At 48.3% G+C, this 492104-nt stretch overlaps 2 protein-coding genes, 1 long non-coding RNA gene, 1 other non-coding gene and 1 pseudogene across 7 annotated transcripts; 3 read left to right on the forward strand and 2 right to left on the reverse strand.

Moving 5' to 3' along the window:
* The first annotated feature begins 166482 nt into the window (after positions 1–166482).
* MEGF11 (multiple EGF like domains 11) lies at positions 166483–396135 on the forward strand. 2 transcript variants are annotated; one of them, XM_047074919.1, is made up of 25 exons: positions 166483–166580; positions 170840–170941; positions 175171–175271; positions 216190–216282; positions 318605–318851; positions 320164–320284; positions 328081–328217; positions 333164–333376; positions 340436–340610; positions 363717–363837; positions 364819–364982; positions 366051–366153; positions 371332–371478; positions 371827–371961; positions 377225–377353; positions 378371–378499; positions 378999–379127; positions 379700–379828; positions 381338–381574; positions 383157–383275; positions 385157–385223; positions 385826–385927; positions 388356–388412; positions 395103–395309; positions 395975–396135. In XM_047074919.1, the coding sequence occupies exons 1-25, from the start codon at positions 166483–166485 to the stop codon at positions 396133–396135; spliced, it is 3423 nt and encodes a 1140-aa protein (XP_046930875.1). The 2 variants fall into 2 exon arrangements, with proteins under 2 accessions (XP_046930875.1, XP_046930876.1); XM_047074920.1 differs by lacking the exons at positions 383157–383275; positions 385157–385223; positions 385826–385927.
* On the reverse strand, positions 381092–396295 carry LOC124508477 (uncharacterized). 3 transcript variants are annotated; one of them, XR_006961264.1, is made up of 3 exons: positions 393666–396295; positions 391315–392773; positions 381092–381765 (listed from the first exon to the last, which is right to left on the reverse strand). It is a non-coding gene; the product is annotated as an uncharacterized LOC124508477 (long non-coding RNA). The 3 variants fall into 3 exon arrangements; XR_006961262.1 differs by lacking the exon at positions 393666–396295 and having other exon boundaries at positions 381092–381762; positions 391315–393127; XR_006961263.1 differs by lacking the exon at positions 393666–396295 and having other exon boundaries at positions 391315–393127.
* Positions 396296–403496: 7201 nt separating this feature from the next.
* On the reverse strand, positions 403497–422277 carry RAB11A (RAB11A, member RAS oncogene family). The gene is made up of 5 exons (XM_047074921.1): positions 422120–422277; positions 415282–415477; positions 414842–415035; positions 413756–413836; positions 403497–405281 (listed from the first exon to the last, which is right to left on the reverse strand). Exons 1-5 carry the CDS (start codon positions 422157–422159, stop codon positions 405142–405144), a joined length of 651 nt encoding a protein of 216 aa, XP_046930877.1. The 5' UTR covers positions 422160–422277; the 3' UTR covers positions 403497–405141.
* Positions 422278–422623: 346 nt separating this feature from the next.
* TRNAQ-CUG (transfer RNA glutamine (anticodon CUG)) lies at positions 422624–422695 on the forward strand. Its single transcript has one exon. It is a non-coding gene; the product is annotated as a tRNA-Gln (tRNA).
* A 9182-nt stretch (positions 422696–431877) lies between these two features.
* Positions 431878–431998, forward strand: LOC124509057 (uncharacterized; annotated as a pseudogene).
* The last annotated feature ends 60106 nt before the right edge of the window (positions 431999–492104 follow it).

Here is a 492104-nt window from a genome sequence, read left to right on the forward strand (position 1 = left end):
AGGCTTTAGCCTAAGACTTGAAAAATTTACAGTAAGTGGTCATACTAGCATGAGATAAGGGATCAGCAGAAAGTTGTATACCAATAAACATTGGTTGACCGGTGACCGTCTTATATGGGTGAGTTTATGTTTCCCAAAGGCGGTCTGCAAGTACTCAGCAAGACCAGAGGCAATACTGAGGCCGACAGAATCCAGGAGTTTCAGCAAGTTTAGAGATTTTTAAGTTTGAAGATCCCATTCATTCTCTCGACCTTGCCTGATGATTGAGCGTGATAGGAACCGTGATAATTCCAAGAGGTTGGCAAGGTTTTTGTTAAAGCTTGTAGTTCTGCCCACTGAAATGGGTGCCTTGATCACTGGAGATTGTGGAAGTTATACCCCAAGTGGGAAACATGTTTTCTAATTTCTTTGCCACTGTGAGGGGATCTGCCGTGCGGCAGGGTGAGGCTTCAACCCATCCGGAAAACGCACAGACAATAGCAATGACGCATTGATAACCTACACTAGGTGGCAGTTGAATGAAGTCCAGCTGTGGATGCTTAAAGGGTCTCAACAAAGGAGTTTTGAAGCCTCTGGGAATGAAAATAGTTTTTCCAGGATCAGGCATTGGTGGTGAACCATTTTTGCAATTCTGTAGAAGTCTCGCCACACATGTTTACTTGGAATATAAATCCCTTTAATTGCTCGTTGGTGGGTGAAGGAGTGCAAAAACCGAAAAACGGGATTTGCCAGGGAGCAAGGAAGAACCAAGTGGCTGTCTTGGGTGCCCCGTAGCCCCAACGGTGCATTTAATCTACAACCATTGTTTACCCATTCTGGTCTCTGATTCAGGAGCAGACGGTAGCCACGTTGTAGTTAAGACATCAAGATGGCAGAAGTCTGGCAATGAGGGGTCGGGAGCAGAATGGATCTTACACACACATGCCACAACCTCTATAGAGTCTGTTGCTACTGCCCTCGCGTGGAAATCAGCCAGGGCATTTCCGGATACCCAGGTTCCGTCTTTTCATGCCTCAGTTTTGATGGCAGCGATTTCGGAGGATAAGAGAATAGCAGTCAGAAGTCATTTACTTGTTGTACACTTTTTGAAAAACAATGTTTATTTATTTATTTTGGGAGAAAGCGTGTGCGGGGGGGAGGAGAAGAGAAAGGGAGAGAGAGAATCCCAAGCAGGCTGTGCGCTCTCAGTGCAGAACCTGACCTGAGACTTGATCCCGTGAACTGTGAGATCACGACCTGAGCCGAAACCAAGAGTCGGACCCTTAACCTACTGAGCCACCCAGGCAGCCCTCCTTCTTGTACATTTTTGACTGGGCCCCCCGAAGATGTAGGAAAACCCCTTTGTTTCCATAACATCTCCAAATCATGGATGACCCCCAAAGGCATACCGGCTATCAGTGTAAATGTTAACAATTTGTCCTTTTGATAACTGGCTTGCTCCGGTAACTGGAGCCCTGCTGGATGGATTTAGCTTGTGGCAAATTCTCTCTTTCAAGGAGCTCACATTGGATAGTAACAGCACATCCAGCTTGGAAAATCCCTTTCTCATTTTGATAGTATGACTCAGCAGCAAACGAAATGAGATCAGGATTAGTCAAAGTGGTGTCTTCCGAAGCAGGAAGCGGTGTCACGGGATGGGGTGTCCCTACCTCACAGTCACAGGGCTCACCTTCATCAGGCAGAGAGGTTGTAGATTAAGGACCTTGCAACATTTAAGATGTAAATTAGGTCGTGAAAGCGGAAGGATCGCATAGGAGGAGTCCGCTTACACAGCAATGTTCAGTCAATCCAGAGTTAAGAAGATTTAGGGCAGCCTGTCAAGTATGTAAATAAATGTCATGTCCTAAGGCTTCTGTGAACCTTGTAGCTGAGGCTATAGCCTTAAGGCAGTCGGGATAGGTGGAGAGCCATGGAGTCCAGCTGTCTGCTATCCCAGGAAACGGGTCTGTTTATTGCCGTGTTCTCGCATAAGCATTTCCAGGGCTTGCTTTTCTCTTTCATGCACAAAATAAGGTGAAGCATTTTGAATAGACACGTAGATCTAAGACACATGGTTCTCGTAGTGCTTGTTTTGGTCCTATCAAGGCCTGCTCGTGTTTATCCTCCCAAGGCAGGGGTTCAGGGACTGACACTCCAGTAAGTTCCCAGTGTGGGGAAGCCAAGAGAGGGAAATTAGGCACCCATACTCTACGATAGCCAGCCAGGCCTGAGATCCAAGAACTGTAAAGAGTAGGAGTAGGAGCCAATAGATATTGGCTCTTAGGGTCTGCAGGGCTGAACAAAAGTCTACAGCAGAGAACCACCCTGAGGCAGCTGGAACTCGCGACAAAAGGGTGTTTGGGATTGGAAACACTGGGAAACAGGGAATAACTGTCTTGTTTGTTTGTTTTAAAGATTCTATTTTTTGAATGATCTCTACGCCCACCGTGGTACTCAAACTCACGACCTTGAGATCAAGAGTTGCATGCTCCACAGATTGAGCCAGCCAGTGCCCTGAATAACTACCTCATTAATACTTCTCAAGTCCCGGATAAATTGCCATCTTCCCTCTCAGGTTTCTGGACTGACAGGATTGGCACATTACAGGGGTTGGTCCAAGAAGTGAGTGTGAGGCCTTGGATGGCCTCAAATTTTAGTGGATATTGAGGCAATTTGGGCAGAGGTTTAGTTATATCTGAATTTTTATAGGCTCTGAACTTTTTATTCTCCTAATGTCAGTATTAGAAGTAGCCCGCAGATTTTGGGGCACCTTGATTATTACATCAGGGGACTTTGTTGAAATTCTTCCTCATCAGTGTCAAGGACCTTGTAGGGAACATAAAAGATCAGGTTCAAGTTGGTCAGGAAATGCTAAGGTGAGGTCTCCAATGGAGGCAAAATGTCTTATCCCTTTTAATTTAGAAAGGAGATCTCTACCTAATAGATTAACTGGGCCTGAATCACATAGAAAAAAGGGATGTTTTCAGTGAAAGGTCACAGAGTCATTTGTACTGCTTGAGATAGAAACTCTCTCTGAATTTCATTAGATACCCTTACTATGGAAACCTTCTTTTCACTCTGAGGGATTTATTGTCCTAGGAGAGTGGGGTTTAAAATAGAAAGTGTAGCACCAGTAGCTACCAGAATTTGGCAAGACTTCCCATCAGTTTTAATTTTAGTTTCCCATAGGCTGCTTAAAGGGATTACTGGGAGCAGTTTATCGGAGGGGCCCTTGGAGTCCCATCAACTCTGGGAAGGGACCATATGGGGGCCTTCTTTGGGGGCAGATATGGGGGCATTTGAGCTGATGTGGAAGAATCTGTATCAGGCCTTGGAGTCCCAGTTGGTTACAATTGAGACATTGATTTCCGGCCCCGTGTTTTGGTAATGGAGGGTGTAATGCTGGAGGCCCGTGTTTTAGGTCTCTGCCCTTGGAGCTGTTGTGGCTGTAAGGCCCATGGTTTGGTGAACTTTTGTTTATGGTCTCACTTCAAAGTCCTTTCAAAGTGCTCAGCTGTGGTCATGACTGTCAGTCAAACTGGTGGCTTCCCATCCTATTTCCTGTGTTTTTATCAATCTACCGATCTCAAGAGATAATCCATTTGTAAATTGGGCAGCTAGAGCGGGTTGTGTGACCTAGTTTATTGTTGGGAAGCTGGAAGCTGTAGGAAGAGAGCTGCCACATGGGCTTTAATGTCTGCCATAGGTGGGGTGCCTGGGTGGCTTGGTCAGTTAAGCATCCGACTTCCGCTCAGGTCACGATCTCGCGGTCTGATCTCTCGGTCTGTGGGCTCGAGCCCCGCATCAGGCTCTGCGCGGACAGCTCAGAGCCTGGAGCCTGCTTCGGATTCCGTGTCTCCCTCTCTCTCTGCCCCTCCCCCATTTGCACTCTGTCTCTCTCTCAAAAATAAATAAATAAAATGAAAAAGTCTGCCATAGGTTCATCTTTCTTTTGTTTGCCTGTTTGAATGAGAAACCAGTCAGTGGCCCGAGATGACGCTAGGAATGGCTTTTTGGGTTTTTTTCAGATTTTTTAATACTTTTAAGTAATCTCTGTATCCAACGTGGGTCTCAAACTTGCAGATCTGGAGTCTGAGATCAGGAGTCGCGCGCTCCACCCACCGAACCAGCCGTGTGCCCCAAGGAATGGCTTTTATTTAAAGGGTCAGTTGCTACATTGCAGAAGCACTGCAAGCTTTTACTGGTCCTTGCTTCCTGCATGTATCTTTAGGCCTTCACCAGGTCCTGCCAACATGTGTAGAAGCTCACAAAGATCTGGCAGCCCGGATCATAGGCCCCAGCGATGACTCCAGATTTTCCAAAAGCCTTTTGGGGATCCTCCCTGCAGTTAGGAAATTTCTTTAACTACGGCCCTTAGTTTGGCGTTTGACCAAGGAGTGAGAGATACTTAAGGAGGACTGCTGCCATCTTGAGTGGCTTTGTCGTAAAAGGGAACTGTGTGATCTTTTTTTTATTATGTTTACTTATTTTGAGAGAGAGACAGAGCGTGAGTGGGGGAGGGGCAGAGAGAGAGGGAGACCCAGACTCCGAAGCAGGCTCCAGGCTCCGACCTGTCAGCACAGAGCCCGATGTGGGGCTCAAACTCATGACCCGGGAGATCATGACCTGAGCAGAAGTGGGACGCCCAACCAACTGAGCCACCCAGGCGCCCTTTAAAGGGAACTGTTTAATTCTGTCTTCAGAGTGGACAGGCAATTCAGATAGAAAATCAGTAGAACATTAGTACTCAGGTAAAGGAGAACGGAAGGGGACAATAGGAAGCATGTCAATCTTACTGTCTTTTGTTTAAGGTACCTCTGTGTCTTTAATTTTTCATTATCCTTTTGCGATGAATTTTTTTTTTTTTTTTTTTTTTTTTTTTTGGGACAGAGAGAGACAGAGCATGAACAGGGGAGGGGCAGAGAGAGAGGGAGACACAGAATCGGAAACAGGCTCCAGGCTCCGAGCCATCAGCCCAGAGCCTGACGCGGGGCTCGAACTCACGGACCGCGAGATCGTGACCTGGCTGAAGTCGGACGCTTAACCGACTGCGCCACCCAGGCGCCCCTGCGATGAATTTTTTAATGAAGCGCTTTTGAAATCTTGAAGCCTTTGGAGGCTTCAAGATTCTAATTAATTAATTAATTTTAATTTACATCCAAGTTAGTTAGCATATAGTGCAATAATGATTTCAGGAGTAGAGTCTAGTGATTCATCCCCTGCATATAACACCCAGTGCTCATCCCAACAAGGGCCCTCCTTAATGCCCCTTGCCCATTTAGCCATCTCCTCACCCACCACCCCTCCAGCAGCCATGTTTGTTCTCTGTATTTAAGAGCCTCTTATGGTTTGAACCCCTCCCCATGTTTATATTATTTTTGCTTCCCTTCTGTTCATCTGTTGTGTATCTTAATTCCACATATGAGTGAAGTCATGTGATATTTGTGTTTCTCTGACTAATTTCGCTGATCATAATACCCTCTAGTTCCATCCACGTAGCTGCAAGTGGCAAGATTTCATTCTTTTTGATTACTGAGTAATATTCCATTATATATATATGCCACATCTTTATCCATTCATCCATCGATGGGCATTTGGGCTCTTTCCACACTTTAGCTATTGCCGATAGTGCTGCTATAAACCCCTTATGCTATAAACGTAAAGGGGTGCGTGTGCCCCTTCAAAACAGCACAACTGTATCCTTTGGATAAATTCCTAGTAGTGCAGTTGCTGGGTCGTAGGGTAGTTCTATTTTTAATTTTTTGAGGAACCTCCATACTGTTTTCCAGAGTGGCTGCACCAGCTTGCATTCCCACCAGCAACGCAAAAGAGATCCTCCTTCTCCGCATCCTCCCCAACATCTCTTGTGGCCTGAGTTGTTAATGTTAGCCATTGTGACAGGTTTGAGGTGGTATCTCATTGTGGTTTTGATTTGTATTTCCCTGATGATGAGTGATATTGAGGATTTTTTCATGTGTCGGTTGGCCATCTGGATATTTTCTTTGGAAAAGTGGCTATTCATGTCTTTGGCCCATTTCTTCACTGGATGATTTGTTTTTTGGGTGTTGAGTTTGAGAAGTTCTTTATAGATTTTGGATATTAACCCTTTATCTGATATGTCATTTGCAAATATCTTCTCCCATTCTGTCGGTTGCCTTTTAATTTTGCTGATTGTTTCCTTCCCCGCGCAGAAGCTTTTTATCTTGATGAGGTCCCAATAGTTGATTTTTGCTTTTGTTTCCCTTGCCTCCGGAGACATGTTGAGTGAGAAGCTGCTGCGGCTGAGGTCAAAGAGAGGTTTTTGCCTACCTTCTGCTCTAGGATTTTGATGGATTCCTGTCTTACGTTTAGGTGTTTCATCCATTTTGAGTTTATTTTCGTGTATGGTGTAATGGAAACTTCGAGATTTAAAATCGGTATCCCATTCGTTATTTAATTCAGGGACCCTTGTTTTCAAGTGCACTTCTTAAATGAGCAGTCTTGTCTAATTGGAACATTCCTCATAATGGGTAGGTAATTCTAGTTTGTTTTTAGTAAGATTTTTTGCCATTTTTGTAGATATCCACAGCTTCTGGAACTGTAGTTCTCAGACGTAAAATCAACAGGTGTGCCGGAAGGTGGTGCGTTCAACTTTTTAGAATTTAAAGTTCTCCCTCTCCTTTTCCTCCTCCTCCTCCCCCTCCCTTCCCCCTCCCTTCTCCACCCTTGCCCCCTCCTCCTTCTTCTTGCTAAGTTTTTGGGTCTCTCAGAACCAAGCCAGTATCTAAGAGGGATATGCCACTGGTTTGGAGATTGTGTGGTGTTTTACAATGTATTTTCACTGCACAGAGATTTTCTTGAGGTTGGCTGGTAACCTAGTGTCAATCTAACTCATTCCATGACCAATTTATCTTTTTATTAATTAATTAATTACTATTATTATTAATGACCAACTTAGTATAGAGTCTTTGGGTTAGCTGGCAAGTGTTTTAATAGCTTTTCAGTGCTCAGCCCGCTGTCTAGTCCCTGCTTGGACCTTCTACTGCTCACCTCTTTTTATATCCTTACTCTCTTCCCCAGTAGCTAATGAGCCAAGCACCCACCCCACGTCTTCTTTAATCATTATCACAACCCCTCAAAGGAAATATGTTATATAAAAACAATTTTTTTTAATGTTTATTTATTTTTTGAGACAGCAAGAGAGACAGAGTGTGAGTGGGGGAGGGGCAGAGAGGGAGACACAGAATTTGAAGTAGGCTCCAGACTTCACTCTGTCAGCACAGAGCCTGACACGGGACTCAAACTCACGAACTGCGAGATCATGACATGAGCCGAGGTCGGACCCTTAACCGACTGCACCTAAATATGTGATTTTTTTTTAACTTTTTTTTTTTTTTTAATGCTTATTTATTTTCGAGGGAGAGGGCAAGAGAGAGGCAGAGAGAACGGGGGGCAGAGGATCCAAAGTGGGCTCTGTGCTGAAAGCAGAGAGCCTGATATAGGGCTCGAACTCATGACCCATGAGATCATAATCTGGGCAGAAGGCAGACCCTTAACCCAGTGAGCCACCCACATGCCCCAAAATAAGTGATTTCTTAGCTAGACACTGGCTCTCTGTTCACCGAATCCATGTACTCTTTTCCTCTAGGCACACACATGAGCCACATTTCCCAACCTCCTTTGCACATAGATAGCTGTGGCCACAGAATGTAATGACACCATTTTCCAGGCCTAGTCCGGGAAAACCTTCCATGAACACACCTCCTTCCTGTTCCATCAGCTGGATGCCGAAGCCCAGGGGATCTTGGAAGCCATCATTGAGGACAGAAGACCCTCTCCCTCCCCCATCAACTTGGGTCCTATAAGGGCTGTACAGAGCAGAGTCCTGCTTCTCCAATCCAGGAGCATCCACAGGGGACTCTTGTAAGGGAGCAACAAACTTTTGTTATAGCGGCTAGCGTTACCCTAATACCCTCCAGCTTTACAAAGGATATTAAGAAATTTGCTGGAGAGTTGCCTATTTGTTTACAGCACCTCTCACTGGACATGGAACGTCCTAGTGAAGCTGCTCAAGAATTCCACAGCAGTTCCGAATTGCACACTCCTCTAGGAGGTGCATGAGCAGCAGTGGTCTTCGGGGCCATGGTTGTGTGTGGGCTATGGTGATGCCAAGCAGTGCCACACTGGGAAGGATGCTTAGCGGCTTGCTTCTCTTTTCCATTTTCCCTTTCCTTGTCAGGCCAAGTGCTGATGGACAGCCTGGTGCCCAGATAGCAGAACGCTGTGACAGCTTTCAGCACTGGGTCGCTGATGGAAATCTCGGCTTATGGCTCGGTTTCCCTGGCGCATGACTGCGGTCTTCGTCGAACTGAGCCCAGGGTGCTTGCACTGCAGAAGCTTTGCAGTATCGGCAAGCCTCTTTGCAGATGCAGTCCGGGAGTGCAGACATCAGCAACCACTGGATTATAATCAAAAGGTCTCATCAAAAGGTTAGCCTGGAGAGGATGGGGCATCTTTACAAAGGGCCAAGGGAATAGGGAGGTTAAATGTAAAAAAAAAAAAGTCTGGAAGGTGAACTCCAAGGGCTCAGTGGGTCCGTGAAGCAGGCTTTGAAATATTCTGTCTTGATTTATTTGAAATGACAATAGTACAACACGTTTGTTGCAACATCGTCAGTCCAACAATACTAAAGCACGCCAAGTCTACTCCTCCCAAGTAATTGCCATTGGTGGTAGCTGGTACGCATCTTAGAAGTCTGTCTGTCTGTCTGTCTGTCTATATTTATTGATTTAAAGATTTTATTTTTGGGGTGCCTGGTGGCTCCGTCAGTTGGGCGTCCAACTCCGGCTTGGGTCATGATCTCGCAGTTCGTGAGTTCGAGCCCTGCGTAGGACTCTGTGCTGACAGCTCAGAGCCTGGAGCCCACTTTGGGTTCTGTGTCTCCCCCTCTGTCTCTGCCCTTCCCCTACTCACGCATGCGCGCTCTCTCACTCTGTCTTAAAAATAAACACTAAAAAAAAAAAAAAAAAAGGATTTTATTTTTAATCTCTACACCCAAGGTGGGGCTCAAACTTAGAATCCTGAGATCAAGAATTGCACGCTCCACCGATGGAGCCAGCCAGGAAGCCCTTGAAGTCTTTAAGTTTTACCCTAAGTTTGCAACTTCTTGAAGAGCTTGTCAATCTATGCAGTATCAGCTAATTACAGCTAATGTTTCTCAAGGTTTTACTAGGTGCCAGGCACCGCTCAAACCACTTTTCCTGTCTTCTCATTTAATCCCCTCAAAAAAATAAAAAAGAAAAGGCCTTGACTGTGATACTGTTACCAACTACATTTTATAAGCAAGGAAACTGAGGTACAGACACTGTGAGTAATTGCCCCAGGCTACACACTGGGTGAATGGTAAACTAGATTTGGAACCCACGCAGTAATGGCTCAGCCACGCCACCTTTCAGCTAGTGTGGGGAGAGTTACAGAATGGGGTACATTCTACATAATGGAGCATGGGTGAACCCAATTATTTTAGGTTTAGGAAATTGGAAACAAGGACATTCAAATATTGACCCTGCTGCTTTCCTGTCTTCCCTGGGCCTTAGTGATTTCAGCTATAAAATGTGGCTAGCAGGACAGATGTTTCTGGGTATTGGTATTAATGAGTCGACGATTCTAAAGGGTCATGTAGGTGTCTAAAATTATACCATTTATCTGAAGAATCAGCTTACTTTCATTTGTGTTCCATCTCAGTGGAAGAGTCGTTGGAGGACAAACGGCTGGTGGGATAACTTTCCTGCTTGTATTCGGGATAATTTAATTCCCTGTATGTTAAAGGCTGTTAATCTTTGATTTTCACTTTTCCCGGCAGATACAATGGCTCCCTTTTGGCTTTCAAAACACCCTATGACTCCCCATAATCCACTTTGCAATGATTGCTCCCTGTTTAACTCTAATTTTTTTAACTCTAATTTTTTAAAGAGAAAATTATTTTGTACTTAGCAATTTATATTGCAGCAAGATTTTTACTGTACTGTTAACCTACTGACAATTTAGTCCTTCTACCACTAAGGGGCGCTGTTTCATTGATTTTTTTTTTTTTTTTTTTTTTTGAGGGGGGCGGGGGTGGAGGGGGCGTCAGCTGAAGTCCCTTCTGTGCTGGTATCTGAGTAATTTAAATTTGGCCTTTTACATACAACCACTAAAATGCATCCTATTATTTGAGACAGAAAAACACATAAACAAGAAACCTGAGTATTAATATCTTTATCCAAGGAGCTCAAAAGTCTGGAAGCTACAAAATTAATTACAAACTAAGCTTCATTGATTAATACAGAAAAGAAAAAGAAAATCCATTATGTCTTGAAGCAGACTAGAAAAAAAATTCAGTTATATGAATAGCCATTTATAATTCAAAAATAGAAACATTACTATTTGTCATTTATTTTTGTTTTGTATTGATGTTACTTGATGAAATTAAATTTTCCTCCATCTTGTAAGATTATTATTACTAGTGGAATACCAGTCATGGTATATAGTTATTTCACTGGATGAATGTATTACAAGGATTTTTACTATTTATTTTACTATTTTGTTACTGCATATATTTGAGTTTGGCAAAGTGAACTCCATTTTCTGTCTTACAAGGATGGACTATGAATTCTAGAGCCCTTTTTTTTCCTTTTAATTTTTAAGTTTATTTATTTATTTTGAGAGAAGGAGGGAGGGAGAGAATCCCAAGTGGGCACCGCACTGTCATTATGGAGCCTGCTGCCGGGCTCGAACTCACCAACTGTGAGGTCATGGCCTGAGCCAAAAATCAAGAGTCGCTTAACTGAACCACCGAGGTGCCCCTCTAAAGCCTTCTCATTTCAATAGAAACATTGTGAAAACATGGAGAAGAGAATAAGACATTGTGAAAACATGGAGAAGAGAATAAGAAGTACTTAGCAATGACCCTAACCTCCAGGAAACCTTTCAGGTTGGAGATAAATATAAATCAAGTGTTAAGTATTTCAATTTAACCGTTATTACTTAATAAAAAAGCTACATGTTCACATCTGGTTCTAAAGGAAGAAGAACGAGGGCTAAAATTTAAAGTTACGTTTATTATGCTTAATTTCCTTTACGTTTTAGGTCAGAGCCAGCTCTCTCTGCTTGTAATCGATTCCTATTGCCACCTAACAAATTACCACAAACTCGGCAACTGAAGAAAACACTCATTTCTTGTCTCACAGTTTCTGCAGGTCAGAAGTCTGGGCACAGCTGAGTTAGGTTCTCCGCTCAGGGTCTCACCAGACTGACAAGAAGGTGCCAGCCGGGCTGATTCCTTTCTGGAGCCGGGGTCTTCTTTCCAGCTCACAGAGTTGTTGGCAGAATTCAGTTGCTTGCCGTTGGAGGGCTGAGGCCCTGCTCTTTTCTGGCTGTTAGGCGGAGACTGCTGTCAGCATCCAGAGGCCCACGCAGCTCCTTGCCATGTGGTCTCTCCACATGCCCTCTCACACTTTGAACCTTCTCACCAAAAGGACCCAGTTCCTTTTAGGGCTCACCTGATTCTGTCAGGTCCAACCTGAGCATAGGCTTTTATTTTCAGGTCAGTTGATTCAGGAACTTAATGGCCTCTGCAAAACCCCTTAATAGCAGCATCTAGATTAGTATTTGAATAACCTGGAGAAGGTGTGAGTACATCAGGGCACGGGAATCATGGGAGCCATCATGGAATCCTGACTGCTCGTCTTAGTCCATTTAGGCTGTTATATAGCAAAATACTACAGACTGAATGGCTTATAAGCAATAGGAATTTATTTCTCCCAGTTCTGGAGGCTGGAAGTCCGAGATCAGGGAGCCAGCATGGTCCCGTGAGGCCCCTCTTCTGGATTGCAGACTTCTCCTTGTATCCTCATAGGGCAGAAGGGGCTAGGGAACTCTCTGGAGTCTCTTTTATAAGGCATTAATCCCATTCATGAAGGGTCCACCCTCATGGTTGAAGCATCTCCCAAAGGCCCCATCTACGAGTATCATCACCCTTGGGGATCAGGATTTCAGCATATGCCTTTTGGAAGGACACGAACATTCAGACCCTAGCTTTATCATAACGATTTATAATTTTTTTTTTCAACGTTTATTTATTTTTGGGACAGAGAGAGACAGAGCATGAACGGGGGAGGGGCAGAGAGAGAGGGAGACACAGAATCGGAAACAGGCTCCAGGCTGCGAGCCATCAGCCCAGAGCCCGACGCGGGGCTCGAACTCACGGACCACGAGATCGTGACCTGGCTGAAGTCGGACGCTTAACCGACTGCGCCACCCAGGTGCCCCATATCATAACGATTTATAATAAACACTTGAGCTCAACAAATTATATTTAAAACTGTGGTATTAAGTATCTGAGAGCAGCATAGATGATGTTCTTATTTATTTTTAAAAAAAAATTTTTTTTAACGTTTATTTATTTTTGAGACAGAGAGAGACAGAGCATGAACAGGGGAGGAGCAGAGAGAGAGGGAGACACAGAATCTGAAACAGGCTCCAGGCTCTGAGCTGGCAGCACAGAGCCCGACGCGGGGCTCGAACTCACGGACGGCGAGATCGTGACCTGAGCCGAAGTCGGCCGCTTAACCGACTGAGCCACCCAGGCGCCCCAGATGATGTTCTTAAAAAAGAAATATGAGAACCAAGATGGTAATCCAGAGGCTATACAGAAGTTAATGAATGATATGGATAATGCAATGCCGCCTTGGTTAATGTAGTCTGAGGAGGAGAAAACTCCACCAGTACAAACCCACATTCTATTAGTCTTAAGTAACACCTATTTACAATGGGCCCAGAATCCCCTCAGGAATCACTGCATGGAGTCCAGCCCCTTCTGCTAACACAGGGCCAGTTTGCAGAGGGTGGTGTGTCTGGGGTGGGGGTTGGGGGGGGGTCATGTGGGTAATAACCATCTTCTTTTATTTCCCCCTTGGTTCCTATCTAAGAGAAGTGATGCTGTCTCCCCCAGATTAGGATCCTCTCTTAAAACCCCACTGTGACAGGTGATAGGAGGCTCTGGCATTTTTTGAAGATTTGGATTTTAAATGTAATATGTCGTCATCATGGGTGCCCTCCGCTGCCATCATCAAACCTGGGAGACGGGCTGCCGGTATTTGCTGCCTTCGTCCTCACAGAATTGTGATGGGGTCAGAACCATGATTAAGGAAGCTTCTCTGATTGCAGTGTTTGGGTGGGGGAAAGCAAGAGGGTTTTCTTTCTTTCTTTTCTGTTAAATCTGATGTTTTAAGAGATATCATTAAAAAATATTCTTCTGCCCAGGAGAGAAGAGGCTTGGATCTTCAATATCTTTCATTGAAACTATAAGGCTCTTGTTATGTTTACCATTTCAGCCTTCAAGGCCTTATCTTTTCTGGCTTGGAGAACTGAAGGCGTTTTGATCCTCTTCCAGTTCTACAAACAATGTTCTTTAATCAGCTTGAGGCATCACTGTTGATCAGAGAAAAGCACTTCCTCCCTCCCTGAAGCCAGGCAGCACCTGCCAATCCCCCTTTCCAGAGGCAAGAGAGAAGGGCTGTTCTTTGAGCCCACAGAGCACTGTTATTTCAAATGTCCGTGAAACCATAGAAAATAACCTGAAGCCCATTGCCTCCTAAGTAGACGCAGGGCATAGTGACATTTATAGACCTAAAAGCAAGGCCACGGACCCACATATCCACCAAACAGATTTGTTAATTTATGGCTGGTGCGATATTCATGATATTGAAAACATGATGTTTCACTTCCACTGGCATTAAATTCATCATCTTCGTGAAAATAGAAAAAGGATAAATAACTAAACGGGAAGTAGAAGCATATTGTTAGTCAATATTGTTGATTGCTACTGAGCAGGCTGTAATAAACCACACTCTCTTTCAAGCTACTGGTTTTCAGTTTTCTTCAATTTTAGCGTAGGATATATATACAAATATGTAGGATAAATACATCCCACATACGATGTGTATATCACATCTATGTATAATCAGTTACGATGATCTGGGTTCTGCTGCAGTGACAAATAGCCCTCACATCTCGGTGGTTTGAATGACAGAGGTTTATTTTTTGTTCACACCAATATGACCTCTGCTCTGTGTTGTCCTCACCAGGAGACCCAGGCTGAAGGAGGCTGCCTGTAGTGCTTCGGCAAGAGCTTGGCGCTTAAAGCTTCCAGTTGAAAACGATTCAAGTGACTTCTGCTAACACATCACTAGCCAAAGCAAGCCACTTGGTTGCTTGGTCAATTCCAATGGCAAGAGATATAGAGCCAGAATGGAGCTCATGACAGACAGACAGACAGACAGGCAGATGCATTTTAAGGGAGGTCGTAAGTTGGGGAGGGGGTGGCGGATAACTTCTATGGTAGCCAAGTGAAGAGAGTCAGCTTTGATTCATCATTGTAATATAGTTACCTCAGTAAGTTTAGAATCAGTGAGAACAATGACATAGGCTATGATCAGAGAATATATTGCAGTCAATGAGAAGGATAAGTCAGATCTTTTTGTACAGACATGCAAATATCCTTAAGAAATACCGAATTTACAAAAGAGCGAGAAGCTGAATACTATGATCTCATTTATTTTAGAAGACACAAAATGCATAAGTGTGTGTGTGTGTGTGTGTGTGTGTGTGTGTGTGTGTTAAATGCATAGAAAAAAGCCTAGAAGGGCTGTTACTAAACAGTTACTATTCACAGGGAATACAGAGGGATTTGTGTGGCTCGTAGGGGGCTATCACCCTTTTCGCTTTACATAATCCTGCATTGTCTGCATTAATTACATCCATTTATTCATGTATTACTTGTTGTATTAGTTTCCTAGGGCTGCCTTAACAAATTACCACACACTTGGCAAAACAGAAATGTACTCTTGGAGGCCAGCAGTCCGAAATCTGTCAAAACCATACTCCCTCTGAAGGCTGTCAGGAGAATCCGTCCAGCTGCTGATGGCTATTGGCCTTCCTTGACCGGTGGTCACCGTCGCTCTGGTCTTTGCCTTCACGGTCTCATTGCTTCCTCCTCCTCTGTGTGTCTCCTCTGTGTGTCTCTCATAAGGATGTTTGTCATTAGATTGAGAAGCCACCTGCCCCGAATGATCTCATCTCAAGATCGTGTTTCCAAACAGGGTCACATTCACTGGTTCCAGAGATTAGGACGTAGACATATTATTTTGGAGGGGAGGGTAGAGAGCATCATTCAATCCACTATGCTTCTATAATGTGAAAAAAATGAAAGGGAAAAGATTGAAAAAAAAAAAAAGAAATCATTATTCGCAGTGATTACTTCCAGAAGGAAAAACTTCCAAGTTTTCTAGAGTGAACTTCTATAACCTGTAGAGTCAGAAAAAAAGAAAAACAGTCAAAATGATAGAGCAATACTAGAAGCCACCTTTGCAACAAAAGCAAAACGTGGTCCTAAGTTGCACAGACCCTGTTGACAAATGACCCTGATAACATCAGAGAGGAGTAGAAAGGTCATATCCTTCAACTCAGTGATGGAGCCCACTGGGGGGCTTAGATTGAGGGCCAGGGGTCCTACATCAGCCACGGGTTCTTAGATCCCCAGAGACATTAGCCTTCTCTCATGCAGGGTAGAGACTTAACCTGGGAATGCTGTCCACGAGGAGCCACCACCCACCTCGCCAGAAGAGGGGAACTACTTTCCCGGTGTTGACTTGTACAAATAAAAAAATCTGTATTTTTTCCCAAAGAAGCAAGGTTATTGAGTGGAGGTCATATGGGCCGGTTTCAGCTCACTGATACGTCTTTTTTTTTTTTTTTTTAATATATAACTTCTATTTGAGAGAGAGAGAGAGAGAGAGCACATGAGTGGGGGAGAGGGGCAGAGGGAGAGAGAGAGGGAATCTTAAGCAGACTCCACACCCCGCGCAGAGTACAATGCAGGGCTCGATCCCACGACCCTGGGATCGTGACCCGAGCAGGAATCAAGAGTCAGATGTATAACCGATTGAGCCACCCAGGCGCCCCCACACTAATGTCTTGTTTCATGTGCCCTGTGTCTACAATTTTTTCAAGTTAGTGGCCAACTATGTTCACGTGAACTTTTGGGTTTTGGCTTCTCCTTATCTGCTGTGTGGAGTAAGTACTCCTCCGTGGCAGGCACCCCCTCTGGAGCCGGCGAGTGGCCGGTCCCTTTAGGTGGGACGTGCACAACCCAGTCTCTATCATTCTATATTTTCCTGACTCTCTTCGTCTCCGTGGTCCACTACAGGCATGTGAGTTTGCAAACCCCTGACGGACGGAATAGAAACTGTTTTGTAGTGCAGTACATCATGGGTTAAGTGGGCTGGTACACCCTCTTGCTTCTAGGGAAAAACGTGTTCTAAGTTCCAAATAGCCAACAAATGAAGTTGAAGCACACAACCTGTTCATAAATTGGCGACTCCTCTACTGTGATGTTTTATAGTCTGCCTAAACAAGTAATGGAAAATGCATATCCATATATGCGCTCAGATATCAGAAATTCAATTCCACGGGCTATTTGGGAACGAAGTTTCAAAATTCTGCAGAGAATGATTATGTCTTCTGAGTCCGCATACAGGGGTGTACGTGTGTGCATCCGTGGGAGCTTGGACGTGCTTTCCCTGCACTTGGCCAGAGCCTGTCCCAACCCCAACTGTGGGGGTTACTAAGTCACGAGCCCAAACTAGCCTCGTTATTTTTGGGTTAGAACCCGGGCCCTCTACAGAATCTCCTTGCTGGGATCTGCGTTGACTTGTGGCAGGTGTTTCCAGTGAAGCTTCTGAATTTTTCTTTTATTTATGTGTTTAAAGTTTATTTATTTATTTTGAGAGTGAGAGTGGGGGAGGGGCAGAGAGAGTAGAAGAGAGAGAATCCCAAGCAGGCTCTGCACTGTCAGTACACAGCCCAACCCAGGGCTTGAACTCACAAACCACATGAGCTGAAACCAAGGGTCGGTCACTCAACTGACTGAGCCACCCAAGTGTCCCAAAGCTTCTGAATTAAAACAAAAAAATTAATCTTTATTTACTTTTGAGAGAGAGAGAGACAGAGTGAGAGTGAGGAAGGAACAGAGAGGGAGACATAGACTCAGAAGCAGGCTTTGGGCTCTGAGTTGTCAGCATAGAGCCCGACACAGGGCTCGAACTCATAAACTGTGAGATCATGACCTGAGCTGAAGTTGCACTTAACCTACTGAGCCACCCAGGCACCCCTTTGAAGATTCTGAATTTTTAATTTGAATTGAGCCATTGAGGTGAGAGGAAGTGGGTCAGAGGGAGTGTTGCCTCATCTAGGGCTGGAGTCTTTTGGGGAAGTGGTCCTTTTTTTTTTTTAATGTTTATTTATTTATTTATTTATTTTGAGAGAGAGAGAGAGAGAGAGAGAGAGAGTGTGTGTGTGTGTGTGTGTGTGTGTGTGTGTGATCAGGGGAGGGGCAGAGAGAGAGAGAGAGAAAGAAAATCCCAAGTAGACTCTGGGCCGTCAGCGCAAAGCGCGACTCGGGGCTCGATCTCATGAACAGTGAGATCGTGACCTGAGCCGAAATCAAGAGACGCGTGCTTAACTGACTGAACCACCCAGGTGCCCGGGAAGCAGTCCTTTTCTGTATTTTCCAGAACAGATTGCTAACTTTCCAGACCTCCACGGGGAGAATGTTCTTAAGGCTTTCCCCGCTTAAATTGGTGAGTAATCGGTGAGCACCTCCTCTGTCCGGAACACTAGGTCAGGACAGCGAGAAAGTTGAGACCTGAACGGAGCATGCAGACCACAGAGCTTTCACCCTGGTCAGGAAGTGGAGACACAAAGAAGGGATGAAACATCAAATTAAAGCTCAGTGTCATGTGAAACAGGTGAGATGCCACAGGTAACGAACCATAAATAGCCATGTGGATGGTGGAGACCCTGAGTGTATTGTATGTACCTTCAGAGAAGGGAAATATTGTTTTGGGCCAGGTGGTGGCCAAGCAGTGGAGCTGGTGACTGAACTGAGTCTAAGCAGGGCAGAAAGTGGAAACACCAAGCAGACGTGTGGCAGTGGGAACATGGAAGGTGGCTTGGGCCGTGGAGAGCTAGGTGAGAAAGGTTAAGACAGCGGGACTGTGGAGGGACTTGAATGACAGGATACTCAATCTTGGGCTTTGTTGCCTGGACAGTGGGGACCCTGGAAAGTTTTTGAGCAGAGGAATGGTGTGATCCAACTAGTACATCAGAGGATGAATCTGGAGGTGATACCAGGATGGTTTGGAGGTAGAAGGAAATGAGAGCAGGAGGGAGGCGAGGGGGGAAGCTCCTACAGAGGAGAAATGGCTTAACCTTGGCTAGGCCAGAGGGGTTTGAAGAGAACGGATAGATGGGGAGAGTCTTAGAGGGCTTGGTGGCAGCCAGATTGCAATGAACAGGGAAGAGGAGAAGCAGCAACATCATGGTGGAGGGATGACCGTAGGTTTGGAGCCAGAAACCAGGATGGGTGGGGTACCGTGGCCTAAAAGAGCCACATGGGGTGGGAAGTCCCCTGGGAAGTGGCAAGAGGAGCAGACTGATGGGAGTCCTGCTCTGAGGCCCTGATGGGGCCCCTGGATGCGATGACCCAGCTCCGGTGCCACATTCTCGGCTGCTCGTTGGTGGTTTCCACTCGCATGCATTTCATCTCTTTACTCACGCTGGACGGGCTCACCAGCAATGGTCACAGAGGACCTGTTGTGGACCCTGAAACCCTTGGCAGACCTCCAAGCCCCTCATGCCTTCTCCAGTGGGTGGCCGTCAGTCTCCGATCCAGCAGACCACCTATCACGTAGCCCTGCCCGGTTGAGTAGGTGTTTCGTATCTGAACGATCTGAAAGACGTGGAGTGGTTATTCCGGCCCACGTCTCCACCTCTGAAATTCGCCAAGCTCTTTTGATTGTTTCCAGGGTTCACCACTCCCCACTGTCAAAAAGTCTTATTTATTCATTCATTCATTTGTTTGTTTATTTATTTATTTATTTATTTATTTATTTATTTATTTATTGGGCAGGGGAGGGGCAGAGAGAGGAGACACAGAATCCCAAAGCTGACAGTGCAGGGTCTGACACAAGGCTCGAACTCATGAACCGTGAGATCCTGACCTGAGCTGAGATCAAGACTCAGACGCTTAACCAACTGAGCCACCCAGGCACCCCCCAGAAAGTCATTTTCTTTTCTTTAAAAATTTTTTTTAACATTTTTTCATTTTTGAGAGAGACAGACAGATAGACAGAGTGTGAGTGGGAAGGGGCAGAGAGAGAGGGAGACACAGAATCCGAAGCAGGCTCCAGGCTCTGAGCTGTCAGCACAGAGCCTGATGTGGGGCTCAAACTCACGAACCATGAGATCATGACCCAAGCTGGAGTCAGGCGCCCAACTGGCTGAGCCACCCAGGTGCCCCCAGAAAGTCCTTTCTTATGCTTACTTTCCGTTGCTCACATGAAGCTTTGACCTTCACGATGGAGTTCCAGTGTGCCCCTCCTTTCGACTAGGCCTCCTTGAAGTCTATGAGTTCATGTGTTTATGGGGGAGGGGCGGATAAGTCAATTAAAGGAAATACCAGCAGTGACATTATTATGTTTCTGCTGAATACTCACTGCAATGCCTTCCCCAGAATGTGGGAAAGCAAAGAAATGGCACCCTGTGTGTTTGGGATTGTTGCTAAATGCAAAGACACCATCATCGAGCCACGCCTCTACTTTGGTACAATTGGGGATGTATTCAGAGTCGGCCAGTCCCCATTCCTTTTTATTCTTCTATTCCTTTGTCGTCTTCGCTATTCCCCTGTCGGGCATCAGGTCCATTTTCTCTGCCCTTTGTGTCCTCTCCACTTCGATCCACGTCTCCCAGCTTTGCCCCACAACCAGTCTGTACTGATATTCATTCCAGAAGAATTACCCAGCCCATTTTGTGGTGGAAGGACGAGACTGGTGACTGGTGCAGCTGTTGGAATATAAACATGGCTCTTTCTCAGGTAGCCTCTGAGATGCCAGTCTTAGCAGCCTCATTTTAAAAACTATTTATATTCACAAAAGTCTATAATAGCATTTTTATTGTGTACGCCTGTGATTTGGGCGCATTTTTTTTCCCCATGCCAGTTTCTTATTATCGTTCAATACTGACTACAGCCTTAAATGATAATGAAAACAGAAACACTCTTTTTAAAAGGCGATGACTGCTTTCCATGTCCTTTAGTATGTATGTGCTCTCCTGCCTGAAGGGGCCGGTTTGGTGCTTAAACTGTCTGCACCTGACTCCCTCAGAGCCCGGGTTCGTATACTTGCAGCACAGACCCGTTCTTTTATGCTTCTGCAGAGAATAAATTGAATACTGGGCTATTTAGTGTGTGGGTGTCTTTCAGAGGAGACCTTAAAACCCAAAGGCGGCCTGTGGCCACTGGGGATATTGGAATACATGTCTTCCCGTCTTTACCTTGGGTTGCAGAACCCGGTGTGGCCCCAGATGTCACACACTCGCCTTTGAAGAGAGATGTTTATTTGAGCCTTTCTTCCCTTGGTTCTCGTTTCTTTGCTTCCATGATGTGACCTGCTGCTTCCACCCTTTAGTTTTCCAGGGTATTACAAAAAAAAAAAAAAAAAAAAGTAACAAAACAGTTGCCCTGAGAGTTGAAGTGCGACAAATATAAGCTTATTATCTGTATTCCATTATTATGAATAACTCACCAACTCTCATGCCATGTGTATGATTGACTTGCAATTATGGGTTATATTTTACAGCATTTCTGAATGGTATTCTCCCCTGGCTGTTCCTTAAGCCAAGTCTGGAACCCCCCTGGGTCACATGAGAAAGGGTGGATTTTACCGACTCCACCCTGTCGTCATTGTTTTTTTTTTTTTTCCCCCAAGCCTAGATATTGGATCTGTAATTATGCCTTCCATTTGCCATTTTATGCCTTTTCAAAAAGGCTTTACATGTTTTTGTGCTGATTCTCATAAAAATGCCTTTGGCACAGGCAATGCAGATACTATGGCCTGATTTTACAAGGAAGCAGGCAAAGCGAGGTTCCATGACCTGCCCAGGTTCCGACAGCCAGGCAAAGATGGACCTGGGGCTGGAACTAGACTTCCTGATTTCAGGCTGTGTGGTCTTCCCGTGGCCACTGCATTTGTAACAAACCCAAGGCAGATTGGTCTCACATACAAGGGTGAGCAGGTTTTATGATCCTCATCTTTCGGATCAGAAAGTAGAAACTCAGAGCAGGGGGAGGGGGGACGGTGATAAATAAAAGAGGCAGGGGGCACCTGGGTGGTTTTATTTTTGAGAGAGAGTGCAAGCAGGGGGAGGGGCAGAGAGAGAGAGGGGGACAGGGGATCCGCAGCAGGCTCTGTGTTGACAGCAGTGAACTCGAGGTGGGGCTCAAACTCATGAAGTCAAGATCATGACTTGAACTGAAGTAGGACGCTTAACCGACGGAGCCACCCAGGCGCCCCAACGTATCTTTGAGCCCATATCTGAGCCATGAGCAAATCTTACTGATTCTACCTTCAAAACATATCCCAAATCAACCATTTCTCACCACCTCTGCTGCTGTCTTCCGGGGCTGAGCCTCTGTTTTCTCACACCTGAATTGCTGCAACCACTTAGTGAGTCTACACGGATGGTCTCCAGGGAACCAGGCCTCCTGGGAGTCATGCCTGTCTGCATCTACAACATTGAATGCTGGCTGGCTCGTGACTCATTTTAATTAATGGAACATGGGACGTGTGATTCGCTGCGTTTTTTTGGCCTGGGCGTCAAGAAGGCGTTTGTACTTCCGAGAGCCCGGAGCCGCCTGGGAGGAGTCCAGCTACTCTGCTGGACAGACTCAGTGACGAGGCCCCATGGAGAGGTCATATGAAAGGGAGAGGCCTGAGACTGTACCGAGTAAGAGAAAGGTCCAGCAGTCAGTGTCCCAGCTGAGCCCAGCGTTTTCACTACCCACCCCCCAACAAAGGTGCCAGAAATATGAGTGAATATCATGGACATTTCAGCCAGTTGTGCCCTCATAGGACAGCAGCCTGATCCATTTCACCGGGAGCAGAAGATCCAGCCAGCTGAGCCTCAGTGACCCATGGAACCAAGAGAGACGATAACTTGGTGATTGTTCTATGGCACCAAGTTTTGGCTTGGTTTGTTACAAGGCCGCAGTTAACTGAACATCTCAGGGGCCTCTCCACTTCCACTTTTTCTTGCCACCAGGTCTATTTGCCACACAGAATATTTAAAAAAAATTTTTTTAACGTTTATTCATTTATTTCTTTGAGAGAGAGAGACAGAGCATGAGCTGGAGAGGGGCAGAGAGAGAGAGGGAGACACAGAATCCGAAGCAGGCTCCAGACTCCGAGCTGTTAGCACAGAGCCCCACGTGGGGCTCGAACTCACAAACCGTGAGATCATGACCTGAGCCAAAGTCGGATGCTTCACCAACTGAGCTGCCCAGGTGCCCCATAGAAAAATTTCTTTTTTAAATTTCAGTAAAATACACATACGTAAAATTCATCCTCGTAACCGCTTTTAAGTACACAAAATTCATTGTTGTAATCATTTTTAAGTATACATTTCAGTAGTTAGGTACATTCACATTGTTGTGCAACCACCTCCAGAACTGTTTTCATCTTGCAAAACTGAAACTCTGTATCCCTTAAACAATAATTCTATTCCCCCTTCCCTTGAGCCCTTGGTGCGTCCACCGTCCTACTTTCTGTTTCTACAAATCTGACTCTTCCAGATACCTCATGTAAGTGGAATCATACAGTATTTTTTTGTCTTTGTGACTGGCTTGTTTCACTTAATGTGATGTTTTCAATGTTGCAACGTGTTGTCTGCATTTCCTTCCTTTGGTTGCCTCCACCGTTTAGCTATTGTGAATAGTGTTGCTATGAACACGGGCATACAGATGTCTCTTCAAGACCCTGCATTCAATTCTTTTCAACACATACCCACAAGTGGAACTGATGGATCATATGGTATTTCTGGTTTGAATTTGTTTTCAAGTGTATTTATTTATTTTGAGAGAAACAGCACACAAGCAGGGGAGGGGCAGAGAGAGAGGGAGGGAGAGAATCCCAAGCAGGCTCCTCACTGTCAACACAGCGCCCCATGTGGGGCTTGAGCTCACGAACTGTGAGATCATGACCTGAGCCAAAGCCAAGAGCCGGCTGCTTAGCTGACTGAGCCACCCAGGGGCCCCAATTCTGTTTTGAATTTTTTGAGGCACCGCCATACACAGAAGATTTTAAAATATAAATTTTGTCACGCCCTTGCTCAACACCCTCTGTTCACTTCTTGTTACTCTTAGAATAATATCAAAGACTCTACTATGGCCCACAGGGCCTGATAAAACCAGCCCGCGGCCGCCTCACCAGCCTCACATCCTACCACTCGTCTCCCTCCCTCTGCTGTGGCCAATTCCAGCGTCTCGCTGCTCCTTGTCACCCCAGCCATGGCCCCATGGCAGGGATTTAGCTCTTGTCATTCTCTGCCTCCGGTGCCCTTACCTGGTGACTGACATGGCTCATGCCCTTGCCTCATTCAGGTCTCAGTTCAAATGTCCCCTCCTTCTGACCCCCCAATTTCAAATAGCAGCCCCATCATCTCTATATCCTTATTTTTTTTTTTAAATTTTTTTTTCAACGTTTTTTATTTATTTTTGGGACAGAGAGAGACAGAGCATGAACGGGGGAGGGGCAGAGAGAGAGGGAGACACAGAATCGGAAACAGGCTCCAGGCTCCGAGCCATCAGCCCAGAGCCTGACGCGGGGCTCGAACTCACGGACCGCGAGATTGTGACCTGGCTGAAGTCGGACGCTTAACCGACTGCGCCACCCAGGCGCCCCATCTATATCCTTATTTTTAATGTGCCATTTCATCTCTATCTGACAAGCAGGGAATTTATATTACTGGCACTCACATGTGATACTAACGACTCGCCTCGTACTGTTCCAAACACTTTACGTATATTGACATGACTGACCTTAACGGCAGCCTTACGAATTAGGTATTTTTCTTCTTCTTCTCATCATCATCATCATCAGTATCTGCATTTTACAGATGAGAAAACCGAGACACCACAGGTTAAATAACTTCCCTAAGGTTCTACACCTAGTAATTGACAGAGATGGGCTCAAACCAAGGCAGCTGGGGTCCAGAGTCCACTCTACTGTACCGGGGAAACTACGTACACGTCATGCATGTGTTTATTTATTGTCTGTCTTCTCCCATCAGTGTAACCTCCACCGGGATAGGCACCTTGTTTAGTTCACTGTTCTCCAAGGGCTTAGAAGAACATCTGGCACGTTTTCAATAAAAATGCATCGAATGAAAGAGTGAGCGGGTTCTTTGTGTTAGGCAGACACCGACCCTTGTCGGTGCTTTCCTGATCCGAAGACTTGTGTGGGTGGAATTTTATGACGGTGTGTGTGGGTCTGATTTTTAAAGTATATACAAGGACGCAAGCCCTCCATTGTTTCTTCCCACTGATTTGGTTATGGCTGAAAAGTCCAGCTAGGCAAACAGAGCAGGTAGACACACTAGACGCCCAATAATCCTTTATTCAGTGAATGAGTTGTGAGCTTTTTGCGGATAGAGACTAGTGTCTGTTTGATCCCTCTATCCCTCGCAGCCCTCAGCCCGCTGCTGGGCTGCCCTACCTCTGTTGCTGTTCTGGAAGAGAAGACTGCCGAGTGGACCTAGACTACTCTGTGTGGCAGTGTTTGGCGCACCTGTTTGCCCAGAAGTAGCTCCAAGGAGACGAGTGCGCAAGTTCCCAGCCAAAGACGATGCGGAGGGGATGTGAGTTGCAGCGTCTTCTCTTTTATTTCTTTTGATCCTCCACATTAAACACATCCCTCTTCATAGGATTTAGTGTCAGCTTGTTTGGGACGCAGAAACGAGTTTCTAAAACAGGGCTTTAGAAAATTCCCATGATTTCCTTCGTCCTTCACCTAAAGAGCTTCCATCGTGTAAAGCCTACCCCCTCTCCTTGGCTTTTGGAAGAGCCAGGACTTCAGAGGTCTGCCTGGTGTTTTGCACAGAGAAACTGCTCTGTAAACAAATGCTGAATGAATGAATGAATGAATGAATGAATTGTTCTCCTTAGAAGTAGCTACGAGGAACCCAGGTCCACAACTGGCTGGCTTTTGACGGGGATCCACACTTGTGCTTCGACATATTGGTTTTTCTCTCTAGTTTCAGAGACACTTAGGAGAGTCCTTCCAGTACCTTTTTCCATCAGATCGTCATCGAAATGTAGGTCAGAAGTAAAGAACACGAGCGTCTATTGAAGAGTGGCATCAATGCATTAAAAGGTACCCTGGTGGCCTTAAAGATTTAATGCAGCTTTTTAAAATGGCTAATTTATACACTGGGCTGGTCCGGCTCACCCTGGCACACTAGATCACATTATACAGAAAAGTAGATGGAACACACATATAATAGGCGGTAGCTGGGCTCAGTTATGACCTTATTTTCACTGATAAAGACAAATCTCATAATTCACTGGTAGCAGTCAGTCTTTTTTCTTTCCCTGGACTCATGAGGATACAAGTCACATCCACTGAGCCTGCTCTGTGTATGACAAGGAAACTCTAGCAGCCAATCATCGCAAAGGTGATTCATTCATTTGCATTCAGATATCCTGTTGGTTAAAAAGCAATAAAAATGTTTGGGGCTTTTTTCCCCCCCCACACTATAAAAAGTGGCTTACTGGTAAAATATACGCCTTCACTCATCTTGCAGAGCTGCTATAAAAAATAACATTTGGCAGTGGGAAGTGGGACTTTGCTTGAGGAACTAATGTGTACAGATAATATTTATACATTTCTTAGATGGCCATGGACACTTGTCAAGGCTTTCGTGTTCCAAAGACGCATACGGATAAAATTTGCTGTGGTGTGGGTCTTGATTGTTAAAGAGTACACGTGGATTTCTAAAGTGCAAGATTGCAGAATGAAGTGGTAAGAGAAACGAGGGGCCTGGAGCAGCGGGGGTGGCGGGTGACGTTAGGCAAAGTACTGAATCTGACTCTCACGCCAGTCGTGAGAAACGCCATGCTTTCTTGGCTTCACGCTTTCCCTGCCTGCGTTCGTTCCCTCTCAGATCAGCTTGCCCACGCCAGCTTCCACTTTCAGCCCTGTTCTGGGAGCCCTGACTTTGGCCAGAGAGGCCAGTTGAGGGCCAAGCAACCCGGTCGGGGCCTCAGAACGCTAGGCTGTTTCCAGGAGACGCGAAATGGCTCAAGGAAAACCAAGAGGCAGCGTCAGGGGAGTGGAGGATGGAGTGATCCAGAATTGCTGAAGCCTGGGTGCCCTGCTGGGGCAGCAATCCAGTAGGGAGCCTGGATGTTTATTTCCAAAGCCGGGGCTGCATCCTGCGTTATGCTCTGCGCTGTGCTGAGTACAATGTTGGATAAATGTTAACAACAGCAGCCATAACGATGATGGCAATGGCAGCCGTGGTCACTCCACCTCTGCATGCCAAGGGAATTTGAGAGATTTCACCATTTCTTGTGATGGGCGTCGGTGTACCCAGGATCCCGGCCCCCTGGTATTTTCCTGTTCTCCCATCTGTTTGGAAAGACCCTGGGGAGGTAGGAAAGAGGGCCCAGAGACTAGTGCTTTCTGCACATCCATCTTCCAAACAGTCACTCCGAGAATGAGCAAATGCCCTTCATGTGTCTTGTCTGCCAATTAGACCCCTCTGTCCGCCGAGACCCTTTCAAAAAACAATAATGAAACCTTCATTTTAATTATTCTCTTTCTTGGTCCCACTTCAGGACTATGCCTTTTAAATAAGTTACACCAGAGTTTCTTCCTTCTCATCTCGCTCCTAATTAAGGACGGTGGGGGGTATCCTTTGGTCTTATTTTCTTATAATTTTAATTACACCGATCTAGGCTTAAAACAGGACCCATTTAAGTGCTGAGAAGATATGTATTTTCTGGTTCAGTGAGTTTTTTCCTCCCACGCCTCTTCGAAGAGGACATAGTCGAGAAACGGAGCTTCTCCGAGCACCAAATCTCGCTAAGCCTGCCTTGCCCTGGACGAAGGACTGGGAGCCCTGGAGGGGACCCCAGCTGCTGCAGGAGGGCCTCGTATCTTCAGGAGGACTGACATCTTACCATAAGGAGCAGCCAACGTGATGAAAAGTCAGAGTGCGGATGACAGCCCCAGGAAATACCCCAAGGGAGCGCAGGGGTGTCTCTCGCTAAACGGCTGAATGGTCTGCGAGTTTCTCTTCCCTGCCCTCCACAGCACTTGGCCTGGTCATGCTTAGAAGGGCGGTCATCATGCCGTTTCTCTTCCTCCTCTTCCTTCCAGATCCTGGTCTCGAGCATGGCCTTGACTTCCATGAGGAGTACTGCCACTCTGCTTCCTAGAGTCCACATGATTCAGTGGTAAGAGACTATGAGATCTAGAAGATCAAGGCCAAGGTTTGAATCCCAGCCTGGCTGATACTTGTCATACAGTCTTTTTTTTTAATTTGTTTAATGTCTATTTATTTTTGAGAGAGAAAGAGAGAGAGAGAGAAAGAGAAAGAGAGAGAGAGCACAGGTAGGGGAGGGGCAGAGAGAGAGGGAGACACAGAGTCTGAAGCAGGCTCCAGGCTCCGAGCTGTCAGCACAGAGCCTGGCACGGGGCTCGAACTCATGAACCATGAGATCATGACCTGAGCCGAAGTTGGATGCTTAACCAACTGAACCACCCAGGCACCCCAGATACTTGTCAGATAGTCTTGGGCAAATGATTTCCCTGTTGAGCTTTGGGGTCCTCTTCCAAAAAAAAAGGGGGGCTCGTGATATCTACTTGGCAGGGTGGTTGGGCGGGACACATATGACAATGAATGTTAAGGGAAATATGCCTCCTGGCACGAGGTAGGTGCCCCCTAAACCTTGTTGCCCCTTTCCTTTGTCAGATAAGTATGGGCAAGTACCTGGGAGGGTGGGCAGATATCTGAAGGACTGAATTATAAAGATAGTAACACACATAAACAATAAAGATTATAAAGATATAATGAAATAAAGATAATAAAGATAACACACAATGAAGATAAACAAAGATAGTAACACACACACACACACAATGTGTATCTTGTCCTCTCTGCTTGGCCCATCCTTTTCTTGCGTTCCTTTTTCCTGCCTCCTCCTTCATAAGGTTTACTCTGATGGCTTCCAGTCCACATCAATCTTGCCCAACCCTTTTGTACCTATTGCCTCAATCACACGGCTTAACATTACATCAGGTTTCACTAGGGTTTGTATGTTAAAACCTTCTCTCTCTAATCAGGTGAGCTCCTTGGGAAGGGACTAAGCGGGATTCTTTTTCCCGAGTTTTTGCAGTGTCCAGCACTGGACCAGGCATGCAGTAAGTGTTTAATAATTGATTATTAAGTGAAGTGCCATTATTAGTCCTGCCTGAGGGTGAAGACTGTGTTTCATTTTATTATTATTATTTTTTAAATGTTTATTTTTTGGAGGAGAGAGAGAGCACACAAGCAGGGGAGGGGCAGAGAGAGGGGGACAGAGGATCTGAAGCAGGCTCTGTGCTGACAGCAGAGAGCCCGGTGTGGGGCTTGAACTCACGAACTACGAGATCATGACCTGAGATGAAGTCGAACGCTCAGCCGGCTGAGCCACTCCATAGCAGTTGAAGCGCGAAGCATCTAGACATTCAGGTACTCAGTTAAACACTTGTCAGGCTAAAATTACCTTTTGTTTGAGAGAAGACTTTGAAGGGTGGTTAGCCGTTGATGGGAGAAGGGCAGCAAGAGATGGAGGAAGAAAAGGCGAATCTATAAATGGCTCTGAAATGCCTGGGATTTGGGACAGTTTGTAAATCATGCTCAGGCAGGGCAGAAAGCGCATCATAAAGGGAGTTTGTGGAGACTTGGCTTCCGGTCTCAGCTGGGACAGACAATTGATCTGATATGGCTCCTCATAGGCCAGATCTGGAACCAGGTGGCCCTCTGGCTTTTGGTCAAAAGGCAAGTTTCTTCTGGACACAGGAGCCCTTTGGAAACTTGTCACCTCTCACTCACCCTATTGACGGCTCCTAGTTTCTTCTGATAGTTTGATCTTGGCCCATAATCCTTAAATAGACAAAACTTCCAAGGAAGCTGATTTGCATTGGATTGAAAGTCAATTGGGCTGCTGCAAGAATATGAGATTAGGCCTCAGGGGAAGGAAAGGCAGTTATTTTTCAACTTTTCTGCAGGTCAGAGGCAGCAGTGGGGCTGCTCCTCTTGGAATGGTCCTGAGAAGGTGACCCTCTGTGTTCCCTAAGTGTGACCAGGAAACTCAGCTGGCCCCTTCTTCAGGCTGCTTTCCGTTTCTCCCCTGGCCTGTCACGAGGCTCACTGTCCTTCGACCTGTGTGCACCGCCCTGACCCCATCCTCTTCTGGGGCCCTGGCCGAAGGACCCCTGCAGCTGGTGGCCAATGTGTTCCCTGACCTTGGGAGCTCAGTTCTGTAAGCCTTTGTGCCTCCAGGTGTCCGCTCAACACAGTGGATGATACAGGAGCTGTGGGATGCGGCCCCGTGGGCTACAAACTCCAGCAACAACAGAGCCCCGCAAAAAACCCAGGCCCCCAGTTTTGACCTTGAGCTGGTTGTCATGCTGTTCTGGCCACAACACGCCGGGGTGGCCTTAAATGCACAGAACCAGGGGGCAGGGTAAGTTTAGCTTTGTCACTGTCTCACACCGCCTTGTTTCTCTTTCACCCAGCCTGATTTCTTTCTCTCTTTTGGCGCTACCCCAGATTATGAAGGGCAGGAATCTTTCCCAGCCGAGCTGGATGAGCGGTCCAGGGCGGCAACGGAGCCGTCCTGGAGGGGGCTCTCCAAGTGCACAGCCTGCTTGCGTCGATTAATTCACAAAGCGCTTTCCGTGAGGGAGCCAGACAAGCAGCATTATTATTATCATCAATCACTCCGTGCTGAAGAAACTGAGGCAGCCGAGGGAGTGGAGGGCCGCTAAGCTGGCTCGTTCAATGGGAGGAGGAGGAGGAGGAGGAGGAGGCGGTGGCGGTGAAGGTGCCAGCCGCCTTCTCCCGCCAGCTGCCAGCCCGGAGGTGAAGAGGCAGAGGGATGACCAGCCTGTGGGAGCCGCGTTTCAGACCAGGCGCCCCGCCCCGGCCAGCCGTTTTCTTTTTCGGGTCCCTAAATCGAATACATTTTGATTCGATTTGGATGTCCTGGATTAGTGGAAGGGAACGGGGTTTAAAAGAGGTCAGCTCCATTACTCAGCATTATTAATGATGTTGTCGACTGTTAAAATCTCAAAAAACTAGGAAACTAATAAATTTTACATATTGAAAAATCACAGATGGATCAGGCAAATGGATAAATTCTGAAAAGTATTTAATATCTGTTAAGAGGACAGAATGATAAATTCAATATTGAAAACCAATATCAGATTCACAATCACAGGCCATTTATCATAACCAACTGCATGGACAGCATCTTTTTGCAGGGAGCATGGTGTGATTCATAAGCAGAGACCCGGAACAAGTCCATATGAAACGAGAAATAAATCTGCTTTACATATTGGAAACTTATTTCCACTTCCTATCTTTATTGCCAACAATAATGTTAGCTTTCAAGAACAAATTGTTACACATTAAACCCATGCATAATGAGCCCAATTGAGTAAAAAACTTCCCTAAAAAGAGCTTTAAATTATTCCAAATTGGGTTATTAGCTTTAGCTCTAATTCCACGGAGAGGGCCCACCAGTCTCATGGTAAAGTTTCAGCGCTTAACCCGACAGTTGGTTTCCCAGATTGGGCCCCAAAGTTCTGGCTTTGTTCTTTCTTCTCCGACCCCAGCCCCCGAAAATTGAACACGGTCACGGTCACGCTAAGGAACAAACAGGGAGTGTTCATGAAACAACAAATTGTAAGAACATTGCAATTTACATTTTTGATTTTAAGATGCATGATTCTGCATCCTTTGAATATTTGAGGACCTGTAAGTAAATGGAATGATTTGAATTCAGACCCTTGCTTGCTCTGGCCAGGACACCAGCTCTGTCAATGTTTTGATCTGACGACATCCGAGGATCAAGTGGCAGGGAGGTGACTTGGCTGTAGACGTCTGTCATTTCTCTGGCTGCCCAGGCTGATCCAGCTGGCATGTCTTTAAAAAAGACAGAGGATGGTGTTAAAAATTTTTTTTTCTTTATCTCAAGAATGAGGTGCTCAAGGGGTGCCTGGCTGGCTCAGTCAGTAGAGCCTTTGACTCTTGATCTCGGGGTTGCAAGTTCAAATTCCACATTGGGTGTAGAGATTACATAAAAGTAAAACCTTAAAAAAAAAAAAGGAGAGAGAGAATGAGGTGCTCACATGTAGAAAATTTGGAATGTGTAGGACGAAAAAAGCTTCGTCCCCTCACGGAGGTCACCAATTACATTTGACATGTGTCTTTTGTGTCTTTGCTCTCTTTTTTTGCTGTGCATTTTCTTTGCATAGTTGAGGTTATGTATTTACAATTTTCTATCCCATGCAATCATAATTTTGATGCTTATGTAATACTCCATCATTTCCTAATGAACCCTTTCCCTACTGCTGAGCACTTAGAGTGCCTCATAGCTTCTCTCTGTTATAAATGACATTGCAATGACCACCTTTGTGCACTCATCTTTGGGTGAATTTCGGATTATTAAGATTTATTCCCAGAAATCTCATTGTTGGGTTAAGAAGTGTGAACATTTAAAAACCTGTGATATATACGAAGGCAGAAAAGAGAATTTTATGTAAACCCCTCATTCATGAGTTTCTTAATTGTTTGGACAAGCTGCTGCCATGGCCCAGAGGTGATTGGAGTCAGATCCACCTAAGTTCAGGTGCTACAGACTAGCTGGGAGACTAGCAGGGAGACTTAACCACTTGGAACCTCCATGGTTACATCTGTAAAATGGGCCTCACGATACCTTCATCTCAGGGTTGATGTGACGATAACATGTGACAGTACCTATCAGGTGCTTCACGCAACGCCTCCTGACACACAGTAAACACTCCATAAAAGGCCAATAGTATTGGTCTTCATGCATTTTTTTGTGGCAGAATATTTTAACTATGTCCTTAAATATGCATAATACGTATAGTATAATACATGCATATATAGTATAATATAAAATATAATAGAGTATACTACAATAAATACTAATATACTAAAAACATATTATTAGTATATATTATGGTATATTAGTACATATAAGTATATTAATATATGTAGTGTATTAGCATATATAGTATAATAATATATAATATAATGCATATATAATACATATAACACATATACATAAAGGCATCATATCATCTTAAAACCTTTAAGCTTTGATGATATTCTCCATTACCTCCAGGATAAAATTCTAACCTATCAGTCAGTACCCTTCACCATCAGAGCCCGTTCGCCTTTCCAACCTTCTCTTCATTGCATTTGCTCCAGCTGCAAATGTACCATTCTTGAATGTGTCGTATATCTCCCATCACTGTGCGCATGTCCCTTCTTTCTCCAGCGCTTCCTTTCCCTTCTTTTCACTGGTTGCCAAACCAGACTTACGGATTCAGGTGTGGCTCAGGCATCACCATTTCCACCAAGCCTTCCCGATACCTCCCCAGGCAGGATGAACATGTTTGTCCTCTGTGCTCCCTCAGTGCCTGTGTATACCTGGGTTGCAGCTTTGCGAGGTCTCATGTGTTATAGCAGGTAAGGTGCATTTCCGTCTCTCCCACTAAACCGGGGGCACTATAAAGGTTAAGATCATGTCCTATCAATCTTGGTTTTCCTTCATGCCTACTACAGTGCCTGACACAATAGAAGGACTCAATCAAAGCTTGTTAAATGTAACATAGGTAGCGGGTATGATCAAAGAAATCCATAAATGACACTTAAAGGCAAATTGAATTGCAACTGAATTGAAAGCTGATTGCACTTTAATTTTTTATTTATCATGGGATTTAAATTGTACTTTGGGCCATTGTGAAGTGTTTTCTAAGCCTTGGAATACTTAGTGCTATTTGTAAAGTGTTTCTAGGCAAATTATTGAGATTTAAAAATGCGCAAGGAATTTCAGAGGACCCTGTGTAAACATATATCAACATATCTCATGGGAAATTATAACATGTATCGGTTATATAGATGCAGATACTGGAACCCAGGAAAGAGAGACTGTGGAGTTATTGGGACCCTGAATTTCTTGCCTTACTTATATCATACTACGGTGAAAGCTGAAGTTCAAAACAGTTTCCATATTGACTCCATATACCATTTAACTACCCTGCTAAAATATCTGGGTCATGTCTAATTGACAAGTCTTGCCATTATCGTTATTTTTGTCTGTTTGGCTCAGTGCTGGATCTCCAATACCTAGAACAGTGCTTGGCACCTCAGAGGCACTCAATCAATATTTGCCAAATGACCAAATGAATCAGCCATCACATTTGGTAGGGCCCAATCTGCATCCATTTGGGGTTGTTTAGTTCAACTTGACAAATCATTATAGAGTGCTTTCTGTGTTCCAGATGCCTTGCCAAGGAGGTGAGGGTATGAAGATGAATGGTATATGGTTCCTGTCTTCATGATCTCGACATCTGGTGTGGGAAGCAGACGTTGTAACAGATAAGTGCAGCGCGCGGTGGTTAGTGAAAGAGAGGCCTGGGTACAGGGTTCCAGGAAACCCAGAGGAAGGGGGTTCAGTCCAGCCCGGGGGGCGTCAAGGAAGATTTCTGATAGGACAACACGCCCAAGCTGTCTTGCTGGATGAGTAAGAAGAAAGCTGGAAGGGTGCTCCAAACAGAGGAGATATCACTAGTAAAGACAGGGGTCTGACATCTCGTTCGCTGATGCTTCTAAGAGACATTCTTGGTGGCCTACTGTGTGCCAGGTATGTGGCAGCAAACCGAACGGAAGCCCCTTCCCTCGCTCGTGTTCCAGTAGACACAGGGCCTGCAAACCTGCAGCATCGCTGGAGAACCAAGAGCAGAGCGGGGAGCGGTGGCAGAAGAGACTGAACAGCAGGCTGGCGCTTCGTTTTATGTGAGCATTGAGTTGGTACCCTACCTACTTCCGCCGAGGACTTGAGGCATTTATAAAGAGCTAAGGGTTTGCCAAACGGAGCTGCCACCGGCCAGGAGTCCCGGACCCCCTCCTGAGGTGGGCGATTCTTCTGCTTCCTCCAAAGTCTCTCGGTCACTGCAGGGAACTGACTGCTAACAGGGCTGGAGAAGCGATGCTGCCCCCCGGGACCCTGGGCACTCCTCGAAATCCCCTTGGGTTGACTCAGTAATTTGGGTTGTGACGCACGGCAGGGAGAGCCTGGCACACACGGTGAGAACATTGTAAATGCCCGTTGGATGAAAACATGAGGGATTGGACGTTATCTGTAAAACGAAGGGGTGGCCAATCCCTTGGAGCTTTGACTTGAGTCTAAGAATGAGTAACGGTAGGAGCTTCCCGGAAAGTAGGGATGGCCTCCTCAACCAACACTTCACTCCACTCAAGTCAAAGGATAAATAGCCAAGAAGAAAAGCTGTGTGCCATCCATCCATCCAACATTAGGCCGGGCGCTGTCTGAAACATTGGCGCCATTGAAATGCCTTTATGAAAGTCACTGTCCGATGGCGGCAGGTAGACCGGTGAAGAGATAATCAGATGGCAGTGAGAAAAGTACTAACCAAGGCAGGTAGACAGGTAGGGTGAAGGGGCCAAGAAAGGCCTTGTCAATGAGCAGGGTTTTAAAGGACAAGACTGGAATTTACCAACCTGGAGAGAGGAATGGGAAGGACATTCAGGCTCTGAGAACGGCAGAAATAAAGTCGGGGGTGGGGTGGGGCGGGCAGAATACTATGTCGAATTCAGGACGTGCAGATAGACTGGGGTGGCTCTCGGGTGTCAGGTAGGATGTAAAGGTTGGCACACGGATGCAGGTGAGGAGGAGGGAAGTACTTAGTGGTGTATTTTCCCCAATCATCTGTTGCAAATACAACGAGAATAGTTTCCAAGAAGCATGACCACACAGACTTGGTCAGAAGCTTACTATCCACCTAATGGTTTTTATTATCATTACTATTCCTTTTTTATAAATTTTTTATTTATTTTTGAGAGGGGGGAGGGGCAGAGAGAGAGGGAGACAGAATCTTAAGCAGGCTCCAGGCTCTGAGCCCTCAGCCCAGGGCCGGATGCGGGGCTCGAACCCACGAGCTGCGAGATCATGACCTGAGCCGAAGTCGGAGGCTTACCCAACTGAGCCACCCAGGTGCCCCTATCATTACTATTCTTTGGACAGCATTCATTTACATTTGCTGCGGACCCCAAATCAAAGCAAATCAGAATATGACAAATGTGTGTCAGTGAGATGAGGTATTTGATGGGGAAGGCATTATCTCTCTGTGGTGAGTAAGCAGTTGACCCTGCTGGGCTGCAGCCTGCTATGGCATAAGGACCATTGCCAGTGATTTAACTCTGGCCCCTGACAAACCACATTTTGTAATTACTTTTTACCCATACGCCATCATCATTATTATAACCGTAACTTACGTAAAACCTGCATACGTGGATATGCTAAGTTCGCTCATTGACTTCCAGAATCCCACATCCTCCAAGGACTTTCAGGAATCTCCATGATGCCTCTGAAAGCTGCACTTTGCATCTGATTCTCTCATTTCGGTAAAAAGAAGCTTCAGAAATTCATGTCGCTCGCCCGCAGTCTGCAGAGTTCCCTCGCTTGGACAAGTTGGTCTTGGACAATGTATACCACATAAATCACTCCCAGATCATCTTGTGCCTGTGGGAGGACTAAGGGCTTAAGACGAGAGCATTTCACAGCATCATATTCGGTGCCTTTTCCTGGCAGACATGGAGGAGAGGGAACAAGAGACCCAATCCAAGTTTGCCTGGATGCAGGGAAATTCGGTGTCTAAATGCCACATTCCCTGGGACTGTGTAATAAATCATCTGTTATAATAGTGGAGCATCATAGCAAATAATAGTGTAATAATGTCCTGATGATAACCTATAATTTAAGTAAATCTATGAAAAGCATAGAATGGAGAGATTTCCAGGGCTGGCTTCTGGGAATGAGTCACAAACTCAATTCCTAGTTCAAAGCAATTGGCACTTCTGACGTTTAAATGTAAATGGGACTCTACCAAACTCATTAAATATTCAATCCATATTCAAAGTTATTAAATATTGAACACGATCTAATAAATACAACCAAGTTAATCAAGACTTCGATTGGTGGCTGCAGGTTCATAAAGAGCTTGTGAAAAAAGTTTCGCCACTCGGATTTTATTCGGATATCCCCCACCTCCCTCCCCTGTTTTTTAGGTGAGTGCAGGAATTGTATTATATGCACGTGCAGACGTTTTGCATTGTGCTGGTGTTTACGTAGGTGTGCTGGGTTATCTTCCCTTGGCCATTTGCGTGCTGGGCAGGACGGCTGAGTGTGGGTATGTTGGAGGATGTGTCTGTGTGTGTTATGTGAGCAGGGGTAACACTGGTGACTTAGCTTGGATGCTGGCTGCTGTGTGGTTTCTCCTCGGGACCACATCAAGGGCTAGGACACAGGGAGCCCACAGTCCCCTCTAATGCTTTGGAGGGTATGCGAAGGTTGCTTCTTCTCGGGGTTGTGTAAGTAAGAGTTGGTGCCTGAGAGCGAGTGCCTCCTTGAATTTTGGCCCCAGGGCCCTTGCTTGTGCCAGCCCTACAGTGCAAGAGCGGGTGAGCAGGCTTGAGTTCAACTGTGGGTTCTGTCACTTTCTCTGGGACCCTTGGTTTCCTCTTCTGTGAAAGGGGATGTTAATGCCTGCTGGAGAGCATTGCTGGGACAGTTAAATGAGATCATGTGTATACCTTAGTAATAAATTGTAGATATTTTGCTTATTCTCTTACCAAGGCAGAGCCCTATGCAAGGGTTTGTAATAGACATGGAGGTAAGGAAGCCCCCAGATGCCTTTGGGTGTGGTGGGAAAACAGACATTTTCCTAACCCTGCTAATAAGGCAGGTTTCTCACCAGAGGAGCTGTAAGATCCTATGAGTTCTGAAATTTTTCTGTCATTCAACAAATTCCAGTCATCCCTGATGCATTTTCTGTGGATGTTCCTCCCCGGGGCTTTGAGCCAGGGCTCTGCAGAAAGCGGGAGGGGAAAAGGTGACCCCTCAGCAAAGAGAAGAGGGAGAGGGAAGGAGAACAAAGGGAATCCCCTGTACATCTACGCAGAGGGGAGGTGGGGAGCGTGCCGGTCTGAGTCCTGGACATTGTGTCTTGTGTCCGAGCCTTGTGATAATTTCTTTCTCTTTTAAAAATTGTAATGGCTTAAAAATTTTTTTTTAATGTTTATTTATTTCTGAGACAGAGAGAGACAGAGCATGAGTGGGGGAGGGGCAGAGAGAGAGGAAGACGCAGAATCTGAAGCAGGCTCCAGGCTCCGAGCTGTTAGCACAGAGCCCGATGTGGGGCTCACAGACCGTGAGATCATGACCTGAGCTGAAGTCAGACGCTTAACCGACTGAGCCACCCAGGCGCCCCTGATAATTTATTTCTAAAAATGAGAAGGCCCTCCCACCTTGGTCACCAGAGTTTTCACCTCATCTTCCGCCCCCATCTAGGCTGAAGTGTTTAGAGGTGGAAATGAGCTGGGTGTCAGATGTTTCCTGGGAGAAGAGACCCTGGGAGCCCCGTAAAAAGAAGGAGAGGAGAAGCCGAGGGGGGAGGTAGTGGGTGAGAGCAAGGGCGATGAATTTCATTCTGCTTGGGCTCTACTGACTGTCTGTGTGAACTCGAGCCAGGTAATTCTTCTCTCTGAGCCACGGTTTCCTGCCCTGTAAGATGGGGATAATAGCAGTGTTTATCTTACTATCATCCCCATTTTGCAGATGAGAACACTGAAGCATGGAGAGATTAAGTAGCTCACTCTCCATCACATAGTTAACAAGTGATGGAGCCTGGACTTGAACTCAGGCATCTGCTTCTGAGGCCCCTGCTCTCAATCACCTCACTCCACCCCTGTGCTTTACAGTCTTCTTGCCCCAATTAGAGTGCAAGCTTTTTGTTTTCCTTTTTTTCTTTTTTTGCTGTTGTTCTTCCTTTTATTTTCTTTAATTGTTTAAAAAAAAATTTTTTTTTAACGTTTATTTATTTTTGAGACAGAGAGAGACAGAGCATGAACGGGGGAGGGGCAGAGAGAGAGGGAGACACAGAATCGGAAGCAGGCTCCAGGCTCTGAGCCATCAGCCCAGAGCCTGACGCGGGGCTTGAACTCGCGGACCGCGAGATCGTGACCTGAGCTGAAGTCGGACACTTAACCCACTGAGCCACCCAGGCGCCCCCCAAATTTTTTAATGTTTATTCATTTTTGAGAGATGGAGAGAGACAGAGCATGAGTGGGGGGGGGAGGGGCAGAGAGAAAGGGAGACACAGAATCCCAAGCAGGCTCCAGGCTCCGAGCTGTCAGCACAGAGCCCAACGCGGGGCTCGAAACCACAGACCGTGAGATCATGACCTGAGCCGAAGTCGGATGTTTAACTGACTGAGCCACCAAGGTGCCCCTGTTTTATTTTTTTAATTAACTAATTAATTTATTGTTTAATTTACATCCAAGTTAGTTAGCATATAGTGCAACAATGATTTCAGGAGTAGATTTCCTTAATGCCCCTTACCCATTTAGCCCATCCCCCGTCCCACAACCCCTCCAGTAACCCTCTGTTTGTTCTCTATATAAAGAGCCTCTTCTGTTTTGTCCCCCTCCCTGTTTGTATATTATTTTGAGTGCAAGTTTTTTGACTTACAGGGTTGATAATTCAGAATAGTGGACTTTTGTCTCAGATCATGCATTTAGAGGAGCACCCGCTCTTAAATGTTACAATTTCCAAATAAACTTGTCGCGGGGTTGAACATCTACACAGCAGTGGGATGTGCAGGGCAGGGCTCCCGTGAGCAGGCTCTCAGGGACTGGCAAACGAATGATGGATCATGGGCGCCAACCTGACCCCGAGCCGACCCTCAGAGATGCTTGCTAAAAGTGTTCCTGGCTCTGTTGGGACCTGTGTCCTTGGAGGCCTGCCATCTGGGCGGAGAAGGTGCAGCTTTATAGATCTGTGTGGCTTTTTAGAGTATGGCAGAAAACCAGGCAATCCCCAGCCCAGCGCAGAGGGGGCCAGTAACCCTCAGCTGCGAGATTCACGTCTGGCAGTGTGGCAGCGTGGGGGAGAGAGAGAGAGAGAGAGAGAGAGAGAGAGAGAGAGAGGTGGGGGAGCCGGCTGCTTCCTGTGCATTTGCTTGTTGAGATGGGGTGAAGGGTTATCCAGGGAGACCTGCCCACCTCCCAAACCTGGTAGAACCAGGGTTTGGGAATTATAAATGGGTGCCCACCACGTAGGTGTGAGGGTGAGAGGCATGGCGGGAAGTGGAATATATAATCCAAAAGGGAAGAGGAAGGAAAACTGTGCACATACCTACCTTGTATACTATAACTGCTAACAGTTATCAAGGGCGACAATGTGCATCATTTGGTTTAATCCTCAGGGCTCACGGCATCGTAGTCCTTCCCACCTTTACTGACGGGACAACCGAGGTTAGAGAAGCGACCGGCTGCCCGGTGTCACAGTTAGCAAGTGGTGGCGCAGGAGTGCAAACCCAGAAAGTTCGGCCCCCTTCTCTTAGCCTTTGGCAGCCCACAAAGTACAGCATCTCGGAGCTGGAGAAACCCTTGGAGAACCTTTCTGCTTCTTCATGGTCAGGTGGGGACACTGAAAGGCAGAGCGGCCTAGTGATGGACCAAGGTGACACTGCTGGTTAGGGACAGCCCTAAGATTTGACCAGGATTAGGGGGAAGCAGGAACTAGGCTGCAGAATTTTAGGAGGTGCTGCCTCTGCCCACGCACGGCCCTGAACGTGTCTCTTTAAATGCTGTGCCCTAGGGGCCTAACCTGCTTCACCCTAGTCCCAGCCCTGACCAGATGCTTCTGGTTTTGGGGGTGTGTGAACTGCAGAGGTCCGGCATGGGTTTATTTATTGGATTTGATGTCCGAAGGCAGGAAACTTGATGGGATATTTGTGTGGGGTTTTGGGGTTTTGCCAATAGCCCAAGGCTGGTCTCTACCCAGGGCTGGATGGAGGGTCTGCTTCCTGTTGGTACCATGTACTGAAGGGGTTAAACTCTGGCCCCAGCGACACTAGGAGAATCACTATCCCATCTTGACGAAGCAGGGCTGCACGAATGGGATCCGTGGGAATCAGGACCCTGCGGCTCTCCTCTGGATCCCACTGGGCTGAAATGTGGGAATGCCGGGTAAGGCCTCTGTAGGTGGGCCTTGCCCCATCAGGCCCAGAATGACGACTATCAGCGGTTGAGCTGAGAAGGCAAGGCGACCAGACACAGTTACAGACACACATTCCTCAAAGCTTTAGACAACCTGTGTGCTTTATTTGTAACAAATTCCCCGGGAGAGCTGTGTATAGCACCTTTGCCCCAGTCTGGCCTTCCTGCTCTTGTCCGAGTTTGAGGAGAACAGACAAATCGCACAAGCAAAGCACCTGCTACTACTCTATCCCTGAGAAGCAGAAGTGTGTTGGTAAGTCCGGCATTGCTTAGAGAGGAGTGGGGCTGGGGAGAAGGGTTCCCTTCTCCACACCTGGGCCAAGTGTTCCTAGGGGCTCACTTCTCCCCCAGAAGTGCTGTGTGGGGCAGCCAGGTGGCCCAAGGTGGAGAAGGCTTCCTCCTAGCGGCCCTGGGGGCCTGGGGCTTGGGATAGGCAGAGAGACTGGAAGGAGTGCATTGGCTTGGGGCACCCTCTCATTTCCCCATCATCAAAGGAGCAATGGTGCTCTAGGCCCTGCCTCTGGAGTAGACCTCTGTGAAGAGGCAAGTCCTTGCTCTATTCTTCGTGGGCCTCAGTTTCCTCATCTTACCAGGCTTGGCTCAACCAGGCCTGCTTAGGGGTTTGACATTATAGGAGCGCCCTCCGCCCAGAAATTTCTCAAGCCCGTGTCTGGAGTTCCAGTTTCCAGCTCTGGCCCATTCCTCTCTCTTCTCAGCCTGTTACCACCAAGCCTGGGGGCTCCCAGGCTTCCCTCCACATCCTAGGGGAGATCTCCCATCCCGAGGCAGCACGCAGGGCAGGCGTTACTGACCCACCGGGAGGGAGGGGGTAGTAGGGAGGGGAAAGGACAGTAGAGACGAAGTGGGGGGAGGGGGGAGGTTAAAAGGAAGAGAAAATACGAAGAGACACAGAAAAGGGTTAGAGAGAGATGGGAGAGGAATGAGCAAAAGGGAGAAAAGGCGGGGTGGGGGCAGGGTGATGAGAAGGGATGTTGGAAAACCCAGAGCCAGAGAAAAAGGAACCCAGAGGAAAGCTGGAGAGGGACTGGAAGATCGGAAAAAGCGAGAGAGCGAGCAAGCGAGAGCAGGGTCTGAAAGGACCCAAGCGGGAGAAAGAAGGGGGGAGGGAGGGAGCCACGAGCAGGGAGGAGGGAGCGGAGAGGGGAGGGAGGGACCGAGGGACGCGGGGGGTGGGGGCTGGCTCGGCAGCAGCAGCCGCGGCTCCAGCCGCCCGCCGGCTCGCTCACTCGCTCGCTCGCTCGCCGAGCCCGCAGCTCCGGCTCCTGGCCCGGCGCTCCGGCGCGGCTCCGGCTGCGGAGGACAGGACCGCGCGACTGGCCGGCCGAGCCCGGGGCGGCCGCGGAAGCAGGTAGGTAGCGTAGCCGGGACTGCGAGGACGCGGAGCCTGGAAGCGTGGGGGGCACGGGGAGACGGGGGAGGGTGGGGGGTTGGGGTCTGTGGTCCGGGGAGGGGGCTCTGCAGCCCCGCCACTAACTTTCCACCGGCTCCGCGGATCCCCGCTGCCCCGCTCGGCGCGGGCTGCGGGAGCCGAGTTTGGCGCGGGGAGGAGGAGAACGCCGGGGGGTCCGGGCAGGACGTGGGGCGCCCGGCGTGGGCAGGCGCGGGCCCTCCGGCCGCAGTCCGGGCGCGGCGCCCGCGGCGGGGAAGCCCCGAGCGCAGCGGCGCGGCGCGGTGGTCCGGGGAGGGCGCCAGCTCGTCCGCCGGCGTCTGGGGACTCCACCCCCGAGCCGCCCCGAGCCGCTCCGGGCGCGCCAACTGCGCGCAGGGCCTCGGGCGCCCTTCCCGCCGGGGGACGCGGCGCGGAGCCTGCGGGGCGCGGCCGGGCGCCTCTCTGCCGCCGAGCCCCAGCCCGAGCCTTGCGCGCCTTCGCGTTTTGGAGGTACGGAACGGACTGCATACTCCTTTCGTTTCTTTTTCATACCGCCGCCCCGGTTCTCTTCGGGGAGGTCTGGGACACCGGACAGCCCCGCGGGTCGACTTCCCGGACGTCCCTCCAGCTCTCGGCGGCGACCCCCAACTCCCGAAGTTAAAAGAGAAGCGAGACACTCCCAGTGCGCGCCTGGAGCGCGGTCCCGAAGTTCCCAACTTCTCGCCCAGCCTTGGGGTGGTTGTGTTGGAGGTGGGGAAATGGTGGTGGTTTGTGGCCCCTTGGAGTCACAGAGCGCAGCCCCCTTCCTCCCAGACTTGGTTTATTTTTCCTAATTTGTTAGGGAAAAAACCCCAACGATTTAAAAAGATGCAACATTGTTCCCCGCGGGCGTCAAGGTCCGTGAGTGGGATGGAGCCCTGACCCGTCGGGAACCTGGGAACGCAGAACCTGGGCCGAACAATTTCCGGAGTCCCGGAACCCCGGGCTGCTTTCTCCCAGACCTGGGCTCCCGAGCTGCATCCTCGGGTAGTCGGTCTCGGGATCCTTTCCCCCTAGCCCGCGCTGCGAGGTTGGTCGGCCTCCTTCCTGCGTGGTCGTGTCCTCTAGAACAGTATTTCAAAGTGGCTCCGCTTCGGGATCTCCCACTTCGTCCGCCCGGGCCTCTGGCAGGTCGGAGGAAGCCTTTGGGTGGTTTGGGATCCCGGCCGTCTCGATTCGCTCTGGCCAGGGTGTTCGTGCCCGCGGAATCAGTGTGCCCCACCATCCCCCGCGCCCTGCCAGGGAAGCAGGGGTTAATTCCCGGGCCAGGTGGCACCGGGCGGAGGTTGGCCGGGGCTATCGGAGCACGCGGGGGGCGTGGGTCCGCTGGCTTCCGGAGTCCGGGAGACCGGATTCGCCGCCTGTGCGGCTTCCTCGGAGCTAGCTGCCCCGGCTTCCCCCCTTTCTTTGTTGGAGTGCTGTTGGAGAGGTTGTCTTGAAAGGTTTCGAGCAGGTTAAGTGGGACCGAGAGCTGGGGGCTTTGCGGACAGGGTTCCTTCAGGCTGGCTGTCATTGCGTGTAGGTTGGGCGGAGTCCCTGGGGGTCGGTGAAGCGACCACCCGGGAGTACTCAGTCCTCAGCTCCTTTGGCGGGTTTTCCCCGGTGCACACCGCCCACCACCTCAGTCGGTTGCGCACACGTTGTTTAAGCCTCTAGAAATTCAAGGACCTTGCAGTCTCCACCTCTTCCTCCCATTTCACAGATCTGCAAACGGAGGCCCAGAGAAGTGAAAGGACTTGGTTAGAGCTGGTTAAGGGGTGCAAGGGAATGTAAGCCAGATCTTCTGACTCCTAGTTCAGGGTTTTTTTTTTCCCTAGTACTCTGTGCTGTGGTCATCACTTTCTTAGCACGCGGCAGGTGTGTCCAGTCAGACCACAGCGTGCCCTTGGCTGGTGTTGAGAACTGGATGTGTGTGAGGTTAGAGGCAGAGGACTGGTCTCTGGATTCTCTCGTTGGCTTCTGTGCTGTGATCACCTCCCAGGATAAATCACTGAGGTGACAGTTTGTTGCACACCTATCCTGTGCCTGCACCGAAGTCTGCAGGTAAAGGGAGCCCTGAGACCTGGCCCAGCCCCATAAAGTACCACCCAAAGGGAGGGCATTCGCTGTCTTTTATCCAAGGAATCCACTCTAGACGTTCTCAGGGGAAATCACTTTTGGAGGGGGCAGAATTACGGATAGTCCCTGGAGAAGGGAGGATTTGGAATTGAGCCTTGGGTAGATTTCTGGTTGGGGGCGGCAGGGAGGGGGGGAGGAGTGTGGGGCACGAGGCTTGAGCATAAGGAGAGTGGTAGGAGAGCTCAGGGCTTGTTCAGAGGCTGATGGAAGGACAGCAGAGTCAGGGCGGATGAGAATTTGGCTTTTAAGAGAGAAGCAGTAGGACAGCTGGGTGAGCCAGCTGCTCAGAACACAAACTCAGAATGTGTCCCCAGAGTCTTCTAGCGGTAGATCTAGGGTGAGCAATTGGATGGGAAGTCAGCACCCCATGAGCCAAGGGTTATATTCAGCCTTTTGCTTTTCCCTTTACCCTTTTCTCCTTGTTCCCTGGGCTTTCATATACAGTAGTTTCTTTGCCCCTTTCCATCCATAACTTAGAATTTAGATACTTGAGGGTTTGGGACCTACTGTTGTACCTCCTATGGGGAGGGCATTTACTGTGCTAGGAATATTTAGTCAACAGACAATTCTCAAGACCATACTTTTTGCCAAGCACTGGTCTAAGGCTTGGGGATATACCAACGAATCAGACAGGCAGAGCCCCATACCTCATGATGCTGACATGCGAGGCTCCTGTTCTCCGTGACATAAAGTCTAGATGTAGAATGGAGGCAAATACACAAAAGATGTCTGAAGAAATGGGACAATGTAACAGAGATTCCTGAGCCTCCCCACTCATGGTTCAAGGCTCTGAGGACAAAGGCTTGAAGCTGTTGGCTATGAGACTTGGAGATTCTGTGGTCTTCCATGACCCCAGCTTCTGGTTGCCAAGGGTAACCCAGAGGCAGCTGCATTGAAGACCTTAGATATGGCATTGGAGAACTGCTCCGTCAGAGTACGGTTGGGGGGAGAGAGCTGGTGAGTGTTGGCAACTGTAATCTTGCTACGTATCCATAGAGACTGGTGCCAGGAAACCATATGCCTCTTAAATTCCAGCATCCACAGCTCCTTTGTGAACTCTGTAGCCCCATTGTACAGATGGGTAAATGGAGCCCTGACTCTGCAGGCTGGGACGGCTATGCAGAAGGGAGCCCAGCACTATAGAGTCCAGGTATTCCTGATCTCTGATTCAATTTAAAATGATGCTCTTGCCTTCTTGTTTTGTAGGCCAGTGGTTCTCAGACTTCAATATGGAAGGCTCCTGTAAACACAGATTGCTAGGCTCCACCCCCAAGGTTTCTGATTCACTGGGCCCAGAATGGGCCGGTGATTTCGGTCTGTAATGAGTTCCCAGGTGGTGCTGATGCTCGTGGTCCGGGACCACACTTTGAGAACCACTGTGGTAGAACAAGGGAAAGTGAGAGATTTTTCTTGAGCTTATGCAGTAGAGGAACCTGGGACAAAGGCTGTGATTTAGCTCTAGGAACTCCCAGAATTTGCCTCTGTGTAATCCCCTCCCGCCCCCCCCCCCCCCACCCAGGAGGCCATAGAATTAAAAGAATATTTTATCTTCATCAGCACACACACAGAGGATATATTGCAATATAATTAGGGAATAAATAGGTATCATGTGTTGGATGTAGACTCCATGCCCCGTGGCTCTGTGGGGGTTTATTATAGCAGCGGTTATAATTGAAAAGGTGTCATCTGCTTTGAGAACCCTTCATGAAACTTTCATGGCCTGGGTGGTCAGCGTCCAAAAAGGCATGTATTCTTTATTTAAAAGAAAGAAAGTCCGAGAGATTGCTTCTTCTGCTAAATGGGACTGTCTGTGTTTCCTATGACGGTAACTATGCAATGTGTTCTTAGAGGAGAGAGAAAAAAAAAATTGAATAGCCAGCGTGAGCAGGGAGGGGCTGGAGGAAGTCCACATCACAGGTTTACAGATCTGTTTGTTGAACATTTCAGAATGTTTTGAAACTGTCTGTTTCACCTATATTTCTGATGTGCAGCTATATCTCAGCGGGAGGAAAGGAGGGTTTATGTTTCAACTTAGCTTGGTTGGGTAAATGTAATAGCACATTTTATCCCCAATGTGTTAATTAGACTCCAAAGAAAAGAACCATAAAAGGGTTGTTTTCCTAAATGCTGGCATTTTTCATCTGGATCCTATTTATTGATTATTTTACAGTTGAGAAGGAGCAAAAAAAAAAATCTATGTTTTTATAGCAAATAAAGCTGGCTGCAGTAATTATGCAGGCTCAACATGTCTGTTCTGGAGCAGGAAGTTGGAATTCAGCCTGACTTTCAAACATTTGGGTGAGATCTAATTGAGAAAGACATTTCAAAGAACAAATATTTAGGAATGCGGAGTTTCGCTGATGGTCTCTCTGGGCCAAGCGCAAGTACCTTGCTTTTAGCTTGATCATCAGAGGTGGGGGGACACTACAGGGAAGGACCTGGTCAGTGATGTTGAGACCGGACTCAAATCATGAGGGTGAAACCTGCAGATAATCAGTGGGGTTTGATAAAGGGAAGAAAGATGCTTTCAGGGAATATAGTCCCTGGAACTGGTGAGCAAAGGGAGAATTAATCAAATATAGATCGAACACTTATTGATTGTCCAATCTTGGGACAAGCACAATGAGGAGAGGGACCAGGACTGTTACTTGTTATATATCTCCCATAATGCTTGGCTCGGGTATCTGTAGGGACAAGAGCCCTCGATTAGCCTGGGTGTCACTCTGGGTTGTGAATAGCAGAAAACTTGAGCCCAACTGGCTGGAACAGTAAGGAACTTAGTATCTCCCATTATAAGAGGTATGGGCTCTGTTTGCCTGGAGCTTGTTTCTTTCAGTGCTTCAGCAGCATCATCAAGATCTAGATTCTTTTCATCTTTCCTTATTTACGATGTCACAAGATGGTTGCAACAGCTCCAGATATTACACCCTTACAATAAGGAGCAGAGGCAGAAAAGGCAGGAGGGGAACCTTTCCCAAAAGCCCCTCCGAGACTTTCCCTCTCGTCTCATGTCTCATTGGCCGGAATTGCGAATCACATGACCATGTACACCAACCATAGGCAGGAGAAGAAGACCACCATAACTGGTCTAGAACAATCTTGATTTGTGTGTTGGGCCTCAGAGAGGGATGCTTTTGGAAAAAAGAAAGCAATCAACAGTGCCTGTTAGACAGTTTAAGACCTGGGTTGAATTGTCTGTCTGCTTTTTAGCCTTGTGACCTTAGGCAAGGCCTTTGAGTTCTTTGTGCCTCAGTTTACTCCTCTGTGCAATGGGGATTTATTGGGAATATAAATCTGAATCAACTCCATATTACAGTTAATTGGTATACAAGAAGTAGATTATCTGAAGAGTTGATCTCTGACATCAAAAGAATTGTAATCTAGTGCAGGAGACACGAGAGGACGAGGCTGTCAAATAATCAGAGAACAGACCAGAGAGTAGATAAATAACTATGGCTTGCAGACCAACCGTGGTAGGAGGAGCATGACATCAATGGGAGCCACAGTAGTTAGGGAAGGCTTCCTGGAGGCAGTGGTTCAGAATGCATACTGGAACTCTAACATTTAAGTATGGATGGGTTATAAGCTCTCTCTGCCTAACTTGCTCCCTCTTGCTTTTCTTTTTTTCAGTGGTAAAATGGGACTGTTTGGCCAAGATGAGATCTTATCCCTACAATCATAGTGTCTTTGATCATCCAAATACGGTCGTGGTTATAGAACAGTTGTGGTTCTAGGAGGCAGGGCAGAGTGGCTTCCTCGCTAATCTTGGCTTCCTGGTTTCCGATCCAGGATGACCCATCAGTCTCCACGTCTCCTACTACGTTTCAGGTGCCGATTAGACATTGTTATCATTATTATTATTGGGTATCTGGCTGCCATTGTAAAATTTATATGCCTAAAATGAAATCCGATGTCCTCTCATGGCTCAAGCCATCTGCGCTTCTGGATTCTTCATTTGTGCTGTTGGCACCACCACCTTCCCAGATGATGCTTGGGCTCAAAACCTCAGCAACACTTTGGATGCCCACTCCCTTCCTCTATTTCCAATATTCACGCACCAACTTTCTTTCTTACGGTTCTTGGGTAGAAGTCCTCTTTTCCGACGTGAGACATCCCCTCTGTTCAAGGTCTTTCCACCTCACGCTGGGCAACGGCCCTGGTCTCCTGCTCTGGCCTGCCATCCTCCGGGCACAGCACATGGGAGGGCACAGGGACGTAGGTCTCAAGGAGCAGTCTGTGGACCTCTGCAAATAGTAGCGCTTACAATTCTAAGGCAGAGGTGGCAATGAGTCTGGAATCCAGGGCTGCAGACACACCAGTGTTCCTTGGGGGTGCCATCTCTCAGCCTCCTGCCCTAAAACGTCCTAAAGTCATCCCGAAACACTGTTTACATTCCACACGTTACCTTCTATTTTTTTCTGTACTATTCACTGGATGCAGCCCAAAGTCCTCAAATAGACATTTGAAAGCTTCCACAAGCCGCTGCATCCTGTCTCGCCACCCTTACCTTCTAGGACTCACCAACTCCGGTGGACTCTGCTTCGAGTTCTGCCCATCTCTGTGTGTCAGCCAAGTCACCCTTTCCTTCAAGGCCGGTGTTAGAGCTGCTTCCTCATTAGACCTCCCCTGACCAACCGAAGCCCACAGTGATCTCGAAGCATTGGTCTTTCGTTTTCCTGAAACTGCGTGGCAATTATTGCCTACGGCGCAAATTCCGTCCTTAATATGCTGCTGGTGTCGTTGTTCTCCACTTGCTTGGAACGTTCCTCACCTTCCCAATGGATGTAAGAGCATCGAGGTCTGAGATGGGGGGTGGGGGATGGACCCTGCTTTGCACCCAGCATTCTGGCCAGCGAGCATAGAGCACTTCCGTGACTATTTATTGAATTAGTAAATCACAGGAATGGGGGAAATAAGATGATTTACCCCAAAAGTCAGTTCATCTTTACTCTTTTTTCCTTAACTTCATTTTAGGGAAGAGGCTAAAGTTGATGAATGTCTGCTCTATGTTGGGTCCTACTTTAGGCGATTTTTTTTTTTTAAGGAACTGTTTTGAGTCAGCCTTGTAACCAACTCCCCCCCGACCCCGCCGGGGTGTTGGGATTATTGTTGTCATTTTACTGATGAGAAAATGGAGGCTGGGAGAGGTGAAGTGTCTTGCCAAGCTAACTCAGCCAGCGGGAGGCAGAGAAAAGGTCAGGATCAAGCTCTTTCCTCTGTGCTCTATCTCATATATCTCCGTGAGGTTCTCCCGACCTTGCCGTGTGCTCTGTCCTCCCAGACCCTTTTCCTCTTTGCTCTGTCCACCTGCCTCCTTCTGTCTGCTGTCTCTGATGAGACTCAGACCGTCTTTTGTCCCGAGCGTGTGTTTGGGGGCTTTTAAAACTCTGACGTCTCCTGTGACTCTTTTCCCGAGGACCTGCCCCTCCGGTTAGGTTGTGTTAGATTGATCGCATACCTTTTCCCCTTTACTGTCTTTCCTGCCGCCTTCAAGCTTGGACTAGAGATTCCTTTAGAGCATAAAACATTCTGCTAGTGGGATCGAGCCGGGCCTGAGCCAGGTTTTGCTAACTCCTCTGCCCTTCCTTTCCCCCATCCGACCCTTTGGATCCATCCACCCTCACCTGCCACCACGCCCGCTGTGTGTCTCAGGTGTTACCTGTGGAAGGAAGACACTGCCGATTTATCAGCAGCGGCGCGGTCTGCTGGAGGAGTGTGCCAGCCCCGGGAGTTAAGACAGGCATTCTTCCATCCTCTGTGCTCCCGTTCGTTCGTTCATTCATTCATTCATTCATTCATTCTACAAATACCGAACATTGACCACGTGCTCACCATAGCAGGGAGCGAAACAAAGTCCTTTGCCTTCATGGCGCTTGTATGGAACTGAGGGGAGACAGATGGTTAAAAAAAGACAAACACGTTATATAATATACTTCGTGATGGTTATAATGGAGACAGATAGCAAAGTAAAGGGGTATGTCTGGCGATGAGACGCTGCTATTCTATGCAGTGTGGTCAGAGGAGACCCCTCCGATGGGGACATTGGAGCAGAGCCTGCAGGGAAGGATGCCATGTGGATATCAGGGGCAGAGGGCATGGGGCAGAACAGCGAGGACAAAGGCCCTGGGCGAGAACTCGGCTGGGACGTCTGAGGATCCGCAAGAAGATGGCAATGGAGACATGGAGGGGAGCTTGGGAGGAGGTGAGGCTCCTCATCTTCAGCCTCTCCACTGCCTTAGAAACACTGTCGTCCTTCTCACGGCCGGTGCCACTGGCTGAAATCACTGCTCAGTCAGGTCCCACCCGGCTGGCACAGTTCAGCTGTGGCCCCCCACCCTGTAGGGGGCTGCCGTCTCGGCCATCGCTCGTCCATCTGCCTCTGCTCTGGGTTCTTGCAACTCTCTTGTCTTCACTACATAACTGAGCCCTTGACTGCACGCTGGCCAGTTCCCTTCCCCTGGGCGGCTCTTGGGTCAGACACACCTCCCTAATGAGCCAGCCCCTCGAAACTGGTTTATTTTGAAGCTGGGCTGGGCTCAGCGTCTCTACCCTTTGGTGATGCTGGCGTCTGAGGTGGCAACGAGGTGGGTTCTGGAGAGATCTGTGGGTGGCAGCTTCTTTGCACTAAGCCCAGTGTCCCTGCATAATAGACAGGAAATCTTTTATTCCAGGCATTCTTGGAGCACTTTGAGCTGGGAGCCGCTGGTGCTGCTGGGAGCTGGGAGGAGGGACCTACCTTTCCCGTGACTTGGATGCAACTTTGGCCCTGAGTGGGGAGAGAGCGGAGCTGGGGTGCGGAGGAAGCCTGCTTCTCTATCAGCCTTTATGGCTTGTCCAGTGAAAAATAAGATGTTTCAGGAGCAGACGAGTAAGGAGTTCATTCACGCAGGGTTCCAGAGACCTTCCTGCCATCCAGCGCAGGAATTCTGTGTGCCGTGGTTGACTTGTGAATGACCTTGAGCCAGTCTCTTAACCTTCACCTGTTCTGTTGCAGTTTCTTCTCAGCCAAGCTGCCCCTCTCCCCATCCAGCATAGAAGGAAATGACCAATAAACTTTATTTTTAAAAAAATTATTTATTTTAGGTGGAGAGAGGTGGGGGTGTGGCAGAGACAGAGAGAATCCCAAGCAGGCTCTGCACTGTCAGCACAGAACCCAGCACAGGGCTCAATCCCACGAAACGTGAGATCATGACTTGAGCAGAAATCAAGAGTCAGACATCAACTGACTGAGCCACCCAGGCGCCTCCAATAAGTCTGATTTTTTAAAGACCTTAACTATTCCCCACGTTTGTTTCTGCATTAATTTTTAGGCCAGTGGTTTTAAAACCTGAGAAATGACAGATGGTTCCACTTTAAATGGGGAGAAGGCTTCCTACAGACCTCTAATATTGTCTTAAATTATTAATATAATAATATTTAAATATATATAAATATAAAACTAGGCATACATAACTTATGCTTATGACTTTATACAATATTAAACTCCAAACAAGTTTATAAATTAAAATGCAAACTACAAAGCCAATAACATTCAGATTAACAATATTAATTTGATGTGATAGATGCTGTTTTTCCATTAAGGTTAAATCACCCCTTGCTACAGATTGTGGTTTTGGCCGCATGGGGCATTTTGGCTGCTTCCTCCGCCATGCGCCCTGTGGTGACTCACCTGTCCCATTACATTTCTCAGCTGGAATGACAGTGAGACCTTTGTCCCTACAACCTGCCGAGGGGTCATTTGGCTGGCACTTGGCACAAAAGCATTTGTGTGTTAGGATGCTGCTTTTTTTCTCGTTAAGGCTAATGGCACATTTAAAGGAGCTCTATTTAATTCTAGTGCAACAGCAGACCCTGGTGCAAAGCTGGGCGTGGAGACTGAGTGTCTCTGCTTGGTCTTTGAAGTGAAAACACAACACTGATTCTTACCATGCCTACGGAACCCCTGCTTGAGAACTGTTGAGCACTCTGAATAGCGCCCCCAGTGGTCTGAGAGAGTTAATGCGAGAGTTGCGGCTACTTGGTCAGCAATCAACGTACTGCAAACCATGTTCTGAACCTTTGTTATGTGCTGTTATTTCAAGAGGTTCGTAGAATAGAGGTAGGTATTATCCCCATCGTACAGGTGAGAAGGTTGAGGCTCAGAGAGATTGACCGGTCAGGGTCCCACCAGGCTGCACTGCCTCCCCACCTACAGACGCTGTCCAGGTGGCAGGGTGCTTTGAGCGATTAGAGTACAAGGACTTTGGAGTAAGCGGGAGCCTCTGGATTCTCACAGTGGACTCAGAACTTTCTGGTAGCAGTTAAGACATGTTATTTGTGCAAAAAAGAGGAGCGGAGCCAGTAAAGAGCAGGATAGAACTTAATAATGGCCCTCAGATCCTCAAGAGGCTTTAGATAGCAGTGCCAGGGGATAGAACCTTCCCTGAAGGCGCCTGGGAGGTGCATGCTTGTTACTGCAGGTGAGATACCTTAACCATTACCTTTTTTAGCATTTCACACTTTAGCAAGTAGGTTTTGGGTGCATTTATTTTCAATTTTCTGGGTTTTTAAAAAATTATTTTTATTGTGGTAAGTGCACATAACATAAAATTTACCATCTTGGGGCGCCTGGGTGGCTCAATTGGTTAAGCGGTAAGCGGCCAACTTCGGCTCAGGTCATGATCTCACAGTTTGTGAGTTCGAGCCCCGCGTTGGGCTCTGTGCTGACAGCTCGGAGCCTGGAACCTGCTTCGGATTCTGTGTCTCCTCTCTTTCTGCCCGCACTCTGTCTCTGTCTCTTAAAAATAAATAAGCATTAAAAATTTTTTAAAAATTTACCATCTTAACCATCTTTAAGTGTAGAGTTCCGTGGAATTAAGTACATTCATGATAGTGCATGACCATTGCTACCATCTGTCTCCACAATTGTCTAGTTTGTGTTTTACGACAACTTTGCAAAGCAAATTATTGTTGTCAGAAACCGGGGCTCAGAGACTTTGAGTGACTTGCCCAAAGTCATGCCCTAAACCTGGTGTCTGCCTTGCAACAGTGACTTTGAGTGCTGGTGGCAGGCTTGGTGTCCCCAGTGGCTTGTGTGGGTATGTGTGAGATGGTCAGACTTCCTGAGGTAGGGGCTTAATGGGATGAGCCCAGAGTGCTGTTCTGGAATCGATTCTGTGGGTCGGGGTAAGGGCGACTTACTCCTGTATATCTAGGTCCCACCTTTACTCAGAGCAAAAATTAAAACCCACTTCTGCCCTTGGGACCTGCCCTTCCCCTGCCTGACCTGCCTGGTTTAATCATCCAAGCTGAGAATAAGTACAATAATTAAAAACAACCCAAAACTTTTTATCCTGCTGTAGATGAGCAACAATCTACATATGCAAATAAATGGCATGCCGGTCTCCATGAATATTAATTTGGAAAGAGAGGCTGAGGCCCTAAATACACTCAAAACCAACAATTTGGAATTTTGTAACTACTCTGGCTCGCTCCGATAATCACGGCCTTATTGTATTTTAAGATTCCCCCGCTCCCAGCTGACCTTCCTTCTGAGACTCTCGAGGTTACCAGGGGGATGTAGAATGTCTCCGGTTGGGAGGCCAGAGGCCTGGGGATGGTGGGTAAATCCTGACCCTGGAGCTGTGTGTCTGATCCTTCCCTGGTGGAGGTCCAGGTCCTAGAGGCTCTTGGATCCCGGCATCAGCAGGGAGTCTCAAAGGCCGGTGGGGGACGGTTCTGGGGAACACTGAGGGACAACTGTCAGCTCCATACTCTTGTGCTATCAGGGAGACGGAAGGGGACTTGGGAATCAGCTTGTCCTACGTCTCCTAGGCAAGTTAGGACACTGGGACCGTGAGATGGGGGAGGGGGATGACTCGCCCAAGGGGGCACAGTGACTTAACGGCAGGAAGCGAGAAATCTTAGAAATCTTACTCATCCTGGCCCTGAAAAGCACATTTCTTTTTGAGTGTGTGTTTGTAGGAAGGGGTGGGCAGGGTGGCATTTAAAGTTTGTATACTTTGGAGGAGAGCATCATTCTTCTCGTGTGAACGTTCTCTCAGACAGGCAGCTGCTGAAAATCCAGTCTTCTCTCCCATTTGGGTTGAAAGGAACGATTTCCTTGCACCCTCTGGTAGATTTCCAGAATCTGGTAGTTTTCCAGAATGAATGTGGGTTGTAGCGTGGAGCACACCCTAGCTGAAGTGAGGGAAGGGTGGGAGTGTCTCTGAGGGAGCTGGCTGGGTTAAGGCCGGGTTGGGGAGGACCAAGGGGGGGAGGGGGGTAGACTTCACAGCAACTTCTGTGTCCTATCCAGGGGAGGCTCCGCTGGGGCTGGGCGGGGAGGGGAGAATGTTGCAGCTTTGTGGGACTACAGGAGGTTGGGTCCCGCGGCTTACTGGGGCTGTTGGTTCACCTACGGGCTCTTTCTTCCTTGTCAGTAAGCACTGGGATAATCACCCCCCCGTTTCCTAATATTGCTTTGTGAAGATTAAATAAGGAATCACGTTCCCGCATCACGTCCGGCGCGAGAGCAGGCGCTCCGTACATCGAGGTCTCTTTCCTTTCCAGAAGGATTTGTCTGACTGGCTGCCCTGGGTCAGGCTGGATCTGTGTGCATCTGTGCTTGCGTGTGGGTCTCTGCGTCTGTGTTGGTGCGTTTTCTGTGTGTGTTTGTAGGCGTCCGCGTTTCCACTCGGGTGTTTGAGTGTGTGGCACAGTGGGCAAGTACGTGAGGGAGTCCGTGTGCCTTTGTGTTTGCGAATGTCTGTGAGTCCGTGTGTCGGTGTTTCTGTGATCGTGTGCATCTCTGTGAGCGTGCCTGTTGTGCTCTAATGTGTGTGTCTGTGGTGACAGTGGTTGTGTGCGTGAGCCGGTGCGCCGGTGGGTATGTCGTGCCCGGCTGGTGGGACCGGAAGAGCTCTGTTGGGGTTGGGAAGGTTCACAGAGAACCTGGGGCTCTCTTTAAGATGCTCGCTCCCCAAAAACGCTCCCCAGCCGCTGACTTCAGGCCCCTGGCCCCTTCCTAATTGCCCTCCCTGGGCTCCCTCTACTTCCCTCTAGAGGCTCCCTGGGTGCCCCCCTCCGGCCTGCTCTCGGGTCATTTGCATCCACGTTTGCATATTACATGCATATCATTTGCATTGGCTGCACAGACTGCTTTCGGTTCTGCGGTTTTCAAGGTAAAATGTAGTTGCTCTTCTTGAAGGTCATTATGTTAAGAATTGCGGCTTTTTTCTTTTATTCTTTCTGGTCCAGAACTCTCTCGCAGAATCGGGGACCTGGGGAGGACGGAAGCTGTTTTCCCCTCCGTTTGGAAGGGGGGCCGGTTCTGTGGGGACAAGGCCCTGCGACCCTGGGAAGCGCAGTCTCGGGAAGAAGAAGACTTTCTTACTCCCTGGGTAATTGCTTCCCGCTCCCAGTCAACTGTGGCATCTCATACGAGGGACAGATAACAGTCCAGCTTGTGCCGTGTTGCCTGCCTCTCGGGCTCCCCCTGCTGTGCCCCTGGGGGGATGAAAAGGAAGGGCCACCTTGGATGTTTCAGCACCTCTATACTCATCCTTGACTGGGGTTGGACCGGGAGGCCAGGGTTGGATGGACAACCAAGGAGCAAAGATGTCTCTTCTTTTCAAACACCTAATGCATAATTAATGGTATTTCTGATGTTGCACAGACTACCAACCCAAAAAACTTCTCCACCGGGAAGCTGTGCCCCTCAAGCATCTTCTGTATGGGCCATCACCATACTTCACATTCCCTCTTTTAGATATGAGTTGGAGTCCTGGCTGCATGGTTTTGGGCAAGTTACCTACAAGTTCTAGGTTGTCTGAGAGCCCTTTTTCTTATCTGTGTAAAACTAACAATAGTACAAGGGGTTGCTGGGAAGATTAAATGACCAGCACAGGTAAAGGGCTTAGCTCGGTGCCTAGAACATAATAAAGACCCCGTGAATGTTAGCATCTCCAGTCCCCATGGGCTCCATTAGAAAACAGAGGTTCGGGGCGCCTGGGTGGCGCAGTCGGTTAAGCGTCCGACTTCAGCCAGGTAACGATCTCGCGGTCCGTGAGTTTGAGCCCCGCGTCGGGCTCTGGGCTGATGGCTCAGAGCCTGGAGCCTGTTTCCGATTCTGTGTCTCCCTCTCTCTCTGCCCCTTCCCCGTTCATGCTCTGTCTCTCTCTGTCCCAAAAATAAATAAACATTGAAAAAAAAATTAAAAAAAAAAAGAAAACAGAGGTTCTTGGGTATGTCTTTTTTTTTTTTAATTTTTTTTAACGTTTATTTATTTTTGAGACAGAGAGAGACAGAGCATGAACGGGGGAGGGGCAGAGAGAGAGGGAGACACAGAATCTGAAACAGGCTCCAGGCTCTGAGCAGTCAGCACAGAGCCCGACACGGGGCTCGAACTCACATACTGCGAGATCGTGACCTGAGCCGAAGTCGGACGCTTAACCGACTGAGCCACCCAGGCTCCCCTCTTGGGTATGTCTTTTACACTCTAGTATAAATTGTTGGTCAGACGCTCTTTAGACCAGGAACAGGCAACAGGCAGCAGCCTTGAATCCCTTTAGCGTTTTTTAGGAGGTCAAGTTCCCAGGACACTTGGGTGGAAACATTCGCAGGGGCAGCATGGCAACAGGAGATTCCTTGTCTGTGCCTCCAGGGATCCAGGTCCCTTCTTTCTCCTGATCAAAGGGTCAGCAGTATCTGGTTTCCTTCTCAAAGTCAAGTAATTCATCTTCTCTTGTATGTCTTTAAGCAGGGCCCCACTGGGCATCAAGGGACATCCGTGGCTGAGCAGCTCTGGGGTTCCCCAGAAAACAGAGTTTGAGGCAAAAATTGGTGCTAGTGCTTTCCAGGGCGGGGGGTGGGGTGGGGGGGGGGCAGTCTCAGGGTGAGGTGAGCAAGAGGAAAAGGAAAGTGAGGCAAGGAAGGAGGAAGAGCAAATGTCAGCCGGCCACAGCTTCGTGAGGCAGGAAAGCCGGTTGCTTAGACATGAGGGTTGTCTGTGGCCAGGCTGAGTGGAGCCACTGACTCACCGTGGAGAAGGCTGGCGCTCCAGGAAGCAGGTGGGACCGAGCAGATCTGGGAAGGTGCCCAGACAGGGCCTGGCCCAGCTGCCGTTAGTCAATCGATTAGTCCGCTATTGGGACCAGGTGCTGGAGCGTGGACAGTACCCTGCAGGGAGCGGGCAGCCACCAGCATTCTCGAGCAGGTGCGAGATCCACGCAGCTAGGACAGGCTGTATGAGTCTGCTTGGGCTGCCATAACAAAAGACCGTAGCTTGGCTGGCTTAAATGACAGAAATTCATTTTCTCTCCGCTCTGGAGGCTGGAGGTCCAAGATCAACATTCTGGCTGCTTTGGTTTCTGGAGCTCTCTTCCTGGCTGCCTTCTCACAGTGTGCTCAGTTGGCTTTTCCTGGGTATATGCTCCCTGTCAGGGAGGGAGGGGGAAGGAGACAGGAAGAGACAGAAGGGGCAGGGGAGAGTGGGATGGGGAAGGAGAGTGACCGAAAGAGAGACAGAGAGAAAGGCTCACAAGCTTGTGCTGGCGTTTTTTCTTATAAGGACACTAATCCTACCAGATTAGAGCCTCACCCTATGACCTTAGCTTCTTTCTTACTCCAAATATAGCCACACTGGGGGTTAGGGCTTTAACACGTGAAATTTGGGGGAACACAAATACCCAGTCCCTAACACAGATTATTTGGAGGGTGTCTGTTTTCAGGCCTACTTGTCATTACAAACAAAGAGTCAGACGTGAGCTGTGCCCAGAGGCCCTGGAATTCCCAACTCAGAGCAGGGGAACAGAAAAGGCTCAGAGATCACTACTGCCCATGGCGTTTCATTCAGTGGTAGGGAGGCTGGGTCCCCCCATGACACCCATACATGTCTTAACCAGAAAGGAGAATGTTCTTCCTGGGTGAGGCATGGCGACTCAGAGCACTGGATCGGGACCGGAGTGCCTGGGATTTGAACCCCAGCTCTGCCATTTAAAATCTGGGTGACCTTGGACAAGTGATGAAATGTTTACTGAACACATGACATGTGCCTGGTTTGTTTTAGCTATTGAGGATGTAGCAGTAAGCGATACAAGACGAGCAGACCAAAATCTGCCCCTTGAGGGGCTTGCATTCTAGTGGAGGAAGCCAGACTAAAACCAAAATAAGGTAGCAGGTCATGGAGCATGTTGAAGGTGACAAGGGATGTGGAGAAAAGCGGGAAGGGGGAGGTGATGGGGTGGGTCGGGTGGCAGTTTATACTTTTTTTTCTTACATTTATTCATTTTTGAGAGACAGAGGGAGACAGAGCATGAGCAGGGGAAGGGCAGAGAGAGAGGGAGACACAGAATCTGAAGCAGGCTCTCGGCTCCGAGCTGTCAGCACAGAGCCCGATGCGGGGCTCGAACTCACAAACCGCGAGATCATGACCTGAGCCGAAGTCGGACGCCCCACCGACTGAGCCACCTAGGCGCCCCGGGGTGGCAGTTTATTTTTTTATTTTTTTATTTTTTTTATTTAAAAAAAAAATTTTTTTTTAACGTTTATTTATCTTTGAGACAGAGAGAGACAGAGCATGAACGGGGGAGGGGCAGAGAGAGAGAGGGAGACACAGAATCCGCAGCAGGCTCTAGGCTCTGAGCCATCAGCCCAGAGCCCGACGTGGGGCTCGAATTCACAGACCGCGAGATCGTGACCTGAGTTGAAGTCCGACGCTTAACCGACTGAGCCGGGGTGGCAGTTTAAAATAGAGTGGTCAGGGAGGTGACGTTTATATGATAGCCTGAAGGAGGTGCAGGAGTGAGCAATGCTCTCTGTGCCTCAGTTTACTCATCTGTACAATGGGTTATGATAGCACCTATTGCACAGAGCTGCTTTGGGGCATACGTGAGTTAATCCGTGCCGTGGGCTTAGACCTGGCCTGGCACAGCATAAGCTCTCATTACTGTTGCCTGTTACAGTCGTCGCCGCGGCTCAGGTAGGAGCCTGTCCCTGCTGCCTCTGGGAGGCACACCTGCGCACCAGGCTACAGGGATTTTGGTGGCCTTCATCTCTCCAGGGGTGGGAGCGTCTCTCCTCCCACCCCCTCCCTATCTCCTCGTTAAAAGGGGACACACACAGCCTGCAGATTGAGAAGCAACACTTACTTGCATTTTCTTTCTACTCGAGCATCTAACTCCCAGAGGGAATTGCGGAAGACCCTTTAGCAAAACCCGGGTTTGGGAAGCAGCTTCGAGGCTTTCTCTGGAGTGTGCGCAGACCGAGGTGGGCAGGTGTTTCTAGCCGAGCCTCGCTGGGGGGGAGGGGTCGCCCACCTGGATAACCGGACCCACAGCAGTTGGGACCCGGACCCTGCCCTGCTCCCCCTCTCCTTGCCGCGTGGCTGTGCGGCTCTCATCAGCAGGCACGGAGAATCCCACCAGCAGTTGGGACGCCATTATTTACTATTGCAGAGATTTTTGTGGCTGTAATTTACCACCACCACGAAGCCCCGGGACCTAAATCCCAGTAGCCCTCAGTATAGATATTGCATCTAATCAATCCTCTGTTACCATGCAAATACATCCTATAGGCTACTGATGTCTTTTCCTTTCAAACACTTAATACATAATTAATGATCCATCTAATGCCACGGAAGACACCTACCCCAAAAGCTTGCTGCTGTAATTTATACCCACCCGGACAAGAAGATTGGATCATTGGTTCGCTTAATCATTCAGGAGTGTGCCTCTCCCTGCTCCCTGCTGTCCCCGGGAAGGGGCCACAGAGTGGCTGGAGGCAGGAAGCGCTGGGCAGGCAGCCTGCCCTCCAGACAGCATTGAGCCATGCAGGGTGATGGCTGTGCGTGGCAGGGAGCTCTGTGGTGGCTTCTTTAAGGATCGTCTCGCTCAGTTCTCTCAAACCACCCGGTGAGGGAGGTCCTCCTGTTATCCCACTATCCAGATGAGGAAACTGAGGCCAGAGAGGTGATGTAACCCGGGGTCGCACTTGGGTCTCTCTGCACGCCGGGGCACTTTGCACGTGAGCGTGGGGTTCCAGGCCCGGACTGTGAGTGGTGGAACTGGGCGAGTGGCTTAGCTGCTCTGGGGCCCAGTTTCTTAACCTGTAAAATGTGAGCAACAGTTGCTACTCCGCAGGATTACCTGAGAATTGGAGATAGTGGCACATGTGAGGCCCTGAAAACACACTTGCGAATTTCCTTTTCCGGAGCTGCGGTGGAGAGAACATCACTCTTCAGAGTATCGTTTGGGCAGCCAGGCGGTCTTCTCTGGCAGCGGGCGGGGGGTCGTGATTTGGAAGGAGACAAGGCTTCAGGCCCCCTGTTGTCAGGAGCGCACCTTCTCTGGGCAGACTGGGCACCACACTCGGGGAGTTTCCCCCACCAGGCTTTGAGGGGCACTAGGCAAGAACGAGGGAAACACGGTCCCTGTCCGTGAGGCACCGCGTCTGATGGGAACGAACGGACTCAATAACCAGTGTGATGAGAGGAATGGAGGTCAGCACACAGGTGCCAGGCCCGAACAGCTGGGGGCACCCAGATAGTGTTGTCAGTGGGCAAAGGAAGTGGGAAGGGCCCCCATGGGGCCCCCAGGCTGCCTCCTGTCTACGTTGTCCCATCCAGACCCATCCGTGCTACTAAGGGCGACATAGCTTGTGCCCCAGACCGAAGAGCTGCTCCTCGCTCAGGAGCCCTCTGCCTTGCCTCGGACCATCTCCATCTTCTGCCTGTGACGGCCTGCCTCCCTCCTCCCTGTGGTCCCTCCCTGGTCCATACTCCACATGGCGGGCAGAGGGATCTTTCTAAAGTGCAAACTGGATCACGTACCTGTCCTATCGGAAACCCTTTAATGGTTCCCCATGGCCCTTGGGACAGAGTCAAAACTCGTCAGCCCAGCAGTCAAGGCCCCACTGCCTCTCCGGATCCGCTCTCCATAATTCACCCTGTACTGTATGCTTTGGTAGTACCGATCTGCCTCTAGTCCTCCCCATCCCCAGAACACACAATGCTGCTCAACACCTCCATGCCTTTGCTCTTGCTGTTTTCTGATGCAGCCCCCTTCCCTATTTCCTTAGTCTGGCTGACTCTTACTCACCCTTCCAATTCAGCCCGGACACTGCCTCCTCCAGGAAGCCTTCCCTGAATCCCCCTCCCTCCTTTGGGCTAAGTGACCTGCGTTTCTGCTCCCCTGACACCCTGCTGATTATAGTCTTCTAACTTTATTTTTTTTTTTTAATTTTTTTTCAACGTTTATTTATTTTTGGGACAGAGAGAGAGACAGAGCATGAACGGGGGAGGGGCAGAGAGAGAGGGAGACACAGAATCGGAAGCAGGCTCCAGGCTCTGAGCCATCAGCCCAGAGCCTGACGCGGGGCTCGAACTCACGGACCGCGGGATCGTGACCTGGCTGAAGTTGGACGCTTAACCGACTGCGCCACCCAGGCGCCCCTAGTCTTCTAACTTTAAAACCATGGCGAGAGCCTCAGGAGAAGGGACTTGGTCAGACAGGGACCCAGGACCCACTGGTGTCCCTGGCATATAGTCTGGCTAGAGATATGTTGGTATACTGAACTGGAATCGTCCTTGCCCTTGATATGAGATCCTGACGACTGCTTGTGGTTGTCTCTGACCTCTAGGGAAGAGGTGGGATTTGGCAGACAATGTTGTTGGGGGGGGGGATACTATGAGATGTGGGAGTCTCAGCAGGCTTGAGACCCTTCCCAGGTTTTGTTACGAGACTCAGGCTCTGATGGATTTTAGAGACCACCAGTGTTCTGAGTACCTGGATGGGTAAAGTCATTTAACACAAAGGGTCCACTTTCCCTCCGGGTGCTATCTCTGGATTTGTTACAGATTTTGGCACTTGAATTGTCTTAATCAGCTCCTACTTTTTGCCCCAGCTCAATTCCCCACCCCCCTCACCCCCCCCCCCACCGCCCCGCATATATAGCAAAAGGGATTTAAGGAGAGGAAAACCCTCAAGAAGCAGGAGACTCTGAGATGGGTTTTTCAGGGAGACCGTGGTGCCTCCTGTCCTGCTTTGTGCCGGGTTGGGGCGGAGAGGTGTGTGAGTACAGAGCAGAGCCCCTTATGTCTTGGCTGGGTGGGAGGACAATGCAATGACATCACCACATCCTGAGCTCTGAAGGCGGGAAGGGCAGAGAGGGCCTGGTTCGGGGCCAGGAATTGCTCTGGGGCTCCCCAGCGGAGGCTCTGTGTCCTTCTGGGTAATTTCCACCTTTAATATCTCAGAGTTTTATGAACAGGGAGTAAATCAGGATCCGGCACCAACTGCTTCATGTAAAGGATTAATAAACTGGAGATTTATGGGGCAGCGGCAGAGGAAGGCGGTAGGAGTGGAAAATGAAACGAGACTTGGTTCCCAAGGGGCAGGGGCTGGCTCCAGGATCTTTCCCCCATTATGAGGTGTCTGCTGAGCGCCCTTCCTGGGGTCCTCGTTCTTCACGGCTTGGAGTTTCGGTTGGGTGGCCAGGCTGGCCCTGGGCCCTGGCTTGTGTCTTCTACCTAGGACTGAACCAGGCAGGCCCAAGGTCAAGGGGGTGGAACCATCCTGGGTCTGTCTACGTTGACGGCCTGATATTCAATCTTTAGAGCAGCTTACAGATACAAGCTCTGGGCTTAGACTCTATCTGGTTTTGAGTTTAGAGCCAGAGAGATGGACGTTCACATTCCCTTTGGCTGTATCAGTTAGGGGGCAAGTAACAGAAAAGTGTAACATCAAGGGCTTAAACAAGAAGAAGCCAGGTCCTTTCTACCTCTCTGGCCGCTCTCCTCGGCATGTCGACTCATTGTCGTGCTAGCGCCTCATGGTGGTGAGATGGCTGCCATAGTTCCAGTCATCACATTCAGAAATAATGACATCCAGTGGGAAAAGGGGGTGCCCATCTCTTATGGGGCATCTCCTTTTAAGAGCTTTTGAGAGCTTGGAAACTTTCCCCAGAAGCCCTCCAACAGGCTTTCCTCATGTCTGATTGGCAGAACTGGGTCACATGCTCCTTCCTAAACCAGTCACTGGCATGATGGCAGGGATTACCATGATTGGCGCAACTAATGCAAATTCACGTGGGTTATGCTTCCCTGAGTCATAAGGGGAGAGGGAGGGCACCTGGACAAAAGGGGGGCACCCTGGGAATGAAGAAGGGGGCATGGCTGCTGGGCAGGCATTTACCGCAGTGACTTTGGGGAGCTGGTTTTAGCTCAGTAAGCCTTAGTTTCCCCATCTGTAAAGAGAGTAGTCCTGATGGTACTTCTCTTACAGTACGGTGAGGATTAAATACGATCATGCATGCTAAGTGCCTAGCGAGGTGCCTGGCACATCGAATGTCCTGAGCTGGTGTAAGTAACGGCTGGGTGAGCTTGAGCGCGCGGTCTACCCCGTTGGGGCGTGAGCTCTGTGTGAAGTGGAGGTGGTGTTATCTCCTCCAGGGTCACACCTGCCTCTGCTGACCGCAAAGGTGGCATATTATGGTATCCTCTGGGAGCTTTCGAGCCAGGTTAGGGTCTTCAACTTGCCTGTCGTGCAGCGTTAGTGAAGCTACCGAACCATCCTGAGCCTCAGTTTCCTCATCTGTAAAATGGTGACACTGTTGCTTACCTCATAAGGTGGTTGGGTGGTTAAGTAAATAAGGCAGGAAGTGTGGCACGTGGCTGGCATAGGGGCTCGCAGACAACTGCCTTAAGTAAACTTCCTGTCCTTCCTTTCCCATCGCGGGTGCTCATTTCATTTGGAGCAAGACCCTCACCGGAGACTGGAAGCGGAAAGGTCAGAATCCATTCCCTTGGGGGCAGTAAGGTGAAGTGGGCTTTACAGGTCAGAGTTCAGACCATTGTGGGACTGGGGTACCGGTCAGGTAGCCAGGCTTGAAACCTAGTATTTTATTTTATTATTTTTTATTATTTTTATATTTGTAATTTTTTAAATGTTTATTAATGTTTTGAAAGAGAGAGAGAGAGAGAGATAGAGTATGAGTGGGGCAGGGGCAGGGAAAGGGGCAGACACAGAATCTGAAGCAGGTTCCAGGCTCTGGGCTGTCAGCACAGAGCCCGACACAGGGCTCCAACTCACGGACTATGAGATCATGACCTGAGCTGAAGCTGGACGCTTAACCAACTGAGCCACCCAGGCGCCCCTGAAACCCAGCATTTTAGAGGGGGCCAACAGGCTGGGGTGAAGGGAAGGCCAGAGCTCGGATGGCACGAGGTTACCCAGAGCTCCCTGGGGCCTTTATTTTTATTGTTATATTTTTACTTTTATCTGTGTGTGTGTGTGTGTGTGTGTGTGTGTGTGTGTGTGTGTATATTGAAGTGTATTTATTTATTTTAAGAGCAAGAGAGAGTGTGAGCATGAGCAGGGAGGGAGAGACAATCCCAAGCAGACTCTGCCCTGTCAGCGCAGAGCCTGATGTGGGACTCGAACCCACAAACCGCGAGATCATGACCTGAGCTGAAATCAAGAGTCGGATGCTTAACTGATGAGCCCCCCAGGTGCCCCTCCCTGGGGACTTGAGAGGCTAAGTCTGACAGCACAACTAATTCTAGCTCCCACGGCCTTGACCAGGCTGCTACTGCTGCACACAGGTCAAGACCTCTTAATGGCAGGTGGCCAGGACGGGGCGTGGAGGGGTGGGCACAAAGGCACATGGATAGTCAGTGGCTCTGGGACATTGCTGGGGTTGCTAGAGACGGTCTCTACAGTCTAGGGGTCTTGGTGCTTCTGGGCCGGCTGCCCCCGGGACATTCTTGCCTCTCAAGACCGGGGAGTTCCAGCTCTGTAGGCTCCTGACTGGGGACCGCCTGTCGGGGGGTGGGGGCAGCCTAGTGTAGTGGTTCTGAGCAGGGTCTCTAGACTCGCCCTGCCTGGGTTCAAAGCTCGGTGTCACTCCTCATTTAGGTGGTATGGGCCAAATCCCTTCCCCCTGGGTGCCTCAGTTTGCCCGTCTGCAAAATGGGATGTAAAACAGGCCCTACCTCTTAGCGTTGCTGTGGAGTTTGTATGTGGGTGATTATCCAGCCCAGGGCCTGGCATACAGTAAGTGCTCAATGAGAAGTAGTTGCTATTTGAGGATAATAAACAGATGCATTTCCAGCTTTCACAAAGCAGGTCCTATTTTCTCTTACTTGCTCTTCCCTGGCCCAAAGCCTCACTACCGGGCGGGAGAAGGGTGGAGAGGAAGATGGAAAAAAACCTGTGCTTCATTAGTGATTAAGCATCAGTATAGACGCCCAAAGGGCCTGTGAAACTGCCAAAGAAGCACTAAAGGGTCCAGGGGTAGAGGACTGGCAAGGGAGGGAGAGAGAGAGAGCTTGAATCAGCAGCCCAGTTCATGGCTCGGGAGAGGGTTGGAGCATCTGTTCAGGCCCAGGGGCAGCCGGTGCAGGAAACACAAGCCCTCTCCCTCCTCCAAAGTGAAGTTTCAAGGGGCTCTGACATAATTTGGGAGCCTGGAGGGCCAGGACTGGGCAAGGCCTCGTATGTGTCTCTTGTCATTGGTGACCACTCATGTTCTGACCCAGTCATTGTCTGGCGGCCTTATAACCCCCATAGTTGTCCCCAGCTCCCTTGGCAGATTATGTTTGATCTCCTTCTGTCACCCAGCACCTTGCATATATCCGGCAGGGCTCATCTGCAGCACATCGTTTCACGTGGGTTACACTTGGCCAGGGTTCTGATCTCTGGAAAGCCCTGCTCTGGGGGCCAGAGGGGGATTGGGGTGCATAATAGGGCTCCTCTGTACCTGTGGGTCTAACGCTCCTTGATGTTTCCCAAGCAGTGTTCTAGGGAATACTAGTTCTACAGAATGCCCTATAAAGGCTCTGACAAGTCCTGCAGGAAATGGACTCGCATGCTTTGTTTAACCCTTTGTTAAACTTATTTAACCATCTTTTCTTAGTCTCTGTAGAACTGTTAACATTCTGAGGAAACGGTGTTTGTTGGACCCACTTTGGGCAACAGTGAGGTCGGAAAGAGAGCACTCGACAGGGGGTGGAGATGCTACTTCTCTAACCTTGAACGTGTGGATCCACACAAACTGAGTGACTGAGCTTCAGTTTCCTTAGATTAAAAAACAAACCTGGTGCTGATAATGCCTCTTACTTTGCTGACACACTAGAGTGTTTTTTTAAAAAACTTTTTTCTTAAAAAATTTTTCTTAACGTTTATTTATTTTTGAGAGAGAGAGAGAGAGAGAGAGAGAGAGACAGAGAGGAGAGACACAGAGTGTGAGTGGGGGAGGGGCAGAGATACAAGGAGACACAGAATCCGAAGCAGGCTCCAGGCTCTGAGCTGTCAACACAGAGCCTGACGTGGGGCTCGAACCCACAAACCGTGAGATCATGACCTGAGCCAAAGTTGGATGCTTAATGGGCTGAGCCACCCAGGGGCCCCTAAAAAACTGTAACAGAAAATTTCAAACAGATCCCCAAGTAGAGAGAGCAGCATAGTGTGCCCCCATGTCCATATTATCCTGCTTCACTGGTGATTTGCATTTCACCTGTCTTGTTTCATCTACTCCCCCCCCCCAACTTTTTATAAGGAGGATTTTGAAGATGATATGAAATTAAGTCTGTGAAAGTGCTTTGCACACTTCAAAGTGCTATACAAATGTAAGACATCTATCATTACTATTGTTAGGTTTATTATTTCTTCTTCCTAAAGTTCAAAGCGCGGCATAAATGTAAGGCATCTGTCATCATTAGTATTATAATTTCTTATTACTATCCAGTCTCGTCACCAAAAATGCCCAATCGTGTGGATATTAACGTAACTCCATTGGTAAGAAGCTAGACCAAGCCCTGGGGGGGGGGGGGGGGGCGGCGGGAAGTTTTTATTTTTTTTGCGGTAAGTGCACATAACATAAAATTTACCATCGTGGGGTGCCTGGGTGGCTCAGTCGGTTAAGCGTCCAACTTCGGCTCAGGTCATGATCTCATGGCTCGTGGGTTCGTGCCCCGCCTCGGGCTCTGTGCTGACAGCTCGGAGCCTGGAGCCTGCTTCAGATTCTGTGTCTCCCTTTCTCTCTACCCCTCCTCCGCTCATGCTATGTCTCTCTCTCTGTCTCAAATAAACATTAAACTAATAATAAAAAAAAGAAAGCTGAGGAAGGTCTCGCTGGAGGCTCTTCCTTACTGGAGAGGTTTTCTTCTCCTAAGCAAATTTGGGAGCTTGGCTGGTCCTGGAGGCAGCCGGAGGGATAAGATGCCCTTTCTGAGATACAGCCACCTGAGCACCCAGTGACTGGATGGCCCTGAAGGAGGACAGACGCTGGGCCTTTGTGAGGACACCAATTCCCCCTCTCCCAGGAGCTGCCGTCAGCTCTCTCGCCAGGATGAGGAGTATGGACCACTGCCACTTCCACACGAACTTAGTGCGACCTCAAGACAAACAGAGCTTAGTAACTAACTAGTGGACAAATGAACCCACAAACCCCAAATAACCCGAAACTGTTAGAGGCCAGCTCATTGTCCCCAACCTGGGGCTGTGGACCTCACTGTCACCTGCTGCCTGCCTCTCCCTGTGGCCTGGGCTCTGCCAGGGGCCCTCTTCCCCAGAGGATCTTGTCGGCCCTCTTCCTTCCCCAGGGCAGAGACTCAGAGATTGGGAGTGTGCAGCCTTGCAAGGCCACCAAAGCTGTCGTCCCTCTGAACTGTCTTCCTAGAAGATAGGATTTCAGTCTTACAGCCTAACCAGTAGGGGGAACAAATAACTCTCTGTTGGCCGTAGATGCGTTTGGCTGACATTTTGCTTTTAAAACATATGAACCAGGAGAAGATGTCACATAAAAGCATGTTATTTCCGATTTCCTTAGAATACTTAGAAGATTGGTAACTCCAGACCCTCGTTCCTGCCTGGCAACCATGGTGGGAGCTGAATGGCAGCCTCCTGTTCTACTGGGTCACGTGCTGCCTGGGTTGCCATGGCCCTTGGGAATCTTGGGCTCATTCACGTTCCTGGCTGGGTCCCACAGGGGCATTTGGGTTGGGGACTTCACCACAGAGGGCTCCACAGTACTGAGAAGCCACAAGGCCAGGCACCCCCAAAGCTGTTTCTGCCCGACTTTGTTGTTCCTGGTCATGACAATTCTGTCATCATGATTGGGCCAAGAACATTCTCCTTCCGTGATGTATTGGGGTCCTGGCAGGAAGCGGGGGGCACATTCAAGCTGGGTAATTGATTTGATGCGTGTTTAACAAAGGGACTGTTTACAAAGGTATGGGCAGAGTTTGGGAAAGCTGACAAAGGATAGGGCAGCACCCTGAGGCTAGCAACCGTGGGGAGCAGTTAGCATCCCTGGGCCACGTGCACTAGGGGAGGGTACTGCATAGAGAGGGCTGCCTGATAGGAATGTGGCTTTCCAGAAGAGATTCGGCCAAATCGCAGTGACCCTGCTCACTCTCCTCCTGCCCTGCTTTTACTTCTGGGCTGCCCTGTTGGCCAGACCCAACTGGAGGCCAGAGATCATGGGAACTTCTGCAGCAATCTATTTCAGGAGGGGCCCAGACAGAGCGGAGAAGTGTGGAAGAAAAATCTGCAAGAACATTATATGAGGTTGATAAACCCTGATCCCTCAGCTGGCTGCGGTAGGAGATGGTTCAGTCTGTGGGGGGCGGCTGGCCTGATTAACGGGGAGCGGTCCCCGCTTTGGTGTGGGGAGCTCGTAATTCTGGGGGCAGGCCTGCCTGGCCTGGTTCCCTGTCCTGTTGGGTCTGACTCTTCTCTAGTTTGTATCTGTATGTGGGTGTCAGTGGGTGGGCTCTCCCACCACCGGGCTGCCCCTTTCTCTGGAGCTCCATAGTCTCCCCCAAGGAGCTCTAAAAGGAAACCTAGGATAGCAGGAGGAGCGGGTCTGTCTGTCTGTGAGGGCTCCTGTGGGGACAGCCTTGCAATGAGCCCGAGGGAAGGGCAGCGTCTCTTTATTGACTTCTATTACTTGAACACCCTCTGCGTACAGCATCTTCTCAAGAGCCTTCCTGCTGTGATATGATCTCAAAGGCTCCTTCGTCCCAGATTATCTTCCTCACTAGACTGCCTTGGATTTTGAGATCTTATGCAGCTTCCCAGCCTCAGAGGATGTCATAGCTTGAAGGACCTTTCTGGCCCCTCATTGGCCAGAGAGCAAACCGAGGCCCAGAGATAGGAAGTGCCTGACCCCAAGGTCTCAGGGTGATCTGGGGCTAGAGCAGGAACAGGAACTTGTACGAGCCCCTGGGCTTGGGGTCTTGTGGCCTCCACCGCACCTCCCCTGGCAGGCGTTTTGGGGACAGAGTCTGACAGGGAGGAAGGGGCAATCCCGGAGGCTGGGTGGCTGGTCCACGTGGTCTAAGAGAGGGGGATCTGGAGCATAAAAGGATTTGCTGTCTAACTGGGCGAGGGTTAGCTCTTCCCTGGGGGCTTTAGGGGATGGGGATGGGGATAAAGAAATAGAAAAGCCGTTTCCGAGCACATCCCGGACAGTAGGACACAGACCACGTCCGTGGGATGAACTGGGAAGGAGGACGCCGTGGGGCCAGGCTGGGAGAAGCAGGTCCCAGGCGAGCGGTCGGCATGGAGCAGTGGCAGGTGTTCCGTAGAGGTGGAAGGCCTGAGTCCGGTTTTGCCACGTGGAGAAGCGATCTCGGGCATAAATCATCTTCTGTTTCCATTTGTACAGAGAGAAGACAGTAACACCTCACAGGATTGCTGTAGGATTTATTGATATTAATATCCAATATTAATAATACCGAGGATAAAAGCTATCACTTACTGAGGCTTACTATGTGGCAGGCACTGGGCCCAGCAATTTCCATGCATTATCTCCTTGAATCTTCACGGCAACTCCACGAGGAAACTGAGGCTCGCGATGCCTCGGCGGGTTAGTGGTAACAGCAGGGCTCGATGAGACAGTGCAGGAAGACATTCTCTATAAACCGCGAACCCCTGGCATGTTTTCTGACGACCTAAGAAAATGTTGCCTACCCACCGCTGTCCATGTTTTTTCCCCACGGGCTGCGGACGTCCTTGGAACCTTCTTCCAGCATGGCGGTTTTCAGAGCTCTCTCTGGACCCGGGGGTTTTCCACTATTCGCGCCACCACCCTGGGAATCCTGCCCAGGTACTAATTTTCTGAAGGAGGGCAAGAGCCTGGCAAGTGGGAGAACAATCTTGTGACTGACCCGTTGGCCCCCGGTGCTGTCAGCAGAGCCTGGAGCCCTGGAGGGCCGAGGGGCTGCCTCCGGGTATGTGTGTGAGTGCGCGTGTGTGCGAGTGTGAACGTGTAAGTGTGTGTGTGAGCAGTGGTGTGCATGTGTGAGTGTGAGTATATGCCCGCGTGTTTATGTAAGCGTGAGGATGGGCGTCAGTGTGATGTGCGCATACCAGATGTGACCGGACGGGTCAAGCCCACTGGGCCTCTGCTTCCAAAGAGCAGTCATTAAGGAAGCATTTTAATGATCCAAACCTGGGGGGGGGGGTGGCGCCTGGGTGGCTCAGTCGGCTAAGCGTCCGACGTTGGCTTAGGTCATGATCTTGCGGCTTGTGGGTTCGAGCCCCGCGTCGGCCTCCGTGCTGACAGCTCGGAGCCTGGAGCCTGCTTCGGATGCTGTGTCTCCCTCTCTCTCTGCCCCTCTCCCGCTTCTGCTCTGTCTGTCTGTCTCTCAAAAATAAGCATTACACAAAGTAATGATTACCCAAACCTGGTGGGGAGCCTGGTGGCGTGGAGGGCGATGTCACCCATCGAGCGCTCGTCTCTCAGCTCCTCGCTGGGGCTTATCCAAGCCATGTTGCCTCCTGAACAGGCGCCTCGGCCACCACTTTCCTGGGGAGAGAGCTGGTTTTTATCGCCACTCTTAAGCAGAATGGGAGTATGTACATCGGGCCAGGGCCCTGCAGAGGCCTCTCCTTTGGGCAGGGCCGCTCCCCTCTCCCCTGTGACAGGAAGTGGCTCCTGCGGGCTGGGCCTTCGAGCTGCTCCCTAACGGGCGCTTGGGAGAGGCTGGGCTGTGAGCAAGTGTGAATCCATGCCAGGCCACTCACTGCGACTGGGGGAGCAGATGGCAGGGCCGGGCCCTTCTGGCCGGCTGCTCCGCCGTCCGGGGCCTCTCCCTGCTGCACACCTGCCTCCCTGTCCCAGGGTCCCCAGGACAGTCAGAGCACGCTGCCATGTTCTTCCTGGTGGCCACGCCCTCTGGCACTCGAGGGAGCAAAGACCCTTTTCCGTGGGGAGCAGAGGGGCTGACATGTTCTGGCTAAAGGGAGAGAGGGCTGGGGAAAAATCACATAATTCCAGGAGAAATGGGTGTTTGGAGCTGTTGACTGAACTTTGTTAAGACCTGCCCATCGCTCACCCCATTCGTGAGAGTCACTCCCCGCTCTCGGGAAATAGTCTCGCCGACCCTTGTATAGAACTTGCACGATGTCAGGCACTTCATATGTATTCGTTCGTTGAATCTACGCAACAGCCTGAAGAGGTAGATAATGTTGGCGTCCCTTCATTTTACAGGTGACGAAACCGAGGCTCAGAGAGGTGAGGTAACTTGTCCAAGGTCACCCAGCTGGTAACAGGCAGAGCTGGGATTTGATACCAAGAGGTCTTGTTCTAGAGACTGCTTTTAACTGCTGTGTATACCACGACCCTAGGTAAAAGTGGTCCTGTTGTTGATTAAATTTACTCCGTGCTGACTGATTCAAGGAAAGAGGTCGTGGTCAGTGTTTTGTGGGCCAAGCAGGGAGCTGACATCTTGAGGGAGGTTGCGATAGTGGCAGGAAGGTGCTCCATGGTAAGCGAGCCTCAGTAGAGGGCTGCCCCGGGGCTCAGGCTACTGGGGTCAGCCCTTCTTATGCTGCTCCCTTCCCCACATAGTAAGTGCCCAGCAAGTGATTTTTAAAATGAAAATAATTTTGGTGATGGCTTTATTGAAATATAATACACATGCCATACAATTCACTATTTAAGCGTACAATTCAGTGGTTTTTAGTATATTATTAAATCCAGTGGGATTTAGTATATTCACAGGGCTGTGCCACCATCACCACGATCGTCCCAGAAAGGAACGCCTTACCCCTGCATAGTCACCCTTATTCTGTCTCCCCCAGCCCCTGGTGACCACGAATCTACCTTCTGTCTCGATGGATTTGCCTGTTCTGGACATTTCACATGCATGGGTTCGTATCATATATGGTTTTTTTTTTTGTGTGACTGGTTTCTTTCATTTAGCACAACATTTTCAAGGTCGTGGCATGAACTAGTCCTTCGTTCCTTTTTGTTGCTGGGTAATACTCCAGTGTATGGGTTTTTAAAAATCCGTTCATCAAGACGATGGATGCTGGGGACTACTTCGGCTTTTTGACTCCAGGAATAATACAGCCTTGAAGTTTTTGCGCAAGTTTTTGCATGGAAATGTATTTTTATTTACGTTGAGTGTGTACGTAGGAGTAGAACTGCCGGGTCATACGGTAACTCTGTGGTCAACGTCGGAGGAACTGCCGGACTGTTTTCCAAAGCGGCTGCACCGTTTTCCATCGCTATCAGCCGTGTATGCAGGCTGTAATTTCTCCACATCCTCAGCAACGCTTGTTTTTTTCTGTTTTTTCAGCAGCAGCCATCTTGATGGCTCAAGGTGGTATCTCATTGTGGTTTTGATTTATGTTTCCCTGATGATTAGCGATGCTGGGCCTCTTTTCATGTGCCTTTTAGCTATTTGTTTATCGTCCCTGGAGAAGCCTGTTCAGATCCTTTGCCCATTTTTAATTGGGTTCCAACAAGAAGAGCAAAGGAGTGAGTGGGTGAGCCGGCCTACCAGGTGTCAGACACTGGGGAAGAGGATGAAGAGGGCCGGTCCTTGCCCTCAGAGAGCTCAAGGCCCAGAGCCGGGGACAAACACACGTGAGGAATCGGACAGATGCATGTGCTTGAGCAGCAGCAGGTGCAAGAGGCTGGGTCAAGTAAGGAAGGCTTCCTGGAGGTGGAGGCGTTTGAGTTGGATCTTTATGGAAGATGGGGAAGCGCAGGGCTGAGGAAAGGCCATTCAGGGGGGAGAACTTGCTCTGGGGTGGGAAGGTACCGGCAGAGCTGGGGAGCCACCAGGAACTAAAGGGCAGGGGGAATGCAAGGCAGGGCGGCATCTAGAGACTGTTTTAAAAAATATGTGTAAATACACACTTTTAAATGTATTTGTTTTGAGGTGGGGAGGGGCAGAGAGAGAGGGAGAGAGAGAATCCCAAGAGAGTCCCAGGACAGAGCCTGACACGGGGCGCGAACTCACGAGCCGTGAGATTATGACCTGAGCCGAAATCAAGAGTCAGACCCTTAACGGCTCACTCTTGGATCCAAGGAGAAAGTACCAGGAGAGGTGCCTGTATGGCTGAGAGGTATGGAGTGACGGCAGTCCCACCTGGGTTTAAATTTGCCATCCAGACTCTGCTTGTCCTCGAGCCCTCCTAACAGAACTGCTGAAGCTGCTGCTGTGGTACCGGGTGGGTCCTTTTATGTTGCAGTAATTATCCTGTCACCCACCAAAAATAATTTCATCCCGGGAAGAAGGAAGGTTCGGGGGTATTGAAAACTGCTGCCGCGTAAGTGCGAGTGGCCTAATTGGGATTCATAAATCCACTTTTTAACAAGCACAATTAGGAATACTTACTGCAGGCCAGCTTGAGGAAGTCGGGAAAGCGCTGTTAGCTGGTGCATCTTTTATGTGGCTTTATTTAATGGGATGGAACACTTAGTTTGATCCTGGCGTCTCAATTAGTCACGAGGGGAGGCAGTCTCAACTTCAAGGTGGGATTTTACCCTCAAGTTTAATCCTGCGTAGTTTATCAGGCAATGTTACAGTGGGAAGAGAGGTCTTCTAGATTGTTCTTTGGGGGAAAGTGCCAACTCCCCCCAGGTTTGGGAAAAGATAGGAGAGATCCCCCCCAAATTGGACTGGTAGTCTGATAGTATGGACAAATACTCAAATAAAGAGGGTTCTATCTCCTCCCCGCTTTTTTTGTTTTATAGTCTCTCAGCTATGATAACTGCTGTGAGGAGGGTGGTGGCCTGACCAGGAAGGTTGAACTCAGGCTCGGGATGGCTGTGAAATCATGTGAGATCCAGAGGCGTCAGGGGAATATGGTGGACACAGCCATGGTCCATGGAAGGAGAGGCTAGAATGGGTTAGAATGATCTGGGGAGCTTTCAAGGGAGAAGCAGGGTTGAGGTAGGGCTGAGGATGGGCAGGATTTAGGAATGTGAAAGGGAAGAGAGAGCGCTGGAATCGCCGTGGGCCCCCGACCCAGGCAGCCTTCTCCCCAGGAGGATGGCAGGCACGGCCATCAGCAGTGACGGAGCTCGGCTGTGCTACGACCCATGCAGAGACGGCTGGACACGAGCTGGGAGGCCTGGGGGCTAGTCTTGCCCCTGCCTCCGTCTCACTGTGGGACTCGAGGCAGGTGTCTTCCCCTCTGTGGATCCCAGTGTCCTCTTGACTGCTCTCTAAGGATCCTTCCAGGCTTGACACTGCACAATAGGGATGTTGGTGTTACTGCCTAAAGTAGGCAAAGGGTGCTCTAGGAAATTCCCAGGGTAGAAACACATGACACAGTATGAAAAGATTGAGCCTTTTGGGGATGTAAGGGGGAGCATCTGAAGATCTTCACAATGTGGGGCCAGAGCACTCATGGGTCTGGTCCGGTCTTCAAGAGACCCCCATAGATTTCCAATTGCTTCTTGTTAAAATGAATAAAGGATGGATGGAAGGGTGGATGGATGGCTGGATGGATGGGAGGAAGGATGAGAGCATGATGGGCTTTGTGCCTGGTGTGAAGGAAGGATCCCTGGTTTAGGGTCAGGAAGGCTTGGGTCTGATCCCCATTCTGCCATTATTGGCCGTGTGTCATTGGATATGTTGCTTACCTTTCTGAACTGAGGAAGAGGAGGTTATTTTCATATGAAAAAATGGAGATTTAATGCTACCTATGTCATAATCTTGTTGTAAGCATTAAATGAAAGGAGATGAAGTGCTTGGCACACAGTAGGTTGGTTTTCCCTTTCTCCTTCTTACTCCTCACCCACCTCCCTGATTGGAAAGTTGGGGTTTTACCTGCTCCGCCTCCAGCTAGGGTCTTGTTGGGGTGCTAGAGAGATATATAACATGTGCGAAAGATACTTTGTAAAATGTACTTTGCAATCATAAAGGTTGCAAGGCCATTTGGAATAGTACCTGGGCTAATGATAGGGGGGAAGACAGGGAGGGACAGTAAATGGGTCTCAGAGCAGGGGAGAGTTTGTGCTGTTCCCTATCAACACTGAGGGCTTAATGGCGGGGGAACTTTGCAGACTTGGTTGGGGCTCCCAGAGGGGGTGTTTGTTTTCAAGGAGGGCTGAGTTTCCGGGGCAGCCCAGCCCATATGTGGGCCCAGGTAGGGAGATCTGGAAGAACTGTATTCTAGAGGCACTTGGGTTCCCAGGAGAACACCGTTTGACCTTGAAGGGTCATTTGACCTCGAATCAAATGCAATGGCGGGTCCAGAAAACAGATGGCAGGAGTCGCACTGGTTGGGATAAGATCAGAACTAAGGTTTACTCAGCACCATCCATGTTCTAGTGATGGCTTCAGTTGCTTTTACACACATCATCTCCATGGAATATAAAGGCAGCGTGTCATTATTCTGGTATGAGAATGTGCACACGAGGAGGCTGAGGCCCAGAGAAGTGAAGTAACTTGCCCAAAGCAGCAGAGTGAGTAAATGACAGGCCTGAATTGCAACCTGGGTTTGTCTGCCTCCAGAACTTGCTGGAAGTCAACTTCAAAGAGTAACATCTTTTTTATTTTAATTTTTTTATACTTGTAAAACATAACGGAATCTCCCCAACGCTCCTTTCTTTTTTTCTTTTTTTTAAATTTTTTTTTTCAACGTTTATTTATTTTTGGGACAGAGAGAGACAGAGCATGAACGGGGGAGGGGCAGAGAGAGAGGGAGACACAGAATCGGAAACAGGCTCCAGGCTCCGAGCCATCAGCCCAGAGCCCGATGCGGGGCTCGAACTCCCGGACCGCGAGATTGTGACCTGGCTGAAGTCGGACGCTTAACCGACTGCGCCACCCAGGCGCCCCTGCCCAACGCTCCTTTCTAAAAAACCTTTTATTTTGAAATAATTGTCGGCAAAAATAGTAAAGAGTGCTCGGGTACCCTTCCCCTGGCTTCCCCCCGCCCCCATGCTAAATAGCATCTCAGGTAAACATAACATAAATACAAAAACTGGGAATTGATGTTGACATCATACTGTTAACTAAACTATAGATCGTGTTTGGGATTTCACCAGTGTTTCCATGAACTCGCTTTGTGTGTGTATCTCTGTGAATTTTATCATATGTTCAGATTCGTGGAACCCCTACTGCAATCAGGGTACAGAGCTGTTCAGTCACTACCCCCCCCCCCCAAAAAAAAACTCCCTTGTGCTACCCCTTTATAGTCCAGCCTTCTTTCCCCACTCCCCTGGTGACCACTGATCTGGTTTCCATCACTCTAATTTTGTCATTTTGAGAATGTCATATAAATGGAATCACAGAGTATGTAACCTTTTGAGGTTGGCTTTTTTCATTCTGCCTAATTCTCCGGAGGTTTGTCCAGGTTGTTGCATATCAATTTGTTCCTTTTTATTACTCGAGTAGTTTCCCGTGGTGTATTAGCCTCCGAGGGCTGCTGTAACGAAGTACCCCAAGCCGGCTGGTTTAAAACAACAGAAATTTATTCTCTTGAGGTTCTTGAGGCCAGAAGTCTGAAATCAACGTGTCAGCAGGGTGGTGCTTCCTTGAAAGGCTCTGGGGAGGAATCTTCCCTTGCTTCTTCCTAGCCAGCGACCGTGGCTGTTCCTGGCTTGCAGGGGCATTGCTCTAATCTCTGCCTCTGTTGCCACGTGACCTTCTCATAAGGACACCAGTCACTGGATTGAGGGCTCACCTTAATCCACTATGGCCTCATCTTAGCTCGTTGTATCTGCAAAGACCCTGTTTCCAATTAAGGTCATATTTGGAGGTTCTGGGTGGACGTGAATTTCGGGGGACACTATTCAGCCTAGCATGGGCGTACTGTGTGTGTATAACCATTTGCCCACGGAGGATATTCTGGTTGTCTCCAGGTTTTGGCTGTTACAAATAAAGCTACTATAAACATTGTAGTGTAGGTTTTTGTGTGGACATAAGTTTTTATTTCTCTGGGATAAGTGCCCGAGAGTGCAATTGCTGGGTCATATGGTAATTGCATGTTTAGTTTAAGGAAAAAAAAAATGCTGCCAAACTATTTTCCAGAGTAGCTGTATCATTTTAAATTCCTGCGGTAATACAGGAGTGACCCAGTATCTCCACATCCTTGCCAAAATTGGGTGTTATCGTTAATTTTTATTTTAGCTCTTCTGAATGACATTACACTGTGGTTTTAACTTTCATTCCCCTAATGCCTAATGTACTTCTTTGCCATCTGTATGTCCTCTTTGGTGAAGCATTTCAAGTTCAAGTATGTACCTATTTTTAACTTTTTTTTTTTTTTGCCAGTGGATATCACATTGTTCTGAAACTCTATGTTGAAGAGGCTGTCCTTTCTGTGCCAATACTTGTGGGCTTCCTTGTGGTGGAATAAACAGGCACTTAAGACTGATTTTGCTGCTAAGGAAGCCGCCACCGAGGGAGGATTAAGGACTGGTTTGAAGTTTCGCGGCGTGTTCTCAACAGAGAGGGAGCTGACGTCCAGGTTTCCATGGTCCACGGACGCCCCCATTTTAAAGATGAGAAAACTGAGGCAAGGTAGTGGCAAAACAGGCCCTGGCTTCCCACCAGGGGCCCATCTTTTATAAAGCAAGCAGATGGGCAAGCCAACAGGACAAAAAACAAGGAGTTCCATGCTTTAGAGCTAGAACCCGTGTTCTCTGTCTATACCCCAGCCCCTGTTGAGTCTCAGCCAGCCACAGAAGGGTGATTGGCTGTCAGCAGGGATGTGCGAAGTTGGTCCTAAATGGGAAAGGCAGGTTCAGGTGCAGATTCCGGGGATTCCCTCCCTGTTGGCTCTGAGACCATCCTGACTCTTGCTGAGGAGCCCCGACTCCGATCTGACAGGCTGGCAGTGTTTGGGAACGACTGCTGTGGCCCCGAGAGCAGGCTTTTAGCTTAATTGAACCAAGCGTCTTAAAATGGCAACTCATCAGTCAGCTTTCATTTTGTTCCTGTCGTTTAATTGTATTCTCCTCTAGGGAGTAGCCAAATCAATGTAAATGCTGGGTGATTCTGGGTTTTTTTCCCTCCATTTAAAAATTGGGGGGACACATAGACAGGTGCTTGTCCACTGTAATAACCCAGCTGAGACCGATGAAAGTACCTTTCCTTAGTTGAGCGAGGCTCTTGATAAACCTTGTAAAACGGCAGCACTCGTACCCCGTTCTGAGAAGGATGCTGGTTAGATGAGCCAAGAGATGCTGAGCACTCACAGAGTGTGTTTTGGGAGTGAGGGCCCACAAAATGACACAGTGGAAACCGGGGCCAGTGGGGACCGGGAAATGGTCTTTCTCAATCACTCATCTAAGGCCTTGCCTTTCTGGAGCATTCCTGGGGAAGCGTGGAGTCAGGAGGCCTGAGTTCTAGGGGCACCTCTGCCAGGACCGGCCGCATACACGGGGCAAGCCTCTTCCCCTCTCTGGGTCCCCTTGGCCCTGCCATGACGGACTAGGCTAGACAAGGGATCTCATGTCACCTCAACTTCTGTGGCACGTGCCCTGGCATCAACACCTGTGGAGAGAGAGGGCGGTGAAGTGGGGTGGAGTGTGGAGCTGGACGGCGATGGGGTCATACTGGAGCCTCCCCTCCGCAGGGAGGGGTGGCCCGCAGAGCCGTCTCACCACAAGGCAAGGGCCCAAGCCTTGGGAGCCACCCTCCCTTTGGCCAACTAACCAGTCATCGGATGCAGCTGCCCCTAGAGTTGGGGTGTGACCTTGACCCAAGTGGCTTTCTCTGGCCGAGGGTAATTCCCAGAGAGACTTGGAAATGAATGGCTCAGTCCTAAAGGGGGGATCTGGGTGGGCCACCATAGCCTTCAACACATCCCCCCTCAGGCCTCCCTCTCCAGGTGCCCTGGCCTGAGAGACATCGGTCTTTGGGGTGGAAAACCTCAATTTCCGCACTCCTGACGGTCAGCTGCCTCTGGCCTGGACCAGGGTCTGAGCGGAATAGAGTTCTAGGTACCTGTCCACTGCTTCCCCTCGTGGCTCATGTGGGACCTGGGCTGTGCCAGTGGAGAGGACCAGGTGGGGGTGAGTTGGCTCAGCAGGGCCCGAGAAGATGGCAGCATCTTGTCTGGTCTTCCGTAAACGTTGCTGAACACCGGCAAGGTCCCAGGCACTGGGCACCATGTTAGTGTGGCACACGCGAGGGTCTGAGTGTGACCCGGCTTTGCCATGCCTCGGTGTCTCCTTCTTGGGGTGATGGGGTGTATTTTAGAGCCAAAACCATCCTCCTGGATATGGATCCCCTTACACGGGGCGGTGGGTAATTTTTAAGGGGAATCTAGAGTCCTTCCCCAAACACCCCAGCAGGCCAATGGCCGCCACTGAGCTATCACTCTTGCCTTAGCATCAGTGGAAGTTCCAATTTACAGACCGTGGTTTTGGAGAGACTTGGTGACAGAAGCCATCCATCTCTGCATTTCAAATTTATTTTATTTTATTTTTCCAGCCCGGGTGCCTGTTCTGCTGTGAACTCTATCTGTCTAATCAGCTTGCAGGCAGTTGAAGGAGAGTGGGCGTCCCCTTGATCTGGGGGTTTATGTGCATAATTCCCTTTAATTCATCTCAGACAGGGCTTTGAGAGCCAGGTTTGAGAGTGGTTTTCAAAGTCTTTTGCTGGAGTTCAAAGATGCATCTCTCCAGCCGGGCCAGTAAATTATCGGAGCAATTCGCCATGAGTTTCCAATGTGGAGCAAATTCCTAGGACTTCTCGGGGGCGGTAGCCCTCCGCCATTGTTCCCTTCCCTGGCACAGGTGGGGACCGTGGTTTAGTCTGTCTGGACGGCGCTCTTCCCCACGCTGCCTGGACCCCATGCACCCCAACCCACCAGCCTCTGCTGGCCCCTGATCCCATAGACCCTCCTGCTCCCTGTTACAATCTTATTTTGAATCTGTGCTGTTGCCCCATTTTTTTGCGGGGGGATGGGGCGGATCCCAGGTCAATTGTGCACTCCGGTGCCGACAAAACCTTTATTCTGAGTGTACGTCTTCACACTTTATTTGCCTGTATGATAAATGCAATTTCCACATCAAGACTATCAGTCATTTTCTGATGTGATCTGTACAGCTCTGCCTGGATTGAATCAGCTCCTGTATTATTGTGACAGTTTATTTGGTGAAAAAAATGAAAGAAGATGTGTAAATTAAAGTGAGGTGTGCTCGGTGTAATATGGAGGTTCCAGGGGCGCAGGGGCCCCTGCCGGCTGGTTTCCATCCTCCCTTACTCCCTGCATTGGGCTCCCAGCTCTACTGTCCTCTAAGCTCAGGACAGAGACCAAGGCAAGGGCACAAAGTGATGGTTGGGGGCGGTAACGATGCTGGGATATGTCAAGAGACAAGCAGACAAAGAGTCAAGATGCACAGAGACTGGAACTCAGGCTTAGCATTCTAGTGTTAATGCAAACGGCTGGAGGTGGGGAGGGGGTGTGGAGAGGAGCGCGCGCGCGAGAGAGCGAGCATTATAACTCTGAACTAGAGGTTAGTGGCAAACGGGACATCAGGACCCTCTCCCTGGATTCCCTGTGAGTCAGCCCTTTGCTGACTCAGGGTAGCAATCCCTTTCTCTTTCCTTCTCTTCCCCTCCCCTGCCCTCTCCATCGAGCTTCCAGGCACACTCACAGCGCCCCAGCTCCGCGCTGGGCCTTGGGAGGGAAAGGCAGCCTCTGCATGTGCCGAACGTGCAGGAAGGATGCCCACGGTGCCGTGAGCTCCTTTGAGGAGATGCCAGGCTTGGGGGTGATATGCCAAGGAAGCAGACCCAGCAGTGCGGCGAGGAGGAGGGTGTGTGGACGCCTGGAGGAGAAAGGAGGTCACTCTGCCCGAGGAGTCCTTGGCGGCAATGGGTTCTACCTGGCCAGCCTCACATGTAAGTCATCTCAATTAACCAAGCGGCCACTTCTCCCCTCCCTGAGGCCTGTCCCTTTCCCTTCTGCTGTCTCATTTCCAGCTGCTGTTGGCCAGGCCGAAGCCAACCTAGCAAAGCAAAGGCCTGCTCCCTGCACAAGACCCCCAGAATACATTTTGAGCATGCTTGCCCCCTGCAGTGTGAAGACCAGAACGGGGAGGGATCGGGCCACCCTGATCTGGTGGGAGAACTTGCCTGAAGCAAGGACGGAGACAAAGTTTTGCTCTGGAAGTAGCCAACTCACGCTTAGTCTCTTGCCCCCTGGGTATACCCAACTGCTCCGGAATCTCAGGAAGAGGGGTGGGTCATGGTTCATTTTCTCCATCCCGGACGGTGACAAGGATGGTTCCCCCAGTTGGGGAACTTCCATGGGGCCTCTGACTTCCATGGGACGGTCCCTGGTGGTGTTCCCCTGGGGGGAGGAGCTGGTCTGCTTAGCCACCGGCAGCACGGAGACAGAACGTGCGGAACTGAGCTCTCTACAATGGCATTGTCCAATACTGTAGCTATTTGCCACATGTGGTTATTTAAATGAATTAATTAAAAACAAATAAAATTAAAAATTCAGTTCCTGGTTGGAAAAAGATACACCGTGCAAGCATCGATCAGCAGAAAAAGCATGAGTGGCTTTATTAATATCAGGCAAAGTCCACTTCAGAGCAAAGAAAATTCCCAGGGAAGGGGAGGGACATTGCATAATGACAAAACAGTCCATCCTTCACGAACACGGAGCAATCCTAAAATGCATGCAGCAAAAATTTTGTTCTCTGACCACACTAGCTACGTGGCCACTGTACTGGAGAGCAAGATGTGGAGCATTTCATCACGGCAGAAAGTTCTATGGGGCAGTATCGGTCTACATTTGCTAACCGCACATCTGTTTTGTTCGCTGCTATAGTCCAGCGTCCAGAAGAGTCAGTCCCCAGCGCGTGATAGGCTCTTAACATTTCGGAGACCTCAGGAGCTCCTGCCCTGGTGCCGCCACCATCTTGCTGTGTGACCTTGGACATGTTGCTTCACCTCTCTGGGTCTCTTCATCCATCAATCAAAGGATTGGTGTCATCTCTGAGATCCCTTTCAGCTTTAATAAGCTATGATCTGAAGTATCTAGTTGGCTTATTTCATTTATTTTATTCACAGGGAGGGATCAAAGAGAGCAGGAGAGGACAAAGGGACAAGTTTGATTTTTTAATTTCAGTCCTGAGTTATCTGTAGCTCACAGCACACCCCCCCCCCCCCAGCCCCGGCCAATGTAGGGATTTATAAGCTCCTATGACTTGTCCTTCCTGCTCTCCCTTGTGCTATAATTTCCTGATCCCACCAAAGAGCTTCTTGGCTCTCCCCAGCTCTGCCTTAAGCCCCAGGCAGGTCTGCAAAGCTGGGAAGCCAGCAAGGGCATAGAAAGGCTCACCCCACTCCGAGAACTTGACCCTCCCCCCAGCTGTCCAGAGCCTGTAGCTCTTTCTCCCTCTGGACACGCGCATTCTGTGGTTTGAGGTAGCCTGCCCGGCCTCCGTGGAGTCCCGACTGCTGGTGCTCCCCATGTGGGCTGAGGGAGTCCCCAGCAGCGGGGATTCTGTGCTGGCGGCTGCCTCAGTCCATCTGCCAGCAAGCCTCTGGGGGCCCGGGCTCCGCGGTGGGGATGCCGCTGCTTCTGCAGGTGGAGACCAGGCTAAGAGCTGGCAGTGGGGGTGGGGGGGAGGGCATCCCTGTGTTCCCGGGGGGGGGGGGGCAACGTGCCAAGCGGAGGAAAAGAAATGTAATTACCTTCAGTACTGGGCTCTTGGCAGAGTGAGAGGCCAGCCCAGCCTGGCTCTAGGACCCCGTGGCTGAGGGTTTGGCCATGTTAGGAGGAGAAACCCTCCTTTGTCCTCTCCCTTTTCTGGGGACCTAAGGCAGAGGCGGGGCTGGGGGGGGCAGGGAAGGCACCCAGGCTTCCCCTTTGCAGGCAGTCCCCCCAGGACACGCCAAGCCAGCGCCGACGGGAGAGGCCGAGGACAGCTGCGAGACGGTGGGTGGGTGCCGAGTCCGGCAGCTGTGTGCCAGGCCTTGGTGCGTAAGGGACCATGTGTGATAGGTGTCCCCCATCGCTCTGGGCCTACGATGGTCTCTCTGTGCCCCTCGGGTTGCCGCTTGGGCCCCCACAGCCGTCTCTGCCATCCCTGCCACGGAGGAGCTCACTTCTGCCTGGGCCCGTGCTTTCTGCCTCCTGGTTGGGTTTGGCCAATGGGGGGCACACGTGGGAGACTGGAGGGCGGGAGGAGAGAGGGGTTGGGGGTTTCCTCCCTACTCCCTCCCTGTGCGGGGCTCTGGCAGGGGCTGCCCCCCGCCCCCACTGTGGCGCCCCTCTTTCTCCGCTTCAGCTCTCGTCGAGCCCCTGCCACCACCACTCTTCACTGGGCCTGTTCAGGACTTCCCACCGTTGCAAATTCCAGAACGTCTTAACATTCTCTGCGGATTCCCTTAATCCTGCGCACGCCTCTGCAAATAGTCCCCTTCAGTAAACTCTGCTCCGTCCAGTGCCTTTGTGTGGAATTCTGATGGTCTCTGAGTCTATATATGTCTTAGGACGTCTGATTTTGTTTCATTAGGTCTGTGCGGTTGGGTCCGTGTTAGCGATTTGGATCCTTAGGACAACAAATCAGTGTATTTTTCTCTGACTTCTCTGGCAGGAGGGGTTATGTAGGGAAGGGAACATACCCTGGCATTTTGAATATACCCAGAGGGGAGCAAGGAGCTGCTTCTAAGAGGCTCCCCCATGCACCGTGTCTTAGCCAACGTCATAGCCAAAATATTTGACAATTGGTACTTCATAGAACCCGCCCATCAGAATGGGGCATTGAGCGGTGGAAATGGGCTCCTGGCAGAGTCTAGAACAGATGCTGACCTTGACACAACTGTTGCGGCTGGATCAGGGTGAACTGGTGACGACCAGTCCTGGAACGTGTCTCAGCTTTGCTTTCTTTCCTGTAAAATGGGGCTGAGTTGCACCCTTGGCAAGATGCTGCTTATATGGGTCTGGTTAGAAAGGTCCCAGGGCAGGGCATACCTGAGAGGATACACAGGGACAGAAGAAGGCACAGAAAGTTATCCCATCATCTCCACAGCCGCCCTGGGATCTAGAGCCCCCAGGATTTGGACACACAGAGAGAGGGTCCAAGGTTGCTCAGTGTGCCTCAAAGGATGATGGCTAAAGCAACCTTTCTTTTTTCTCTGTTTAATGTTTATTTTTGAGAGAGAGAGAGAGAGAGAGAGAGAGAGAATGGGATTGGAGGAGGAGGGGCAGAGAGAAAGGGGGACTCAGAATCTGAAGCAGGCTCCAGGCTCTGAGCTGTCAGCACAGAGCCCGACACAGGGCTCGAACCCACGAACTGTGCCATCATGACCTGAGCCGAAGTCGGACGCTTAACCGGCTGCGCCACCCAGGCACCCTTCTTTTCTCTGTTTAGCTAGCATTTCTAATCCCCACCCTTCCCACCACCCCCCTCCCCACCCCCCGCCACCCAAGAGGGTATCTTAAGCTGGTCCCTAGAAAACAGAACCTGAGGCCAAAACGTGTTGATGCGTTATGGAGGAGTGTGGTCCGGGGGAAGCAGGAGTGAGGAAGAAAGACGTGGGACCAGGAACACTATGCTCAGAGTCATCCTGGACTGCTACTTCTTTCTCACCACCTGTGACCTGTCCCTTTCCCCTGTCCTGCGGGTCCAAGTCCCGTTCTTCCTGGAGCTAGGGCCCTGGAGGTGCTTGTTGTCGGGACTTATCTGGAAGGCAGAGATGTTGCCATATTCGTCTTTCGTTCTAATGTGCTTCCTGCTCACGGGAGGAAGATGCGGTGTTGCGGGGACGATCCCAAGCAGGAATCTATCTGTGTGGCTTTGGGAGAGTGATGTTTTCTTCTGGGCTTCGGTTTCTCCTTATATGAAGCTGGATGACCTTGAAAATCCCTCCCTTAAAAGTTTTTTTTTTAATGTTTATTTATTTTTGAGACAGAGAGAGACAGCATGAACGGGGGAGGGTCAGAAAGAGAGGGAGACACAGAATCTGAAACAGGTTCCAGGCTCTGAGTTGTCAGCACAGAGCCCGACGCGGGGCTCAAACTCACGGACCGCGAGATCATGACCTGAGCCGAAGTCAGACGCTTAACTGACTGAGCCACCCAGGCGCCCCAAAAGTCCCTCCCTTTAAAATTCTATCTCTGCAGAATGCACTTGATTCCCCTCGAGTACAGCAGATCCTCCCACTCATGCCTCCTTGCCCGTCGTCCCCCATAGAGCCACGGTTCCACGTTGTGGGATAGTTGGACTGGGGTGTTTGGGACGTGGGTGGTATGGAACATCATGATGATTCCTGGCCCTTTAGGGGCCAAACTTTGGTCCTCTGGTTCTAGAATTCTCCACGTGGATCCGAGAAGGCATTCTTCCCAGGCAGGGCTGGGACCACAGTGAGACAAGTGAGGTTCCTAAGGTAAACACTGACGGATATGCTCGCTCTCAGGTGTTAACCCTGCATTTGCATGACTCTGAGATCGAGTGCCTCCTTAATTTTTTGTGAATTTAATTCCTATCTTGAGATACATGTAGATGCACATACAGTAGTAAGAAACAATATCTTTTATTCACTTACCTCCAGTGGTAATGTCTTGCAAAACCGCAGTACAGTATTACAACCAGGATACTGACATTGGTAAAGTCAAGGTACAGAACATTCCATCGCCACAAGGATGTTGCTCTTTTATTCAGCCCTCCTTAACCCCAGGCAATGACTAATCTGTTCTCCATTTCCATCATTTTCTCATTTCATAGAATCCTACAGTATGCAACATTTTGTGGTTGTTCCCCCCCACCCCTACTTAGCATAATTCTCTGGAGATTATTCATTCAGGTTGTTGCATTCCATAGTTTGTTTCCTTGTGATTGCTTAGTAATACCCCACGGAATGGATGTACCAAAGTTTGTTTAACTATTCACCTACTGAAGGACATCTGGGTTGTTTTCCAGTTTCGGGCTATTACAAATAAAGCTGCTACTCTTGGGTGGATTTTGTGTGAACATTTCTTCATTTCTCTGCATGTTTAGTTTTTAGGGAAAATGCCAAACTATTTTCCAGAGTGACTGTACCCTTTTATTTTACCACAAGCAATACATTAGTGCTAGTTTCTTTACATCCTTGTCAGCATTTGGTGTTGTCACAGTTTTTTATTTTAGCCACTCTAGTTGGGGCATGTTTTTGTTTTTTTTCTTCTATTTTTTTATTTGAGAGAGAGAGGGAGAGAGAGCTCACTCAGGGGAGGGGGGAAAAGGGAGAGAGAGAGAGAGAGAGAGAGAATGAGAGAGACAGAGACAGAGACAGAGACAGAGACAGAGAATCTCAAGCAAGCACCACACTCAGCATGGTGCCCGACATGGGGCTTGATTCCATGACACTGGGACCATGACCTGAGCTGAAATCAAGAGTTGGACACTCAACCAACTGAGCCACCCAGGCATGGGGCATATTTTTAAAACAATTTTGCCAATCTCAATCTCCCTGCCACCCTTTTTTTTTTCAATCTCTTTTTTAATTAGTGTATTTTGGCCATTTACATTCAACATAATTATTGATTTCTTAGGTCTTAAGCACCATTTTATTTTTGTTATTTGTTTGTTTCTCATTTCTCTGTTTTCTTTTTCCTGCCTTCTGGGGGGTTACTTAAGCATTTTTTTACAAACTGATTTTGATTTCCCTGTAGTATTTTTGTGTGTATATCTTTTTTTTTTAATTTTTAATTTTTTAATGTTTATTTATTTTTGACTGAGAGAGACAGAGAGAGAGCATGAACAGGGGAGGGGCAGAGAGAGAGAGAGACACAGAATCGGAAGTAGGCTCCAGGCTCTGAGCTGTCAGCACAGAGCCCGATGTGGGGCTTGAACTCACAAACTGTGAGTTCATGCCCTGAGCCAAAGTCGGACGCTCAATCGACTGAGCCACCCAGGCGCCCCTGTATAGCTTTTTTTTTAGGAGTTGCTCAAGGTATTTCATTATGTATACATAACTTATGACAGTTTTATGGTGTCATTTTATCAGTTTGAGTACAGAAACCTTGCATTCTTTACATCTCTAAACCTTCTTATTTAAAATGCAATATTTAATATCAAATTTATTTCAGTGGTATACAAAACTTTTTGTTTTTTAATTTTTTAATGTTTATTTATCTTTGAGGGAGAGAAAGACAGAGTGCAAGGAGGGGAGGGGCAGAGAGACAGGGAGACACAGAAGCCGAAGCAGGCTCCAGACTCTGAGCTGTCAGCACAGAGCCTGTCCCAGGGCTTGAATCCACAAACCCTGAGATCATGACCTGAGCCCAAGTCAGATGCTTAACTGACTAAGCCACCCAGGCACCCCCAAAACTTGACTTCTTTTAATTTTTTTTTAATGTTTACATATTTTTGAGAGAGTGAAAGAGACAGAAAGACAGAGCATGAGAGAGGGAGGGGCAGAGAGAGAGGGAGACACAGAATCTGAAGCAGGCTCCAGGCTCTAAGCTCTCAGCACAGAGCCCGACGTGGGGCTAGAACTCATGAACTGTGAGATCATGACCTGAGCCGATGTCGGATGCCTAACCGACTGAGGCACCCAGGCCCCCCCCAAAACTTTACTTCTATGTAAGTTCATTCCCTCTCTCTCTTTTGTGCTGTTACTTGTCATACAAATTACATTTTTATACATCGTGTGCCCATCAACAGAGATTTATAATTATTGCCTCATGCAGAAGTTGCAAACAAAAATAGATTTAAATTGCCATTGAAAAACCCAGGGAACTCACCATCTGTGAGGACTTGAGGTTCCTAGTTGGCCTGCTTCTTCCTTCCACCTTCCTTCTTATAATTGTTTTACATAGAGTGTCCAGAGTTTTTCGTTGTACTTCGCAGCAGATACAGGAGACAGTGTATTTTCGTTATCTCCCGGGAAGTGGAAATCCTTAAATTTTGCATCTTGTCGCCTCACGCTAGCCCGACCCTCTTACCAAGTAGGGGAGATGCAGAGAGAAGACAAGAATGAATGTTTATCGAGGACCCGCTGGACGTTTTTTTTGTGAAGAGTCTGCTTCAGATTCTGTGTGTGTGTGTGTGTGTGTGTGTGTGTGTGTGTCTCTGCCCCTCCCCCTCTCATGCTCTGTCTTTCTGTCTCTCTCTGTCTTTCTCTCTCAAAAATAAGTAAACGTAAAAAAAAAAATTTAAAAGTTAGCCACTTCCACATGTAAAAATTCGTCAAGTTCTCACAACGTGGTGAGGATAGTTTTATTATTTCTGTGTTACAGATAAGGAAAACCTGAGGCTCAGAGAAGATTCATTCATGCAGAGAGGAGGGGGTGTGCCAGCCTTGAACCAAGGCTCCCCGACCCCAGAGCCCGTGCCCTTTCTACTAGAACTCGCTCAGCAGCTCAAATCTGGGTTTGCCCTTGGCGCTGCAAGGCTGGGAAACATTGTTTGCCACTCTTTCTTCCTTTTCTAAAAAAAAAAAAGCGTTTGTTTTTTGATTTGTTTTGTTTTAGCTTTTTATTACGAAAATCCGCCAAGGCGTAGAAAAGTGGAAAGAATGGTGCAATTAAAGATCCATAGACCATGATCAACATTCTACAATCATTGACGTTTTTCTATATTTACTTTGTCCGTTATATTTTTTGCGGAATCATTTTAAAGTAAATTACAACATCGTGATAGTCACTCCTAACCAGGTCAGCACGTCAGCGTGCGTCCGTCTCCAAAAAATAAGCACATTTTTGTACGTGATCACAAGAACCTTATCCCAACTGGCAAAATCAATAATTCCCTAACATCTTTTTTTTTTTAAATTTATTTATTTACTTTAAGTGAGAGAGAGGGAGAGAGAGAGAGAGAGAATCCTTTTAAGTGAGAGAGAGGGAGAGAGAGAGAAAGCTGGCAGAGGCAGAGAGAGAGAGAGAGAGAATCCCTTTAAGTGAGGGAGGGAGGGAGAGGGAGAGGGAGAGGGAGAGGGAGAGGGAGAGAGAGAGAGAGAGAGAGAGAGAGAGAATCCCAAGCAGGCTCCACACTGCCAGCGTGGCTCTGGATGCGGGGCTCAAACTCATGAACCGCGAGATCATGACCTGAGCCGAAACTAGAGTTGGATGCTTAACCGACTGAGCCACCCAGTCACCCCAATTTTCCAACATCTCTTAATGCCCAATCCTTATTAAAATTTTCTCTGCTGTCCCCCAAAGGCCTCGTGTAGCTGTTTTTTTCCCCAACCAAGCTCTAGTTAAGAATCACACATCACTGCATTGCTTGTTTGGTCTCCGTGTCCTGTTTGATTAGGGAGGTTGTTTCTCACCTCTGTGGAGTGTCATTTAGGTGAATTTGGGTGGGGCAAGGAGGAGCTTGCAGAGGTGCTTGGGTCACAGCTGGGACTGCCTGACTCCGTTTCCCTCTGGGGTCAGAGTTCTTGGGAACACATCCTTCTTATGAGCAGGCAGGCTGTGACCCAGGAGGGGTTCTGAAAGGTCACCCTGCCTGTACTCACAGTCTACATTGAAGACTACGTTGAAGACGACTTGGGTCCACTGGGACCCCAGAGTCTGGCCTGGATGCCCTGCTTCCTACCCCGTTTATCGGTTCCGAATGACAGAGCAAAAGTTGACGCGTGCGGCCTCTTGAGCGACCTGACAGCGGTAGGTGCAGTTCACAGTGCCTTCCGCCCTCTGCTGCGGAGGATTGATCATGTCGCAGAAATATGGTGCAGTGGCCTGCAGGAGAGGCAGACCCTTGGAACCAATGGATCGGTGCTCTGACCTCTGATCTCCGCCAAGGTCTCCGCTTCTGCCCCACCGGAGAGTTGGCGGAGTGCATGGGCTCGCGCTGGTGGGAGCTTTGCAGAAGGCAAAGGGGAAAAGCGGAGGTGCTTTGGGGTTGCTGGTGTGGGCAGAGAGGCCGGGACGCTGGGCTGAGGCTCCAGGAGCCCCTCTCCCTGAGGTGTGAACTGAGGACAGGGCTTTCTCCAGCCAAGAGAGGTGCTGGCTGGGTGGGGGTGGAGGCACAGGGTGGTTTCACATGGTCAGATGCCTCTGGTTAGTTCCTTCGGGCCCTGGAGGGTAGAAAGGCCGGTTGGCAAGGCTGAAAGAGAGGGATGTGTTTCCAGTTACCATTCATACGCGTTCTTCTTATGTCTGCTTTGGTGCCAGTGGGGCCTGGCTGTCTCCCTCTGACGGGACACTCCCCTCCCGTTGGGGACCAGAGCGCCAGGAGCGGGGGGGCACAGTCCCGCCAGGCAGTCAGTCCCCAAGGAAACCCAACTACAGGCACAAAAGGAAGCTTCCAGAAAGGAAAGGGCTCCCTCAATTCTGCGTTGGGTTGCCAGTCGGAGACTGAGGTGTTGCTGGTCAGGGACACAGAGAGAAGAGAGAGGGTGGGGTGGGCAGGATGTGGGGGAGGCCAGAGGCAGGTGCAGTGGGGCTGGGGCTGTCCTTGAGGGGGCCGGGCAGTGGGGGAGCAGTGTGCATGGCCGGCTGCAGGAGGAGGAGCCCTCCCCCACCCCGCCTCACTCTGGCTGAGTGGCTGTTCCCCGAGCAGATGGAACTTGACCTCAGCGAAGAGTACTGTAGTGCCCACTCACTTCGGACATGATCGCTCTTCATTGCTAATAAACGTTTCATTGTAAAAACAGCGGTCCAAATGGGCCTCCGCGTCGGCACTGGGTGTTGATTGCTCTAATGGCTGATGGCCGTATGGAGGGCCTGTGTGTGTGTGCGGGGTGCATGCACGTGTATGTGTACATCCGTGGTGTGTGCACGTGTGCATGCTTATGTGGTGTGGGTCTGTGATGCGTGAGGGTGCACACGTGAGCGTGCACGTACGTTAGGGTCTCTGCACTTACAGTGGCCTTGGCCCCTATCTGTCATGCCTCTTTCTGGACACTGGGGAAAGCCACCCCTCTCCCCTCACTGGGATAATGGCAAGGTCTGGATGCAGGTTTTTAGCCATAGGAAACATTTTAGGGTGTTAAAGACACCTTCTGGAAACCCAGCGTTTAGGCGGGAGCGTTCGCATACGTCGCAGGGTAACATTACTTCTTCTGTAGAACTTCCGCACCCCTTGTCTGTCTGTCCGTGGCTTTCCCAGCTGCCACGGCACCCTCACAGCCTGTGAATTGCCCTGCACACCTGTGTGCCTTCCCCTGCCCTTTTTCTGCTGTTTCCTGTTCTCAGTGGCTGTGGGCAGGGGCGCCCTCCTCAGTCTCCCCAGCCCCACATGCAGCCTGGAGGCAGAGAGGGCAGTAGGGGAGGTGGAATGGAGGAAGGGGACTGTGTTACTGAGGCTAAGGCCTGGAGAAAGAAAGGGTGAAGCGGTTTGGATGGACTGGGGTTGGGGTGGCTGAGTGAGGAGTGTGGACCTCACTGGGGTCCCAGGAGTTAGGAGTGCAGCTTCCCCAAGGTGTGAGGGCTTCTGTTCCAGCGCTGTCATTGGGCATCAAGTGCTGCCCCTTCAGAGACCCTTCTGAGCCCGAGTGGCCTGGAGGCCATTTGGTCCTGACGAAAGCCCCCTCCCAGATGAGGTGTGCAGGGTCAGGTCCTCCAGCTGGCCTTGGGTTTGTGTCTAAACACTTCTGTTTGACAGTGGGGAAGTTGAGGGATGCTTTGGATCTCAGCGGCAGTAATCCCTAGGGAGCAGACCCCACCCAGGACTCTGAAGAGGCACACTGGGGTCTTAGGGCTGTAAGGAGGCCGTAAGGAGGCCTGCTGTTACCCTGCCCTTCCCTGGCTTCCCTGGAGAAAGAGTCTCACCACTCTGTGGTTGAACCACCATGCCAGAAGGAAAGTTCTGCCTTATGCCTAACTTCACTCCTTCCTGTTGGAGTTATAATGCCTTTCTATGTCTGGATGAAATTGGAGATGGGGGTTGGCTGCTGTGTCCCAGGCCCTTTGCTGGCTAACTCGGGCTCAGTCACTAATGTTCTGGAGGCTCTGGAACTAAGGGTGGGTGGGGGTAACCAATGATAAGAAGTAAGATCCCTGAATTCCCAGAGAGAGCAACCACCCAGGAAAAGTACCATTATTTCTCTAGAAGAAATAACACCAATTATCCCCTAGAGGTTTTTACAAGGGGTAAAACATGTAAGCAAGCAGGAATCAGTACATACAATTCAGATTTTCAAAACAGTCTTTAGATTCATGGTATATGCTTTCATAAGAAAAACACTGTTTGATTCTGTTTTATTTTTTGTAAAAGTAAAACTCGCTCTTTAAAGAAAACTAGGAAAACCCAGAAATGTGTAAAGTAGAAAACCAAAATCCGGGGTGTCTGGGTGGCTCAGTCAGTTAAGCATCCAACTTCGGCTCAGGTCCTGATCTCACGGCTTGTGAGTTCAAGCCCCGTGTCGGGCTCTGTGCGGACAGCTCGGAGCCTGGAGCCTGCTTCAGATTGTGTGTCTCCCTCTCTCTCTGCCCCTCCCAGTCTCGTGCTCTCTCTCTCAAAAGTAAATAAACATTAAAAAAAAAAAAAAAGAAAGAAAGAAAACCAAAATCAGCCATGATTCCACAAATGAGGACCCAGTTCAAGGCCAGAATACGTAAGGAACATCAGTGAATACTTAACTGAATTGTGAATGAAGGCAGAGAAAGCTTCTAGCAATAGTTTGGTATATTTCCTGCCAGGCTTTTTCCCTTATGTGTGTTTATATATTTATAGTTGAGATTATACTTATGTGATGTAAAATACGGTGTGTCTGTTAGAACCTGACCCGCAGCAGGTACTTCTCTTTACAGAATTTATACTTTTAAATTCAGTGAGCAGAGGAGCAAATTTACATTCTGGAAAATCATGATTTTTGGGTTTTTTTTTGGCCATTGACTATATACCTGGAGATTAAGATTGTTTTGAAAAACTCAGTCTGCTAACCAGAGTTGGCATGTTCCTTATAGCCTAGCTGAAGAATGCCTTCTAATCTGGTTTTCTTCTATTTTTCAATCAGATATGATTGACACGTAGCACTCTATTGGTTTTAGGTATACAACATAATGATCTGATATATGTATACATGGCAAAATGATCACCACAATAAGTTTAGTTTAACGTCCATCACCTCTCATACTTACACTTGTTTTCTTGTGCTGAGTGCTTTTATGATCTACTCTCTTAGCGGCTTTCAAATATATAACACAGCGTGGTTAACTTGCAAACACACGATACCGCATTGTTAACTAGAGTCACTGTGCTCTGCGTGCATCTTCAGAACGCATCTTATAACTGTAAATTTGTGCCTTTTGACCACTTCACTCATTTTGCCCACCCCCATCCCCTGCTTCTGTCAACTACAAACCTGTTCTCTGTATCTATGATTTTTTTTTTAAGATTCTACACATAAGAGATGTCATATAATATTTGTCTTTCTCTGTCTGACTCCTTTCACTTAGCATAATGCCCCCAAGGTCCATCCACATTGTCACAAATGACAAGATTTGCTTTTTATTTTATGGCTGAATAATATTCCATTGTGTGTGTGTGTGTGTGTGTGTGTGTGTGTATCTTTATCACATCTTTATTCATTCATCCATAGATGGATAATTAGATTGTTTCCATGCCGTGGCTATTGTAAATAATGCCGCAGTGAACATGGGGGTGCAGGTGTCGTTTTGAGTTAGTGTTGTCATTTCCTTTGGATAAATACCCGGAAGTGGGGAAATTGCTAGATCATATGGTGGTTCTTATTTTAAAATTTTTGAGGAAGCTCCCTATTGTTTTCCGTAGTGGCTGCACCAATTTCTATTTCCACTAAGTTCACAAGGGCTCCTTCTTCTCCGCGTCCTTGCCAACATTTGCTATTTCTTGTCTTTTTGATACTAGCCATTCTAACAGGTATGAGTTGGTATTTCATTGTGGTTCTGATTTGCATTTCCCTCACGGCTACTGATGGTGAGCACCTTTTCATGTACCTGTTGCCGATGTGTATGTTTTCTTTGCAGACATTTCACTTTGTAGAGATTCTGAGGACTGCTTTTGTACTTGATTCTGTAGCTTGAGACTTTCCCCATGTTATTAGAAATTTCTAGACAATATATTTTTTAATGGCTATGTAACAGGCCATTTTGCAGATAAACCGCAATTTTTTTCTTCAAAATCCTACTGGTAGGTATTTAGACTGTTTCTAGTTTGGACTACATGATGTAACATTTCAAGAGACATTTTTATATTGTTGGTTTGTTCTGACTCGACAATTACCCATGTTAAGTAGAGACCTGGGCTTTGAGCTGGGCTGTGGGCTCAGGAACTGGGTCTGGGTGTGGGGGCCTCTGGGGCTCGCCTGGGGAGCAGGGTGTGGGCCCCGCTGAAGGCCAGTGAATATGCAAGGAGCTCTGAAACATTAAGTGCAGGAGACTGGGTGGAGAGCAAGCCAGAGGTCTGGAGCAGAGAGTAACAGAGTGGAGATTTGAAGGAGGTGACAGCTGGAAAAATACCCAGGGCCATAGGACTGGGGATAGAAAAATACGAGGGATGGGGAAGGGGGTAGGAAATGGAGACAATATGTTCAGCAATGACATCTACATTTTTTGGATTGTCCGCTGCTCTTCATAAAAAAAGGTTTGAGCTTCATTCCAATATGCATAAATTTGTTAATAAAGTATATACACGGACTGCTTACCAATAATGCACACTAAGTATTGAATAAACATTTTTCTCCTTTTCAATGAAGTAATAAAAATAGGAGATTTAATTTTTTCTCCTTGCATACCATGGGTCTGTTTGTTCATTCGTCTCTGGCGAACAGCCACTCTAGACGGGTGGGAAGCTGAGCCGGGGTCCATGCAGAGCGTTGCTGAGGCCCAAAGCTATTAGGACATCCAGGGGGAGAGAAAGGGGCCCATGGGTGGGTCCTGAGATGGTTATTTACATTTTTACATGGGATTTGAAAATCGATATTCATGGTGAGCTTCAGGCTTGCTGCTGACATTAAAGATCACGCGGGTGGGGGAATACTAAAGGTGGAAGCAAGTAAACTGGCAAAAATCCAAGAGCTTTATGAACGGCCAGAGAAATGGCAGATGATGAACAAAGTGAATGAGAATAAAGGAATATATATAGCGGTGGTTTCCAACCTGAGGTCCCTTTAAAAAGTATTTCCAGGGGCAGGGGCACCTGGGCGGCTCAGTCCGTTAAGTGACTGACTTCGGCTCAGGTCATGATCTCGCAGTTTGTAAGTTTGAGCCCCGCGTCGGGCTCTGTGCTGACAGCTCAGAGCCTGGAGCCTACTTCACATTCTGTGTCTCCCCCTTTCTCTACCCCTCCCCTGCTCATGCTCTGTGTCTCTCTGTCTCTCAAAAGTACATAAACGTTAAAAAAAATTCTTTTTTTTTTAAAAAGTATTTCCAGGGGTGCCTGGGTGGCTCAGTCGGTTCAGCATCCGACTTCAGCTCAGGTCATGATCTTGAGGTCCGTGGGTTCAAGCCCCGTGTCGGTCTCTGTGCTGACAGCTCGGAGCCTGGAGCCTGCTTCGGAATCTATGTGTCTTCTCTCTCTCTGCTGCTCCCCGGCTTGCACTCTCTCTCTCAAAAATAAATAAAAATTAAAAAAAAAAGTATTTCCAAAATTTCAAAAGGAATCTCCCTCCCTCCTCCCATTCAACATTTATCCATGTTGAGACCACTTTCCTCTGCTTTCATCTGAAATGCTGTCAAGTTCACATGATAGGTAGCTTCACGCTGGTCAGAAGCTCTTGACTTGTCGTTACGAATGTCTTTGATTAAAGTTGGAAAAACTATTTTAATTATTTCTCGGTAAACGTAACTCATTCCATGGGTAAGATTTCTTGAGACCTGGAGGCCTTGTGGAGGGGAGGGGCCCAGGGAGAATTAACAAAAGGCGTTCCTACCAGTGGAACCGTCGAACTCCTGCTGGGCTGTTAGGATGTGGGTCTCTGGGCTACCCACTAGGACGAGGTCAAGGACAAAGGAATTTTGGAGACTTTATAGATGTGGTTGGAACCTAAAAACATAAGCGCTGTGAGAGACAGTGGTCTGAAAGGCAGAGAACATGTGCATTTAATGAACCTGGAGATGACACTGTATATATGGCCCCTACTGAGGTGACACAAAACATTGAATCGTCAAATCAGACTCTTAGGACTCAGCGACCTTACCCAGCATCAAGGTTTACAAAGGATGTCAAGAATACAGCAGGTACGAGTGGAGCAGGGGGGAAGGGGGTGGTCCGGGACCACCGAGGCAGCCCATCAGTCCTTTCTCGCCACATGAGGATTACTCTGCCCAGATTTACGCACGAGGATTCCAAGAACTGTCTCTAACTACCTTGTTTCCACAGAAAGGAGCTGCTTTGGTTTTGAAACATCTCCACTGTATACTCAGATAGCGACATAGCTTACGTGACTTAAAGGGCTCCCTGTTCCATAAATTCATAGGTTTCCTTATTTATTTACTGTAAGGCAATTCTAGGCTCCCAGGTAAGCCTGGTACATCTGCTAAGAGCCTTCCATAGATGAAGACTGGCTGTTAGCAAACACCACCGCTGGTCGCCAGAGATCTCTCAGTAGCATGTGTGCTAGGAGATCTGACCAGTCCTCTTTCTTTCTCGGGGAGGTAACTCACCTCGCTCCTCCCGCTTAACCATTTCCTTCCCAGGAAACCGTTTCAAACCATGATACGTCTGAAGTGGCTGCAGGCAATAGTTTAGTAGTTTGTGGTCTTAGTTACTTTAATTCCTGATTGAAAGTAGGTGGGATACATGATCCTGCCCTTCAGGCAAGTTGCAAAATAGCTTCTTTCCACCCCACAGCTGTCTCTACCAAGTAGGTAAACTTTTAAACACAACCTTCTTTTTTCTAAAAAAAAATTTATTTATTTACTTGGAGAGAGAGAGAGAGAGAGCGCGCGCGCGCGCGCGCGAGCGTGCACGTGTGGGGGAGGGGCACAGAGAGGGAAAGAGAGAGAGAATCCCAAGCAGGCTCCGTGCTGCCAGCACACAGCGCAACCGTGAGATCATGACCTGAGCTGATATCACGAGTCAGATGCTTCACTGACTGAGCCACCCAGGTGCCCCAGGACTTTCCTGACACGGGGGTGAGAGACTCCAAGTGGAACCTATATAACCAATGTAGGATTGCAGGAGAAGTAACACCAGCATGGCTGTCTCTAGCCAACGCAGACAGTATTTCCCCATTGGGGATGGATAAATATTTCCCTGTTTCATTTCCTGGGCAAACACATCTGAGATGCTCCTTAGGAGCCCCAGCAGAATGAGCCCAGCTGCCTATAGTGTTGGCCAACTAGATAGTGAATCCTTGTGTCCCTTGTCTCTCCTCTAACTCCTCTTGTCCCTTTCTCCTGCCCTCTGGGATCACCTCTCGATTAGACTACCTGCACGCATGTCTTTGTCTCAGTCTCTGCCTTTGGGGAAACTCAGGGGACACCTACTTTGGAACTAATGTACCTCTTGTGCTTTATACAGTGTCATAGTAGGGGCTTAGCAGATTTTTTTTTTTAAGTTTATTCATTTATTTTGAGAGAGAGAGTGCAAGAGAGTGTGAGCAAGGGAGGGGCAGAAAGGAGGGGAGGGAGTGAAAATCCCAAGCAGGACTCGATCTCATAAACCTTGAGATCATGACCTGAGCCGAAATCAAGAGTCAGACACTTAACCGACTGGGCCACCCAGGCACCCCGGTGCTTGACAGATTTTTGTTGCATAAATAAACGAATGAATGAATGGGAAACTTTTGAAAGGACTAAGGGAGTCATTGGGTACAGAATAGGGGCAGCCATGTTAACACAAATATTTTAGTCTGGGACCGTAAACAGCTGAGGCTTGCAACGTGTAGAATCAAATGGCTTTGGAGTGAAAGAACAGACTTTTTACTATAACCGAAAGTACCTAAGGGTCTTCATGAAATATTAAAATGGTATATATTTAACATGCCCGCCACCATTGTCTACTGACAAAATGTTAACATATGATACGAATCTGAAAATAGAAATGCATTTAAAGTCTTCTATTGATCTGGGGATTGATTGGTATGTTCCGGTGATCCAGGAGAAGTTGGAGTGTTTGGAGATGTCCTCCCTATCGTTTTGGTGCTGACCCATGGACCCAGTGACTCTGGCTGCAGGGTAATTAATAGGCCCTTGGTGGGGGGGATGGGTTTTGTGGATGGATTTCTATCCCTTGTCTTTCTTTGAGGACAGCGCTCTTCCAAAGACTGTAAGGACCACCACACCACAGTCTTGCTGATAGGGCTTTTTAGCAGGCCACAAACTACTTTGACTTATGTGATTTTATTGGACTCATTATCACTCCCATTTTAAAGATGAGGAGACTGAGGCTTGGAAAGGTTAAGTAACTTGCCTCACATCACATAGCTAGCAGGTTAAGGAGGTAGGGGTTGAAGCCAGGTCTTCCGACTTCGCGTTTTATTTCCTTGGTGTCTTAGGGCAGGTTGCATAGACGCAGAGCTGGAGGCTTGGATCCGTGTGCAGGTGATTCGCTGAGCGTGCTGTCAGGTGAAGGGGGCGAGCGGCGGTTTCACATGGAGTCTAATTCAGTCTGATCACGAGGGGAGCTCTGCGATGGGAATTGCACTACAGTTTCCGTCTTGAAGCAAGGGGGCTGGGCTTTTGTGCCAGGGTCCTTGTCAGTTGCTGGCCCATCGTGATTGGGTGGGGTGGGCTTCCAAGAGCCTCTGCTAACAGCAGCTCCCATCACCCGAGTGGGGGGGATGGGCATATTAAACAGTAAAAGGGACTCTAGGGTCTGGGAGGAAAATACTTGTGATTTTAAAGGGGCTGGGGTGGGGGGGGTGCCTGGGTGGCTCAGTCGGTTGAGTGTCTGACTTCGGCTCAGGTCATGATCTTGCAGTTCATGAGTTCGAGCCCCACGTCAGGCTCTGTGCTGACAGCTTGGAGCCTGGAGCCTGCTTCAGAGTCTGTGTCTCCCTCTCTCTGCCCCTTCCCCACTCATGCTCTGTCTCTCTCTCTCTCTCTCTCTCTCTCTCTCTCTCTCTCTCTCAAAAGATGAATAAACTTAAAAAAGATTATTTTTAATGTTTATTCATCTTTTGAGAGAGAGAGAGAGAGAGAGAGAGTGGGGGAGGGGCAGAAAGCGAGGGAGACACAGAATCTGAAGCCGGCTCCCGGCTCCCAGCTCTGAGCTGTCAGCACAGAGCCCGACGCAGGGCTCGAACCCACAAACCATGAGATCATGACCTGGCCGAAGTCGGACGCTCAACCGACTGAGCCACCCAGGTGCCCCTCAAAGATGAATACACTTAAAAAAAAAATAAATAAAGCAGTTGGGAAAATGGTGGGAAAGGCCCAGATGAGGTCCTCATGGGAGCACCTTGGTTGAGGTGAAATTTGAGGAGACTGAAGGGCACTAATACTCCCACGTGGACCCGCGCCTCTCAACCCACCCCTTGAACTTCCAGGATGTCCCCCAGCAGGGCTGGTGTGTGTGCACCTATGAGTGTGTGTACCTGTGTGCAGTGTATCTTTGGGGTTAGGAACTTCCCTCAGACTGGGGATACCTCCAAAGGGGAAGTGGGGACTGAGGCTCCCGAATCAGGTTGGTAGCTCTTTGAGGGAAAGCGCTTGGGTCTTCCTGCCTGTCATTGGGCTTTCCTAGGGCAGTAAATACATGTCCTGCGTCAGAGAGGGAGATCCCTGGAGACAGGGTCCACATCTGCCTGTCGGGCTGGCATCTCTGGAAGGGCAAGGCTGTCTCCTCTGTGAAACAGAACCGGTTGGTTTTGCTGGGTGCAGGGTGCAGGATGAGGCCCGGGGTTCTGCACTGGCAGAGAAACGCATGGGGGTGTAGCACCATGTTTTCCTGTTCCAAGGGGAGAGAGATTAGGCGGGTGGTCACTCAGAGGAGTGGAAAATGGGCTTCTGATGAGGAACACTGCTGCCCCAGCAGGGGTGGGGGTTGGGGTGTCCACGGAGAGAGCCAGAAATGTTCTGATGGGCCTGGTGGGTAAGGGATGTCCCACGAGTCTTTCAACGTTTTCTCTGTTTCTAAACCTGTTTCTGTCCTGGCTCAGGGCTCCGCCTTGAACATCAAAATCCATTACACTCCTTATCCTCTGAGGTCAGTGGACAAGAGGTATCCCCCCATTTTGCAGATGAGGAAACTGGGGGTCAGGGAGATGGAATAACTTGTTGTGTGGCACACACAGCTGGAAAGTGACAGAGCGGGGATCAGAACATAGGTCTTCCTGAACCAAAGCCTGTGCCCTTTCTCTGTCACGCCACCTCCAAATGCCATCTTGCCCGATGACTCATGAGTACCAAATCATAGGCTCATTTGATATTTGTAACATGTCAAGGGGCAGAGTGGTACAGCGAAAAGGGCCCACACTGAGATCAGAAGACTTTACGTCCCAGCCGGTGATCTTAGGTGAGTCACTTAGGTCAATGAAACTCGTCCCTGTCAGTATTGGTCTTCCTTGCTTTACAGGACAGCTGAGAGGCTTACCTGATGTAATGCGGTGGTTACGAGCCTGGCAGGTGGATGGCAGATCCTAGCTCTGGTACCTTCTAGCCACGTGACCTTGGGCAAATCATGTAGCCTCTTCAGGGCCTCAGTCTTCTCTGTAAACTGGGATAGTTACAGAACTTACATCCTTACGATTGCTACGGAGATTTTAGCAGAATGCCTTTTCCAGAGTAAGCCCCCAACATTTGCTGAGCTACTGTTTAACAGGCTTCTTGTTAAGAGTGTAACCCAGGCATCAGCTGGAGTCTCCCAGCCCCTTGTGATCCAGTGAAGAGATGTGCCAGTGCCACACCCCACGCTGTCCTCAAGATTTCCGGGACCTGACGGTGGTATAGAGTTCAGTGGGACTGGGTTGATGGCTCAGTCTGAAGCCATCTTGACCTCAGGGCCTCTCCCCCTGCCCTGCCCCGGGCCCCATCATTCCTAGGCCTCATTCCATCTTGCCTTTCACTGTTCTAGAAGGAGTACAGCAGACCATGGTCTTCCTGTGCTGCCCTCTCCGTGGTACCTGCTCCATGGCGTTCTCTCCGTGGCACCCCCCTGAGGTTGCCCGGCTTCAGTGGTCTCAGACCCCCAGAGTCCAGGTCCCCCAAGCAGTCTTTCAAAGGCTTTTCTCCCCCTAGAGACAGTTCCCTCCCTAAGGAATGCTGGTGCCAGCTGTTAACATAATGGATTTTTCCACTCAACTATGTGACGCAAAGCATCAATTGAAACCCCTGTGTAAGAGCTTAGAGTCAGGAGGGACCTTACAAGTCAGCTGAATCCTTTGTGCTTTGGCCTTGACAGTGTGTCTGTAATAAATAAAATGACCGTTTTGAAGAGCAACCTTCCTCCAGCCTGGGCTCAGACAGGACTGTGGTCCCCACGGCAGGACAGGACAGCAAAAGAGGGTTTGATTTTTGGGGGGCTACAGTTAAAACCGTGAAACTGCTCTGGTCCTCCTTCTGAGGCCGCCCTCTGGCTTAGCCCTGGCCTGATTTGGGGAGGAGGGAACTACATTTTTTGTCTCCCTGGGAGCCCCCCAGGCTGTCTTCACCCTCCTGGGCAGGTCCTCAGTAGGCTGCAGTGTTAAACGCTCCCCTGGGAACACTCGGAGATGTTAGGTTTGGAATACAATTGCTGCAGGAGGGACAATAAATAAGCCAATTTATTTTATCTCACCTGCTCGGAGTTGGGGTCTTTCTTAAATGGAAACAAGCAGGTTTATGCAAATCACATGCAAATTAGACCCTTCGTGGATTAATCGAAAGGAAATTGAAGTTCTGGGTAGTGCCCAGGGCTTGGCACCTGCGTAGGGTGTATTGTGAATCTCAGTGTGCCATGCGGGGTGGGGGGGAATGGAGTCACCCTGGCGATTCTGTGCTTGTCCTGAGGTCGAGTCAGGTGGCAACTGTCAGGCCATCTGGAGTGTCCCTCTGGGGTGGGGGGCTCAGGTGGTCAAGGATTTCTGACAGGTCGCTGTCTGGCATTTTGAACGGTGCTATGTAATCACCACAAGCGCTCGCTCCGTCCCTCACTGCTTGCCCATTCTACCTACCGGGGGCCTTGCTTGGTTTGTTTGGTTGCCTCCAGGCTGGAGGAAGGCCTCTGGAAGGCCTCCCACCCCATCCAGGCTCTTCCTGCTTTCTTCCTCCGTCACAAAGGGCTGCTCTTGCCAATCCCCACAGAGGGACAGTGTACGTTATTCCTTGGATCTGCCTTCTAGAACCCTTTAGAAAAGCTCCACTTAGTGTCTACCCTGAATCCTATCAGCTACAGAGTAATGTATGCTTTCATTGCTCATATCCTAAATGGAGTGTCACAGCGGTCCTTGACTGTGGCTTCACATTGGAATCACCCAGAGAGCCTTAAACACACCGAGATTCCGATTTGATTGCTCTGGGGCCCCACATGGGCTCTGGGAATTTTAAAAGCTTCGTGATGATTCCAGTGTGCAGCCTGGTTGAGAACTATTGGCCTAACATTCGTGGGCAGAGTGAACATTTAATGACCCTTGTTTTCCCCAGCTGCTCCTTGGAGCTATTAAGCACCCCATTCATCAAGCACCTACTAAGTGCCTCGTGCCTTAGATGCATCATTGCTTACAACTCTCTTAACAGTCTCAGGAAGCAAGTTTCCTCCTCCTCGTCCCTGTGAGGAAAAAGGCTCAGGGAGATGAGGTTTTTTTTTTTCCCCTGGGATCATTCAGTGGGAAGCGGCAGAGGCAGAATGAGATCTGGGGGCTGTCTGACCCGAGGCCCCCTGCTCCTGCCGTTCCCTCCCACGGTCCTCCTGGAAGGTGGTCCAGCAGAACAGGGAAGGAAAAGAGCCTCAGCACGTCTCCGTGCAGAGCATGGGGCTCCAGGCCGGGGTTTGGGTTTACGGTTGGCTGGCTTTGTGACCCGAGGCCCAACCCTTCCTGGCCTTAGCTTCTGTATGCCTGCGATGGAAAATAGCAACGGTCGATGATGCGATGCGGAGCCCTGGGGTGGGTGTGAGGACTAAATAAAAACGAGACCGTGCTTTGTAAGCCATGAAATGTGATACCCGCGTTAATTATGTTTCTTGTACTTCCCCTTCTCACCGCTGGTTGCAGGTTGCGGGTCTCACCACTGCCTGCCTCTTGCGCAGCAGCCCAAACACACAGGTGTTTGGAAAATTCGACTCACTTGGCCTCCCCTCTCTTGTGCCGCTGCCCCCGGAGGCTTCTGCTTTATCCTCTCCGCTCCGCAGAACACAAGCGGCTGTCTCCCTGGGAGAGTCGGGTGGGAATTAGGTTAAATAATTTAAAGGAACTTTTAATTTTTAAATAATTCCAATTTGCATGTGTGCAATTTATTTTCCTTCTCTCCCCACTCCTCCCCCCCCCTCGCCCTTCCCTGGCTTATTTGTTTGTTTGTTTATTTATTTATTTATTTATTTATTTAAAAAGTTTGGGGTATTTTTTTTTCCCCCTGGATAACCAATTTGCTCTGAATGGCAGTTAGCCAGCGTGATTCAGAATAACCACAGATTGTAAGGCGAAGGCAGGAGGCAAAATCTGCTGACTTGGAACCGTCTGAAAGGCAGCTCTGCCCAGCCCCCCTTGGGAAAGGAATACAAAAGATGTGCAGGCCATGGTTAACCTTCGATGTATGCAAGGGGTCCATGCAGTGCTGCGTGGGGACTGGGAAAAGCCCAGTGCATAGACGTGCTGGTGGGGGCTGCAAGGGGGCAGGTCAGGAGGCTGGGCTCAAGGCCCCCCCACCCACTGGAGCTGCAGTGCCTGGAGCCTTGTCCCTCCCGGCCTTGGGCTCCCCATTTGTAGAGTGGGCGCACCAGCACCTCACACCCGGAGGCTTCTGTGAGCGCACGTTTGTTTGGAAGGTCGAGGGGGTGCTGACACGCAGTGACCGCTCGCTTGTGGGATCCATGACCTGTGAGCAAAGGGAATGCGGGCCTTTGGGGTGGAGACCGAGAGCCGGTGACCTGGCAAGGTCTTCTCTTTCTTCCTTTTCGTTAGATTGCAAGTGCTCGTGGAATTTTATTTTTTAAAACTTTCTATGTGGAAATTATCTCCTATTTACGGGAAACTTACAAAGCCGGAAGCTAACATTTTACCATCCTTTCTGTCTCTTTTGGCCGCAATAGGAAGTGATTTTGCCCCCGTTTGGTAGTGCCTGGAGACAGTTTTGTTGTCACACTTGAGTAGGGGGTGGGTGATACAGGCATCTAGTGGGTAGAGGCCAGGGATGCTGCTAAACTTCTTAGGATGCACAGAAACCACCCCATCTTCTGCCCGACACAGAATTATCTGGCCCAGAATGTCCGCAGCGCCCAGGTTGAGAAACCCCGCATTGTGGGTGTGGATGTGTATCCAAAATGATAGTTGCAGAAGTGATGCTCCTTTATTCCTAAATATTTCAGTGTGTATTTCCTAAAAGCAAGGGCGTTCTCTTACGTAGCCACAGCTCATTTATCAAAATATCGTGGAGTTGACATTGACACAGGGAGGCTTAGGTTTGATGCTGCCAGGAGTCCTCAGGGAGCAGGCGGGACTCTGTGTAAAGGGCACTGGAGTTGGACATGGAAGTGGACAGAAGCTTGGACTCTGGAACGCTGGGGTCAAGCCCCACTGCCCTGGACAATCTTTTGTCATTCCTCCCTGCAGAATGGGGCTGACAGCGTTTTCACTGCCCACCTCCCAGGACTGCGGGTAAATAGATGGGAGAGGAAGTGCTTTCTTTGCACACGAGAACAGGAGACTGCTGTACTGTCCCCAGACAACACTTGGAGCCCTCCTTCCTGGATCAGAGATTGGGTGTGAGGGGCAGACTCCCTTGCGGCTGGTCCCTGGCCGTGAAACTCCAGCTGTCACCAGGCTTGGGGCTGCTGACAGACCTTCCGCCTTCAGGGGCACATCTGGGCTCACCACTGAACCATGCATAGCAGGTGGATGTGACCCAGCAGGGAGTGAGCCGGCTTCCTTTCCTCTGGAAGGAGGTGACCTGACTTGGGGGTACTGCTCTATCTCCCCTGATATACAGAGAGAAGGGGGAAGGGAGCAGAAAGAAGGGGCTCCATGCCTGGGTGGCTGAAGACAGAGAAATGCGTGGCCACACGTGTTTCTAGATTCTACTTTTGAGAATGAGAACGTGCTTCGTTTTTCACTGAAAAGTCCTTTGTAACCTCCATGTTGGAATTGCCCCAAAACAATGTATTTTAAAGTTTGGAATTGGAGGGGCACCTGGGTGGCCCAGTCGGTTGAGCATCCGACTTCGGCTCAGGTCATGATCTCACGGCCCATGAGTTCGAGCCCCGCATCGGGCTCTGTGATGACAGCTCAGAGCCTGGAGTCTGCTTCGGATTCTGAGTCTCCCTCTCTCTCTGGCCCTCTTCCACTCATGCTCTGTCTCTCTCTCTCTCTCTCTCTCTCTCTGTTAAAAACAAATAAACATTAAAAAATTAAAAAAAAATTGGAATTGGAAAGAAGAAACAAACATTTATTAACTGCTTTCCTTTGTATTGTATATTTCACCTTTTTTCATTCTCCCTCGTATTTTGTGAGATAGATAGTGATTAATACAGTTGTTAAGAAAGGCAACTCGGCCGGGGGGGCACCTGGGTGGCTCAGTCAGTTAAGCATTTGACTTCGGCTCAGGTCATGATCTCATGGTTTGTGAATTCAAGCCTTGTGTCGGCTCTGTGCTGACAGCTCAGAGCCTGGAGCCTTCTTCGAATTCTGTGACTCCCTCTCTCTCTATCCCTCCCCTGCTCATGCACTCTCTCTCTCTCTCTCTCTCTCTCAAAAATAAACATTAAAAAAAATTTTTTTTTTTTTAGAAAGAAAGGCACTGGGCTCAGAGAGGTTGAGTAACTCACCCCAGGTCACACAGCTGGTGGATGGCAGAGCTAGGATTAAAACGGAGATGGGATTTCCCTCAAAGCTGGTGTTGTTCCTGGTTTAAATCCTGATGCAGCCATCACTAGCTCTGTGACCTTGGGCACAGAATGCCAGTTTCCCCATAGTAGGAAGGGTGATAATCATGTCTGTCCTAGCTGCTTTATAAATTGCCCATCAGTTAGTATTTTGTTATTGGCACGAGGGACGTTCACCTTTGGGCTTCATTTCTCGTGCGCCCTTTGTGTGAGTGGGTGGAAGCTCACCCAGGGAACTGGATCAGCAGGGCCACGACCACTCGGTGACAGGCAGGGTCCCCCGGTGATGGAGACAGAGAACGCACCCATAACTAGACGCATGTCAGGTGGTCCCTGCTTTTTCTCGAGGATGATCCCCCACTATGTGCAGCCTCCTGGCCCGCTCCCTGCCCCCCATCCTCCTTTCTGGAAGCCACCTGCGGTGACCTGTACGCCTTCAGAGAATGATGCCAGCTCCCTTACCGCAGAGGCAGAGGAGGGATTCCTATAGCATCACCACCCTTTGGGGCTTAGGATAGAAGCCACTGCAGGCAGTGCAGGTGCTGGCCGCCCCTCCTCCACAGACTCAGGCTCTGGGCCACATCACAGCCCCCAAGGGCAGCTCTCCATCGGTCCCCCTCCCCGCCTCCCAGAGGGTCTGTGCGTGAGATTCCTTCTCTTCCCCATAACATCTCCAGTGGTGGAGGAGCCTGAGAATTCCGGGGGGCCTGTCAGGGAGTGCGCTCAGCCTGGGTCTGGGTGTTCATCTCACTCTTTTCCATGTTCCCCTCTGGCTGGGCAGAACCGAGGAAGGGTCGAGAGGGCTGAGGGGGTCCTGACATCGGGACAGGGTTTGGGCAGGAAATGGCCAGATGCGCTGAGCGGAAATGGCAGAGAGAAGGGCAGGAGTGGCGGCCGCTGAGGGCCGTTTGGCGTTCGTCTAGCCCTCTGGATCTCTGATGCCTGGCTGGCCAGCACTTTGAGCCCTGCCTCTTTAATTCCTGGGCCTCTACCGAGGGCGCCGCTGCCTGGCTCTGCTTCCACTGAGCTGCTCCACCTGGTGCCTGCCGGCCGGCCGACTGGGCATCCAACCCATTGCCCCTGGCCTTTGCTTCCTGGGAGGCACCCCTTCCTCTTCTGGCCTCTCTGCTGCCTGACCCCTCCCCTACCAGCACCCCCTATTCAGGGTGGCTTCCCCTGGTCTCCGGAGTCTGCCCTGAGTTGGCAGTGAGTCCCAAGGCTTGGCTGCCTCGCCCGAGGGGGCTTGTTTGGGTCCAGATCGTCCTCTGAAACTTATCTTCCGGCTCTCATCGGCACGGCCACAGTTTGGGATACGAGCCCAGAAAGGAGATAATTACATCCAAACACAGAGGTGTTGAAATTGTGGAAAGAAAAAAGCCTACAAAAGCAAAAGTGCCATTTACTTTATGCAAACGGTGCTTTGAAAGGAAGGTTGGCGATCAGGTTGGACGTGAGGGAGAACTTTTCAGATTAGCCTGTATTCCTGGTGGATCTTCTCTGTAGAGCTCCAGGCAGTGGGGGCTGGCAGGGGCGGGGCAGTGCGGTGCCCCAGGGGGGTGCAGCGGAGGCAGTGTGTGTGTGTGTGTGTGTGTGTGTGTGTGTGTGTGTGTCTAAATCAGCTGCCGCCACCAAATCTGTTAATGTCTTTGCCTAGCAATGGCCAAAGGCCTTTTGGAAGGTTCATCAAACACTCTTATACCAAATGAGTATGGAGCATGTCCTGTGTGTCAGGCATTGCGTTAGGTGCGGGACGTAGAGGTGAGCAAAACAGGGCTCACGGTGCAGTGGGAGAGGCAGGTGTAAATCATGGTGATAAACTGGTGTCTCTACTTGGAAGGAAAGGAACGTCGCTCTAGGAAAGTGTAGAGCAAAGGAGCTTGGGCTGGGGGTGGTCTCTTGGGGAAAGGACACCTGAGCTTGGACTGGAGGATGTGTAGGAGTTCACCAGGCAAGAGGGATGGGGAAGAGGTGGGGTAGGTGAGCAGTGTAGACAGAGATCCAGAGTGGGTGGGAAGGTGGTGCTTTGGGAGAAGTAAAAGAAAGTCAGTGTGGCAGAGTGGGGGGAAGGACAGGGTGCAAGAGGGTTTGGGGGAAGTGTGTGGGAGGCCAGGTAAGAAGAGGAGAACAAGGGTAGAGTCAGCCTGGAATCCCAAGCAGGTGGGGGTTCGGGGGGATTGACATGGCGGTGGGCCTGAGGTGGGAGGGGTGGAGGAGACGGAGGGATGGGGTCCAGCCGTGGGTGTGTGGGCTAGCTATAAAACTCTTCCTTTCAGTTTGAAATGCAAAGGGGGCATCTCCAGTGTGGTAGGGGTGGGGAGGAAGGACACAGATCCTTTTGTTTGTTTTCAGCTTTGTTGAGGTGTGACTGATAAGCTACATGTTTGAACTGTACAATTCGATGCGTGTTGACCTATGTATACACCCGGAAAGCCATCACCATACTCAAGATAGTGAGCATATCCATTATCCCCAAAAGTTTCTTTTGTAATCCATCCATCCCCCCAGCCTCATGTCCAGGCGACTACTGATCTGCCTTTTGCCATCACAAGATTAGCATGTATGTTCTAGAAGCTTATATAAATGGAAGCACACGTTATGATAATGTACTCTTGTTTGTCTCTCTTCTTCCGGGAAGCACAATTATTTTGAAACTTACCTGTATTGGACACGTAGTCTCTTCCTTGGACTTTGCTGCTCACTTTTTTTTTTTATCTTGGGTAAATCTCTTAAGCCCTTGCCTCCCATAGCGAGGTCTGTGGACCCAGCCGCCTCTGTATCACCCAAGGGGTTTGTGAGTGATGCAGACCTCAAGCCCCGTGGCAGCCCTGGGACTCAGGACCTGCATTTTTTACCAGATCTTTAGGACATTTGTTCGCACGTTAGGGTTTGAGGAGCACTGTCTTAAGCTCTCTGGACCTCGGTTTGTTTCTTCCCGTGTTTGTGGACTGCAGGTGCAGGGAGTTGAGTTAATTACACTCAGTAGTTCATGGTCAACATCAGCCTTTCCTTTCATGGCATCCATTGTGTACTTTCTCTGTCCCCTATCCTCACTTTTGTTACCCACCCCCCCCCCCCACAGTCACCCCCTCTAATGTGTTTGGAATGTGTTCTAAAATATGCATGCACCATGGTAAAATACGTATTATCGATCTCTGCGGGCACGTGCTTTAAATTTACACACATTTAGTTGTGCTACAAATCTTCACTTCCCAGCTTTTTTCACTCAACACCTTGGTTCGGGGCCCACCCTATCGCTACAGGTATAGTCGGCCCATGGTTTCTTACTGATGCCGAGTTCTCTCTAGCGTGTTTCTATGACCTGCTTCTCCTCCATTCTCCCAGGGAAGGGCGAGGGACACCTGAGGACGTCTCCAGCTCCCCACTACTATACATAGCTTCATCCTTGTGGGCTGCACCTGAACCTCCGTCTTTCCAAAGGAAGTGTCTTTGGCTCAATGACCCAAGTTGTCTGCAGCTCTGACTCCAGTCGCTTATTTTGCCAGTGGATAGACCTCAGCAAGTTTCAGGCCCCCAAGCTGTCAGGCAGAAGATCCGAATAGTTGTGTTTTCCTTTGAGTGAAGTTTCCAGCTCTGACACCGTGGATGGTCTGAAATCCTTTGATAGTCAGAGTCCCTGAGACCTTCTCTTTCCCCTGAGTGCACAAAGTGCCTTAACTTCTGATTTTTTTTTTTTCCCTGTGAATAATACACCAGCTGCTCCAGGGAGCTGAGTGTTGCATCAGTTTGCTGCACTGTTTAAAATCCCGATTCTGCAAACTCCTCAGAAGGGAGCGACAGTTCCTACTCCTGTGTAATCATTTATGGATCAGGTAATGATTTCCCTCTTGGCTTAATGACAGTTCTATTCTCGGGAGAGCCGGTCAGCTTGTCAAATATTGCTGATGTTCCCTGGTAGATCAAGCACCGTGGCTCTGTCTGCCATTCCTTCTTACCCTTGGCACCTACAATGGGTGAGAAAAGTCACTTCTTTCAAAGGAATCTCAGGACCAGTGAGAGGGTCGGGGTATGAGGAATGGAAGACTTGATTTGCCTTTGTCTGAGGGCATTGGAAGATGTGCCTGCTTCCCTCCCTGTTCTACGTGCTGGGTGTCTTTAGAGGCAGAAGAGGAAGCTGGGAGGGGTTTTTCAGTGGCTGAGGGGGCCACACCGTGACTTTTCACTGGAATCCAGCAACTCTTATGACTCTACCACGTGCCAGGCACTGTGCTGATTTCGTGGGGCTCAGGCTAATAGGTTTGGCTGGTTGCCCCGGAGGACGTTCCTCTAGGAAGACTTTAGTGGGACTCCATCTTGTTCTGGAGCAAACTGGTCAGCGGTGGAAGAACCCAAAGGACGTGAGAGGTCAGTTCGTCTGGACCGTCATGAGAGCGAGCTGTGCGCTCAATTACCTGGGCTGATGAGCAGGGGGCGGAGACAGCGACCCTCTGCCAGCAACGCTCCTAAATAAAAATTCAGTTAAGAAAAATCAGTCTATGCTGGCGGGGGGGGGGGGGGGGCCGGAGTTGCCAAGGGTGGTCTGGGGACCTGTGCTAGACTGTGACCAAGTTGTCACGGATGAGATTAGGAAAATGAAAACAATGTGGTGAGTTCTTCATGAAGCTAAACTTATTGACTATTAAGGACTCTACTTTGGGATTGTCATCCAGTGTCCCTGGTGTTCATGAAATTGAGATGATAGTAGAAATTACAGAAAATAGAAGATGACTGCGAAGTCCTTGTGTGGCTTTAAGTTTTCCAATCTCTGCCAGGCTTTCTCGCGCGCGCGTGTGTGGGGGGTGTGTGCGTGTACGTGTGTGTGCGTGCGCGCGCACACGTGCACACAACTGTGCATAAATTTGACTTGTTTGTGAAATCCCAAAGCCTGAACACCACCAGCGCAGCTCTGGGATCGGACGTACCTTGATTCTTAGCTTCTCCTCCAAATGAATATCTTAACACGTCATATCCAATTTGTGCCTAAGTAATGTTGCTTCGTTTCTAATAATAACAATGTTTGTTAAGATCAAAATCTTACCTTTGGAGAAGGAGCACGCTCCACAAATTAGGTTAGTTTAGCAATCATTAACATTTTAATGAATATATGCTGTTAAAACTTGCATAAGTAAAAATGCAAATGAGCAGCAGCCTGAGGTGCTGATGAGTGGTCAGCTGAAGGTAACTGAGTCACGTGGCTCTTCCGCTGTGGGTGTGGGGTCCCTATAGCCAGACCCCACAGCACAGGGGCTGGGTCCAGGGAGCCCCTAAGGTGCCCCTTTCCTCTACTGTATTTAAATGGGGATCATAATTAAATTGTGGTCGTAGAGGAAGACAACTTAACTAGAGCCCCCTCATGCTACACGCTCCAGAATTTAATTTTCCAAATAAACTGAGTGTGGCTTTGATGCCCAGGGAGGATCAATAGAATGGAAATTGCTTGCAGTTTCCCCTAAAGTGTTACAATGGATTACTGCTCTCACATTTCCCCTCCGTGCTCCTTTTTTGCCTGCCAGAGAGAGCCTGGTATTCATTCTAGACTCATGCTATTTGAGGAAATAGGAAATTAAAAAAAAAAAATAAGTGAATAAAAAAGGAAACTACGAGCCACGCTGAGGAGGCTCAGGAGGATGACACCGTGTCCTCCTGCCTATGAGGTGAGTGAGGGCTCCCTTGTCCCTGTGAAGGAGAAAAGCATCTGTATCCCACTCTGAGGCACAGGGGTGGGGTTCAGGTGCTCTGAGAAGGGACGTGGAGGGCCTGCCTCCCATCAGGTCACCTTCTCAAGGAGGCCACACAGGAAGGTGAGCCAAGTGTCGGGTCCCAACTGAGGGTGCCGCTGCCTGGAACCTCACTGCCTGCTGATCCCCTCTGGAATCTTGGGGAATGTTCTAGCTCCTTCACATCCTCTCAGAACAGTCAGGTCAGGGAAGGGTCCTGGCTCATGCTGACTTGCTTGCTCCTTTGGGGCTCAGATTGTGGAAGATGTCTGCCCCACAGATGATCTGGGGTTTTAATCTGAAATTTTCAGCTGTGGGGCTAACTTCACAAATCGAGTCTCATGTCTTTTTTTGCTCCTGTGGGGAGACGCCAGTGAGCTTGGACGGTTGGCAGGAAGAAGGAACTCTCAGGAGTGAGGTTCCTGGGTCATAGGCCCCCCCCAGTGAGGGCTTGGAAACCTTTTCCCGATCTGGTGATGGCAGATAGCGTGCGCCTGGGAGAGTCGAAGGCTGCAGTGCGATCAGGCAGACCTTTATTGGGCACGTTTGTGTGAAAGACAGTGTTAGACACTGTGCACTGGGGGGGACAGGGGCAGGGGGTGGGGCAGAAATGAAGACTCAATTCTTGCCCTCCAGGAGTTTACAAATTAGACAAATACCCTCATGGCTTTTTTTTTTTTTTTGATGTTTTATTTATATTTGAGAAAGAGAGAATGCAAGCAGGGGAGGGGCAGAGAGAGAGAGAGAGAGAGAGAGAGAGTGAGTGAGTCACACACACACAGAATACGAAGCAGGCTCCAGGCTCTGAGCTGTCAGCACAGAGCCCGATGCTGGGCTTGAACTCACAAACCGCGAGATCATGACCTGAGCCGAAGTCAAATGCTTAACCGACTGAGCCACCCAGGAGCCCATACTCTTACGGCTTGAATGTTTGGCAAAGTAACATGAATTCAGGAATCTGAAACCAGATTGAGTATAATCTCCTTATTTTACATTTGGGGAAACGGAGGCAGGGAGGCAGTTTTTCCCTGTTGCGCACACCATTCTGCGCTCTAGCATGCTGTTTCTCTCAGCTGGAACAGGTGCAGGGATATGGTAGGAGGACAGGTCAGAATGGGGGAGCCTGAGCGTGCTGTGGGCTCCCCTCCTCCACTGTGTGACCGAGATTCTAGAACCAGCAACCTCCTACAGCGGGTGCTGGCAGTGCCTTCCCGGGGCTGACAGATTGACCATGTTTTGAGATATGTGGAGAGCGAAAGTTCTAGAAAATTAATTACTGGCAGTAGACACTGGCTACCCAAAGGCTGTAGAAATTTATGGGGTTTTTGTTTCCTTTTTGTCATGGAATAAGTTATCAGCCTGTGTGTTGATTGATTTCTTGCTAAATTCCTGTCTTCAAAAAAATAAATAAATAAATAAAACCAGAGAACACAACGCAACATTCTCACAGTTTGGAGTCCCTTAAAGCATTTTAATGAACTCCCTTCCCGAGTCGCTCTTTCTTCTTGGTGTTGAGTCCCCACCCCCTCCCCAAAGCTCCCATCTGGTTCTGACTCCCAGACCTACAAAGGGATGGTCCTTCTGGAGGGCCAGGACCCAGCTGACATTGGCAAAGTGCCTCGGGCTGAACAAGCGAAGGAGGCACTGGCTCTCAGGGTCTGTAAGTGCAGGGTTTGCACCCGAGAGCCAGTGCCCCCTTAAATTGGATGCCTTAGGTATCTCGCTTCCTCACTCAGGTCCCAGCCTTGCTTTCCTGGCTGCTGTCCACTCCTTCCCATCTGAGGGAGAAGCAAAGGCAGCACCTGAGAATGGGTGGTGACCTAAATGGACCAGGGTGGACCTCACCCCAAAGAGAGATTAGTGGGAAGCATGTTATTTTCCTGTGGAGGTCTCTGTGTCCTCCATGGAGGAGGAGGATGGGACCGGATGGCTGCTCTGTGCTCCCTCCTCTGGCCTGTGTCTGAGGCACATCCTGTCCTCAGAGAAAAGCCCCTCAAAAAGGCCATTGAGTTGGGGACCAGGGCAGACAGGGTGCCCCGTGTTGCTTTTTGGAACTCACGATATTTACAAGCCATCAGTGGAGGTGAAATTGAAAAAAACAAAAACACAGCTGTTACTAATTTAAAATGTGACATTCCCCTCATCGCAAGTGCCCTGGAACCGGAGGATGGGAATTATTGACTATGTGACACAAGGGGAGAGGGATTACTGTGCATATTAAGAGAAGAGAAGAGTGATGGCGGAGTACATGATGTAAAAGGGGACAGTCGCCACAAAATTAAATACAAAAAAATTCAGTGGAAAATAATTATGGTCTATACATTATGGGCTTGACACATGCTAAGTTTTCTACTTTTAAAAGCCTCTTGTAATTTCTGGATAACTCGTTCAGCTGTCTGGTTCCCACTGCCCCACCCCAACCCTGCCAGGCTTCTGTGCTTGTCAGAGAAGCTATTTTTCTTGGCTTTTAACCCCTTGGGGGGATTTCCCCAGCCCTATCTAAGAATAATTTCTGGGAAGATGAGGACCCCAAAATGATCCCTGGGGTTTTGAGCTCCCGTGAATCATGTTGGTAGAAATCTCCCAAATCTTGAAATGTTCTCTGGCTCTTTCTCTTCTACCCCTTCTCAAGGTTTGACATCCTTGAACAGTGGCCAGATCAAATGGGGAGGGGAAGGGGGCTTGCTGAGGGATGGTCTGTGATCATTGTCATTGTTTGAAGCTCAATGTCTGTAACCTCTCAGGTGCCAGGGGATTGTTAACTTGACTGCGTCTTTCTCAGATTCTGTCGGGAGACTGAACTGTCCAGGGCCAGGCAGACAGGAAACCCCTACCCCATCATTACTTGTGGTGAATCCCCATTCAACACCACCCATGATCCTCCCCTAGAGCAAAAGACTGGAAGAAGTGGGCTGACCCTGTGGCAGGAAGGAATCAGGGACACTGGAGGAAGCACTTTGTAGAAACCAAGGTTAGCTTCTCGAACTTTCTGCGGTGACGGCAATGCTGTCTATCTGCACTGTGCAATACGGAAGCCACTGTGGCCACCGAGCACTTGAAACGTGGCTGGTGTTGTGGACGACCTGAGCTCTAAATTTAATTGGATTGTGGTTAACTTCGGTTTAAATAGCCACATGTGGCTACCGGATTGGACGGTGCAGCTCTAGATAATTCGGGTTTGAAAGAGGATGGCCTAGAGAAGAGAGGGGAGGCTGGCCAAGGAGGCCCCTGTCAGGGGTTGAGGGCTTTGACTCCTTTTGGGATGAGCTGTGTGGTTCCAGCAGACCCAGGGTGAGGCTCTCCTCCCTGTGGCTCTATTTCAAGAAGGGCCTGACGGAATTCTCGTTGTCCAGAGTGCAGCATCAGGACTGAGGCCACCACTCTTCCTTCCCCCCCTGGAACCATGCACAGTCACATCACTTACCGGGGTCAGGCTGAACGGATCCTCCCCCTCCTCTTACGGAAGAGGCCAGGATGGGGAAGGGCTCTGTAGCAGGTTTGGGTAAAGACCCAGATTTCTGGATCTCCAGCCCGGAGTTTTCCTTACATAGCCTGCCTCAATTCCCTGGGGCCAGTTTCCTCCTGATTAAATCCTGGGCACATGCTTTATTCCCCTCTTAGAAGGGCTGAGATGGGGCAGTTCCCCGAGGTCCATAATAGAGTGATCCTACCCCTCTCCCTTCAGCCCCTTTCCAAGCTCTGGCCTCGTCTGACCTTTGGGGAGCCTTTTTGGGGGATTGCCTATTGCGTCTGAAGGTGGCAGTGGAATAGGATTTGCCGGCGACTTTTGGATTTGGGCCAGGTAATGTGAATGTGGCAGATTCCTTGGGTTCCCCATCCCTGTGGAATAACGGACACCAAGCCGGAAGGAGGTGCCAAGAATAGACCACGAGGCCCTGAGTGGGAGACTTGGCACCAAACGCCCAGGGAGAGGACCCTGTCTCAGGGAGAGGGTGCACATGCGTACATGTGTCTTAAGCCTCGGGGAGGGCAGGTCAGCCCCTCGGAGGACTGTTCTGGAGGAGAGGCCCCTGGCAAATCAAAGGGAATACGGACTTCATTTGCTGGGATGGGCTGTTGGTTTGTGGCAAATTCTGCAGGGAGAGGTGGCTGGGGTCTTCCGCCTGTAGCGTGAGGGCTCCCGTGGGTCTCAGAGGGAAGGCGGGTCTTGGCACCCCTGAACAAGTCCCAGGGCCTGGGGTTGTCCCTCTAGACCTCGCTGGTCTCCGCTCTGTGAGGCGGGGAGGGGAGGGGTCAGTCATTCCGCCTCAGATCTGTAGATCCTATTTTATTCTGTTAGCTGGCGTTGGCTCCTTGTGTCCCCTGCTAGACTAACTCCAGGCCTAGCCACGTCCCTGGCCTCTCAAGAAGATGGAATAGATATTTGTGGGCTAAGTAATTATCTTCTATAATGAAGGACTTCTGTAAAAAGAAAGGTCTTTGGTGGAAAGTTGGGTCTCCCAGTCTCTTGATTGGGTTGGGGTTGGATGTAGCCCAGGGCTCAGCATTTTCTTTTTCTTTCTTTCTTTCTTTCTTTTTTTTTTCAATTTTTTAAATATTTATTTTTGAGAGAGAGTGTGAGAGGGGGAGGGGCAGAGAGAGAGGGAGGGAGACACAGAATCCAAAGCAGGCTCCAGGCTCCAAGCTGTCAGCCCAGAGCCCGACGTGGGGCTTGAACTCCCCAACTGCAAGATGATGATCCGAGCCGAAGTCGGAGGCTTAACGGACTGAGCCCCCCAGACGCCCCAGGGCTTGGCATTTTCAATAGGAGGTGCCCTGTTGCCTGAGGAGGTAATAAAAACTGTAGGAAAAATGTCCCAGGCCACAGAACAACCTGGAGGTGGATGCCCCAACCTCTGGAAGGTGCCGCAGACAGGACCTTCTCATCCGCGTTGAGCTGATGTTACGGTCTCTGGCAGGAACAGGTTCTCTGAGCCCCAATGGCGCCTTGAATGTGTTTCTCCCAGTGTGACCCAAATAAAAAGAGGTGTGTCCAGTGGTTAGGCAGGGACAGAAATGAAATACTGAGTGGTCAGGTGGGCAGAATCTTATTAGGCAGTAGAAGACCTGAGTTCTGGAGCCAGCCCTGCCATAAACTGGTGTGAGCTAGGCCACGTCCTGGTCCTCCCCGAGCCTCTGTTTCCTCAATGGTAAGATGAGGTATGTTGGGCAGGGTTCCAATAGGGTTCCAACAGGAAGCAGGTGCACACTCAAGAGGGGCGATTTGAGAACACGACTGCTGACAAAGCTGTGGTCAGAGCAGAGGAAAGGCACAAGGGGTGTGCAGTACCCTGGGCTGACTGGCACCGGCCTGTTTCCAGCCCTGGACCCAAAGGGGCAAGGAAGGGAGAGTGGAGGGAGAGACAGGGTGTGTGTGTGAAGGGACAGGATCACCCGCCAGGAGCTGCGACCTTTAGAACCCAGGTAGCCTGAGGCGGCCCTGCAGGGACCGGCCAGTCCAATGATCACCCAGTCTCATTCTCTTCCCTCCCATCTGCTGCTGGGGCTCCCCATTGGCTGAAGGCTGGCAGAGGCGGAGGACAAGGTTCCCCATGGATGCCATCCAGGCAGGTCTGCCCCCTAGGCCCCAGAGCAGGCTGGAGAGTGATGCGCCAGCGGCGCGGTGGTGGGCGGGGACGGTGTAGAATGGGCAACATCCAGTCCAGCCCACGCGGGATGGACTATTCCAGCCCTGGGATAGACTGTGAGAGGGGGGCAGGCCCAGGGGCAGGCACGCATTGATTCCTGCTGATATCCTGGGTCTCCGCTCTCGCAAGGCAGGGCCTCCCCTGCTTGCTCAGAGGAAGGTGGCAGTCATCCTCCCGTGGAGCAAATTTCCAACCGAACCTGGTCCTGGAGGAGGCGGAGGACCATCTCCCTCCCAGCGCCGGCCAGCGCCGCCATCCGTCACTCTGCCAACCGCGTGAAGTAATGATAGATTAGTGCACATTAGGCCTCCCATCCTGCAGGCCTAAAAGCCGGGGCTTTACCAATCAGTGAGGGGGGAAGCAGTGCGAGGTGAGTGGGGCTCCGCGCAGGGAGCTGGAGGCGCCGGGAATTAATAAGCACTTGGAGACGGCAGGAATATTGAACTCATTCCTTAAATCAATCCTTAACCAAGAAGGATGAGGGAATGAGATTTGGGACAATTAGTGGGTAATGACGACCTTGTGAAAGGAGCTATTGACAAAGGGTGTAAAGGGGGGGGGAGCAGGTGGGTGGCGGTAGGGGGATTGGAAGAAAGTGCCAATGGCAGTGAGTCCACAGGTCGTGACCCTCCTGGAGGGGAGGGCGGTTGGGTGGGGGTGCGGGTGCTCCCCGTGTGGCCTTCTTACTGGGTTAGAAAGAGAGACCTCGACAAGGTGGCCTTCTCCTCCTCCCACCTCTCCATCACCTTCTCCAGAGACCCCCAACATGCAGAGCCCTTGACGGTGGAGGGTTAGGGTCCCTGCATTCGGGACAGACCCCAGCCTCGTTTCGGGTGACAGAGCCGCAGTCCTCTCTGTCCTCAGAATCTCGGGAGACTTTGTGGCAAGGGGCTTTCTCACCACCTTCCATGAGCTCTGGTGGTCCGGGAGCGGGACCAGGGTCCCCGAAGCGAGGGCCTTGTCCCTCCCACATTGGTGGGAGCCCAATCCTCCTTCCAGCCCTGGCTTTTCTGCTCCTCTCCTCTTTTTGGCCTCCTCTCACTGATCGGATATCTGTGCAGCCTGGCCTGAGGGGTCCGGCAGAAACACTGGCTGTCCTCCTTCCCCACTGAGCCTCTGCACTGTGGTCCCCCAGACTCTAACAGCAGCCACAGCCGCACCAGAGGCTTTGAAGGAGGAACACCTCTGCTTTGAAGGAGTCTTCCTTCAGTCGCTTCCTCAGAAAGCAGAGCCTGAGACCAGAATTCAGAACACACGATTTATCCTTAGGAGGGCTCTTCAGAAAGAAACCTGAGAGGGAGGAAGGGGAGCAGAGTAGGGAAGGGGGAGGAGCTAAGTCAGGACGTGGCCTCAGGTAAAGCCTAGCTGTGGCCCGTCCCCCTGGGGATGGTTCTGGAGTCTGAACCAGAACTCAGAGTGATCCCCTGGTGGGAGTGGGCCAGCCTTTTGTACTGATCAGTCATTGACTAAGAGGCATCAGGAAGGGGAACTCTTAGGCTCCTGGACAGGCAGGTGGCTCCAGTCAGCTGGGGACAGTTTTGGGGGTGGTGGGGGGTGGGATGGGGAGAGATGAGCTACAGCAGCCCACCCTCACAGCAGTGGGCAAGGGCACCAGAATGTTCGCTGTCAGGGCTTTTTAGAGCCCCTGTGGCCACCTCCTCTCAGTCTATGAGGGATGATTATAATTTGGATCCCTTCTATTTGTACGGCACCTCAAAAGATAGTGGACACTTGTACAAAATCATCTCCTTTTATCCTTGCAACTTAATTCACTTTGCAAGAAAGTTTTCATCTCCATTCTGCAGACAGGAAGCTGAAGCCCAGGGAGGCCAGATGAATGCCAACAGACCGAGTGGGCGGGGAGGCTGGGACCCGAACCACTGGGGTCACTGTGTTGATTCAGTTCAGATGGTCTACCCCATTAGAGACACTGCTCTCTTAGCGGGAGGAAGAAATGACCCTCGGTAGAGCTTGTTATTAGTGAGTTGCATATACTTCCTCCACTTACTCACTGCCCTCTTAGCTAGCTAGTCTCCTCTGCAAAACTTGGGCATCTGAGAACTTTCCTCTCTGGGCAGGACCCCTGCGGGTTGAGAGGCATCAGGAAGGAAGCGTCATCTTGGCGCCGTGGCCGTCCCCAGGTCTTCCTCCGTCTGCCCCGTCTCTCCCTATTGCCCACCCCGGCTCTTGACTCAAGCCTCATCCCCACTATTATTATTATTATTGTGATGCTAGGGGAGAGGCCTCTGCATCTTTAATGAAGACGTTCAGACAGAAAGATAACCAAAAGGAGCCACACTTAATTTAAAATGACACGTTAGGTTTCCTTCTGGATTTTTTTTTGGGAAGACCGTCTCTTAGTAAATTACATCTGACAACCTAAAATAAATTGTGCACGAGATTTATGCTTTCTGTGGGCTTGCGAAGCCTAGCTCCCGAGAGAGCAGGGTGAAGGGAGCCTCTAGAAGGACCGGCTAATTGCAAAACTTATCTGTGTGTGACTTGCCCGGATGGGCCGGGTGCTGCCTGTCCGGCTGCTGCCCTGCCTGCGGGCGGGAAGGTAGGGGACAGCACTGCCGGAGTCTCACCCAACGACCTGGAGTCAGGATGGAGATGTTCTGGTCTGGGATCCCTTCTTTTCAAACATTAACCATAAAAAATAAAATGAAACAAACGGGGCAGGGAAGCTTTAGATAAGGAACCAAGGACGTGGCATCTTTGAAAGTTTTCCCAACGGAGATGTCAGTGTTAGCTGAGACCTCCAGAATTTACTTTAGCTATTACTATGGATGAATAATTATGGGCAAGCCAGCAAGTACTGTGGGTTCACGGCAGGTTAATTGGGAATAATGGGTTTCATTCCAAACGGTGAGAAATGATATTTGAGGGGGGTGGGGGGAGAGAGAGAGAGACAGACGGGCTTTGCTCGCCCTCATTGATTGCTGGGATGTCCTTTCCTCGCGCGTTTGGCTCTGCTGGTTCTGGCCTCGAGTTGAGACATCTGGGCCTGGGTCTTTGTTGGGCAGAGGGTGGAGGGGGGTGTGGGATGGAGGCTGAAGCCAGCGAGATCGGGTGGCTTGTTTATATCGCTTCCCCTTCCTGAAAGTGGGATGGGCGACCTGGCATTTGATCATTCGGCACATGTGTGTCCAGTGCCTGGGATGAGCAAGATCTCGTGGGCCTGGGCATCTCCCCGCGAGTCTGCACAGTGGTGAGCGGGAGAGACACAGAGTGAGGGAGGCAGCATTGACAAGATCACTCTAGTCAGATGAATATACGATGCCAGCCACAAATGCCAGCTACATAGGTGATTTTAAATTTGCTTGCAAGCTCATTAAAAAAGATAGAAAGAGGGGCACCTGGGTGGCTCGGTCGGTTAAGCATCCGACTCTTGGTTTCGGCTCAGGTCGTGATCTCACAGCTTTGTGGGATCGAGCCCCGCATCGGACTCTGTGCTGGCGGTGGGGAGCCTGCTTGAGATTCCCTCTCTCCCTTTCTCCCTCTGCCCCTCCCTCACTTGAGCGGTCTCTGTCTCTCTGAAAATAAACACATGGATAAAGATTTTTAAATAATTTAAAAAAAGATAAAGAGAACAAGCAACATTAATAATATATCTTATTTAACCCAGTATATCCAAAATATTGCCATTTCAACAAGGAATCAATATAGACATTACTAAGGAGGTATTTTATACTTACGGTGCGTCTGGATTCATATTAGTCACATTTCAAATGCTCAATAGCACATCTGGCCAGTGGCTACTGTATTGGACAGCGTAGGGTGGATCATCACTAATCTTGCACACGCGCACACACACATGCACACAGTGTGGTGAGGGCTGCAGAGGAGAGGCTCACAGAGCGTCGAGCAGGGTCAGGGGCTAGAAGGGTCAGAGCCGCGGTCCGGAGGATGGTCAGCAGTTACCAAGGCCAGGGGTTTGAGGGAAAAGCATGCCCGGCGGTGAGAAGTACAAGTGCAAAGGCCATGGGGGCTGGGGGGTTGGAGGAACCGAGAAGGCCAAGTGGCCAGAACGGGGGAGCTATAGGGGAGGAGCAGTGGAGGTGACTACTGGCCGGTGGGGAGCTTGCACGGCCTTTGGGGGCAGCCTGAAGATTTGGGTCTTATTATCAGAAGGGAGCTGGGGAGGAGGCATCCTCGGGAGCCATGGGATCAGGGCCGCTTTCTGAAGACGGTTCTGGCTGCTGGGAGGAGCGTGGCTCAGGGGAAACGCAGGGGGCCCCTCAGGCAGCATTGCAGCATTTCACCTCCTGAGGGGGTGCTCCCTCTAGAGGGCTAGAGGCTGCATCTCCTGGAAGCCAGGGCCTGGTGGCTGCCCGCCCCACTCCCCCCACCACCCCCAGACACCAGGCTGAGAGGCACCAATACAAGAAAAACTTGCCTGTGTTTAGAGTAGGTCAGTGCAATTTGCCCTGCCTGATGTTAGGGCTCCTGGGGGGTATTTCAGCTCCTCTTCCTTGCCGTGCAACCTTGGACAGATCTCTCCGCCTCCAAAGGCTTTCTTCTGCTGTAAAAACAAAGTGGGGGGGGGGGTGGTGGTATGTAGGCCAGAGGTCTAAAACCTCTGGATAGGGTTCCCCTCTGGGTTGTCTTGGGCACCACCTCCTTTGTTCTGGTTGGCCCTGGACTTGGAAGGTTTCCTTTTCTGATCCCAGGAGTGGGAGTGGTGGTCCAGCACCCTGGAGCTGTTTGCCCCTGTCGAGAGGCCCAGCTCTGCTGTGACTCTGACCACTGAAGCCGTGTGGCCATGACAGGCAGGGCCGGCACTGGGAGGCAGAGTCCATGTGAAGAGAGATGATGCCCCTTGGTGCTCTGTGCTGGCGGCAGCCACAGTGGCCACGACCAACTTCATTGTGTTCAGGGGAGGGAGGATGGGATGCATGGCAGGGAACCAGAAAGCCACATGCCATGTTCTCCACCCTGCAGCTGTAGGAGTCTACACCGTCTTTCGCTTACACATTCACTCAGCAGGTATCTATCCAGGGTTGCTCTGTGCCAGGCAGCACGCCAGGTGCTGGAGATGCTGGGGTGAGTGAGGACAGGATCAGGGAGAGCATCTTGGAGGAGATGATTTGAGCGATGAGCAGGAGGCAGACAGGGGAAAATCTGGGGAAAGAGCTTTCCAGGCAGAAAGGACGGTCCGTGCAAAGGCCCTGAGGTGGGAAGGAGTCTGCCTTGCTGGAGGAACGGATAGAAGGTGCCTCAGAATGGAGAAAGAGAACAGGAGGGGGTGGTGTGAGATGACCCCAGACAAACCAGGGGGCAGAGGAGGGCAAGGGAGAACCAAATTCTGTTTTGTTCGTGTTGAGTTTGAGAAGCCTGTTAGCCATCCGAGGGAAGGTGGTTATGGATCTGGAACTCTGGCCAGGGCCCCACTGCCATAAATGTGGTGTTGTTACCGTACTGACAGTGTGTATAGCCTGCGATGGACCCGTTCGCCCAGGAGTGGATACCTGTTGATGTGGAAGGACGTCATGGCATTCTCTCGCTCTGCCAGGCAGGGCCACCGCCGGCACCCGCAGCAGCTTTCCCAAGGGCACCGTCCTGGGCCCCAGCCACGCCTCTTCCCCAGTCGCAGGAGTCTGTGGCCATTCCTGTGCAGAGCTGAGTCTGGGCAAGGTGTCTCTGGCCTGGCAGGACGTGGAGGGTGGAGGAAGAGAGGCCACTCCTTTGGTCTTCGGAGTCCTTCCCTGCACCCTGTCATTACTGCAGCATCCGCAGGGGAGCTGGCGGCTTTCGTTTCTGGCTTTCCCCACAAGTCGCCTTCTGCTCAGCCTGGAAGATAGGGGACACGGAGAGAGGCAAGAGGAAGGGAAATAGAAAAGCAGAGACTGAGAGAAGGGCAGGAGGAAGCCCCGGCAGGACTGCTGAGAGACCAGGAAGGGCCCAGGGACACCTGGAGAGATCCGGGGAGGGCAGAGGTCAGAGGACACGGAAGGGGAGGGGAAGGACAAAGAGAGAGGGTTTAAAAAAATGTTCCTTTCTCTCTCTGGTGCTGGTGTTGGTGACTAGCTCCCTTTTCCTACCTGCCAAGTAAACGCCATCCCTAATCTCATAAGTAAAGCCGTGTGAAGCTTTTAGACGAGGTCAGCTACCCTGTGGATACCCACCACACGCCAGGAACTTGACCTACTCTCTGAACTTCACGTTACCTTCAGACCAGCGGATCAGAAGGTCGATAGAATCTGCTGAAGAGCACGGGGATTTAGGGTGGCGGGGGTGGGATTCAAACCTGCCCCTGCCAGACGCCAAGTCGGGCCCCTGTGCCATCCCGCTCCACTTTTGGTTCATTTCTCTCAGCAGCTGAGCCCAAGTTCTAGAAAAAGTAGGGCTTTAGTAAATATCGTTTCCGAAGTGCTGTGAGGGTGTTACCCTAGTTTGGGAAGGTGAATCCACCCGCGCTCAGAGAAGGTGGCTGCTCTCCTGAGTCTCCCAGCCACTTGGAGCCCGAGCTCTGGCAGGAAAGCTGGCTTGCGCTGTGCCGTACCTCCTGCCCCAGACCTTCTCCCCGGTGGGCACAGCTGTTGGCAGCTGCAGTTACCTGCCTGGGATTGGCAAACAGATGGCCCCGGGTTTCTGGGACAGCGCCAGTGCCAAATGTTCTCTCCGGTTGTCAGACAAATGCACTGCTTTTTAGTTCAGAAATTATGGAGCACCCTGTGCATGGCTGTAAATCCTGTCAGCTCTTGTAGGCTCTGTCCCAGAGAGGTGTAGTCCCTAGAAAGGCAGGATGGTAATTTTTAAAGGCTGGTTGAGGCCCACGTTTGGGGTCTGAATGGACTCTGGAAGGGCCATCTCTAGAAGTTGCCCACTGTCCCAAACTCCACAAAGCCCATAAGAGACATGTCAGACGTGGTGAGAAAGATCCAGTGGGTCAGGAATTATTGTCTCCATCTTATGAGCGTGGAAAATAAGGCTCAGAGAAAAGGTGTACTTGCCCGGGGCCCTTGGCAAGTTGGAGGTGAAGCTAGAACTTGAACCCAGGTCCCCTAACTCTTGGTTAAGTGGTCTCTCTACTACCCCATCCTCCAGGAGAAAGACCTTTCAGGTAGATGCAGCAGGACTGCTGTGTACGGCCAACCAGGTTGTACACTGCATAATTTCATTCACATTGGCAACGATGTGAAAGGTGCCTGCAGAGTTGTGTGGTGCAATGACTCTGGGTCTAGGGCAGTCTGGCCCTTCTCTGTCCATTGGACTTCTACCTTCAGTCCTTCCTGGTACTACGATAGAAGATCTAGGAAGTTTGTCCACTCCCAGCCTCCAGAAGTAGGTGTGATGGGTCCAGCTTGATGTTTCTAGTTTTGTTCAGGCCACACTGGGTCCCCCGGGTATATGGTCCTTTCTCCCCACCCTGCTCCCGGGTGTATGGTTCTTTCTCATCTGCTCACTCAGCACCATTTGCTTAGGGGTGGGACTTGAGGGAGGTGAGTTTGGGGGCTCCGGTTGGAGGTGAGTCCAGTTGAAGGCCATATTTAGGGCTGCTTTCTCTTTAGTCTCTTCCGTCTCCCCCACTTGCATCCCTGGAATGAAACATGTGACACGAGCTCTTCTCTCCTCTCTCTCTCTCTGTCTCTCTCCCTCTTTCTTTCTTTTTTTTAATTTACATCCAAGTTAGTTAGCATATAGTACAATAATGATTTCAGGAGTAGATTCCATTGATTCATCCCCTACGTGTAACACCCAGTGCTCATCCCAACAAGCGCCCTCCTTAATGCCCCTTACCCATTTAGCCCATCCTCCCACCCACAACCCCTCCAGCAGCCCTCAGTTTGTTCTTTGTATTTAAGAGTCTCTTATGTTTTGTCCCCCTTCTTGTTTTTATATTATTTTTGCTTCCCTTCCCTTATGTTCACCTGTTCTGTATCTTAAATTCCACATATGAGTGAAGTCATACGATATTTGTCTTTCTCTGACTTATTTCGCTTAGCATGATACTCTCTAGTTCCATCCACGTTGTTGCAAATGGCAAGATTTCATTCTTTTTGATTGCCGAGTAATACTCCATTGTGTATACATACATATACATATACCACATCTTTATCCATCGATGGGCATTTGGGCCCTTTCCATACTTTGACTATTGTCGATAGTGCTGCTATAAACTTTGGGGTGCATGTGCCCCTTCGAAACAGCACACCTGTGTCCCTTGGATAGATACCTAGTAGTGCAATTGCTGGGTCATAGGGTAGTTTTATTTTTAACTTTTTGAGGAACCTCCATACTGTTTTCCAAACTGGCTGCACCAGTTTGCATTCCCACCAGCAGTGCAAAAGAGATCCTCTTTCTCCATATCCTCACCAATATCTGTTGTTTTCTGAGTTGTTAATTTTAGCCATTCTGACAGATGTGAGGTGGTATCTCACTGTGGTTTTGGTTTGTATTTCCCTGATGATGAGTGACGTTGAGCATTTTTTCATGTGTCAGTTGGCCATCTGGATGTCTTCTTTGGAGAAGTGTCTGTTCGTGTCTTTTGCCCATTTTTTCACTGGATGATTTGTTTTTTGGGTGTTGAGTTTGATAAGTTCTTCGTAGATTTTGGATACTAACCCTTTATCTGATATGTCATTTACAAATATCTTCTCCCATTCTGTCAGTTGCCTTTTAATTTTGCTGATTGTTTCCTTCGCTGTGCAGAAGATTTTTATCTTGATGAGGTCCCAATAGTTCATTTTTGCTTTTGTTTCCCTTGCTTCCAGAGACATGTTGAGTAAGATGTTGCTGCGGCTGAGGTCAAAGAGGTTTTTGCCTGCTTTCTCCTCGAGGATTTTGATGGCTTCCTATCTTACATTTAGGTCTTTCATCCATTTTGAGTTTATTTTTGTGCATGGTGTAAGAAAGTGGTCCAGTTTCATTCTTCTGCGTGTTCCTGTCCAGTTTCCCAGCACCACTTGCTGAAGAGACTGTCTTTATTCCATTGGCTATTCTTTCCAGCTTTGTTGAAGATTAGCTGCCCATACGTTTGTGTGTCCATTTCTGGGTTCTCTATTCTGTTCCACTGGTCTGAGTGTCTGTTTTTGTGCCAGTACCATACTGTCTTGATGATTACAGCTTTGTAGTATAGCTTGAAGTCTGGAATTGTGATGCCTCCTGCTTCGGTTTTCTTTTTCAAGATTGCTTTGGCTATTCAGGGTCTTTTCTGGTTCTGTGCAAATTTTAGGTTTGTTTTTTCTAGCTCTGTGAAGAATGCTGGTGTTATTTTGATAGGGATTGCATTGACTGTGTAGATTGCTTTGGGTCGTGTCGACATTTTCACAATGTTTGTTCTTCCAATCCAGGGGCATGGAATCTTTTTCCATTTTTTTGTTATCTTCTTCAGTTTCTTTCATAAGCTTTGTATAGTTTTCAGTGTATAGATTTTTTACTTCTTTGGTTAGGTTTATTCCCAGGTATTTTATGGGTTTTGGTGGCATGAGCTCTTCTTAAATATGACGCATCTGTTCCTCCTGTGCCGGGGTGGGGGAAAGAATTTATAGGTGAGAAACCAGCAGACTGATCTTCACTCTGCTCCAGTGGTCAGGCTGTCGCTGATTGATGCCCCGAGTACTGCACTGCCTGGACGGCTTCTTTTTATGGGCTCCGCCCGCCTTCCCATAACTCAGGAGGGAGGCTGTAAATCCTCAGGGGCGGCAAAGCAATCCTCTATTAGGACAGCCACCTGGAATTCCTGGCAAGTCCCTCTAGCCAGCAACACATCTCACTGTCAGAGCAGTTGTGAGCAGAGGGGACGTGCCCAGGACAGGGAGCCAGGAGATCCGGCCAGCTCAGAAGCTCCAGGCTGGCAGGGGCCGGTCAAAGTCACCTGGTGCAAGTGTTCAACCTGTGCATTCCCTCTGCTGATGGGGAGCTCACTGTTTACCAGCACATCCGTCTTCAGAGAGCCCCTCCACTTCAGCCCCTCCACCAGCACTTTAGAAAAGAGAAGAGCTTTTTCTTCTCTTAAGCTGGAATCCTTCTTCCTGTTATTTCCATCTTATTTCTTTTAATGTTTTTATTAAATATTTTTTCACGTTAATTTATTTTGAGAGACAGAGAATGAGAGGGCGACGGGCAGAGAGAGAAGGAGAGAGAGAATCCCAAGCAGGCTCAGCACTGTCGATGCAGAGCCGGATGCGGGGCTTGAATTCACAACCCATCAGATCATGATCTGAGCCGAGATCAAGAGTCAGACCCCTATCTGCCTGAGCCACGAAGGTGCCCCCTTCTTATTTCTCTTCCTTGGGGCCAAACAGAAGGAATTTAAAGATGGAGTGGTGGCTGTGTTTAACTTCTCTGCTAGCTTCAGAACCCAGTTCATTCAATTTTCACTACAACAAACTGATTTTTTTTAATGTTTGTTTATTGTTTTTGAGAGACAGAGACAGAGCATGAGTGGAGGAGGGGCAGAGAGAGGGAGAGAGGGAGACACAGAATTGGAAGCAGGCTCCAGGCTCTGAGCTGTCAGCACAGAGCCTGATGTGGGGCTCGAACCCATGAACCATGAGATCGTGACCTGAGCCAAAGTCAGATGCTCAACCAACTGACCTACCCAGGTGCCCCGCAATCTTTTTTTTTTTTTTTTTTAATTTTTTTTTTTTCAGCGTTTATTTATTTTTGGGACAGAGAGAGACAGAGCATGAATGGGGAGGGGCAGAGAGAGAGGGAGACACAGAATTGGAAACAGGCTCCAGGCTCTGAGCCATCAGCCCAGAGCCCGACGCGGGGCTCAAACTCACGGACCGCGAGATTGTGACCTGGCTGAAGTCGGACGCTTAACCAACTGCGCCACCCAGGCGCCCCTCTTTTTTTTTTTTTTTAATAACACATGTTATAGTAGCTTAATATTGAAGCAGAATGGAATAAGCCTGAATGGGCGGGCAGAGTCCCCTAGATTTTTCCTTCTTTCCCCTGCTCCCTAACACGATGTGATGGATGCAAAGATGGAAGGCTGTAGGACCTGGTATCCATGCCTCAGCATTTCCCTTTGTTCTAGCGTTTGTTGAACCTGGTGTTTTTCCGACTTTAGAAAGCATACACATTATGTTACCGTGGTGTATTACATACTCCACTTCACGGGTGGTTTAAGAGATTTGCAAGGGTAATTCTGACTGTATGCAGTGTTTCCCTTACATGAGGACTTTTCAACTTAATTTCCACCCAAGAAGTGACTCAATCATGTTTCTTTTTTTTTTTTTTTTTTTTCATTTCCTTTCCCTTAAACATTTTCCTCTTTATTTCCTTTCCTACTGAGGTATAACTTACAGGCAGTGAAGTGTATAAATCTTAAGTGCACAGCTCAATGAATTTTTCCAAATCAATACACCTGTGTGGCTCCCACTCAGCTCAAGATCTAGAACATTTTTCTTCTCACCCTGGATGGGTTGCTCATGCCCCTTCCCAGCCAATGCCACCTCCCCTCCCAGAGGTGACTGTCACTGCCTATTCTTGAACCTTATATAAACGGGATCGTATAGTCAGCCCGCTGTCTGACTTCTTGCGCTCAGTGAAACACCACATTGTCGTATGTGGCTGTAGTTCTTTGCATGGTGCCGTGTAGTATTCCAGAAGCTACACCACCCTACGTTACTTAAAGGCAGTGACTATGGGCTGTTCTCTCTAGGTCTAAATAATCTTTTAGTTGTGATAAAGCACGCATTGCATGCAGTTTACTGTTTTCCAACCTTACTTCTCGGCACGGCCGGTCCTGACCCTGGCCTTTGCTCCCCTCACACGCCGTCTGTTCTACCTTGTGGCGCTTATCCTGGTGTGGTTCTGTGTTTTCCACATTGCTGGCGACAAGCCAGCAGTGGGTCATTGCAGCCATTCAGTGGTCGCCAACTCGCCTTTTAACAATGGGAAAATACAAAATATTCGATCACCTCATGTGAAGTAAAGGCACATAGAGCTGTGTGGAGCCTTTGTTTGACACATATACGTGGATACGTGTATTCGTGTCCAGTGGTTCCCAGTATCAAGCGTACTTCTTTTTATGGGTTGTTTTCTGAAGCACGGAAGCCACTGGTTTGGTGGTCTGTGAGGCATTTCCACGTTCCCAGAACCAGCAACAGTGATTGCCCAAGGTGGGTGCTCACTGAATGTGCCAGAGAATCGATACGTGTCCGTCCAAGTGTCCCTTCCTTCAGCTCCCTAGGTCTTTCTTCTTCTTCTTCTTCTTCTTCTTCTTCTTCTTCTTCTTCTTCTTTTAAATGTTTATTTAATTTTGAGAGAGAAAGAGGGGGGAGGCAGGGGCAGAGAGAGAGGAAGACACAGAATCTGAAGCAGGCTCCAGGCTCTGAGCTGTCAGCACAGCGGGGCTCGAACTCACAGACGGCGAGATCATGACGTGAGCTGAAGTTGGACGCTTAACCGACTGAGCCACCCAGGCGCCCTGATCTGTGTCTTTTTGACTTGGATTTGGGCCTCCGGCAGCATCTGGTGTGATCCAGACAGAGAGGGGCCGGCACGCTCATTTAAAACAGGTCCATGAAGATGTACATGGAGATTGTACTGTTAGCTTTTCAAGTAAACACATCCCTCTGTTGAATTTCCCACTATGGCACATTCCCGGGCTTCTTCACTCACGTGACTGCCCTGTGTCTCCTCGTGAAGGGCTGTGCTGTTGACATTTTGGATCTCAAGTGAAGCCCCTTGCATTTATCCCTGTTATGTTTCATCTTCTGCCATTCCATTCATTGCTCGGGCCCGTCAAGAGCTTTTGAGATCCTCATCCCGTTCTGTCGGGTCTCATATTATTCAAGGATCTCGTGAGCCTGTGCTCTGGGTGTTTGTCCAAGTCACTGGGAAATACGCTGAAGACCTCATATCCTCATCCTGCAAGCCTGCCTTCAGGATGGCGGTGTTCTTCTGGTGGGCACGCCTTAGGCTGCCCTTCCGTCTGCCTGCAACATGCCTCCCCTTAATACCTGCTCGGCTGGCCCCCTCACCTCCTCCAAACCTGTGATCAAATATCACCTTTGTGGTGAGGTCTAGAACACTCTGTGTCAAGCGTAACCCCTTCGCCCAGCTCTGCCATCCCATGCCCCCTTCCTTGGTTGTGTTTTTGCCAGGGTGCTTATTACCATATAACATGTATGTCATTATTTCTTTTCTTTTAAAAATTAAAAAAAATGTTTATTTATTTACTTTTGAGAGAGAGACAGAGAGAGGGAGGGAGAGAGCCCTAGCAGGGGAGGGAGAGAGAGTGAGGGAGATACTCAGAATCCAAATCTAAGCTGTCAGCACAGAGCCCGACATGGGGCTCGAACCCACGAACCATGAGATCACGACCTGAGCCGAAGCTGGACGCTTAACCAACTGCCACCCAGGTGCCCCTCACTTATTTATTTTCATAATCCCTTCCTTCTCCCCACTAGAATACAGGTGCTTCTTGGGCACACGTGTGTGTGTGTGTGTGTGTGTGTGTGTGTGTGTGTGTGTGTACCCGTGTCTCCTTTTAGTGCCAAGGACATTACCTGGTATATAGTAGGCACTCAACAAATACTTGTTGAATGAATGAATGAATGAATGATTGAATGAATGACATTAGTAATTACCCCCACCGATTAGAGTATCTGAAATAAATAGAGGTATCTATTTCTCATGGAGCAAGTTTCCTGGAGGTTCAGTATCTGCAGCTGGCCAGGTGGTTCCACAGTGAGGAACTAGGCTTTATCATCTTTGACCACCATCCTTGCACATTGGTGTGTTGCCTCATCATTGCAAAGTGGCTGCTGCACCCTCAGGTATCATATCCATGTTCCAGTCAGGAAGTGGGTAGAGAGGGAAGGCTTTTCCTCACGAGGCTTTGTCCTTTTGTTTCGAACAAGAAGTTCTCCTAGCTGACTTCTTGGTACACGTTATTACCAGATCAATGATGTGTGCCTACTCTTACACCAATCATTAGCCAAGGGGGATGAGATCACCAATCTTAACTCCTCCTTTGGGGCTGGTGCTCCTTCTGGGGTATAAGGGTCACCATCTATCATACAAGCAAATTGGAGTTCAATTAGCAAAGAAGAATGGGGAGAGGGAATGACTACGTCGTGAGAGAGATCGAACATCTTTCAGAAGACTTATTGTGCTGTTTTCACCTTTTCCTAATCCAGAAGAATTACAGTTGCCTTATCTGCAGGGAGCTGGCGTCAGACCTTGGTGACCACTGCACCCCCTTCTAGGGCCTCTCTGGCCTCCCTTGATTAGCCCACTGGAACGCAGCCCAGGTGAGACCCCGGTAATCCTTCCCACCAAAGCTCGCCCCCATCTTCTCAGAAACTTGCCTCCCGCAAAGGGCCCCACGAGGTACGATGACATCAAGACCCATGTCCCAACGTCTGTTCTTGTGATCTGGTGAAGGCATCACTGTGCTCCCTCTGGCATCTGGGCTCAGGCCTGAATCTTCCCCTTCATCTTCCCATGTGCCACGAGGTCCCTGGGGGTCCAGCTGTGGTGGCGGATGGTGGCGGGGTCGTGTAGAAGGTGTATCTAGAGTGACCACAGTCGTGAGGGTGCTGAATAACCTTTAAGGATTTCCCCTCCACACTCCAAGTAATGGATTCAAAGCACCTACACGGCCCTAGACCTTAGGACTGGGGGGTTCTTGGTCTTTCTCTGGGCTCTGGGGCTCCTGGGCACAGCTCTGGGGGAGGGAGGGGAAGAAGCGTACTTCGGGAGGGGCACAGCCTGGCATCGGCCGCCCGGTGGAAGACAGGACCCACTGGGCATTGCGTGAGTCACTGATTCACCAGCTCCCTGCTGCCCCCTTTACTGCCACCCAGTGTTGATGCTCTCCCAGGCTCCCTGCCACATGTATATCTATTTATCTCACATTTTAAAAATCCATTCATCTGTCACTGGACACTTCAGTTGTTTTCACGTGTTGGCTATTGTAAATAATGCTGCAAGGAACGCGGGGTGCGGATATCTCTTCGCGATAGTGGCTTTTCCTTTCTTTGGATAAATACCCACAGGCAGAATTGCCAGATCGTAGGGTAGTTCTGTGTTTAACTTTCTGAGGAACCTCCATACTATTTTCCAGAGTGGCTGCACCAATTCACATTCCCATCAATGGCGCACGAGGGCTCCCTTTCCTCCACATCCTCGCCAACACTTGTTATCTCTTGTCTTTTTGATACTGGCCGTTCTGACAGGTGTGAGATGATAGCTCATTGCGGTTTTGATTTGCTTTTCCCCGATGATTATTGATGTGGAACATCTTTTCATGTCTCTGTTGGCCGTCTGTATGTCTTCTTTGGAAAGGTGTTTATTCTGGCCCTTGGCCCATTTTAAAACTGTATTCTTCTTTTGCTGTTGAGTTCAGTGAGCTCCTTGTATATTTTGGATATCACCCCCTTATCAAATATACGGTTTGCAACTTTCTTCTCCCAGTCTTTTAAGAGAGATGCAATCTAGGCTTGTCGGGAAACACAGAGTTCAGGAGCCACAGCGTGGAGGACTTAGAAATATTTAAGTTGAAACCAGAGCCGGTCATCTGGCCTGTTTTAAAATGTGGATTCATGGGGCGCCTGGGTGGCTCAGTCGGTTAGACGTCCGACTTCAGCCCAGGTCACAATCTCGCGGTCCGTGAGTTCGAGCCCCGCGTCGGGCTCTGGGCTGATGGCTCGGAGCCTGGAGCCTGCTTCTGATTCTGTGTCTCCCTCTCTCTCTGCCCCTCCCCTGTTCATGCTCTGTCTCTCTCTGTCTCAAAAATAAATAAACGTTACAAAAAAAATTTAAAATGTGGATTCATGCCTGAGTGGGGAGAGCTATTAGAAATGTGCCTGGGTGGCTCAGTTGGTTCGGGTCATGATCTCACGGATTCGTGAGTTCGAGCCCCATATCGGGCTGGCTATCGTCAGTGCAGAACCCGCTTTGGATCCTCTGTCTCCCTCCCTCTCTGCCCCTCCCTCACTCTTTTTTTTTTTTTTTCAATATATGAAATTTATTGTCAAATTGGTTTCCAAACAACAGCCAGTGCTCATCCCGAAAGGTGCCCTCCTCAATACCCATCACCCGCCCTCCCCTCCCTCCCACCCCCCATCAACCCTCAGTTTGTTCTCAGTTTTTAAGAGTCTTTTATGCTTTGACTCTCTCCCACTCTAACCTCATTTTTTTTTTCCCCTTCCCCTCCCCCATGGGTTTCTGTTAAGTTTCTCAGGATCCACATAAGAGTGAAAACATGTGGTATCTGTCTTTCTCTGTATGGCTTATTTCACTTAGTATCACACTCACCAGTTCCATCCATGTTGCTACAAAGGGCCATATTTCATTCCTTCTCATTGCCACATAGTATTCCATTGTGTATATAAACCACAATTTCTTTATCCATTCATCAGTTGATGGACATTTAGGCTCTTTCCATCATTTGGCTATTGTTGAGAGTGCTGCTATAAACATTGGGGTACAAGTGCCCCTATGCATCAGTACTCCTGTATCCCTTGGGTAAATTCCTAGCAGTGCTACTGCTGGGTCATAGGGTAGGTCTATTTTTAATTTTTTGAGGAACCTCCACACTATTTTCCAGAGTGGCTGCACCAATTTGCATTCCCACCAACAGTGCAAGAGGGTTCCCGTTTCTCCACATCCTCGCCAGCATCTATAGTCTCCTGATTTGTTCATTTTGGCCACTCTGACTGGTGTGAGGTGATATCTGGGTGTGGTTTTGATTTGTATTTCCCTGATGAGGAGCATCTTTTCATGTGCCTGTTGGCCTTCTGGATGTCTTCTTTAGAGAAGTGTCTATTCATGTTTTCTGCCCATTTCTTCACTGGGTTATTTGTTTTTCGGGTGTGGAGTTTGGTGAGCTCTTTATAGATTTTGGATACTAGCCCTTTGTCCAATATGTCATTTGCAAATATCTTTTCCCATTCCGTCGGTTGCCTTTTAGTTTTGTTGGTTGTTTCCTTTGCTGTGCAGAAGCTTTTTATCTTCATAAGGTCCCAGTAGTTCATTTTTGCTTTTAATTCCCTTGCCTTTGGGGATGTGTCAAGTAAGAAATTGCTACGGCTGAGGTCAGAGAGGTCTTTTCCTGCTTTCTCCTCTAGGGTTTTGATGGTTTCCTGTCTCACATTCAGGTCCTTTATCCATTTTGAGTTTATTTTTGTGAATGGTGTGAGAAAGTGGTCTAGTTTCAACCTTCTGCATGTTGCTGTCCAGTTCTCCCAGCACCATTTGTTAAAGAGACTGTCTTTTTTCCATTGGATGTTCTTTCCTGCTTTGTCAAAGATTAGTTGGCCATACGTTTGTGGGTCTAGTTCTGGGGTTTCTATCCTATTCCATTGGTCTTTGTGTCTGTTTCTGTGCCAATACTGTCTTGATGATTAAAGCTTTGTAGTAGAGGCTAAAGTCTGGGACTGTGATGCCTCCTGCTTTGGTCGTCTTCTTCAAAATTACTTTGGCTATTCGGGGCCTTTTGGGGTTCCATATGAATTTTAGGATTGCTTGTTCTAGTTTCGAGAAGAATGCTGGTGCAATTTTGATTGGGATTGCATTGAATGTGTAGATAGCTTTCCCTCCCTCACTCTTAAAAATAAAAATGAGAAGTGGGCCATTCCTTGAACGGGGTTTCAGGTGCCCAAAGATGAAGGAAATATTTGAGGGGCAGTGACTTTTCTGCTGTTCACCTTATCAGAGCTGATGAGGCCCATGTTTCCCAAAGTTGACTGCTCATTAGGACCCTGGAGAAACTTTTAAAAATCTGGCTTCCTGGGCTGCATCCTTAGAGATTCCTGAGACTCCTGAGATGCCCATTACTTGGGCTAAGTGGGAGCCCAGGAACCTACATCTTCTAGATCTTTCTCCCATGCTACTGAGGTGCTTTTGGTGTGTAGCCAGGTTTGGGACCTGACCCAGAGGTGGGATGCAAATGTGAGGACCTTTCCAGCAGCTGTTGCTGGAAGCTGGCACCCAAGTCCTGTTCTCAGCCCAAGGGGCAAAGTGGGCAGACTCTGAGGATGCTGCTCTGAGGCTGAGTCCAGATGGTTCTATCTGACGGGAGGAGGGGACTGTATTTGTGTGAAGCCCGCCTTTGGAGAAGGAGAACTTTAAATGGTTGGCTGCAGTGAAACCAAATTTCATTAGCTTCCACACGAAGCTTCTGACTATTGACTCTGCACAGGAGAAGAGGGAGCCCCGTGGGTGACAGCAACTCTGGACTCTGGATGTTCCTGGCAGTCCTTCTGGCTAGGGGTCGGGGGAGACGAAAACGAGGCAGGGCTTCAAAGAGACATTTTAAATATTTGGTCCCTTTTCCAGCAATGTGTCTCTCAAAGATGAATCTTTGGAGTCCGTGGCCACGTGTATTTCTAGCCGATTTGCAGGTTATTCACACAAGCGAGCATTTCTTCAGACGAACGGGGACCAGGACCCGTGGAGCCTCACCCAGAGAGCAGAGCGTTTCAGCGGGGCCCCTGCGGGAGGAGAGGCATCCGGGGATTCATTTAAGATCAAATCCTATTCCCCTGTTCCCGCTACTACCTGGGAGGTTGGCCTGTCTGCACAACCTCACACCCCTCTTGCATTTAAAGTAATAGGAAAAAAATCCCCCTACTTTGCAGGAAACTTTAACCTTCCCTTTGGAAATCAGTCCAAAAGGTCAGAGCTGTGCTTCTGTACGTTTCCTGGGCGCAGCTGGGAACCGATTAAAGCAAGCTGCCAGCTCCGGCTTGTCAGCTTTGTCAGAGACAACTATATAAATTCTTTGTTATTCACTTTGCTGTGTATTATAAATATATTTATCTTCCTCTGTCAGGCGTCTGCAGGACAGGTGCGCGGGGGCTGAGAGGCCTGCTTAAGTGCTTCCGACGATGTCTTCTCTCGGGGACATCAGTGCGGGCGATGGGGGGAGAGATGGCAGGAGATTCCGGGCCCAGGGCTGCCACAGGGTATGCGGCGGGGGAGGGGGAGGGGGTGTTGCTGGTGGGGCTGGAGAGACTCGCGGGCGCTAAGCCTGTGTGTGGAAGGTGCCCCTTCCCCGTCTCGGAGCTGATTTCCTGTAGCCAGATTGGCGTGAGGCAGTGGGGTGTGTGATCTAGCCTCTGTGACACACATGTGGGTGTGTGAGGTGACGTCGGTGGGACAGGACACTTCTACTACTTCACTCGCTTTGACTGATTAAGGCAGAAGTGTTTGCTTTTTGTTTGCTCATTCAAGGATGAATACCCTTCTGCCAGTAGCGATCAGGAAAGTGAAGAATGGATAGGATGGCTCCCTTGGGGAGTGAGGAGAGGGTGGCGGGGTTCGGCCATGGAGATGTCATCATTTACGTAGAGGTCCCTCACCCTTGTGTGACGTGTGAATGCCACGTATGTTCTGATTCAGAAGCTGTTAGCTGGCCTTCCATTCAGCTACTCCCCGCTAAGATCTGCAAGTGAGGCGTTGGCCTCATTTCTACGGATGGGGAGTCGTAAGGGTCTGAAAGGTAAAATGACTGTTCTACGGTCACTGGGTGTGGGAGGAGTGCGGGTCTGGCTCAGGGTCTGGGCTTCCCTTGGAAATATGGCATGGGGAGGAAGGGAGAGAGCCTCGAGGGGCAGGAGCTCATGCTAGAAGCCTCTAACTCATGGCTCCCAAGGCCTCATGGGAAGGGATGGGGCTGAGGCTTAGGGCGTTTCGCCCTGGCTCAGTGACCTCAGGCAGGTCTTTTTCTCTCGATCAACTCTCTTCTCTGGGTACACAGGGAATTGAACTGGGATGGCGAGGTTCTCTCAGCTCAGCTACCACTCACGTCTGGGATGCCCTGACTTAGACAGGGGTGGGCTCAGGCTCAGGCCCTGGGGGCTGGTATGGCCCACTGTGAGCTCCTTGGACCAGGGAAGACTTGAATTTCCTGTCTTATTCGGTAGCAGGGGCTAATGAAGGCAGAAAGAACGAGAAGGGGACAGGGATAAGGGTGCACAGCCACAGAGGCCGAAAGACTCCCAAACAGAGGGGCCAGAAGGAGCCTTGACACAGGAAATGGTATTCTTCCCCTCGGGGACCAGGCTCTGCCCTGACCTGACACAGCACAGCCCAGGCCACCAACTATGTCTATCTCTGTAAGGAACCTGGGACGTGCATAGGGAGGCTCCCTGAAGGGGGCAAGAGGAACCAATGATTCACAAGCTGCTAAGGTTTTGCTGGCCACTCTGAGTCTGTGGTTTGAAGCCCTGTACTGAGGCTGTGCTGGTGAGAAAGAGACTGATGTTTGTCATGGACATTCCATGGAGTACTGTGGAACCAGTTTGTGGGAGGGTGCTGGGAGCTGCCAGAACATTCCACAGAATACCGTGGAACCAGCCTGTGGGAAGGTGCTGGGAGCAGCCAGAACATTCCACAGAGTACTGTGGAACCAGTTTGTGGGAGGGTTCTGGGAGAAGCCAGAACATTCCATGGAGTACCGTGGAACCAGCCTGTGGGAGGGTGCTGGGAGCAGCCAGAACATTCCACAGGGTACTGTGGAACCAGTTTGTGGGAGGGTTCTGGGAGCAGCCAGAACTGGCAAGGGCATGGGAGATTCTGGCAGTGGAGGTGCTGAGCCAAGGGCCACTGTGAGAAGATCCGCATGCTGAGCTCCCTTCCAACCAGGAGACTCTGGGAGTCTGGGCCACATTTGCTGAGGGGACCAGATATGACCCAAATGCAGACATAGGTAGGCATTAAGACCCCATGATGCATCCACACTTCCTTCCCTGACTACTGCCCCAGCGGCTTCCTCCCAGGTGGGAAAAAGTGAGTCCTGGCTCAGCTGGTGGGGGCCATTCTGGGGCCCCATCACCCTTTCCCACCCCTTGCTTGGAAGAGCGCATTCACCATGAAAGCAAGTCATAGAGTCAAGGGCAAGAATGGAAACAGGGAGGCCGTGAGGGGGCTATTGCCAAGTGAGAGATGATGAGAAGAATCAAGGGTGACCTCTATGTAGGAGGGGCAGACTTTTCGGGGAGGGTCGGTTTTGGGCACGTTAAATTTTTTTTTTTTAATTTTTTTTTTTCAACGTTTATTTATTTTTGGGACAGAGAGAGACAGAGCATGAACGGGGGAGGGGCAGAGAGAGAGGGAGACACAGAATTGGAAACAGGCTCCAGGCTCTGAGCCATCAGCCCAGAGCCCGACGCGGGGCTCGAACTCACGCACCGCGAGATCGTGACCTGACTGAAGTCGGACACTTAACCGACTGCGCCACCCAGGCGCCCCATGGGCACGTTAAATTTGAGCTATCTGTTAGACATCCGTGTAGGGAGATTGAGTAGGAAGGTGGAAACCTCTCTGGAGTTCACCTGTCTTAGCCCAGGCTAAGATTATAAATGTGGGAGTGATCGGTATGTAATAGATATTCCTTAAGGCCATGAGACCAGGCCGGATCAGCCAGGGTATGAATATCTGACTCTTGGCCCCTTAATCAGTTTTTGTATCACATCCTAAATTCCGGGTGTGCTTTCTTCCAGGCTCACAATGCCCTTGTCTTAGGATTTGCCCAACCTCTTTCCTGCCCACTGTCCCTGTGCTCATCCCAAGACAGATATGGGCAAATTCTTCAGCCAAGGGGCTCTCTCTCTCTCTCTCTCTCTCTCTCTCTGTCTCTGTCTCTGTCTCCATGGTCCTATGTTGGAGCCCTTACCCGGGAGGGTGGGCATCACTGCGTATGTTCCACCTGCCTAGTTACTGCACAGCACGGCGACCTGTGAGCCCGGAGCTCGGCTCTGGTGACAGAGCCGGCATAGTGTGCACTGAGCAGGCCAGGGGCCCAGATAGGCCCTGCCCTTAAGTCCCAGAGTGACCTTAAGCAGCCTCAGTTTACACATCTGTCAACCCAAGGGTTGGACAAGATCGTCTCAGTGACCCCTTCAGATCTGACATTGTGAGTCTGTGGTTCTAATTTGGTCCTTGGTTTCCCCTGAAGGGGATCTTACTGGCTGTCAGTGAACTTGATGCTTCCCTGGGGAAAGAGAGTTTCCACTAGAGTAAACCAGGGAAGGAAGGTGTGTGTGTGTGTGTGTGTGTGTGTGTGTGTGTGTGTGTGTGTGTAATGGTTGTTAAAATATTGAACTACTTCCATACTGGTTGGTAAACAGCTGAGCTCCTGCCCCAGGTCACCTGAGGGCTGCCTCTCTGACCCCAAACTCTCCCCAGGGAGCTACCTTCACTGAAACTACACCAAGATCCATCACCTGAAAGGAGTACTTCCTGTCCCAACCATCCCTCTGCCCCACCAGTCGTTACAGATTTTGACTTTCACCCCAGTGCGCGTGTGTCTTCCTCTGGCAGGTCCCTGACAGACAGGCAGCATTTCAGAGGTGCCTCTGTCTCTCACATACCTACAGCACTTTGCTTCTCGTTCTAGGAAAATAAACATGATCCCAGTAAATACAGATTAATAACCACATCTTTATGACAGGGGGGCCAGAAGGAGTCTAATGTTGGAATCCCTGTGAAACCCCTGGATTATTTATAACCCAGATGTTGACAGATGCTGGATCAGGTATTTGAGCTGGTGGGCTTTTCCTTTCCTCTCTTCTCTGAAGACCCCGGGGTGCTGGTTAATCCTGCAGCCGCTTGGCTCCTGAGGGCCAGTGCCGTCCGCCACGATTCTGGAAGAGATAGTTCCTGGCGGGGCTGGCTTCCGTGGGAGAGAAGGAGCACGCACCAGCACCAGCCAGCAGAGGAGGGGGAGGAGGGAGTAGCAGCAGTTCAGGTGTTAAACTACTGAGGTGGAAAATTGCTCTGACAGTTATGATGTTGTTGTTTCGGGCGGCAAGGGTTACGCTATCATTTACTGCAGCCACGCCCGCTGGCGCTGCTGGGCTGCCTGTCTCATGCAAAGCTGCTCATTGCCGGTGTCAGAGTAGGCAAGGGTTTTCACCTGTCTGTGGAGCAGTGGGGCCGCTGGAGAGCTGGTGGGCAGCCCGGCCCCAGGGGTGGCCATCCTTGGGGTTGGCAGATCCCCGTGCATTGCTACCCTGAGCTGCTGATGCCTGTCCCTGGGTCCTGGATCGGAACCCAGAGCCATCCAGTAGGAGGGGGCGGGGACCTGGCATCTGGGGAGCACCTCTGTGGGCCAGGTGCTGAATATGCATGAGCTCCTCTGATTCTGTCTGCCACCCTGCCAGGTGAGGGTGACCAAGGCATAGAGAGAAGCCGCAAATTGATCAGGGAGCACAGGAGGAAGACGGGAGCAGTGTTTGAGCCCAGGCTCCTGATTCCAAAGCCCCAGCCCCCTTACTTCTCCATTCTGCAGGTGTCTCCTGAAGAACCAGGTGGGAAGTGGCTCCTCTGTGCCTGGGAGAGCCCGGGCGTTGGGGTCCAATGGCCAAAGGGAGCAGGAAGTGCTTCTTGGGATCACACCATGAGTCAGAGCTGGTTTCTTCCATGAGCATTTCATCATGCCAAGGAGAACCTGCCTTACTCTGCCCACCAGCCCATCCACTAAAGAGCTTTTATCGATCACCTGTTCAGCTCCAAGTAAGACGTCAGTGCTCTGGGGAATGTGGAAGCCATGTAAACCTGGCCTTTTCCCCTGAAGAGTGGAGAGCCTGGGCAGGAAGTGACAAAGAATGAGTGTGGAAGGGCGAGCTTGCGTGGTAGAGGTTCTCCTTCAGAGGACTGGGAGGGGGCGTGAAGGGGACTGAGGGTCAGAGGGGCATCTTGGGGAAGGGAAGGAGAGGAGAGGTGGGAGTGCGGTTCATGCAGGCACAAAGAGGACACGCCTGTGAGCAGGTGGAGGCTCCAGCTGGGGGAAGCGGCTTCCTCTGAGGCCCGGGTCCCCCTGCCACAGCCTGGTCCGGAGGAGCTCATGCCCTGGGCTCTGGGTCACAGCTGCCAATCGTGAGTATTGGTCGCCACTGCCGTCTAGAGTGGGGGCGGGCAGTCTGGGTTATGACCACTGGCTGCCCCCAGGGCTACGTGCACCCACAAGGCCACAGTGGGAGGACAGGGGTGGGGGGTCCGCTAATGACAAGATCGTGCCCCTGTGGGCTGCATTCTCCTATCAAGAGAAGGGAGATTTCCAGAAAGCAGTGGAGACTTCAAACATCCCTGGGGACAGGGATGGTCCAGAAAAAAGCACAGTCAGGCCCCCACTGGACTGAGGAGCAAGGGTTTGGGGAGGATGAACCTTGCCTTGTCCTCAGAGAGTCCCAGGGCCCTTCACCATGTCAGGAGTCAGCCCAGGCTCCTGCGTAACCAAGTGCAGAATAATTTCTATTTTCTCTGCCTTGGGACATGGTGCCGGGAGGTGATTTACGCCGCAGAGAAAAATCCAGAACCAGGTGGAGGTGGGGAAGCAAAGGAGGGGGATGTCTGAGCTCCAGTCCTCGCTGCTGTCCCTGCTTTTTGTGTCTTTATTTTGCCTCTGAGAAATAGGAACCCTCTTTCTAGCCCTTTCTGCCCCATGAGAGCACTAAAGATGCATTGAAGGGAAGGGTGTGACTTGAAACCGAAGTGGGTTTTTATTGAACAAACGGGGACTCTGAGACACAGGAGGGTGCTTACCAGTCACTACCTCGCCGTCCCTGGCAATAGGCCCATGTTTCCTGGGGAGCTGGAGGAGTGGGTGCATAAGAGGTTGGTGCTGTAGCACTGGGCCTCCCAGAGCAAAGATCCAGGCAAGGCAGGCGGCTGCCAAGGCTGAGTCTCGGAACCTGGAACAGGCAGGTGGGAGGGTGAGGGGGGTCCTGCAGCAGCATCGGCCTGCACTCTCCTCACCTTGGCCCTGCGTAGGGACTCTCAGTGCCTGTGATGGCTTTCAGGATGAGAGCCAGGCACTGAAGAGCACCTGGGCAGCAATGGAGTTGGGAGGGGGCCCCACCCCTTGTTCTACCCTCCCAGAGCCTGCCCTCCTTCCTGCTGTGAATGGAGCTCAGAGCCCTGCCCCTGGCCCCCAGGGGGAAGGGGGAAAGGGGCTGGGGCTCCCCAAGCTGGGATGACTCTCTCTGGTCGCTAGGAGCTCTTCTCTACTGGAAACTGAGGGTCCACCAGACCTAATGACCCGTTCTGTTCTGGGAGAGGCATTTGTTCTGGGAAGTAGGAACTCCTGGGGTAGAGGGGGTGGGAAACTGAGGACTCCTCAGAAGACTAGGAAGTCAAGATTTCTCCCATCATTTCAGAGTCCAGGGATATCAGCCTGGAAGGAAGTGATGATCTGCAGTGGTGAGCTCTTTTGCAGATGAAAAAACCCAGACCCAGAGAGAGGAGTGGTCCGCCCATGACTGGTGGCAGAACAGGATCTGAAGGCAGTGTCCTGATTTCTGGTCCAGGGCTGTCTGCCCCCGCATCCCTGCCTTCCCTCTGGTAGAGCTCCGTCTGGATAATGAGACCTTGGTTCTCCCAGGGGGCTCAGCTCCAGTGCAGAGAAGGCAGTGATGGCAGAGAGGTGCTGGCTCCTCCCTTCTGTCTTCCCTTCTGGACATGGGAGGAGTCTGAGGGGCAGAAGGTCTTTCTCTGGGGACTTTGGACACGGTTCTGTGGTTTCCCAGCATGCACCCTATGTTTTGGGAGGTGTCTCAGCTGATTGGGACCTTTCATTCCCACACAGGGAATTCCAAGTCCAAGGTGTGAGGCTGGATACCCCTGAAATATTCCCAACGCATTTCAAGGCAAAAAGAGTACCTCCCCAAACCCTAAGACATTCCTTCCTTGTCCCTCGAATCTTTCCTAACGTCTCCCCAAATTAAGCAGGGTGAAGGTGGTGGAAAGCGGATGGGACTGATCATCTGACACCTGAGTTTTCTTCCCAACTTTGTCACTGATAAGGGCCTCTCTCTCTTTGAGTCTCAGTTGTCCTACTTGAAAAAAGAGTGACTAGATCATGATTCAAAGTGTTCTTGCCCTCATACCCTAAGACTCTAACAGATTTCCGGGTGAACCTCGTCATTCACTGATCCATTCTTTCATTCAGCTAAGTCTTTATAGAATGCCTACGATGCATAAGGCACTCTCTTCATAAGGGACAGGTCTGCCTACCCAGGGACAAGGAGGGTGGGCTTCCTGAGGTTCCTAAGTCGCCAAACTGGGGGGAAAAGCCCCTCTCACAGGCTCTATGACTCCTCAAAGAATATTAATTATTCTCCAAGGAAGTCTTCATTCTGAGTCATTCCCTTTCTCCGGTAATTAACATTACATGTCATTAACAGTCAGAGAACACTGTATGATCAAAGACAGTATAATTCGTAGCAAGATTCTGAGGAATAGCACAATATTTGTTAATTATGTTATTGATTCTTATGGTCTGGAATGCCCTAATTATTCCCGATCCCTACTGGATCCCACCATGCCCGCCAGGCCAGCTTTGAACTGCTGTCCTCCCCTGGGTGGCCCGGCCCCCTGCTCTGGGGCTGGTGGGACTACAGCTTTCAAAGGGATCAGAGAAGCTCTGTGTCCCCAGAGCCACATGAAACGGGGAGCTGGTTGGGACGTGGGGGCTGCTTCTCCCACGCTCCCTCCGCAGCTCTGAGTCAACCAGCGAAATGCAACATCTCGCTTTAATTAGCCAGATGCTGTTAATTGACTTCTTGGGGGCTCCAGCAGGCACCGCTTCAAGGGAACAGTGGGATGGGCATTCTTCTAGGCCCAAGGCCACTTGCCGCTTTTGAAGAACATGCAGAGCTCTGGGGGAATCTCTGGAGGCCTGGTGGGGATGGGGAAGCCCCTTAGGGGCGGGGCTTTAGTGGGTGTGTCTTGGGTGAAACCCTCCACCTGCTCTAAAGCTGCTGAGTGGGATGGTGGGCTGCTTTCAGTGGCATCGTTACAAGGTGATGCTGGTTTTTTTGATCAGCCGTGTTTATGAGGGGGGAAACTCCCTCCCTCTTGTTGAATCCCGCAATTAACCTTTGTTAGTGTGTGACAGTTGGCTTCCCGCTCGGTGTTTTGTCCGAACCCCAGTGGGCTGCGCTCCGAGTGGTGCTGACGGGAGGTGTGGTCTATCCAGCTCATGGAGGCCCCCCGGGGGTGGGGACGGGGTTGGGAAGTTAGACTTACTTAGCCTGCGGAGACCCATGGACACCACCAGCGATAATGGTTCAAAACGACAACTCCGTAGGCTGCACCGACTCCTTTGGGCCTCACAGCGGCCTGTTGAAGTAGGTCCTGTCATTATCCCCACTTTACAGATGGGGAAACCGAGGATCAGAGACATCAAGCGACTGTCAAGTTTTGCATCGCCAGGCAGAATCAGGAATCCAGCCTGTCTCGATCATGCCGTGGAGGGTTTTCCCAAAGCGGCTTTTGGAGCGTTGCTGAGCTCCGGTGTGCCTGCAGCTGTGGCTGTGGTTATTTGGAAAGGGAGATGAGGGGTAGGAAAGGGTCTGTGGCTGAGGGGTGCAGAGGGGGCAGAGAAAGCTACAGCCATAGGGCACAGACACTTGACTTTGTCCTGTCCTGCGTATCTACCTTTCCTCCTCTTGCCTGACCGGGCAAGGTCTTTTCCGCACCCCCTGACAGCTCTGGAGACTGAGGCCCTGGGTGGTGCAGTGACTTGACCAAGGGCTTCCCACTACTCAACGGGGGAACCATGTCTAAGAACCAGCCATGATTTATCGAGCGCCCTTAGGGACTGGAGCGGTGGGAGAGAGGCTTCCTGCCTCAAGGAGCTCTGCTCTAACAAGGGGATGTCAGATCCTCGGATTCCCTCCCGTGGGGAGAGAAGGTGATCAGGGACCTGCCACTTGATCGGGCACCAGACCTGCCCACTCCCCCTCTACCCTCTAGTCCCACTCCCAGGAACAGCTGGGACAGCACAGAGTTGGAAGGACTGCCAGGCTGCTGGGGAAGGTGGTAGGGGACACAATGGCTGGAGGGCTGCCAGTCCCTGGGGTGGACACGGAGTCAGCTAGTGCAGTCTGGAGGTTTGACCACAGAGGGACGTTGCGCCCCAGGCCCACCGCACCAGCCCCACCGCCTGCCCTACCAGCACCATCCTGCCTGCCCCAGCCCCAACCCATCTGAGCCCTTCTCTGGACACGTCTCAGCAGTGGGAAATTGCCTACTTTTCTTTGAATATTCCAGAACCACTGCCAAGAGAGCCTGAGAAAGGGCACTGGTCAGAGGGGCAGATAAGCTAAGTCCCGAAGGCCTCCACATAAATAATTCCACATAAAAGCAAACATACTTGTTTTCTTTTCAGCTCGTTCTTAATTTTTTTCCCCTTGAACTTGCCTCCCTCCTCCCTTTCACCCTGCATCATGCTCTCAGCCCTTGCCCACTCTGGGAATCCCCCCGCCCCCACAACCTGTTCTATATCCTTCCACATCCTAGAACTCTAACCATGTACAGCAGGTGTGTGTGTGTGTGTGTGTGTGTGTGTGTGTGTGTGTGTGCGCGCGTGCAGACTGTTTGTTTTCGAAAATAGGATGATGCCGTCTAGCCTCTGACGTTCTCCCTTCCCACTGCCTCCTGGCAATCCTTCCAATTCAACCACTGTTGCTCTCATTCATTCCTTTTCCTTTTAATGGCTGCCAAATATTCCATGGTGTAGATATCTATCTGTCATTTAAAAAATGTTATGTCCCGGGGCGCCTGGGTGGCGCAGTCGGTTAAGCATCCGACTTCAGCCAGGTCACGATCTCGCGGTCCGTGAGTTCGAGCCCCGCGTCGGGCTCTGGGCTGATGGCTCAGAGCCTGGAGCCTGTTTCCGACTCTGTGTCTCCCTCTCTCTCTGCCCCTCCCCCGTTCATGCTCTGTCTCTCTCTGTCCCAAAAATAAATAAACGTTGAAAAAAAAAATAAAAAAAATAAAAAAAAAATAAAAAATGTTATGTCCCTATTAATAAGCATTCACTTTTCTTCTACTTTTTTTTTTTTTTAATCAGAAAAGGATCCTTTGAAAATACAACCCTGGCCAAATAGATCACTCACTTAAAACCTTCCAGTGGTTGCCCATTTATCTTGGGACGAAATGTTCTGGGGCTGACCCTTCTGAAACTCTGCTCCAGCCAGAACGAGCCAGTTTTACTTCCTCAAATGAACTTCCTCTTTCTCCCTCTGTCCAAAGCACTCCTGCCTTACCTGGCTGACTCCTTGGCCTCCTTCAGGTCTCCACATATATGCCCCTTCTTCTGGCCGGTGCCCCTCCTCAGATCCCTTGACAATGGCCCAGGTCTGGGTCTTTGGAGTCTCACAGGTATTGGACCTTTGTAGTTACAAGTTGTTCTCTCTCTCATTAGCATTTGACTTGACATGTTATGTATCCAGGTCCTTGCCTAATGTCTGGCACCTTCTAGGCGCTTCTGTGTTGTGTGAATGATTGATGAAGCATGAGGCTTCGGTCCTTGGGAGGAGGCTGGCAAGAACCCTGGGCTGGGCCATCATGTAATGTACCAGTTGGAGAAGGGCAATAAGTCAGAATTTTGGAGCAGGGACCAGGGAAGAAACTAGATTTGTTTTTAAGTGTTTTTTTTTTAACGTTTATTTATTATTTTTTTTAAATTTTTTTTAATGTTTTATTTCTTTTTGAGACAGAGAGAGATAGAGCATGAATGGGGGAGGGTCAGAGAGACAGGGAGACACAGAATCTGAAGCAGGCTCCAGACTCTGAGCTGTCAGCACAGAGCCTGACGTGGGGCTCGAACTCATGGACCGTGAGATCATGACCTGAGCCGAAGTCGGACGCCCAACCAACTGAGCCACCCAGGCGCCTTGGGAGAAGGCAGATTCTTAGAGCCTAGGTCACAGAGGCAGGGGCTTGGGGAGGACAAAGTTAGGCTGGGACTTTGGACCAGATGAGATGACTGAGGTTCCCTTTTGGGTCTCATTGGCAGTGGAAGAGGCTTAGGGGACAATCCAGGGACCTTGCAGCTCTGACCCAGCCAGTGTCCATCCCCAGTCCCGGGTCAGTAAGAGTTTCCACATTATGCCTGCCTTGGAAAAATGGCTTCAGGAGCAGGACTTTACTGTGAGTTCTTAGGCAGGAGCATCATGGGAACCGTTAGGAAGTAGTTCTAGAAAGCAAAGGCAGAGGAAGTGGCAAGAGGGTGAGAGGAAAACATGAAATTCCTTGAGAAGGTGCTGATCTGTGTAAACAAAACAGGATCAGGGCAGAGAACTGTCTGCTTCCTCTGCTCCCACTGCCTTCCAGCTATTCAAAGCGTGCTCCGTGGACCGAGGCCAGCGAAGAAACTGTTGGGTCTCCAGGCAGATGAGTACAGATATTAAGAGAAAGCAACTTGAGAGCAACTTGACTTTGATACAGTCAGTAGATCCCTCTCATTGGATGTGGGGGGGGGACCAGTGTGGCAGGTGGCAGTGACGAGTCACACTTGGCATGCGCCCCTTGGGGCCATGCACAGCATGGCCATTAGAAATTAATTATTGGAAATTAAAAACAAATTGTTCTCGACTGTGAGGAACTCCCATCGAAATGGTGACCACTGGCTTGTCACTTTCTCTCCTGAGGGCAGAGCAAGAAGACTTGCATTTCTCAACGGCCAGAAGGAGGAACTTCAGTTAGACATCTGTGGGAATTAAAAGCTATAATTTGCGGCCGCTGTTGTCTATAAGAAATGTAGACTTTTCCTCTGAGGTCTTGAGAAAGACTGTCCTTTGCTGCCTGGGGAGGGGAGGGCATTTAGAACAACCTTCCCCTTGGAGGCCAATAATTGATAATTCCCTGCACCTGTGTCGTTTATTATACCTTTCAAAGCACTTTCACTAGCATGATCTTCTCGGTCTTTACAACCACTCTACAGATAGACCAGAGCAGGAATCATCCCCCTCACTTTGTGGACTAGATAGTTCAGATCAGAGAGGTCCAGTCAGTTTCCCAAAGTTACTCAGCAAATTAGAAAAAAAAAAAAAAAAAAAAAAAAGGGATAAGAGACAACCCTTAGGTTTTTTGTGTGTTGTTGTTTCTTATTTTTTAAATCACCGGCAGTTAGAGGGGTACGGGGGAACTGAAGGAGACAGCAGTGTAGACAGTAGCTACTCTTTACGGGAGCCCAACAGTGACAGCAGCTGTGTTTGTTGAGTTTTTACAGGGTATCAGATACTGTGTATAATTACTTCATTTAGTTTTCACAATGGATACAATTACCGTCTCCATTTGCAGATGAGGAAACAGCCTCGGTGAGATTAAGTCGTTTGTCCAAAGTCACTCAGCTAGTGTTACCAGAACTGGTTCGTGATTCAGACCGGCTGACTCCAGAGTGCATTTTTTACCAAACTCCACCGTAAGCCAGTTAATACCCATGCCACATGTGATCCTCCCAGGGACCCAGCGTGGGATATGTGCTCTTACTAATCTCATAGATAAAAATCGAGGCTTGATCTCATTAGGGACTTGTCCCAGAGCCACACACCTGGTGGAATTTGACCCCACCTAGGCTGGGGTTTAAGATGGCCCTTGCATATTCCCAAGCCTCCCTCTTCTGGCGCGTTCCACGGCCTCGCTCAGCCACGAGCTCCGCCCCAGCCAGGGCCCGCGGGTGGGCAGCCTGTGTGGATGGGTCGGCCCACGCTTTGGCCCTGGTTTGCACCTTCCCTTTCTTTTCCCTTAGGACTGGAAAGTCAAACGCATCCAGCACCTGGCAACTGCTAATTATTAACGCCCGAGCCGCTGGCAGCTCCCTGTTATGTCACATCACACAGAAGATTTATGGCCGCTTCGAAAGTGGCTTTGAAATGAGACAAAACTCAATATTGAATTTTTCATCTCCCTCTCCCTTTGGGGTTTCAGGGCATATGATATCAGCTTCCTCCCCATTAGCATATTTCTAACGAGCACTTATTAAGGTGAATTTCATTCCGGCTCTCAGAGTTTTCATTAGAGGAGGGGGTGGGGGGAAGGGCAAGACACAGGCGGATGCGGGGCGGGGTGGGGGGGGGTACCTCAGGGCGCAGGGACGTACTTGGCTCCAGCCTCCCCCAAGTGAGTGCCGCTCTCCCATCTATGCAGGAGGATTCCTGCTGCTTTTCACTGTGGGATCAGGAAAAGGGACTTGGCCGGTTGTGCAGTGGGGCTCACCATACCGGAGGGCCTGGGTTGGCTTAGTCTGCCCAGTGACAGGCTGGCCATCATTCTTCTTTGAGCCTGTACAGTGGGGACTGTGGCATCTACCACGTGGCTATGCTCTGTGCGGAGAGAGGGGGTCTACTTTGTTCGTTGCTGTAGTCTTGGTGCCTGGCACGTCAGAGGGGCCTGGAGTAGAGAGATGGGTGGAGAGAGGGTCGGCAGCGTTGTTCCACAAATGGGGTCGGCCTGTGGGGGTGCCGGTAAAGGCCTGTTCATTGACCATCTATGATTGGGCTCGCATGAGTTTGGTTGGTGCCCAGGGCACTCATGCCAGCCCTGGGGGTGGGTGGGTGAGCCACGAGCCCCTCTGCCCTGTGTCTGTTGCCGTATAGATGTGCTAAGGGAGGGGTTGCTGGGCATTTCCGTTACAGCAGTTTTGCTCTTTTCTTTCATCTGGGCCTGACTGGCTTCTTGAACATGACAGGCAACTTCACTAGTGGCTCAGCAGACCCCTGCTTCTGCCTCCCAAAGACACTTCGATAGGGAGGGGGTGCCCCGTGAGTCCAGGCAGAACCACAGTGCCTGCCGGAAGGAGGTACCCAGGTTAGATGCCTGTGCCCTCAAGCAGGTTCCACGCTTGAGCTCAAGTGTTCTGTCCCACGACCCTGGCATCATGACCTGAGCCGAAATCGAGTCAGATCCTCAACCCACTGAGCCACCCAGGTGCCCTGGTAGGCTTTAGTCATGACGAGGGCCTCAGCCTCTGCCCTCAGAGGGCCCTAGTGGGTGGTTCTCAACCCTGACAGCTCACTAGAATCATCTGAAGCATCTGAAGAGCTTAAAAAAAAAAAACAACTGATGTCCAAGCTCCCGCCACACAAATTTGGTTCTGATTGGCTTGGAGTGAGGTCCCAAGCTTGGATGTTTAAAATGCCCCTAGGATGAGCACTGGGTGTTGTATGGAAACCAATTTGACAATAAATTTCATATATTGAAAAAAATAATAAAATAAAATAAAATAAAATAAAATAAAATAAAATGCCCCTAGGTGATTCTAACATGTAGCCAGGGTGGGTACCACTGCTTGATGTGTGCATGTTTTGGAAGAGGGGTGCTAGATGTCCCTCCTGGAAGGAGTGAACCCCCCACCAGTCCCCCACCAGGGGAGCCTCAGCCCCTGAGCTCTGTGATGGGGGCAACCCCGATTTCTGCCTTTGCGGTTTCTCAAGGACAGAGGAAACATCAGAGGAAAGGGTGAGCTTGTCACTTCTGGACAAATGTCAGCTTGCTGTCTCTGTGCTCCGCTCTGCTCCTGAACCTTTGGACCTCTCCTCACCACCCACGACCCCAAGTCCCATCTCCGGGTCCTCATCTTTAAAGGCTCTTCTAGGAGCAAAGGAGACAGTAGATGAGGACGTGCTTTGTAAAACACCCACAGGAAGGTGAGGATTTTTAAGATCAGGTGGCGCTACAGAAACTGTCTCCTGAGTCCTGGGGAGGGAGGGCAGGTGGAAATAATTTCTGAGAGCCCCGGGGAAAGCAGGGCAGGGAGGAAAGCTTTCCTGTAGCCCCCCACTCTGCCTCTCTAGTTCATTGCCTCCTCTGTGCCCCATCGCTGGAGGAGAAAACGAAGTACATGCAGGGAAGGCTGAAAGAGGTGGCAGGGAGAGATCCTGGCTGGCCACTGACCATCCTTCTCTCTGCACCCACAGACACGGGTTTGAATGGGCTGGAAAGTCAGCAGACGCTGAAGTTGACTGAGGGGCTGGTAGATTCGAGATACCCAGAATCCAACATGCCTCCGGGGGAATCTCACCGTACGCTTGTCCCCAGGCTACCTGGGCCTTGCCCACCCCCAAGGAGCTCTGCTCAAGGGCTGCCCTTCTCTTTCCCAGGGCACGGTGGAGTGAGAGGAGCACCAGATCTGGGGTCCGAAGACCTGTGTTTGAGGTCAGCTCTGCCATTCGCTGTGGGGCCTTGGGCAAGTCTCTTTTCTTTTGGCCTCTGTTCTCTCATGCAGAAAGAGACCTGTTCGTTGATTCATTGATCCAGTCATTGGCTAGTTATCAAACGTTTAGTGACACTGGCCCTGGGCCAGTGGCTGAGAGCACAGGAGGGAACCCTTCTTCCCCGTCATCTCTTGCCGCAGAGTCACTGTGGAACCTTGTAGAGCAGTAAGGGACCTTAGTGAGAGTCCAAGTTTGGCTCTAAAACAACAGAACTGTCACTCAGCCTCCCTTCATAAACGGGGAAACCGAGGTCCAGAGAAGCTGTTAAGGGTCTTTCCGTGGTCCCATAGCTGGTAGGTGACACTAGAAAGCTCAAACTCAGGCCTTTAAGCCCAGGTCCTCTCCTCAGGAAGAGACCACGTACTTGAGAAGTGATTCTAGCTCCTCCCTATCAGGGCATTGCCCAGAGGGGCACAGTGACTCATTCAGGGTCACACAGCAATTTTGCCAGACGTAGGGAGAGACCTGGTTCTGGGTTTCTTTGTCTCTGGCCTGTTTGATCGGGCCCTTGGCTGGGTGCTCGGCTCAGGCCATCTTCAGAGCCCACGGACACCTCGTCAGCAGATTCTGTCTTCTCACAGCTGTACTAGGCTGGCCGCAGTGCTGGCTTCCTTGCTTTTCCCACATTCATACGCCGCGACACATATACGCACAGCTCTAGCATTTGGCTTTAGCGATTGCTCCGCAGTGGGTGAAATTGGTTTGAAATAAATGTCTCCTCTGCCTTCTTCCCTCGGGGTGATTTTATCCTCAGCTCCACTTTGCAGAGTGATCCAGAGTCTGGCCTGCGTCTGTTCTGTCTAGATAGGTCCTTTTTGATGCAAAGATGTTGCCGTGGCTACTGCTGAGCCCAAAGTTTCTTGAGAGGCCTGCTGAGATGGCTGCTGAACTCCACAGGGCGCTGCCCCTTCCCGGCCGCCTGTGGGATGCTTCCCAGCGCCTGGGGGCGCCACAGGCAGAGCTGAGTGTGAAGAAGGGCTCACCGTGTTCTCACTTTTCAAGGTTATTAGAGTATTTCCCGGGTGGGCACCTCTCATTCCTGGGGCACAAAGCACTGCCCTGCCTTGCCCGGGCACTGGCCCCTTCTGTAATCGAATAAACTCTGCATCGAATCCTCCGAGGGCTGGGGGGCGTCTTGTGCTCCATTGTGGATCCCATTCTGATGTCTTGCCAGTTGTAGCTGCCCCGTGCACCCAAACTGGCCCTAAGGGAAGAGAGCGAGCTGTCCCCAACCCCTTCCTTGAGTTCTCAAAGTGCAGCTGAGGCAAGATTGGTGCATTTAAAGAAGGTAGTTAGACTAAGGGATGACACAGAGGAAACACACACACACAGGATACTGTAAAGCAAGATAATCTGGTCCAGGGGGTCTGGCTTCCTCATCTGCACCCTTGGTTGTGCTCAGGAACATCACCCTGCAGCGTTCCTATAATGGAGGCACACAGCCTCCCCACTCATCTCCTGATGTCAGAGCCATAGGAACCTTAAAGACCATCTAGAACTTTCTCAGTTAGGTTCCAGAAAGAATTCAGCCGTAACACCCTATGACGTCCTCTGTCTTGTAATGGATCCTATGCATCTAGAATGGTACCTGTTATGTCCCATCCTTGGAAAAGCTGAGAAATAGTCACTGGAATCGTTTTCTGGGCTCGGTGGTTCAGATGAGGAACTCTGGCCAATAAAGCCTTCCCCGCAGCGAATAAGCATCAACGAGGCAGGAGACTTGCCCAAGGTCACACAGGTAGCCCGGGCCATTCCTTCTCTCACCATAACGTAGTGCTGTCCCTTCCTCCGCTCAAATTTAGTGATCTCGGAGGAGGCTCTGATCCAGAGATGGCCCATCCCTCTCCCAGCACATCATACCTGGGACACATGCATATATGTGTACACACACGCACACACACGCACACACACACACACAGGCTCTGAGTCTGAAGAGCAAAGCCATACTTGGAAGCATAGTGATGGACGAGCAGGTGGTCCTGAGTTCAGATCCAGTTCATCCACTTCTGCACTGTGAGCCTCTGCAAATGGAGACCACGACACCTGCTTCACGGAGCCACTGCGAAGGCTGAATGGGATCGGCCAGGTACCGGGCACAAGGCGGGCTCTCCAGAAACTTTCATTCCTGCTTTCCTCTGGTGCTCAGTTAGCTGCTCCCTGGTTCACTGTTTGACTCCGTCTACATCCAAATTCTCATCCAATAAGGGATATTAACAGAGTGTTCTTAGTCAGTGCTCTCCGGGCACCGAACATGGTATTAGCATATAGTGCTCACTTGAGCTCACGCTGTCGGGCCCGGGCCCACAGACCCAACTCCCACCCACCCCACTTGCTTTTCTCTTTTCTCCCTCTCTTGGCCAAACATGCGTCCTGCGTCAGAGGCCTACCATGGTCATCAGGCTTCTGGCCTGCCCCGCGTTCTTCCTACACCGTTGAGTCCCTGTACGTGCGGTGGCCAATTTAGAGATTTGTGGACATACCACAGAATCTGAAGCATAGTGGAGACTTGGCACAAGCTTCCTGTTTCCTGCGTATTGGCGATTCAGCACGCTGGAGGGGAGCGCCTCGCAGGCTGGGCCCGCAACCCGGAGAAGCCGGGGCCAGAGGGGAAACCTGTCCCCTCTCCCATTTTGCCTTGAGGAATGGGTTGTTCATATTTCTCAATGTCCTGTTGAGTTGGAAGTGAGACAGAGAAGGCCTTTATGCTGCTCCCAGTGCCTGCCACCCAAATCCTTTTGCAACGTGCCCTGTCCCCTTCTGGCCTTGGGAAGTGGATTATACCAAGTGGGAACAAATCTCTTTGGATTGATCGGGATTTTGCGTGATTTCAGGATCATCATTCCTAAAGACGTTGTCATTGTTCAGGAGTAGGTATGAAGTGAGGGAAAGGAAGCGAATAGGTTACCAGCCCTGGAAACTGTTTTTCAGGAGGGCCCAGAGTGGGGTGAGCCCTGCTCATTTGTGGGGCAGAAACCGCTGCTCTGGGGTAGACATGGACTGATGAAAACCCAGCCTGACAGGCGCCATTGGGTGCCACCAGCTGCATGGTGGCGTCCTGGTTAACTGCAGGTTTCACCTAATGGGGGTTTGGCTACATTTTCTCTTGGACACTGGTGCTCAGGGTTGCCCAGGGTTGCTCAGGGTGCTCAGGGTTGCCCATGCCCAGCCGGGCCTAAATCGGCGACACAGCTCCAATCCTCCTTCCTTCCTCCTCACGACCTGCCATGCCTCTCTCACACCTCAGTGCCTCAGTCGGCATCGTTCCATGGAGTGTTCAGGAGGAACCGCTCTGACATGTTAAGCTTTTTAATTTAGCACACACGGCGCGTATATGCCCCCAGACAAAACAGAATTGATTTATAATTCTCTTAATGGAAGCCCAGGCTTTCGTTGCTCTAGAAATAGATCGTTACCTCTGCCACCTTTTGTAATTTTTTCCCCTCCCATTTTTTCCCCCCACACCACTGTGGTCTAAAAATATGATGTTTCATTGCAGCCTTCCATCGTAAGCCACTAAATGCCAGACATTTCTTTTTTAGACCTTTAATTTATAGCATGTTTGTTCAGTTTTACTTCATTAATTAATGTTCTTCCCAGGCCCCCGTGCCAGAGCCTTTGTGTAATGCTCTCTTACAGTAAGCAGGTGCTTTTATCCTTAATGAACAATTTCCTGGAAAATACTGAAATAAACAACGGTTAATCAGGCCAGGAACACAATGAATCTGGGAGCTGTGTGCTACTCTGCAGATTGAACCTGGAAGAAGAGGGACAGGTTTTCTATGTGCCGCACATCTGTTTTAGTGGTTCCTTTCCTGCGGAGGGAGCGCGGGGTGCTGAAGTTCTGGAAGGTGCGTGAACGTCTTGTTCCTCCAGGAAACCGGAGTTCGGAGGAACTGTAGTTTTTCACGCACGCATGCGGCTGTGGAGAGGATTGTCAGACGCAGCATAAGCCGGAAGCACAGCCAAATTGGCCTCTGGTTCCAGACTTGGAATCGTCTCTAGCTTAGGCTGTGGGTCAGCAGGGCCTGGGCTGGGCCAAGCTGCAGCCTCATTGAAATTCATCTTCGGTCCTTTGCTCTCCCTTGTGGCAAACTTGCTTCACCCCCAAGGAGGCAGTTCTTGGTCTCAGGATCCCAATAAACTCATTCTGTCTCTGTGCACGCCTCCCCTCCCCCCCCCAGGACTATTTTGCTGCATCCCCCTCCCCCCCCTCCCGCAAGGCCCCAGCAAGAGGGCAGTGACCATATTTTACCCAGTGTTTTACTGTTTACAGCCCTTTCTGTAACCCTAATCTCTTTGGTTTCTCACAACCCTGCGGGTAGGTTTTCTTACTATTCCCCCTGTACAGAGGAGGAAGCAAGACTCCCAGAGGTTAAATGACCCACTGAAGGTCACACAATTGCTAAGAGATGCTGTGAGATTTGGACCCAGGAACTGAGATCCCAGGGCTCCGGGTTCTTGTTACCTTTGGAGGAGCAAGCCTGTGTGGGTGCGGAGGACTGAGCGGGCCCCGGAGTGGGGTGAAGTGCCCCAGGCTGACCCGACGAGGCTGTGAGCCAGAATTCATCAGTGTCATGAACAAAGGACTGCGATAAATTTCTTTTAAAATCTGAATACCTGATTCATTTATTATACTGGCTAGAGCTGACAGATTCGTGCATTATCCATCCATTTTTCTGTGTCGTAAGATCATTTTGGGTCTTTGAGATGGCATAATGTTTTTAATTACGTCACAGATACAATCACAGCATGGACACATGCCATACAATTGTAATGGCAATTTTGCCCCAGCTTGATGGTTCCGAGGGCTGCCTGGGGAGCCCTATAAAGTGGCCTGTGTCCCTAGGGGTAGCAGGCTCAGGGCTGATGAATCCCTGTTCTTTGGGAAAAGGGACCCCCAAGGAGCAGCAGAGAAGAATCTGGACCTGGAGGAAGGTAGGCTTGTTGAGGGCACTGTCCAAAGGGCCCTGGGTTCTTTGTTTCCCAAACGAAGATGGCTTTATTGTGGTTTTTCAAATTTTAAAATTGAAGCCAGCTCATCACAGAAAATGTAAATATACAAAAAAATATAAAGAAGAAAGTAAGTCACCTAAAATATTGTCATCTAGATATTTTTGTTAACATTTTAAATATCCTTCTGGGGCACCTGAGTGGCTCAGTTGGCTAAGTGTCCGACTTCGGCTCAGGTCACGATCTCGCGGTCCGTGGGTTCGAGCCCCGCGTCGGGCTCTGGGCTGATGGCTCAGAGCCTGGAGCCTGCTTCGGATTCTGTGTCTCCCTCTCTCTCTGCCCCTTCCCCACTCATGTACTTGTGCACTCTCTCTCTCTCTCTCAAAAATAAACAAACATTAAAAAAATTAAAGTAAGGGGTGCCTGGGTGGCGCAGTCGGTTAAGCGTCCGACTTCAGCCAGGTCACGATCTCGCGGTCCGTGAGTTCGAGCCCCGCGTCAGGCTCTGGGCTGATGGCTTGGAGCCTGGAGCCTGTTTCCGATTCTGTGTCTCCCTCTCTCTCTGCCCCTCCCCCGTTCATGCTCTGTCTCTCTCTGTCCCAAAAAAAATAAATAAACGTTGAAAAAAAAATAAAAAAAAAATTAAAGTAAAATAAATATCCTTCTGGACATCTTTCTGTCTTGCTTGCTCTCAACACCACACACATGCACACCACATTTTATAGAAGTGTGATCATAATGTTCATGCTGTTTTGTAACCTGTGTTTTTCATATGATAATACATCAGAGTTATTTTTCCATGTTGCTGAACCTATGTACATTATCTTAAAATATCTTTGCCTTTCTGATTATAGTGATACTGATGTTTATTGTAGGAAACACTAATATAACAATAAAAATGTTGACTTAGAAGCACAAGTCCTATGATACCGTTTCCAGCTCCCATGAAAGATGATCACTATTAATGCTCTAGTGGATATAGGCTTCCATATTTTTTCCACCCATCAATATTTTTAATGTTGGCATAATATTTTGTTATGTAGACATGGTGGAATTTATTTAGCAAGGGCCCTACTGATTTAGACATTTAGGTTGTTTTAATGCTACAACAAACGTCTCTTTATTAAGAGATATTGCAGGAAACATTCTTGAACCTATCCTTGGTCCTGGTCAATTTCTACAAAACAAAAAAAATTGCAGATACTTCTGCAATTTAATTTGTGCTGCGTTATAGATATACATGAAAACATGTTAGACATTGCCCAGTTGCTTTCCAGAACCCACTGATGCATGTTTCCACTACGAGTGCACAAGCATGAGCATCGTCGGGCTTTGGGACAGTAGGTATCTGGCTTCAGAATCTTCTGGCCTAGGTTCACGTGGAAGGTTCCAGAAGGAAACCTGGAGTATCCTAGGCTGATGCCTGTGTCTGCGGGCTGACAGCCAGGCCCTCCTGTTTAGCTCCTGCCTGGGGAGAGGTGGCCCCCATTATGTGAGGGGGCGGAATGTGCCTGATATGGGTGGGAAGAGAGCACAAGACAAGAGGGCAGTCTTTAATTAGAAGGGTGCTGAGGATTGAGCAGGGAGGAGGCAGGGACTAAGGCACACAACCGTCACAATGCTGCCGAGCCCTGCGTTCCCAGTACTGGACTGCAGTTTAATCCTCCTGAGAGTCTGTTGTTCTCTCATCCTGCCCACGTAGTCAAAGAGGAAAAGGAGGCTCGGAGCAGTGAAATGAGTTCTCCGAGATCCAGGATCAGACTCAAGTTCTCCTACCTCCTCTGTCTCTCCCCTTGCTGTGGGGAGATGGGGCAAACCCCGCGTTGGGAGTTGGGTAAGAGAGAGAAAAATGTGAGGAGAGGAAGGGCAGGAAAGGGAGACACACAACAGGTGAACTTGTAGAGCTCAAAGTGTCCAGGAGATGATGCAATCTGACCTCAGCCTTCGGGACAAGCAGAGAATGAAGCTCAGGGAGGGAAAGCAAGCTTTCTTGGGTCACACAGCAAGTCAGTGACCTTAGCAGGCAGGTGGGGGGGGGGGTGTGTGTGCGGGGAACGGGGCCTGTGGAAAGCTGAGTTGCTCCTGAGCAGAGCTGGCTTTCAGGAGGGAAGACCCAAGGAGAAGGGGTTGCCTTGCATCCTGGGGGGGGGGGGGGTTGGGCTGTTCTCTCTCCAGAGCGGGCAGTGCTAATCAAGAGTGGCTTCAGAGGCAGTGGGAACAGAGATGGGCCAGATTCAACGTGGGAGGCACCTGCGGGGTTGTTACGCATTGATCCCCGCAAAGGTCTCTGATATCCCATCACACTTGCCTGAGGCTTCCTGCCAGGGAAAGGCTTCAGTGCTTTGAATTAAGCCACATCCTGGGTCCACGGCCCTGTCACAGCCGTTCCCACACACCCTCCAGCAAGTATTTGGTGGTCTTGGGGCAGGGGCCTGCCTGAGTCATCTTTGTGTCCACAGTGACTGGCAAGTGTTCAATAAACGTGTGCTCGGTAGTTGAAAGATGAGATCCGTCTTGACAATTGAACAGCAAAGATGGACCCAGTAGTCACTGAATACATACAGCCAAGCCTAGATTTTCCACCGAGGGTTTTTCCATCAGTGTCTTTTTTTTTTTTTTCCTCTCCAGCTCCTTAGAAATTCTAGAAGTCAGAATTCTAGAGTTGGGTGGATCTTTGAGGTGGGGGAATATGGGTTGAGAGGAAACGAGTATTTTACTGGGTACCTTCCATGTGCCAGATACGGGGCCAAATGCTTTACCTGCTGACTCATTCATATCCTAACAGCGCCGTGAAGTTGACGGTGCCTGATGTGGCCCCTGTAAAACACTCAGCCCTAAGGCAGGTGAATGATTTTATCCAGGTTGCACAGCCAGTGACGTGGAGTCAGGATTTGAACAACGTCAGTCTGGCTTCGCTATCCCTTTCACGTGAGCTCTGCCCCCTGTGTGTCATGTGACCTTGAACCAGCCACCCGGTGACAGTTCCCCCTCCTGGGGGACGAGGCGTTGGACAGTTGAAGCTCCCAGGTCTCAGTGCCTGTTCTAATACCGTGTGGCTTGTTGTTTAGTCGGTCATCCTCACCTCAGCCTACGTGGGACCCTTGATTTTCCAATGGCGGTGATTCTCCAGGGCCCTGTCCCCTAGTGCGCCTTCCTATCCAGGCACCTGTGCTTGCATCCTGTAGTCCGAGAAATGTTTTTTCAGAGCGGGCAAGGAATGGGATAGTCTCCTTGGGGCTGTATGGCCCTGAGGGACTGACTTATCTTTGGGGGTTGTGTGGACGGAGCCATGATTTCAAGCCAGGGCACGTGGGACTCGCATGGTTCCAAGAGAACCCCGTGGCCCTGGGAGGGGTTGGGGGAGAGAAGTAGAGCAGGCCTGGGGAGGGTGGGCTGGGAGGGGCAGGCGCCCTCGGGGCTGGCCAAGCCAGCTGAGTGCTCCCTGATTTGCAGAGAAATGGAAAGATGGAGATAATGGCTTTGTGAGAAATGAAATGGCCTAAGAACACAGATAAGTTTTCTCCCTTGATCTTTGGAGGGGCTGGAGGCTGGGGGAGCCTCTGCTGCCTGTTTGGGAATGGAAGGATTGAGGGCCCAGAACACAGAGGCTGCACCCAGTGGGGGAGGAAGGGGGGTGCTTTATCAGCTCAGCAGTTTCCGCATCCCCCCCACTTCCCCCTCCCTTGGGATATGCTGTGATTTCTCTCCGAGCCTGGCTGATGCCACGGCCGCTTGGTCTATAGGGCTTAAGGGCGCAGGGGACAGGACAGTCTTTTTGACCCTGATGAATGGTAGGCCTCCGTGGTGCCATTTTCAGGATTTGCAGCCTGAGGCTTCCTGGGCAAGGAGAAAGTAGAATTTATCGGGGCGGTTGAGCCCATACTCCAAGGAGGACGTTTACCATGTCTTTGCAATCCTCTCTGATTTATCCCAGTGGGCAGGCACCTGGCAGGGTCTCCGTGTTGGCACTGGGAATTTCTGCTGCACTCCTAACTGTCAGGGAATCACTCTTTTGGAGATTAAGAGCTGTGGATTTATTTTGAAAACTTTTTTTCTTTTTAAATGCAGAGAGATTAGAAAGCCTTCGGGCGTAAGCCCGGCCCCTGGTGGGATTGCTGGAGGGCAGGAGGCCTCATCAAGGCAAAGGGTGAAGCCTCTTAATTACGGGCGGACCTCAGCTCTGCTTTTCATCTCACATTAATCAGACCCCAGCAAGGCCAGTAAATAGAGAGGGGCCTGGGGACTGGGAACCGGCTCGGAGATCCGTGGGCAGACGAGGGGGAAGGCCTGCCAGACAGGATGATAACCTTGGTATTTGCCCCTCTGAGTGCAAACTTGGCTTTTTGTTTTGTTTTATTCAGGAAAAAAAAAAAAGAGAGAGAGATAGAGAAGCGTGTGTATTTATGTGTGTGTGTGTGTGTTCTATAAATAGAAGATAGAAATCTCTCTTTCTATACCCACATGCTGGGAGGGATGTGAGGCGTTTGCTTTATCAGTTCCAGTTCGGGGGTTGCTTCTGCTGCTTCCCGAGTCTGAAAGCGCCTTTTCATGAGGCGCTCGGAATACGTCAGTCCCAAGTTGCAGCTTGAGCTATTGAGGAGGCTTCAATGCCCGCCTTGTGCTGGTCCCTGGAGCAGATGTACCCCCGCGCTGGTGGGGTGGCCCAGGCGGGAGGCTTTGAGTCACTCTCAGGATGTCACCGTGCTCCCTGTATCCACTGCCAACAGATTGATGTCTCCGCGGTGCACTGTTAACGCAGTGTGGAATGCCCCGTGCCGTATATGACCTGCCATTGGGACAGATCTTTGGTGGCCTCTGTCAGGCCAGACACAAGCAATGTGCCCTGAGGCTTGGGCTGGCCGAGAGGCTGGGAGATGCGCTTAGCTGAAGAGTCAATAATGGGTTGACGAGGGGTATTGAGCCCTCTCCACGTGCAGGCAGGTGCTCTGGGTGCTGAGGACGACATGCACGCGCCAGACCCCAGCCTCTGTCCTCATGATGGGTGTCCTAAAAGTGTGCTATCAAGGGAGGGAAAACGATGCGCAGGTTCTACGGCCCAGAGGGAAGAGTGGTGGCCACATCTGGATGGCTTAAATAGAAAAAGAGCAATTTCCAAAGCTACTAATAACTGATCAGCAGTGTAGGGCAGGGGCAAGCGCGAGCACCTGTGTGTCCCTCTCCCACTCGGTGCCTATGACAGGCATTACTAATCGATCATGGCACGCTTTCCCACTCCACCCCCGTTTCTCAGTGTTGCATTCCAAGCAGCCACTACCGATCGATGCCCAGTGTTGTACAAGTGGAAACCTCCCAGGACCCACAGACTAGCGCCTAGCCACCGCCACCCCCGCCCCCACTGCAAATTTGTTGGGGACGAAGGGCTCCCTGGAAGAGACTGGGATGGACAGAGAGCAGGTTCCAGGTACGTGGACCAGGCTTCCGTGTCCAAGATTTCGGCACAGTCAGGAGGACTAGGCAGGTGGTGGAAGCGAAGCAGGTGGGGGAGGATTTTTGCACAGATGGACTGTGAGGTCATAGCAACTGATCCTGGGGCAGAGGCCATCTGTTTGTCTGTCTGGCCTCTGCCCTAGTTTTATGCATCTTGGCTGATGTGAGCAGCTGGTGTCTGGCCAGAGATTCAGGCTGGACTCTAGGGGCGCCCGCGATGCCAGGACCCTGGGCAGGAGGCGCAGGCCTCCCGAGGACGCTGCCGTCTCTAAGGTCTGCCCAGCCTGCAGGGCTGACCCAGACTGGAACATAAGCCTGGCTGGGAGGAGGGGTCCTTTGCTACGATGTCAGTGTCTCTTAGGTTACCCAGTGGCAGGTCCCCTTAACACCACGTGCCAGGCACAGGGGGCCCTCAAGTGTTAGAATAAACAAATGAATACCATCTCTAAGGATGCAGGCTGATAGGAGCAGGGCTTCCTTCACACTTGCCCTTGATGGAGGGGAGCAGAGTTTTCCAAATGGACCTCTGAGGACCTCTGCTCCTAGCGCATTGACTAGAAGGGGTTGTAGGGAAAACACTGGATCAAACAAAGTAAAAGCAGGTCTCTTTACTCGGGGTCTTCTCAGGGCCTGAGATACACTGGGAGAGTTAAGATGCGGGCATAAGCGTGCAGCATTTCCTGAACTAACTCACTCGTGGAAAGCTCTGGGAGATTTCTATCAGTGGCTCGTGGGACTAGTGTTCCACAGAACCCTGGTTTGGGAAACACCTCCCAAAGCTGCCCCCATGGCCCCCACGGCTCCGCAACGTCATCTCTCTGCTGCCTCCAGCGCCATGGAACATTCCTGCCTCCCCGTGCGCTTGCTAATGCTGTGCCTGCCGCCGAAATGCCCTCTCTCTTCCCCGCCCTCTCTCCGTGTTCTGTCCATCTTAAGTCCCGGCCGCTCCACAGAGTACCCCACGGGCCCCCCAGGGGGACTTCACTGCTTGCCGCTTTATCTCCTCAAAGAGATGGCAGCTGACGCGTGCTATTTCTTTGTGTCCACGGTGTAGCCCAGGTCCAGCCGGTGGTGTTCCAGGAGGGCACGGTTGACCAGTTCAGGCGGGGGGCAGGTGTGCAGACTCATCTCCCAGCCACCTTCTCTCCCCTGCAGTCTCCTACTTGGCTCACTGGGTGCGAAGCAGCCAGACCCCACAGTCAGGGAGGAAATTTCTCCATCGCTGGAACCTCAACTCTCTTCCTCTGCTCCTTAATATGCAGGGAGCATGGACAAGAGGGAAGGGAACCAGCTGATCTATTTACATGTTCTCTTGCTCCCAAGTGAAACCAGGGGCATTTTCTTATTTAATTATTAATGCCCTAAATCAGATGGTGCCCGATACGTTAACCTCTGTCACTCCGAATGGAGTCGGCCTAATAACCACTGCGGCAGCATTGATTTTCCCTCAGTCATCTTGTGAGCATATGTCTTTGGGATCCAGCCTCTTGAGAGCGAGAGCCCCGGGAAGCCCCGTTAACGTGCATGGCGAGGGGTTTGCCCGCATGTGGGGGTGGCTCCCTTCTGGCTTCTCTCCACTCTGCCTCAAGTGAAGTGTCTGAGATGAGTAGAAAGCTTCTTCTTCGTCTTTTTTTTTTTTTAAATACTTCTCAGAGAGAGAGAGAGAGGGACAGAGCAGGAGTAGGGGAGGGGCAGAGAGAGAGGGAGATAAAAAATCCGAAGCAGGCTCCAGGCTCCGAGCTGTCAGCACAGAGCCCGACGCGGGGCTCAAACCCACAAACCGCTAGATCATGACCTGAGCCGAGGTCGGCCGCCCAATCAACTGAGCCACCCAGGTGCCCCTAGAAATACTTCTTCTAAAACCAGTTACCAAGAGGAACTGACTGGTCTGACCTAGGACTCGACCCCGCCTTTGAGGCGTTATGCGACACATGAAGAACACAGGCTGGAAAAGCTGTCCATGTGAGATGGGACTTGGTAAGCGCTGGGCCGCATGGCCCAGACTCTAAGCTCTGTGAGTGTAGCATGCCTGGCACCCAGTAGGTGCTCAGGCCCTGAAGGGGAGGAGGGGCTGGAGACTGAGCTGGACCTCGAGTTGACGGTACTTGCACGTGGAAAGTTGACAATGTCGGGGGGTTGAGGACGAGGGGGCCAGTGTGAACGAAGAAAAGAGCGGGAGAGACCAGTGTGGCCCAGGGCGGGAAGTGTGGGTGATAAGGTCGCATCTTTTTTAAATTTTTTTTTTTCAACGTTTATTTATTTTTGCGACAGAGAGAGACAGAGCATGAACGGGGGAGGGGCAGAGAGAGAGGGAGACACAGAATCGGAAACAGGCTCCAGGCTCTGAGCCATCAGCCCAGAGCCCGACGCGGGGCTCGAACTCCCGGACCGCGAGATCGTGACCTGGCTGAAGTCGGACGCTTAACCGACTGCGCCATCCAGGCGCCCCGATAAGGTCGCATCTTGTAGATTGGGCCGGGTTCTGGGAGAAAGCGTGAGGGTGAGGGAACCTGAGGGGAGCCTTCCACGCTCAGGCTGGCCGTCCTTGGCCGTCCTTCTCAGCTCCCTTCCCACACTTCCACAGAGGCGGACTTGGCCTCAGATGGGGGACCACGTGGATGCTGGTGGCAGGGCTGTTCAAGGGTTGGGTGCGAATCCCCCCTGCTCTGCTGGCCTTCACGCCACAACACGGACAGAGGAGAGAGGCCGCCGAGCTGCCTGGGTCCTTGTCTCCTCTTCCTGGGTGCTTATCCAAACACCCGTTCCTGCCCCCACCCCCTCCTCTATGCCCCAATATCCGGTGGGAGGCAGCTAAGCTGCCCTGCCCAGATCGGACTCAGGGAGGAGGTTTTCAGGAACATTTGGAAAGATGTCCCAAATTCTCCAGCTCCCTCCATCCCCCACTCCTCTCCTGTCACCATGGACCCAAAGGGGCCAGAGGGACACTCTTCTCTAATCCAGGTGGCTTTATCCTTTAGTGTTCTAAGCTTCCTAAGTTTGAAGATGCGGTCGGGAGGTCCTCTCAGGAGATCGCTGTAGATTACAGGAGTGACCAAATTAATGAGACAGGGCTGTGGAGAGAACTAGAACGAGGCATTCTCGGCCGCTGGCATCCTGACTCTGTGCCTTTGGGAGCACCGTGTCGCTTCCATTGTTCCTTGATTTAATTTATCTGATGGCTGATCAGTCCCCCTTGCCCTGGAAGATGATTCTTCTCCTACACGAGTCTCCCTAAAACATGATGCCACGTCCGGGCAGACTCTTTCTGGGATCGGCTGTGGTTCCTCTTCTCAGAGGGGAACGGGCTGAAACGCCCTGTGGCCTCAGTGCTGCGTGGGCTCCAGGCTGTGCCCAGCTCTCTGTGGAGAGGCCCCTTGGGGCCCCGAGGACGTAGGGGGGGAGTGAGTGGGGAGGGGAGAAGAGTGGCCGTGGCCTGCGTACTCCTGGACTTTGCAAATTGAGTGGGAACACCAGAATTGCTTTTCTCTTTCCTAACTGATTTCCAAAATACTTGTAGCCAGATTGTTTTCAGATCTCAAACAGAAAAGCCTCATTAATCATTAATTTGGACCCCCACAGTTGTGCAGAACTTGTGACAATTTGTTTATCTTTGAAGGAGCTGCTAAGAAGGAGTTTAGTGAGGAAATTACTGGGGATGGGGAGGAGAGCATTTAACCTTTCACGAAGGAAGACAGGAGCTCTCTTTAGCTTCCCTCCGGGTACAGATGGGGGTGTGTGTGACATCCCTGTCACTCTTGTCTGTCCCTGAGTAGGGTGAGTACTTCCTCATCGGTGAGCTCAGGGCCAATGGACTGGATCCTCAACCATTTCAAGCCTGGGGACCCCTTTCCAACATCAAAATATTTTCTATACCATCCCCGCCCCCAGTTATTAGCAACTGCGTTTTTTAGTGTGTCAGACGGAGAAGAAAAGCTACTCTGAATTCAGTAAAGCTTTTAAGCAAATCACGATAGCATCTGTGTACACATGAAAAATAGTGCTATCTTTCTGAGCCACAGTGTTCATTCATTTTAGAGCTGATGTTTGAGCACATATGAATTCCAGCTCCCCGGGGCGAGTTTCCCTCCCCCTTTGCCCCCAATCCCCCCACCCCCACCCCCGGAGGTGGGAGCCCTGGACAGTTCTCTAAGGCTGTAGGGTCATGGGGTCCTGGAGCCAGGGCGGGAAGGAGCCTGGGGAGTTGACATCTGTGTAGGTACACTTGACACCTGCCACAGGCTGTCACTTCAGGGGCCTGGATCAAACTCTATGAGCTGCTTCCTCAAAGCCCCTCACCAGGCCTTCGTCCCTCGGTGGGAGTGATGTGTGCATCAGTGTGGGAGTCAGAGACTGATACCCCATAGCAGCAAGAGAAGCAAGGTCCAGCCTTCTGGGTGGTCTGGAAGGATTTTCCCAGCTCAGCTTCCCAGCTCTGGCCACAGTAGACACCTTTCTTCTCTTTCCTTTTTGCAGGAAGGAGTAGGGAGAGAATTGGATGCTCCAAGCATACCAGAGATGAGGGAGAACGGGCAGAGGGAGGACATTGCGTTTAAAGATCAGGGGTTCTTCGTCCGAGGATGGGCTCAGGGGCCTGAGGACACCCCGGTATCGCAGCCAAATGTTGTGCATGTGGGCATTTTTCTGGGGAGAAGTTCTTGAACTTTCCGGAGATTCTCAAAGGAGTTCCACGAGCCAAAAAAACTTTCAGAAGCTCTGGCCTGGAATTTCAACTTTTCCCTGACTCAGGCTTCCCACTCCCCGGTTACTCAGAGCTGGTGAAGTGTTGCTGTGTAGTCAAAGCCTGCGAGTGTGAAATATCAAATGCTCATTACATGACGTTGGGGGGAAACTTAGTCTGCTTAGCAAGTCTATTTTGTTGTTTCGTGTGAGAAGTCTCCGTGCCAAACAGATGCCTGGGAAAACGGTCTGATTAATGACGCTGCTTCCTTTGTCCCCTCCCCCAACCCCCCACAGGGCCCGGGATGGCACTCTCGGTGACAGGGCTCACTGTCTTCTCTCTCCTGCAAACTGCCCTCTCCCTGAACCCCGAGGACCCCAACGTGTGCAGCCACTGGGAGAGGTAAGATGTGGATCTCAGATGTCCAGGCACTCCCCGAGGGCCTCACCCTGGGCTTGGCACTGTTGGGACAAAAGCGGAGTCGGGAGGTACAGAAGCTGCCCACCGTGGGCCTGTGGTCCAGCTGGGGACACAGCACAGACGCTGGAAGACAGGACAAAGCAGTATGGATTCTGTCTGGGACTCAGGGCTGTGGGAGGGGGTTGACTTAGTGATGCAGTGTGATAGATGACAATGAACTCTGGTCCCTCCCCGCACTGGCCCTCCCTGACCATTTTCCAGAGGCCCAGCGGGGCTCAGTGCCCGTCCACAGGCAGGTGGGGTGCGGTGAGTGACCGCAATCCAGATGTGCTATTCTCCGATGCTGAGATGCCGTTGCTGCTGCTTCCCGCCTGGTGTGGGCAGGAGGGGACCAGGGGAAGAGCGGCCCAGGGCCTCTGCAGAAGAGCTGGCTGCATCCTGGCTGCAGCACTGGGTCCGTGGGGAATGGGCCAGGGCCCTGCAGACAGCCTGACTTTGAAGTACAAGGTTAAAGTATTGATTTTGGTGAGCAGAAAGATAGTGACCGGAGACCCAATCAGGAAAAACCGAATTAAACCCTGGAATTGATTGGCCGCGCTGACCAGGACGACTCTGCCACTTAGATGTTAATAAATCAAATGAATAAAATTAAGATGAGGGCCCGGTGGGGGAGGCAGATGGTAGAGGACAGGCGAGTGGGGCTGGCCGTGCTCCGTGCTTGCGAGGGTGAATGTCCCGGCCCCACGACAGGGAAAGGCACCCCCCCGCCCAGGCCACCCCAGGCCCTGGAGGGATGAGGGTCTGGGGGCGCAGAGGGAGTGCTCCTACGCCAGTATGCGCATGTGCGGCAGTGACTGGGCGCTCTGTGGGGGTCCCCACAGAGTCCGCTGGAGCAAACCGACACCTGTTAGGTGCAGTGGGAAGAACACAAGGTCTGTAACGAGAGGACCTTGGTTCACTCCAGTCTGGATCCTGTCACCTGGCAGCTGTAGGACTTTGGGGCAGCGTCTGAACCAGCCTGAGGCTGCTTCCCCACTGTCAAGTGGGGGAGAATAATTACCCTGGCCTCACAGGCACGTTGGAGGATCGGGGTACCAGTGTCACGAAAGGGCTTTCGCGACCGCAAAAGTCGATTGTTGTCTTTTCTTGGTGACGCCTCTGGCTTTGCAGGAACCGGTTCTCACAGACTTTAAAGCACATCGGGCTCACCGGAGGTGGGCATGGAAAACGGAGTGTTCTGGGTCCTGGCCCCGGAGACTCTGATTCTACAGGTCTGGGGTAGAGCCTAGGGATATGCATTTTTCATAAGCTTTCCACATGGCTCTGAGGTGACTCAGGCTTCTTGCCCTTCTGGTCTTGGTGAATTTAAACCTTTCTTTCCCAGAGGGTGAGAGAGCTGTCAGGTGAAGTTGCACACTAGCCTCCCCGGTTGACGGATCCCAGCCTCGACAGCCCCCTACTATCCATGTGATCCGAGGCCGAGACATAGTTGCTTCCTGAGGATGGCTGTGCTATGTCCCCACCTCCAGGATACCTCCTCCCGTCTGCCCTTCTCTGCCTTCCCCAGCTCCTCTAACTGGGCCCTCTCCTCCAGGGAGCCTTCCCTGATGGCAGGGCCCATCCTCACTTCCCTCTTCTGAGTCCCAACTGTGGATCTGTTCAAACTGAAACCAAATTCTCTAATTTCCTAACCGCCCCCCCCCCCACCCTCCCCGCAACATTAATAAACTGGGAATAGGAAAATACTCTGAACTGAGCTTGCACTGAGCTGGCATTTCAGGCTGATTGGGCTATCAGCAGAGGTGATCATTTGATGGGAGGACAAGGACAGACCCTATGGCTAAAGTGAGGTCTGGGGGCCCCTGGTGCTTCTCCAACCCTTAAGGGGGAGGAGGCCTCGCAGACAGTGCCCCATGACACCGGGCGCCTTCTTCTTCTTGGCTTGCCTACCTGAGCTCCACTGCGTACTACATATGGACAGATTTAGTCTGCATCATTCCGGAAACACGCCCTGGTCCCCAGAGACCGCTTAGGGAGACTTTCTCAGCTGGATTAGTGCTTCTGGCGGGCTCCTTGTTAATTATGCCCCTCCACCATAAAACCCAGCGGAAAGACCTCCCCTGGCTGGTAAAGCCCAGTTCTACAAGATTAATCTGGTCCCTCATTAGCATATTGGCAAGCGAGCGTGTTAAACCGCCCAGCCATGAAACCAGGGACACACTCTTCGCCCCGGGAGACTTGGAATTGATTCAAGGTCTCACTGCCAGACTCACTCGGCCCAGGGGACCCCCTGCAGAACTGGGACCGTTCCCCCCATGATACTCTCCTCACCCGTCTGTCGGGCTGATGCCTCTTCTCTGAGCACCCACTGTCTGTGTCGGGACGGGAAGGGGTGCCTGAGTCCCCGAGTGCGTAGCCAAGGTGGGGAGCCCATTCTTCGTGTGGTCTTGCTCCTCTTCTCCCCGCCACAGCCAGGGAGGAAATACCTCAATGTGTAGCACAGGAGGTGAACCATTGCAGTCGTATAGCAATGGTGGCCAGCGTCTATTGGACGCTTACGGTGCACCCATTAAAAATTTTACGTGTGTTATCTTGTGCTGACAATTTTACTTGTTATCTTACTTTACCTTCCCACCACCCTGAGAGATGGACACTCTTGTTGCCTTTCTTCGTCCTCACAGTAACTGCGCGAAGTCCTTGGCAGTATTTGCCATGGCTTTACAGGTGAGGAAACGGAGCCTTCCGTGAGTTACATAACATGTCTGAGGACGTGCGGCTAACGAGTGACAGGGTTCGAAGGTGACCCGGAGCCCACGCACGCTTATCCAGTCATTCTTCTGCCCTAAGTGAGGTAGTCAGTAGCCCTGTGGGAGCATAGGATCGTGGACTTTCAGAGTTGGAAGGGGCCCGTGGGAGGTCAGGGGTAGGTGCCGAGCTGCCTCCGTGTCCCCGAGCCTGGAGATGAAAAAGGGTTTGGCCCATGTCTGCGCAGATGTGTGCCTCTGTCTCCGATTGCTGCTTGCCAGCTGATAGAGGCTCAGCAGGGGCCCTCATATCCTCAGTGCTTCAAAGAGCCAGAGAATTTCCCAGCACCCCGAGTCCCTGGGCCTTGCTGACTGCTCCTGGCCCCGCTTTCTGAATTTTAGATCTTTGACCTTTCCGGCATCAGAGAGCCTGCTGTGGACCCACTCGGGGAGCTGGCCTGCTCAGCCCCCTTGCAAGCAAACCAAGAGCTTCCTCAGGCAAAGCAGACGGGCTTTTATAGCCTGGATCTAGCCATCTGGCCCAGGTCAGTGAGCCGTCTGGGGGGAAGCGGTGAGGAATACCAACCTACATAAAAATGAATTCCTGAAGTCTCAGCTGGGGCCCTCTCCCAGCCTGCACAGCAAGGATGAATCTTCCCTTCAGCATCCCGGCTCGACCGCCTTTTCATACAACTCCCGGCAGGGGCGGGCAGGTAGAAAGACATATGGGTCAGGCTGAGATCCGCCCCCCTCTGTGACTTCTACCCACTGTTCGGGTTTACAGCCAGCAGGCAGGATAACGAGGTACTACTTGGATTAGGGGATCTGGGGCATGTCCTTGATGCTCCCCCCGCTATCCCGGAGACAAAAGAGAGCGGAAGGTAAGTGACCTTGGGGAGGTCACTTGGTCTCTGTGATGTTCATTGTCCCTGTTTGTAAAATGAGGCTAGCAGTGCCACCTGTCTTAGAAGATTGTGAGGATTAAAATGGACTCAAACACTTAACACAGGGCCTTTAATGAGTATTCGCAGTTATCGGTACCAGCTGCGTGGCCCGGGCAACCGGCCTCTCCCTGAGCCTTAGTCTTTTTCAGCTGTGAAATGGGACCACTTTGCTATAAGGATCGGCTTCCCTGTAGACGCTTTGAAAACCGTAAAGATCCGCACAAAGTATTTTGAAACTTGTTGGCTCTGCCTTCCAGAGCCACGTAGAATAAACCTAAACTCTGCTTCGTTCGTTCTCTGATAAATGAACTGGAATTTCAGAAAATGAACCGGGCCCAAGGGCAATAAGGGATGTGCCTTGGATCCAGCCTGGGGTCGGGGAGGTTTGATTGCTGAGGGCATGCAGGGCAGGAGGAGGATAGCGGGGTGAGGGGAGGTTTGAGCCCCTGGACACGTGGCTGTGGGCCCGGCTCCCCCGGGGAAGGAGACCCCATACCAGCTCAGCCTCTCAAGTGCTGACCATAGCTTCTCCGTCCTCCCGCCTGACTTTCAGCTATGCGGTGACCGTCCAGGAGTCCTATGCACACCCCTTCGACCAGATCTACTACACGCGGTGCACAGATATCCTCAGCTGGTTCAAGTGCACCAGGCACCGGTGAGTACCTCTCTCGGGGGGTGGGCTGGGGAGGGGGTGCTGGGCCCTCAGAGTGTGGCTTTGTGCCGGGTAGTAAGAGTCTCCTGTAGCAGCTGTAGTCAATGCACTGCCGTCTGAGAGTCCCTGCTGAGGGCTTCTATCTGGCCAGAGAAGCTTATGGGCAGGGTAGGGCAGAAGTGCTAGAGAATTCCTGCCCTGGGGCGTCTCTCACCCAACGAGAGATGGGGAGTTGGTGGATAAATCCCCTGGTTCCCTCACTGGAGGGTAGAGGGGAAAACTTTGAGGCGTATTCTACACATATCCCAGCATACCTTGAATTGGCTGCCTTTTCCACCCTCTTTTTCCCTCTCCCCTCCCAGGGCTTCCTTACATTACCTCCCAAATAAACTCCTTGTCCTTGAATCTTTGCCTCAGGGTCAGCTTCAAGGGGAAATACAACCTAAGACAGAAACCTCAGAGCAGGGGTAGCCCCATGCCAGGGCATCTGGTTTGGAGAACTGAGCTCAGGATAGGACTTGGCACCCCCTCGGCACCTTGGCCAGGCTGCCCATGGGAGACACTCAGTCTAAATGACTGCACGGGGCTCCTGCTCCCTTGTCTGCAGCGCCCCCCGCAGGTCACGCCATTCTCTCATGTTGCTGGGGGAGAGAGGAGAGGAAGGAAGAGAACACGTTTTGTTGGATAACCCCGGACAAGCTGCTTTATTTTGGGATTCCCAGGGTACTCATCAAACATACAGTGATCCTTGCCCTGCCTACTCACAGGGTCCAGTGAGGTCAGGGATGTGAAAATACTGGGAAAAATACAGGGGAAGATGGAAAAAAGCGAGCTGTTAGATCCGGGCAAGGTGGCACTATTATCTGAGGGTAAGCGGGGGAATGAGGGGGACGCCATCCCTTAGGTTTCTTTCCTAGTTGCTCAGCATCTGTGTTGGTTTCAGATTTTTTTTTGCTTCCTCCTCCTGGGCCTAGTCCCTCTTTGTGGTTTATGCCTAAATCACGGTGGGTAGCAATGTGGCTGGGGAAATTTGCTCTACGCTGAAAAGCCAAAGTCCTGGTTTTCATGTCTGAGCGTAGGACACGATAGCTGCTTTTAAAACCCTTACTGGCTAATTCCAACATCTGGGCCACTTCAGGGTTGGTCTTCATGGGTTGTCTTTTCTTTAATATAAGTGATATTTTCTAGTTTCCTTTTTCTTGAGAGAGAGAGAGAGAGAGAGAGTGAGAGAGAGCGTGAGTGAGCATGTGTGAGCAGGGAAGGGGCAGAGGGAGAGAGAGAGAAAGAGAGAGACAGAGAGAGAGAGAATCTTAAGTAGGCTCCATGCCTAGCATGGAGGCCGACACAGGGCTCTATTTCACAACCATAAGTTCATGACCTGAGCCAAAACCAAGAGTCAGACACCTAACTGGCCGAGCCACCCTGGCGCCCCTCCAGTTTCTTCTTATGTCTAGTAATTTTGAATTATATTCTGGGCATTATAAACAGCAGAGACTGTAGAGACTGAGTTCTGTTATGTTCCACCCGAGAGTATTGATTTGTTGTTGTTGTTGTTGTTGTTGTTATTGTTTTGTTTTAGCTATCAGTTAACCTGGCTACAATCAATTTCCCGTTCAGTATTTTTGGTCTTAGCTGGACTGTGTGGGACCTGTCCTCCACACACATAATTCAGGGGCCAGGAGTTTGGACAGAGACTTTTGTAATGAATATGGGGCTTCCTCTTTGCTGTTCTTTTTTCTGAGCGGGGTTTCAATTTTCACTTTTCAAGTTGCTGGACTTGTCTTGTGGTGCTTCAAACCAGTAAGGCCGGGTGCCTTCTCTCTGAATTGTAGCCGTCCGGAGTCCTTGTTGACTGGGTCCTGAACTTGGGCTCACCTTGCCCAGTGTCATTTCCTTTTTCCCGTGTGTATTTCCCTCCAGGATCCACCTTTGTTCTCTCTCTAGTGCCTTCTGGTAGTTGTTTTTTTATATTTCCCCCAGATTTCATAGTTGTTTGCAGGAAGGTTGGCCCAATGGGAGCTAGTCAGCCATTATTACATTCCCTTCCCCTCGCCCTTGACTATGAAATGAGGAGGTGGGGCCCAATGCCCCCTTCCAGCTTCCTCAGCTGTGCCAAGGTAGCCGCGTGTGGCCCCAGCCAAAGGTGGAGGCGGAAATAGAAGCCCCGCTCCCTCCGTGAGCCCTGTCAGGCCCTGTGCCAGAGTCAAGTTTGCTCTGAGGTGTGGCTCTGTTGGGTTCTTGGAGGCCAGGGCTACTATCCATCAGCGCCGGGGGGAAGGTGAGTGAGTGGCTGCTTATTAAAATAGGCTGCATTCCTGGAACATGAATTATTTTGCTAAATCATTGAGTCGCCTTGCAGCTTTCCTGATGACCTAGAGTGTGCGTGCTGACAGCTGCACCATCAGTCTGCCTCAGTGCAGAATGGTTTCTTTAAAGGTAGCACCCTTCTCCCGACAGCCTGGGCCCTGGCCCCTTCCCTCTCCTGCTTCCCACCCCGGTGCTGGGAGCAAGCAAGGGTCTCCCAGACCAAAGCCATGGGAGACATCTCCGTCCCGGCAGGCTTTCACGGTGCCAAGACCACCCGCCCCCCGCCACTGGAAGAGCTGAGGGATAAGCCTGTGTAGTACGGCGACCGGGTTGGGTGAAATCTAAGCCAGCCCTACCTCGTTCTTTATCTGAGAGGCCTACACCACCCCTGAAATTGCCAGGAGCTGCCTTCCTGTGCCACGGAAGTAGCCTCACTGTGAGGCCGGCTTACTTCCCATTATGGGCTTTTGACAAAGTAGAATGCCCTTAGTTTACGACATTCCCAAATATCATAGATTTCCCCAGAAGCCCTGCACTGTCATTTGTCATTAAGCGAGGGCTTTAAGGACTGGGAGGGCTGGCCCAGCCTGTTCTATGGGACTCCCTTCCTACGTTGGCCTAACCCTCCATGGAAAGCAGGCTGTAGGCGTCTCCCATGTCTGGTCCCTGATGCTCTGCCCACTGAGGAGGGGTCTGCAGGGAAGGCTCCCCTGGGGTGTTGGTGGGGGAAGTGAACGGGCTCTGGCTTCAAGGCCCAAGGACTTGGGGTTGAGTCGTAGTCACATGTCATGACCTTGGGGAGTTACTTCCTCTCTCTGACCTTTAATGGCCATTTCAGTCTCTTCCATTTTGACCCTGTGTGTGAGGAAGGGGCTTTGCCTGTCAGTACCCCATTTTGACTCCCTCTTAAGGACTCATTCCACCCACCATCCATTTACCTGGTCTTCCTCCTCACTCTGGCCTTCCTGTATGGCCAGCCAGCCGCCCTGTGGGAACTGGCACAGGACAATAAGGGAAACCTGGGGGCACTGAAATTAGACTGATTTGGGTTCGAATCTTGGCTCTGAAACTGATCCATTGACCTTGAGCGAGTCATTAACTTCTCTGAATACCAGTTTTCTCATCCATAAAACAGAAGAGGGATACATAAGACAAGAATAAAAAACCCTAAAAAGGAAATAAAATAAAGGTGACATAGTAATGCTCCCTGCCTCGGGCAGAGAATGGAATGAGATTTCGCCTATAAATCTCTGGCGCAGGAGGAAGTGTCAACATCTGTGTCAGCAGAAGAACGGGAATGCGAGTCTCTGACTTCCAGTCCAGAGTTCCTGCTCCCTGGGCCTTAGTTTCTTCCTCTGCAGAGCCAGCGGTCAGTTCTGAGCCTTCCGAGGGCTGAGGACCTGTTATTTTGGGGTGACGGAGGTTAATCTGCTTCCTGGGACTGAGTCAGACTCGGGGGGCCCTTTGCTGACCCCGTTTTGGTTCTCCAGGTGTGTGGACCAGTCCCTAGGAGGCCGTGAGCAGTGTGCTTGTTGGGGCAGACACTCTCGGGGCCCACACCTCCGGTCTAGGTCACCCTATGAGCTCCTCTGGGGGTTTTTAGGAGAGCCCCTCCACCCCCCGCCCCGGTCACCTTCCACAAGTACCCCAGAAAGTATCTTCCGAAACCCTGTTCGATATCACGCTGAAGAGACCTGGGAAAGTCAGCAGGTGTAGCAAACGCCGCGTCAGTAATACATTCTGCATCACAATGGCCCAGATGCAGCCATCGATTTTTCTTTATTGTGTTCCTTCATATTTGAAGCCGCCATGCATTTTAAAGTAATTATTGAATGGCATCCTCCATGTGGCTTAACACAAATATCATTCTAACGGGAGTGATTGATTTTCAATACTTTCAAGTGGCTTTCTCCCTTGTGCCTTAGGATCAGTTATAAGACGGCGTATCGGCGTGGCCTCCGGACCATGTACCGGCGCAGGTCCCAGTGTTGCCCTGGCTACTACGAGAATGGAGACTTCTGCATACGTACGTAGGGGCCGCCTCTGTTCTGGCCTCACTGGGGTTGGGAGGCGAGGGGAGAGAACAGAGAAGAGAGGTAAGCAGGCCTCAGCCGACCCGAGGGCTCCAGAAGTCCCTGCCTGCTGCTGGCTCTGAGGGGATCACGGGTCTGGTATAAACACATTGCGTGGGATCACATGGGATCAATGGAAGCAGGTCAGTTCCAGGCTTTGGTGGGGTGAGGAGAGAAGTGGACCCTTCCGGAGAGGGTGCTCTGAGGAGCAGTGGGGAAGAAGGGCTGAGTGGCTGGCACAGATCTGAAGGGCTCCAGAAGGCTTTGTTGGATGGAAGGAGACTTGAATGGATAAACGGTGACGAGATGGATGAATGGATGGATGGATGGACAGATGGATAGAGATTGGAAGGGAGGAAGGAAGGCAAGCTGGATCATTGGATAGCAAGACCATAGTACCTAGAAGGAGGATAGCAAGAGTAAGACAGATCACAGGGGGCCAGTTCCAGGAAGTGGGAGGGTTTCCAAAAATGATCAGGAGACACTGAAAACAAGGGGGGTGCATGAAAGACACATGGAACCTCTCCCCCTGTTTGTCTGCAGTGGCTCAGTGCTCTTGGTGTCCCCAGAGAGTCAAGGGCTGAGTTTCTGGCAGCTTCAGGCCCTCTGGGTGGGGGTGGGGGAGCAGTTCTGTGCAGTGGGAGATACCCAGGAACCTGCAGATCTGAGTTCTGGTCCCAGCTTCTGAGGCATGTGGCTTTGGGCAAGTCATTTCACCTCTCAGGAAGAATGACTCCAGGGCCCTGTTGGAGTCTAATGGACTCTTTCCCACCACCTCTGACAGGTGTAATGGGGCCAGGATGGGGCTCTCCTGTGGGCAGTAGAGGGTTGCCACTGTGGGAGAGTGTCAGAGAAGCTGGGAGCCCCCCACTATTAATGACAGAGGGGAATCCACCCCCAAAACTTCTGCCTCTTCATTTGGAGGCAGATTTGGAGAGTGATGTTCCTTGTTAGTATTCTCCTTGCCCTTTGGGTGGGTAGAGTGAGCCAGCACCAGAGAGACAGTTTGGGCAGGGTGGGCGTGTTGGTGTTGGGAACAAAATGACAATTTTCCCCTGCTGATGGTACGTATTCCCCTCTTGCTGGAGAAACTTGATTCTAATTGCATTACAGGAACGAATGAAAAATGCTCCCACAGATGCGTTCACTGATGATGGTTTTGCAGGAAAAATACAAAGATACCCAAAGCCATCCCCAAAAGGCTGTTTCTCGGGAGCAGGGCAGAGGACCGGGCTGGGACAAGGCCTTGGCTGGCACGTCACCTGGGATGGGGTTCCTATGGGGACCTGGGTGTAGATGTGAGATCGAGACCAAGCTTTACTGCTGTTCTGTCTGCCTGGAGGAGAGCGAGAGCCAGGCATGGGGCGGGGGAGGGTGACAGAGGACTCATAAAGCCTAAGCAGAATGGATGTGAGTGGCCCTTCGGGGCTCAGGGCACCAAGATGGACCCAGGGAAATGATAGAGGGAATTCAGATGTCAGCACGGGGCTCCAGGAACAGATGAGCACATTTCTTTTCTAATTTCCATTAGCGGGTGTTGGTAAAGCTCTTGGAAAATGAAGACCAGGGCAGAAACACTAAGTGTCCTGATTGCACAGGCCCGGTCTTGCTGACTGGGAACGGCAGCTTGTCACCTCCTACCTACTCCTTATGTAACGGCCAGGTACTGCCTGCTGAGCTGGTGGCCACAGGCCAGGCCACCTCCAGAATAGCCAGTGAGAAAAGCCAACTTTAGGACTGAAGGCTTTTTCTGAAGGGGGACAGGAGAGTTTCAGCAGTGGGATGGGGCACTGGGGCATGCGGGGTACTGGTAGTGCTGACCCAGAGGGGCAAGAGTCACACAGGCCTGGGTTTGAGTCTCAGCTCTGTCCCTCCCAGCTTCTTCCTCTTTATGCTCCTCCTCATCCTCTTCAGAGCACACCCCCTGCGCCAGGCGCCGTTCCGGTCACTTCACGTGCATTAATGGATCAGCTTCTCACAACAGCCCTCTGAAGTAGGTACTCTTACTTCTCCTATCTTATCGATGGAGAAACTGAGTCACAGAGTGAGTAAGTAACTTGACCAGGGTCGTATAGCTAGGAAGTGGCAGAACAGGGATTTGAACCTAGGTTGTCTGGCTCTGGAGGCTGCCGTGAACCTCTCAGATGGGCTGCTGCCCTCTCTGTGAGCCTAGGCAAGACGTCACCTCTTGGAACCTCAGTTTCCACTCATGTAAAATGGGGATAGTTGGGGCGCCTGAGTGGCGCAGTCGGTTAAGCGCCCGACTTCAGCCAGGTCACGATCTCGCCGTCCGGGAGTTCGAGCCCCGCGTCAGGCTCTGGGCTGATGGCTCGGAGCCTGGAGCCTGTTTCCGATCCTGTGTCTCCCTCTCTCTCTGCCCCTCCCCCGTTCATGCTCTGTCTCTCTCTGTCCCAAAAATAAATAAACGTTGGAAAAAAAAAATGGGGATAGTAATAACCTCTACCGCCAGACACAGGGTAGGGGCTTAAAAAATGTCAGCTCCCTTACTCCATGGCTTTGGGTCTTAACATTTTTTCACTCTTGGCTTTTGTTTTAATTCTCCAGATCACCATGGACCCTCTCCCTGGGAAAATGCACATGACATATATAAACCTATGTGCATACACACAGCCCTTCCTTTGCACACAGTTGCAGTGGGTTCATGGATCCCTCACATCCCTCAGAGTCTTTGAAACCCTGGTAAATAATTTCTGCCATGTGTTCATGTTTATCCATTCGATTGACACTGTCGCTTGTCGACTTGTTGCCTACGCACTTGGGTGCGCACGAGAGATGGTTGCTACCCCGAGGGGCTTGCAGCCCTAGCAGAAAGAGATGATCTGGCACACAGATACATGCCCCCAGAGTTGCAGATGCTTCAACGAGCATCTTGATAAAGTAGAACCGAGTGGAATGGAGAGACTGTCTTCTTCAGCCTTGTCCACTTAGCGAGAGTTAATGAGACGTCAGCTCTTGACAGAAGCGTGACGGGAGAAGCCCTTGAAGGGTGTGCCACCAGCATTTATTAGACGCCTGTCGTGGCCCACCCACGGTGCTGTGCCTTGGGATAGAAGAGATGTGGTAGAAATAGTTCCTGCCCTCGTGGAACCTATGGTCTTGTTGGGAAGGCCAGGCCACATGCAGAAAAATCCGTGGACAACAGCCGGAGAAGAATGTGGGGAGGAACACACAGACCGAACACGCTAGGCGGGAGACCATGCTGTGACCTGCTGTCACTCGGGGGGCTTCTTGAGGGTTTGGGCTGGATGGAATGGTATCTTTGGGTGTGGATGGGAGAGAGGGAACCCCGTCAGCAAAGGCGTGGAGGCAGCTGGCCTGAGACCACGGGGGTGGGGGGGTGGGGGAGGCAGATCTGGCTGGGGGAGGGGTTGGGGGAGGCAGTCATTCATTTCCCAGGGCCGCCCTTGCAAAGCAGCACTGCCTGGCGGGCTTCCCCACCAGGAGTGTGCTGGCTCACACCTCTGGAGGCTACAAGTCCCAATCTGGATGTCAGCAGGGTTGCTTCCTTCTGAGGGCTGTGACCGGAGATCTGTTCCAGGCCCCTCTCCTTGCTTCTGGTAACTCCATTCCCCACACAGCCTTCTCTGTGTGTGTGTGTGTCTCTCTAGGTTTCCCCTTTTTGTAAGGACACCAGTCAGATTGGATGAGAGCCCACCCGAATGACCTTGTTTTAACTTGATTACCTCTATAAGACCCTATCTTCAAATAAGGTCACATTCTGAAGATTTGGGGGTTAGGCCTCCAATATATGAATTTTAGGGAGGGAGACAGTTGAACCCGTAAACAGGTGAGTGTTGGCCATTACTAACATTCTCTCGTTCCCGCCTATTGCAATGGGAAGAAAGGAGGGGGACCAGCCAGCCCTTACACAGGCTTTGCCAGCCGTCCGGGAGCGAGTGGAGACCCCAGGGGCAGGGAACTTGCATGAGGGAAAAATGGTAGCGGGCAAGTGAGGGATTGTGCCCAGGGTGCCAGATGAGAAGCTTTGCAAACCCAGAAGAAGCATCCAGGAGTCGATGCCCTGCGGCCCCCTCCCTCTCCAGTTCTCCCTCTCCACCCCTTGGGGACCAGAGAAACTCCCAAGTTCACCAGAACCTGGTGAGAACCCATCTAATGCCTCAGGACTGAGGCACGAGAATATTACCCATGCTCTGGGTAGGGGTAGGAGGGCATCATCTTCCCTCCAAAACGGCCTTTTTGGAGCCCGTTTCTTAGCAGATAGTAGGAGGACACCGGCCCGGGCGTAAAAGCCGTGGCTGACTCTGCCACCAGCTAGATGTGCAGTCTTGGGCGAGTCGCTTTGCCTCTCTGGACCCCCCGTGGCATAGGATGGATCATCCCTGTGGGTGGAAGGAGTAAAGATGAAACCGTGAGCGAACACGTCCTGAAATGCATAGAGCTTGATACATGCGTGGTGGCACTACTTTTTCTCTTCTTTGTGCCATTTCCTCTGCCCCAGAACTGCCATCCATATCCCAGAGGCCTTGGCAGCCCTTCTAGAACCTTCTGCACCAGAACTGCCCACCCTGTCCCTTAGCTACAGATACAGCTGAGTCCCATATTTCCTAAGGATCATTGGACCCAAATGGCACTTCTCTCTTTCTCCTTTCTCGTGAGATAGGCCAGAGGGCACCTTTGCCTCACAGAGCCGGTTTTGTCACTTAGGCGGTGGTGTTTGAGATATTTGGGGAAACTCTGCTCTTTGAAAACGTTAGGTTGTATCAGACTAGATGGGCTTGGTTATGATGCAGTAACAAACACCCCGAATCCCAGTGGCTTAAAACAATAGACTTTTCTTCCTTGCTCATTTTGCATGACCACTGTTGGCTGGCTGGGGCCTGCTCGCCCCAGGACCCAGGCTGCTGGAGCACGAACTTTGCAGTGTTGCTGGTTGCCATGGCAGAGAGAAGAGGGCTCTGGCGGGTCAGAAATATTTAGTGAGCAGTATTAGGGCTTATCACCCTACAGATGCCGTGGTAATCACAATGCACTCACGTGTGTTCTCGAACACCTGATAACCTAGTAGAAGATTCCCCTGGAAGACACGTTTGAACACAGACTCACTGAGCCCCAGCCCCAGTCTCAGATTCAGAAGATTGGAGCTGGGCAGCTAGAGAATGTGCTTCTCTAACAAGTTCCCAGGTGACGCTCATTGGGAACCACACTTTGAACACCACCGAGGATGGTGGGAAAGCAGATTGCTTAGCAGGTGCATCCCATTGGTAGTCAGGCCCTCTCTTGATGGGCTAGAGGAGAGGGCCTGCTTCAGAGTAGCCAGCAAGGAGGGGGAACTGGTCTGCCTGATCCCTCCCTCCCTCCCTCCCCTTTTTCCTTTTCCTGGAGGAGGTAATGCCCCCAGACTTCCTAAGTGGTGTCCTCCAGCCCTCTCACTGGATGCTTGGAATCCCAGAGCCAGCCTCCCCGCAGTGTGGGTTTCATCCTAATCAAGAAGTACAGGAATGAAGCTCCAGGCAAGTGGCTGACGGGCCCCACACCAGCAGCCCTCCCCACTCCCACCATTGATTGGGGGCGGAAGAGGGGTGCAGGAGAGGTGGGGGAGGGGGTTGCTAAGCCTCCGGGAAGGGAGACCGCTCCGGCTCAGTGTGCATGTCCTGGGATGGCTAAGGGGGAGCCGGCAGGGGACGATCTGGGATACTGGCTGCACTGAGGGCACCCGAGCTGTGCTTAAGATTTAACTACAGCAAACTCCTCACACTATTTTTGGGATTTAAGTACCCCTGTCTTATCGCAGTTGTTTTTACAGCGGATTGTTGTTTAACTGTGAATTCAGCTCTGGTTTACTGACTTCCTTGCTCTTCATCTCTCCTCGGGTCTCACTCCTTGCTAGGTTTGGCCTCATTCTTCTCGAAGGGCCATCTGTGTGCAGGAGTTTTTCCTGGGAGGGTCCATGAGCGAACGCCTCTCGTATGCTTTACTTGTCTGAAAACGCCTTTGTTTTACCCTCACTCCTGAGTGGTGCTTTAGCTGCCTGTGGAATTCTAGGTTCTCTGTGATCTTCCCTCAGGGTCTGAGGATGTTTTTCTGTCGTGTTCTGGACCTCGTCATTGCGGGCTAGCGCTCGTGTGGGTGTGGAGTTGCTTTCGTTCACACTGTTTGCTCCTCAGAGGTATATATCCCTTGAAGCTAAATTTTCATGTCCTTTATCCATTCTGGAAAATTCTCGGCCATAGCTCTTCAAATGTCCCCTGTCCTTCATTCGCTCAGTTTTCTCCTGTTGAAGTGCCAAAATGTTGGATACTCATTCCACTTCCTCTCTCTCTCCTAGGCTTCTTCCATCTCCTTATCTCTCCATGCTGTATCTTGGAAATTTTCCTCAGATCCGTTTTTCAAATCCTTTGGCTCTGCTAATTACCCTGTCTGTTGAGGTCTCCATTTCAACAACGGCATGTTTCATTCCTAGGAGTATTCTGTTTGTCCTTCTTCAGATCTACGGGTTTGCTTTTTTTTTTTTTTTCTGTAGTGTCCTGTTCTTTTTTTTTTTTTAATGTTTTTATTTTTGAGAGAGAGAGAGAAAGTGAGCAGAGGAGGCGCAGAGAGAGAGGAGGACAGAGGATCCAAAGTGGGCTCTGTGCTGGCAGCAGTGAGCCCCGTGTGGGGCTCGAACTCACGAACCGTGAGATCATGATCTGAGCTGAAGTTGGAGGCTTAACCAACTGAGCCGCCTAGGTGTTTTCATTATGAATTCTAATCCTTTGCTTACTGCTTTAACTATGTGAGATGTATTGATGGTCCCTTTCAGATGGTTCTATCTTGAGCTATGCTATAGAGTCAAGATCGTCCCATCTTGGGTCCATGAGTTTGGTTAGCTCAGAGTATATCCGTTCTGCTGTTTGTGGAGATAGCTGACTCTCCCTTGTGATGGATTGTTTCCCCATATAGGTTGTAGTTTCTTTTTTCTTGTTTTTTTTTTTTTTTTTCCTTCTTTATCGCTGCAAACTCTTGAGCTTTTTTTCTCCTCCCCCACGCCCTGGGGTGTGCACGGGCCCCACCCATGAGTTCTGCGTTTTCTTAGTAGGCACACGACTGTTGTTCACTGGCTCACGACCAGTCTCTGCACTGATCTCTTGGTTTGGGATTCCATGCTGAGGCTGGAACTGTGGCGAAGGCATGGGGTTTTTGTTTTTGTTTTTTTTTTGCTTTTTCCTTTAAAAAAAGATGCGAAATTCACACATGACACAATGGCTAATGGTATTGACCATTTTGAAGCGTGCATGAGAGTGGCACTTAGTGCATTGGTAACGTTGTGCATCTGACACTTCTGTCTTGTTCTAAAACCTTTTCATCACCCGTGAAGAAGACCCTGGTCCCATTAAACGGTCACTCTCCATCCCCTGCTCCTGGTTTCTTGTTTCTTGTGGAAGACTTTCTGCTCATCCGGAATCCCTTATTTCTCATGTGGCCGGTGGGCAGTATTTTCAAGTTTCCACTACATGGAGCTGGTAAGTCCCAAGGCCATCTGTCCCTGTGTGGGTGTTAAACCCCAGGCTCCTAATCGGGACTGGGGGCCGCGGGCAGCGGCTAGCTAGGTCCCATGCTCCCTGGCCTACCTTAGCTTCAGTATCTGCCCTTTTGTCCCTCCTGTAGACTCACTGCTCTTTCTTACACTTGGCGGTTTACCTTTCTCTCCTTAGAGCTCAGATATCTACATTTTTGGGTTTTTAGTTGTAAATTATATTTTGGGGACATTTTTGTAGCAGGAGGGGCCTACATCAGCCCTTTCTCCGTGCCACTGGAACTGTACCTGTTTTATAGTGAGCGGTGGAGTCGGGGGGCTTTATAACCAGACCCAGTGACGTTTAGGGCAGTGCTTTTGTGGACTGAGGGCTAGCTTCGAACAACAATAATAAAATGGTGTAACGTCTGGTGGTTTACCCTTAACTTTCCCTTACGGTATATCACTCACTCCTGACAGACTGGAGGAGTGTTACCACGGCCCTTGCACAGCAGGGGAAACTGATGCCAGGGAGGCTAAGTGCCTTGTCCGGTGGATAAGTGCGGCCCAGGAGTTGAGATCTGTGCTACTTCTAGTCCTTCACTTCCCCTCCTGCAGAGGGTTTCCTCTCGGTGGGAGGGACCTGTGGCCAGAAGAGAGAAGTGGGGCCGGACAAGAGGGCAGGTGAAAAGGTTTGTAGGAAGAGGAAGGGACGGAAGACAAACTGATTTGATTTCAGAATTTTGCTAAGGTGGGTGCAAGGATGACCTGCTAGGATCAAAGTGTGTGTGTGTGTGTGTGTGTGCATGTGTGCGTGCACACACGTGTGTACAGAGCTGTGGGTCTGTCTGAAAGCCTCTCCACGTAGCTACTAGGAAAAATCATTCCCTGCTGACCTTCTAGGAGGCTCCCCAGGGAATGCAGCCTGCTGACAGGACCAGAACCAGTGCTGATGCTTCTCCCCCGGGTCACCAGCACCTGGTGCTGAGCTTTGCTGCCTAGAACAACATCCATTCTTCCATCTGTCCATCCATCCATCCATCAACATTTATTACCTATCTATGCCTTGAATGCACTATGGAGTCCTGGGGATAGAGGGATGAATAAGAAGCATACAGTCTAGTGGGAAATAAATACACTTAAATTCTAACACAGCATGATAAGCACACTTTAAATAAGTAGGCAAGGAAACCAAGGGTCACCGGGCTGTTGTGTGTGTGTGTGTGTGTGTGTGTGTGTGTGTGTGTGTGTGGTGGGGGGAGGAGTAATGGCTGTTTAGCTGCCCCAACACATCCTGAGTGGCCAAAGTTGGTGCAGCCACTACGATCTCCTCCCCAGTCTTGTGGGCTTAGAACATTGATTTAGGATGCCTCGAGTGGCTGAGCTCCAGTTGATGATGTACACTAACCAAATTCATAAGATACTGATGCTTAACCCTGCTGCAGATTCATTCATTTCCAGTGAGCAAACAGAACATTTGCTCTCCATCACTTGCTAGTGCTTTTCAGGTCCTCATAAAGAATTGTTGAACAAGTGAATCCACGGTAGGGCACCAAGTCCCGGGGTGTTCTCTGGACACTGCTCCTGTTAGCACCTATTTTGGATTCCCCAATTGAACTCTAGAGCACCACCTGTCACTCTGTCCCACTGGTTGTGATGCTGCCTTGCATGTCTATCCCACTCACAAGTGAGTTCCCGAAGGAGAGGGACCATGTGTCCTACACGGGTTAGTCCCAGGGCCAGGCACAGTGCCTGGCACTTAGTGCTGAATAATTAATGAGTGAGTAAGAAAGTGGGTGAATGAAATAGACCCTGAGCACTGAGAGACCTCTTTGGGAGAAGCAACTATAACTCTGGGGAATTGAAGGGGGAAGGGAGATCCAAAAAGACTCCTTGAAGGAGGTTAGTTTTGAGCAGAATCTCAAAGGTGAGTGGGAACTTGCCAGGAGAGCAGGAGATGGGCAATGGTTAAGACAGAGAATGAGTTTTATTATTTTTATTTATTTTTAATTTTTTAAATGTTTATTTTTTGAGAGAGAGAGAGAGAGAGACAGAGCGTGAGCAGGGGAGGGGCAGCAAGAGAAAGGGAGACACAGAATCTGAAGCAGGTTCCAGGCTCTGAGCTGTCAGCACAGAGCCCGACATGGGGCTTGAACTCACAAAACGCGAGGTCGACCTGAGCTGAAGCCGGACGCTTAACCGACTGACAGGCCCAGGTGCCCCAAGACAGAGCATGAGTTTTAAATCCCATTTCTTCTCCTGGGTGACTCTCTGAGCATGTTAGTTAGCTTCTCTCTGCTTCGGTTTTCCTCATCTGTAAAATAAGGCAGGACTGTATTAAGTTCCTGCCCGTTTGGGCTGCCGTGAGAATTAAAGGAGTCCCCACCAGGAAAGCATTCAGGGCAGGACCTGGCACACAGTGAGGGCTCAGTAAATGGTAGCTACTGCTGTTTGTGTTCTTGTTTTATGTTTATTTATTTTTGAGGGAAAGCAAGAGAGCATGAGTAGGGGAGGGGCAGAGAGAGGGACAGAGGATCCCAAGTGGGCTTTGTGCTGATGGCAGTGAGCCCAATGTGGGGCTTGAGCTCATGAACCGTGAGATCATGATCTGAGCTGAAGTCGGACACTCAACTGACTGAGCCACCCGGGTGCCCCTGCTGTCTGTGTTCTTGGTGTGAAGAGGGCACTTTGTGGCAGAGGCACTGGTGTGAGCAGAGGTGGGAAAGAGCAGACGGGATCAGGGCATCGTCAGCAGGCCTCTGGGGCCAGAGCGCAGGAGATGTGGGAGAAGTGGTATTCGAGAGGGCTGGGTGGGCTGGGGCTGGACCCTCAGCACCACACGGAAGATCCTGGACAATCTCATGAGGGCCCTGAAGGGTCACAGTGGTGTCGGGGCAATTGCTCTGGGGGCAGCAGCAAGGGGGAGTCCAGGGGGTGAAGGACAAATCAGGAGGTGCGTGGGGATGGGGGAGCTGTGTATGGGTGTGCTCAGGCACCTTGGTCAAGAGGACACAGGGGATCTGGGGTCTGTCTGACTGCATTTTGCTGGCCTGGCCCTAAAGTTCCCTGCTAGGCCTTTCCCCCACCTGCAGCGAGTGCCAGCAGAGTCCAGTGTGCTGACGCAGCCGTGGAAGGATCTAGGTGCTGCTTCTTAATTACCAGCTGCAGCTGTAATTAAACCTCTGCTATCCGGACTGGGCAGCCTCTGAGGGGAAGCCTTAATTAGTGTCAGAACAGCTGGGCATTTATGTAAAGTCCCCTTCTTGGGTGTCTCGGGACAGGTAAAGCCTATGAAGTAGCTAACCTGTCCCCAACCTGACTTCACCATTTTTCTACGGGAACTTCCCAAGGGCCCTGCTTGCCATCTTCTAAATTCCCTCAACATCTATGGGATGCCAGCTCTGATTTCTGGTCCGTGCTGGTTGTTGGCTGCTTCTCTGATGTTCTCCCTGTGCCCGGCCCCAGCGGCCTCCGACCCATCTCCTCCCTCCCTCCTCCGTGCTGGCCACCCTGCTCTTTTTTGTATGCCCCATGTGCCGTCCCCTCCGTCCGAATGCTCTTCCCTTAGAGAGCCATGTGGCTCTCGCCCTTATTTCACCCCATCTCTTCTCAAAAGTCAAATTATTGGGGTCTTTCCTGACCACCCTATCTGAAATAGCAGTCCCCCAACCATCTTTCTGTGTCCCCTTATCCTGTTTTGTTAATTAACACTACTGTTACCTGATATAGAGACGTGGAACATATATATTTTTGTTTTCTGTCTCCCCAACTAGATCATGTGTTCAGTAGGGATAAGGGACCTAGCTGACCTCTCTACTCTTAGTACCTGCTATATAGTAGGTGCTCAATAAATGATGAATGAACGAATGGACAAGTGAACTATAAGCTCCTGTGGGTAGGAGCACCCTTTTAAAAACATACTGTTGTGTGGTCTACAGTGGCTCACGGCGTACCACACCCAGAGTAGGGGCTCAGAAAATAGTGATCAGGTACCACCGATCCGAGGTCTGCCCCGCCCCCTCCCATATTTTTGATACTTCGCTCCTGTGCCCCCCCCTCCCCCCACTGCTGCTTGCTCTAAGTGCTATACCCCAGGCTCCTCCATGCTGGGACTTCTCATCCTGTATCTTGCTTTCCCAGGTTCCCTTGTGGTCTGTGATCCTCTCTGCTCCAGCCAGATACCCGGATTCTCCACACTGTCTCTCCCTGGGACTTCATTCCAGCTACCCGTGCTCCCAGAACCCCTGGTCCTGCTTTGTCTAGTGGTTCTTGGAGACTCGGCGCAGAGCTGCGTGGTCTCTGGGGAGCCCCACCTGACGCCTCCCTCTCCCCTCCCAGTCCTGATCTCGGCCCCTCTTCAGCCCCACCCGTCCTCACTTATTCTTTCTCTCCCCACACAGTGAGCTCCTTAGAACCATGGCCTTGGGACTCCTCTGTGTCCCTAGCATCCACCACAGGGCCCAGCAGAGACACAAGCTTTGACTAGAAGACACTAGCCTTGGCTAGAAGAAGGACGTGTGGGCTAGCTTTTCCTGGGGACCCTCAAAGGACACCCAGAGGAGTGGTCTCTGGGCGGGACCCCAAGATCCCAGAGAGTTGGGTGACCTGCCTCTGATAGGGTCCTTGTCCCCATTTTCCTTCCCTCGGCCTCCCAGAGGCCCTCCCAGAGTTCTGGTGTCTGCACCCAGTGTCACGCTCGTGTGCGAAGAGCCTGGGGATCCTGCTCTGAGGCTCTGTAGGGGGCATGACCCAGGAGGCTAACCCCCTGGGCTGGGACTGAGCCTCCAAGACATGGGGAAGAGCAATTGCTCACGCGGTGCCTCCTGGTTTGTCAAGCTGCTTCTTCCCTCGTGGCTCCTGGCCTTTGTAGCAGAGAGCTTTCAAAAAGTGGCCATTAATGGGCTTTTGGGGAGGACAGACAGGCCAGCCCCCAAGTCTCCTCTACTCTTTGCTCTTTAAGGGAAGCTGAATGGCCTCTGTGAAGGTGAAAATGACACCTCAGAGCCTCCCTTTGCTCCCAGTGGCCACTCAGTCCTCTTGTCTTTGAAGAGCCTTGATCAGCTGCCCATCAGTGGCTGGAGGGGGGACTAGCTGGGAGAGCTGGATGCCTCTCACGCCATGCTGGCTGGGCATTGGCCAAGGCTCACGGAAGGCCCAAGAACCAGCCCCCCTCCCCCCCACCTTGTGGCAGGCAGACATCCCACTGTCTCCACCTTGTCCGTACCTGGGGGTAAGAATGAAACTATTTAACCACATGTGTGGCACTCCCAGCAAGAGGTTAGAATGGAATAGGGACCTTGAGGCCTGTTGTGGTGCCAGGGTTAACTCTGTAGGTGCCAGACTATGGGTGGGGAGGGGTGGGGGTGGCAATACTTACCAACTAGAGCAGAAGTATTTAACTATGTTAATATTCACCACCCTTCTCCCCAGTCTAAGTCTAGGCCTGAACCTGAAGATGTGATACGTCTGGGCCCCGTATGTGATGTGTGGATGCTTCGGCATCTGGCTGTGTGTACGTGTGTGCATAGGAAGTTGTGAGTCTGCCTGTGTGGACGCTACTGCCCACCCATGAAAGGGTGTCTCGGGGCGCCTGGCTGACTCAGTCCGTAGAGCATATGACTCTTGATCTTGGGGTTGTGAGTTCGAGCCTCATGTTGGGTATAGAGTTTGCTTAAAAATGAAATCTTTAAGAAAATTTTAAAAAGGGGTATTGGTGTGGCATGTTCTTGACAGCGCAAAGGTCAAGAGCGCAGACCCTGGAACCAGACTGCGGCCTCCTGCCTCTGTGACTGGGGGGCAAGTTACGTGGCCGCTCTGTGCCTCGGTTTACTCAACTGGAAAGTGCTGTACCGTTCCTTATGGGCTTGCTATGAGCATTAAATAAGTGGATATATGTAAACCAAGCACATGGTAAGTGGTGTGGAAATGTTAGCTTTTATCATTACATGTGCACTTGTCTATTCGTGAGCACTCGGCTTCGCCGTGTGGGAGGAGCTCCCCTCTTCCCTGCTGGGTGCGCACACGCATGTTCACGGTGTATACACTTGCTGTGTGTGTGTGTTGCATGTGAGCCAACGGAAAGGGCCCCGGAGCCCGCGTCTCGAGTGTAGCTCTGCGTGCTTGTGTGTTTAGATAGCGTGTGTGTTCTCGTCTCTCTCGGTTCTCCTGAGAGTCACCTTCCCCATCATGCTTTCCCACGTTCCTTTCTCCTTTTCAAGCAGCCAGTGTTGCTGAATTGTCACCAAGGGAGCCAGAACTGTGTCTTTGCTCGGGATGGGGTGGGAAGGGGGAGCCAAATGACACCGTCAATCTCCTTCTGGGATGGAGCAGACCTGGATCCAAGGGCAAAAGCCAGGGAGGCCTCCTCCTGCCCCTGGCCAGACCAAGAACTGCCCCTCCGGCTGCCTTTCCCCTGGGCTGAGCTGACGGCAGGGAAAGGGAACGTCTCAAATCTGGGAGCCGGGAGGTGGTGGGGTTCCAGTGTAAAGGCAGGCCCTCATCCCGTTGGTCTGGTCAGGTGGAAGGACCGAGGCCTTGGCCTCTGTTTATCCACAAGGTTCCATCGCCAAACAAACTGCAGAGGCCTGATAGTAAATCAGCAGTGGGTGTGATTTAGAGGAATGTTTGTTTGCTCAGCTAAGCTTTTGGCAAGGTAAATGCATAAGCTGCAGAAAATCTCTTGGAAACAGCCGCGGGGCTCAAACGCCCTTCAGTCCTCCATAAAGGATTCTCAAAATTATATGGACTAGATTAGTATCTCTATTACATAAAACCATTTCAATGCCTGCTCTGGGCTTTGAGAATAAAGTCACTGGACAGACCTTTTGTTGCCGGGTCCCGCCAGCGCTTGGTAATTGAAGATTTTCCTTTAAAAGTGTGTCAGGTGGAAAGAGCTCCTAATTTACTAAGTGGAGGGGCCTTTGTTAGGGAGAGTGATGCTTTGTTCTGCCTGTCCCTTTTAATCTTGTTTTTGCACAATGGACTTCTATAAAGCACTACCAGCCGAGATGATTCTGGGGAGGGAAGCAGGGCTTCCCTGCCCTGTTCGGTCTGCGTCTTCTCTTGCTTCTCCTTCTTCTGGGCTTGGACCTCTGTCCACAAGCCCGGGGACAGACTTTGTGGCTTGGCGGCAGCGGCTGCCCTAGTCTCTTTCTAATCGCAGCACACCCTCCTTTTTTAATTGCCTCTCTGCATGAAGCCCCCGGAGGCAAGATCCAGGTTTGGGGCCACGTTTGCAGCCGGTGGCTGGGTCTGAATCTAGATGAGGTCTTCAGCCCTAAAGTCAAATGCCATCTGGTGCCTGATGGGATGGTTTCAGTTGGAGGTTTTGCCCCAGTCCCGGGGCACTAAAGTAGCATTTGTTGTCTGAGAGTCCTCCCCGATACTGGCTTCTGGCTCTGAGGAGGTCACTGACCCTGGCTAAGAGGACTGGGGTTTTGCCTGTAATCTGGAACCACCCCCTTGGGGCTTGAGGCCACCGCGCCGCTGTCAGATGTGGGTCCCGGCCTGGCTTTCAGAGCTGGGAGTTCTCCTCCCCCTGCTTGGCCATCGTCTTGGCTGTGCTGGCTGGGTACAGGATTCTACCTCTCTGGGCCTTAGTTCCTCATGGGTAATTAGAAGACGCAGAGGCTTTGAACTTCTGTGACATCGGAGTTCCACTGATGGTGACTGTGGGGCAGAGGTTTTTCTCATTGCCAGGTCCGTGGGCAAAGTCAACATGAGGCCTAGGACTGAGTGGATAGTTTGAAACGGGAACCAAGCAACAGGAGGAAGAACCAAACACAGGCAACATGATTGGCCAAGAATCATGAAACAGAGTCAGGGAGATCCTCGGAAATGCTTCAAGGTGGTGGACATACATAGCCCTGGGATTATCTTGACAAGTTTCATGTGACCCAGAGGTTCATAAGCTTCCCAAGGGCAGGACCTTCCTGGCTTGCGTCTTGGACCTTCTGGGGCTGGCACAGGCCTTCCCAGTTTCCCCTAAAGATTGAGCTACAAGGCAGGGTGCGGAGAGGGGAAGGAGGGGCTCACGGCGACACCGGTCAAGGTGGAGAAGCTTGTTCAAGTGCACCAAGCCCGTCAGGAACACATCCTCCGTAACGACCTCCTTTGGTGGACCGTCCCTTCACAAAGTGAGGAGCTGAGCAAGGGGCTGACTTTTTGGGGTCAGGTGGTCACTTTTGTTATCTCATTTTATCCTCAAGATGACTTTCCAGGAACTGTTCCTCCCTTTGTGCATGTAAAACTGAGCTTCAGAGAACTTAAACGCTTTGCCCAGGGGCCGACAGCTAGTTAGTGGTGAGCCGGTTTCCAGGGGATCGGCTTGGAGGAAGCAGGGACTGTGAAGTCCCCGGGAAGCTGACCTGTAAGAGAACGGGGTCCCCGCTCCAGGCTGGAGGGCGTGCTGTCCTTAGCGCTCAGGCTCTCCAGCAGAACATTCAGCTGTGGCTCAGGCTCAGGTGCCTTGGTTACAGCCTTACCGTCCATTCCAACTAACCGAGCAACTCAAGACACCTGGTTCCCCTCTCAGACTTTCTCTTGTATACAGAATAGGAGCGTCGACCTTGTCCTACAAGACTATGTGATGGGGCTTTGTCATCGCTAGCCCCTGAGGACACCCGCCTAACCCATCTGTCAGTAGGAATAACAGTCTTCCCCTCCCCCACCTCTCCCTCTTCCTGCTGCCTTATCATCATCAGAGCTATCACTTACACAACACAAACTAGATGCTGGGCCTCGCTTCTGTATTAACTCATTTAATCGCACAACGCCCCCGTGAAGTAGGTACTGGTAACGTTCTCATTTTACAGATGAGGAAATGGAGGCACAGAATGGTTACATAACTTTCCCAAGGTCACCCAGCAATGAAGCGATATAGCCGGAAGCCAAGCCCAGGCATCTGGTGTTGGCTCTGTGCTCTTACCCTCGCTGTTCTAGCCAGGGGTCTGCAGGTTCAGCTGCTACCAGGCCACATTTGGAAGCTTCTGGTATCTCTGGAGGTTGAGGGTAGGTGGTATTTAGCGGATAGGACGGTGGCTTCCGCTGTTGGGCCCCTGCAGTGTGTGGTCACTCCAGTCCCCAACCTGGCCACCTGTCCCGCTCGTTCTCCATGCTAGTTCCCATTTCCTGCTGAGAAAGAGCCTTGTTTAAGGAGCCCCGCTACGTATCCTCTCTTTGCCTCACTTTCCTCATCTGTGTGATGGGGTGATCACAGTACCTTCCACTTAGGCTTATGAGGATTAGGTGAGTAAATTCACGGGAAATGATTGGAATCCGTAAATGCTTCAGTGTCAGATCTTATTACCTGGTATGGCAGGATAATGCAGAGAGAGCTTTCCCGCTAGGCTGAGGGCAAGAGGAGTCAGTTTTCAGATCTGGGAAGAAGCCCTGTATAAGCGTGGGGTTGGGAGGTGGGGCACGTGGGCCCTTCCCCTGACTTCCTAAAGAAAACGCTCGAAACCGTCGGAAAGGATAGCAAATAAATATTATCAGGCTCCTGGTGAGTGTCCCAGAAATGGGGTGGAGCCATCAAGCGTGCGGATCAGCTTCGTAAAGGGTGAGGCCCCAGCCATGGCTATTTCCTCTAGGACAGCACACAGATGGCGACATTCCCTCCTAGAGAACAAAGAAAGTCTTTTTCTGCATGTCTGGGGTCCAGCTTGCCAGGGTGTCCTGGAGAGAAATGGTGACAGAGGGGGGGGGGTCCAAGGACCCAGCCTGCTGCGGACAGCAGGCATTTCCATCCAGAAGCGCTCTTTCTTTTCCGAGGGGCTCGCTCAGTGCATTCCTAAATCAAAGCTAGTCTTAAAGGTCTCCGTGAATAACTTTAGAACACCGATGGTGAAAAGATGTGTCTAAGACGTGTCTGTCTCCTCCTGCCTGTGCCGAAATGAGCCTCCGTCAAAGGGTGGATGGTAGATGACCTCCAAAGGTCACTGCCAGCCCGGAACTCCGGGACGCGCCTGGGTGAGGTGAGGGCGCACCCTCGCAGAGGGGTGGCGAGTCGATTTCCCGGCAGCCTCTCTGAATCTCTGATGGTAGGTGCACCCCTTGAGTGGGAGGTTGGCGGGCCTCGCCCACCTGTATTTACCTTGATGGAGCTTTAAAACACTGCTCTGACATGTGTACAGACCACACGTGGAGAAACAGGGATGCCTCAGCCGGAGGTCTTAATTACCCGTGAAGAACAAGAGACGGCTCTAAGATCTGAGAAGCAGCCTGTGCAAAGTGGTTCATTTCCCAGAGCAGGGTGCAGACAAGGAGAGCCATATGGCCCAGCGGTGGAACAGCTGTCTCTTGAGGAGGAACAATTCGGGAGCCTCCACCATCTGGGTGAATTACGGGGATTGCAATTCTCATGCGTACGTTGCAGCCGCCCACAAACCCAGCAGTCAAGCAGGTGGATGATGGAGGGCGATGGGATGTCTCCATGCCCACTGCATGGCCATCCATCCCCAGAAACCCTGCCTCAGCGTCTGCCCCCTTGCTGAACTGTCCTGGCCGGGGCCTGCGTCTGAGGTCCTGCGGGCCAGGGCCCTGCTAGCTCCCCGGGGATCTCTACCATCTCCACCGGACAGGTGGGGCCTCCACGTCCTCCAGAAAATACACATGTCATTCCATTAACGGTGGCCGCCGCTCGCCTCTTTGGCAGGGCTGGGAAAATCTAGTTGAAGAGTGCTTAGTGGTTTGGGGCTGTTATATTTTCTCTGCTCTATGATCCGTGTTAGGTTAAAAGGGCCAGAGCTGCTTTTCCTTCCCACAGAAGATAACTCAACCTGGACAGGCTCCCTCTGGGAGAGTTAAAGGTGATGAGGGACTTCTGGTTGGCTGGAACGGTTAATATCCTTCCCCCAAAGTGGCTCTCTTCCGTCCCCAGCCCCCCAGCTGGTTGGAATGATGAATATATTCCAGTGGGTTCTCATTCCAAATGACAGCTATCTTCTTTTGCACGTCTGCGTATCCGGTGGGGTGGAAGGGGAATCACGGGGTGGGGCCCGCGGTGTGCCCGCGCCATGACAGGTGTTCCTCCGATCTTCCGGCAGTGCTTTGTGGTGGGTTGCGTCCTCTCAGTTCACAGATGAGGGAGCAGAAGCACAGAGAGGCCGAGTAACTGGCCAGAGGTCCTTGGAGCTAGGGACCGGAAGACAAGACTCAAACTTAGGCCTGTCTGACTCCAAAGCCAGAGTTCTTTCCTAGAGACTGTGCCAGACCTGGACAGAGGCAGATCTTCCAAGGCCGTGTTAGCTGAGGGCGCGCTTCTTAGGAAAAAAAGCATCGTGCCGATTGCTGTGTCTCAGGGCTCCTGGGTATCTCTCCCACCAACGAGCCAGGAATTTTCGTGTTAGAGTCTCTCCTGGATGATTTCCTGGTCTCCAGAAGGTTCCTGCTAAAATGTAGCTTTGTTCCCTGAGGAGGTAATGTGTTAGCCTCCACGCTCCCCGGGATGGAGAGAGGTTGGTGTAGAGCTGGGGACTGTGATAGGGGAGAGGAGACCTAGGTGGAGGATGGTAGCGCCCTCTCCCCTTTAAGACTTGATCTGAATCCAGCTCTGTCCCCCACCCTGATCCCTCCATGCCTCTTACTATGAGACTCTGCGGTCAAAACATCACAACCGATCTAAGCAGGTCAGCCTTAGATTGACTGCCCTAGTCCATTGCCAGGGTGTCCCAGCATGGAGGGAGCATGGCCTGTGGCCCCCTCTACGTCCCTCATTCTCTGGCTTGTGGGGATGGGACATAGGCTTAAAGCACCCTGCCTTCTCCCCAGCCAGAAGAATACCCTCTCCCCAGAGGTCTAGGGCAGGCTCTGGGTGCCCTGCTGTTCTGCCTGCTGTGCTATGTTCATTATGTCATCGTCACCTGTCTTCCTCCCTTGGCCCCCTTGCGGAAGTTGCCTTGAAGGCCCAGAAAGCAGGGTTTGGGTCTGAATGTTTCTATGTCTCTGTGGGGCTAACAGGCAATTGGAAGGGTTTCTTGATCATTTCAGTGTCTGCCAGGAGGGGACTTCTGGGAAATCAAAATAGCCCCTCCCCAAAGAGGCTGGGGGCCTGGCTTCCGCAGCAGAAGGGCTGGACCCAGGCTTTAGGGGCCGCCTTTTTGGTTCTCCCTCCCCAGAGACAATGAGGCCTGGTGGGAATGGGCAAACCGATCTCAGCCCACTTGGCCTTGTGGTCTGGGGGCGGCAATGGCTTCTGATCACTAAAGCCAAGAGGCTGGAGGTGAGAACTTTCCTGCTTGGCTTCCCCCTTCTCCTCCGCCTTCATGAATTTTTCCTTCCTTGTGTGGAGGCCATCGAGGGTTCTCTAGTTATACCCAATGAGAGGGGAGGGCTACAGGCAACAGCTGCATCCAATGACCTTCAGAGGCAGCCAGGAGCTGGCACCTTGTCCTAAGATGGCTGCCTCTCTTCTCCTTTGTCTCTGGGTCCAGCTGCACCTCGTTCTCCCCATGCAACGGTGCCTTTGTGCTGGGGGAGGTTGGGGCACATGGGAGATGGCTCTCAGGGAGGACTTTGGGGGGGCTGTGTGTGAGATTGTGCCAGGGAGATGCACCAAGGGGACAGTGGGCATCAGGGAACCCACACTAGGGGAGGAGTTTCGGTTTTGTGGTTCCCAGTGAAAGGAGTAGCTGAGGCTTGGAGCTGAGTTGTCGGACCCTCTGGTCCAGAACCCCAGGCTTCATGTGCCATAGAGCTGGGGACTGTGGATCTAGAGACATAGAAGTGGATCCTGATTCTTTTCTGTTCCTAGATCAGGGAATCACATATTCTCAGGATTAGGTGGAACTCTGCAGGCCACTGAATCTACCTGAGCCCCTGGGCCATCATTCATACTCTTGATATGTAAATGGAGCCCCAGGGTTCTCTGTAACATGGAAGCCCTGCTGCTGTTACAACCAGAGATGGTTATTCTGGCTCGGCTTGATTACCTTGGCTGACAGGGAACTCACTCCTTCCTAAGGAAGCCCAAGAGATACAGACTGCTCTCAGGGGGAGAGAGGTATTTCTTTTCGTTCTAGAACAGGTCTCTGTCTTCCATATAACAGCTTTTTAGATGTTTAAGAAACTCTCTCCCCTCTTGTTTATTCCCTCCTTCCCATTTTCTTTTCCAGGTCAAACATCATTTGTTGATTTAGCAGTTTATTTTCAAGCACCTGTAATGTGCCCCACTCAGGCTGAGTGATGGAGATACAGGAATTAATAAAACATAAATGGCCATTCACTTAGGGAGCTCACAGTCCAGCAAAGCATCATTTCTGGACTTCTCCACTTTCCTCTTGAAAGGAGGAAGGGGCTGCAGGTCTGGCTTGATCAGGGCAGAGGCGATCGCCCTTCTTCTCTGTCCATGTTTCCATTAACCTCTGTGTGAAGCTGGGGAAATCACTTAGCCTCCCTGGACACCATCCTGAGGAAAGCAGCGTTTGGCTACCTACCCTTGCAAGGTTAACGTGCGGGCTGTGACGCGAATTAGAATTTTATTTTGTTACACACAAATGCGAGGTGTTATTTACATCCAATCCCATGGAGGCATGGAGCGGACGCAGGATGAGAAAAGTGTTTATTTTGGTAATGTCTATATGGCAGTCATTACTGCATCTTTTCAGACAAAAGGGTCATTTGTTTAACACATTGGTTGAGTATCTACTCTGGTGGCTATGTAATGTGTTCATTTACTTTTTATATTCAGGCGACATGTATTGAGTGAGTGTTTACTGTACTCAGGGCTAGGGCCAGGGAGGAAGGTCCAAGGGTCAACAAAAGACATAGGATATGTGTCCCCATGAAGCTAATAGCCTAGAGAGAGACAGGCTTTCAACTGTTGTTCCCCGGGTAGATGGAGAATGACATTTTCTGTGGGTGACTTGGAGGGAAAGAGCAGGGGATGCTGAGAACCACTACCAGGGGCCCCTCCCACAGATAGGAGGTTGGGGACATCAGGCAAGAGGGTATGGGGCTGGGATATGAAGGATGAGTAGTGAAGCCTGGGGATGGGGTGGGAGCTCTTGGCTCGGGGAACCGCACGGGAGAAGACCCTCAGGTGGGATTGAGATGTATGTATGTGCCCAAGAAACGAGAAATTGGTGGAGAGCAGAGGGCTGGGGGAGGGCGTGGTGGGGGTAGAATAGAAGAGGCCAGCAGGGCTGGATCCCAGAGGGCTCCCATGGGAATAGCCCCTGACCTTTTTATCACCTGCTAGACGAGTGCTAATGCAGGCAAGAGCCTGGAGCAAAGCTGGGGAGTGTGGGGGGGTCATTGTTGTTCCAGATAGGAAGGCTCTGCCCTGAGACCCCCCCAGGCCATCTGGGCTAGGCAGTGGCAGCCACTGCCTTGTGGAGTCTTACCCGGGCTCACTTCTTCCCTTTGTGGGAACAGGACTTCCGCTATGAGGTAGGGATGCCCCGGGGACCTCTGGCTCCCCGTGTAGATGCGATTTTTCCGGGACAGTCTGGTACCCAGTGCCCAGCACAGTGTCCGGCCAAAACTTGCTTTGCTGGACTGGATTCCGGTTGTGGCTCTGCTGTTCATTTGTTGTGTTACCTGCCTCCTCTGAACTGCTTGGGGTTCTCTTCCGTGTACGCCTGACAGTCCTGGCTCTAAGCTGCAAGTAGAGAGGGGAGCAGGAAAGCACGACCTTGGGAAAGAAGGGTCTCTGCACGCTGTAAAGTGCTAGGAAGATGTACGGTTGCTCTGCTAACGGAGACCTGTCCTCAGGCTATCTTCCACACTGCTCTTTTCTCCCTTGGCCAAGGCCAAGGCCACCCCTACCTGTAGTGCCTGCCAGCTGCTTGCTCTTACGGGCATGAGGGGAAACACAGCAGCCAGCAGCTGAGTTGCCCTAGTAACTAGCTACTAGGGGCGGAATGGAAATGCAAACACAGGAACCCCAGCCCTAGGGCCCACCTCACCTCGTCTTTTCTGCAGAACACTTGTTATTCTACCTGTGTGCTTTCCAGCGAGGATGGTGTCATCCTCCTCATTTTTCCAGAAGAGAAAACTGGGGCATAGAGAAGCACTCACCCAAGTCCCAGAGCCTGGTCTCTTCCGGGAGGCCTTTGTGTGGCCCTGGAGGAACACGGAGCAGGTGCCGGGGGCTGTGTTTGCACGTGCGTGTGGAGGGAGCCACGGAAGCATGTGGGCTTCGGCCCTGACCGCTGCCTTCCGAAGGCTTGTCGGACTCCATGGCAACCCACACAGCACTACTCTGGGCCCGATTTTGTCTCCTGTTTCAGTAAGACATTTTGTCGAGTGCCTGCCGTTCGTGCCCTCTGTAGGTGGGTGCTCTGGGACGGGGGATAGAAGAAGCAACGTTATTTATGTGTTTAAAGGCCGAACGGTCACTTTTCCTGTACTTTTCTGCCCCCCCCCCCGGGGGGAAAAGAAGTACCCTGCCTTTTCAGGCTTTCTGGTTTCTAGAATCGTGGGTTCGCAGGAGCACTGTGGCTCACCCCGCAGCGTGAGGCATGGGCTTCTGGCCCCCTTCCCGGCACAGCTCCTTGTCGCTGGGCCTTGAGCAAGTCCCGCCTTAGGGCCCTCAGCAACCAGCAACCGTCGCCTGGCCACTGGGCAAGGCCAGGCTCTGGGCTACGTGTTTGCACTGGAAGGAGCAGAGGGCAGGGGTCTCTGCCCTCCAGCGGCTGATAACTTAGCTTGCAAGCTGAGCCCTCTACGGGAGGTGATACTTGATCATGCCGGCTGCTCTAAGAGAATGTTCCAGGCAAAGAGAGAGGCTGTGCCAGTGCCCAGGGGCATGGAGCAGGGAGATTGGGCTCTGAGCTAGCCCCGGTATGGGTGACCTTGGGCAAGTAACTTCATGTCTCTAAAGCCTTGCTGTCCCCCTCTGTAAAGTGAGTGAAATAACAGTCCTGTCTTGCCTACTTCTCTCTCTCTCTCTTTTTTCTATATGTCTATTTTTGAGAGAGAGAGAGAGAGAGCGCACTCACATGCTGGGTGAGGGAGGAGGGGGAGGGGCAGAGAGAGGAGACAGAGGATCTGAAGCAGGCTCCGCTGACAGCAGAGAGCCCTATGTGGGGCTTGAACTCACGAACCGTGAGATCATGACCTGATCCAAACTCAGATGCTTAACAGACTGAGTCACCCAGGCGCCCCATTCTTGGCTACTTCTTAGGGGAGTTGTGAAAGCAAATGAAATGGCGAACATAAATGTGCTTTAGAAATGCTGAAGTGCCAGATGAATAATAAGTATTACATGCTTGGAAAATTCAGAGGCAGAAATCTGTTCTGTCTTTCTTTAGTTTTTTCCTTCTCCTTTTCTCCTTCCTTTCTGCATATGCCTGCCAAGTTGCTTTCCTCTGGAAATACTGTGCTTGGTAACAGGTTGGGGTTGGGGGAGAGAGCAGGGCACAGATGAAGACCCGTTCCACTTTTGCATCTGCTGGTGGGAATGCCAACTGGTGGAGCCGTTCTGGAAAACTGTATGGGGGGGGTTCCTCAAAAAACTAAAAATAACTCCCCTACGACCCAGCAATTGCACTACTAGGTATTTATCCAAGGGATACAGGTGTGCTGTTTCAAAGCTCCACAATGTTTATAGCAGCACTATTGACAGTAGCCAAAGTATGGAAAGAGCCCGAATGTCCATCGACTGATGAATGGGTAAAGGAGATGTGGTGTATATACCCAATGGAGTATTACTCGGCGATCAAAAAGAATGAAATCTTGCCATTCGCAACTACGTGGATGGAACGAGAGGGTATCATGCTAAGCGAAATTAGAGAAAGACAAATATCATATGATGTCACACATATGTGGAATTTAAGATACAAAACAGAGAAACGTAAGGGAAGCAAAAATAATATAAACGCAGGGAGGGAGACGAATCATAAGAGACTATTAAATACAGAGAACAAACTGAGGGTTGCTGGTGGGGTATTGGGTCAGGGGATGGGCTAAATGGTCACTAGGCAATAAGGAGGGCCCTTGTTGGGATGAGCACTGGGTATTATCTGTAAATGATGAGTCCCTAAATTCTATTTCCGAAGTCGTTAATATGCTATATGTTAACCAACTGGGATACAAATTTTTAAAAAATAATGAAAATAATAATTAAAAAAATGAAGAAGATCTGTCCCAACCTTTAAGGAGTTTGAGATATTTAGGAGCCGGGTGTCACCGGAACTATGATACTAAGTAGGGCGTGCCACCTCCCTGCCGGCTGGGGTTCCCGGCCGGATGCCTCAAGAGCAGGGTCATGGGCTGACCCCTAAAGAAAAGGTGGAAAGGTGAGTGGGCAGCAAGAGGGAGAGGAAGTCCGACACTCCAAGGCAGAGCTTGCTCGAGGGTGGGGTGCAGAGAGGGAGGGGGACAGGGACCCGAAGAAGGTGATCGTGTGTGGGCTCGCTGCTCTGTGCTGGAAAGCAGAGTTCTCTCAAGGGCTGCAGCTGACCAGTGAGAGGGGGGTGCCCCTCAGCTTCCTTCCTGTAGGCTCCCCTGGGGAGGTGGGGGGACCATGCTGCAGCCCCTCCCTCCTTTCGCCCACCCATCCCTGCCAAGGGCCGGGGTGACCGGGTCTGGATGAGCAGAGCATCACGGAGTTGAAGGGGAGAAGGAAGCTTGTGAGCAGGGCTGTGAATTGATGAGTTAAGAAGGAGAGTGGAGATGGGAGAGTGAGGGGGTGGTGGCGGGGCGGTGGGGGGAGCGGGGTGGTGAGAAGGAGAGAACACAAAGAGGAAGGAAGACAGAAGGAGGCTGGAGAAGGGAGGCATCTCACCAGATTAGGCTGATAAAAGTTGGAATGAGGGAGGACCAGGGTCTCACTTGAAAGAATCAATAATGCTCTCAGCGTGATACAGAAGTAACCGCCACCTCAGGAATCCGTCGTGCCATCGTGTTTTATCGGGTCTCCCGGTGCTGTGCTGAGGCCAGTGGCAGCCCTTGCACCCCCTCCCAGGCACAGCAGGGGCCCTGGGGAACCTGCTGTCGTCCAGGCTGGGGGTGACAGAGACCCGGCTGTTGCTGCAAAGGTGACTTCCAGGCCCTAACTCGGCCGGAGCACCAAGCTGCATATGGTTCCTGGCCCCTTGACTCAAATAAACCTTCTGCAAAACTCACTGGTCCTGAGTCCCACTGCTCAGGGCTCCGTTGTGGTAGCTGTCACTCTCACCTGGGACTAGTGTGACAGTCACGTGTTTCCTCTCCCAGTGGATTCTTTTGTATGTTAACCAGGAGCTTTTGGCATGGGTGTGTCTTATTTTTTACAGTTTTAATGGTATTTATTTTCTGCGCAGGTAACACATTTCACCTGGTTCAATATTTAACAGCTACAAAAGGGCCTGCGATAGAAAACCCTTCTCCCACGTCGCCTTCCTGGAAGGGACCACTGTTGCGAGTTTCTGTGCATCTTTTCAGAGCTATTTTGTGCACATCTAGGGAAATGTATGCATGCCTTCTTTTCCAACGCATTTTCATTTTTACACCGATGGCAGCATCTTCTAAACCCTGCTCTGCCTTTAGTGTTGTCCCTTTGGCTCTAGCTTTGTGTATGTTATCAGTACACGAGGAGGGGTCTGGTGCCTTTTTTTTTCCGGCTGTAAGGTATTCTGCGGTGTGGCTGTGCCGTCATTTCTTTGTCCTTGCCCTTGTGGATGGACATTTAGGTTATTTCCAAGTGTTTGCTACCCTAAACGGTATTGCAGTAAATGACCCTCACGTTTGTCATTTTCTCAGGTGCAAGGATATTGAGGTGATGCTTTTCCCCAGAGATACAGAGACAAGCCTACGGGTGAACTATTGAGGGGAGAACAGAGCTCCTCCCTGCCTGTTTGCATCTCAGCTGTTCCCCCCTCCACCCCCACCCCCCAGCTGAGGGGTCTGCTGCAGGGCACGGGCAGGGGTGGGAAAGGGGGCTAAGGGCAGGGGCATCCTGCAGAGAGAGCCTGGGAGGGTCAGGGTGGGATGAGTGTTCCCTCCACCCAAGCCGCCAGGGCCAGAGTGATGGCAGGTCCTGCCCTGGAGCAGTGAGAGACTCATGGCCCTGCTCTGACCACTGGAGTCAGAAGCGAGGGCAGGTGGGGGCTGTGTTTCTGAGACCTCAGTCTGCCCAGGCGAGGTGGTTCATGCCACCCTATGGGGAGTGTGGGGGGGGGGTGTTCTCTTCCTCTGGAAAGCCTTCCCTGCTCACCCAGCCCATGGGAGCATTGCCCCTTTACTCACCTGCTACGGGTTTGGGTCTGCTCAAGAGGCCGAATGGGGGAGCCGAGAGGAGGGCCAGCTACGGCCTGCAGGGCCCTTGGCTGGAATCCTGGCTTTGCCACTTAGAATCTGTAGGACAGGCCATAGTGATTTTAAAAATAAAAAGGTCACTTAAAAATAACATTTTCTCGTCATTACTAAAGCATTAGATGTTCAAATAGACTCATTTAGAACGTAAGGAAACACTCTGGGCTTGGCGTTGGATCCCAGTGGAAGTCTCTGTGCCTGGGTAGGGGTTGGGGGTGGGGAACACTGCAAACTCCCCGTTCCCCACCCCCACTCACAGGACCTCAGTGGCACAGGCTCTGAACGGCTACCTCACCCTGTCACCAGCCACCTCGCACAGGCAGAGGCTGTGAGTGGTGCTCGCAGTGAATCAGTCACAGAGCTGGGGCACATTCAGAGGCCTCTAGCCTCTCAGGCCAGGGTCTTTGTAGAGAGAAGGGTTAAGTTCCTGAGGTGGCAGGGAACCCCTACACAGCCCTGTGAGAAACAGACACAGCCTGGGCTGTAAAGGGATGTGGCTGTGATGAGGACTGATTTCATAAAAGCACCAATTCTCATTTGTGGGGTTGCAAGGGAATCGAGGGCTCTTCTGGCTGGGCAGAGACGCAGGCAGAGAAGGCAGGAGTCTGCTAGGAGGAGCTCTGACCGTGACCTTCACAGCTGCCTTTCCTATTCACTTTACATTATTTTTATTAAAGCCCTAAATCAGTGGTGCTAAGTAGCTCCTGATTTAGCTTCTCGATTGAGAGGAGATGTGAAACCAGCAGGACCACGGGCTCCTCGCTGCCGGAGGCAGGGGCAGTGACAGTGCTCAGATGCTTTGGGTGGGCTTCATTGTGCTGGTCGGTGGTGGCAGCCAGGCTATAGTACCCAGGACAAAAGACTAACTCTGGCAGAAAAAGGACACTTCTCCATGGGCGGGCACCTTCGGTCCCAGCCACTCTGCTCTGTGGGGTCCTGTCACTCTGTTTCCGATCTGCTTCCGTTCCGATAGAGAAGAGCTCCCTGAAGCCTTGTTATGGGGAATCGGGAGGAGACGTAGGTTGGGGGGCAGGGAAGGGCAAGATAGCAGTTGGGCAAGCTCCGAGGAGGCAGATTTCAGCCCAGTGAAGCAAAAAGCTTTCTAGTGATCAGAGTTGTTGATACATGGACGGGGCTTCATTGATTCATTCATTCGTAGGTTCAACAGATGTTTCTTTAGCTCCTGCTCCAGGCCACTACTGTGCTGGGCCCTGAGGACTTGCTTTCAGAGGCTCTTGGTCCAGTGCTGAAGACCGTGAACAAGTGAAACAGCAACAAGGGACCTGTGCTTTGATGGGGAAGGGCAGGTGCTAGGGGAGCACAGATCAGGAGCACCTTATCTATCAAGGATGGCTTCCTAAAGTGGGCACCATTGAAGGTGAGACCTGAGAGATGTATTAGCCAGGCAAGGAGGAGTGGGAAGGGTGGCTACAGGAAGGAATCCAGCACGTGCAAAGGCCCGGAGGTTGGAGAGAGCCTTTCTCGCTTGCCGGTGTGGATGCGATTGAATGAGGTTGGGGCAGAGTGACTGCATTCCCTGCTGGTAGAGGCATCTCAGCAGAAGTTTGGCATGAGATGTAGGAGAGAGGCTCCAAGCTCTGGATGAGGAGGTGAAAGGGGGGACTCTAATTCCCTGGCCCCTTCTGAGATGCTGTGGTTCAGAGTGTCTGCTGAAGCCCTTTATTTAGGCAGTGCTGTTGGTCCAGTTTCACAGATAAAGAACCCAAGGCTTTGCGATGTTAGGTCATTTCACTTGACCCGAGATCACACAGCTAGTTAAGTGGAAGAATCAGGACTTGAACCCAAGTCTGTGCATCCAGAAGCCCATGTGCTTAATCACATGCGTCTGCCCCGGGGCCTCTCTGTCCTCCATCTGCCCGTCCTCCAGCACCCCCTCCTTTGGGACTGTGTCACGTGTGGCCACAAGAAGAGGCTGGCTCCTTCAGGAAAGGCAAGTTGCAAGACAGAACCAGGGGACTGATTTTTAAATCAGAACATTAAAAAAAAAAATAAATAACTCGACAAGCTTCATGTTTTGCTTTCCTCGTAGGTGATGAGGATCAATTTCTCAAAGAAAAAAATCAATCAGTTGGAATGTGTCTTTCTAGAGTAAGCCTGGCATCTGTCAAATGGGGGAAAAAAAAGACCCGGAGAAAGATTTTCTTGGGTTGTGCGCTGGGGGTTGCTGACTCAGGCCGTATGCTCCAACATCATTAACAAGTTGAAAAGCTGTTGCTGCATGTAAGAATGCAGTATTGGTGGTTTGAACAGCTCGGCCGGGAAAATCTTTTACAAAGCGAGGAGGGCTGAGAGCACCAGGAGCGTCCACCAGCAGGTGCCGGGCCCACAGGATGGATTAAGGGAATTGACAGCCACACTGGGGCTTTTGTCAGGCCCAGTGTTTGGACAGGATTGCTCTACGTGGAAACCCGCTAGGAACATCCTGACGAGTTGGCAAATTGATAACAATTATTAACGGTGAAGCCAAGGGCACCTGGGTGGGTCAGTCGGTTGAACGTCTGACTTTGGCTCAGGTCGTGATCTCGCAGTTTGTGGGTTCGGGCCCCACGTCGGGCTCTGTGCTGACAGCTCAGAGCCTGGAGCCTGCTTTGGATTCTGTGTCTCCCTCTCTCTCTGCCCCTTCCCTGCTTACACTCTGTCTCTCTCTGTCTCTCAAAATATGAATAAAAATGTTTAAAAAAAAAAAAACAGTTAAGCCATGTTGAGGCAAGCCATGAGAGGCAGGCTAATATCTTGGGGTGATTGGTAGAGGTACAAGAAAGGTTCCCAGGGGAGTCTGCCGTCTGATACTGACGTTTAATGATTGATGGCCCTCAGGGCTCCAGGCTAGAAGGGGGAGGCCCAAACCCCAGACTGAAATCCTTCTCATTGGGTTTTGCTGAACAGCTCTTATCTATTAGCTGGAGAGTTACAGGAATCTTTGTAAAGAGCATTTCACTAGGCTACCATGAGATGATTTGGGACTTGGCATTCCCCTGGTCTCTTAGCTGAATTATGTATTCAACCCCAAGCAGACTGGTGTGGCCCACATTGGAGACAGGTAGGGCTCAGGACGAAGGGAAAGGGGAGTGACCCTTTGTAGATTCAGACACCTATTCATTCAACAGTTAGTTATTGAACACCTGCCGTGGGTCAGGCACCATGTGAGGTGAGGGGACATAAAGATGAACAACAGAGGGCCGTTCTTTCTGCCTTTGTGGAATTTATGGGAGATAGACCAGTGGCACAGAGTAGTCAGTTCTGTGCCCTATGGGGGCATACCAGATGCTGTAGGAGCAGGGAGAGGGGTGGGCAGTGCAGTCAGGGAGAGCTTCCTGCGGGAAGTGGCGTCCAAGTTAATGTGAAGGGTAAGCAGAAGTGGTAAGAGAGCTGCAGAGCTGGGTTACAGATGGGTTCCAGGCTCTAAGAAGGCCCTGGGGTAGAGAGGCTCATTCACAACCAGAAGATACTCCACGTGCCAAAGAAGAGACGGCAGGAGCGAGGGTCGAGGCTGGAGAGGTGAGAGATGGGAAGAAGGAAGGTACAGGAAGTTTTCTTCTAGCAGAAAACCCTAAGAGGCAAAATCCTCATAGTCTGTAGGAGTGGGGAAGGCAGATACAGTCTCTGGCACATGGTAGGTGCTCAGTAAAGGTATTATGAATGAATGTCAAGTCGAACATCCCCTTTTCTGTGAAGCCTTTCCCCTGTCAACGTACAGCATCGCCTCGCATTTGTTGGCACGCGTCCTGCACCCCGACCTGGCTATGGTTTCGGCACCAGAGACATTGTAGTGCCCCCACCTGCCTACCCAGCCACCCACCTATCTGCTCGCCCTCGCGCTCAGGTGCTGGCTCCAGTATTGCACTGTGGAAGCGGGGACTGTGGCTTACTTGCTTACAGTATTCCCAGCACCCAGCAGGGGATCCGGCACAGCTTAGGAAATGCTTCCGGAGTAAGTGATTGCTCAGAGGCAGGGGAATGGAAGAGATGACCTTGAAAAAAAAATAATAGGTAGGTTCCCATGTGCCAGGCAGTGTTCTAAGCAGTTTCCTTGTATTGATGACTTGAGCTGGCAACCAAATTGTGAGGTAGAGGGCCATTGTCCCCATGTTATTTATTTGTTTTTAGTTTCTTAGTTTTATTTTTTGTCTCCACTTTAAAGATGAGAAAACTGAGGTCCAGAGAAGTAGAGTAACTTGCCTGAGGTCACAACTAGGAAGTGGCAGACCCAGGACTTGAATCCAGACAGCCTGGCTCCCAAGTCCGTTCTCTGCCTTTCCTCCCGGTCTTGGCCCCTGGGGGAATTTGAGTGCAGTCCCTCTGTGCACAACTCCCTGAGGGGACACCCCAGCTCCTAAGGGCCAGAGGAGCTCCTTGAGGGAAAGGGGTCAACAGCAGGCAGGAGGAATGTTCACCGCCTGGGAGTCCCGTGGGCAGGGCAGGGCCTGGCCATTTCTGCCTTTTGGACTCGTCTCAGTAAATCCCTGCCCAGGGGGCCCAGCACCCAGCAGGTGCCGCATAAACGCTTGTCAAGTGAACGCAGGTGTGGGTGGGTATGCGCATGAAGAGTAGAGGGTGCTCAGGAACAGGGAGCACGCCAGGCGGCAGGTAGCACGCCCCTACCCAAGTTCACGTTTGCTCCCAGAAGCACCACCACAGTCCTCAAGGAGAGGAAGGGCCTGGCAGCCAGACTGTGGCCTCCTCTTGTTCCAGGCTTCTCTCCCCTGAAATCACAATTACAGTCACCAGTGAGCTGAGGCTGGACCTTGGGGCCTCCTTGCCTGTCCCCAGTGCCCACACTTGCCGTGCTCCCAGGGCTATGTTCACCTCCCTGCCTCAGTGAATGAGAAAGCTGCTTCAGGTCTAACTCAGGCCCCTCTATCATTCTTTGAGCTGGAAATGAACCTAAGAATGCTCTGGGGCTGTGGCATCCCAGCTCCCCTGGCCAGCCCTGGGAAGAGGGGTGTTAATAACAACAGCATAAAAACAAGAAACAACCAGCAACCGTTATAACTAACCTCTGGTTCTAGGTGCTTTGCGTGAATTAGCTCCCTTCTCCTCCTTCATTTATTTTGAGGGAGAGAGCAAGAGAGCAATTACAAGTGGGGGAGGGGCAGAGAGAGTAGGAGAGAGAATCCCAAGCGGGCCCCACTCTGTCAGCACAGGGCCCGACAAGGGGCTCGCTCGATTTCACAACCGTGAGATCATGACCTGAGCTGAAATCAAGAGTTGGATGCTCAGCTGACTGAGCCAGCCAGGTGCCCCTTAACTCATTTATTCTTTGCAGCAACTGTCTAAGTCCATAGCCATTTTATAGATGGGGAAACTCAGGACGAGACGTGTTGCTCAAGGACATGCAGCTAATAAGTGGCAGAACAAGGACCCAGGCTTTTAGGTAAATACTAGATTGCCAAAGAATAAAACTCAGCAAAGACACCACCAGATTAAGATGGGCCAGCTTGGCAGATTGGGTGGGGGCCGCAAACCGCTGGTTACCTGTCTGAGTCCTGTGTGAGCCTTCCCAGTGCCCCCTGCCCCCCACCAGTGGGAAGAAGGGGGACCAGCAGGCCTACGGACTCCAGACAAGAAGAGCTCTTGGCTCCCAATATCAGCCCTACAGGTGGAACCCTTCCTTCCTTCCTTCCTTCCTTCCTTCCTTCCTTCCTTCCTTCCTTCCTTCCTTCCTTCCTTCCTTTTAATTGACTATTTATATCTTGGAGCCAGATGTGACCACAGCCAATCAAAGCTGACTCTAGATGTGCTTAGAGGAAGGACCAGCTGTTTTGACTCTTCCTGGCCATGCACCGGACTTGGTGCTGGTAGCTTTAAAGGAATGATGAATTGTTTTGGAACTCTCTTTGGTGGACTCCTTGATGTAGGCACCTGCACCTGCTCCCACATGTCACATGACCTTAGGTGTGGCAGAATCACTCACGCTAAGTGTGTCACTTTAGAATTGGCATTTGGGCCCACTGGGATGTAGGTCATTTTATTTCTAAGCAGAATCAAACGACAGCCTGATCTGTGGCTCCTCCTGCCAAGAATGTTGATGGAGGACGGATCAATGTGCCTGGGGGCACCAGGGACACTGGGTTTGGGGGAAGTTCCAGAAGCCATATGCTGCAGAATTCTGGGAGGCTGCCACCTCCTCTCCCTGGCTCCCTAGCCCGCTTTTGTCCTAGCTGGGTATCAGCCTAGTTGGCCAGGGAACATGGAAGTTGTCTTTATTTATCTTGACCTTTTCATGTAAGTAATTTTTATAGTTCCATTAACTAGTAAGACCATTTGAAAACCACCAGGCAAAATATATTACCACGAACGCCTCAGGGACTTATGGGTTGTCTTGGGTGGAATGCTAATGGGAGTGAGAATTGATTCAGAGGGCTCACCGTGAGCGAGGGACAGCAGACTGGGAGCCTCGGCCAGGGAAGGGCCAGTGTTGTCTCGGCAATTTGTTTGCAGAAGAGACCCCACATCTGCCTAGACCGCTTTGCTTGATGCCAAGATGCCTGTGCTGGCTCCTGGCTGCTCATACGGGCTCATCCCCTGCCCCAGGACGGGTGTTCTGGCCTTATATCTATATCTCGATACATTTCTTTCGTGGCAAGCTCTGTGCCCGCATTTGCGGAATGGAGTCTTCTCCAGCTTGGTATAAATCAGAGTATGCCAAAAAGCCAATCTCCAGTGCAGTGGAGCCCTAGATTCCCAAAGCTCGAAGGCACATTTGGATCCTGTCCTTCAACCCCTTCATTTCACAGAGAAACTGAGACCCAGAGGAGAAAGTGGACTATATTAGTGATGGATCTGGTGTTGGAACTTACTTATAAGTCACCTGTGGTCCAGGCGGTGATGGAGCACGCGGATGAGAGCAGGCCTGTTAGCATCACGTAGATATGGGCTCAAACCTTGGCCTGGCCACTGGATCACTGAGGGCTCTGGCAAGAAACAGATGGCATGTTAACCAAGGAGAGTTTAAGAAAGCGATTGCAGGTATCCCCCACTTATTGAAAGTGTGTGTTGAGCCATTTTGCTTTTACAGAAGACCTTTACATTACTACCTGTTTTTGTGAACACAGAGAAATCCATGGGGGATTTTTACTTTCATGAAAAAAAGGTGAAAGTGAAAATAGCACTCCTCGTTTGCTTTGCAGCAAGTGGTTATAAAGGGAGCACGCACCCTGAGCAGCAAGAGTGACCCCACCAGGATCCTTCCCCAGGAGCTACATTTAGCATCTCCGCATCAAGCCTGCATAGCTTTGAATTGTGTTGGAGCATCTGTGTTTTATCTCAATTTAATTTTGTGCTTCTGTTAGCAAGATGTGTCACAAGGTATCTGAAAAGCCTAAGAGGTTATTTGGGGGGGGGGTGGCAAAATTTTTTCATATAAATTAATGGCAATTAGTTTTTTGCTTTATGCTGTTTTGGCTTACAAAAGGTTTCATAGAAACGCTCTACTTTCAAGATGGGGGGGAAGGATCTGTATTTGTAAGGGCACGGGGAGGGATAAGGAAACCAGTAAGAAATGACAGAGCATTTAGGGCTAGCAGCCAAGAAGAGCCACTCCATGCTTGGGCAGGAAGAACCCCACCCCCGCCCAAGACCTTGAGCTGTAGAGCAAAGGCCCATCACTACTGCCAATCCATTGCCCTCCCATCTCCTGCTGGTATTTCCCATTGGCCAAACCCATCCAGAAGCCAGAGGGCAAGGAAGCCCATGCAGTCCATGGAGATCTACTTCTCGGAACACAGAGAGAGGCACAGAAGGGCTGAGAGTGATCTGGAAGGGCAGATAGAGAACATGCATTCTCAGGGGGTAAAAATTAGTCTGTTTGCGTGGAAAACACAAACGTACTGTGTGTCTGTGTATGTATTGCATGTATATGTGTTGTATGAAAAGTTCATGTCGGGAGAGTGATTAAGGACAAAATGTCTAAAATGATTCCTGGAGGGGAGTGGTTGATCATGAAAACAAGGTTGAGAAATACCGGTCTTACACCGTAGCTACGGGCATTGGCACAAATCGTTTAGCCCTTCCTGTGGTCTAGATTCCTAACTATGAATGGAGTAGTAATTATACCTGCCTCCAGGATGGAAATGGGCAACGGAAATTCAGCGCCTGGCAGAGAGAAAGGACTCATCACTTGGCTTTTTCTCACTGACTGCAGTTACTAGTGTCTACCTGAGCAAGACCATCAGTGGCAACCCGAGGGGTCACTAAATCATCCATAGTCCTTGTCCCCAGCCCCGGGAGGGAAGAAAAGACTGCAGTAGAGTGCCAGCTGAGCATTTGTGGCTGCTGAAGGTTATGCCTCTCAGCTGGACGGGCCCTTGTTCCTTTGAGTGGACCCAGAGTACTACTTTAAAAAGGAGGCTTGGCATCATCGGGTGTGTCCTAAGCACATTTTGGGCTTTGTTTTACCATGTGATCATACCTGGGAGTGAGTAAATGATAGAAAAATAGAAGGGCAAAAGGCACCGTTAGAGTCCCATAGTCTGACTTCCCACCAGCCGGGAACCTTCTGGAGCAAAAGGGCCCTGTCCCCTCACAAAGTACCAGAGAGTAAGTATTTTAGGTTTTGCTGACCGTCCATCTCTGCGGCAACAGCTCCACTCTGTCCCTGTAGTGCAAAATCAGCCGTGGTAATATGTATGTGAATGGGCATGGCTGTGCTCCAAGAGATCTCTATTCACAGAAATAGGCAGCCGGCTGTAGGATTTGGCTCGAGGGCCAGTTTGCCTGCCGACCCCTCCCTTCTGTAGGGTCCTCTGTGCTCTGCTTGAATGTTCCCAGCGATAGGTTGCTCCCTACCTATAGAAACAGCCTTTCGAACTGCTGAACCCATTCAGGTGTTAGAAAGCCTTGCCTCGGGTTAGCCTGAAATCTGCCCCCTTGTCACATGTGCCCCTGGATTCCTCTTCTGTCTGGGACAGAATGGCTCCCGCTTCTCTTCAGCAGCATTTCAGCCTGCCCAGCGGATTGTGACCTGCCTCCCACCCTGTACTTTCTTCTCCAGGCTAGACAACACTGTACCCGCCCTCCCAACAAGTCCCAACCTTCACATGACTGTCACAGGTCCACACCCTCTACGTCGTGATCCTTTTCTCCGGGCTTGTTAATGTCCCTTCCTCAGAAAGGACAGGTACTCAAAAGAGTCACCACCAGTCACGCATAGAGCATCTGTAAAGTATGACCCAACGGGAGGTCTGGGGATATTTAAGACTCTGGATTTAGTCTCAAGTAGCTCACAGTCTAGTTGGGGAGACCAAATGACTCCAAGCTAAGGGGGAAGTGGCAGGAGGCCAAGCGGACGATGTGCCACCGACTGCCTCCCCTGTCCCCCCCCCCCATACACACATACAGCACGTCATGGGATTCGGTGGAAGAAGAGGCCTCTCTGGGCTGGGTCAGTCAGGGGAACCTTGTGTGGAGAGGGGGGTTCTGGTGGGAAAACATTTCACCTTCCATAGATGTGCAGACTGGGTGTCTGAAGCCTCCCTAGCTTCTCGGTAGAGCTGGGTGATGGAGGCTATGCCTGGCCTTGGTGACCCAGGGCTAGGGAGCCCAGTGGAAGTGTTTTGAGCCTCCAGCTGCTGTGAGGTGACATGGTGGAGCCTGAATAGCCCTAGAAGCATCACAGGCTGTGAGCAGTAGAGGAACTTGAAGGGTGAGAAGTTGCAGTGTGCTTGTTTTACAGACCAGAGAGAGGAAGCCACCTGCCTAGAGTCATATGGCAGGAGTACAGAGCCCGAACTCACGCTGTAGTGTCCTGCCTCCTAGACCAGTGCCGTTTCCAAAGGAATGAAGGGCAGAAACCAGGCTCCCTGTGATGTTAAGGTTTACCAGGCCGTAGAAAGGGGATGGGGCTTGGGGGCCAGGAAGTGGGACTAGGGTAGTGGCAGTGATCCAGGCATTTCAAGGAGGGCGTGGGCACAATGATAGCTCGTGATGATTCATGGCTGAATGGGACTTCCCAGACCTCATCTGGTCTTGTCTCAATTTATAGGTAAAGCTGCGGGGCCCGGAGAGGAAAGTGAGATGTTTGATATCATTGAGATAGATGCGGATAGTCATAAACCCAGATCTCCTCACTCCTGGAGCTGTCCTGCAACCCCACACCATTGGTGCTCAAGACCCCCAGTCACCCTGGTCCCCTGTGGCCAGAAACAGCCAGAGCCAAGGGGCAGGCTAGAGATTTGGTGTCTGTGTGCCAGCCGCTGGCCTTGGCACTTTCCATGTTTTTCATTCAGTCTTTGCCAACCGCTCACGAGTTAGGTACTATTATTATCCCCATTTTACAGATGAAGGAACTGGGGCACGGAAGGTTAGATAATTGGCTTATCGTCCTGTAATTGTAATTGACAGATAGGGAATTGAAACCTAGGTCGTCACATTACCTACCACCCTGGCCTCCCCACCAGGGGCGGAGACAGGGGTGCCCTCCAGCGTACCATCCCCGATCAGGGATTGTCAGCAGATCCCTGCAGCCCTCCCCATGTGTCCTGGGACTCCGTGAAGGGTGAGAGTGAGGGGGACAGCTTGTGTGTGGAGGCCCCCGCCTCGGGTCTGAGGACACCTTACTAAATAACAATAGTAAGACTCATACCGTACTTACTGTACCCCAGGCACCGCTCTGGGTGCTTTGTCAACTCATATAATCCTCACACACAGCCTGAGGCCCATCCTGTCACTGGCCCCCACTGGACAGTTGGGGACTGACACAGAGATGGTACGCACTTGCCTGAGGTCTAGAGCTACTAAGTGGCATTCCTGGGTCCAGACCTGGCTTTCTGGTGCAGTCTTTGCTCTTAACCACTGTGCTGTGCTGCTTCTCACTAAAGATGCCTCCAGTCCCCAGATGCTAGAGGCAGGACGGAGGCAGGACAGTAGGTGGTGGGAAGCTGAGGGAGCAGAGGCTCAAGTTTCTCAGTGGGGCCAGGAGAGGGAAGGTGGCTGGCCCTCGGTCACACCTGGGCCTATGTCACGGCCAGCCTCTGCTTCCCTGTCCCCAACAGCAACGGAAAGAGAAGCTTAACAAAAGGCCCCTGTTTAGAGTCACAGGGCAGAGAAGAGGGAGGCCAGTGTGGCAGAAGCCTAACTCGGCCCCTCCCAGGGCCTAGACAGAGGCTGGCACGAGGGGCTGGGGTCGGAAAGAACTTCGGGCATCTGTTCACTCCAGGAGTGGCTGCTGTGTAAACCCCAGGCGTCTGTAGAGGGGCTGTCCACCGCTGGGCCACAGTGGAGTCAAGGGTAGGAGTCAGGTGCCCCCGCCCCAGGAAGGAGCATGCGTCTCCCCTCCATTCTACTCAAGACACTGTCCTCCCAGCACCCACGTCCTGGGCCCTCTCCACCAGGCCCATCAGCACACAGTGGCCCAATTGCCAAATATGGCTGTCTGAGCCTTGGATCTCTGCCATCAATGGTTCATGCTTCAAGCGACACCGTCTAAACGACACCTATGAAATATGAACGGATTGAGGTTTTCACACGCAGATAGCCCAGGCACGATACCAGGGTGATGAGGAGGGGCAGGGGAAAATGAGGTCTTGAGGGACCACAGGGACAGCAGCCACACCGGGAGTGGGTGGGCGGGGGGGGGGCTCTTCTCCGCACATGGGGTCACTGGGGGCCGGTGCTGGATACAGGGCTGAGATGGGGGAGGTGCTCGACAGATTTTCCTAGGGCTTCCTGGGGTTTGGGGAGAGGCCAAGGGAAAATGTGGCATGGGGCTTGCCCAGAGCCCCTGAAGGCCTCACCCTTCCAGCGAGGGGGAGGGTGCAGGAGGTAGGCCTGTGCTCAGGTCTCCAGAGGGAGAAGGGCTGGAGAGAGGCCAGGGTTAGCAGGACACTTGGTCTTTCCTCCCTCCGCCCTTGAGCTGCCCTGAGCCCCCTGCGCAGCACCCCCTGCGGGGGGCTCAGTGTGTTGGAAGCAGCTTCTCTGGCCTCTGCCTTCAGCTCTCACCCTCCTTGGGGTCAACCCCAGCACCCTGTGCTGTCCCTCTGGGCTGGCTTCCCCAGCCCCTGAGCTATCTGGGCAGAGGGAGACATCCAGCTGGGTGAGAGGTGAAGGTCTGTGGCCTTGAGCACCTCTCCCCTCCCTCTCAGGAGGCTCATCCTCGAGTCCTTCCGTCCTGGTCAAGAGACCACACGCTATCCATGAGGTCACAAACACTCGGGCCTCAGTTCCTCCGGGTCTAAAATGAAGGGGTTGGACATGATTTTCTCTGAGGTCTCTTCTAGCCCTGATGCTTGGAGTTTCGTTGTTCCCTGTCTGCCCTCGCCACCCCCAGGCAGAGCCCCCCGGGATCAAGGTGTTGCTCTGTGCAGTCAGAAAGCAGCTGGAGGGGTCTTGAGCTAATCTGACGAGCTGACGGGAGGGTCTGCGGGAAGGCTGAGGGGCCCAGCAGTGGACCATGCTGGAGCCTCAGCCTCTGGGGGTGCAGATGGGGGAAAGGAGCAGCTGAGGCCAGGGCTTGGAGCTGGCTGGGCTGGGTGCTGGCCAGCTTGGGGCTGGGTGCTGAGGGGGAGCCTGGGGATGGACATCTGGAGTCCAGTGTGTTCTGGGCACATTGACCCATTTGAGTTTGGAAAGGCCGGTGGAGGAGAGACAGCTAGGGCGGCAGGAGTGGCCAATGAAGTCTTGCTAGCTGCTGGGTGAGCAGCTCACTGTGACTCTAAGTGGAGCTGGTCACTGGGGCCAGGGGCCAGCCCAGTTCCCCAGTGAGAACTGGGTGAACTGGTCGGCCCTGGCCATCCTCTGGAGCTCCAAGCGAGGGCATGTGGAGATCTTCACAGACCAGAACCCTCCCTGAAGGCCACCTGTGCAAATGAGAAGGACTTGGGTGCCAGGGCCCTCCCCAGACATACCATAGCCGGGCTTGTAGAGGACAGGCTGACTGCAGACCACTGACCTGCGTGTGGGGCATCTGAAATGACTCCTCTGGGGGCTTGGGCAAAGCCAAGGCAACAGCTTCAGGGTCAGCATCTGTGTTGGGGAGGGGCCAGAGGGACCTCACACCAGCCCTAAAATGGACTTTGTTGTCTAACCTGGCAGCGGCCTCTCGGTGGACCTCCAGGCCAGGCAGTGGACGTGGCAATAGAGGGGGTGTTTGGAGATCAGTGGTTGCTCCTCAGAGCTCCCCGTTGGGGCCCACCTGCTCCCCCAGCCCAGGCCAGTTCCAGGCAGAGAGAAGGTCTCTCTCATTGCTTGTCAGAAAGAAGCAGTTCATCTAGATCCCGTCTAAGAAATTGACAGGGTCGATGGTAGCTGCTGATTTCCTGAGCTTACAAAATTGGCCTGGGTGGCAAATGGGGGTTTTCTGTAATCCTTCACTGATGGATTAGATGGTGGGGCAGATCTCGCAGGAGCAAAGGACGACCTTGAGAAAATGTGGATGTCAAAGGAAGAGAGAAATAATCCCCCTTCCTCAAACCGCTGCCAATAAGCCTTCTCGGCACTGGAGGAAGTTGATGGAAAGTTTGCTGCTGCTGCTGCTGCTGCTGCTGCCTCCCGGCTCAGGAGGCTGTAGCATTTGACTGCATGATAAGAAATTGCCAGACACTTTCTAATTACAATTATCATCATCGTAGATGTCTCTCTTAATTACTTTCTTATAATTAGCTGTTGCTTTTTCCTTAGCATTTGTGTACTTTGCAGATTTGCTGACATTTGAGAGCCCCAAAATAGGGACATTTGGGGAGGAGAGCAGAAGGTGGGGGGAACCTGCTACCTTTCAGGCAACCTGATACAATTCGGGGCCCTTGTGGAAAGAAACTGGGGAAAGCCGAAGATGGACGTGACCGGTCACTTCCTGAGCTTACGGGAAAGAGAGTAGGAGTGTGGGTTTAGGGCCGGGGTTTGTGGAGGGTCTCCAAGTGTTAAATCTTGGACATAATGTTCTTGAAAAGCTAGGGCTTCCATTTCTCAGGCTTGGGTTTCCTTTTAGGAAATGAGGCTGGGATGAAGCACACTCCTGTTGGATCCATTTCAGAGTTAATTAAATGACTGGGGTCAGGAGTAGCTTGATTTCCCCCAAAGCCAGTGATGCATTCTGAGCATCCTTGGGCCCCAGGGGATCATTATAAAGTGGTTTATGCTCTTTGACCAGATGGTTGGTTTTCACTGTCTGTTCCTGTTCTTCCTCCCTCTCTCCCGGCCCCCTGCAGCCCTGTGTACGGAAGAGTGTGTGCACGGCCGCTGTGTTTCCCCGGACACCTGCCACTGTGAGCCCGGCTGGGGAGGGCCCGACTGTTCCAGCGGTGAGTCTGGGGCCTTTTGGGGCCAGGAGGGGTCCCTTGGCTCTGGTTTGGGAGGGGCCGTGCCATGTGCGTGCTGAATTCTTTGCGTTGGCCTGGGGCAGCCCAGGCGAGTGTGAGCATCAGGGAGGAGGGAAACCTGCAGTTTACATGATGACACTTGGGGCAGAAGTCTCCAGGGGCGTGGGGGTAATGGTTTGTGGGGTCTGGAGGGGAATTATGCATCACATTTGTATGGAACTGTGGAGTATTTGTACAACTCTGGCTTGTTGAAACACTTCTAGATATGGTCTTTCAAGAGTTGGTGTGAAATTGAGATGCCACCCAAGGGTGCAGACCCAGGGGGTCAAGGATTGTGGTGAAGTCCTGGTCCTCAGCTTCATTGGTTTAAAGGCCAAGTTCTGTGGGTGCTTACAGAAGCTTGAGGGACCAATTCATGAGACTGGTGGGCACTGGGATATCTCTGTGTCCCCAAAAGTAGGAGGATGAGACTCTTAGGGTGTGGGTCACTGGATTCCTGCATTTCTCTGGGTAGAAAGTTCACATTCTCTGGAGAAGCCTTCCTAGAAAGGATGGGGTGAGACGGACACTCTTGGGACAGACCTACAGGGCATCGTCTCTGCTGTGGGACTGGCCACCGAGGGGGTGGGGCACACCCAGCAGCTGCTCTGGGAGTCCTCTGCCAAGACCCCAGCTGAAGACCACTCCTGCTCTTCTGGCTCATTTCCCCTAAATTCTCACAGATGACCCTCTTTCCATTGGCACAGGTTGCAGTCAGTGGTTGGTTCACATTATGGTCTTCTATGATTTTCAAACAGGCCTCGATGAGTGTTGAAGCCCAGTTTTCTTCCTGCTTTGAGCTGCGGTAGAGTGTCCTCTTTTTTGTGACTTGAGACAATAGCATATCTAAGCAGATCCATTGGGGATCTAACCCCCAGTATTTGCCTGTCTTTGGGACCCACCTCGCCATTCCCTGTCCCATTACAGACAGCTGCAATGGTCATGAAAACTTGAAGAGGGGAAAGGTGGGCCCATGTTGGCCCAATGTGGTGCTCTTTCCCTTTTCCACTGGCTCTGCTGGGGTGGAAACATCTAGTTCTAGTTTTTTTTCCAAAGGCTTTGACTGGAGCCTCTCTGTCTACCCAGTGCATGAGGATATACTCCACAGCAAGGCTATTAGATGTGGTTTTGTTTTGAGGCTGGGTGGTTATCTTGGCTTGGAGGGGCCAGAATCTGGGGTACTCAGGAGACTCTCTGCAATGCACTGGGCCTCCAGTGACCACAGTGGTCTCCTCCTGCCACCTGTTTCCCTGCTTTGAGGTGGGCCAGATATTCCTCCAAACAACAGAAAGTAAACCTGAGAGTCTCCTGAGGTAGAGAAATGTGTCCAATTAGTCTTTCTGTGAACAAACAGGAAACATGTTGGCTAAAATGTTCAAGAGCTTCTTCCCGGCTTGTGCTCGTCCATGTTTTGTTTTATGTAACTTTGTTTACCATGAATCTTTGATGAAGAGCTAACGTGGATTAGGTGAACCCTGCTGGGACAGGTCTGCTTGCTGCTGCTGGATTACAATGTCAAGGGCAGCCTGTTGGCGGTTGAAATACAGCCTGAGTCTCAGGAGCCCTGAGTGCATATAAACCACCATCGGCAATCAGCCTAAGTGTGTTTGGTGTTTACTATATGCTGGGCTGTGCTGGGCACGGGGTGGGCCCTGACAGGTCTTTCAGACATGGTCTGCCTCTCTCAGGGTTTCTGTCTGGTGAAAGAAATGGAAAGAAGGCGGCAGTCGATTTAACAGGACTGGGCAGGTTGGAGGTAACGTACAGCGTACCAACATACAGTATGGTGTAACATACAGGGAAATGGCCTCGGTAGTTGCCAGTACAAAATTGGACTGCCCAATTTCCCCACCCCCGATTCAGTCATCAGACTTGGTGCCGAGCAACCCATAAGCTGTTTCCTCAATTAAACCCATGTTCGTGGGCTGAAGAGCCACCACCCCCTAAGTCTACTCAAAGGCATGTAGTACTGAGCCCGGAGGAGGCCCCAAAAGATGGGTTCCAACCCTCTGCTGGAACCAGCATTGAAGGACAGGAATTCACAGACTCTGACTTTCAAAGTCACTCAGGGCATTGAATACTTGGATGTCACTAAGTGCCTTCTGACTCCTTCCTGAGTCCCTCCATTAACAAAGAGCTCCCTGCCTCCAGTGAAAGCACATGCTGACTATTGGAAAGTTTCCCCTTCTACTGAGTGGAAACCTGTCTCAAGCTTTCACCAGTCAGTTCTCACTCATGGTAAAGCCCAGGGCAGGGTGATGGATCGCCATGACTCTCCCAGCCATGTCTGGAATTTCTCCCAAGGTGATCAGTGAACAAGGCCACAGACTGTGTATGGGAAGATGTTCTTCAAAAAAGTAGTTGATAATAGGGGGCACCTCGGTGGCTCAGTCGGTTCAGCGTCCGACTTCGGCTCAGGTCATCATCTCATCATGAGTTTGAGCCCCGCCTTGGGCTCTGTGCTGGCAGCTCAGAGCCTGGAGCCTGTTTCAGATTCTGTATCTCTCTCTCTCTCTCTGCCCCTTCCTTGCTCACACTCTTTCTCTCTCTCAAAAATAAATAAACATTAAAAAAATAAGTAGTTGGTAATAGCCACTGGGGCTACATAGAAGAAACCAGAGTTCCCTTCCATGGGTCAGCCCTGTGGGTGTTAGAGATAGCAATCACTTCCTTCCCCAGGTTTTTATTCTCCAAACTCTTTTGTTTCTCCTGACATGGTCTGATCTGCCTTCCCCATCCATTGGCTGTGGCCTTTATTCCTCTTAAACTATCATTCCTGGGTCTGACCACACAACATAGGCTTGCCTGGAAAAAAGAATAATAGAAATAAGTTATTTGTTGAGTTTTACTATGCACTAGGTACTCTTCTCACTTAATTTTCACAACCCTATGGAAGAGGAATGGTTATGAGCCCTATTTATGGATGAGAAAGTCGAAGCACAGAAAGGCTAAAGAACTTTCCACAGGCTCGCACCTGGTACATGGTGAAACCGGGGCTGTGAAGCAAGCAAAAACCTGAGTCCCAAACTTGAACTCTTAGTTTTTATGTTCTTCCTCTGGATCCTGAACCTCTGTTAATACAGCTTAGGGTTGAGATCGGTCTTTGATGAGAAAACAGTGCTGCTCACAGAGGAAAGAAGGATCTGCTTGAAAGATGTGTCCCTGAGATAGTGTTGTGCAGACAGATGAATCTGCTGCGGGTCACAAACTGTGACTAGGTGTACTGCAAGCAATTTGCACGTGCTTGCTAGTGTGCCGCTGGATGCCTGTCTGCCTCAGCGTGCCTTGGGGTCTCTGTGGGGCCCGGGCCCCTGCGGGTGGGTGTCCCGGTCAGTGCAGTGTGTACCTCTGGAGATTTCTGCACGGGAGCTGCCCGTGTGCATGTCTGTATGTGTGGTACCCTTGCAGGGAAGCTTTGGTTTTTGTTTAACGGAAAGCATCATTCTTATTTTTCTGATTATAAAATTATACCTGTTCACGTTAAAAAGAAAATCCAGGGCATCTGGGGGGCTCAGTCGGCTAAGTATCTGACTTCAGCTCACGGTTGGTGAGTTCGAGTCCCTCATGGGGTGAGCTCGAGCCCCACTTTGGGTGAGCCTCGCTTCTGTCTCTCTCTCTCCTTGCCCCTCATGGGATTCTCTCTCTCTCTCTCTCTCTGCCCCTTGCTCACTTGTGCCCTCTTTCTCTCTCAAAAAACACAATAGGGGGTGCCTGGGTGGCTCAGTTGGTTAAGCATCCGACTTCAGCTCAGGTCATGGTCTTGTGGTTTGTGAGTTCAAGCCCTGTGTCGGGCTCTGTGCTGACAGCTCAGAGCCTGGAGCCTGCTTCGGATTCTGTCTGTCCGTCCGTCCGTCTGTCTCTCTCTCTTCCCCTCCCCCACTCACACTCTGTCTCTCAAAAATACACATTAAAAAATAAAAAGTAAAATACAATCAATACAATACAGTAAATAAAAAGAAGATCCAAACTGTACCAGAAGCATACAGAAGGGTTAGACACACACACCCAGAGACAGACGCCTCCAGCATTGGGTGCTCGCCCTTCCTATCATCTCTCTACATACTTGCACGGAGAGCTAGATCTGGATCCAACTTTTATGAATGAGATCATGTGTATGTGCTGTTCTGGAACTTGCTTTTTAAATTTAACTTAGGTCATGCACTCATTTCCTTGTCAATAAACGTGAGTCTCCCTTTAAATTTTTAATGGGCTTTATAGAGTTTCTTTCTATGGATTACCAGATGTATGTGACCAGTCTCTCACGGATGGGCATTTAAATCATTTTGGGGCTTTCACTACCGCAGACCCCACCATCCTCTGTTGAGGATCCTTGGGGCCTGTCGATCTCAGAATTTTAGTTTTTTCAGAGGTTAGGAACACGTATGATGACTATACATATATGACCTATGTCCTCAGTGGTGTCCTGGCAGCACCCTGGGATGAAACATAGTAATATTTCTGAAGGGATATATGACTAATCGCATCTAGTGACACTGAGACAATATATAACCACAAATCATTTCCATGCACATCTGGCCTCTAAATGAATTTTGGTGCCGAACTTTATTTATTTTTTTTTTTTTTATTTTTTAATTTTTTTTTTCCAACGTTTATTTTTGGGACAGAGAGAGAGACAGATCATGAGCGGGGGAGGGGCAGAGAGAGAGGGAGACACAGAATCGGAAACAGGCTCCAGGCTCCGAGCCATCAGCTCAGAGCCTGACGCGGGGCTCGAACTCACGGACCGCGAGATCGTGACCTGGCTGAAGTCGGACGCTTAACCGACTGCGCCACCCAGGCGCCCCAGGTGCCAAACTTTAAAAACAATTTTCTTTTGGACTTCTTAGGGATTTTTGGATTGTGGGCAAGGGACTGTGGCCCTGTATAAAAAACGCAACAGTGATTTTTCTGGTGCATTTATCTTTGCCCATTTGTCCCGATTTCTTCTTAGGATAAATTCCTGGAAGTGGCAGGGAGGGTTATAAAGATCCATCATCCTACTGCCTGCCCTGTCCTGCCCTTTGTGGCTGCCAAGGGATTTATGACTTTGACAGTTGCGAAGGGGACAGATCTATCTAGTACTGGGGTGGGGGTGGGAGGCTTTTTGTTCTTTTCTGGACTTCGAACCCCATAGCCTGATTTCTTTAAGGCCTGGACTGAATTCTCTCTGCTCCATAAAGAAAGCGAGGTGATGCTGATTTGCCTGGGGGGTGGACACGTGAGCTGTTGCGGAGAATTCCAAGGTGTTAGACGGACCAATATGGGGAAATGGAGTGGCTCCATGCTTGGTCATAAACCTCCATCCCCTATAATAATGAAGAGTGAAAAGATGAAATGTCAGTTTACACTGAATAAAGACGAAAGAGCGACTGTTATTAAATTGTACTAATCTCACAAGTGGAGATAAAAAGAAAAAAAAGTTTTCCTATATTGAATATCTAGCTTTTTAAAGTAATTAGGAATATTAAAGCGCTGACAATGATTGAGATAGAAACATTATTCATAACTTTTATTTCCGCACTGGGCAATGATCCAGTATATTTCATTTATGAGGTTTCAGCTGTAAGGAGAAGGACGTGAGCCAATTCCTAAATTAAATATGCCCTGTTAACTTTTACAAATGATACCCAAGAATCGGCTTGGAAACTTAAGCCTTCATTGTTTTATTTAATTATTGTATTTCCCGGGCCCTGCCCCTCTGCCTCCCATCCCGTGATGCTTTGCAGTTCGGGTTCCGGGCTCTAGTGTGGTGGTTTTTTTTGTTTTTTTTTTTTAATTTTTTTTTTCTTTTTAATTTTTTTTTTTTTTAACATTTATTCATTTTTGAGAGACAGAGAGAGTGCAAGCGGGGGTTGGGGCAGAGAGAGAAGGAGACACAGAATCCAAAGCAGGCTCCAGGCTCTGAGCTGTCAGCACAGAGCCTGACACGGGGCTCGAACTCAAGAGCCGTGAGGTCATGACCTGAGCCGAAGTCTGACGCCCAACCCAACCAGGCGCCCTGCTAGCGTGGTGTTTTGGTCTCTGGCTTCCCCTGGAGGGGCTGGGGGGGACCTGAGAGACCTCTCCATTTCCCCACCATCTCCCCCATCCTTGGATTCCACTGAACTTGTTCCATCCGTGTGCGGGGACAGAGTGTAGGACAGTAAAAGCTTGCTACACAGCATCTCACTGTCTGATGAGACCTCCCCACCACCCCACACCGGGCGCGAGGCATTACTTTCATGGCCCACCATGCTGGGCCACCACTCGGGAGTACCTTGTTCTCTTGAATGGTGGGTGGCACCCCTGGCTGCCTTGGCTTTCCGTTATCCCTGCAGATTAAAATAAAACAGTTGCCAGTTCGGAAATAAGCCCACGCTCCTAAAGTGGGCTGGGACCCTGGAGGGCAGTGCTTTTCAAACTAAGGTATGTGTTTACTAGATTTGTGTGCGCATGTGTGATAAGATATACGTGGCGTGGAATTTACCATTTTAACCATTTTTAAGCGGACAGGTCTGTGGCATTAAGTGTATTCACATTGTCGAACAGCTGTCATGACTATCCATCTCCGGAACTTTTTCATCTTCCCCACCTGAAGCTCCATACTCCTTAAACACTAGCTCCCATTCTCCCCTCCCCTTAGCCATAGCAACCACATTCTATTTTCTGTCCCTAAGAATTTGACTACTCTAGGCACCTTCTATAATATTTGACTTTCTGTGTCTGTCTTACGTCACTTAGCCTCCTATATTCAAGGTTCATCCGTACTGTAGCACGTATCAGAACTTGTTTGCTTTATAAGGCTGAATAATATTCCACTGTCTGTACATACCTCATTCTGTTGATCTGTTCATCAGTGGACCCTTGCGTTGCCTCCACTCTTTGACTATTGTGAATAATGCTGCTAGAAACACGGTATACAGATAGCTTTTCAAGTTTCTACTCTCGCTTCTTCGGGGCGTATAATCCAGAAGTGGATTGCTGGATCATAGGATAATTCTACGTCTAATTTTTTGAGGAATCATCATACCTTATTCCACAATATCTGTACCATTTCACATTTCCCAGCAATGCCCAATGCCCAAGGGTTCTGCTTTCTCCAAACCCTTGCCAGTGCTTGTTATTTTCAGGATTTTTTTCTTCTTCTAATAACTGCCATCCCAGTGGGTATGAAGTGGTATTTCATTGTGGTTTTGATTTGCATTTCCCTACTGATTAGTGATGTCAAGCATCTTTTCATGTGCTTATTGACTGTGTGTAGATCTTCTTTAGAAAAATGTCTACTCAAGTCCTTTGCCTGTTTTTTCATTGGGCTGTTTGTTGTTGCTGAGTCGTAGGAGTTCTTTATATATTCTGGATATTAATCCCTTATCGAATATATGATTTGAGAACATTTTCTCTCGTTCTGTGAGTTGCCTTTATGCTCTGTTAATTAGGGTCCTTTCATGTACAAAATATTTTGATTTTGATGAAGTCCAGTTTCTTAGTTTTTTTTTTTTGTTGCCTGTGCTATTGGTCTCATATTCAAGAAATCATTGCCAAATCCAATGTCATGAAGTCTTCCTCTGTGTTTTGTCTAAGAGTTTTATCTTGCATTAAGGTCTTTGATCCATTTTTAATTAATTTTTGTATATGGTATAAGGCAGGGGTCCAACTTAGGTTTTTTTACATGTGGATATCAAGTTTTCTGAGCATTTTTTTAAAAAGACTTCTGCTAAAGGTTTTTGAAACTATGGAGTGTAATTTTTCACCATGTAATGGTACATTAGTTATCTGATAAGTAATTTAAATGTTGCTCCTTATATCAAAACAAATAAAGATTTATTATAGAATGAAATGCAGAATTGGCATTCATTAAAAAAAAAATGTGATTATTTGAGCCTTTGGTGGACATTTTGGAGCTATGCCACCGGGCCTTCCTGGGGGCAGGGCCAGTTTAGAAGTAATGTTTGAAAGCAGTAGAAAAGGCAGAAAGACCGTAACCAGAATTGGATCTCCCCGTGCTGCTGTGACTATTTGCAAGGATGGTTGAAAGAGAGATCAGGCCCTGAACCCCTTTCTCCACTGTGTTCTTGGGAACTCTGTCTTCCCTCCAGAATTCTGGGCTGTGTGCAGTATGCCCACTGTCTGTATCTGGGCTCCTTGGCTCTGGATCGGCATAAAGGCTCTGGCCCAGCCCCCACTGCCTGGTCCGGGGCGTTCTAGGGCCTCTTCATCTTTCCGTAGTGCTCAGTGCTGACCCTCATGGCTCTGAGTCATAGGAATCTCACATTGCTGTTTTTCTGAAGGTCTCTTCACATATCTTTCATAAAGCCACAAATTCCTGGAATAGAGTATTAAAAAGCATGGTCTGGGATCCCGGAACCATGTCTGAGATCTCATAATTTAACCTGAAGCCGTTGAATCAAGAGCTGGGAAAGACCGTAGAAATTGTTGGGTCTACTTCCATTTTAAAGACGGGCAAACTGAGGTCTAGAGAAGGGAAACTGCTTCTGAGGTTACCCAGGGAGGTAGTGGCAGAGCTCCCAGGCCTCCTGTCTCCCACCAGCTGCTCTAGGAGTTCAGGGCTAGAGTTGTCGTAGAGGCACATGGATCTCATCATATCAAACCAAATAGACCAAGTTCTATAGACTTTTGTGCAGATGACCCTAAAGGTTCCAGACCCTCCTGGTTCCTTAGCCCAGGCCTAGAGCACAGATTCATGACCGCAGGTCAGACCAAGGCACTGAGATTGGGAATTTCCAGAGGGGCCACCCTGCCATCTGCCTGGCTGAAAAGTACATCAGGGAAGAGTCCCCATCTCCGGGACCCCTGGGCACACTTCTCGCTGATGAATATGGAGACGTCACAGTCTGGCAGCACAGGGCATGGGGACAAAGCGCAAGTGTACGATGCGGGCCAGGGTTCCTGCCTCTGCCCTGGGGCTGGTGAGGGGGCCCAGAAGGAGATGGGCAGGGCCTGATGGGGGAGTGAGTGGGCGCAGCCCCATAGGTCTGCTGCCAAAACTTTGGGGATCCCTCTCAGCGATGGGGTAAGGAGCCCGAGTGGGAGCAGTGGGAGAGAAGGAAGCGTGAGGGGCCACAGGGTCTATGGAGGAAGGTGAATGGGGATTCCTGCTCCCACCACTCCCAGATGCTGCACATAGACCATCTCATCTCATCCCCCGACAGCTTGGAGAGGTCATGGGTGCTATCTCCATTTTATAAAGAAACCAAAGCTCCAGGAAGAAGAATAGCTTCTGTTACTCACCCAGCTAACGAGTGGCAGATCCGGGATTACAACCCAGAACTGTGTCCTTCCACAGCTTCACACTGCCTCTAAAGAAATGGAGGTCCTGTGCCACAACACACAGGAAAGCTGGCTTCAGGTCCTACCGCTGCCTGGGCGACCCTAGCTAAGTCCTTCCCTCTCTGTGAGCCTCAGTTTTCTCATCCATAAAACGGGAAGGTTGGTGTGGCTAGTCCACTGTCAAATCCCGTGATGCTCTTTTTCTGGGAAGTCAAAATCTAGCATCTCCTTACCTAATCAAGGGCCCTGGTGACCTTCCCACCGACCTCTGGGGAGGGAGTCTCCTCTCCCCTGCCCCCCCGTGCACGGCCTTCCTTCGATTCTCTCTCTACATTCTGGGACCTGGAAGAGGAGTGGGGAGGAGGGCAGCCATGGGTGGAGGCAGCCTCATGACTCACATCCTTGCCTCCCCCGGGTGGGGGGGCCCTGTTGAGCCTTGGTCGCCTCATCAGGGAGGGGGCGTGTGGAGGGGCGTCATGCCAACAGGGAGGGCTGGTGCTCCCCGGTTGTTTTTTTTTTCTCTACGCTGAGCTGGCTGTCAAGGTTAAAGCAACTTCAGATGAATCACCACAAAGCAATCACACTTGGTTTTTCTCGCGTGCTGCTCTGCCCAGCCCGCGGCCCCTCGCAGAACCGCCTGGGCTGCCTTCTGCCGGCATCTGGTGCGCCTGTGGGCCTCCCCGGGACAGTGGGCTCCGTGTCAACGCCGCACGCTGGGGCTCAGTCACCGTGACGGGAACAGAAGGGAGAGGCGGATGCGGCAGCAAATGCTTTTTCAAGGTCTGTGCGTAAGAGAAGCTGCTATTCACCCCAGAATTCTAATTTCGAACAAAAAAGAAGTCAGTAGCAAGGGCCACCAGCCCCATCGGCTCAGTGGCTCCTGTCCCTCGAGTTCCACTTAATGCACATTATTGAGCTCCTCTCAGAGGACAGCACTGCCAGGGGTTCAGGGCTAAAGCGGGGTGGGGGGCAGATTTGGGGACGTGGAGGGCATAGCCCCCATCCTCGGGGAACTTTGAACTACTAGCGCAGAGGAAGGGAGTTGGAGGAGTCCAGGGAGAGAGAAGGCCTCTGGCTGTCATGCGTGGGGGCACCTGGATGGCCCAGGAAAGTCATCGTGGGGAGGGTACAGGAAGGAAGGAAACAGGTGTGTGCTGTGCTCTCATTTGTAGATGAAGACACTGAGGCACAGGGAGGCTAAGTGGTGGCCTGAGGCCCCACATTTGGTGAATGTCAGAGTTGGGTCTGCCTGGCTTTTTCCACAGGCCACGGGGATAGGAAAGGGGACAACATACACACGTGTGAGGAGCCTGTGGTGGAGGCTGAAAGAGACCTCAACCTAGAAACTGCCCGAGTCCTGGGGGTGGGGGGCGGGGATGGGGGCCGCAGGGGAGGGATGGCAAGAAGCTGGATTTGCCCTTGGCTGTCGCCTCCCTCCCCCCCAGCCCCTGCCTTCCCCCTTTTAAGACCACCCCCCCCCCAGCCTTGGGTATGTTCTGGAAGCTAGTGAAGAGGTTTGTTATCCCCCTTCCAGAGTTTCTTCCTCTCCTGAGGTGACTTTCAGGAGAAACAGGGAGTGAGAGGGAGCAGATGTGGGTGTGCTGTGCCCTCGTGGGGCCCAGACCGTTGTGGGGGTGAGGATGAGGCTGGGGGGGGCAGCCTGTGGAGGCCCCAGAACATGGGACTGAGGACAGCTGGTCTCCCCACCTCATCTCTGCCCTAGGACTGTGTCTTGCTCCTGCGATGACACCCACCAGGAAAGGAGAGGAGACCTAAGGGCCTCCTTCCCAAGTCCAAGGGAGGCTGGCCATGGGGCAGAGGAGGCATGGGGCTTCTGCCCTCCGCCCCCCACCCCACCCCGGTTCCTTGAGGGAGGGCAGCCCCTCAGGGTTTCATCCCCTCCCACACTGTGCCTCTCAGACCAGAAGAGGTACTGGGACCAATGCCATCCAAGCAGGATGGAGAGTCAGGCAAGGGCACGTGTGGCCTATCCTGAAAGTCAGTTTTTGTCTGGGAAATCCAGAAACTGGGTAGCCTGCAGCCTGCGTGAGCCGCGTGTTCAAGGGGGCTGTCACAGAGGGGGGGAGGGAGGCACATTCTGCCAGACTCAGCTCCGACCATCTGCTCCCTGAGAACAAAATTAATAAATAAGTGACACAGAGGGAGGCTCACGAATCGGGGAGAGGGAGGAGGGTGGGAGAGCCCGCGTAGAATGTGACAGAAACAGAACAGAATGACAGCAGCCAAGCCGGTGTCTTCGTGTGGGGCTGGCAGGCAGTGCTGCCGCCGCTCCCTGGCCCCGCCCAGGCATGAAAAGGACACCGTGCCCACCCCCGACACACACACACACAGACGCGCACACGTAAGCGCACAGCCTCGTTTCCAGGAGGGGTGCGTGGGCTGGGTCTCCATGGGAAACAGCCCTCTAGGAAGGGAATCTCGCACTGCTCCCATCTTGGCCCCACCAGCCTAGAGAACTGTCTGGAACTCTGGCAGGGAAGAGGAGGGGGGAGGTGCGTGCTCTCTGGGGCCGCTCTCTAAGCCCAGCCCGGGGACCCCAAGGACTTTCAGCTCTGCCCCAGTCAGCCCAGACCCTCAGCATGCTGGGCAGCACTGGGGGTGGGAGTCCCATCTCCCTACAGGGGTGGGGATTCAACCCTTGTTCTGACATTGAGGAAGCCGAGGTCACTCACCTGCTCCAGAGTGTGTGCTGCCTTCTCTCAGGACTGTTTCCACCAGAGTGTGCGGCTGGGGACGAGGTGGCATTTGATGCTGAAAGGGAGGGTGGTCTGGACTTTGGTCCCACTTAGACTTCTCAGCACATACTGTACATGCTGTCCTTTCATTAGACATTACTATTCATTTTTAGCCCCATCTTTCAGATGAAGAAACTGAGGCTCAGAGAGGTTGAGTACCTGGCTGGAGGACACACAGCCAGTAAGTGGCAGTCAGGATTTGAAGTCAGGCTGTCTGTTTCTGGAGACCACACTCAGCATTCTGGTTTACCCTTCCTTACAGGGCTCCCCGCTTTCCCTCTCCAGCCCGTCTCACACTTGGGAGGTAGGGAGAAGGCTCACATGCAGATTGGGCCATGTCACTTTCCTGCTTCCCTTTGCCCACCAGGAAGTACCCCAGCTCCTCGGCCAGGCCTGTAAGGCTTCTCTGACTCTGATGCCTGCCTAGGTTTTAGCCTCATTTTCCATCACTCTCTCCCCTCCCCCCACCCACAACTTGCCCGTATCCACTGACCCATTGCTCTTTTGCCTTTAAAGCTCAGCTCAGATGCCATCCCTACTGTGACACTTATTCCCCAGACCTTGACTGTATACACATGCCCACTGTGGCCCATGCCACGCTGGACGATCGTTAGATTGCGTGTTTGCTGTCCTCTCAGCTCCCATCGCCTGAGATCTTCTCCATGGCAGGGCCCGGGTCTGTCTGTCTTGTCTCTGTGACCCCCGGGGCCCTGCACCCTGTGTGCACACGGTGGACATTCAGCACAGTGCTAAGTGGGATCCAGTGGGTTTGCTCTCCCATTTTATCATGTTTTGGTTCCCCTGGATGACGATCTAGGGGTGGTGCTGGGACTAGGGGAGAGTGTGGGGCTCTGGGCTGGCAGCTCGGGAGAATTCAAAGCCATGTCTCTTACCTTCCGAAAGTTCTCACCTACCAGTGTCACCCAGGCGCGTGTTCCCAAGGATTGTGATGTGAGGCCAGGAGTCAGGTTGGTCCTTCAGCAGAAGCAGAGGTCACATCCAGCTGGAAAAGGGGAAAAGATGCCGAGAAGGCGTTGGAACCAGAGCTCAAAGAAGGGTGGGATTTGAAGTTTCAGTAGTCAGGTGTGGAAAGGGAGGGCATTCCAGGCAGACTGACCCACCGAAGCACAGGTTCACAGCAATGGTGAACAGGTCTCTGTGGCTGAAGCAGAGGGCGTCTGGTGTGGAGGAGGCCAGGCCAGGCTAGCTGGTGTGGTGCTCTGACACCAACAGCCCAAGGAGCTTGGCCTTGTTCCGTGGGCCTCGGGGAGCCCCCGACGGCCCACTTTTCATCAACTGAGTCTGTATCGTTTGCTGGTGGGGCAACCTCTGTACTCTTCCTCTTCCCGACCAATCTGTGACCAACCTGTGACCTAGGTATGGGAACAGAGAGCATGCTGGAGCCTCTGGTCTGCCCCTCCAGTCCCGGCTAATCCCCCAGGCTAGCTGGGCCATGCTGTCCTCCCCCTGTCCCTGACTGGAGGCCACTGAAGAACATACGGCAGGCTAACTTGGCATCGTGTGGGGAGCAGACTGGATGGAGGGGAGACCGTCGTGATTAAGAGTTGGTGAAGGGATCTGGGCAGGGGGTGACCCGCAGAGGCCAGGTTGGATGTGTTCTGACACCTTTCTGCCTCCGTGGCCAGGCCAGAGAAGGCAGATCTGATGGCCCCCTGGGATGTCCAGGCAGAGCACCTGAAACAGCCTTATTGGCCTCCGGGGTCTCTGACTCCCAGCCTGCCTATCAGGGACAGCCCTGCCCTCCCCTCCCGTCCTCAGACACCAGTGGGGCCCCGAGGCAGGCAGCAACTGCCCAACGGTGCTCCAGCAGCAGAGGAAGCAGACGAGCTGGGGAATCCATCACCCTCTAATAAGGAAAGCCCATTTTGGCAGGCTGGGTAATAGGCCTCAAATTGAATAATTAATAAAGTTATAAAAATATGTCTAGTATATGGCCAGAATAATTCAGCCCAATTAGAAGCAATTATTTCTTGCAGTTATGCCACTTGGTATGTTTTACGAACAGCTGCAGCAGATTCCCAGATCTGGCTGCCTGCTTGAGAGGGTCTGTTGACACCGAGTCTTTCCCTGGGGCTCCTTCCAGATGAGGAACATCCGTCCATCCATTAACTGTGTATCCGTTTGTCTGTGTATCTGTCCGTCATTCCGTCGCCGTTCATCTCTCCATCCCTTCATCCATTCGTCCATCCATCCATCTACCCATTCCTTCAGCAGATACCTCTTGAGCCCCTTCCTTGTGCCAGACACTGTGCTGAGTCCTGGAAATGTGGAGACGGATAAGCCCCTGCCCCTGCCCAAGGAGCCCCCAGCCCAAGCAAGTGGGCCTTTGAGTAGTGCGAGCTGTCATTCCTATTCCTGTTCTGAGGTCCTGTCGAATATGAGTTTGTCCTTCATCTCTTTCTTGGTATCCCAGGGATACACATAGAGATATTCGGACTTGAACCTGGCTTGAGTTAGGTAATAGGTTCCTTCCCAATAAGGTCAGCTTGTTCCCCTACGTCTGAGAGCCTAGGGATCTGTTGGCTTCAAAATACCCATTGCTCTGGGTCCCAGCCTTTTATCAGGTGGAGATCAGGGTGTGTGGGATCCAGCTCCTCCCTGGCCCCTGCTTTCCATGTGATCTGGACAAGACGTTTACTTTTTGTTGGTTCATCTGTAAAGTACGAAGAATCACTTGGCTACTGTGAGCTCACAGGGATGACTGAAGTCAAGATGCTTGGGGCTCCCTGTTGGAGACGCAAATTTGCTTTCTGGAACTCTGGACGTAAGTTGAATTCTGAGTTAAATCGACTCATAACTTCATAGACATCCTGCAGGAAATCCTTCCATAAAGCCAATGTTCTTTTTGCAGTGAAGATACCCTCTTTCTGATTTCTCTGCCTGGACATTGAGACTTTTCTTTTAGTGTAGCAAAACCACGACTCAATTCATTAAGTCTCCACAGAACCCTTGCTGTAAGCCCAGCTCTCTGCCAGGCAAATCTGACAGACTTATTAAGCGAGTTCTATTATGGACACCAAACGTTTATTAGGGGTCTTCTCTGGGGATGCAGAAAGACCTAAGCTTTCACCCTGCTCTAGAGTCAACCTGACAGGGGTCCCCTTTTGCCTCATTGTGAATCAGGATGTCAGAGCTGGCAAAACGAAGTAAAAAGGCAAGCCACGGACCGGGACAAGGCGCTTGTAACACCTACAGTCCACAGAGGATTGATATCCAGAATGTATATTGTTAAATCCTACAAATCAATAAGATCAACCATTCAAAGAGTGGCTGAGAATATGAACATGCATGTCACGGGAAAAGGGTATTTTGATGGGCAATAAGCATAGGAAAAGATGCTCACCTCCCTGGTAGTCAAGAAAATGCAAATTCACATTAAGAGATCTGCCACCTGGGGCGCCTGGGTGGCTCAGTTGGTTAAGCATTTGACTCTTGGTTTCGGCTCAGGTCATGATCTCACGGCTTTGTGGGTTCAAGCCCCGTGTCGGGCTCTGTGCTGACAGCACAGAGCCTGCTTGGGATCCTCTCGCCCTCTCCCTTTGCCCCTCCCTGACTTGTGCTTTCTCCCCGTCTCTCAAATAAATAAACTTTGAGAAATAAAATATCTTTAGTTAATTACAAAAAAAAAAAATCTCTTCCACTTAATTTTTTTCAATAGTACTTGGAACCTTTTGTATCAGTGTTGTGACTCTCTGCTGGGTTGCAACCTGCAGTTTGAAAAGCTTCTCCAGAGAGCTTCTCCAGCATGTGCAAGCGGCATCCTTGTTGACAGTGGTGAAAAGCTGCCAGCAAACCCAGAGAAGTCCCCCAGGTGGGAAATGGGTGACTCCTATTGTATTCACACAATGGAATCTCCACAGCAGTTCAAAGGAATGAATGAGCGCTATACCTGTCTACTTGCATGAATCTCAAATCTATAATATTGAGTGAAAAATGCAAGTTGCAGAAGGCAACGTGCATACCATATAATACCATTTATATAAAGTTCAAAAGCATGCAAAATAATGAATATGTAGCGCCTAAGTATAAAAACAGACACGGCAATGGTAAATGCCCAAGTCGGGCTTAGGTCGCCCCTGGGAGGGCAGAGGAAGGGACAGAGAGGTTTACACTAGGAATTTCGGCTGTGTGCTGTTTTATTTGAAAATAAGGTCTGGGGCATCTGGGTGGCTCGGTCAATTCAATGTCCAACTCTTGGCTTCGACTCAGGTCATAATCTCATGGTTTGTGAGTTTGAACCCTACATCGGGCTCTGTGCTGGCAGTGCAGAGCCTACTTGGGATTCTCTCTCTGTCTCTCTCTCTCTCTCTGCCCCTCCCCAACTCATGCTCTCTGTCTCTCTCTAAATAGATAAACTTAAAAAAAATTTTTTTTAAAGAGAATAAAAACATCTATAGCAAAAATGGGGAATGATGAGATTTGTGTGATGAGTATACGATGCTTTAATTTTCTCTAACCTTTACCATATGCTTGAAATATTCCATATGCAAAAGAAAAGGCCGTCACCTCTTATTCTGGCAAACACCCGAGCTCATGTGAAGAAAAAGAATGTGATGGTTTGCATTAAACTTAGGTGTCCACTTCCTTCTATTTAGTTCAACAGATGTTGATTGAGCACCTACTAAGGGTCTGACAATGCCAGACGTGAGGTGTGGAGTAGGCAGGAAGGCAGGGAGTTTGGAGTTTGGCAACTTTAAAAATTTGGAGTTTGGCAGGGCGCCTGGGTGGCTCAGTCGGTTAAGCACCCGACTTCGGCTCAGGTCATGATCTCACGGTATGTGGGTTTGAGCCCCACATCGGGCTCTGTGCCGACAGCTCGGGGCGTGGAGCCTGCTTTGGATGCTGTGTCTCCCTCTCTCTCGCTGCCCCTCCCCCACTCATGCTCTGTCTGTCTCTCTCAAAAGCGAATGAACGTTAAAAATAATTAAAAAAAAACTTGGAGTTTGGCAAGGCCACAGGCTGCCCGTCATCTCTGCTACAGAAAGCAGATAAACACGCGTGCCACAAACATAGGCTCAAAGTTCACGAAGAAGAGCCTGGGTTGCCCTGGGGAATCAGGGAGGTCTCCCCGGAAAAGGTGAGGACTGAGCTCCTTCAAGGATGGACAGGGATTGATCGGTAGGAGACTCAGGAGACCAGAGGAACCTAGAGCTCCAGGAAGCTCTGGGTCTGCGTGGGAAAGAGAGGTGACAGGGCAGCTAAGGCCTCTGAACTAAAGACGCTGCATCTAGGATGGTGAGATGCACTTTTATCTGCAGCGCCCAGCAGGAGCCAGACAAATGGAGAGGAGAAGTGGGTCTAATTCATCATGGGGGCTGAGGAGCGCTGGGCTCCTGGAGTCTGCAGGAGACTGTCGATAGCCTGCCCTCCGTGGAGGGGCACAGCCTCTCAGGGACGGCTCACTGCACGGCACATCCCCAGGCAAGGGCCCCAGCAGGGAAGGTTCTGCTCACATCCCAGACTTCAAATTTATTTGACCAGCTCCCAATAAATTCCTCATGCCAGAGGCCTCCCCATCCATCTCAGGGTGGCGGGGCAAAGGCAGAGGTAGATGGCACAGGAAATGTCTGTCTTAGATTGCTCGGGGACCTGTCCACATGTCTTGCCAGGAGCCAAGCCCCTAAATCCTCCTCTGACTTGCTCCCCTCCTAATAAATCTGAATACTTTAAAATAACTCCCTCCGACCTTGAGGCTGGTGCCAACTTTGTGTCATCTATCAGCCCGGGCCGATTTCTTACTAAGGTTTTGCTGTCCCTTTGGAAAAGTCGCCACCTTAAATCAAAGGGCCGATGGGGTGGGGGAGTGGGGGCGGGGGGATCAGAGGAGCTGGACACAATGGTGTGACAGCAAGTCAGGAAGATGAGATTCTAGTCCTACCATGGGGATGAGCTGGGCGACCGTCCCAGGTCCTGGCTCTGCAGTGTCCCCTTGGGCCTATGGATATGAGTTGTCTGAGGTCTGTATGGCTTGGAAAGGCTGCCCGAGGAGAAGGTCACGGGTGAGCACCTTACACAAGGGGGCTCAGGTAAAGCGCGTTCACAGCACTGACTGCACTCGCCTTCCTTAACTCACCCATCTAAGAGTGCATTTCTCTTAGTGCATTGGTGTTGGCCGCCCACCGTGTGCCTGTTTGGGTGCTGGAGAGACAGCAGCAAACAAGACAGAGCGTGTGCCTTCAGGGGGGCTTACCTTCTAGTGAGGGAGACAGCAGGCAGGGACGTGGGTGTGAAGAAAATGAAATAGAGGAGTAAGTTCAAGGGAATGAGGCAGGGTGGTCAGCGAAGGCTTCCCTGAGGAGGGACGTTTGAGCTGAGACTCGGATGATAAGGAAAGAGCGAGGGTTCGTGAGTTTGTAAACCTTAGGACTCCGTCTATTTCTGGCTCAGCAGAACAGGACAACTGCTGAGCAGGCTCCGCTGAGGATTTATGGACAGGCAGGTCCCTGCCCACACAGTGCCTTCGATCTAGGGGGCATGTGATTATCTAACTACCCGAGGAACGTCAGGGCAGGGCGTTCCAGGCGGCACCACGCGTTGTGCTAAAAGCTCAGAGGAGGCGCAGGGCCCTTCCGGTTGGGGTGAGCGGGGAAGGGCTCCTGGAGGGCAGAGCGCCTGCAGGCAGTTGCCTGGCAGGGTGCTGACTTGGCCAGTGGTGCTGGGTTTGGTAGTATTCATTTATTCTCTCAGATGTATGTCCCGGGTTGGGCGGTGGGTGTCCAGAGTGAGCCAGGACAGGAGGGCAGGAAGGAACTTGGCGTTGGAACCAGCTTTCTTTTGATAACTGGCAGCAGGATGAGGGGCGTGGATTGTTTCTTCCTTGCTATCACCGCCAAAGGAAATCCCCGAGGGTTCCCCTCTTTTCTGCACTGCATGTTTCTCAGCTCTGGGTCACAGCCCTGATGGGGACCCAGGAGCCGTGGACGGTCCAGATCACGGGAAATGCCAGATCTCCGATGTGGCTGCAGGGCTTCTCTGTGGAGAGAGCATAAACCACATAGGCAGGCCTGCTGTCGAAATGAGCAACCCTCTTTCATAAGCCAGTACAATTTGCTTAGCAAATAAAGATGAGCAGGACAGACCTCCCTGCCTTCGCTCTCAGCTCTGAGCGTCTCTCAACATCGGTCACAGCCAGAGCATCCAGAGAAAAACCAAGAAATGCAGTGACTTCCTGGGCAGCCTGGCTGATGACGTGAAGGGCTGGCCCAGCAGCATCTCCCTGTGGGAACTCCCAGAGAGCAGGCTGTAGGTTAGGTGCTGGGGAGACAAGGCAGCCCCTTTCCTTAAGGAACATCGAGCCCCAGGGAGCCTGGGTGGCTCAGTCAGTTGAACATCTGACTTCGGCTCAGGTCATGATCTCACGGTTTGTGAGTTCAAGCCCCGTGTTGGGCTCTGTGCCGACGGCTCAGAGCCTGGAGCCTGCTTCGGATTCTGTGTCTCCCTCTCTCTCTGCCCCTCCCCCCACTCGCACTCTCTCTCTTTCTCAAAAATAAATAAACCAAAAAAAAAAAAAAAAAGGAACGTAGAGCCTCATAAAGTGAGCCAGGCCAGTGAATCACAGCCTGACAGCGTTGTGGGTGCTGATGCCTGTGTACAGGGCAGGTGGGCGGGGAGGGGGCAGTTCCACCAGGTGGGCCTTGGGTCGAGTTTTTATCTCCCCCATTCTATGCCCACGAATTCCTTGGAACAGAAAAGAAGAAACTGCGAGACAGCCTGGCCGCTAAATTATACCAAGAGAAGCCACTGCTGAAATGAATGACAGCTGTCTTTTCCTAGTTCTTGGTGGAGAGCTGGGGAGATCAAGCCAATGCATGGTTTGCTCTGTATGTCTTCCTTTGTAGAAATCTTCCTATAACCTTTGGTTTCAGTAGCCGCTGGACTACACACAAATCTAAGGGAGAGGGTGGAACATTATTAAGTGCGCCTACTATGTGTCAGGTTCTGGGCGGGCCTGTGTCTGCGAGCGCGGACGTGGGTTTCATTTAAGCCTCCAGACAGCCTTGCAAATTATTCTCATTCAGCAGATGAGGGAACCGGAGAGGCAGAGCTGTCAAGGCCGCATGGCTGCTGGGGGAGAGGCGGATTGATTTGAAAGAGCACGTCCGGATAAGAGGATAGTCGCCATAGCTCAGAATTACCTAGTTAGCTCTGCAGCAACTTTATAAACGGGGTTCGGCAAAGACCCGCCCACCACCACAGCCAGCCTCTTGGTGAACACGGGGTTACAAACCTGTGAGCCAGGGATGGTCGACCACCCGTTTTTGCGCAGGGGTGATTCCAGAATGCTGAGCGTTCTTCCTTTCCTGCCGCAGTGGATCTTGTCACATCAGACATCCTCAGCCCAGCCACGGCAGGTTTGGGCCGTTGAAGTTGGGTCCTAAATGAGTCACAAAACAGCAGGTAACAGCCAGGGCAGGCGTCCCTTTGAAGATTCTGGGGCCCAGCCCTCTGATTGCTCACTGCAAGACTCTGATGGAAGAGACAGCCAAGCCCGGGGCGGTACCCACAGCCTGCAGGCTCCACGGTCTTTTGCCCAAGCTGGGCTTCCCAATGCTTCGCTACCTGTGGCGGCAGCCTTGGGGCTGACCTTCCCATGAGCTGTCCCTTGCCCCAGAGCCCACACGTGTGACTTTTACTGCAGTCTTTCCTGAACATTCTCCCCAGACCACTGGGCTCATTTCCCCTGGGCTGGAGAAAAGAGAGGGACCTAGGCACTCTTCCTAATTAAAGCAGTTCTCTTAAAACACCTTGGCAAACTAAGGCCCATGGGCCATGTCTGTTTCATAGCCTGCCTTTGTAAATAAAGTTTTATTGGAACACAGCTGTGCCCATTTGTTTCTGGATGCCTATGATAATTTTCTCACAATATTAGCAGGGTTGAATAGCTGTGACAGGGGTCTGTCTTGCCCACCAAGTAAAAAATATTTACCGGTTGGCCTTTTGTAGAAAATCTTTACCAATTCCTATCCTAGAACATTAGAATTTTTTGCCCCAATGTTTTCCCCCGTGAAAAGCATTAAATGCCTTAAAGACAGGATCACCAAACCTTTTTATCATCTAGGATAATACCATCTCCATCATCATCATCACCATAGCAGCAGCAGTGGTCCTGGGGTAAATGCTTTAAATCCTTAGTCCTAGGAACCAGTGGGCACAGGTTAAGGAAGCAGACTGGCTCACATCCTGTTTTCACCACTTTCCCAACTATGGGGTCTTGGACAGTTGTATGACCTCTCTGTGCCTCGATTTCTTCTTTTAAAAAATGGTGGCTGCTTTGGCGGCTTGTTGTGTGAGCTGAATAAGGTATGACGTGTGTAAGGTTCTTAGATGATGCCTCGACAAAGTGTCCAGGAAATGCTGGTTTACCCATTTAATGCTCATGGCAAACCCCTTGTCATAGACAGGTACAGGACCCTGCCTATCCACACCCTTGCTATCCAATTCAGAACCAGAAAAGAGGGATATAAAGTCTTGGGTTAATCACTCACCATGACAGCTTCCTCTGAACTCAATTAGCCTTGGATGCCGAGGGACACTTGTGCTTGTGGTCTTCAAGTTGGTGCCATTATCACTCCCATTTTACAGATGCAGAGACTGGTGTTGAGGCAGGGTAAGTGTCCATGAGAAGCAGGATTCCCTCCAGGCTGTCTGACCCCGACATACCTAGTAATTAAACACCTGTCCCTCTGGTGACTCTCAACCAACTGAGTCCCGGTCCCTAGTAGCTGCCCATGCTTGATGAGTGAATTCATGAATGAGAGACACTGGAAGAGCAGTCTGACCACAGAGGTGGCTGTGCCCCATGCACTGTCGCCAGAGCAGGGGGACCTTGTACAAGTGGCTGCCCAGGCCTCTCATGACCAGCCCCCATGTTATAGGATAACTGAAGGGACAGCACAGCGGCCTCTGGTTTAGAGCCCATGCCCGTGTCCTGATGGCAGGGCTATGACAATGAACCACCGAAGGCAGAGGTAAAGTGGAGGAAGGGCTAGACTTGGAGTCAGGACAACCGGGTGTGAATCCCAGCCCTGCCACTAAATTGCTGTGTGATTTCCGGAAGTCACTTTCTCTCTCTGAGCCTCAACGTCCTCATTTTTCAAATGAGGTCATCCGATTTCCTGAGATCAGGGGAGGCGTGGGTTGCCCCTCAGGGGACATTCTGTAGTGTCCGGAGACTTTTTTATTGTCACAGTTTGGGGGAAGGGTGCTACCAGTATCTAGTGACAGAGGCCAGGCATGCTACTCCCCATCCTATAGCATATAGGACAGCCCCATAGCAAACAATTGTCACAGCCCCAGTGCTGGTCGTGCCACTGCAGAGAAACCCTACAATCTACAAATCTGGCTTTACAATGGCCCCCCTTCATTTGTTCACCAAACATGGATTTATCAGGTGCCTATTACGTGCCAGGCAGTGAACAGGACAGAGTCCCTGCCCTCCCAGGGCCCAGAGATTATGAAGATAATATTAAGAGTTCATATTGGCTGAGTGCTAACTGTATGCTGAGTTCTTTACATAAACCGGAACTCTTGATCCTTGAAAAGTACTAATGTTCCCATTTTACAGATGAGGAAATGGAAGCCCAGTGAAGCAGCTTGCCTAAGGCCACACAGCTGGTAAGTGGTGGCATTAGCATTTTTACTCCAGAGCCCGGGCTCCTAACAGGGCCTCCCATCCATTGCCCCCAAATCAGAGAAAAGAGGACTGGTCTCCACCAGCCAGCTCATCCCCGGAGGAGAAGCAGCTCAGGAATGCTTAGCCCTGTGGTCTCTTTATCATGCAAACCGTTTGCGGACTGGAAAAAGGCCTCAGGACTATAAACCAGCCGGTAATGACCTGACAGGCAAAGGGGGCCCGAGAAGTGTTAGGGCCACGGAGACATTAATCTGCTTTCAGCCACTGCTGCTGGAAAGACATTTGTTAGAACGGTTATGGGAGCCATAAAAGCCTATTTGATGGCAGCCCTCCCTAGTCGTGCCTCAGTAAGTAGGAAAGCAACCCCTCAGGGCTTAGGTGTTACAGGCCCTGTTGGCCAGAGGCGAATGCTTCCTTGTGGGGGTAGGATGCTGGGAAGGTGATGGGAGAGTGTGGTATACCCCAGGAGAGCTGGGTTCTGGTCCCTTCTAGACCCTAAAATAGCCGCAAGGCCTTCATCAAGTCCCGTTTGTACTCTGGGCCTCCATTTCTCCATCTGTAAAGTGGAGACATTAATGTTTTTGCTCACAGGGCTATTTTCAGCCTTTAATGTGGTGACGGATGTGACAGTGGATGTGGCCTATTTTGCAGAGATGTTAAGCCTCGTTTTTGCTGGTGGTGGTCGTAGCAGTGATGGTCGCTGTAGCAGCCACGTACGGGGCTGTCTTTCGAGATTTAATCAAGCATCAGACCTGAGTGTAGCTTTATAGATTCATCTGGTTCACCTTCCCCACCGTGTAAGTAATCGCTTTCATTCATCACGCGCTGACTGTGTGCCAGACGTCGTTCTCAGCGCTTTCTCTGTATTAACCCGTTTAATCCTTATTTCCAACCTCTGAATTAGGGACGGGTGTTATCCCCATTTTACAGATGAGGAAACTGCCGCCCAGAGAGGGACCAGAGTTGCCTAGCTGGTTGCAGGCAGATGGGCTCCACCAGTGACCACCGCTCCTCATACACAGATGAGAAATGGAGTCGGTTGGAGGGTGGCAGTCAGATGGCACTCGCCTCGCTGGGGGCCTCCACTGCCTCCTGACTGCTGGGCATCCCCTGACCTCAGCTTCTCTGCAGGGAAACAGAGGCACCCTGGTTGGTTTTTGTGGGGTTTGACTTTTCCTGGGAAGCGGGATGACCCCAAGCCTCGGCTCAAGGTGAGATGGGCTAACCCAGGGCAGTGCATTCAGGAGGCAGGGCTGAGCCCTCTGGCTGCTGCCACCCAGAGGAGACATTCCAGCGCCCCTAGGGGCCTAGCCAGGAGATGGCAGAACTTCACCTCCCGGGAGCCTAGAGGTCTGGGCGGTTTCTGTAATTGGAGCTTGGTGTGAGGACAGCACAGCAGGCTTCTCTTGGACTGGGACACACAGGGGATGGCGGTCTCCATTCGGGAGCAGGCCAGGAGCACAGCAGAGTGGGCCCTCACCCCTGACAGAGAGCAGGGAGCGCGGCTTGAGGCTCAGTTACGGTGTGGTCATCCAGGGTCTGTACAACATGCTGATGTTTGGGTTTTTTAAATTATCATTGAAATAGACACATAAAAATTTTAAACTCCTGTACCTTCCTTCTGGGTTTCCAACAATACTATAGAAACATTACCCTGGGAGAAACGCAGCGCCCGCGTGGGTGAGGAGGCCTGGAGTGGGGAGGGAGGGTCAGTGACCAGGGAGATGGTCCTGCGGGCTCTGGTGCTGGGACCCTACGATCCACGCCCTCCTGACCCCAAGTCGCCAAGCTCACTGCGGCCTTTTTCTTCCCCTGCTTCTGTTCTCAGGAAAGTGTCCTCTGTACTTCTCTTGTGATCACATTCCTGAGCTGTCAGAAACCCCACTTTGCAGGCTCCCTCTATTAGGCACCTTCTTCCAGGGTTTGGGAAGTCCTTAGGCAGCACCTCCCCTCCCCCCCCCCGCCGCCCCGCTGGCTTCCCTTCAAATTGACTGTCCTTTTGGATCCCTGTTCAGAACTGTCTGGAAAGAGAGATGGACAAAATGGCCTTAGCAACCCCAAATCCTGTTAACTTGGGGTGTCTCTGTGCAGGATGCAAGGTCAAACTGCTCATCTCAATCCTGAAGTTTGTTCCTGAGCCCTGGGTACGGCCCCTCTGCAGCAGGACAGTTGGGTGGAGGTTTCCCATGTTCCTTGGAAGATGATGCAGGGAACCCCAACTGGCCCCCACCTCACTATGCCCTCCTCAAGCATCCTCAGCAGGGAAAAGTCAGGAGAATCTTGGCGTTTGCCAAGTGGAAATCAATGGAGGGGAAAAAAAAATCTCATTTTCAAGCTTCTAAGCAGGTATTGTAATCAATAATGCAAAGAGCAGTGGGAGGCCATTAAGCCATACTTGGCTGTGTCCTCCCGGCCCAGGAAATGTTTGCTGAGGAGAGAATTTCTAGGGCATGTGGGCACCCATCTCTGCCTGCCCCAGGGTAGTGTCTCATAGGGAGCCAGTTTGAGGCTCCATGGGGGGAAATGCCACTTGGAAGTGAGCTAACCAATCCCCCTACCCCGCTGTGGACCCCAGTGCAGTGGGCCCGCAGATCCAGATGTGCAGAGCACAGGGAGACCAGAATAGGGAGGGGGACGAGGTCCAGGATGGCTTGGCAATAGTTGGTCCCGCCAGGAGGGGGCACTCGCCATTTTCCCCTTTGTTTTCCTTTTCAATTCTGCTGATAAACTTGACTTTTTTTTTTTTTTTTACCCCCACAGAACAAATAGACTCATGGTTTATGTTCCATCATTTCCTAGTCTATTGATTATTCTGTAAAGTTTCAGTCTTAAATCTTATTTCTGACAACTGCCAAAGAAAACCGTTAGGTGCCATGGTGGGGTCTCTGGGCATGTGCTGATGGCAGACATGTCCTCTCCTGCCTCATCTGTGGTCAAGTTTGCTGCTTCTCCTCTTGCCTGTATCAGCTGTGACCATGCTTCTAAAACCTTTGGGGTCCGTATGGACACAGGACCCAGTGAATAGGGGCTGTGGATGGGGCCTAGTAGGCAGGGCTGGTGGGGTCTAGGGGAAGCTCTCAGGTTGGTGCGGGGGCCCAAGGCTCTGACTCATAGAGGTCCCAGGATGAGGGAGGAGTCTAGACCATGTCTCTCAGACAGTGAAATAATAACACTTTAAGAAAACATAAATATATCGTGGAATAATAGCACTTAAATTAAACATCTAATTCACAAACCCGCACCCTCCTACGAGATTGTCCTAACTCATTAATTACCCTGGAATGTCATTGCACTAGCTATTTCTTGGAAAAGTGGGTTGTTTGGTGGGATTTGGAGTTGTTGTTTTTTTTGTTTTGTTTTGTTTTTGTAATTTAACTTTATTTTTTATTTTTTAAAATTTACATCCAAATTAGTATATAGTGAAACAATGATTTCAGGAGTAGATTCCTTAATGTCCATTACCCATTTAGCCCATCTTCCCTCCCACAACCCCTCCAGCAACCCTCAGTTTGTTCTCCATGTTTATGAGTCTCTTCTGTTTTGTCCCCCTCCCTGTTTTTATATTATTTTTGTTTCCCTTCCCATATGTTCATCTGTTTTGTCTCTTAAAGTCCTCGTATGAGTGAAGTCATATGATTTTTGTCTTTCTCTGATTGACTAATTTCACTTAGCGTAATATCCTCCAGTTCCATCCACGTAGTTGCAAATGACAAGATTTCATTCTTTTTGATTGCCGAGTAATACTCCATCGTATATATATGCCACATCTTCTTTATCCATTCATCCATCGATGGACATTTGGGCTCTTTCCATACTTTGGCTATTGTTGATAGTGCTGCTATAAACATGGGGGTGCATGTGTCCCTTTGAAACAGCACACCTGTATCCCGTGGATAAATGCCTAGTAGTGTAATTGCTGGGTCGTAGGTTAGTTCTATTTTTAGTTTTTTGAGGAACCTCCATAGTGTTTTCCAGAGTGGCTGCACCAGCTTGCATTGCCACCAACAATGCAAAAGAGATCCTCTTTCTCTGCATCCTCCCCAACATCTGTTGTTGCCTGAGTTGTTCGTGTTACCCATTCTTTTTTTTTTTTTTTAAACTGAGTTGAATCCTCAGCAGCTTTTTTTTTTAAGTTTTTTAATTTATTTTTGAGACAGAGAGAGACAGAGCATGAACTGGGGAGGGGCAGAGAGAGAGGGAGACACAGAATCAGAAGCAGGCTCCAGGCTCTGAGCCATCAGCCCAGAACCCGACGCGGGGCTCGAACTCACGGACTGCAAGATCGTGACCTGAGCTGAAGTCAGACGCTTAACCGACTGAGCCACCCAGGCGCCCCTATGTTAGCCATTCTGACAGGTGTAAGGTGGTATCTCATTGTGGTTTTGATTTGTATTTCCCTGATGATGAGTGATGTTGAGCATTTTTTCATGTGTCAGTTGGCCATGTGGATGTCTTTTTTGGAGAAGTGCCTATTCATGTCTTTTGCCCATTTCTCCACTGGATTATTTGTTTCTTGGGTGTTGAGTTTGATAAGTTCTTCGTAGATTTTGGATACTACCCTTTATCTGATATGTCATTTGCAAATATCTTCTCCCATTCTGTTGGTTGCCTTTTAGTTTTGCTGATTGTTTCCTTCGCTGTGCAGAAGCTTTTTATTTTGATGAGGTCCCAGTAGTTCATTTTTGCTTTTGTTTCCTTTGCCTCTGGAGACATATTGAGTAAGAAATTGCTGCGGGCAAGATCAAAGAGGTTTTTGCCTGCTTTCTCCTCGAAGATTTTGATGGCTTGCTGTTTTACATTGAGGTCTTTCATCCACTTTGAGTTTATTTTTGTGTATGGTGTAAGAAAGTGGTCCAGGTTCATTCTTCTGCATGTTGCCGTCCAGTTTTCCCAGCACCACTTGCTGAAGAGACTGTCTTTATTCCATTGGATATTCTTTTCTGCTTTGTCAAAGATTGGTTGGCCATACGTTTGTGGGTCCATTTCTGGGTTCTGTATGCTATTCCATTGATCTGAGTGTCTGTTCTTGTGCCAGTACCATACTGTCTCGATGATTACAGCTTTGTAGTATAGCTTGAAGTCTGGGATTGTGATGCCTCCTGCTTTGGTTTTCTTTTTCAAGATTGCTTTGGCTATTCAGGGTCTTTTCTGATTCCATAAAAATTTTAGGATTATTTGTTCTAGCTCTGTGAAGAATGCTGGTGTTACTTTGATAGGGATTGCGTTGAACATGTAGATTGCTTTGGGTAGTGTCGACATTTTAACAATATTTGTTCTTCCTATCCAGGAGCATGGAGTCTTTTTCCATTTCTTTGTGTCTTCTTCAATTTCTTTCATAAGCTTTCTATAATTTTCAGTGTATAGATTTTTCACCTCTTTGGTTAGATTTATTCCTAGGTATTTTATGGTTTTTGGTGCAACTGTAAATGGGATCGATTCCTTGATTTCCCTTTCTGTTGCTTCATTGTTGGTATATAGGAATGCAACCAATTTCTGTGCATTGATTTTATATCCTGCCACTTTGCTGAATTCATGAATCAGTTCTAGCAGTTTTTTGGTGGAATCTTTTGGGTTTTGCATATAGAGTATCATGTCATCTGTGAAGAGTGAAAGTTTGACCTCCTCCTGGCCGATTTGGATGCCTTTTATTTCTTTGTGTTGTCTGATAGCAGAGGCTAAGACTTCCAATACTGTGTTGAATAACAGTGGCGAGAGTGGGCATCCCTGTCTTGTTCCTGACCTTAGGGGGAAGCTCTCAGTTTTTCCCATTGAGGATGATATTAGCATTGGGTCGCTCGTATATGCCTTTTATCATCTCGAGGTGTGATCCTTCTATCCCTGCTTTCTTGAGGGTTTTCATCATTTTGTCAAATGCTTTCTCTACAGCTATTGAGAGGATCATATGGTTCTTGTCCTTTCTTTTATTGATGTGATGAATCACGTTAATTGTTTTGCGGATATTGAACCAGCCCTGCATCCCAGGTATAAAGCCCACTTGGTCGTGGTGAATAATTTTCTTAATGTATTGTTGGATCCGGCTGGCTAATATCTTGTTGAGGATTTTTGCATCCATGTTCATCAGGTGGAGTTGTTTTATTTGGTGTTTTATTTTGGTGTTTCATCAAAGTAGCTGACATGGTGGTGGGTTCTGAACATGGGCTTTGGAGTCAGATGGACCGTTCAAATCCCAGCTGCTGAGTTGAGAATTTCTGTGTAACCTCAGGCCTGTCACTTGACTTTTCTGAGCTTGTCTCCTCATTAGAAAACAAAATGAAGGCAGTCAGGCCACTCACATACTTCACTTAAGAAAGAAATGCTCCCAGGACACTGCCTGATAAGCAGTAAGTACTTAAGAAATTTTTGTTTTACTCCCTTTATTCCTTTCCTCTGTGGGTTTTAATCTGATGCAAAATTAATGGATAACTCCCAAGAGTGGAGAGCTTGAAGCATAAGGAATACTCCCAAGTCTGGGGGATTAATCAGGAAAAGCTCCCTAAAGAAAACTTAGCATCTCCCCTAAATGCAACCAGGGGTCTTCCTAACCCAGACAGAAAAGCCAGGAATGAGAATTGTGGCCTTGCACACAGTAGGTGCATGTGCAGTAGTAGTAAGGGCTTGTATCCTGGTCTGGGCCAAAGCTGTGGCCTGGAAGTTTTGCTGCCCGAGGATGGGGACCAGGGTGTGTCATTGGCCTCGCCTTGGCAGGCCACCCCAGGGGCCTGCGGGAGACCAGCCAGGCTGGTTGGTGGGCAGGGGTGAGTGGCAGGGTTCCTCATCGTTCCCCGAGGCTGGTTTACCTGCCTCCCCCTCGCTGCCCTGCATCCGCCTTCGCCCCCCTGCAGCCCATTCTCTACCTGGCAGCCAGTGTGCACTCTCAGACATGGGGCAGATCATGTCCCTCTTCTGTTCAGAACCCCCAGGAGCTCCTTAGAAATGATATTTAAAGCTTCAGGTATGTCCCAGAGTGTTGCCAAATAAAAGTACCAAACTATCTAGGTACAAAGCCATTGGTTTGTAATGATGTAACTTGTTGGCATTTGAATAAAAATGAAATTTGGGGGCAATAATATATACCGTTTTGCCACTATAAATATGGTTCAGGAGACATCTTTTTTTTTAAAGTTTATTTTCATTTATTTTGAGAGAGAGATAGAGTGATAGGAGAGGGGCAGAGAGAGGGAGAGAATCCCAAGTGAGCCACCAGCACAGAGCCTAAGGCGGGGCTTGGACCCACGAACTGCGAGATCATGACCTGAGCCGAAATCAAGAATCGAACGCTTAACCAACTGAGCCACCCAGGGACCCCGGTTCCGGGGACATCTTAATTGTTCTGAATATGTATGTTGGTCCTACTTTTTGTAGCTTGTATTTCTTAAGTTTTTATTTTTTATTTATTTGCTTTCTCTCCATGCCCAACGTAGGGCTCAAACAACTCCAAGATCAAGAGCCATGTGCTCTATTGGACTGAGTCAGTCAGACACCCCAGTAGAGTGTATTTTTAAAATCCACATCTGAAATATACTTTTTTCATAATTCAAACGGGTTGCTTAACAAAATGTCCATCAGACTAAAAACGAAAAACCCTCCGTGTCACTTGGCCAAGTCATTCAACCTCATCTTACAGTTGCCCTGCGTGTCTGCCATTCTGACCTCCGTGGGATCCCTCTCCTGCCTCAGGGCCTTGGCACTGGCTGCTCTTCTGCCTGCCATCGTTTCCCCCCAAATATCTGCATAGCTCACTCTCTCACCTTAATTTTCTATGGCTGCATAACAAATTACCACAAACGATGCGAACTTACTACCTTATAGTTTCTGTGGACCAGCAGTTGGGCATGGTTTAGCTGGGTCTTTTACTGGGTCTCCTAAGGCTGCAACCAAGGTATCAGTGGGGTATAATCTTACCAGTGGATCAATGGGGAAAATCTGCTCCCAAGCTCCCACCAGTAGCTGCAGCATGCAACTCTTTGTAGCCATAATATCGATGCCCCGTTCTCCTGCTGCTGAAGGCGAATACAGGGCAGCCAGTGGGGGGAAGATAGTGATGGGGCAAATGAATTCGATGTCATCTCACATGCTACAAATCCTCCAATGGCTTCCCATTGTCCTTAGGCAAAATCCAAAATCTCCAAATTCTTGGCTGCACACCCTGGCCCTGGGCTGCCTCCTCCAGCCTCACCCCTGCAGGCTATGAATCAGTCACACTGGCCCCCTGCAAGCCTTTTTTTTCTGACTCAGGGGCCTTTGCACTTGCTGATCCCTTTGCCTGGAAGGAGTTTCCTCCAACCTTTGCAGGGCTCTCTCCTCTTCGTCCCTCATGTATCAAATGTCCCCTTCCCAGAGAGGCCTTCTCTGACCACCTGACCCTAAGGAGGCACCCCTACCCCATGCACTGTGCCCTCCACTCACCACACAGGCTCTGATGACAACCTGTGATCATTTTATTGACTGAGTTATGTGGCTACTGTCTGTCTTTCTGTGGACTGTAAGCTCACTGAGGGGTCTCCTCTTGTCTTCTTCACCAGTGTCATCCCCAATAACAGTGCCCCATACTCAAGAAATATGGAATGAGTGAATGAATGAATGAATGAATGAGTCTAAGGCTGAGATGTGGGTGGTGAGGCCTTCCCAGGTCTGGGCCAGGGAGGGGGATGGAGATATTAGGGGAAGGGGACAGTGTGGTGGGAAAGCTGTCTCAGCCTGAATGCCCGGGGATGGCCTGGGATGGCTCCCTTCACCTCCTTGGGTCTCAGTCTCCTTGGCAGTCGGGATAGAGCTACAATTTCCCTGGTCCTCTGAGCAGAGTCCGGGCTTAACCCCTTGGCCCCACCCCCAGAAGGCCTCTGAGGTTTGAGGGGTGGGAGGGCATCCTTCACTTACCACCATTTGGTGACATGCCTGTAAGTCACACTTTTCAGTCTCCCCTGAGGCCCCGGTCTCCGCAGCCAGTACCCTCTTCTTTCTGGGCTTCCCATTTTCTGCTACTCTGGCCCTGACAGGGGGTTCCCTGCCTCCTCCAGTCCCCAGTCTGGCCTCTGCCTCCCCCAGAGGGACTGGGAGCCAGTGCTATAGGGACAGACATGCCCAGAGAACCAGATGGCCAAAGTGGTGGGCAGGCCAAGTGCCTTGGGGGCCCTGGGGACAGGTGTAATAGAAAAGAGGAAGCCACATGGCAGGGGCGGGGGGGGGGGGTGGTGGTTGCTCTGCGCAAGCAAAGATGTGGAAGCTGGGATGCTTAGGGTCATTCAGGAACAGGGGACAGTTTGGAGCAGCAGACACAATGGGGATCAGGATGGGTCTGCAAGGGAAGCGATTGTGCCGGATTGGGGACCTTAATGTGTGCCCACGCTCCCACTTGTCTCTTCCCAGGTGCCTGCTCAGATCCTTGCCTGTCCTTCCTCCCCCTCAGCTTCCCAAGAACCCAGGCAGGAAGGTGTGGCTGCCTTCTGAACAAGAGCACAGACCACCTTAGCTTCCAGCTTGTTTGTTTTACTATAATTAAGTAAATAAATCAGCACATTAGCTCTCTGCTTGGGAGCCTGGCTTCTAGAAGGAGCGGCTCCGTCTTACACACAGAGCGGGCAGGGGAGTCTCTGGGGGCCTGAGACATATCCCTAGCATTTCTCAAAGCTTGGCAGGCGTGCTGGCCCTCTCCCTGTCCTGACAGATGAGAATCGCTGGATCTCTGCGTGTCCCAAGCCTGCATGACTCACATTCCATCAGCTTAGGAGCCTAGAGAGCGTGTGCTAGTCTTGTGGGGGGGGTCTTTGGGACTGGGCAGGGACAAGGTGGCTCGGGGCTCAGTGGAGTCAGAAGCAGGTGGTCATGAGGGCTGCAGGCGTTGCTCATTAAGCCGCACCCCTACCTTTCCCCCCCTGGGTCCCCAGTTGGCCAGGGGCCAAACATGGCAGCCAGACCCATGCCTCTGGCCAGGACCATTAAAACCCAATTAGTGGAAAAAGGATCTGCCCAGCGGGGTGCCCTCCTCCTCTTCGAGAATGCTGGGGGCTGGGAGAAGGGCAGTGAGGCCCTAATGAGGCTGGCAGGACTGAGCCAGAGAAAGATGTGCCTGGAAGCAGCAAAGACTTGGGTTAGAACTAGAGGAGGACTTCCGAGTGGTGAGGAAGGTGGGGGTGGGGGGTCCCGCACTGGCCGGGGTTCGCCCTGTCTGTGCCACCAGGTCACACCCTCCCACCGGTCCTCCATGTGACCAAGGGGGCTTAGACAGATGGTTTCTAAGTGGAACCAGGTCCAGAGCAGCTTCTCCAAGGTAACTAAGGGTGATGTTAGAAACAGGTGTCTGTGGTTGAGGGTACTGACCCGCCGGCTTCCAGGCGTCTAGCTGCCAAGCTGAGGCAGGACTGAGTCCCTTAATTGCCAAGTGATCGGGAGTCCTGGGAGGGGAGGTGCCGGTGAAGGGGCTGGCGAGGCTGGGGCAGTGGGGAGAGGGACTTCACGGGCTCAGGGAAATGGGTCTTCACCAACTAGTCTGGAAATAGTTCAGGTTTGTAGAAACCGGCACGGATGTGCCCATGTGTCCCAGCTGCATAACAGCACCGCATGTCACCCAAGGAGGCAGCACCGTCTCCTCTTTCTGAAGGGGGGTGGGAGTTGCTGGGAGAGGGCCACCTGGAAGGAGGGGACGGGATGAGGTGACCACTTGATGCCTCCCTTCTGCAGAGAGGGGATATGGCTGGGGCATCCTGAAGCCCTTTGCTTCCCTTCCTCTGGAGCTGTGGAAGGAGTTGGGGCATTTGGGGAGGTACATATAACTGGGATGTCCCAGTCCTGCACACCCTGCCCCAAATCTGCTCCTGCCCCATGACACAGGAGGGGCCCCCAGAGCCCAGCCCACAGCTGCCCCTCAACCCCCTGGAGGGATGTTTTTAACAGTTTCCAAAACTGCTTCCTCAGCTCCTGGCTTGTCTTAGCTTAAGTAGGCCTTTTGGATTTATTAGTTCTGAGGGTGGAAAGAAAACAGCTTCTCGAAGAAGTGTGTTTAGTGCCACATTTCAAACTTCCAGACTTGATTGAAATGGTAGTTAAAACATTTTAAGGCTCTTAGGTGAAGTTGCATTTGCCTTCTGAGTGGCCCGTATTCTGATATCAACCATTTATTGTGGTTGCCCCGTTATGTCACGGAGAGGCGGTGCTTTATCGAGAGCCCGTCTTGCAAGGATGTGGCCTCAGCTTCCATCCGTGAGCCCATCTCATTGAAGCCACCAAGAAGAAAAAAAAAAACATTGTACAATAATTGTGCATTTTAATTAAGCCTCAGTGTGCACCGTATCGTGGCGATGCTAATATTAAAGAATTCTTCCCACTTTGCAGGAAGCTGGAATATTTGTTCCCCGTGTCATTTTTATATTCCTTTTGTGTGGCAATTAATATTTAACTCCTGGGAAATAAAGCTGCCACCCGAGATCGTCTTTATGGTCTGGTATTAAAATAACCTGTTCCTGATAAACTATTGTAATAAAGTATTAGGGGGACCCTGCTGGAAGGGGGTTTAGCTCAGGTATTAATTCTATTCAAGGAGCTGGGCCCTGAACAAGCCTTTTTTCTCCTAGTGCATTTCATTTTTCACCATGACGTGTCAATGAGCCTAACCATAATCACAATAACCGAGGAGAAGAGAATATGGTGTATTTAAGGGACGGGGGACTTGGTCCGCCTTTCCTCCCTCCCATCAAGCTATTTCCAATTAGCGTGATCACTTGGTAACAGTGATGCCTGGAACCTGGTCTTCGTCCGCTCGGATCACCTCTAGCAGAGCATGTCCTTGATGTAAGAGAGAAGGTGAAAACAGGTGCATTTGTAGTCACTGGTCGGAGTCCGGCTCTACCTGATATCAACCGTATTTAACTGGGAGCCCTAATTTGAGTTTACAAGTGATTACAAGCTGTGCTGTGGGACTCTGCTTACCGATGAATTCTCAAATAAGTTGCAGAACAGTGACAAATTAACTTGTTATGCTGTCAAAATCAATTACGGCAGAAGACAGCTTAACTTCTTGGTCTGTTCTCGGGGGCCCCTGAGCCAGCACCACTACCCTGGGCCTTGTGAGGGTGATCAAGGGGATGGGCCCCACCCCGGCCTCCTGTCACAACAGGTAACCCCTCCCCTACTTCCCACCCTCGCTTTGCTTCACTCAAAGTCTCCAGCTTGGATTTGGGGCAGTAAATTCTCCAGAGCAAGGAATGGGGGAAAAGGAGGCAGGGAGTCAGCTTGACATATGGTTCCCCGCTCCCCAACTCCTGAAATGATGTTCTCTCCCATGAAGGCTGGGGGAGATTGATTCTAGCTGGGGCTTTAAGTAAGATAAACATCTGAAGGCCCCAAGATCTTTACTCTGCAGCATTGAATGGAAGATGCAATTTATAAATGTTCCCTTAATATTTCTGAAACAGATTGGCCGGTAATTTATAGACTGCAACATTGAGGACTGAATTAATTTTCCCAGGGAGAAAAGTCTGCCTGCAGCTTGGCGAGAGCTGTTCCCTGAATCTCCGAGCAGGATCAGAGAATGATAGGGTTAGAAGGGACCTTGGAGATACTGAATTCCATCCTCTCTGAGGCATAAGTGGGGAAACTGAGGCCCAGGATCACACAGTAAGTTTCTGGCTGAGTCACGTCTGGAACCCCAGTGTCCTAGGTCCTAGACAGGATCTTAACTTTGTGCCCCTTTTCACTCAGTGATACCTCCCTTGTGGAACTCCCCTTTCTGTGTTACGGGTACCTGCAGTCTCATAACATTGAGGGGTCCTGCGTATTCCTCTGGCTTTTGTTTCCTTTCTTCTGAGATGAAGGCTTCTTTGCCTGAATTAGGGGTTGTCGCCCTCATGCTCGTGATCGGGCCAGGTCTTGCCTGCGTGGCTGTCTAGCTGGGTATGTGGAGTTCACGTGGGCAGGGAACTAACATCTATTGAGGATCTATTATTGTTTGTCAGGCACAGAGCTGGACGCCGGATCTACATTGTTTATAACCATCACAACAACCCTGAGTGGGGCAGGTATTTTGATCTCCCATTTTACAGATGGGAAAAATGAGGCTCAGAAGGTTAAGTTCTGTTGAACTTGCTTAATCTTTTTTTTTTTTTTTTTTTTTTTTTACCTCTTCTCACCACCCACCCTGCCCCATCCACAGCTCTTTCCTCTTCTCAGGCCCAGAACAGTCAAAAATGAAATGGGTCAGAGACTCCAGTAATTGGGAGGAATCACTGGGGCATTAACTAGCCATGGCTTCTCATATTGTAATGTGCAACGTGTGTCGCCTGGAGGTCTTGTTAAAATGCAGGGTCTGATTCGGTATGTAGGAAAGGGGTAAAATTTGGGGCCTGGAATTCTGTATTTCTAACTATTAGCTCACGTGTGATGCCCCTGCGGCTGGTCTGGGACCATGTTTTGAGTACTAAGGACTGGATCACCCTTTCAGAGCCAGATGCCTCCCTGCTTTCCAGAAAAGCCTTTGACCCGTGTCATGCATTCACACACTCCTGCTGCTGGCAATGCCTCCCAGTGGTCATGAAGTCCATTCTCCTGCTGCTGGAATTTGGAGCAAGAATTTGGAATTTTTACTGTGAGCAATCTCCAGGAAAGAGATGGGAAACCCCCCTGAGAGATTCCCAAATCATATAGAGGCTGTTCTGTATTCAAAACCCAAGCAGTTGTGGCCATGTAAAGCTTCCCAGTATTATGATTTAATAACTAGTAATTGAACAACAAATTGGTGCCTTATATTTACTCCATCCTGGAATACACAGAGCTTGCTTCAGGGGCAAGATATTTACTGTGAAAATTGAGTTGAGACCGGAATGTTACCAAACATTATAAATAGCACGGGGTTTATTTTCCAAATGCTACGTATTCTGAAATGTGGAAAGAAATTCACAGAGCCTGAGAATCAAAGAGACTGCTCCCTCCCTCCTCACGCACCGGTGCAAACACACACCACTGAATGAGGCACCCTCACGCAATTATGTTGTGGATCACGTCTGAATGTCTCCTTGTACATGACATTTACGAAGAAAAACACTTGCAAACCAAATGTTTGATTAACATTACCTCTTTTACAGTTTAAAATGGGTGAGCGTAATTGAAAGCTGCGTTAGCTAACGCTTAGGAACTTCATATGCGCTTTATCCTGGGCCTGTGAATCTCGATAGTCCTATTGAGTTCTTAGTGCCAACGGCCCAGAGCAATTATACTTCACGTTTCATGAAATAGTCTAAAAGTGCCGGAGTTTTCAGCCTATCAGAGGAAAATTGGCACAGTTGAGCGTGCATCTTGTCCAGTGGCTGTGGCATTTCGGGTGTATTTTATCCAGACTGAGTTGGTGAAATTTACTCTGTCTTGTGTGGTTCAACATGGGCGGGTTGGCTATCCAATTACCCAGATTCTGTGTCTACACCCACCACTTATCCAGATTCTATGCCTGATTCAGTAATGCTACCTGCTTTTATTGCCTGCTTCTAGAGAATAGCCTCTTTTGTAATCTCAGGTTATAGACATACCCTCTCTGGATTCTTCCCTTCTATGTCTCACCTTCTTTTCTTCTCTTTTTTCTTTTCCTTCCTTCCTCCCTAATTTATTCCCTTCCTTCCTTCCTTCCTTCCTTCCTTCTTTCCTTCCTTCCTTCCTTCCTTCCTTCCTTCCTTCCTTCCTTCCTTCCTTCCCTCCCTCCCTCCCTCCCTCCCTCCCTCCCTCCCTACCTCCCCTGACCTCCTGACCTCCCCTGTAAACCCAACTGTGCCTCACGTTTGAAGTTTGCATCAACTCTCCTAAGGTAGTTCCCTGTTCAAGGGCACCTCGCAATGACTGTGTGTTTTAAATGAAGGGTTTTATAAAGTAGAGTGAAACCCTAATTACATTATTTGGACTTTCTCATATTGAGATTTTAAAAGAACACACTTGAAGCCCATGTTCACACACTCACCGTTTGCCAAGCCATTTATCCTGCCCAGGCCAATGGAGAGAATCCTCATCCAGATGGCCCCGGGGGTAAGGTTTAAAGGCTGAGTTGAAGTTGGTCAAGTGAAGAGGCTGGAGAGGAGAAGGGACATTCTAGGCAGTGGGAATAGCATATGCAAAGGCCTGGAGTTGGAAAAGCACCCAGTGTGTCTGAGAAATGTTGAAAAATCCATGTGTCAGGAGCACAGGCTTGGCGGAGGTAAGGGGCTGGAGCTAGAGAGGCTTGTTAGGATCAGGCTATATGGAGCCCTCACGAAGGAACCCACTGAGAATTTTAAAGCAGGAGGGGACCCGATCAGCTTTGCATTTTCAAGGTCCATGGATGGCTAGAGTGCAGGATGGACCACAGTCTGGTGGCAGGGACTGGATAGGAGCTGCTGCATCAGCCTAGCAGGCTGGCGTGTTAGAGTCAGGGCCCACGCTGGGCCGTACTGCCAGGGAACCTACTGGGAACGGAGCAGAGCTGGGAGCTGAGCGTCTGAGGGGAGCAGGCTGAGAGAGGGGAGCTGGTGAGAGAAAAGGCTAATGCCCCAGGTAGAGAGCAGAGACGCCAGACTGTGGAGTTGTGGCTGCTTGACTGGGAATGGAGAGGGGTCAGGGTTAGGTTTCAGGGGCCTCCGGAATGTCTGGGCCCATGTCTCCGCCAGTGGGGGGCTCAGCCCTCAGGGTGGCAGCTAAAATGCCACCAAAGGCAGGATGGCCACTGACTACCAGCATCGCAAGGGAGGTTGGGGATGCGACTGCTGAGTTGGGTAACCAAATGTTAGAGATAATGATAACACCGTTCCCCCGTGCATACGACACTTTGAAATTTATCTGAACCACTTGACCTTGACAAGTTGGCAGGGGTTATTATTACTATTGTTGTTGTTGCTAACACCATGAGAAACCTAAGGCAAGTTGCCTGGATTAGAGTCACAGTAAATGAAGGATGCAGTGTTTAACCCCCTATCTTCTCCTGGTCTAGTGTTCTTACCATGCAAGGGTGTTAGAACTCCCCTGAGCACTAGTTTTCTCTGGCTCTATGCTGAGCATTGTTGGGGAACATAAAGGATGTGAAAATTTTTTGCCCTAAGGAAGGTCATAGTCTTGATGAAAAGAGAAGATCAACCCAATGAAACTAGCAAACAGTGGCAAGGAAGTACCATTTTATCACCCACTCAGTCCACCTATCTACCCAGCATCCATGCACCCACCGACCCACTCATCTACACATCCATCCGTCCATGCACTCTCCTATCTGCCCACCTCTCCACCCATCTGTCCATCCAGTTAGCATTCGTTATAATCATAAATTAGGTTATCCAGATCCCAAGTGGGTTCTCCCAACTCTGGCTGGATATTGGAATAATAGAGACATTAGAAAATGCTGATGCCCAGGCCCCACCCCAGAGATTCTGGTTTCTTTGGTGAAGGGTGGAGCTAAACTTTGGTAATTTAGTTTTCAGTTCCTTGGGGATCCTAATACGTAGCCAGAGATGAAAACCCTCAAAAGGGGTTTGGCACTTCAGAGGTGGGAGGGCTGGTGAAGTTGAGGGCTGGGACATTCAGTGAACTTCAGATCTGGAGAGGTCCTAAAGTCCTTAGTACCGCCTCCTATTTTAAAGGCGAGGAAACCGAGTCTCAGCAAGGGGAGACCTGGTCAATGCGGAGTCAGGCCTTGGCCGCTCTTCGTTGTCCTCACCCTCTCAGCTCAGGGTACCTTCTCCCCCTCCCTGCTAGCAGTCAGAGAAAGCATCTGGAAGGAGGCATGATCTGATGGGGCTTTGGTGACTGGGTAGGCCCGGGAGGGAGAGAGGGATTTCGAGTAGGAGTGAGAGCCCAGCGAACGATCTGGACCAGGAATGAGGATGCCGGGTGCGGTTTTGAGGGCTCTTTCAGTGCACAAAACAAACCTATGTGCAAACAGCCCGGCCTCCCTTCTTTGGAGCATGCTGACTCCGACCCCACACCTTCCATAGGCTCTGCTGTTCTCTGAGAGCAGGCCAGCCTCCCAAGCCCCTCAGCACAGCCCCGCCCAGAGGGCAAGGAGGACAGCTGCTCTTGTTGCCGGGAGGAAGTTTCCACAATTACTTTGCTCCGATTAAGAAGGGTAATGGCTCTCTTTGAGAAGCGGCGTGAACGCCAAGGTGGGATGTATGATGGATACTGGCCCCCCCACCTCCGCCCACATAAATCTCACCTGTGGGCCTTTGTTGCCTCCTCATGATGCATGTATGAGATAAATTCTCCAAATCTATTTTTGTGCCGTTGCCAGCAGCCTGCTGATGGAGTAAATAAGAGTTATAGCCACCATAATGGCATCACTTATGAGGGGCTAAAAAAAGCAAACATGTCCACACAGTTCTTATAAATCTATTATAAATGTGGGCTGAAGTTTCTGAGGAAGCCTCACCAGACTGCACAGCGCCCTCGCCGTCCCTGGAGTCCAATGAGTGACCAGGCAGGCAGAGCCCAGAGAAGGCCACGGGTGGCCTGAAATGACCAGTGATCACTTCCCTGTCGCTTCCTCCCTCCGTCTGAGTTCTGAGCCCTGGTCAGCCACAAGAGCACAAGCCACCCAGAGCCACCCCCCACCAGAGGCTCCGTGCCCCTGTGGCCAAATGGCTGCCATCATACCTTCACTCAACACTGCGGAGCACAGAGAACCCGTGGGAGAAGCCTCACTTGGGCCGAGCCGACCCTCATCTTCCTCCTGCACCTTTTTCTCCTGGATGGAACTGAGCCAAGTTCCTCTGTGGGAAAGAGGGTCTTGGACCTTGTCGGTCTTGGCTAGACCGGGTGTCAGAGTCACCTCGTGGAGGAAAACTGCTCTCGCCATCCCAGCCTTTAGGAGAAGGGGCTCGCTGGCCTGGGGGACGGGAGGCAATGGGACTCAGGACACTCCCCACCCCAGGCTCACCCCTCCTCCCTGTCCTCACTCTCAGCTCCTCCAATGGAGGCCTCGGTTTCTCCACCTGCAAAGCAGAAACCATAATAATAAAAGGAGCTAACTTGGAGGATATTGCGAGATGCACGTGAGCTCATGCAGGTGAAAGGACTTTGCAAGTGTTAAAACGCTGGAAGGCATAGGGTTTGTTGCAGGGTTTATTCCTTGGGGCTCATATCTATCTGGGAAAGGTGCCTCTAACTGGAGACCCTCAGTGACTCTCTGGGGGAGAGCGCTTAGCAAATGGTGCGGTAAGGCTAATGATCTTTTAATGCAGGCTTCCTCTAAGATAGGCTTTAAGTCCCCAGAGGAAAGTGCCAGCCTCTGAAAGGGCTGGAAATCCCGGCTGAGCCATGTTCGAGAGAATTCCCGATGGTCAGGATGGGCCCCTGTCTGGGAGTTTAAGGACTCACCTTCTCTGGGGAGGCTGAAAGGACCTCTCCCCTGGGTTACTGCCATAGCTTCTTCACTGCTCTCTGCCTGTCTCTCTGAGCCCCTGAAATTTCTCCACAGAACTGTTCTGATCAGGGCATGCTATTTCTCCAGTGACTCCTCACAGCAGAGTCAGAGCCAAAGCCTGCCGGAGGCATGTGTAGCCCTGCTGGAGTCTGGCCTGCTTCTCCCAACCTTGTTCACTCCTCTCCAGCCGCACTGACCTCCTTGCTCTGCAGGTCTCTCTTGGAAACCTCAGGGCCTTTGCATTGGCTGTTCCCCTGGGCTCCGTGGCTCACTCCTTACTGCTCCAGGTCTTTGCTCCTCTTGGTAAGGCTGTTCCTGTCTACCATGCTAAAAGTGCAAGGCTTCCCTGCTGGAGTGGATGCCCTCTCCCCCTTCCGTCCTTAGTTTCTTCCAAGCCCATTGCACAATTGATGTCCTACATATTTATTTTGTTTATCTGGCCTCTTTACTAGAATGTAAGCTTCATGAGGACGGGGACCGGATCTATCCTATTCTCTGCTGCATCCACAGTGCCTAGAACCACAGTGCCTACAACACGGCCTGGCAATACTAAGCTCTTGGTAAATGTTAGTTGCTTGCATGGATAAATGGATGGACAGATAGATGGATGGACTAAAGAACCAGGCCCCTGGCTGGGTCGGAGGGAGGGCCACATTGCCTGGAGGCAGAACGCCGGACCCAGCAACCATGAGAAGGCCCAGTCTCCTCTGCAAGGAAGGTGGGTTTGGGCCACAAGGCAGGCTGGGAAAAGAACCCCGATCTTTTAGGTTGTGAGAGTGAAGCCTCCAGGCGCACTCCAGACCCGAGCCATCCTGTCTGCCTCTTCTTCCTGGCGTGGACCAGAGCAGAGAGAGGGTATAAAGATGCGCAGTCAGCCATGTCTGGAACCCACGTGTATAAAACTTCCCACCGTCACTGACAGTCACTTTTCCAGCAAGCCCACAAACCTTTAAAATGCAGCTCGACCCACACCCTGTAAAGTATGCAAATGGCACGGGCCGGGAGAGCACATCCACAGGCTCTGAGTCCCCATTAAAAAAACATTGCCTCCCTCACTGCAGCACTTGGCTTGCACATTCTAAATGTCAATAGTTCCCTCAGTGAAGGCAGGCAGAAGGTTGAAAGGTTAGCCATCTTAGGAAGCTAATTGCCATCGGTAAATTAGAACCATGAGCACACCATCCCTTTTCTTTGTCACCTCTACCCCCCACCCCGACCCTTCCGCTGGCCCAGGGGCCCCAGGATCAACACAGTTTGAAACCCAGAGTTGGAGCCTAGAGCACAGTCTTTCTGTGATGAGGGAGATAATGGGGAAGCAGTTCCCTCCTTCCTCAAAACAAGCGGATTCTGGTGCGGGTCCGCTCCAGGCTGGGAACAGCAGCCAGTCCAGACGTCCACACTTCCTAGCTCCCAAAGACACATACCCTCGGAGGATGGGGCAAGCTGTTTGGGGCACCGGGGCTGCGTCCCCCAGAAATGCCCTGCCCCAGGCCCTTGGCTCCCTTCTGCAGCCCTGCCATCCTGTTACAAGAAACACCCCTGATGGTCTCTTCTGAGAGGAGAGCTGGACTGAGGATCATCAGAGAGCCTTGGTTTCCCTAACTGTAAAATGGGAATGATGAGAGGGAGCACTTCACAGGGCTGTTTTGACATCCAAAGGGGGTAAGGCCTGTACAGCACTCACTTGGCACAGGGCCCCTGGAAGTTTCCATAAATGATAGCGATGTGGATTCTGTCTTTTAGTTCTAGTGCCTTCTAGAAGTATTACAGTATGCTTTGTGGGGCATGTTAGCCTCCTGTGGTCTCACTTGCCCATCTGGGACCCTGGATGGCCAGGCCTTCCCCTGCTGTTTGCGACCCACCAGGGTAAGCAGGAGGCTCGATCAGCCAGCATAGGCCAGGCACTGGGTCTCAGTGGTCCAGTCCACAAGTATTTCCACGCATTGTCTCCTTTGAATGTCACAGTGAACTGAGAGGCAGGTGTTATAGGCTGGGGAGGTGGGTGCTGGGGCTCAGAAGTAGCCTTGCCCGTGGTCACATGGCTGCTAGGCCCAGCAGAGCCCTGGGCTGCAGAGAAGCCATCTTCCTATGTCAAAATCCACCCAGATGGCTCTCTCTCTCTTTTTCTTTGAACCTCCCGGAGAAGGGCACCTTCCAGGTACCCCCTTGATGGCATCACACAGCATCTAGAACCTCAGGCAGACCCATGGACTCCCCCTGGGGCCCACCGATCCCCACTGCCCTGAGGCTGCCCCATGGTCAGCCGGGAAACAAACACTCCTCTAAGTGGGGGTTTCTTCAGGTCCCCTCAGGCTCTAATCATACCACCCTCAGCCCAGCGTGGCACCTTCTACTTCAAGCTACATTACTGACCCACTACAGGGCATGTGGGCTGAGAGTTCTCTCAGCCTCAGTCCCGGAGGATGCCCTGTGTGGCAGGCAGCCTGGCATCTTGGGAGACCTGCTCTACCCAGCCTCTCCCAGGCTGACCAGAATCCTGCCTGCCGCCAGCACCTTTGTTCTCATCTTTCAAACAGTTTCACTAGGAGTTTGGGTGGAGCTTGTGGCCCAGGGATAAAGGGGTTCTGAGAGGAAGGACATAAATCGAAGAAGGTATGTATTCTAGACACTGTATATTAATCTTTGTGGAGTGAAGCAGGCCAGTAATAAACAGGTCATTATAGAGCCAGGAGAGCCAGCATTTATTATAGCCCAGTGCTCTGTGTCGTGTGTGTGTGTGTGTGTGTGTGTGTGTGTGTGTGTGTGTGCGCGCGCGCGCGCAGATCTCATTTGATCCTTAAAATGAACCCCTGAGGAAAGCAGAATCCGTTCCATTTTGTACATGAGGACACCAAGGCTCAGAGAAGATAAATAACTGGCGTGGCTAGCAAATGGTGGGAGAAACAGAGGTTCAGAGACGTGTAGTAACTGACTCAAGGTCACACAGCTGGTACAGGGCCGCGCTGGGATTCAAACCCAGTTCTGTCTGTCAGGAAAAAAAACACTCGTCACAAGGCCATGCTACAAGCAACCGCACAACAGCTTTTAAAACGCTTGTTCTGAATAGCAAGCATTTGGGCCTTCCTTCCTCTGTTAGGTGAGGTTTTTGTCTCCTGGATCCCTCCCTTGGCGGGCTTAGGGAAGACACAACATCCTGTGCGGCTCCCTTGAGACCCAGAATTTTGGGTCTGCCGAGCTGAGAGTCAAATGAACTTCCTGAGATGCACTGAAGTCCACGTTTATTCATTTAGTGCGTTCACCACCGTTATCACGGCACCTGCAACAGAGGGCACCCTGGGAGGGAGATGCTCTGTGCCTCCTTTTCCCCATTCCTGACAGGTGGTGGTAGGGAGTGAGGTATGGCATTACGTGGTTGATTGTACATACGTGAGCTGTGGGCAGAGTCGGCCAGGCAGAGGTGAGAGGAAGGTGTTTCTAGTAGAAGGAACAGTCTGGGCAAAGACTGTGGAGGTGAGCAAATGGCTGATGGCGTGTGTTGGCAAAGCCAGCCTGGGACAGGGGTGAGGGCGAGGGGCTGCCCATAAGCATTTCTCCTCACTGCTGCTCCAGACTTTCTCTGTGTTTATTTATTTTTAAATGTTTATTTACTTATTTTGAGAGAGAGAGAGCGCGCGCGTGCGTGAGTGGGGGAGGGACAGAGAGGGAGGGGGAGAGAGAAAATCCCGAGCAGGCTCCGTGCTGCCAGCGCAGAGCCCGACGCGGGGCTCGATCTCACGAATTGTGAGATCGTGAGCTGAGCAGACATTCAGAGTCAGACGCTTAACAGACTGAGCCACCCAGGCGCCCCCGGGCTTTCTCTTTAGAAGTGGACACAGTATACACTACAAATGAACAAATCCCTTAAGAACAGAGCAAACAAGGAAGCCCCGCAATGTTGACGCTCAAACTAAAGCCTGTGTGAGAAGCCTCCTAGCCAAGAGCAGAGGCCCGCTGCTCATGATAGCTGCAATACTCTGCAGGATGCTTAACAGCGCTGGGCCAGAGCCCAGCTGTCCTCCTACATCTGCTTCAGCAAAACCGTCGAGACGGCCTGACCGCCAGGCCCCCTGTGAGACCCACACCCTGCAAGCTGAATGCCCACCTTCTGGAAGTAGGGCTTCCTGAGCCTGGGTGGACCACCCCGCCCCCCTGCAGTTAGATTAGAAACTTCCAAGGGTCATTTGGGATGTCTGGTATTTGGGATAGTGGTGTGTGTGTAGGGGTGGGGAGATAGGAGATAAGCTGGAAGGATGGGAAAGAACAAAATAAGGCAAGAAAGAGAGTGGAGAGACAGCTCCCTGCCACATAGCTGCCCCGCGACCTGGAGGAGGTCGCTTCACCTCCCTGAGCCTCAGTTGCCACGACCGCAAAATGGGGCTATGACCATCCTTATTGCACATGGTTGTGGCGAGGCTCAGGTGAGATCATGGTGGGGCAGGGGCCGTGCAAACTGTAAAGCACTGTGCCCACACGAAGCTCTGCTGTTTTGGGAGAACAAGGGAGCCGGAGTATGGGCCAGAGTCACACCTCTTCTTCTGTGCTTCAGTCAGAGGGGACACATGTCACACCCCTCACATTCCACTGGCCAGGACTATTCTCGTGGCCCCTCCTGGCCACAAGGGACTGGTAATGTGGCAGAGCACATGGATGTTGGGTGGGCATTAATAGCTCTGCTACAAATTGTTAAGTGGAGATGCCAAGCCACGGGGCCCTGAATCAGAGGAAGCTTATACAGAGGGAGGTTCAGGCCATGAAATAGGAAGGTGACCCTGGAACAGTGTCTTAAGTGGACAAGCAGGTGCCCCATCCTTCCACTCTCTCCTGCCGTGCCCGGAGTCCTGCAGCACAGGACCTTTATGCAAAAGCCCTGCTGGGTTCTATAGCTACAGGACTCTAGGCTCGGACATGAGAGGGAGAAAGTATGGCAGGGGTATATGCTGTCCCCTCCTGTGGAAGACATGGAAGCCTTGTGTTAAGGTGGTGGAGCCATAAAATTGGAGCTGCCTGGATTGCTGACTCATTGCGTGAAGGCCAGCTGCCCTGGAAAGCTGCCTGGACCTACAATAGACTTTGTATGAGCCAAACACAAATCTTTGTTGTGTTGATCCTCTTAGATTCGGGAATTGTTTGTTATAGCAGCATGACCCAGGCTTTCCTGACTATTGTACTTTCTCATCTTGCACTGTTTGGGTTTCGTAATTCGGAGTGTCCCCTCTGCAGGGCACTGGTGCTAAGTCTTTACTCCAGCTCCGCATCCTGTAGACACAGCCTCCCAATTAATACACCACCCTTCCATTCTCCTTATCCTCTGGTTTAATTTCTAAGACTAAGTGGCCCCAAAGGCAGACATGAGAGAACTTTCCATCACACATTTGCTCTTGGGAAGAAAATCATGGGGCACTTTCTGGGACTTTGGCTCTGTGTGTGGCATCAGGAATATGAAGATGTACACTATCCCTTTCTGCCTTAAAGGAATTCACAGTGTAGAGTGGAGCACAAAGAATACAGTGTGGTAATGGATGAATAAATAGATAATGGATGGGTGGGTAGGTCGGTGGGTGGGTGGATGGATAGATGCATAGAAAGTTGGGTGGCAGGTGGATGGAGGGAATAGATGGATGTTGAGAGGGTAGGTGGATGAATAATGGATGAATGGGTGGGTGGATGATGGATGAGTAGAGGGGTAGATGGGTGGAGATGGATAGATAGTTGGATGATCAATGATGGAGGGGTGAATAGATGGTTGATGGATGGATGGATGGATAATGGAGGATGCATCCATAGAAAGATGAATGAAATAATCATTGATTCAGTGCCTACTGTGGGCAAGGCCCCCTTCTTGTCCATTACCTTCCTTAAGGCCAATAAATATTCTGTTGGGTAGGTGTTATTTTCCCAAATTTATGGGTGGGATTTGAACTCATCTGGGTGATGCTGAATACTATCTTCTTCTACATCATCTTGCCATAACAGAGATATCTGTTTTGTATAAGCTCCTCAAGTGTAGAAGCTTCCTCTCCTTTCTCAGATTAGACTCAGATTACTTCCACCTCTGGAAAGTATTCCTCGACCCCACACCACTGCACCGTTTGCTTTTCATTTTGATTTCTGAAGCTTCTCCTATGGAATATTTAAAATATATACAAAAGTAGAAGAATAATATGAATCCCACATAACCATCACTCAGCTTCAGTAAGTATCATCGGCTGGTTAGTCTTGATTCACCTACATATCCACCTATTTTCCCCATGTCCCCGGATCAGGTTATCTGTAAATACTTCAGCACACAGTTAGCTATTTCTGTGTATCTTTCCCCCTCTGGGGCTGGTATTGTGGTCTTTGTCATCCTTAAAATCCCAGTGCTTGGCTGACTAGAAGCAGCTCATGATGTATTTGTTGAGTGAATAAGTGACTGAGTTCTGTGCGGGGGCCATTAGTAGGCGCCTGGTGCATCTTACTACCTCTAAATCAGCAGGGCCAGCCCTGCAGCCAACACTTCCGGAACACTCCTTAGATTACATGTGTATGCGAGAGCCTTTCCGTTGAAGTAATCTGGGACTTTTGGGGTGGCTGATAAGCCCTTCTCAAATATGGCTCCTTTTGTGTCAACATCTCGAGGGCATAATTATATTAACCAAGCAAACACACAGGCAAAGGCCCCTGCACTGCATGTTATCTGGCATTAGTATGGCCTCTGTCCAGACATCCCTCAGAAACCCTGCCAGGAGAGCAGATGGGGCCAGTTCAGGGCCCTCCTACCCCAGGATGCCCCCAGCATCCCAGCCTGGCAATGCCCAGTTTCTTTGCATCTGATTTCAGCCCAAGAGGAACCACAGAGCAGGTGAGCCCCATGGCCCTCTGGCCTCGCTACTTTTCCAACAGAGGCAGCGAGGGGCAGTTTGACATGACCATCAGGTTGCCAGCTACTATTAAACACCTACTATGTGGAGACGAGGGAATAAGAGCCAGCCCCAGCCTTAACGAGCTTTCAATTTATGGGGACAGGGAAAATTCTAGAAGATAGAAGATGACTTTTGAGATCAAAATAGCCATGAACTCACCCCACTCTGATTGTCGGAAGGGCTCTGTTCCCTCTCTCTCTGTCTCTGGCTGGCTCCCTTCCTGACTCAGAGAAGGGTTGGGACAGCCCCTTTAGAGTTTTGAGACATTCCTCGTTATGGGCTTAATTTTGTCCCTCTCAAAAAAGATATGTCGGAGTCCTCACCCCCAGTACCTCAGAATATGACCTTACCTGGAAACAGGGTCATTGTGGACATCATTACTTAAATTAGGATGAGGTCCCACTGGAGTAGGGTGGGCCCCTTATCAGCATGACCAGTGTCCTTATAAGAAGATGACCACATGAATGGGGTGCCTGGGTGGCTCAGTAAGTTAAGCATCTGACTTCGGCTCAGGTCATGATCTGATAGTTCATGGGTTTGAGGCCCGCGTTGGACTCTGTGCTGACAGCTCAGAGCCCGGAGCCTGCTTTGGATTCTGTCTCCTTCTCTCTGCCCCTCCCCAGCTCGCGCTGTGTGTGTCTGTCTCTCAAAAATAAATAAACATTAAAAAAATTAAAAAAAAAAAAAAGAGAAGATGGCCACATCGAAACAGAGATGCTCAGTGAAGGCAGAAACTGACATGCTGCCCTCACCATGCCAAGGACTGCCAGCCAACCACTAGGACCAGGAAAAGGCGAGAAAGGATTCTGCTACAGGTTTCAGAGGGAACACAGCCCCGCCCACTAACACCTTAGTTTCAGACTCCTGGCCTCCAGCACTGGGAAAGAATTTACTTCGTTGTTTGGTGCTTTGTTATGGCAGCCCTAGGAAACAGATCTATTCCCCCAGGGCTCTTAGCTTCCCTGGAAAAAAGTCTGTTCCCCTGAAGCTTATCTGAACCTTTCTCGGCCTCGTTTCCCATTTCAGCCCTGACCGGCTCCCCTGGGTAACCGTATCAGTGCATTCTCTCCCTTGCGTGAGCAAGAACCACCTTCTGTTTGGCTTTAAGTTCTTAGGGTCCAGGACCTTCTAAACTGGCCCCTACCCACCCTGGGTTGATTGCCAGCTCTGCCACTTTCCCGGAAAGTGACTTAACTGCTCTGTGTCTGTTTTCTTCTCTGTAAATATTATTCTAAATAATTATTATTTAGAATATTAATATCTAGATAATATCTAGATAATATCTAGATAATATCTAAATATTCTAAATAATAATTATTCTAAAACAAAATAATATTATTACTTAACGCATAGGGCGGTTAGAAAGGTTAAATGAGTGGGGGCACTGAGTGGCTCAGTCGGTTAAGCATCTGTCAGTCGGTTAAGCATCTGACTCTTGATTTTGGCTCAGGCCATGATCTCATAGTTCATAAGTTCAAGCCCCACATCAGGCTCCACACTGGCAGTGCAGAGCCTGCTTGGGATTCTCTGCCTCCCTCTCTCTCTGCCCTGCCCCTGCTCACTCTCTATATCTCTCTTGCAAGATGAATAAATAAACATTAAAAAACAGGAGAGAAATACTCAAAGTAAAAATCATAGTTCCTGCCCTAGTTTTCTGAAAGCGGGCTATTTATTTGTGAAATGGAATAACACACCTGCTCGTTTCAGAGTTGTTCTTTCTTCCATTTAGTCATTCTTGGATTCTCGCTTATTTTCATGCCTTTAGTAATGCAACAAACATCGACTGAGGACCTACTATGTGCCTAGTACTGTGCTGGGGGACAGGGATACAGCCAGGAACACACAGGCACAGGATCAGGCTGGGACACCCCCAAGCCTAAATGAACCCTTTGTGAAGACAGCAAAAGGCAGCCCTTCCTCTGAGTGGACACAGTCCCAGTGGCAAGCCGAGGGCAGACTGAATATCAGCCCTTTTCCCTTTAAGCCAGGCACCTTGTGCAGTGCACAACTCACACAACCATACATGGTGTTCCTGTTCCCTTGTTCCCTGGAACAATATAGTCTAGTAGAGTTTTGAGGCACGGAAGTGAGTGATTACAGTAGCAATAGGAGTACTCCAAAAGAGGGGTGAGTACGATGCTCTAGGATACCCTCCACTTCCCTTCCCATCTGCCGACTTCTGATTCCCTATTTGGAGCTACAACCTCTATGCCCACATAACCGGCCCTCAGCCTAGACCTTCATCACCACCCCCACCGAAGAGTGCCTGCCTTACCTTGTAGTGCTGGGAGGGGGCACTACCTGGAGGACTGAGTGCACATTTGCTGTGAAATATACTTCCCGATGTACCCAATTTGCATTAATGTGTGCCATTAAAAGATAATTATTGTATGGGAAAGAGGCCGGGGAAACATCAGTGAAACATCTGGCATTATTTTAGAGGCTTGATGGAGAGCCATTCTGAGGTGCCAGACTTTCTGTAGCCACCACCACGGCCACTGGCCTTGATCCTGAGCACTGTTGACCCACCTGTACCCACCACTGCACCAGGAAGCCCTCCCAAACTGCTCAAGGGTACTCCCCTCTCTCTCCCGTCTCTGAATTGCTAAGCCACCCCTATTGGTCTTAAACCACTTACTATCTAGCATTAGGAAATGTTTCAGTTGGGTTATGTTTGTCTCCCCGGTTGGGCTGTAAGCCTCTCTTTTGCCACATTTGGCATTATCATCTGTGATGCCTCAGTGAACACGAAAAGACTACCAGCTTGGGGTGCCTGGGTGGCTCAATCAGTTAAGCGACTGATTGAGCGACTCATGATTTCAGCTGAGGTCATGATCTCACAGTTGGTGAGCTCGAGCCCCACATTGGGCTCTGTGCTCGCAGCACAGAGCCTGCTTGGGATTGTCTCTGTCTGCTTCTTCCCTGCTTGCGTGCACCCACTGTCTCTTTCTAAGAGGAAAGGAAAAACAACAACAAAAAAAGACTACCAGCTCTGGCACCATACCTGAAACGTGGAAGGGTTTGCTAAGAGGTAGAGATCAGTGAGAGCTGGCTGTCACCTCACATCCACCTGACGCAGCTCGGAACCGTCAACCGATGGCTCCTGTCTGCCCTCTCTGGAGGTACAGGCTTTGGGGCAGGTATGGGTTCTTGGACGCTGTCATCCAAGGGAGAGAGCGGGGCTGGGGGTTTTGAAATCATCGAGACCTGGGTTTCAGCTTGCACCCTGGTGCGGCCACTTGGGCAGGCTATGCAAGCTCGCCGGGCCTGGTTCCCTGTCTGTAAGTGGGGATAATGCCGCCTGCCTTTCGTTCGCAAGAACTGCATGAGCCGGTGAAAGTCAAATGTCTAGCTCAGTGTACTAAGCTCATTAGATGGCCACAGCACACGTCCATCATTTCCCTCTTCCCTTAGCTGGGGATTGGGCTCGGAGGCCAGCGTTAGGCTTAGTACCCAAAACATTGAACTTCCCCCTTCGGCTCTCAGTGCCCACTCTGAGCAAAGCATCTCCACCATCTCTCGTCGCCGGTGGGTTGTGCAGTCTTGCTCAGGGCGTTTATCTCGCCAGCCTCCTCACCATGGAATGAAAGCTTCTCTCCCTCTCCCTCTTCTAATTCTCCTCATAGCTGCTCATGGGAGATGTTTGTCAGTGCAGTTATGAATCCTGGCATTCTGAACATTTTTATCACATAGGTAGCCTCCTCCTTATTTTGTCTCAAGCGGATCCATTTATCATTCGTTTCTGGTTCAATAGGTCTGAGGCGGAGCCTGAGACTTTGCATTTCCAACAAGCTGGTGCTGCTGTCCAGGGACCACACTTCTAGAACCATTGCCCTAGGCTGACTGCACCAGAGGGATTGTGTGCCATGAATGAGCTGGCGAGGCCCCCAGCTGCTGAAGGGTTAAGCCAAGACTTCCTTTCTACTCTTGTTTCTTCCCTGCCCCCATTCCTGCTTTGGAACCAGGTGCTGCTCAGCACAGGTGCCAGTGAGACCCAGGTGATTGGATTAGTGAACTTGGCTTGGTCCCCCATCATCTGCTCTGAGAAACTACATCATATGGTGGAAAGAACATAGGCTGAGGGGCCAAACCTGGGTTCAGCCTGCTATCTGTTCCTTGACAGGGATGACCTTGAGCTGCTAGTAGTTGTAATGGAAACAATGGTGACCTCGCTCATCTGGGCCTCAGTTTTCTCATCTGCAAAATGGAGATGATAATGTTCTTCCGGCACATCTCTCCTGTTCTTGTAGAATGTGCTAAAAGGGCTTGGTTAGGCTAAAGTGCCAAACAAAACTACGATCTTCTTGTCTCAGTGTGAAAGAAGAGGAAGGAGCGAACGCTGAGTTTAACCACGCCAAGATGCCAAGCCTTAGCCACAGAGAACCCTTTGGGGGATCGTGTCCTTAAACATCTGCCCATTTTGCAGAGGAGAAAACAGAGGCCCAGACAGAGAAGCAGCATGCTTATGGTTGAATAGCAAAACCAGGAGAAGAATCCAGCTTTCCCCTGAACCCTGCCCCTTCTGCCATACCAGAGTCTAAACATCCCCCTGAACCTGGACTCAGGAGTCCCACCTCTCCCTGTCACCCCATCTTTGAAGAGGAACGAGGTGCAGGCCTCGATTCATCATCCCTGACCCTTTTAGGAAGTTTGCATTCTTAATCTTGTTAATGACTCCTTTCTTTTCTCTCCCTGGTCTCCTTTTCTGCCTCTCGAAGCCAAGGCTGAGACAATGAAAAAATTTTATTTCATATCAAAACTGCTCTGGGAAGTGTTGCCGTTAGCGGATAATAAAAAGAATTTTTTGAGGGTTGCAACCAGGTGTTTTGACCTTTCCTATTAATTTGTCAAACTTTAGGTCTGGTGTGGCCGTGAGGATGTCAGCTTGAGGGTGCCTCCTGTCTGTGTCCCCGACATCTGCTCCACCAGGGAAGAACTGGCCCCAGGGAGGGAGGCCGGGGACAGACACAGCCAGCAGCATCTTGTCTACCCCTGGAGGCCTTCAGTCTGCTAAGGGAGGTGAACTTGCTTCTTCCTCACCTTGGGGAAGAATCCAGTCCCTTGAGGAAATTAAAGCCTGCCTTCAGAGGGCCACCAGGATGGTGCGAGCGACCTGGAGGGAACTGGGGCACTTATCCACTCTTCTGATGGAAGAACTCTTTGCTGAAGCTGAGACCCCTCCTCTGCCCTGCCCCCCACCCATCATGGGGGAGAGAGAATGTCCAGGCTATAGGAGCTAATCCCCAAGGAGCGCTAACTATATGCCAGGCACTGTTCTAGGTACTTACACGTGAGAACTCATTTTGTCGTTACACAAACCTTACGAAGTTGGGGGCTGTTCTTATCCTTGAGGAAACTGAGGCCTGGAGAGGTTGGTTAGGTCACCTGCCTGAAGCCAGCCACCAAGAAAACAGCAAGCTCAGATATGAAAACTGGCAGGCATCTTTTGGCAGATCATGAGTTCACTCAGGCCCTGACCAGAGTGGATACTCAATAAATGTTATTGAGTCATTGACTCAGCAAGCATGAGATAGAAATGCTAAAAGCTGCAGGATTGTGGTGCCCGGGAGAGTCAGGAAGCCTTCCCAGAGCGTGTGGGTTTGATCAGAGGGCTGGACGCGGCAGAGAGAGTGTCTCGCTCACCTGCCCAGGATCTCCCGGGCCAGACCAGTGGCAAGAACCCAGAACGCATTACCAGCATGGTGTTCTAAGAAATAGCTCAGGCTATCGCTGGTGATGCTGGCAGACCCACGTCTGCCTCTGTACCTATTATGCAGGAAGTCCCTGGGGCCTGGGAGGATCCCTGGGGAGGTAGGACAGCAAGAAAGAGGAAGGAAGAAGGACGAAATGCAGGGAGGAATTAGAGGAGGAGGAAGCCATGTGCCGGGCACATCAGTACTTACTATGGGAATGAATGGGCGATCCTTTGAGTGGTACCCAGCTGGGTCTGGCTGGGGTTGAAATCCACCAGGTCTCCTTGAGTTTGTTTGGTGAATTAATTTCCTTCCCTCGCCTTCCTCTGCCTTCTGGGGCTTGCCTGTAGGAAGGGAGACGTGGACATCAAAGAGCTAAACGGCAGTGTGAGGCGAATGTGACTTGGGGTCGGAGAGCCTGATGGAAAACTCAAGGGAAGCAGGAACCGGGCAGGAAGCTCACGGTGGCTCTGTTTGTCATAGCGACATGTTGGAAGCCGCATAAGTGTCCCCCAGCTGGAGAGGGGTATGGAGTCAGACTGTTCATGCTGGGCAGTACCTTGTGGCACTGAAGCTGAATGAAATAGAGCGGTACGTAAGAACGTGGATGATTCTTCAAAGCGGTGTTGAGGGCAAAAGCGATACCGCCTTAGCTGGGGTTCCCCAAAAGCAGAGCTGCGGGCAGGGAGCTCCTTTGGGAGCTGTCCCTGGGAAGAAGGAGGGAGGAGGAGGGGAGAACAGAGAAGGGGAAAGCCAGTCAAGGGGATTACTGAGCAGGTCACTGGGGGTGGGGGCAGCTTCGGGGGCCTCTGAGGAATCACACTCATGGGAAACGGCCTCTGACAGAGAGACCCGAGGTGGCTGTCTCCTGGCTCCTCTCCCCCGTTGGTTGGGGGTTGACCCCAGAGGTGCTGGCTCTTGGCCCCCCTGGCTGTGCCTGCACAAGCTAAGCAGCCTTCTGGGACTGGGGAGTAAGCCCTGAGGCCGGCAAGCAGAGGCTCCACGGGGCTGACATGGGAGGCTGGCGGGGTGCCCCGAGAGGTCCCCACGGCTGTGCCGAAGGCAGGAGGGCCGAGGGCACGTGGCAGAGTACAAAGAGTGCCTGCTGCAGATTCCATATGTGTCTGTCAAGCTTAAAAACATGCAAAAGTACAACTGATATTGACAAGGAATACACATGTGGTAAAAACCTAAAGACGGTCCTGACAGTGATAAACATCACACTCAGGATGCGGGTTACCTCTGGGAAGGGAGAGCGAAATGCAATCAGGAGTGAAGTGCGAGACCGCAGCGGCATCTGTGATTTGCCTTTTCTTTTTGAAGCTAAGTGGTGGGTACGTGGGCATTTGTTTCATCACTTCTTGTGTGTTTGAAACATTTCACGATCATGATAAACCCCATAGAAATGCATGTGGAGGGCCCTCCGCGTGTGTGGTGAGAGAGGACGGGTTCATGGTGGAAGCTGGTAAGAGCCTTGGCTCTGAAGGAGAAAGGTTTGGCTAGACAGAAGAGGGAGAAGGGCGTGCCGGGCCAGGGGACCTCGAGAGCAAAGGCACGGAAGTGGAAATGAGCTCCGGAGACCAGCGTATTTGTGTTAGGGAGCTAAGGGTTGAACAGGCAGGGTGAGGCCCTACTGTGGAGGGCCTTCAGTGCTGTGCCGAGGAGTATAAACTCCCCAAAAGGAATGTCAGCGAGGCATGAGCAGTAGTGGCGATAGTAACAGTAACAATAATATACAACTAAGAAAACAACTCTGTACTACTAAGAATTAAGCTCTTAATCTGTGCCAGTCACTTCGCCACACACTGTGTGCACATCAGCTTTCTTTAAACTGCACAGCAACCCCCATGAGGAACGTCCTATTGTTATCATCCCATTTTACGCCTTTGGAACCTGAGGCCCAAGGAAGATAAATAGTTGCCTTATCACATCACATGGCTAATGGATGGCAGCATGTGGCTTTGAGTCCAGGTTGGCTTGATAAAGGTCAGCTTCTCCACCATTCTTTCTTTACTGCCTTTCCATGGTTTGCATGTGGATACTCTCTCCCCCATCCCCCGAAAGTTGCTGAATGTGGTAGCAATACTTCTCTTGCAATGGCATGTTGTCCTCCCCCTGCACATCGCCTCTGGTCTGTTGGCGGGAGAGTGCTGGGTTGAAGGAGGACCCCAGCCCAGGCTCAGTGGGGGAGAGCGCGGTGATCCGCAAGCAGTGTTGGCCAAGAGGACCTTGTGTTTGCAGCGTTGGCCAAGAGGACCTCGTGTTTGCTAACCCTGTGCTCGGGCCCCCTCTCCCAAAGCAATCGCCTTGCATATTCTGTGCTATATCCCAGCAAAGGAAACCAGCCTCGGCACAGAAGGTCCTGACTGTGCACAGATGGATGAACCGCACCCACACATCGAGGAACAAGGAATACCAGCTGTTAATGGTTGCTGAGAAGGGCCTCTTTTCCATGCGGAGGTGAAGGGACCTTTACCTGGGTAGAGCACAGAACCTATCCAAAGATGCTCGTAAGACATTCTCGCTTTGGTTCTGATGCTGCAGAAAAGCAGTCGGAGAGGAGACCCAGCTTCCCTCCACTTGGACAAGGTCTGGTGTTCTCATATCAGGCTGATCACCCCAGGGGTTTGGGTTTGGGGACGTGATGGGCAAATGCAAGTGTGCCCTAGGTCCCACTAACCCTGCTAAAAGCGCACAAGCCCTTTTAGCTCTCTGCTTATTTTTCCCTGAATGGAAATCAGGCCCTGGGTCAGATCCTCAAACCAAGCCTGGGAATTAATTAGGCATGTAATGCTCGTTAGCAGTAATGAACATTCCTCGCCAAAGTCCTTTTGCAGCTTGGTGGGGGAATGTGGCCTCTGTGGGAAGAATCGAGCTTTTTTCCCTGAAGAGGATCTTGACACTGCAGAAGCCCCAAAGCCTTCATGTGAGGGTGTGTGTGAGTGTGTGTGTGTGTGTGTGTGTGTGTGTGTGTGTGTGTGTAGAATGTGTAATGGATGTGTGGTCTGAGGCATACCCACAACACGTGTGGGACTTGTGTCATGTGTGTTTGCATAGCATGAGTCTTTGGGGGTGGGTATTACATACTAAGTTTTGGATATGTGTGTTGTGTGTGTGTGATGTGGAAACGTGTGGTCTGCTGAACATACAGCGGGAATGCCTGCAATTTTGCCTGTGGCACATATGTAGTGTGGGCATGTGAAAAGTAGTGCCTGAATCTATCGATGAGCATGTGCTCAGGTATCTGAGCCTGAAGGGCTTTGTCACTGTCAGAAGCAAAGATTGCTGAGAATTCCCATGACATTGGGCAGAATTATTATCCCGCTTAGCGCTGAGATAACATTGGTTGGAGAAAGGACCGGTGAAAAATGTCCCCAGGAATAGAGAAAGGAATTCAACTGGCTCAGCAGAGGATGACTTGGGGCTGGGGAGACAGGAAAGAATACCTGATTAAAGCGGAAAGTCTCCGTTAGCAGGAGGGGGAGGTCCAGAGGAAGGAAAGGGATAACTCAGGAGTGGAAGAGTGGAGGAGGAAGGGGTTAGTAGGCCTTTGGAGGTGCAAAGCCCAGGGGGCCGTGAATGTTGGGGGCAGGTACAGAAAGAGGGCACTCCAGGAGGGGGGAATGAAGGCATGGATGTCCCCCCAGGAGGCCCCCGGGACAGAGACAGCACACAGGAGCTGTGAAATGGAAGGGACAGGTGACCAAGGGCCCACCCAAAACACGTCTTGACATCTCTGGGTCTGGGTCCCCCCAGGAGAGAGATGCCCCTCCCCTCCCAGCTGTCAGCCACAGAGTAACTTTTCCTCTCTTTTCCTGCTGTGATACAGTTTGAATAATGTGACCATGTCCCAACTGGGACACTTGTAAGACTAAAAGGGGCTGTTAATAATTATGCCAGGACAGCAGGCGAGAACTGGGACTCTCCTAGGCACCAGACATGTAGTTTCTCAAAGCTCGAAGATAAGGATGGGTGGGTATAGAGCAAAAACCTTCCCCCTCCTCCTCCAGGCTCAGCCTGTCTCCTGTGTGAGAGGCCCTGGCAGGGAAGACCTTGTGGGTCGTCAGCTACTTGAACTTGAGCATCCTCTGGACTCCTCCCTGGTCCAGCCCCCCACACTGCAGGGCAGCATGGGCTTCTGGGAGACTGAGAAAATCCAACCTTCTCCCAAAGGTACCCAAAATCATTTAGGAGCACCCAAAAAGGCAGAGTAATTCAGAGTCCCCCCCCACCCCGCCCCCCCGCTACTACCCCGAACATCACTCTTCTCCCTGATCTCTGTCTCCTTGCATTCATTTGACAAACTTTTATTATTTGGGTAGTTAACTTCTGCATTGTGAAAATGGCATTATAACAATCTCACAGGCAATGTTTCAAAATAAAAATAAACCATCTCTAGTCCCACCACCTTAACACAATAATTAATTTCATTCTTGCCTAGTTCCTTCTGATCCTTGTCAGCATGCCTACGTTTTTATTACATAGTTATAATGTGCGTATAATCTTACATTCTGAATTTTTTATTTTGCATTTTATCATAAGTATTTTCCATGTTACATAGTTTTCATAAATATTTTAAATGGCTGCATAATAGTTTGTGGAGTTTATATACCATAATTTACTTAACAATTCCCCTATTGTTGAACATTGAGGTTGTTTCCCGTTTGGGGCTATTATAGATAATGTTGCAATGAATATCTTCATGCATATATAACACTTGTAATTCTTTTGAATGATTTCCATTGGATGCAGTATTAGGGGCGGGATTACTAGGTCAAAATGAATAAGCATTTTTATAACCCTTATTATGTATTGCCATATTACTTTCCACATAATCATTCCAATTTCAGCATTATCAGTAATATGTGTACCAATTTCGACATAACATGGTCAGTGGTGCATGTTGTCATTTCCCCCCCCCTAAATTGCTAATTTAGGAAGTATAAAATAGGACCTCCTGGTTGCATTAATTTGCATTTATTGGCTTTCCAGCAAGGACAAACATTTTCTGTGTTACAAAAGACTTTTATTGGATACTTACTGTGTGCCAGGGTGTGTGGTAGAGGTCTGTGCCTTGGGGGCTAGAGAGATGCTAAGACAAGGGCCCTCTCAGGCAGCTCACAGTCCAGTCCAGGCTTACAACCAAAGGGCTACCGGGAAGAGGAGACTGGGCACAGGAAGAGATGTCTCCCTGGAGCAGGTGCCACCGAAGTGGCTCTAGAAGGGTGGCTGAGCCCCGAATCTGGGGAGGGAGGAAGAGCGGCCCATGCACAGGTGACAGCTTAAGCAAAGGCATGGAGGTGGGACAGGGTGGGTGCTCAGAACCAGGATGGAAGTGGACAAGGAGAGAGCCAGTTGCCAATGTGAGGTGCAGCCAGCAGGGGGAGCCTGCACCATCAGGCAAGGGACGCTTGGAGGGACCATGGCTGGCCCTGGCTGGCTGGCCCCTGTGAGGTACTGAGGGAGGGACTCCAGGGGAGGACGCCGGTGGGTAGCCCGGCACTACACTTCTCAGGGCACCTTGAATTTATGTGTACGTCCTTCTTTTCAGGGTGTCTCCACACTCCTGATCTTTTTTGACCCTGTATATTCCTCCAAGATGATTGGCCTCACTAGCCTCATTTTGCAGATGAGGAAACTGAGGCCCAACTCTGTTAAGTGACGGATTGTAGGACATGGCTTAAGGTGCAGAGCCAGAACTTGAACCTGGGGTTTCCGATTCTGAACCCAGTGCTCTCGGACAGGCATCCCCATAGGGGTGAGGAGAGCATGGACGGCAGTGGTCCTCAGCCTTAACTGTGGAACAGCACCATTGGGAACTTAAAAAAGAAAAAAAAAAAAAAGGTAGGGGCGCCTGGATGGCTCATTCGGTTAAGCGTCCAGCTTCGGCTCAGGATCTCGCGGTCTGTGAGTTCAAGCCCTGCAACGGGCTCTGTGCTGACAGCTCAGAGCCTGGAGCCTGCTTCAGATTCTGTCTCCCTCTCTCTCTCTACCCCTCTGCCACACAGGCTTTGTCTCTCTGTCTCTGAAAAATGAACAAACCTTAAAAAAAAATTTTTTTTAAAGTAGGTTATTCTGACCCCCACCCAAGACCTGCTCAGTCTGAATCTTGGTGCTGAGGCTGTGGCCCACTGAGACAAGGTGTGACAGGATGGGGGTGGACATGGGCTCCACAGAGCCTGCTTGAGATTCTCTCTCCCTCCCCCTCTCCCTCTACCTCTCCCCTGCTCGCACACGTGCTCTCTCTCTCTCTCTCAAAATAAATAAATAAACATTAAAAAAAAGAAGAAGAAGAAGAAAAGGGTGATTGGGAGGCCGGTTGTTTACAAGGGCTGCTGGGAGCCCAAATGTGGGCTCACCCCATGGCTGGAAGGGGCAAAGTTCAAATTCAAGCCCAGGGCCTGTGAGTCTTTGTGTGCTTATAAATCTGGAAGCATGCTTGTTTTTGAGGGACCGTTTGGGCCTGGCCAGGGCTCTGGAGCTGGGTGGGGGGGCCCAGGATGGTCTGCATAGCTAGCATGACCAGCACATGCTGGATTCCAGGACTGTTGGGGTGCTGGTTATGGAGGGTTACCAAAGATAGCCAGATTGGAGGCATGGAGAGGTCACTGAGGGCAGGCTCTGTGTCATATGTGCCCTTCAGTGGCAAGTGGAAGAAGAAAGAATATCAATTTACGTTTCATTAACTTGATGACATTTTCTTCTCCCACTGATCCTCCAAGGCCCTTGGGGGATTAATGGTGTACCTATTTTCCAGACACAGATACGGAGACCCCTGGTTGATAACGTGCCTTGCCCTAGTCGACAGAGCTAGAACACTTAAACTAGGAATCAAACAGGCCACCAGGCTCCAGATCCATTGTTGTTTCAGTTACGGGTGCATGAAATTCCACAAGTGTTTCCTGAGGGGGGCGCTGTGCAGAAACTTGTTAGGGCTGGCAAGGAACAGAGATGACCAAGTCAGGGTACCTTCATCAAGGCAGTGCTACTCAAAGCGCAGTCCCCCGGACCCGTAGCGTCAGTATCAGTCGGAGCTCGTTAGAAATACAGACCCTCTAGCTCCACCGCAGGCCGCCTGAGCCCGAGACTGCGTTGTAACAAGCCCTCCCAGGTGATTCTCACACACATTAAAGTCCAGAATGCCTTGTCTCTAGACAGACGTTCTGCACGCTGACTGCACGTTAGAATTACCTGGGGAACCTGGGCAAGAGACATCTCCCCTGCCCGGGTTCCACCCTGGAGATCTGAACCAAGACCGGGGGCTGGACCTTGGCATGGACTTTTATATGTTCCCCAGGTAATTCTAATGTGCAACCAAGGTGAGAAAGCTGGTCCTGGATGCCCCAACCAATTCTGGGCAGGCCTGTCTCTGCTGACTCCCCCCTCCACCCTGTTTTTCCTTCTAAGTGTTCAGTGCGATGTGCTAGGTGGTTGGAGGCATTGTTAATTATCATCTTGGGGGAATAGGTGGGCCAGGGATTCCCCAGCGTTGCAGGGCTTGGAGAGGTTGATCCTGAAGCCTAGGAAGCGGATGATGAGTGTTAGAAGTTCACAAAAGCTCAGGACTGCAAGCCCAGGCTGGGTCTCGGGCACAGGGCAAAGCCCCAAGGGCCGTGCAGGGCAAAAGGGGGTCTACCACTTAATGATTCATATAGCACCGCCCGGCATGGATCCAGGTGGCAGGTGTCTTTATCATTCCCATTTTATAGATTAAGAAATTGAGGCTTGGAGACTCGTAGGCGTTCGCTTGAGGTCACTTAAGCTTGTAAGAGCTAGACTTGAACTCAGGTCTGATTACTGCGCTACCATTGTTCTCAGGGTAAACACGGGAGACCCGGTGGACCACCTGCCTCATCGAGCCCCTTCCCCCTCCTCCCTGCCCCCAGGCTGACTGAAGGACCCAGTAGGAGTGTCCATAAGCCAAGCCACAGTGGGCCAGGAGGAGGCCCCACCCAGGAGTCAGCATGGAACCAGCCCCTCCCAGAGGTGGCTGCCAGGGGCCCGGGATGGGGGGACAGGATGAGTGTGTGTGGGCGTGGGCGTGTGCATTCCCCCTTTCTTGGACACTGGCCCCAGTGTTGCATCTACACGCTGGAAGAGAGAGTTCAATTTGGCCCTGATCCAAACTCCACAGTCACTGAACTGCCATCTTCATTTAGTTAACGCTCTTTCTGGGCAGACCTGGCCAGGATTCATCTTCATTATCCAGTGAGGGGGCTCATTCCGGGCCAGGCTTTGATCTAGCAGGAGCAGAAAATCACTTCTTGCACATGATTTCCCCTGTAGGCTGTTAGCAGGGGTGGTGGGAGGCTGAACTATAGGGAGGAGCCAGTCATAGTTGCCCCACCAAACACAAACCGAGCCCCACCCCACCCAGAGAGGCGCCCAGTCCCCGTCCAGCAAGACCCAGCTCTTCGCTTAGCTAAGCTGAGAGGGACTGAGATCCTGGCTGCTTCCTCTCTGTGCTCCCCACAGTACCCCCTGCCCAGTCCCAGCAGTGATGACTGACCCCCACACAGCACTTTACAAATCCCCTTCATGTTTGATTTTCAGAAGCTCTGAAGCCAGATCCACCAGGGTTCAAATCCTGGCTTGGCCACTGACAGGCTGTGTGATCTCGGGCAAGTTACTTCACTTCTCTGAGCCGTAGTTTCTACAGGTGCAAAACAGAGCGATTCCACCAGCCTACAGCATTCTTGACGTGAATCCACAACACCATGCACATTTGGGGCTCAGCATGGCGCCCAGCCTGGAGTAAATGGCAGCAATCGTGATCATTTCCATGAGGCACACAGGCAGCATACCCGTTTCACAAACAAGGAAACGGGGGCTTGTGGCAGCATCCTTGACCAGCCGTGGCACCCTGGGGAAGTCACTTCTTTCTGGGCCTTGGTGTTCTCCTCTGTGAGATCTAGGGGCTAACAGCCCTGTCTTCTGAGCTTGCTGTGAGGGTCGGGTGAGATCATGTTGTGGGAAGGCCTAGGGGCCCCAGAGGGCTGGTGCAGGTTTAGAATTCTGGAGATTGTGGGACTGCCCTCATGGGGGGTGTCTTTCTGGGCAACCATGCTCCCCAAAGCACTTGGACTATCAATAGAAGCCCAGGAGTTCAAGGGTGCCTGGGTGGCTCAGTCAGTTAAGTGTCTGACTTCAGCCCAGGTCGTGATCTCACTGTCTGTGGGTTCGAGCCCCACGTTGGGCTCTGTGGCTGACAGCTCAGAGCGTGGCACGCCAGTTTCAGTTTCTGTGTCTCCCTCTCTCTGCCCCTCCCCCACTTGCACTCTGTGTCTTTGTCTCTCAAAAATAAATAAACATTAAAAAAAATACTTTTTTAAGAAGCCCAGGACTTCAGGAGACTTTAACATTTTTCCAGTGATTGGTTTAGACTCCAAGAATACAGACAGTGGGAGTCAATGAGACTCAGAGTCTCGCTCTCAAGAATAATCCGGCCTCATCCTGAGCCTACACTGTCCCCTCGCTGTCCCTTCCCTCCTTGCTTTTGCTGGTGACCTCCGTGCCCTCTCTCCCAACCCTTCCCTGTCCTGGTCCCAACCCCCACCTCCTCCATCCTCGGCCCCCCAAGGCCGCCAGGCTGGCCCCCACCGGCCCACCCCACCCTCCCCAGCCCCATTCTTGTCTGCTGGCTCAGCCTCAGGCCTTTCTCTTGGGGGTCGCTGCCCCTGGCTGGTTCTAATCCTTTGTGATTGACACTTTGTGACGTGCAGGGTAAGGATATTTGGTCTGAGCAACTGGTGCCTTACTGCTATTACCTGCCCGCTGCGGCAGGGTCTCTAATCCAGCCCATTGATTGAGCCACTTTTCTTCTGCACACGCACAGGGGCACTCCGGCCCCACTTGGATTTCTGTGAACTCTCCAGCAGGCAAAGACAGAGGAGCCTTTTCGCAATTGGGGCTGTGAGTCTTTGGGAGGCTTCTCCATTCAGAAAGGCCAGCTAGGAGGGACTCATAAAGTGCCTCACAGACCCGAACAAATGCCTTGTGTTCCCCAGCGTGGCGCCTTGGCTAGCTTCCTCACACCTGACCACCCATTAATCTGCCTTTTAACTGGGTCTGCATGTGGCCAAGGCACATGGTTACATTCTCCAGCCCCAGCTGGGCCGCCTGTAAACTGGGTCACCCTGCAGGGTCAGGTCTAGTGGCTCTCGTGGATACAACCCTGCTTCTTCCAGGCAGGCTTCAGCCCCAGGGCCTGAGCCGATGGGCAGTTGACTGCTACCTGGAACTCAGGGCAAGTAGCAGCTGTCCCTGGAGTCCATCCAGAGGATGATGAAAGAATAGGATCTTCGTCTGGGCTTTCCTCTGAGTCCAGCGGCCCTAGAAATTCAAACAGAAATTCCGAACCTGGAGTCTGTGGACCTGAGCCCCAGTTAGACCATGAAGTCCTTGAAATCATATGCAGATTGTATGTATGTGTGTGTGTGCACGTGTATGCATTTTGTCAGGGACAGTCCACAGCTTTCATCAGATTCTTAAAAGCATCTGGGACCACGGGGCTCCTTGGTGGCTCAGTTAGTTGAGCATCTGACTCTCAATTTCAGCTCCGGTCATGATCCCACTGTGGGTTTGAGCCCCACGTTGGGCTCTGAGCTGACAGCATGGAGCCTGCTTGGGATTCTCTCTCTCTGCCCCTCCCCTGCTCATGCTCTCTTTCTAATAAATAAATAAAAACCTTAAAAAAAATTTTTTTTAAATGTCTGGGACCTAAGAGTGTGGTCCAAACACGGCTGCATTAGACCGTCAGTCATGACCAGCAGCACCAGATGGGAAATTAGAGGTCACCTAGATCAAGCCTCTTGCTTTACAGGTGAACCAAGTGGGCTGGAGATCAAGTCCAGGGACCTGGAGGGCAGAGGCAGTGATCTAGTTGTGAAATAGCAGGGCCTGAACAAAGGCGAGTGGACGTGCAAAGGGGGCACCAAGGAGTTTGGGGAAAGTAGGATTGACAGAATTTGATGACCAATTAGTTCCAGAGGGTAGGAAAGAGGAAGGTACCTACGATAGTTTCCAGTTTTCTTTTTTGTTGTTGTTGTTTATTTATTTATTTTTGAGAGAGGAAGAAAGGGAGGGGCAGAGAGAGACAGAGACAGAGAATCTCAAGCAGGCTCCACACTGTCAGCACAGAGCCTGACATGGGGCTCAAACTCATGAACCGTGAGATCATGACCTGAGCAGAAACCAAGGGATGCTTAACTGACTGAACTACCCAGGCACCCCAGTTTCCCGGTTTCTAACTGGGATTTGGGAGTCAGGGGCTACCTAGGTGGTACTGAGATTAGGGAGAAGAGGAAGAAAGGGGAAGGAGGAGGAGATTTTGCAAATGGAATGGTCTTTTTAAATTTTTTTAAAGCTTGTCCCCAGCATGAGCAGTTGGTATTGTCAGTACTGGGGAACTGGCCCCGCCCGAGGCCAAACAGAATCTGGGCCATGCACTCTTCTCTTCCCCCTGGGTGAGTTTCCAGGTTGCACTGGGTCCAGGAGAGATTGTATTTGTGGGGCTGGTAAGAGGCAGGGGGACTGGCTCATGGTTTGCTCCTGAAAGAATGTGGTCCCTCTGTGTAGACATACAGGGAGAAGGGGCCAGGGTGTGTGGTCAGGAGAGGACCACAATTTAGCCCAGCCTCAGAGAAGTTGGAGGATTTGCCCATGGTCACAGTCAGGGAGGTCAAGTCAGGGCAAAGCCTCCTCATCTCTGCCCCAGCGCTTTACTTCTGTCCTCAGGACTGTTTGCTTCTGTACCTCAAGAGAGAGCACAGGGCCCACCCTTGCAACACTTCTCCATGGGGACAGACCGAGTCCCATGCCAGGGCACATGACCAGGCGAGTGGAGTACAAGCCAGGTCCATTCCCCGCCGGCCCCCTCCACGGGGCACCCATTTGCAGCAAACCTCCTGCATTACCTTACATGGTGGTCCAAGAGGGCACATGTCATAGAATAGCCAGCTGGCCTGAGACCCCAGCACCTGTCACCATGTCCACATCCCAAGCCACCAGGCCCTACCTGCAGGATGGAGCCCTGAGCTCAGCTAGCTGTGGTACAGGGCCTGGGTGGCTCTATGTTGCTTGCAGGGGTCTTTGTATCTGACCTCTTCCCTGTCCCTTATTCAGGACTCTGACAGAGACCCCAGACCCACACACCTGCCTGGCTAGCTCTAGTCTCCTCATTTGCCCCACACCCTAAATCCCCAGCTGACCCAGGAGCCCTGCCCTGCCTTTCTCTCTCTCTCTCTCTCTCTCTCTCTCCGTCTCTCTCTCTCTCTCTCTCTCTGTCTTACCAGAAGCCACTTTGCAATTTGCAAACTTGCAAGGGAGGAAATAGTGAAGAGAAATGAGCTCCCCACAAGTGCCTGTCCTCTCTTCTCTACCCCCTCCTCCTCCTGAGTTTTCACCCCAGCCCACCTGGGTCTTAGTTCCACACTTGCCCAAACCAGCTTGGAAAGGCAGGGGCTTCTGGAAAACTCCTCTGATGCCCAGAGCCTTCCGTAGAAAACTGTTTGGGCTTCAGCCATCTGGCACTGGCTGCTGTTTCTGTCTTCCCAAGACGTAGCCTCTTTCCTTCTCACAGATTCAGAGAACCAGGAAAGAGCCTGCAGTCCACCCTGGTCAGTCCTCCTCTCCTTCAGGTTTTGCCTTTAGGACAGCATTACTGTTTTTTTGTTTTGGGGTTTTTGTGGGTTTTTTTTTTTTTTGCTTTATTTTAATGTGTGTCTTCTAGTCCCAAAGAGATTGTGAGGTTAAGAATAGAGTCCTTTCTTTATTTCTATTTCTCCAAGTGTCCAAAGCATAGTAAAGACTCATAAATATAGATGATGTCAGAGCTGGGTTTGAGTTCATCTTCTCCAATCCCCTCATCTCAGTGACAGGGAAACTGAGGCACAGAGGGGCATCCAACCTGCCCAATCTTCCTGATCCTGAGCCCATTTTTCCACTTTACCTTTGTTGTTGATTACCTGATTGATTGGTTGATTGATGACAATACCGAGAAGCAAGACCCGCACGCAAGGTGGGTGGGGGTAGGGGTAACCCCTAGAGTTGTCCCTGCAGGACCCTACCCCAACTCCCTGAGGGATGCCGAGAGTTTCATGGCGGGGGGGCGGGGCACTACAACTGCTGACTGCATTTGAATTCTTCAAGGTACTTCCAGGGGTAAGGGGACTGGGATGAGCCAGCATGAAGCCCCCACCATGTCTTCCAGTTGGATGCCCCGCTTTCCCTAGACATTTCCCTGGGGACGAAGAAAGTTTTAATTAGTGAGATGAAAAGATATGCCTCAGATCCCAGGCATTAACCAGTACTTTTTCACTGCAAGTGACGGGAACCCAACCTAAGATGGCTTAGGCAGAGAAGGGGATTTGTTGTCTCTTGTAACTGGGAAGAACAGAGGTGGATATTTCTCTGGATACAGCTACCTCACAGGGCTCAGATGGTGTCAGTAATCTGTCTCCACCTTGGAGCTATCTTCCTTTGTGTTGGCTTCATTCTCAAGTGTTCTCTTCCCAAGAAAAACCAGAAATGCTCAGCAGCAGCTCTCTGCAGATCTGCAGTCTCCCAACTTCACATCCCCAACAGAGAGAGAGAGAGAGAGAGAGAGAGAGAGCCCTTTTTACCCAATTAGTCCAGTGAAAGTCCCAGGATTGTCACATTGGCCTGGCTGTGCCCATCCCAGGACTAATCACTATGACAGGGAATGGAGTGTTCTGATTGGCTGTGGAATCAGCCCCACCCATTACACATGACTCAGGAAAAGGGTAGTGCTTTTGTGCTATCAAAACAACAGAAGCCTACAATCCCCTTCCCAGTCTGACCCCTTCCAGCCCCACCTAGATTTACTTATTAGAGGTGGCATGGCCTGGTTTGGGATGGGGTAAGGAATGAGAGTGGGATAGTAAAGGAAATGGCTTAAAAGCATAGATCCAGAAAAGGGTAGGTTGTTGTGGGGATACAGTTTTTGGATAACTCTGCCTTGGCTCCCAATCCCAGGGAAGGATAATCACTGATGTACATAAAGTTGTCCATATCCATTGTGTCTTTTTTGATCTTCATAAGAATGTGGTAAGGCAGAGAGAAGGAGCAGGTGCAGGGTGAGGTCATGTGACTAAGGTTAACCAGCAAGTCAGTGTTTGAACCTAGTTCTCCACCCAAAGCTCTCAGCGCTGCCCTATTCTTGAAACTGGGCCAGGCCCCTTGAGAAGCTGGTGATCGCTGGGAGGCCGGAGGGCCCTGCCATTCCCTGTCTACTGTCAGAGCTGCCCAGAGCACTGGAGCAGGGGACTGTGCTGCCCCAGAGGGAGGGAGGGCAAAATTGGCCTGAGACCAGGCAGGCTATAGGAGGGGGGCAGCCTCCTGCAAATGAAATATTCATGGTGGTTATTGAATCAAGTTTTATTGGAATAAAAATACACTTGCTGAATACATTTATTTCCCCTGGTTCCTTTCAACCCCCTTCTTTCCCTGAGTGATTTGATTTGGGGGCCAGGGAAGTTTTCTTCCCCAAGTAAATTGGACTTAAGTCAGCAGAATACGCATGTCGTATCAGGATTGGTGCTTGGCAAGAGAGAAGCCTGCTGGGGGGATGTCAGTGGTCTCTGGGATGACTGAGGTCTGGGGGATGTGGAGAGAGGGGAGGGAGGAAGGTGGTCAGGGCCCTTCTGCAAGGCAGCTCCTGGTTGATAGGCATAGACCCTGCCCACCAAACCCATCCACGCATTCACAGACACGCATGCTTTTTCCTCTCCCTTGGGCTCCGCCCTTCCCATTCCAAAGCTGACATTTGGAACCAGAAATAGCCCCACAGGTCTGAGGTTACAGTGATGGGTCTCACTACAGTGATGGGGTTACATTAGGCTGACCCTCCAATGCATCTCAGGGGGACCCTATCCAGGGGATGCACAGGTATCACTGACACTCAGCCCTCTCTGCTGAAAAGCTATCCTTGTCTTGCTTTCCTTCCTCAACTTACCTCTCTCTGTGTCTCTCTCTCCTCTCTGTCTCTCCAGATTTGCATTCCCTTCATTGTAGCCTGTCTCTGGGGCCTCTGCCTCTCCAAATACTTCTCTTGATCTCAGCATGTCTTTGGCTCTGGGTCTGCCCGACTGTGTCTGTCAAGAGCTCTTTGTTGCTCTAACCTCGCGTTCAGAACTTTTCCACAGCCCCACACACGGCCTCACACCCACCCCACCCCCTTTGACACGCTCTTCACATTCACACGCACGGTTCCACAAACATCTATCCACACTCCTGCACGCACGCACACACGCACACACTTACGTGCTGTCACTCACCCCCTCTCTCGCACTGTCACACACGGTTTCGGGCTGCTGGCTGATGCAGCAGGTAGAACCGGGGTGAGTGGGCATCTGGGGTTCACCCACTTGTCTGTACCCACTCCACTAAAACCGTAGAGTGGCTCTGAGGCCAGCCCAGCCACCTGTCAGCCACCGTCTTATTCTACAGGGAGGGTCAAAGGTGAAAGCCAAGAGGATGGTGCCCAGGCAGGGCTACCTGTCCTGCAGGGGCACAGTGGAATGAAGTGGGAGGCCCCTCCTGTTTGGGCAGTGCCAGCTGGATGGTACATGCCCTTCCGGGTCACTGGAATCGCATGGGAGGGACAGACTCTGAACCACACTGGGGGCTTCACGTGACCCTGAGATGAGACTGTCAAGCACGCAAAGGAGACGGATGTTCCTGTGAGCGGAGCCTGGCTTCCCTCCCTGTCTGTCTCTCTGTGGCCCGCCTAGTTGTCCTATAGGCGACCCTGCCTACTGAGGCCTGGAGGACCCTATCAGGTCTGCAAGGCCTGCTGGGTACGCATTGTATTTGGGTGCAGCTCCCCATTCCCAGGCTCATCCAGCGTCCCCGTCCCCTGTATCCTGGCACCCCTGACACCCTGCCTCTCACCTCCACCAACTCCACTGTTTCCTGTTTCAACCCCACCTGGCTCCTGTCCAAAGAAGTCTGAAAGGCAGGCTCTTTTCCTTCCCAGAAACCCTCTCAAGTCTTGTCTCTGGGAGCCTGTCTCCTCTCATCTCTCTCTTCCTGGTCTTTACGTCTGGCCACCCCCGGGGCGGGCTCCAAATCTTACTGCATACGCCAGCCCGGCCGACGAGTCAGGCTCTCGCTGCATCACACCCCCTATGCCCACATGCACCCGAATGTTCTCTCTGGGACACCAGTCAGCAGGAACCTGTCCGGCAGGCCTTAGAGGGTGGAGAGCCCGGGCTGGAGTCATTTCTGTGCCCGAGGCAAAGACAGCAACAAACGTGCTCCCTTAGGCTTCAGCTGCCTGGAGGAGCCTATGGGTACTGAGAAGGAGCACCCAAGAGCAAGCATCTTCTGGAGAAGCACTCTAAGAGGGGGAGGAAGGAGGGGGACAGTGAGCAGGGTCAGAGGACCCCAGGGTGGTGAAGGGAAGTAAAGCCAGCTTTTTCTGAAAGGGAACATGCTGGCTAGACAGACCTGGCCGTCATCCAGCCCTTTCACTTTAGTGGCTGTGAGACCTTGAGTAAGTCAGTGGCTCTGAGGATCAGGTGTCCTCTTCTGGAAAATGGGCAGGGTAACACCCATTTAGGTGCTAACAACGTATGACATGCTTGGCCCACAGAAGGAGCTCAGTTAATGGCAGTCACCACTGTCACCATCATTAGCAGCCTCTCGAGAACTCGTGGGCGCCAACAGTTCCCCGAGGTGACACCGAGGGCTCCCGTCAGTCTGACCGTCTCTGCCAGGCTTGACATACGGCTGTCTGTCTACAGATGACAGCTCCATTGCGGTGGTAATAATGGCCCTGGCTTGTGAGACCTCCCCTCCTCCATCCCCCTGCTGCTTATGATAATTTAATTGATCCCGCTCACACCAGCTGTGCTTCTCCAGCAGCATTTCTTGGCTTAACTCAGGAAAGGAAAAAAAAATAACCCCTGTCCAACATCGCTGTAATTAGCAGGTTTGGCTCAGCCCAGATAGTCAGATGACCATGAGTAAACCAGAGGGAGCTGCAGAGTCTCCCCTGTGGGGAGGTTTTGGAGGAGGAGAGAAATCCAGCCCCAGCCCAAGCCACCTTTGGGACAACTTCCTGTCTCCATAGGCATCCCCTTTCCCGCTCCCAGGGAGTAGATAATTAAACCGGAGTAATAAAGACTCATTCGTTGCTAATTCCTGCAGTGTTGAAACAAATTTACATTCCTGTGCAATGGGGGAAGAAAAGAATTAAAAATTGAAAACAAATAGAACCTCAAATACTTGTATAGCGCTTACTATGTGCTAGACACCCTTCTAAGCCCTTTACAAATAATAACTCATTTAAACTTGTCGTTTTGAAGGTGATACTCGGCTGTCAGCTTGGATTTGTAGCTGGAAGCTTTGTAAAAGAAGGCAGTTTGGATCAGAGACAATTTGTCAATGTTGCAGGTTGTCAAGGGCGTTGCTAAGAGGAGTCACTGTGTTTAAATTTTATTTAACTCTTTGCTTCCAGAGAAAAATTGGGTGGATGGGAAGGAGATTCTTTTTTTTTTTTTTAAGAAAAGAATGACATTGTTTTGTTTTTATTGGAAAATTAAGAGTTTTGATTCTGATCTTGGATGAAATTCTTTGAACCATAGGGATGAGGCAGCCTGCTGCCCTCTGGTGGCAGCATACAGGTATTGTAGGAAAAATAGGCAAGAGGAAGTTATTTTGCAAGCCTGGAGTGATGGGAGTAGCAGCAAAAACTCAACCAATCCTAACTGATCAGTGAAAGAGAAAAACCTGGGGGATGGTAGGAGAAGAGATGATAAGTTGAAGCAAGATTTGGCCATATGCTAATGACTACTGAAGCTGAGAAAAAAGTTTTTTTTTTTTTTTAATTAGTTAAAAGGAAGAAAAAAAATTCTATTGGTGAACTCTTTGCACTATCCCGTTCTATGACTTGAGGCCTAGAAATGTCAAAGGGTCAGGGTGCCTGGGTGGCTCAGTCAGCTAAGCATCTGACTTCGGCTCAGGTCATCTTCTGGTTTGTGAGTTTGAACCTCGTGTCAGGCTCTGTGCTGACAGCTCAGAGCCTGGAGCCTGCTTCGGATTCTGTCTCCTTCTCTCCCCGCACTCCCCCCCCCCCACAACTCATGCTCTGTTTCTCAGTCCCAAAAATAAATAAACATTAAAAAAAAATGTCTAAGGGTCTGTCTCCTATAACAAAGAAAGCCATATTGTGCCCAGCTACTCTGATTGGGTAGGCACTGAGGAATCTGCCAGAGGCTCCCCCAACCCTGACCTCCCACAGTGGCATGGCGAAAGAAGGTGACCACTGGATGAGCAGACAGGAAGGGGCAAGGGAAAGGTGCGACCTTCCCATCATCTTCCCAGACTGTAGCCCAGTGGTCATTTTTTTGCAGTCCCCAGAGCTCTGAGCCCAGTACCTTGCCAGAGCAGGTGTGTGCCATATACTTGATGATTTCCTGCTGTAGATTTGCTTTCCTAGATTTAACAAACATTGGCTGAGCCCCTACTCTGTTCCACTTACTGTTGGGAGCTTTCTGTGTGTATTCTTATTCCATTTTCTGGAGTAGACTCCTGACCCCCATAGAGTGAGTTTCTTGACCCAGGGACTGTGTTTCATTTTTCATCTTTATTCCCCCATTGTCTATAACAGTGAAGCTTCAATAATTGTTGAGGGAAAGATTAATCATGCAACAAGAGGTTATGTGACTTACCCAGGTTATACAGCTGGTAAGTGACAGAATGTGGATTCACATCTGGCCTGGATCACCTTTGCAGCACCACACCTGTCCAAATGGTGCTCAACCTCCCCAATCATAAGAGTTTTTGCCACTTCTAAACCCGTATCCATTGGCTGATGACCACTGCAGAGTTGACCAATCCAGAAGGTGCTGGCTGGTAGAGAGGGGGAATCATGTGCACAGACCCTTCCTCGTGGCTCCCTGGCTCACAGATGACTGTGTGCAGTGGTGCTCTGAGCTGGCTCATACCAGCTCATGACAGCTGATGGTGTTCATTTATTCCCAATTCTGTGTTCTGTTACTTCATATTGGTAGCTTGAAATTGGCCATGCAGAAGTCTTTACACCATAGATATGAGCAAGTGCTACAAACCAGGGCTCCTTCCCCCCCCCACCCCCACCCCCACCCCCACCAAAGACCTGGTTGTTAAACGTTCATAAGCACCCACTGATTAGGTTACACCTGGTAATTGGGAGCTTCTGGAGTACCACGTGAACATGAGTACCACGTCTCTATGTAGTTACTCTCTTTGAGGTGACCTGGTCCTCCTTGGTCGCCCTGCCCCTTGATGCAAGTTGATGCATGTGCTGTGATACCAACGGGAAGTCCGTGGAGATGAAAGACTAGAACTTGAGGAGGGGGTGAGGGGGCCTCCCCGGGGCACCTGATGAGTAGTGGGAAACCCCAGTTTGTGCACCTTAGACACCCAGGGAATCTCAAGGCAGATTTTGGTGACGACCACTCTCCCTCCTGAATTTGTCCTTCTAAATAGTCTTTCTAAGTCTTCATGGCTGAAGATTCTGGAGCAACTCTGTACCTGAAAGAAGAATAATGGAAGTCAGGTGGCTGTTTCTCATAATCATATGTCATTTAGCCCTAGGAAGGGGCCATCCTATGAGGCAGATGTATTATTCCCCTGTGTACTGTGTACACAGTCCTGTGTACTGGACTGAACAGTGACCCCCAAATTCATGTCTACCTGGAGCCTGTGAATGTGACCCCATTGGGAGTAGGATCTTTGCAGATGTAATCAGTTAAAATGAGGTCATACTGTCTGCCAATGACCCAAACAAGAAATCCTGGAGACCCCACCTTCAATCAGCTGCAGGTGCTATCAGCCCCCTCCCCCAATTCTTCTTGCTTTCTTCCCTGTGCCCACCACCAATGCCTTGGTTCCAGGCTTCATTCATTCAAGACCATTGTGGTAACTTTCTAATGGTCTCTGCTTCATCTGGCCTCTCCCCCCTCAAACCCACCCTAATCAAATCAGTGTCCCTGAACCACCGTGACCATGGCCCTCCTCTGCTCAAAGCTTGAAGCTGCTCTCACGGGCCGCACAGAGGACATCCAGATTCTCCTCCATTCATTCACAAGTCTTGCATGATCTGGCTCCAATATACCCCTCCAACCTCAACCTTTCTTTGCCCCTTCACTTGTCTTCAGCCAACCTGTATCCAAATGAACTACTCTTGTTCTTTCCCATACTTCCCAGTCTTGGCCAGTTTCAAAGTGTCACTCTTCTGTTTATTAGCTGGGTGCCCTTCCCAGTGTTGTTATGAGGACCGCATGTATCCCATGGTCTCCACTATTAATATCCCTCTCCTGATTTCTTTCCTTTCTCCTCCTGTGAAGGAATCACGATGGGCTTTGGAGTAAGACAGTCCCAGACTCACATCTTTGCGCCTTATTCACAGTTAGGAATATGGCAAGCTACTTTATCTCCCTGAACCTCAGTTTCCTCATACATCTGTTTCTTCGGTGAGTTGTGGAGATTAAATTAGACCACGTGTGTGAGGTGCCCAGCACAGGAAAGTCACAAAGGCAGTGGGGACTCATCTGGTTCCCCACGGACTCAGGAGTGCTGGCGTGGCACAGAAGTCACCATATTGATATCAAGACCAGGTGCGGAGTCTGGAGACCTGGGGGCAGGGGGTGGGAGGCTGGAATTCTCAAGGCCCAGAAGGATAATAGCAGGAAGCAAGCACAGAGCCAGTGTTGGAGGGTGAGGCCAAGAACACACAGAGCTGGCTCACCAAGTCCACGCTGGGTACCAAGCTTCTCTGCCTGATGGTCGACCCCATAGTAGAGGACAGAGACACAAGATAAGATCTGTCCCTGCCCTCCAGGCTCCTCCAGCTCGGCCAGGCACACTTTCTGCGCCATGTGAGTGGGATGGGACATGGAGGCCAAAGACTTAATTAAGTTCCAGCTGCAGCTGTTCAGTGACCCAGTGGGCTGTCTTGGGCAAGACCGTGCTCTCCGCGGGCCTTGGTTTCCTCATCTGTAAAATGACAGGGCAAGAGAGGAGAGTCTTCAAGATTCTCTACTGCAGAAGGGACACTGAGATGGAAGTTAATCTCTGCCCATTGATACAGCAGCAGAATTCTGAACAGATTCTAAACAAAGCCCAGAACTGCTGTGACCCTTTCTGCAGAGCCCCCTGCTCCAGGGCAGGCCTGTTGTCACCTACCCTGCTACCTTGTGGAAACTAACAAGGGCTGGGATGGCCTCCCTGGGGCTCCTAAGGGAGGTGCTGCTGCCTGGTGGCTCTGACAGCAGGGGGTGTGGAGGAGCGGCAGGGGCAAGACTGGGATGACAGCCGCATCTGCCCTATCCGTGTTTTCTTATTTGTTCCCAACAGGAAATCGATGGTGTCAGAAACTGTGGGATAACTCTGCAGCCCCAATCAATAGACCCTGATTAATTCAGTCACGGCTGTTGGGTAAATTTGCTGCATCATAATTAGAATTATTAATTAAAAATAGGAAATCGATTGACACAAATTAAGCAAAGGAGGAGTCAGTTGGGCCACTTTGACATTACTTGGGCAGGTGCTTGAGGACTCTTCATGCTGGGCTCTAGCTTCAGGGTCCCACATCTCAGGGGGGTCGCACTGTGGGAATTCAGCCTCCAGGCAGCAGCTAACCAGGGAGCAGAGACAGCCCCTAACCCTCGACATGCCAGGGCCAGAGACCGCCCCCCCCCAGGAGCATCTCCCCCTATACCCTGATTTTTTAACGTTGAGAAACAGAATTTGGGGAGAAAGAAATCTATATTTCTCCTCATTATTTTACATTCTCTGTTCATATGCATACATTTTATGATCATAATGTGTACATACGGTATGTGATAGTATGTTCTTTTTTTCTGTCAATAGCATGGCATAATCACGCTTTAATTTGCCACATAATTGTCATTTGGAAAGGCTGCATAATATTCCATGGATGTACTAGAATTTGCCTAGTCCACTCCTTATGTTTAATAATAATAATACTAGCTCAATTCACCAGAGGTCTATTCTCATAGCTTGCATTCTGGGCTTTACATGCATTGCTTTATCCTCACCACAATCCTATGAACTATTTAAAAAAAATTTTTTTAATATTTATTTATTTTTGAGAGAGAGAGAGACAGAGTGTGAGCGGGGGAGGGGCAGAGAGAGGGAGACACAGAATCCGAAGCAGGCACCAGGCCCTGAGCTGTCCACGCAGAGCTCGACGCAGGGCTCGAACCCACAAACCGCGAGACCATGACCTGAGCTAAAGGCAGACACTTAACCGACTGAGCCACCCAGGTGCCCCTCCTGTGAACTATTATTATCCCTTTTTTTATAGACGAGGAAACAGAGGAGTTAAGAGACTTGTCCAAGTGACTTGCAAAACGTCACACGAGGCTTGTTGGAGGTGGAGGTTTCTTACAAGAAACCAGGAGTTTTTTAACACAGTGCTGTCTGCCTCCAGGTTCTCTATGTTCACATAAGCAGCCTCTCGCATCTTTTATCTCCTGCAGATGTCATTTTTACAGACAAGGAAACTGAGTTCTGAAGTGATTTGGTCTGAGTCCCCCAGCTGGGCAATGGCATGTCCAGTAAGCGAGGAGGACTCCCTCCTCCTTCCACTCCCCCCACTCCATCCTATACTTCCTTCCTCCTCATTCTCACCCCTTGGGGTCTTCTAAAATCTTATGGTGGCCACATTTGGTCAGAGCAATCCCTGAGAACATCTGTGCTGATGCAGCGTCTGAAGCCACTGGAAGGACAGACAGGAAGGTTCCTGAGGCACCTGGGCATTTCTATACCAGCTATGAGAAAGGCACCACATGTGGCTTCTCCTGCCAGCTCCCTTTAAGCATCCCCACAGCCCCACACCATGCCATATAGAGCTACTGGGGACCCCAGCACTCTAGCTGGGGGATTCCTCCTTCCACCTTCCACCCCACCCCCATTGCCACGTCTAATGGCTCCCCACCTGACCGTGTGTATCCTTAAAAATGGTTTTCTTGATCTTCGTTCCACTGAGACACAGTGACATATGCTGTTCCCGTGGGCCGGAGCCAGATAAGCTGGCCGTGGGTACGGACAATCTCAGTGGCTCCCACCCTCTCCCATTTAAGAACGTAACGTGAGTAATATAGAGCGAGGTTGTCGTGCACTTACAACCTTGATACTTCTGTTACTTAGTCTGAAAAATAAATTATTCACCAGTTTTGTCCATTAGTAGCAAATCAGTTGTGACAAACCTCACACTCTGTTGATTTGTCATGTGTGACACAACGGTAAGAACAGCTATTCTAAGATACACAGATTATTCTTCACCGGTACCGAAAATTATCCTCTAAAATACCTGCAGCTTTGGGCAGTCTTTCAAGGCTTCCCCCACCCCAGCCCACTTTGTTTAGAAGACCAAATATGATCCAGCATTTTCACTCACTAGATTCTGCTCATCAGTCCCACTCTCTGCTTCTGAAATGCCCATACTCTGTCACTTTCTTTCACTGTGATGTCTCTCCTCCCTAGACAGAATCACTGGGTTTTAAGTCACAGATGTCAGCTAGGTCACTGGGTCTTGACTCAAAGCCTCACAGCCCAGTTCGTATCTTTACTCCTTTCTCTGACCCTTTCTTCCCATCCCCACAATCTGCAGTCACCCAGCCCCTAGGAAGGGACCCCCAAGGACACTCCCCCCTCTCGGAATGAAGTGCATGGTCCACCATGTCTCCCAAGAAATACCATTAAGGGACTGGTCTTCCTTCTAAACTGGTAATTTACTGCACTTGTGTGCCATAAAAAAAGTTAGTTTGAAGTGTTCTCTAACCAACTTAATTACCACGAGCCTCCTTCTGAAGATCGTTCCAGCTAGTTGAATATTAATCTGCAATTCAAAGAGTCCCCAGGCACAGATTGCAAGATCTCGTACACGCAAGTAATTAAGACCATAAGTAGACAGACTCCAAAGAACCAGAAATTTTCTCCCAGAACGCAAGAGCAGAAAGCTCTTATGAACTTCAGGTTACATTGCTGTCCTTTTCGTTAGCCTCCCAACTCACCTGGCAGGCCAGGCTGGGACAGGAATTCAGGTTTTGTTATTTCATGGGTTCTGGAACAGGCAATATTCTTAGGTAGAGGCAGCATGATTTAGTAGAAAGAGCACTGGACTTGGAGTCCAGGGATCTGGTTTATGGCCCCTGTGACTCTTTTACCTTGGGCAAGTGTCTGTCCCTCCCTGAATAAGAGCATCCTGATCTATAAAAGGAGGGAGTTTGGGGCACCTGGGTGGCTCATCCTGTTAAGTGCCTGACTTTTGATTTTGGCTCAGGTCATGATCTCACAGTTTTATGAGTTTTAGCCCCACGCCGGGCTCTGCCCGCTGACTGTGCAGAGCCTGCTTGGGATCCTCTGTCTCCTCTCTCTGCCCCTCCCCTACTCACACTCTCTCTGTCTCAAAATAACTAACTTTATAAAGAAAAGAAAAACGAAGGGAGTTATACCATACTGTAAGTCCTGTGGGTCAGGAATCGTGTGTGTGTGTGTGTGTCTATGTGTGACTATATTTTCCTAAGATTGTCCCAAGTATGGGCTTGGCTCTTACTTGATGCTGAACTTTGCATATGCCTCATGCTAATAATGCCACATGTCAACTCTACCATTAGTGTGAGGAGCTAGCCAGGGCTGGCAGAATACCTGGTGACTCACCTGTGCCGACCTATGAGTCTTCCTAACTTAACTCACTCAGTGCTGGCACCATGGACCCCTCAGCCCCAGGCAGGTCAGCAGTGTGAAGCCACATGAATCAGAACATGAATGAGGCTTAACTGATAGCGCCTGAGCCAAGAGAGAAAGAATTCAATCCGGGATAGTAGGAGGGTTGTAGTGAAATGCAGCCCCTAGGGTGAAGGAGAATGAGGCGTTTGTGTTTGCTCCTAAGGTTGACTCAGCAGGCTCAAGGTCCCCTGCTTCCCGGGAAAAGCATGAAGGTCCCTTTCCCATTGTGTGTGCACATGTACAGATCCTACTTTCTTGAACACTGGCTAGGCTACCAGTGGGGAGAGCTGTCCTTGGCTCTCTCCCAGCCCTGGAGCCCACCTCTCTGTGCTTACCATTCTGGCCTTTAGAAAGGACTTTTATATACAGGTTACTTAATGTCATTCAGATATCTTATTCATGGAATATAGACTGGAACAAAAAGCAGAGTGACAACAGCAATTTATTTTCCTGTCGAGGATGCCAGCAGTGGGGAGGAAGCCAGGCCAGAACCAGAGAGCTCAGCAAAACACCAAGATTTTGAATTCAAAACCCAGTCTCTGGGGCCCACTGTGTCTAAATCATGCCCGCTTTGGGGTTTGACCACAGGTGGAGGAGAGAAGGGACTGAGATGCTTGGCCCTTTCAATCAGAGAATGAAATGGAAATGAAAGTTGTTGGCTTAGCTCCCTCAGAGAACTCTAGGCCAGCATTGCTTTAGCTCTATGGGCTCAGAGAACTCAGGGAGAAGCCCAGTGCTTAGGTATGTTGTATGTTGTAGCTGGCAGGGAACAACTCCCATCCTTCACTTTAGAGATGTGGAAGCTGAGGTCATGTGGTTGAGTACGGTAGAGCAGAAACTGGAAACCCATCTCTTGACTTTCAGCTCAGCATGTCTCCTCTGCCCCATCTTCCTCCCCCTTCCCACTTCTCACAATGATAACAAAATGCCAGTGGCTGTGTGATTCTTCTCCTCATTCTTATCTAGCTCATAAGGTCAAGCCCTGTTGTCTCCATTTTATAGGTGATTAATACAGAGGCCCCCAAAGGATGAATACAAACCATCATACAGTGCTACAGGTTAGCAAGCCCTTTGTCATCCAAGACTTCATTTTACTATTATAACCATCCTTGTGGGTAGGCTTCAATATACCCATTTTCCACCAGACGAAACTGAGGGTTGGAGAAGTGAAATGACTTTCCCAAGGTGACACAGCTAGTCAGTGGGTACATTGGACTTGAGTCCAGCTGCTTTCCACTATGTGAATAGGTTAATGGCAGAGAGCCAGGACTAGAATGTGGGCCCTGACATTCCGACCTCAAACCCTTTTTGTTGTCCCAGGAAGACCCCATTTCCCTACCCATTGAGGCTGCCCCTCAGCTCAGTCAGTACAAATAACACCACATCACTTAGAGATGCTTCACTACCCACCTCCACTCTAAAATTCTGTGATGCTTGCAAATGTCACCAGACACTATCTGAAAAGGTTTTCATTTACCCACAGGGAAACCAACTGGACAGTTTTTCTCTAAACTTCCTCAAGAGTTTTCTCAGCTTAACTCAACCCCCAACACTCACTACCTTCCCGCCCTGAGGGATAGTTTACTTCATACTTACTGGAGCAGGAATCATAATATTATTGCCAATTAATAATTATATTGCACTTAAGTGTTTTCACAAGCAAGCATGTTTTCAAGCATTTTATCAGCTGGTGCAATTATCTCCACTTGACAGATAAAGAATCAGAAGCTTACTATAGTGAAGGGATTTGCTGTGGGTCACACAGCCTGTCAGTGGCTGATCTGGAACTTATCCCCAAACATGCTGGTTCCCAGTTCTGTGCTGTTTCGTATAAGGCTGGGAAAGAACAAGCAACCGCCAGCAGTAGCTGGGGATCAGAGAAGAAATTTCAGGAAAGCAAATACCAGAAACCCCTTTAAGAAGGGCTTGTCCTTGGGGCGCCTGGGTGGCTCAGTCAGTTAAGCATCTCGCTCTTGATTTTGGCTCAGGTCGTGATCTCACGGTTCGTGAGTTCGAGCCCCATGTTGGTGTTCCATGTGAGAGCATTGAGCCTGCTTGGAACTCTCTCCCTCTCTCTCTGCCCCTCTTCTGCTCGTGCATACTTTCTCTTTCTCTCAAAATAAATAAATAAACTTAAGAAAAAAAGAAGGGCTTTTCCCTGTCATTTTGGTCACCAGAATGTCCTGGAAATTGAAGCATTAGTTTGTATCTTAGAGTGACAAGAATGAAAGGAATTGTTCTCATTTCCATGGTCTGTGTTCAGAAGTTTACTGGTGTGGGATTCAGCACCAAGGACAGCACCTCTGCTGACCCTGTAAGAACAGAGAATTAGAACAAAGAGTCTTCTGAGGTCACAGTGTCCAACCTTCACCCACTATACAAACCACTTCCATAATATGTAGAGCCCATCTGACCTCTGCTTGAATATCTCCTGCAGTGCGGGATCTTACCACTCCCAAATTCAGTCTTTTCCACTGATATATGGTTTGCCCTTGGAGATGGTGCCTCCTATTGACATGGTAGAAGTCAGGCAAATAGATGGTTACTGCTGAGAAGATCACAAAATTGTTTTTTAAATTGTTAAACATTTGTGACATAGAAAAAAATAGAGAAAATAATATGAAAATCACCCACCACCCAGACAGAAAAAAAAAATTAAGATTCACTGTATTTGTGTCGTATCTTTTTTAAAAGTTTTTTTTTTATGTTTATTTATTTTTGAGAGAGAGAGTGTGAGTGGGGGAGGAGCAGAGAGAGAGGGAGACAGAATGTGAAGTAGGCTCCAGGCTCTGAGGTGTCAGCACAGAGCCCGATGAGGGGCTCAAACTCATGAACCATGAGATCATGACCTGAGCTGAAGTCAGATGCAGGTGCCCCTATGTCATATCTTTTTTAAAGAAAGAAAATGTTACAAAAATATTTGAAGCCCCCTTTGTGCCCTGTCTGAGTGAATTCTTCTCCACCCCTCTCTCTTCAGTGGTTAAGTTAGATCAAAGCCAAAATGGTTCCTGGAGACCTCCTCTCCAACACCTCATTTAGCAGGTAAGGGAACCAGGACTTGGAGGGAAGTCTCTCTTTTTTTTTTTTTTTTAATTTTAAGTTTGTTTATTTGTTTATTTTGAGAGAGACAGAAATGGTGTGATCAGGGGAGGGGCAGAGAGAGAAGGAGAGAGAGAGAATCCCAAGCAGCCTCCGTCAGTGCAGAGCCCAACATGGGTCTCAAACTCATGAAACTGTGAGATAATGACCTGAGCTGAAACCAAGAGTCAGACCTGACTGAGCCACCCAGGCACCCAGGAAGTCTTGACTTAAGATTTCAGTGGCAGCCCTAAGTCCTTTCATGGCCACCATCTTCCCTTTAATTTCATCCTAGTCTTTGCTGTGAGGTGAAACATGGATTAGTATATCCATTTTACAGGTCTTGGGGTCGTCCATCTGCCTTTTTAGCTCCCCACCTCAACTCAAAGATATCAAGTCACCCTCTGTTGTATATGGAAATATCACAGGAATCATAGTTGGAAGCATTTCTTGTCTCACACACTGTGTTCCCTGTGAGAAATTTGAGTCATAGTAAATATAACTGAATAATAAGGGAAATCAAATCAACTTGCCTTATGGGGGTTTAGAATGGGTTTGCATGGAGCAGGACTCTGGGGCAGGGGGAATAGCTTCAGCAAAGTTGAGGCGTACAAAGGCAGACTCTGCTGGGAACCTGAGTGGGAAGGGGTTGGGCAGTGGAAAGACTGGGCCTGGGTGTGGAGGACTTTGAATGCCAGGCCCCCATGCATCTGGACTTGAGCTTCAGATCACTGTGGAGCCATGGAAGGGCTCTACACAGGGCAGTCACCTCACCATATTGGACGTTTAGGAAGGTTACTCTGGAAGTTAGGCAGAGGTGGGATGGAGGAAGACGCTACAAGTTGGCCACTGGTTTGGACCCTTGTTACAATAATCTGTAGCCACCTGATGTTTCTCTTTCTCCTGGTGCTTTTGTGTTATTTGGCAGGTAACAGGCAACTCTCAGGCCCTGATGGCTTATCCTGGGCCAGCTTTACCTCCCACCCTCACTTCAGTCATTCCCAGGGATAGAAAATTTGTCTTCGTGAAACATGAGCCGAACATGGTAAATAAGGGAAACCACCATAACCCACTCTTAAATGGCAGGGAGAAGAACAAAGGGGACTGTTTTACACTCTTCATTTCTAACTCACATCTGTGGTTCAGCTCCAGTTCTGTTGAAGAAGCAGCCCGGGGCCTCTGAAGACCTGCTTCAGGCTCAGCATTGTTCCTAGTTCACCATGTGACCTTGGACAAATCACTTTCCCTTTCTGGGCCTCTGATTCTGCACCTGTGAAAGGGGTACACTGGACTAGCTCATTGTGAAGGTGTTTGCCATGCTCGTAATTTGTAATTACATCCTCCTCTCTTCTTGAGAATCATCTGTGGGATTCTTAACTCGGAAATCTGCAAATAGTCTACTCAGCCCTGATCCTTCATAATCATAACTTCTATAATTTATTCTCCATTTATCATGTGCTTGGCACTGTGCTAAGTCCTATGTTATCACATTTAATTACTACAACTACTCTACTAGGTAGGTGCTGTTATTACTTTCATTTTATAGATGAGGGAGATCGAGATACAGAACATTTTAGTAACTTGCCCAAGGTCACTCTATAGAACCAGAACTTGAACCCAAGTCTGTTAGCCTCTCAGCCATGCTCTGAATTCCTTTGCCTTAATGCCCAGCCCCAAGCTTAGATCCAGGCCAGTCCCCATAGTAGTGCCTTCCAAGTTCTCCTTGGTCCACATCAAACCACGAGAGAAACACTTGTCTGGGACTCTCCTAGGCTTTGTGAGTGACCAATCCCTGCCCCTTCCCCCACCTGGAGGCTCTGCTGAGGAGCTTGTCTTCTGTTTGCTCATCTTAATAAGATCGTTCTCTCTCTAGAGCCTGAGTGATGACAGGTAGCCAGCTAGAACTAACTACAGTGTTAACTTTGCCTTGAAATCCTCCGCAAGCTCCCCAGCTGGAGACAGCCTGAGCCATGAGCTCATTAAGCAACAGAAGCCTGTCTCCCTACAACCTAGATGCAGGCAAGAAAACCCGTAATAGACCTGCTTTTACACTGAGTTGAAAAGAGCTGCGCTCACCCAATCCCCAGCAACTTGCTTTCAGCCCCGAATGCACTCTCCCCTCCCAGTATTCAATTAGCTGCCAATTAGACATCAGGGTTCCCCAGCCCCCTGCCAGCTCCTGACCGGAACAGGAGAGGACCACAGAGCTCTCAGCCCAGGTTCAAAGGCATTTTGATTGTGCGCCTGAGTTTATCCCATCCCTTCACTTGGGCCTGGCTTCCTTTGAAAGTGAGATGTTTTAAAAGGAAAAGGAAAGAAAACCTCCACATGCTGGGGATGCCCACTGGGACCCCCTTTGGTTCAAACATCCAGTTCAGAGGGCTTCCTGACTACCCTCCCACACATCTCCCAGCACATCCTGGCCTCGGGTAGCCTCACCTAGTCCTCCCACCCCACCCTTTTGGATCCCAACCATGGCAGGAAGGGAGATGAGAGAGAAAGATGGGTAGGGCAGGGGAAAATTGGGTGAGAGTGTGGAGAGAGGTAGCAAAGATGGAAATCAAGACAGGTAGAGAGAGGTAGAGGGATATCAGGACAGCTGCTGAGCCTATCCTAGAGGGACACTGAGATACAGAATGAGGGCCACCTTTGCTGTCTTTCAGTTTCCAGGGTATTTGATCCCTTCTCTTATGAGCTCTCTGAGGCCAAATTTCTGACCCCAAGCCCCAACTCTAACCCTGACAAAGGTAGAGAAACTAGATGCTCCTACTAGCTCTCCTACCCTGTGGTCTCCCTACACACCTACTACCCTCACCCTCCACATTCCTGCCTCCGGGTCCTTGCCTGTGCTGTTCTTTCAAACCTCCTGACTCTTCTCCCTGATGCCTGAGTCCACTCTTCCTCCCGGCAAAGCAAGTCCCTCATTCTCCTGAAAGCCTTCCCAGCCCTGGAGACCACTCCTTTTCTGCACCTTATATTTGTAGTGTGCCTTCACTCTGCCTGGGCCTTAGCTCCTTGGCTTTTAATGAAATTCCTCCTTTGTCTTTTTTTCTAAGTTTATTTATTTGTTTTGAGAGAGAATCCCAAGCGGGCTCCATGCTGTCCGGAGCCCATCCTTTGTCTTTTTCATGTGTCATTGTCCCACCCCTATCCCCATCCAGGTCTGGAGGGTCCCAGGGCAGGAGCCCTGGCCAGCTTTTTATCCCCAGCTCCTCTAGCCATGTCTTAGGTAGATTTGTTGATGAATTAGTCATTGAATCAATAAACATGAATATTGAGCGCCTAATGTGTACCAGACAGTGCTTTAGGCATGGTGCACACTGCAGGGAGCAAAACAGACTTGGTCCCTCGCAACAGATGCTCCTGATTCCCCAGGCTGCTCAGGGTGCATTTCCCCACACCAGAGGGTGCCTGTGACAAACTTCCATGAGCGGAGGTGCCAGAGAGCAAATGCCCACCCCAACAGCCTCAACCAGCACCAGGACCAGGAGGTTAATGGATAAACGCCCTGCCCTGCCTTCGTTGCTTCTTGGCTGGGGTCCTCTAAGCCCTGTTCTCCGTCGCCTCCCAGAGGTGCTGGTGGCACTTCATCTCCACTCCCCCCCCCCCCCCCGGCCCCTTCCCCATGGAATCACCTCAGGGTCTGCTTCTGGGGAACCTCCAACCAAGTCCTTTCCCAGAGGAGTTTTCAGCCAGGTGATGACAATAATGACCCATTATTAATGACCCTAATAATTCAGCTACCTAATGAGTTTGCCCTTGCACATAGCATGATGCTTTGATCACTGGCTTTGTTTATGCATTTATTTATCTCCACGTTTTCTCAAAGGGTTTGTTGAGTAGTATCGAGCACCTCCCATTTGTGAGTCTTGAATAAGGTATGTCTGCACCATATCCTGGACACAGCCCTCTAAGGCATGGATGAGCCCCTTTCTATAGTGAAGATGAGGAAGCCCAGCTTCAAGGAATAACATAGCTTGTCTGACATGGCACTGATGAGAAGAGGGAACAGTGGGATTCGAACCCAGCTCTGTAGGATTCCAAAGTCCAGGGGCCTGATGGGTAAGCACCCACCTCAATGTGAGGCAAATAAGCAGTAAACACAATGAATTTAGAAGGAGGTGGGGAGTAGGAAGTTTCCCAGAAACCTTCTCTAGGGAGGAGCATTTAATTGGAGCCTTACTGGATAAGAGAGTTTCAGGAGGTGAAGAAGCCCCACCCCTGTGTGGGGTCTGCAGGGCCTGAGGAAGTGACTATCATGTGGAGGACAAGTTTAGGTGCTCTGGAGGAGACTGAGCACCCCCCAAGACAGAATGAGGGGTGCTAAGGACCTGAGACACTTTTGCTAAGTTAAGCTCATTAGATTCTCTCTGAAGTCCTAGGCCCCTAGGAGCTCAAGGGATGTTCCAGAAGCATAGAATGCGGATGTCCTGCTTAATGAAGCTTCTTGCTGCTCCCTGCTGTGGGCCACGCCTGTGGTCATCAGAAATCCTAAGGGTCATTAACCCCGTCTCCTTTGCTCATGTGCTGGCCATGTTCCTTGCCAGACAGCTGACTGGGAAATCAGCTCCCAGAGTGGCCCTGGCCTCTCCTGCAACCCTGGGCCTCCTCCTCACGGTCTTCAGCTGCACGGGGGGACCCATCCCCAACCCCCCTCTCCAACTTCTGGCAAACACAGCACCCGCAGTTAGTGATGGGTGAGACACGCTTCGAGAGTCCCTGCTTGGCACCCAGAGATATAAATAACAATAAGGAGAACTATATTTAGCACGGCCTCCGCCCCTCCTGGGGGAAAAGGGGGATATAATTTATGAGATCTCAGCTTGTGTACAACTGTCAGCACATTTTCTGAATCACCTGGATGCAAATGTACTGAGCTGCCCTGACCGATTCTCCTCCCTATTCGTCCCCCTCCCCAGCTGTCTCCTGCCTGGCACAGGGGTGGGTGGGTGGGGCATCTCATTGGCAACAGGCAGTGCTCTGAGCAAATCTCTCTTTCCCCCCTCCCTCTTCCCCACCCTCTCCCTCTCCTCCTTCCCCTCCCTCTCCCTTTCCCGCTTCCCCTCCCCCCTCCCCCTCTCCCCCCTTCTCTTCTAAGCCGGGAAAGTCCTAGCCTACCCAGGATGATAATGGGATGCAAAAGGACCATGTCCCTCCTGGTCCAGGGTTGTGATTCCTGCTCACAGGGAAGTCCTGCTTTATTACTTCATTGAGTCATGATAGAACGCTTCAGGAGTTTCCCATTGTTCTTAAAATCCCAGCTCCCTGCCATGGCCACATGTGACCTGGCCCCCTTGACCTCACCTAGAGCCCTTTCCCTCTATGATTACTCTCATGGTGTCCCAGCTGTGCAGCACCCCCATCGGTGCATTGACTCTGCCCAGCCTTTTCCCACCTCAGGACATTTGTCCACACTCTTGCTTTTACCTGGAAGGCTTTTACCTCCTGTTCCTCCTGCAACTGCCTCCTTCCCATCTTTCAGCTCTCAGCATAAATGACACCTCCTCAGAGAGGCCTTCTTTGATCTCCCAACTGAAAGGAAGCCCCTCCCTTTGGTTACCATCAAGCCCTTATTTGGACCTTCATACCCTTACTGCAGCTTATTATTAATCCATTCACTTGTTCAGCAAGTATTTATTGAGCATGTACCATAGATCAGACACTGTTCTAGGAATTGGGGATACAACAGTCAATAAGACAAAACCCTGCCCTCATGAGGCTGACATTCTGGAGGGAGTCCCAGATAATTAAAAAAAGAAGAAAATAAATATATGATGCAGTGACTATATAATATCAGATCAAATAAGTTCCAGAAAAAAAGAGAAAGCCAGGGCAGTTGGGGAGAGAGCTTAGAAATGAGGAAGTGCCATTTGAGCAAAGGCCAAAACAGAGGACTTATTTGCTTATTGACTCTCTATGCTGCTGGACCGGCAACTCCAGGAAGGTTCTATGGGTGTAATGTTCCCCACTTGATCCCCAGTGTCTGGCACATAGTAGGCATTCGATAAAGTTTTATGGGGTGAATGAACAAATGGATGGCTCACCAGACCTACTGCAGCACAAGTATCTTTTCCTGCTTTCATCCTTAGAGATCCCAGGAGCAGCCAGTCCCTGTCCTTGATTATAGCTCTCAATAGACGGGAAGGCCATTTGTCATTTGCCCTCAGGCCTCCTCTCTCCAGGGAAACCAGAGGTCCTTGCCCAGCGGTGATGAATAGAGTGTCCTCTGACTGGCAGGCCCAACTGGGAGCTGCCCTCAGTCTTTCCCTATAACAGGGACAAATGGACCATGACACAAATGACATAAATACCAAGACAGGGGTGGGCAGGAGACTCCAAACATCAAAGAGCCATGGCTTGCTGCTGATAGGTAGGCTGTGTTAAATGACCCCACTAGGGAAGCATTGCTGGGGAGAATGGCTGGGTGGGATTGGAGCCTGAAGACCTGGAGTCTTGAATTCTCCTGCTAACTAGACCAGTGGCCTCGGGCAAGCTGCTTCACTTCTGGGACTCAGTTAATCCATCTGAGCAATGGGAATGCCAATCTTTGCTTTGATGACCTATAAGCATAGAGGTAATTTGGAAGGTCAAAAGTATACAGATAAACAGGGTTATTCCAAACAGCAAATTAGTTGCACAGAGACTTGGAAGAATGGTTGTATAAAGGGAGGCAAACCTGCATTCGTTGTTCTTGTTTTGAAAATTCTATTTATGCCTGTAATCCAGTGAGTGTCCATGGGTGGAAATTCAGAGCACAGACCTGTGCTCCAAGATTCAACACTTTGCTTCCTCCCTTGGGTTTGCTGCTGTCCACGTTCCTGGGTCTTTGTCTCTTATAGTTCCTCGAAGTGACTCAGAGAGCTCAGCATGCCTGAAATGGAAGGAATCTTGGGGATCATCTAGTTCTCCTCTCTTGATTTTACAATGGGGAACGTAGAGGTCCAAAGAGGAGATGTGATCTGCCTAAAGCCACACAGAATCTCAGCAGAGGGGCCTGGACTGGAATGTGATGTTCATAACTCCCAGATGGGGCCAGAGACAGGAAGGGATTGGAGAGTAGCACTTCCTCACAACTGTGGCAACATCTGGACGCTCTGCTTCCGCAGGGTATCGTCTTTCTGTCTCTGTTTCCTTATCTGAAAATGGAGTTTAAACAAGATACTAATTGCAGAGAGCTCAGACAGTGCTTCACCTGCAACAGGGCTCGCTGCATGTTGGGTAGAACAGCATGGGTTCTACCCATGATACAACAGCAGGCACCAATGCAACCACGCGGCCTTTCTGATCAGTGGCTGTTAGTATTCTCGGTGTCCTCCTTGGTTACCTTCATCATTCCCAAGTTCCTGGTTTTTTTAGGCAGCTCCACAGCCTCTTGGGGTTCACAGGACTTCCCAAAGGAGATGGAAAGGACAGAAATCTCACGCAGCCGGATCTCCAGTAAAGCCAGCTTAACCCTGCCGTGGCTTGCTCCTCATCTGTCCTCTAAGCTGTGTGCTGGCCCGGTGCCACTCGGGGTGGTCTAGGAGTTGTTACTGAAATAAGTAAGAATTGCAATGAGTAAGAAACTGAGAGTAAGTGTTTAAAAACGTATAGCACTGTTGACATTGCTGTGACAGCCAGGCCCATGGTTGATGGACCGCTCTGCTGAACAGGGCATAGTCTGAGTGCTGTCACAGTGAGTGCACATGGTATGGCACAAGTCATGCTCAGTAAGGCCCGCGCGTCTCTGATGGATTGGAAAACTGATAAAACAAAGCAAACAAGGCTGGTCCTTCCCTTTGAGAAGCAGTGGTCTGGTCTTCCTTCAATGAAACAAACTCGTCAGCCTGCTTCTCAGGGCCTCTGCTGTCAGGGCTATGTTCACCTGTCCTTTCCAGATGGCTCTCTACCCTGAAGTCTCCTTCCCTTGGCCTTTGCTGTCCTTCTAGGTCCTAAATCAGATCCCACTTCTTCCATGAGGCCTTCCTGGGCAGGTTAACCCCTCCCCAACCACACCCCCAAGCCTCCCAACTGTGCTATCCCCTCCAGCAAGTGCTACAGCCTGTGAACCTGACTTTGATCACTCCGTGGCCCCTGGGGATGGACCAGGCCCTTTGTAAGCCCCCACCCCCCCACCCCCGGCTAGACCTTACATCTAACTGGTTTTCAATAAATGTCAGCCCAGCTAATGCAAAGCACAGGGTAAACCAGTCAGCCCTAGGTACTTTCCAGAATAAAAAGTGGCTCAGATGTGAATCTTTTTCACTAGGATGATTGCCGTGTAAGCCCTGCAGGACAGTTAGAGGAGCCAGGGCGTCTGCTGGTGAAAACAGCCTTCTGCCAGGCCTCTGGGTGTGCCATTACCTCCCAGGATGAGTAGCTGGGGTGGAGGTTTCTAGTCCGTCCTGCCTCTGGCCCACAGCCTTCTGACTTTCAACATGTCTCTCCAGGCTGCCCGGGCCCAGACTACCTCAATTTGCTTTACCTCTCCCTGGTGCCTGTGAACCGCTAATGAGCCTCCGGAACAGCCCCAGTACATCCCCCCAACCTCAATCTCTTCTTCCTCTTTCCACCTGATGAGAAAGACCCCCTTTCCCATCATGAATAGGGCAACAGGTGAGCCAGGCCTTGGTTCAAAAGTGGTTTGTGGGCCCACAAGGGAGCCAGGCCTCTGCACGGCTTTTACTGCCTCTCTTTCTGCTTCCTATGTATTCCCTGGGGTGGGGGTGGGGGCTGGCCACAGGGCCAGAAAGGAAGTTCCTTAAAGACAGAGACCTTGAGCACCACTCCGGCTGCTTCCCCGTGAGCATCCCTGGCTGCTCAGAAGTGAGCAGAAGAGCAAAAAGAAATTGCTTGAGATTGCAGCAAGAAGTTTCTCAGACCTATGGAAGAACTTTCTGACCATGAGAGGAATTAAACTTAGACTTTGCAAGGCAAAGAGGATCTTAGACCTTGGTTTTTTACCTCCCTTCACCAACCTTTAGCTTCTTAATCCTTTGTCCTTATATGAAAACCCACCAAGGCACTCAGCAGCTCTGAAGCTGTGGAAATAGAGGGTCCAGAGCCCTTTTCATGGCCCCAACCCCTACCCCACACATGCACACGGAGGACCCCTTTGGCCTCCGTGGGTCGCAGCTTGGCACCCACTCATCTGGACTGATCCTGTGTCTTTGCCAAGGGAGATGCTGAGGCCTGGAAGGGTGGTACCTTACTTACCCACTGTGACAGCCAGAGAGAGGCTCTGTCTACCAGCCCAGACTTCACTGTTTGGAGAAAATGGAATGACATGGAATGATGGGAAAATAGTAGACAAGGTCGTGGAATGAGTTCACTTCTCCTGGGAAACCAGCCTGGACCCCATTCCCGCTTTCCCGCTCCAACTGTGAGTTCGTTTCCCTCAGAGCCCGTACCTGGGGCTCCCATCCCACACGCTGGATCTTCACCAAATTCCCTTTGATCCCCAACAGCTCCCCTCCCATCCCCAGCCCAGATTTTCCTCAGAGCTTTGAAAACCAGATGAGGGGCGGACCATGCTAGGGAGGGTGCAGGGCCAAAGCGGTGGTCCCCCAGCAGGTCTGTGGTGCCTTTGCCGGCTGCCTTTGAAAGCTCCTCCAAAGAGGTAATTCCTTTGTGCACAGACATGATTTATGAGGCTTTCTAGGCAAATTGTGGAGATAAATGGTCTTTGGGGCTGGGAAGCTTCAAAGGCAGTGATGCAGACAGATCAGAGGGAGCCAGGCAGCTAGGAGCTGGGCCTCATTAAAAGCCTGTGGAGGTGGAGCGGGGGGTAGGTTTTAAGTAGAGCTGAGGACAGACCAGCTCTGAGCTGCCCCTGGATCCATTTGGGGGCAGCCCCCAGCTTACCTCTCACCCTGGGCCTCGCTGACCCCATCGCGGAAATGGACGAGCCAGAAGTGCTGAAGTCACAGGTACATTTATCCCAGAGGGCGGGGAGGCAGGGCGGTGCGTGCATTCCAACTTGGGCTTTGGAAGAGAAGCGACTGGCATTGGCAGGAGCCCATGGAGTCCACACCAGCCTCTCTGCTAAGCACGGCCTAGAGAGCTCATGTGGGTCCTGAGTCTCCCCCTTTCCCACCTGTCACCAGTGACCTGGACAGCTCCCTGCCTCTCGGGTCTGAAGACCCGCTTCTGTACAAGACGTTCACAGGTGTAAAGGAACTCCAATGTCCCAGCTCTGCCGTGCCCCACATCAGATATTCTGGGGCCTTGAACTCAAGGCATTATTGTTAAATGTCCCCTTTCAAGAAATGCGGCAGGGGGTCACTCTGGCTGTGAGGTCGTGTGCTAGTCACCTAACCACGCCTAACCTTCATTCCATCCTCTGTAAAATGGGGATAATGATAGCTACCCTGAGGAGTCGTGGCTCGAAATGAACAAATTAGGCACTACAAACTACCTAATGCCTAGTTTTCTTTCTCATCACCCTGTCCACGTAATATGGTGGCATTCTGTATCCATAGCAGTCCCTGCGAAGTTGATAATTTTGACTTTTATACCTTCCCATCTCCTCTCTCCAAAAGCAGATACACACACATGCGCACACACACACACCCTTCCTAATCTGGCTCCCGGGTCTTCTAATTGCCTCCCGGATATTAACAGATAACTGGGATATTAATGTCTAATAATGTGTTGTGACTGTCACACACTCCTACACAAACATGGATGACGAGCATTCTTCTAGGGGATCCCTGCAGACCCTGAGGAGTGCAGTCCTAACGGTGGGATGCCAGGCAGACTTGGTGACATCTTGGAGCAAGGACCCAGTCCTGTTTCCAGATGCATCTATCCACAGAGAGATTCAGGGCCCTGGCAGAATGGAGTTACTGAGTCTCTCGACTCCCTCCTGGTGTTTTGATGGCATGATGATATCTGGTTGAAATGTGCTTGGTTGCCCAGAACTGTCGTCGAGGCTGTGGTGTTGGAGATGAGGAAGGTAAATGGGCTGAAGTGACAGCCTTTGCTCGGGGCATTTTAATGTACCTTCTGGCTTCGTTCCCTCCTCCTGCCCGGCTACCTCAAGACCCTTCTGGGTCTCCTGACCCCTGCCCTGACAGTGGGGCACCTCGCCCAGTTGTAGCTCCCCCAGCACAGCTCGCCCAGCATCTGCTAGTAACTCCATGTTCCAATGGGTCCATGTTTCCTATTTGCTTGTCTGCTTCTCCAACTACCTATGGGCTTCTAGAACATAGTAGGTGCTCAATAATTGTTTGACAAGCAATAAATGAGCCTAACTCCTCTCCCAAAAGCTAGTATGCTGGGATGGTGAGAGCCCTAGATCAATACGGCCACAACTGGTTTCCAATCTAGCTCTTCATTGCATCAGCTGTGTGGGCACAGACAAGGCCCTCAGTCTCTCTGGTCCAGAGTTCCCTGACTGATAAAATGTGTTTAGAGATGACCTCTAAAGCCTAGTAGTAAGACAGGCAGACTCAGACTCTCAACTCTGCCTTTTGCAACCAGGGGTGATTTTGTCCTCCAGGGAACATTTGTCAATATGTGGAGACATTTTTGGTTGTTGCAATCGTGGAGGAGGGTCTGCTACTGGCATCCAGTGGGTAGAGGCCAGGGGTGCTGCTCAGCATCCTACAATGAACAGGACAGCCCCCACAGCAAAGAATTTTCTGGCTCAACATATCAATTGCACCAAAGTTGATAAACCCCGGTTTAGTTATTTAATGTCTCGGAACCTCAGTTTTCTCAGTTGAGAAATGGGGTGATAATTCCACCCCACATGGTTTGCCTCCGTCTTCTTTGGGACAAGGCAAGGAATAAATAAATGACACCCGGTTAGAAGAGGAATCAGTGGAATAACACAGGTGGGAAACCCAGCTGACCCATAGTAGGTGTGCAGGGTGAGGGGGTTTTCCTGCATGTGTGTGTTTATCCGTCCGCTCCTGTGCCCCGGGAAACAAGCGTGATGTGGAGGTCCACTCTGCATCCCAGGCAGCCACTGTGAGTCCCGCCTCCCTTCAGAGGCTTAAGGGAGATACAGATAATGTGGTTAAATAACAGAGTAAGTAACAAGTGTAATAAATAGATCACTAAGAGCTAATGATACATCATTATAATCCTGTGCTGTCAGCATCTTCTGGCTTAGGGACTGTGTCAGGAGATTTGGGTTTTAATCTATGGCACCTTGGTCTATTAATATTTAATTCCAACAATCTAAGTAGTGGAAAGATAGGGAGCTGAGCGATGGCTCAGCTCAGAGCCTGGGTAACCACCTCGAATTTTTCTTGTCTACACAAGGACAAACACACCTCTCACCCCGGTCCCCTCTGGCCTCTTTCTCAAGTGGGGACATTTAGCAGTGGAGCATAGAACCACACAAAATCAAGGCTGGAAGAGACCCCAGAATTTACCCGCTGGTGTCTTTTAATGAGAGCATCACTGGCATTGGAGAGCATAGTTCCTCATTGTGCGGAACTGTCCCTGTCCCTGATCGTCTGTGACAACCCAATTCCTCCCTCCCCCCTCCCATTTCCAGATGCCCTCTTGGGGAGGGTGACCTACTCCAAGCAAAAACCACTGATCCAAATATGTCATTCTACAGATGAGAAAACACAGGCCCAGAGAGGGGAGGGGGCTGCCCAAGATTGCACAGCGCTGGCTGTGACTCAGCCTCGGTGGGCCCCCAAAATTGCAGCTCGGGCCCGAAAAGAGTGGAGGCGCTGAGCCTCCGAGAATTTGCCTGTGCTTTTATTAGGGCAGGTCAGTTGACAAATGGCCTCGCTCACTGGGAAGTCACTTTATTTATCAGCTGGAATGGTTTGGGGCTGCTCCAGCCCCATCTCTGCCTGTGTGCCCGCTGCTTTGTAAACTCAGGAGCAATTCCGTGTGTCAGCTCTCCCTACATCTTCTTGGGGTGGGCGGGGGCCTGGGGACCACCGGGGAGATGCTCTGACTCTAGCAAGTCTTCCCATTGCTAAATGGTGGGGGGTGTGGAGAGGCCTCGGCCCAGGCTCTCGTACAGGCCAGGGCAACTCAGGGTCAGTGGATCCCAGGTTTGTTTCTAACGCTTGACCTTCACTTCAGTGGGCAGTCTTCCTCCGTGCTGAGTCTCAGGATTCCCATCTGTGGAATGGGAAGAACCAAGCATCTGCTCCACTCCACCTCAGACCCAGCATCCTCCTGCCCATCTCTGAGAGGACCAGTGAGCACACAGGTCACCGGAAGGATGATAGTCCTTGCCAGCTGTGCTTTTAAAAGGATCTATGCTTGACCCCACCACCCCAGAATAGATGTCCAGGGGTGAAGCCCAGGCATGAGTGTCTTTTTTAAAACCTCCTGGGGTGGGGCGCCTGGTTGGCTCGGTCGGTTAAGCGTCCGACTTCGGCTCAGGTCACGATCTCGCGGTATGTGAGTTCGAGCCCCGCGTCGGGCTCTGGGCTGATGGCTCAGAGCCTGGAGCCTGCTTCCGATTCTGTGTCTCCCTCTCTCTCTGCCCCTCCCCCGTTCATGCTCTGTCTCTCTCTGTCTCAAAAATAAATAAACGTTAAAAAAAAAATTAAAAAAAAAAATAAAACCTCCTGGGGTAATGCTAACGTGCAGCCAGGTTGAGAACCACTGGCTGAGGAAGCAAATCCTCAAAGGCAGCTGAGAGAGGGCTCTTCGGTCGCTGGAAAAGCCTTGTCAGCTGGCTGACGGTTCTTCCTGTGCCCAGCTCTGGGCTGGACACGGGGGGGTGGGGGGAGACTGTGCGCCTGTGGGGGATGGGGTGGCTACAGGCAAGGGCACCCGCCCCCCAGCTCCCCGTGCAGCAATGCATGGACTCTCTAAGGCTAAGGGAAGAGATTGGACACAAGGCACGTAAGCCTGCTTGTATATGGCAGTGGTGACAAAAAACAATGGTCAGCCAAGTTATTGTTCCTAAGAGAGAAAGTCAAGGGAGGCATAAAAACATAGCTGTGCCTTTAATAAATGACCTTCAGGGACTCAAAAAGATGTTTGACACCAATGTTTATGACAGCATTTATTACCACAGCCAAAAAGTGGAAACAACCCAAGTGTCCATCAACAGATAAACAAAATGAGGCCTATTTACACAATAAAATACTGTTGAGCCTTAAAAAGGGAAATTCAGGGCGCCTGGGTGGCTCAGTCGGTTAAGCGTCCGACTTTTGGTTTGGCTCAGGTCATGATCTCATACTTGTAAGGTTGAGCCCTGCATCAGGCTCAGCGCAGAGCGTGGAGCCTGCCTGGGATTCTCTCACTCACTCTCTCTCTCTGCCCCTCCCCCTCTCACGCACACATGCGTGTGCACACTCTCTCAAAGTAAATTAAAAAAAAAATAAAAATGACTAAAATGGCACAAGGTATGTTATGTGTATTTTACACAATATAAAGAGTTCTAAATAAATAATCTTAAGAGAATTATGAGAAATAGGGCCAACCATGGGAAGCCCGGGACCTACCACCACCAATTCACACGTACGCCAACCCTTGAGTGAAGTGCACGTGGAAAATGAGCCTCTTCTTTCTCATCTCCTTGTGAATTATCCAAGGAGGCTGTTTTAGCCCAGGCTGGCTGCCAGTGTCCCGTGTCCCCTCTTCCATCAACACCGGACCACAGTCAGCAGGACAGCAGTGGTTAGGAGCTCAAATAACCAGTCACTCCCCAGCTGTGTGACTTTGGACAAGTTACATAACCTCTCTGGGCCTCAGTTTCCTGATCTACACAATGGAGGCGCACCCCTCGTAGGTGGGTTGTTGTAAGAATTAAATGAGCCAGGAACACATTAGCCCTGGACCCCGAAGTAGGGAGATGTACTGGCTGGGAAAGGGGGGTGAGTGGGCCAGCCTAAGGGAACAGAACAAGCCAGGCCATATGCTAGCTGCCCGGAGAAGATACATCCACTTGAAACATCAGCCAAAGCCAAAAAATAATTAGAAAGGAATGTCTGTGACAGGGAAAAAAAAAAAAAAAAGCATGAGGGGGTGACATTCCGAGGCCAAATTGGAAAGAGTTTGTATCTGTGAAAGAATGCAAAATCCTGTTGTAATTTTAATGACTGTAGTTTTTATTCACCTTCAACAGGAAAGATAATTGACTCACTGCAGCTCTGCCTCATTTCTCTGTCATTGCTGGGGAATGAGGTGTTTTTAAGTGGATTTTCTAGATAACTGAAGCTTATCCCTGTGAACCCTAACATTTTTTTTCATTTAATCACTCTGAGGGGAAATTTATATGGAATGGATTACACACTTCCCTGCTCCCTTAATCAGAATATTCTAAATTGAATGTAACCTCTTCCTGTCAACTTGGACTTACAGGGCTATTTGCCCCTAGATTAACGGCTCCATTAATATGGCAAATGCTTTGCTTTTTTAGTCTACAGATGTTTACTGTTTGTTTCCATGGTTTCCTACTGTGATATGAAGCTCTTTCTATGTATTTTTAGGAACTCCATAAAACACACAGACACAAATTTGCACATGTGTGTATACACATGCACGCTGAGAACCCAGATTGTCAGACTTAATGGAACTGTGTTTGCCTGTGCTTCTCTGACACCCTTAATGTGGCATTTTACGGCACACCATATAGGCTGCCCCGGCATCTCTGTCCCCACTAGATTGTATGTTCCAAGAGGGCAGAACACTTTCTGGCATTACTTGGCGCTTGGCCAATGTTTGTGGAACAGACAAGTGAAACAATGAAAGCACCTAAGTGTTAGGGCATCAGTTAGCGGTAAGTGAATGGCTTTCAATGCCTTCCTGGATGTCTCTTGGACACCTCAAATTCATTGGCCCATCATTCTCTTTCCCCCAACGTGTGCTATTCCCCTTGTGTTGCCCATAAAGAATTAGGGTGATTGGCACCAATATCCACCCAGCAACCGAAGCCAGAGCCGGGTCGACATCCTTCCTCCCTCGTCTTCCTTCTCCAGCTCTCTGTCAATCAGCAAGTCCTTGTGGCTTGTACCTCATAAATACAGCTGGAGTCTGTCCCCTTCCCTCCATCCCCAGTGCTACCACCTTAGTCAAGGCCACCACCATCTCTTTCCTACTATATATATATAACAGCCAGTTCCCCTGACCCTGACCCCACTCTTGCTCTGTTTTTCCTGCCCACATATCTATTCTTACCAGAGCAGTCTTTCTACGGCCATACCTAATCATGTCTGTCCCCTACTTGGAACACATCTAGAGTTTCCCGGCTGCCCTTGTGGGAAGTCAACACCCCTGAACATGGCTCACAAAGCCCTTGGACCTGGGATCCTGCCCAGGAATCTTCCCCACCTCTACCTTGCTCTCCCTTAAAGTCTCTACTCCAGACACACATACCTTTTAAAATGTTCTCTCATGTCATGCTTTTTCCCAGCTCCAAGTTTTTACATACATTATTTCCTCTGCTTGGAACCATTCCCCACGCTCACCCCTCCTTCAGGTCTCTTCTTTGAGGATATAGTCCCTGACCCCTTAGTCTGGATTCAAACCCACCCGCGCCCTTCTATATTGTCCTGAACGACCCTCGCTGTGGCACTTCTGTGAGATACTTTAAATGCCGCTTTAGCATCTCCGTCCCCACTAGACTGTATGCTCTCCAGTTTGGGGTTTGGGTTGTGCCAGAGAGAATGGAGGTCACCTCTGATAAGCAAAGCATAACTGCGCCCTGGGATGCACCAAGGACAAACTGGCTTTGGACTCTAGCAGTTTCCTTCAGAGTCAAGGTCCGAGGGCAGTGACTATGACCCTAACAATGAAGGGAATCCCTTGTTCTAGATCCTGGGGCTGTTCCCAGTGATGAGCAGAGAGGAAGTGGCTGGTTTACATGGCATCTCTACCCTTGTGTTCTGCAGCTGCCCCCTTATGCCCAGTGACACCCCTGAGTTTCTGTCCACAGAAGCATCCTTCAGAAAGTGTCCCATTTACCAGCAGTGGAGGTTGCTGGAGCCAGACCTGAGCCTGTCCTTGACTAGAACCTTGGGCAATCACTTAACCTCGCTGACCCTTTAGTTTCCCCATCTGTAAAATGAAGAGTAATAAAACCTAACTTACAGGGTTTTAAATGTCACAAGTGAGCATTTAAAACGTGGTTGTCGTTATTATTACAATGGAGTCACATCATACGTACGTTAAATTTATGGGAATTCAACTACGTGTGCTTGGCAACAAAAAGAGATTGAGAAATGGTATAGCAGTTAATTCGGCTAGTCTTTCCACTCGTTGATATATGTCCCAGAGAGAGGGTGACGTGGGAGAAGCTGACTGCTGGATACTCGGTTATTCTCTGTCTTGTGAGCCTCTTCCATTGTGGGTGGAGTTTGTAACTATATCTGGACTTGATTTTTTTTTTTTTTATTAAGAAATTAGTTTCAGAGGTGCCTGGATGGCTGTCAGTTAAGCGTCTGACTCCGGCTCAGGTCATGATCTCACAGTCTGTGAGTTCAAGCCCCACATCAGGCTCTGTGCTGACAGCTCGGAGCCTGGAGCCTGCTTCGGATTCTGTGTCTCCCTCTCTCTGTCCTTCCCCTCTCGAGCTCTGTCTCTCACTCTCTCTCAAAAAAATAAACATTAAAAAAATTAAAAAAAATGTTTCTGGTATATAACATAATGATTCCACATTTGTATATATTGTGAAATGATCACCACAGGTCAACATATGTCACCATACATAGTTACGTGGTTTTTTTTCTGCCATGGGAACCTTTAAGATCTACTCTTACTCACTTTCACGTATTATTAACTATACAATGTTATTAACTCTAGTCACCATGCTGGACATTACATCTCCATGACTTATTTGGTAACTAGAACTTTGTACCTTTTGGCCACCTTCACCCATTTTCCCCACCTCCTACACCCCACCTCTGGTAACCACCAAATAGTTCTTTGCATCTATGAGTCCAGTTCTTGTCTGTTTCTTCATTTTTTAGATTCCACATAAATCATACGGTGTTTGTCTTTCTCTGTTTGACTTATTTCATAAGTCTCTGTTTGACTTATTAGCATAATGCCCTCAAGGTCCATCCATGTTGTTACAAATTACAGGATTTCCTTCTTTTTTGTGGCTGGATAACATTCCATTGTCTATATATACCACATCTTCTTTATCCATTTATCGATTAATGGACACTTAAGTTGCTTGCATGTCTTGGCTGTCGTAGATAATGCTGCAGTGAACACGAGGGTGCCTATATCTTTTCAAGTTTGTATTTTCATTTCCTTTGGATAAATACCCAGAACTGGAATTGCTGGATCATAGGATAGTTCTATTTTTAATTTGGGAGTGGGGGGACCTCCATACTGTTTTCCACAATGGTTGCACCAGTTTGTATTCCCACCAACAGCGCACGAGGGTTCCCTTCTTTCCACATCTTTGCCAACACTTGTTATTTCTTGTCTTTTGATGCTAGCCGTTCTAACAGGTGTGAGGTGATATCTCATTGTGGTTCTGATTTGCATTTCCCTGATGACTAGTGATGTGTAGCACCTTTTCATGTACCTGTTGGCCCTCTGTATGTCTTCTTTGTAAAAATGACTGTTCAGATCCTCTGCCCATTTTTTAATCGGATCGTTTGGGTTTTTTGTTTCGTTTTTTGTTTTTGTTTTTGTTTTTTTGCTATTGAGTTGTATGAGTTCTTTATAGACTTTGAATAGTAACCCCTTGTCAGTTACATGATTTGCACATGTTTTCTCCCATTCAGTAAGTTGCCTTTCATTTTGCTGATGGTTTCCTTTCTTATGCAGAAGCTTTTTAGTTTAATGCAGTCCCACTTGTTTATATTTGGTTTTGTTGCCTTTGATTTTCGTGTCAAATCCAGAAAATTATCACCTGCGTCAAGGAGATTACCACCTATGTTTTCTTCTAGGAGTTTCATAGTTTCAGGTCTTACATTTCAATCTTTAATCCATTTTGAGTTAATGTTTGTGTATGATGTAAGAGACTGTCCTTTCCCCATTGTATATTCTTGGCTCCTTGGTCATAAATTAACTGACCATATATTCCTGGGTTTATTTCTGGCCTCTTTGTTCTGTTCCATTGATCCATTGTTTTTATGCCCATATCATACTGTTTTGATTACTATAGCTTTGTAATATAGTTTGGAATCCGGAAGCATGATGCCTCCAGCTTTGTTCTTTGTCAAGATCATTTTGGCTGTTGGACTCGATTTTGCCTCACCGTAGTACCAGGTAGAAAATGCAGGGTGGGGCTTACTCATAAGCTGGCAGCTCAGTTTGTATATGTGAATATTTGGGGCAGAGATGAAGAAGGAATAAAGCAAGACAGGGATTTGGGCCCAGGCTGGTTCCATCTATTAAAGGATGATGGACAGGCTCCATGACATTGACCATTTGACCTTGGTCAGCAAGTGGGAGGTACATCCAGTGGAGTTTGTGGGGCTGATGGAGTGATTCCTCCATCAATGCCTTAGTCCCCAAAGATCCCATGTACTCACTGGCCTCACTAGAACCTTCTGCTCTCGTGCATGCCCAACACTCGAGCACCACTGCCTCTTTGTTCATACTGAGCCTGCCCCAGTGACACTTTCTCCAGTCACACTCACCTGCCGCCTTCCTTCTCTGAGTGTCTAAACCCTAGAATCACTGGAGCACAAAGATCATCTGATCGGCACCTTGTCTTCAGAAGGTAGGGTGTCCAGCCATTCCAGTTTGGCCAGGACTGAAGGATTTCTCAGAAGGTGGGATTTTAGTGCTGAAACCAGGACACTTGGTCACTCTGATAGGCAGACAAATGAGACTTTAGGAAGTCTTGCCTGATCTCCTTAGCTAGGAGTAGTCTTTTTCTCCATTGAACTTCTCATAGAACATTATCTGTGCCTGTCTATGGCCATGCTTGAACCCCACATCCACCACACTCCAGGATTCAAGTGAGTGAGCCTGTGGTTTGAGGACATCTTGGTATTGGGTGTCCTATCTGCACCAGGGGAAGGTCAGAGGGGGAGGTGGCAGCAGGCTGGGTGACCTACCTGGGGCTCTGCCATTCAGGTCCTTTCCACAGCTGTGAAAGTTTCTGCAAAGCTGGCTCAGATATCACTCTTTGAAACATTTAATTACATATAAAGATCTTGAAGGCTGTCTGGCTCCTCCCAGGGAAACATTTCTTTTTCCTGCTCCTTCTGAAGTTGGCTACTTGGAAAGTAAAGAAATTGAACTGAAGATAAAGCAACCCAGGGGCGGGGGGTGGGGGTGCAGGGTGGGTAGACATTGCTGAAAAGGAGAAGCCTCGGAGAGACAGATGGGAAGGGTGACAGGGAGATGGGAGGGGGGTGGGGGGGGAGAGGGTGCAGGGAGCTAGAAGGCATTCTCACTGGAGAGTGAGGTACAAGAGGTGAGAAAACTAACGAGTTTCAGGAAGAGAGGGAAAGAGAGAGAGATGGGGGCTGGGCTGGGGAGGGACTGGAAAGGGGGAGTGAGTAGTGTCACAGAGAAGAGCGGTAGCAAACCAGAAGAGAAAGCCTGGCTGAGAGGAACAGAGACAACCAACCAAGAAGAATTTAGCAAAGGCAGAGGGAGGTGAATAGCTTATGGTTCCAGAATTTCAATACCGGGGAGGGGCTTCAGGGAAGCACTGGTTGGAATGGGATGGCCCAGACTGGGAGATACCTTGAAGAAACAATCTTCTTAGGGTGTATGATTAGTGGAGTGGCTTGGCGAAGAGCCCATGGAGGTTATGAGGTGCCAAAGCTTCCCCCCTAATGGCCCTTGCTGTCTCCTTATCCAGGGAAGAGCAACGCAGAGAGTGGCCTTTGGGGTATCGGTTCCGGCCCCCGTCCCAAGGACAGTCCCTCAGGGAATTCCCTCAGCCCTGACGGGCTCCTCTCTTGCAGGCTGTGACAGCGACCACTGGGGCCCCCATTGCAGCAATCGGTGCCAATGCCAGAATGGAGCCCTGTGCAACCCCATCACGGGCGCCTGCGTGTGTGCCGCCGGCTTCCGCGGCTGGCGCTGCGAGGAGCTCTGTGCGCCGGGCACCCACGGCAAGGGCTGCCAGCTGCAGTGCCAGTGCCGCCACGGAGCCAGCTGCGACCCCCGCACCGGCCAGTGCCTCTGCGCGCCGGGCTACACCGGAGTCTAGTGAGTACCGCCCCCAGGGCCCGAGGGGCGGGGCGGGGCGGGGCGGGGCGGGGCTGGCTCCCTCCCCGCAGCTGCGCAGTCTGCCACTGGCTCCTAACTGAGGAGCAGGGTAGGGGGTACAGACAGAAGTTCAAGGCAGTCCTGGCTGGCAGATCTCCCGCGCTGTGACCCCAAACCCTACAGAGGTTAAATGCCCAGGCCTCACCCACGCAGGTCCCCGGTCCCTCCATCCAGGCCCCAGGGTGACAGGTGCAAGCTGAGACCAAGTACATCAGGAGTTCATGAAACTCCTCCCGGGAGGCCCTTCCTGTCCGGGCCCCAGACCTCAGTTTGGCATTCTCCTCTGATCATAACCCAAACGCCCGCTGCTCACCTGGGTCCCGACCCTTCCAGGCCATTTGAGAAAGAGATGGGTGAGGGCCCTGGGCAGTAAGTACCATGAATAGATTCAGAGAATTTATTGTGCCTGTTCATATCCCCTGTCTTTTCCCCTCACACCCCAAACACCCCTCACTCCAGTTCTCTAGAGAGTCTGAACTGAGAGGGAACCTCCAAGACTGCTTAATTGAGACCCCCTCAGAGCAAGATTGAAGTTCTCCTCCCTACTCCCCACTCTGTTGAAGACTCAGTGGCCTCCCAACAGCCCTAGATCCTGAGAGGGTATCCAAGGACACTGGTCAGGGACACATCCTTGATTGAGGGTGTTTCCTGCCCCAAGGTCTGGCCAACTCCAGGGCCAGCTCCAGCTAGAGGCCAGGGCCATTTCCCTGAGGCCCAAGGCCAAGATCCTGTGCAAAGCCTCCCTCATACCTCAGCAGTGCACATGAACCCATCATGATAGCTGAGACCTTTCCAGAGGCTAAAAGTGGGGCATGCCCCAGATACTTACTCTCCCTGAATCTAGGTAGATTCTTAAAAGCCAGATCAATAACCACATCTCAGTGCCTTTACTCATGCTGTTCCTTCTGCCTGGCATGCCCTTCCTTCCCTTCTCCCAGTGGAACTAACTTCACCTTCAGGACCCACATAAAATGTCTTCCTCTCACGGAAGCCTTCCCCAAAAAACACTCTTCTTGACATTAAGCACTTAAGTTACCCCATAGGCATGGGCCCAGTCACACAGCATTCCAGTTCATTATGTCTGAGCCCTGTTTCCCCCTTCTGGCAGAAAGCAGGACTGCATCGCAGCTAACTGGCCCTAATACAGTTCACATTGACTGTGGACTCTCGAATTCCTAGGGAGCCCTGGAGTACTGGGACACTGTCACTGACTGAATGCTGCCATGTCTAACACCTCTGCTTCCTCATGCAGCTGTGAGGAGCTGTGTCCACCTGGAAGCCACGGGGCTTACTGTGAGCTGCGCTGCCCCTGCCAGAATGGGGGCACCTGCCACCACATCACTGGAGAGTGTGCCTGCCCCCCAGGCTGGACGGTAGGTGGGCCCACAGGACCTGGGTGGGCCTCTGTAAGAGGTGTGAGCGCCCCTCACACACACGTTGAGGGGCTGAATTCTTTTCCCACCCTGAAAACCCTCCCTCCTATCTGTGGTCACAGGCATCACTAGATAACCACCAGAGATCCCTTGGACACAACTTTGAATGACAGTCTACATCTAAGGGCTGTGTGAACTGATGGCAGGTTCCTTAACCTCTCTGAGCCTGTGGTCTCTCATGCTCAAAGGAGTTGAAATCTAGATAAGCTCTTTCCTTGGACATAGGTACTTAGCTGAGCTGCCGTGGGCTCTGGGCCCAATGTGGCAGAAAGGGTGTGGTGTGAGGGCAGGGGAACAGGTGGGAGGAGGAGGGGAGACGGAAGAGTAGAGATCACCTGAAGTTCTAGAACTTCAGATTCCCAGCCTGTACCCCCCTGTTCTGTGGGCCCAGAATCTGTATTTCAATATGTGCTCCAGGTGATTCTGGTGCAGCCTCAACCAACCCAGCTCTTGTGTCTGGGAACCACTATTATGGAAAGGAAAGGATGGGAATTATAACCTCACAGGCCTCAGTTCAGGTCCTGCAACCAGTGTTGACCCTGAAAAAAGTGCTCAGTTACTCTGGTCTCTGTTTCCCCATCTGTAAGCAGAACCCATACAACAATAGTAAGCCCTGCCCTTCATAACCATCCTGGTGGGCAAAAGGCTCAGATGAGGCAGTGCACGTTCAAAGTGCCTTGCAGACTCTGTCCTTTATCATTGCTTGTTTTACATCCCTGGATCCTGCAGACAGTCCACAAGCCTCGTTTTTTTAGCTAACACACTCTGTCAGTGCTCCCCCCACCAATGACCCAAGCTTCTCAGGAGCGCCGAGTCACTAAATCGGACTCTCCCAGGCTGCGCCCCCGCCTCTGACTCTCCAGTAACACACCTCATTTTGGGGGAAGCTCAGTGACACAGGGGGCTGCATCCCCCAGGGCCTGAAACTTCTTTGCAAAGCCAGAGAGGACAGGGGTACTGAGCAGGAGCAGGGTATTTCGGGAAGCTGTGAATGCACAGGTCATGGGGAGCAGGCTGGAGGGATGCTTGCAGGGCCCATTGACACGGGCACAGATTTGCCGGGATTTTTTAGAGCAGGAAAGGACCAGGGGATGATTTGGCCCAGCAGTGTCCAAATGTGGCTGCACGCCAGAGTTTCTGGGGCTGGGGGTGGGTCTTAAGAACAGATTTCCAGGCCCCACCAGAGACTTTCTGGGGCCTGGATCTCTATCTTTAATAAGCTCCCCAGATGATTCTGAAGCAGCCAACCCTGTCCGCAGATCCATATTTGGAAATAATTGATCAAGACTGTAGGATTTCCTTCCGAGTTTCACAGAACCCTAAGGTTTCTTGGAGGTGAGGGTGGGTGGGGAGCCTAATAATTAGGGCTCTGGGTCCCACACACCCTCACTTCTCCATTTTAATCTTTCTATATTGAGGTTCTTGGTAAGATTTCACATAAAAACAGGGCCTCCCAGCTTTTTGAGGTCTGAACACCACTGGTCCATCAATCCCCTCCTTTCTCAGATGAGGAAGCTGAGGCCCAGAGAGGTTGAGTGACCTGTCCAAGGCTACACTGCTGGTTAAGAGGAAGGTGGGTTAGAATCTGGGTCTCTTGACTCTGGACTCCTGAACCCCAGCCCTTGGTGTCTGTCTGTCTCTTCTGAGGACAAAGGGGCTGCTGCTGCCTCTCTCATTTCTCACCTGCCCATTTCTCCCGCCCTGAACCAGTCTCTGGAAAGACCCTCTTATCTCCCACCTGCTTCCAGAATTCCACCACCCACAGGCTGGGTTTTCAGAGGCCTAGCAGCAGGCATTGAGGTTGGGTCAGGGTGAGGGAGGAGGAGAATGGGCCACAGGCCTCTCTAGAGAGACTGATGGAAGCCAGTGGTCAAAGAAGGGGAAGGGAGGAAGTCTTGGAGGAATTTGTTTCTCCCCAACACAGTGAGAAGTTTGTTCTTCGAGACGACAGGAAACTGTCAATAGACACCTATGGATTTGGGGACTTTATATTTTTAATTTTTTTGTAGACAATTGCGTTTCTATTTTTTACACAGCATTTAACTTGCAGATTTGTATGAATTATTAATACCCCTCGTGCATGCAGAGTCACAGTGTAAGGACGCTGCAGCTCAGTCCTGAGGCCCCTCCCAGGGACGGCTGGGGCTGGGAAGAGGGTGCTGGGCAGAAGGGTCCTGCCTTTATCATCCTCCAAGCCCTCACTTTCTTGTTGGCCCCCAGCAGCTTCCACCACACTCACAGATCTAAAGAGTACAATCCAGAGCGCCTAGGTGGCTCAGTCAGTTAAACATCCGACTTCAGCTCAGGTTATGATCTTGTGGCCGCGTTGGGCTCTGTGCTGACAACTCAGAGCCTGGAGCCTGCTTCGGATTCTGTGTCTCCCTTTCTCTCTCTGCGCCCCCCCCCCATCTCTCTGTCTCTCTCAAAAATAAATAAACATTAAAAAAAAATTAAAATCACTAGCTCACACAGTGCGGCTCCCCCAAAGGACTGAGGCACTGTGCAGAGCTAGAGAAGAGTCCCCAGTATCTCTGGACCTCCAGGCCCCTCCTCAGAGATTCCTGGCCACCAGGCCTAGCTGTCATTAGCCTGTTCCAGGAGGGGCCTTTGCAAAGAGCTTGGGAAAGTATTTACTCTCTTTCACCTTCCAGAGAATTCGAGAAGCCAGGTGTGAGTGGTTGGATGAGAGTGGACACTGCAGACAAAGGGGAGGTAGGAGGTGTGTGATGGGCTCCCGTTAGGAGTTCCCAGTCTGATGGTGGAGGCTGGATATAGTGTGTGTATGGGCATGTAACACACGTGTGCATGCGCACGCGCGCGCGCACACACACACACACACACACACACACACACACACACACACAGAACTACAGGCCTGAACAGAGATGGGGCTGAGGTGCTCAGAAGTAGGACCAGGTATCGCAGAGGGCCAGGCATTGGTGTTTGGAGCTGAGGCTGTAAAATCATAGATGCTCACGTCTAGGAAGGATGATTCATGGAGCCCACGTCCTGGCCTGTGCCTGGACCGCTTTCTCAGCGCCCACACCAGCCACTCACTGTTCATTGAGAGCATCCATGCTATGTGGGCCAGTGGTGATAATTAGAAATGCCTTGAGATGCTTGGAGAGGCTGAGTTGTTCCTTCTCTGGGAGAATTGGTGTGGCCTGAGTCCTTTCATCGTTTATGCTCCCTTTAGCCATGATCCTCTTAAGAAGTGGCTGGTTTCCAGATCTTGACAAACCATTTGGTCGAACCAGTTCTGAGAGGAGCAGAACTGTTGCCTCACCTCACCTCCAACCTTCTAGATGCCACAGGGCCCAGGACCCCATACTGTTGGAGATGTGCACTCAGTTGACCACAGGGCAGGTGTGTTAGTCTGTTGGGGCCGTTGTAACAAAGTCACACTGACGGGGTGGGTGGGGGGAGGGGGACGGGGCGCTTAAACCCCAGAAATGCCTTTTCTTACCGTTCTTGAGGCCAGAAGTCAAGATCAAAGTGTTGGTGGGGTTGGCTCCTTCTAAGACCTCTCGCCTTAGGTTTAGACAGCTGTTTTCTCCACGTGTCTTCACAAGGGCTTCCCTCTTTGTGTCTCTGTGTCCTCCTCTCCCCTTTGTATAAGGATACCCATCAGGTTAGATTAGGGCCCACGCTTATCACCTCATTTTAACCATATTACCTCTATAAAGGCTGTATCTCCAAATACAGTCACAATCTGAGCTACCAGGGGTTAAGGTATATGAATTTGGGGAGACACAATTTAGCTCATAATAGCAGAAGAGAAACCCGAAGAGAAGCCACAGCCTTCTCCGAAGCTGACACTTCCCTGCCTGCTCTCCCCAAAGCTCATCCCCCAAAACCTATCCTTCAGCTACCAGTTAAGGTTCTCTCCCTCTTCCCAGGCCCTGTTCGTGCTGGGCCCCTCCTCCTTGCGACCGCCAGATGTCTACTTGCGTGGAATTAATACCAATTAAGGGCCTGCTCTTTAGGGCACTGTACTAGCTTCCTTTGCATCTCCAACCTCACGTAACATTTACAACCACCTTGGAGACTGGGAGTTACTACTCCCATTTTATAGGTGAGGAAACTGAGGCTTAGAGCAATCATGGGGCTTGTCCGAGCTCAGCCATCTGGGAGGAGGCAGAGCTGGGACCGGAGCCCAAGTGCTGACTTTGAGTCCAGTGTTCTGTCAGCCATACCAGGCAGCAGGCCTTCCAAGATACTGAATTCCTTCAGGCCCCAGGAGCTCAAGCCCGAGAGGGAGCCCAGGGATTCAGGCATTTGGGGTGCCTGCAGTTGGGGAACATTGCAGGGGCTTCAGGAGGTGATTGCCCACCTGTCTGAAAAGCCTCCAGGATGCTTGATTTTCCCAGGCAATTTCAGAAGGCAGCACTCTGTACACGAAGCTTCTCTGTGGGCCTCCTTGTGGAGTCCTGGTCATGTCTTAGAAGCTTCTGGGGTATAGTGAGAAAGGCAAGCCTCTATGGGGAACCCCTATCACCCCCAGGAGGAAAAGGGCCCCTTCCTCTGTGGCTTTTCCCTGCCCCTCTCCTCACATACACACTCATCTCACTGTCCCCTCAGCTGCTGCCTCTGCCTTCTCCATTCCCCCTTCCACTCCCCCCACACCAGCCCCTCACCTTCTGACAGGTGGGGAAGAGAAATCTGAGCTAAAAGGCCTCTCACCTAATTCATTACAATAAATTGGATGATATTGAAAAATGACCTGGGTCTGGCAGCATTTTCCTGAGTAAACCAGCTTCCTCTGGGCCAGCAGTTATTGGTGCTTAATAACTGTGTATTGAACTTATTGATGAATTAATTGTGGGAGAATCCTTGGTCTCCATAAGAGAAATGAAAGGGGGAGGCTGAAAGGGAAGCTTGTTCAGATTTCTCTTTTATAAAGACCTAAGATTCATAGATATAATTGTTTAAAGTTATCTAATCTCGGGGCACCTGGGTGGCTCAATCGGTTGGGCATCCAACTTCCGCTCAGGTCATGATCTCACAGTTCACAAATTCAAGCCCCACATCTGGATCTGTGGTGACAGCTCAGAGCCTGGAGCCTGCTTCAGATTCTGTGTCTTCCTCTCTCTCTCTGCCCCTCCCCTGCTCATTCTCTCTCTCGCTCTTGCTCTCTCAGAAATAAACATTTAAAAAAATGTTTTAAGTTATCTAATCTCACAAGGCTAGTACTGGAGGGAGGGGAAAGTAGTCCCCTGACTCACTCACAAATCCTACTCCTGAAAGGCAAGTGCATTCACCTCTTGTAGGTGTTTCTTCTGGCATTTCCTTCTGCATTTCTGCATCACATGCTTCACTGCCATTTCATTGCCATTTCTGTTGACTTCGTACCATAGGATAAGATTCAGATCTGTCTTACACACACACACACACACACACACACACACACACACACACATCACATCACATCACATGCAACCCTTCCCCAACCTTCTCAGTGCAACTTTATTATAATTTTTGGTTGAATCATTTTGATGACATTGATGACTTCATAATTTGATGACATAATGAATTCAAAATCAGTGTTTATGTGAATATGCTCACCTATGTATTGTTACTAATTTATCCCTAAAACTCTCTGTCAGAACTCAAAAAGGCCTCTCCAAAAGTTCAGACCCATTAGAAATCTCTCAATTTGGGTTTTGTTCCAATTTCTTTCTTGGAGGCCACACCCCCCAGAGCTTTGTGTACTTCAGTTCCTGCTGCCCTGGTGTCATTCTCGGACTTCCTTTCACTGCCACCCTGTGTTTCCCTCCACCTCTCTCTTCTGTTGAAGTCCCCATTTCTTTCTTTTTATCATATAATTCTTTTTAATGAAAAAAAATCCTTCAGTAGCTTTCTAGAAGAGAAGCTTAGGAAGTTAGTTTTTTGAGGCTACTCCCCACCCGAGTGTTAGTTTAGCTGGGTATAGAATTCTAGGTTGGAAATTATTTTCCTCTGAATTTCTGAGGCATTGCTCCATTATCATCTAGCTTTTAGTTAAGAAATCCAATACATTTTGATTCCTGTTCTTTTGTATGTGACTTTCTAAAAACTTTGAGGATAATTTCTTTATCCATGGAAGTATAAAAATATATAATTATAAGCCTTAATGTGGGTCTTTTTCTTTTTCATTTTTCATGCTGGAAACTCTCTAGACCTTTTCAATTCAGAGATCAGTGCTTTCCATTATTCCATTCTGGGAAATTTTTCTTGTATTATATTTCCCATTTAATTTAGGCACCTCAATTTTCTCTGTTCCACTGTCTGAAATCCTCTGTTAATTAGATGTCAGACCTCCTGGACTGATCCTCTAATTTTATTATATTTTGCCTACAGTTTCCTCCTTCAGTGCCTCCCCCCACCCCCGCACTTCTCCCTCTCTCTTGTCCTACTTTATGGGAAATTTATGCATTTTCCATCTCTTCTACTAAAAATTTTTAAATTTCTGCCATCTTATTTTTAAATTTCAAGAAATCTTTACTTTTCTCTGGGATATTTCCTTTTATAGCACTCTGCTCTTTCATAGATAAAAATAATTTCAAATAACTACCTACGGATACTCATTTTAATTATAACGGAGGTTTGTAATTCTCTTTTTAAAAGTTGTCTTTGCTTCCTGCATACTTCCTATATCCTCTGTGTTCCTTTTGTGTATTTTCTGCTTAGGTCTTCATCTGTTATTTCATTTGAAATATCTGGTGATCCTCCACTACCTGTTCAGGTTTTCTGGTGAGCCTCAGAAAAGCTGTTAGGAAGCTGAAAGGTAGGGGGAGTTTCCAGGCTTGTTGACTGATGGGACCCTCAAATACCAATATCTGTAGGTTTTTGCTTTTGAGCTTACCTGCATCCCTAGCAGGAATGGTAATCAGCAGTCTAGTTGCTGAGCAGGCAGAGTGCACAGGATCCCTGTTTCTCATGGCACCTCCCTCAGTTGTGCTTGGTATCCCTCTGTCCAAGCCTACGTGGGTCAGACTCTTCAAAAGTCAACTTCCAGGCTTCTGCCAGACTGGGGAAGTCACCTGGCTGTTTGAAGTGGGGGCAGAGGTCTGGGGTCTAATTCTATCTATTATAAACTTTTGAATAGCCCTTCTGTTCCTGCACACCTGTCCTTGGACCTTCAGATGTTCTTGGTGTCTTTGATTCCTGAGCTTTTCTGAGGTTACCATCTTCCAGCATATCTTGGAAGATGTTTGTGCCCTGCATGGTCTCCGCTTCCATTGCTTTTGTCTTTGCAGGCTCATACCTTTGCCCCTTTGCTTTCATGTTAGCAGGGTTTGGGAAAGAAATAGAAATAAAGTGTGTGTTTCCAGACCACTATGTTTAATTAGAGTGTCTGTGTTTCCTCAGCATTTTATTGTCTGCCAGTGTCACAGTGCTTAGCACATTGTACTTGAGTTATCTGCTTTGTTGCCTCTCTCCCCAGTAGATTGGAGGTCACAAATCGAGTCTCCCTCATACTTTTGTATCCATAATGTCTAACACAGAGCCTGGTATACAACAGGCACTTAATAAATGTGTGCTGAATAATTGGATGAGCAAATTGGCTTCAGTCTCCCTGTCTCTAAATTGGGGCTTCGGAAGCCACCATGTCCAGCTTCTTATGCTTTATGACTGGGAAGAAAGTCCCACTGAGGAAATGGGGTGGTCGCTGGACTACAACCGCTGTGCCACTTCTAGGAGAGAGTGGCCTCAGGATTGCACTACCTATGTGTGTCTTCCCTCCTCTGTTTCAGGGAGCAGTGTGTGCCCAGCCCTGCCCACCAGGGACATTCGGCCAGAACTGCAGCCAGGACTGTCCTTGCCACCATGGAGGGCAGTGTGATCATGTGACTGGACGGTGCCACTGCACAGCTGGCTACATGGGGGACAGGTAAGAGGGGGGCTAGCTATTGTCCTTGCTGTTCATATTGCTCATTTTCCCGGCAGCCTTGCAGAGAGCGGCTGGGGTTCACCAGCCCACAGCGTCCCTCTGTGAGCCTTCCTGCTCCTTTCTCGAAAGCATTCTGAGTCCTCCTGCCAGGAAGACTCATCAACTCATCCTTCCTGGCCCTTGGCCCGCTACACACACCACCCCGCCCCCAGCCTGGTGACCCAAGCCCTAAACTTGCACTGACTCACCCAGAGAAGGAAGTGAACACCTACTATCCACTCTCTGCTTTCTGCCTTACTGCAGGGAGACAATGGAACCAGTAATCCAAGGAAGCTGGGGGTGCAAACTAGTTAGTACGTTTTGCATAATTTCTTCTAGAACTAAATTTCTATGCCTAATTTGAGTTCTGCCAAAAGGATACAGGCATAAGTTTGCATCCTCTGAAGGCTAGAGGCCTGAGAGCAGACTGAACAAGGGCACCAGAGTCCTGGAATCACTCCAGCCTTGCAGAGCGGATAACTCACAAAACACATAACTGAGGAATTACCGTATAAGCACATTTGCCATGGTAGGAAGAAGGATGCCATGATGATGGGCTTGGTGCTATGGAAGTGAGAGAAGCCACAGTCAGTGTGTTGGATGGTGAGTGAATTCAGAGCTGGAAGAGGACGTTTGCCCACAGGACCTGGGCCAAGTCTCAACTACATGTGTCTCTTTGAGCAAAGAGAGGGGTGGTAGAAAGGAGGCTCTCACATGCTTTTTCTGCTTCTGTGGGGTCTGTGTTTTATCTCTGACCTTGGGTTTTGTTACTCTGCCCAGACAAGGTGAGGCAAGAGGAACATTTGTTCACCATCCCTCTGCTTCTCCTGCCCAGATAACATCAGCAAGCAGGGATCGAGGCTGAGTCAACTAATTGATCTTTCTGGTTGTGACAATATAATTGGGCCCCTCCAACTGTGACTGGAGTCAGCCTCAAATTCTTGGCAATGTCCAGAAAAGTGATTTTCCATTTTTTGCTTTACATTTATGTGCTTCTAGCCCAAAGTCTTTTGAGCCAGATCTAATCTCTTTGTGAGCCAGTATTCATCCCTTTGGTCTTCCCAGCCTTAGAACATGGGGTGCGGTATCTGGAAATCCTCTCTGATCTCTGTCAAAGATGGGGGTCTCTGGGGGAAGGTGCAGAGGGGAAGGACTGAAGCACCGAGCCCAACTTCACATCCTCACCCTCTCCCCCAATAAGGAAATGCTCAGGATGAGCTACAAGGGTCAGGAGCTAGAAGACCCCAGAACCAGAACAGGACCCTTTGTTGCAGTCCACCTGCACACGAGAGGTAACACAGCTCACTTGTTGTTGGAGACAAGCAGGCCCAGACTTCCAGCTTGCTGGACACAACACCAGTAGACCTTACATCACTGACGCTCTCAATTTTCCAAGATGTGCCCAACAGAAAAGTAATTCTAATCCCTCTTCTTGTTGGGGCAGCCCTCAATCCTGGGGCAGAGAGAAATCCCAAATCCTTGGGGTCTCCTGAGCAAGCTTCACCAATCAACTATAGAGAGTTCAGTGGGAGGGCCAGTAGCATTTGGGTTTCCCACCTAAACGGGCCACCTAGTGTTTAATATTTTGTAAAATTGCTTCCATTAATTTTGTAGGTGACAGCTGCATTAACCCTCCCCAAATCATTGCAAGCATATTAAAGTTGAGTGGGTGTAATAATGCAGGCCTCCCCGGATAGGCAGAATCCAGTGCAAATTAAACATGAAACGTAACGAGGGCTTTGCAGCTCATTTTGTAATTTAATTGAGCAATGGATCTGGTTGTTAATGGCAATATCAGACACATTAGATTGATATGTTGCAAAGGAAGGATGTTTAAGTAGAAAACTAATTCCTGCTGTGATTACCCTTCTGTTCCACAGGCCCCGTTATTAGCGTGCTTTGTGTAAAATTCATTAGCAGTCGTTGCTTGATCTCTAAATAAATAAGTTGTTTAAATTGTGAGTAAGAAAAAAAAAGAGGCTGATTATGTAAATGGATTAGGTTGTCAATATTTCATTTCCAGATTCTTTTTCTGGGGCTGTGGAATAAGTCACTTCATAAATATGGCAGGGTAGGGGTGGTGCCCTTCACAAGGAGCTCACTGGCCAGGGCTCTGCCCACTCCTGCTGGATGGCAGGGAGCAGGAATGTTCCAGTGGAAGGGAGGAGGAGTCAGGAGGGTGTCCTCGCTTGGGTCTCTTGCCCTGATGTCTGAGACATCTGAGGAGAACCAAATTGAGTGGCAGCTGGAAAAATCCATTCTGAGGCTGAACAGGGGCTGGCACTTTGGATAGTGATTTTCCAGCTCTTCGTTGCTTTGTGTCCTGCCCTTCTGCCTCAGTTTCCCTCTTTTCCTCCCCTATCCTACTACTGTTTCTCCTTCCCGTCTTCCACCTTCTGTTTCTTCTTCACACAGCCTCTTCTTTCTTCTCTCTTCCTCCCTCTCTTTTCTCCCTCTCTTTCTTCTCTCTTCCTCCCTCTCTTTCATTTCCAGATTCTTTTTCTGGACCTTCCCTACATGGGACCCCAGACTGGCCAAAATGCCACAAGACCTGCAGGGGAGCAGTCCAGCGTCATCTTGGCCACCTGCAGGCTGTGTGAGCTTGGAACACACCTCACCTGTATGCGTGTCAGCCCCCTCAACTCCAAAGTGAGGGTGATGGGCATGCCTGCTGCTTTAGGGGCCTGTGGCCGGACTTTGGGGTGTGCACAGCTGGAAGTCCCCTCTGACCACTGTCCAGGCTGTACCCATCATCATCCCCACTGCCCGTCCATTCTGCTGCATTCCTCCTTTTGTCACAGTAACTCTGTGAGGGGAGGATGGGTGGCATCTTCCTCGGGAAAGCCCGCAAAGTTAGACCTCTGTCACCTTCTTCCTTCTCCTGTCATCATGGGCACAAGGCGACAAAGAAAAGAGAGACAGAGACCCCCTATGCCAAGACTGACATCTGACACACCGGCCACTCTGGGCATGAGGCACTTGCTACCCAGTCCTGCAGCATCACCGGGGCCCCTCCCCATCGTGATCAGTACCCAAGGTCGCCCAGACATGGGCTCTCCCTGCCCTGTTGTGGAGAACACTGGTTACAACTCACAACTCTCCAAGATCTAATAAAGAACTTAGGGCTGTATTTTTTATACCCCCCCCACCATTATTGTGGAAGGCATAGGAAAACTGGAAAATGGTTGTCTAGATGACAATTAGAACACTTTAGAATTCCTCAAGTCTACTCCATGGTTAACGTTTTGGAATTTTTCCCTTGAAGCCTTTTCATATCAGAACATGAGGCAGAAGGTCGGATGGGCTCTGAGAACTTTAGAAAACAATATTAACGGGAAAATTAATAACTCACATTTCTTACTGAGCCCTTACCGTGCGTGGGGCACCTTTCTGAGGGTTTACACACATTACCTCATTTCATCCTCAAACAACCTGGGGAGCTTTTATTATCATCCCGTTCTATGATGAGAAAGCAGATGACAGAATCGACCTTCCAGCATCACAGAAGCAGACTGCCTCGTGGGTCATCCCAAATCCCAGAGGCCATTTCCTTTGTCTCTGGGACGCAGGAACCACCCACCTCTCTTACCCTCTATGTCCCCAGGTGTACCCCTGACCTTGTCAGGATCGCAGTGACAGTGACTTTGCCTCCCTGGGGAATAGCCCTGGCCTGGGGTGGGGAGTGTCGGGCACTCTGCAGCAGGGGTCTCACTCTACCACAGAGGATCCACACCCAGGGGCTGCAAGGCAATGATTTAAATAATGAAGGTTATTACTGGAAGCTCCAAGGAGCAGGCCAAACTACTGAACACAAAAGTCAAGACATGAAAGGGGCTCACTTCTCCTCCTTGGCTCACCAGCATCCCCAGTCCGAGGAGGAGGAATTAGTCCCTGGTGTGGGGGATTCTCCCATCTGGTGAAGGAGGATGCCTCTTGTACTCAGGAAAATTCCACACTGGTGGAGGACACATGTTTCTAGTCTGACCAAGGGAGACTGTACATCTGCCCAAAAGATAAAATCGGAAACAGTGATTAGAAATGAAATGACCACGTTTCATCAAACCCAAGATGCCACCGATGGTAAGATGCATCATTTTGTCGACTGCTAAGAATGAAAACACGGATAATTACCCTGTGACATGCCATCAGTTGTAAGACTGAACCGATGGCAGAGATGCTAAAACATAGCTTAAAAACATAAGGTTTATGGGACGCCTGGGTGGCTCAGTCGATTAAGCATCCAACTTCAACTCAGGTCATGATCTCCTGGTTTGTAGGTTCGAGCCCTGCATCGGGCTCTGTGCTGACAGCCCGGAGCCTGGAGCCCGCTTTGGGTTCTGTCTGTCTGTCTGTCTGTCTGTCTCTCTCTCTCTCTCTCTCTCTCTCTCTCTCTCTGCCCCTCCCCTGCACATGCTCTGTCTCTGTGTCTCAACAATAAATAAATGTTAAAAAAATTTTTTTAATTAAAAAAATACATAAGGTTTATTGTTTAATGGGTACAGACATTCCAGCTTGGGGAAGGTGAAAAGGTTCTGGAGCTGGATGGTGGAAACAGTTGCACAAAATGTGAATATACTTCATGCCACTGAACCCTAAAAATGGTTAAAATGTTCAATTTTATGTTACATATATTTTACCGCAATCAAAAAAAGTGAAGTAAAACCCCATTTAAGGCCTCTAATCAATGAAATATGACCATACAAATTCCGTGCCGGGGGGACTGAGGGGACCAGGCACCAAGCAGGGACCTGCTTGCAGGTGCTTCCTGGAGGATGAAAAGGGAGGGAGGGATGCTGGGATCAGGTGCCACACCCCAGGCTCAGGCCTAGAGGCACAGGGTATGTGCTGGGCGGATCTGGAAGGGCAGGTGAGGGGGCATAGCCTCAACCCCAGTCTCCTTCCCGCAGGTGCCAAGAGGAATGCCCGTTTGGGACCTTCGGCTTCCAGTGCTCACAGCGCTGTGACTGTCACAACGGAGGCCAGTGCTCGCCCACCACCGGCGCCTGTGAGTGTGATCCCGGCTACAAAGGCCCCCGCTGCCAGGAGCGGCTGTGCCCCGAGGGACTGTATGGCCTGGGCTGTGCCTTGCCCTGCCCCTGTGATGCCGACAACACCATCAGGTACGAGCTGGGGTCAGGTGAGCCGGGGGCTGGGTGGGCGGGTGAACACCGGTGGAGAGGGAGCTTCTCAGGGCACACGCCCCTGCTTGGTCACCCGGGTGGGGCATTGAAAGAGCTCAGCTAACCACTTTGATGAAAAGGGGAAGCCAAAGCCACAGACAGCCAGGACCAGGACCCGGGTCACCTGCCTCTGTCTACCACACCCAGCTGCCAGCTTTGAAAATGGGCCCGCCTGAGACCCCACACACAGAAGTAAGGAGGGAGTTTGGTGACCCTCAGGGCAGCAGCATGGAGTGTGGCCACATGGTCCTGGGGTGCTAGGGTGGCTCAGCTCACGTGCCACAGGCTCTGGGGCCATTGTCCTTGAGAAACTTCCCCTCCGCGTGATCCACGCCTAACTAAGCCATCCGCCAGCCCCTAGAGGTTCAGGGACAAGACTGCCAGGGCAGAAGCCAGGGCCTTGGAGCTCAGAGGATCAATACTGGAAGGGGCCTTAGAGATCAGTGTGGCTCTCCTAGGACCTGGAGAGGGCTGACCCAGCAGGCCCTGGCTAGAGTGGAGGAGTAGGAGGGACAGAGGTCAGGGCCAGCCTCTCCCTGCAGTCTGTGTCCTTTCGGGTTTGAGGGCACCTCGGGTGAAGCTGGCACCAACGGCTGCTTCCAGGGAAGCCTGAGTCTGGGAAGCGGAGAAGCCAGAGCCGCCCGGGGCCACCTCTTCCGTGTCTTCTTCACTTCCTGCTTCATGCACCAGCTGGCAGCACCCTCTGGTAATAAATGAGGCTGTCGGCCCCAGATAACACCTCCACAGCCCTCTATGTGGCTGCCTCTTATCTGGGTGGTGAAGGATGGGGGAGTCTCCCTTCTCTCCTCGGACCTGCAAGACAGCTCGGGAGGACTGCACGCTCGGGGCAATGGGTATCGCTGCTGTTTGCAGGCCAGACAGAGATGCCTCTTCTTTGCAGCCCAGTTGCTGGGACAGCCAGGACTTGGCCCCAGCCCCCTCTTCATTTCCAGCATTTGATTCTCCACAGATCACCCAAGAGCCTCTGGTCACTGCAAGCAGAGGCATCTTAGCAGATATTATGGCTTAGAGGGGATCTGTCCTCGGTCCTCAATCCCTGGAGCTGAGCGGCTGGGATGATGCTGCCTGCAAGGCAGAGGGCTGAGAAGACACTGTAGAGAGGGCCCTAGCAGACCTATATATGACCCGAGTCATTCACTCAGTCATTCATTCAGCAAACACTGAGAGCGTGCGGGGCTGGACCACAAGGAGGAAATCGAGTCCCTCAACACCCGTCCAGCCCTCAGGAACTCAGGTCTGGAGCACTCACACACACTGAGCCCCTTCTACCATATGTCTTCCAATACGAGACAATACCAGTAGTGAGGCACAGCTCTGTTTTACGGACTACTAAGAAAGGAAAATGCTATCACCTGAACCATGACATACCATTGATTGTATAGCTCGCCCAATATCTGAGAGGGGGGAATGCGGGGGAACGTGCACCTTGGAATCGGTAAGATGTATGTGGCTGGCCCCACTGGGTCCCAACACGTGCTCAAGTAACTGACCAGGGCTGTGCTTAGAAAGCGTCACAGGAAACTGCTCTGTTGGTCTGGAAAGTCTTGAGGTGGTGGTGTCCTTGCTGGGTCTGGAGGACAGGGTAAGAGCTCTGAGGCTCTAAAGATAGGTATTCCATATGGCCGGTTAGGGGCCTGGACCTCTTGCACAGGTGGAACTGCACCAGGACCCCCCCCCCCACCAACCCCAGCTGGAAGCCAACCCCTCCACCCTTTCGGGGGCAGGAAGCAGGGCTGCTGCTGCTGAGGTCCAATGCAGGGAGAATCCTTGCCACAGAGATTCAACCAACCCCCAGATTAAAGAGCTATTGTTTTCCTCCTGTGCCTGAGCAGCCGTGCCCTGCATAATTTATTTTTCCTCTGAAGGAGTCCTCCATGCATTATTAATCTGGAAGGACTCCCTCTTCTCCGTCGCTAATCTCAGCCCATCCAATATTGATGATTGTTTGCTTTCCTGTCTTTAACACGTGTCATGTTTCAGGGATTGGGAATCCATAGCGTTTCTTAGAACTGGGGGTTCCGGGCCGGGCTCCTCCGTGTCTGCATGGCGGCCTCCTTTCAGGCCGCTGTGTCACACGTGGCCCAGGCTCCTTGAGGGCGGTTATGACCTGGCTTGCCCAGCATTGCACGGTGCCTGGCACAGGGCAGACCCTCAGTAAGAAGAATCACTGAATTCAACTCAGCCGATGCCTCTAGGTGGTTCTGCCACTGGGCTGATGTCTGCCTTACTATTTTTGTTCATATTTCACCCCGCTCTTTTGGCACACTGGCCCAATAACTGAACCCACAATACTCAAAATTTTCATTCAGTCTAACTCAGAGTTTCTCAACCTGGCCACTGTTGACATTTAGGGCCGGATAATTCTTGGTTGTGGGGGCTGTTCTGTGCATCGTAGGGGGTTTAGCAGCATCCGTGGCCTCTACCCACTAGACCAGTGGCCACAACCCGCCCCCAAGTTCTGACAAGCAAAACTGTTTCCTGGATGGGGAATGTAGGGTACATTGCCCGTGGTTGAGAGCCTCTGGCCTGACTCAACTCTCTCAGGCTGTTTTTGACTTCATTTTCGTGGCCACAGGGAACACCTCTCTTCCTCTGCATGGACACACGTCACTCCTCTCTTCCGTGAGCTTTTGTCCCAATATAGAGCCTTCTCTTGGGATCCAAGAAAAGTAGAGGGAGAACTCTATGGCTTCTCATCTCAAGGGAGTTAAGTTATCCTGGGTGGGGTCTGGGACCCCTGAGTCCTGGCCTCAGGACATTTGCTCTGTCTGATCAGATGCCCTGCTATGTACACTTGTCCTCTCTAGGTCTCAGTTTCCCAGTCTGTCCATCACCTTTCATCAGCCCAGTGGGGGCAAAAGTTCTCTTGTGGTCTTTGAAGGTGAAGTGTCCCCCCAGCTCCCTGAGACATGGAGTGTGGGGTCCCCAGAAGCCTAGCCCCCAATTCCCCCTGGCTTCTGAGAGCTTATGGCAGAGCCCCGCCAAGAAGGCATGCAAGGCCTTGAGTATCTTCCCAGGGAGACAGAGTACTCTCGATCCCCAACCCTCCGCATCTGGTCCCAGCCTCTCTCTGCCCGGTGCCCCTCTGGAGAGGCTGCTTCACAGAGGTTGAACCCATGTGCCCGAGGAGGGAAGAAGTGGCTGGTCAGACCCCCCACCGCTTTGTTCTCTTTATAAATGCTGTGTAGCACGCACAAAGAAATGATCCTCCTTCATAAAGGAATAACCTTGAGAAAGAGAGTGCCTGTGTGTCAGGCCTCTGCCGTGTCCCCTCCACAACTGGATTGTCACAGACGAATTCCAGCAGCCATGATCATGTATTACCTTTGAAAGATTTTATTTAGCCAACAGATGCAGCATTGATAGAAATCTCAGAGCCACCAAAATAAAAACGACAGAAAAATCCACCCGGAAAAGATTCCTGTATTGTTCAGCTTTCGGCTCCTATTAATTTGTGATTAATCTATGTCTGGGGAAAATGGCATAAAGACAAGGGGAAGAAAAAAAAAAAAACAACAACAACAGTGAACTGAGCCTGCCTAAACACCAATGTTTGTGACCTCTGCCTGAGCCTAACCAACAGTCACTTGTCCACCGTGTGACTGAGGGAATGGCTCTGCCACCACGAAGCATAGGGGAGCAGGGAACAGGGGACGCCTGGGAGAGATCAGATGTGAGGAAGGTGCCCAGTTCTCAGTCATAAATCACACAGCCAGCAGTCATTCCCCCCAGCCCCTCTTGAAAGGTATTTGAGAGGTTTTATAATTAATGATAAGCAATCAAATTAAGAAACTAGAGATCATGGGTTTCTTACCTAGAATTTTAGGGACATGAAAGGAGGGAGAAAGAAGTGATTTCAGATGCAGTTTTGAGCTTTTCCGGTGCTCAGAGTGAAAAGTGAAATTGGCACCAATGCACACACCAAATGCTGGTGGCTGAGACTACAGGCGGGCCCTGCGGGAGCACTTAGAAGTCAGGTTCACCAGGCAGCGTGTGCCCGGTCTGCTTCTCACAGGGTGGCGGTCCCACCAGAGCCAGGGTCTGCAGTGAGAGAACCCACCGATGGGAACGGCACAAGCGTGCCTGAGACCCTTTGGCATCGCAGCGGCTGGGCTGAGTTGATGGCCACAGCCAAGGCTGCCAGGTCGTTTGTTAGATCCGCCCGTGTCCATCCCTGAGACTGTCACTAAGCTGGACCCTCCCACCCCAGGAGAGGCTCCTGGAAATGTGGAACCAAGAAGGGGCTTGCTCAGAGTATTGAGACAGGGAGGCGTGCCCCACATCTGTCTAGCTGAGGGTCAGGGTCACCACGTGGGGGCCACCGCCCCATGGCACCCACGTAACTACCCATGTCCCCCTCATGGCGTGGGGCTCAGGGAAGAGTTTGTGGAGCCAGGAAGTCTTAAAACCCTCATCCCTTGCATGATTCTTCTTTTCCGCTTATTTACACTTTTTATTGATTTACGTCTGTGTATAAATAGAATTGATGCTCAGTTTGGGAAAATTCGACAATACGTTTTTAAAGAAAAAACTGCGAGTCATCATAATTTCTCAACCCCAAAGCCATTTTGTTGTCATTTTTTCGTGCTTCATACACGTCTATGTATATCTGTCTTACTTTTTCCATATTTTAGATCATGACTTATTTACAATTTGCTTATTTCACTTCACCTGATATCAGTAAAGATTTTGGGAAGCATTTGGATATTTCTGTAACATCTCTTCATACAAATTGTCATAATTCATGTAACCAGCACTTTGTTGTCAGAGGCGGCATAAGACCATGGATAGAACATGGTCAGACAGACCTGGGTTTGAATCCCTGCTTCCCCTGACTCAGCCATGTGACTGTGAGCAAGTCACATTACCTCCAAGTGCCCTTTGTAAAATAGAGGCTCTAATGCCTAACTCACAGGCTTATCTGAAGATTAGAAATATATGTATAAAGTGCCTGGTGTTTTAATAGCCTGGTCACATTATTATTTAAATTGGTTTCATTTGCCCTCTATTATAAATAATGCTTCAGGGAACATCTCTGTGCATAAATCTTTCTCTGCCACTATGATTATTTCCTTAGGAGAGATTCTTAGAAATGGAATTATAAGACCAAAGGGTCTGAATATTTTTAAAACTCCTGATACATAACCCCAAACAGTTTTCCAGAACCTTCTACCACCATTGAGTATTGTCCCTTAAAAAAAAAATCTATTTTGATAGAGAAAAAGTGATATCTAGTTGTTATTTTGACTTGATAATTAATGAGACTAAACATTTTCCAAGATGATTATTAGCTACTTGCACTTATTATTCAGAAACTGTCTACTCTTGTCCGTCCCTCGTTTTGCATGAGAAAACCAGGGCTCCCGGAAGAGAAATAGCTTGGCTGGGCTTCACACAATTAGTGTGTTCATTAATTCATTTGCCAAATATGTACTGAGCATCTCTAACATGCCAGGGACTCTGCGAGGCCCTGGGGTACAATACAGAGAGAGGTGAAATAGACAAAGGGCCCTCCCCAATGGAGCTGCCACCTGGTGGGAGAGACATATGATAAGTCAATAGACACAGAAAATAATTACTCATAGTGAAAGTATGACTCACTCCCAAATATTTAATTGGGCAGTGAATACAAGCCAGGTGCTGGGGATACAGCAATGACCTGGGGAGACAAAACCCATGTCCTCGTGGAATTTAGCAGAATCAAGAATTGTACCCAGGCTCCCCTGCCAGGCCAGAGCATGCCTCTTTTGATCATATCCCTTCAGCTGGACCCTGGAGAAGAGAGGCAGGTGACACAGGGAATCCAGGAAGGTTGGCTTGTCTCTACCATTCAGCATCTTCCTTGGAGTGTTAGTCTGGGTTCTCCCCACGTTCAAGAGATTTACTAGAGAAACATCTATGAGGGAAAAGGGGGTGGGGGCTGGGAGGCTAGGAAAACATCAGAGTGCAGGGCAGGTCTGACCCACGTGAAGGAGAGGGAAGGAAGGAAGGCTGGGTGGAAAGTCCTAGATTATATCACAGTTCTAAGAAAGTCTGGCAAGATGGGGAGTCTCTAGACCAAATTGCCCATCAGAAGAATCTCCGGTCTCCCAGGAATGGGCCAACCTTTAATGTCTGTGCCATGCTCTAGTTGGGAGCAGCCCAGGGGAAGTGTGGGCTCTGAGTGAATGTAGTGATAGATTTCAGACACAGTAGCTGGGGTCATTGGTCAGTTACACTCCCCACAGAAGCTTTGAGAAGCACATGGTCACCACACCAGCATCCCCTCTGATCATGAATAGATATTGGCTGTCGGTTGGATCAGACTTCTGCTAGCCAGAGATTGCCCTATTCTCTAGAGGTCATGCCAGGCAGCCAGACAGATAAGGGGTAAAGATTATCACAGTCACTCTTAAGGAGCCCTAGCAAAGCCCAGATGTAAGGTATCCTGTCCCATGCAGACACCGCCAGAGGAGAGAGACCACATCTGCCCTCAGGTCTCATTTTAACATAGCAAATGTCCATGGAGTACCTACAATATGCAGAGTCATTGGGTCTCACTGCAACCCTCTCACGCCCTGCTGCCTCACCAGGCATCTGCCTTGAGTACAGGGTGAGTGAGGCTCTGGACATCACAGTCATAGGGAAGGGACTGAAGAAGGCTCCCTTCTTCTTTGGACTCTGTATTTGTATTATAAAGAGCACTTCTTTGGGAGTCAGAAGACCTGTGTTATAAACCTGATTTTGCTGCTTCCTTTGCAAACTATGTGACTTTAGGTAAATTATATAATTACCATGAGCCTCGCTTTCTTGGGGCCATAAAGACCATGTGACCTTGACCTTGACACCTTCTGACAAACAAACGAGGCAGTAAGCATTTTAACCTGAGAGGCCTTTTGATTCTGCTACCCTGGCAGACCAGACTTAGGGTAGGCAGAGGGTGGGACATGGCTGCCTCTCTGGCCAGACTGTCCCCTCATTCTTCTCTCATCTGCTCAGCTGCCACCCAGTAACTGGAGCGTGCACCTGCCAGCCAGGCTGGTCTGGCCACCACTGCAACGAGTCCTGCCCTGCTGGCTACTATGGCAATGGCTGCCAGCTGCCTTGCACCTGTCAGAACGGCGCCGACTGCCACAGCATCACTGGGAGCTGCACTTGTGCCCCAGGCTTCATGGTAAGATGGGAAGGGTCTCCCACGGCCTCATGCTCTCCGGCCTACACAGAAGAGGAGGCCTCAGCTCCTCCCACCTCTGAGTGGAATCTGGGAATCCCTTTGCCCAGGGACGAAGAGTGGAAGTGACTCCACACCCCCCTCAGAGAGCTCCTGACCAGAGAGCCCCAGGCTGCTCTCAAAGGGCCAGTTATACTGAGGTCTGTAATTGCAGATTAAAAGGAGGGGGTCTTTCCATTGTCCCCTCAACCTTGAGCACCGGTTGTCTTTGCCCAGCTCTTCCCTGTCCAAATCCTATGCACACGGTCTTTCTCCATCATAATAACCACAGTATGCACAGTTTTGTATTCTATTTGCTTTCACCCACATTTGCTGCTTGGGCTTCTTGATTATCATTTTAAATAGCTGCATAACACTGCAGGAGCTGATGTACCCCAGTTTACTCAGCCATTCCCTTACTGCTGAATATTGAGTTGTTTCCAATGTTCACGGCAAATGTTACAATAAGCATCTTCCTACAAACAGCTTTTCCTCTCCTATTGAATTATTTCCTTAGGGTGAATTCCCAGGGTCAGTGGGCATAATATATTTATGGCTTTTGATGGATGGTGCCATATTACTTTCCTCAAGGGTTATATAAATCTATACCGCCACCAGCCATGTACAAATGTACCTATTTCAAAACAACTTTGCTAACATCCTTTTTTTTTTTTTTTTTTTTTTTTGGCTAATTATATCGGTAGAAAATGGCTCCTTGATGTTGCTCTAATTTGCATTTCTCTTCTGATTACTGGGGAGAGTGAACCTTTCCCCCATGTATTTACTATTTGTATTTTCTCATGAATTATGCTGGTTTTTATGAGGTGAGGGAACTTGACACTGGAAGTGGAATCCTGTTCGAAGGTGGGGCGTGCCCAGTGGGTCTGAGGACCCAAGCACTCTGGGGTCCCCCAGGGCCATATATTTGATTGTGCTGTAGGAAGTGGTCTGTACAGCACAAAGTGTGGTCTTTGGAACCACACTGGGGTCACATCCTGGTTGTCCTAGAGCATCTCCGTGACCTTGGAGCAGTGAGTTAACCTCTCTCAGGATCGGTTTCCTCATCTCTGGAATGGAACACGTGCCTCGCAAAACCGCTGCCAGGTGTAGAGATGAAATACATCAAGTACCTCACCTCAGTGCTTCTCAGACTTTAGTGCACACATGAATCAGCGGTGGGCCCTATTGCATTGCACGTTCTGGTCCCGTAGATGCAGGTGGGGCCTGAGGCTCTGCATTCTAACAAGCTCCTAAGTGATGTCAGTGCTGCTGGTCAGTGGCCTCATTTTGAGTAGGAGGGGGTGGTCCTCAACTTGGGATGCCCATTGGAATCACCTGGGGAGCTTTATAAACACTGATGCCTCCAGAACCCCCCCCACCCAGAACACTGATATTTTTGGTCTAGTTGAGGCCAGTGTGCTGCCAAAGTGGAGATCCACTGATCTACAGGGAAGCACAACATGGGAGTGTGGGTTTGCCTGGTGTCTTTTGTGGGCAAGTTGCCCTGGTCTATTGAACAAAATTCTGTTTAGTTCCTTCTTCCTCCTCCCTGGTGCAGATAAAACTGGGTGAAAATGAATTCTGGTGACATCTTTGAAAGAGAAAGAAGTCTGTTCCCCCTGTAGGTTTCCTTTCTTATTGACCTTCGTTGGTGTGAGCTTTGGCCATAAGTTCCACAGAAAAATGTGAGTGCCCAAGGTTTTGGTTTGGGTAGGAGAGACTAGTTGTTTGGGAGACTGAGTGGAAGTGAACAGATCATACCAGACATCTAGTGTGGGCATTCTGACCCCAGTTCCAGTTCCACTATGACTTTGGACAGATGGCTTCCTCCCTCAGAGCCCCCAGTTCCTCCATCTGTAAATGGTAAGTGTGCAGGGGGAAATGAACCCACTGATTTCTAAGATGGTCCACTATGCATGGCTTCTCCGCCTTTTGGCTAAGATCAAGTGTAAGATAAACCATTGTGCAGACTCCAGGGACCATATCAGAAAGCACACCCTTATGGGGGAGATAAAGGAAAGTAGGAGCAAGGAGGGGTGTGTGTTGTGTATGTGTGTGTGTGTGATGTATGTGTGTGTTAGCCAAGGGAGAGGGGCTCATTGAAGTTGTATACATCATCTGTGGGACTGCTGAGTGTCCCATGTTCCCCCTTCTTCACCCCCCAACTGCCTGCCTAGTCACTATTCCTCAATAGAAGGGAGAATCAAAGCCTTCAGATGGCTAGGGAGGCCAGAGTCTGTGTGCCCAGTGCCCCCAGACCAGGGCTCCTGCAGTCTGGAGGCCAGTCCCCTGCTTCTCTTCCTCCCATCTGGGATGCAAATGACTTCCTGCCCTTGAACTTTGGGAGACTTGGCACTTGCAGTAATCATCTCATTGTGGAGTCCTACCTGCCTGGGGCTCAGGGCTAAGACAGATTGTAAGCCAAACTGCCCTGGTGAGACCCTGTGAATTCTCATCCATCTCCTCCTGCCCAGCCTCATTATACCTGGGAAGGCTCTTCTGGGGCCCTGTTGGGTGTTGAGCAGGAGCTGCTGGAGGTGATTACAGAACAGTCAATTGTTCTCATCCAGCGTGACTCATTCCTGAATGCACCAGGCTCCAAGGGGGAACTCATTACTGTTGCTTTTACTCCAGCTTCTGAATGAATGCAACTTCCTGCAATTAGCCAACTCTGGTCAGGGTTGGGGTTGGGGCAATCAGCAGAGCCGACTTGGCTGAGACCTTCACCAGAATGCCCTGCAGTCAATAATAATTAGGAATGCCTTTATTTGCTAGTTAATCTATAAATTTATGCAGCTGCCCTTTTCCTTGAAAGATTTTTAGGATGAGCAATTAATTAGAGACTAATTAAAAGAGCCCTTTTCTGAGTGTTTGGAGACCTCTATCCTAGGCTCACTAACCTTGGACATGTTGCCTCACTTTGCTGGGCCTCAGTTTCCTCTTCTGTAAGATGGGAGTCACATCATTCCTGTCTGCTATTGGATGTGAGTAGCCAACATGGTAATAGATGTGAGGCCACACCCAGCAAAGCTGGGCCCCACCCAGCAAAGCTCTCCCTGCCAAGGGCTCTTTAGGGAGGATTTGGGGATAGCTTTATTAAAGCAGAGTCTCTGAGGCCTGAGAATGGCCTCAGACTCAACGTAGATGTGAAGAGTACTAATAAGGTAGCGAGAACCACCCTTGAGAGTCTAGTGGCCTGCCTGCTCCAGCCAGATGGTCCCCAACCCCTGCAGAGGCCATGAGAATATGGGGCAGAAGCAAGACACACCTGGCAGCCTGGGTGTGTTGGCCTTCACATTCTTCCTCCTTCCTTCTCAGAACACTAGATATTTACCCTGACAAACTTGGGAATCATCTGGTGGTATGGAAAGGCTAATCAGACATCCATTTAGCCTTCAAAGAGCTTGTGCTCAGTAACAATCATATTCACACTAGCAGCAAACACTTATTGAGTCCTTGCTGCATGCTTCATCTTTATTCCTCACAAGAGCCCTGTAGAGGTGCACTTTCACATTCTTCAATTTGAAAATGAGGAGCTGAAGTTCAAACAGGACAAGTGACTTGCCCAGGATCACAAAGCCAGTAGTGGTGGGAGCCGCTGAGCTCTCATATGTTAGATGGTAGACTTTGACTGACAGATCACCATGGAACCACACAAATCTGAGTTCAGATCCTTGCCCTCCAATTCCCACTCTGCCTACTGGCAAGCCTAAGCCTAAGCCTGCCTAAGCCTGAATTTCCTCCTTTGTTAAGAGTAGACTTTGCCAAGAGAGTGAGAAGCTTCATATGGAAAGTTTGTGATTCAGTGCCTGGAACACAGTAAGCACCCAGTAAAATGGTAGTGATTATTGGTGCACTATGAGAGTATTGGGGGTGGGGGGGCAGTGTTTCCTCCAAGTTCAGCACTCCTCCCATCAAAGAGAGTGTCAAGATGAGCTGTATATACCCAGGGGTTTCTTTTGGAACAAGCAGAGCCATGAATATGCACAGCTGTGGTTCCAAGCAGGTCCACCCAAGTACCTGTGGATCACCCTAAATGGTCAGTCTCAGGAAGCATTATGGGGTGGACACACCTGCTGATGTTTGGGGAAATGGACATAGAGCTGGAGGTAGGAGTAAAGTCTAGGCATCTTACATGTTAGCTTGGCAATGCCAGTGTAATAATTACTTGAGGCATGGTTTGCTGAATTACATTGGGGCTGCTGGGTGGGGCAAAAGAGCCCTGGGCTAGAAGGTGAGAAACCAGGTTCATAGCTCTTGTTATGCTAGCTTTCAGGGCTTCTATTTCTTATCTGTAAAATGGGAATGAAATCGGCTCCGCAATAGAACAGTGGTATGGGAACTAATCATAAAATGGGAGGGCTTAGGGGTGCCTGGGTGGCTTAGTCGGTTAAGCGTCCAACTTCGGCTCAGGTCATGATCTCACAGTCCGTGAGTTCGAGCCCCGCGTCGGGCTCTGTGCTGACAGCTCAGAGCCTGGAGCCTGTTTCAGATTCTGTGTCTCCCTCTCTCTCTGCCCCTCCCCTGTTCATGCTCTGTCTCTCTCTGTCTCAAAAATAAATAAACGTTAAAAAAAATTTTTTTTTTAAATGGGAGGGCTTAAAATTGGGAGGCATATTGTTTCAGCACCTTGGACAGCCGCCACAAGCCTCTCCTCTAAGGTTGTCTTGTCCTATCAGAACCTAGGGTCCCACCCAGTCAGAACACCAGGTTGAACAGAGGTGGGGGAGGGCAGAGTGAGGGTCGCATGACAGGAGGCTCAGGCCAGCAGAGTCCTAGGAGTGTCCACATGAGGGATGATTCAGGAAGTGAGGAACAGCCTAACTGTGGTCGAGGGGACTAAGTGGAGCTGTCTATCCACTTGGAGGCTGAAATCACATCATCCCTCTATATGGTTTCTCTTTACCCACCAAACAAAACTCAAACCCTAGTCCTTTGTATGCCCTTAAAACTAGTTAGTCCACCTTAACTTCATCTCCTGCTAAAGTCCTGCCACAAATCTCTGCTGTGGCCACACATGACTCACCTTTCCTTAAGCACAGTGTCTGCTTTGGAGCCTCTGACTGTGCCTTTTCTCAAGCTTTTCCCTCTTCCTAGAATGCCCTCCCCACTCTCCTTATCTCTATGAAAATCTTTCTCAGCCTTTCAGAGCTAAGATCAAAGGCTGCCTCTTCCATGAAGCCTTCCCTGAATATTCCTTCTTCAGAATTAAGCTCTCCTCTGTTCCCATAGCAGATGGCTCATACTCAGAGTCTGTCTACTCCTCCAGCTGCCTCCCCCTTGGCCCATGTCTAGCATGTGAACATCTTGCTCAACATACTCATTTTGAAATGGATGAAACTTTTGAGAAGAGCAATGAATGCCCTTAAAGCAGAAGTTTCCAGCACTGACTGCTATAGGAAGGAAACTCATGGCATTTCTTGAGAGACCGTGCCAGCAGGGCTGAGGCTTGAAAACATCCATTGGTTTCTCTGCAGTTCAGATAAACAGGTAGCTGTAGTGGGACTAGAATAGCTATCACCCAACATCATCTCTGGGTTTGTTTTTTTTGGGGGGAGTGGGCGCGGGGAATGGTGTGAGCTTCCTACCTTACGCAATATTACATAGCGGTTACCCAGAGACTATGGAGCCAGATTCCCTCGCTTCAAATACCAGCTTTGCTGCTTACTAGCTGTGTGACCTTGGGCAGGATGTTTTACCTCTCTGTGCCTCTGTCTTCTCGTATACGAAAGGGAAATAATAATAAAGCCTATTGGATTACTGGGCTGATAGAACTAATTAATACATACACAACAACTAGAATACCTAGCATATCAGTACTCTTTTAACAAGAGTTAGCTTATTATTACCATTATTTTTTCATTCATACTGCTGTTGCTATTGTTGTTATTTACCCCAAGCAGTTCCCTACCTGAAGAGATTGACTGGTCCTGGCCTGAATGCCCTCTTTGGGGGTCCAGGCAGAAAGGGGAGCAAGAGGAAGAGAGTAGTTAGTTGAAACTTCCTTCTGGCCAGGAGCTGCAGGGTTGACGGGGCCTCCTGGGTTCCCAAGGGCAGCCACAGAACTGAGAATCGACTTTCTCATCACAGGGGGAGAAGGCTAGCTTCTCAGCCCCTGCACACTTCTCTGCTGACCAGCTTTCCTTAATTAAGGCCTCACCTAAGTGGCCAGCCTGATGAAGCTTCCTCACCTGCTCTCGGACTAATTGCTGCCACCTTGGCACCTGCAGCGAACAGCCTGTGCGGTCACCAGAGCTGCAGCGATTGGATTTCCCAGACCTTCTCCCTGTATGGAACCCGTGTGTCTGGGAGATAAGGGGCCCTCTGGTCATTGCTCAGTACAGATGCTCCCTTTCAGCTCTGGCTATAATGGGTGTGGGGAGCATGGGAGGCTGGGGAGAGGAACCTGGTATCCCCTCCCATGGGGTCCGGGGCCTATATTTCTCCCCTGGATGACAGAATTTCTATTACCTTAAAGGGCTCATCTATTTATGCTGCAATTTTTTGAAGTCCTGTCTGCTATTATTGAACCCTGCATGCTGGCGAGGGGAGCGGGCACTCCATCACCCAAATGAACAAACTCGTTTCCACATTTTTCTGCCTTTTCTCTGGGCTGTCAGTAGGTCGTATGCAAACCTCAGCCGCTCTGGCCAGGGAAGGCAGGACAGGGGTGAGAGATGAAAATCCAGATCAGTGGAGCAGTGATTGAATTTTCCTCCAAGGTTTTTGGTGTCCTTTAAAGACGTCACTCTCCTCCAGCCCCCACCCCCAAGCTGGACAAAATGTGTGTCTGCCTTTTGTGCAGCTCCTGAGCTGGAACGAGGGAGTGAGGACAGCTGCGGGGCCAGAAGAGAATGTGGACTGAAAAATTACAGCCAGGTGACATGTGTACAATGTGTGTGCCTTTTCTTTTCTAACTGTTTGTTCTTTATCAAACCCAAGGTCTTCAGGCTATTAGCCCTAAGCTTTTCATGTCCCCCCCCCCCCACCCCGCCCCGCCATTGACTGGTTTCCTAATTATAGTACAAGATTTTCCTGGGTGCTGCACTGCAGATGAGGAATTCACCCTCTAGCTGCCCTGCCCCTGTGAGCAGAGGAACACTGGTAGTGCAAAGTAGCAAAAATGTAAAAATGTAAACATATACACACCACACTCCAGGACTCAACTCCCAGCTCTGTCATTGCCTGCTGGGTGGCCTTGGCCCAGTTACTTATGCTTCTCAAGCCTTAGTTTTTCATCTATAAAACAGGATAAATAATGGTACTATGTTCTAGTGTTCTCAGGATTGGATTAGATAAATATGTACAATGCTTAGAACAAAGGCTGGCATGTAGCGAATGCTTAGTAAAGTCAAGGTTTCTTATGTGGTTGTATAGAGTTGATACACTGGAGGCAAAGGCATGGACTTTGGGGTCAGACAAGCCTGAGATGGAGTCCCAAGCCTGTCCCTCAGCTCTGTGAACTTAGGTGACGTCCTCAGCCTCCCTGAGCCTCAGTTTCCCATCTGTGAAATGGGTTAATAGTGCCTGCCCTTCAGGGTCAGTGTGAGCACAAAACGGGAATTATTCTTCATCATGGCAGAGTGGGAAGAATGCTGAGCACTTCCCTACCGCACCTTCTCATTTTAAAAAGAAGGAAACAGGTTCAGAGAGGGAAAGTGACTTATCCCGGGTCACACAGCAAATCGTTAGCAGAACTGGGATGGAAATCAGGTGACATAATTCCCAGTCCGATGCTTTTTCTACCTTTACCTCCTTCTCCTGAGTTTGCTGTCCCCGGAGCAGACATCAACTGATTTTACCCAGGGCACAGAGGGGGATAGCAGTTGGGGGAGTGGTCACCAGAGTATTAAACCATGTTGGCAATTAATCCACAGAGCAAAGTAGGGGAAATTGGTTTTATGTCACTAAGGCTGAGTCCAGCCTTCCCCCTCTGGGACCCCGTGGTTTGTGGCTTTATTAGGGAAAACTGCTGACTCTTCTGTTCTCAAAAATAGACGTCCCTCATGTCAGAGCACCCTCTCCCTGCTGGCTTCCTCATGTCTTTATCAGTGCCCTCGTTACTGGGGTCTGGAGCTGGGACTTTGGTCCAGAGCCTGGAGCTCTCTCCATGAAACAGAAGAGGGTGTTGGAGCTGAGGCATCCATGCTTTGAGCATCACCAGTTTTCTTTTCATCCAATTCTCTGGTGTTCCTGGGGTGTCTGCTCCCGCCGGCTCTCGGGCCTGGCCACCCCCCACAGACTCTGGAGAGTTGGCCCAGGCCACGAGTCAGGGATGCTGTCCTGAAAGGTCTAGAGGAAGCAGATGAGCGAGCGGAGCTCTGAGTGACCATGGCACGCCTTAGGCCAGGCCCCCTGCTCTTTGTTCGTCATTTTATGTAATCCTCACGATTACCCTGTAGGTGCAGACTATCGGTATCCCCACTTTGCAGATGAGGAAACCGAGGCTCAGAGAGGTGAAGTAACCTTCCCTAGTTTGTAAGTGGCCACCAGGAGCTGAGCCTCTAGCTGTGTGGACCCAGAGCCTGCACTTTGAGCCACAAACAAAAACTGGAGAGGAGAGGGCTGTGGATCTGTGCTAAATAAGCAGCTTGGAGACTCCCTCAGGCCTTTTCCTGGGAAAGGGCACAGCCTTGGCAACCTCATTTCTCGTTTCTCGGTGGGAGCCTAGTGCCCTTCCTCGCTTTGTCTTTGAGGGGAGGTAGGCTAGGAGCCTCAGTCTCCCTCCCTGCCTCTGGGGCGGCCCTTCCCAGCTTACCCAGCCGCCTCACATAGCCCCCCTAATGAGGAAAGCAGGGCGAAAAGTGTTAGGGCTATTGCACAGAAGAGGAAACCAAAGTTTGAAGGGGTTCCAGGTCTGGTCCAGGGTGACATGACTCGTGAGGACATTGAGCTGGACCCAAGGCTTATGGCTCGGGGGCCACACTCGCCTCAGGACAGCTGTGCGGTGAGCGGATCAGGGCTGAGGAGAAGGCCAGCCGGATGCTGACCTGGGCTCTGACCCTGGCTTTGTGGCCACCTCACTATTGGACCAAGTCACTTTACCCGTCTGTGCCTTCACTTCATCTTCTACAAAGATAGGTGCTCCCTGCATCCTGGGGCTGCTGTAAAGCTCACAGGAAACACTTACAGGAAGGACTGGAAGAAGTTCCAGGGTGTGTGTCCCCAGAGGCGTGAGGGGGAGCAGTGGGCAGACTGACTCCCTACCAAGCTTGCAGGTCTGGAACAAAGGAAGAACCCCCTCCCTTCCTTCCCGCTACCCCTGCCCTCTCTTCCAAGACCCCACCCAGCCTGGCCCCTCCCCGGCCATCTCCCCACTTAGTCATTAGCACCAATAGTCTCATCTGCAGCCGTAATTATGCACCCCAGGAGGGAAAGGGGTTCCTGCCAGAAGATGTGATTATGTCTGGAAAATGAAAGATGTTGCACAAAAAGGTCATGAATAAATTACTTCAAGGCGGGGCGAATAGGGAACTTAGCAATGGGGGTAAACACAAAAACAAAAACAAAAACTCAAAAGTTGTCTCCAAAAACACTACCAGATAATTGTTCTCACCTCACCTGAGCGGTCTGAGGAGCGGTGTTCATTCCTGAGACAGGCACAGGGGACCTGGGCAGGGGGCACCCCAGCCTGATGGCCCGGATGAGCAGGGGTGGACGGAATGTGAGGGGAGAGAGTGGGAGCAGAGCCGGCGGGGCCCTGTGCACTAGGGCAGGGACATGAGATGAATTCAGCTGGCAAGAGGGAGCCACTGTAGTCTTGAGCAAGGGGAGTGACCAAAGCAGCCCCGTGCTTGACCTCTGCCGCCCCGTACCCTGTGTGAGGAGACAGGGACGTCGCTGTCTAAGAGCTCAGCTTATAGTGAGTGCTCAGTGGAAGTTGGTTCCCATCACTCCCTGTGGCTCTTCGGCAGAGGCTGCTTGGTGTAGTGGGGAGGGCGTGGGCTTTGAGCTGAGGGAACCCGCGTTTGAATCTCGCCAATGTGGCAGTGTATAACAGGCCCGCCTCGTATACCTCACTTTGCTCACCTCCCACGGGGAGTACCTTGCAGGATGGTAGTGAGGGGAAACAGAGCATAAAAGTGGCCAGAGCAGGTAAATCTGTTCCTTTCCTTGCGGTCTGCAGTGGCCTGGGCTCTAATGGACCGTGTGTAACACTCAAAATGCCTAAAGCATTTATGGCCCTTCCTCTGGGCCTGGCACTCCTCTAAGAAGATGACATATATTAACTTACTTGAGCTTCACCACTACCCTTGGAAGAAGGTACTACCACAATCCCCGTCTTGCAGACAGGTAGACTGAGATGCAGAGAGGTTAACAGCTTACCCCAAGTTGGTCAACTATACCCCATTAAAGCTGAAAAAGTAAAATGCCCAGGGTTCTGTAAGTGTCAGAGCCAGGACCTAAACCCAACAGTCAGATTCCAGAGCCCACTGGAACCTCTGTGCCCTGCCTCTTCTTTGGGCAAACCCCAAAGGATCCTCAGCGCCCCCCACCAGGCTAAAACCTTAACCACGGCCACAGAGGTGCTCCAGCCACGGGAGTCAAATTTGGAAGTAGCATCAAACTGGGGAGCAATCAGGCATCCGTCAGGTAGGACGGGAAGCATCAACGTGACAGGTGGTGGTGTGGATGGAGCCCTGGGTCCCTACCATGACCCCTGTCTGTACCACAGTTCTTCCACGCCAGAATGCTCTCCTGCCCAGCATCTCCTGTGTTCTCACAGCCCTATGGGTGACAAGTCACTGCTGCCATTTTATACACATGGGAACAGGCTCAGCATGGTTACCCATCTTGGCCTTCCCCACTCTCAAGCCCAGCCCTGAGCCGCTCCCCAGGCCAGGGCTGCAGGACAAGCCCCTCCAGCCCGTCTCCCTCTGGGGCCTCGCTCCCCTCTTCTCCCTTGCCTGCAGACCCAGACGGGCTGTGCCCCAGGCTGGAAATTACCATCTCCCTTCCTACAGGGAGGCCACACCTACTCTAGGCTCCCTTCAACCCCGCCCCAAGCTTCAGGGCCTTACATGGGAAGCACCTTCTAGGCCCAAGTTAGGTGTAGTGAAGCATTCTTTGAGAAGTTGGCTGAGAAAACCTCTGAGAGCCTGAAAAATCCATAGGGCACCTGCTTTAGAAAGGTGCAGAGAATTAGCAGTCGGGGGATGAGAGGAGTGGACGGTGTGGGTAAGGGCAGCCTCTTCTACCTCTACTCTGTGCCCCCAAAAAAGCTTCTTGAGTTTCAACTGCTGGGCCTTCTTTTTTTTTTTTTTTTATGTTTATTTATTTTATTTGTGATAGAGAGGGCCCACGAACGCACACGTGAGCAGGAGAGATGGACAGAGCATCCAAAGCAGGCGCTGCACTGACAGTGGAGAGCCCGACACCGGGCTTGAACTCACAAACCATGAGATCATGACCAGAGCTGAAGTCAGACACTTAACAGAATGAGCCACCCAGGCGCCCCTGCTGGGCTTTCTTTGTAGTCAGGCCTATAACTGCTTTTCTTTAACGACTGACTCTACAGTCCGTAAGCGATTGAATTTGCCTGAGTCTGGGTTTCCAACCTCTCTCAACCAGAAAGGAGTGGCCCAGACCCCTGCCTTTGGGGGAGGAGGGTTCCTAAAATAGGCTGGAACACTAAATCGCTTACCTGCTGTTGGACCCACCTTTGTCTTCAGGGCACAGTTTGGAGCCTGGCACCCGAGGCCTTCCTGGGCTGGGCCGGTCTGACCGCCAGACGCCTGTCCTACCCACCGCCCCTCAGCCCCAGTGTTCCAGCAGATCCTAACAGATCACCTTGCCCTGGAGACCCCCTCAGCCACGCATGGCCCCGCCGCTGTGCCTCTGTCCAATCTGCCACCTCCCCGGACGCCCTTGCTGTCCATCCTCCTGGCCGAACCCGGCCTGTGCAGGAACCAGCCTCAGCTGGGTTTCTGCCTCTTCGTACAGCCTCCTTGCTCGCTTCCCACTGGAACGAAACCACTCCATATTGTGTGCTGGCCCACCCGCTCTGGTGGCCCACTGTGGATGTTTCTGTCCTCTCTACTAGACAGCGGCCGGGGTAGGGGACGGGTCTGTCCGATTCATCCCTGTGTCTCTGCCCTTTTCCCCACCCTGCTTCCTTCCTAACCCCGGCCCCTCTGGGGACTGGCACAGTCTCCTGCACAGAGTGGGAGCAGTAGCTATTCGTTGAATAAATGCATGGGTCATTTAGAAGCATCCCCTTGGGGCGCCTGGGTGGGTCAGTGGGTTGAGCCTCCAACTTCAGCTCAGGCCACGATCTCACAGTTTTCAGGTTAAGCCCCACATCCGGCTCTGTGCTGACAGCTCAGAGCCCGGAGCCTGCTTCAGATTCTGTGTCTCCCTCTCTCTCTGCCCCTCCCCTGCTCACGCTCTGCTCTCTCTCTCTCTCTCTCTCTCTCTCTCTCTCTCTCAAAAATAAAAACAAAACATTAAAAAAAAAAAGCATCCCCTAAGTCGTGAATAGTCCACATTTTACTTGGACCCTGGTAAACACCCCCATCAGAATCTGTAGGATCCTCTGTTTCCCATAATCTGGTTCCCATCTGGGACATTATCACTATTGAGACTCTAGCTGTTCAGGCCACTGCCCTGGGCCCATACCACCCAGCCGCCACCTCAGAGGATCTAGGCCCTGCAATACACACACACACACACACACACACACACACACACACACACACACACCTCTCATATGTCCAGTCCCTCACGGATCCAGCGTGTCCACACCATACAGTCCATACTCAGAGCTACCTGAACAAATCATCCTTGGGGCTCTAGGGCCAGGATTGGCCCAAATGTCCAACGTGCAGATGCTAAGCTTATACCACAGCTGCCCCACCATTGGTACAGAGCACACCGACACCAAACTCACGCACTGCACGGACCACGCGTGGCGGCCCCAAGAAGCTACCATCCAAATCAGGACCCTGGGACAGCAGGCATAAATCCTGTCCCTCGCCGGCTCTTCAACACATGCAGAGCACATGTGCATCTAGTACGTGCAGGGCCCACGTGTAATATTCACATGACACGCATCAGGAGTGTATACGCGTTCACGTGCACACACACACACACACACACACACAGGCTCCCCAGAAACAGTCTGCAGAACATCTGAAGTAGGGCGGTGGCCCTCCGGTACTAGTCTCATCTTGGGCCCCCCGCCCCACTCTGTTCTGCAAACTCTTTCCTCGAAGCTCATGGAGACCTCTCCTTGATGCCCCACCGTAGGCTCTCCCGGCAGTTCAGAAGCAGTGTTCTCCCGGCGCTTTCTAAAACCACTAAGGAACTCAAAAAAATCTGATGCGGAGTGATTGGGGCCGTAAGGCTGTCAGGGCTTGTCCAGGGACTCTCGAAGCTTCGGGCCCAGTCTTTGTAGGGAAGCCTTGTCCTGTTCTCAGGGGAGAACTGATCCTGCAGGGGAGGCCCTGATCCTCTGTGTCCTGAGTCATCCTTACCCTCAGACCCTCAGCACAGGACACAGGAGGAGGAGCAGGGACGGGGAGATGAGGCCAAGAGCAGGAAAGCGAAGCCGTCTTAGAAAGCGAGGCCTTCCCACTGAGGGCTGAGGCCCTCCACGTGCGGCACGCTGACGGCATGCTCAGTCGCCAGCAGTGCTGTCACCATCATCGTCACTGTAGCCAGCGCTGTCTCTTTCAGAGGATACACGCCATGTGATGGGTATCGGCTCACTCCCCAGGCTCTCTCGCTCATGGGGCCTGTTCTCTGTCTTTCCGCCATCTTAGCTTTATTCCTCCAAGTTTTAAAGACTTTGGGGCTTTAAGAGTTTCCCGACACGAGATACAAATGCCCCCTAAGACCACCCCCCGGAAGTTGCTAGTAGCCATCAGCATACATTTAATAACTAATGTGTAGGAAGGCACCAGCACTCAGTAGGTGCTCGGGACATTTGGGTCCCCAGTATTGCCAACCTGTCTGCAGCCAAGGTGGCTGGATCGAGGGGAGAGCTTGGTCCGAGGGATCTGTTGGCCCCTTTCCCACAGTGACTTAGGGCATATTGACCCCTCCAGCCTTGGTTTGGCCTCTCTCTAGGGTGGTTCTCTCTCGAGGGAGGTAATTCCTTTCCTGCAGGGCTATTATAAGAACAGAAGGGGACAGAGGACATCAAGCACCTGCTATGGGCTGGCACCAAGGGAGCAGTCTGTCCTGAGACAGTAGGTCAGCCCCGTCTGTAGGGGTGCAGGGGTGTGTACAGTGCTGAGGACCAGAGTCCTGCCTGCACCTGCTCCCCGTCTCTGGGGGCTGCCCACTATGCATGTAAGAACTCTGCAGGGCTCTTAGACTTGGGAGTCACCTGGCAAGATACAGAGACCTCTGATGAGGGCTCTATGAGCTCTTGTTAGCCTGTGATGCCTTTTCTGATCTCAGAAGAGACTCTTCAGGAGGAACCAGTTGGAGAAGGGGAGGGGACTTACTGATAGGACAAGGACAGCAATGCAGACCAGAAGAGAAACTTTGTTTTACCAAGACAGCAAGCAGCTGAGTCTCCAGGAGGACCTCCTGGTCTTGCAGCCAGTAAGTGGCATGGCGTTAACTTGAGCCCAAATGTCCTTCCTTGACCACACTCACAACTTTTCAGGTCTCTGTAATATCTTGGTATCTGTTTGGGAACCATTAGAAGGTGTCTGTGCTCCTTCAGAGAAGACTTGTGAGGGGTCAGAGTTATATAGCACATTTGTGCAGATGAGAAAAAGGCATCTCTTTCTCCAGACATTCTACTGACATCTGCCAGAAAATTAATGTAATATATACCCAAACTGATGACTGTCCTGTGAGTGGCACCTCTAGAGTTATGCAGTGTGTTGCCTGCACAGCTGTACAGAGCAGCCTCAGGTCACTAACAGCTAACTCATTTTGGACAGACATAGGGCTTCCAGGCCTAATCTTCAGCCCTTTTCCACCCATCCCCCTTGGGAGCCAGACAGAATGACCCTGGGTGTTACCCCCTCAGCATGGGAAGGCAGGGATGGGAATGGATGTGATAAGTGACCTCCATCCCTCTCTCCCTCTCATCTCTTTGACCCTCTGCTCCTCATGCCTTATGCAGAGTTTCTTTTCCCCAACATGTATCTGCTGTCAGTTGCTGCTTTATCAGTGACACACTAATTAGGTCCAGTGAGGTTTGCTCTGCATTGGAGAGCCCTCCGTGGTTGGCGTTCGGTCCGAGCTGTTCTCCATTTGCCTTGTGAGCCATGTGTCATTCTTTCTCCCCAGAAAATTATAAATGAGGCTCCCTATCTGGGAGTCCCACTGCCTGAGCGTTGGAGCCGGGGGTGGTGACGACTGAGAAGGGTGGGCAGGGAGAGAGCCAGCAGCCCAGGTCTGGGACTTTGCTTGGCAAACGTGGCCACCCGCCTGGCAGGGGGCCTCAGAAAGAACCAAGCGGACTCCACATGTGTGCTGCTGGCATTGACATGACGTTAGACATCAAGATCAGCCTGCACTGGTGGCCGTGAACCTCCAGGGGTGGCAGGGGAGGGGGAGGAACAGGAGCAACCAGAAGATCGGGGAGACCACTAAAGGCTGCCTGCAGAACGTTGTGGGGATGTAGGAAGGGGACTAACCTCCACCCTTCTCATGCCACTGCCTCACCCCGTGCTGTACCCTGCTCCAGCCACTAGAGGGTAAATTCCATGAGGGGGGACAATCTCTGTGCCACTCTTGGTGTGTCCCCCAGCCTAGCACAGTGTCTGACACATGCTCATGCTTGAAAACCATTTCCGGAACAACCGAACTAAGTCAGTACATGTGCACTGAGCATCGAGTGTGAGCGAGGGTCTGTGCTAAGGGCTGGGGCTGTAGGGCTGAATAAAGCAGACCCAGTCCCTACCTTCCTGGAACTTACAATCCAGTGAATGAGAGCTGATTTTTTTTTTTTAATTCATTACGATTGCAGCTAGTGCCACAAAGGAGCCGGTGACAGGGACCCCTGCTCTGAAGTAGGGGGGTGGGGAGAGGCTCAAGAATATGGTAGGGACTGAATAGGACCTTAGGTCGCATCTAGTCCGGTGTCATCATTGATGAGACCCGGGGCCTGTCATGGTGCCTGGCCTGTATAGGAGGTGTTTGGCAAAGTTCTGTGGACTGGATGGATGGACGAATGAGGCCACGTTGCCATGAGCTGGTGCTTTTGCCTTACTTCGATCCATGCATTCTGACCCTAGATGCAAGGGCCGTCTCTTACCTAAACCATCTGTAGCTCTCCAACAAGAAGACATGTGGGTCAGGGTGGCTTCCCTGACTGGCTCTCCCAGAGTCCTCTCTGCTGAGCTCCCATAGGCTGGCAGGAGCATATACCCACCACCCTGGCCTGGATCTAGAGAGCCCAGCTCCACTCCGTTTACACTGCCTCCCACCCCCAGAACATATTTAAAGGGACCCAGAGATGAACTTGCAACATCGCCTCCCTCTTTTGTGGGAGGCAGAGTCAACCACTTTCCATCCCCCTCCTCCTCCCTCTCCAAAAAATACTCATTAACCTCTGGCCCGTTGCAAGGAAAACGGATGATCCACACCAGAAGCCCAGCTGCTGATTAATTTTCCCAAACAGGGCCAAACTACAAAGCAGCGTATTGCAGGGGAGAAAATTCAATAAAGAGCATTTGAAACAAATTTAATAGAACATGTAACTCATTACCCACCGGGGTCTGGGCCTGTGCCGCCACGTTGTGCAAGAAGGCAGGTGGAAGGTGTAGGGGAGATTTGCATCTCTTCAGCAACCAGCTCCAGGGGTTCCATTCCACTGGTAGCTCTTTCAAATCAAGTTCAAGATGTTAATAGCCAATGCTGCATCTATAATTAACAGGCCTTTGGATGAGAGGAGGTGTTCACATCCATCGTCCATTCACAGAGTGGAGCCGCTGAGCGGGGCTGGCAGGCTTCCCCCAGCAGAAGCTGGAACCTCAGGGGTCTGTCCCTGTGGGAGGTGGAGGGCTCCCTTTCCGGGGCTGGGGGTGTGGGCTGTGCGGAGGGGAGATGGGGATGGGTAAGAATGTAAGAATACTCAGGCATCAATTTCCAGGTGCTGAGAAAGACTCCAAGCATCTGGGCCTCAGCAGGCAGCCCTTCCTCAAGGTCAGGGCCATGTGTTCCGGATGCTCTGTGCTTTGGTGGTGAGTGTGCTGTCAGTATGAGCAGGGGCAGCGTAGGCTCTCCTAGAGTTTCACCACAGCTAGGCTATTAGCATCCTGTGCTTGTAATGGGTGCCAAGAGATTGAGTTTGAAACCCATCCCTGCTTCTCATTGGCTGTGTGGCCTTGGGCAAGTCATGTTCCCTCTCTTGGCTTCAGTTTCCTTAACCTGTAAAACAAGACAGCTGGACCAAGTGATTCCCAGAGTCCTTCCAACTCTGGTACGACGGGCTGTCCCCTCATTGTTATGAATGGTGTGTGGTCAGGCCCAGACCATGCATGAGCAGAGTAGGTGGCCACCTGGCCCGTGTGATTCTTAGAGCCCCAGGAGGACTCCCCAGCCCTGGGCCTCTGTTCCTACCATTCCTCCGTCCTTTGGGCTAAGACCCCTACTGCAGGCAAGAAAATGTTCAGAGAGTCAGAGCTGAAGGGCCCTTAGAGACAATTCAGCCGGTGGTTCCCAGCTAGATGTTTGAAAAGGCTGCAGCAGGTTGCCAAGAGGGGTTTTGAACATTTCACAGAGCCTACAGGCAATATTCCATTACCTGCGATGAAGCTAACTAAAACACCGAGGTTTTTCTTTTGCTTTTAATTAGAATTAAATTAACTCTATGTGATATCTCAGGTTACAGTGCGCTCATCAGAAGCTCTGATTGGTTGCAGGTGACATCACTGGAATTTCTGGGTCATGGTTGGTGGACAAGATGCTGCCACCAGCATCACGTGGCATGTGGTCACTGGCCACATTCCACCTGCTCAATACGTGACTGGCCTTAGATACCAGCCCAGAATATCGCCAGTGCCTTTCAAATTGAAGGGGCTTTGTAGGGGGAGGATACTAACAAGGGTCCTTGGTGGCAAGAAGTTGGGGAGACGGATTGATTTTAATAACGACATATAATTGATAGGGAAACCAAGACCTATATATGACCCAGCATGAACGTGGGTCAATCAGAAGAGAACACTGTCTTCTGGCAGTAAGAGATGTGCTGGATGGAGATCTTGGGGAACAGCCTCAATACAGGGCCTTAGGGTGCTCTTGATGAAGGAGTGAGGGTGTAAGTGCCAAGATCTGTGAGGCATGAGAGGTGCCAAACGCAGTCTCCCCAACTTTACCTCTGATGTGAGCTCACAAGCCTGGCCTCTTGTCCTCTCCTTTTCCCCAGAGTGTGAAAAGATCAACAGATGTGGATTCAGGGCTGGTCTAGACCAGGCACTGGGCCGGGGGACAGGGAGCAGAGAGGATGCAGTCTGGCAGCCAGTCCCCTGAGCGTTGGCCCACAGGTCTCAGCTCCGCCTCGTGGCCCTCTGGCTTATAGTCTCCTTTTCATGAGAGCCGTGGGTTTGATCATCTTTACCATCCTGTTCAGGTCAGAGGGTCTTGTCTCCCTGAGCAGGTGCACTGGAGGCCAGCAGGGTAATTTTGTAGCTGCGCTTCTCACCCTCAGCCTGGCCGGGCAGGCTTTGGGCAGGGAGTGGGCAGGGTATGGCTTGGAACCACAGACCAGGATCTGGCCTGGCTTTCCCTTTTCACAAGAGCCCCCAGAAAAGGCCAGCTTCGGCGTGGTAACGTGGCCAGCCTCAGACCAGACACTATTCTGCTTCGTGTGTGTGATGGGAGCCACAGAACCTGGGCCCAACAGGTCCCGTCACTCATTTGTTCAACACGATAGATACCTGTACTCTATGCCAGGTGCTGAGCTACAGACACTGGGGCAGCCCAGACAGATAAGAGCCCTGTTGTCATGAAACTTTCAGTCTCACTGGGGGAGCAGACAGCAAATAAGTGGACAGGTAAACACATCTGGATGCAGCCAAGAGTGTGCCTGTGTGGACGCTGCCTGGGAGTTGCCCAAAGGCAGACACTGGGTCTCAGCATCCTGAGGGCCCCTGGAGCCCACTGCCGGGCTGGCTTAGAGTTGTCCCCACGTAGCGAACATTTGTTGAATTGCCTGGCATGAGAGAGAAAGCATATGGAAGGTGCCTAGTCCTTCTGGTTGTCCACAGTAGAAGCCAGCGTGTACCCACAAACATCTCATTTCAATTAAACAACATTATTGAGGGCTCATTATGTACCAACAGGCTCTCAAGCCCTGAGAATCTAAACATGAATAAAATCAGATCCCTGTCTCCCTGAGCTCACAGCCCAGGACAGACGCAAGCACAGTGGCTGTGTATGTACCCATTCCCACTAGAGCAGGACTGGGGACGGAACGTAGCAAGAGGAAAAGGATTTCTACCCAGACCCACCCAGGCAGGTAAACAGATACCCCTAGACATCCACACATGCACGCGCACATGCACACACACACACGCACACACTCACAGGTGTATACACTGACTACCTAAGCACATATAGATACAAATACTGACCCTGTAGGCTCAGACCTGCCTCACAGGCCATCATGATTAAAGCCTGTTAGTGGTCCCCCAATCTGGGGAGGTGTGTGGGTGAGAGAATGGCCTGCGTGTTGGGAGGTGGTACCTGGGGTTACCTTGGGAATCACCCCGCCTTAGCCAGCCTCCCCGGCCTGCCCGGAGGTGGGCAGGGCTGTTAGGCTAAATCTGAGAAATTAGGCTGATGATTGGCTTGCAGTAAATGTCAATCCCCAGAGACAGCCAATCAATTCTAGAGCAGGCCTGACCCTCCGCTCAGTGGCCGGAAGTAGGGAACTGGATGAAAAGTTTAGTACTTGTGCTTCTGAAGGAGTTTGAGCCAAGTGGGGGTCAGGACAGAATGGGTGGAAGAAGGGGAGTGCTCGGAGTTAGGCGTACCAGGCTCACATCCCTTTGGTGCAGAACTCTGTACTTTAGAAACTGCTCGCTGCTCTGTTTGGACTTTTTGCCTTTAGGAGCTAACAAATGCAAAGTGTTGGGAGGCGCTCCTGGCACATAGTAGCCCCTCCTCAGTGAGAGGTCAATCTGTCCGCCCAGACCATGCCCCTGGTGTGTCGTGATAAAATTTCTGGCCTGCTTCAGCCACGAGGAAGAGAACTGGGGACACAGCCTACAGGAGGAGGGAGAAGGTGAACCCGGGATGAAGTCAGGATTCTTGCCCCTGTGAGCACCAGCCTTCTTGACTGCACAGGGCCCAGCATTGTTCACTGAGTGAGAGATGATCCCTTTTCCATAGCTGCCTTCTGCCAAAACCTTGGAGGGTTTTGTGTATTCTTTCCACAGGAGAGATTTCTTTGCAGTAATAAGAGCTTTTATAGCGATTTCTACCTGCCAGGCGCTGTTCTGTCTACTTCAAATGTAACTAATTTGATCCTCTTTACAATCGTTATGAGGTAGGGATATTATTTCTCCCATTTTACAGATGCAAGAACTGAGTCCCAGAGCGGTTTAGCAAATTGTGCGAGGTCACGCAGTAAGTGCTGGAAATAGGATGGCACCAGAGTCCATTCTCGAACCACCAGGCTCTGCCGCCTCTCTGGAAGGAACGTCTGATTCTCCTTCCTCCCTCCCTGCCTTCTCCTTCATCCTCACTAATACACCAGGGGTGGAGGGGGGGGGGATGCAGAATAAGTCACTGACCCTCTCTGAGTCTCCATTTCCTTCTCTGGGAAGAAGAAAGTCCTCTCGGCCCGGCAACCTCAAGCTGTCAATATCCCTGCATGGGTTTCACTGTGAGAAAATGGGTGCCCTGGTGCAGCCTTTTGGGGAGCAAACATTTCAAGCTGGGCATTCTGTATCTTGCCCCCTGGAATAGGGCCAGGATGGAAAGTCCTCTCTGAGCCCCATCAACAGACCCACAGCTGGGCTCACAGGCCCCTGGAGGCCTCGTGGGAGGACTGGGGCCGGGGACACTAATGAGGATACCAGGAGAGAAACCCCTCTCCCTTAAAGTAAATTCATGCAGAGAAACTCATAAGCTGTGCATGCAATTTGCACATGGGCCAAGACCCTCAGAGCTTAAATATATTCCTGGGGGCTATTTATAGTCTTGGAAAAATTAGAGCTTTCTGGGTAATGGGAGTGCTGCAGACTCCAGCTGGTCAGGGCCTGCCAGGGACTGGCAGGGGAAAGTGTGGGAACCATGGAGACTTCTGGTGAAGGACTCCAACCTCTAATGAGCACATGCTCAGAGCAGACAGGCTCCTGAGTGTGGAAGGCATGTCCCAAAGAGCTCAGGGAAGAAAGCCCAAACCCCCTTACCTGCCGTTCAAGGCTCCCAGCTCCCCTTTAAATATCCCCCTCACCGCTCCCTACACAAACTCTTCCAGCAGTTACCCCTAGAAAATTCTCAGCTCTCACACTCCTCTGCACTCTTGTCCACACTCTTCCTGTCTGGATTGCCTGTACCTGGCTCTTCTCCGGCACATTGAATGCTCTCACCCCTCAAGGCCTGTGAAGTCCCCATTCCTGGTCCCCCCCTGCCCTGAACCCTTCACTGGAATGAATAGCCCACCCATGGAGGCCTGGTATAGTGGACGCTGTAGTGTGCCCCTCAGATTCAGCTTTCGGGGCTGAGGCACCCCTTCTTCCCCAGCTTCAGGAAACAGTGGCTCCCGACTGCGTCCCTCTCCAGAAACTGCCCTCAGTCAGAGGGTGCCGATTCCTATGAAATCATGCCTCCTTCCCCGGAGCAGTAGATGTCCAATGCTGGGTGGGGGCTGTAAAGGCTCTCCCTCCCCTTCCCCTGCTTGGATATCTCTAAGGGCCATCCCAGCTCCAGAGCTTTCTGGCAGATCAGCAGAGATCATTGTTGACTGCAACTCAGGGCCGTTTCTCCCCTACCCAGTCCTGCTTCCCTTACTCCTCATGGGGACCCTTCTCAAGAGCTCACTAATTTCCATCTCGGAGGATGCTTTCTGGGGAAGCCAGTTTAGGATGCCTGGTAACAGAATGGTTAGGCAGACAGCCCTGGTTCAAGTAGAGATCAGCTGTTCTTAGTACCATGACTGGGGCAGAGTTACCTAACTTCTCCATACGATTGCTGTATCTATAAAACAGGAACGACGCTGAGGCAATAAATAGTCTCCTGCGAGTCTTGTGAGGATTAAATGAGAGGATGTATGCATGTGCCTGATACTGAGAAAGCACTCAGTAAACATTAACTATTACTGTCTACATTTAACTTCTCTGAGGTTCAGGTAAAGGGAGATTAGAGTACTATTATCTGTGTCATGGGGTTCTTGGCGAGAATCAAATAATATTGAAAGGCAAAGGGTTACATTCTGTCCTGCTGTGACCTAATACAGACTCAGGGGTCAAGTTCCATGGGGGCTTTCCCCATCTGGAGCTGTAGTCTGGAAGCCTGACCCCTCCCCCAACCAGTGACAATCACTGTTACCTATCACTGCTGTAACAAATTACTACACATTTAGTGGCTTAAGACAACACAGATTTATTATTTTACAGTCCTGTCGGTCAGGTGTGGGTCTCATTGGATTAAAGTCAAGGTCTGCAGGCTGTGTTCCTTTTTGGAGGTTCTAGGGGAGAATCTGATTCCTGCTCATTCAGGAAAGTTGGTAGAATTCAGTTCCTAGGGTTGTAAGACTCAGGTCCCCATTTTCTTGCTGGCTCTAAAATGAGGGTTGATCCTGTCTTCCGGAGGCCAGTGCATTCCTTGGCTGTGTTCCCTTTCTTCCAACCAGGTGACAGGCAGGTGGGGGAGTTCCTATGGCATAGCTCTCTGGTCTTCTTTAGTCATCTTCCACTTTTAAGGACTCATATGATTAGTTGGGTCCATCTACATAATCTAGAATATTCTCCTTACCTCAAGGTCCTTAATCACATCTGCAAAGTCCCCTTTACCAGGTAAAGTAACATTCACAGATTCCAGGGATTAGAACATGAACATCTTTTATGGGGGCAAGAGGGGAGGGCATTATTCTCCCTACCACAGCCAACCAGCACAGGACAACTCTGATCCAGAATTCACCTCCTCTTCTTCCAGGGAGAGGTCTGTGCAGTTCCATGTGCCACGGGGACCTACGGCCCCAACTGCTCGTCCGTCTGTACCTGTAACAACGGTGGTACCTGCTCCCCCGTGGATGGCTCCTGCACCTGCAAGGAAGGTGATGTGCCTTCTTTTCCAGTCCCACCCTCCTCAGATGTGCACACTGCCCGAGTGGGCTGCCAAGCTGAGGAGTCTGGGCTATTCCTGCCCCATCCACCCACATGCAGAGTCAGGGAGTTTATTTGTCAGGTTCCAGCCAAGGAAACCCATGCCAGGGACTTCAATAGCAGGAATGTAATAGAGGGCATTAGTTACAGTGGTGTTACAATCGCTGGGGTAGCATACAAAGGAAGGCAGGCTGACCAGAGATGAGAAGCTGTGAGAGGAGTTTCCACCACTCCTGGAGGGGAAGGACAGATGGAGGAAGTGGAATTCTAGAGCCTGGGAGTAAGGGCCACTGGGTGGGAGCTGGCACGTGGATAGAGGGGTTGCGTGACAGTGCTGGAGCACGGTGGAGACCCAGCCATCATCAGAGGCCCTGCCTGCAGCAGAGAAAGGGGACAAGGTACGTGACGTCTCTCCTGCTCCCCTACTGCGGTCTGTGGGCCAGGTCACCCACTGTGAAGCCCATCTGGGAGCCAGCCGAGGGAGAACCTGGGGTATGTGGCAGCAGGGATCAGCCCTCGGTGACACAGATCAGAGCAGGGAGGGGGAGAAATGGATCTGAGAGCCAGCAGACCAGTGACCAGCCTCAGAATGGGAAACCAGCTTGTCCTGGAAAAAAAGGGCCCTAAAATAAGCTGCCGGATTCCACCCTGGGCAGAAAATAGCCCTCCCCATCTCAGCCGGTTCCCTGTCCCAGGGGGGACCAAGCACTTACAGCACGGGCAGTGAGAACTGGGAGGCGGGAGACCTGGGTTCTTCCCCCAGCTCTCCTAATAGCCGTGCTGTGTTTCTGAGCAGACTCCAGGTGGAATGTGTCTTCTCACCCAGCAATCAGAGAAACAAAGGTTTAGGTGGCAGGGGCCCGGCTGAGAGAGGGGGCAGAAGGCCGTGCTGGGCCCAGATGGAGCGGTGACAGCCCTGTCCCTCCCCGCAGGGTGGCAAGGCCTGGACTGCTCCCTGCCGTGTCCCAGCGGGACGTGGGGCCTGGACTGCAATGAGAGCTGCACGTGTGCCAACGGGGCAGCCTGCAGCCCCGCCGATGGCTCCTGCTCCTGTGCCCCTGGCTGGCTCGGAGACACCTGCGAACTGCCCTGCCCGGTGAGCGCCCGGGGCAGGGAAGGACTGGATGTGCCCAGCAGCCCCTCTCACCCTTTCCCTGCGGTGGTTCTGTCCACGGAGGTGTGCAGACAAGAGCCCTGGACTAGGTCGTGGGACACGTGGGTTCAGGGCTCAGCCCTAGTTCTAACCTCTGTGGCCACTTTCCTGCTTTGGGACCTCAGCCCTTTCCTCTAGAAAATGGCAGATCTTTGGCAGATCGAGTGCCGTGGCATCACTTCCCCCTTGCTGTGCTTGGTTAACATTATTAATTGTCTCTGGCACATTTCCCTGAGCCCATGCGCAGCCTCAGAATCCTTCATAACCCACTGCTACAGGACAGCCATTACTAACCCCTCGGGGTTGCTGTTCCTCAATAATTTTATGATCAGGGTATGGGAGGACAAAACCAAACACTCTTCAGCAATAACCACCCAGACTTAATCACTGGATCTTAGTCTAAGATACGAATAAGTTAAACCAACCACCATGTGATATTGTTGAATGAGGCCTACAGTCCTGGGTTCAGATGCTGACTTCGCCACATCCTAACTATGTGACCTCGAACACGTTACTTCGCCTTTCTGACCCTATTTCTCATCTTTAACTTGTGAATATAATGGAACCATCCCAAAGGTATGCTGTGAGGATTGAGAGAAATGAGTGATGAAGGCTCTTGACACCTAATGAACATGCAACAAAAGTCGGTTGGTACCTTCTTGCCTAGGAATAAATAATAGATCAGTCATTCTTCACATGGGATCGATGCATTGTGATTTGCAAAGCGCATTCTCATTTACAAATTTGTGTTAATGATCATTAACTACATCCTTTCGAGCTTGACCATCGAGAACCCCACATTTCTGTGAATGCAGCCAAAGAATGATTTGGAGTGACCTCGTGGCCATGTCGATCACCAGTTATAAAAAGTGCTCCCGCTGCGCCCCGGGGCCACAGTCTCTTTGCATCCCCAAGGGGCAGTGGCTCAATTTTGTCATCAAAATCCAACAGAAGTGTATGAACCTCTGGGAGTCTAGGTCTGGTCATTTCTCCCTCCCCTTCTCTCCACAGGATGGCACATTTGGGCTAAACTGCAGTGAGCGTTGTGACTGCAGCCATGCAGACGGCTGCGATCCTGTCACAGGTCACTGCTGCTGCCTGGCCGGATGGACAGGTAACTGCCCCCTGCCTCGCCACCACCCAAGGCCTGTGAAACTAGGTCTTTGGGGTTGTACTTCTCTTGACGGTTCTTTTTCACTTCTTCTTGCTCCTTACATATGCACCTTTCCCTTATCTCCTCTGGGCCCCACTTCTCCATTCCATACAATTCAAGCAGACAAATTATTGAACATCTATTATGTGCAGGCTTCATTCTGAAGGTCAGGAACATACCAGTAAGAAATCAGACAAAGGTTGAACACATGGTGGGTGTGGGTGCTGAATCTGTATTCACAGAGGATATGGTAGAGAGGGGGACGGGGACCTTCCGCTTAGCTCCGGCTCATATTCCTGGTCCAAAATGTATCCTTCAGTCTGCTTCCCAGACATAGAGCAAATCCATCCCATTGCCATGATCCTGGTCCTCCAGGCACCATCTCCCAGCTGGCCCTGCCTTGGCCTTCTACTTGCTCTCTCTGGGCCACCCCTCTTGCCCAGCTGCATCCGTTATGCATATGGTGGCCCAAATGAACTTCTTAAAACACAGCTGCATTCCTACTAGCCCCTGCTCGAGAGTCCTCAGTGGCTTCTCCTGGCACTTACATAAAATCCAAATTCCTTACAGTGGCCCAGGGTCCATACGATCTGGCCCCCGCCCACCTCCGCCACCTCCCTTTCCCCCCCCCCCCCCCCCCCCCGACCACTCTCCTGACTCCAGACCTTTGTACGCGCCTTCTTTCTGCCTGGGTCACTCTTTCCTTTTCTCTTCACCTGATAACGGCCTTCCCCTTACAACAGGCCAAGACTACATCAGAGCCCCTTTTATTAATTCTCATAATATCCCACACTCTTCTTTTTGCCGTACTTGGCTCACTCGACACTGAACCTGTATCAGAGTATTTATTATTCGGCTCCCCAGCTAGACCATCAGCTCCCTGGAGGCAGGGCCTTGTTCATCACTGTATCCACCGCTTGCCACCCACTGAGAGACAGAGGCCACGTTGGTCAGGAACACAGACCTGGAGCCAGACTGCCTGGGTTTGTGACCTTGGGCAAGTCCTTTAACCTCTCGGGGTCCTGAATTCTCCATCTATGAAATGCAGATAATTCTAATCCTCCCGGTTGCAGGGTCATTTTGAAGTTTAAATGAGTGAATACTTGTAAGTGCTGAATGTGCATGGCACTGTGCTCAATAAACGTAACGCATGAATATAGGAAGTGCTTAATCATGCTGTGCTGCAGGAATGAAGTCGGTCCCAAGGTGGTGGACAGAGGAAGAAAGGCAGGCGTTGCTGGCAGTGTAGGTCTTCAGATAATAATTCATACCAGGTTGCTGACCAGCAGAAAGCCAAGGACATCGCTTCCTCTGCAGCATCTCTGACCTGGCTCCTCTGCCCTGCCCCTTGGTACGGAGTGAGACTCCACCCTAGTTACTGGCACCCCAGATGCCTAGCTGGAGCCAAGTGGAAATCCACTTTAATTTTTCATTGCCTTGATTTCAAGCGAGCTGGTAAGATTTTAATGATATCTAGTGCTTAAAAATTCTGTCTTTGATGGACAACTTTTCAGCAAGGCCTCTGCTGTTCTAAAGCTAATTTCTCCAAATGCGGCCCTGAAGTCATTTCAAAGGAGTGATTGATGTCCTGAGGTTTGTCATGGAAAAGGGGACCGAGGAAGGATAAGGAGGGGATGGGGTGTAGGTCCCGGACACGCACTCAGTGAACCCTCCCCACCCACACCTGCCCCAAGAAGTCTCTCCCTGACTTCCCAGCTCCTGGCTCATTGCTCATGCTTGGACTCCATACCGGTTTTGCTCTGCCCTAAGTATGTGCATGTCTTCCCCCTGCCTGCATAAGCCAGACTCTTTTGGCAAGTGCCATCACATCTAATTCCCCTTGGCCTGTACCTAGTCGGTGTTTATTAAATGCTTATTGAAGTAAGTTGAAAGAAGGTGGGCTATAACCATATATGGGTTTTCCCCTTGAAGCGAAGGAGACCTTCAAGATGATCTACTGTAACCTCTCAGATTACAGATGAGGAGAGGGAGTTGTCCAAGGTCTCAGAACATTAGTGCCAATAGGATGGGGACACAGGATTGCATTGTAAGAAGGAATCATCTATTCATTCAATTAGCATTTATTGACTCAAGCAATCACCATAGTCCTTACTTGGCAACTACCATGTACCCAGCACTGTGTCAGGCCTAGCAGTAAACAGCAAAATTCAATAAAGCAGTAGTTCCTGCATACCTATTATGTACCTGACACTGTGCTGGGCACGGGAGAAGCAAAGATAACCAAGATGGCGTCCTGTCCATTAGGAGCACCAAATAAGGAGGGTCAGAAGTGTCAATAAGCCATGCTCCCTTCACATTGCTGCCAGGGGAGACGAGCCTTATGTATGAAACATTCAAATAATAGGCAGGGACAAAGCTGTAGGCCACTGACTTTCAAATAGATGCTTGAATCCCTGGGTAGACATCTGGGAAGGCTTCCTGCAGAAGGACCGTAAGCAGACCTTGAAGGGTGCGGGCTGCTGAGTCGCTGCTGGCCTCGTGGCATGAATTTGAGGTCACAGTGCATGAATTGTTTGCCTGGCTTTACCCATCAGTATAGATGAAGAGGGGGCTCCCGAAAAATACAGCAGGGGAGGACCTCTAAGGGGGATTATTATCCCTATCCAACTACTGGGAACACAAGGCCTAGATAGCGTAACTGATGAAGCTGTGCATTTTCAGAAGCTGTAACTGAAGACCCTCCCACCAGGCCAAGGATCTGCTCCTTTGGCCCTCCAGTAGAACTGGGGCACTCCACGCAGGAGCAAACCCTGGGCCCTTCTCCCCACTCAGATCCCAGTGTCTCGAGCTCCAGAGAGTTCTTAGGACATAGAAAAACCTCCAACAGGGGCCCCACTCCCACAGAACCAGGCCTGTAATATCAAAGTTGCCAGATCCTGAAACCCAGTGGGCCCTTGCTGACACCTGCCATCGGCATAATCACCTTGCACTGAGAGCCACCTCAGGCCCCAAGAAGGAGGACCCCTTCTTGACATGAAAACATGTTGAGGATCCCACACATGAGAGTAGCTGTACTTTTAATATCCATTGATTGGGAGAACGCACAATAGCCACAAGCTGCCACGAATTCAAGGGTGCTTTTGTATTTATTAATCACAGCAGTATCCGCATACGGTTTCAGGAAAGAGCAGTGTTTATGTGTGACCCGTGTGCCTTGGTCAGCCTACAAAAAGCACTTGAGGCACCGATGGGATCAGAGGCCGCCGTCAGGCAGCAGAGCTCTGCCTTAGTCCCGGTGGGCCTCCCGGGAACAGCAGAGTCCCTCGGCCCACAGTCTGATCCCGGGTTTCCAACAGAAGATTCCTTGGAGCAGGTCACAGGTTTCGTGTGCCTCGAGAAGGGGAAACTTGAAGCAGTATCCAAAGCTTTGAATAGCTTCATGGCCCTGCCTTCCCCAGGTTCCCCTTCAGTCAGTCAATCCGTGAGGTTTGTCCAGGGTCAGCCTCTTGAGCCCTTGAAACCGCACCGGGAGAGGCCTCCATCAAGGGGTGGAGTGTGCTGGCCAGATTCCCCCGCGCCACGAAGAGGCCTCATTTCCAGGAGAGCAGCATCAGAAACCTTTGCCCTGCTGGCAAATTGAGATGTCACAGGGAGGGGGGCGAAGGAGGGAGTGTATGCACTGGACTAGACAGGCACCGGAGGGTGAATAAGGCCTGTCATATCCCCTCACTCTCCGCTCTCTCTGGCTGTTCAGTCCTCCCTCCCTCCCTCCCCTTCCCATGGGCACAGGGGGGCCTCTGCAATTCCAGCCTGCCTCCAAATTGGTCCCACTGCGCTCCTCGTGCTAGGGCTGGCTCTCGTCACTGGGCCTGAGAGTCTTCCTCCCTCTCTCTTTCTCTTTCTCGCAACCCCCATCCCTAGAACAAGGCAGACATGATCTTCAAGCTAATTCTGTTCTTCTCTGAGCCTGTGATACTCACCATCCAAAGCCACGCCAGTTTCCTGGGGCCCACACCCATCTGTTCACCTAATGCATGTCAGACTGGAAGTCTTTCTGCCTGAGAGGAAACCCCACCTCTCAGCTGGGGCCTCGGGCCTTTTAAAATTCATTCTTAGCCTTTGGGCTGCCATCATCTCAGTTACTTATTTGCTCTGTCTCCACTCAAGAAGACCAGGTAGGCCTTCCTCCTCTTTTTTTTTTTTTTAATTTTTTTTTTTTTAACGTTTATTTATTTTTGAGACAGAGAGAGAGAGAGCATGAACGGGGGAGGGTCAGAGAGAGAGGGAGACACAGAATCTGAAACAGGCTCCAGGCTCTGAGCTGTCAGTACAGAGCCCGATGCAGGGCTCGAACCCACGAACTGTGAGATCGTGACCTGAGCTGAGGTCGGACGCTTAGCCGACTGAGCCACCCAGGCGCCCCTCCTCCTCTTTCTTAATAGAATACATCATAGCATAGAGAAAACATCGGAGTGCGTCACATACAGTGACAATAAAACCTCATTTTGCAAAGTGTTGGTTTCTATTACAAACATGTGTGCACATATGATATAAAATCCACTTTGCACCGAGGGCTGTGGTCAAAAGGATCTGAAAAGACCCCACCCACTGTCTGAGCCCTCACCCTAGGGCTGGTTGTCTGGGACCCAAGGGACCAGTGGCTTCTGGGCCGACATGGCCACTAGGCAGGGAGCTCACTCGTGGCTCGAGCAGCCCCGCCCCGTAACAGCATTCACCTGCCCCAGAGTTGGTTTCTCTCAAGCCTAACCTTGGATACCAGCTAAGATGTCAAAGATGAGGGTGGTCCTTCATGACCTGGTCCCTTCTTGGTCCCATAATCCCATCTCTTGCCATACCTCGTTTTGCACTTCATGGTTCCGCCACGTTATGCTGTGTTTTCTTTCAAGGCACGATTCTCTCTCCTTCCTCCTACGCTTTGCACAGAGGGTTTCCTTTACCTGGTAAATCCCTCCTTGGCCATTAGGACTTAGTTTGGGCATCTCCTCTTCCTGGAAGCCCTCCCTAGACCAGCCAAGTCTAGATAGGAGTTTTCCTCTGCACTCCCAGATACACTGTGCTCACCTCCACCCCTTTGTTCTGCATGGCGCCCCTTCCCATCATCCTTCCTTCTGCCTTCACTCCTCTTACCACTGACCTGAGTCTGCCTCTGGCCCACAGGCATCCGCTGTGACAGCATGTGTCCACCTGGTCGCTGGGGCCCCAACTGCTCCGTCTCCTGCAGCTGCGAGAACGGTGGCTCCTGCTCCCCAGAGGACGGGAGCTGCGAGTGTGCCCCTGGCTTCCGAGGACCCTTGTGCCAGAGAAGTAAGATGGCTCACCCTCTCCACCCCTTCCCTGTTGGAACTAGTCCTGGCCCGAGAGGGGCTGGGGTCTCAGAGTCAGCCCCCATCAAACCTCTCCCTCTAGTCCCCTCTCTCCCTGCACTGGCTTTTCTGTCCCTAAGTTCAGGGCCCAGCCTGGCTCCTCAGCGGAAACAGGACCAGACCACAGCTCCTCTCTGCAGAAGGGGGTGGGCCCTCGAAGGTGTGGGGTGGAGACAGCTCTCCGCATACCCCTGAGGAGCCTCTCTGCATCCCTGTGTGGAACCAGCCAGGTAGCCAAGCTGACTGGGGCCCCTGAGGCTGCTGACCATCCTCTCCCCTTCATCCCCAGTCTGCCCCCCTGGCTTCTATGGCCATGGCTGCGCCCAGCCATGTCCCCTCTGCGTGCACAGCAGTGGTCCCTGCCACCACATCAGTGGCATCTGTGAGTGCCTCCCTGGATTCTCCGGAGCCCTCTGCAACCAAGGTAGTGTCTCCAGGGGAAGGTGTGGGCCAGGGAGGCGAGGCATCCTGGGAGAGAAGGGGCTGGAAGGAGGGGTTTGGGGCTTCTCATCATGCTCTGTGGAGGCAGCTCCCTGCATCTTCAGGGCGTAGGCCTACCTTTGTGAGAACCGGTCACCGCCAGGCATGAGACAAAGCCATTGCGCAGTTAAAAGGAACAGGCTCAGAGAGGTTAAATGACTACTCATTGGTCTCACCACTAGAAAGTGGCAGAGCTGAGAAACAAATTCTGACTCCAAAGCTGAGGAAAAATGAAATAAGCGTAGATGAGTTCTGCGTAAGAAGCGTCCCCGAATGGCTTCCGCTGAGTGCCAAGTGGTAAAGGCAGAGGATGCTGTGGGAACTCAGAGGAGACAGTTCTGGCATGGGCTGGAGATGGCAGCTTCCCAGCCCTGCTCCCCCCACACTCAGGCCAACGTCCCTGATCCCTCACCGCAGTTTCCCATCTCCACAGCAGCATCCTTCACAAGGCCAACTCCAGCCAGCCTCCGCCACTCAACAGGGCTTGAAAAGGGAGATGATAAAGCTTATTTGCATTGGCGTGCTGCTCAACTGGCTCTCTGTGGGGGGAAAGCCTCGCTTTGTAACATTTGCAAGCAAGTTCTGCGACCTCGATGTCTCCGCCGTGGTTGATGCCGCTAGTCCCAGTGGCTCAACACGGTCACAAAATTCTTGAGTATTTAGCAACCAGCACGAAAGTAGAAGGGGGCTCTGGCACACCCCGCTGCCTACTGCCGTCCCTGGCTCGGTTAGGCCAGTGCTCGGTGTGGATTTGGGGGACAGCAGCATGCCGTGCAGGTCTTCAGCTGGGTCTTAGCCTAAGAGGCAGAGAAGGAAGAAAGGTGTTGTGGGTAGAGCAAGCAGCTTGGGTGTGGACATGGGACTGTCTGGCATTAAGGGGTAGCTAAAGAACGTGGGGGCCGGGGATGGCAGAGGGGGGACTGGGAAGGTGTGGTCTGAGGCCTTCAGGACAGCTTTGAACACAGGGGTGCAGAATTTGTACTCTGACCTATAGAAGCAAAGAGATCTCAGACTAAGGTAAACTTAGAGCTTAAAGCAACTTCAAGGTCATCTGCTCGAGAATCTCATCTGGCCTCTGCTTAGATGCTTCCACTGAGAGCTCACTACCTCCCAGGGGAACAGATTCTTTTGATGAATAATCACCACTGAGCTGGGCTGGTTTTGTAAGGCTATGGGCCGTTAATATGTATGAGTGGAAAGTTCATTCCATGATGCTTTGAGGTCATGAGAAGTTTGGGCCCCAGGGAAGCATATGTGACAGTTTCATTTGCTTGCAGCCCTCCTAGGACAGTTTAATCATAACCCGACGCGTCGAGGTTTACTTATTAAACATCGGAGACCCAGCCGTCAATACAGATAGGCTGGGTCTAAATTAGGACCTAAACAGCCCGCGGAGTAACTCTCAGATCCTGCGATGTCTGATTTATCGCCCGCTGGCCTAATGAGTATTTTCCACATATAGATCTAATAGAGTTTGCTATTAATGGCAACTGCCCTGGTTAAGTCTCAAACCTTGTAAAAAATTGAACTGACACTTTCTAATGACCGGCTTTCCAGTGAGTTACAAATTACAGACACTGCTTATGCAGAATCATTAAACATAGATTAAATATAACCAGATATTTTCTTTTCACCAGCCCCCTTCTCCACCGCCCCTCTTCTTGCCTCACTCTTGATTCAGCTAAGAAGTCGACCAATTAATGTATTAGACTGATCGCATTAGCGGCTCTGTGGGTGAATTTGTCAGCCTGGAGCGTGTGAGAAAGACTTCAAAGATAAGACTGTCTTGTTAGAGAAGCCCAGAGCCGGTTTGGGGGGTATGGGAGGTGGAGCAGCTCACCCCCTTCCCCATACAGGGCCAGGACTGGGGAAACGGGCTCCCCAAATCAAGCACCTCCCAGAGGCGGGGAAGAAGCAGGAACCTGAGCTGCAGGTGGCGAGGTGCAAGCCATCCGCCCTGGAAGGAGCTAAGGTTTCGGCCAGGGGAAGCGCAGGGCCCCAGATCAGCCCCATAGCTGCGAACTACGGCCTGAGCCCAGTGAATGAGGGTCACTAGCCCCATTTCTGAGATGAGGAAACAGAGACTTAGAGGGGTCACGCAGTCTGTCCAAAAGTGCTCACCGAGTAAGTGGCAGACCTTTCTAGCTGTGTGACCTTGGGCAAATTACTTGACCTCAGTCCCTCAGTTTCCTCGTCTGTAGAGTTGATAATAGGGAGTAGTAATGAAAATATCTAATATTGAAAGTATTACAAGGTTGACCGAACTAGTATTTGTGAAGCACTTCGAATGGTGTCTTGTGCATATAAGTGCCTAGAACTGTTTGCTGGATACATAAATAAAATTAAGATCCAAACCCAAGGCTTTACATTGGAGACCCTGGTGCACCATGCCGCCTTCATTATTTGTCCCAACCACTGGTCATGTCCAGGAAAGGCATGAGGTGGACACAGATCCCAGGCTCCAGCTGCCCACAATCTGGTTGGGGAAGGGCTTGAAGGTGAGGCAGTGTGGCATAAAGGAGAGGGTGCCAGCCCAAGGTTTGAGAGACCTGGGTCCTGGGTAAGTCGCTTCTCTTTAAGAATCAACACTTTCCCATGATCCTCTGAGTGACTTAGCTGAGGGCCTCGGACATTCAAGGGGTTCCTCCCCCATAACAGGAATGCACAGAAGCCTTCTTGGAGGATTGTGGGGATGGCTACAACTGGGCTCTAAGGGGAGAAGGTTGCACCTGGAAGAGCTCCGAGGGAGAAGAGTCACTGGTCCCAGCAGAACCCACTGGAAGGTCACTGCTCCTGAGGCCTATTTTGGCCATGTTGGAATATTCTCTGAGTGTTTCCTACACATCAGACACTGCGCTGAGCACTCAGACGCAATAAAGAACAGGAGAACCACGTTCCCTGACCTCACAAAGCCTATAGTCTAGAGGGGGAAATTTGGAGCTCAGCCTTCCCCAGAAGAACTTGGGAGTTGAGGGGCAGCCAGTTTATTTCCACACATTCAACCACCCTGCCTGGTTTTTCCAGGTGTTGTGGAAGACAAAGACATGGGTAGAACTCAGGCCTGGCCTGAAATAGACTCACAAGTTACAGTAACAGAAGACCGGGAAGAAGAAACTAACCGAGGGTCTGGAAGTTCAAACAAGGATATAGCACCCCAAAACCAGAGAAGATGGGTGAATCGGGATTTAGTTCAGCTATAAGTGACATAAAAAGCCAAAATAACTGACTTGAAAATGACAAACATTATTTCCGGAAGAGAGAAAGAAAGGGAAAAGGAAAACGAACGAACAAGAAAGAAACTATACAGAAGTAAACCATTGGAGAATGGTAGGGTAGCTTACAAAGTTGTCAGGGACCAGTCACCTTCTGTCTTGTTGTTCAGCCATCCTCAGTACATGGCTTCCACCTCTGATGAAAGCTAGCTGCTTAGGGGCGCCTGGGTGGCGCAGTCGGTTAAGCGTCCGACTTCAGCCAGGTCACGATCTCGCGGTCCGTGAGTTCGAGCCCCGCGTCGGGCTCTGGGCTGATGGCTCGGAGCCTGGAGCCTGTTTCCGATTCTGTGTCTGCCTCTCTCTCTGCCCCTCCCCCGTTCATGCTCTGTCTCGCTCTGTCCCAAAAATAAATAAACGTTGAAAAAAAAAAATTTTAAAAAAAAAGAAAGCTAGCTGCTTAAACTCAGCCACCTTATCCACAGTTCTTATCCATAATCCACATTATCCTTCAACAAGGATGAGGAATGGGCAACTAAAGACATGCATTTCCACTTACCATTGGCCAGAATGTAGTCACATGGCCATACCCAGCGGTGCAGGAGCCTAAGAAATGAAGTCTTTGTGGCCATAAGCCCAGCTAAAACTTCAGATTCTACTTCTAAGGAAGAAGACAATGGATTGTTGAAAGATTAACAGTCTACTACAGAGAGATCATCGGGAAGGTAGCATTTAAAATGAGTCTTATAGGGGCATCTGGGTGGATCAGTCTGTTAAGCATCCAACTCTTGATATTGGCTCAGGCCATGATCTCACAATTGTGAGCTTGGGATTCTCTCTCTCCCTCTCTCTCTCCCTCTTCCCTGCTTGTGCTCGCTCTTGGTCTCGCTCTTTCTCTCTCTCAAACAAATAAAGTTTAAGAACAAAATGAGTCTTATAGGCAGGGTAGGATTTCCACAGCTGGACATGAGGGTCAGGGAAACTCTAGAAGGGAACAGCTGGAGTGAAGGCATGCGGTGTATTTAGAAAGTGTTGTGTGGGCCAGTGGCTTATGTGTCTGGGAGAGACAGGTGGTCAAGGGTAACCCAGGTGAGGTAGCTATATTTTATTCTGGGGAAGTGGGGAGCCACTAAGGATGTTTGAGCAGGGCACAGGAGTGCCATGAAGAAGAGAGCTATGCTTTAAAGAGCTCAAGTTGTAGGAAGCAGGTGGAGAATGAACTGCAGGGGAAATGAAAGGTAGGTGCTCAATTAACACTCAGTCTTAGTTCTGTCAGAGCTTACAGCCTGGTTGAGGACACCAGCACTTCCTTTAGGGACCAAGGAGTGACTCCTCCAGGAGGGGTGAGAATCACAACCCTACAAGTGACTCAAGGTGGAAATAACCACAGGAGCTCAGTGGAAGAGAGCTCCTTGTGGACTCAGGAGGGTTGTCCTGAGGCTGAGCTAAGGCTTGAGGAACAGGTGGGATTTGGAGAGCCAGAGGAAACAGGTGGGCAGAGACAGTCCTCCAACAGTCTAACTGCAGGCCGACCTGCCACCCTGCACTTGCCCCTCTGCTTCCAGCTACAAACATCGTCCACCCTCGTGGCTATGGGATAGTGATGCCGGCAAGAATGTGGTAATGGAAAGCAAAAGGCCGTGGAGCCGTGTAGACTGAGGGCAGAGGCCGGATTCCCAGCCTCACCGCTTCCATCTGTGAGGCCCAAGTCAAGGGCCTCTACCTAGCCCTCTGGGCCTCAGTCTGGGCCTCTTTCGAAGGAGATCAGTAATAATAGAGCCTCCAGAAGAATGCAGCTGTGGGCACAAGAGGGGAACTCATTTCTGCGCACATGGAGAAGGGTGATGGGGCTGTGGAGGTGGGCAGTTCCCACCCAGATCTGTGAGCCCAGGGCCACAATGGCAATGGCCTGGGAACATCTAGGGGTGCAGCAGCTGTGGGTGGTGGTCTGAGGAGTGCAGGTGGGAGGGCAGGAGCCAGGCTGTCCTGTGCCCACAGTGTGTGCTGGAGGGCGCTTTGGACAGGATTGCGCCCAGCTCTGCTCCTGTGCCAACAACGGGACTTGCAGCCCCATCGATGGCTCCTGCCAGTGCTTCCCTGGATGGATTGGCAAGGACTGCTCACAGGGTAAGCAGCTGCCTCCTGGGAACGCCCCCCCCCCACCGGAAGTCTGGCCCCCTAACACACCCCTTCCTTGCCCAGAACCTGTGTGTCCCTGGTGCCTCCACCAAAATCTCCTTCTGTGGACAGGAATGTCCACCTGAGTCCCATTTAGCTCCATAGCTAACATGATGAGTCATTAGGATCGATCACTGGCATTATTAACTGTTGGTAATAGAGGTATTGACATTGTTGGGAGTACCATTGATACTAAGACTGAGAATTAATGCTCCGTGGGCACCTGAGCAAGGAGTAGCCCCTACGTTTGGTTGGGGAGGAGAAGGGGGCAGGGACTGGCTTGCTGGGGTTTGGGAGTGGGGAAGTGACGTGAGGCCAGGGCAGTCACCTCAGAGGGGTGAGGGGTCCCCTGAGTGACCCATGTGAATGATGTCCTGGGCACATAAGCCTGGACAAGGAATTGTAGAAGCTGTTCTTGTAAGGTGTACCCCAATCCGATATGGAAGGAACAGGGACCACACCAGGGTGAAGGCCTAACCTCTAGCCCCGTGGAGCTCCTGGTGCGATGGGTGAGATGTGGCCAGTACCCTGAGGGAGGTCCCAGTTGGATGGCCTGGCCTGAGGGAATTTCCATTCTGGTGGAGGAGACACAGTGCCGTCCTCGGGGAGCTCATCAGCCGAAAGAGGGGAGTCCCCACCCTGGGAAAGTCCCCGTCGTCACGGGAATGTTAAGTGTTCACGCTGTAAACTGCAGTGTTTAGTTCACACACCCCCACATGCTCCAAATCACAGCCGGTCCCCCGAGAAGGGAAGTTCAGGAGCCCTTGGAGCTGGGCAAGTGGGCAGAGGATCCTGGGTGAGTGGGTCAGGAGGTGAGTGGAGGAATTCCGGGAACAGCGTGTCAGGAAAGCCAGGAAATTCCACCCGGGTGTATCCTGGCATCTTGGCTGACGTGCAGTCCCCCTTCCTCTCCCTCCGATTTCTGTCTGCCTCTGTCTCACCCTCTGTGTCCCACCCATCCCCCAGCTTGCCCACCAGGGTTCTGGGGCCCCGCCTGCTTCCACACGTGTAGCTGCCACAACGGGGGACGCTGTAGCGCCGAGGATGGGGCCTGCCACTGCACCCCTGGCTGGACTGGACTCTTCTGCACTCAGCGTAAGTCCTGCCTCCTGGCCTCCCAGCTATTGGGGATCCCGTGCTGCGGCCTGCTGGCTGCCTTGAGCATCGTCCGGGCCTGTGGAGGGAGGGAGGAGGGAGGCCCCTGGGGCCGGAGCTGCCCCCTACCCCACCCCAGGATTGGGAAGCCTGGATGGATTCAGGGGGTTGATGAGCCCCAAGTCCTGGAAAGTCAGGTTGTAAGGTACCCAGGCAATCACCAAGACCCGACCCTCTGGACAGTAGGGCCCAGAGAGGGAGGAACAGTCCGTGGCTACACAGCAAGGAGACCCTAGCCTGGTCTCTGGTTCCAGCACACCTTTGTCTAAAGAACTCCTCACTCTCACCCCTACCCCTTCATGAAGCCTGGAGTCCAGAGTGTAGTGACAGCTGAGGTGCAGGGTCTCACAGGTCCCCACCCTGTGCTCAGAGAGAGGCAGCAGATGACAGCTTTGGTCCCAGCTGCATCTCCGTAGTTGTCCCCACCCTGTTTCTCCAGGCTGCCCCGCAGCGTTTTACGGGAAGGACTGTGGGCGTGTGTGCCAGTGTCAGAATGGCGCCAGCTGTGACCACATCAGCGGCAAGTGCACCTGCCGCACGGGCTTCACCGGGCGACACTGCGAGCAGAGTAAGCGGTCCCAACCCCTGACCCTGAGTGTTGGTGCCAGGCATCAGCCTCTTGCAGGGGAAGCCCCCCTGCCACCGCCCCTCAAAGTCCACTCATTCAGGGCTCTGCACCTCGTGTTCCCTGGATTTTTGGGGGGCAACTCCCAAGAAAAAAGGCTGAAGGTCATGCCTACATCGATGTGCCTGTAGAGCTTCTTCCTCCAGTTGCTGGGGGAGGAATGGAAGATGCTAAGGGCAGATCACAGAGGCCTGAGGGGGGACTGAGGGAATACAGGGAGACCGTCGTTTAATTCTTTGAAGCCTCCAGGGCACCCAGCTCAGGGCCTGGCCTGTGAAACATGCTGCATAAATGTGTCAGGTGAGGAGGAAGTAGGAGTGGGTGTCCCCCAACACTCAGGGCTAAGGTGCTCTGTCCATTGCTAAGGTGCTCCCACAGTCCAACCACAGTGGGAGATACAGGGAAATAGGTTTCACTCTGAGTTGGAACTGGCTAATCATAGCTGGCTACATATAGGATGGGAAGAGCGAGCGAGGATGTGTCTATCCGTCCCATTTCTTCTTCGTGCTACACAGGATGTGCCCCAGGAACCTTTGGCTATGGGTGTCAGCAGCTATGTGAGTGCATGAACAATGCCACCTGTGACCACGTCACCGGCACCTGTTATTGCAGCTCTGGATTCAAAGGAATACGGTGTGACCAAGGTAACAGGTGGCAGAGTCCCTAGGCAGGGGGCTCTGGAAGGGCCCCATGGAGACAGGATCTAAGGAGAGTCCAATGGAACAACTGGATTTTAGAAGGACAGTTTGTGACTTCCGTTTGTGCACTTTTGGAAGGAGAGCAGGAGTGGGGTGGGTTGCAGAGGAGGAGGCAGAGGCTCCAGGTACCGGGTACTGGAGGCAGATGGAGCAGGAACCTCTCAGTCATGGCTTCCCCGTGCTCATCCTTGGCCAGTTTGCTATGAGCCATACAAGGGTAAGTGCAAGCTAGTCCTCTGGAAAGGCCACCAGACAATCGAAGATATGCCAAATTCTGGTTCTGCCATTACCGGCTAGGTATGCTGGACAGGTCATTTTATTTTACCGGGCTTATTTTTCCACATGCAAAGTAGGAAGGGTAGATTAATCTGTCTTCCAACACAACACGAGGTTCTGTTGAGGGCCAAGGAGTCCAAAGGCGCTCAACCTTGGCTCCAGCTCTATAGTCAGAGGACACCCCATAGTAATTATGAGGACCAGGCTGAGATGATAGTAGAGAACTCAGCACAGTGCCTGGCACATAAGCAAGCACTCAATAAATGATTTTGTATACATAAAAACCCCTCGTGAATTGGTGCAAATAAGGGATTACACTGTTGTTTGAGATGGGGAATGATAATGGGCTCTCAGTTATCCACCTAACAGGAAGGGGCCCAAAAGACATTTCTGTTGCATTCTGATGATCACAGAGAATGATAATGCAGCACATTTCCCCGAGGATGTTGACTAGCTCCGTTCACCCAGTTGCTGATAGCCAAGGAAAGGTCTAGCCTCTGCTGGGCGGCAGGATGCCCCCACCATGGGCTTGGCAGCAGTGTGAAGAGTTAGCCCATTCATGTATCATCAAGAGGGATGATGTGGGCAGTCATCGGGCACAATGGCACGCTTTCTTGCCAGTCTGTCCTATGGTGCTCACAGTTCCCTGGGGAGGGTGAGATTATTGTCCCCATGTTACAAACGAACAAACTGAGGACTCAGAGTCACAAAGCTGGTAAGCAGGGAGATGCACCGAGTGCCATTCTTCCGAACTCCGGAGAAACTGGACTTTACCAGTTACTGGTTACATGATCTTGGGCAAGTTATCTAACCTTACCGTGAGTCAGTTTCTTCATCTGTGAAAGGGAAATAATTAAACAGTCCTTACTCATATGGCTGCTGGGAAGATAAAATGAGTATCTGTAACCCATTTTTCGAAGAAAGTACTCAGTACACATTTGTTGTTATTTTATTTGCCATCCGTGATCACATTTGTTCTTGGTCGTGACCCTGGAAGTCCATCTGCTGTAGACAGTTGAAGAACACAGGCGCGGTGAGGGACAGGATCACACAGGGATTGAAGAATAGGGCCAAAGACCAGAACCCAGGTCTCCTAACATTAGAGGAGTCTAGGCCCTAGGCCAAGATCTGAAGAGCAAGCAGGCCTCCCCCAGACTCGTGTCCTCCCTCCCTTCACAGCTGCCCTCATGATGGAGGAGCTGAATCCCTACACCAAGATCAGCCCGGCGCTGGGTGCAGAGCGGCACTCGGTGGGTGCTGTCACAGGCATCGTCCTCCTGTTGTTCCTCATTGTGGTGCTGTTGGGCCTGTTCGCCTGGCGCCGGCGGCGACAGAAAGAGAAAGGCCGTGACCTGGCTCCCCGTGTCTCCTACACACCTGCCATGAGGATGACCAGCACGGACTACTCACTCTCAGGTAAAGACTATGCCCCCAGCCTCACCTCTCCTGCCCCTCCCCACACATACACACACACCCAGAGTCACATGGTATCCTTGGGGACACCCAGGTTGATTGTTGGAGGTGGGTGGTCGTGCTTGCAGGATCTCCTGAAGGCGATGGATGGTCAGATGCTCCTGGAGACAATGAGTGTGGGGAGCAGGAACCTACTTAGGAAAAGTAGATGGGGTTTTATGGGAATGTCACTTCCTGGGTGCCCAGCTTGAAGCAGCTATGATTAGGAACCTCCTTCCATTTCCCCAGAGCTTCCCATCTTTCTCACCAGGCTTTGGCCACAGGAACACCCATACTAAACAGAAACTTTCCTAAACTCTCCAAGGGAACCCCTCTCCAGCCCAGTGCCTGAGCCGCCTCAAGAAACTGGCCTGGGGCTGTGTCCGAGCCCTGTTCCATTTTTGCTTCCTTGGTGAAGGCCTCAGAGCAACCCTCCCTCCCAGTTCCCAGAGTTAGGAGCGCCCTGTTAATCCAGTGGAAGGGGATGGTGCCTGGCTCAGGGTAGGGGGAGAGTCTGAAAATTTGGGCAATGGCCCAGTAGGTCCACAAATGTGGTAGTATCCCCAGGGGGTATTCTATCTAGAGTCTGAATGGGGTGGAGGTGGGGCTGTTGGGCCAGATCCTTCCCATCTCCTGAACCCTGGACTGCTGCCTTAAAATGAGGCTTTTGGCTTCCTATTTACTTAAAGAGTTGAGGTCAAAATGCTTTGACATTGCCCACAGCCCTGGGCCACAGGAGGTGGGGCCTGTCTAGGTAAACACAAGGATGACTGCTCCCTCCAGCTGGCTCCCAGCTTATGGCTGACCTGCAGCCGCTTGCATCTCGGATTTAGAAAACCAAGATCACCTCAGCCCTTTCCTGCTAAGGGCTGCCTACCACATGCCCACTCGATGCTAGGTGCTGCAGGGTAGACAGGGGTGGCCCAGGTGCAGACCCTGCCTTCAGGGAGCTCCTGGCCTGCACGCCTCCCTGAGTTTCAGCCAAAGCAAATATCCCCTGATGAAATCCCAAGCCCACAGCGATGATTTGGGGATTTCCTTCTATGACTATAATGAGTAAGATTGGCTGGTTTTCCCACACCACTCCACTGGAATTCCCCAACACCGTGGAGGGGTGCTGGAATCCACAAGCGGGCAGGGCTGGGGCTAAGAAGAGAGGGGTTCTCTTTATGGCCTCACTCCTGGGATGTAACACTGGAGGGAGGCGGGGGGGGGGGGCGGTCAGCACAGCGCTATGTAGCAACTGAGGGACATATGAAGCTGTGCGAGCCAGCACTCCTCATCCATGCTCTAGCTGCTGGGGCCACCCTCCACACTGGCGAGCCTGACCTGCATCCTACAGGGAGGGACACCATGAAGGAAGAGGCAAATGAGGCCCTACAGATTTCTGTGGGGGGAGTGGATGCCAGAAAGCTTGGGGGATGGGGGACTTAGCAGTCTCTCTTTGCAGAGCACTCTCAAAGCTGCCCAGCCCAAGTGTTAGTATTGGGGTGTTCTGACGCCAAGGGCAGGAGTATGATGGTATGGCACCTTGTTCTCTTCCCAGATTTGTCTCAAAGTAGCAGCCATGCCCAGTGCTTTTCCAATTCCAGCTACCACGCACTGGCGTGCGGGGGGCCTGCCACCAGCCAGGCCAGCACTCTGGACAGGAACAGCCCCACCAAGGTACCGGGCCCCTGACTCCCCAGACCCCACCCACTATCCTCCCAATGAGCCCTTGCCTCTGTCCAAGGAAGGAACTGCACCCCACCTGGAGGGTCCATGTGGAACCAACTGCCAGTACATTAAACACAGCCCTGTGATCCATGGGACATGTAAACACTCTGTGAAGCATAGGACAGGAAGCCAGCAGGTTACACAGAACCAAGTGCCACGTAACCAGCAGACATCACATGAAACCAACCTACAGCAGCAATCGGATATGTACCCGCACACCTGTGTGTAATGAACAGGTACCAATCCATGTGATCACCATGTAATCACATGTAGCCTCCTTGTCACTTTTGCCATGTAAGACATGTAATCAAAACACTACATGCTACCCCACCTACCACCGATCACTACAGTCCATTTCCGACACTATGCATGCAACCAGCACCTTAGAGAGTAATCACTATTACTCAGGTACCCCTCACGTCCTAATATCTGGCATACACGTTACAACTACCTACCCACAACCATTTGTTTTGCAATCAGAACCAACACAAGGGACATGAAACCCAAACATCAGCCATAGCCAGTGTTCCCACTGACAGTGAGACCCACAGGCGTTCAAGGGCAGGTGTGCACCACCCTCGACAGGGCCCTCCCATCACAGCTCCCAGCATAACCCCGGCTAATGGCAAGACCTCCTCTTACAATCACAGGGCCTTGGGTAAGGATGTCTCAGCACCCATGTGTAGGGAGTCCCCCTGGTGTGCCAGACCCATACTGGGCAGAGCGGGAGGTTCAGAAATGAAAAGGCTCATGCTGCACTCCTCCTGACACCCACCTAAGCATGTGCATGCGTGTGCACACACAACTACACATGTATACATACAGTAGGACCATTAGGAGGGCAATCCCAGGCCTCCTGGCTTCCTGCATCATCTTTCCTGTGTGAGGAACACAGACAGAAGCGGTTTTCATAGTCTAAGCCTCTGCCCTAGAGCTCTGGGAATCCTTTCTCCCAGTCTGGCCCACAGAAAATGTCCACCAGTCCTCAGACCTGGTAGAACACAGCTTGAACCCCTTTACAATAACACACAGTTCAACCCCAGCGGCAACCACTGTCAAGCCAGCACCAAGGCTACTTTCTTCCACAGGCTCTCAGCCTCAGTTTTCCTACGAAATGGGAGTGCTGTATGCAGGGTACCTTGAGGCCCATAAGCAAAGTCTGTAGCCATCAACCCCACGGCTTTGGCCCTTTCTTCCCCTCCTCAGCTCAGACTCTCATTCCCAGCTTCAGCTTTAGGCTTAACTGAGGAGCTGGAAGCTGAGGGCAAGGAATCTGGATTTTCTTAGTACAAGGTCCTTGATTAACTAGAGCCACATCAAGGCTACAGCAGATTAGAGGCAAAAATGATGCCAAAGCTGAGGCTTTCCCTTGCTCATACAAAAGGAAGACTCACACACGGCCAAGTAGCAGAGGTGACAGTGATGTTGCAATCTCAGCACCTCTCTTTGTACTGAAAATGGCCTCGTGTTGCAGCTAAGACACTGGAGAGCCTGTTCTACAGCTCAGCCCCACCTACCTGACCTGCTTCCCATGTCAGAGCCAGCTAGGCTCCGCCCTGTTCTTGGCTCTGTGTTCACCCTGCCCTACTTTGTCCTAAGGGCCACAAACCCTACAATTTCAGCCAGACAGCTTAGAAGGGGGCAGGTTCCGCTCCCACTGGTCTCGGCCATTGCCATGCTACATGTAGCTCTTCCTTTCCCTCAACGATCTAAGACATAGGTGGGTCAGGATCGTCACAGGGGTGGGTGCACAAGGCTGGGCAAAGTGAAGGCTGGGCAGGGGCACCTTGGGAGCAAAGGGATTAACTTGCTCTCCTACTCTCCAAACAGCTCAGTAACAAGTCCCTTGACAGAGAAACAGCAGGCTGGACCCCATACAGCTTTGTGAACGTGTTAGGTCAGTAGTGCTTTGAGTCTGGTCTCCTGCCATCATGTCCCACCTGTTCTTCTCCTTCGACATGGAAAGGGGCCCTGTCCTAACTCCAAGGGAGGTTAAATGAATCCTGAGCATGGGTTCCCCATGGAGAAGTGGTACAGGGAGGAAACCCAAGCCTTGGTTTCAGCTCTTATAAGCAAAGGAAGCCCAGGATGCCCTTTATATCAGGGGAGAGGGTGGCTATGACCCAGGGACCACAAAGGAGACAGCTAGAGCCTGGATGTGGGACTTCCAGATGCAGGCAAAAGATGCACTCACCATCTGAGAAAGGGACCCTTCCCTGAGCCAGGCCCTGCCAAAGTACTTCTTTTCAAGGACTGCTTCCTCTGCCCTGATGTCCTGGTAGGCACCAATTCCTGTGGGGGGGGTGGGGGTGAGGGAGCAAAGGTCGATGGCCTCAACTCTAGCAGATCCCCCTGGCCCTAGCCCCTTTGGCTACTACCCATAGGGGCCCTAATTCCTTCTAACCTGCCCCACCCTGACCCTCACCCCCTCCATACTCCCCACCCTGCCATACCAGGGCCCTGGGAATAATGGCTCCTCCCTGTCATTCCTCTCACTAGACTCCCATTTCCAGATCAGTGCCCTGGAGGCCAGGTACCCGCCCGAGGACTTCTACATTGAACTTAGACACCTCAGCCGCCCCGCTGAGCCACACTCACCAGGTTAGACCCCCTACCCTACCCCGCATTCCTGCCCCAGACTTACCCGCCATGGTCCCAGATCTTTCCCTGTTGGGCCCTCTTCCCAACATGGTTAGTCTACAAACCCAAAACCCTATCTAAAGGAAGCCTGCCTGGATCCATCCCCCATCACCCCTTCTGTTCCCATCATGGTCACTGGATATAGACAAACTGTGGTATTAGGTAAAGGGGACACATCATAATTATACTCCCTATAGACCACAGATTACAATCCCACACCATTGAGAACTTGAGGATGGAGCACCTCTGGGGTTCTCTGGGCCCTGTGGGTGTGGATGACAGAGAGTTGGCTCTCTGGTCTAAAAGCCCACTGTCCTACAGAGAGACTCCAGACCCACCAGTGGCTCAGGCCAAGCTCTCCGAGATCATAGGGTAGGGTTGTCGAGCAGGGATCTGGAGAGGTTGGGCAAGGAGGTGTCAACCGACATCCTCTCTGCTCTGTATTAGACTCAAAGCTGGTGGCTGGGGCAAGATGAAAAAAGGAGACTGGCAAAGTCAGTCCTGCTATGGGAGAATGTGGGTAGGAGTTACAGAAGTAGGTGCCCTAGGAGTAAGCACAATGAATCAGCAGAGAATGTAGCCTCCCTGCAAAGTGGCCCCTCAAGGGCAGGGCCTTAGCATACTGGACAGCCCTCAGGCTCTAGCTGGTTTCTAGAGCTCAAGGAAATGAAGCTCCACCAACCCCTGCAGGTCCCTGGGTGCAGTAGCACTAAGAAAAGGTTCTGAATTCATCTGCCTATTGAGCAGTCGTGGGCTGCAAAGACTCAGAGTCTATACCTAGGAGGCTGTGCTCTTGGCTGTGGGCCCCCTCGGCCGTGTCTGGTTTCTCAGCAACCCCACCAAATATAATCTTCCTGCTCCCCACCCCCACCACCCTGCATCTCTTTCCACAGGGAGCATCCTCTGGGCTCAGCCCACATTTCTCCCCGCATTATAGATCTCGCTCTTCAACCAGTGCAGCCAGAGCCACCACATGCTATCTTTTTTGGCTTACACTAAGGCAGGCTGGTGGCCAGTGGGAGAAAATAGTTAGGGAGATCTAGGTCCTGGTTTTTGTGTTGGGTAAGTGACTGTCCCTCTGTGGGCCTCTGCTTCCTGCTCTAGAAAAGGGAAAAGTTAACAGCCTAGCCTAGCCTCCCTCCCTCTCAGAGGGTGAAGGAAGCCCTTGTCTGGTATAAAGAGCTGAACTGAGGCCAGGGATACAGATTCTGAGTCATGTTTCTGAAGGACACAGGTACCTGCAGGCCCTTTAGAAGAACAGCAACCTAGGGGGAAACCTGGACTGGTTCTGCCCTATCACTCAGTAATGTGTGGAAGGCAGGCAGGTAAGAATAGATTCCTACAAATTCAACTTAGGAACTCTGTGGAGGAGTTATGGTATAGGGATGTATCCAAATAGTAGTGGGTTAGTCTTCAGTGTCTGAAACAGGGAAGAGTCAAGCAGAGTCAAAATTGTATTTTAGTCATTATGTGCTGCATGCCTTTTTGCCTGGTATTGTATCCTCAGTTAAGCGCTGAAAAATAATGACTCAGTTAAAAGCTGAAAATAATTACCAGAGTCATTACAGTCTCAACCTAAAAATGCCAGACAGCTTCTTCTCTGGTATCACCAGCAGCAAAGAAGCTGAGTTTGGTCCCTGAAGTTTTATGTCCTGAATCTGGCTATGGCTAAGGACCATGCATTGCAGGAGCTGGATAAATTGTGACAGCCAAAAGGGAAAAAAATCTTTCAGACTGAAAACAGTGGTAATACTTGTCAAAGGCACCTCTGTTTTGTGCAAATGGTCCACCCCCAAAAATGGGTAGCTAAGAGAGACTATGAATAGAAATGACTGTACATCCTGGAAAGATAACTAATCAAGAATCTCAGCCACCAGTCCACCTCCCTCCCCAGCTCCCCTCAGTTGAGCATCAGATCCAGGAGAGGAGGCAGGACCAGAGCTGAGAGGTAAGAAACAGTCTTCAACCCCATTCCAAAATCCAACAGAACTGGGATTTGGAATGTCATACACCCCTTCCCCAAGCTAGGAACTGGTACTGATTCATTCCTTATCCTGTAAGTCTGGAGCTTGGAACTTCACCTACAGTGACTGTGGGTGTCATGAGAACTGCCTCTGAGGACCTCACAGTTAAGGTTAAAGAGGAGAAGCAGTGCTGCATATGCCAGGGGGCGCTGTAGCTCACCGCTAATACTTCTGATCCCTGTAAGAATTCCTGCCTGGTCAAAATGATTTAGAGTAGATTAAACCCAGAATAATTCTCTAGCACTTTAGCTAATTTTATGGGTAGGGGAGGAAAAAAAGGCAAGAAAAAAATAAAGCAAAAATGTATGCAGTCCAAGTAAACCTCACTCACCCCATTTTTCTTTCTTTACACTATTTTAATGCAGGTGCTTGTGGAATGGACAGACGTCAGAACACATACATTATGGACAAAGGCTTCAAAGGTAGAGTATCCAATCCTGACGTCCCATTAGAAAGGGCTTAGCAAGATAAAGAGTGCAGATCTGACATGACCAGGAATTCTACCAGAGACACTGCGCACATCTCTTCCCCTCATTCCCCAAAAAAGTAAAAAGACCACAGGACCTGGGGCTGCTGGGTAGCTCTGCTCAGGAGGAGCAATCATAATAATAATGAATTTATATTTCGATTTAAGTTGCACCTGCTTAGCAAGCGCTTGTGGGTTTTTTATAGATGCCAACTAAATGTCTTCGGAAATGTAGAATGTCATTATCCAACCAATTAGTATGAGTTAAATTGATTATAAAATCTGAAATAAAGTCAATCTACCCGCCCCAGAGGCCTCCTGTCGTTGTGCTGGTGAGGAATGCCACCCTGCACCTGCTGGCTTTCTGGAGCACAAGGAATGAAAATAATACCTAGTGTTAATACCGTATGGTACTCCACCCTTGACATCTGTGCCTCTGAAAGCAGGGAAAGTCAGGACTAATCCTTAGCACATGGGAAATTCGAGGTGGATTATCCTTCTAGGACATCTGTGGGTGAAGCCAAAGATAAAGGTCAGGTCCTGCCCTGGGCTTAGGCCCTACATTTAAGTAACAGAATGTGTGAAATAGAAACTGTGTCACTTATTACTCTGTCAAATATTAATGGTGACCTTAGACTGGGAGCTCTCCAAGGCCTTGTTTCCTCATCTGCAAAGTCAGGATACTTATACCTGTCCTATTGTCTAATAAGGTTATCATGAGTAGCCAATAAAAAAAAAAAAAAAAAACACATTATGGGAAGTGTTTTTTGCATATTGTAGAGGGTTGTACTAATGTAATAGGGCTGTCCTTTTGTCTCTTGAGGTCTATTTAGGAATCTCAACCACACTGAGAGAGATGGCTGACAGCAAAGATTCCAATGGATATATCCTAGATCTAGCTGTGCACCAGAATCACCTGGAAAGCTTGTTAAACAAACAGTTGTCCATACCCCATCTTCCCAAGACTCTGAAGCAGATCTAGAGTGGAGCCCTGGAATCCACATCTGTAATGAGTACTTCAGGATATTCTTATGCAGCACATCACCCAACTAACACTTAAGAACCACTGATCTAGATTGACCCAGATTCCTCAATTACTGGTTCTGGTCTTTCAGAGTGAGCCTTAGTTATACCTGAGACACAACTATTTCCTAAATAAGAAGAGCTAGTCATCTATAATCTATAGCCCTTGGTTATTAGAAGTGGGGTGAGCTAGGGGTAGGCGATACTAAAGCAGGGAGGGCAAGTCTCCAAGAACACGTTAGGATGTGCACACCACAAGAGAACAATCTGAGGACAGAGGTCAACCCCTCGGCTCCTGGCCAGCCAAAGGACACTACTCCCCTAGGAGCATCAATTCTGGCCATTTTCTGCATATTAACTTAAACCATCCAAATGGAGGCAAGTACCATTACAGTAGTGAGGCTACAAACAGAAAAGAAAGCTCTACTGTTTTATCACTGTGACCTGGGACTTCAGTTTCTTTCTCAAAGATCTGGACAGCAAAGATCTCTTTAGAGACTTCCCAGTTCTCAAAATATGCATGACTCAGGCATGAATAAGCTCACACAGGCCCAAACACCTCAATAAAATGAGCACCCAACTTTCCTATGCACTTTGTTTTATGATTAGGGTAACTGCTTTCAGACTCGCAACCATAAATGTCAAAGCTAAGGAGGGCAGGGTCTCTGCCTCAGCGTCATTCATTCCTCATTTGTGGGATCATGTATCTGAGCCTATAAGTGCAAGGAAGGCCAGATTTTGTTTTACCACTCTGGCTATAAACATCCTTTAAATTCGAGAAAAGAAGGCTGTCTAGGTAAATATGCCACCAGATGTTAGGAACCAACACATCAGAACAAGAGATTTCAAAAAGAGGAAAATGAAATGTCACAGTTTGGAACTTTACAGAACTATTTGCCAAAGTTATGGAATAAACCCCACTAACTGGCTGAACTCCCAATAAACATTTAATAAGCTAGTCTGTACCAGGAATGATTACTTTCTAAAACTATTGGGCCAAACCAAATGAGAACCCTAAGTAAGAGTCTGAGTGTTCTCTGAACTCAGTGGGAAAGAGCCTGGCCTGTAAGTTTTGGATTCTGTTCCTAGTTCTTACTGTGTGGCACTGACTAGGTCACACTGTTACTTCCTGAGTGTTGGTTTCTACCTCTGTTCCAAGGATGAGGTTGTAACTAGCCCCATCTCTAAGGCCCCCTCTAGGACCTTAATCCTTGTTACTTACTGAAGACCTCCACTCACTGTCATCCTGGAGTTGCACACCACCACACACATTGCTGCACTAACCCCATTTTACCCCTAAACACCTGTCCATCTCTCCCCATTCTCCCCCTCAACACAATGATATTGTAACAAACTGCCTTGTGTTCAATTCCTTATCCGTCAGGCATTTAAAGGTGCTACAGAAGAAATCCTCCCCAGTACGCTCCATCACTTTTATCCTGAAATCCTGAATCCCACTGTTGCAGCCTCAAGGAAACTACCTGTATGCTCCTTACTAATCTAACCTCCACGTCTCTCCTTGCAGTTACCTTGGGCGGCAAGATTAGTTAGGAGTCCAGTGACCTCCAGAAAACTTTTTTCAGTCAGTGTGATTCTCCTTCTGACCCTGAAATCTCCCTTTTCCTCTCCCCATATCCTGGTCTCTCAATGAAGAAAAGAATGCCAACTTAGGGCCCAGGAAGAAAAAAAGCAGTGTGACTAAATAATAATAAGCTGAGAAGAAACAGATGTTCAGTGTCTGGGTTTTCTAAGAGATACTGGCTTTACCTAGATGTTAGTGTGAACCTAAAAGCCTTCTAGGTTCCCACCCACAGTTCAGATCAGATCCTACTTACAGGATGGCCTCGGAAAGTCATTTCCCCTCTCTGGATTTGCTGCTTCCTTTATAAAATGAAGAGGTATAGGCTCATTTCCAAGGCCCTGAGAAAAAATGCTAAGGCATTATAAAGCTAAGTCTTTGGTCCAGATGCTAGTTACGGGCCGCTGAGGAGTGACTCTCCAAAGCTTAGGTGGCTTTGGTTGAGGCTTCCCCTTTCCTTGCAAAATGCCCTGAAGTGCAGGGACTGGCTAGTGTAGGGTGGGGCTGTAAAAGGATGGGGAAGTGCCTGAGAGAGGTTAGTTACTCTTCCCCTTACCCCACCCTCCCTGAGGGCAGGCAGGTAGATGACTCAGCTGGAGAAAAGAATAGCTTTCTAAAGTGTAAGTTTTTCAGCTAGCCTGGCCCTTTCCTCCCTCCAGTTCCCCAAAATAGAATCCAGATGATTTTATTATCCAACACCCTCTCTCACCCACCTCAACACATACATGCTTCTCCATCCTTTCTTTCACTCTGGGCCCTTTATGAGATACAGCTTCTCCTTAAAACGAATCCCCTCCCCGAACCCCAACTTGTCTTTCATCCACTTAGGTGCATCCCCTGCTGCACAGCAAACTATTTACAGTAGTCCCCCTTACCTGCAGTTTTGCTTTCCGTGGTTTCAGTTACCCGTAGTCAACAGTGATCCAGAAGCACATGATCAAGGCCAATCAATAGTGGCCTGTCACAATGCCTAGGTCATTCACCGCACCTCACCATCGCAAGAAGAAAGGTGAGTGCAGTACAGTATTTTGACAGAAACCCCATTCACATAACATCTATTACATTATATTGTTATAATTGTTCTATTATTAATCTCTTATTGTACCTGACTTATAAGTTAAACTCTATCATCGGTATGTATGCAAAGGAAGAAACAACAGTATATAAAGGGTTCAGTACCATCTGTGGTTTCATGCATCCACTGGGGGTCGTGGACAAGTATCCCTGTGGATTGGGGAAGGCAGGAGACTACTGCATACCTCCAAATTTGAAGGCAGCCTTGATTTTTCTGGTGGAAATGAGAAGAGGGGCACTACTGGCTGACTGTGGCTCTTTTCAGCTTTGTGCTACAGCTTCAAGACTCCCCCACTGCCACAAATAAATTGATCATGGGATATCCACCAAAAGCTTAGAGCTTGGCCTTTCTCTCCCAGCAGGGCTTGGCCCCCATCGATAGAAGGTATTCCTCGTTGAGGGTAAAACAAAGCTGTTGCAGCTACAGTTTGCATTGGAAGATACAGAACAGGAGCACAAGTAACCAGATGGAAGGAGGAAAACACCATGACTAGATACCAGAGAAGATGGGTGGAGTCGTAAACTTGACCACTTACGAGCATCAAGCAAACTTTATGAGCTTCGCTGTCCTCATTTCTGAAGTAGTAATCCTAGTCCTTCGTGTCCAGCCCTCTTCACAGATGTAACAAGTTTCAAATGACCTAAATGGAGTGAAGATACTAGCTATAAGGGCTACCTTTTCTATTGCTATTCCTTAAGTTTTAGAAAACATGCAACTAAGGCACCCACCAATCAAAGTAAAAGGATGTGTCTGGGTGAGAAGGTAGGGGTGGGGTGTTAGGACTTTTCACTCAGGAGACAGCCTTTCTTTAAGCAAGTCTAGTCTCAGCTCGTTAGCAGCTCTGAGTCCTGAGTACGGCCTTACTCCTTGGCTACCAAGTTCAGAGACCAGAGTGGGACCGATGGACTATGCTGGGGTTCTTGGACATACTTCCAGCCCTTGTACTAAGAAACAAAGTAGTAAAAAGGAAGGAAGGGAAGGGAAGAGGGAAGAAAGGAAAGAAAAAAAAAAAAGAAAACAACTCAGTAGAAGCAGCTTTATGTGGCTCTGGGCAGGTTGTGGCCCAGGACTCACAGGACCTGCATCCCCCTTTCCTCATGAGAGCCTCACCAACAGCTGGGCCTGCTCATTGTCTAGCAAGAATGTTTTCTCTTACTCCTCTCTTGGGTTCTATATGCTACAAAGAGGCCACAATCTGCAATGGGACCAAGGCCAACATCCTCTCTCTACCTGTGGGCCAGGGTGAGATGGAAAATGTTCTGAGCCTGGTTCTGGAGCATGCTCTACTACCGATGAGCAGTGTGACCCTGGGGAAGTCACTTCCTCACTCCAAGCTTCAGTTTCCTCATTAGCAATAAATAAGGGGAAGAGAGAAGAATTATTGTTCTAAGCTAGATCACAGGTGTTGTGAACACTTGAATGAATTAATGGGTGAATGTACTTTTGTACAAGATTAAGGAAATGTTACCCTCTGAAACAAACATCGGTAACCCTGTACTAGCAGAAAAGGAGATCCCCTCCCACCCAGTCACCTGTTACAGGAGAAAAGACTGCTAGTGGTAGCAGACATCTCAACTTGCATCCACATGGAGTGTTCTGCTCTCCTTGGACCTAAGGGAACAGCTAGTCACCCCATGAGTTACAATGATAAATTTTTTTTTTTTTTTTTACATTTTCATTAATCTCACAAGCTGGAGGCAGAAAGCATGTGATGGTTCTAGTGGAAGACTGTCCAAGAATTTCACAATCTGCTACCACTTACAGAAATTTAAAGCTGAGAAATATAGAAATTTCACCATCTGCTACCACTTATAGAAATTTAGACCTCTGAAGACCACTCATGACTGACAAGTCATGCAACTCCATGCTTATTTCTAGACCCCCTGGCTGGCAGATCCTCACAGAATGAGGGCCTGAATTGCCAGATGAGAGAATCAACTGCTTTTTAAAGGCCATCAGAACAGTCTTGCCTCACTTGGGAAGATCTAGAAGCTGCACTGATAGTCTCAGGCTGAAGGAGGGGCTCCCCTTCCTTTTGTGACTCCCGGTCCCAAAGAAAACACTTTCTTCCTCCAGTGAGCCACAGTTACTTTGCCTCATATTTGGAAATCAGTTTGCATCCTTTTGTACGCTAACATACCCTGAAGTCTTGGGGATGATGCACTAGACAGGCAGCAGGAGAGGAAGCAGTTCTCCTGGTATCAGAAAAAGATACTGTCAAAATAGGTTTCAGTTAGCATTCACAAGAACTAAGGTAAGTGACCCCAGGGATACGCTGTGAGGCTTACTTGAAAACAGGAACTTTCCAAAGGCTAGCCTGAGACCCAGGTGCTTTTCACATCTCTATTACACTTCAGTCAGCCCCACCTCTGATCACAACCTTCTCAAGAGCAGGGATGCCGCCAGCCAAAGTTTGCTGCCTAAAAGTTGCCCACACCTGTGCCAAAACACACACCTACTTCTTTTTGAATCTAAGCTTCTTAGTCATCAAAAAGACTTCAGAGGAAGAATGATATCACAGAACAAACAGGCCAAGAAGTCCCAAGGCATGCATTCAAGTTTTGGCACTGCTATTTATGAGCTTATGTGACATCAGCCAAATCACTTCATCTCTCTGGGCCTTCATCCTATAAAATGCAAACTATCAACCATCTCTGAAGGATTTTGTAAAAAAGTAAATAATAGATGTGAAAGCGCATTACAGATACCATAAAATAATCCTGTTCTGGTGCTAGAACTGACAGCCAAAAGCAAAAATGTTCCTGTCCCTCCAAAAATGTAGGTTTCTTTAAGAAAAGAACTCTCCCTACCTAGGAAACCACTCCAACATATTTAAGAAGGAAATCTTGGGTTATCATAGGCTTTGACAGCTCTAGGATCCTGAAGGCACATAAACTGCCATCTGTTTCTGGTATTGAAATTAAGTCTTATGTCCTCTCATGTCCTAAGAAATCTTTCTTGCCTTACAGATTACATGAAAGAATCCGTGTGCAGTTCTAGCACTTGTTCCTTGAATAGCAGCGAAAACCCTTACGCCACAATTAAGGACCCACCCATCCTCACCTGCAAGCTTCCAGAAAGCAGCTATGTAGAAATGAAGTCGCCTGTGCACAGAGGGTCTCCGTACACAGATATACCATCCTTGTCGACATCTAATAAAAATATATATGAAGTTGGTAGGTGTCTCAAATAAGTAACTTAGTGAAATCAGGGCAATAGTGCAGTATCCGAAGTCAAACAAGCCCTCTCCACTCACCCGGTCTTGAAAACACACCCTTCTTTTGTTGCTTTTTAAGGAATCCAAGGCGAACGGTCTTTCCCAGGACTACCCTCCTCTCTCACGCAGAAAATCAAATTCTCGTATTAACTGTGCTTTAAAAAAACACCAGGACTAGTATGAATCAGAAATGCTGGGGGTGGGGAGTCAGTGGTTACATACACACACGTGCACACACACACACACACACACACACTTCAACTGATTGCTGATACAAATCCCAGTTTAAAAAAGAAAACAATCAGAACAGACATTTGGCAAGTTTCTAAATCACCGTCTCCCACCTTCTTCGTTTCACCTATGTCTCTGGGCTCGTGGATGACACTCCTACCTCTAGGATATTCTAAACCTCTTGGTTTTGACCCAGAGCCTGGGATTCTAATAGTATACTCACTTAGGTTTTCCATTTCATGAGCAAGCCTCAGTCATAACCCTCATATATTTATCACAGATTTATAAATCCCTGGCTTCTCTCCCTATCAAGTTAAATAGAACTCTTTTCCCCCCAACAAGGCAACCAAAGCTAATCTGTTCTCTGAACTCATTTTTCACTATATTCCTTAGAGCCCACAATCAGTGTGGTCCAAGAAGGCCTCGGTCATAACTCCAGCTATATCCAGAATCCATACGACCTACCTAGGAACAGCCATATTCCTGGTCATTATGACCTCCTCCCAGTAAGACAAAGCCCTGCCAATGGGCCCTCCCAGGACAAGCAGTCTTAAGAGAGAAGCCTCTCTCTTGCAATGTGCTCTGCTGAATATTCTGACTCTCTGAAAGAAGACAATCCCTTGACTTGAAATAATGACACAGACTGACTTCAGCTGCGTGTTAGTTATTACTTTCACCTGGAACTAAAGAAGAGCTTCCAAGTGGGACTGGGGTCATTGTTCAAAAGGTCTGTTCACAAAGGCAAATCCTATCCACCCACCCACACCCAACCCAAAATGCCCAGGACTATATAGGATCTTTTAAAACATTTAAGATACAGCTACTGAACATCAGCTAAATATATATATTGACATACTTAATCATCTGAAAATGATGCTTAAGAAAACACGTAGCATAGGTTTCACAAACTTCCTAGGGGGAAGGGGAAACTGGGGAGGGGAATGGATTACTTTAAAGCACCTGAAATGTATATGTACTTTTGGTTGCTGTTACCTTCCACCTGTTTTATTACCTAAATAATACACAAACACAAACTGCTAATATCACCGCTAAAGTACCTACACATGTATGTCTGATCCACCCATCACAATGGCCAAGATTACAGTGTACAGTCTAATACTGACAACTTCAATTTTTTAAAAGTAAGACTTTAATAAATACAGATGAACTTTCCCTCTTCTGCCCTTCGCGGTAGTAGGAGGGGGAAAGTTTTCCAAAGCGCAGCAGCAGCCTCTTTCAGTCTACAACAATGATTTCTAGGCCAGCTTTACCAAATCTTGCTGATTCAAGGTTCAACAACATTGCCCAGTCCTGGCCTTGTCATGTCTCCTTACTCCATCCAATACCTGAGTCATTCCAGGTGAACTAGAACTCTGAGATGATGCTTTAAGCAATCAGTCACAGACGGGTGTGAATTAAGCATCCCTAACAACGGCTGTTTGGCCTCCCATATTTATTTGGTTGGCATTCCTCGAGTCAGACGAGTACTTGCTTTCAAGCATTTCTTTGTAAATCTTGAGCTTGATATAGTATAGGACCTAAAAGTGTAGAGGAAATTGGACAAAAGTGGATACAGCAAGTTTAACAGTCTGCTTAAAGTACATTATGCTTCTTGATGGAAATGAAATGATCAAATAAAGACTGTAATCAGGTGCTGTAACATGATGTAAAACTTCACAGTAAACAGCATATAAGGGTATGAAGTGTTTCTACTGAAAACCACCACCTACTCAGAGGGCCAAAAACGTATCAAAACGAGCTCATGCTCCAGATCCCAGTATTTGGATGTGTCCATACCTCCCACTAGTAGTAAACACAGGTAGACAGGGGCTCAGGAGTCAAAATGGAGCCAATTCCCAAGCCCTAAAAAAGAGGACCTCCTCACAAGAATTCAAGACCATAAGGGCAAACCGAGGAAACTAAAGGCCACCCGTATACTACTCCATTCTGATAACAGTCCAGCCAGTAAAAATTCCTTCCAAAGAGGTATACAGAAGAGGGACTCAACGGGTATAGAGCTGGCATATAGCTGCTACAGGAAGTGTAGTTCTGAGGCCCTTGATACAACCTGGAAGTCTGCCATGGAACCCATTAGTTTGGGCAATAACCAGCAAAAGCAAGAAAAGAAATAAATGAGTAAATCCCCCTCCCTCACTTCACACAAGGCTTAAGCAAATTTTATCGTTAGGGGAAAATATAGAATACTTACATGAATGCTGCATGTGTGCATGGGAGCAAGTGATCAGCAATAGCAAATTTCCTTTCCACTGAAGCCTTACAAAATAGAAATACTAGAAAATTCCTTTGTAGACCCAAGTAAATATGTCTCATACATACATAGGAAGAAATAGAGATAAGAGACTTACCTCAGTATGTCAGGGCAGCAAAGTGCTCAATTATCTTTGTAAAGCAAGGATCAAGAAGCATGGCGAAGTCAGATCAGCCAGGAGAAACTTCATCTGAATCCCAGGTTTTATCTTCTTCCCCTACCCTGCATGTACAGTAACTGCTGCCTGGCAAACTGCAAACCAGCAGCAGCATTCAGGTTTCACCTCTTTTTTGCCAACTATCTCATGGGCAAAATTCAGCAAGAGGTAGTTAGCATGGTGGAATTGCTAAAGCGCTGGGTCAGGAGAGTTACTTGCCCTCTCTGGACTCCTTTCTTCCTTGTGTATTAAAAAGGAGAGAAGTAGAGAGTAAGGGAGCTCTCACAACCCCTCAGCTCTGGCATTCTATGATTTTTTAAAGAAATGTAATGCAATTAATATTAGGCAGCACAGAGAAGGGAAAGGCAGAGGGTGTGATTAATCTGTGTTGACAACAGCTGCCTTCACGTATCTAGGAGTTACTGGTAAGAGACATTTGAATCTTACAGAGCAACTGTTAGGAACTTCCGTCTAGCACTATCACACACAGGTTCGTGGTCAACCTATATATGAGCACTGTGCATTTTATTGGCAACTTGGAAAGATCTGTGTGATTATTTTACAGAAACTAGTTTTCACTCAAAGTGATGTGCATACAATTCAAACAAAGAAAACACTATTATTGTACAATAGCATAAGTGAAACTATGAAATGGCAATACTTTTTTAAATAACCCAGATTTGTAATATATTTGTTCACTGTGCAGAGGAATCGTACCTTGTACAAAATAAAATGAATTTCTCGAACTAATTTAACAAGAATGCCTACTGTTGTCTTGCACATTGAAAATGTATCTATAATCTACAACTTAGGTTTAAAAGGCAGAACTAAACTATATTTTGTGTGGTCACTTTAGGCAGCCAGAAAAGTGAAAATTATCCCAACAGATACTTGAAAATAAAGTGAACAAGCCCTATCATATTTATAATGAGAGTCCCTTCCTTTAAAGTAATGAATAGGAGTAACATATTCTTATTTATGTCCAAAGATTGAAAAATCTCATACACGTCAAATATTCAAATAGAGAATTTCTCTGCTTTCACAAAGACTGAACTCAAAGGCCTGTGCTCAGCTCCAGAGGCACAAAGGTACTTCTATGGAATGGAATAAAAGCAAGTGAAAGGGCCACCTAATTTGCATAAGTGCAGTGAATAGCTTTCCACTAGTAGAAGTTATCACCCAGTACATTACAGTGGGTGCATGTTTTAGGACCTTTTAAAACAACCTTGTGACCTAACTGGTAAAGAGGCAGCAGGATTAATTTTGTAGTAAAACACAGATGCTAAAAAAATAGCTTACTGAATGCTTTCAAAAGTATAAGTTTAAAATTCTTCCTTCATAGTTTCAAAGTTTGTACATAATCCTATTTAAGTCAAAGTAAAAGCTTTCAACTTATCAGTTCCCAAGGCTTACATGACACTCAGAAGTTATTCCCACTGAATAAAATGTTTAACCAAGAGGGGCGCCTGGGTGGCGCAGTCGGTTAAGCGTCCGACTTCAGCCAGGTCACGATCTCGCAGTCCGTGAGTTCGAGCCCCGCGTCAGGCTCTGGACTGATGGCTCGGAGCCTGGAGCCTGTTTCCGATTCTGTGTCTCCCTCTCTCTCTGCCCCTCCCCCGTTCATGCTCTGTCTCTCTCTGTCCCAAAAATAAATAAAAACGTTGAAAAAAAAATTAAAAAAAAAAAATGTTTAACCAAGAATAATACATTTTTGTTAGAGACTAAGACCATTCAGAAATGATCTTCCTAAGACAATTCTCAAGGGCTGGAGCTTGACTTCTCAGTGAAAGACAAAACATCAAGAGTTTTAAGGCTAACAAAGGTATTTACTGAGAACAGTAATATTAGATTATGACTTACAAGGCTCAGAATACTACCCAAGACCATAAGTGATAACCAAAGAAATGCAGGTTGTACACTCAACACAGAAGATTCAAGAATGATACATTCTATGAGCCATTCATTTAACTGGATGGAAGGCAGAAGAGGCCCATTTAATTAGTATGTGACAACAGGAGATAGAAAAATCTTTCTCAGAAGGGATGGATGGGTACATAGGGATTCATTATACTATAATTTATACTTTATATAAATGCTGTATTATAATCATACCAATCATAATTTTACACAACTTTTAATTAAAACATTTTTAGCCTGAATGGTAACTTTCAAACTACAGCTCCCAAGCGAAACTAGAATGAATCCTAGGATTAGCCCCCTCACTCTTTTAGATGTTCCTTCTTTATTGTTCTGACATAGAGTAGTAGAAGGGACAGATATTAGGAATATAAGTATGAACAAAGTACATTCCCACACTTACGAATCTTATGCTTTTGCAACAAGAAAAGGGCAGAGATAAATGGAGGGCCCTAGGGATTAGTAGGGTACCGATTATACATTTTCTTCCCTGATTTGCAGAACTAGAAAGCAGTGGTCCAATCCAAACCCACAGCAGATGGAAGCTCTAGTGTGTAGCAACAAGTTGTGAGATTTCCTCCTCATTCCAGCTTCTACCTCCCAAGCCATTGTCTAGCCCAGCAGATGGCCCTCCAGAGCCTTGGATAAGAGAAAGCACAGGGACCTGAGATATTACAAAGTACTGTTATTTAGGCACCCACTTAAATGTAAACCAAAACCAGTAACTGATGATCCTAACAGCTCCTCCAGAGTTGGTCTCCTATCAAAGACAGCCTGCAGAAATAGTCTTGCTTCTTGGGGCTTTCCAGATGTCCCATGTCAGGTATGACCTTCTCCTATCATATTCTTAGGGCCGTATGATAAAATGCTTTGGCATAGACTAAAACCATGGTCAGCAACTTAAAGATAAGACAAGGATCTGAGAAAATAGTATGCTGAGAATGGAAGTTGTCAAGGGAAATGGGTCTACAAGCAATACTTACTCATTTTATTGGGATGGGAGTAAGAGGCAAGTCCCACTGACTCAAAGACAGAAAAGGAATCCTATTGGTTGGCTACTGATTTTCACCACTACTCTGTACTGGTAATAGAGTAGTTAGCAGCAAATATGACGCCTGTGCTGGGACCTATCAATTCTATGCTTAATATTTGGACTATTAAACTAACAGCCAAATAATGCCATTCATGTTATGTGTATTTTGCCACAAAAACCTGTATCCTTGGACTTAATTATTGGTTTCTATTGGATAGCCAGTACTGTGGACTGCTCTACCTTCTTATAGATTCCTTCAAGAGATAATAGTAAAAAATTAAACACAAAATGTTTTTAGAAGTTCTCTCTCTCAGACATGAATATATTTTAAAAGGTATATATTAAAAGACAGCAGAACTTTAATAGTAAAAGCCAATATAAGCAGTTCTCAATTTACAAGTGACATAGCAGCCCATCATGTGCTCCCCACCTCCATGCCCCTTAGCACATATGGTACTCTGACACTTATGGTAGAAAACCACAGTCATTTTGCAAATGTTCTGAAAGTTTTCATCTCACTGAATGGGGTTAACATGGAAATAATGATAACATTTTAATCAACTTATTGTAAGACCAAAAACATTTGGCAAAGTGATTTTTTACTTATCTATTAAATTTACGTTCAAATGTACAATACTTTGACTCTACCACCTGAAGAGTTCATTCATAAAAAAACTGAACTGGAGCTGGGATAAACCCCAGGAATAATCTAACCTATTCCTCTCACTAATGGGAAGAAGGTAAGGCTCAGAGATAAAAACTTAAAGAGCTGCGACTAGAATCCTAGTTTTTGTCCCTCAGTCCACTGCTCTAGTACACCTGCCACTTTTAGCATACTTTCTAATATATGCCCAATATCACATATATAAGTGTCCTTTCAGATGTTCCTTCTCTATCCTCCAATTCAATTTTCAGTGAAATTAACCCTTCAATTAAAATTATTTCTCAGCCTATGATCTCCTTTACAGAAGCTGTGATGATATTAGCATTTTATATTTCATTGTTACCCTCAGCCTCCTATAGCTTGAGGAAACACAACCATTCTTTAAAACATTAGCATGACAACTTCAGTTTATTTGGCATATCATCTAGGTGAGTGGAAAAGGTGGCCTGTCAAATCCCAGAAAGGGTGTGGCATCAGCACGGACCCAACAGGATAACAAAAATCAGCCGTCCTAATTTTTAGCACTAGCCTATTATGCTAACCCATTAAAGCATGTGGTGGAAGACGGTCCTTTCAGGGTCTTTGTTCATTTTTTTTTTCCCCACACAAGTAATGCACGCCATGCACAGTTCTTCTACAAAATTCAGATTTTGTTTTGAATTTTTTTCAGGCTTAAAATGTTTGTGAGACTTCAAACAACCAATCTCTATTTTCCTCCTGTGTTTAAGCGCGCGCACGCACACACACACACACACACACACACACCCCACTCTATTAATTAAAACCTAACAGGCTAGATTAAGTTCTTAATTAACAACCCAGCCTTTGACTTATTCTGCTTCTGGTACTGGCCAAAACTGTCTAAAAAGTTTTGTTTTCCTCTTTAAGGTAGATGGAAGAAATCAGGACAACAATCAAACCACTGAGAGTATCTGTATTTTGAAAATACAAGTATCACTGAGGACACAATTTAAGATGTTCATTTTCCCAATGATGAAATAAATATGACTAGCTCTGATGGACAATCTAAACTCAAGAGGTCTAACTTTTCTGCATAACCTTTCAGAACTTAAAAGACCCCTGGCACAAATCACCAGCTAGCACCCCTTCTTAGAATTAGAATTTAGCATACACAATGCAATGGCTAAAGATACCCTTACAGAGTTACAACCACAATTAAAGAAAAATCATAGATAGCACAGATAGCACTTAAGAACAATGACATACAAGTTTAAATCAGGAGGGCTAACTGACTTTCCAGGAGAATAGGTTAAAAAAAAAAATTCCAAGTTAAAATAACTGAAAAGCAGGGTCAAGCAGCAAAACTCTTCTAAACTGCCTTGAGCCCTAAACTGTCATAGTAATTTAAAACTTAATGTTTCTTACTTGAGACAGTTTGTCTCCTGAGATACTATTCAGAATGAAGACACTGTTAAGATGCAAAGACATTTTCTACTACTACTTAAAGGGTTCTTGGAATTCTCCCAAGATCCAACCATGCCCAAGGCAACATTAAGTCTATACTTGATAAAATTCAGTTATTGATTTTCAATTCACTACCTACGGTTTCCTTCTCTTAAATAATTTTGTGAAAGATTTACTACCAATTTTGAGTAAATGCCTCTTCCTGGGTCTGGTGACACTGTTATAAATGAAAATACAAAGACTACCTCCCTAATGTTTTTGGTGATACCTTTTCCAAGAAAAGCATAATTGCATTCTATGTCTAAAATCAAAGCTGAATTCATACAATGATGCCTCCAATTCAGTGTTTACTCTGTAATGCAAGGACCTATGCTCTTACTCATCAGAATCAAATATTCCATGGCTGCATCCAAAGCACTCAAAGGAAAAATGTAATCTGACAACATAAAGAATAGTCCCCCTATAACTGTTTATTAGAATGTGAATATATTCCAAATCAATAACTAAAAAATAAAATAAAGATAAAAATAAATCAAGTTACAGAGCATGCATAAAATACAAAGTAGCGATTTACAAATAGATAATAGTATCTTCATAACCAACCAATACACTAAAATAAATGGCTACAGAAGAAAACCAAAAAGACTGACCACAGCAATGCCTTCAGTGTGCCCCACACATCATAAGCACTGCAAAAGACTGATTAACTATGAAACATAGTAATCTATGCAAGCCCACACACATACATATTTTTGTATTTGGGGGATATTCCACCATCCTGAATAGTATCACTTCAGTTGACACAACTTTCAGAACACTGCAGAGTAAGTGCTTAATATTATCCACAAGAAAGGAAAACTCAGTATTAGTGTGCACATTTCTAAATGGGAAACTAGTTGCTCCATTGATTTCAATAATGTAGTGGGAAAAAGTATTTCAGGTTGGTATAATGCCTAAATACATTCTATTTAAACTCAAGGTACTACGTACTAAAAGAATACATGCCTTTAAGTGGTACCACTTGAGCAGAAATTAACCTCTCACTGTATTCCTAGACATACTGAAACCAGAAATTTAACTGGACTGTATTCCATAATATATTGCAAACTCAACATCAGCATTGTTAAAATAATTATCCATGCCTGCTGATAGATATGGTGATAAAACTACGTTGCGTTTCATTTACTGGAGGGTTTTAAGACAAAATTAACACTTCACAATTTGATACTAACAGCATTAAACCAGTTATTGCCTGAGCAATAAAAGGCCACATAACCTACTGCTGGGAAAACAGGTAGGCCCAGTGATTTGGGCTGCCTGATCACTGCAACAGAGGCATCTCAGATGGAACTCCACCAGTCTCTCGAGTTCCCAGCCTGCCAGGCAGCGTTGTTGAACATATGGCTCCATAACCACACTGCTACCGAAACCACAGAACAGTCTTTCATGTTTATTAAGATAATTCTTGTCCAGAAAAAAGTGTCCCCCCTCTCTAATCAACTTAGATGCTTACAAAAATTAAAAAACAAAATTTACTAAACTACTTAACCCTATTAAGGCATTTTAGAAATTGACTTCCAGAATAATGGAAAATTTTCAAGCTCTCAAAATCTTGCTGTGTTTATAGGGCAATTCTTAGATTTGTGGAAATATACACTGCATTGAGAGAAGAGTGTATGAATTATAAGCTGCTCATTATTCGCTGCTCTGTGGCAAAATGATAGCTTATTTCTTCTAAGGTCTTCTTAGTTTGATTTGATCAAGACCAATAGGTCTGAGCTTCAAGCGATCAAGTTCTATTATGTCCTACAGTGACAGGCTTCCATGATGAAAAGTAAACAATAACTGAGGAATCCAAACATTCAGTTTATTAAACTAAGGCTAGTGAAGCCATAGCATGAAAAAAAAGCTGCAGTCATTTGGGACAAGTGGATGATTTTATAAAGCTAAAATCAAAAGACTTAAAGACATGAAAAAATTCATAAGTATGAGGAAGTAATAAAACACAAAGTGACCACAAGAATTACAAATATATTTAAATCTCAGACCTGGGAAATGGACTATACACAGCCTTCTAGGGGAGAAGAGAAACGCCTTATATGTTCTGACAGCACTGCACCTTTGGCTTGTTTTCAGTGGTTGGTGGAACATGAATAGGAACCACGTTGTTGCTTGGAGACATGTCATTTTCACGTCTGTCTGACATTTGCTTCTGGGAAACAATGCGGTAGATCTCTGAAAAAAGAAGAAAATCCAGCAATACTCACTGTGAATAGATTCATTAATAGTTGATATAAAAGTAAGTACACAGAGGTAGAAAATAGATTTGCAGAAAAAGACTGCAAACAAACTTGGCCAAAGAATATATAAATTTAAGTTTTATTTTCAAATAGCCACTGATTAGAGTCAATCCATTATTTTAACAATTTCTCGAAGAGTAAGAAGAGAAAAACTGGTTTTCCCATTCACCAGTCAATTAAATAAATCTTGTTTTAAAGAGATTACATAGTTTATGGGCTTAGATGTAAATTAAGCCATGAGAGAAAATAAATAAATAATAAATATTAAACTATGAGAGTATTTTCAGTCTACCCTTATGAAGAAACCCTACATAGCATCACACTGTACCACAGAAAAATAAAAATAAATCTGCACTATGAGACACATTAGTATTTTTCTTGGCTGTGTAGGGAAGAACACAACTTCACCAACATGCCAAAATCCCAAGGACTCTTGGAAAGGAGGGAAAGATGACGTTTATCACTGTCTCCTGAACTAAAGCTAAATTGTAATGAAGTAATTATTAACAAGCAACTTAAGATCTTATATGACACTTACCCAAACTGTTAAGAAAGAAAGAAAGAAAGAAAGAAAGAAAGAAAGAAAGAAAGAAAAAATCTGTGTCTACCTCTTCCACTAAACATTAAACTCTGTATAGACACTGTGTCTACCTTATTCATTTCTGTATCTCCAGCATATGGTATATAGTAGGGGCTTAACAATTTAATAAGTAACTTTTTGGTCCAATAAATGTTATGAAATTCCTCTACACCAAGTATCTTTAACTCATTTTATTCGGTCATATATTGCACTGCCTAAAAGTATTTCACTCTGACTAAATTATAAATTCCTTACAAACAGAGAATGTATCTTACTTATCTTTATTCTCTCAAGACAAAAACAAAAACCTCAAAAGGTAAGAGAATTCTAAAAATGGGACAAACTGACATGATCTATCTCCTATTATGATGTACTACGAAAGACATGGTGCATTCCTATGAAGGATACCTGTGTATTACCGCCAAAAATGTTTAAAATGAATTTATCCTGAGAAAACAATTAGATAAATCCAGACTAAGGGACATCCCACAAGTAAACTGGCCAAGAGTCTTCAAAAACTTTGTTGTTATAAAATACTTTAAAAGATGGGGATAAATGTTCTGCATCTGTAGTGTCCAATACAGTAGTCACATATTTAAATAAAATTTGGGGCACATGGGTGGTTCAGTCAGTTAAGCATCCGACTTTGGTTCAGATCATGATCTCATGGTTCATGAATTCGAGCCCCGAGTCTGGCTCTGTGCTGACAGCTAGAAACCTGTAAGCCTGCTTCAGATTCTGTGTCTCCCTCTCTCTCTACCCAACCCCCACTCGTTCTCTCTCTGTCTCTAATATTTTTAAAAAATTTTTTAATTGAATTAAATTTAAAAACCAATTTCTCAGTCCACTAGTCATATTTCAAGTGCTCAATAACAACCTGTGCCCAGTAGTTACTGTATTTAATAATGCCCCAGATAGAAAACAATTCCATCAATGTGCGACCTTTGACCAAAATGACATTTAAAATGTAAAAACCAAATCTATAAAGGACATTATTAGTATACTTGAAGAAACAGGAATATGAACTGCACATAAGCTAACACCATATCTCCCAAGCACAAGGCATTCTACATAGTCACAATACCATATATTATACTTGGCATTCTACGTAATCAAAATACCATATACTCAAGGAATTATTCTACATAATCACAGTATCATATATTATATTCAAGAAACTTGTTACTTGAATATATCGTACTGATTATATAGAATGTCTTGTACTTAGAAGATAAAATGTGGGGCGCCTGGGTGGCGCAGTCGGTTAAGCGTCCGACTTCAGCCAGGTCACGATCTCGCGGTCCGTGAGTTCGAGCCCCGCGTCGGGCTCTGGGCTGACGGCTCAGAGCCTGGAACCTGTTTCCGATTCTGTGTCTCCCTCTCTCTCTGCCCCTCCCCCGTTCATGCTCTGTCTCTCTCTGTCCCAAAAATAAATAAACGTTGAAAAAAAAAAAAAATTAAAAAAAAAAAAAAGAAGATAAAATGCTCCAGTATTTATTTACTTGTAAAGTGCCACAATGTCTACAATTTATTTTCCGAAGATTGAGCAAAGAGGAAAAAGAGTATATACACACATGTAGAAATAAGCCAAATGTGGCAAAGTGATTCAAGATGAAAGGTTTAAGGTTTTCACTGTATTATTTCTATAATACTTGAATATTTTTAAATTATAAAGTTATAGGGTAAAAAAGAGAAAAGTAGAATTATATTTTCAAAATGCTCCAAGACATGTCAACCAAATAGGAACATCATTTGATTGGATTCTAATTTGAACTGTAAAAAAAAAAAAAAATTGAAACAGAATATTGTAATATTGTTTGGATAAAGATGATAATAAGACATACTGCCAATTTTTTACTAGTTTTGCTATTTTGAGCTTAAGTCCTAATCTTTTAGATATACACATCATGAAATGTTTACAAATGAAATGATATAATATCTGGGATTGGTTTCAAAATAATAAGGGAGGGAAGAGGTGGAAGAAAGACTGGTCATGAACGGATGGCTGTTGGTGGCTACATGGGAATTCACGATACTGTCCTGATTTTGGAATATTGGAAACTTTCCATAACAAAAAGTTAAAGAGGAAGAAATGTGTTAAATGAGTAAGTTCCTCCAAATTAAGAACTAATTTCCCTAAAGTTGAAAAACAGCAAGCTGTAGTCAACTGAGTATGTAAACTAGCAAAAATGCTGACAGTTATAATGTACCTTTTCTTACTTTTTTGTGGGGAGGGGAAGGAGCTAAAATTTGTGTTTCAGAAAGTTGACAGTGGTTCAAAGCTGAAGAAGGATCAAGGGAAAAATACTGCAATAAAGAAAGCCTACTGACTAGAATTAAAAAACAAAAACAGGATATGTAGTCTAATTCATTTAGATTCTTTTCATTGCAAAGAGACGGAACTGGAGTGTGTCAAGGGCAAAGGGAAAGACACTCATCCAATCAGGCTAGTGCCTAAGGAATAAAAACAATCATCAACTTACTATAAAACTACACTACTCATTCATTCTTTCTTTGTTTTCTCTTATCCCAAACTGGATGGCTCTTCTTTCTCAAGTGCAAATTATTAAATGGGACCCTCTACAAATTTTAACTTCTTTACAAGTCGTTTGGAAGATTAAGTTAGAGGAACCAAAACAAAAAATCTTTTTAGGCTCTTACATGAAAAGCAAACACTGTAAGAGAGGACAAGGCAGAGTTCTCAGAGAACATTAAGTTAAATATTAAAGAGGTCTCATTCCAAAGCAAGCAATTTGAGCAGTACTGTATAACTGGTCTGCAAGTACTACTGTACAGTTTTGTAAAAATGGATTAGGGTTACATTTGTTCCAGTCACCAAAAAGACATCCACTAATGAAAATGCCAAAGCAATCAATAGGAAAGTGTGGATCAAAAAAGTAAAAGAAATGGGCACTAAGATGCTACTCAAGTAATGTATTTAACATCTCCTGTGGCTGGGTGTGTCACTTAAAAGAAACCTTGATAAGAAAATAGGAAGCAGATACCTTCCACCTGGTATCTGATTAGAGGTTATTTAAGTGGAAACAGAAACAGGACTAATAACCTGCTAAACCAGATGCAAATATTTTCCTCTTTCAAGGGCATGTTCTCCTTTAGAACCAAATGTATGTGACACACCAATTCCTGTGCAGTCCCTTTTCAAGATGTCCAAAGGACAGGCAAAGTTAAAAAGAAAAGGAACTATTCTGTGTCGTTCTTGTATTAGGATCTCTCATAGATCTAAATAGAAGATAAAATATTAATGTAACATAGTTTTAAATATAACCAGGTAAAGTTAAATTAAAAAGACACATGCTTGAGGCGCCTGGGTGGTTCAGTCGGTTGGGTGTCCGACTTTGGCTCAGGTCATGATCTCGTGGTCCATGAGTTCGAGCCCCACATGGGGCTCTGTGCTGACAGCTCAGAGCCTGGAGTCTACTTGGATTCTGTGTTTCCCTCTCTGCCCCTCCCTTGCTCACACTCTCTCTCAAAAATAAATAAACATAAATAAAAAAAAGGACACATATTTATTTCTATCCTAATGAAAGTATGGAGCTAGTTGCCAAGTAAACTCTACCGAAGTTAAATGCAATTGTTCCAAATTAGGGAACAAAAAGAGTTAAAGTTCTCTGGGCCATCCAAAAATTGTGAAAATAACAGAAGCCCGAGTTGTTTCACTCACTATAGCCTTGGTCAGAATTTGTTAGGTCGTCTTCAAACCCACTGCTAACCATTAATTTTCTTGAACGTCAGAAAAGTGCTGATTTGATACAATGATGTATTTAAAAGGTTGCCACATGCCAAGAACAAAGATACTACACCTAATTAAATGATTCTCACTACTTTAACCATCTTTAATTAAAAAGATGACTTGGACTTACTAATTACTTGGGGAAACCTTGCAGTTATCGCTTTAACCAAGTGATCAGAGTTAACATTACCAGTAATAAATACAACAAACCAATATCATCACCTTCTGATGGATGCACTAAGAGCACTTTTGTGGTGTTCCTGCTGAAAGTGCATAATCTGAGTTCAATTATGAGTGAACATGAGACAAACCCAAAATGAGGGACACTACAAAATAAATGGCCTGTACCCTTCAAAAAAATGTCAATAAACAAAAGAAAGACTAAGGATCTTTTCCTGATTAGAGGAGATGAAAGAGCTAGGACAGCTGAATGCAATGCATGATGTGATCCCAGAATTTCTTGTGCTAATTAAGGACATAATTGGAACAACTGGAAAAATCTGCATAAGGTCTGCAGTTAAACACTGATGTGGATTACTACATACCTCTCTGATTTTTTACAAGTGCACTATGGTTATGAGAGAGAACGTTCTTGTCTTTAAGAAATACACACTGATACAAGAAAAAAAAAAGCATACAGCAAGAGAAAGAATAAAGCAGATATGATAAAATACCAACATTTGGGAAACATGGGTGAAGGGTATCCGCAAATTCTTTGCACTATTACTGCAACTCTTCAGTCTGAAATTATCAAATTCAAAGTTGAATGAAAAAATAAGAGTATGGAAAATATAAATTAAAAACATCCCTTAATAAACTTGAGGATGAAGGAAGAAAACTGCACTGCAATGCAAAGGCTAGGCAATCCATCAGGTTCACTCAAGTACTAGCTAACTACCTCTAAAAAATTCTATCAGTAAAATTGTCATGGAGTTACTGTCAAATCTGTGGATGTCAAAAATGCCATGAATTTATTCTAAACAAGCAACACAATTAACTCTGGAGTATTAATGTAGGTAAGTTTTCCAACATCTAATTAATTTTTCACCTTAAAAATGAAAAAAACTATTTTTTTCTTCCAGCAACATCAAAATACAATGTAAATGTTCCCTTAATGCTGTTAACATTCAAGGCAGAATTAAACCTAAGGAGATTACTGTGGTCTTTCCTGTTGTTTTTTTTTCCCCCTCCCTGTCTTCTCTTATTAATACTCCTACTAGTATAAAGCGAAGAAAAGTTTAGAACAAACATCCTAACACATGCAAAACAAGAGATGTCTGCTGCCATATGCAGTGACCTCTGATCCCACAGATTAATACCTAAGATTTATGGAGGAAGCTGAGAAAATAGTGAATATAGAGAGAAAAAATGGTAGTAAGTGAAAGTCTTGTTTGCTTTCAAGCAACATTAATCAAGCAATAACAAATGTTAAATCTAGAGTGAACTTTAAGAAAAATAGCCAAATGTCCTTCATCTTTAAGGACAAAACAGTTCAATTTTAAGTATATATCATACTTACTGATTACTTAGCTCATGTTTGAGTGGATCATTAAATTAAACGTTGCAAAATGACACATAAAATAGTGAACTGAAGATGGTCTCATTTTCACTTAGTATCAGAATAGGCTAGAAACTGAGATCAGAATGGGCTAGAATGCAGAGATGTGATGGGACATAAAAACTATTTCAACAAGGACTAAAAAAAGTGAGGTTTTCAGAGGTCTTAAGAGACTCACAGACCCTCAAAATGATTTAACTCACTCATTATTTAAGACACTGTGAATCTGAGGACCAGGGAGGTCCAGTGACTAGTTCAGTGACTAGTTACACAGGGAGTGGGAACAAAGTGATAAAAAGTAAAAACCTGTAACTCCTGGGTCTAAATTTAGTACTCTACATATTGATTTAATAGAATCCACACAAGCGGTTGTAAGGGAAAGTGGGATTTGCAGACACACTGCATATTTAATCAATTCTTCCTTGCTTCTAACAGTCTGTAATGAAACTTGACACAAAGAAGATTCTAAAGGAAAGCTACTGTGGTCCAAAGACTATTTATCCAACCTTAGCACCAGTTCTGTTAGTTACTATTTTTCTGATAACAGAGAAGAATTCTAATAAGATAGGTATGTAAATTACCAATATCTAGTTTATTTTTAATTAAGTTTATTTTCATGCTTTAACTGCTATTAGCTACTAATTCATCAAATGTCCACTCTGTACCTGGGATAGCTAAGTATTTTAACATGTATGAAGTCATGTACTCATTTTTGGAGTCTACAGATGTCTCAAGTGACAGTGTCTTCTCTGTGGGTTATAGAGACAAAAACCTTTAAGTCACAACATAACAGCCAAGTCAAATCATATCACAAGGTATTTATTTATAAATATAAGCCCTCTCTCAAAAAAACAGAAACAAAATTCCCCAAAATTTAAGGCCTAGAAATGATTAAGTAACCTGCCTAAGCTTACAGAGCCATTGGTAAGTGAAGGAGCCAGGACTAAAACCCAAGTAAGGCTTCCAAGTCCATGCTCTTAAATTCTTGGGTTTATTCCCTACATATTTTCAATATAAAATAAGACATTTACAAGTTAAAATCTGTGAATCCCGGAGAGCCTGGGCGGCTCAGTCAAGCATCTGACTTCAGCTCAGGTCATGATCTCTCGGTCCGTGAGTTCGAGACCCGCATCAGGCTCTGGGCTGATGGCTCAGAGCCTGGAGCCTGTTTCAGATTCTGTGTCTCCCTCTCTCTCTGCCCCTCCCCTGCTCGCAGGCACCTGCATGCCTGCTTTCTCTCTCTCAACAAAAAATTTGAAAAAATAATAATGTTAATATATAATTTTAAAGTACTTTAAAACAACCAAAATACTTATTACAAGATTAAGATTAAACTTGCTGATAAATTTGGTCATTCTAATAAAGTCAGAGTAAATGTAAGTCAACACAAATACAATGCCTTCTTGAAATCCCTATGGTTGACGTGTCTGCACATCTACATTCTAGAACAGCATGAACTTTGTTCTTTTCCCACTACGTATTTAAACTTTTCCATATGCAGTCACTTGCTGATTTTCTCCACAAGGTGACACCTTGCTTCTTCTACAACAGGAGAATTTTACTGTTTTTTCATTTAAATTTTTAAGAATGTATTTTTCCCAGGGCACCTAGGTGGATCAGTCGGTTAAGCATCTGACTTTGGCTCAGGTCACAATCTCGTGGTTTGTGGGTTCGGGCCCTGCGTCAGGCTCTGTGCTGACAGCTCAGAGCCTGGAGCCTGCTTCAATTCTGAGTCTCCTTCTCTCTCTGCTCCTCCCCTGCTCACGCTCAGTGTCTCTCTCTCTCCCAAAAATAAATAAATATGTAAAAAATGTTAAAAAAAAAAAAAGTATAGTTTTCCCTAGCTGCTTCTATAACATATCAGAACCAAGCAAGATTTTCTTTACTCAATTTCAAAGGGCATTTATAGCTTTCCATAGCCAGGAGTTCAGGTTATTTATTTATTGATTTATTTGACAGAGAGAGAGAGAGTGAGAGCGAGCATGCACACGCCCATGTGCACAGGAACATGTGCATATGAGTGGGGGAGGGGCAGAGAAGGAGGCAGAGAGAGAGAATCCCAAGCAGACGCCTCACTGTCAGTGCTGAGTCTGACTCAGGGCTCAAACTCATGAAGCATAAGATCATGACCTGAGCCGAAATCACAGAGTCCAACCTTTAACGGACTGAACCACCCAGGTGCCCCTCCATAGCCATGATTTCAATATTCATCTTATGAAAATTTAAGGATTACTTTAACCGTTACTTTGTGCTTGTGACCACAAAGTACAGAATATCTGGAATGAAGTAATAACAGAAGTGAACAAATTATCTTCAAAGTACTTTTCCCAATATAAACCAAATGAATTAGGATTAAAGCTCAGCAAGCAAGGGTTAACTAATTTTGTACTCTAAACAGTTCTTGCTATAGCAGCTCTTAAATGAGTCATTCTTAGATAGTGTGATATATAGTTTTCTAATTTGTTTACATTCATAAAACTTCCAATTCCCACTAGTGTACTGTAAAAATTCACGTCTTACCTGTCAGAATTGTCTGAAAAGCAGCTTCTACATTTGTAGAGTCTAGAGCAGAAGTCTCAATGAATGACAAACCATTCTTTTCTGGGGGGCGGGGGGGGCAAGGAGTGGGGAGAGAGAAAAACTTCAGTCTTGTCAAATTTTACACAAGAGATGTAATACATTCAAACTTCAAAAAGGAAATAATAAAATTTTGTAAAACCCAAGACCTCCCCAACCCCTTAAGTCGTAAGGACACCATTCTACTTTACTTTAGCAGATTAAAATAACAGTGAGAAATTTTCACTGGCTCCTTAATTAAAATAAATACTTGTTACATCTATCTACTACCAATGAATGGCAATGAATGACACTACTCAAAAGGTAGTAAACTTATCAAATACTCCATTATTTCCATCCCTTACTGTCCTTCTCCCCATCAACCACATAATTATGATATAAACATGGATAGGTATGTATTTATTCACTTAAAATTCTGGAACTATATTATTTGAAATAAAGCTTCTTGCCTGGAAAACTGAAGAACTATTACAAAAGCCTCTATTCACAGCCTAATCACTGGGAAACAGTCACAACCTTCACTAGCCAAGAGTGAATAATGTTGCCTTCCAATAGGCTGTCCCTACTGGAACAGAAGAAACAGGCAGATCCTCCACTAAAGCCAGAAAAGTTATAACTCCTACTAAACAGCCGCATTCTCTATCGGTCCTTGACACTCCCTGGGCCACTACTTTTCACACCCATATAGAGCAGCTTTGGTAAAACACAGACATAATAGAAAAAAAACAAGAAGCATAAAATAAACTGACAGGTATCATCTATTCCTTCCAGGGTCAGGAAAAAAAATCGGATTTATATTCAACTTTTGGCAGCAAAACTCAAAATACAATGTTTTAATGACTCAAGGTTAAGCAAAAGAGCCATACAGTCATCATTAACTTTCAGAACAACAATCCTTGCTGAGCACTGATGTTTGCTTTCCTGAAACTACTGTGAGCGATTACCCACACTGGAAAAGTTTCAAAACTGCAAGACGTAACAGTAAGAAATACAGAATCACTATAATATCATGAAATTCATATCACTAACCTGCAAAAGCTCTTGCTTCATCTGTAGGTACTGCCCTGAGATGACGCAAATCACTCTTATTGCCCACAAGCATGATAACAATGTTACTATCAGCATGATCTCTCAGTTCTTTCAGCCATCGTTCTACATTTTCATATGTGAGATGTTTAGCAATGTCATAAACCAATAAGGCACCTACAGCTCCACGATAGTATCTGAAAACAAAAACATGTATTTAACTATTAGAAAAAAACTGCAAGACGGAAGGGAACACCGTGAAGAACTAAATTTGTGGATTATATATTTTTAAAAGGACATTTATAAATAAATTTCAAAATCCTTATACTAGAATTCTTAAAAGGAGAAAAACAAAACAAAACAAAAAAAAACAGTTATCTTTTCCAATACCAAAAGTCAGCTAATTCAGTCTATTTCTCAGAATTTAAAAACTATGGACTTACGCTGATGTTATAGCTCGGTATCGCTCTTGCCCTGCTGTGTCCCATATCTGTGCCTTGATTGTTTTCCCATCAACCTGGATGCTTCTTGTTGCAAACTCTACTCCAATGGTGCTCTTGCTTTCGAGATTAAACTCATTTCGAGTAAATCGAGACAAGAGATTACTCTTTCCAACACCAGAATCTCCAATAAGGACAACTGATTAAAAAGACAAAGAACTTAGTGTCAGATAAATGAGGCAGACATATTCAAAATAACACCATGCTTTAAAACAAAAAACAGCATCAGATATTTTAAAACGAATGGGGGCGGGGGAGAGGGCAAAAGCCCATATTCCTGACCTGTTACCAATCAATAAAACCAATTTATTCTTTTTAACCTATTTCTACCTACATAATAACTTGCACACATCATCTGCTTAGCACAGATACAGTATCCTGCCTTACACATGCAATTTTTAATCGTAAGTCTGCTAGGCATTGATTAATTACCATCAATGTGATACCAACCTTACTATTATAGGAGGTAGTAACTTGAAAGATAAATCCTACACCAAATAAACAATTTGTGATATTAAAGTGTATCATACAGGAAAGCAACAAAGAATGTTAGTAGAAAGGAGGGAAAGAATGAAAGTGTTCTAATTTCATCAAAGACTAGGTGTGATCTCAGGACTCACACCCAGGCAAAATGAAACACATTTACCATATGAGGCATGAGGTTTATATACTCTGCCACCCAGATTACAGAAACTACAAAGAATTTTTCATAGTTGCATTTATCACATGGGCCAGAAGCTAGAGACCCCTACAAATACAGCCACTCCAATTAAGTTTAACAGGGGCCCTAGGAAGCTAAGAATTCTTGACTTCCTCTGAGTAAAAGCCAAAGCAATGGGGGCACACACTTACTCTTATGACTTAAGAATTTTTTAAAAACAAGTTTGGTTTAGATGAATTTATTTCCTATGATCACTATAGGAGACAGTTTATTTACTAACTAAATATATGGAGATTTTTTTTTTCACCCAAGGCAATGTTATACTTAAGAATTTCATAAAAAGGGGGCACCTGGGTGGCTCAGTCAGTTAAGTGTCTGACTCTTGATTCGGCTTAGGCCATGATCTTATGGTTCGTGAGTTCGAGCCCTGCATCTGGCTCTGCGCTAACAGCGCAGAGCCTGCTTGAGATTCTGTCTCCCCCTCTCTCTCTCTGCCCCTCCCCTCCTCCTGCTCTCTCACTCTCTCAAAATAAATAAATAAACTTACAAAAAAATTTTTTTTCATAAATAATAAAACAGGCAGTTAACCTGTTTTAAAGCATTTAAGAACAAAACACATTCACAGGTTTACAGAACATTAAGTGAAAATTTTTACAAAGGAAAAAAACGTTATCAGCATTTCAAAAAAAACACTTATTTCTACTGTTGACCAGTAATGCTTCTTCTTACTACGTAACTGATTTATTTAGTCACCAAGACTAGAAAATCAAACATGAGAGAATAACACCAAGGAATAAGACCATATCTTCCTAAAGAGACTGAGATTGGGGGGCAGAGGAGTAGAGAGAGGGAGGTAAAAACTGTGAGAACTCACTGCACTCTGGTCAGAGGGCAAAGAGAGTCTATTACACATTCCTTCCTTGCCACAAGAAGGGATATAAGCTGGCCTCTGGACAGTCTTGGATGGAGTACATTATCAAATGCATATCTTTCTGACTTTCTCTATTAGCTGATTCAGCAAGAAATCATGCAGGTGGCAATAACTCCATGCAGTACAACTGGTAATTTCTAGCTATATAGTCAATTAGAGATGTCAAAGGTATTGTGACAAACACAGATATTATAGCAAACGCTCTAATTTCTAACACCAGGAAAGATGTTAAGGTCATGAACGTAACATATAAAAACAATGCACTTCCAGTTTTATAGGATGGCTGGTTATGTTAGTTTCCAAGGTGCACCTTTCTGGAGATGAGGTCAAATCCAGTTTCAGTGATGTACTCTACCCTATTAATTGGATACACTCAGTGTTGCCTCTTAGGGCAAGAGACCTAATGTTCTGCTGAGGAAACTCTTTCAATCATTTCTGGCCCCACACTAGCACAGAGGTGTAAAAGCCTCACTTGAGGTGGGAATAAGGAAGAAGGGAAAAACCAAAAAGTTAAAACATTTCTACTTTTATAGACACTCAGATGTCAATCAGTAATTCAGGAGCCAGCTTAAAGCCAAAGAGCAAGACATCTAGCATGACAAAACTAGACAAAAGCATGACAAAGCCTTCGGAAAATTAAATACATAACTCGCTCAAAGAACACCTTCTCCCTCCCACAAAACCTCTAGAACTTTCAAATTTTGGTTTCTTCCCTTTTGACCGCCATGTTAACTAATGATTATACTCATTATCTCCCCACCTCAGCATAAAGACAGTAAAGGCATTTTCCCCCTCAATGTAACCAATTCATTTTAACGTTATAAAAAATTGCACTCTTATCTAAAAATAATTCAAGACTCATGAAGAATGCTTTATACAGTATAAAATAATTACCTCCGCTAGACATGGACAGAGTTGCCAGATTTAAAAGACTAACAACTTGTTAAAGGATTGTATCTTGAATGACACCAGAAGATATTGGTTCTGTAATAACAGCACTGCCAAGAAGTGCTGAGAGACGACAAAATAAGGAAAGCTGGTTCTATTCAGTTACCAAATGAAAAATCAAACCAAGAAGGGTTACATATAAGGTCACTAAAAAAATAAACAAACCAGAATGGATTACATTACCTGAACAACCTAAGAGAATTTACAGGCTATGACTGAAAAAATAAACCAAAAATAAGTAAATTAATTAATTCATGGACTCAGTTTCTAATCAAAATAGCTTCTCTCATTAGGATGACAATATTTAATTGCTTTTAAAAATGTGAACTATATGATCACATCCTATAGTTCAAAGAAAGGAGTCTGCAGTGACTTTCCTGTTTTCCTTAACTAGTACCTTAGGTAAAAGTATATATGTGTGCATAATAATATAAACATAAATAACAGCATCTGTATATTAGAGACCTACATTTCTAAAATAACCTAGTGATATTTATTACCACTTGGTCAACCTCACCTGCTGAATTTTAAGTATCATTATAATACCTAATATTAAATTTGGTTCATAATATATCAAATATTAGGCTAAATGCCATAAAAGCAGAATATACATATTAATTATCCATTATTTAATAAAAAGTTCCACCTCTTCAACCACATTTAGTTTTACACACTCTTGCAAACTAATGTACTACACTAAGATTTAATTGGAAAAATCAATCACACAGTGCATCAGATCTAAATGTTATCATCTAAAATGATTAACTGATAATTTTCATTCTGATTTTTATAAATAAACTTGGGAGACTTTTCTACTCTTTCAGCTATATTCATGGTCCTACTTCACTGAAAGAGTCTTGAAAATAAAATGCATTCAATAAGTCAATAAGGCTTTAGTCTAGACAAGTTTTTCCAGATTCAGCAGATTGTGAGTTGCTCAACCAAAAGTTGTGAAAGAAAAACTACCAAGATGCAAGACAGCAAAGTTCCTATGATCTTTTCCACTGACAATCAGCTGATGGTTAATTACTACTGACCTTCAACTAGATTGAAAAGAAAATGATGTATCTAAATATTTGCAAAAAATGTGACTTTGAATTGGTGTCTTCAACACCAATAGGAACCATGATTGATGCTCACTTATGTGTCCCACAGGCCATAACCACATTGTATATAAATACCTGTACAATTAAATAAAGCTTTTAAAGTAAAATGTCAAGTTTTAAACAGTAAAATAACCCCCACACACACCCAAAGTCTCATTGTTGAACTTAACTAATGTTCAAGAACGAATACGTAATGTAGAGTAATTGCCTGCTCTCCCCAATTTACATTCCCATTTGGACCACCACATCGTTTACTAATCAAAATATCCCTTCATTTTCAATTGGTCAGAGTTACGAACTTCTATTTCCCTCAAATATTAAGTGTGCTATGTATGCGATCTTCCAAGTGGAGAGCTGTAGCTCATCTTGGTGAATAATCTCTGTAGAATGATACCATTTTAAAGTGATATTGCTGCTTTGCTTTAAAATATAATTGTATAAATAAAAAAATTGGCTAAATAATCAGCACTAAAGTTTTTTTTAATGACTCATATCCTGTAAGAGCTTTAAAAAAAAGTGGAAATTCTTCTCAGCAAAATTTTTAAACACCCTATCTTAAACAGCAAAATGTAGAAAAACGTACAACAAAATGAAAACATAACCCATGGAAACATAAAATACTTAAAAAAAAAAAAAAAGGAACTTTTAAAGAGAGAAACAGGGGAGAGGGACAGAGGGAGAGAATCTTAAGCAGGCTCCGCACTGAGCGTGGAACCTTGAAGCGGGACCCAGTCCCACAACCCTGGGATCATGACCTGCGCCAAAATCAAGAGTTGGACACTCAACCAACTGGGCCATCCAGGCACCTCAAACTCCTACTTTTCAGTTTCTTTAGTAATACTTAAATGCTGTTATAAAGAGTTAAAGTTCAAGAAGCTGACAAGAACCACAGTAATTTTCTTCACATTATTATCACTTACTGAGTCCTCATAACCAGTCTCATTGAATTCTGGAAAGAATCCTGAGAGGTAGGTATTATTTCCTTTTTATAGAGGAAGGAACTGATGTTCAAAGGTCACAAAGGAAATTTAGGACCTGAATCAGAATTTGAATCCAGACCTGTAAGCCCTATACTCTCAATCACTGTTAACAAGAATGGTCTAATCTCAAAATTAAGTTAAAATCTCTTAAACCAATCCAGGATACTTAATATCCTTAGTGGAAAAAAAAAAAAAAAATGGCTTCTATAAACAACACTCAAGCTCCAAACCAAACAGGAGAAATACTGTGTTGTTAGTCTATCTTGTTCTAAATTCATCACTTTAAAGGTACCTAGCTGCCTGCCACCTTGTACCTTAAGAAATAAACCTGATAATGACTAAACACTAGTCTCTAAGGTCTCACCTACCTAAGTAATTTCACTTGACCTCAGATGCCTTCAGCTAACAGTATGCTAACATTTCCTTTTTGTATTTGTAAAATGCATTAAGTACTCTCTTCTCCGTTAATGACTTTCCCACCATGGGGTAGTGAGGGTGAACACTGAATGTAGTCACCCTATATAACAGAATATTCTGGCCCAGGAGTTAGCAGTGATAAGATTTGCAAAGTATTGGTAAAGCAAAGAAAGGTTTCCGGCTCCCTTTAGTCAATCATTCTTAGCACCCAATGGCAAGGTCAGAAACAATCACCATGCTTAACACTCTTTTTAAACTCCACCCTCCACTGTAAAGCTTTAATAGCAATGGCTTCTTCCTCCCTGGTAATGATCTTTGTTCAGCATACTACTTGATGGCTGCCCTAATTCAGAGGCAGAGAAAGAGCATCTGAGTGGGAACGCATTCAATGAACAAAAATAAAGCACTTACAGTTGTGTTTCTCATTGAAAACCGTACCCTTTAGTTTTGCTGATTAAAAAAAACCAACAAACTACTGGGATTCTTTCTGGACTAACCAATAAGCAATTCTTTCCATCCACTCCCACCCTCCAATATGTTTTGTCCAAGGGCACTACACGTTTCCCTATCTTGTATTACATACTTAATTTCACCAAAGAGCACACAACTTCCCCCTAGTCCCCACCTTTTGGGAAAGGTATGTGGCCAACTAAGACTCTTCCCTTCCTGTTCTAAAAACACCAAAAGGTTGGATCCTCCCAGTGTTGCAGCAGGAAGCAACCAGTCCATAGTGATAAAGCAAGCTAGTATTTGTGCAGCGCACAACCTTTCCTGCTCAGGAACTGGGCCTTCAGGTCTGGCAAGGATAACAGCCACCACCCATCCGCAACCCCTTCTCGCTAGCAGACTCTAGAGTTATCCCGGGCTGGCTGCCGCTGGGTAGGGAGGGTAGGAGGAAAAAAGCCTAGATGGGAAGTCACAACAGTCTGCCGGGTCACTGCGACAAGTGCGCGCGTGGGTGATGGACAATCCCTCTTGCCCTACCCCCCACCCCCGGGGTCGCACAGGAGACGTCGGAGAGCTCTAGATTATTTGGGGAGGAAAGGCAGAGAAAGAGCTACCGATCCCGGGGGCAGTGCAAGAAGGTTACTGACCACGAGACCTGTGGGGCGGGTGGGGGTGGGGGCCCCTGGCCCGTTCAGATTTTAACGAGGGCCTGGCCCAGGGATGGTAGAAAACTGCTCAGAGAGGTTTCGGTCCGAGGGGAGGGGCTGAGAGGAGACGCAGAGGAGAGGCTCGCTCGAGGGGAAAAGAGGGGCAGATTAGAAAAAGACCTGTAGTGGGAGTCTGCGCCGAAAGAAAGGTGAGCGAGGGGAAGGGCCGGTCAGACGGGCTCGGGAAAGGAGCGAGCCGAGAAGGGTGTATACTGAGCGGGAGGGGCGCCAAACCCGAAAAGATAGATGGTGGGAGGGGCGGCCTCCTTCAAGGGGCCACCGAACCGGGGAAAGGAAGACGATTGGGGAGAAAGCTGCCTGCCTCGAGAAGGACACAGGGTGAGGGGCGCTGAGGATAGTGAAGGCCTAAGGGGAGGTCGCTAAGAGCCCGGCGTGTGCGGTGGGCTCCCCGTCTGAGGGGAGAAGGACTGAGTTGGGAGACCGCAGAACAAATCGCACAGAGAGGAAGGGCTGAGGAAGGCCGATTTCAGGGCAGGGGCAGCCCGCACGCGGGTCCCCCGGGAGTGTCTCGGGCCCCCGAACGGGGGACTCGGTGAAGAGAGTGGGAGAGCCCATGGCCTCACCTTTGAAGAGATAGTCGTACTCGTCGTCGCGGGTGCCCATTGCGCGGCCGAGGAGCGAAGGGGCGGGAGCAGCAGTGGTATCGGTGGGACCAGGGGGCGTCGCTGCAGGGGTAACCCGAACGCCGAGCTTCAGCTGCCGGACAGGGTAAAGAACCCCTCCCTGCCGCTACGCCACTTCCGGCAGGCCCCAGCCCCTAAGGGGAAGTACTTCCGGGAGGTGGTGCTCCGCCCCCGTGCCCAGGAAGGGCGGTGCGCGGGAGCTTTGCGTGCGTCTTCAAATTCTGCCCCCTCCAAGACGGTTAGAGGGGAAACTGAGCTCTGGACTCCCATATCCTAGCGGCAGCTTGCCACCCTTTTAATGGCCTCTCCCTCATTCCTCGCGCCGCCATGCGGGGAAGCGGGGTGTTGGGAAGAGCTTTAGCCCCGCTCGTTCGTGGTAGGTTTGTAGATGGGGGCGGGGTTGGGTAAGAATTAGAGAGCCCAAGGCGGCCCTTCTTCTATGGCGGTTCCATGGTGTAATGGTTAGCACTCTGGACTCTGAATCCAGCGATCCGAGTTCAAATCTCGGTGGAACCTGCGCTGTTCTCCTTTTTCCTGACCACGTTTTTACTTCATTTACCTATTCACCAACTGATTGTTTTATAATTGCGGTATATATGGCCTTGAACTATTGAACTAAGTAGGGAAAGAATTTCTCTAAACATAATCTTCGCCTACGAGAGCTCACAAATTTCCCCCCTTCGTTTCTGTAGTCACTGTCACCTGCGTGCCTCCTAAGGAGACTGTTCACTTCGCCTTCTTTTTAACTTGGGCTTTTCTGCTTCAAAGCTTACTTCCAAAGCTTCAATGCAACTCGATTCCTTTTGCTAGAATTTCAACCTCCAACTTCATTCAAGGACAGGCGCTTTTCCCTCCTTTTCTCTGGAAATCTCAAACTATCTCCAGATGTCATTTAGAGAACTTCGCCCACCCTCCTCATCAAGATTCATCAAGAACTTCTTGAGCCGTATTTGTCATCCTCTAAGCTAAACCCGTTTACATAATTATTTCATTAAACAAGCAGAGACGAGAGTGGTAATTTTCATTTTAGCAGAAATGTGGATACTAAGACTTAAGTGACTTCCCAAAGATCGTGCAGCAGGGCCTCCCTGTATTTGGTAAGAGCTTTGTTATTACCAAACGTTTTTCCCGTTTGCTGCCATACCCCCTGCCACCTATATGCAAACCTTCAATTTAGACTTTGGGGCAAGGATACCTGTGGTGAGCAGAATAATGGCTCCCTGAAGATGTCCACTTCCCAATTCCTGGGACCTGTGAATAGGTTAAATTACATGGCAAAGGGAAATTAAGGTTATAGATGGAATTAAAATTGCAAATCAACTGACTTCAAAATAGGAAGAGAGCCTACATTCTCCAGGTGAGCCCAATTTGTAACAGGGATCCTTACAAGTGGAAAAGTGATGTGGTGTGAGAAGAGCTCAATCAGCCCTTGTGGCTTTGAGGATGGAAGAAGGCGACCAGGAGCCCAGAAATTTACAGGCTTCTAGAAGATGGGAAAGGGAAGGAAATGGATTCTTCCCCATGGCCCCCAGATGGAATACAGCCTTGCAAACATCTTAATTTTAGCCCAGTGAGACCACCATGCAGAATTCTGACTCACAGAACTATAATAAATTTGTGTTGTTTGAAGTCATCAAGTTTGTGGTAATTTGTTACAACAGCAATAAGAAACTTATCCAGTGTCATTTTTAGTGCTTTTTGTGATAGTATAAGCAATAGATGGTTTATCTAAGGTCTAGATACTGCCTTGTGCAAAGGTAAGTATTATCCACATTGGGGGAAATGCACAATATTCTCAAGCAGCTAAATATTACATGTACCACAGATTATAAGACACAGTCCTAGATCTACTCAGATGAGTAAACAAAAGGGTCCCAAGAAAAGGGGGATATCAATAACTAGGCAGTTGTGAAGATGTCATTAATGAGAGTTGTGGTGATAAGTGCCACAGTTCAGAGAGACTGAGATAATTAGGAAGGATTCCCTGGAGGAACTAGCATTGACCCCCCTGAAGAAAAAAAGCAAGGAAGGAAACTCATTTTGAACAGTGGAGGAAATCAGACGCTAAAAAACATGTTGAGCAAGGCCATTAATGCCAGAAGAATAATTATGAACTTTTCCGCTTAAGCTATTGTTTCTCAAAGTGTAGTCCTGAGAAGGTCAATAGTGTTACTTAGAAGAAGGATGGCATGGCCAAATAAATTGAGAAGAATTACACAGCCTCCTCCACTTTAGAAGTTCCCTTAGCACAGTGGCATTTTAAAGTCTAGATATTTCACTCTGAAGAAGGCTTTTTTTCACTGTGTTAAACACAGAATTTCCCAGATTCACCAAGACCACAGACCTCTTTTTCCATGGAACACCTGTTAGCATCCCTCTGAACTCTTTGGGGGAATTCATAAGAGATTTGTGGACAGAGGGATTATTGAAGTCAACCTGGTCTTAGGAAAAGTAAGGTGTCTGTGGACTGCAGGATTGGGGTAAAGAAAGAGGTGTGAGGGGGCGCCTGGGTGTCTCAGTCAGTTAAGCATCCGACTTCGCTCAGGTCATGATCTCGCGTGTCGTGATTTCGAGCCCTGAGCCCCGCATAGGGCTCTGTGCTGACAGCTTGGAGCCTGGAGCCTGTTTTGGATTCTGTGTCTCCCTCTCTAACCCTCCCCTGCTTGCTTCCTCTCTCTCTCTCTAATAAATAATAAACATTAAAAATTTTAAAAAAAGAGGTGTATCAGAAGGTTATTGCAATTAACCAGGCACAAACCAATAGAAATGGAGTACATCTATTAGAATAGAGAAGAAAGAAAAACCAAAGGCTGTTATGGAAAAAACAGTGAATGGATCCCATGGACAAAGAAGAGAGGGTTTTATGTTCCTGTTTTGTTTTGTTTTTTGCAGGAGGGGTAGTAATTGCTTGATGTGTCTCTTTTAATCGCTCAAGAAATATAGGAATTCAATGTAAATGACTTAAATAATACGGAAATATAAAGTAAATCTTTTTTTTTTTTAAGGATTCTATTTTTAAATAATCTCTACACCCGACATGGGGCTCAAACGTACAACCCCAAGATCAAGAGTCACATGCTCTGCCAACTGAGCCAGCCAGGCACCTCCAGAAATATGGAGCAAACCTTTTAGGGCCTCCTCCACTTCAATAATTCCTCCAACCCCAGAGATAACTGCTACATTTTTTTTTTTTTTGGTATACATAAAATTAGGTTACGTGTACTGTTTTCCATCTTGAAAACTCCTTTCTTTCTTTCTTTCTTTCTTTCTTTCTTTCTTTCTTTCTTTTCTAGTCCATATAGATTTAACTCATGTGCTATATAGTTTTTACTTAGCAAGGATATACCATAGTTGGTACAACCATTCCTATTCTCTTACCAGTGGATATAGCAGATATTGAAGGTTCACTAAATTAAAACCTATTCCTAGGGGCGCCTGGGTAGCTCAGTAGGTTAAGCGGCCGACTTCGGCTCAGGTCATGATCTCGCAGTCTGTGAGTTTGAGCCCTGCGTTGGTCTCTGTGCTGACAGCTCAGAGCCTGGAGCCTGTTCCAGATTCTGTGTCTCCCTCTCTCTGACCCTCCCCTGTTCATGCTCTGTCTCTCCCTGTCTCAAAAATAAATAAATATTAAAAAAAAAAAACACTATTCCTAAACCATTTCTTCCTTGCCTACTTCCCTAGAGACTAGGAAGTCAAATATTTATTTTCCCAGCTACTTTGCAATATTTTATACACTAGTATAAAAATATACTAACAGGGTGCCTGGGTGGCTCAGTCACTTAAGCGTCTGACTCTTGATTTCGGCACAGGTTGTGATCTCACAGTTTGTGAGTTTGAGCCCCACATCAGACTCTGTGCTGGCAGTGCATAGCCTGCTTTGGATTCTCTCTCTGCCCCTCTCCTGCTTGCTCTCTCTCTCAAAATAAATTTTTAAAAAAATAAAAAACTTTGGGGTGAGTGGGTGGCTCAGTTGGTTAAGCATCTCACTTCGGCTCAGGTCATGGTCTCACAGTTCATGAGTTTGAGTCCCACATCGGGCTCTGTGCTGATAGCTCAGAGCCTGGAGCCTGCTTCGGATTCTGTGTCTCCCTCTCTGTTCCTCCCCCTCTCACTCTCTCCTCTCTCTCAAAAATCAGTGAACACAAAAAAATTAAAAAATAAAAAACTTAAAAAAAAACACTAGCATGACTTTTAATTTTTGCCCATCTGGTTTGCTCAGTAATTTTCACTTCTCTGATAACCAGTTAGTGTAAATATTTTCTCCTATATATATTAGCCATTTATCTTTCTTCTGTGAATTGCCTGTCAATATCCTTTTCTTGGGTTATCTTTTCATATTGATGTGGAGGATCTCTTTATATATACTTACCTTTTAATCCTTTGCATGTTACATATGGCACAAATATTTTCTTCAAATCTATCACCTGACTTTTAATTTCATTAATGATGCTTTTTTTCCATATGCCTCTTTTATGGCTCAGGGTATTACATGGTGCATAAGAAGGCTTCTCCACACCAAGATTATTTTTAAAAAATCTTTCTTTCAAATATTTTTATAATTTTTTTCTCCATCCAGCTTTCACTTATATTGTGGATGATGTGACATAAGACTCTACATTAATTCTTTCCAAATGGATAGCCAATTGTTTCAACATCATTGATTTGAACAGTCCATCTTTTCCTACTGATTCGAAATGCCTAGTTTATTATAAATGACGCTCCCACATACACATGAGTCTGTTCTTGAATCTTCACACCATACCTCTGGCAACTACAGAGGAACACTGCTCACGAGTCCCTTCAAGAGAGCCTGGTGTGAGAAGTGTTGTTGGCTGACAGTCTCTAGCTGCCACACCTCCAAGATCTACTACGATGTTTCCACTGAAACCACACTCCCTCTGGACTGTTCCCAATAACTGAGCATGGCAGGGGTACTAGAGATAGAACAGTTCTGTCTAAAATGAGGCTCTTCTAATGGGCAGTCTTTGGAGCTCGAGATTGGCCTGGCTGAGATTTTCTTAGAATTGTATTATAGTCTGCGGCTCTTCCTACCCAATCCTCCTTCCTTCCCTCTCTCCTTGCATGGGTATTAGACCTAAATTGTGGTTTGAAGGCCCTACTTCTCCCTTGTGTCTTTCACAGGCATTTCTCCCAAATGAATCTCTTACACATCTTTTTTTTTTTTTAATGTTTATTTATTTTTGAAAGAGAGAGAGTGCGAACAGGGGAGGGGCAGAGAGAGGGAGAGAAAGAATCTCCGCACTGTCAGCGCGGGGCCCGATGAGGAGCTGGAACTCACCAGTTGTGAGATCATAACCTGAACTGAAACCAAGAGTCAGACTCTTAACCGACCGAGCCACCCAGGCGCCCCAAATCTCTTACACTTCTAATTCCAGAGGACCTGAACTGATACAGTCCAATAAGTCAAGTTTTCTATTCCTATGCCAATATCACACTGCTTTATGCTTTATTTTATAGCTTTATGTCTATTTCATTGTCTCATACATGGTACTAAATGAGTAAATATTTGTGTAGTGCTCAGAATACTGCCTGACATAAATGGGTGGCTTAGTTGGTTGAGTTTCTGACTCATAATTTCAGCTCAGGTCATGATTTCAGGGTCGTGGGATCCAGCCCTGTGTCACACTGAGCTTGGAGCCTGCTTGAGATTCTCTCTCTCTCTGCCCCCTCCCCCACCCTCCCTCTCCCCCTTTCTCTAAAACAAAAAGAATAGTGCCTGACATCTAATAAGAACCACATGTATTTGATAAATAAAAACAAATATAGAAATTCCTTCTCACTGCTTTTTTCTTTCTAAACGTTGGCTATATTTAGGGACTTTTTCAGATGAACCTTAGAGTAAACTTCTTAAGTTCCAAAAATATCCATATTGGGGTTTTGTCTAGGATCACATTACTAATCATTGAAAATATTTTTTTTTTTAGAAATGAAATATAGAGTTTGGACAAGATGTACAAAAATATGAGATTCTGCTTATGAAAATATAAAAAAGAGTCAAAGAGATCAGGTTTTGTTAAATATTTTTTAAATCTTTATTTATTTTTGAGAGAGAGAGAGACTCAGAGTGCAAGCAGGAGAGGAACAGAAAAAGGAGACACAGAATCTGAAGCAGGCTCCAGGCTCCGAGCCATCCAGCACAGAGCCTGATGTGGGGCAAAACTCACGAACCGTGAGTTCATGGCTCGAGCTGAAGTCAGACACTTAAATGACTGAGCCACTCTGGCTCCCCAAGATCAGGGGTTTAATATTGATTTGGAAGAATGATTAATAGGAGAAGGGAGGTGAGGGAAAAAGAAAACAGAAAAAAAGCAAAATGTTGACTTTAGTTTTAGGAATGTCCAATTTAAACAGCTGGTAGGAAAACCAAAAGAAAATATCCAGTAAAAAGCCTAGAAATATAGATATGAAATGTCTCTAAAAATTTTTTTTCTTAATTGATTGTTAATATTTATATATTTTAAGGGGAAGTGGCACTGGGCAGAGAGAGAGAGAGAATCCTAACCAGGCTCTGTGCTGAGCAGAGGCTCCATCTCATGACTGTGAGATCATGACCTGAGCTGAAATCAAGAGGCAGACGTTTAACCTACTGAGCCACCCATGTGCCCCAACTGTTGTTCTTATTTTTTTATTAATTTTTTTTAAATTTACATCCAAATTAGCATATAGTGCAACAATGATTTCAGGAGTAGATTCCTTAATGCCCCTTACCCATTTAGCCCATCCCCCCCCCCACAACGCTTCCAGTAACCCTCTGTTTGTTCTCCACACACACACACACACACACACACACACCACATCTTCTTTATCCACTCACCCATCGATGGACATTTGGGCTCTTTCCATACTTTGGCTATTGTTGATAGTGCTGCTATAAACATGGGGGTGCATGTGTCCCTTCGAAACAGCACACCTGTATCCCTTGGATAAATACCTAGTAGTGCGATTGCTGGGTGGTAGGGTAGTTCTATTTTTAGTTTTTTCAGGAACCTCCATACTGTTTTCTTTTTTTTTTCCAATATATGAAATTTATTGTCAAATTGGTTTCCATACAACACCCAGTGCTCATCCCAAAAGGTGCCCTCCTCAATACCCATCACCCACCCTCCCCTTCCTCCCACCCCCATCAACCCTCAGTTTGTTCTCAGTTTTTAAGAGTCTCTTATGCTTTGGCTCTCTCCCACTCTAACCTCTTTTTTTTTTTTCTCCATACTGTTTTCCAGAGTGGCTGCATCAGCTTGCATTTCCCCCCAAATTTTTTAATTTATTTAATGTTTTTATTTATTTTGAGAGAGAGAGAGAGAGGGAGAGAGAGACAGGGTACGAGCAGAGGATGGGCAGAAAAAGAGGGAGACACAGAATCTGAAGCAGCCTCCAGGCTCTGAGCTGTCAGCATAGAGCCCGATGCGGGGCTTGAACTCATAAGCCGGGAGATCGTGACCTGAGCTGAAGTTGGATGCTCAACCGACTGAGCCACCCAGGTGCCCCCAGATTTGAAATGTCTTAATGAAGGAAGCAAGATCTGGAATATATCCCATCCTCCACCACCTGGGAGGCAACTTTACATGGTTACTGAAAACAGAGTGGGGACTGATAGGTCTGTGTTTAAACTCCCACTCAGCCATTCACTTGCTGTGACACCTTTAATAATTCACCTAATCCTGCTGAAGCTCAGTTCCTTATCTGCAAAATGAGGACAAACATGAAGATTAAAATGATGTATGTATCGCTCTTGGCACCATGCCTGGCACGTTGATAATGCCTGGAGTGCACAACTGTGAGAGGCCCACCCGGCATCTAGGGGATGGAGACCAGGAATGCTGCTAAACATCCCGCAATACACCAGACAGCTCCCCCACAACCGAGGATTATCTGGCCCAACATATCACTAGTGCCAAGGTTGAGAACCATAAGTTAATAGCAAAGACTAGCTAGAGGCCTGGCCAGGGCCTATGGTGTGAAAAGGGCAGGATACCATGAGCATCGCATCTCCATCCTTGCTTGTTTTGGAAAGGCTGAGCATACTCCCCAGGTCTCAGGAAAAGTGCCCAGAACACACATACTTCCCTCCAGTATCTCACAAAATACTGAGATCCCACAGTATCCCTCAGGATCCCACAGGATCCTTCAGTATCCCACAAAATAGTCACAAAATCCCCTGGGGGGAGCCCAGGGATCCACTAGCCTGCCACAAAATACTTCCATACATGGTGCTATTTGTTAAGTAAACACAGCGTCGTATTTCTTGATCCAAAAGGATTTTTATAGTGTCATTCACTTTATAACGGTGTGTTAAAGTCTACATATCAATTTCATGCTCCTTTTTGTAATGCTGGCTTTATTTCACAATAAGAATTTTTTGAGAGAAAAAAGTAAACAGACCTTATGACGTGGTGAGATTTGGTTTGGGGGCTTTTTATCTTTTCTATTGAGTATATTGTAAGGTAACAAATCATACACAGGATAAGAAACCGTCAACCTTGATTATCTGATGACAGTCACTAAAACACCAACTACTCTTAAAGAAAGAAATGGTAAAATAAATGTATGTGTAAATATATTTAAGTCATAAACATACATGTTTAAAATAAATGTATATTATAACTTATTATGTATGCCAAAATGCTATGTAGTTCAACTACAGATATTTTTTTCCAGATTATGAAATCTGAATCACAATAACCTCTGACTTTTTTTTAAGTTTATTTATTTTGAGAGAGAGAGAGAGCAAGCAGGGGAGGGGCAGAGAGAAGGAAAGAGAGGATCCCAAGCAGGCTCCATGCTCCCAGCGCAGAGCCTGATGTAAGGCTCAAACTCAAGAACCATGAGATCATGACCTGAAGTGAAGCCAAGAGTCCGATGCTTAACCGACTGAGCCACCCAGGTTCTCCCTTCTGACTTTTATTATAACACTTTACTCTTCACATATTCTTTTTTTTTTTTAATTTTTTAAATGTTTATTTATTTCTGAGACAGAGAGAAACAGAGCATGAGTGGGGGAGGGGCAGAGAGAGGGGGAGACACGGAATCCAGAGCAGGCTCCGGGCTCTGAGCTGTCAGCACAGAGCCTGATGCAGGGCTCGAACTCACAAACGATGAGATCATGACCTGAGCAGAAGTCAGTCGCTCAACTGTCTGAGCCACCCAGGCGCCCCATACTCTTCACATATTCTTAGTCTTCTAGGTTCAGTACTCATAGATCATAAATCATATACCACAGTCGTCTTTCAAAAATTAAAAAGGACACTATCAAGAGGGTGAAAAGATACCACACAGAATGGAGAAAATACTTACAAATCAAATATCTGATAAGTGATTCATATCCAGAATCTATAAAGAACAATTACAACCCAACACTAACACAACAACAACAAAAACAAAGAAAAACACCACCCAATTCAAAAATGGGCAAAGGACTTCATGAATAGACATATCTCCAAAGAAGATACACAAATGGCCCCTAAGCACATGAAAGGATGCTCAACATCGTCACTCATTAGAGAAATATAAATCAAAACCATATGAGATACCACTTTACACTCATTAGGATGGCTTTTATTAACAAGACAAAACAAGTGTGACAAGGATGCGAAGAAATTGTACCTTGTACATTGCTCACAAGAATGTAAAATGGTGCAGCCGCTGTGTTGCAGTTTGGTGGTTCTTTAAAAAGTTAAACAAGCTTTGCGCAGTGGCAGCATCGTAGCCAATGAGGTTTATCTGAGGCGCGATTATTGCTAATTGAAAACTTTTCCCTAAAAAGTTAAACATGCAAGTACTGTATGGAACAGCAAATCAACTTCTAGGTATATACCCCCACAAAAAGCAAAGACACAGACTCAACCAGATAGATACATGTTCAGATACCAGATAGATACCAATGTTCATAGCAGCATTATTCACAATAGCCAAAAGGTGGAAATAACACAGGTTCCATCAGCAGATGAATGGGTAAACACAAGGTGGTATATATTAATAATGTCATGTTATTTAGCCTTAAAAAGGAGGGAAATTCTGCTACATGCTCCAACATGGGTGACTCTTGAACATGTTATGCTAAGTGAAATAAGCCAGGTACAAATGGACAAATAGTGTATGATTCCACTTCTATGAGGTACCTAGAGTGAGTACATTCTTTTTTTTTTTTTTCAATGGTTTTTATTTATTTTTTTGGGACAGAGAGAGACAGAGCATGAACGGGGGAGGGGCAGAGAGAGAGGGAGACACAGAATCGGAAACAGGCTCCAGGCTCCGAGCCATCAGCCCAGAGCCCGACGCGGGGCTCGAACTCACGGACCGCGAGATCGTGATCTGGCTGAAGTCGGACGCTTAACCGACTGCGCCGCCCAGGCGCCCCTAGAGTGAGTACATTCTTACAGACAGAAGGTTGAAGCTATTGTTTGTTGGGTACAGACGTTCCGTTTGGGATAATGAAAAAGTTCTGGAAATGGATGGTGGTGATGTTTGTGCAAACATAATAAATGTACTTAATGCCACCAATCAACTTAAAACGGTTAAAATGGTAAATTTTATGTATATTTTAATACACAAAACCACAAGGAAATGGATTTCAGTTTTTAAACAAATGGAAAAATACAGGAAACAGAAGGTCAGGATAAAAAGGCAGATAGTGTCACAAGACTGGGACAGGACACTATGAGTTCCTCAGTCTTCCCAGGATCACTATCATTCTGGGGCTTTTTGCCTCTTTCCTGACAGCCTCCCAGAACTCCTGTGGACTGGCTGGCTTTTTGGACCAAAGTTAGCTTGTTCATCCTCATCCACATCCAGCCTAGAAATGACACCTGCTATGACCTCTGAAATTTCACCATTACGGTAATTTCTTTAGATAAGTACCAATTACCATCCTCCTTCCTTCCCCACACTCTTACCCTGTGCCCCTGAGTCTCATTTTTGTTTTCGGTCATTTGTGGGGGCAAAAAGATCCTTTCATCCCTGAGAAATAAAAATGCCACAATTCTAAACTGGTTGTGGTGAGCAAAAAGAAGATAAAAGTGACACTTTTAGACATAGAGCCAAAGCTTAAAAAACAGAGGAACATTTACTGTGTGACCCAGTCCATCCACTCCTAACTATGTATTTGAAAGACATGAAAGCATATACCCATACAAAAACCTATATATGAGTGTTCATAGCAAACTTATTTGTAATAGCATGAAACTAGCAATAGCCTGAATTTCCATCAGAAGGTGAATGGATAAGTAAATTTTGGTGCATCGACACAATGGAATACTACTGAGCAATGCTGGATACACACAAGTGGCCGAATCTCAAAATAATCATGCCGAGTGAAAGAAGCCAGAGGGAAAAAAATAAATAGCATATGATCCCATTTATACAACATTCCCCAACATGCAAACTGACCTAGGGTGACAGAAAGCATATCAGTAGTCTCGAGACAAGAGTGGAGGGGGGGGCAGGTTAAAAGGTATGAGGACGTTTGTGGAGATGGTGAATATGTTCGTTGCCTTGGTTGTGGTGATAGTTTCACAGGTGTATACACATATCAAAACTCATCAAATTCCACACTTCAAAAATGCAGCTTATTGTTTTTTAAAAAGAGAGTGAGAGAGAAACAGAGCACAAACCCAGACAAAAGGTCCTCCTTCCTCTTCAATATTCTTGAACGCAAGGCTGGAATGCACAGATGCAAAACAGATACAAAAGGCCCCGCTGCTCTCACTCACATGCACACGCTAAGGTGCGTTTCCTTTACAGTATTCCTGAGTCGTGTCCCTTTCCATTCCCACAGCCACTGGTCTGGTCTAAACCCTCCTTCCCCACTGTCAGGCTACAACCTAGCCTTACCCTCAATCCAACAGGGGCTGCCAGAATAACCTTGACAAAAGACACCTCCAACCACATGATCCCCCAAATCCAAATGTGGACACACATGCCTGAAAAACCAAAGGTTATAAAATGAAATGTTAGAGGTTAGAATAAGATCACAGGTGATTTCTTTTGCTTTTGCTTATCTGCTTTCCATATTTTACAGTAGTATTTTTGTTAAATGTTTATTTTTTTTTTTTTTTTTGAGAGAGAGAGAGAGAGAGAGACAGAGTGTGAGCAGGGAAGGGGCAGAGAGAGAGGGAGACACAGAATCCAAAGCAGGCACCAGGCTCTGAGCTGTCAGCACAGAGCCCACGCGGGGCTCAAATCCACGAGCTGCGAGATCATGACCTGAGCCGAAGTCAGAGGCTTAGCCAACTAAGCCACCCAGGTGCCTCTGCAATAGTATTTTAAATAAAAATATCCTTATTGGTTTTGCTTGTTGCAAAAGGAACGAATGCTCATTGTAAAATATTCAAAGAGTATGAACAATATGGGAATATAGTGAAGCTGGAAAAGGCAGTGTGTTTCCTCCTGGTTGCCAAAGCTGTGGTGGCCTCCCCAACACCCACCCCACCCCACCCCACCCCCATCCAGGAAGCAGCCAGGCAGTTTGCTGGGATTATCTCCACCCGCAGTTCCAGGAGTGGCCTTTGGAACAGTCTAAACCTGCAGTTCTCAACCTTAACATCCAAACCCTGATATTGTAACAAATGTTTCATAATACTACTTCACCATCCTGACTTAGCAAATCAATAGATAGTATAATACAACTTAGGATATGCTATAATTATAACATAAGAGAGAGATAAGAGGAAAATAATTCATTATAAAATGATATCTATTTCACTGTGTAGATGCTTGGGCACAACAATAATAGGAGACATAATGAGATAGTTAGAGGCTTGTGCCTACTGGCAGAATCACCATTCATTCAACAAATAGTGTTTGAGCACTCTCCTAAATTTCCTGGCTATACAGACAGAAATCCCTACCTTATGAAATTTGCATTCTGACAGCAATCAACACAACACATAAGCAAATTATATATTATATTAGAAGTTAATAAGGATGATGGGGGAAAAAAGAAACAGTAAGGAAGTGAGTAGTGGGTTGCAGCTTAAAATAGAGCGGTCAAGGCAGACCTCACTAGAAAGTAACATCACAGCAAAGATTTGAAGGAGGTAAGGGAATGAATCATGCACCTGTCTAGGGGGACAGTGTCCAGGCAGAGGGAATAGACAGTGCAAAAGCCCTGAGGCAGAAGCTTGTCTGGTGAGTGTGTGCGCTTTAAGTGGCCAGTGAGGTGGACTGGAGTCGGTAATAGAAAAAGCAGAAGCAGATGTGTCAGAAAGGTAACAGAGCCAGATCTCGCAGGGCCTCATAGGACATTGCAAGGCTTGTACACTCCGTAAAATGGCGCGTTAGAAGGTTTGGAGCAGAGAGTGACACGATCTCATCTACATTTTAAAAAGAAAAATCTGGCTGCTCTATTGAGAATAGACTGCTGGGTGGAAGCAGAGAGATCAGCCGGGAGGTTGTTACAAGAACTCAAGTGAGAAACGGCTCCGGCAATAGCTGCAAATGCATACTAATATTCAGTACCGTATTTCATAGAATCTAAGATGTCACTGATCATAGGATACATCCTGATTTCTGAGATAAAATATGCAGTGCGAATTGCATTATGCAGTGTGAACTGCAATATGCAGGGCTGAGCTGGTAACTCAAATACCGTCAGTGGTGTTGGTTGTTGAAAACATGATTTTCTGAAATAGTGAACAACTCTTGGTAAAGTTCCAAGTGAAACAAAGTACTATTTTCTCTCACTTTACCCATAATTCTCATATCTTCAAGTTCAGTATATATGAAGAACATGCAAAAATAGTTCATGTTATATATAAAATGGAGTTAGGTTCTAGGTTCAGATGATTATAAACAGGTTTTTAAAATGTGTATTAAAGTCAAATAGGACATTAAAAGTCATGCAAGATGTAGGGAAATTCTGTGTTGGATTGGATTGTCCTATACATTATCAGAATCTAGTATCTCTGGCCCACAGTCTCTAAATGCCCAATCACTATAACAACCAAAATTTCTCCCTAAGTTTACAAATGGGTCCCTAGAAGGTGCATGATTCAGGAACAGGCATGTGCCCACGACTGCTGTGTGACAAGTAACACAGGTCCACAGGCCTGAATGTGCCAGCAACCCTCCCACCACCAGGGGGAGCCAGCTTTGGGATAAGGCCTTTTTTTTTTTTTTTAATGTAATATATTTTTTAAACCGTGGTACAAAATATACATACACTTTGCCACCTTAACCATTTGTAAATACACATTCACATCATTGTGCAACCAATCTCCAGAAAACTTTTCATCTTGCAAAAAGAAACTCTATACCCATAAAACCACAACTCCCCTTTTCCCACTCCCCACAAATCCTTGGCACCCACCCTTCTACTTCCGTCTCTATGAGTCTGGCCACTCTAACTACCTCATATAAGTGGAATCATACAGTGTTTGTCCTTTTATGTCTGGCTTATTTCACTTAACATAATGTCCTCAAGAAGCTTTCACCTTTGAAGGCAGAGTTACAAGCCAGAGGAAAGCTAGCAGCTGAATGACATTGTTGAACGCTGGTGTCATTCCCTCAACAAAGCCCACTTTAAGGCTGGACATTTCGGTTACTTGGCCAATAGATACAATTTATTATTGAGGCATATTTGTGTGTAATTTTCTACTACGTGCAAAATGAAAACACAAAAGTTGATACCCTCCCCTTCTTTCCTTAAGTAGTAGTAACAGTTTGGTACATATTCTTTCAGACTCTTTAATACACAAATAAAAATGAATATTGTATTTTTACATAAGAAATTCTATAATACTGTGAAGCAATCTAATTTTTTCACTGTTAAATACAAATCTAGCTAATTTTTTACATTTTTTTAATTAAATTTTAGAGAAAGTATGAGAGAGGGAGAGGGGATTTAAATTGTACACTTTAACAGGGTGAATTTTATGGTATGTAAGTTATATCTCAATAAGATTGTTATTTAAAAAATGGAAGCAAGACAAAGATGCCAGTTACTATTTCTATTGTTAAATGTTTTTCTGGAAAACCTATCGAATGTGGAAGGTCAAGAAAAATAAATAAAAGGTACAACTTTTGAAAGAGATTTAAAAAAAATCATTATTTGAAGACCATTTTATTACATATTGAGGTAACTCCAAGAAGAAACAGTTTTTTAAAGAGTTCAAGAAGGTGGCTAAGGAGATGTATATACTCTATAGGTAGGTAAACACACACATACACACTCACACATACGTACAAAGACAACATATGTGCCAGTTAGAAAAATATTTGAGTTACAGTAATAGCAAAAGTTATGACATACATCTGGATAAGCTTAATCTAAAGTGTGTGGGAGCTTTCAGAGAAAATAATACAACTTTACTAAAATAGATAAAATAAAACCTGAATAATAGACATGTATGTTCACAGAAGGGAAAACCCAATATAAAAACAAGTCATTTCTGGGAAACAAAAGCAATAATGAACTATTGGGACCTCATCAAAATAAAAAGCTTCTGCACAGCGAAGGAAACAATCAGCAAAACTAAAAGGCAACCGAAGGAATGGGAGAAGATATTTGCAAATGACATATCAGTTAAAGGGTTAGTATCCAAAACTATAAAGAACTTATCAAACTCAACACCCAAAAAACAAATAATCCAGTGAAGAAATGGGCAAAAGACATGAATAGACACTTCTCCAGAGAAGACAACCAGATGGCCAACCAGCACGTCAAAAAATGCTCCACATCACTCCTCATCAGGGAAAGACAAATCAAAACCACAAGGAGACACCACCTCACACCTGTCAGAATGGCTAACATGAACAACTCAGGCAACAACAGATGTTGAAGAGGATGCGAAGAAAGAGGATCTCTTTTGCATGCTGGTGGGAATGCAAGCTGGTGCAGCCACTCTGGAAAACCGTACGGGGGTTCCTCAAAAAATTAAAAATAGAACTACCCTATGACCCAGCAATTGCACTACCAGGTAGTTATCCAAGGGATACAGGTGTGCTGTTTTGAAGGGGCACATGTACCCCAATGTTTATAGCAACACTATCAAAAATAGCCAAAGTATGGAGAGAGCCCAAATGTCCATCGATGGATGAATGGATAAAGACGATTTGGTGTATATACGTATATACAACGGAGTATTACTCGACAATCAAACAGAATGAAATCTTGCCATTTGCAACTATGTGGATGGAACTAGAGGGTATCATGCTAAGTGAAATTAGTCATAGAAAGACAAATATCATATAACTTCACTCATATGATGACTTTAAGAGACAAAACAGATGAACATAAGGGAAGGGAAGCAAAAATAATCTAAAAACAGGGAGGGGGACAAAACATAAGAGACTCTTAAATGTGGAGAAGAAACAGAGGGTTGCTGGAGAGGTTGTGGGAAGGGGGAGGGGCTACATGAGTAAGGGGCACTAAGAAATCTACTCCTGAAATCATTGTTGCACTATACGCTAATTTGGATATAAATTTTAAAAAAGTGTACAATTTAGTGTACACTTAGAAAGCTAGGGTTCGGGGACACCTGGGTGGCTCAGTCAGTTAAGCGTCCGACTTCAGCTCAGGTCATGATCTCACAGCTTGTGAGTTCGAGCCCTGTGTCGGGCTCTCTGTGCTGACAGCTCAGAGCCTGGAAATGCTTTGGATTCTGGGTCTTCTCTCTCTCTGCCCCTCCCCTGCTCCCACTGTGTCTCTCTCTCTCACTTTCACAAAAATAAATAATAAAACATTACAAAAAAATTTTTTTTAAAGAAAGAAAGCTAGGGTTGGATCATAAAGGCACTTAGCTGGAGGCTGTCAGCTACCTTCAGTCCTTGCAGATGACTGAGCATCAACTTCCACAGTTGCCATATTTGTATTCTAATCTCTTAGGTATATATTATCTCACAAAGTTTAGAATATCTTCCTCTTCTTTAGGTAATATTTTCTATCCCCCACAAAGTGCCTAGCATAGCTCCTTGCCCATGGTAGGACCTCACTAAATATGCGTGGAATAAATTCATAAGTACCTACCCATTAATTTCAGGATCTTTAGATAATTCTGGGCAGAAAAGCATTTGACACAGTTCTTACAGGTGGTATGCTGGTAAATGTTTAACAACTAGTTCTTGGGAGTACTTATTTCTAGTGTTTGCTTGATTTCTGAGGTAACAATATTCTCACCACGTCAGTTTTGGTACTTACAGGATATTAACCAGGATGCAAAATTCCTAAAAATTTAACAATGTTCTCTCAATCTGATACAAGCCAGCTCCAGCACAGCACGGATTCTTACCCTCAAAGAGTTTTTTGGTGTGTTTTTTCTTTCCTTTGGATTTTTTTATTTATTGAAAAATAAAAATTGGAATAATATTCAATGAAATTTCAAAAATTAATTCGCCCATAATTCATCTACTCTAACAGCTAATATAACTCTTCACTGTTAGGCATTCTCTTCCAGTCTTTGCTTTATGCATACATATTTTAACTAACTATAATCATCCAATTCTTAAAGTGTTTTGTTTTAGCAAATTTTAAACATATACAAAGTAGACAGAATAAAATAATGAGCCCTATGTACTATTATCCAGCCCCCCAGAACATTAACCTGTAACTAACCCTGTCCTAACTATGCCAGCTATTTGCCTCCCACCCACATTTTCTGAAACAAATCCCAGACATCATATCCTTCCATCTGTAAATATTTCAATAGCAACCATTTAATTTTTCATTCAGCTTTTTTCACTTGTAGTCTAAAGAACACAAAGTCATAAATAATTCAACTAAGAAAACATTTGAATATTCTGATGTTGGCAGTGAGGGCTGATTTGAGGGGCAAGGGAGGAGTGTCTAAAAGCTGCAGCATCTGAAGAACTGAATTAGGGAATCTTTTCACTTTTTCCTCATCCTTCTTTTTGTGGCAAAGCACAACAGAACCCAGTTACAATCCCACACGGTATCTATACACACAGAAACACATGCATCATAGGTCAAATCAATCAGTGTCTCTACACATGAAAAATACCCGTCAAAGCATATTTTACTCAATACAGTTAAATCCCAAGGCAGTTATTAGTCACCTTTTCCAATTTAGCAATTTTTTTTTTCAACGTTTATTTATTTTGGGGACAGAGAGAGACAGAGCATGAACGGGGGAGGGGCAGAGAGAGAGGGAGACACAGAATTGGAAACAGGCTCCAGGCTCCGAGCCGTCAGCCCAGAGCCTGACGCGGGGCTCGAACTCACGGACCGCGAGATCGTGACCTGGCTGAAGTCGGACGCTTAACCGACTGCGCCACCCAGGCGCCCCCCAATTTAGCAATTTTTAAGGATATCGCTATCAACCCCCTTGGACATATATTTTTTAAACTTTCCATCTGATCACCCATTGGTCCAACACTTCTTGGAAGACAGATTACTGTCTCCTTCCTTCATCCTAATAATTTATGCTGCAGTGTCATGAATGCTGTCACCCCTCAAGGCCTTTGGGGAAGAGCCATACAGAGCATGGAACACTGAAGTCCAGTTCCAAATACAAATCTGGCAAACAAGAAGTCCTCATTATTCGCGCATTTTCCATATACAACATTTGATATTCTAGCAGAGTAGCTCACAGTGTAGACTGAGAGCAGGAAGCAGAAACTGTTTTTATTAATTTTATAACCTCTTTAGACTATTGGTTACAATTCTGGGCATACGCTGTCTCTTACCACGGCTCTACCCTGCAAGGTAGACTTTATTGTACCAAATTTGGAGATGAGAGAAAACAAGACCTGCAGAGACTTACTCAAGATCAAACACTTAAATGTGGTGGGGCCAGGATCTGAACCCCAGTGCATCAATTGGGGTTATTTGGTTGCAAGCAAAAGAAATAGGCTAAGTTCAGCTGAAAAGAGGATATTAATTAGAGGGATACTGAACAGATCACAGACTGAATGGGAAGCTGTGTAACACAAGGCTGAATGGGCGCCTGAGTGGTTTGGTTGGTTAAGTGTATGACTTCTGATTTCAGTTCAGGTCTTGATCTCAGGGTCATGGGTTCAAGCCCTGTGTTGAGCTCTGTGCTGCGTGTGAAGCCGTCTTTAAAAAAAAAAAAAAGAGAGAGAGAGAAACAGGGCCAGAACCAGGGCAACAGAAATACCGCATCCTCTAGTCAGGAGAGTATGAACATCAACCATTTTTCATCCTTCTGTCATTTTGTTCAGGATTCAAAGTTCATGGAAAGAGTCCTCAAATGGTCTTTCACTTTAGAAGGAGAGCAGGACATGTAATTTCCTATCCCATGAAGAAGCCCCATTCTGTAGAAATAATTTCTCAAAATTAATTCAGTGTGCAGACCCCCCTTCAAAGAGGGACTTGTCACTCCAGCTGTGACAGTGTTGTTTACAGAGAGCCTTCAGCTGTCAACCCTCCAGGAACTTCCTTTGCTGCAGAGAACACTCCATTCATGGTTACACCCTTCCAGGGACAGCCCACATTATTGAAGCTGGGATATAAAGGCCTGACCATTTTAACTTTATGGCACAACTCTGTAGGGCCATTTTCACTCCAGAGCTCCCTGTGAGCCTGAATGAGGCTGTTGGGAGAGCTTGTAGCACAACTGAATTTTTCCCTCTACCCACTCCTGCTTCCCATCTCTCCCTTCCATAGGTGTTGATTCCAAGAGCCTTTTTATGTTTCTTTTTTAAAAATGTTTATTTATTTTGAGAGAGGGAGAGAGAGAGCGAAAGAGCAGGGGAGGGGCAGAGAGAGATGGAGAGAGAGAATCCCAAGCAGGCTCCATGCTATCAGCACAGAGCCTGACATAGGGTTCGATCCCATGAACCGTGAGATCATGACCTGAGCCAAAATCAAGAGTCAGATGCTTACCTGACTGACCCACCCAGGTGCCCCTGAAAAGACTATTTAAAAATAAACATCCTGAACGCTTAATGCAGTCTCAGAGTTTGCTTTCTGGAGAACCCAACCTGTGACATCTCCACTCACCAATGTTGCCTGACTCCAAAGTCCCACCTTTTTACCCCACTAATTGTAATTATGCTTCATTATGACTTTTTACGATGGTAAGATATATATAACATAAAATAAACCGTTTTAACCATTTTAAAGTTTAATGGCATTAAGTATACTCACATGGTTGTGCAATTTCATTTTGACTTTTTATAAACATTTAGAAACAGAGATACACAGAGTATTAGATCTGGAGAAGAGGGAGACCTTTCCATGCTAAAATATGCAAATTCAACTATCACAACTTAGCAAATGTAAAAAAGAAACAGAAAGACTGGTAGGGGAAAAGAGAGAAACATAAATTAAGTAGGCATGTCCCCCTTCTACAGCAAGTGAACAAAAAGGATAAATGTCCTGCTTCCCTATGGACCTCAGTCCCTTCTGCTTCCCCCAAGAAGGCATCGCTCCATGCTGAGGGTGACTGTGGATTTAAGATTTGTATTTTGCTATAATATGGCACCAAACATAAGCCAACTGCTTCATCTGGTCTCAATGAAGAAAGAGGGATCTGCCCTAATCTGCCCCAGAGAAAAAATTGCCTGGGTGGGACCTAAAAGGTGGCTTGACAGGGACAGTGTGAGCCCTTGGTAAGGGATTTTCAAGGATAATTTTGACTACATCCAGTTTTCGCCTTATATGCTGACCTTACAACTCCCCCCAAGTGAGATGCAACCCTTTTTACATTGTCCTGCATTGTGGTAGTACAGCATTAATTCAACCCAAAAAATCAGGACGTTGTTGGGTTTCCTGGCCAGCTCAGTGGGTAGAGTATACAACTCTTGATCTGAGAGTTGTGAGTTCAAGCCCCATGTTGGGTGCAGAGATTGCTTAAAAATAAAATCTTAAAATAAGTAAATAAATAAGTAAAATATTTTTTTAAATGCATCACGTGGTAAAAGCAATGGTGAATGGAAGTGCAGAGAGGAAAGGACAAACCAAAAGTCGTTCTTATTAGAGTACTTACAGGTTTCCCTATTCGTCAGACCCTATGGCAGTGCTGTCCAGGAGAAATATAATGCTAGCCACATAAGTGATTTAAAATTTTCTAGTAGCCACACATATAAAAGAGAAAAAAGAAACAAGTGAAATAACCCAATTATTTAACCCGGTGTATATCCAAAATACTGTCATTTCAACATGTAATAATTATTAACACCATATTTTACATTTTTTTTCATACTATGTATTTTGCATTTGCAATGCATCTCAGTTTGAACTGACCATATTTCAAGTGCTCAGGGGTCACATGTGACTGGTGAGTGACTCCCTTATTGGACAGTCCAGGTCTCAAACATATTCTCCAATAAAAGAGAAATCTCTCATTTCTCTAGGAAGTTTGGTTTAATTGGGTAACATCTGAGAGAAAGATGTGGAAATACAGTAAACTTTGTATCAAAACTTTACCTGCTAGAACTGAGAAAGACTTCCATGTATACTAGATTGAAAAGTGGGCAATACTCCGCCTGTTGGCAGAGTGGAAGCCCAAACCCAGCCTTATAATGTACCCTTAGCAGAGAGAAGTAACATCTCCCGGGGCAGAACATGAATCAATAGTTTCCAATTCCCCAACAAGCAGTGAATTATTAAGGCTTCACAAGGATAATTCACGGTGCATTCCAATCAAGTCTATAAATTATAGACAAGAAGTCTATTCTTCAAGCCTCACTGCCTTTCATCCCGGAGGAGAAAACAGCAACAGCTAATAGAGAAGGCATTTAAAAAAAGGATCCAAGCATGGAAGCTCTGATTTAATTTAAAACAACAAACTCTACACTCTACAACATAAATGAGTGTAAGTGAGAGCTCAATTTTTCCCACTTTGAAATAAAACTGAAATATGGAACTAAAAACAACTTTAATAAAAATGAGACATTTGAAAACCTTGTGCTCTATTCTACTAATTCTGTGTCTACATAATATCAAATAAAAGAAAGGATTAATTTATTCATATACCCTTAGAAAGATACCACACACACAAACACACAAATTTTGCATCTGACGCAGGATTCTTGAACTAAAAATTCAACATAAAATTTTGGTCATGATTCATGAAACCTGCAGGGTCTTGGCAGCAGTAAACTGTGCAACTGACCTATTAGAAACACTTTCAAAGTCCATGGCACACAGAACTCCATGGAAAACAACTCTGCTGCAGATGAGCTCAAAGTCAAAAATTACAAATCACATGAGGAAATAAATCACTAAGAGGCAGATTAAAAGAGAGAGAAGCAGGGGCACCTGAGTGGCTCAGTCGGTTAAGTGTTCAACTTTGGCTCAGGTCATGATCTTGTGGTTAATGAGATCGAACCCCGTGTCAGGTTCTCTGTTGATAGCTCAGAGCCTGGAGCCTGCTTCAGATTCTGTGTCTCCCTCTCTCTGTGCCCCTTCCCTGCTTGTGCTCTCTCTCTCTGAAAACAAATAGGGGCGCCTGGGTGGCTCAGTCGGTTGGGCGTCCGACTTTGGCTCAGGTCATGATCTCGCAGTCCGTGAGTTCGAGCCCTGCGTCGGGCTCTGTGCTGACAGCTCAGAGCCTGGAGCCTGTTTCAGATTCTGTGTCTTCCTCTCTCTCTGACCTTTCCCCATTCATGCTCTGTCTCTCTCTGTCTCAAAAATGAATAAACGTTAAAAAAAAATTAAAAAAAAAACAAACCAAATATAAGCACAAAAAAAGAGAGAGAGAGAGAGATAGAAACAAACAGGAAAATACCTCAAGATAATACAACAATCGAAAGAGATTTTAAATAATTCTTTTCAGAATTTTAAGGAATAGATACTTTATGGCAAAAACAGGACATTATATAAAAAATTATCAATATGATAAAAGAACTGATTAGAAATTTCAGACACAAAATATATAATTGGGGAAAAAAAAACACTTAACAGACAGATTACACAGTACATTAGACAGAGTTGAAAAGAAATTAATGAATTGAAAGTGGATATAAAGAAACCACCCCAGGGGCACCTGGGTGGCTTGGTTGGTTAAGCGTCCCACTTCAGCTCAGGTCATGATCTCACGGTCCGTGAGTTCGAGCCCCGCGTCGTGCTCTGTGCTGACAGCTCAGAGCCTGGAGCCTGTTTCAGATTCTGTGTCTCCCTCTCTCTCTGCCCCTCCCCTGTTCATTCTCTGTCTCTCTCTGTCTCAAAAATAAATAAATGTTAAAAAAAAAATTAAAAAAAAGAAATCACCCCAAATGCAGCACAGATAAAGAGACAAAAAAAAACCCTTAATAAATTGGAGGCATGAAGGAAAAATGAGAAGATCTCACATAAATACAGTAGGAGTTTCAAATAAATAAAATGCAGGAGAGACAATATTTGGAGAAATATGGGTGAAATTTTAAAGATTTGGTTTATTTCACTGAAGAAGCCCACCAGCCAAGCAGAAAAAATAACAGTACACCATCACCTAGGCACAATGAAATAAAATTGTAGGACATCAAAGTCAAAGAGTAAAATCTTAAAACTACCAGACAGATGATAATCCTTATCTTTAAAGACATGACCATTTATTAAACTTATACTAGACTTGTCATGGACAACAATCAGTGCCAGAAGACTGGAATGTCACCTTCAAAGTGCTGAGGGATAATGACCTAGAATATTAGATGCTCTTATACTCTCACTCAGGATACTTCCAGACATACAAAGACTGAGAGATTACTTTTTACAGGTTCTTGCTGAAAGAGTCATTAAAGGATATACTCAGGGAGAAAGAAACTGAAGTCTGAAGGAAGACGCATGTACCAAAAGCAACTATAAGCAAAGGAAATAGTAAATATAGTCATCAACCTTTCAGTAGCTTAAAGAAAGAATAACTAGGTGATCATATATTAGGAATTAAAGCTACTTAGATACAATCCCAATATTTTAGGAAAAGGGAGAAGAATTCCTCTCCACTCCCATGCCAAATTTAGCTCTTATCTTAATTCCACCTAACACAGAAAGCAAATACCAGCCCAGATAGCATGACTAATGATCTCAATAACAGTATCTGGCTTTAAGTGTCTTTCTTAGGGATATCTTAAGAGCCCTTAAGATAGGAATCATTTTCTGGACAATTCTCTCCCATAGAAAGTGGTATTCTCTATTTTCCAAGAATAACAGCAGAGATTTTTTTTTCTCACCAAAATTTGGGAAGACATGATTTCAAGAACAGCTGTCCTTCCCAACTTGAAATAAAAAATTTCTTAATTTACCTGATGATTTTAGTTACATTTGCTCTTGAGATTAGTAACTAAGAAAAAAAAAATCCAGATTTTTAAACGAGAGATATCTTTTCGTAAATATCAGCTTCTGTGTATCTGTCTCTGTGTGTGAAATTCTAGGACTTGTATTTAAATCGAAAACAAACCTATCTTCCTTCTTTGTGCAATTCTATGTCTCTATCTTAAAACAAACTCTTCTTTAGATTCTCTGCCTCTCTCTTTCTTGTTTATTCTTTCCGTTTCTCCCAGGTTTTTTTCTTCATCTTATCTTCCCTCTATTTCCCTCCTTTAACTCATATTAGAAAGCATTTTATTAATTTTTTTAATTTTTTAATGTTAATTTATTTTTGAGAGAGAGACAGAGAGCGAGTGGGGGAGAGACAGAGAGAAAGGGAGACACAGAATTCAAAGCAGCCTCCAGGCTCTGAACTGTCAGCACAGAGCCCAACTCAGGGCTTTAACTTATGAACCATGAGATCATGACCTGAGCTGAAGTCAACCACTCAACTGACTGAGCCACCCAGGTGCCCCTAGAAAGCATTTTAAAATAATATGTTTGGGGCGCCTGGGTGGCGCAGTCGGTTGAGCGTCCGACTTCAGCCAGGTCACTATCTCGCGGTCTGTGAGTTCGAGCCCCGCGTCGGGCTCTGGGCTGATGGCTCAGAGCCTGGAGCCTGTTTCCGACTCTGTGTCTCCCTCTCTCTCTGCCCCTCCCCCGTTCATGCTCTGTCTCTCTCTGTCCCAAAAATAAATAAACGTTGAAAAAAAAAATTAAAAAAATAAAATAATATGTTTAAAGGGTGCCTGGGTGGCTCAGTCAGTTGAGAGCTGACTTCAGTTCAAGTCATGATCTCGTGGTTTGTGAGTTTGAGTCCCATGTGAGGCTCTATGCTGACAGCTCAGAGCCTATAGCCTGCTTCAGATCCTATGTCTCCCTCTTCACTGCCCCTCCCCTGCTTGTGCTCTGTCTCTCTCTCAAAAAGAAAATAAACATTAAAAAAACTTTTTAGGGGCGTCTGGGTGGCTCAGTCGGTTAAGTGTCCGACTTCAGCTCAGGTCATGATCTCGCGGTCCGTGAGTTCAAGCCCCGCATCGGGCTCTGTGCTGACAGCTCAGAGCCTGGAGCCCGTTTCAGATTCTGTGTCTCCCTCTCTCTCTGTCCCTCCCCTGTTCATGCTCTGTCTCTCTCTGTCTCAAAAATAAATAAATGTTAAAAAAAATAAAAAAACTTTTTAATAATAAAATAAAATAATATGTTTAAGATAATAACATGTCAAGTCCTATTTCCTCACTTCCAAGCACTGTGGACCTCAAACAAATTATTATCCCCTCTACCCTTTAGTTTCTTCATTTGTGAAGTGGGGAAATGTCTATCCTAGAGATGTTGTCAGGATCACCTGAGATAAAGTATGTGAAACAGTCAACATAAAGTGTCCAGTTAATACTGATTTGCCTTCTCACTTGCATAGTTTTATGATCTTTGTTCTTTTTTTTTAATTTTTGTAAAGTTTATTATTTATTTTTTTGAGAGAGAGACAGAGACAGAGAGCTACAGAGGGGTAGAGACAGGGAGAGAGAGAATCCCAAGCAGGTTCCACGTTGTTAGCACGGAGCCTGACACAGGGCTCAATCCCACGAACTGTGAGATCATGACCTGAGCCAAGATGAAGAGTCAGACACTAAACTGACAGAGCCACCCAGGCACCACAAGACAAATAGATTTTTTTTTAATTTTTTTTCAACGTTTTTTATTTATTTTTGGGACAGAGAGAGAGCATGAACGGGGGAGGGGCAGAGAGAGAGGGAGACACAGAATCGGAAACAGGCTCCAGGCTCCGAGCCATCAGCCCAGAGCCTGACGCGGGGCTCGAACTCACGGACCGCGAGATCGTGACCTGGCTGAAGTCGGAGGCTTAACCGACTGCGCCACCCAGGCGCCCCGGAGACAAATAGATTTTTAAACAAAGACTGTAACAAGAGACAAAGAAGGGCATTACATAATGATAAAGGGATCATTCCAACAAGTGGATACAACAACTGTCAACATCTGTGCACACAACATTGGTGTACCTAAAAACATACAGCAACAGACATAAAGGGAGAAGTTGACAGTAATACACTAAACATAGAGGACTTTAACACCCCACTTACACACATGTATAAATCATCCAGAAAGAAAATTAGTATGAAAACAGTGGCTTTGAATGACACATTACACTAGATGGATTTAACAGATACATTCCATCCAAAACAGCAAAATGTGCATTCTTTTCAAGTGAATATGGACATTCTCCAGAATAAATCACATGTTAAGCCACAAACTAAGTCTCAGTAAATTTAAGAAGACTGAAACCAGATCAAGCCTCTTTTCTGACCACAACAGTAAGAAAACTTGAAATCAATTATAAGAAAAATAAACAAACACAGAAAAACACAAAAATATAGAGGCTAGACAACATGCTACTAAACAACTAATGGGTCCACTAAGAGATCAAAGGAGAAATCCAAAAAATACCTTGAAACAAATGAAAATGAAAACACAATGGTCCAAAACCTTTGTAACACAGCAAGAGCAGTTCTAAGCAGGAAGTTTATAGCCATACAGGCCTACATCAGGAAACAAACAAAAAATCCCAAAGAAACAATTTAACCTTACACCTAAAAGAACTAGAACAAGAAGAACAACCAAAGACCAACGTTCGTAGAGGGAAGAAAATAATAAAGATCAGAGCAGAAATAAATGAAATAGAAACTAGAAATAATAGAGAAGGTCAATGAAACCAAGGGCTGAATCTTTGACAAGATAAATAAAACTGATAAACCTTTAGCAAGATTCACTAGAAAATAAAGAGAGAAGACTCAAATAAGTAAAATCAGAAATGAAAGAAGGGAAATAACAACTCAAACCGCAGAAATGCAAACCATTGTAACAGACTACTATGAAAAATTATATGCTAACACATTGGACAACATAGAATAAATGGATAAATTCCTAGAAACATGCAGTCTTCCAAAACTGAATCAGGAAGAAATAGAAAATCTGAACAGACCAATTACTAGTAACAAAATTAAATCGATAATCAAAAACTCCCAACAAACAAAAGTCCAGGACCGGATGGCTTCCCAGGTGAATTCCATAAAACATTTAAGGAATCCTTCTCAAACTTTCCAGAACACTGAAAAGGAAGGAATGCTTACAAGCTCATTCTATGAGGCCAGCATTACCCTGATACCAAAACCAGACAAAGTCACTATGAAAAAAGAAAACTACAGGCCATTATTCCTGATGAACAGAGATGTAAAAATTTTCCACCAAATATTTTTAAGCCAAATTCAACAGTACATTAAAAGGACCATTCGCCATGATCAAGTGGGATTATTCCATCCATATGTGAGGATGTTTCAATATCCACAAATCAAACATGATACACCATGTTAACAAAATAAAGGATAAAAACCATATGATCATCTCAATAGATGTAGAAAAAGCATTTGACCAAATTCAACATCCATTCATTATAAACACTCTCAACAAGGTGGGTTTAGAGGGAAAACACTTCAACATATTAAAGGCCATAAATGAAAAACCCACAGTTAACATCATACTCAATGGGAAAGAGTTGAAAGCTTTCCCTCTAAGATCAGGAAAAGGACAAGGATGTCTGTTCTCCCCACTTTTATTCTATGCAGTATTGGAAAGCCTAGCCACAGAAATCAGAGAAGAAAAAGAAATAAAAGCTATCCAAACTGGTAAGGAAGAAATAAAGCTGTCATTATTTGTAGATGACATGATATTATATATAGAAAACCTTAAAGCCTCCACCAAAAAACTACTAGAAGTAATAAATGAAAAGTCACAGTACACAAAAATCTGCTGCATTTTTGTACATTAATAAAGTAGTAGAAAGAGAAATTAATAAAATAATCCCATTTTCAATTACATTAAAAAGAATAAAATATTTAGGAATAAACTTAACCAAGAAGGTTAAAGATCTGTACTCTGGAAATTCTAAAACACTGATGAAATAAATTAAAAATGACATAAATAGAAAGATATACCATGCTCATGGGTTGGAAGAATCAACATTGCTAAAATGTCCATACTACCCAAAGCAATCTACAGACTCAGTGCAATTCCTATCAAAATACCAATAAGTATTTTTCAAAGAACTAGAACAAATAATTTATATGGAAGCAAAAAAGACCCTGAAGAGCCAAGGCAATCATGAGAAAGAAGAACAAAGTTGGAGGTATAACCCTCCCTGATTTCAAACTATACTACAAAGCTATAATAATCAAAGCAACATAATATTGGCACAAAAACAGACACACAGATCAATAGAATAGGATAGAGAGCCCAGAAAAAACCCACACTCATCTGATCAATTCAACTTCGACAAAGGCAAGAATATACAACGGACAAAGAGGTCTCTTCAATAAATGATGCTGGGAAAAGTGGACAGCTACATGCAAAAGAATGAAACTGGACTACTTTCTTACACCATACACAAAAAAAGAAACTCAAACTGGATGAAAGACCTAAATGTGAAACCGGAAACCATAAAACTCCTAGAAGAAAACTATAGGCCATAATCTCTTAGACATCAGCCTTAGCAACATATTTATCGATAGGTCTTCTCAAGCAAAGAGAAACAAAAGCAAAAATAAACTATTGAGACTACCCCCAAAATAAAAAGCTTTTGCATAGCAAAGGAAACTACCAACAAAATGAAAAGGCAGCCTGCTGAATGGGAAAAGATATTTTTAAACAATACATCCAATAAGCAATTAATATCAAAAGTATATTAAGAATTTATACAACTTGGGGCACCTGGGTGGCTCAGTCAGTTGAGCGTCCAGCTTTGGCTTGGGTCATGATTTCATGGCTTGTGGGTTTGAGCCCTGTGTCGGGCTCTGTGCTGACAGCTCAGGGCCTGGAGCCTGCTTCGGATTCTGTGTCTCCCTCTCTCTCTGCCCCCAACCTACTCGCATTCTGTCTCCGTCTTTCTCAAAAATAAATAAACATTAAAAAAAGAAAAAAAAAGAATTTATACAACTCAATACCAAAAAGACCAACAAATAATCCGATTTAAAAAGTGGACAGAGGAGCTAAGTAGACATTTTCCAAAGAAAGCATACAGATGGCAAACAGACACATGAAAAGATGTTCAATCACTAATCATCAGGGAAATGCAAATCAAAAACACAATGAAATATTACCTTAAACCTGTCAGAATGGCTGGTATCAAAAAGACAAGAAATAACAAGTGTTGGTGAGGATGTGGAGAAAAGGGAACGCTTTCACATTGTTGATGGGAATGCAAACTGGTGCAACCACTGTGGAAAACAGTATGGAGGTTTCTCAAAAAATTAAAAGTAGAAATACCATACAATCTGGTAGTTCCACTGCTGAGTATTTACCCAAAGAAAACAAAAATAATAATTGAAAAAGATATTTGCACCCCTGTGTTTATTACTCAGCCATTAAAAAAAAAAAAAAGAGATCTTTCCATTTGCAACAAAATGGATGGGCCTAGAAGGTATTATTTCCTAAGTGAAATAAGTCAGAAAAAGAAAGACAAATACCATATGATTTCATTTATATGTGGCATCTAAAAAATACAATAAATGAACAAACAAAATACAGAAATAGACCCATAAATACAGAGGAAAAACTGGTAGTTGTCAGAGGGCAGGGCAAAATGGGTGAAGGGGAGTGGGAGACAGAGGCTTCCAGTTATGGAATGAATATTCATGAGGATGAAAGGCACAGCATAAGGAATATAATCAATGGTATTATAATAGCGTTGTATGGTGAGAGATGGTAGCTATACTTGTGAGCATAGCATAACACAGAGTTGTCTAACCACTATGTTCTACACCTGAAACTATACAACATTGTATGTTAAAAATTTCTTTTAGGGGCGCCTGGGTGGCTCAGTCGGTTAAGCGGCCGACTTCTGCTCAGGTCACGATCTCGTGGTCCGTGAGTTCGAGCCCCGCATCGGGCTCTGTGCTGACAGCTCAGAGCCTGGGGCCTGTTTCAGATTCTGTGTCTCCCTCTCTCTGACCCTCCCCCGTTCATGCTCTGTCTCTCTCTGTCTCAAAAATAAATAAACATTAAAAAAAAAAAATTAAAAAAAAAATTTTCTTTTAAATAAACAAAATTCAAACTGAAAGCCTGAAAGATGAGTGAGGAGCTCTCCAGGAGAAAAGGCAGGGAAAGAGAAAAACATAAGTCAGAGAAAATTTGCAGATAATTTTAGCATTAATATTAGTCTAAAACAGGGGCACCTGGGTGGTTCAGTTGGTTAAGTGTCTGACTTCAGCTCAGGTCATGATCTCACAGTTCGTGGGTTCAAGCCCTGCATCGGGCTCTGTGCTGACAGCTCAGAGCCTGGAGCTTGCTTCCGAATCTGTGTCTCCCTCCCTCTCTGCCCCTCTCCCCCTCACACTCTGTCTCTTTCTCTCAAAAATAAATAAACGTTAAAAAAAAAAAAAGATGAGTTAATCATTGAAAAAAATATTAGTCTAAAACATCACTAATGTTAGTTCCTTAAAGGGAAAAATTATTTGCCTTCAAATTTTAATTGAGCAATTAGTGTTTAGAAAGGAATAAAGGGATGTGAAAGCTCTTTTCCTAGGAAGTTTCTCAGTTCAATAAATTCGCCTCTGTTCATGTAGGTTTGTTTGAATTTATACATGTGTTAGAGTGTCTTTGGCACTAGGCTTCTCTTTGGAAAATGTAACTTTCAATTTTATTGATACCTACATTTATTTTCCAAATTACACACCAAAGCAAAATACAATCACAGTAGGATTTTGGGTAGCCATTTTGGATTGGTGCCCATTGCTTTAACCTGCATTTGACTTCCCAGTTACTTGAAGGCCTAGGCCTTCTACTTCTTTCAAACATAGAGAGGGTGCTTGATAAATGCATTAGAAGTTTTAACCGCCAATGTTTTCTGTATCTATGAGTTTGAGGGTTTTTGTTTTTTTTTTTTAGATTTCACATATAAGTGAAATCATACAATAGTTTTCTTTCTTTACCTGTCTTGTTTCAGTTAGCATAATGCCCTCACGGTCCACCCATGTTTTCACAAATGGTGGGCTTTCCTTCTTTTTTTATAATTGGTGAGTTTTGAGGGGGAAACTATTTCCTACCTATCAGTATTTCCCAAATTGTGTTCCACAGAACACTAGTGCCTATTAGACATTAATAGAGATGAAATAAGTTTGCATATGATATCTTCATCTTATAGATTCGTGGTGTACATTAGCCTATTAAAAGCAATTTTTCGAGCAATTTCCATGAGCAACTTTGAGTTTTCTATCATTTGTTGTCCATACCCATTTTTCTTTCTTTTTTTTTTTTTGTTTATCTGTTTTTGAGGAAGAGAGACAGAGACAGAGAGAAAGAGCAAGAGCAGGGGAGGGGCAGAGAGAGAGGGAGACACAGGATCTGAAACAAGCTCCAGGCTCTAAACTGTCAGCCCCAGCTGTCGCGGGGCTCGAACCCCCGAACCATGAGATCATGACCTGAGCTGAAGTTGGACGCTTAGCCGACTGAGACACCCAGGTGCCCCTCCATATCCATTCTTCATATAACACCTATTAACATCCTGCACAACAAACAAGCAACACTTTTTAGAAAATGCTAATCTAGAGAGATGGATGGGCTTCTATACACTTCAAGCAATATTCCATATATATACCAATTCTCTGTCTTGCAACAGAGAGATAAGAGTTAAATAGCATCCAAATACAAGTATATCCTTTGGCAAGGCCTAAAGAATGTTAATTTGATGTTCTGGCATTATCTGGGTTTTGATTGTTTTCTTCTCTCTCTCTCTCTTTTTTTTTAAATGTGGCTATCAAAGTCAGAGGACACTAGCTGAGTGCACCAGAGTACTGATCACAAAGACAAATCACACACACGAGTGTGGGAGTTTAGGGATTTTTTAAGGCTTGCTGTGAGGACCCAATGAGATTACTCATGTGAAAGTGCAGTTTATACCAGAACAGCTTGGATTGGTTAAAAAATAATACCCTTGGGGCGCCTGGGTGGCTGTTGGTTAAGTGTCCAACTTCAGCTCAGGTCATGATCTCACGGTTCAGGAGTTCGAGCCCCGCCTCGGGCTCTGTGCTGACAGTTCGGAGCCGGGAGTCTGCTTTGGATTCTGTGTCTCCCTCTCTCTCTGCCCCTCCCTCACTCGCATTCTGTTTTTCTCTTTCTCTCAAAAATAAATAAACATAAAGAAAATAATAATGCCCTTGGGATACTGTCAATTGTGGGAGTAGAAGTGAGAGAGGGACATTTAATTGCTCTAAACAGAAATAATCATGGGGCGCCTGGGTGGCTCAGTTGGTTAAGTGTCCGACTTTGGCTCAGGTCAATATCTCGCGGTTTGTGAGTTCCAGTCCTGTGTCGGGCTCTCTGCTGACAGCTCAGAGCCTGGAGCCTGCTTCGGATTCTGTGTCTCCCTCTCTCTCTGCCCCTCCCCCACTCATGCTCTGTCTCTGTCTCAGAAATAAACATTAAAAAAAGAAAGAAAGAAAGAAAGAAAGAAAGAAAGAAAGAAAGAAAGAAAGAAAAAGAATCATCACTGTCCAGTTGAGTAGGGAGAACTATTTCAGCTCTGATCCAACCAGGGTATGATTTTTGTTTCCCAAGGAATTTAAAGTACACAAAACACTCTTAGATATCCCAGGCCTGGAGATACGAACAAATTGGAGGAAGGAAAGAAAACATACCACCAGTGACCTCACAGGGTTGTTATGAGGGTACAGTAAATGTACAATAAGCCTTAGCTATTATCAGAGAACTGTAAATACTCCGCTGTTTGAGAAAGATATACGTAAGTACATAATGAAAGGCACAATTCCCACTTACAGAACTAAAAGCAGGCAAACAACCCTCAAAATAACCAGAAGGAGAAAAATATATGCCAAGGAAGCCTAAAAATAGAAAACAAAATAAGATGACAGAACTAAAACTATACATAATAATTAATAAACATGAATGAGATTAGCTGAGAGAAAAATAAATACTCCAACTGATCAAAAAAAAAAAATCAGTGTACAAAAGCCACATCTAAAACCAGAAGTTGATAAAACCCAATGTTGGTGGCAGTGGGGCAAAGAGGTCCATTTTTTAAAGCTTTTTAAAAAATGTTTTCTTTATTTTGAGACAGGGAGAGACAGAGCAGAGTGGGGAAGGGGCAGAGAGAGAGGGAGACACAGACTCGGAAGCAGGCTCCAGGCCACAAACTGAGATCATGACCTGAGCCGAAGTCAAGACGCTTAACCGACTGAGCCACCCAGGCGCCCCCAAAGATGTCCTCAAATCCACTGTTGGTGAGAAAATAAATTGGTATAACATTCCTGGAAGGAATTTAGCCTAATTGCATCAAAATGTAAAATGTATGCGCCATTGTATCAAGCTGGTCCACTTCTAGAAATTAGCCTGAGGAGACAATTGCACAAAAGCAAAAAGCTAAAACAGGATGTTTATCATTGTGTAATTTATGGCCTCAAAAAATGCAAACAACCTAAATGCCCAACAATAGAAGGCTGGTTGAGTAAACCATGGTTTATAAATATCCTGAATGGTTGGCAAGCATTAATAATCATGGTGTTAGTCTGTATTTATTGACTTGCAATCGCAAATGCTGAGGGAAACAGCAATTACAGAATAATTTGTGAATTATTACCCTGTGTATTTGGAACTTTAGAGATGTCTAAAGAATTTTTATGGCCATTGTTCTGGGTTGTGGGATTTGGGGAATGATTTTTATTTCTTCCACTGTACCTTATCTTGGGTAAAAACACTGGTCATGGGAACTCCCATTTTTGTGTATGTGTCTAAAAATCGGTAAGCCTTTAAAGCCGCTAAGTCAGCCTCACAAGATCCCAGATGCCTATATGCTTCATTCCTATCATTCTCAACGATAAGTTTTAGGAAGGGGAAAACAACGGATTGCTATCAGGAAAGCCATACCCGGACAGGCTTCCTGCCTGGAGAGATCAACAGGGACTTGTCATGTAGACCCAGCCACCAAGTCACCTTTAGGGCGAGTATATAAAGCAACTGTTAGGATCAGGGTTAAAAAGTTAGTGAATGTGAGCCCTTCTCTATTGTTTGTGTGTTTGTTTGCTTATAAAAATTTCTTGGCTTCTATGAACAACAAGGGATTTCCCCCCATTAGAAGGGTACAGTGACTGATTTCTGGGACTTCTGAAGGCTGCACAGGTGTCTGTCTGTAGCAGTGAGGCAGGGTGAGACTAGAAGGAGCTTCCTACTACTTTCATCTATTGTCTGTCTCTTTTTTATTTTTATTTTTATTTTTTTTACTGTTTATTCATGTTTGAGAGAGCGTGAGCGGGGGAGGGGCAGAGAGAGAGGGAGAACAGAAGGTCTGAGGTGGGCTCTATGCTGAGAGCAGCGAGCCCAATGTGGGGCTTGAACTCACGAGCTGTGAGATCATGATTTGAGCAGAATGAAGTCTGTCGCTCTACCAACTGAGCCACCCAGGCACCCCTGACTCTTTTTTAAAGACAGCATCACTTTTGTAAACAAAAAACACAAAACACATACAACCAAGCTATTTTGCAAAGGATAGAGTGGCCACAGTTTCAGAATATGATAACTTCTGAGAAAGGTTCACTGCTTAAAGCAACAGGGAGGTAGTGAGTGACCCGGTCAAGAACAGCATCTGTGTGATGGAAGGAGACGGGGGGTGGGGGGGGGTGGGGGGGGGGTGGGGGGGGTGGCTTTAAGAGAGAGGGGGAAGACAGGAAGTAGAGTGAGTTTGGGCAACTATTTCTGAAAGTTTGGCCATGCCCAGGAGGCAGGAGATAGAGTAATAAGTGACTGAGGGGAGATACGGGGAGGCAGGAAGAGGTATTTAATTTTTTGTTTGCTTTTGTTTAAGATTGAAAAGGAGCTTGTAGATAAGAAATGGACGATTCAGCAGAGAAAGGGGATGCTCATCATGGGAGGGTCTGACAAAGAGGAAGGGAATGAAAACCAGAGCACCGGGAAAGGAGCTGGCCTTAAACACAATGATGAATGTAGTAGCCGTGGGGAGAGAGGAAAAGCCATGCCGAGATCAAAGGGAGAACTGACTCTCCAATGATAATAGTGATTGAAATCAGGATGGCCCTGCAGGGGCCAGTGCCACTAGTTTTTAGGAGGATGGTATTGCTTTTACTATATAGTTTTGATCTGAGCACACTTACTCTGTTCCACTCCAAAATGAAAAAGCAGTCTGTGATGGAAATGTTCATTATCTTGACTAACATGGTTTCAGGGGCATATACACGTTTAAACTCACCAAGTTGTACCCTTTATCTTTTTAAATGTTCATTATTGAAAAAAAATTTTTTTGTATTTATTCTGGAGAGAAAAAGAGAGACAGCGCGAATGGGGGAGGGACAGCGAGAGAGACACAGAATCCAAAGCAGGCTCCAGGCTCCAAGCTGTCAGGACAGAGCCCCACGCAGGGCTTGAACCCACAAACTGAGAGATCATGACCTGAGCCGAAGTTGGACACTTAACCGACTGAGCCAGCCAGGTGCCCCTAATGTTTGTTTTTGATGTATTTGTTTTGACAGAGAAAAGGGGACAGAGGATCCATCCCAAGCAGGCTCTTCACTGACAGATGAGAGCCCTCCCTATGCAGGGCTTAAACTCACAAACCAGGAGATCATGACCTGAACAAAGTCAGACGCTCAACAGACTGAACCACCCAGGGGCTCCCAAATTGTACACTTTAAATAGTGCAATTTTGGGTACAGTAATTATACCTCAATAAAGCTGTAAAGAATTTTTTTGTTTTTTTAATTTTTGTTTTTGTTTCAAACTGGCATGCCTCTGTCAACAGGGGGTGTAGTTGTGTGTGACAAGACAGGAAATGGTTTTCCTGAGTTTTACTTCTTTTTTTTTTTTTAATTTTTTTTTCAACGTTTATTTTTTTTTGGGACAGAGAGAGACAGAGCATGAACGGGGGAGGGGCAGAGAGAGAGGGAAACACAGAATCGGAAACAGGCTCCAGGCTCTGAGCCATCAGCCCAGAGCCTGACGCGGGGCTCGAACTCATGGACCGCAAGATCGTGACCTGGCTGAAGTCGGACGCTTAACCGACTGTGCCACCCAGGCGCCCCTCCTGAGTTTTACTTCTATGGTTGTTTTTCCTGATCCGTTCTCAGATGGCAGGGTTCTTATTTTCAGGAACTAGAAGAAAACAGTTAAATAATTATAGTCATAGAAACAAAGGCAAATGGATGTGCAAACTTTATTAAAACTGGAACAGTGAGAATACTCTCAGTGCCTGAGGAGCAAGCATTTACAGACTGGGCCAGAGGAAAAATGAGACAGCGAGACTAAAGCATTTCTTCATAGTCATTTGTCAAAGATTACAGTTGCTGCTTTCCAGAGAGCAGAGTGTGGTTACCTGTCTTTGGAAGTGGGTCAATGCCAGGACAGATAACACATTGTTGGCCGACTGGAGAGGGGAAAGGAGCAGAATGGAGAAGAGACTCCTTTGGGCCACAGGCAGCTTTGAGGACTTTCCTACAGTTTGGGACAGAGTGAGCATTTGCCCTTGACCCATGGGGAGATTGTCTCCTGTGTTAACTCCTCGGTGTAACATCTTGGGGCAACTAGTTTTTTATGGGTTTGTTTGTTTGTTGTTTGTTTTCTGGGTCTCTGTTTTCTCAACTGCAAAACTGAATACTCTTTGACTTGCCTGCTCCTCAGAGTAAACATTTAAGATCCCAATGAAGACATCAAAAAGTAAAAGGAGCTGTGAGTATGAGATTTTTTTTAATGTTTATTTATTTATTTTGACAGAGAGCATTATGTGTGTGCACACAAGCAGGGGAGGGGAAGAGAGACAGGTAGAGAGAGAATCCGAAGCAAGCTCCACACTGAGCTCAATCCCACAGCCCTGGGATCATGACCTGAGCTGAAATCAAGAGTCAGATGCTCAAAAGACAGAGCCTCCCAGGTGCCCCTGGGCCTCACTCCTCCCAGATCCTTGCAGCCAGTTTTGTTGATTGAGTCCCTTCTTCCATCCAAGACCCCATCCACCTTACCTATAATAACAACACCATAAGGTAGATATTATTAGCCTCATCTTACAGTTGTGTAAAAAGAGGTACAGAGAGGTTAAGGATCTTTCCTTGGGTTACAAGCTAATAACACAGAGGAGGTAGAATTAGAACCCAGGACTCAATGTCTGACCTACTTCTCTCTGCTGTTTTTAAAAAAATGCTAGTGCCTGTAGTATAGCAGTCATTAATCACATGGCTATTTAAATGTAAATCAATCAAAATTAAACAAAATAAAAACTTCAATTCCTCACAAACCCCCCCTCAAGTGCTCAATAGCCATGGGTTGCTACCACATCGGACGGCGCAGATGTAGAACATTTACCATGGACCCAGAACATTCTAACGGACAATGCTGCCGATCTATCACCATCATGCATCAGGAAGGCACCTTTAAACAGATGAAATACTTACCTTTACCTGATTCTGCTCCTCTGTCATCTTTATTGTCTAGTTCTGAATATTCTCTCTAATCCCCCCATCAATGTTCCACCTGAGTACCCAGAGGGCATGCCTGGGGCTGGCCTGCTGGCTCTGCAGGGCGCCCAGCCCCCAGGGCAGACCCAGCAATTGTGATGACAAAGACTGATGCCGACACTGCCCAAGTCCGGGAGGCAGCAGCTCAGCTCCGAAACAATCTGCAGCAACAGCACCAGGGTGGGAAGTGAACAGTCAGCTTCTGCGAGTCTACTGTATTTCTGCCAGATCCGTCAGAAGTAGACAGAAGCAGAAAGGATAAAGGGACAAAGAAGTGAAGTGTGGGGATGAGGGTAGTTAAGCCTACAGACCCTAAAAACGTGGTGATCAAATCGTCTTCTTCTAGTTCTTCTGGGCACAGAAGTGGATCCCGCAAATCCACGGAGGGGAGAGACTTCATGTGCCATTCCCACAGTGGGAGGAATTTAATAGTCACTCGCTCTCTTAAACCACCCACCAGGCATGAATTTATAATCCTGGATCGGATTATGTGTTAAAACTACATCCTCCTGATGACGAACACTCTAGAATAAAGTGGTGGAATCAGGTGTTGCTTTAAAAAGGAAGGAGAAAGAGAAGGAGAAGAAAAAGAGGAAGAAATGAGAAAAAAAAAAAGAAAAATGGCCATGGGTGACCTTCTCTTCATCTGTTCCTATGAATACCTCCTCCTTTGTCCTCATGCTGTCCTGGATATTCAGAAGCCCGTACTCTGGTACTTACCCTTCCCCAGGAGTCCTATGTACCCATGAGAGTTATCTGAGGACCTGTGAAGCTTCTGGCATTCTTTCTGACACAATACTCTCTAGGCCACAAACATTCCACCCCATCTAAATGTAACAAGTTTGACCCGCATGGCTTTTCTGACTATGTTTCTCCAGCTCTTTGTGTAATTTAGGAAGTAGAATCTTCAGAACATTATAAAACACTCCTTAAGTAATCTAGAGGTTCTCTTTTGCAAGGCCTGGCCTCACTTCTGTGAGTGTTATTTTAAAATACTGCCCCGGAATTCTTGGTCTTTAATTTGAAACTTTTGTAGCCGCTTCAGCACTTCCTTCCCAGAAAGAGCCTGTGGCCTTGTTCCAAACAACACTACATGTCTTCTTCTAAGTATCCAGGGTTGTTTTAGTTTCCTACAACTGAGCTGTCACTCTGAACTGCTGTTGGCAAAGCCTGCTTGGAGAAAAACAAGAATCGGCCTCTGTGGTACCGCACACAGGACCAAGGAGCTTGGAAACCACTTGGAGGAGTGGCTGGGTGAAAAGTGGCAGACCTCCTTGGGATTCCCGGTCCCTCCCTATTGGGACACAAATGACACTGGAAGACTGTGCCTATAGTTTCTCAGGGGCCTGGCACTTTGCTCTGTTGTCCCAGTGACTCACATGATAATTTCCCAGGCCTTCAAACTGGGTCAACAGGCTTTGTTTGTCCAGAGAGCTCCCCTGGGAGGCCACTCCAAGAAAAGCAGGCTGAATTGGGGATGTTTGGCCAGGTGATTCTTTTTGCTGGCTTTTCGCCTGAGGAAATATTACCAGTATTCAGGCCAGGAGCTTTGCAGAAGTAAGAGCTGCCCAGCATCTGGGCTGGATCAGCATTCACCAGTGTTATTGGTTAAGTGTTAACCACACTGCTAAAGGTGGCTCTCCACCATTACAGAACCTTAGGTCTGCCCTAAATGAAGATATCTACTTCTTACAGATAAAAAAAGACAGCAAGTTTGAGCTATGAATCTAGTCGGAGAAGCTTCTATTAACTCTGTGAATGGGACCTGATCAATTTCTTTCTTTAGGAAACAGTGGAGTCAGCCTGAGTCAGTACTTCTCAAATTTGAGAAGTTGCAGACCCCAACAGTATATCTGAAGACTTAATGGACCTGAATTCTTATAACTTAGAAGTAAAAGTTTCTCATAGCAGCATTATTCATAATGGCCAGAAAGTGGGAATGAACCAAATGTCCATCAACTTATGAATGGATAAATAATGGAATACAATGAAAAAATATTCAGCCGTGATAAGGAATAAAATGCTGATAAATGCCACAACAGATGAATCTTGAAAACACGCTAAATGAAACAAGGTAGACACAAGAGGCCACATATTGTATGATTCCATTTATATGCAATGTCCAGAGTAGGCAAATCCAAAGGGACAGAAAGTAGATTCATAATTGTCAGGGGCTGGAGGGAGAGGGAAATAGGTAACGACTGCTAATGTGGATGGAGATTTTTCGGGGGGGGGGGACTTTGATAATTATTAAGTGCTAGAAAAATAATACAGTAATAATGTATCTCGATTATCCAATGTGAGAGAATCGTTGGTCTGATTCCTAGCTCTGGGTATTTCTCTAATAAGAATATTTTTGTAGAATGAAGCATTAAGGCAAGTCCTTATTGGGTATCATTTACCTGGGTATTGGCTGAACTCACCATCTCCCATGGTGGGGGGGGGGTGGTGGTAATGAAAATCTTCTGGAATTATGTAGTGATAGTCATTGTACAACCTGCGAATCTATGAAAAATCAGTGAATCGCACAGTTTAAAAGGATGAATTTTATGATGTGTGAATTATATCTCAATAAAAAGTTAGAGTATTTTAGTTAACTACTGGGTACCAAGATAAATACCTCGTGCGGGACAGTGAATCCTTGTGTCCAGATTCACTTATGAGGTAGCTAGCAAGATGGTCCAGAAGGCATTGGCGTTAACTTTCGATGATCATAAAAGGACATCCAAACTTAAAATATTTACAGATACCTTCTAGACCCCGATAATTCACTGGTAGAAACTCCAAGGTTCTGTGAATCCTGGTTTTAGAAACTGACCCAGATAATCTCACGGGATTTGTTACTCATTTACATGGTGTGTGATGAGGATTTTTCATAAGGTGCTTTCCAAAGACAAAGCCTAACCAAGGGACACCTTGGGATTTGCTTGTGTCAGATTACTCCATCTACACGCCAAGTACTGATCAAATATGTGTTCTATGAGGATGGAAATGCATAAGCCCCAGCATGAGACAAAAATGGAGTTCAATACCAATCAATCTAATGTAGAAAATCCTGTGAGGAAGGCCTCCCACTGGGGTCTCACTTGATTGACCATCCCTGATTTATTTTTTTTTTAATTTCTTTTGAAAGTATTTAATATTTCTCTTGTACAACTTCTTTTATATATATATATACATATATATATATGAAATTTATTGACAAATTGGTTTCCATACAACACCCAGTGCTCATCCCAAAAGGTGCCCTCCTCAATACCCATCACCCACCCTCCCCTTCCTCCCACCCCCCCATCAACCCTCAGTTTGTTCTCGATTTTTAAGAGTCTCTTATGCTTTGGCTCTCTCCCACTCTAACGTCTTTTTTTTTTTTTTCCTTCCCCTCCCCCATGGATTCCTGTTGAGTTTCTCAGGATCCACATAAGAGTGAAACCATATGGTATCTGTCTTTCTCTGTATGGCTTATTTCACTTAGCACAACACTCTCCAGTTCCATCCATGTTGCTACAAAAGGCCATATTTCATTTTTTCTCATTGCTACGTAGTATTCCATTGTGTATATAAACCACAATTTCTTTATCCATTCATCAGTTGATGGACATTTAGGCTCTTTCCATAATTTGGCTATTGTTGAGAGTGCTGCTATGAACATTGGGGTACAAGTGCCCCTATGCATCAGTACTCCTGTATCCCTTGGGTAAATTCCTAGCAGTGCTATTGCTGGGTCATAGGGTAGGTCTACTTTTAATTTTCTGAGGAACCTCCACACTGCTTTCCAGAGCGGCTGCACCAATTTGCATTCCCACCAACAGTGCAAGAGGGTTCCCGTTTCTCCACATCCTCTCCAGCATCTATAGTCTCCGACCATCCCTGATTTAAACACTACACCCTTCCAGGGGTGCGTGGGTGGCTGAGTCAGTTAAGTGTCCGACTTCAGCTCAGGTCATAATCTCACTGCTCATGAGTTCAAGCCCCACACTGGGTTCTGTGCTGACAGCTCAGAGCCTGGCGCCTGCTTCCAATTCTGTGTGTGTCTCCCTCTCTACCCCTCCCCTGCTCACACTCTGTCTCTCTCTCAAACATAAACATTAAAAATTTTTAAATAGATAAATATCTAAACACTATGATTTTCCATAAGGGGTCCCTAGTAATGGAATAAACACAAATGCTGCTAACTCATATTAGAGGGGAAGGCCAGAGGGCATTTATGAGAGCAAGGGGGCTTTCCTACGTAGTCTGTTTGGGCATGGGCAAAAGCAAAGGATTATAAGGTGTGGTTCATGTTCGGCTCTTCTACTTTTTTAGCTGGAGGGCAATTATCTTCACTCATTGACCTTTTGTTTCCTCACTTAGAAAAAAAGCAAACTGTCCCACCTCTCGAGTGGTTGTTCAGAGGAGTTCTGTTCGTCAAACCTTTACCGGGCACCTCTTCTCTACATATGAGATTGTGAGCTAGTGCTAGAAAGCAACCTGTGTGGCCCCCGCCCTCGGGGAGTCCGAAGCCTAGTAGGGGAGACTATTATACTGAGTGTTATGGGAAGAAACTATGTTTAAAGGACTTTGATAACTATTAAGTGCTAGAAAAATAATACGGTAATAATGTATCTCAATTATCCAATGTGAGAGAATCGTCGGTCTGATTCCTAGCTCTGGGTATTTCTCTAATAAGAACATTTTTGTAGAATGAAGCATTAAGGCAAGTACTTATTGGATACCATTTACCTGAGTATTGGCTGAACTTACCATCTCCCATAAGGACATTTTCGTGTTGTGCCCACTAGGTGTCTCATTATTTTGCAAGAACATGCAAAGCACAATGTTTCCACCTGTGTCAGGAGTCAGCTATAGTATAAACATCCAGTTCACTTGGCTAAAATCTCAGCCCCGTACTAACAACCCATAAAACGCCCATAGTGTAGTTGCCTTTCACGTGAGAGGAAGTAATGGAAGATGTCTTTGTAGATTCTCTTTCTCATAAGCCATGTACCTACAAACTGCTCTCCTTAAAAAGCCAGAACTAGGGAAGATGAAGTAGAAATTCTTCCACAGAGTGGATACTAAGAGCTACAGGCTGCAGCACTGCATCCCTACTGGTTTCCTGGGCTAGAGGTTAGCTGTCATCTGCATGTGAGATGACATCCCCAAACCACACCATACTATCTGTGTGCCCAGGCAGACGTGTTTTCCCCCTTCAGTGGTATCAGTCAAAGAAGTTGTTTTCGCAATAAAACCCAGCGTCTCTTCTCACACTGGGAATTTCACATTTGTAAGTGATACACAAGTGCTTATCCCAGTATTTTCACCTTTGCCGCACGTGACTTTTCTTTAGATGACCTATGGCAGAACACCTTGCCTATGAGTGACATTGGAGAGAGAGAGGGAGGCAAAAGATAACAAACAGGATACTGAATGCTTTCAAAAATCTATTGCAACTTAAAGAGTTCATCTCATCCGGCTATCTTACTCTATTAATGGGGGTGTAAATGGATACAACATTTTGGGAATGAAATTTGGCAATATCTACCAAGACTGCATTTTAAAAGTTTATATTCTTTTGCTCTATGCCTGTCAGGATCCCAAAAGGAAAGGGGTTCCACTCAGGATGGTTCAAATGAAGAAGCTTTAATAAAAAGACTACTTATAGATGGGGGCCAGATTAAAGGAGTAAAGAAGGGATGTTGAGGCACCCAGAGAAGAATAAGAGTGGGAAGCTGTTACCGTTCCTAGAGCTAAAGAACAAGAGGAGGAAAAAATCTTGGAATAGAATCCAGTAATAAGAGCTAGAACAGTGGAGTAGGAACCTCCAAGAAAGTAGGCTGGTGTGGGGGAGTGGGAGGGGCATGCAGACACCCGCTCCAAAGCAGGAAGAAAGTGAGGAGGAAATATCCCTACTTCTCTCTTCTCACCCTCTGAACTCCTCTCCAAGGAAGCCAAAGGACAAGAAGTCCTGGAGATGCTATCTATAAGACAGAGAGCAGAATGAAGAAAGAGAAGTAGGTGGGGTAGAAATGGAAAACAACCAGCACAGGCTAGGAATATACCCTAGGGACATAATCAAGGATGGAAGAAAAAATCATATGCAAGAATATTCCTCACAGAATTAAGTAGAATAGTGAAAAAATGAAAACAAGCTAAATTCCCTATAAATGGAGAAGAGGTATATAGATTATGATGTACCCATAATTTAGAGTATCACTGTGCCATTATAAACATGTTTTAAGCATCTGTGATGATATGCAGAAATGCTTACCATAAAATGTTAATTGAAAAAAAAGGAGACACAACACTGTATGAATAGTATTAACTCAAATCTTTGAACACCTATTGCAAAGAGAAAAATACTTTTAAAAAATGTCTTTTTGATGATGGGATTACATTTTCCTTTTTTCATAGCTTCCAACTTCCTTTTCTGTTCACAGCAAGCGTATGATACTTTTGTGATCAGAGGAAAAATAAAATCAATGCCAAAAAGGAGAGGTGACCTCATTGAAATGGACTCTATTTAATTTAAAATATTAACGATGGACACAATAATTATTGAAGAAATTAAAACCAATGGCATGATGGGTGAACCTCAATCTGTGTCTATTTGCTATCTGGATGAAAAGTGAAAGAAAAATCAGTCAATTTCTACATGATATCAAATAGCCAGATAAATTAGGTGGTTTTGATTTAAAAATTTTTTTTAAATGTTTATTTTCGAGACAGAGTGTGTGTGTGTGTTGGGGGGGGGGTGCGCAGAGAGAGGGAGACACAGAATCTGAAGCAGGTTATAGGCCCTGAGGTGTCAGCACACAGCCCAACGTGGGGCTTGAACTCACAAACAGTGAGATCATGTCCTGAGCCGAAGTCAGACGTTTAACTGATTGAGCCACCCAGGTGCCCCAGATGATTTTGATTTTTGACTACACTTTTTATCCTTCGCCTGAATGGCAGGTATCATATTAATTCAACTTTAGTTTAGGACTCTTATCTTGCAACTCTGGAAAATCCAAGAAATTTCTAGAACCCAAAAGTTGTCCCTTATCCTGAAATAATAATGTTCTCTCTTTTAACTTTCATTGTTTAGTATTCTGTATCATTTTAAACCATATTTTATTTTTTATCAATTAACCAATTAATACACAAATACATTCTTATTTGAAAGTCTCTAACAATTCAAAGAATACAGAAGTTTCCCTTGGCCACCCGCTCACTTGGTCTCCTTCCGCTCAGTAACCTGGTTTCAGTTTGTTATGTAACTCTCAAGACATTTGCTTATCATTTACACGCCTATATACGCATATAGAAATAAATGGTCTTATTTTCATTTTCTAAGTAAATGGTGTTCTGTTGCACATACTATTCTGCAACTTGCTTTTTTCCTCAGGTTGAAGGTCTACTTCATTCATTTCCAATGGTTACACAGTGTTCCATGGTTTGGATATCCTATCCTTTATCTGACCACTTCACCTATTGATGGTTATGTTATTTAGGGTGTTTTTAGTTATCTGCCATTTCAGACAATGCTGCAGTGAAAAACTTTGTGCGTGCCTCTATTTGCATATATCTAAGCATTATTTCTCTAAGGGAGTGATTGAAAAATAGCAATTCTGGTTTGAAAGGAATATGCACTTAAATTTTTTCTTGGTACGGTCTAGTAGACTTCCATACAACTTTATCAACTTACACTTCCAATAAGAAGACGAAAAGATGCCAAGCCTTGCTAATAATCAGGAAAATGCAAATTAAAATAACAATGGGACACCACTTTTACCATCTTGGGCTCACAAACCGAAAAAGATAATACAAAGTATGAAGGAGGATAAAAACAGGTAGCCTCTCATAAAGGCTCTTTTTACAACCAGCGTCTACACATTAGGGAAAGGTCCTTGGAGACTTATGAAAAGTGATTAGACTAGACTCTTGTGATAAATAAACAAAGGACATTTCTGTTACAGGATGATTGATTTTTATGTGCTAACAGTAGCCCTGCTGTTAACACACATTCACCCAGAGCCTTTTTATCAGTTATTACTGTTTTGTAATTACTCATTTCTTAATTTACTAAGTACATTAAGAACTTCTCCATTTTAATAACCACATTTTGGGTTACAAATTATACAGCATTCTCTCATAGGTTACTTCAATGGTCCTCTGCCTTGGAGACAGTGTGAGGTGCTATTTTAGATGAGGAAATTCAGGCTTGGAGATTTCCCAAGGTCACACAGCCAGCTGTGAGTAGAAGGGCTAGAGTCTTCTAACTCCCAGGTGCATCAGCTTCTCAGATACTCGATTGCTTTTGAAATATTTTTTTTAATGTTTATTTATTTTTGAGAGATAGGGGAGCAGAGGGGAGGAAGGGCAGCAAAACAGGGAGACAGAGAATCCCAAGCAGGTTCTGCGCTGTCAGCACAGAGCCTGATGTGGGGCTTGAACTCACAAATGGTGAGATCATGACCTGAGCCAAAACCTAGACCCTCAACCGACTGAGCCACCCAGATGCTCCTACGCAAGTGTTTTTAAAACAAAGGATAGTGTTAAGTCCTCCCTACTTTTTCTTTGGAGTTCAAGCCACCCAAAAGGAACCACAGGGGGCAGCCTGGTGCAGTGGAAGACATATAACTGGCTGGAAGCCTCAGAAATGTGTTCCTGGTTGTGTTCCTCCCAGCTGTGTGACCTTAGGCAAGTCCTTTAGCCTCACTGGGTCTCCGCTGCCTCTTTAGAAAAAAAGATGACACCACTGCAGTTCCTCCTAGTTGTGAGATTTTATTTAAGCCAAACTTAGACAAGTGTTCTTTCTCTGCTCATATAGTTTATAAAATACCATTTTCTGCAATGGAGATTTTTCTCCCCAAATATGAACCCACAAAGAAAAAACTTACCCCACAATGCCTTCTTTGATTGAAGTCTGAAAATGTTCCCTTATCTCTCTATCTTTCTCTCTTTCCTTCTTTCTTTCTCTTTTTCTTTCTTTTAGCATTATTAAGTTAAACCCCTTGCTGAAGGCAAGGGAAATCCCCAGGGAACAACAGCAAATGGTTTCAGGTAGTAGCTGGCTGCATCTAAAAAGATGTTTTCTGCCTGGATCTCTTACTATTTGGCAGGACTCCAATTCCACCTACATTTTTTTTTGTTGCCTATTATTACAGATTCTTAAAGTGACTTACTTCCCTATCCTATTTCCAATAGTGTGAAAGCTTTAACCAGAGTTGTTCTTTATGGTTCCAACTTCCATAAACCAAGGATTTTAAGAGCTGGGATGAGCCTTAAGAGATCAATTGATTCTGTCCTCTGTCTTTGAACAGATACAATATTTTTCCTTTTAACAGAAAAAGCATCTGATACCCAGAAAGCCTGCGACTTATTCAAGGTTTCACACAACTACCAAGTGCCCTCCTACAGTACTTATTCCATTTTAACTGCATGACAATTTACCGGTGATCCTGGCTCTTCCAGAAAATCACAATGAAAGTCAAAATGAGTAAACCATATGATCACTGGTTGTTTTCATTTTATCACACATCACGAATTCTTACAGTTCTAGCCATATTTTGATGCATTATTTATGAGAGCCATCTGGCCACAGGTTTGCAGAGAAAACTCTGGAATTTTAAAAGTGTTTGTTCATTCTTCCAGGAAACACACTGCATAGCTCAGATCTATCTTCTACCTGCTCATCAGTGACGCATGGTACAACCAGAATTATTAACTACATTCTTGTTTTTTTTTTTAATTGAGGTATAACTTACATACAGTCAAGTGCACACATCTTAACTGTAAACCTCAAAACATTTTTACCTGTGCATATAAAATGTAACCATAAGCCAGATCAAGATACAGAGCATTGCCAGCACGTCTAAACTTACTTTGTGCCCTGCACTAGTCACCCTCCTCCAAGGTAACCATATTTTAACCTCTATCACCAGAAATTAGTTTTAAAGTTCAAAAAATTCTGTTTTTGAACTTCATATTAATGAAATCATATAGTATACTGGCTGTGTCTGCTTTCTTTCATTCAACATTCTGTCTCTGAGATTGTTAACTACATACTAAAATTGCAATTCACTTTCTGGCTCAAGTCCCCAGGGGATCTCTCAAAACTGGGTACAGAACATGCCAGCTATACACAGGTATGTGTAATCTTAAAAAAAAAAAAAAAGGCAGTGGAGAAAAGAACTTTTTTAAATGACTAGAATAGAATAATCTATACTGCTCTTGTTACTTCCTATTCTTACACCATTAATTTTCCTCTTCTTCTCTGCTTTTAAATAGGCTCTGATCCACCCAAGTATTCTCTTTTCTTGTCCCCATAATGGATACTTATCTATATCCAGCATTCCTCATCAGTGCTTCACAATCATTGGTCTAAAAGCTGGAAATGGCCTCAAGCCATCATCTGACACAGACCTCTCGCACTGACAAGAAAAGCATTATTATGCCCTATTTTCAGATTCAGCAGATATTTACTGAGCATATATAATCTTTGATGTATTTTTCTAGGTATTATGGGGAGGACTACAAAAATATAGCAGACATGAACCTTACCCTTATGAGCTTCCAGCCTTGCAGAGAAGCAAAGAAGTACAGATATCTACATAAAAAAATCATAAATCATTTATAGGTATAAAACATTCAATGACACCACTAAGTTTAAAGTAAACTGTGCTGTGTGAGATCAGGGGAAAGGTAACTTCTAGCTGGGATGGTATCAAGTAAGCTTGGGGGCACCTGGGTGGCTCAGTCCATTAAGCAACTGACTTTGTCTCAGATCATGCTCTCGTGGTTTGTGGGTTCAAGCCCCGTGTTAGGCTCTGTGCTGACAGCTTGGAGCCTGGAGCCTGCTTTGGGTTCTGTGTCTCCCTCTCTCTCTCTGCCCCTCCTCTGCTTGTTTTCTCTCTTTCTCTCTCTCTCTCAAAAATAAATAAATAAACTTAAAAAAAAAAGAAGTAGGGGGATGCCTGGGTGGCTCTGTAGGTTAAGCATCTGACTTCGGCTCAGGTCATGATCTCACGGTTTGTGGGTTCGAGCCCCGCATCAGGCTCTGTGCTGACAGCTCGGAGCCTGGAGCCTGCTTTGGATTCTGTGTATCCCTCTCTGTCTGCCCCTCCCCTGCTCATGCTCTGTCTCGCCCTCTCTCAAGAATAAACATTAAAAAAAAAAAAAAAAAAGAATTAGGATGCCACGGCTAGGTAGGCTTAGTCATGCAGTGATGGAGGAAGGCATTTTAGACACATAACTATAAGGACAAAGACACTGAATTGGGAAATCATGCAGCATGTACAGGGAGCAGCAATGCAGTTTGACCCAAGACTAGAGCAAATGATGAAGAAACTTGGGGCCCAAAGTGGTTGAGGATTACCCAAGGCCATAGCACTAAGGAGAACTAGAATGGGGATCGAATCCCAGGAATCTTCCTTCTTTAATGTTCTTTTCGTAACTTGATCAAGTCAACATTTTAGCTACCACACACCTTCCTTACAACAGCCCATTATAGACTGTTCCTTAATTAATCGGTTCAACAAGCACTTGCTGAATATCTATTACATGCCAGGGACAAGTGGATACTGTTGTCTCCAAGGTTGATTTGGTATATGCTATAAAATAATATCTTGCAAGTAGAGAAGTAGGGCTAATATTGGGCTAAGACAGATTTCCTTTCTCTTTAATTGCTAGAACTTTTTGAGCTATACTTCAGAGAAAATACTATAAATAACAGAGAGAATTAAATAAACCACAGAAAATGATCTCTGCATTGTGTTTTCTAGATGATATCAATACATCGACTCTTAGCATTGACTGCACATGTGGTTTTTACGTAACTACTTTTACGTGTGTTTGAGCCAGGGGTATTACAGGAGAATCTGAAACCTTCCATTCTTGAATGAAAGTTTAAAAACATTCCTAATATTCTAGTACAGCAAGGCTCACTTCCTTTTAGCTTATCAACCACCGAAAGACATTTCCCCTTTGTACTTGTTATGTTTAATGTAACCATGGAGATGCAACACTTTATATGCGGCAAACACACATGATTCTGGCTTAATATACTCATTTTCTGAGAAACATTTAAAAAAAATGTGGTCACTATTAAATCTTTGAGCTACTTTGTTATTTCAATGTAAATCCAGTATGTACGTCAGTAAAATTCATGAGGAAATATAGTTAAGAATTAGGGACTATGGGTTCTTTCTAATTCCATTGAACTCTTCCTAATTAAAGCATTGGTACCAGGAAAAAAAAAGGTAATTATTATTTGAACAAATTAGGCTATCAGATATTTTTATAAATTATAGAGTATATAAAGTTGAGTTTTTAGAGTTCTATTTCTAGGCATATGACAGATGAGATGTTCAGACTGCCCTTCCTGCTGAAAACATTTAAATTTTTAAAAAATCCTAAACTTTGGGGCTCCTGGGTGGCTCAGTTGGTTAGCATCCGACTCTTGATTTCAGCTCAGGTCATGATCTCACAATTCATGGGATCAAGCCCCACATCAGGATTCTCTCTCCCTTTCTCTCTGCCCCTCCCCTGCTTGCACTCTTTCTCTCTTTCTCAAAATACACAAATAAACTTAAAAAAAAAAAACTAAACCTCTTTTTTAAAAATGTTTATTTGTGTATTTCGAGGGGGTTGGGGTAGAAAGAGACAGAGAGAGAGAGAGAGGGAGAGAGAGAGAGAGAATCCCAAGCAGGCTCCCCTGAAGCATGAAGTAAAAAGCAGGGAATTATTGGCTCAAAGGGAAATAAAGTAGGAACCCAGACAGGTAATTGACATTGTCCAGGTATATAACACTAGGAGGCACCATTTATATGCTACTTACCTAAATGATATCACTCTAATTGCTCAATTCTATGACCCTGAAGTTGTTTTTGCCCAAAGTTGTATTTGTTCAAGCTGGTGAACTTCAGCTTTGGTTTGGGTAGGGGAAGCTGGGACGGAAACTAAAGCCTAAGGCTTGGAGAATCCTATAAATAAGTCATCTTACAATAAAATAAACCTATAATAAAGCTTGGACCCTTTAGCTGGGGATGAAAAACCTATATACCCATTCATCCTCAGAGGACTACAAGGAAAATTCCTGGGGTACTAAGCAGAATTGAGGACCAAAAAGTTCTGTTCCTGAACTACTGTAGTAACCTCATGATAATCTACAGTCAAGATAGATCCAAAAATTCTGAATCCATTATTATAAGTTGAGTAGGCTCTGTGTTGGGATGAAACAAGGCAGATCTTTTCTGAAGAGACGTATCTCAATAATCCATAAATGATTCTCTAAGGAAAATGAACAGCTCACAGTAATAAACATTAAGCACCCCAAAAAATAAGTTACATGGGTGAGAGCCAGCAGAAACAATATCCAATAGAATCAACATAAAATTCCCACAAAGACTTCAGATATTTGAATTATCAGACACAGGAAGTGAAATAACTCTTTCATTTCTTTAAAGAAATAAAATACAAAATGGAAAATACCTATTTAAAACAAGAAACCATAGAAAATAGCCAAGAAGATTAAAAAACAACTTCTAGAAATGAAAAACACAGTATGTAGTTACATAGTAACTGAAATCAGTAACACAATGGACAGGCTTAACAGCAATTAGATACAAGTGAAGAGAAAATTAATGAACAGAAAGGTATGACAATAGAAATTATCTAGCATACACTAAAAAGAGACAAGGAAAAAGGAAACATGAGCTCAGTTAATAGATATGGAGAATAAAGTAAGATATTCTTTAAATACATTAATTTGATTGGAGTTCTAGAAGGAGAGGAACAAGAAAATGGTACAGAGGCAATATCTGAAAGAATTTTCTAGGACCAGTCTGTTTCAAAACACAGATTTAAGGGGCACCTGGGTGGTTCAGTTGGTTGAGCATCCAACTCTTGATTTCAACTCAGATATTGATCCCAGGGTTGTGAGATCTAGACCCCTATCAGGCTCTGTGCTGAGAGTGCAACCTGTTTCAGATTCTCTCTCTCTCCCTCTGCCCCTCTCCCCTGCTCATGCTCTCTCTCTCTCTCAATCTCTCTCTCTTAAAAAAAAAAAAAACCCTAAAAACCAAAGAACAACACAGATTTAAATGAAAATTTTTTGTTAAGAGAATGAAAAGACACTGTTGAGAGAATGAAATGCATACACATTGCAAAGCATGTATTTGACAAATGACTTATGTCCAGAATATACAAAGAACTCTCAAAATTCAACAATAAGAAAGCAAACCCCTTAGGAGCACCTGGATGGCTCAGTCAGCTGAGCACCTGACTCTTGATTTCAGCTCAGGTCGTGATCCCAGGGTCATGGGATCAAGCCCCATGTTGGCTCCATGCTGAGGGTGGAGCTTGCTTGGGATTCTCTCTCTCTCTCTCTCTCTCTCTCTCTCTGCTCCTCTCCCCGACTTGTGCATGCACTCTCTCTCTCTCACATTAAAAAAAAAGAAAGAAGGGGCGCCTGGGTGGCGCAGTCGGTTAAGCGTCCGACTTCAGCCAGGTCACGATCTCGCGGTCCGTGAGTTCGAGCCCCGCGTCGGGCTCTGGGCTGATGGCTCAGAGCCTGGAGCCTGTTTCCGATTCTGTGTCTCCCTCTCTCTCTGCCCCTCCCCCGTTCATGCTCTGTCTCTCTCTGTCCCCAAAATAAATAAACGTTGAAAAAAAAAAATTAAAAAAAAAAAAAAAAGAAAGAAAAGAAAAAAGAAAACAAACATGCTAGTAAAATAATGGGCAAAAGATTTAAATATTTATGTCACCAAAGAAGAAGTATGGATAGTAAATAAGCAATGAAAGGTTGCTCAACATCATTAGCCATTATAGAAATATAAATTAAACTACAATGAGATCCTACTACATACCTGTTAGAATAGCTAAAATAAAACAATCTGACCATACCAAGAGCTGCTAAGAACAGAAAGTAACTGTATTCTTTCAAACATTCCCATGCATTTGTTGGTGGCCAATGCATAATGGTACAGACACTCTAGAAAGCAGTTTGGCAGTTTTTACAAAGTTAAACATAGAATTACCACAGATGCAGCAATCTCAGTCCCACATATCTACCAGAGTGAAATTAAAACGTATGTTCTTTCAAAAACCTGAGCACAAATATTAATAATAGCTTTATTTGTAACAGCCAACAATTGGAAACAGCCCAGATTTCCATTGACTGAGCAATAAATAAACTATAGTATGTCCACAAAATGGAATATTACCTAGCAATAAAAAAAGGAATAAGCTTGGGGCACCTGGGTGGCTCAGCTGGTTAAGCATCTGACTCTTGGTTTCGGCTCAGGTCACGATTTCATGGTTCATGGGTTCAAGCCCTGCATTGGGCTCTTTGCTGATGATGCAGAGCCCGCTTGGGATTCTCTCTCTCCCTCTCTCTCTGCCCCTCTCCCACCTGCACTGTCTCTCTCAAAATTAGATAAACTTAAAATAAAAAAAAGTAATAAACTCTTGATACACATAAGACCACGGATGAACCTCAAAGTATTTTGCTAAGTGAAAGCAGCCAGGCTCAAAAGACTACATATTCTATGATTCCATTTACATGACACTCTAGAAAAACAATAGGAACAGATTAGTGGTTGCCTGAGGTTAAGGGTCTGATCTCAAGGGGGTAGCATATAGGAATGTGGGGGGGTTGTATTCCATATTTTGATTGTAGTGGTAGTTTTACCACTCTATGCACTTGCCAAAACTTATTTTTACTGTGTTAAATAATTTTTTTAAGAAAAACATGGTCAGACTGGGTAGAAATACAATAGGGTCTCTGACCATCTCTGTTGGCCAAGGGCAAACTATGCCCTACAAAAGTAAGTTCAGGGGCACCTGGGTGACTCAGTCAGTTAAGCGTCTGACTTTGGTTCAGGTCATGATCTCACGGTTCACGGGTTCAAGCTCCACATCGGGCTCTGGGCTGACAGCTCAGAGCCTGGAGCCTGTTTTGGATTCAGTGTCTCCCTCTCTCTCTCTGCCCTTCCCCCCACTCGTGCTCTATCTCTCTCTGTCTCTCAAAAATAAATAAATGTTTAAAAAACATTAAAAAGAAAAAAGAAAAAGTGAGTTCAGAGTGCCTGGGTGGCTCAGTTGGTTGAGCATCCTGACCTGTCAGGATCCCAGGGTTGTGGGATTGAGCCCCATGTCGGGCTCATCACTGAGCATGGAGACTGCTTAAGGCACACTCTCTCTCTTTCTCTCCTCTCTCTCTCCCTCTGCCCCTCTCCCCTGCTCATGCTCTGTCTCTCTCAAAAACAACAAAACAAAACAAAAAAAACAAAAAGAGAGAGAGAGAGAAAGAAAAAGAAAAAGTGAGTTCAATTCTCATTGTGAAATGAGATTATGCACCAAACCTCATATAAAAGTGAACAGTATTTCTAATTTTAGATTTCTAACATACAGCGGGAAATAAAAAACCATACATATCAGACTTAAATGCACCAAATGTACCAAAGTCTAACGTACCAAAGTTTTGAGTATTTTCTAAAACTGCAACACATAAGAATAAGAATCAAAGAGGTTGTTGAAATTACATGTTTGAAGTAGCAAGATGAGTCCTTGAATTTTTCACATTTCATCCAGCTGTTTTGCCATTAGAAAGCTAATTTTAGAGGGAGTAATCTTCTTATAAAATACAGTGTAATTAAGAAAAGTAGGGTTTTGGGGTTTTTTGGTTTTTGGTGTGTGTGTGTGTGTGTGTGTGTGTGTGTGTGTGTGTGTGTGTGTTGAGACTTCTAATTCAGAGTTATACAGAGTGCTTGCTCTTCTGAACCAAGCCATCAGCCTGAGAATATTCTGAACTGTAAATCTAAGGCTAAGCCAAGAAGCTTTTAGCTAAAGAATCAGAGTTTGCTTCCATAAGAATTGAATTCTAGCTCTTTTATTTTAATGGACTTTCAAATAAACATAAAATTACAGGGGTGCCTGGGTGTCTCAGTCAGTTGAGCATCTGACTTTGGCTCAGGTCATGATCTCACAGTTTGTGGGTTCGAGCCTCGCATTGGGCTCTGTGCTGACAGCTCAGAACCTGGAGCTTGCTTTGGATTCTGTGTCTCCCTCTCCCTCTGCTCCTCCTCCACTCCCACTGTCTCTCTCTCCCTCTGTCAAAAATAAATAAACATTAAAAATTTTTTTTAATGAAAATAAGATTACAAATATTTTTTTCCTCAATCTGTGGAAAACAACGTGAAAATCATAGTGTGTGACAGATTATTCTTATTCTTCCCTGCAAGTTGAATGACTATATTTGCTTTGTAATGCATGTAAGAGAAATGTGCTTGCCTACTTTGCTGAAGACAGGAATAGCTGCTTTCTGAAAAGAATCATCAACAACTTGGAACACATTGCCACGTTTTTTGAGGAATGCTATTTAAAAAAAAAAAAAAAAAGTAAGGAGTCAAACCCAAAGAGTCAAACCTAAACCAAGTAACTTAGACCACAAAGTCCGAACTAGTTTTCCCCATTTCTCAGAATAACTGAAACCGGGTGTTCACCAAATCTCCAATGTCATTGTACCACGTAGATGCTGCCACAAATGCAGAGATTCCTCACTTTTCAGGCCAAAAGAGGACAGCCTTTTCATCCAGTTACAAAGGTGAACAATGACTTTTCACAATTAACTATTGAAACAAACTAGACTAAGAGAAACCAACTTTGTGTAACCCCTCACAGATTCAAGTGTTATACAAGGGAGGATTTAAGTGTGTTGACAATAGCTTATTCAGTGCATGAGTTTCTATTAAACTACATAATAAAAATCTTAATTTATAAATAATTCAACTAACTCCAGTCACGAAGGTAAGTTATTCCAACCATCCAAGAACCCAAGAAACTTCTATAGAAAAAAAAAAAAAATGACTGAAGGAAATTGGCATCTTCTATTACCTTGGAATCATGTTTTTTCTGAGGCTTTAGTGTCACCTAATTATCATAAAATAGGGCACCCAGTCACATGATTAAAGCCAGTAGATAGATCATGAGACCACTGACTAGTTGCACATACTTTTACGTGGTTAGGAAATCCATATTACTGATTTGTTGGCCACTGGCTTCTGACATTTATAAGAACTCTGGCAAATTTACCCACAATGACTTAAAAAAATAATTTTAAACCTTTCTTCAAGTTTCCACATTAAAAATGATCTCATGTGTGTAGGAATGGGGAAAAAAAAATGTGGAAAAGTCACTCCCATCGGGCTGGTGTTGAGTGGACACAACATGTTTACAAAATGTTTTGAGATGGTGGGACAAGCAGTTCTACTGACAGCATACTACACAGTTATCATGAGTCATGTGCTGCCCTAGAATTTTCAGTCTATCAGAGTGGCCCATATGTTGCTTTTTATCATTTCAATTTCATATCAGAATCAAAACTGAAAAAAAGAAAACTCTGAGACCCAAGTAAGTCATCTGTGGCCAGAGTAGGGCCTCTCACAAGAAAAGAGAAAGAAAGGAAAAAAGAAAGAAAGAAAGAAAGAAAGAAAGAAAGAAAGAAAGAAAGAAAGAAAGGAAGGAAGAAAATAGAAAAACAAAACAAAAAAACCCCACAGAGATTAACACATTTTTCAGAAAGAGGCTTTGGTTTCAGAGCATTATTGCAGCAGTTTAATTCATGTGCTGGAGCAGCTCAAGTAGGTAGACATTTATAGTTACATTTTTAAAGAGTTTATGTGCTCTCAGTGATTTTACCACTCTAAGAGAAATGAGAAACACTATTGTACTTACTAAGCGGTAGCACTTAACGTATTTTCAGAAGCTGCATTTTCGTGACTAAAGCAGCACTTGTAGATAATCAGGTAATGTCTTAGTTGCCGTGCCATGACTGAATGTTACAGCAATTGAGAACTCTGATATGGAGAAGGTATTGAGTCACTTAAAGAATAACATTCTCCTAAAAATGTGATAGCTTTCCTTCTAAGAAATGACACGTGAAGGCTAGCAGGCACGATTTCATTTATTCCACTTTGATTGCCTAAGTTTTCAGCTGGGCAGTATTCTATTTCGAGGCCATTCTGTTGCAAAACTGCTCTGTGGCTGTAAAGTAGCTGTGTCTGTTGTAAACCAGAGAAGACAGGAAAAAAAAAAAAAAAGGAAGAAGAAGAAAAGATCAGGGTAAAGAGTCCTCCATATAATTTTTCACATGAAGATCTCATAGTCGGTAACCGATTTTTACTTATTTTTTAAAATTTTTAAAAATGTTTATCTTTCAGAGAGAGAGAGGGAGAGAGAGCGCGTGCATGGATGGGGGAGAGGCAGTGACACAAGGAGATACAGACTCTGAAGCAGGCTCCAGGCTCTGAGCTGTCAGCACAGAGCCCAACGTGGGGCTTGCACCCACGAACTGTGAGTTCATGACCTGAGCCGAAGTCGGATGCTTAACCGTCTGAGCTACCCAGGTGCCCGGGTAACTGATTTTTAAAACCAAAATTTCTAAGTTCTCTCAGCTTGTACCTTAAATGAGCTCTGGTTTTATTAAAGATTATGGTGATTCCTGCAGAGATGCTAAAGTTTAGGCCAAAAATGAATTAAGGACAATTGATTGTCTGAATCAATGACCACCATCTTTATAAAGCGAGAATTATGAAGACCAGTGCAATAGCAACAGTCGCTCATCATTTATTGAGTACCCATAAGGTATGTAGTTTTTTTGTGGTTCCTTTTGAGGTTTCAGCGTTTGAAATGGGGTTCAGGAAGAAAAATGGGAGACCAAAAATTGATCATTTCAAATAACTGTCTGGTGTTGAGGTTATTTTTGGCTGATGGGAAAAAAAGGGAATATGTGGAATTTCTTTTGTAAATGCCTATTTGTGTGGGTCTATATAGACATCTGAATGTTTTTTATAATGGTGATAGTTAATGATCATTCTATCAGATCAATACAGAGGTTGTATTAAGAACTGGGACAACAGGGGCGCCTGGGTGGCGCAGTCGGTTAAGCGTCCGACTTCAGCCAGGTCACGATCTCGCGGTCCGTGAGTTCGAGCCCCGCGTCGGGCTCTGGGCTGATGGCTCAGAGCCTGGAGCCTGCTTCCGATTCTGTGTCTCCCTCTCTCTCTGCGCCTCCCCCGTTCATGCTCTGTCTCTCTCTGTCCCAAAAATAAATAAACGTTGACAAAAAAAAAAAAATTTTAAGAACTGGGACAACAGAGGTGCTTAGGTGGCTCAGTTGGTTAAGCACTGACTTCTGCTCAGGTCATGATCTCATGGTTTGTGAGTTTGAGCCCTGCATAGGGCTCTGTGCTGACAGCTCAGAGACTGCAGCCTGCTTCAGATTCTGTGTCTCCCTCTCCCTCTCTCTCTGCTCCTTCCCCACTCATGCTCTGCCTCTCTGTCTCTCTGTCTCTCTGTCTCTCTCAAAAATAAAATAAAAACATTAAAAAATAAAAAAGAACTGCGACACCATACTTTCACAAAATGAATGATAAGTAATGTGATGAAAGATCTGAGAAATCCTTCAAACAATTGTAGCCTTGATCATAAAATACTCAAAAGTAGAGAATGGTTCAGATGTAGTTGGGGTTGTATTTGCAGCGGAAGGGAGGTAGTGAATTGAAAATAAGAGGTCAGGGCTTTCCCCCCAGTATCTCCAAATCTGGGCTAGGATTTGTGATCTTAATAGCTTCTCAATTGTGAATAAGACCAAACAAACAAAACTAACAAAAAAACCCAGTTCTTCCATGAGCTGTTTCACGTCTGGCTTTTAACTCTAGCCTTTTCTCTACAAAAATTCCCTTTCCTGTTCCTTCTAAATTATGGATTCTTTTAAGGACCTTATAAAGTTCTCAGAGGTATCTGCGCAGTTCTTGAAAGTATTAGCGTCATAACTTCCCATTCCAAGGACTTTAACCACGACACAAAGAAAAAAAAAATTGAGTGAGGTTTCTTAGGCCCTGGATATGAAGTTTTCTCTGGAACTAGAAGCTAATAATCATGGTCCAAAGGTCTTTTCACCAACAAAACATGCATCACACACATCTTTCCTGTTCTAGTTTCAGAAATTGACAGATCTCGTTTTATGACTGGGTTAACATCTGGAACAAAAGAACAAAACCTTGTTTCATAGACAGTGCACTTACTTAAGCCATAAATCTTTTTCTGACAAATCAAAGCAGCGGTAGTGACAAGAGCAAATTATTCTGGAAGATTTGGAAGATATTTTCTGACCCACTCTAGTTAGCAGCATTGATGTATTCAGTCTGGATGACATTTTTATTTATCCGACTCCGCTTCTGGTCCAGTTATTCAAATTCTTTCAGTAGGCATTAGCTATTCTTCCCCAAACTTTCATCTGCAACTATTTCTAATAGGCTCCACCCCCCAAATGTACTTGTTTCGTCTTCCCCGTTGCTTTGGAAACCCTTATTTTTCATCATTTAGAGTCTATTTTGCATTATTATAGTTCCTTATAAATAGTTCACTGTGCTCTTATCTTTACATATGAAGATTTATTTTATGGTGATTGCTTTTATATATAGGACTTACTAATATTCTAAAACTTTGCTTTTCCTTAAGTGTATGCCTTAGCAGAAGTATTAATAAAGCCTCTACATTAGGTCTTGTAGGTCATATTAAATCTATATAGGCAAAGTGTTTCACTTTGCACATGTTCTGTAGAAAAATGAAACCAAACCTAAGTAAGTAAAATAAAAGGTCAAGTAAACAATCTAGCAGAGACTTTCCCAAAGCCACAACCACTTCTTACCCTAATTTATAGTTTCATTACTGGCCACGCTTTTATTCTGGTTACTTTTTTTAGTTTCTTCCTTAGATCTATCTCTTATATATGCTTTTGGGCAATAACGATAACCTCTATTGAATTCCTCCTTCCAAAGCAACTTGGCCAGTGTCCCTTGAACTCTAGATAGCCCATATGATACAAAAGGCAATGTCCTAAAGACCCAGGAAAGTAATAGTAATGATATTTCTATTGCCTTTTCTCTCCTCTATTCTTTTATCTATCACCATGAATATGAATCTACTATTAAAGTAAACTATATGACCATACCTACATAGTCAACTAAATACCTCTGCTTGCTTTGCTTTAATATCCCTTTTTTTTGGCACCATAGAGTACAACTGATTTAGAGCTGAGAAGCTGAGAGAATCTTTCTTCAATCATTTTCAGGGTAGGAAAGGTGATTTAGTAATAGTCCAATCTTTGAGAAGTGTTCTTATTTAAAATGTTATGAAAGCTTACTTAACAGCATTAGTCATTAGAGAAATGCAAACTAAAAGTAAATAAGATACCATCATACCATTTTAAGTCAATTAGAACAGATTACAAAACAAAACAAAACCCAAACAACCAAATAAACCAAAACCTGAAAATACCAAGTGGAGCAAATGGAACTCTCATACTGCATCACTGGTGGGAATGCAATATGGTACAGTCACAATGAGAAACAGTTCAGGAGTTTCTTGTAAACAAACTCTTATCGTAAGACCCAGCAAGCCCCCTTCCTAGGTATTTACCTAAGGAAAATGAAGACATAGGTCTACATAAAAACGTGTACAAACATTTATAGAGGACTTATTTATAATCACCAAAAAACAGAAATATCCCAAATGTCCCTCAACTGGAGAATGGATAAACAGTCCAACAGTTGTTGGACTATATTCAGCAATGCAAAGAAACAGACTACTGATGTAGGCAACGTGCAACATGACAAATTTCAAATGCATTATGCTAAGTAAACAAACAAACGAAAGGAAGGGGGCGCCTGGGTGGCTCAGTCGGTTGAGCATTGGACTCACGATTTCAGCTCAGGTCATGATCTCATCATTGTGGGATAGAGCCCTGGTTGGGCTCCTCACTGAGTGTGGAGCCTGCTTGGGATTCTCTCTCTCCCTCTGCCCCTCCCTCCTGCCAAACAAAACCAAAATGTCACATATTGTTTGATTCTATTTATTTGCCTTCATGGGAAAGGCATTATCATGGGAATAAAAATCCAATTAGTGGTCGCCAAGGGCTATGATGGAGAAACTGGCTGTAAAGGAACAGAAGGAACTTTAAGGGATGATGGAAATATTCTGTAACTTTATTGTGGTGCTGGTTCACAGATGTATACATTTGCCCAAACTCAACAAACTGTACACTTTAGAAGAATGAATTTTACTATATGTACGTTTTACCTCAATAAATCTTAAAAAAAATTACACATTATGAAAATGATAAAAAAATGATGAAGACTATCCTTGCCTGTTGCACCTAGGGATTTGTATTCCCTCATATTTAATTATTGCAAAAATCTTCAAAGAGAATGTCAGTAGAATTCAATGAACTTCTAGAAGATTCCACTATCATTCTCATTACATGGAACTTAGTAATAATAAAAATAGGAAAAGAAAAAAAATAATGTACAATAAATCAGCCAACAGTACATTTGGACCAAATTTCAGAGGAAGTGACCTTGTTAGCTGTCCTTTCACTATTTCCTGATAGTAAGATAAAGTTAAAAATGCTTTGTTTTTGCATGTAGATTTTCTGCAGTACAATTCATTAAATAAAATTTAATTTCAAAATATGTTGAATATATAGAATAGTGAAAAAAACCTGTGTCCATATAAATGTAATAAATGCCATACTTTTGCTGTATTTGTTTAGATGTTTCTTAAAAAAAAGCAATACAATGCTACAGTTGAGGCCCCAATTTCATCCCCTCTCCCACACTTCTTCTCTAGAGGTAGCTATTATCCTGAATATTTCCTTGTATTTCAGAGATTTATCCATGTTGATAGAGGTTAGGAGATTTCACTAACTTTAATTATTGTAATTATGTGTTACACTGCATGGTTATAGACATTTAGTTTTTGTCCAGTCATCATTACTGCAAACAATACCCCAGTGAACATCCTCATAGCATCTCCTGGGGCATATGTGCAAAAGTTTCTCCAGGTGCAGGGCTTATCAAGCTTCTATGGCCAGTATGTGTATGGTGAGAAATAATTTTACATCCTATCCTGTACATACATATATGCATAGTATATCGTCACAGGTCGAGTTGCCTAGAAGTAGAAGGTCAGTGACAGAAATCTGTGTGCAGAACATTTATTGGGGGGTGCCCCAGGATCAGCACCTATGGCAGAGTGAAGGAAGCAAGAATGTGCAGAGAACATTCTGGGCTTTAATGAAGTGGCAACAGCCTCGGCTGATCCCATGTGGGCTGCAGTGATGCTTCAGAATACTTTCGAACTGGGGCAAGGGAATTGGACCTTTATACAACTGCATTGACCAGTTACTGGATACCGCTGCACCCAGGAAGAGGGCGTGACCTTGGGCAAGGAGCTCTCTTCCTGGAAAGAGTCCTGGAGAGAGACTCAGCTAAAGCTGTTGACTGCCAATCCTCCCAGTGGCTGCATGAACTAATGAACTAATGCTTCAGTCCAGAGAGGGAGAATCTAGGTGGCACACAAAAATTCACAAAACCACCCTTACCCTAATATTTTCTGGTCTATTTCTTTTGTAAAAAATGTTTATTGTAACCCTTAAATTGATTTCACAATCCACTAATGGATCATAAATCACAGCTTGAAAACAACAACAACAAAAAACTGCTTTAGAGTATATATCCAGAAATGATATTGCTGGATTGTAGGGCATATGCATTTTCAATTTTACTAGATATTGCCAAACTACTTTCCAAAAGGGTTGAGCCATTTAAGTTCCCAGCAATACAGCACGAGAGTTCCAGTTTTCCTACAGCCTCAAGAGCCCTTGGTGTTGTCAGATTTTTAAATGTTTGCCCATCTGATAGACATATTACTGGGATAATATAGTAGAGAATCTGAAACCCATCCTTTGATGAAAGGGAAAACATTCCCAATATTGTAGTACACCAAGACTTACTTCCTGCTAGTTTATCAACCACAAAAAGGCACATGCGTTTGCCTGATAATTGGGTAACGTTCAATTTTTAGTCCTGCAAAATAGAAATCTAGTCTTGCAAAATCAATCTTTTAGTCTCATAATTTTTTTCAATAGCACCTGGAAAAAAGCACAGCCTATAACTTCACAAAATAAAATACCTGTAGGTTGAAGGAGGAAATTCTATGCCATGGCACATGGCACAGAAGATTTCACTTTCAGGTCGCCTGGGTGGCTCAGTTGGTTAAGCAACTAACTGACTTTGGCTCAGGTCGTGATCTCACGGTTCTTAGTACAAGCCCTGCATCAGGCTCTCTGCTGTCAGTACAGAACCCGCTTCAAACCCTCTGTCTCTATGTCCCCCACCTCCCTGCTTGCTTGCTCTTTCTCCCTCTCAAAAATAAATAAACATTAAAAAAAAAAAGATTTCACTTTTTTTTGAATCTCCTAGGCAGTGTGGTTTGGTAGAAGTTCATTGGCTCAGGAATTGTGAGGCCTGGGCTCTGGTCCAGGCCAGCTATGTAATTTGGTAGGTTGACTCCACCTTCCTGATCGACAGTTTCTTCATCTCTAAAATAAGGATTTTCCTATGTATTCACCGGGATTTTGAAATACTGAGTTCTCATAACTGATTGATATTATGCAACAGAGAAATCTAAGAATTGGAGATCTGGATTGTATTCCTATCTCTCTTCCCACAACTGGATGTATATGACTTTAGACAAGTCACAACTTGGCAAACGGTCACTTTGGGGAAAATGAAACGGTTACTAGATGATCTCTAAGGTTCCTTCCTGCTCAAAGCTCCTATGTTCTGGGTCAGAGAAACATGAAGTCAATTTATGAAAGCTGACATCCTCATAAAGCCATCATGATGTGGGTCAGATGATACGTTTTAAATCCATTTCTAATTGCCTGTCCCACCCCAGTTGCACTATAACCCAATCCATTTAGCCCTACCCTTATCCAATTGCTCTAGTTACCTGAACTCCACCCTTGAGATTTTCCTTGGCAACCAACAACCCATTTTTATTACCTTTAGTATTTCAATTATTTCTTCTAACCTTGTGGCAAACAGAGCCTAATGGTGTGTGATCATTAGGAGAATATGAAACGGAAGAATATTTTTCTTGTCTCTTTATAACTCCATAATTCCCTATCCCCTTTTAGCATAGAGTTTGTTAAAAATGAGCTGTATCATCATATACTCTCTTCACCTGAATCAAGGATTCTATGGCCCTCCTTTCTCCACTGTGCCATCCACTGCCTTCCAGGCTGCACTGCACAGGCCAGAAGAGGTTTGCCAGCCCCGCCCTATTGTGCCATCTCTAAAAGCCTTTCTTCCATTTCAATTCCACTACATTCAAATAAAAGCTTCATGCCAACTTCTCTCAGTTCCCCTTTCAGTATAATTTAAAACTCTGTAAGTTACTGTTACAACACCTAAATTCTATTAAATCAATTAGGTGATGTTTATTATATTTAAAGTGCTATTAAAATAATTACAAGCAAATATGAACATGAAAACATGCAGAGTTATAAGCAGAGAATATAGAAGAAGGATATCCATTTCTAGGAGAGAGTAAAGTGATGCTGACTTTAGAGAGCCTAAAATAGCCTCAGGAGCAGTTTGGAGATCTTTTTTGTTTTTAATTTAAGTCTTTATTATTAAAAGCCTATTTTTTTCTCCAAACTCCAAGTAAGGTAATTGTTAGGGTTTTTCGCTTCTGGATTAACTTTGCCCTTCATATAAGTACTGTGGTTTGATATAACTAATCAACCCATCTCTCTTTCTGTGCACAGTTGTAGGGGAGCCCAATTCTTATGGACTGCAGAGGTCTAAATTCTCTCAATTAAGAACCACTTGTCCTGAATCTGAAAGTGTTCCCACTGAGAGATTGTCTCCACCATACTGAAGAGAGGCACGGGAGAACAACGAATAGGCCCTAATGCCTTGCTCCTCTTAGATAACATCAAGATTGGACAGTGGCGAGCTTTTCCACCAAGAATAGAAAGAAAGGGGAGGAGGAAGCTAGCAACCTCAAACTGTGTCTGGAACTGACCATATTTCTTCTTTAGAAAGATTAGCCTGGCAACAAAGGGAAGGTAGGGTTGTAGAAGGAAAGACAGGAGATAGGGAATCCAATGAGTTGATTCCCACAAAATTTCAAGTAAAACAGCAACAAACAAACACATAAACAACAACAACAACAAAACCAGAGATACAGTTTGAACTAGGTCAGTGGGAATGGAGGTTGAGAGGAGGAACGACAGAATAATACAATTAATGTTAAAAAAGGTGGTATCAGTTGGTTTTGATGATTAAATGTTAGAGAATGAGGGTGAGGAAGAGGAGTTGATTATTCACAGGCTTTGACTTTGGTGATTGGTGCATGGTGGGTACCATTCAAGAAATTAAAGAAGGTAGGAGAAACAGGTTTGGAGTAAAGATAATGAGTTTCCCTTCAAAAACATGGAGTTTCAGGTGTGCTTGGGACGGAGCTGTCTAGAGGCAACTGAATATACATTCCTGAAGCACAGAGGACAGGATGGACGAAAGATGTGTCTGTCTCCTAGTCTGATGAAGAACAGGGAAAACAGAAGTACTTTATGTTTAAGTGTATTTTTTTCAATTGCAGGGGTTTCCCCTCACTAATAAAAAGGGCATCCCTATTGTCTCCCCTTGCAGGATGCATGTCTGGGCCAATCAAGAAAAAGAAAAGACTTCCACTGTCTGATTTGTTCAGCTTCGAGTTTCCCAAATATCCTAGCTGTGACAACAGTGCTGAGTCCGTGAGAAAAGCTGACTCATATTTCCTACAAGTTAGCACAGATATCCATCCTTCCAAATTATTTGAACCTTTGGCCACTCCCAAAGAGAGTCAAAGTGTTGGAACAATTTATGAGCATCCCTTTCATTTGTTGAGAACAATTCTAGCACATCTGTTATTTTTTTCAGTATGGGGGTGGGGGAAGCTTTTCCCCCACACTCCAAACAGGGACACCCTTACCTTTCATAGAAAGTCTAGATTCTCTCAGGATTGGCTCAAATGTTATCTATTTGTCATTTTTCATTCCCACAATCAGAATGAATCACTCTACTCTCCCAGTCTGCACAGCAATAATCCCACCATCCAGTGCAGGACTTCTCAGAATGTGATTTTTATTAAAGTGACATGCCTGGGAATATACCTTGGGCCTCAGAGGTACAAGGTGCTTATGTATCTTTCTTTGTTTTCCTTCTGTGCCCAGCATAGCATTCTGTATATAAAATCTGACTGATGTGATTTGTTAAAAGTTATAAAAATACTGCCTTACCATTTAAAGAAAGTTCAGGAGGCATAATTGGCTGTGGACATTGACAGGTAAAAAAACACACTACATATGAATACCTTTCTTTTGCAGATCGTTTGAAAACTAAAAACTGAAATCAGAAGGACTTGTTGAAAGAGGTGAAAGCATTCACTTGAAAAGGATGTTGAGAGGTGATAATTTTCAAATTTGAAAAAAGTGCTGAGTCAAAGATGTGACTCCTCAGTTGGCCACCAAGAGGCTAGAGACAGCAGTGGCCCAGCCTATTAGAGCCCTCCTGTCCCTGGACACTGCTCTCAAGTATCACGTTTAGAATTTGTCATTGACAGCATGACATTCCTCGCTATTCTTGTGAGTTGTTCAGATAATTTGTCATTCAAAAGTATTTCATCAGATTTGTGTTTTTAAGACATTAAGATAATTTGACCACATTGCTAATAAATTTCAGTTGGTGGATTAAATACACTAGAATGTCATTCTAACACTGTTGCACAATGAATAGAATTTGGCAACATGTGTTCTGCTTTGGGAAAAATCCAAAGAGTTTCTAAAGGGCCATAAATCCCTGGTGGAAGGCTTTTGCACCCATAAGGAGGTCCTGTGGCATAGATATCAAGACCGCTTTATAGAAGGCTCCATGTTTTCATTTAAAGATGTGGGAAACTTCTGGTAGAACAATTAAAGGTGAATATGTTTAACAGGTGGAGAGGATTAGGCTGTTCAGCAGCTTGAGCTGCCAGTGCTTTCAACTGTTAATGTTTTCAAAGTTTTCCTTCATGCATCGTTCAAACCACAGTATTTATTTAAAAAGAACTTTAAGAAATAACCAGATACGGTTCCAGGTGTAAAAAAATGACATGATTTCAGAAAAGGCATGAGGCTCAAACGTCTAAGCCACATTTTTCTATGTGGCCTATGTCTGCATTGTTAGACTCCGTTGCCCAAATCACATTTAGGGTTTACGTTTGTTTAACTGTGACTATAGTGACATGCGTGGGATGTTGAGACAACTCAAGATACGACTGTTAAGGGCTCTGAAGTATTTAAAGGCACTTCCTGAGCATACAAATACTGCTTATTGGTTTTCTGCTTTTTAATATGTTCTTTCAGAAAGTGTGATTAAAAAAAACCCCACAACTTCAAACATTTTCAACTTTTGACACTTGTTAGAATCCCATTCTATAAAATGTGCTTGTATGTCCATAATATTTCAATTAGTAAATGTAGATAAAATATATATATGTGTATATATATATATATATAGCCAATTAAAAGAGTGCTTCCTGTTGCTGCCCAAAGAGGAATTGATTAAATAGGTTTCACAACAATTAAAACTGATAAAAGGCTAAATCTGCATCCAACAGGGAAAGAATGGGAGGTTTGCAATTGGACTTCCTTTTTTTTTTTTTTACAGTTTTATTGAAATATAATTGACATACAGGGGACTACACTTATTTATTTATTTACTTCTGAGAGAGAGTAAGCACATGCAAGCATAGGGGAAGGGGCAGGAAAGGGAGAGAGAATCTTAAGCAGACTCCATTTTCAGCATGGAGCCTGACAGGGAGGGTTGGGTGGGCTCATCCCACAACCCTAGGATCATGACCTGAGCCGAAATCAAGAGTTGGACGCTTAACTGACTGAGCCACCCAGGCACCCCTATACATATTTAAAGTGTGCAACTTGGTAAGTATGACATAGGTATACCCCTGTGAAACCATCCTCATAGTGGACATAGATGGACATATCCATCATCTCCCAAAATTCCCTTTATACCATAAATGGTACTTTTATGGCCCATACCATATATGGCCCTTCATACCATAATCTCTCCTTTGCAATCACTGACTGGCCTATGTTGGGGATAAAAACACTGTGGGTACATGGGCAGCAGGAGGAAGGTTCCAGCCTGGAAAAGATATTTAGGTTTTGGTTTAATGGAGTTAAAATGCTGCATGTAGAATGTACTTAAAAAATAAAGTTATTGACTTACAGTATTTTCAGGTCAAAAATAATCTTGATCTTTGGATCTTCATAACTTTATCAAATGTTTGATTATTTGAAATGTGGCAAAGACTTGCTTCCTTCTTTCTTGCCCTTTTCTAAACCATTCCTCACAGAAGAGTGATTTTTAAAATTAAATTTACCCAGAGCTGGAATCACTTCTATTTTAATGAAAATTAATGGTATCAATTAGACATGCATTTAGAGAAGTTGTACATAAAAGGAAGGGCACGTTGTCTGGGCCACTTTGGAGCGAACATTTACAAGGCCATAGAACATATTTTATGGTCAGAGAACACAACTTTTCAATGCTAAAAATTAATTAATCAGTACTTCTTCTTATTATTATGTGTTAGCCATCTGAGCTAAAAACTTACACTAATCCTTATTTCTTGGGTGGCGGTTTCTAAATTTACATGGAATGGTCCATTGAACCCTTCCATGGGAACAAACCATCCTATTGATCACCAGGGCCATTTTCCATTTTGGGGGGAGAACTCACCAGATACCTTTAAAAAAACATACATATTTTAAAAGGTAGAATAGGAATTATTGTTTACTGGGTAGAGTTTCAGTTGGGGATGATGAAAAAGTTCTGGAGACGGATGGTGGTCACGGGTGCACAGCAGTGTGAATGTACTTCATGCCAATGAACTGTACACTTAGAAATAGTTAAAATAGTTAATTTTATGTTATGTATAGTTTGCCCAAATAAAAAGACAATAATTCATGTCTTGATAGCAAATTTCATTAGAAAGTGCACAGCTAAGTACTTAAAAATACATTTGGAACTACAATATCAAGAAACCACACACTTATGGGGTATCTGGCTGGCTCGGTCAGTGGAGCATGAGACTTCTGATCTCAAGGTTGTAAGTTTGAGCCCCATCTCGGGGGTAGGGATTATTTACAAATAAAATGTTAAGAAAAAAAGGAACTACACACTTTTAACAGTACATATTCTTTTCCTTAGTAGCACACTGTACAAAAACAGTTAAGAATGACTGCTATGGATTATTACTTGCAATAAAAACAAACACCACTAAATGCACTTCTCAAATAGCACTGATTAGGCAACTTTAAGTGACATTAACGTGACATACAAAACACTTAGAAACAACTTACGTTATTTAACAATTTTCAGTGAAAGTAGTACTTTTCTGTAGAGAGTCTTATGTGATGCTCACACATTTTTAATAAGGAAACTGAAGATCAGAACATATAATTTGTCCAACTTAGTGTTGAACAGGTTCAACCTCAGGTTCTTTTTGTTTTGTTTTACTTGAAACCCAGTTCTTTGGCCATATGTCACCTGAAATATAGACATGCCTAAAATATAGACATGGATGTCATACCATAAACATCACTGTTTCTGATTTCCTTGCTCTAATGGTTTTCAGTTGCAATTACAATAAAATCTGATATCATTTCTGTATTTTCCTAGGAACTGGGGGAATGGGCCCTCAATCACCTCTCCAGGCTCATTCCAGGCTCCTCTCTATACTCTGGATTCCCCACCACCAAAGACACCACTCATTTCTAATACCTTATTACCACAGATCCTTTGTACATCCATTCCCTCTGTCTCAAACAGTTTTCCAGGACATTTCTCACATTACTGACTCCTCATCCCTCAGATGAGCCTTTCCTGACAATTCTGTTGATGTTGTTTTTTAATCTATCCTACTATTTGCTCTCCCAGATTTCTGTTCATAACCTTTATACATGTTTTCCCCCAAAATGTGTGAATTATTTATTGTCCCTCCTTTCCCCACTAGTCTGTCAGTTCCATGAAAGCGGGCCTTTTTCTGTTTCCCTCTAAGCTTTGTCGCTCAGCATTTGTTTGCATTTCAATGAATGTTTGTTGACTGAATGAATGAATACAATGGAAGAAATGGAGATAGGAAATACAGCGGTGAACTTGGTTAGTAAAAGGAATTAATGCCTAATCTGCATAATTTAGAAAGTTGATTTGAAACCAAAGGGATTTTTAGGGTCCTACTTCTGCCTTCATTT

This window comes from Lynx rufus, unplaced genomic scaffold (genome assembly GCF_022079265.1).
Source record: "Lynx rufus isolate CCGP_SWC_20201006 ecotype Redwood Valley unplaced genomic scaffold, mLynRuf1.p SCAF_13, whole genome shotgun sequence".
Taxonomy (NCBI): domain Eukaryota; kingdom Metazoa; phylum Chordata; class Mammalia; order Carnivora; family Felidae; genus Lynx; species Lynx rufus.

What these genes read in the sequence shown, in the direction of transcription:
- RAB11A (XM_047074921.1), bottom strand. Translation starts at nt 422,159, where the DNA reads ATGGGCACCCGCGACGACGAGTACGACTATCTCTTCAAAG. An exon ending in TACCGAGCTATAACATCAGC is followed by an intron (nt 415,036 to 415,281) that starts GTAAGTCCATAG and finishes TTTTGTTTTCAG; the next exon opens with ATACTATCGTGGAGCTGTAG. An exon ending in TTTTCAGACAATTCTGACAG is followed by an intron (nt 405,282 to 413,755) that starts GTAAGACGTGAA and finishes TTCTTTTTTCAG; the next exon opens with AGATCTACCGCATTGTTTCC.
- MEGF11 (XM_047074919.1), top strand. Translation starts at nt 166,483, where the DNA reads ATGGCACTCTCGGTGACAGGGCTCACTGTCTTCTCTCTCCTGCAAACT. An exon ending in CTTGTGCCCCAGGCTTCATG is followed by an intron (nt 340,611 to 363,716) that starts GTAAGATGGGAA and finishes CTCTTCTTCCAG; the next exon opens with GGAGAGGTCTGTGCAGTTCC. An exon ending in TATGGACAAAGGCTTCAAAG is followed by an intron (nt 388,413 to 395,102) that starts GTAGAGTATCCA and finishes CTTGCCTTACAG; the next exon opens with ATTACATGAAAGAATCCGTG.